At 39.2% G+C, this 502,688-nt stretch overlaps 3 protein-coding genes across 12 annotated transcripts; 1 reads left to right on the top strand and 2 right to left on the bottom strand.

Moving 5' to 3' along the window:
• The first annotated feature begins 2,218 nt into the window (after positions 1–2,218).
• Positions 2,219–80,374, top strand: stxbp1a (syntaxin binding protein 1a). 3 transcript variants are annotated; one of them, XM_057818529.1, is made up of 22 exons: positions 2,237–2,317; positions 22,238–22,297; positions 22,383–22,556; positions 29,111–29,160; positions 29,326–29,407; positions 30,046–30,122; positions 32,514–32,592; positions 34,248–34,351; positions 41,006–41,154; positions 45,025–45,109; positions 45,209–45,339; positions 45,408–45,515; positions 45,605–45,665; positions 46,980–47,045; positions 47,119–47,199; positions 49,650–49,788; positions 50,013–50,122; positions 50,296–50,397; positions 56,374–56,459; positions 58,622–58,776; positions 59,710–59,867; positions 78,446–80,374. In XM_057818529.1, exons 4-21 carry the CDS (start codon positions 29,116–29,118, stop codon positions 59,817–59,819), a joined length of 1,770 nt encoding a protein of 589 aa, XP_057674512.1. In that variant the 5' UTR covers positions 2,237–2,317; positions 22,238–22,297; positions 22,383–22,556; positions 29,111–29,115; the 3' UTR covers positions 59,820–59,867; positions 78,446–80,374. The 3 variants fall into 3 exon arrangements, with proteins under 3 accessions (XP_057674510.1, XP_057674511.1, XP_057674512.1); XM_057818527.1 differs by lacking the exons at positions 22,238–22,297; positions 22,383–22,556 and having other exon boundaries at positions 2,219–2,317; XM_057818528.1 differs by lacking the exons at positions 22,238–22,297; positions 22,383–22,556; positions 59,710–59,867 and having other exon boundaries at positions 2,219–2,317.
• Positions 80,375–92,857: 12,483 nt separating this feature from the next.
• On the bottom strand, positions 92,858–145,241 carry akna (AT-hook transcription factor). 5 transcript variants are annotated; one of them, XM_057819663.1, is made up of 22 exons: positions 144,990–145,241; positions 127,309–127,746; positions 119,345–120,026; positions 118,953–119,265; positions 113,990–114,064; positions 113,699–113,855; positions 113,434–113,546; positions 108,847–108,900; positions 108,648–108,766; positions 108,419–108,566; positions 104,589–104,710; positions 104,379–104,526; positions 104,162–104,268; positions 103,827–104,035; positions 103,604–103,748; positions 99,940–100,059; positions 99,064–99,167; positions 98,825–98,944; positions 98,638–98,736; positions 98,449–98,550; positions 94,021–94,123; positions 92,858–93,944 (listed from the first exon to the last, which is right to left on the bottom strand). In XM_057819663.1, exons 2-22 carry the CDS (start codon positions 127,622–127,624, stop codon positions 93,692–93,694), a joined length of 3,609 nt encoding a protein of 1,202 aa, XP_057675646.1. In that variant the 5' UTR covers positions 127,625–127,746; positions 144,990–145,241; the 3' UTR covers positions 92,858–93,691. The 5 variants fall into 5 exon arrangements, with proteins under 5 accessions (XP_057675646.1, XP_057675649.1, XP_057675647.1 ...); XM_057819666.1 differs by having other exon boundaries at positions 99,064–99,164; XM_057819664.1 differs by lacking the exon at positions 144,990–145,241 and adding an exon at positions 144,668–144,740.
• A 24,498-nt stretch (positions 145,242–169,739) lies between these two features.
• On the bottom strand, positions 169,740–491,182 carry whrna (whirlin a). 4 transcript variants are annotated; one of them, XM_057818241.1, is made up of 12 exons: positions 489,833–491,182; positions 368,817–369,035; positions 362,099–362,224; positions 294,205–294,482; positions 275,836–275,872; positions 241,140–241,352; positions 240,683–240,904; positions 225,591–225,665; positions 224,093–224,663; positions 204,999–205,165; positions 199,010–199,132; positions 169,740–171,316 (listed from the first exon to the last, which is right to left on the bottom strand). In XM_057818241.1, exons 1-12 carry the CDS (start codon positions 490,556–490,558, stop codon positions 171,134–171,136), a joined length of 2,940 nt encoding a protein of 979 aa, XP_057674224.1. In that variant the 5' UTR covers positions 490,559–491,182; the 3' UTR covers positions 169,740–171,133. The 4 variants fall into 4 exon arrangements, with proteins under 4 accessions (XP_057674224.1, XP_057674225.1, XP_057674226.1 ...); XM_057818242.1 differs by having other exon boundaries at positions 294,205–294,413; XM_057818243.1 differs by lacking the exon at positions 204,999–205,165.
• Positions 491,183–502,688: the final 11,506 nt, after the last annotated feature.

Genomic DNA, 502,688 nt, shown 5'->3' with positions numbered 1-502,688 from the left:
ATAGAGTAACCCAAATTTTGACTCAAATAAGAGTAGCGTTACTTCAAAATAATATTTCTCAATTAAAAGTAGTCATCCAAAAATGTACTCAAGTCCAAGTAAAGAACTATTTGGTGAAAACAATACTCAAGTCGTGAGTAACATTGTGAGTAACAGCTTACAATGTTTGATTTTTTTTTAACAATGTTTTTTTTCTCAGCACAAAGTTATCTATATGAACTGTAATCATTACATACATCGAAGAAGAAGAAGACTATAACCTACTACATAACCACATTAAGCCAAAGAAATACACACACACACAAAAAAAATCTTTGAATTCCATCGAGAGAACAACCCCCCCCCGCCCCCCCCCCCCCCCCCCCGGAATGTTCAAAGAGCATGAGTGCCCTGTAGAGGAGAAAACATATTTCCTATTATGAAACCAAAAGGATCATATCTCCGGTTTCATTGGTCAATCTGTGCCAAATAAAAACTGAGAGAGATGTTAAAATCTTCGCTTTCGAGTCATGTTGAGGGCAGCGCTTTATGTCAAATACTTCATGTTTTATGGTGCTTTGAAGACGCCTTGTGATTGAACAGGCCGGCGTGAAGCTAGAACAGCAAGCTTACGTCTGATTAGTATAATGGAGTCGTTGTGCTGTGCATTTTATTTATGATTGTTGTTTTTATCACTGACTGCACCTGTATATAATCTAACCCCTTACACTACTGAAATGCAAAGAAAACTGTTTTAGCAGTTATTTCTATAACACATACAAAAACTGATTTTTATTCAAAATTGTATTTTTTTCAATGATTTGCAAACTAAAACTTAACAAAAACAGCAATAACCCCAACCTCCATTTCCTAATTTTTATTTTCCTCTCATTTCCTCAAATACTAAATGCCAAATCTCAATTTTAACTACTTAAGAACACAAGATGTATATCAAAATTTAAAGTAATGTAAACATTTACTTTTTTTAAATAAACATTCAGAAAAATTAGTACAAATGACTTGTATTATGCAGAGCAATATATTTTGAAGATCTTTTTTTTTTAAATCATAAGGAAATGAATAAGTAGACTAACATAAATGGACAAATATAAGTCCAAAGTGCACTTTGACAGCTAAGATGTTCTGAACCTCCCCATCAGAGCAAATAAAACTAAATATAAATAAGCCTCCCAACTATTTTGGTTACGCTTAAAGATTTGATCCATTTTATGTTGCATTGCACTTTTTTGTCGCATTTATTCAACCTTTTTTTGCTGTTCCAGAAAACATGCACATTTGAACCAATCAGAGCTAACTATCTCTGCTGATCACATGTCAGTATGTCAGCCAGTTGAACTGATAAATGAGTCCAGGTGTTTTGCTTTGCTGCGTGTATTCGCACATTGACGTGACTCATCATCGTCAGACTCTGATAACTGCAGCAGTTGGGGTAACCTCCATGCCGTCTGTGGAATAAAATAATAAATATTGGTGGAAACGGATTATGCTACACAAGCACTTTATTATGCTTGCTGTTAAAACTTGTGTATGTAAATCAGATGTTGGTAGAATATTTTCTTCTTGGAAATGAAATGCATGTGTGGCAGCTTAGCATTTTATTTATTTATTTATTTTTTTACATAGCGTTTTGACAGTTGCCATCATATTTTTGGAATCAAAGCACCCTGTACCAAAACATTCCGGCCCTGAATCTTATACCGGAACTGCGTTCTGGCCCTGAATCTTATACCGGAACTGCGTTCCTGACCGTTCTGGCCCACTTTCACCCCTGTATGTATGTATCTCTTTCCAATGCTGTTGAATCTTAATAAATACATTGACCCCCCCCCCCCCCCCGCCCCCTAAAAAATTAAATGTAATTAACCTCCGCCTCTACTTCACTGATTTTCGATTTTTACGTGTGGGGAATTAACTGCGAAAAACGAGGGATCACTGTATCCCAGTTCAAATGGATTTGATTTCTATCACGGTCAATTGCAGTGAATGAGTTAATCTAATCCGCATTAAAATCCCTATGTATAGCCTAATTGTCAATCATCTAATTACAGAACACATTTTTCTTTTTGAAGACAGTATTATACATTTTAAATGACTAAAGTGAGAGCCATCGTTCCCGGCTAATAAGACGCAGTAGTTAGTCCAAGCGCCCCAATAGCGCGGCGCACATGGCGGAAGGATACGTTGTGTCTCGTGAAGGCTCCTCCGCAGTGATGGGAGGAGGTGAACACAGGGAGGAGGAGGACTAGAGTGAGGAAGCACTCGACGACACTCGGCATCATCATGGCACCTATCGGATTAAAGGCGGTGGTCGGAGAGAGTAAGAATCTTCATTTTAATATTCCAAATTAGCCTCAATGACCCGTTGTCATGAATGTACTTTTTAACCGACTGGATGTAAGTGGTGGTGGAGGATGCGGATGGAGGTGGTGCTCTTGACGTCTCGTTGTAAATGCTGTAGTGAAGCACAGCAGTGAAAGTGATGGAGGTAACCTGCAGAGTCTGGCTGATCTCATAGCAAGCGCTCTTGCGGCGACTATGCGCCAATGTCAATTTGGCTGGAACGATCAGCTACTGAAAAGCCATTAAAAAAAAATCTTACTAAGATATGATTAGTAAATACCAGGGGCGAATGTACGTACTACACGCACACCCTTTTAGCCTTAATAATACAGTATACTTGCATCCCATCACTGTATTGGTCTGCATTGGCACTGAGTAGAGAAAATACCTTCCCGTGTCTTGATTGGCTAATATGAGCAATTCTAACGCTATTGATTCTCGTGTTATTTGAAATGGATTCTCGGGGCTTCGTGTTTTCAGCAGTGCCTCACCCCTGATGCAGGAGGCTGCTTGCGTAAAATATAGCTACTCTACGCCCAAGGGGTGAAACAAGCTTCGGTGTGCTGTATCACACGTTCATGGCGGATGCTATCAAGACGTTTAAATTGCCTTTAATGCGAAATGGTGTCCATCCACAATCCGTATTATAGTCTTGATCCCATGTAAAAGAACAGCATTTAGCATGCAAGTCGATTATTTTCAAGGGGAATCTTTTTCACTGTTAGTCCTAATTTAGACCATAAATTCCGGAGAGGATGCTCTAGTGCAGGGGTTGGCAACACAAAATGTTGAAAAAGCCATATCGGACAAAAAACATATATATATATTAAACAAGTGTGTCTTGTGCCACAAAAAAATTAAAAGACCTATATAACATATGCTATATGTATCTATATTAGACTACTATCAAAATGACTAAATTGGCTACAAATACATAATGGGCCTTAATGATTAAATGTTTATTTTCCCTGCAGTGCTCCCCAACGTTTTTTGCACCACGGACCAGTGTGATGTAGGCCTTTGTTTCACGGAGACAGCAATGTGTGGCAGAAAATGACAGTAAATATAAAATAACACGACGGGGCTGAAAACGAACATATAAGTGCAAGAAAAATGTAACTTACCATATCCTGAATCAACCTTTTTTAAAGGGAAACTCGGACATTAAAGGGAACCACGGATAAAAAGACATGTTGTTCTTAAAAGATAAATGTTAGTACGAGTAATAATAATTTGATACTAAAACCCCTCTTAATGTTTTCTTTTTAATGAATTTTGTAAAATTTTAAACTTGTAGCTCGCTATTGTTGTTGACGTCACAGGGCGGTGACATCACAGGGCCATGCTGCCGTACTTCACAGTCATTCTAACTATGCAAGGTATTGATTTAAATACACCACAAGGTGTCAATGGTGAGTTTTACATTGATAAGACATCAAGCCAATGAGTGCATTTTGCCCCTTGACTGACGCTGTACTCCCTGTTTTTATTTTTAGACTGGGTCGATTGTGATTCACGTTCATTTGAGTGTTGTCTTCACAAGCATCATAGTTTGTGTATCGTGACTAAATATTGCCATCCAATGTATTTGTTGGGCTAAAGGAGTTGCTAAAATGTTTAAATATAGTTTGACCAAAGTCTGAGTAAGTTTCATGTGCATTTGGCGCATCTATTTGGATTGTGAATGCCAGTTCTCTTTGCATTGTTGTGTTAACTGTGTGAGAATAGGGCCTCAGTAATACAGATTGAAGCACTTTTCTTCTTGGTGACATTTTTTGAGAGATATGAGTATTAGTTTTGTAGTATTTTCACTTTAGGATACTTATGTGTGTTGTGAAAGAGTTGTCGAAGCTTATGCCAATAAACAGCGCGGTCCGAGCTACGAATCTGAATGCCTGTGTCCACTCTCCTTTCTCTCTCCTACTGTGGATTAAAGAAACTACAGCGTCAGTCAAAGGAAAAAAACGCAGTCATTGGCTTGATCCCTAATTAATGTAAAACTCACCTTTGACACCTTGTGGCGTATTTAAATCACAACCTTACATAATTAAGGAGTGACACTTTTTTTTTTTTTCTTTTAAGAGTGACAGGTGGAATTCTGGCGGCGTGGCCCTGTGACGTCACTGCCCTGCGACATCAACAACAATGGCGACCTACTAGTTGAAATAATTTCACAAATTGTATAAAAACGAAAACATCAAGAGGGGTTTCAATATCAAATTATAATAATTTGTACTAACATTTATCTTTTAAGAACTACAAGTCTTTCCATCCGTGGATCCCTTTAAGACGTGTAGGCTCTAATAAGCCACAGAAAATGGTACCATTGATTTAAATCAGTGGTTCTTAACCTGGGTTCGATCAAACCCCAGGGGTTCGGTGAGTAAGTCTAAGGGGTTCGGCGAAAGTAAAGAAACTCAGACCCCTATTTTCACACGCTAATTAAATCTAGAAAAAGTGGCTTTTTAGACCAGGTTCTGGACTGGTTTGCTCCCAATTTACAGGCTTAATCCATTTATTTTAACTGCTAGTCCTCAATCTGATGGGAGGAGGAACTGGTTTGCTCAGTGGAAGGTTGACTCGCACTTGGTATGAGGGAATACAACAGACCAATGGTCAGCTTGGTCTCAAATTTTTGATTTTGAAAAATGAGCGGAATGTTGAACAAGAATTTGCTAAATGTTCAGCTTGTTAGCTTAGATATTAAAAAAAAAGTTGGTTTACTTTATAATTCCGAAAGGTTCGGTGAATCCACATGTGATAATTGTGGGATTCGGTACCTTTAGTAAGGTTAAGAACTGCTGGTTTAAATATGTATAATATTTAGTAAATGTTTTGACCTATGGAGGGCGCCATATTTTCTGGAAGCTCGGGGTTATGATGTAGATTATCACTGTCATTCAATGAACACTACCAGGTTACTGCAATTCCTTCTACGCGGCGAGACGTCGATCACATTCGCTCATCGGTTAAAAGCGGCATGATTTGCTTGGTCAATTTACTTCAAGTAAAAACAAGTGAGAACCTCAACTTCTGCATTTTCAAACAAGAACAACCAGCGGCACATGGGTGAGGTCATGGCAATGGAACGAGGCTTCAAAGACCGCATGCACGCAGGACGCGTCGACTTTAGAGGGGCAGGCTATATTAAGCCACATTTGTTCTTTTTTACTAAAATACGTTATTAGAAACACATACTCTATTGCCATTAATTTTAAAATCTGTAATATTTAGTACATGTTTTGACCTACGGAGGGCGCCACGTTTTATGGACGCCCGGGGTGATGACGTAGATTGTCACTGTCACTCGACGAATATGACCAAGTTACTGCAATTACGTGACGAGACGTCCAACACATGCGCTCATCGGTTAAAAGCGGCGAGTACTTACTATTTGTGTTTTTATTGAGTCTTTTATAGTAATAATAATAATACATTTTATTTCTAGAGCGCTTTTCATGCCACGCAAAGACACTTCACAAGAAAGATGCAAACACAGTAGCTCAACCACAATAACAACAAAACAATCATATCATTAGATTAAAAGCAGGATAAAAGTAAATTTTTTAAAAATCTGAGATTTTATTACCTTTACATTGCCTCAAAATACGTTTTGCGTGTGTTTCCCTCTCATACTTTTAAGCATTGTGTTTTCTTGTGGTAACTTTAAAGCAGATTGTTGATCTGTTGACCACATTAGTCACATAGCATATTTAAACCACCCTTACAGTCATGGACGAAATTATTGGCACCCCTGTAATTCTTCCAGAAAATACACATTTTCTCCCAGACATTAACGCAATAACAAATGTTTTCAGTATGAATGTGTTTATTTTTTGGATTTGCATTGGAAAAACACAAAAAAGCTGAAGAGAAAAGCCAAAATGTACACAATTTTACACTGCACTGGGTACCTTGACAGTGTGCAAGGAGTTATGAAATTTTGGGTCCACGTCAGAGGTCATGGGTGTTCCAACAGAACAATGACCCAAAACGTACCTCGAAAAGCACCAAGAAATGGTTGGAAACCAGTGCCCAATGCCAGAAAAAAAGAATGAGGCCTACAAAGAAAAGACCACAGTGCCTATAGTCAAACATGGTGGAGGTCCAATGACGTTTTGGGGTCATTTTGCTGCCTCTGGCACTGGGTGCCTTGACAGTGTGAAAGGAGTCATGAAATCTGGAGACTATCAAAATGTTTTGGGCCAGAATGTAGGGTGTAGTGTCAGATAATTGGGTCTGCGTCAGAGGTCATGGGTAGAACAGTGACCCAAAACATACCTCGAATAGCACTAAGAAATGGTTGGAGACAAAGTGCTGGAGAATTCTGAGGTGGCCATCGATGAGTCCGGATCTAAATCATATTGAACACTATGGAGAGATCTCAAAATTGCTGTTGCAAGAAGGCACCCCCCAAATCTGAGAGACCTTGAGCGGTTCGCAAAAGAAGAGTGGTCCAAAATTCCATCTGAGAGGTGCACCAAACTTGTTGAATGTTATAGGAAGCGATTGCTTTCTGTTATTTCTTCCAAATGATGTGCAATCAAATATTGAGGTGAGGGTGCCAACAATTTTGTCCAGCCTAATTTTTGAGTATTGTCTAAAATTGTGTTAATTTTGACTTTTTTCCTAAGCTGTTTTGTGTTTTTCCAATGGACATCCAAGAAATAAACACATTCATACTGAAAACATTTGTAATTGCACTGATTTCTGTGAGAAATGCGGTATTTTCTGGAAAAATTCCAGGGGTGCCAACAATTTTAGACAATACTGTATTTGATATTACGAAATTTAAGTATTTTCTTAAGGCATCTTTAGAATGTTCTGTTGGTATACATCTAAAAAAAGAACAAGCTGAAAGCGCATGGTAGTACTTTGGGTGTCAAATTCGTCTCTTGTAGACGTTTTGCCGGTGTAGCACATTTTGACACCGATTTTTTCCTACTCTCGCCACGTCTCATCCTGTCTTTCCTGTTCATTTTGCTTTTGCTGCTCGTTTTGTGAAATATCGACAGTGCTGTCATGCTCATTGATGTTCCTCTCAGATTCAAATTTAAAGGGTTGAACAGATGACATGTTTATATCGCTAGAGTCATACTCTGGGAGCCCAGCAGCGTAACCATGTGACGTCACTGCCTTGCTACGTCAACAACAATGGCGACCTACTAGTTAAACTAATTTTACAAATGGTATAAAAACTAAAACATCAAGGAAGGTTTCCATGTCGCTAGAGTCATACTCTGGGAGCCCAGCAGCTTAACCATGTGACGTCACCGCCCTGCAACCTCAACAACAATGGCGACCTACTAGTTAAACTAATTTTACAAATGGTATAAAAACGAAAACATCAAGAGCGGTTTCAATACCAAATTATTTTAACTCAAAATAACATTTTTCTTTTAAGAACTACAAATCTTTATATCCGTGGATGCCTTTAACAGCGGCATCACCTAAACCTTGACGGCAAATATCCTTGGTCGCAGGCGTAATGAGTTCTTGTCCACTCGTGAAAGGTTTCTTGGCTTTAGCAATACGGTTCGCCCCGAGCATGATGTTCTCAGTGCATTCACTTTTGTTGCCTCGTTTGCTAGCTTTTAGCAAAATATGCAGACTGGCCTTGGTTGTAGCCTCCTCTTCTGGCTCACTAGATAGCCTTTCCCTGTAAAAAAGCTGTCCAGACTCCAAAGACGTCTATTTTTCAGTCATCTTTGCTAACGTGTGGGCTTATTATTTACAGGAACACATAAGATGCACCTACTTCATTATCAAGGACAAGTGCAGATAAATAGCTAATCTGAGCAAAAAAAACGGAAGTACCCCGTCTGCCATTGCTGAGGTGTGTCGCCAGCAGCACACAACCAACAGCAGCTAATGTTACTGTTTACATTGACTGATGCTGGGCAGCTATAGGTGTGCAAACACCCCAGTAATAGCGGCCAACCACTAGAGGGCGACGTACACAAATCGCTACTCGGTTTAGTCAATAGAGTAGACAGGCATTTTGATGTGTCAAAAGGCACAGGCCAGATTGCGGTAGTTAACAAATTATTTATATTTCCCTGCAGCCCGGTAGCAAATGCGCCACAGACCGGTACCGGTTCCTGGCCCAGTGGTTGGTGATCCCTGCTATAGAGCCTACCCACCAACGTCATAAAACCACGTGCTCGCTGTATGGTTCCGCCCACTTGTCCGTCATTTTGACTCTGTATTAGCATTGTTTTCAATTGATGGCGGAATTTAAAATGCATTTCATGGAAGACCCGGTGCTTTCTGATGCCGCAAACTCACTGGATCTGTTGCATAAAAGGCGTTATGAGGAAAAGCTTCGTTCTATACAGTCGCCAGATCCATATTTGATGCCCAAATCGATGTTTTTCGACCCACTGTCTTCGCCCTGTCTGCCTGACATCTGCTACGCTGATATTTACAATTATCTTGTCCACACAAAATCAGCCTATTCCCACGAAAATTTGAAAAACGTCAAGAGCTTGGAGGCTTATAAATACTTCGTTGCTGGTTGAGTGAAACAGGTCCTCGTTCGGCAGGAATCTATCTTGTGCTTGGAAAGGTGAGTTACGAAATTTTCAATTCAAAATCTTTTGTTATTGCTAACATCCACTGTCAAGTCTAATGTATTTCATGTCGTTTGTCAATGGAGTTAAGGCTTTTAATGTTTATATGGTTTAGCGATAGCACTCTCACGACATACATACGTGTATGTTGTCGGCGATTAGCCTAGCAATGATCTTAATTGTGGTTATTTGTCAGCCCCGTAGACGAGGCCAGTTTCTTTCACTTGGTACCAGCTAAATATTATTCAAAAAAATAACGATGGTGGAAGAAAGGGAAGTCACAAACATCTTGAATTTGAAACTATGTCGTACTACGTCGTATGTTGTCGGCGATTAGCCTCGCAATGATCTTAATTGTGGTTATTTGTCAGCTCCGTAGACGAGGCCAGTTTCTTTCACTTGGTACCAGCTAAATATTATTCAAAAAATAACGATGGTGGAAGAAAGGGAAGTCACAAACATCTTGAATTTGAAACTATGTCGTACTACGTCGTATGTTGTCGGCGATTAGCCTCGCAATGATCTTAATTGTGGTTATTTGTCAGCCCCGTAGACGAGGCCAGTTTCTTTCACTTGGTACCAGCTAAATATTATTCAAAAAAATAACGATGGTGGAAGAAAGGGAAGTCACAAACATCTTGAATTTGAAACTATGTCGTACTACGTCGTATGTTGTCGGCGATTAGCCTCGCAATGATCTTAATTGTGGTTATTTGTCAGCTCCGTAGACGAGGCCAGTTTCTTTCACCTGATACCAGCTAAATATTATTCAAAAAATAACGATGGTGGAAGAAAGGGAAGTCACAAACATCTTGAATTTGAAACTATGTCGTACTACGTCGTATGTTGTCGGCGATTAGCATCGCAATGATCTTAATTGTGGTTATTTGTCAGCCCAAAACCCCCTAAGTATATCTTAAATGCATCTTACCGGATATAAAATGACTACTACATAGTCTGTGGTGATTTTTTGGTGCCCAGTTTTCACGTCGAATTGCAGCCGTCCATTTCGCTCTCCTCTTTGGATCCCTCGGAATACGGTAAAACTTCAAGTCTCTCCTTCCATCTTCTCTGTTAGTGCAACCAACAGCCACACACGCCTTCACCATTTTGATTATTAATGTTAAGGAGCAGAAAAACACGCCGTAAATAGGAGAAATGTACGTAGCCGTAACAGGTTAACACTATGTTTTGACGGACAAGTGGGCGGTACCATTCAGGAGAGCGGAGCTGTGACGTCACGTGGGTAGGATCTATAGAGAATGACGCACCATGTGACTATTCTGTTGTATGATACCACCTCAAGTTTAACTGTATTCCAATATTAATGAATTAGACCAGGGGTTCCCAACCTATTCCACTAAGGCACACTGTGGGTGCAGGATTTCATTCTTACCAAACAAGATGACAACACTTTTTCCCCAATCTGGTGTTTTACAAGTGCAATCAGTTGATTGCAGTCAGGTGTGGCTTGTTTTAGCAGAAGCCTCATTGGTTCAACTGTCTCTGCTGGATCGGCTGGAACAAAAACCAGGACCCACAGTGTGCCTTGAGGACTGGGTTGAAAACCCCTGAATTAGACAAATGTTTGTGTCATGTTAGTCCTCCTACAGAAACCACATTTAAACGAAAAATAGATTTACTTGGGTGTTTATATTTTTTCTTGCAATATTGTGTAACTTTTCAAGTGGAAAATCGGGATTAACAATTAAGTGAGGTTCATGGTTTATGGTGCACAAATCATGTCTCGCATTACATAAATAAATAGGGCCCAAGCAACAAGTGGTGCGAGAGCCCTATTGTAATGCAAAGGATCATTATTATTCTTTTTTAGGGGGAAATGTTGATAATTTGCAACCTTGCAAAAAACGGGAACAAATTGGTTCAACATCGCCCCCTGAAATTTTTCCAAAAGGCCTCTCCTTTGGTTTTTTCAAAATGGAGCAATGAAAATTGGGAAGACGATGCCTTCTGCAAAACTGCACCAAAAAGTTTCTGGCCCCATATTCCAAACCCAACAGAAAATTGTGTAATTTGGATTGAATATGAAAAAAATATGCGATTTTAGTCGATTTACAGGGTGCGCATTTGAGACTTTGGCACCTATGCAGTTAGTTGGATCTTCCTCACAATTGGTGAGACTGTTCATGAGACATATGAGATCTAAAGTTATGAAAATGGTTAGTTTTCATTCAAGCCTGACTTGGGTGGTGTGCCAAAGTGGGCCTTTTTTTTTGCAACATGCCTAATTCAGTAAATGAATAACAACTCGCTGATACAAGGTACAGTCTTTTTCGTATATGGCATGTATGAGAGGCATCCCAGCCTGAACATGACTGCATTGAAATATTACCCATTAGGCCATTAGGAACAGGAAATGCTCTTTTTTATTGGACAGGCTCCTCCTCCAAGGGAAGAAAATCAGTTGACCTCAAACCTGCATCAAAAGAGCCTTAAGACATGTGTTCAGGTGCCTGATGAAAAATATTGAGTTTTCGTTGAAGTAGAGGGATACAAACCAGAAAGTGAATATGACCATCGCCATTTCGTCTCACTATTTTTTTTTTTTTTTTTAAAACAGTCACAACTTGGCAGATTATACAACAGATCTGCACCAAACTTCCCTAGCTTGACGAAAGCGGTACCCTGAATAGTCCTCTAGGGGGTCACCGTACAGCGCCAACTAGTGGCAACAGAAAGTCACTCATATTACTTATACAGGTAGTCCCTGGGTTACGACATACCCGACTTAAATGATTTCGACTTTACACATTTGTATGTTTGTGAAGCATCCACAGGGTCCTGTATCAACAGCTAGTTATAAACGCAAATTTGAATAGCTGTTATTGAGGATGAAACTGATTTGGTTTCATTTTTATTTTAGTTTCATTCTGCAAGTGTTGATGTCATGAGCAGCTGAATGGATTTAGCAAACCACACGGTTGTCTGACATCATTTCGGAGCTTAGCTCGCTGTCTGGCGTGGACTACGCAATGATGTACAGTACATGTTTTTGGATAGTTATTTTGAGATTTGGGGCGTAATTAACGGGTTAATTCCTATTTATGCGGTAAGTCGAGTTACGTCACCACTTGCCAGCGTAGGAACGGAACTCGTTCGTAACCCGGGACTACCTGTATATGTCCAGTTCCTTTCAGATTGATCAGTGTTGTTACAAGACATTTTGTCATACTACATTTTAAGGCAATGTCTGTTTGTTGCCATTATGACCCTTTGTTCATCATTAAAAGGAAGTTGATTTTCTCAGGGAGTCAGGCAGCTTATAGTGCCACAAAACTTGGCACACTTGGTCGAACTGGCCCAATTAGAAGATTCATTTTGATCTTGAACAAAGGCATGGCTGCACAGCTCAGTAGCGTCTCCTTTATTGTAGGACCCTCTTAAATAGGTTTTTTTTTTCACCTAGCTATGTGAATGTATTTCTCATATCAGGATATACAAAAACCTCTCTGTCAGCCTTACTGTCAACACAAAAGAGATTCCACACACAAAAAAGAGGCGAGTTTCAAGTACAGGTTAGTTTCTCATGAGATGATGAGTTGGGGATGATCTGCCACCACCCTGAGCTGCGTGCCGTCTGAGTTGCGCCAAACTGCGAGGGCCCTGCCGGCCTAGTTTTTATCACAATGCGATTAGTATTTCTTTCACTTTATTGAACTAAGTCATGCTTTGTTATATAATGTTATCCTTCAGTAGTTATTTTATCACACAATACTTTTCACCCGAAATCCCACCAACATTGGCTGAGTTCAAAATATGACTTCACAAATAATATGCCTGTTATTTAATTAAGTCTACCGTACCTGACACTTTTTGTTAAATAAAATGATATAGTGAGAAAAAAACCTAAAACATGATGCAAAAGTCACCTTATTTTCATTTATTTTAATGTGATCACATAACAATTAAAATACTGCACCCAAGGAGAATGTTAACCTACTGTAATTTTTAGACTATAAGGCACACCTGACTTTAAGCTGCTCCCCACCAAATTTGACACAAAAACTGCATTTGTTCATAGATAAGCCGCAGCGGACTATTAGCCGCAGCTGTCCTCACTCTAATATGCGATATTTACACCAAAACATATTAATTGGTAACACTTTATTTGACACCGACATCAAAAGACTGTCATAAGACCAAATGAACCACCATGAAGCTTTGAACCAAATGACTGCAATCATTGCATCATTCCTTTAAGAAGCTTCATTTGATCATCACTGCTCCCTCGGGGGAGACAGTCAACTTCTGCTGCCACCTGCTGACAACACTGTTTTCGTCCAACATGCCTCCTAGCATGCATTGCAGCGCTACAGGTGTAAATAACAATCAAAATTCATGGTCTGTGCTAATTATTTTTTCAGTTACTGTTCCAGTTGTTTCATTAACTGCCAGTTATGGTACCTGGTAACACTTTATTTGACAGTGATGCTATAAGATCACCATAATTTTGACATGACACTGCCATGTGCATTAATGAATGCTTATGACAAAGGGAATTTTGTGTCATCCGGCAAATCTTCTCACTTTTGAATGGATGTAAAAGATCCAAGCAGGACATAAATGGAGTTAGTGACATAATTTGCCGGATGACACTTAATGACATCTGTCATATGCAAGCCCGTCGACAGGGGGGGGCAACCGGGTATGTTGTCCCGGGCCTCAGGATCATAGGGCCCTTGAATGACCCTTAATTTATTTTGCTTTACATTCAAATTTTCATATTTCATTACATATATATCATTGTCTGATCAAATATTATGTTCTACTCAATATACGTATATTTAAAAACTTTAACAAATTAAATATTGCAAATATATATTTTTTCTTTTTTTTTTTCGCACTCAAGGCTACACTACTCTAGCATGAAAATCTCACCTTTTGCCGCAAATTCGCCTTTTTGAAGTCAAAAAGGGTGACCTACGTGAACTGTGTAGATCTGAGGAGAAAATTTTTAGAGAGGGTGGGGTTCTTCGGGAATTTTTTTTTAATGTCGGATGCTCGGTATGCAAGCGGGGAAAGCGGCACAAAGCCAAAAAAAGCGCACCAGAGTGGACAAAACATCGACTTTTTTCAACGAAACAAACGAGGGTACACTGTTGTGTCCCGTCTCTTCAATGCCAAACTTGGCTGCATGTTGGCCATGAATGAACACCTAATACGCCGTCACCCAGTTGTAATTTTGGAAGACAACAAGAGACAACAAGCTAGCAGATCGTAAGTCCATCTAACTAACTAACGACATGTTTTATTGAAGTTGCTAAGCCTGTCGCGATATGCAATGAGTCCATTTATCGCACGGTAAATAAAAATGAGGGGGTAATTTTCACGGCTGCAATTTATCGCGCGTGCGTGCGTGCATGCATACATTTGTGCGTGCATGTTGATGGCAAATGACACACCAGTTCACAGTTTCACAGCTGTTGATTGGTCATCAACACGCTGTAGGATAAAAGTTAATGCATACAAAATAAGAAAACACATCTATATTAAACACTGTAAACGTTAGCATTGCTACAATGAGGCTAATGGGGCAAAACCCATAACCCACTGTGTATTATAGCAAACACTAGTAAGAATCCATATCACAAGGCAGGCTTAACAACCTAGCCATGCTGTCCATTGAGCGTGAGCTTGCTCAAAATCTGGATTTCACTGATGTTATAAATGACTTTGCGGTCAAAAAATTTAGGCGCATCGCTGTTTGAGGGATTCATAACCCCAGGGATGTGGAAGGGACAGGATGTTTAGTTATACTGTTTTGTTGCTTGGCAGGCAGGCATAACACTCTCAGTTGTATTGTACTGTAGCCTACATGGGACAATAGATGGAAATTGTTTATACTTTGTCACATCACATTACAGTCTGTTAAATTTAACTGTCCATCTCAAATTTAATAATTTGAAAATTTACACTGTCATTGCTTGCAAAGTGTTAAAAGTCCTGTGTATGTTGACGTGACAAGCTGGTGGCAGGGGTAGGGTGGGGTGGTGTGGGGGGCCCCTATAGTGGTCTCCTGTCCCCGGGCCCCTGCAAGTCTGTTGACAGCCTTGGTCATATGCATTCATTAATAGCCATGATAGTGTCATTTCATAATTATGACGGTTTTATGGCAGTCTTATGACGCCACTGTCACATACAGTGTTACCTATTAGCCCAAATAAATCATCAAATAAGCCGCATTGGACTATAAGCCGCAGGATTCAAAATGAGGGAAAAAAGTAGCGGCTTATAGTTAGAAAATTACGGTATTTGGAACTATGCTCCTGCAAAAACCCTCAATATGATTTATTTACTAAGCAATTAGCATTTGCAATAACTACATAGTACTAGGTCGTAGCTGGGCCTGCAATGGGGAACACCTGCGCTCTGTTTGGCTGAGGTGACACTGGACTGGGATTGGTGGAGGGAGTGTGGGCAGGAGCAAGGCTGAAGAAGCATCATGGGTCCTCTCTGCAGCTATAGATGTAAACGATGTGGATGGGGGATGGTAAGCGAGCATTTGCCTCCTTTTTTATGACCTGTTATAAGAGAGCAGGAGGAAAATGAGGCCAAGTGACCAGAATCCCACTACTTAGCACAGGCTGCAAGATATGACCATTAATTATTATGATAATATATTCAATTTAAACAATCACTTGTTTTTGATTAGCTGGGAGAAATCGCACGGTTAACAAATACATGTGCACATACTTCATGCCCTCCACTGAGCTGCCCTTGCACATACAAATTCTGCATTTGATGATAAAATTAACTAGCAGTTCCAATTTTACAACAATGTGTATATGTACCGAAATTTTATATTTACTCAACTCACGCCCGCACAAAAAAACACTTTAAAATCCTGGGTCCATTTCATCAGGTTCATTTGGCAAATGGTTTGCCAGTGTTTATAATCTCTGGTAGGAAATGCAGGTAAAGAGCATGGTCTTGGTAAGACAGTAAAATATATGTGTGAAACCATCCTCATCAAATCAAAGAACATTATTACCAAGCTCCAAAATGACCTTGGAAACATCACTGAACCACAGCATTACACTTGTCTGGCTTCGGTGTCTGCTGCAGTGCCTGCAGCCCTTGGTCTTCTGTGAATCATGCACGCACAATACTGTACATATACGGACGGGTTTGCCGTACACACACGGTCGCTGTTATTGCAGATCAGGAAGGCCTGCTAGTTCTAAAACAGGCTTCTAATAAAAATAAAATCTCTCATTCTTACAATGAAGAAGAGTGCAGCGTCACAACTGACAGGCGTCCTCCTCTTTCTTAGCTTACCATCCCCCTCACAATACACACACATAAAGTGTGTACACACGTATAGATATGAGCACTTGTCAAAGTTAAATAGGAGGCGAGGCATTTTTGTGATTGATCTTGTAGGATGCAAGTCCTATTAATGGGAATTTTATTTTTAAAAATATTTTTAATGATCATCCATAGATTTCACCATCAGTTGACAAGACAGCTCCCACAAACATTGCACCACGCCTTCCCATTAGGGGGCAACCCAGGCAGCGCATTTGGCTTTCACTGTGATAAACTCAAACACACGCTGTGTTCAAACACCGGATTTAGGTGGAAAAAGGACAAAAGTTTTACTGCATACAAGCAGGCAGGCGTGTCTCAAGAGTGATTCAAGGTAATTATTACATAAAATTGCCCCAATGCATGCACTTTGAAATGTGAAAAAAAAGCATGATAAAAATTAGCATAACTTTAGCTCGAAATATTTACGCAAAATGAATGATAACTGCTTGTTTTTTGGCTTTTAACCAAGAATCTAGACCGTTCTATGTTCATATCTATAGAAAGTCAGGGATGTACGCATTTTTTTACAATAATTTTTCAATTTAAAAATCTCTTTGCATTGTAATGTTGTATTTACACAAAAGCATAATTTTAGCTCGAAATGCTGTATTTACGTAAAACGAATGATAACTGCCTGTTTTTTCGCTTTCAACCAAGAATCTAGGCCATTCTACTGTATGTTCATATCTATAGAAATTGGGGGATGTACACATTTATTTACGAGAATTTTTAACTTAAAAAGCTCTTTGTTTTGTGATGGCTGGCATGTTCTATCCATGCACAGTAGCGTAAGTTTACATTCAAATGATTAGGTAATTTTTGGCCAACTGCCTGTTTTTTAGTAGTAGTAATTTAGACATTTCTGTTTAATACGGGAAAAAAATTGCCTTTTACGTGTTTTATTTTATGTAACCTTTGTGATCTAAAAACGACGAGGGCCAGATAGCTGGCAAGACGTGCTGAGGTGATCGTAACATCGGAATTCAACCTAAATAAGTTGTGATTGTATATAGAAAAATGCAAATTTTTGTTGTTGAGTAAAATTAAGTTGATTCTGCCTGCTTTCCTTAAGTATTAAGTTTCTGATGTGAAAAGTGAGGGGTTCATTAGGTGTTGAAAACTTGCCCCCCCCCCCAAAAAAAAAGTTGCTATTTTGTGCAAAAACTTATATGATATGCTAAATATTGCTATTGATCCTGAAAATATAGGTGATTATCTCTGCATTAGGTGATTTTTGTGCATTTAGCGTACAATTTGAGAATTCTATAGCCATTTAAAATTTTGTTATACTTGTATAAAAAAATAATTGCGATTTTATTAGGGAACGACTTGATGCATTCAAAACAATTTACCCGAGTAAAACACTCACAAGTCTTCACCTGCTCTTTAAAGTGATCCTCGATCTTTAAGACAAGTAATTCTTAAACGATAAATGTTAGTATGAGTTATAATAATTTGATATTAAAACCTGTCTTAATGTTTTTGTTTTAATAAAATTTGTGAATTTATTTCAGCTGATAGGTCGCCATTCTTGTTGCCGTTGCAGTGCGGTGACGTCACCGGGCCCGCTGCCGACCTTCCAGCGCGTCACTCATTAGCTAACCGAACATGTCGTTGGTTCTGCCCTTTCAATTTGAACCAGATCGGAAAAGTGAAGAGCAGAACAGCACTGTCAGTCGTTCATAAGACAAGCAGCAAAGGCAAAATGAGAGCAGGAAATACTGTTAAGAGTTGGGCAAAGCTGGTGATGTACTTGTGGCAAGTGTGTCTCAATGACAACGGAGCGAGAGAGTATGCTGTAGAGAACTCTGGTTTTTGTTAGCAGCTCTTCAAGGTAAGCTATTGCGTTTTCAAACTTATCCCAGTATAATTATGTAGATTGTAATGTCCATGTCAGAGTCACTGTCGTCACTGTAGCGTGCCATAGTGCTTTAATTATTTGGTATGATTTGGGGAAAACTCCCACGAAGAATAGTCCACAAAAAAGATAGCAATAGTAATCCAAAACGGCGTTTTTTCACTCACTCGAAGATCCATGAATTAGACCGATCCCTTGGCAATGTTGCAGCCGCGATCAGGCCGTCGAATCCACAAACTAGACTGATCCGACAAGCCGCCGTGGGACCGACGAATCTAGAAAAATAGACAGATCCGAAACCAATATTGAAGCCGCGGTGGAAAATAGAGAGGATCCTTTACTTGACTGAAGATCCAGGAAAAATGTTCGGGTGCCAGTTGTAACGCGTGGTAGGTAGGAAACGTGCATACAGGGACCAAAGAGGGGAGAAGCTTCCACTTATGCATATTTTATTCACAAAAAATAATAATTCCACCTTGACCACTCACGTCACTCCCCCTTGTTTCCATTTGACTGGAAATTGCATCCAAAAGCAGCACACCGTGGCATTTTATTTCGCGAGTTTAGGCAGCAATATGCAATTGTTGTACACTCTACACATTTGGAATCATCCCATTTACGTCATCACTGCGAGCCCGCAAAACATGGCGCTAACTATCGGTCAAAATATGTACTAAATATTATAAAATATTGCCATGGATTTAACATTTTATGTGTTTCTAACAACATATTATAGTACAAGAGAACAATTTTGGTTTATTAGAACCTACATGTATTTAAGGTAGAGGATCCCTTTAAGAGTGTTCACTCCTGATAGATTTCTTCACCCTGATGGTCACTTGTTTAACAATGATTGTAATTATAAGGTGCCAGTGAGGTGCAATGTGATGTTCATGCCCTAACGTGACCACATCATTGCAGAATAAATGATCGAATAATCAATTTTGACCATTGCTGTGATCATAGACTAGCTGTGATCTAATTTGATACAATCGCCAACATTTTGGAAATGTTTCTGTACTATTTTCATGTTACTTCTGGTTTCTGGATGTATTGAGACATTTCAGTATAGTCTCTGAGGGTTCAATGGTAAGGATGTGTATCCTGTTAGACTGGACAGAACAGTGATTATGAGACTTTTGTGTGTGTGCGCGCGCACATTGCATTTGGTTGACACAGCTGTTGCACTGTGTTTAATCAGGTCTCTACCCCTCTCTCGGTCTCGTCCTGTGTTGTTCACTCTGCTATCTGGACGTCAGAGGGTACAAATCACATTATTGTCTCCTAATGACATCTCCAGAAGCGTTTTCGCCAAATCATCGTGAAAATTCTTGTTCTTGTTCTATGATATAATTTACTCAAGTTCAATGCAGACCCTGACACATCTTTTTCAATATCATACAGTAGTCCACCCCGGCCAACGAAACCGAAAAACAACTTATAAATTAAAAAAAGAAAGCTATTTTCATGAATTTATCACTTGTAGATGTCCAATCCATTTGAACTGGGAGGCTGCCATCCCTCTCACTTCAAACAGATTGGACATCTATCACCATAAGTGGCAGCCAATACCAGGCAATGCGTTCATTTTATGGCATTTTATGCCATTTCCTGTTGATTTTCTGTCATTTCTTTTTCCTTTCGGGGCATTTACGGGTCACTCCCTGTTAATTTTGGGGCATTGAGGGGTCAGTCCCTGTTGATTTCAAGTTACTAAATAAGAAGTGACTCGAGAATGTCCCCAAAGAATAGGAAGTGAGTCAAAATCAACAGGAGGTAAACTGTAAATGCCCTAAAGTGAACAGGAAGTGACCTGTGAATGCCCACTAAACTGTGAATGCTCTGGTATCAGTTCCAGTGAAGGCGCTAAACGTTCAGTCTAGGGCTGCAGCTATCGATTATTTTAGTAGTCGATTAATCTATCACCTAGTTAGTTTGAATAATTGAGCAATCAGATTAGGAACATTTTATGCGTTGCAGAATAAATTTTAGGAGATGTAAAACAAAGGCTTGCTAAAACTCAGCTTTCAAAAGAGCATTAAATGTGAACACAAAATGCAGGATGCATTTTTATTTAAAAATAAATTGAAATACCTGAGTTTAGCCTCAAAGGCTCAAATGGTATTGAATAATAAATGAGGATCTAAGTACAACAAAAGAAGAATTGGCTAACTTGCATAGCAAAGTCTTCTAGCTTAATTATAGAATGCAAATTTTTTTTTTTTTTTTTTTTTTTTTTTACAATACTCTTAATCGTTCAAACACATGATCCCACAAAAAACAGATAAATATACCTATAAAGTAAATTACGAATACATAAAAACACTTATTAGCTTATGTTGGTCTTAACAGGAAGCAGCTGGATTCAGCCATATTAAATGAGTTACCGTAATTTCCCGAATATAAGGCGCACCCGTGTATAATGCGCACCCCAAATTTACTTGTAAAATCTAGGGAAAATTATTGTACCCGTTTATAACGCGCACCCTAATTTTAGCACCAATAAATAGAATAATACAAGAAAACAGAGCTTGTGTACAGATACAGAGATGTCATTTTACTGACTGGTGAAACACAGCTCAAGCATAGCACATTGGTAGTTCAAAACATTAACATGAACTGACAATATTTACGGTAATAATATGATTTGACAACTTCTCCAACTTACCAGAATCTAGGAGAAAACAAAACAGATGTGACTTTTCTTATAAAGGCTGCTGTATAAGTTGCTCGTTTCCTCATGATGAATAAATGTTTCTTCCATTGATTGATACGGTAAAATGAAAGTGAGAACGTAAGTCGGAAATCCGTGAGAGCTCATAGCTGTCAGCAGGACAGTAACAAAAGGAACTATTGTTATCTTGGTTTGAGTTTCCCGAGGGACCGATATAGTTGACGGACACAGGAAGTGTGTGTCCTTACATTTGTTATGGTCCGAATTGCGGAGCTGCAATAAACGTCGACTCAAATGAGTTCAAGAAACTAAATTCTGTGCTTTATGAAGAGTGAAAAAAGCAGAATTTAACACAGACGAAATCATTCGGCCGATTAGAGTGAAGTATTACCGAAACAAAACGGTGACGTCACGTACCGTAATGGTCGGCAACGGGTGGCCGCATACGTTTCTTCAACACAACGTGGCCGCGTCAATGAAAAAAAATCGGTTTATATATATATATGTAATACATATATATTTCTGTCTCCATCCATGTACCCGTTTATAATGCGCACCATGAGTTTACCAGTTGATTTTGGGGAAAAAAAGTGCGCGTTATATTCGGGAAATTACGGTATGTCATATTCACTGTTGCCACTGGAAGGCAGTGTATCCACCCAAATTAATTAAACTACTGTAAATGCAAACATTTTCAAAACAACCATTATAATGCCACTCTAAATAAACAAATACTTGAAGCAGCAAACTTTGATTCATTTTCTAATCGAATTACTCGACTTAATCGATTAATTCTTGCAGCACTAGTCCAATCAGGTCAAAATGAATTTGATGTCTGGCGCCATCACTGGCAGCCAGTGAACTAACGTGGACACTATTTTAGTGAAAGATTTTTGTAGCGGCCTGTAGGTTCCTTTATTTTATTTTATTTTATTTTTTTTTTAACAGTGACACATTTTTAAAACGACATATCCATTGTTGGTGGGAGCAGATCGGTAACTTTTCGTGCTACAAAGTATCGCGACATATACTGGTCCGTCTCAAAAAATTAGCATATTGTGATAAAGTTCATTATTTACTGTAATGTACTGATAAACATTAGACTTTCATATATTTCAGATTCATTACACACAACTGAAGTAGTTCAAGCCTTTTATTATTTTAATATTGATGATTTTGGCAAAAAGTCAAGAAAAAAACAAAAATTCCTATCTCAAAAAATTTTGCATATTTCATCCGACCAGTACAAAAAAGTGTTTTTTAAATACAAAAAAAGTCAACCTTCAATTAATTATATCAGCTATGCACTCAATACTTGGTCGGGAATCGTTTTGCAGAAATGACTGCTTCAATGTGGCCTGTGGCACTGCTGAGGTGTTATGGAGGCCCAGGATGCTTTGATAGCGGCCTTAAGCTCATCCACAGTGTTGGGTCTGGTGTCTTTCAACTTCTGCTTCACAGATTCTCTTTGGGGTTCAGGTCAGGAGAGTTGGCAGGCCAATTGAGCACAGTAATGCCATGGTCAGTAAACCATTTACCAGTGGTTTTTGGCACTGTGAGCAGGTGTCAGGTCGTGCTGAAAAATGAAATCTTCATCTGCTTAAAGCTTTTCAGCAGATGGAAGCATGAGGTGCTCCAAAATCTCCTGACAGCTAGCTGCATGGACCCTGCCCTTGATAAAACACAGTAGACCAACACCAGCAGCTGACATGGAACCCCAGACCATATAACACCACTTACCACTTACCACTGACTGTGGGTACTTCACACTGGACTCCAGGTATTTCGGCATTTCTTTCTCCCTAGTCTTCCTCCAAACTCTGGCACCTTGATTTCCGAATGACATGCAAAATTTTCTTTCATCTGAAAAAAGTGATTTGCACCACTGAACAACAGTCCAGTGCTGCTTCTCTGTAGCCCAGGTCAGGCGCTTCTGCCGCTGTTTCAGGTTCAAAAGTGGCTTGGTCTGGGGAATGCGGCACCTGTAGCCCATTTCCAGCACACGCCTGTGCACAGTGGCGCCGGATGTTTCTACTCCAGACTCAGTCCACTGTTTCTGCAGGTCCCCCAAGGTCTGGAATCGGCCCTTCTCCACAATCTTTCTCAGGGTGCGATCACCTCTTCTGGTTGTGCAGCGTTTCCTGCCACACTTTTTCCTTCCCACAGACTTCCCACTGAGGTGCCTTGATACAGCACTCTGGGAACAGCCTATTCGCCCAGAAATGTCTTCCTGTGTCTTAGCCTCTTGGATGAGGGTGTCAGTGATGGCCTTCTGGACAGCAGTCAGGTCGACAGTCTTGCCCATTATTGCGGTTTTGAGTAATGAACCAGGCCGGGAGTTTTTAAAAGCCTCAGGAATCTTTCGCAGGGGTTTTGAGTTAATTTTTTGATTCAGATGATTCGGTTAGTAGCTTCTTTAGAGTACCTTTTCATGATTTTTTAGTTTTTCCTTAACTTTTTTTTGCCAAAATCATCAATATTAAAACGATAAAAGGCTTGAACTACTTCGGTTGTGTATAATGAATCTAAAATATATGAAAGTCTAATGTTTATCAGTACATTACAGAAAATAATGAACTTTATCACAATATGCTATTTTTTTAGAAGGACTAGTATTACCTTTTTGATATATTGTAACACTCCTAATTGCTATGTGGGCTTAGAAACACCTAAAGTCATATCCTCTGGGCCAAAGAAGTAAAGGACCATCTGCATTTTGTAAACCCTGCTTATTTCTGCATGACAGTGCCAAGCCACATTCTGCATGTAGCTACATAGCGTGTGAGTAAAAGTACTAGCACACAGTGTGTCACTGCTGGCTTCAACAATGACGATAATGAAAATATTTCGTTGACGAACAATTTTTTTGTGATGATGACGAGCTGAAAACGTGGCTTGGGAGAATAGAACATAACGGGACAAATGCCAGTTTTTGTTTGACAAGACGACCACGAGACGAAAATGCAAAATCGCTTTTGTCATATGTTTACGATGCGTGACATTTTCATATTCGGCTTGCATCGTGGCAGTGTTTGGGTCATGTCACTCATGTGAGATGTGCTGCACTTCTCACTAACACTCTCCTCACCAGAGTTTAGGATGTGTTTCAAGCGAGGCTGTGCTCCATCTTGCTTGTTTGGAAACAAATGTTAAGATTTTTTTTCATTTCTGAACTAATGTACAAAACATTAAAGCAGGGGTTGGGGGGGGGAGGCATCAATAATCGATTTATAATCAAACCGGAGCCTCTGAATCGTAATCGAATCGTCATGTGCCCAAAGATTCCTACCTCTGATTAAGACTAATAAGTATTTTCGTTCAAAAGACTAAGACTAAGGGAAAAAATCCCAAAGATTCCCACCTCTAATTAAGACTAATAAGTATTTTCGTTCAAAAGACTAAGGCCAAGGAAAAAAGATAAAGGGCTGCCAAAAACAACACTGCAGCATTCCAAAACTATGTTCCACCACTGAAAATGTTTGGCACATTATAGTGGCAACATTTATCAGAGAGACTCTATCAGCAAAGCCCGAAATTGCAAAGCTTGAGGAAACATCAGCTCCGGAGGAGGAAAAGGGGGAATAAGTGACGTATGCTTCTTTGTTTGTAAAGTGTTTGACTCCATGGAAGTGGAACCACTTCTTCTTGAAAAACAAGTTAAAAAATAAAAGTTTTTAACCATAAAAGGACCAGATTTATTTGTCCGGCAGATACTTTTGCTCTTAGTCAGTATATGATTTTCAATTTGCTTGGATTTACAGTTGTACTGAGACAGCAGCATAGAAAGACTTGGAGTTCTTAAAATATAAACGTTATCATGAGTTAAAATAATTTGATATTGAAACCCCACTTGATGTTTTCATTTTTATACAATTTGAAAAATGAGTTTAACTAGTAGGTCGGCATTGTTCTTGATGTCGCAGGGGGGTGATGTCACATGGTTACGCTGCCGGGCATCCAGAGTATGACTTCAGCGACATAAACATTTCATCTGTTCAACCCTTTCAATTTGAACTCGAGAGGAACATTAATGAACATGACAGCACTGTTGATATTTCACAAAATGAGCAGCAATAGCAAAATGAACACGAAAGACGGGATGAGACGAGACGAGAGTAGGGAAAAAAAGCAGTGCTCTGCCAAAATGTGCTACACCGGCAAAACGTCCCACAAAGGAGACATGTGCTGATTACCGGTTTCAAGGTATACCATGGTATGAAAACGTTTCAAAACCGCAAAAATTTCCCGTCAAGTTATTAGCTATTTTTTATGTTCCAAAAATGCATGGAGAAATCCCTCGCTAGCAGCTGTAAAGCTTAACCCTCTCCCACTGGTTGTTGCTCGCTGGTATGGGAATACTTCGGCTACAGAAAACGGCCGCTGGTAAGAGGAGGAGGGCCAACCAACATGTAAAACATGTTTGCGGAGGATGCCTGCCGAGGAAGCAATACAGTAGTATGAAAAAGTATCTGAACCTTTTGAAATTTCTCACACTTCTACATAAAATCACCATCAAATGTGATCTGATCTTTGTCAAAATCACAAAGATGTAAAAACAGTGACTGCTTTAACTAAAACCACCCAACACACCACTACAACACATAGGTTTTCATATTTTAATAAGGATAGCATGCAAACAATGACAGAAGGGGGGGAAAATAAGTAAGTGAACCCTCTGTCTAAGGAGACTTAAAGAGCAATTGAAGCCAATTTTTACCAAACAATTTAAGTCAGGTGTGTGCCCAGTTACTGATGAGTGGTTTAAAACTGCTCTGCCCACTATAAAACACACACCAGTTAAGAATATTCTTAAGAAGAAGCACTGTCTGATGTCCATCATGGCTCGGTCAAAAGAGCTGTCTGAAGAACTGTGATCAGGGATTGTTGATTTGTATCAAGCTGGGAAAGGATACAAAACAATCTTTAAAAGTCTGGATGTTCAATGTTCAATCGGCAGTCAGAGAAGTCGTCTACAAATGGAGAGAGTTTGACACTTTTGCTTCTCTCCCAACGAGTGGTCGTCCACCAACGATGACGCCAAAAGTTCAGCGCAGAATACTCAGAGAGGTAAAAAAGAACCCTAGAGTGTCTACTAAAGACTTACAGAAATCACTGGCACAGTCCAATATCTCTGTGCACACATCAACTCTATGTAAAACTATGGCCAAGAATGGTGTTCATGGGAGGATTCCACGGAGGAAGCCACTGCTGTCTTAAAAAAAATAAAAACATTGTTGCTTGTTTAATGTCCGCAAAAAGGCACTTGGACACTCCACAGAAGTTTTGGCAAAATATTTTGTGGGCTGATGAAACCAAAGTTTAATTGTTTGGGAGTAACACACAACATCACGTGTGGAGAAAAAATAGAACAGCTTACTAACATCAACACCTCATCCCGCCGTGAAGCATGGTAGAGGAAGCATCATGTTTTGGGGCTTTTTTGCTACCTCAGGGCCTGGACAACTTGCAATCATTAATGGAATAATGAATTCAAAGGTTTATCAGGATGTTTTGCAGGAAAACCTGAGGCTGTCTGTCAGATAATTGAAGCTAAAAATAGGATGGATGCTACAACAAGACAATAATCCAAAACGTAAGTAAATCAACTTCAGAATGGTTTCAAAGAACAAAATACACGATCTGGAGTGGCCAAGTCAAAGTCCAGACTTGAACCCCATTGAGATGCTGTGGCATGACCTAAAGACAGTGATTCATGCCAGACATCCCAGGAATCTGACTGAACTACAGCAGTTTTGTAGAGAAGAACGGGCCAAGATTAGTCCTGATCGCCAGACTGATCTACAGCTACAGGAAGCGTGTGGTTGAAGTTATTGCTGCCAAATGTTGATATAAATTGTGTCAATGAGTCATTTATTTTCTTTAAAATAGCTAAACAACAAAATAGAATAAGAAGGAGGCAGGCTGTAATGAATCAGCTTTCTTTATCAAACAGTTGTTCATAAATACAATTCAAATCCAATTTCAAAGCACAATTTACAGTTGAATGAGATTTTATGACTTTGAGCTGCTATTTGAATTGGTTTATGTGTGTGGGTTGTTGATAGAAAGAAATGGGACAACAGATACTATCTAACAATAAGTCAAGCGCTAATATGCTTCTTCAAAACACAATACAGTACAGACACTTAAGACACTGATCAGCATAATCGCTAACTAGCTTAGCGCTCTGTGCTAAGTATTAGCGTCTCATCAACAAAGAATACAAACAATATAATTGGCATCATTTACTGACATCGGACGAAGGCAGACTGGATCTAACAACACAAAAGACGATCTAGCTTTCGACATTTCATAAAGTTATTGATTCAGCAACCCAACCTGAGTGTAGGCGACTTGCAGTGAACTCTCTCTCTCTTGCTGTCATCTCTGGCGCACGCGAGCAGCCTCGCATTACACACAAACAAAGACTGCTCAGAGCTGCCGGCAAAAATCGATTATCAAATTAGTTGGCAACTATTGTAGTGTTCGGTTGTGGCTTGGACGTTGAGTCTGTTAATAAATCTATCTATCTATTAATCGATTAGTTGTTGTAGCCTTATGCCACTTTATAGGTGTATATATATATATATTTTTTATACATGGTTTTTAAGTACTGCAAATGTAATGATTATGATATAAATGAGATAAATCTAAAAGAAAACAATGATTTGTACATACATAAATGCATATAAACCAGGGCTGTCAAACGATTAAAATTTTTAATCGAGTTAATTACAGCTTAAAAATTAATTAATCGTAATTAATCGCAATTCAAACCATCTATAAAATATGCCATATTTTTCTGTAAATTATATATATATTCTGTAAAATAAATTGTTGGAATGGAAAGATAAGACACAAGATGGATATATACATTCAACATACGTTACATAAGGACTGTAATGGGCATTTCACTCTACTGTCATTTAAATCTGTCTATGCTGTCCTCACTCCGAAGCGTCTACTTTTTCCAAAGCTAGACAGCTAGTGAACGACGCCTTAATAATTAGACTTCTTCCTTTTTCATCTGATTTATTAATAAAATGGCCTCAAACCATTGTCCTCTTTAGACCGTCGTAAAACTACAAAATAAAAGTACACAAGCATTGCATTAGCAACAACGTTAGCTTAGCACGCTATACAGGTTCACTAAACATAAAAAAAAAAGCATCTCATACAAAAAATATAATATTTCGCTTACTAACATAATATGTACATTCTTTACAACAACCATACTTACGGACAAATCTTGTCCAAGGATCATATAAGCACAACATTATCAGCCTGAGACGTCGTGCAGCCATAATGAACTGGCAAGAAAACAATAAACCATGTCGCAAAGCGACCACAAGAGTTCGCTGTTGGACAGCACAAAAAGCCTTGCTGTAAAACTTACCAAAAGGCAGAAGTCTTTCTGAGCGGGACATGTGCGTTAATTGCGTCAAATATTTTGACGTGATTAATTTAAAAAATTAATTACCGCGCGTTAACGCGATAATTTTGACAGCCCTAATATAAACATTTTCATATAAAATACTGTATTTTTTTGTAAATTTGAAATAAAATCTGCGATGGACTATGAGCACAAAGTCTGAAGCGCGGAATAGGGAGGGATCACTTTATTCCAAAAGGAGGCCTGATAGAGTATCGTTGACTCAGAGTGGGTTGTTGCTTCTGATCTAGTCAAAAATTGTTCTTCCTTTTTGCATTTTTCTTCCTATTTTTTGCTGCCAGCCACATGCAGGACATAAAAGGATCCTTTCACTTCTCAAGAATGCACCTGTCTATCTGTGTAATGTTTACAAATACAGATACCGCACTTTGAAATGTCTTCAATCCTGTGATGAACACATGTGAAATTGTTTCCTATTCTAAGCCTGGTGACTCCAAATTCATTTGTTTTAATATAACATAGATGGGTTGCAAGGGAATCAGGCCAATATCCAGAAGTATTACTCAATGACCTTTGAGAGCTGTCATTGGATTGTGGTTATTAAACTTGCGTAACTTGTGCGAGCTATTGTCCTGACTGTAGAGTTGCATTGGCATTGCAGAACAGAACTAGTAGCTTGTTGCAATTAGTGGTGCAGTCATCTTAGTTATTGCAATCAAACTTATTTAAATTAAATTTTTATTTAAAAAAATAATGAAATGATTCAATTAAGTAATGATATTAAAAAGCTGGTATGTAGAGCTGCTCCAGTACATCATCAAACAAGCAACTAGCAAATTTTGGACATGGCACATAAGTACATACAATGCTTTGTACGGTACTGTACTGTCAGTGATACATACTGAGTATATTCTAATGAAGATCCTTCTTATCTGTTGCAGAAATTATGAATGATGTCATCAAGAAGGTGAAAAAGAAGGGAGAATGGAAGGTAAAAAAAAAGTCATTATTATACAATGCCTGCTGCAAGATTGTTTGCATAACAGCCACAATGACAAATTGAAACACCCACTCAATCATCTTTAATATAAAAGCTTAAAACCCTGAAAAATGGATATTGGCATAAAGCAATTTACTATTGCTGTCTTCTTTCCAGGCGCTGATTGTGGACCAACTCAGCATGAGGATGTTGTCCTCTTGCTGCAAGATGACAGACATCATGACGGAAGGCATAACCAGTGAGTGAATTGTCTCTTTCAACCTGTTTCCATGTGAAACAACAATATATGTCTACTTCTGTAAGTGCAACTGCTATGTAGAGGTCGACCAATAGGGGATTTTCGATTGCCCATAACTAAAAAAAAATTTCAGCCGATTGCTGATATCCAAAGGCGATTTTGTAAACTGATATTTGAAACCGATATCCTTTTTTTAAAAAGGCACATAGATTATGAAAGGCAATTTAAAAAAAAATATGCTTCAACAACTTCAAATTTACAATGTGAGAGTTTAAGTGGATGGTTGCCATGCGAAAGCTAATGCTAACGCTAATGCTATGAGTTACAGTTACAGTGTAAAGATCACTCAGTAAACACCTTAAAAGGCTAAAACAACAATGCATATTCTCACATGGAAGATAAAAAAAAAATCCTACAATATTTAAAACACAGGCAAACCTGAAGCTTCCTGTTGCAGCCTGCCTTCAAGCTGCTGCAGGGTCCTTTCGGGGTCCTACCGTTGTTTTTTTGTTTTCATCGGCTTATTTCATTTGTTAATTGGCCAGTGGCCGAAAAAAGTCCATATATCAGCCGGCCGATATATCGGTCGACCTCTACTGCTATGTCAATGTATTTTGTATTTTTTACTGCTCATCCAGTTGTGGAGGACATCAACAAGCGGCGAGAGCCTCTTCCCAGCCTAGAGGCCATTTTTCTGATCACACCTACAGAAAAGGTGAGCGCTAGCTTAGCCACTCCGGATTCCCGAAACTAACAAATAACTAACAAACTTCACGGAATTTGTTGAAATCAACTCCACCAACTAATTAATCCCCCGTCAACATGAAGATTAAGTCTTATTTCAAAATTCTGAACTTCCCCATTAATTTTATTTATATGCGATTACATGCAATGACATTTTTTTGGCCACCAGGGGGGCACTGCCCCCCCCTCAATTTCCGCTTTTGAGGGGGAGGCGGCCCGCGGCTTGCGGCTTGGTTGGCATGGCAACAATTTAGAAATCAAAGAGATGACTAAGGCAATTATGGATACCGATTTTCAGGCTAGACCGTCCTTATGATAATATATATAACGTTATGTTAACACCATAGGTTTTATACTTGTTAACTTTTGGGAGCATTGACCTGTAAACATCACAGTAAACCCCGATTTTTTTGTCTCATCGTAGCCGAGCCAATTCCAGTGGCCTCGCCACTGGGGCTGAAACTTTTTCTCCCTTTTCTTTTCATATTGGATTTGGCTTTCTCTTTCTTGAGTGGTCTTTTTTCCTTGGTGCTTGGCCGGGTGCTGGGGGTTTCAGAAACTTGTCGTCTTGTAGTATAATGTTAGGTGGGTACTGAGATACTGACAATCAATCAGCAGCAGTAATCAGGTTGCTCGCGTTCATGCGGGAGCGAAAGAACAAACGAGGTGTCTTTACGCCCCACGGAGAGCAACGACTAGCTGCATAGACTGTAAGGTTGTCTTTAACCGGGATAGCGTAACGTCATCAAAACAGGGAACCACTGCGAATTACTTTGTGAAATAAGATTTTTTTTTTTTCAATCAACAAATTATTTTTTTCTGGTCCCACCAGGCCCATTTATATTGTCGACCCTGGTGAGACGGACGTGCTAACCTCTCGGTCATCGCGCCGCCTTAATTGAAAACAATTGTATATATAATGTTTTTTCAAATTGTAGCTGTGCTATGATGCTCAAATGACTATTAGTCAAATTAAAGTAAGACAAATGAACATCCCCTCAATAGATACTTCATTTTCTCCATTTGACACATACAGTCATGTGAAAAAAATAGGACACCCCATGAAATATTCAGTTCTTTAATAAGAAATGTTCACATATCAATGTTTGATCTTTTTTTCTTTATCTCTGGAAAAGAAAGTGATTTATTGCAGGTAAACAACAAAAATTAGCATTGTTTTACTCATTAAACCAAATGTATCAACAAAAATGCATATTCTAACTGAGGAAAAAGTTAGGACACCCTACCACCTAATAGCTAGTGTTACACACTTGGGCTGAAATAACTTCAGTGGGACGTTTTTTGTAGCAATCTACCAGTCTTTGACATCGGTCTGAAGAAAGTTTGCCCCACTCCTCAACGCAGAATTATTTCAGCTGTAAGATGTTTGAGGGGTTTCTTGCATGTACAGCCTGTTTCAAGTCACCCCACAGCATCTGAATAGGGTTAAGATCTGGGCTTTGACTCGGCCATTCCAGGACTCTCCAATTCTTCCTTTTCAGCCAGTCCTTGGTGGATTTTCTGATATGTTTTGGGTCATTGTCATGTTGCAGTGTCCAGTTTCGCTTCAGCTTGAATTTTTTCACAGATGATCACACATGTTCCTCAAGCCTTCTTTTTCCTTCTGATACACGGTAGAATTCATAGTGGATTGTATCAGGGTGAGCTGGCCAGGTCCTGCTGCAGCAAAGCATCCCTAAACCATGACACTTCCCCCTCCATGCTTCACAATTGGAATTAGGTTGTTTTCATGTATTGCTGTATTGGGTTTAAGCCAAACATGTCCTCTGTTCTGGTGTCCAAATAATTCAATTTTAGATATATCTGTCCAAAGAACATTAGTCCAGAAGTCCTAGTCTTTGTCTACATTCACGCTGGCATTGACTACACTGACTCTGATCTTACCATGGTGTTTTCTCTCACTTCAACAGTCAGGGGCACACCAAACTAAATTTGAGGTTTCAATAAGGCAAGCTTCCTTCAAAACACTGGGTCATGATGTTCTAATCATGTGCTGATGTGATACACTTGTGTGTGATTTTAACCATTTGAAGTAGGATTGAATGTTGGGGTCTCCTAATTTATTCCTGAACAGAAATAACATTTATTTAAAATTACATTTTACAGGAAGTTATAAAATAACTTTTTTTTTTTTTTTTTTTAGATTTAATTGTTTAGTTCTATTATTTGAATCTCTCAAGATTGTTAAAATTTATATCCAAATATGTTAGAAGACACAGGCTTCCATAGGGTGTCCTAATTTTTTCAACTGACTGTAAATGTAAATACATGCCATTGTAGTGCATGCTTACAAGTAGTATACTATCAGATCTCCTCATGGCTTCTGACTCTCCTTCCCCAGTCGGTCCATACCCTCATTGGAGACTTCAAAGACCCTCATTCAGCGAAATACAAAGCAGCCCATGTTTTCTTCACCGACTGTAAGTATTTGCAAGATGGCACAATCTCTGCTTTTGATGCGGATCTCCTCCTTCCAACCTGGACAGCACAATGATCTAACCTTTCTGGTTACGACAACCCGGGTGTTAAAATCAGAGTTGCTGTTTCATACACTAAATGAAACCAAAAATAATAAGGCAATAAAAGCCTTTTCATTCACAAATAGCAGTTATAGTACTTTTGTGGCTACCGATCTGCCACAACTACAAATGTCTACAATATTAATAAAACAAAACTTACTGCTTGTAATGCAAACCAAGCTCTTGCTTGGATTATAGAGAGACCATATTTTCATAACGTTTAAACTAGGGCTGGCAAATTTAACAGGCGGTAATAATTTTTTAAAATCAATCACGATAAAATATTTGACGCAATTAACGCACGCGTTGCCTCAAACATTTGACGCCGTTTTAACACATTGAGAGCGAAAAGGCAGAGAAATGCGAGTGGACACAGGCAATCATTAGACCACACCTTTTATTGGCTTAAGCCTTGGCAGCCACTACTAGCGGTCATGGTTGCCCAAATTCCCATCATGCATTTGGGCGGGGCAGGAGACATTTTTTTTCTTAACACGCCTAGGTGAACAAAACGCAGAACATACTGTGTACCATTTGCAGCCACCACTGACAGTCATGGTTGCCCAACTTCCCATCATGCATTTGGGCGGAGCAAAAGACGATCTTTTTCTTAACACGCTTAATTGAACACTACGCAGAACATACTGTATACCATTTGCAGCCACCACTGACAGTCATGGTTGCCCAACCCCCCATCATGCATTTGGGCGGAGCAGGAGACGTTCTTTTTCTTAACACGCCTAATTGAACACAACGCAGAACATACTGTATACCATTTGCAGCCACCACTGACAGTCATGGTTGCCCAACCTCCTATCATGCATTTGGTCGGAAAAGTTAAGTTGCTAAAGTATCCTTTAGTGAAAGCACAACAAAAATGATACTCCTATCTCTCAAAAAATAATGTTCACAAAAAGAAAAGCGCTCAATGCAAAGAGAACTGGCATTCCCAATCAAAATAGCTATGCAAAATACACATAAAACTTACTCAGACTTTGCCTTGGCTAGATCTCTAATTAATTTTAAAACTCGCCATTGACACCTTGTGGTGTATTTCAATCACTACCTTACATAGTTAAAGACACTGTGGAAGAACGGCAGGGATCACGATGTGATGTCACCGCTCGGCGACGTCAACAATGGCGAGCTATTAGTTTATTTTTTGATTGAAAATTTTACAAATTTTATTAAAACAAAAACATTAAGAGGGGTTTTAATATAAAATTAATATAACGAACTAAAATTTATCTTTCAAGAACTACAAGTCTTTCTATCCGTGGATCCTTTTAACAGAAAGAATGTTAATAATGTTAATGCCATCGTGTGGATTTATTGTTATAATAAACAAATACAGTACTTTGTACAGCATGTTGAATGTATACATCCGTCTTATCTTTCCATTCCAACAATAATTTACAGAAAAATATGGCATATTTTAGAGATGGTTTGAATTGCGATTAATTACGATTAATTCATTTTTAAGCTGTGATTAACTCAATAAAAAAATTTAATCGTTTGAAAGCCCTAGTTTAAACATTTAATCCTCTCTCCATCAGCCTGCCCCGATCCTTTGTTCAATGAGCTGGTGAAGAGCCGTGCTTCCAAAACCATCAAGACACTGACAGAGATCAACATCGCCTTCTTGCCATATGAGTCTCAGGTAAACATCTGTGATTTCGCCCTGTTCACTGTTCACTGATGAAAACAAATGTGAAAAGGATCGTGAATTTACTGCAGTGGTACCTCGACATACGATCGCTTCGACATACAATCATTTCGACATCCGACGTAAAATTTGACTCGTCATTTGTCTCGACATATTACGACATTGCAAAAAGGGAAAAAAGGTGTTGCTTGCCATTGAAATTAAGAGGTAAATGATAGAAAAATATGAGCCTGGCGTGCACGTCAGTGAACTGGCTCGACAATACAGCTGCAATATGTCTACGATCTCCCATTATTATTATTATTATTATTGTACCATCGGCAAGGAAGTTGCCAGCTTCGTCAGGTTTCTGTCGGTCGTAGCCGATGTCAACAACAACAGAACATGAAAAGAGAAAGTTAAAGCTTTCCACTCTAACGCACTTTTGTTGTCAGTCACACGGTGTGTTCAGGAAAAACATGCAAAACACAACTGCCTCATTAGAACCCGATTCGTTACGTTATTATTATAATCAATAGATGGGGCAAAGCCCCAGACAGTAAAATGACCTACCGTCACCTTTCAAATATCAAAATTTTTGCGTGAGTCAGGGAATTTTTCAAATGACACCCCAAATTTTTACGTTCGCCAGTAAAAGCGGGTTTTTTTGAAAAAAAAAAAAAAAAAAAAAAAAAAAAAAACAGAAAAAAAAAATCAAATCAAAATGTATCTCGTCCTACAATTTTTGACCAAATCGCATAATTTACACATAAAAAATTCCAGGACGGTATAAGGCATAAAAGTTGTCTAAAGAATTTGCCAAAAACTGTCCCATTCATTTCTAATGGGATGCCATTGACAGCCATGCACGTCCAAATTTCCCATTCATTTTCAATGGCAGGAAAACATAGGTCCTTATCATTTTTGACCATTTACCATGACAGCCCATTGACATTTAACTGGCACCCAAGTAAGTCGATGCAATTGACAGCCATGCACGACCATGCTGTCGACGGCCAGGTTTGTTCAAATTTCCCATTCATTTTCAATGGCAAAAAAAAAAAAAAAAAAAAAAAAAAAAAAAAAAAAAAAAACCTATGTGCCTAAATCAACTGGAAGTGACCTAATATCCATAGGACGTGTCCCCAAAATGTCCCCAAATCAACAGGAAGTTACCTGATATCAACAGGACGTGCCCCCCAAATGTCCCCAAATCAACAGAAAGTGACCTGATATCAAATGGGACGTGTCCCCCAAATGTCCCCAACGCAACAGGAATGACTTGATATCAAAGGGATGTCTCCACCAAATGTCCCCAAATCAACAGGAATGACTTGATATCAAAGGGATGTCTCCACCAAATGTCCCCAAATCAACAGGAAATTATCTGATATCTACAGGAAATGTCCCCGAAATGTCCCCAAATCAACAGGAAGTGACCTGATAGATCTGTATCTACCACAGTAAAGCCCCATCGCAATATCTCCAGAAATTGAAGTTTCTAGTTATTATTATATTAGTCTGATTTGTAATTGTAATTTATTTGTTTTTTTATGTGTACTATAATTTTCGCACTATAAGCCGCCACCCACCAAATTTGGCACGAAAACGACATTTGTTCATAGAGAAGCCGTACTGGACTATGAGCTGCTGCTGTCCTCACTGTATTATGGGATATTAACACCAAAAGATATTAACCCGTACCACTTTATTTGACAACTGCGTCAAACGACTGTCATAAAACCAAATGAACCACCATGACACCATGGCAGCAGAGGTTGACTGTCTCCCCCAAGGGAGCAGTGATGACCAAATGACGTTTCTTGAAGCAATGAAGCTTTGAGCCACTTGTCTGCAAAGTTTCTTGACGTTTCTTGAAGCAATGAAGCTTTGAGCCACTTGTCTGCAAAGCTTCATTGCTTCAAGAAACGTCATTTGGTCATCACTGCTCCCTTGGGGGAGACAGTCAACCTCTGCTGCCACCTACTGTCAACACTGTTGTGGTCCAACATAGCTCCTAGCATGCATTGCAGCGCTACAGATGTAAATAACAATTGAAAATCATGTTCTGTGCTAATTATTTCTTCAGCTACTGTTCCAGTTGTTTCATTAATTGCTAGTTATGGTATTTGGTAACACTTTATTTGACAGTGGTGCCATGAGACTGTCAATAGACAATCATAATTATGACATGACACTGTCATGAGCATTTATGAATGCTAATAACAGATGTCAATTAGTGTTATTCGGCAAATTATCTCACTTTTGAATGGATGTACAGTAAAAGATCCAAGCTGGACATAAATGGAGTTAGTGAGAAACTTGCCGGATGACACTAAATGCCATAAGCATTTAGTAATGTCCATAATTCTGACGGTCTTATGACAGTCTTATGACGGCGCTGTCAAATAAAGTGTTACCTATTAACCCAAATAAATCAGCAAATAAGCCGCACTTAACTATAACCTGCAGGGTTAAAAATTAAGGAAAACATAGCGATTTATTGTCCTAAATTGCTATTTGTAATTGTACCTGCAGTGTTTATTCAGGATTTAGCATAGGTTTTTGGGCTGTGGAACAAACAAATTGATTTTTAATGTATTCTTATGGGAAAATCGACCATTTCGACTCACAAATCACGTCCTGGAACGAATTAAAATTTGTATGTAGAGGCACCACTGTATTTTATAAACATCATTGGCTGTGAATTGTTCTCAAAACTGTCATTTCTAATATAGGGAAGTTGACGGTAATTTGCAAGTTTTATCAACAGTCAGTTGATTGTAAACATATTGGGATTTAGAGAATAGCAGGCTGAGATAGATTGTGCAGCTGGATTGGACAGACAAGAACAGTAACAGAGGCACATAAAGGTAATGACAAACCATCAATTGTTCACTGAACACAATGTTACTGAGTCATCAGACTTGCAATAGCAATATCAGCCCGCCTATCTGATTGTCTCTTTCATTCACAAATCTCACATTATTGCCCTTATTATATACAATAAGTTCACCCCCTCAACGTTTATTTGGCATTCCTCCTTTACTTTATCCAAGGATGACTTCTCTCTCCCCACCGTGCTTTGCTCCATCCTGTCTACTGTTATTAATTCAGAGTCAGTGATTTCATGCTCCAGGCAAAGTGCTGCCTCATAGCCCCGCCCACATGCTGATGCACAAGTCCCCTTTTGGATGAGCAAAGATCTACGCAGTGAGTCTCGGCCAATTGTAGCAGGACTAACACAGGGACCCTTCTGCATTGCAGAAGCTTGGTCATGTGATTGTGGGCAGATGGGGTAGGAGGCGTCAGGGATGGATGGAGGAAGAAAACAGGAGAGATGGAAGGAAATGAAGCAAGGACATGTTCAAATTGTAGATGGATTGTCAAAAACCGTAAGAGAGGACAGTGTGGCTTGTTAGTACAGTGGCAACTCTACTCATGAAATAAATTGGTAAGGAAGTAGTTTCCTAACTTAAAAATTCTGTAAGTAGAGACGCGTTTTCCATGTAAATGCCCTTATCCGTTCCGAGCCCCCCAAAATTCAGACATAAATCTTTTATAATTGAAGGAATCTGACCTTTCAGCCAGATAGGCGGAATCACGCCAGTCAGACCGCTGGAACTGTGATTCCACCGGCCTTAGCCGGTGGGATCCCGACAACCCAGCCAAAAGGCCAAACTCCGCGTGTTCACCTTAGTCTTAACCCCTTGTACAGACTCAATTTTAAAAGCTGGAAAAAGGCTTCGAAACATAAGTTGACTATCTATTCCGAGTCGACAGCAATCATACAGCACAGAGAAACCCAGACGAGGATCCAGGGTCACCATATCACAAGTCAACAAAAGATTCCTGAGAAAAATGACAACGATTAGTTAAACATTCAGTCTTTTAAAGGCTCTGGTGAGGCGGGCTGTGGTCCGAAAGAAGTGTGTGTTTGGGCGTTGTTTAGGATTATTGTCTGTTTGTGGATTGGACAGGAGGATTCGGGCGGTACTGTTGTCAGGGCAACAACGAGAATTAAGGATTTTGCCATCCTCATCGCCACGTGAGTGCTGAGTGTTCACTTCTCGGTCGCGGGTTCCTCCGTATCAAATGTTCCTTGTGGCCAGACAAGATGTCCTGCCATTTGTTCTGGACTGTCAGGAAGAGTTGAATGGGGGATTTGATGGTGCAGACGTGGGCTTGTAGATGTCTTGCCTATCACCTGGTTGTCAGCGCCAATCTTGCTCAGTCAGCTGCATGATGTGCGCGTTGGGCTTCCGTGGTCAGAAGGCGTCCTGCATCTTTCAGTCCTTATCTGCCCGTTGTCTTTGCACTGCAAGTTTTAATCATGCCATGTCCAACTGTTCATAATATCAAATATCTTCTGCTTGTTTTTCTTAAACTATGATATAAATGCTATTCATTTTACATTGGGTGTGTTAGAGTAATACAGTGAATACGAGAAAAGATATAATGCATCAAAACATGGAACAAATACATGTTACAATTTAGATTATTGCACAATAAACATAAAATTTGAGTTGTGCATAATGTAAAAAAAAAACAAGAATAAAGAATAAAAGTTAATACACTTATGTAAAGCTGTCTGAACACAAGAGGTGAATGAAGAGGACACTACAATACACACATACTGTTGCAGTAGAGGTCCCTTTCAGCCAGAGTTGGGCAGTAACTTGTTACATTTTCTCCCTTACATTTACTTGAGAAACTTTTTAAAAAAAGACTCTGAGAGTAGTTTTACAGAGCTATACTTCTTACTTTTACTTGAGTAGATTTGTAAAAGAAGAAACGCTACTCTTACGCCTTTACTTTGAGCTACACTCGTCTTTACATTTTTCCTGTTTTTTCTACATACTAGATTCTACTTAATCTACAATAATCACGTGACTCGATTATACCAATCAGGCTTGACGTTCGATGATCATGCCGGCCTGTTCAAACACGTGGCTTCTTTAAAGCACTGTAAATAATGAAGCACAGTGGTACCTCGACATACGATCGCTTCGACACCTGATCTTTTCGACATCCGAGGTGAAATTTGATTCGCCATTTGTTTCTACAGCCGACAACGTACTCAAAATACGACGATTTATGATAGCGCCGCTGTTTCTTTGTTTTCCCGCAAGACGGACGCACGGCGGACTTTCTTGTGAGAAAAAAAACATGGGTTCCAAGAATGCTAGTGCAGGTGGGAAAAAAAGGAAAAAGTGAGGCTTACCAATTGAAGATGAAAATGATGGAAAAATATGAGCGTGGTGTGCGCGTCCGTAAATTGGCTCGACAATACAGCCGTAGAATGTCTATGATCTCGATTGTCCTCCTACGTTCGCCAGTCTTTATAAGTTAAGGTGACAATTATTATGATTGTAACATTACCCCCAAAATCGCCAGCTTTGTCAGGTTTTTAATCATTTATTTCAGAACTTGTCCAACGAAACATGGCTACTGTTCGCCGCAGCTGAACATGAAAAGTGAAAGTAAAAAGTCCTCTCTCACCCTGTCACCTCACCACGCAAAACACATTCACCACATTAGAACCCGATTTGTTACATTATTACAGGTATTATTATTATTATTATTATTATTACTATTATTATATTATTATTCCAATTTTTAATAATAATTTATTTGTTTTGCTCTGTGTAGTATCTATTTGCAATAGTACCAGAAGTACTTATTAAGGATTTAGCGTAGGTTTTCGGGCTCTGGAACGAATTAATGGAATTGTAATGTATTCTTATGGGAAAATCCTGCTCAACATACGACCATTTCGACTTACAAACAAGTTCTTGAAACGAATTAACTTTGTATGTAGAGGTACCACTTTGACATTGAGCGCTGCCATCAACATGACACGAAAGTGTGCTCATCCCAGTTTTTATTTGGCACCGATTGACCATAGAAAACTGGAGATCTTATCCTTGTAATTTCATAATAGGAAATATCCACTAGATGGCAGTCATGCTCTTGGACGAATTATGCTTTTATTTCTGTAGATTTTTTTTTCCTTTGTCGGAATTAAATGATTTTTGGGGTATTTCTTTGCCTTAATGACGTTATGTAATAGGTTATAGTACAGTGTAATAATAACACATCATATAGATAACTTTGTGCTGAGAATTATTATTTTTTTTAAATCAAGCATCGATAGTAGTTATTCACAATGTTACTCATTACTTCAGTATTCTTTTCACCAAATACTTTTTTACTTGTACTTGAGTACTTTTTTTGGATCACTACTTTTAATTTTACTCGAGTATTATATTCATTTTGAATTAACGCTCCTCTTACTTGAGTAAAATTTTTGGCTACTTTACCCACCTCTGCTCATAGCCAACTGGATGCCAGGAATGCTTGGCGATAGCCAATGGCAGAGCAGCTATAAGTATGTTACGTTCAGGAGCTGCGAGTACCAGCCATACTGTATTTTTGCCTTTCATATCCTGAAATTTCTTTCTTAACAAGAGGCAATATTTTCCCTTCGAGGCGTGTCTTAACCTGAAAATTTTGTATGTTGCGACATTCGTAATATTAGAAAAAAAACATTCGCTCAATTGGGAGTTATCTGGTGCTAGAGAATAATTAATGTTCATAAAATGAGAGAAGAACACGACTATAAGAAGCAGCAAAACTCACCCAAGTTGTTTGGTCCTCTCTGCGTAGGTGTACTCTCTGGACAATGCTGATGCCTTCCACAGTTTCTACAGCCCCCATAAGACCCAATTGAAGAACCCTGTAATGGAGAGGCTGGCTGAGCAACTGGCCACACTGTGTGCCACGCTTAAGGAGTACCCTGCCGTCAGATACCGAGGGTGAGCACAAAGGGACGGAAAAGATATAAGAGCAGCCATGCCCGTTTTGTGTGTTGAAGATATTTTGGCGATACAGTAGATCTACAGTGAGGACAATACAATAATTTGATGATTCATTTTATGGGTAGGCTTCCACTTTCACTTAGTGCTTATTTGTCTTCAGTTGCTGTTCAACTCAAGAGGTGAACATAATCAGAAATATATACAGGTATATGTATAAAAAAAAGCATCAACAGTCTTTCCATAAACTTATAAACAAAATTGTGCCTGTCAAAAAGGCCACTTCACAACAGTTTAGCTAAGTAAGCTATTTCATTTAGCCACTGAAATCCTTCATTTATGGTGACCAAGGTTTACACTGTAAATGCTAATATACAACTTAATTAAATATGATAAGTGAACCTAACTCAATTTTTATCAAACTTTTGTGATCACAAATTTTTAATAAGTACTGGACTGTCTCAGAAAATTAGAATACACAATATTCTAATTTTCTGAGACAGTCCTGTACATTAATCCACCATTTAAAGCAGGGGTGTCCAAACTTTTTGCAAAGGGGACCAGATTTGGCGTGGTAAAAATGTGGGGGGCCGACCTTGGCTGACGTCCTTTACATAGAACAATATACAGGACTGTCTCAGAAAATTAGAATATTGTGTATTCTAATTTTCTGAGACAGTCCAGTAGTAATTTGGGGCTAGGAAACATGCCTAACTTGATGCATGGGTGTCACCAGATATGCTGTATTTCACTGGGGTATGTGCCCCAGTATTGATGTGCAGTGTCCCAGTGTACATTTCACCGGTAAATAAATAGATAAAATACATTGGAGTTTTAAGTCTCCATAGCATAATCTACAGAATGCACCCATTTAATATGGTTGTATTACTCTATTCACTCCATACACACAACCTGCACATTGTACACGTTATTACATGATCAATTCTATAATGTCTTTCACATCAAATATGCTTATATTAACAGATTGAATTGAACTGCCCCCCCCCCCAAAAAAAACATAGGTCACACATTTTACTTTATTTATTTATTTATTTTAAAATTTTACCTACTGTATATAAGAGTGTAATGGTATGCAAATTTTAACATTCAAATGATGTGAGAAAAGAAAAGCCTTTTTGTTTTTCCTGTTGTACTGTAACCGCATCAAACCGTGACCCCGTACCGAAGTACGTACTGAACCGTGACTTGTGGGTACTGTCACACCCTTAATATACAGTATATAGATATATTTTTCAATATGCAGGTGAGGCTCTGAATCTCTTCCCTCTCCTGTCTTTGCTCTAGTTGTAATGATTAAAAGAAATCACACAAGGTTTATGGATACATCATAGAAAATTTTAGGGCAAGTGACTATTTTTGATGATAAATAACAAAACCTAATTCCCAGATAGCAGACTGACATTGAATCAGTATGTTTGACCTTTAAATTTTAAAAAATAAACAATGTTGAATCAATGTTGGAAATACTGACACTTGTCGACGTTGAAACAACGTTGTTCTATTGTTTGTCAAGCGATGGTTGGGTAAACATTGTTTTATAGTTGATGAACTCCAAAAATAATAAAGAAAAAAAAAATTGAAATCTAAGTTTTTATTTTATTATTTAGTCAGTATAATATTTTATTAGTCAGCCTAGCTGTTTCTTCTGTCTGTAAAGCAGGACCTCTAAATAAAGGTATCTTTGAAGGCAATAATAGCGTCATGGTTGAAAATGAAGGAAAACTTAACATTGATTCAGCGTTGTTCCAATATTATTAAGAACAGAAATGACGTTTAGGTTTTGTAAGGATTTCAACATAGAAACCACATTAATTGAGGGTGCAAAAATGATGACAAATCAACGTCCGCTGTCAACGTTGATTCAACAACATAAGATCGACAGCGGAACGTTGATCCAACATCTTTTCAATGTCGGTCTGCTATCTGGGTTATTATTATATTGTAGCACAACGCCCACTTGCTGATGATAATGCATACTCAACAGGAAAACAGTCCATTATACCCACCTGAACGCCACGAATTGTATGTTAAAAAAAAAAAAAAAGTTGCCTGAGAGTTTAAGATGACACTCGCCACGCTAGATGCTACTGCGAGCCACCTAGCATCACGTTTGCAACTGCTCTCTCCGTGTCTCCTGCGTCACTCAACCAAATTGTAGTAAAGTGCGTCTTCACATCCTCAGTAACGGCATTGGCATGAAAAGATGGGAAAAGTAATTAGATTACTCACTACTGACAAAGATAACGCCGTTATATTCTAACACTGTTATTAACAACACTGGTGTGTGCCCTGTTGTAATGTCACTAAGCAGGCTGATTCATATTTGTGTTTAAAAAAATATATATATATATATTTACCACTTGCAGTAGCAATCATGCCACGAAAGGAAAGAATAAAATGTTTTGTTGACCCTTGCTGGTTTGGAATAGGTTGCTACTTTTTAAATATAGAATAAATACTGTATATAATTACGTAATACATCTGCAATGACTCTTCTTTCTTTTTATAAATTGTACTAACGAGACAGCCGGGTTGGCAATTACATACTCTGCAAAAGGTGCCCTTTTTGCCCCCTCTGAGCACCTGCCCCCCAAATTGTCTGTGCACGCTAAAGATGTCCCGATCGATCGGCCGATCGGGTCCGATCACGTCATTTTCAAAGTATCGGAATCGGCAAAAAAATGTCAGCCATGCCTTTTTATATATATATATATATATATATATATATATATATATATATATATATATATATATATATATATATATATATATATATATATATATATATATATATATTTATTTTAATTAAATCGTTTTCTAATTGTATTTAATGTTAAAGATATAATATGTTACACCTATCCAGAGTCTTTAGTTTAGGCTTAAGGTAGGGTTATCAAATTTATTCCAATAGCAGCCGTAATTAATTTTTTAAAAAATGTATCACATTAAAATATTTAACGCAATTAATGCATGTGCTGCACGACCCACTCATACATTATAGTGCTTCATCTGTAATGGCGCCGTTTTGCTAACACAGAGAGCTAAAAGGCAGCGCAGAGTGAGTAGAGTGAATTTTGGCAGCCTTTAGATCCTTATTTTAAATGGCTAAAACCTTACAATCCCTCTTCCTACAATTAATTATATCATGGGAAACCTTGTGGGGGGAGCAAGGTAACAATTGATCTTTGTCTTAACACCTTACATTATAGCCCATCGCAGAGAAGATATATGAATTGGTAGCACTACACACAGTCGTGGTTTCACTGGTCATGGTTCCACTTCCCATCATGCATTGGGCATGGCCTTCAGTATCATTTACTGAAAGCTCAACAAATACACTAGATGGCAATATTTAGTCACAATATACAAAGTCACAAGTCTTTCTATCCGTGGATCCCTCTCACAGAAAGAATGTTAATAATGTAAATGCCATCTTGAGGATTTATTGTCATAATAAACAAATACAGTACTTATGTACTGTATGTTGAATGTATATATTTGTCCGAGTTTTATTCATTTTTTTCTTAATGCATTGCCAAAATGTATATGATGGGGGAAAATTATCGGGAATGATTGGAATTGAATCGGGAGCAAAAAAAAGCAATCGGATCGGGAAATATCGGGATCGGCAGATACTCAAACTAAAACGATCGGGATCGGATCGGGAGCAAAAAAACATGATCAGAACAACCCTAGTGCACGCCACTGGCGAAATGTGATTCTATCCGTTTCAAACCACTTACTGTACTTGCTGCCTGTTGCTGTAGTTCAAATGTGAATCAGAATGTTGTCATTTGTATTTATTCCTCACACATGGTTCCATCCATCTGGCATCTGTCCATAAATTAGGGACTACAAAGACAATGCGACCCTGGCTCAGCTGGTTCAAGATAAACTGGATGCCTACAAGGCTGATGACCCTACCATGGGAGAGGTCAGCCTTATTTTATTCCATTTTGACCAGGATTTCTATGAGTATACTTCTTCTTTTCACATTGAGAGTAAAGATAACATTGTGTGTCTAAATGTGCAGGGTCCAGATAAGGCTCGTTCACAGTTGATCATCTTGGACAGGGCCTTTGACCCTGTCTCACCTGTGCTGCATGAGCTCACCTTCCAGGCTATGGGCTATGACTTGCTGCCCATTGAAAACGACGTTTACAAGTACACAAAGTTTTTAAAACAATTAAAGACTGTCTGTAATCTATTTGACTTAAACTGTTTTTGCTCAGGTATGACACTAGTGGCATGGGAGACTCTCGTGAGAAAGAGGTTCTTCTGCATGAAGACGATGACCTGTGGGTCAGCCTGAGACACAAACACATTGCAGAGGTGTCCCAGTGAGTACTTTCCTAATCATACAAACATCTTTACAGTAGTTCTCAAGTCGTATCTAGAAATATACTAAACATTTTTTCAATACATTCAGGGAAGTGACACGTCAGCTGAAGGAGTTTTCTTCCAGCAAGAGAATGAACACTGGAGAAAAGGTAGAAGTTGGACTACAACTCTCTGTTCCCCTTGCATCTTTTTTCAGTATATGGTGGAAAACACTCAGGTGACTTGAAGTTTCGCTCTAAGACCCCCAATTTACCAAACTTTCAAAATTTTCCGAAACGCATGTGTGATACATCATTGGAAAGCTTAAAACCTCAATTTTCTGGGGGAAGAAAAATTTGAACAGGAGGACATTTGGGAAAAAAAAACAAAAAAAAAACAACATTTTTTTAAACAGCAAAACCCTATCTGGAGGTGAGAGCACGCGAGAGCAGAATTACAGACACCATGACTTTAACGATATATTATCGCGTACTTACCTTGTTTCGATCCAAAACTCCATGTAGCATGTATCATGGAGTGTCAAGACACAGATGAGAATGACCACAGCTGGATTTTTTGGAGATTTTATGGGTGAAACATGGTAATATAACAAGGGTCTCGATGCAGAAATCGCAGACATCAAGGAGTGGTCGAGACTTTCTTTTTCTTATATATTCCCTTTTAAACGTTTATTTTTTTTTTCAATTTTTTTTTTTGTTTGGATCGATTATTTATCATCTAACATATTGGAGAAAACACGACAGTAACAAAAAAAAAATACAATTAAGCGATAGTTATGAGGTAGATATCTGTGACTTTTTTACAGACGCCATTTTTTTCATTGTGACATAATTTGTTTAAAAGTTTAAAATATGTGAGTGAATAATTTTTTAAAGTCTTTTTTTTTTTTTTTTAAACGAAATATGAGACATCAATTAATGATTCTAAGCTAAAAACAACAGACATTTTGAATAATAAATATAATTAATTACCTTCGTTTTATGGCTGGGTTGAAACAAAAGCAGTTGCGCGACGTCTGTAAACGGGCGTTTTCAGGGTAAAAGGGACAAATTAAAAACAGTTCGGGGGCTTAATGCGCCATGAATCTGCTATGGCAGCATATAGACATATTGTTCTGTCAAACACAACAGTTGTTTTGGCTTAAAATACAGCAGTTTCTTTTAAAGAGGAGTGCAAGAGCAGAAACTGCTTTTTCAGCCTTTTCTGTGTTTTCCGCCATATACAGTATAAAGATTTTGGAAAATGGCAAATCTCCAAAGAAATATTTTTTTTGTTTACTTTCTACGAAATGTGAAACATGCCCAAGGAACAGTAATGCCAACATAACATAGAATGAACATTCACTAAATGTTTGTTAGGTTATCAAACATGTTGCTCTGTAGTGCTCGGTTCTTGCCTCAGTGGATGGTTTATGATAAACAACTGACGGCTTGTGTAATTTGATGTTGATTGTCTTTCAACAGACCACAATGAGGGATCTGTCCCAGATGTTGAAGAAAATGCCTCAGTATCAGAAGGAGCTAAGCAAGGTGTGGATATGTCCACACTGGTTCTTTTACTTATCTTTGTGGGAATGCTAACTAAGTATGCTGCGTTTTCTAGTACTCCACTCACCTGCAGCTTGCTGAAGACTGCATGAAGCATTACCAGGGGACAGTAGACAAGCTGTGCCGTGTGGAACAGGTGAAATTGCAGCAACAACAGAAGACATTATTTTACTTAATTATAGCACATTTATTATGGTCATTAGCCGGAGACCCTGTTGTGAATTTCTTCGTTTCCATTAGGGGTGTGACAATATATCGAAAAGGTGATATATCACGATACTTTGTAGCCTGAAAGGTTATCGATATGCTCTCACCATAAACTATTAGTCGACGAGACAGCTCCTGCAGACGTTGCGCCACGGCTTTTCGTAGGGGGCCGGGCCAGGCAGAGCGTCGTGGCAGCTTTCACTGCGATAAACCCAAACACGCTGCATTCTAATGCCGGATTTAGGTGGAAACATGAAAAACGTTTTGGTGCATGCCAGCAAGCCGGAGTGTCTCAAGAGATATTTGGTTGAGGATTCAAGGTAATTATTATATAAAATGGCAAAATGTATGCACTTTGAAACTTTGTGACAAAAAGGAAATGAACGGGAAAAAATTAGCGTAACTTTAGCTTGAAATACTTACGTAAAATGAATGATAACTGCCAAAGCAAGAATCTAGACTGTTGGAGAAATTCCAGGATTTACGCATTTATTTACAAGAATTTTTGTGATGGCCACCATGTTGGTTTTTGTACCCATACACAATAGCAGAACTTTACATTTAAATAATCAGATAATTTTTGGCCAACTCCCCATTTTTTTAGCAAAAAAAGTAGTATTTAGACATTTCTGCGTCCATACAAAAAAAGGGCTTTTACGTGTTTTATTTCATGTAACATTCAATCTAAAAACGATGAGGGCCAGATAATCGGCAAGACGTGTTGAGGCAATTGTGACATCGGAATTCAACCTAAATAAGATGTGATTGTATATAGAAAATGCAAAATTTGCTTTGTTGGGTAAAATTAAGATGATTCTGTCTCAAGAATCAAGTTTCTGATGTAAAAATTGAGTGATTTATTAGGTGTTGAAAACTTGTGTCACTGTCACTCTTTAGCTACATAAACAAGTCGTTGGTTTTGCCATTCAAATTTGAACCTGAGCAAAAAAATGAGCAGGACCGCACTGTCAATGTTTTACAAAATGAGCGGGATTCAAACCCACGTCTCCCGTGCGACAGGTGAGACTATACTTCCGCATGATGTCAAAGTCATGATTTTCCGTGTAAAGCAATTGCAATTCACATGCATAGTTTGTCTCTATGTGGTTAAACCTGAAAGGGAAACGCAACTATATAGAGAGTGCGGCTGGCTTGACCACAGAATTACAAAATGCGGCTCACTTCACCGCAATGTCTGTTACGGACCGCAAATGGAGAAGCAAGCAGACAACAATAACATAGGGATTGCGTGAAAGGGTTTATTGAACACGCAAAAAAACAGGCGATCACGAAAAGGGAGACCTAAAAAGGGTCTGTGACAGTAGGTCGGGCGCAATAAAAAAAAATTACAGCGAGAAAACCGCAGTGAGTGGCAGATGAACGGACAAACCAAGGCAAAGATGCAACTCGGAACGAAGGGGTCAGGAATACAAACTGTCAGATGGCAGCAAGTCAATATCTTGGCAAGCCGCCTTGGATCGGTTTAAAGATACTGCTGATGAGCTGGAATTAGATGCAGGTACGACGTCGGGAACTCATCCCACAGCTTTGTAAAAAAACAATCTGACCAGCAGCAGAATGTGAAAAAATCATGTCAGTTGTCATACCAGCTTCGCAGCTTTGCATTGCACGCGTAAAACATGGCGCCCTCCGTAGGTCAAAACATGTACTAAATATTATAGATTTTTAAATCAATGGCAATGATATATGTGTTTCTAATAACATATTTTAGTAAAAGAGAACAATTGTGGCTTATTAGAGACTACAAGTCTTTAAGTCCGTGGTTACTTCTTGTTGATTTTGAGTCACTACCTATTCATTTGAAGATATTCCTTAGTCAATTCTTTTTCAGTAACCCAAAATCAACAACAAGTGATCTGTAAATGTCCCAAAAGCAACAGGACGTGACCTGAGAATGTCCCAAAAGTAAAAGGAAGTGAAAATCAACAACTCATTGGTTTCCACTGACGGTCATAGACGTCCAATCCGTTAGAAGTGGGAGGCACCCTCTCAGTTCACATGGATAGGTCGTCTACTAGTGAAAAATGCATTCCAATTCACAGCAGAAGGATGAAAATAGCTTGTTTTTCTCTTTATTAGTTGCGTCATAGAATATCCGAGAGTGATTTCCTGACCAATGTATCGATAATTGTTCTATCGCCAAACCGTGGGAGCATTATTATCGTGAGCCTTGTATCGCAAACCATATAGCATTGTGAGCTATGCAGAGGTTCACACCCCTAGTATCTGCTTTGTTGCGTCACGCTGATACGGGTTGAAATATGTATTTGTTGGCCTGTGCGATTATGTAATGATTGACTGTCAAGAGTTTAAATGTCGAAGTAATAAGCTCTTGGACAAACAAGTTGTTTGTTGTAGGACCTTGCGATGGGCACAGATGCTGAGGGGGAAAAAATTAAAGATCCCATGAGGGCTATCGTACCCATTCTGCTGGATGCCAATGTCAGCACATACGACAAAATCCGCATCATCCTGCTCTACATCTTCCTCAAGAATGGTATGAAAAACACCACACAATTTATATGGTGTAGTTTTGTTCCGCACAGAACTACATGTTATATAAAAGAAGATAACTGTATCCTCACTAAAATTGAATGTGTTCTTTGTTGGCCACAGTAGACAAAAGCAATTACAGCTTTTCCACTGTCACAATATAAGAACTGCTAATGACAACCATTCAGTGCACAAGGGGATTATGTAATGTGTATGTGTGTGTTGTAGGCATAACGGAGGAGAACCTGAACAAGCTCATCCAGCATGCTCAGATCCCCCCTGAAGACAGTGAGATAATCACCAACATGGCTCATCTGGGAGTCCCCATTGTCACAGACGTAACATTTCACTCCTTCTCTTTGCACTACATATTTAAGTCCACCAAGAATAACAATTGGATGTTATACATGCTATTTTTCATTTGAATGTATTGACTGTATACTGCATGATTCAAGTAACTCTCTGAGATATGATTTTAAATTTGATTTGATCTCACATTTTTTTTCTTCAGTCAACCCTCCGCAGAGGCAAGAAATTGGACAGAAAGGAGAGAGTGAGCGAGCAGACCTACCAACTGTCCCGCTGGACACCACTGGTTAAAGACATCATGGAGGTGTGTAGTCCTAATTCACTGCTGCAACTAATGGTTATTTTTATAATCGATTAATCGGACAATTAATTAAACGATTAATTGGATAAATGTCACTTTTTCAATGACCTTCACAATTTAAGTTGTTGTTTTAGGCATGTTGTAAGTAACAATAAAGACAAAAAAAATTACTTTTTTTTTTCAAAAGTAATATTTTATGACAGCTTCCTGACTCAACTGCAGTGTTTTAAGTACATAAAACTTGTTAAAGTTTTAATAAAGGTTCAGAGTATAAAACAAAAATAATTTCTCAGTACGCAAATCAGACAAAAGTCCTGTTCATTCAAACAAAAAAGTGCTTCTGACTGACATATTTTTTTCTCGTGGCAAAACGCTGATATAAATTGTGTCATTCATTTTCTTTAAACAAAGTAAACAACAAAATCAAATAAGGACAAGGCAGAGTGTAATGAATCGTTTTTTTTTTGTTTTTTGTTTTAATCAAACAGTTCATAAATGCAATCCAACCCCAATTTTAAGGCACACTCTCTTGTATGATAATTTAGTTGAATGGGAATTTGTTTTGAGACTCTAAACCAGTGGTTCTTAACCTTGCTAAAAGTACTGAACCCCACTAGTTTCACATGTGGATTCACCGAACCCTTCGTGATTAGATAATTAAGCAATTTTTTTTCAAATTCAAAACCGATATATCTAAGCTAGCAAGCTAATGATTTAGCAAATTTCCGTTTAAAACTCTTCTCATTTTGACAGCATGTCTTATAAACAGGTCAAAATTTGAGACTACGCTGCCCATTGGTCTGTTGTATTCCCTCATACCAAGTGCGAGTCAACCTTCCACTGAGCAAACCAGTTCCTCCTCCCATCAGATCGAGGACTAGCAGTTAAAAGAAATCGATCAAGCCTTTAAATTGGGAGCAAACCAGTCCAAAACCTGGTCTAAAACGCCACTTTGGCTAGATTTAATCATTTTACAAAGACAGGGCTCTGCGTTTCTTTACCTTCACCGAACCCCTTAGACTTTCTCGATCTGGGTTCGAGCAACCCAGGTTAAGAGCCACTGCTCTTAACTGTTATGTGAATGGGTTGATGTGTGTGGTTTCTTTATAAAAAGAAATGAGACAACTTTACAATCTAACAATAAATCAAGTGCTAATATGCTTCTCTAAAACACAACACAAACGGGCACTTAAGACACTGATTGGCATAATTGCTAACTAGCTTAGCGCTCCGTGCTAAGTAGTTACGTCTCATCAACAAAGAATACAAACACTACAAATGGCTTCATTTACTCACCTCTGACAGAGGCACACTGGATCTAATGACACAAAGGACAATCTAACTCTCAACACTTCCTAATACAGATTTCTTAATACAACAACCCACCATGAATGTAGCAGTGAACTCTCTCTCACTTGCTCTAATCACTGGCACGCGTGCAGCCTCACATTGCATCCAAACAGGACTGCTCATAGCTGCCAGCAAAAATCGATTATCAAATTAGTTGGTAACTAATTTATTAATCGACTAGTTGTTGCAGCCTGAAAAATGACTCAACCACCCAGTCACAAGTCACTCACAAAGTCACAAAAATGATAGATTCAGATTCAGAGATTTATTTGTCATTGACACCAGCTCTCACAAGATGACAATAGATGACAGCGAAATTCCGTTCGATGAGTGAGCATCAGGCCGTTGCAGACGTTCCCCGCCGCCAACTTCTCTCTCTTCTTCAGAATCTACACAGCAAGTTACAAGTAGAGGAGTTACAGAAGTTACAGTACACACATATATCATACAACATAGCAGGGATATGACACGACACACAGGTCACGTGCAGGGATTTTTTTGTACGAAAAAGAAGGACAACTACCAGTCATGGCTGGAGTAAGGGGGGGAGGCGCCTGTGATAGTAAGAAAAAGGCGGTGGCAGACTGGAGCTGGGGAGGTTGTGTGTGAGTGTGTGTATGCACAAGTGTATCAGTATTGAGTCAAATTTGCGCTCCTCAGGGCGTAGGTGAAACCTCATGACCTTTAAGTCATTGCCAATAGTCACGGTCTGCCTCGACATTGCCGTCACCTTGCTCAAGGTAGCATCCACTTTTCTCCATCCTTCCTCGGACCGAACCGCGAGTCCACGGAACCAGTTCTCGATCCGAGCCTCGACGCGGTCCTCCAATGCCTTGAATCGCACCGTTTGATCCGTGGTCAATTTGTTGATTTCCTTGAAAGCTGCCATCTTGGAAACTTTCCGGTAGAGCAGGGCACCTCCTAAGCCAACCAGAAGGAACCCCACGACCATCACGCCAAACAGCCAAATATCCTCGATATCTCCCACGGATAGGACAGTAAGACACTCTGGCTTCCAGTGATCCCATGAATCTCTCACGTATCCAGCGGCGAAGGTACCATCTGGGCAGGACGGCTCTCCTGGTACACCGTGTCTTGTTGAAAAAATCTTGTCAATTGTGCTGAGAGACCAACTAATCAGATCCATTTTCGTATGAGAGACCAGCAACAGTTGATCCACAGAGGAAATACAAGCAGACAGACTAGACCATGGGTGTCCAAACCTGTCCTCAAGGGCCGCTGTGGGTCCTGGTTTTTGTTCCTACCAATCGAGCACAGACAGTTTAACCAATGAAGTTTGTGCTAAAACACAGCACCGAGACCGTGCTTATCAAAGTCCTAAATGATATTCGTCGGAATACCGATGCAGGCAAATCATCTGTTCTGCTACTATTGGATCTCAGCGCCGCATTTGACACGGTTGATCACAACATACTACTCAGCAGATTGGAACAGTGGGTAGGGCTTACTGACACTATTCTTCAGTGGTTCACATCCTATTTACATGATAGAGATTTCTTTGTGTCAATTGGAAACTATCAGTCAGAACGAACCAAATTCACGTGTGGAGTCCCTCAAGGGTCAATTCTTGGACCACTCTTATTTAACATCTATATGCTTCCGTTAGCTCAGATAATGGAACAGTATGACATCTCCTATCACGCCTATGCAGATGACACACAACTGTACATTTCTGTGTCCCCACATGATTATAGTCCCTTAGTCTCCCTGAGTAAATGCATTCATCAAATCAATGAATGGATGTGCCAGAATTTTCTCCAGTTAAATGTGGAGAAGACAGAGGTGATCATTTTTGGGCCAAAAAAGGAAAGGTCAAAGATAAGCAGCCAACTTAGCACAATGTCACTTACAGCTACAAATCAAGTCAGAAACCTTGGCGTAATTATTGAGTCAGACCTAAAATTTGATAGCCATATAAAGTCCGTCACTAAATCCACTTATTACCACCTAAAAAATATAACCAGAATTAAGGGGCTTCTGACTCAACAAGACATGGAAAAACTTATGCATGCATTCATTTTCAGCAGATTGGACTACTGCAACGGTATATTTACAGGTCTTGATAAAAAATCAGTCAGGAAACTGCAGCTAGTACAGAATGCTGCAGCCAGAGTCCTCACAAATACAAGGAAGCTGGACCACATTACACCGGTTTTGAAATCGCTACACTGGCTTCCAGTGAGTCAAAGGATAGACTATAAAATACTACTGCTCGTCTACAAAACACTTAATGGCCTTGGACCAAAATACATGCTTGATTTGTTAGATTCCTATCAGACATCTAGACCCCTAAGGTCGTCTGGAACGGGTCTTCTGCATGTTCCAAGAACAAGAACCAAGCAGGGTGAGGCAGCATTTAGTTATTATGCTCCTCACTTCTGGAACAAGTTACCCGAACGTCTGAAACTGTTAGCTCCTTTAAATCAGGGCTAAAAACGCTTTTGTTTGGCACTGCATATCCATAACTGTCTATATATTTCAACCTACCTGCCTTCTATTCCTCTTGTGCTTATCTCCATTGCTGATTTCAATGATTATTAGTAGTAGTAGTTTTTGCTTTATTTTTATTTATTTATTTTTTAAATTTATTTATTTTTATTCTGTGATTAAATGCAATCATTTGTCTTGGTTTTTACGTTGTGTTGATTTAAATGTGATTTTTATGGTCTTCATGTGATGTAAAGCACTTTGAATTGCCTTGTGTTGAATTGTGCTATATAAATAAATTTGCCTTGCCTTGCCTTGCCTAAAACAAGCAGCACCTGACTGCAATCAACTGATTACACTTGTGAGACACCAGATTGGTGAAAAGATGTCTTGTTTGGTAGGAATGAAATCCAGCACCCACTGCGGCCCTATGTGGAATAGTTTGGACACCACTGGACTAGACTGACGAAGATAGCAGCAGGAGCAGGGAGGAAACACGTCCGCCCCTGTCGAAGGCTGGAAGAAGAAGATATTCAGTATATTTTAGTATACACTGGGAAGGGGATCCCAAAGCACTCAAGGAAGAATGACAGTGATATAGTATATAAGGTTTATTGAATTGAGGGCGAGGGTTGCAGCGGACGCACAGGGAGGCCGGGTCGTGGCTGGCAAGGGAGAGTAGACAAGAAGTCAATCAGGTGGTGGTAACGATAAAGGGTCAGACATGGGGAATCCTGGGACGGAACAAGAAGTCAGATTAGCTGGGTAAAATGGCGGAATACCTGAACGCTGAGCGTGACTGACGGGCAGTGGCGCAGGAAGTGGGGTGCTGAGTTGTTGGTGTTGAGGAGACAAAAAGTGTTTTGGTAGATTCTTTTTTTGTTGTTGTTAAAAATAAATCAATAAATAAAACATATTGAAACAATACAGTATTTAACTTTGGAGATTAAATATATATGTTGAAAAGTTTTATTTTGCTCAAACATGGTCACTACCTGACAACTTGCTTGCTACCTAGTCACGATGGATAAGGCGCTATTGAAACAGAATGGTCTGTCACCTCATCTCATCCCTGGAGGGCAGTTAATGCGGGCGCGGATGTTCCAGGGGACCACCCTTGATCTCGGGGGATTACAGAAGTCCTCTTGCTTGCGCTGCTGTAAGAGGGATGGGCTCCTTTGGCTCGCCCGCCCCGATTGGCTGGGGAAAGGACGTGGCCCTTGGGGCGGCGTTTCCACTTGTCTGCAGGACTATCACATGTCTGATGGGATTCACGCATGACTAGGTGCAATTAGACACACTCAAGGAGAGAAACTCAGTGTCGAGATTAGCGATCAAGCAGCATAAAATAGGATGCCAACATCTCCACACTCACAAGGAATTCACACAAATACTGGGTTCTACACCTCACATGGCTGATTTGTGTACACTTAAGCCCTCCCAATGACTTATCTGTCAGACCTACTCCACCCCCCCACCCCCGTTTTCTTCTTGGTCATCAGGCCCCCCACATGGTGTCAATCAGAAATACAATCAGCTAACGATGGCACCAACATATTCATAGTTAGTGTAGGCGTTCAATGTATTTCTTGTTGTTGTTTGTCATTTTTCTGTCTCTCTCCTATTCATTTTTTTCTGTACCCCCCATAACCCCTTCCTGTTCTCTGCTTTCTCCTCATAAAGAGGAACATTAAATGATGACACAATGGGAGTATTTCATATTCCCATGTTATTCACTAAAACTGTTCAGACGAATCAGACACTCAGATTCACATTCTCCGTGTCAAGCAGGTGAACAGGATAACTTAAGGGGGGGAAAAAAAAGGTGGCTGATTGTGATGGCTCGTATCAGCCATCGTTCTCCCGTCTGGCCTCCTGCCTGTATCAGGGAGCCCTAACATGCGTAGAGATTTGCCAAATAAATATAAATAAAACAGTAATAGCACTCAACTGCTTTGAATGGATTTTTATTGATTCTATTGTTCTATGCTGGTCATTGTTTTTCTGCTATCAAAAATGGTATATCTAAACAGTGCTACTACACATTTACAAGTTATCTAACGTGCACCGTAAAGGTAGTGTAAGAAACATATCTCAAACAGTCATAGACTTATTAAATAAATGAATTCATTTTATTGGATTGAATAACAGAAGATTATTTTCCCTTTTGTCCCTCTGCAGGATGCCATTGATGATAAGCTAGACACCAAGCACTACCCCTACATCTCTACTCGCTCTTCTGCCTCTTTCAGTACCACTGCTGTCAGGTACATACAATCAACTTTGCAGATATGGAATAAATACATAAGAAAATATTTTGCACATATTTAGGATGCTCCACCTCTAAATTCCCAGTATGATGTAAAAACACAGTTTTACACTGCAGCAAAAAACATTAGAACACATAACAATACAGTTTTTGTTTAACTAATAACAAAGTGAATTGTATTGGATATCTTTAAATTGTGCAGGGAGGTCTAATGATAACCTCCGTGAAGTTTGGCCCCCATTAGACGCAAATTTATATAAGAAAATATGTCAATCGTTTGTGCTACATTTGTGCTATAAAAAGTTTCGTTCGAGCTTCTATCGTTTTTAAGATATTTACAATTCTTTTATAGGTCAATCTGAGGTCAACCAGCCCCCCGTTTTGATTAAAAATGGCTAAAAATAGTGTCAATCATTTATGCTTCATTTTGCTGGTTTGTACTATAAATTTTTTTGTTTGTGCTGCTACCGTTTTTGCGATATTGAGATATTAATTTCAAGTGATAACGTCACGGGGCCCCCCACGTACGGCGGAAGGAACCCGCAATGCTGCAATTTGTTTGTGCCAGTTTGTGCTGTAAAAAAATTCATTTGTGCTGATGGATTTTGAGATATTAATTTCGAGTGATGATGTCAATCCGAAGCCCCTCCGTCGCGGTTGACGGAGCGTACCAACTCTCTCACTAACAGAGGGGTGTCCCAACAACTTGTGCCAAGTAGCACAGATGTCATCACTCGAAATTTATGTTCATTATGAGACTGATCTAGCCCCATACATCTACTGCAAAGTGGAACCAAAGGGGTGCCATTTGTTGCTGCAACGTTTGCATATATAGTATATTGAATGTTTATGTCAGTCTTGTGTCTTATCTTTCCATTCCAACAATAGTTTACAGAAAAATATGGCATATTTTAGAGATGGTTTGAATTGCGATTAATTATGATTAATTAATTTTAAAGCTGTGATTAACTCGATTAAAAATTTTAATCGTTTGACAGCCCTAGTAATAACATGAGTTGTATGCGAGGGTGTGTCTATGTCGACACACTTCTGGGTTAAGCTGGCGACGTCACGGTCTAAAAATAGCATTCGTACAGTACACTTTTGTCCCCTAATTACCATATTAGCCTGAATATAAGACGGTGTTTTTTGCATTGAAATAAGACTGAAAAAGAGGGGTTCGTCTTATATTTGCGGTTTAGACATTATACCCATTCACGACGCTAGATGGCGCCAGATATCATTGAAGCGATGTTCTGTCATGACAGATCTCAGCTACTCTCCCCATTCACGACGCTAGATGGCGCCAGATATCTTTGAAGCGATGTTCTGTCATGACAGATCTCAGCTTCTCTCAAGTTCAATCAATTTTTTATTGCAATGTTTTTCCTTATTCAGATTTGTTTCAAGACTACAGTTACAGTTAGACTTCACTTTGATGGTTAATGCAGTTATTGCAATTTTGTTGTTTTATCACAATAGATTGGTTTATTCACATTTCAAAAACCAGAAGCCATTTATTTACTAATGTGATTGCACTTTAGTTTACATATTTAAATGTTCAGATATTAAGATTTGAATGAGGCAAAATAACATGCTTTTTCCCTCAAATATATTGTTATAATCATTTGTTTCGGATGTACTGTAATTATTTTCTGTATAAAAATTAATTTGGTGTTCAAAAAGTCTTTTTTCAAACTTGAGTCTTGAAAAAGAGGGGGTTGTCTTATAATCAGGGCCGTCTTATATTCGGGCCAATACGGTAATTAATTTTTAAGCTGTGATTAACTCGATTAAAAATTGTAATCGTTTGACAGCCCTAGTAGTGACATGAGTTGTATGCAAGGGCGTGTCTATGTTGACCCACTTCTGGGTTAAGATGGCGACGTCACGGTCTAAAAATAGCATTCGCGCAGTACGCTATTGTCCCCTAATTAAAAGGAAGTGACCTGAGACAAACAGATGTGTCCCCATGATGTCCCCGAATCAATCGGAAGAGACCTGATAGATCTACAGTATATCCACCAAAGCAAAGCCTGATCGTAGTTTCTCCAGTTTCTAGTTTTTATATAAATTTGCATCTGATAGGGGGGCCAACTTCACGAAGGTGTTGGACATATCCAGTATCAATCAAGTTGACATGCTTGTGCTCACTGACAGTGCTCGGTATGGACACTGGCACAAGAACAAGACACCCGGAGAATACCGCACCGGCCCTCGTGTCATGGTCTTCATCATTGGGGGAGTGTCCTTCAGCGAGATGCGCTGCGCCTATGAGGTCACACAGGCCAATGGGAAGTGGGAAGCCATCATTGGTGAGTTCTGCAAATGGGGAGGGGATAGGCTGAAAGTAAGAAGTAGGCCGTCATGTGAATAAAATTAAATTTATGCCAGGGCGTACCCTTGTGCCCAAAGCCTTTTTTCTTGTCCTTGTATTTCTCCTTTAATTACCTCAACTTGTTGTTGATGGTTTTGTTGAAAAACCTCATTCTAGCTATCTTAAGTCGAATGAATTAAATTTTTTTCATCATCCTTTTTACAACTACAGTCTCATTTCGTGTCTAGGGAAGATAATTGCAATGCAATAAGTACAGACAACTAAGAGGCATCAGGTCAACAGTGAAAAAGCAATTTTTTTGTTAATAGTGTCCCTATATACTGTACAGAGACAAATGGTGAAACAATATTGACGCACACCTTAAGACGCCGTTATGGCCTATAAAGTCCACACGATGGCAGTAAATGACTACTTTTGTTTTGTGAAGCTCCTCAAATGACTTCAGCACCAAGATGCCACGAAAGAAGTCAAATACTGAATTTTACTAAAGAACGCTGAAGTGTTAACATCCCTTAGTTACAACATGTCTTTTAATGTGTGTCATGTCCTACGTTATAGCAGCCCTTACTGTCATGGACTGTTGATTTAATGTCTTCTTGATGCTTCTTTGTGCTGCTCTTTTCCATGTTCCTGTTTTGCTCTGCTTCAGCTTTTGTCTTTCAAAATGATTTCTTTTTCAATTGCAGCTTCGCTATGTCTTTTTCTGTCTTTCTGCCTTCCTAGTGTGTTTGTTCAAAATGTGATTATGTACAGCATATATCCCTACTGTTAATGCGTGTGTCTGTGTGTGTTTGTAAGAGCGGCTGGTTGTTTTTTTTTTTTTAAACCCTTTGTTTGTCGGAGAGAGTGGATGAGGGCCTTGTCACGTGTTGAGAGACGAGTGGTGAAGCCACCTCTGTTCCTCCTACAGGTTCCACCCACATGCTCACCCCCACCAAATTCTTATCGGACCTGCAGCACCCCGACTTCCGAGAGTCCACTAGGGTGTCCTTTGAGGACGCAGACGCCTCAGACGAGTGAGGCAGAGACAGATTGGGAGGGAGGGAGAGAGAATTCACACAGAAAAAAGTAAAGGCAGCCGCTCAAGAAGCCCTTTCTGAACTTTTAACAGCACAAGGGCTTCCTTGTTCTTTTTAATCACTCAGTAGTGTTTTTATGTACTTCCACCACCCCTCCTCTTTGTGACCCCCAGGGATGGGTACCTCATGGCCTTTTCTCACCGCATGAGCCGCTCTATCAGAGTACGTTATAGCATCAAAGCACACTGTAATTACAGTATTTTGAGTCTATGAATTAGATGTTTATTATATAATTAATTGTAATAGTTTATTATATAATTTTTATAATTAGATTGACCGATTTATTGGGCCAATATATGGACTTTTTTGCAGCATCGGCCGATTAACAAAACAAAAAAAATAAGCCGATAAAAAAGGATTTTGATCAGGCATCTGTGTGAGCAACTATGGCTGTCGCTGACTGACGGTAGGACCCCGGAAGGACCCTGCAGCAGTTTGAAGGCAGGCTGCGAGAGGGAACTTCAGGCTTGCCTGGTTTGTAAATAAAGGTAGTCCCCAGGTTACGACGTACTCGACTTAGGCGATTTTGACTTTATGACGCTGGAGTCTCGTCCGTCATTTTGTCTCCAGTCATTCTTTTAAAGTCACATAAAACGTACCTTATTGTATCTCACAGTATCTTTACTTTATTAATATGACGTGTTCTGTCCTCATTAAAAGTGAAGTTGTTCAGCTTGATAATACATACTGTATGTACACTTATGTTAGTAACAACACACATTTTAACAATAACACTTGACACAAAACAACTGGTGTTCAAACATCAATCTAGTCTGATCAATATGTAAATTTAGTAGATTAAATTAGCCTAATTTGCCTAAAAAAAGTCAGTTAGCTGAAATGCTATGAATGCGTATTTACAATTCTCATAGCAAATTGCTCACACATAATTCCACAAACTGTAGCTCTAAACTCTAAACAGTACCTTATTGTACTTCACAGTATCTTATTTTTTACTTTACTTTATTAATATGTGTTCTGTACTCACTAAACGTGAAGTTGCACAGCTTGGTAGACAAGGCAATTGTGCTTTTTGAAGCTTTTGACTTCTTTCACTTTTCACAATTTGTAAACGTGACCCATAGACTTCATAATGTATTGACAGCACACGGGGCCGCTAATAATGGGCCTGCATTGTTGGCGAGGCCAGCAAAGCTGTCCGAGTGGAATCTCTGACAAAGAGCTTTTTTTCGTTGAAAATTCTTGTGAATAAATGCTTAAATCCCTGAATTCCTAGTGGATATGGATGTAAAACAGTCTCGATTCTTGGTTACAAGCAAACAAAACCATTAAGGATTGTAATGTAATAAATACAAGCATTTATTTTACATAGAAATGTCAGAGTACAATGCTAGTCTGTTAGTAAATGTAGCTAGCGGCCTCTATATGTAAACAGAGCTTTTCCGGTGAAAATTCTTGTGAATAAATGCTTAAATTCTTTATAGAGAGAGATGTCTCGATTCTTGGTTACAAGCAAAAAAAACAAAAAACAAACTGCAATTAGCATTTATTTTACGTAAATATGTCGAAGTACAATGCTAGTCTGTTAGTGAATGTAGCTAGCGGCTGCCTTATGTAAACAGAGCTTTTCTGGTGAAAATTCTTGTGAATAAATGCTTAAATCCCAGAATTCTTTATAGAGAGGGACGTAAAACAGTCTCGATTCTTGGTTAAAAGCAAAAAAAAAAACGTGCAGTTAGCATTTATTTTACGTAAATATGTCGAAGTACAATGCTAGTCTGTTAGTGAATGTAGCTAGCGGCCACCTTATGTAAACAGAGCTTTTCCGGTGAAAACTATTGTGAATAAATGCTTAAATCCCCAAATTCTATATATATTGGGACGTTAAACAGTCTCAATTCCTGGTTAAAAGCAAAAAAAGCATGCAGTTAGCATTTATTTTACGTAAATATTGCGAACTATGATGCTAATGCGGTAGCGGCTAATTTCTCCCATTGTTTTTTTTCACAACGTTTCAAAATGTATGCATGGTACGAAAAATATGATAATTACCTTGAATACTCTAACAAATCAATCCTTCCTATTTGTATGCGGAACAGCTTTCGTACTTTTTCAACAGAAATCCGGCATTAGATCGCTGCGTGTGTGTGTTTGTGAATAACTCCTAGTGATGTAGGCGTCCCCCTACTTGAATGCGAGGCGCAATGCATGACCAACCTGACCCGTCAATAGTATACTATTATGAAGTCTATGTGTAAACGTAAATGTACATGGGTATGTTCAAGACGACATTTTGACATTTTGACAATAAAATAGTTGACACAAAACAACTGGTGTTTAAACATCAGTCTAGTCTGATCAATATGTAAATTTAACACATTAAATTAGCCTAATTTGCAAAAGTCCGCTAGCTCAATATGTAAATTTAACACATTAAATTAGCCTAATTTGCAAAAGTCCGCTAGCTTAAATGCTATGAATGCGTATTTACAAATCTCTCTAAACAGTACATTATTGTATCTCACAGTATCTTATTTTTTACTGAACTTTATTGATATGACGTGTTCTGTCCTCATTAAAAGTGAAGTTGTTCAGCTTGATAGCACATACTGTATGTACACTTGTGTTCAAAACTACACACATTTTAAAAATAACACGACACAAAACAACTGGTGTTCAAACATTATTCTAGTCTGATCAATATGTAAATTTCGTAGATTAAATTAGCCTAATTTTCCTAACATAAATCTGCTAGCTTAAATGCTATGAATGTGTATTTACAATTCTCATAGCAAATCGCTCACACATAACTCCACAAACTGTAGCTCTTAACTCTAAACAGTATCTTATTGTACTTCACAGTATCTTATTTTTTTACTTTGCTTTATTAATATCATGTGTTCTGTCTTCACTAAACGTGAAGTTTTTCAGCTTGACAGACAGCAAACAAGGAAATTGTGCTTTTTGAAGCTTTTTACTTCCTTTACTTTTGACAATTTGTTATGTTCAAAACCACATTGCATTTCAACAACAAAACACGACACAAAACAACTGGTGTTCAAATGTCTATATAGTGTGATCATTATGTAAATCTAGTAAATTAAATTAGCCTAATTTGCTGATCAAAGTCCGCTAGCTTAAATGCTACGAATGCATATTTACAAATCTCATAGCAAATCGCTCACAAATAACTCCACAAACTGTAACTCGAAACTCTAAACAGTACCTTATTGTATCTCACATTGTTATTTTTTACTGAACTTTATTAATTTGATGTTTTCTGTCCTCGTTAAAAGTGAAGTTGTTCAGTTTGATAGCACATACTGTATGTACACTTACTGTATGTTCAAAACTACACAAATTTTAAACACTTGACACAAAATAATTGGTGTTCATACGTCAATATAATCTGACCAATATGTAACAAAGTCTGTTAGCTTCAATGCTACGAATGCTAACGTATTTACAATTCTCATAGCAAATCGCTCAACCATAACTCCACAAACTGTAGGTCTAATATTAATTACAAATGCATACACAAACATATATGAGCTCGAACAACTTACAGCCTGATGTGGGCCAAATCAGAGTACAGCTATCCTTTATCCATGTCAGATGTTGGAGTCTGCTCCTCAGTCATATAAGGCCAGCCAGACCAAATGTGTTACTTTTGAACGTTTTGGATAGTTATTTTTAGATTTTAGAGTACTCAAAGGGGTGAATTCCGACTTATGCGGAAATTGGGAAATTGGGTCGCTAGCGTAGGAACGGAACTCATTCGTAACCCGGGGACTATTGTATGATTTTTTTTTTTTTTTTAATCTTCCTTGAGATAATATGCAGTGTTGCTTTAGTCTTTTAAGGTGTTTACTGAGTGATCCTTACACTCTAAATCGTAGTGTTAGCGTAGCATGCGCATTAGCATTAGTTTTAGCATAGCGAGCATCCTCTTAAGCGCTCACTTGTTTACATCTCATTGTAATGTCCTGGTGGATAATTATTTGAAAATAATGTTCTGTTCTTACTGAGTGTGTATAGTCATAAAAAGAAGTGCTGTGTTCATTGGTTTGGTAGCACTAGCTGAATTAATCCTTTAAGTCTCTGGTCATCACTGTAAATTTGGAGCTGATAAAGCAATTTAAAAAAGTACATTGGCTTACGAAATGGGCTTTGGATATCGGCAATCGGCCGAAATTTTTTTTAGATATTGTTATTGGCATCGGCATTTGAAAATCCCATATCGGTCGACTTCTACTATGAATACTCCATATTGAAATAGTTTACCCCCTTCCATGCGTTTTTGACATATTTTAACTTAGTACACTTGACACTCTTTAACTAAATATTTAATATTTTTTAAAATTTGTTTGTCCCACCTAGTGGAAGTTTACTGTAAAATTCACACATTAATGCAGATAATTTCGATAACTTGATTCTATAGTATAAAGGTAGTCCCCAGGTTACGATTTACATGATTTCGACCTTACGATGCTGGAGTCTCGTCCGCTATTTCATCTACAGTGTTTTTTTTTTTTTTTAGTCTTGTAAACAGTACCTTATTGTACCTCACAGTATCTTTTTTTTTTTTTTTTTTTTTTTACTTTGTTTTATTAATACGACAGTTCTGTCCTTTGACGAAATGTGTAATTGTTTAATGTGTTGACTTGTTTTGTGATGCATGCTTTTATTTTGGCGCAGTAAGCGTGGAGAAGATAGGACTTCTGCACGCGAGTAAGAGCGCATGTTAACTCGAAGAACGTATTCGTGTGCATGAAGAACAGCACACACGCACACACGAGGAAGAGCGCATTTGCTCCCACGGAGAATTTCCCCAGCCGAGTGAGAGGGGGGAAAGATTACATCTTAGCTCGCTGTATAAATAGGAGTTAGCTCCAACGTCTTGGCAAGGACTGTACAATGACGTATAATATACATGTTTTTGGATAGTTATTTTGAGATTTGTTTTTTTAGGGGTACTTAAAGGGTCAAGTCCGATTTATGCAGAAATTCAGGTTACGTCGCCAGCGTAGGACTAACCGGGGACTACCTGTATATAATAAAACTATCGAACAACTGCTACTTTAAAACGAAAAATGCGTAGTTTGATGTTAAAACATAAGAGCAGTGTTTTTCAACCTTTTTTGAGTCACGGCACGTTTTTACATTGGAAAAAAAATCTTGCAGCACACCACTAAACTAAAAAATTTCCAAGATGTCTTTCTGTACAGCATATTTAAATATAACTTCTCAATATTCTTACTTACTCAGTGTGATATTTGATGGCATGTGAAACATAATGGAGTAGGTTTTGTTGCATCCCCGGTGAAAGTAAATCAGAATGAATTGCCTTGCCTTTGAGCTTTCCATCTTCGCGTATTTATTTTATTTTTTTGCCACGACCCGTACCAGGGCCTTCATCTGGGTCAGAATCTTGTCTAGGGCTCAGTTTGGATTTCGAAGTTGTCCTTTTTAAAAACTTATCCATGACTGCCACCACGATTTCCGTGCGCGCCACAAGGAAGGTTCTCGGTCGCGTGGGTTCGGGTGATTGAGGTAATTGCTTGTCTTGCGTTTAAGAACTGCTCGGAATTATAGCCATCAGCCACCTTGCTGTCCGCGACAGTGTGGACTCCAGCACGTCTACTGTACATCATTTGATTACACTAGTCAAGGTTCGATATACACAAAAGTATCCTTTCCATTTTATCCATATTTGACGACCATCAATCCGCTCCTTGCGTTTTATCCCAACACATTGTCGTGGACAGCAAGGTGGCTGATGGCTAGAAATCCAAGCAGTTCTTGAACGCGACACCAGCAATACCTTGCTACTTCTTCCAATACCACCTACTTCTTCCTTCTGACTGTACCTCCACCCGATCACGTCCGCGTTCTGTTAACACGGCCAAGTGTGCTTCAAAACACCCAAATATTGTTATGAAAAAAAAAAAGGCACACCTGACAATTTCTAGTGTCCCATGGCCCACATAAAACACTGCATAAGAGAATGAAATATAAATCACACAATTTTATCAAGCATAATGTTAACATATACTATGAAAAGCATAGATGGGCTAAAAATGAGCATAGTAACAATGTTCTACACTGCAAATTTGTAACATCTTAATCAGATTATTTTTCTTAAATCTAGTCAAATAATTTCCCCCATCTTGTTTTGAGCGTTAAAGACTAGTTAACAGATTATTGCGTCAGATTATTTCACTTACTTTAAGTAAATATTGCTATTTGTTCTTAAACCCAGAAATCTATAAATTGGTCATTTTTCACCTAAATCAAGACAAATTTGCTTTCAAATAATGTTTTGAACAATATCTATTTTTCAATTAAGAACATTTCTAACAAAGAAGCTTTTTTAAAGATTAAATATACTTATTTATTGCTCAGAATAAATCCTTTAAACTCATTTTCAGCCAGCTATTTTTCTTATTTGAAGAAATCTGAGTAAAATTTACTTGAAGCACGGGCAGATAATTTCACTTATTTCTAGTAGATTTACACTGAAAATAATGGAATTTAACTAGTTTTAAGGAGGTGTGTCTTTGCAGTGTACTCTAACTCACAATGAAAGAGTCACTAAACACTCGTCGTGACTTCCAGCTGCGTGACAAAACGAGAGCCTTAAAAAAAAATCGTCCGTACGGATGCGCATGAATAAAACATAAAGGCTATAAAGAGAGGCGTGCGCTGAAGAGCGGCCATGCTCGAGTGGGTCGGCCAACCCCCATCCCTGCTGCCGTCTCCTATCATCTCTGCTGGGTGGATTAAATCGCCCCTTGATGGTCGAAAGGCTCACCGTTAACCGCTCACTTCAGATTTAATCTACCCCAAGTTCCATCTTTATGATTACTTTTTTACTGTTTGTTTATTTTTCAAATGAACCCTTAAGGGGTCACGACAATCACCTTGATTTCTCTCAGGACATGGTTGAAGTTCATTGAAGGAGTATCTCCTTTCTCCCTTGATGTTGTGTTGTACTATCATCACATGCCCACATGGCTCGTCAGCAGAGGGTGGCGTTACAAATGATCCAATTTGGTCATGGTTACTTTACTGTAAAAACAAAAAATTAACTGCATGAGTGACGCCTCTTTGCTGACACAGTGTGGCTATGTAGCATTGCTTCACCTGATATGCTTTAGCAAACTAACTACTAATGATGACACGAATCGAACACCTGTTCAACACAATGACACGCATTGCATCAAAATGGCCCATTTGGATTTAAAGCAACACCAGGTAACTTTTCAACTGTTCTAAAATATGTTCATTACATTAGTGATGATATGTCATTTGACAACTCGTTGAATGACACTTCTTTTATATCTCGAGGGTGTCTGTATCATTTTCACCGGCACTAATTACCGTTAGCCCGAAAATAAGACGGCGTTTTTTTGCATTGAAATAAGACTGAAAAAGAGGGTGTCGTCTTATATTTGCGGTCTAGACATTATACCCATTCACGACGCTAGATGACGCCAGATATCATTGAAGCGATGTTCTGTTGTGATAGATCTCAGCGACTCTCCTCATTCACGACGCTAGATGGCGCCAGATATCATTGAAGTGATGTTCTGTCATGACAGATCTCAGCTACTAGTTTAACCAGTTTGCATTATTTTATTGCAATGTTTTTCCTTATTCAGATTTGTTTCAAGACTACAGTTACAGTTAAGCCTGAGTTATACTCCCGCGTTGCGGTGACGGCGCAGCGACGACGGCGTCATTCGACATTTGATAGTTCTGCGGTGAGGGAACGTGTTGCTCTGTAATTCACCGCCAAGTCACTAGAGGGATGTGGCGTTATGTTTGTACGGTTTAGTGCATGCTTGTTGACTTCCGCTAGTTGGAGAAAAATAAACAATGCAAAATGGAACTCTTGAAAGTAAATATTCTGCTCATCAACACTGAAAAAAATATTGAACATACAAATGTTGAGGGTCAGGCGACGCAGAAGACGGTTTCGAGGCGGTCTGGCCGACTTTTGATGCCGCACAAAGAGTTTTAGACTCGGGTGGAGAGAGCTAGCTGTGGCGGCTAGCTTCAAACTGGCGTCGAGCACTGCGTTCAAGATCTGCAAAGCCCTCCAGCCCGATTTGTTTGCCGTGTCCTACAACCAGCCAGTGGGAAGCCATAGCAGATTTCTGGCGTCTACGGAACTTCCCAAACTGCGTTGGGAGCCTTGATTTTAACGTTATCATAAAAAGCACCGAGGCACTCTCAATCAGTGATGATGTATCGTGTGTGAACTGTCTGTTATTGAAAATTAAAGATCAAAACAACTCTTTTGACACCAAATCTGTGCTTTATTTTCCATATACTTGAAGTGTGACACGTAAATAAGTCACAGACTCACAGCAAACATATGTACACAATAAATGATTAAGTGCACCAACCAAAAATACGACATAAAATGATAAAAAGTTGGCAGTTTTTGGCCAGCTGGGTCACCGCTTCATGTGGCCACTCGATTCCAAACACACACGACTTGGTGGTTCTTCCTTTTTTTTTTTTTTTTTTCAATCACCGACCTTGCCATTTGGCAATCACAATAATGTCTTGACGAGACTTGCTCTTCGATCATACTCCCGTCGGCTTGGTCCATTTTTGCGTGTAGAAAATAATGTTTGATTCTATTCTACAATGGCGGTGTTTTAGCGCCAAACCGGAAACAACAGTCTGAGTGTACCAATCACAGTCTGTTTTCGCCACGTCATACACGTCTACGCGACGCGAAGGTTAGAAAATTCGAGAGGCGCGCGTCAGGCTACGGCGCAGGGTCGTAACTCGGGTCTTCCTTGACGGCAAAGGTCTGACGCGGAAGTATAACTCGGCCTTAAGACTTCACTTTGATGGTTAATGCAGTTAATGCAATTTTGTTGTTTTATCACAATAGATTGAGACTTCACTTTGATGGTTAATGCAGTTATTGCAATTTTGTTGTTTTATCACAATAGATTGGTTTATTTACATTTCAAAAACCAGAAGCCATTCATTTACTAATATGATTGCACTTTAGTTTACATATTTAAATGTTCAGATATTAAGATTTGAATGAGGCAAAATAACATCGTTTTTGTCTAAAATATATTGTTATAATCATTTGTGTCAGATGTACTGTAATTATTTTCTGTATAAAAATTAATTTGGTGCTCAAAAAGTCTTTTTTCAAACTTGAGTCTTGAAATAGAGGGGGTCGTCTTATAATCAGGGCCGTCTTATATTCAGGCCAATACGGTAACTTTGAGGAGGGTGGCAGGAACCTTGTCACACACAAAAAAACTACAAATGTGCTAAATGCTTTACGTCCTACGTCACTTCCCTCTTTCCACATACATTATAAAGACGGAAGTCGATGCGAACACTTTTGCGCAAAATTTGCATGGATGGCAGAGCAACAAAACAGACAATAAGTTTTGTCTGAGGAGGAAAAACGGATAAAAGGACCCTCAAGAATAAATATTGGCCCTGCTTTCACTTGCTGGCGTGGCGCACCCCATCAAAGTTCGGCTGGAGAGAGGGTTAGCCACACAAGGCCACATGGTTGCTAACTGTCATATACTATTGATAAGCCACAACTGGATTCATTACCTCATTACTATTCATCCTTCACACAGCCGCTGGAAACAGAAATATCATTTACCGTAATTTTCGGACTATAAAGCACATCTGATTATAAGCCGCCACCAAATTTGACACGAAAACTGTATTTCTTCATAGATAAACCACACTGGACTATAAGCCACAGCTGTTCTCATTGTATTATAGAATATTAACTGGTAACCCTTTATTTGACAGTGGCATCATAAGACTGTCATAATACCAAATGAACCACCATGAAGCGTTAAACCAATGGGCTGCAAAGCTTGATTGCTTCAAGAAGCTTCATTTGGCCATCACTGCTCCCTTGGGGGAGACTGTCAACCTCTGCTGCCAACACTGTTGTCGTCCAACATGCCTCCTAGCATACATTGCAGCACTACAGATGTAAATAAGAATCATAATTCATGTTCTGGGCTAATTATTTCTTCAGTTACTCTTCCAGTTGTTTCATTAATTGTTAGTTATGGTATTTGGTAACACTTTGTTTGAGAGTGATGCCATAAGACTGTCATAAGACCATCGTAATTTTGACATGACACTGTCGTGAGCATTAATGAATACTTATAACAGTCAGTGTCATTCTGCAAATTATCTCACTTTTGACTGGATGTAAAAGATCTGAGCTAGACATAAATGGAGTTAGTGACATAATTTGCCAGATGACACGTCATGATATCTTTCATAAGCATTCAGTGATGCCCATGATAGTGTCATGTCATGATTATGACGGTCTTATGACAGTCTTATGACGCCACTGTCAAATAAAGTGTTACCTGTTAACCCTAATAAATCAACAAATAAGCCGGACTGTCTCATAAGCCGCAGGATTTCAAATGAGTGGACAAAATAGAGGTTTATAGTCCGAAAATTAGGGTAATCCATCAGCGGGTGACCGGTAGATTTTACGTAGGTAAGATTTTACGACACTATGCGCTCATGCGCTGGTCCTCATGGGCAACACAGTTTTTCTTAAAGTGCCTGAGACAGCATAAAAAAAATCTTAAATAGAATTATCATGTGAATTACAATATTTTGAGACGATTCGACTATATACTACAGTTTGGCAAAGCGCAGATGACGAGAAATTAGTCTTTTAATCTGCCGTTTAGACCCGTCTGTCATTATAGCGCTCTGGCGTCCCCAGCTGGGTGATGACATCAGCAGGGTCACGATTTCTACGGATTTAGAATTCGGCCCATTGAGGGGGAAGTTTCATAAAGAGGAAAATACGAGAGAGCAGCAAAATGTCATGATTGTTTCAATCTCTCTACTCCAAAATTTTTACAGGATATTCTTTTTATCTACGTATTTTTCCCCAATTGCTAAATAAATGGTGTAGTCATGACAAATAACAGTCTTGTGCTAAATGGAATATGAAATATTAAAAATGCATTTATTCAGTATGACAGGGCAAAATTACTGCATAATGGTCAAAAATGCCGACTTCTTCCTCTCCCAAATGGTATTTTTTGTCATCGGAGTTAGTCCAGCTTTTGTCATTTCCCTGCCCCGGCTTCTTAGACAGAGGAAACAGCTAGACAAAACAGGAGGCATTACAGCTAGCCAACATACTAACCCGAACCGAGCAGCCTTCCAAGTTTTATTCTCGTCTTTCCAAAACGAAAAATCACACAAAACTACCCCGACTCATGTCACACATGGCAGCAGGGTTGATTTGTCTTCACCGATCGGCCAGCGAAAATAGCCCATTCTCGGTGGACAAACGGGCCGTCTTTGGAGCGGGGGGCTGGTCGTGGCCAAGCCAAGAAAAGTGCATTGTCAGGGGCCACGCGAATAGGACCGAGTGGGCTGGATCGGCCAGCCCTCGGCGGCGAGCAAGTTACGGCTCGCCGTTCTGCTGCGGCCACGGCAGTGCTCGTCGCTGGGAATGAACGCCGAAAGTAGCCCATTCTCGGGGGACAAACCAGCCGACGTCGGAGCAGGGGGCTGCTCGTGGCCACGCCGAGGATAGCGCACTCTCGGCGGGGACGCGAGTAGGACCGAGGGGGTGGAAGTGACAATGGTGTGTGGCAAGCCGCCAGTCGTCGTCCGAGTGGCCTTCTCGGTGGACAAGGAGCATTGTCACCCATAAAATGCAAGCCACCTCCTAATTAAAACGCGTGCCATCATCCCAGTATTTGACATAATATAAAAAAAGTACGTAGCTTACTCACTTCTTTGTCGGTCCATTGGTCCCACAGTTGTTGGACTTGTTTTGGCCATCATCCGAGGTGAACAGGAACTTTTGGAAAACTCAAAAAGGCTAACACGCCTCTCCCTGGTGCAGCAACAAAAGCCTGCAGCACATCGGGGTGGCATGATGCGAAAAATAGACTAAATAATCTGCTAAATCAACTGAATCCGCAATCATTCTTCATACTGTAGTATTGGCTGTATACTAAAGGTGATTAGCCGCTGATGTCATATTCACATTCTTTGTCAATCCAGGAAGTCAATCATTTTCATGGCGTGTGCTTAAAAAAAGTGAAAAAATATACCGTTTTGATACTTCCACACACATCCAAGTGGTCCATTTCATTCAGGAGCATAAAATACCGCGTGAAATATGAAATAAACATGCTTTTTGCTGTCATAGGCACTTTAAGGCAAAACACAACCGCTTTTGTCCACTGGCTAAAATCGACCAAAACTGAAAAGTTACATAGTGTTGCTTTAAAATTAGCAAACTTAAGGTAAACACCGTATTGCATTCTTTTGTAAATTGTCTAACAATATTACATCTGACAAACATGCATTCTTGGAGTAGGTCATCCAAAATATTCATTCCCACGTCAGTCCCCTCTCTGGAAGGAACATATTGTTACAGCAAATCATTGTCATTCCTAACATAGCCGCTAAAGTGATATCATTTTCCGAACAAAGTTTTCTTTATGGTTTCTCAGTTGGCAGTATGTCTGCTCTGGCGCATACTGTTTTTTACATTCTATGCACAAATGGCCATCACTTACTTACAGAAGGTATTTGTGTTTGTTACGCGCTTCAGATTTATCCACATACAAGAAGTCAGTATCGTAGTTAGTAAGAAAAAAGAAACAAACAAAAAAAAAAAACGTTGTTTGTTTCTGTGCGACAAAGCTGCATGTTTGACCCTGTTTAAACCAACCAAAATAGTGCTTGCTGCCTCTGTTTATTTCAGCAAACTTGGGGGGATTTGGAGAAATAATTCACAGGCATGCAGCTTTACAGTAGAAACAAACAATGCCAATTGAAATGTTGTTGTGTGTTGTAAGGAGTAAATCAAATAGTCGGACCTGTTTTGGGGGAAGAAATTCTGTTTAGAACTGGCAACTAGGTTGGACAAAATTCGGCAAGATGTTTGCTTTACTCCACTCCTGCACCGGGTCAGGTATTAAAAACAAACAAACAAACAAAAAAAACAATGAAATGTGTCTTCAGCTGTCTAGAAAGTTCGTATTCTATGATTAATGTTAGCATTATTTCACATGTTCGTCTCCCTTTTGAAGTTTCTGACTTGTTCAACCAGGGCAGGGGTCTGCAACCTGTGGCTCAAGAGGCGCATGTGGCTCTCTGTGACTGGCAGTTAACATTTTCCGTGCCATTGACGATGCTAGAAGCCCAATCATCCTTCTGCTGTGAATTTCAATTAGTTCATCAATAGTAGACGTCCAATCCATTTGAAGTGGGAGGGTGGCAGCGAATTCGTTCATTCGCTGCCACCCTCCCACTTCAAATGGATTGGATGTCTAGCGCATACCTGTCAAGTTGTACGGTTTCAGTGTAATTTGTACAAGTGAGCACTGATTTTTAAATGTGTAAGCCGTACGTTCAAAATCTGTACGTTTTTCGTGCATTACGTTTTTTTTTTTTCTCCGTTCGGATTAGGCAGCGAGACAGTGTGCGTTACTATGTGTTACTACGTTGGTTGAATGACGCGATTTTGACACCCAAAGTGATACAGTACGCTTTCAGCTTGTTTTGTTTAGATGCATACGGATACGGAATACTAAAAATGCCATAAGAAAATACTTAAACGTAGTCATATCAAATAAGGGTGGTTTAAATACGCTAACAATCTGCTTTAAAGCTATCACAAGATATTATGCTACAGTGCTAACCAAAGGTATTGGCACCCCTGCAATTCTGTCAGATAATACTTAATTTCTCCCAGAAAATGATTGCAATTACAAATGCTTTGGTTGTAATATCGTCATTTATTTTCCTTGCAATGAAAAAACATAAAAGAGAATTTAAAAAGAAAATAAATCTTTATCATTTTACACAAAACTCCAGAAATGGGCCGGACAAAAGTATTGGCAACCTCTGAAAAATCATGTCATGATTCTCCAATTTTTGTAATTAACAGCACCTGTTACTTACCTGTGACACATAACAGGTGGTGGCAATAACTAAATCACATTTGGAGCCAGTGAAAATGGATTAAAGTTGACTCGACCTTTGTCCTTGTGTGTACCACATTGAGCATGGAGAAAAGAAAGAAGACCAAAGAACTGTCTGAGTATTTGAGAAGCAAAATTGTCAGGAAGAATGTACACTCTCAAGTCTATCCATCTCCAAAGACCTGAATGTTCCTGTGTCTACTGATCGCAGTGTCATCAATAAGTGTAAAGCCCACAACACTGTGGCTAACCTACCTAGATGTGGACGGAGGAGAAAAATTGACGAGAAATTTCAATGAAAGATTGTGCGGATGGTTAATAAAGAACCTCGACTAACATCCAAACAAGTTCAAGCTGTCTTGCAGTCCGAGGGTACGACAGTGTCAACCCGTACGATCCGTTGGCATCTGAATGAAAAGGAACTCTATGGTAGGATACCCAGAAAGACCCCGCTTCTGATCCAGAGACATAAAAAAGCCAGGCTGGAGTTTGCCAAAACTTATCTAAAGACAAAACATTTTGGAAGAATGTTCTCTGGTCAGATGAGACGAAAGCAGAGCTTTTTGGAAAAAGGCATCAACAAATCGGATCGTGGACCTTCTACCAAACAATGGATCAATCAGATGTTGTCAGTTATACCTCTAGAACTCATGACATACATATTGAAGGGCAAACAACAGATTTTTGAGGACTTATGGACACCTTTTATGAACTATGTCAAAAAGATGAAACTGTCTTGAGGCTTACTATATCATATTAGGGACTGTGATTTTGTGTTTATGGAGGATAAATGGGGTGAAGCTGGAGCTTAATAATGGTAGAGGAACAATTATTTTTTTCTCTGGGGTTGGTTTTTGTGTGTGTGTGTGTGTGTGTGTGTGTGTGTGTGCGTTCTTGGCGTGGTCTCTTCATGGTATTGTTTTGATGGTGTGAATTATTAGTTTGAAAATCAATAAAAATATTGTGTGAAAAAAAAAGGCATCAACATACAGTTCATAGGAAAACATGAGGCCTTCAAAGAAAAGAACACAGTCAAACATGGCGGAGGTTCCCTGATGTTTTGGGGTTGCTTTACCATCTCTGGCACTGGACTTCTTGACCGTGTGCGTAAGCCATGTCTCCCTCAGAGACCATGGGTCTTCCAGGACAATGATCCAAACACACTTCAAAAAGCACTGAGTAGCAATGAGTCCAGACCTGAATCCCATATATCACCTGTGGAGAGATCTGAAAATGGCAGTTTGGTGAAGGCACCCTTCAAATCTCAGAGACCTGGAGCAGTTGGCCAAAGAAGAATGGTCGAAAATCCCAGCAGAGCATTGTAAGAATCTCATTGAAGAATACCAAATGCGGTTGTTTGCAGTTATTTTGTCTCAAGGTTGTGCTACCAAGTTTTAGGCTGAGGGTGCCAATACTTTTGTCAAGCCCATTTTTGGAGTTTTGTGTAAAATAATAATGATTTAATTTTTTTCCCATTCTCTTTTGTGTTTTTTTTTATTGCAAGCAAAATAAAGGAAGATATTACTACCAAAGCATTTGTAATTGCAATCATTTTCTGGGAGAAATTGAACATTATCTGACAGAATTGCAGGGGTGCCAATACTTTTGGCCAGCACTGTACGTGATTAATTTAGTCAACAGATCAAAAATCTGCTTTAAGGCTACCACAAGAAAACACTTTGCTTTAAAGTATGAAAGGGAAACAGATGCAAAAAGTATTTTAAGGCAATGAAAAATTAATAAAAACACAAATAGTAAGTATTCGCCACTTTTAACCGATGAGCCTATGTGTTGGACATCTTCCTCATTCGTCGAGTGACAGTGAAAATCTACGTCATCACCCCGAGCGTCCATAAAACATGGCGCCCTGCGTAGGTCAAAACATGTACTAAATATTACAGATTTTTAAATCAATAGCAATATTTTATGTGTTTCTAATAACAAATTGTAGTAAAAGAGAACAATTGTGGCTTATTAGAGCCTACAAGTCTTTAAGTCCAAGGTTCCCTTTAAATTAGTATCACTAGTAGATGCCCAGTCTTTCACTAACCAATCGTGACGGGCTACTGGACCGCGACGGATTGCTACTGAGCATGCGCAACTGAGCGTGCGCAAACTGACGCCATTTTCTCTCGAGGGATGATGGGATATATGGATATGTACTATATATGTATTATAGATTAAACAATAAATATAATTTTTTTCTCTTTTCTTACACTAGATGGTGGTATACACCTGGAAATTGCTTACAATCCGCCATTAATCAAGATTTTTTTTTTACGTACGCGATGTCCCTAAGGTGATTTATATGTTAAATTCAGACATATAAAAACATTATTATTTAACCCACGTGCATGAACATTCGAAGAATAATTCATTTATATTTCTGAATCTCTCGCGTTTACAAGCACAACTCCAACGGGCCAAGTGATGTAGCGCAGTCACGTGAACAGCCATTCACAATATGGTAGCCGTGCTTTGAGTGCGCGTTAAAATTATTCTTCTCACAATCAGTTTTCAGATGCATACCACCACCTAATGTACAAAATGTGCAGGATCCATTCCTCCACCCTTATGATCTATACATTGACTTAATGTCTTTCAAGAATTTAAAAAGTGCTTTCTTACATACCTAACTGTCCTTCTCTCCTCTCACCCTAATTAAACCCTTTAGAGACCAATCACACTGTTGAAAATAAACCAAAAACTTTATTTAAATGTTACAGACTTTGGTTTTTCAGGTATCTATAGCTTAACTAGACTTTTTTGTTGGTCTTTTATAAGATATATGTAAGTAGTGCTGCAACGATTAACTCGAGTAACTCAATTAGAAAAAAAGCTTCGAATCACAGTTTGCTGCTTTGAGGATTCGTTTGATTAGAGTGATGTTGTAATGGTTTGTTTTTAAAGTGTTTGCATTCAGTTTTATTGATTTGGGCGGCTACACTGTCCTGTAGTGGCAACAGTGAATATGACATAATATCTAACATGGTTGGATCCAGCAGCTCCCTGTTAAGACCAACGGAAAGTTGTGTTTTTTTGTTTTTTTTTAGATAATATGATTGTTTATGCATTCGTAATTTAGTTTAGAGGTATATTTGGCAGGCTTTTTCATGTGTGATTAGATTTGTGAAGAGCATTCTAAAAAAAAAAAAAAAAAAAAAAAAAAAAAAAAAAAGATAATAATAAGTTAGCATTTTATAGCATTTAAGCGAGGAGACTTTTACTATGCAAGTTAGCCAACCGTTCTTTTGTTGTGCTTTCATCTTCAGTTATTATTGTTTTAAACTAAGGTATTTTAATTTATTGTTAAATTTTTGAATTTGACAAGTTAAAAAAAAAAAAACACTCTGGAATTTTCTTTTGTATTTGCATTTACTGCTCTTTTGAAAGTGCAATCTTAGCATCTCCTAAAATTGATTCTGCATGACATTAAATGTTCCTAATCCGATTTCTCGATTATTCAAACTAATTGATAGATTAATCAATTACCTAAATAATCGACAGCTGCAGCCCTAGTAAGAAAAAGTTATTGTAAAAATGAACAAAGGGTTCAGAGTCCTATGTTTGCATACGTGAGTAGAGTTGTTTTGGTATGTTCTACACATGTACATTAAAAAGGGTTCCAACATTTAAAGTCATTGTGTTTACTTCTATCTTCGGCATAATCATTGGATAGTTAAAAAAAAAAAAAATCACCCAAAAAAAACAAAAAGAAATTTTTTTTTTTTTTTAATCATTTAATCTATCATGTACATATCTATATCTCCCGTCATTCCTCGAGAGAAAACGGCGTCGGGTCGCGCATGCACAGTAGCAATCGTCACAATCCGGTAGCCTGTCACAATTGGGTAGTGACACAATCCATCTATCGCTGTCAACGGCAACCACTGACTTAATGAGTATTTGATTTGAAATTAAATTAGGTTTGAAAAATGTACATTCTATCTATTCTATTCTTTCTGTATTTAAAATTTGAAACTGATGGTGCTGTTGTAATACAAACAACAAAATAAAGTATTTGGCCCCCAACAGGGAAACTATGGATAAACACCCCCCAATTTTTTTTTGTTACAGTTCATTATATCTTTGATGTCAAAGGGCATTTGTGGCTCCTGGTATTTTATTTTTGGGTGGGAGACACTCCAAACGGCTCTTTGAATGTCTGAGGTTGCTGACCCCTGCACTAGTCTAATTACAAGTCAACCAATGTTAAAAGTAAAACATGAGCTACCTGTACAACAACACATTTGGTGTGACCGGACAACTACAACTACTACTACTAAAAAACACACAATTAAGTGCAATTTATAGATCTCACAAGATAGCAGCAAAGTTCTGCTTCCATCTCAACGAAAACGCCAACTCACTCGAGCACAATTCCTGTTTTTAAAATGCACAGTATTACAATTACCTATATAATTGATTAAGCATATGTAGCAGTAAAATGAATATAATAATGGAAAAAAGTTTCCTTTTCAACATAGAGCACACATATTACAATCCCCATTAGTACCTTATAGCGAGAGCTGAAAACACATTTTTCCTCTGTGTGTACGTTCATACAAATATCTAACTGTTCTTTTGTATTTGTGTGTGTCCTCAGGATCGACCAACATCTTTACCCCCACCAGCCTGCTTGAGCAGCTCAAGTCCATGAACAAACCAGATGAAGAAGTGACAAGTTAAAAATCCCCTTAATGCAATCTCTCTCCTCCTCACTTCCCCTTTATGTCAACCATTCCTTTGTGTATGCATCTTGCTCGAGAGTAATAAAAAAAGACATCTCAGATGAAGAAACTATATGTTAAAAGAATAAAACAACTGTAAAAAGCAACTGTTTTGCAACAGATCCAATCGTTCGCTGCAATTGAAATGTCCAATCCACTTTAACTGGAAGGCTGGCAGTGAATGATCACGTTTCAGGGCCGTTGACGGCGCAAGACGTCCGATCCATTTAACCTGGGATGGTCAAAATGGATGGAACGACAGTAGCCATCAACGGCAATCCAATTAGTTCAAATGGAATACAGGTAGTGCCCGGGTTACGAACGAGTTCTGTTCCCACGCTGCCGACTTAACCCCAATATCGCGTAAATCGAAATTAACCCTTTAGGTACTCCTAAATAAACCCCAAATCTCAAAATAACTATCCAAACATGTATTATACGTCATTGTCCTCGCCAAGACGTTAGAGCTCAGTCCTAGCTAGACAGCGAGCTAAGCTACGAAATGACGATGTCAGACGTCCGTGTGGTTTGCTGACTTAATTCAGCTGCTCATGATATCGACACTTGCAGATTGAAACTAAAATAAAAATTATATCAAATCAGTTTCATCTTCAATCACAACAAATCAAGTTTGCGTTTTAGAACTAGCTGCCGATACAGCAATAACAATCCACACAAACGATTAGCATGTATCAGTTAGCGCCCGCACATTATCAACAAATATCACATGAACTTGCCCAAGTATTTGAACACAATTGAAAATGCACACTAAACAGTACAAAAGGTCTTATTTACAGGTGTTGCCTCTGTGGATGCATCACAAGCAATAAATGTAAGCGCAGGCTTGCAGTTGTAATCTATCCTCACTCTCTCTCTCTCGGCTGCGCGGCTTCTTCGTGTGCGCAAATACGTTCTCCGTGTTGAAGGAATCTGACTTTTCAGGAAGATTGCCAGAATCATGCCAGCTGAATCGCCAGAACCGCGCTAGTGTAATTCCAACGACCCGGGCCGGCGGAATCCCGACGACCCGGGCTGGCGGAAGTCCAACAACCCGGCCAAAAGGCAAAACTCCACGCATTCACCTTAGTTTTAAACCCCTATTTTGAAAGCTGGAAAAAGGCTTGAAAAAACAAGTTGAAAATTTATTCAGGTCGACAGCAATCAAACTGCAAGGCAAAACAGCAAAGAGACCCAGGCAAGGAGGCAAACTGGATCCAGGGTCACAATATCACAAGTCAACAAAAGATTCCCGAGAAAATGCTTCCTGCACCAAAATAAAAGCATGCATCACAAAACAAAAGTCAACATTACTTAAAAAACACAAACGACTGGAGACAAAATGGCGTACAAAACTCCGGTGCCGTAAAGTCAACATCACGTAAGTCGTGTGCGTTGTAACCCGGGGACTACCTGTATACCAAAATGTAAGTGTATTGTATGCTACAAAACCTGCTAGAGTACATCAAAGGTAGATCTATCCTTATCGGTTGCCCCGGGTCACCTGCTTTGTCAGTGTCGTGAAAGCGGGTGGAGGAGGGATGTTCCGTTTGAGAGGTTGTAAAATATAGCATATCAACCAACATGCAATATATATATAAATATATATATATATATAAATATATCGAACCGAAGAGGAGTCGCCCCTGTTGCCCATTTCAGATGTTTGTATCAAGTAGCATGCTTGGATTTGTCCGGACTGTTAACTGTGTTTGTATCCCGTGTGGACGTTTTTGGGAGCTAGCTTTTTTCCTTCTAAGATGTTGTGTTTGGGATACTCTACTGAAAGACCCTTTCCACTTTCAGAACCACTACTGACTACACCTTGCAACTCAGTGTATTAGCTCAGACTATGCAAATTCACCACACGAATGCTATTGCGGCTATTGTTACTGAGATGCCAGTTCCCAAAGAGAGACTACAACTACTAGCAAAAATTATGGAAACATCAGTCTCGGACGAGCACTCACTCAGACATTTTATCATGTAGAACAAACTCAGATAAAATATTGAATTAGTTCAAAAGTGCAACTCTTTAGCATCCAGAAATACTAAAAAAATGAATAAAAAACATTGTGGTGGTCAGTAAATGTTACTTTTATAGAGCAAGTGATCACCATCACCTTGTCAAGAGTCAAGAATCTGCATTGGACAAGGTGATGATGCTGGAACTTTTGTTTGGTGCTGTTCCAGTGAGATTTACAAAGATGACTGCCTGAAGAAAACATAAAAATTCCCTCAGTCCTTGATTATATGGGGCTGCATGTCAGGTAAAGGCACTGAGGAGAGGGCTGTGGTTAAATCTCCAATAAATACACATGTTTATATTGCACCACCTCTGGCTTTGTGGTAGAAATTGGGAAAAAAAAAAAAAAAAAAAAGGTCCACAGCAAGGCTCCGACCTGGAAGGATGATCTGGAAAATGCAAACAAAAAGTTGAGCGTTGGCACCAAATTGATAAAGAACACTCATCAAGTCCATGTCTCAGAGACTCCAAGCTGTCATAAAAGCCAGAGGTGGTGCAATGTAAACGTGTGCATTTATTGAAGATTTAACCACAGCCCTCTCCCCAGTGCCTTTGCCTGACATGCAGCCCCATATCATCAAGGACTGACGGAATTTTGATTTTTTCTTCAGGCTGTCATCTTTGTAAATCTCACTGGAACAGCACCTAACAAAAGTTCCAGCATCATCACCTTGTCCAATTCTGATTCTTGACTCTTGACAAGGTGATGATGATCACTTGCTCTATAAAAGTAACATTTACTGACCACCACAATGTTTTTATTCATTTCTTTTAGTGTTTCTGAATGCTAAAGAGTGGCACTTTTCAACTAATTCATTCTTTTTTCAAGCTTTTTATCTGAGTTTGTTCTACATGATAAAATGTCTGAGTGAGTGCTCGTCCGAGACTGGTGATTCCATACTTTTTGCTAGGGGTTGTATGAGTAAGAATGCTAATTACGGGATACTAAAGGAGTGCGGCTTGACACCTGACCGTGTGGTAATAATCGACATAACTGAGTTCAAGGTTGAGTTTATGATAGTAGCGGTTCAGAGAAGTGTCTGTGGATGTTTTAGGTGAATTTGAAAAAAGTCATCCCTCCTCTGACTGCCAAGTTTTCAAGTGAGACCTCTCTGCAAACCCCCCACCTACCCCTGACACCATCATATTTTCATGTTTAAAGAGCCGTTGCTTGCTTATCGATTATGAATATTCTGAAAGAAGGCCTGCTGTATTTCAGTATTGTATCCTGTCAGTCTAATTATTGCTTAGTAATGATGTTTCATTGGATCATGCACTGAGTAGTGTTGTGTATATGCCATATGTTGCTGTTTAGTGTCTCTGTTGACTGGTGATGTTTCCAACTGTGAAGTAGTACGCCTTTCCTTTATTAGAACGCCACGGTGTTTGCAATGTTTTAGCTGTAGCTGTAGTTGAAAACAAAACAACAAAAAAATATATTTTCTTTGCCTGATTTTTCCCTGGTGCAATGTAAATCCTCTCAATGGTGAATGGCTTTGCAAGAGTAAAAAAACAAAAAAACAAAATTAAAACATTCATTTCCTTCATCCTTTTCCTCTTCCCTCAGCAAAAACAAGTTGAATATTGCACTATAACAAGTTTTCTGTACTGCAAACGCTTACCTGTTTTTTTTTCTATTGATTTGCTGTTCTATAGGACTAACTGTCAAATTGCTTGTTTTATTTCCAAATTATTTATCAGAAGAAAAAAATCTGCACATTAGTCTGTCCTTAAACTGTTTAACTTATTGGGAATGTATGTTTGCGAGTGTTGAAGCACAAACAATACTTCCATGTGTAACATATATGTACTAAGGCTGTGGAATAAATTGGCTTCCATTACATTTAAGTCTCAACAGTTATTGTTCATATGTGCTAGTTGTAGGATTGACTACAAAAAAATTGTACTGTGCACACTTGAAATTTCATGCGTGTTCAACATTTGAGCATAGTCAAGTACAGTAGTACCATAGGCGGAGTTTGACTTATGTGGCAGGGGGGAAAAACACGTTGAGGACCCCGAAACGCAGTGTCAGAAATAAAAATTAACTTACAAGATATATTCCCTGATAGTAGCATAGCCCATGATCGTACATACAGTGTATCACAAAAGTGAGTACACCCCTGGCATTTCTGCAGATATTTAAGTATATCTTTTCATGGGACAACACTGACAAAATGACACTATGAGACAATGAAAAGTAGCCTGTGTGCAGCTTATATAATAGAGTTCATTTATTTCCCCCTCAAAATAACTCAAAAATATAGCCATCAATATCTAAACCCCTGGCAATAAAAGTGAGTACACCCCTTAGAAACTACATCCCTAAATGACCAAATTGAGTACTGCTTGTCATTTTCCCTCCAAAATGTCATGTGACTCGTTAGTGTTACTAGGTCCAGGTGTGCATAGGGAGCAGGTGTGTTCAAATTTGTAGTGCAGCTCTCACACTCTCTCATACTGGCCACTGAAAGTTTCAACATGGCACCACATGGCAAAGAACTCTCTGAGGATCTTAAAAGACATATTGTTGCTCTATGGCCAAGGCTACAAGAAGATGGCCGACACCCCGAAACTGAGCTGCAGCAAAGTGGCTAAGATCATCCAGAAAAGAGCAGGGTCCACTCAGAATAGGCCTCGGGTTGGTCGTCCAAAGAAGCTGAGGGCACATGCTGAGCATCACATCTAAATGCCTCCTTTAAAAGATCGTCGCAGGACTGCTGTCAGCATTGCTGCAGAGATTGAAGAGGTGGGGGGTCAGCACGCAAACAGTTTGCTGAAGACATATCAACAAAGCACATGGATTACTGGAATCATGTCCTATGGTCTGATGAGACGAAGATTAATTTGTTTGGTTCTGATGGTCTCAAGCATGTGTGGCAGCGACCAGGTGAGGAGTGCGAAGATAAGTGTGTCATGCCTACAGTCAAGCATGGTGGTGGGAATGTCATGGTCTGAGGCTGCATGAATGCTGCAGGTGTTGGAGAGTTACATTCCATTGAGGGAAACATGAACGCCAACATGTACTGTGAAATACTGCAGCAGAGCATGATCCCCTCCCTTCAGAAACTGGGTTGCAGGGAAGTGTTCCAGAATGACTATGATCCGAAACATACCTCCAAGAAGACCACTGCTTTACGGAAGAGGCTGAGGGTAAAGGTGATGGACTTGCCAAGCATGTCTCCAGACTTGAACCCAATAGAACATCTTTAGGGGATCCCCAAGCGGAAGGTGGAGGTGCACAAAGTCTCAAATATCTTGCAACTCTGCAACATCGTCATAGAGGAGTGGATTCCAGTGGCAACCTGTGAAGCTCTGGTCAACTCCATGCCCAGGAGAGTAAAGACAGTTCTGGATAATAGTGGTGGTCACACAAAATATTGACAGTTGACATGTTGTATGTTAATATTGACAACTTTCACTAAGGGGTGTAATCACTTTGTTGCCAGGGGTTTAGATATGAATGGCTGTATTTTGAGTTATTTTGAGGGGAAAATAAATGAACTCTTATATAAGCTGCACACAGACTACTTTTCATTGTGTCAAATTGTCATTTTGTCAGTGTTGTCCCATGAAAAGATATACTTAAATATCTTCAGAAATGCGAGGGGTGTACTCACTTTTGTGATACAATATACAGGTATCCCAGCTGTGTGTGCTTAGGTGTGCTTGCGTGTGTGAGCACACGTTTTTCTGTTAGTGGAGAAGTAGACACCGCATCCTTTTTGACTGAATATTCCAGCCAGGAATATTCATAATAATGCAGTGAAAAAGAGCGTTTTTGTTGTTGTTGTTTCCCATCCTTTTTTTATGGGAATACTAAATCAGGCTGCTTAGGACAGCTATGCTTTTGGGCAAGATCGTTGTCCATTGAATATTGTACATCCGGTGGTGGCTCTGTTGTACAATTAATGTCTTTAGTGGGGCAAAGTTAGTGGCCCGAGAGTCATTGAAATACCGGCCCGCTTCATAGATGGTGTTGAACAGCATTGAAGTTGTTTTGGACAAAAATCTTAAATTAAACAATAACACGAGCCCTTAATTAGCCTAGAGTAAAATAATTACAACATTGTAGTAATGTTAAAGCAAACAGGTAATTGATATAATAAATTATAACATAAGTAAACCATTAGAGAACTGTAACCTGATCGGAGTACAAATGTAGGACTCTTAATTCAAATTTTCTCAATATTGGTAATATAAAAATGCATCGTTTTGAGTTTGTGAGTAGACAGAGAGGTCCACTACTAGTATTTACCAACCATGGCCAGAATTTATTCAGAATTGTGGATTTACATTACCACAAAAATAAGAACCGTAACCTGTAAGCAGATCAAAGTTGACATATAGGACAATATTTAATTCATTTTTCTAAATAATGGTCCAGTAAAAACATGCAGTTTTGAGTATGTGAGCAGTAGGATAGGTCCATTACTAAAATTCACCAAACTACACCAGAACCTGTTTACAGTACCACAAAAATGAGAACTGTAAATATTGTAATTAATTTTTCTAAATATTGATAGAGCAAAACTGCATAGTTTTGAGTCCGGAAGAGCAGTGGGTAGTTTCTTAACTGAGGGCATTTATATTAAAAATATGTCTCTACTTACAGAACTTTCAAGTTACAAAATTTCTTCCAGAACCAATTAATTTCGTAAGTAGAGGTACCACTGTACTTACACTATTTAGTTATACACTGACAAATCCACTATTTGTTAGAAGCATTGTTGTCATCAGCTTTATACATTACCACACGTTTCCAAAACTTCTATATAAATAACAGTGAGTTGACAATTACTTTCGCCGGGAAAAATCAACTGAATACAGTAGGCTATATACATACAAACTGCTATTGGATATTTTCACAAGGAATAACGTCAAAATATGCATTTAAAGAAAGGCGACCTCACGTGGACAACAATGGTAACCACATCTCATACAACTAGACTTAGCATTTAGGAAAATTTCTCAAATGATTGCACTTTACCTTTTTATTTATGACAATGTCTGCTGTTTAGCTGAATGTTGACCCTGGTTTCAACCTTAGGATGTTGCACAAAAATTCGGGATTTGTTACTTAGGTCTTGCAGTCACGTGATGCAAATGCACTTTCATTTCTCTAAAAAAAAATAAAAATGCATGAATAGATTGTACAACGAGGAGGTAATTCGTATTAACATCAATATGATCACCACTAGCCCATGTCAGATAGGTCACTAGAGGTTTGTAAACTGAAGGAAAAGTTCAATTTAAAACTTAAACCTGTAACATTCTAACACTGCTATCCTTTAGAATATGATAAAATTCCCATTTGTGGTAAAGATTTCCTCAGTTATAACAAATTACTTGCGTGCTAGGCTTCGGTTGTGTTTTTGTACAAGCAATTAAAAAGTCACTTTCACACCTACCCTTTGAGGACGATAAAACGCTTCATCATAAAAAAACACATAGTGAATTGGCAGTGCTTGGTGATGAGAAAAAAATAAAGGAAAATCTTATTTCCCCAAAGAACAACTTTTGTCAACAGAAAATGTTTTGTGGTTGTCCTCAACATTTGCAATGAACAATATTTCCCATGACTGGCAATTTCAATTAAAAAAAAAAAACTTTATTAGGTGGCAATACGAGATTTCTGGATTCATGTTTTGACTATCCCCACACAAAATTTAAATACAAAACTATATACAATATATATACATCAGGGTCCCAAAAATGTTTTCATGAAAGCCACCCCAATCGTCAATAAAACATTTCACAAAAGCAGCTTTAAAGTTCTCTTCCATCACAGTTGAACTTGTGGATGGATGGTGTTCGTTTTGATTTTTACAGGAAGCCTCCATCACTGTCACCATACGTCCCAAGAGTCCGAGCAATGACTTTGTGTCCTCCTCCATCCTGTGCATCAGCTCTCGGCTAAGCTGGAAAAGCCTTTCATCTGACCACTCAAAATACTCCAACAGGCCATCGCCCGGTCGCTTCCTTTTTGCTGTGTACAAAGACAAATGAAAAACCAAAGTGATTCTAATTAGGCCCTCGAACCAGACATAGAAAGCCAGAAATAGTGCTTTAAACTACATATACAGTACTGGCAAAAAGTATTGGCACCCCTGCAATTCTGTCAGATCATGCTCAATTTCTCCCAGAAAATGATTGCAATTACAAATGCTTTGGGTGTAGTGTCTTCATTGATTTTGCTTGTATTGAAAAAAAAAAAAAAAAAACCACAAAAGAGAATGGAAAAAAAAAATCATTATCATTTTACACAAAACTCCAAAAATGGGCTTGACAAAAGTATTGGCACCCTTTGAAAAATCATGTGATGCTTCTCTAATTTGTGTAATTAACGGCACCTGTTACTTACCTGTGGCACATAACCGGTGGTGGCAATAACTAAATCACACGCGTAGCCAGTTAAAATGGATTAAAGTTGACTCAACCTCCGTCCAGTGTCCTTGTGTGTACCACATTGGGCATGGAGAAAAGAAAGAAGACCAAAGAACTGTCTGAGGACTTGAAAAGCAAAATTGTGAGGAAGCAGGGGCAATCTCAAGGCTACAAGTCCATCTCCAAAGACCTGAATGTTCCTGTGTCTACCGTGCGCAGTGTTATCAATAAAGCCCATGGCACTGTGGCTAACCTCCCTAGATGTGGACGGAAAGGAAAAATTGACAAGAGATTTCAACGGAAGATTGTGCGGATGGTGGATAAAGAACCTCGACGAACATCCAAACAAGTTCAAGCTGTTCTTCAATCCGAGGGTCCAACAGTGTCATTCCGTACTATCCGTTGGCATCTGAATGAAAAGGGACTCTATGGTAGGATACCCAGGAAGACCCCACTTCTGACACAGAGACATAGAAAAAGCCAGGTTGGAGTTTGCCAAAACGTACCTGAGAAAGCCCAGAACGTTCTGGGAGAATGTTCTCTGGTCAGATGAGACAAAAGTAGAGCTTTTTGGGAAAAGGCATCAACATAGAGTTTACAGGGAAAACAACGAGGCCTTCAAAGATAACAACACGGTCCCCACAGTCAAACATGTCAGAGGTTCCCTGATGTTTTGGGGTTGCTTTGCTTCCTCTGGGACTGGAATGCTTCACCGTGTGCATGGCATTTTGAAGTCTAAAGACCGCCAACAAATTTTGCAGCATAATGTAGGGCCCAGTGTGAGAAAGCTAGCTCTCCCTCAGAGGTCATGGGTCTTCCAGCAGGACAATGACCCAAAACACACTAGAAAAAGGTTTGAGAGAAAGCACTGAAGACTTCTGAAGTGGTCAGCAATGAGTCCAGACCTGAATCCAATTGAACACCTGTGGAGAGATCTGAAAATGGCACTTTGGAAAAGGCACCCTTTAAATCTCAGCGACCTGGAGCAGTTGGTCAAAGAAGAATGGTGTAAAATTCCAGCAAAGAATTATAAGAAGCTCATTGATGGATACCGGAAGGGGTTGTTCGCAGTTATTTTCTCTAAAGGTTGTGCTACCAAGTATTAGGCTGAGGGTGCCGATACTTTTGTCCGGCCCATTTTTGGAGTTTTGTGTAAAATGATAATGATTTTTTTTTTTCATTCTCTTTTGTGTTTTTTCATTGCAAGCAAAATAAATGAAGATATTACTACCAAAGCATTTGTAATTGCAATTATTTTCTGTGAGAAATTGAGCATTATCTCACAGAATTGCAGGAGTGCCAATACTTTTGGCCAGCAGTGTATATATAATCAAACCACAATACAAGTTTCTGAAAAAAAATTACAAATAATAGAAATGAAAAATAAGACATCTTGTTACAGAACAGGGACTGCAGTAACAAAATGACTGTATTACAGCTGGAAATGATGATGAGCACACATACAAAACTGTTAGCGGTTATATCCGAAAGATAGGCAATTAATTCATACAGATTAGTTCTATTCATTTTGGTCATATAAACAAGTACCAATAAATAGCAGCAGTATTGATACAGTTCAAATACTGCATATTATGTTAACACAATATTAGACAAAGGTGTTGAGTGAGAGCCTCTCACTCAAATCACATTTAACTGTCATTGTATTCATAGCCAGTTAGCTAAAAGACAGCAGCTAATCTGACACTTCAATTTGCGACCACAGTAGTTTACCGCTGTTAACTTTCCTGATACATAAAGAGTAAAGTTGAACCATTTGGATTCACAGGAATAGGGCACCAAACAAAAATCAACACAGGTTTAAAAGAAAAAAAAAAAAACATGGATGGGCAGTTTATCTGGCACTAACCTGTAGAACAGGTGGGAAGGTGTAATTTGCACCGTGGACTGTATGATTGGCTGTTTGGCACATGCACCGTAATATTGATTCATGTGTTGTTTGAGTAATTGGAAAAAATTATTGTCTATTACATGGTGTCTATAAAAACAGTCACTCAACTTGTGATGTATCATTGGAGCATTAAAATAGGCTACTCTTTGTAGCAACCATGCTTTTATCCCACATTACTACTTCACAACACATCACTACGATTTTTTCAACTTGGGAACCCAGATGCCCCAGTGAAATATGTCTGGCGATGCCGATCCCATGGCCCAGAATGAACACAAAAAATAGGAAATCTACACGCCAGTTGTGTCAAAATACTCCTAAAAGCATACCACTTTCAGGTCTTGTTAACCTCTCCTTGGAGCTGGTGGATGGTGAAGGTGAGTTACAAGAAAGAGGTTCTGCTGACGGTGGTGCAACATGGTTGCTATAGTCATCCAATGTGACTTCAGCAGACAAACCTATGAATAACATAACAGCAGTGGTGAATAGTCAAATTACCATGCAAAGTTGGCCTACATACTTCAGGCAGTCTGGTCTGAATCTACCGTGACCAACATTTCTACTACAAAAGAAATCTCAATAAAATACATCGAGCCCAGTTTGTCACACTGTGAGAGAGGAGGTACCGCAAAAAAAATCTTTGTATACTATTAAATCCGCATACATTTACACATAGACGACATATATATTTTATATCAGTTAACTTAAATTTAATAAAGTGCATTTTACGTTTTAGTGTGTATCAAGTTTAAGCATTTCATAAATATGAGACTATTTTGCAAAAACAATTTACAAGACTGACTCAATCAAATCTTTCTGTTCATAACCTTCAGCAATTGGGGCCAGCCAGTAAAATTGTACCTGTTCTTGTGTTGTTTGTTGCTTTTGTCATAGCGTTGCAAAGACGGTCATGAGGCGGCAGTGGATTTAAAGTCACAATCTTCTACAATGACGCTGTCCTCAGATGACTAACCTTGGGAAAAAAACAACCCAAATGTTGAAGTGTTTAAACGACAACTGCCACGATTAATCAACAAAATGATAACTAATAGATCATCAAATGAATAGACAACTATATTCATAATTGATGAATCGATTTGTGGCATTGTTTACATATTTTTTCCCCCAAACTCTATTCTTTGAGCCTCTAAAGGGGTGCCAATACTTTTTTGCTCCAAGAGCTACTTTTCATGGGGACAACCTACTTGCTCACACAACATAATTAATTGATATTACGTTGTGTGAGCAACACGTGAGTTTATGTTGCTCACACAACATTATTAACAATGTGCATTAAAAAAAAAAAAAGAAGAAAAAAGTTTTTTTTGATGCCACGAGCTACCCACAGCAGCGGTGCGATCGTCTGTTCGATAGCGATCGATGTAATGAGTAGGGGTGTGACAAAATATCGAAATGGTGATATATCGTGATACTTTGTATGCCAAAAGGTTATCGATATGCTCCTGCCAAGAATCGAGATATCGTTTTAAAAAGGTGTCAATGTCTAAAAAAATAAATAAAAATTAACCAACAAGTTGCTACAAAAATCTTCCAACATAATAGTGTCTCAGTTAACTCTTAAGGCTGCATTGATGGTGCATTGACGCCCAATCCATTTAAAGTGGGAACGTTCGTTCTTTCGAAACCAGAGCATTCACAGTCATTCTGTCCGATTTTCAGGGCATTTACAGGTCATTCCCTGTTGAGTTTGAGTCACTGCCTATTCAATTGGGTGATTCCTAGGTCACTTCCTGTTCTGTAACTACAAAAAAAAAACAAAAAAAAAAAACAGGAAGTGACTCATAAAATACCCCAAAATCAACAGGAAGTAACTGAAAATCAACAGGTAAATGACCTTAAATGGCCCAAAATTACCTCATTGCCTGGCATTGGCTGCCACTACCGGCCATAGACGTTCAATCCGTTTGAAGTGGGAGGGATGGCAGCGAATGAACGAATGTTCATTCGCTGCCACCCTCCCAGTTCAAATGGATTGGACGTCTACTAGTGATAAACTCATTCCGATTCACAGCAGAAGCTTGTTTTTTCTGTTTATTAGTTGTTTGTAGAATATCCTAGAATGATTTGACCAATGTATCGATAATCATTGTATCGCCATATCATCAGATCATCGTTATTGTGAACTTTGTATCACAAAAAGTATCGTATCGTGAGTAAATATTGAATTTCTGCCGTCTTTGATGAAACCAGACCGACAATCCTTTGTTTAAAAACAAATATTTCTAAATATTTGCTTGTGCTTCTGAGTCCTCTGGTTACAAACGCAAGTTAGAATTAACCCTTTAAGTACCCCTAAATCTCAAAATAACTATCCAAAAGCATGTATTATACATCATATTAATAAAATAAAGTAAAAAATAAGACCCTGTGAGTTACGTTGTGTTAAATGCCGTTAGCTTCAATCACTATTCTGGCTTTACTTGCGAGTAAGTCGCCATGCCATAGACTTCATAACAATGAAGTAAACATTGTGAAGGCTGAGAAAGATAATACTTATACCTAATATATATGAGCTGCATTTAACTCATTTGCTCCCAAAAACGTATAAATACTAGGGCTGTCAAAATTATCGCGTTAACGGGCGGTAATTACTTTTTTAAATTAATCACGTTAAAATATTTGACGCAATTAACGCACATGCCCCGCTCAATCAGATTAAAATGACAGTAGTGTAATGCCCGCTTGTTACTTGTTTTTTGGTGTTTGGCGCCCTCTGCTGGCGCTTGGGTCCAACTGATTTTATGGGTTAGTACCATGAGTGAGCATGGTGTAATTATTGACATCAACAATGGCGAGCTACTAGTTTATTTTTTGATTGAAATTTTTACCAATTTTAATAAAACGAAAACATTAAGAGGGGTTTTAATATAACATTTCTATAACTTGTACTAAGATTTATCTTTTATGAACTACAAGTCTTTCACATGGATCACTTTAAGAGAATGTTAATAATGTTAATGCCATCTTATTTATTGTTGTAATAAAGAAATACAGTACTTATGTACCGTATGTTGAATGTATATATCCGTCTTGTCTTATCTTTCCAATCCAACAATAATTTACAGAAAAATATGGCATATTTTATAGATGGTTTGAATTGCGATGCGGATGACCGAGCAGAACAACCGAGAGGACGCCCGGGATGCCAGGCATTGGACGACCGAGCAGAACGACTGGGACCACCAGTGCAGCAGGCTCGCCGAACAGACCCCACAGAGACAAAAAAAAAAAAAAAAAAAAAAAATCTTTATGAGACAGGCAACGATGAGGGAAAAGTTTACCCGGTTGACGCTGTGACAACAGCGTCATCTCGGCGACAACAGCGTCATCTCTCAGTCAAGTGTAAATAGTTACTTTGCTATCAAAAGCTCTATTTGTCTTGTTCTTTATATTTCTTAAAAGGAAAACATTATTCAAATGTTTGGGGTGTAACTAAAGCAAAAAAAATAGCTGTGTTAAATCCAAAGTTTGAAATGTATGCGTTTACAAAAAGCTCGTTTTTTTTTTTTTTAAAATCAGAAATTGGAAAATTGCTCAAACCAAGACATTTTCTAATGCTGATTTCTAAAGAATGGAAAAAGATATGAACTTACTTTTTTCTGCTGAAAGAAGAGTCTAATCTTTCTTTTAGTGGGTTCCATGTTTATGTAGCAATAGAACAGAATTTTCTGTGGGCCTTGCAAAAACAGTCAAAATCCAGTAAAACGGCCGGGAGCGAAGGGCCTTGCTCCGATGAAAATGGCTGGGAGTGAATGAGTTAATTAAGACGTCCCCAAGATGGTTGCAACCCAGGGAGAACTACTACAGTGAGCTCGGCCTGCTGTCGGGTCTGTTTCATTTTGTTTTTTTTTTCTTTCAAGTTACACTACAAATAATTCCATTACAATACTTGTAAATTACCATTTTTGTTTGCAATGAACGATATAGGCTGAAGAAATCAAGCACACTTATAAGTCTTTATTTTTACAGCTTAGCTAAATCCTCCTATTATTCACATGATATCCGCAGTACTAAACTCTTCAACCTTATTATGGCTGCTACATCAAAAAGGATTGTTGGGAAAATATAAAGAGAAAATGGTAGGAAAAAAAAGAAGCAATTTACAAACAATATTTACAGTAATATTTTTAAGTACAAAATAACACTACGGATGTGAAATTAAGTGCTCTTCATTTGCGGATGAAATGTTGACTCACAAGAAAATAAAACACTAAAAACTTTGTCCTTCCAGACATTTAAAATATGCACAAAAATATACGTCATTTATGCAATGAATTTCTCAAAATGAACCCGTTTGTCTTCCATTACATTCTCATTGGCAGTGATGCTACAATATGAAGGCAGTTTTAGGATTTTACATGTCGAAGCTTATCCTGAGAGGCTTCGGGCAAAAGGTGGACACCTGTGATTGATCACCAGCAATCACAGGACATATATATAGAGACAGGTAGCCATTTGCACGCTTTCACTTGAGTGGGAACCGATTCCAAGCTGCCTGTACAGAAATCAGGCGAGAGCATCAATGACTTCCCCCCCAAATTCCTTGTTTGGAAAATTGTTTTGGAATGCCGCTTGGGGTAAATGAGCTTCATCTATGGTTTAGACAGCACTTTGTCCTTTAGGTATGCCAGCACATCTGATGGAAAAACAATTTTGCTCTCAAAAATTGTAGTTGGCCATCACTGACAAACAACGCTGAACCTAAAAAAATGCGGCTAAAGAAGCAGCAGACATTTTGTAAGAAGTCCATTTGACTGCACCGTGCAGGTTCCAGATGCTCTGTTAATCAGAGTTGGAATTTGAGCGGGACTTGGACAGCCGATCCAGAGAGCGCAGGCCCGAGTTCAAGGAGCGCACCATTCGTTCAGACCTGTCTTTCATTTTCCGTGCCGCGAGAAGGGCATCGTCCAGAGAGCGTTGCGGAACAATGCAAGGCAAGTGTTGTGCCCTCTCTTCTTTCTTGGTATTGATGAGGTCGGGGGGAGAGCTTGTATTGTTGGAGCACATGTGGACGGGTTGAGGTTGGAGATAAAGGCTAAAAATCATAAAACACTCAGCATTTTAATGGGGAATTTCACACAAATGAAAATAGGTAAATTGGTGCCACTTACAGCAATGGTGTGGGACACACTGCAGGCTGCGGTGGCACTTTACTCGGAGACAGTGCTGGTTGGCAGGTGGATATCCTGGGGGAGCTTGAGTCTCTGCAACAGTCTGAATCGCACAAGAGCAGCGTTGTTTTCATCAATAATGATGATAACGAAAATATCTTGTCGATGAACGTGACGCTCTGAAAACGTGTTTTGGGAGATTACAACATAACGAGACGAATGTCAGTTTTCGTCTGACGTGACAAGAACAAGATGAAATTTCGCCAGTTTCTGTCATGAGTTCACAATGTGTGACATTTTCTTATCGTATGTGTAGTTCACACATCATAGAAGAGTTTGGTCATGTCACTTGTGACGTGCTGAGCCCCAACACACGCCTTTAGTGGAACTAATGTCAAGTTCTGCTTGGTAAATTTGATTGTCTTATCTTGGCTATAAATATGCCACGTAGCTTTAGGCTTTAAAAATCTGTGCTGAGTGATCATCACGCACTAAATGTAACTTTGTGGCGTTGGCATAGCGTTCGCGTTAGCTTTTAGCTACATGAGTGTCGTCTTAAAGCGGAAGATCAGGATTTTTGATATTAGGCTTAATTTTCGATTTAGCAGGGGTTTCGTTAGTTAAATTGTTTCGTTTGCAAGTTATTTGTTAGTTTCAGGGCTCCGGAGTGACTGAGCTAGCGCAAGTCAATGGCACCATTATAGCATGCCAATAAAAACAACATATGCACACATGAAACTCCTCAATGACCCATGTAATCAATGGTGTTGGCTATGTTTTCAGGATAAAGTTATTAAAACCTATCATTGCACGTCAATAATTGCAGTATGAACAGGAGCATCTGTAATCCAGAAGCTCTGCAGAAGAGCAGGGCGGAGTGATATCACATCATTTTTTTTTCCACCTCTGATTTTTTATGTTGTAGCCAGCAGCAAGTGACCACATCATATTTTTCCTCATTCTTCATAGGGAATTTGTGGAAACTTTCCTTTGCCCGTGTCTTCTGTATGTTTCCACAGCCTCCAAATGCACATTTCGCCATGTTACCGGCCGTCAGTTAACTCAGCAGACTGATGCTGCATTGGAGGAAGGTGGGAAGTCAGAGTTTCCAACCTCTGATCTGGAAAAATATCATTAGTTCCCCTCTACTATTTGATTGCTTATGAGAAGTCAGGTTTGCTGGAGGTCAAAATGTCTTTTGAAGACCAAAATAAAAAAACTTGTGACGATCAGCCATCTTTGCTGTTCACATTTGCTTGGAATGCTTTAAGATCGCAACTGGCACCCTCCGAGAAGGCTAATTGTACGCATCTAAAAATAGTCCTGCAAAATAAAATGAATTACGGCAGTTTGGTGTGACATTGTTTTGGCCGCATGGGTGTTTTGAAACAATGACCTGTGTTTTGAATTTATTTGATTATGTTGGATCTGTTCGTAGATCTGTATTGTTTTTTTTAATAATGGTGCCATTGACTCGCGCTAGCTTAGCCACTCCAGAGCCCTAAAACTAACAAATAACTTGGAAACGAAAGAGTTTGTTGAAATCAACTCCACCAACTAACTAAACCCCTGCTAACTCGAAGATTAAGCCTAATGTCAAAAATCATGAACTTCCACTTTAAACTATTGTAAAACTTTTTACATATGGTTTGTGGCGTCCATGTGAGTTTATTTCATTGAAAACAATGTACTGTTTTCCTGCTGTGTGTGTAATATCACGAAGATGGTGATGTCCTTATAGACGCCACAATTATGTGCTCGTCTGTCAATGTTCAATCGAAACTATTGGAAACCTTTTATTTATTTATTCATGGACTCAAACCTCATAATTTTACAGACGAAAACATTTTGAGTAACTGTCGACTAAAACTAGGTCCCCTTTCAGACTTACAGTGGGGAGAACAAGTATTTGATACACCGCCAATGGGAAAACCCATTGGCAGCGTATCAAATACTTGTTCTCCCCACTGTATATCCCGGTAAATTCCCATGTAAAGTGACGTGTGATTTACTTGTGTCATGGCTTTCATACATGATGGAGAGATGTCCTGGGAATAACCCGGGTTGGACTTACAGACTTGTCCCGTGTTGGCGAGTCGACGATCTCTGGGAGGGCGGCTGGCGGGATTTTATAACCCGGACTGTTGATCAGATTGTGCTTTCACACATTCAGCATTTTGGGTAAGTCTCGGACATTATAATAAGACGCGACCCGTTAAATGTCCGTGTAATCTCTGTGTCAGTTGACCCGGGAAATTGCTTTCACAAGCTTTGGCTGAGTTTGACTAAAACTAGATGAAGACGAACATGATTGACTAAATGACTAAAATATGACTAAGACGAATAAGTATGTTTGTCCAAAAGACAAAGTTGAAAATTAAAAGGGCTGGCAAAAACAACCATGCACAAGAGGCCAGGAATTGCAACTATTTCGATACCATTATTGTCTGTATTAATCTTAACCAAAACACTGACCTCTATGAAGTTGGCTCCCCATCAGAGACAAAGGTATATAAAAATTTATGTCAATCGATTGTGCCAGATGGTGCTGTAGAAAGTTTCGTTCGTCCTGCGAACGTTTTTTGTAGGTCAATCTGAGTTCTACCAGCCCACCATTTTGATCTAAAATATTTCATTTGTACAACGTTTTTTCGTGCAACAGTTTTGTATATACAAAAAAAAAAAAAAAAAAAAAAAAAAAAAAAAAGTTTTACAGCAGAAACAAAAGGTAAAATTTCCAGGTCAATTGGAGTGAGGGGAGCTGGATGGACTCTGGATGACCTAAAAAAACAATTCATAAAAGCTCCAAAACCGTTACAGCACAAACGAAATTTTTTACAGCACAAACGTAGCAAAAACAAACAACACTAATACGGTTGCGCTGGAAACGTAGGTTATTGAAATGTGTAGTTCTTTTGACGTACCATCGCAAGTCAAGACAGTGCTGGCCCATGAAAATAAAACTACAAAAATGGACGCTTCATGTGTGCAGCATCCACCCATCTGAAGGCGCGCTGCTCGCTGTTGGTCAATATATTGTTCATCTGCCTTATCTTGGTTGTATTCGTTTTGCTGCCATCTAGTGCTTATTTACAGTATCTTACATTTACAGTGGCTGTACGGGGCTTATCGATTGCGCTGCAGGCATGAAAACGAAACTATCAAATCATGAGTAAAAAAAACAAAGGTCACATGTAACGCAGGCGACACTTTGAAAACTAGTCGAGTAAAAGTATAGACACGTGCTGTAAAATGTAGTGAAGTAAAAAGTACCGTATTTTTCGGACTATAAGTCACAGTTTTTTTTCATAGTTTGCCTGGGGGTGCGACTTATACTCAGGAGCGACTTAGGTGTGAAATTATTAACACATTATGATATCATTTCACATGTTATTTTGCTGATAGTTTGGTAAACTTGTTAGCATGTTCTGTATGCTATAGTTATCTGAATAACTTAATAGCTATGGCCACGTTCGCTTTCTGCCTTTGGCAATGTGTGTTCAATTGTATCATTGACTTTTTTTATATTGAAATGCATGCTTTTAGTTTGTGGGGCTTTCACGCCCACGTGGGGGCGCACTCGCACTTGTTTATGCAAAAAAGAGCGCTCACACGCCAGAAGAAGACTGACAGCTACGCGGCGTCTCTGTCTAAGCGAGTGGGCGAGAGAGAGAGACACGGCTGCGAACCTACGTTCATTTTTTATGCGTGTAAAATATCTCTACAGAGGCAACGCCTGTGTGGATCATCTTTTCTGTTGTTGTTGTGTGTTTTCCACCCGCGATCAGACACTTGGAGCCAGTTGTGTGGTTGTTTGAACGATGTGCTAATGCTAGCGAACGCATGCTAACCATTTGTGTCATTGCTGTAATAGCACCTAATTATCTATTTAGGTTGATGCGAACCGGTTTGGTATCGTGGACGAAATTGATTCAGCAAATTATACGGACGTCCAGCATCGTCATTTGGGAGTTTAGCTCGCTGTATAGCCAGGACCGAGCCGTAGCGTCCTGGTGAGGACAGTTTGTTCACATTCCGTTGTTCATGCACTTACACTGTACACTTATTCAGCATGTTGTTCTCTATTGTATTTTTATATTAAATTGCCTTTCAAGATGACACATCTGTTCTATGTGTTGGATTTTATCAAGTAAATTTCCCCCAAAAATGCGACTTATACTCTGGTGCGACTTATGTTTTTTTTTCTCTTCGTTGGGCATTTTATGGCTGGTTGCGACTTATACTCAGGTGTGACTTGTAGTCCAAAAAATACGGTACTTTGTTTGAAGTGGTATTACTACTTCTTTACATTTCACCACTGATTTTGTGTCTGATATGGGGCCAACTCCACGGAAGTAAAACATTATTTATAGAGAAAGTCAATATCAGCTCAGTTGCAAGTGTTGTTTAACTACTTTGCCTCCTCACCTTGCTCATTACTTGTCTTTGTATCTGAATGTCCACAGTGATGGCAGTGATGACAATGACAGGAAGAGAAGTGGGCTTGCTCTTGGTTGCCACTAGCTGTTCCTAATGGTTAAAAACAGTCACAATGAAGATCAACTGAAAATGGGCCACCCTATATTATGTCCTTGAGGAGGACGTGACGCTGCTCACTTTCGCAAGACGAATTGCGATTGGACAAACATTGAGAACAAGGCGGAACGCTGCTTGGACTGTCTACATTGTCAGTTGCACACTCAGCATGATTCTTCTCTGCAAAATATACAAATCCACACATAGTTGTAATGATTAACGGTTGTTCCAGCTGGATGTCAGTTTTTATAGTGACTGATACTCTTACTTATATGCTGGACGTGTGCACTTGCATGTGAAGTTTGGCCGTCAGCAACTGCAATAGAAGTTTGAGTGGATCTTGACACCAGAAGTCGGCGAGCAAAATGTTCATCTTCTGTTGCACTTGCTAAAAGTTAAAAAAATATCACAAATACAGATTCTAAATGATTTATATATCAACAGCGTTTTGGAATAAAACTTGTGAAATCTTGATTAAGGGTCCATTGATAGTTCGGATACACGTACACGTGTCTGGTTGTGCTTGTTGTCTGTGTGTCAATCTTTTCCTGGCTGTGCGTCTCACCACCTGCTCCGCCTCATCCCCAACAATTGTCCATTTCTTTCTGCTGCTACCACCGTTGTTGTTCGGCAAAAGTACAACATGTTAGTCCACAAAGACACAGATGCAGTGCAAATATGAAAAACAATGTATCATGTGCCTTGAGATATATAGTCATGTGAAAAAATTAGACACCCAATTAAATATTCAGTTCTTTGTTAAGAAATGTTCACATATCAATGTCTGATCCTGTTTTTCTTTTTTTCTGGAGAAGAAAGTGATTTAATTGCAGGTAAACAACAAAAATCAACATTGCTTTACTGTTTAAACCAAATATATCAACAAAAATGAATATTCTAACTGAGGAAAAAGTTAGGACACCCTACCACCTAATAGCTTAGTGTTACCAACTTTAGCTGAAAACGTTTTTAATTATTTCAGAACTTGTGCAACACAACATGCCAACTGTCTGCCGCAGTTGACGCCAACAACAACATTAAAAGAGAAAGTAAAATCTCTACCGCTCCTTTCTCACTCTGTCACGTCAGCCACGCGCTGCGTTCAGGTACAGCACGCAAAACACCTCCGCCACATTAGAATTAAATTATTACTTATATTACTATTTTTATTCATAATTTAATCGTTTTGCATGTGTAATCGCCATTTGTAGTCGTACCAGCAGTATTTATTTAGGATTTAGTTTTTGAGCTGTGGATCAAATTAATCTAATTATCATGTATTTTTATGGGGAAATACGACATACGACCATTTCGACTCACAAACAGGCCCTGGAACGAATTAAATTCGTATGTAGAGGTACCACTGTACTGACAACCACCAACCTAAGAGGATGTAAAGTTCTGTGGTGATTACAGTTGACTTGACTGGAATTGGGGTTGTTCAACAGACTCTCCTCCTTCGGCCTGGTGGACTTAATGGACTGTAGAAGTCGACTTGGATCGCTATGAAGAACACGAGTAAAGTCATGTCAAATAGAGAGCATTCTTTTTATACTGAAGTTTGGTTTGTTTTTAAAAATCATGACCATGGTAAAACATCAGAGGTCCAGGAAATGTGAGGAAACACTCAAAACAACAACCAATAATCAATGAAGGTGACAAACCAACGCATATGGGTCAATATCACTATAAAGTGCCTTTGGGGTCCTCCTCAGAATAATGATCATGTAGAATAATGACTCATATTGCTACGTTGACGGCCACTATTGTGCTCATAAAATGCAGAAAATCACTGCCAGCCCTCGCAATTCAAAATGGATTGGACTTGTATCCAGGGGCGGAGATCCGTTTTCAAAAGTTGGGAACAATAAACAGTAACATTTTAGAGAATACCTATTGGAGGGGACAATGATAGACGTTATACAGCATCTTTTACAGCAATTTGTCGCTTTAATCTATCTTTCCTATCGGTATCTTTCTTAGCACTAGATTTAGAATCAGTTCAAGCGCTTTCATTGGTGAGACAAAGGATGGACACAGATTGAGAAGAAATAGGAGGAGTCTGGTAAAGGCTCATATGGCTACAGAGAGTAATTCTAAGGATCCTGGAGCTGAAAAGGAGTCTGTTAAAGGCTCATATGGCTACAGAGAGTAATTCTAAGGATCCTGGAGCTGAAAAACAAAGTGCCACACAACCACCTGAGCTTCCTGTATCATCTTCAATGACAGAACAAAAACCAAGTGCCACAAAACCACCTGAGCTCCCTGTATCATCTCTGATGACAGAACCACTGAGAAGACCTACTCGAATGAGATTGTGCTATACAAATAAATTAAGGGCAGCTTTAAACCACTCATCAGTGATTGGGCACACACCTGACTTAAATTGTTTGGTAAAAAATGGTTTCAATTGCTCTTTAAGTCTCCTTAGGCAGAGGGTTCACTTACTTATTTCCCCCTTCTGTCATTGTTGGCATGCCATCCTCATTAAAATATGAAAACATATACATGTTTGGGTTATTTTAGTTAAGGCAGACACTGTATTTTTATCGTTGTGATTTTGACAAAGAGCAGATCACATTTGATGATTTTATGCAGAAATGTGAGAAATTCTAAGAGGTTCAAATACTTTTTGAACTATAAATGTTTGTAGAGATTAGACTAACATGATTTTATGACACTATGCGGGTGTGCGCGGGTCCTCATGGGAAACGCAGCGCTGGTCCTCATGGGAAACGCAGGCAAAACATGACTGCTTTTGTCTACCGGCGTGGCTAAAATCGACTAAAACTGAAAAGTTACAGTGTATCACAAAAGTGAGTACACCCCTCGCATTTCTGCAAATATTTAAGTATATCTTTTCATGGGACAACACTGACAAAATGACACAATCAAAAGTAGTCTGTGTGCAGCCTATATAATAAAATTAATTTATTTTCCCCTCAAAATATAGCCATTAATATCCAAACCCCTGGCCACAAAAGTGAGTACACCCCTTGAAAGTTGTCAATATTAACATACAACATGTCAGCTGTCAATATTTTGTGTGGCCACCACTATTATCCAGACATGCCTTTACTCTCCTGGGCATGGAGATGACAAGAGCTTCACAGGTTGCCACTGAAATCCACTCCTCCATGACGACGTTGTGGAGCTGCCGGATATTTGAGACTTTGCGCACCTTTACCTTCCGCTTGAGGATCCCCCAAAGATGTTCTATTGGGTTCAAGTCTGGAGACATGCTTGGCCAGTCAATCACCTTTACCCTCAGCCTCTTCAGTAAAGCAGTGGTCATCTTGGTTTGGGGTCATTGTCATGCTGGAACACTCCCCTGTGACCCAGTTTCTGGAGGGAGGGGATCATGCTCTGCTGCAGTATTTCACAGTACATGTTGGAGTTTGTTTACCTCAATGGAATGTAACTCTCCAACACTTGCAGCACTCATGCAGCCCCAGACCATGAGACCAGACCACCACCATGCTTGACCGAGGCATGACACACTTATCTTTGTACTCTTCACCTGGTCGCCGCCACACGTGCTTGAGACCATTGGAACCAAACAAATGAATCTTCGTCTCATCAGACCATAGGACACGGTTCCAGTAAACCATGTGCTTTGTTGACATTCTTCAGCAAACTGTTTGCTGGCTTTCTTGTGTACCGTCTTCAGAAGAGGCTTCCTCCTGGGGTGAAAGCCATGCACACCAATTTGATGTAGAGTGCGGCGTATGGTCTGAGCACTAACAGGCTGACCCCCCACCTCTTCAATCTCTGCAGCAATGCTGACAGCACTCCTGCGACGATCTTTCAAATAAAGCATTTGTATGTGACGCTCAGCACGTGCGGTCAGCTTCTTTGGACGTCCACCCCGAGGCCTGTTCTGAGTGGACCCTGCTCTTTTAAACGCTTGAGGATCTTAGCCACTGTGTTGCAGCTGAGTTTAAGGGTGTTGACAATCTTCTTGTAGCCTTGGCCATCTTCATGTAGCGCAACAATACGTCTTTTAAGATCCTCAGAGAGTTCTTTGCCATGTGGTGCCATGTTGGAACTTTCAGTGACCAGTATGACAGAATGTGAGAAGTGCACTACAAATTTGAACACATCTGCTCCCTATGCACACCTGGACCTTGTAATACTAACGACTCACATGACATTTTGTAGGGAAAATGACAAGTAGTACTCAATTTGGACATTAAAGGTTGTAGTTTCTAAGGGGTGTACTCACTTTTGTTGCCAGGTGTTTAGATATTCATGGCTATATTTTGAGTTATTTTGAGGGGAAAATAAATGAACTCTATTATATAATCTGCACACAGACTACTTTTCATTGTGTCAAAGTGTCATTTTGTCAGTGTTGTCCCATGAAAAGATATACTTAAATATCTGCAGAAATGAGAGGGGTGTACTCACTTTTGTGATACACTGTACTAAGTATTGCTTTAAAGGGATGATTCAGACTTACACAAAAATACAGGTTACATCGCAAGCGTAGGAACGTAACTCTTTCGTAACCCGGACTACCTGTTTTGTGTCCCAAATTATTGGGGGTGGGTGAGACAGCTAAATTGAAGAGGGGGGCATCTCCTACCTGTCCTCCCCTGGGATACCCGCCCTTGGTATCAAAACTGGTGGGAGCGAATAAGTATAGTATAGTATAGTATAAGTAAATATAAATATATTAGGCTGACATATATGCATATCACTGGATGATAGGATAAAATTAATTGACTACAAGAAATCCCAAGAGCATCTTATGGTAATATTGACTCCCATAATAGATATTATTTTGTTAATCCACACCATACCATGCAAGGGGCATGAAAGAGTACCTCTTTAAATGTAACCCTACTCATTAGCATCCAGTCCTGGAATAAAATACATGAAATAAAGCTTGATGTCACAGAATAAAGGCTGTGTCAGTCTTTCATGGGCTGTGAAGATTGATGCGCTATAAATAAAGGGTTACAAAAGTCCTGTGTACAAGTGTCTGGAGAAATGCTTTATTTGCACAGCCATCGTCATGGCAGCTGTTGCATTACGCACTCACTTGCAAGTCACCACCTGACTGGACCTCGATGCTTGAGGAGAGTCACCATGGCGATGACGCACAGTAGAGGGAGAGGAGTTTGGAGAGGAACAGGGGGGAGTCTCTTCATACTGGTCACTTTGTATGTCTTCAGACATAGTATTGACTAAAGATACAAAAGGCATAAGTTTAAAATACATAAAGATATCATAATATCAGGAAGTATTTTTTCCCTCAAACTTACTGCTTTCACTGTCAGTCCTGGTTGTATCTGTCTGACTAACCCACTGCCTTTGCTTGCGCTCTACCGGACACAATCTCCTTATTGTTTGCTGAAAATATTCACCGGGCTGCATTGGTGTGCTCCTGTGTGATTGTGAGGAGCCACGAGATCGTGATGAACTTCGGCTTGTCTGAGGCTCCCCTGAGCTCCCTTGTGCAGGCCTCATAGCACTAAAATAAAAAGAGAAAACTGTAAAACAGAATTTCAGATAACAATTGTCATTAGGGGATGAAGGAAATTTATGACACAGCTGTACACTGTGCTGAACAGGCAAAGCTCAGACAGGACCAACTCACCCCTTTGAGGCTCCCTGGTGGAAAGAACAGGGAGCTGCAGTCCAAACTTGATGACTGTACTCAGAACCAACAAAACCGCTGTCAGTCCCTGGAGAAATGACCCCGTCCTACTCAACACAAAACAAATAATTAAACGACTGTACATTAATTCAAACTGCTTGGCCTGATTGTGCACAGCAAGAATAAAGACATTTTAATTCAGATGGTCATTAGAGACCTGAGAAAGCAATCTCCCAATCCCTGTTTGAGGTTTGGCACTTCTCTTCACTGGTGTACTTATTTCTGCCAGGCTACTCTGACTGCTGCTGTAGGACTTCCTGACATCCTTCCTCCTGCTATGAGTTGTGTGACGCACAGCTGAACCCCTACAAAATGACAAGATAACATCAAATAACAACAAAGACACGGCGACATACTGTGAGCTTACTGATGAACATCCATGGCTTGTTCAGGATATCTTTTCTTGAAGTCAGCAGAACTCAAGTTAACAGTCTCAACTTCCTTATCTGGGACCTCTACTGGACGAAGTAGCAAAGATGTATGTTGCGTCTGGAAGGAAGGGCAAACCCATTGTTGCATATTTCAAAGTTCTTTTACGACAAAGACACTAAAGAGCCTATTATGTACAACTGCACAATGTATTGTGGTCAATCTAAAATCAGATTTACAGTGGTATGAAAAAGTATTTGAACCTTTTGGAATTTCTCACATTTCTGCATAAAATCCTCAAATGTAATCTGCTCTTTTTCAAAATCACGATAAAAATACAGTGTCTGCTTTAACCAAAAATAACCCAAACATGTGTATGTTTTCAAATTTGAATGAGGATAGCATGCAAACAATGACAGAAGGGGTAAAATAAGTAAGTAAACCCTCTGCCTAAGGTGACTTAAAGAGCATACGACACCAGAAAAAAAGTCTTAAATGGCATTATTATGTGAATTAGAATCATATTTTGAGACGATTCGACCATATACAACAATTTAGCAAAGCGCAGATGACGAGAAATTAGTCTTTTAATCTGCCGGTTAGCCACGCCTACAATTATAGGGCTTTAGCGTCCCCAACAGGTGGATGACGTCAGCGGTAGACTAGGCTCATTGGTTTTACTATTCAGCCCATTGAGGGGGAATTGTTCAGAACGAGGAAAATGAGACGAAGAGAGCTGCAAAATGTCATTGTTTCAGTCTCTCTACTCCCAATATTTTTACAGGATATTCTTTTTATCCAAGTATTTTCCCCAATAGCTATATAAATGGCTTGAGAAGGACCAGTCAGCCCGTCGAGGGGGAACTATTCACAATGAGGAAAACGCGACGAAGAGAGCGGCAAAATGTCATTGTTTCTGTCTCTTTACTTCAATATTTTTACAGGATATTCTTTTTATCCAAGTATTTTTCCCCAATAGCTATATAAATGGCTTGAGAAGGACCAGTCAGCCCGTCGAGGGGGAACTATTCACAATGAGGAAAACGCGACGAAGAGAGCGGCAAAATGTCATTGTTTCTGTCTCTTTACTTCAATATTTTTACAGGATATTCTTTTTACCCAAGTACTTTCCCCAATTGCTAAATAAATGGCATGGTCATGACAAATAACTTGTGCTAAATGGAATATAAAATAATAAAAATCCATTTATTCAAGACGACATGGCAAAATTACTCCATAATGGTCAAAACAGTCGACTTTACCTTTACTGTCACACCTGCCGAACGATATTTTATGACACCTAAATCGGACATATGTCATTTCCCTTCCCCGGCTTCGGAGAATGTAAACAGACCAGAAGGAGTGACAGCTAGCCGACATGCTAACCCGAACCGAGGGATGTTTCAAAGTCTTCGAAGTGGAAAATCACACATAACTAGCCTGGATTATTTGACATGACGACCCGGTTGTCGAGTTTCTTTGCGGATCGGCAAACCGCCCGGCGGAGAGCAATTTACAGTTCGTTCCCTGGAGGAGGGTGGCTGGAATTGTTGTGTAGCTAACGTGCTAACAGCTAACTGCTAATTAGCGTGAGGATAGCTTTTTACATGCCTATCAATGATCAAACGTAAGTAGTCCTTTATTTAAAGGAATTTTATAGTGTTTACTTTGTAATCACTGTATTCGTATTTGACATAATACAAAACAAGATGTTTACTCACTTCCTTGTAAGTCCAATGGTCCCACAGTAAATATCCACGGTGAATGGGAACCTTTTGAAACTCCAAAAAGGCGCATACGCCTCTCCCGCATACAGAATGATTTTTCTGCAGCCGTTTGGCTGGCGTGATGCAAAAAATAAAAGTATTAATCCGCAAAATCAGCTGAATCCTTCGTCCTCATACACAACAGTACACTGTAGCGTGAAGAGGACGTCTTCTACCGTACACGTCACAGCGCCCTCCTCCTCAATGCGAGACCGAAGCCGGAAGTCACTCATTTTCCTGGCGCGGGATTCAAAAAACTAAATAAATATAGCGATCGCTTCCACACACATCCAAGCGGTCCATATCATTCAGGAGCATAAAATACCACGTGTATTATGAAATAAACATGCTTTTTCGTGTCACAAGCACTTTAAAGAGCAATTGAAACCAATTTTTACCAAACATTTTAAGTCAGGTGTGTGCCCAATCACTGATGAGTGGTTTAAAGCTGTCCTGCCCACTATAAAACACACACCTGGTAAGAAATGTCTTGATGAGAAGCATTGTCTGATGTGCATTATGGCTCAGTCAAAAGACCTGCAATCAAGAATTGTTGATTTGTATAAAGCTTGGGAAGGATACAAAACCATCTCTAAAAGTCTGGATGTTTATCAGTCAACAGTCAGAGAAGTTGTCTACGAATGGAGAGAGTTTGGCACTGTTGCTTCCTTCCCATAGAGTGGCCGACCACCAAAGATGACGCTACAATCTGACCGAACTACAGCAGTTTTGTAGAGAAAAATGGGCCAAGATGAGCCCTGATTGATGTGCCAGACTGATCTGCTGCTACAGGAAGCGTCTGGTTGAAGTTATTGCTGCCAAGGGGTGGGGGTCACATAATATTAAATGTTCACTTATTTTTCCCCCTTCTGTCAATGTTTGCATCCTATCCTCATTAAAATATAAAAACCTATAAATGTTTGGGTGGTTTTAGTTAAAGCGGACACTGTCATCTGTGTGATTTAGACAAAGATCAGATCACATTTGATGGGGATTTTACGCAGAAATGTGAGAAATTACAAAAGGTTCAGATACTTTTTCATACCACTGTATATGTAGTCACTTCTGCAACATTACAAAATACAGTATTTTTTGTGAATACATTGATAAATTCAATTCACCATCAATGCCCCACGAATGGGAAACAATTCTGTTGTGTAATATGTTATAGAAAATACAGATTTTGAAAGGAACCTCGAGATTTCTGAACAGATACCCGAGTGTATTAATTCACAATTTAAGTCTTGAACAGTTTCAGATTATTTTTGGACAAAATGAAATGAGTTAAGATCCCTAGTAAACCATTTTATGCAAGTTCAGATTGTTGGTTTTACACCTTGCTTGGACCTGTATTTTCATATCTTGAGTGTTTTCCAAGACAACAGTTGTTGTAAAAGGTAGGGATGTCTCAATCTCATATTTTTGCAAGCGAGTCCGAGTCACCTCATTTTGAGTATCATTACAGAGTAATCTGATACCTCAGAAATGTATTAAGGAGGGGGGATAAAAGCACCTCCTAATGTCTTTTTTTCCTGGCAATCAGAACAAAGCTATCACAACATTATATGACACACATGAAAGGGTTATGAGTACAGTGGTTTCAACAAAGTGGGAGGACCTCCTTTTTTTGTAAATCAGTTGTGCAGCACAAAATAGTTAAACATTGACATCCAATCCAATTTGACTGGGAGGCTGACAGCGATCGTCCAATTGCTGCCATCTCTCCCAGTCGAAATGGATTAAATGTCTATTGCTGTCAAGAGTTAATATTGTAAAAAAAAAAAAAAATTTTTTTAAATCTTTTTTCTTTTAACCAGATTCCGATCATCTGAAAATGACGTAATCGGGCCCGATTTCCAATCACGTGATCGAATCGGGGCATCCATAGTAAAAGGTAAATGTCCAAATATTTTTCAATTCAAACACATCATTTCAACAAGCCAATCAGCTCCTAACAACATGCGCTTCAGACAAATTGAAATTCCATCTGATCTCACAGAGTTTATGACTGAATCAGCACAGGTCAAAATACACTACCGTTGACAGAGAAGGGTGATATTACCTCAGAGTGAGAATCATCAGATGGCGAGGTTTTTCGGGCTTGAAGGCAAAGAGAATGAGCGGAATCAGCATCACGGGTGCTCTGATCCACAACCTCTTTCAGCTCATCCATATGCCGCCCACACTGGTAAATAAACTCCTCCAGCTCCCTAACAGACAGGCAACATAAAAACCTAATTATTAACTATACACGCAATGTATGCTGTCAAAATTGAATCTGGCAGCCCTACCGGTTGGGGTCAAATTTGCTGTGCTTTGCCCCTTGCTGCTGAAGGACTTTGTGCTCCTTCTTGGCACACAAGTATCCCTTTTCTAAAGATTCCAGTCCTTGACAAAGTTGAGTGAAACCCTAAGACAGAAGCACTAGTTTATAAGTGAATATTTGATAATGACCATTTCTTCAGATGGATTTGAAATATTTGGTTTTACCTTCACCTGGTGGAAAGGTGTTTTGCTCTTCAGCGAGTCCTCAAAATGTTGAAGCTAAATGATTAAAAAAAAAAAAAAAAAAATTGTGATTTAACCACTCACACACATAATATTCACAACTAGGGTTGCCAACTCCCTGAAAAAATAGAAAAGGGACATCTCATTGGTAGAGCCGGCCGGCCCGCAAACTGTCACCCTTTAATTATTTTTTTTGTTTGTGAAAATTATTTTTTCAATTATCAATTATAATATTATAATAATTTTATGCAAACCTGAATTACTTAGGGACGGTACATATTTGAGTTATATAAGCATGTTAAAAAAAATTTATTAGGAATGTATTTTTGGCCATTTAAAAAAAATACTTTTTAAAAAAATGCAAACATAAACTCTGAAGTAAACTTTTTTGTAAACCACTAAGGTGGGTGCCAAGTCCCCTCAAAATTAACATTTTTGCAAATGATCGCTCCAAATATAATGTAGAAATACAAATTAAATTGACAGAACACAAAATTTAATACAATTGGTGAAAGTAGAGATGAAACGTTTACTCGAATAATTCGAGTAACTCGATTTTAAAAATTGATCGAGCAATTTTCTCCGCCTCGAGGATTTGTTCAATTTTGCCAGCTCTAAGTATGATGTTTTCCCGGACTACTTCTAATGCGGCACAATGCGCTGGCGTCACGTGCGTACAGGAAGAAGACAGAGGCTGTGGATACATTTGATTTTAACCATGCATGAATATAGAGTTAACGACGAAGAAGCTGACGAAAGCGAAGAGGAAGGCACCAAGAAAATCCAGAAAATTTCAAAAGAGTGGAAGCATTTCAAGCTGGAGACCAAGGCGAACACTGTTTAATGTATTCACTGTAAGACAGCGCTATGCTATACTCAATACTGCAGCTCCACCGAATGACACATTGATACAGCGATACTCGGGACAAGGTAAAATTAAGTTAAGGTAGTGGTAATAAATAAGATAACCATTACTGTACCTTGCTAACGTAATGTTAGCCTTACGGAGGGCTAGGTTTCTATGTGGCTATGTGTGGCTAACGTGTCTTTCATACCCCGAATGACACATTGATACAGCGATACTCAGGACAAGGTAAAATTAAGTTAAGGTAGTAGTGATAAATAAGATAAACATTACTGTACCTTGCTAACGTAATGTTAGCCTTACGGAGGGCTAGGTTTCTATGTGGCTATGTGTGCCTAACGTGTCTTTCATACAGGCTTAATTCAATCTGTTAAAACAGCGCTGTTATACAATAAAAGTATAACAAAGCTATACGTCAATGTTAGCTCATTAGTCATTGATGGATAAAATACCAAGTAGCATTGGTGCCTAATGTGCTTCAATACAGTAGGTATCATACTTTTTGAACACTGCAAAAACTCAAAATCCTATTCAGGACAATATAGACTAACTTAAAACTTAACTAGAACTTATAAATAGCTTTTTGTTTTTTTCCCGTCACATCTGAGGTGCAGTTGTTGGCTGCTTTCAACAATGTACTTCTAAAATAAAGACATTGGTTGTCTAAAAATGGTTCCACATTAGGTGAAATTAACCTCATATCCCTCACACTCTAATGTTGTCTTCTGTTAAAATCATGCAAGGGCGTAGGTTTGCATAGGGACATAACACTACAAATTTTTCAGGATGCTCAATTGTCCTCACCAACTTTATTTGCCTTATATAGTAATGAGTTCAGTTATATGTCGACATCATGCTGCCTCCTCTGCCCCCTTTGAAGAGGGATATTTGAAGTTTTTTTTTCCGGCCAGCAGCAGCAGCGACTGTAAGCAACGTTAAAAGACAGGAGATAGGGAATACACAACTAATTTCGCGACTGAAAGTCCAACTTGCATCAGTTAGCACAACATTAAACTGTGTGAACTTGCGTACCTGCAAAACTCGAGTAGGAAGCTGTTTAGAGCAGTGATCCCCAACCACCGTGCCAAGGACCAGTACCGGGCACCTGCCTGTATATTACTAAAAGGTCACAGGCCAATTGCACATGAATAACCAACAGTGCTCTGCACGGCGGAAGCTCAACAGCAACAACAAATATTAATATGGCTATGATGCAAGCATGTCTTACCTATTTGAGGACACCAAAGAGAGTCTTTCCTGGACTCCACGGTCTAAATCTGTGGCTAACTCTTCCTCAATAGGCACTATTATAGAACTATCATCATAATCATGATCATTTTTGACCTCAAATTAAATTTTAAAAAATTTCACTGTTTTTGTAAAGAAAAAAAAAATTGAATTTACGCCATGTTAACGCCTCCTCTGTCAACGGTTAACTTTTCCGTTCCAATAGCCCCTTAGGGCCCAAGTACACCAGATGCGTGATCGTTGCGGTTCCGGTCCGACTCCGGTAAAAAATAGCGCCGGAGCCAATCTGTTCCCATTAGGTAAAAAATAGCGCCGGAGCCAATCTGTTCCCATTATATCCTATTGTTCAACGTATACCGGCCGTGTCAGTGCTCCGGATTGACTGCGAACCATCTCCGGTGTGCCGCATGCCCGCCGGATGGTATAGGCTATTTTCTATTTTTGCCGGACACGCATCCGACAAAATGGGCGGAGCTGGGCCTCGACGTAACAGCCCAGTTGCTTATTCACGGTTTAAACACCAGCGAACATGGACGAAGAACGTTTCATCATGGAGGTGGAAAGTCACAAAGTGATATACAATGCAGCAGATCGTTATTATAAGGACAGCATTAAAAGCGAAGCTGCGAGGTGTCCTATTATGTGTGTTTTTCTGGCAATGATATCAAACACACGAAGTGCTGACAACTTTGAGCGAAAAAACAAAAACAAAAAACGCAGCGTATCTGGCAGTGGTTCCACCGCATAAATTCTCATGCCCGTCGCACACACAATGTCGGTTTGTATACAGAGTCGAGGGGGAAAAGTACCAAAGAGAATAGAGACACCCACAAGTTTCGAACTGGTGGTTTATTCGAGACGTTTCTCTTTCTTTCCTACATTTTACTTGACTTTTCATAGAAAAGCCAACAGTTTGCGCTGGGCAAAGGAATTTTCAGTGTTGAGACACCAATTCCAAGTCCGCTGTTTTTTAGCTCGTGTAGTATATAATTTGCTATCCATTTTATAAATATTGCAGATTTAACAGTTGTTTATAACAGCTCTATGAGATGTTATGTGCCATAAATTTTAAATGTGCACAAAGATATGAACCCACCGACACAACCAAGGGCATAATAGGGCCCCTCCCCTTCCCCCCACACACGGAGCCCTGATCTCAACTTGATGCAGTCAATCTGGAATTAAGAGACAGACTAACTAAAATATCAATATGCAAAGAAAAAATGTGCTCTCTCTGCTTCTCTGATGAGTATAGACCCCTTTTTTTTTCTCCGTTGTTTTAAATGGCACATTATTGCGCGCGATCACGCGAGCGCTCAAGAGGGAACGGAGTTGGCGGACTGCAGCCGTGCGCAGCCGGTATGATTTGCCTGTTTTTGACATACTGCGTGGCACGTAGTCAACACTGAACCGGTCCGGAACCGCAACAATCATGCATCTGGTGTACTTGGGCCCTTATTCAACGTGACCCAGTAGCAAGCAAGGTGTGAGGTGGTGACCATGTTATGAAAAAAAAAACAAAAAACTTTTTCAACATGTACATTTAATCACCAAAGTTAAATAAGCTTTTGTTTCAATGTGTTTTATTGATTTATTAAAAAAAAAAAAAATCTCCCCAACACTAGGGGGTGCTGCAGCACCCCATCTCCTGCACCACTGTTAATATATTGTTTTTGAAAACAAAAGGTTTGAATCTAACGGTGTATCACCTAAACCAGTGGTGTCCAAACTATTCCTCATAGGGCCGCAGTGGGTGCTGGATTTCATTCCTACAAAACAAGACGACATCTTTTCACTAATCTGGTGTCTCACAAGTGTAATCAGTTGATTGCAATCAGGTGCTGTTTGTTTTAGCACAAACTTCATTGGTTAAACTGTCTGTGCTCAATTGGAAGGAACAAAAACCAGGACCCACAGCGGCCCTTGAGGACAGGTTTGGACACCCATGACCTAAACCAATATAGATTTATTTTGCATTGATCATTTAGCCTACCAATTAATTAGGTTCATATTCATTAGAAATGTAGCCCTGTAACCCGTTCAAATTTTTTGGTCTTATTAATGTCCCGTTCCCAGCAAAAAGTGTACATGCTGGTTAATGTTATATCGTCCCAATGTTGAAACCAAACCTACATCCTTATCATGTAAGCGACCATACATCGACCAATGAGATTAGTAAGTTTTCGTATTGTTATTGTTTCGTTAACTCATTGGTCAAAAAGCAGGAAAGGCAGGGGAATGCGTTTCCCTGTGTATTCTAGAAAAAGCACTATACCAATATTTGTTCGTTGTACAATTAAAACACTATTTTCGAGTTTCATTAAATACAGGACAAAGCGCGTACCCTTGAAAGCTCAATACGGGACGCGTACTTTTGTTTCTGAATACGGGACGAATCCGTTTTTCAAGGGAGGGTTGGCAACCCTATTCACAACCCCAAAATAAGAAGGGCCAACCTTCTGAAGGAACTTGTCCGCTTGTGCGTAAAGTGAATTTGCCACCTTCTGACTGCCTTGCCACTCTGCGCTCTTTGAAATGGAGGCAGACAGACATAGTCCAGAGGGAACTCCTGTTCATACGGACATACTTTCTTAGATGCATCTTCTACTGAAATGTTTTATGACGGCTTCCATTGCAGTGTTTATTTGTATCTTTAGAGCGAAAACTATTTTGTAATCATTGAATTAATGCAGTAGATTTTCAAAAGGTAGATTAATTTACTTTTGTGCGTGCTTTGTCCACTTGGCTGAGGAGAAACTGCGCTAGGCTGCACTTTCTGAGCTTGAGGAAAGTCCAGCTGCATGAACTTGGACGGCTCAACTTGCACTTCTAATGGCATCACGTGAGGAGGCTTTGGTTGTTCAGAGTACAGGTTAACCTAGAGAAAACAAAATGAAGTCATTTATATTTATAATTTTGACTTAAAAATGACTTGCAAACTTGCAATTGACCACACTTTCATTTTGTTCTTTTTAAACTTAACCCGATATAATGAAAGTAATCAATTTAAACCTTGGCTTCCAGCCGTAGGCGGTCAATTGTGTTCGCTGCCTCGGCATACTTAGTCAGCAGTCTTCCATGGTCCTCCTGCAGCCAGAGGAAGAGAAAATATGGAAGAATCAAAAGTCCCATTTTCAATATTTGCTTCCAAATTTAGCTGCTGTACATACAGTTATATTGAGTCAAGAATGACATTTGTAATTGTTTTTTTTTTTTACCTCGAGTAATTTCACCTTAATGAATTTCACCTATATCTGCTACAACTACAGTATTAACTGTTTGTTGAGAAAGAGTAAAAATTAACTATTTATGTGGTTGTCATCATTAGAAATATTAAAACTGCTGTATAAACAGTAGAGATGTGTATGGGAGGCCGTTTGAGAAGTAAATCATACTTTCATGCTTTCACATGCACAACTATAGCCACACACACACACTAATATCCTCTCTCACACACACTAGTATACTCTCTTAAACCCTATTATACCCTCTCACACATAGTAGTATACGCTCTCACATACACACCTATAGTCTCTCACACCCACTACTGTAGTCTCTTACACACAACTAGTCTCATACGCACAGTTATAAAAATAATTTTTCATTCTTGATTTAAATAGCCCCATGACACTTCACCTTTGCTTTACTTTATTTTTAGGGCTGTAATCTTTAAAGTGGTGTTCAAATCATCTTTCTTCCTAAATGTGCACAGTATAATTGTCAGTGTATGAGACTATACCTTTAATTGTGAGAGAATATAGTACTGTCTGTGAAAGACCATACTACAATGTGTGAGCGAGTATAGTAGTGTGAAGGAGAGACTAGTGTGTCTGAGAAACTATAGTAGTGTGTGTGAGAGACTATACTAGTGTGCGTGAAAAACTACATTATTAACTGTGAGAGACTATACTATTATATGTAAGAGTATAGTAGTGTGTGAGAGACTATACTTGTGAGTATAGTAATGTGTCAGAGAGTATAGTAGTGTGAGAGACTATACTACTGCGCAGTGACGTGCGGTCAGGGGAGGCAGGTGAGGCAGAGCCTCACCTGTCATCATGACAAAAAAATAATAATAGCATCAAATTTATATTAATATTTGTCCATTGCTCTTTATTTATGACTCATTTCAAACATTTTTTATAGTCAAAATCGCTGAATTTGCCTATTTCCTGTTCAAATAAAGAAATGAAACGAGAGGTGCGGCAGCAATGAGTAAAGCCTCACCTCTGATTGCGCAATCCTTAACAAACTGGGTTGATACATGGAATTGGAGCGTGCTGGTTGCCGTACATCTGTATGTCGCCATTATAATGTTTCCAGATACGTTTATTTGACCTGATTTTCCTCAGTCTGGCTAATGTCTTTAAACCTTAAAGTTTAATGTTTGTTAGCGACATATTTAGTTTTGCTGATGGGAAATAAAACCGCAGTGAAAAGACACAGGCTGCGGCAGATAGTACTCTGCCGCACTGCAAGGGGGCGTAAGTGAAACTGGACTTTCCGTTAAAAGTGGACGCGGTTAACACAACACCGGTGTTGTCCGGAGCTAAAAGGTTTGCTTCAAACTACGGGACCGAGGATAACTCGCGCTTTTCAAACGGACTGGTACACCCGAAAAGACTGTCTATGTGGCTGTCTTTCGAAAAATCGCCTTTGCTGCTTTCCCTGCCTTTTCTTCTCAACTTGTGCCAATGTCTGGACTAACACGAGATATTGTGACATTAAAAAACTACCACGAAGCCTCAGCAAACATGAGAGCTCGACCAATCACATTCAAAGCCTGTTTGCTTTAAAAACTTTTGGAAGCTCAAGGATCGATTTGGCTTTGACGAACAGCGGAAGCTCAACGGTAGCATCCTCAAAAGCTAAGGTAAAGAAAAAGAGTTTGAAAGACCTCATTAATGCAACCTGCATCCTAGCTAAACAGGAGTTAACATTTGGTGGTAACGATGAGCGTGTAGCTCTTCTAAAAGTGGCATATATGTAGAACGATTACATGGTTTTGCTGAGAAAGATGAAAGGTTAGCTAGACATTTGGACACATCCACTGTGTTTTCTGGCTTGTCAAATAGAACACAGAACGATCTAATTGAAGCAATCCTCTCCATTGAGGCGGAGAGATTTTTTTTTTTAAAGTAAAGGAAAATAAGGAGGACTTTTACTAAAAGGGCGTAGGTTTGCATAGGGACGTAACACTACCAACTTTTCAGCATGCTAAAATTATCCCCACCAACCTTTAAGCAACCTTACCTTTTTTGCATGATATAATGTTCAGTTATATAGAGAATTTAGATCTTTCAATAGTTCCGTATGTTGTAAGGATAGAATTGACCCTACCATTATTAAGTGAATTATTTTCACTATGTTTATGTTTGCTAATAAAAACCAGACATTTATTCAGGAAGTTTTCAAAATGTTTCTTTAGTATTTTTTGAAAACAAAGGTTTGAATTGAACAGTGTATCATCTAAACCAATGCACGTAAAAGTTATTATCAGTAGATAAGGATTTATTTTGCATTGATCATTTTGCCAATTAATAAATTAGGTTCATATACATTAGAAATGTGGCCCTTTGCCCCCTTCATCCAATCTGTTTGGTCCAATTAATGTCCCGTCCCCAGCAAAAAGTGTACTTACATGCAGGTTATGCTGTTATATCGTCCCTACGAATGTTGAGACAAAACCTATGCCCTTCCAAAGTAACGCCGGTTTTTGTGGTGAAGGACAGGCGCAAGACCACAAACAGTTTTCATTTCAATCTTATTAAAAAAAAAATTAAAAAAAGAGCTTGGACCAAGAAAAATACAATAGAATATTTAAAAACTAAATTTTGGCCTTAAATAAAATATTATTTTTCTTTTCACACTTTTTGTTTAGCAATCTGTAATAAATTGATTAAAGTTTCAGAATTAAAAGTTTTAAAAACCACTGAATATTTCACTAAAGGTCAGAATTGAATTCTGTGGTTTTGTACACCACTCTTTACTCTCATTTATGTTGCATTAATTATAGAATGGTGACGGCCAACACATTGAGGGTGTAGAGCAAATGCATGTTATTTTCTTACTTTTACGTATCGATAATATGTACCGTGTGTGCCTGTTTTGTGAAGAATGCTGATGAGATATGAAATAACCAGTAGCCAATTGAATAAGCTACCCTTTTTGGTTTATATATTTGGAAATCTGACACTAAAGGAGTCAGTGCCTCACCAACCATGAACCTCACCGCACGTCACTGCTACTGCGTGTGAAAGAGTATACTAGTGTGGGTGACATACTAGTACAGTATACGTGAGAGACTATACTACTAAGTGTGAGAGAGAATAGTAGTGTAGGTGTAACAGTACAGCTGTACATATGTGTGAGATGTTACAGGTGAAAGCAAACATTATTTACATCTCAAACAGTGCGATATGTGCGTGACTAGTTGTTTAATCGTTTAACCGTTTACTGATAATTAAATGTTTTGTATTTTGCTAGTCGGTTAAACGCAGCATCATGCATCTTGAGCCCCTTTCAGGCATACTGTACGCTAAACTCAGGTTAAGTCCCGGGATTTAAACTGGTAGCCCTTACGTTGCGGCCATTAACCGGGTTGCATTCCACTATTATGCCTGGGACTTCACCGGGACGCGGCATGTATGCTAATAATTCCCCGGTCACAGCGCGAAGGCTGATGACTTAAATATCTTGGCGGGCCAATCGTCATTTCCTCTTTCTTCGCAGTAAGATGAAAAGCGGTAAAAAATCATCGCAATCATCAACATGGCAAACTGAAAAGATACCAAAATTTAATTGGAAACATAACGAAATTAATTTGCTACTGAATCTTAGAACCAAGGAGGAGACAGCCCATCGTTCATCTTTGGAAATGTGTTGTTCACTTTGTTGCCGATGCCCAACAAAAATGACGTAATGTCCGGGTTGTAAAATACAGTCCTTCAACCTTCACGCACAGAGAGTGCAGAGTCATCAACAAGGGACAAATCTGAAAGTTTCCAACCCCGGTAATTCCCAGTACATCTCCCCATGTCTGAAAGCCACACAGGAATTTAGCGGGATTTAAGTCTGAAAGGGGCTTTGGTCTTCGCGCCTCTGCCTCTTTAACCCCCTACCGACAACAAATGTATATAAAAGCTTTTGCACTGTTTATTGTGTTTTCAATCATGGTCAAATGTTTGGGGTGAGGTTATGTGATTGTTTTTGATTATGTGTGGACGCTAACTGATACATGCTAATCGTTTGTGTGGATTGTTATTGCTGTATCAGCAGCTAGTTATAAAGGCGAATATGAATTGCTGTTATTGAAGATGAAACTGACATTTTTATTTTAGTTTCATTCTGCAAGTGTTGATGTCATGAGCAGCTGAATGAAGTCAGCAAGGCACACGGACGTCTGACTTCGCCATTTTGGAGCTTGCCTTGCTGTCTAGCTAGGACTTAGCTCCAATGTCTTGGTGAGGACAGTACAATGACCTATAATACATGTTTTTGGATAGTTATTTTGAGATTTAGGTGTTTTTTATTGTTATTTTAAGTTTTTAGGGGTATTTATGGGTACTTAATGGGTTCATTTTGACTTTCACGGAAATTCGGGTTACGTCACCAGCGTAGGAACGGAATCGTTCGTAACCTGGGGACAACCTGTATGCATGTTGCCTTCAAAGTGAATGTAGAAGCCTTCTACCTTTGTACAAGGGCTGGTTCCAGTTTCGCACATATACTTATACTTATTGACCATTACATGTCTCCAAACTAAGATGCTTGGGATTTGTTAGGTGAGCATTATCATTATTAAAGCATCTACTTGGGCATCACAATACAATTAGCCATAATATATTAAGTCCATGACCACATCTTTCGGTATCAGATTTTTGGAGTCTGTCAAATTCAGGATATTGGTTATAGGTTAAAAATGTATTATCGGATAAATCTACCAACAAGTACAAATACAATCTCCTAGCTGTACCTGGAGTTGGTCAAGGAGGATACCAGCCTTCTGCTGGGATCGGAACTCCTGAGGTACGGTGCCGTTAGGACCACCATTCAATGTATTTTTTTGAAAGGCAAATGGTGACTGAGGTCCGTCAGTTGTGTTGAGTAGAACTTCTTTCACAATGTCAGCAGGAGATTTAAAGACAACCGGAGCCTCTGGTGCCAGGGACTTGGGGGGATTCTTGGTAGACCATCTGCTCTTGGGTGGTTTATAATCTACTTTAGGTAAAGAGATCCTCGACTTCACGTTGGACAAATCTGGTATCCGATGATTCGGATTGCCTTTTCTGTAATCACAATAGTTTATTAAAGATAGAAATTCATCTTTGTAAAAGGATACAAAATGACCACATTTAGACCAATCACCTTGATTGATTAGATTTGCTGGGAATGGGACAGTCTTTTTTTGGTATATGAGAGGCTACAGCATCATTGCAGGGCTGTGACCTTTGCACCAGTGAGTAAGTAGGCGGTTGTTTAAGACCAGACTGTGAAAACTCATGATTAACATGACTTTGCTGCTTAGACATTAGCGGATGAGGAGAGACAGCATCTTCCTCTAATTGTTCGGTTTCAGAGTTTTGTTGGTGCTGAGGACTGGAACCACCGCTAGAGAGGCTGTTTGAGTCAGGAGGACTCTCAGTAAGGCCCATGTCTGGAACAGTTTCACCTGCAATCCCTGGAGCAGCAGCCATTGCATCAGAAGTAAAGTGGCACAGTGGGGTGAAAATGGGGAGGTTGGGATGAGAGGACACCTGGTATGTTGGACATTGAGGTTTGCAGTCACCATCAGCTTCTACTACCATTGGTGGTGAGTGAAAAAAGTGCTGCTCACTGATGATCTCTGACTCTTCTTTGTTATTGTTGACTGGTTCATTTCGAAACCCTTGCTCACCTTGCGCTCCATCTCTCTTCCCCTGAGCCATGCCAAAGAATGTGTCCCTCTCAGAGAAGTACTCAGTCTTCAGCCCTTCTTTCGACTTCTTCAACTCATTTGCCTTGTCTTCATGATGACTCCGTTCTTTAAAGGTGCAAATGTCATCACCGACTAAAATTGGGAGGGAAAAAATGCAGAAGAATGCTGTAAAAGTTTTTTCTTTTTTTTTTTTTTTAACTATTACAGTTGCTATTTCTCAAAACATAAAAAAATACAATAGAAGGAAAAAACAACTTAGTAGAATTCACAAAAAGAGTACTGTATTTTCACGACCATAAGGCGCACCTAAAGGTAAAAATTTTTCTCCAAAATGGACATTGTGCCTAATAATGTGGTGCGCCTCTCGTATGGACTGAGCACCGAAATTTGTCTGTCTGACTGAGCAATTTTTGAAAACGCGGACGTGAGAGCCCATGAGAACCTTAAACTCAGAATGTTGAGTGTGACAGGGAGCGTGCCCCCAGTAGCATCTGATGAACTCTGAGTTTGTCATCATTCCGGGAGGCTTGACGAAAGAACTCCAACCGCTGGACAGCAATGTAAACCGGGCGTTCAAAGTCAAGTTGCAAGCGGCGTCGGTGCAATGGATTACGAATGGCCAACACAGCTTTACTACGACTGGAAGGCAGCGCCGGGCGAGTTACACCCAGTGGCGCCAACGGGGTGGCCAGGGGTGGCCACGGCCACCCTCAGAAATTTGTTGGCCACCCCATTTACCACCCCGCTAGCCAGTATATCGTATTCCTGTTGGGAAGTACTTTTTATATTTTGTTCATTCAGTTATAATTATTTTTGTGTCATATTAACATTGTGTTAGGAAATACCCAGTTAAGATATGATTGCTTCTGTACTTGCTTTTATTTGTACCTGCCAGAACCTGCTTTTCCCCAGTAATTATTTTCTTTTGGTAAATGTACACTTTATGCCTAATATATGCATAACACAATACAACAGAATTGTAGGGAACTCAAAATGTTGACTGGACAGTTATGGACTATGCATATTAAATCATTAGTAACATCAAATATTACACAATACACCAAAGTATATCAGTAGCCGTGTCCTTAACTTTTTTTAATAGATTTCCCCTGACCTTTTTACTGCAATAATATAATGAAAACCTGAAATTAGGGCTTTTAGTTTTGGTGTGCCACCCCAAGATTTTAAGTGGCCCCATCTGGCCACCCCTATGAAAAATTTCTGGAGGCGCCACTGGTTATGCCACAATTTGTTAATGTATTGTGGATGCTTGGTTTAAGGTGTCTGCTTGCAACGTTGTTCATGCGTTTGCCAAAGCCAGCATCTTTTCTGAGCAGGAGGGGGAGCACGGCAAGGAGACTGACTCTGACAACGACGAGAGGGAACCTGCAGTGTTTGATAGAGACCTAGCCCCGCTGTTCAATTCGGCTACAGAAGATGAGGACTTTGGTGGATTTGTGCATTGATTAACTCATTTGCTCACAAAAACATCTACAGGACTGTCTCAGGAAATTAGAATATTGTGATAAAGTTCTTTACTCTCTGTAATGCAATTAAAAAAACAAAAATGTCATACATTCTGGATTCATTACACATCAACTGAACTATTTCAAGCCTTTTATTATTTGAATATTGCTGATTTTGGCTTACAGCTTAAGAAACCTCAAAAATCCTATATCAAAAAATTAGAATACTTCCTCAGACCAAGTAAAAAAATAATTTAATAACAGCAAAACTAAATCAAACATTTGAAAATGTCCATTGATGCACTCAGTACTTGGTTGGGAATCCTTTTGCACGGATTACTGCATCAATCCGGCGTGGCATGGAGGCAATCAGCCTGTGGCATTGCTGAGGTGTTATTGATGCCCAGGATGCTTCGATAGCGGCCTTCAGCTCATTTGCATTTGTAGGTCTGGTGTCTTTCATCTTCTTCTTAACTATACCCCACAAATTCTCGATGGGGTTCAGGTCAGGGGAATTAGCAGGCCAATCAAGGACAGTGATGCCATGGTCAGTGCACCAGTTACTGGTGGTTTTGGCACTGTGGGCAGGTGCCAGATCATGCTGGAAAATGAAATCCTCATCTCCATAGAACTTTTCAGCAGATGGAAGCATGTAGTGCTCTAAAATCTCTTGGTACACAGTTGCATTTACTCTGGACTTGATGAAACACAGTGGACCAACACCAGCAGCTGACATGGCTCCCCAAACCATTGCTGACTGTGGGAACTTCACACTGGATTTCAAGCAACTTGGATTTTGCTCCTCTCCAGCCTTTCTCCAGACTCTGGCGCCTTGACTTCCAAATGAAATGCAAAACTTGCTTTCGTCTGAAAAGAGGACTTTGGACCACTCTGCAACTGTCCAGTGCTTCTTCTCCATAGCCCAAGTCAGACGCTTCTTCCGTTGTCTTGAGTTCAGAAGTGGCTTGACCATGGGAATACGGCTATTGTAGCCCATTTCCCGGACACGTCTGTGAACTGTGGCTTTTGATACCTGGACTCCAGCTTCAGCCCACTGTCTTTGAAGCTCCCCCAAATTCTGGAAGCGGCTCTTCTTCACAATTTTGTTAAGGCTGCGGTCATCTCTCTTGGTTGTGCAGCGTTTCCGGCCACATTTTTCCCTTCCAACAGACTTTTTGTGGATATGCTTTGAAACTGCACTCTGTGAACAGCCTGCTCTTTGAGAAATTTCTTTTTGTGTCTTACCCTCCTGATGGAGGGTATCAATGATGGTCCTCTGGACAGCAGTCAGATCAGCAGTCTTCCCCATATTTGTGATTTAGTTTACTGAACCAAGCTGAGTGTTTCGAGTTAATTAGATGATTCAGGTGATTAGTTGAATAGCCTACTTGTATACTTTTTCATGATATTCTAATATTTTGAGATAGGATTTTTGAGTTTTCTTAAGCTGTAAGCCAAATTCAGCAATATTAAAATAATAAAAGGCTTGAAATAGTTCAGTTGATGTGTAATGAATCCGGAATGTATGACATTTTTGTTTTTTTAATTGCATTACAGAAAGTAAAGAACTTTATCACAATATTCTAATTATCTGAGACAGTCCTGTAAATACATTCTATTTTTAATTGTTTTAGTGTCCCAAAGACGTATACGTCTTTTAGCTTTTTTTTTTAATTTTTTACAAGAGACATCTCTGGGTTCTGATTCAATTTAGCTCCAAAGCACAAAGCTGAAAATCCATTTTAAAGCAATAAAACTGGCCACTGGAGGGCAGTAGCGCATTTGGTAAGACGGCAACGAACGGCAGGGCCACATGGCTGAGGCGCTGGCGGAAGACGATCGAATGGAGAACAGCCTAGAGGACGCGCGGGTTGCCAGGCGCTGCACGTCGAGCAGAACGACCGGGACCACCAGTGCAGCAGAAGATGCCGTTGAGTCCGTGCTGCTCGCCGAGCAAACCCCACGGAAACTCAAAAAAATCAATCTTTCTGAGACAGGCGGCGATGAGGGAAAAGTTTACCTGGCTGTCGCAGCCACAACAGCGTCATCTCTCAATTAGTTATGTGTAAATAAATTGTTACTTTGCCATCAAAAGCTCTATTTGTCTTGTTGTTTATGTTATTTTGTAAAATAAAAACATTCAGATGTTTGGGATGTAACTAAAGCAAAAAATAGCGGTGTTAAAGTTATGTTTGAAATGTATGCTTTCACAAAAAGCTCAATTTCTCTGTTTTTTCATCAGAAATTGGAAAATTGCTCAAACTAAGCTATTTTCTAATGCTGATTTCTTAAAAATGGAAAGAGATATGAACTTACTTTTTTTCCTGCTGAAAGGAGAGAGTCTAATCTTTCTATTGGTGGGTTCCATGTTTATATAGCAATAGAACAGAATTTTCTGTGGGCATTGCAAAATCAGTCAAAATCCAGTAAAACAGCCGGGAGCGAAGGGGGCTGCACCGTTAAAATAGGCTGGGAGTGAATGAGTTAAGATTGGTATGAGTAGTTTGTTAATTTTTAAAATAAAGTACAATTTAAATAAGTTTTGCTCCTGCTGCCTTTTATAAAAAATAAATATGCTAGCGCACATGCTAGTGGATGTTTTACAAGCGCTCAATAATGCGGTGCGCCTTGTATTAGAGCAGGGCGGTAAACCGAAGTTTTACTGTCACCGAAATTCTTCACGATGACCGACGTAATTTTGACCATGTAGGCAAATTCAGTAATTTAATAAAACAAGAAAATATAGTCTTTTCATCCCGCTTTGACTCTGTGTTGTTCGGCTATGTTCATTCCCCTTTAAGAAAGCAGACAGTGTGCTTAAGCTTGGAGTCACGTGGTTTTCAGGAAGCCAAACAAACAGAAGCCCGGTAGGCTAACGCCAGCGGCTAACGCTACAAGTAAACGGGATGTAGTCGGGCTTAAGTTAGCTTCGCCAAACTTTCACCCGACATTAAGTAAAACTCTTGGCGGGTTCCACCCGCTGTCTTCCCTGGTTCTCATGATTTCAGGAGAGGATGCTTTCAGTGCTTTCTTCTGGTAGCCAAGCCACAGGCTAACGCTAGCGGCTAACAGCGGCTACAAATGAACGTGAAAGAGTCGGATAGCGGCTCTAACCTTGTCGAAACGGCTGAAATGAATGAGTGGACTGGGCATGGACTTCATGTAGCAATCATTATGTCGCGTTATTTGGCATCTCTGTGTGATTTCTCTGAAAGCTTTCATGATGGTTAAGCAGTCAGCATAAAGTTTAATCCAGCAGTGAAGCCTATATATATATGACAGTTTAATGGCCACAGCTATTTTTCTGTATGTGTTTGCTTTATTCTGCCTTCATAAAACCTTAAATGTTTCATTGGCATCAGAGCAATACAGCTTTAATCTGCTTGTTTCTGTGTGGGAGGGTGCATGTATTAAAAAATGTTTCGGGAAAAAAAAACCTGAAACCTTGACATAAACACTTGTGTTGAATAATTATGTCACAGCAGCCATTACCAATAAGTTGTCTGAAGTGTACTGTTAAAGCTGCAAGTCATTTGTGTTAGAATGACATGTTTGCACAGTCGTCATATTGATTTTTATAACGTACATTTTTCAAGTCATACAAGCTGTTATAATGTTCACACTAGAATTCTTATTGTTTACAATATTTTTTTAATACTTAATGTTTAGACTGCATGAGCAATTGTTAAATTGAAAGCTGGTAAACAAATTTAACGAGAAACGGTTAATTTGTATTCCATGGATTGATTAAAAATTTCAAATAATACAACAGTCCGCTTGGGCGAATTTATCGTCATTTATCGTTATCGAGGTAAATCTGCTCAATTTATCGTGATACGTACTTAAGGCCATATTGCCCAGCCCTACCTTGTATGTGTGTTAAATACAAAAATATAACCTGAAAATGAGCCTGTGCCTTTTAATACTGTGCGCCTAATGGTAGCGAAAATATGGTAGATTCATTTCCACAAAACTGGACTTAGGTTATGTTTGTACAATTTAGGAACCAGTGCATTTGGGGCACAGGTGTCAAACCGATTCCAGAAAGGGCCTAGTGGGTGCTGGATTTTGTTCCAACCGATAACGCGCAGAGAGTTTAACCAATGAACTTCCTGATGAAACAAGCAGCACCTGACAACACTTCCTGATTACACATGTAAAAGATCTAAATGGTGAAAAGGTGTCCTCTTCATTGGTTGGAAAGCAAACCTGCACCCACTCGGCCCTTTCTCGAATCGGTTTGACACCTGTGATTAAGGGGGAAATATCTTACATCGATTTGTCTGAGGTCTGTCTCACTTTCTGTATATAATTATATAGTTGTAATATAAGGTTACAGCGACCCCAAATTTTTGAACCGGAGTGTACATATTTAAAAATCCTATATGATACACTACGGTTCAAAAGTTTGGGGTCGCTTTGACCCCAAACTTTTGAACCGTAGTGTATACAGTGGTACCGCTACATACAAAGTTAATTCGTTCCAGGACCATGTTTGTCGAAATGGTTGTATGCCGAGCAGGATTCTCCCATAAGAATACAACATAATTTCATTCGTTCCACAGCCCGAAAACCTACACTAAATCCTCAATAAATACTACTGGTACTATTGCAAATAGCTATTACACAAAATTGCAAAAGCAATTACACTGAGCAAAATAAATACATTATGAATAAAAATCGGAATATAATAATAGTAATAATAGATAATAATACCTGTAATAATGTAATGAATCGGGTTCTAATGTGGCGGATGTGTTTTGCGTGGTGTACCTGAACGCACCGCGTGGCTGACGTGCCAGAGAGAGGATTTTTTTACTTTCACTTTTCAGCTTAGGTAGACAAAAGGCATGTTGTGTTGCATAAGTTCTGAAATAAATGCTGAAAAACTTGATGAAGCTGGCGATATTACAATCAATAATAATTGGCACCTTAACTTATAAAGACCGGCGAATGGAGGTCAGAGCAGGACCGTCGAGATCTACGGCCGTAGTGCCAAGCAGTACTATTATTGTCATCTTCATTTCAATGGTAAACCTCACCTTTTTTCTTTTTTCACACCTGCTTTAACATTCTTTGAACCCCTGTTGATTTCTCTCAAAAGAAAATCCGCCGTGCGTCTGTCTTGTGGGAAAACAATGAAATTGCGACGCTGTCATAAATCTTCGTATTTCGAGCATTTTGTCGGACGTAATAACAAATGGCAAGTCAAATTTTACATCCGATGTCGAAAAGCTTGCGTGTCGAAGCGATCGTATGTCGAAGTACCACTGTATAGGTATCATTTACTGTATTGTAAAATGACTATCCCTTATAATTTAAGTTATATTATACAATAACAACAATTAAGGTGTTTAAAAGTAATGCAATAAAAATACACATTTTTGCTAACACTATGTAAAAATGTGATTACAATACTGATGAAAAATAATTATGATCAATTTAGCCAGAATTGCGCAGCCATACTACAAATACTTACTGTTAAAATGCTGAAATCAAATGATTTAGAGGGTTAGGGTTACGGGGGTGCTGGAGCCAATCCCAGCTAACTATGGGCAGTAGGCGGGGTACACCCTGAATTGGTTGCCAGCCAATCGTAGGGCACAAGGAGACGAACAACTATTCACGCACACTCGCTTACTTAGGGACAATTTAGAGTGTTCAATCAGTTTACCATGCATGCTTTTGGGATGTGGAGGGAAAACAGGAATATCCGGAGAAAATCCCAACAGGCACAGGGAGAACATGCAAACTCCACACAAGAAAGCCTAGGCCTGGCATTGAATCCTTGATCTCAGAACTGTGAGGCTAACATGCTAACCACTCTGCCACCGTGCCACCAGATTTAGATTTTGATACTTCGAATTGATTTTGACACAAAATGTGTTAATGCACATTACAATACGCTTAAACAGATTACTCCCTTAATTGCTTGTTAAATTACTCACAGGCTGAAAGTCCATCGGCATCTTCCAGATGTTTTCTTAATGGGTAAAAGCTCTCCTCAGGAAGCATATGCTGTACTTCATGGCCACCAAGATCCTGTGAGGTATTCGGTCCATGAGATGAGGCTTGAATACATTCTGTATTGTTATCATGTTCCTGTGTCAATCCTATGATGCCATTGTCATCCATCTGGTTAGAAAAGTCATTATCCTGCTCTTCCCCTCCATCCCACTCATCCTCTGATCTGTCAGAGCTGCTGCAGACTGGAGCTAGAGTCCAAGATAGAACTCCTGCTTTTGTGTTTTTTACCGTCTCCATTCACTTGTCAGCTTTTTGTCACTCAACTCTGACCTGAGGAAATGTGGCAGGTAGACTCTTGTGGCCCCATCAATTAGCTGGTTGAATTCCAGCTGTGCAGAGGAATCCTTTGAATGGAGCGGCTAAAGAAATATGACAAAAATAGTTTAATAGGCGCTTAAAACATTCAACATGATAAAAATTCAACATGATAAAAAAACTACATGTCTCAAAATACAATTCTATTTTAAATGTGATTATCCAAACAGACGCTAGAGTGTCACGTTTACCACTTTATTACAACAATTTTCCTTTCAACTACCGTATTTTCCATTTTCTCAAAAGCCGACAGTGCGCCTTCTAATCAGACGCGCCTTATATATGGATCAATATTGGTTAATCATGACATGACATTACCTTTAGCGTAGCTCTATCTAATGGATGCATAAGGCCACAGGGTGACCCAAAAACATGTTTTTAACAATCCAATGAAACCAAGAGTGATGGACGTAAATAATTTATTCATAGTAATTGGTCATTTTCAGTTAAAACGTATGTCCTTCAATTAAACGACGTCCTCCTGCATGAATGCATTCTTGAAATCTGCTGTTGACCACTTATTAAAAAATAAAAAATAAAAAATAAAAATAAAAAAACCACACTGGCAGACATGAGTGGCAGCACTGCGAGACAATGACCTTGAGCAAGTAAACAATGACCGATTTTAGTAACCATGGTGAGATCAGTATGAAATTCAGAGTATTCCAGCTAAGATGAGGAATCAATCTCAATAGCAGATTTTCAAGAATGCATTTGTACAGGAGGACGCCGTTTAAGAGCGTCACTCTTAAATAAAAGTGTAAATTTCATCATTGTTTCTTAATTGGCATGTTTTAAGGTTTCAATTCCGATAAAAAAAAGTTTTTTTCCATCATTCTTGGTTTTGGATTGTTAAAAAGTTCCCTTTTTGTGTGTGTGTGTGTGTGTGTGTGGGGGGGGTGAACCCTATATATATACCAATATTGGTTATTCATTGTTTGATCTTCCCCTTAGCGCAGCTCCACCAAGTAGATGCATAACGCAACCCTAACCACTACTAATACTGCGCCTTATAACGCGGTACGTCCTATATATGAAAACAGTTTTAAAATAGGCCATTGGTTGAAGGAGCATTTTATACTCCCATGCGCCTCATAGTGTGGAAAATAGGGTACTGAGGACATAAACCACACAACAGAATCTTAGTTTTCCCATTCTTGCTTGATGTACCACTTCAGTTGCTCAACAGTCCAGGTCTCAGTTTTCATATTTGTACGAGTGTGGAATGCGGGCCAGCCAGTTTAGTACTCACATTTATTTTTACTATGAAGCCCTATAATGTGTAGAATATGACTTAGAAAAGGCGTTGCTTAATGAAAGCATAGTCTTTCAAAATCTGTATGCACATTTCAGCATTATAGAAACCAGTTGCATGTTCTGCCACATCATTCTTACCTGTGAATAGGGCTGCAACTAATGAATATTTTTATAATCGATTAAGCGGACGATTAATGAAACGATTACTCGATTAATCCGATAAATGTCCATTTTTGTCAATTACCTTTGGAATTTAAATTGAAGTTGTTTTAGGCATCTTGTAAGTAACAATGAAGACAAAATGGATGACCATTTCCTTAAAAAACAATATTTTATTAAAGCTTACTAAGTTGTTGCATTGAGTTCATTTTGTCTATACATATAGATAAGTTGAATTTTTCTATTACCCCAGACAATTTTTAAGGTTGTCTTATAAACCTGTCGCAATATGCAATAATTCCATTTATCGCATGGTAAATAAAAATGAAGGCGGTAATTTTTCCGCTGCAATTTATCGCCTCCCGTGCACGTGCGTGCGCGCGTGCAGCTGACGTGCTGTTAAAAATTTGCCTTATTACCAACTACGCAAAATGCATTTTTGTTCTGGGTCCGGCAAAAAAAAGAGAGCAGGAGCCAATTTGTTCCCATTATATCCTATCGTTCAACGTATACCGGCCGCGCCAGTGATCTGGATTGACTGCGGACCATCTCCGTCGTGCCGGTGCCCGCCGGATGGTTTAGGCTATTTTTTTTAGCTTAGTGCAGTTTAAGTTTAGTGCAGGTGGAGAAAAAAAAGAAAGGTGGCGCTTACCATTGAAATGAAGATGTAAATGATAGCAAAATATAAGCATGGTGTGTGCATCCATGAATTGGGTCGACAATAGGGCCGAAGAATGTCAATGTCGGTTGAACAGGTGTTGTGCCGAAAAACAGCCGCCCCGCGTGAAATGTCTCCCCTGACAGGAACGCTTATTTATAACGCTTTATTGAGGTGAAAACATCAAATGTTTTCATGGACGCATTACAGTAAAGGATTTACGACTGTACAATCATTTTTACATAAATAAATTATATAAAATACTAGCACTGTATTTTAGTCACAAATCGTAGACTGGGCCACATAACCATCTTTGAACAGAGATTTATTAGTCTACAGGTTTTCACGACCATATCCCAATGACAATCACACAGGTATGACATTTATTAGTTCCAGCAGAGTAAAATAAAACATTCACGGTACAGGGTGACCCAAAAAGTTTACACTCAGTTGACTGCTTGTTTAAAAGCCATTGAAACATATTTAAATAGGCTGTCATGGTTAAGTGATACATTAAGGTCACTCAATGCAGCTGGTAATCTCTCGTCTCTACAATTCCTGTGCTTCTGCTGAAAATGAAGAAAACTTTAGCTGTACGTGAATTGCTGCGTGCCGGTCTGACACCTACTGAGATTGCAGCAAATCTGAGAATATCCAGATGTGCAGTCTACAAAGTTAAAAAGAAGCTGAAAGATACTGGAACAGCCTCACGAAAACCTGGGTCTGGAAGTGACGATCTGTGCGGACCAAAAAGTTGATTGACAAGGTGATATGTGGCCACCCCAGAGTCCAGATCTCAATCCCCTGGATTATAGCATATGGGCAACTGTGGAGGACAGTGCCTGTAAGAAGCCACAAACTTCTGTGGCAGCCTTGGAGAGGTCCATTGTTAGATCTTAGGAAAAGATGACAGCATCCTACATAAAGAAGACCTGTCAAGCGTTCTGCAGGCGCCTGGAGGCTGTTGTGACACTTAAGGGAGGACACATTGAAAAACAGAGTGTACTGTACATGTTCTTTACAATAATGTATAATTTGTGATTCAATTCTAATTCTAAGATGAATAAACATGGCATTTAAGTTGTATTATGGCAGTGTACTTTTTTTTGGGTCACCCTGTACAAGAAAATCGTTTCCATGGCCATCGATTGGTAAGAAAAAGCTGTACGAGTGACGTGTGGGCGCTCAATAATAAAATAAATAAACAAATAAATTAAATAAAATAAACGCTCAATAAAGCGTTATAAATAAGCGTTCCCGTCAGGGGGGGACATTTCACGCGGGGTGGCTATTTTTCGGCACAACACCGGCGGTCTTCCTCCGTTCGCCAGTCTTTATAAGTTAAGGTGACAGTTCTTATTGTGGTAACATCGCCAAAGAAACCACCACCTTCGTCAGGTTTCTAATCATTTATTCCATCAACTCGTTGAGTGTCCACTGCTGTTGACGCCAGGATCGAAACAGAACGTAAAATAGCGCTCTCCTGCTCATCGTCAGCCCCGCGATGCGTTCAGGTACAGCAAAAAAAGTCCGCCACATTAGAACCCAATTCGTTACATTATTAGAGGTAGTGTACTGTATTATGATTATTATTGCTAGTATTATATTATTGTTATTCTGAGTTGTATTCATATTTTATTTGTTTTGCTCTTTGTAATTGCTATTTGCAATAGTAACAGCAGTATTTATTAAAGCAGTAATGTGACGTAAGGTTGGCCAACCATGTTTTTGAATAATATCAATGGCTAAACAGTTATAAGCATATTTTCGTTAATTTTTTAACGCAACCCTTCCAGATTCTTTGTTTAACCCATAGCAACGCCCTTGACAACAAAATGCTTTTCTTCGGCAATCTTCGGAAATTACGTCACACCGGGAAGTGCGAGGGAAGTCCGCCATAGAACAGTATTGTTTGTTGCATTGCTTCTTGGTAAGATGCCACGGCGGTGTGTGGCGATTTTTTGTTCTCACTCAAACGAAAAGTTGTATGAGTGGCCAAAGGATAGCAGGGCACGTAAATGGACATCTTTCGTTCGCACGAAGCGAATGAATTTCACGCCATCATCGAGTAGTGTTCTCTGCTGCAAACACTTCGAAGATGCCTGCTTCCTTAACCGGTCTGCTTATGATCAAGGATTTGCCAAAATGTAAGTGTGATTTTTTGATAGATGACTGATGACTTTGTCAAAGCAGAGCTGCCAACCGTTGTGGAATGAACAGTATAAGCTAGCGACGTTAGCCGAAAGTTAACTCGTGGCAATCCCCGATCATAGTTGTTGTTGCGTTCGCTAGGTTGCGTGTTTAAATTGTGCGTCATCTACGATCTTGTCCGAAAGGGTTAATCCACTGTCAATCGGGAAAGGGGTGTGGATGTGCATATAACCGGGTCGGCGTCGCGGTAATTCACGGTCATGTTGCCGTAAGAGACACACACCGCCGGTGAGTTTGTGCACATTTATTTGTACTTGTATTATGTATTTCCACCTTCATGCTTCAAGCATTGCATTGCATTTGTACAGTTTGGCGTTTCTTTCACGGTGATCGCTTGATAGCCTTCTAGTTTGTGTTTTACTGCACGAGAGCCGCTGACAGGTGACCCCAACAAGCGTGTTGCTTTTAATGCTGGCAGCGAATCAGCGAGCGCGCAGGTCACGCAGTGAATCATGGGAAATGTAGTCTCGGGACAACACTGAAGTGGTGCTTTGTAATCTGTTTGCTTGTGTGAATAAACTACATTTCCTCCCGCCATTACATGCCACTTCCTCCCCAGAGCCCCGAGCTGTGTTGTACTGTTAGCTCCATGTGTTAATAAAGAAACAAAGTTGTCAGCACGTCGTGTGTTCGATACATTTGTAAACAAAAAGCTCATAACAAGACACTATGCACGATCCGTTTAAGAGACGCTGGAGTAGTAGGAGGCGAGGAGATGATCAGCGAGAAGCAAAACTTCGCGGTCGAATGTGGCGGCAGTCCGCTATTATTTTGTTTTCTTACTGTTGCCACAATAAAGTGGATAAAGCCATCAACGACTCATCTCCTTTCCCCACAACATTTTTATATTATTATTTTATATGCACGAGAGCTGCCGGATCTGCCAAAATGAACATGAAGTCTGATTTTTTTTTTTTTTTTACAATGTCATCAGATAGACAAAAACATAAAATTATGTGCCAATGCCTGCATCTTCAAATCATGAAAATAATAACAGCCTATATCTTACCAATCTTGTAATCTCGATGGGTCTTGTATCCATTCCATGTCATGTAGTCTAGGCACATTGTTTGCATCCTGATTAGCGTCTGGCTAATACATGTTAGGTCCAACATAAAATTCCGACCTCCTCCTCTTCCTTCAACTCTTCAAAAACTTGGATCTCCTCCCTTGCGCTCGATCTATCACTTATATCGCTGTTTGAATCATAGTTTGAAGGGCTTTGTATGGCGGCCGTATGTATGGAGCTGCCATCGCTGTTCACGGTGAAGTATCACTTCCGGGTTCATCCCCTTTCAGGCTCGAACTTCGGTGCGATTATTTTGTCAAATATACAACATATAAATTATTTTTTCATGCTTTATTTGTTGGACAATGTTTAATTACTTTAATTGTGACCCTATTTGGCATGTTATGAAATTACTTCACATTACTGCTTTAAGGATGTAGTGTGGGTTTTTGGGCTGTGGAACGAATTAAAGGAATTATAATGTATTCTTATGGGAAAATCCTGCTCGACATACAACCATTTCGACTTACAAACAAGCTCCTGGAATGAATTAGCTTCGTATGTAGAGGTACCACTGTATTACACATGGAACGCCATGGCAGAAGCTATGAGGGGAAACGTTTTCATTTGCCTAGATGCTTAAATTATTAAGTGGAATTTAATTTTTTTCTTAAAAAAACATTTTGTTTATTCTGTGTTACTGTGCAGTACTAGTATTGTTGTCTTTTACTTAAAAGAGGCATGGTCTATTGTTTTTAGTTGTGATTTCTAAAGAAGTATTTTTGAATTTAAGAGTAAACATTTATTGCGTTTAAATGGGTGTACGTGATCTATTAATATATACTGTATTCTCACAGTGTTATTGTAAAAAAATTTTTTAAAGGGGGGGTGCAATAATATCGCATATCGCAATAAATTATTAAATAAATTATTGCACACTAAAATTTGTTATCGCGACAGGCCTATTGTCTTATTTAACTGACAATGTTTCGGCGACTGCTACTACTGAACATGTCATATTTACCTGACATGTTCAGTAGTAGTAGTCGCTGAAACATGTCTGGTAAATAAAACAACCTAAAACAATTATCTGGGATAAAAGAAAAATTCAACAGTTTACTGACACTGTCATCTCCGACTGTACTGTCTGAAGTACATAAAGCTTCCTAATAACAAATAAGGAGGAGGCAGACTGTAATGAATCCGTTTTCTCTGTCAAACTGTTGTTGGGAGTTTGTGTTGAGACTCTACGCTGTTATATGAATGTGTTTATATGTGTTTTCTTTATAAAAAGACATGAGGCAACTTTACTATCTAAAAATAACTCAAGTGCAAATAATTTGTTTCTTTAAAAGACAATACAAACACTTAAGACACTGATTAGCATAATCCCTAACTAGTTTAGCGCTCCGTGCTAAGTAGTAACCGCTCATCAACAAAGAATACAATTGTCTTCATTTACTCACCTCTGACGGAGGCACAATGGATCTAACTACACAAAAGACAATCTAACCCTCGACACTTCCTAATATTATTGATTATGCAACCCAACCTGAGTGTAGCAGTGAACTCTCTCTCTTGCTGTAATCATAGGCGCGTGTGCGCAGCCTCGCATTACCAACACACAAGGACCCAAACGGGACTGCTCATAGCAGCTGGCAAAAATCCATAATCAAATTAGTTGGCAATTACTTTATTATTCGATATAAACGATTAGTTGTTGCAGCCTTACTTGTGAACATTGTCCAATAGAGTATGCTAAATATGAGTGTGTCCTGTAAACCAATATATTGATAATAATTCCTGATTTTAGCGCTACTCTAGACTTGAAATTGTCTCTACTGTGTTGGACAGCAAGCCCTGAAAAAATCAGTTTTCATCTGTGACAGTTCACATGGCCTTCAGATGTCATTACTCAGAATGGAGAGCAACAATAATAATAATTAGGGTTGTCCGATATTATCAGGTAGCTGATAACATCGGCCAATAAAAGCATTTAAAAATGTATCGCACAATATCAACATCGGTTATTCATTATAGGTTTTGGCAAAATATGCATGATGATGAAACCCTAATTCTATGCCTTTGTACAAGGGCTGGTCACAGTTTAGCACAACAGTGATGCTCATTGACCATTAGATGTTTCCAAAGTAAGATGCTTGGCATTTGTTATGTGAGCATTATCATTATTAAGGCATCCAGCGGGGCATCACAATACAATAAGCATTAATATGTTGAGTCCACAACCGCATATATCGGTATCGGATTTTTGAAGTTGGACGTTATCATATCGGGGAAAATGTTATTATCGGACAACTCTAATAATAATAATATAAAATAAATAAATAAAATCCAGATTTTTAAAAATGTTATTCTGTTCACCGAGAAACTAACATAAAGCTCAGTTTTCATCAAAAAGGTACTCATTTATATCCAGCAGAGAACACTTTAGTAGAGCAGCACTCACATTCTGAAGTGGCTGCACTGTTTCTTCAGTATCCCAGATTAGCACAAGGAGATTGTTAGTCTGGTGCACCTCTATATCTGGAGACACATTTAATCATGGAGGACTACTTGCCCATCAGGCCTTAGAACGAGCCAACAATATTTTCACTATGCAATTTTGGACACCACAAAAGAATGAGAGTGTATGACTCGGCAGCTGTATAAATGTAGGACATTTAGAAAAGAAGCCACGAGAATCTCAAATGAAGAAAGCATACAAAATCATTTGTGGGTATCCAAATGTGTCTTGTGAAGTCAAGAATAAAGAATATATACAACATACCTGTTGTCCTGCACATGCTTAAACTAAGTGAGGATTTTCTTCAGTGGCCAGATGGGGGAATTAATCTGCGTTTAACCCCTTACTGGGGGTGCTACCTTATACACTCAATGATTACTAGCGTACGTCTAACGACAGGAGGACACTGTAGTCTGACTGAACACACATGCCAAAAGACGCTTTCGAATTCCTCGCCGATCAACCAATGTTAACTATAATTGCAAGTACAGTGATCCTTTGTTTTTCACGGTTACTGGGGACCGACCCCCGCCCGCGAAAATCCGCTTAGTAGAGGCGGAGCTTATTTACGTAAAAACAAATAAATGAATAAATGTTTGGGTTTTTTTGGGTGGGGGTGTAGTTATGTTATAGTGTCCCCAAAAATCAAAACATTTAAAAGCGAGACTGCAGTTTATGCATAGTCTAAATGAAAGTCAATAGATTTTGAGGCAACCAATTTTTAACACCTTTCACTGTCATATTTAAGACCTTTTATGAGGTTTAGGAGATGTTTTCATGCCTTAAATTCTAATGATTGGACTTAAGACTTTTTAAGACTTTTTAAGACCATGCGGATACCCTGTGTAATGAAAGCCGCATGCTTGGACACTAGATTTTTCTTAAATAGTTTTTTTTTTTTTTTTATACAAATAAATACCTGTACTGTATTATCTGGTAAATTATATAGTTTTAAATAAGTAAATATATAAACTCACCGGCCACTTTATTAGGTACACCTGTCCAACTGCTCGTTAACACTTAATTTCTAATCAGTCAATCACATGGCGGCAACTCAGTGCATTTAGGCATATAGACATGGTTTAAGACAATCTCCTGCAGTTCAAACCGAGCATCAGTATGGGGAAAAAAGGTGATTTGAGTGACTTTGAATGTGGCATGGTTGTTGGTGGCAGAAGGGCTGGTCTGAGTATTTCAGAAACTGCTGATCTACTGGGATTTTCCCGCACAACTATCTCTAGGGTTTACAGAGAATGGTCCAAAAAAGAAAAAATATCCAGTGAGCGGCAGTTCTGTGGGCGGAAATGCCTTGTTGATGCCAGAGGTCAGAGGAGAATGGCCAGACTGGTTCGAGCTGCTAGAAAGGCAACAGTGACTCAAATAACCACCCGTTACAACCAAGGTAGGCAGAAGAGCATCTCTGAACGCACAGTACGTCGAACTTTGAGGCAGATGGGCTACAGCAGCAGAAGACCACGCCGGGTGCCACTCCTTTCAGTTAAGAACAGGAAACTGAGGCTACAATTTGCACAAGCTCATCGAAATTGGACAATAGAAGATTGGAAAAACGTTGCCTGGTCTGATGAGTCTCGATTTCTGCTGCGACATTCGGATGGTAGGGTCAGAATTTGGCGTCAACAACATGAAAGCATGCATCCATCCAGCCTTGTATCAACGGTTCACGCTGGTGGTGGTGTAATGGTGTGGGGAATATTTTCTTGGCACTCTTTGGGCCCCTTGGTACCAATTGAGCATCGTTGGAACGCCACAGCCTACCTGAGTATTGTTGCTGACCATGTCCATCCCTTTATGACCACAATGTACCCAACTTCTGATGGCTACTTTCAGCAGGATAATGCGCCATGTCATAAAGCTGGAATCATCTCAGACTGGTTTCTTGAACATGACAATGAGTTCACTGTACTCAAATGGCCTCCACAGTCACCAGATCTCAATCCAATAGAGCATCTTTGGGATGTGGTGGAACGGGAGATTCGCATCATGGATGTGCAGCCGACAAATCTCCACCAAGTGTGTGATGCCATCATGTCAATATGGACCAAACTCTCTGAGGAATGGTTCCAGCACCTTGTTGAATCTATGCCACGAAGAATTGAGGCAGTTCTGAAGGCAAAAGGGGGTCCAACCCGTTACTAGCATGGTGTACCTAATAAAGTGGCCGGTGAGTGTATATTAAAGGTGTGTGAAATTTCCGATTCTTAAAATATTCGTGATTCGGCCGTAGAAGATTCGAGAACGATTCACAAACATCCATATTCCGATTATTTAAAATGCCAAGTAAAGCGGAACACAGTCAGCGCGGTCTTCGTGACGCAATGAGGAACGGACCGAGGGTCCATATCCTCAAATCATGCCGCTAGATACAAAACAGCAACAGGCATGGCTGACCTAGCCACCCAATCTCTCCGTGGGATCAGACCTGCTCACATAAATTAAAAAGCAGACGTGTGGAATTATTTTGGGTTCTACGAGAAAGTCTTCTTCTAGAAAATAGGGGATTTCGAAGAATGTTAAAAGCAATAGAGACGAGGTACGTCATCCCATCCCGACACCGTTTCACTGACATGGTTCCAGTGTCAGTAAGGGCTTTCTACAAGCCGACGAAAGTAGAAATCATCTCATCGCTGTCGAATGTAGACACAGTCGCTGTTACGTGTGATGCGTGGACATCTGTAGCCCCCAAATTGTTTGTTACAGTAACTGGCCATTTCAAAACCGATGAGTGGGAGCTGAAAGCACACATGCTTCAAAAAAGAGCAATGAGCAAGGTTGCTAATATGGTTGAGCTGCTAAGCGGTGCTGTAAATGAATGGAACATTGCAAAAAACGCTGAACCGTGTTTTTTCACCTGCAGGAGTCAATGCACAGCACACTTTCATCTGAGTGCGTGGATCAACTCCTGTTCTTATACAAGAACATGGAATTTTCTCAGTAGCTAAACACACTTGACCTGTCCTGCATATTGTTGCTGTTTGGATGCAAAAGGACTTGAGTTTTTTATTTTTATTTATTTTTAAAAAAAAATCATTTGTACCTCAGGGAAACCCGTTGTTAATGTTTATATGTTCATGTTTACACAACTTAAAGCAGAAAAGCACTTTTTTGAGCTATTTGTATTGAAGTAGTAGTACACATTGTCTTTCATTTATACCTGAGTTGACTTTTAGTTGGATAAAAAATATATTTCTGCAAAATGCTATGATTTATTCTGTTGGAAGATTAAATGTAGTCTAAAGCTGCTGATACAGAATGGGGACTTGAGTATTTTATTTACCGTTTTGAACCGTTAATACTGAAATAGTAGTTTATTTAAGTCTGAGAGGATTTTTGTACTATTTTTGTAACTAATGTACGAAACATTAAAAGCAGCATAATAAGTGGGGTGGGGGGGCATCAATAATTGATTTATAATGGAATCGTAGACTCTGAATCGTAATCAATCGTAACCTTTTCATGGTCCCATTTCACATGGCTGCCATACAGTGATGAATTTACAACTAGGGGTCGGCCGATAAATTGCATTGCAGTCATAAATTTATAACTATAGGTCGACCGATATATCGGGCTCACACAGTATATGGACTTTTTTCCAATATTGGCCTTTGCCAATCAACAAAAGAAATATGCCGATGAAAAAGGATTTTGATCAGGCATCTGTGTGGGCAACTGTGGTCGTCGCTGTCTGTCGGTAGGACCCCAGAAGCCTACAGGAAGCTTCAGGCTTGCCTGTTTTGTAAATATTGTAATTTTTTTTTTTCATCTTGTATGAGAGAATATGCAATGTTGGTTCAGCCATTTAAGGTGTTTCCTCAGTGATCCTTACACTCTAAATGGAACTCGTAGCGTTAGCGTAGCATTTGCGTTAGCATTAGCTTTAGCATGGCGCGCATCCTGTTAAACTGTCACTTGTTTACATCTTGTCATGAAGCCCTGGTGGTTTTTAATTATTTGAAAATAATGTACCCCTCTTGCTGAGTGTGTATAATCCAGGGATGTCCCGATCCGATCAGGTGATCGGAAGTCAGGCTGATTTTCTCGTGCCATTTTCCAGTTTCGGAATTGGGTAAAAAGGATCCGGTTTTTAATTTAAAAAAATATTAATGTTTTTGCTTTATACTTGTGCAACCGCTCACTCTCCTTCCTGCTGCTTTTCTTGGTCAGTAGTGCACTAAAGTTTGTTTGTTAAAGTTAACGATGATTGACAGGCCAGAGAAGCTTGGGCTACCTTCAACGGTGCCGAATGTGTCAATCATCGTTTAGACTGTTAAACACTAGCGGTAGTGTGCTCTGGCAACACATTGTGTGTGTGTGCGTGTAAGTGAGCAGCTGTTCTCAGCAGCGTGAGCCGATTTGAGTGGACTCCCTCGATGAAGCATTTAAAGCAACACTTTGCAGCTTTTCAGTTTGGTCGATTTTAGCAACACCGGTGGACAAAAGCGGTAGTTTTTGACTTAAGGAAGACTGTGTTTCCCAAAAGGACCAGCGCTGCGTTTCCAATGAGGATCAGCGCACACCCAACAGTGTCGTAAAATCATCTATGAATCAAAAATGAATTTCCTGGTCACCTGCAGATGGATTAAACAACATTTCTGGTTCCAGTGGCTATGTGAAAGATGAAAAGTAGTAAGGTAATGAATCCAGTTGTGGCTAAACAATACCATATGACGGTTAGCAACCGTGTGGCTTAGTTTGGCTATCCCCCCTACCCCACCCGATCTCGTCAGCGCTGACATATTCGGTTGGGGGAGTCTGTGTCACGCCAGTGAGTGAAAGCCGCGCCAATGTTTATTCTGTATATCCTGGTAGCCTCTCTTTTTTTTCCTCCTCAAACAAAACTTTTTGTCTCTTGATGCTCTGCCATCTTTGCAGCATTCGTGCCGCGAAAGTGTTTGCATCGACTTCCGTCTTTATAATGAAAGGGGGAAGTGATGTATGCCGTAAGGCAGTCAGCACATTTGTAGTTTTTTTTGTCTGGCAGGGTTCCTGCCACCCTCCTCAAAGTTAATTAGTGCCAGTGAAAGCGATACATTCCCCCTCAAGATATTTGTCTCTTGTAGCTCTGACATCTTTGCAACATTCGCGCCACGAAAACGTTTACATTGACTTCCGTATTTATAATGAATGGGGAAAGGGTGTCGTTACTTATGCCGTAAAGCAGTCAGCCCATTTGTACTGTAGTTTTTTTTGTGTGGCAGGGTTGCTGTCACCCACCTCAAAGTTAATTAGTGCAGGTGAAAGCAATACAGACCCCCTCCAGATATAAAAGAGGTGTCATTCAACTAGTTGTCAATTGACAAATGTTATGAAAATATTTTATAAAGGTTGAAAAGTTACCGAGTGTTGCTTTAATAAAGGCAAGCATTTTTCTACGTTATTCTTGTTTAAAAATAAATTACATTATGAAGGTGGCATGGTTTGACAGTTTCATGTTTAAACTTTTTTTTTTTTGAACAACACTTTTTTTTTCAGTATCACATTGGGACTCTGTATCGGCAAATTCTCAAAATCAGGTGACTCGGGCTCTGACTCTCTAGTACAGGGGTGTCCAAAATTTTTGCGCAGGGGGCCAGATTTGGTGTGTTAAAAATGTGGGGGGGCGACCTTGGCTGACGGCCTTTACGTAGAACAATACATTTTACCAAGCCATTCTGTGTGTCACATTTGCTTTATTATTATTTTTTAATTAATAATTTCAACATATATTTTACCAAGACATTCGGTGTGTCACATTTGCTTTATTATTATTTTTTAATTAATAATGTCAACAATCGCGCAACTAGCCTTTGTGGCATTCTCTTTCGACTCTCGGGCTCTTGCGAAATGCTGCTGCTATAAAATTAAACTAGCTTAAAGTTGCTTCAATTTCTCGCTACGTATCTTCCCTGTAATCTTGTCGTACATGTCAGCGTGTCTTGTTTGGTAACATTGCCTCACATTCAACTCTTTAAAAACTGACTGTTTCTTTGCAAATGAGGCAGACACAGTTTTTGCATATTTTAATGAAGAAGTAGTCCAATTTCCACCAATCCTTGAAGCGTCAGCCGTCGCAGTCAACTTTCTTTTCTTTTTTGATTGTCGCAATTTTAGAAAATTGGGAGTAAAGGGTCACACGGGGTAATGTTATAGTGCTGCTGCTTTTTACTGGGTAAATGAGGAGCAGCATTTAGTGTGTAGGTTACTTCATATGCTGGATAGCAGTACTGCTGACCAATTTATTAAGTCTGTTTGCGGGCCAGACGTTATTGATTTTATGACAGAGGCTGGGGGCCGGATGAAATTTGTCCCCGGCCGCATTTGGCCCCCGGGCCGGACTTTGGATTCATAAAAAGCAGTGCTGCATTCGTTGGTTTGATAGCACTAGACTAATCCTTTAAGTCTTAGTAAATTGTAAATTTGAAGCTGTTGTAGCATTAAAAAAAAAAAAAAAGTCTTTCTAATCTATGACCTATATACATATATAAATTAGGGCTGTCAAACGATTAAAAATTTTAATCAAGTTAATTACAGCTTAAAAATTAATTAATCGTAATTAATCGCAATTAATCGCAATTCAAACCATCTATAAAATATGCCATATTTTTCTGTAAATTATATATATATATTCTGTAAAATAAATTGTTGGAATGGAAAGATAAGACACAAGATGGATATATACATTCAAAATACGGTACATAAGGACTGTAGTGGGCATTTCACTCTACTGTCATTTAAATCTGTCTATGCTGTCCTCACTCCGAAGCGTCTACTTTTTCCAAAGCTAGACAGCTAGTGAACGACGCCTTAATAATCAGACTTCTCTCTTTTTCATCTGATTTATTAATAAAATAGCCTCAAACCATTGTCCTCTTTAGACTGTCGTAAAACTACAACAACAAAAAGTACACAAACATTGCATTAGCAACAACGTTAGCTTCGCACGCTATACAGGTTCACTAAACATAAACAAAAAGCGTCTCATACAAAAAATAGAACATTTCGCTTACTAACATAATATGTACATTCTTTACAACAACCATACTTCATCATATAAGCACAACATTACAACGTAGGCGTCAGCCCGAGACGTCGTGCAGCCATATTGAACTGGCAAGAAAAAAAATAAACCATGTCGCAAAGCAACCACAAGAGTTCGCTGTTAGACAGCACAAAAAGCCTGCTGTAAAACTTACCAAAAGGCAGAATAGTCTGAGCGGGACATGTGCGTTAATTGCGTTAAATATTTTAACGTGATTAATTTAAAAAATTAATTACTGCGCGTTAACGCAATAATTTTGACAGCCCTAATATAAATATATATACACACACATATATCTATATATATATATATACACACACACACACACACACACACACACACACACACTGGTGGGGGACAATTTTAGCATCCTGAAAAGTTGGTAGTGTTATGTCCCTACCGTCCCTATGCAAACCTACGCCCTTTTTGTAAAAGTCCTCCTTATTTTCCTTTACCTTAAAAAAAAATCTCTCCGCCTCAGTGGAGAGGATTGCTTCAATTAGATCGCTGTGTTCTATTTGACAAGCCAGAACACACAGTGGATGTGTCCAAATGTCTAGCTAACCTTTCATCTTTCTTAGCAAAACCATGTAATCGTTCTACATATATGCCACGTTTAGAAGAGCTTACACGCTCATCGTTACCACGAAATGTTAACTCCTGTTTAGCTAGGATGCAGGTTGCATTAATGAGGTATTTCAAACTCTTTACCTTAGCGTTCTGGATGCTACCGTTGAGCTTCCGCTGTTCGTCAAAGCCAAATCGATCCTTGAGCTTCCAAAAGTTTTTAAAGCAATCAGGCTTTGAATGTGAGTGGTCGAGCTCTCGTGTTTGCTGAGGCTTCGTGGTAGTTTTTTAATGTCACAATGTCTCGTGTTAGTCCAGACATTGGCACAAGTTGAGAAAAAAAGGCAGGGAAAGCAGCAAAGCCGATTTTTTCGAAGGACAGCCACATAGCCAGTCTTTTTGGGTGTACCAGTCCGTTTGAAAAACGCGAGTTATCTTCTGTCCCGTAGTTTGAAGCAAACCTTTTAGCTCCGGTGTTAATTGCGTCCACTTTTGACGGAAAGCCAAGTTTCACGTACGCCCCCTTTCAGTGCGGGAGAGTACTATCTGCCGCAAGCTGTGCCTTTTCACTGCGGTTTTATTTCCCATCAGCAAAACTAAATATGTCGCTAACAAAAATTAAACTTTAAGGGTTAAAGACATTAGCCAGACTGTGGAAAATCAGGTCAAATAAAGGTATCTGGAAACATTATAATGGCGACATGCAGATGTACGGCAACCAGCACGCTCCAATTCCATGTATCAACCCAGTTTGTTATGGATTGCGCAATCAGAGGTGAGGCTTTACTCGTTGCTGCCGCACCTCTCGTTTCATTTCGTTATTTGAACAGGAAATGGGCAAATTCAGTGATTTTGACTATAAAAAATGTTTGAAATGAGTCATACATAAAGAGCAATGGACAAATATTAATATAAATTTGATGCTATAATTATTTTTTTGTCATGATGACAGGTGAGGCTCTGCCTCACCTGCCTCCCCTGACCGCACGTCACTGACACACACACACATATATATATATATATATATATATATATATATATATATATATATATATATATATATATATATATATATATATATATATATATATATAAAACGAAGATATGTCGGCCTCAAACATCAGCTTACAGAATCGGCAATTAGTTGAAAACATTTTTAGATATCGGTATCAGCATTTGAAAATCCCATATCGGTCGACCTCGATTTATGACTCTTAAATCAGTTTAAAAAAAACAAAACAAAAACATACAAGATACTACTGTAGTATCAAAACGTGAACTGGGACACATAACAGACTTAACCACCGTTCAATAAATAATTAAATATTTCAGGTTTTCATGACTTTATCCCTAAAATCTTCAAAGACATAGTTTAAGGTTAGCTTCATGAGAATCACCCATAAGCAGTACTGTATAATACACTTTATCGGTGCATTAATCCAAATCTGTAAAGCCAGAAAGACTTGCTGAATTTGCAATTCAAAAGAAACCCGCAACAGCATAGCACAAATAGTAAGTTCGATATCAAAAGTTGTTTTCTCTACCTTAATATATAAAGAATAGCCGTCAGCATCTCCCAATCGCACAAGGGTCCGTTGCCATGATTACCGCTAAACTAAAAATGAGAGAAAAGACCCGCCCCTTTGTCACCATGACATGCTCAGCACAACAAACCAGTACCACTACTCAAGTCAACAGGTTGCAACACAGCACAATACGTCAAACTATAAAGTAAGCAGATGTTCTTTGGGGTAAATATTATTGTTCACAGGGATAATAAGTTGAACGAGGTGGTAACACTGGAACGTCCTGAGTCCTACTTAGCACATTTTATCAGCATGTGTACACTTCATGAAAACGACTTACCTTGCTTTGGAGCATGTTTCACTTTCGCTTTCTATCGAAGAAGGCAGGTTTGTAAAATTTACGACGTCGAATGAATTAATTAGCATGGTGGCGGAGTGGCTCACTTATTCGGTTTGTAACTTTTGTCAAGGCAATGGTACATTTGTAGTGAGTACCCTGAGTGTAGTCTTCCAGGCTCTCGAGTTTTTATGCTTTTATTAGAAGATCATTGTAACAAAGCAGCTTTCCAACGTCGCTGCTTTGATTACTACCGTTTACAGGAGCATTTTATAGTCTGGCACTACGACCAATCGTTTGACCTCTTTGGTAGAATATCGATTCCCAAGACAAATCAGCGGGCAAAATATTTCCGAATTTTAAATATAAGGCTTTTTGATAGGTGGAGATGTACCTCAAGGGAGGTGCTTATTGAAAAATTGACATTTACAGTACTATATCAGCCCACTAGGGGACACCATCTGGTTGTTTGCCCGCCACACACGCTGTCAAATTGCTTTCCAAGCATTTTTAGTTCGCCCTTCAATACTTTAATACGAATGACGTGCGACATACGTGTCATAGAGATGCACACAGAGTGAGGCGGCATTTAGCTACTATGCTCCTCACCTCTGGAACAAGTTACCTGAAGGTCTGAAGTGTACTCAAACTGAGCTCCTTTAAATCAGGGCTAAAACCGCCATTGTTTACCACAACATATTCTTAACTGACTATATATTTTCAAATGTCAAGTTATTTGCTGTTTATTCATTTTTGTTTGTTTGTTTTATTTCTATTTTCGGTTTCCAATCATTTTTAATGATGATTTAATGTGATTTTTACAAATCATTTTATCTCTGTTTGTGGATCTTCATGCGATGTAAAGCACTTTGAACTGCCTTGTGTTGAATTGTGCTATACAAATAAATTTGCTTTGCCTCGCCATGCAGCTCCCCCCAGCCGCCAAAATAAATAAACAGATTAACCTAGGGTATGTGAATTTAAATATGAGCTGACACTCGGGTGGTTTTCATTTTCTAACATTTGTTTGTTGTCTAACATTTTGCAACATAGGCTGTATTGGCTGAGCCAAAATTGTGTTGGTTCGTTCCACTGAAATGGATCTACGTGACCTCTGCATTGTAATTTACATACGTTGCTAATTACTACCAAAAAAAAAGTTCTACTCACGGTTTCCAGTCATTTTTTTAGTAATTAGCGTTTTCGTGTCGGTCTTTTTTTCCCCCGTGGCGCAGTGATATTGATACGGCGGAGTCGTATCGTCAGTGTGTGAAGCCATTTTAGGTCACGTGCACCAATAGGAGACGAGGACTGTTGCTATGCGCTTCGATAAACAAACAATATGGCGGCGACCGTACCAAGCTACAACACGAGCGAAGATGAACCAAAGATAAGAAAACCGCATTCGGAATTTAGTCAAAAGGCATCGAAACGATGCTATATGCATCTCTCAACTGTCCAAGGGCGAAAAAGGGCAGGAATTTGGAAAAAACGTGCAGAGCCCGCGTGGTTGCGTCAGACAATGGCTTTCTTCCCAGGCTCCGTCGAAGGATCTTGCTGAAAATGCGTCGACTGGGATTTTTAACGACATTCACTACAGGTAAGCCACACGCACGCCTTTACTACAAGGTTAATTGTTATTAACTTATGCTTAAAAAAAATCTTATTTAAACTAGTGTCGTATCAATACCACTTTGTTATAAAATGAATATAGGGTACAGTGTGTCGAAAGTGAATCCAGTAGAACTTTTTATTGCATACCAGTTATGGGTGACAATGGCTAAATAAACCTTTTGGCTCAAGAACATCAAGCTGTAGTCAATAAAAGCCCTGATACTGACGTGGCAGTGATTGCTGTTAGTCTGCAGATAGATTTACAGTGTAAATTGCATTTTTTCACAGGAGGAGGCAACAGAACGAGGACTGACGTCTCTAAGGTCTCTGCAGCTCCTGGCACTAGTGTGTGTTCAGCACTCATTGGCATCCATACATTCACAGGTTATGACTCTGCTTGTGCCTTTCATGGCAAAGGCAAAAAAAACCTTTTCTTTTGCACGTCATAAAAAAGAATACCTGACTGGGTTTGCAAAGCTGGGCAGCAGTTTTAAACTTGACCTACAAACATTTAACACGTTGTGTAAATACGTGTGCCACCTGTTTTGCCAGTCATGTGCCAAAAATGATGCCAAATGCAGATCTTTCTGTATGGCCTCGTCAGTCTTGCCAGAACATTCTATTCCCCCCAAAACTGATGCTGTGTACCAACATTGCAGGACAGCAGACTATCAAGCAGCAATTATGAAACGTTGTCTGACAGTTAAAATGTGTGCCCCTTCACCCATTGGGAATGGGTGGGACATTGAGGATGGGCAGTTGGCAGTGACATGGATGACTAAAAATCCTGCCCGATACTGTTTTGCAAGTAGTCAACTGTAGTTGAAAGGCAACCAATTGTGACATGGGAAGATGTTCCTGTATGTCTGCAAAACGTTCTTGTACTGATTTATATCGGTGCCAAGCATGTGAGAATGTTTCCAAAGAAACAGAAGACACTTGGATGGGATGATGACTTTGAGTAAAGCGATTTTGAGGAGTAATGTTGTCATGTACAGTTTTACTATTCTTTTATTTCTATTTTTTTTATTCGTTTTTCAATATTTGTATGTGTAATAATGTGTATTTCTATAGTATGAGATACTTCCATGTTTAAATAAATGTGTACCAACAGTACTATACTTGAATGATTCCAACCTTTTGTGTATATACAGTGTGATTAAAAAAGGCTGTGCCAAAATCAAAATGCCATGTCAAAAACGAAAAACATAAAAAAAAAATAAAAACTACCTTGGACAGATGTAGGAAGTAACTAAGTTTAATTTCATGTTTTCATAGTACTCAAGTATGGCCATCACCAGCAGCATGGACAACATCAAGTTGACATGAGAATTCCTCCCTCCCGCGTTGATTGCGTCTGTTATGTAATCTTTCATGTCATCAATATTCGCTGGAAGTGGTGGAACATACACTTAGTGTATAACATACGTTATGTGCCATAAAGATGGATAACGAACTTTGTCTTTAACATACCAACACGTCCAGCAAGTACTGATGATGTGAAATATCGAACAACAGTCGCAATCAAGACAATAACTGCGACATGCACACGTTTGAGAGGAATTCTCATCGTGGCTTGATTTTGTCCGTGCTGCTGGGTGTGCTCACATTTGAGCACTTGTGAAACATGAAATAAAACTTGGAAGTTATCTTCAACACGTGTCCATCACTTCTTTTGTGATGTCTTTCATTTTTTAAGTATCACCTTATGATTTTGGCACATTATATTTTTGATCACCCTTTAATTTTTTTGTCTTATTCCATTTTTGCCATGATTCACATCTAGGAGGGTGTGGTAGCAATTGGGTTGATTTTCAGCTATTTATGATCATGGCGTGCATTTTTTATTTTATATATTTCATTGCATAGTAGGTTGTGATATTTTTAATATGAGACATAAGCCTTTAGCTTAATTCAATATATATTTAATTGTGCTGGGTGCAAATCATTAATGTTGAAGTGTTTCCTTCAAGAAATTAGCTACATTTCTCATTCTGAATTCACCTATGTGTATACTAAGGCACCAATACTTGTTTCAAATGTTTGGTAGATGTGTTTATGACATTTGATGAAGATTTTGTGTTGCCAGAATTAATATAACACTTAAAACAAGCAAAAACAGCAACACTAGATCTGTATTTTTGTGTATTCACATCAGGATACATTTCTGGCTGGTGACTAAGTTAGGAGGGTATTGGCTTTGAAAAAATCAATTTTCCAAGCACTTTTTCCATGGTCCCAATAAAGCCATATTTCCACAAGCTTGTCCATTCGCAGCACTTCCTGGTCAACTCTAATCTTTTAATGGACGACGGTCTCACAGAAGAAGTTGTAGCTGTCAGTGAAGGGTGTTTCAGTTCTGAAAAACACGCACACACACATAAACCATGTGAGAACTCTTTCATCCATATCATATTTACATAATCTTCCAATCCAAATTATATAGGCTTGTCTATTCTGCCATTTTTTCCTGAATAAAATTATCAAATAGGTTTTTGGAACTACGGTTAAACAGACTAAATACTATGTTATTTGTCAATCTAAAACTTTTTGCTCAAAGTTAACAATCTAACATCATAATAATGACCGCTACAGCCCAGAACTCACATTGCAAGTCTTAACTTCATATGTGATCTGACCAGAAGCCCACAACTCCCATAGTTATTCACAACAAAAGGCGTGTGTGTGGCTTACCTGTAGTCAATGTCGTTAAAAATCCCATTCGACGCATTTTCAGCAAGATCCTTCGACGGAGCCTGGGAAGAAAGCCATTGTCTGACGCAACCACGCGGGCTCTGCACGTTTTTTCCAAATTCCTGCCCTTTTTCGCCCTTGGACAGTTGAGAGATGCATATAGCATCGTTTCGATGCCTTTTGACTAAATTCCGAATGCGGTTTTCTTATCTTTGGTTCATCTTCGCTCGTGTCGTAGCTTGGCACGGTCGCCGCCATATTGTTTGTTTATCGAAGCGCATAGCAACAGTCCTCGTCTCCTATTGGTGCACGTGACCTAAAATGGCTTCACACACTGACGATACGACTCCGCCGTATCAATATCACTGCGCCACGGGGGAAAAAAAGACCGACACGAAAACGCTAATTACTAAAAAATGACTGGAAACCGTGAGTAGAACTTTTTTTTTGGTCGTAATTAGCAACGTATGTAAATTACAATGCAGAGATCATGTAGATCCATTTCAGTGGAACGAAATCCATTTTCTAAGCACTTTTTCCATGGTGCCAATACAGCCTAACATAATCACATTTCTAAATAACTGCAGAGCACTCTCCAATTTATTTAGCAACTATAGGTGGTGTTTACAACTAAATATTATTATAATATATATCATCATATATATTATAGTCACATCTTTGCTATTTAAAAAAAACAATTCATAACGACCTGTTTGTGAACCGTGTACAACTTTTATGAACTAATTCTCAATACACAATCTGATTTTTACTCAGAATAAGTGGGTAAATTTGACACATTTGCTGCGTTTGACAGTGACAGGTGTCCAATCCATTTGAACTGGAATGGTTGGCAGCGAATGAACAACATCAAAATAAAAACAAGGACTTATCTGATGCAAAAACAGTTCAGTGGCCTGTACTACGTAGCCAGTTTTCTGGCTTATCAGAGTAACTTCGAGGGTAACTTCATCACATGCAGCCTAACTTCCCAACTATCCGTGGCAACGAAAGGTGGATATGTTGAAACCGGGGAATGTTGCCATGGCAACGCATGCCACACGTCAAACCTGGTCGTCTCAGATCTTGCTTAAACCCAGGTTTCCGATAAACCACGTTCTATTTAAACAGCACTCCTCCGCGGACGGGTCCTCTTGACAATGACAGCGTACTTGGACGACCCATATGATTGTGAGGGGCTCTCTTCGGAGGGAACGAGTATTTAGAGACCGCCAGAATACGCTGGCGTACCCGGATGATGTTCTCCATGAAAGGTATAGATTTTCAGCTGAGGAGTTTGTTACCTGTGCCAGCTGATTGAGGCGGTATGTAACCCGTTGAAGTCAGGCCCTCACAATCGAGCAGAACGTGTGCCTGTCCTTGCGCTATTTCACCAGCGGACAATATATGTATTCCATTGGTGATGCTGAATATCTGAGTAAGAACAGTGTATGCGGTGTGATTCGGAAAGTGGTAGGAGTGGAGTATGGAAAGGCTTCAAATTGATTGTTGAAGATGCTATAACGAAACCTATGTCGGCTTCGCTGAATGTACAGTGAACGCATGTGGCGCTTTGCTGTCATACAAGAAATATATTTAACTTATCCAGTGTTATTTCGTTGTGTAAATGCATTTTTAATGATCATAAAAATATGTAGACTATTTACAGTAGGGAGAAAGGGTATTTAGTCAACCACTAATTGTGCAAGTTCTCCCACTTGAAAATATTAGAGAGGCCTGTAATGGTCAACCCTAATAATATGTAATATGTACCCTTTGTTGGCAATAACCGAGGCCAAACGTTTTCTGTAACTCTTCACAAGCTTTCCACACACTGTTGCTGGTATTATGGTCCATTCCTCCATGTAGATCTCCTCTTGAGCAGTGATGTTATGGGGCTGTTGTTGGGCAACACGGACTTTCAACTCCCTCCAAAGATTTTCTATGGGGTTGAGATCTGGAGACTGGCTAGGCCACTCCAGGACTTTGAAATGCTTCTTACGAAGCCACTCCTTTGTTGCCCTGGCTGTGTGTTTGGGATCATTGTCATGCTGAAATACCCAGCCACGTCTCATCCTCAATGCCCTTGCTGATGGAAGGAGATTTTCACTCAAAATCTCTCGATACGTGGCCCCATTCATTCTTTCCTTTACACAGATCAGTCATCCCGGTGCCTTTGCAGAAAAACAGCCTCAAAGCATGATGTTTCCACCCCCATGCTTCAAAGTGGTTATGGTGCAATTCAGTATTCTTTTTCCTCCAAACACGAGAACCTGTGTTTCTACCAAAAAGTTCTATTTTGGTTTCATCTCACCATAACACATTCTCCCTGTCCTCTTCTGGATCATCCAAATGCTCTCTAGCGAACCGCAGACGGGCCTGTACATGTACTTTCTTCAGCAGGGGGACACGTCTGTCAGGGCAGGATTTAAGTCCCTGGCGGGGCATTGTTTTACTGATAGTAGCCTTTGTAACTGTGGTCCCAGCTCTCTGGAGGTCATTCACTAGGTCTCCCCGTGTGGTTCTGGGATTTTTGCTCACCGTTCATGTTATCATTTTGACGCCACGGGGTGAGGAGGGAGTTGAAAGTCCGTGTTGCCCAACGACAGCTCCAAAACATCACTGCTCTAGAGGAGATCTGCATGGAGGCATGGGCCAAAATACCAGCAACAGTGTGTGAAAAGCTTGTTTTATTGGCGACAAAGGGTACATAACAAAGTATTGAGATGAACTTTTGTTATTGACCAAATACTTATTTTCCACCATGATTTGCAAATAAATTCTTTAAAAATCAAACAATGTGATTTTCTGGTTTTTTTTTCCACATTCTGTCTCTCATGGTTGAGTTTTACCCATGTTGACAATTACAGGCCTTTCTAATATTTTCAAGTGCACAATGAGTGGTTGACTAAATACTTATTTGCCCCACTGTAAACATTGAGAAAACTTTTTCTGCCAACTTGAAGAGATTAAAATAAATGTCAAATCCACTGATAGAACAGACACACAAATATAAAATATATAAATGTTTATTGAATATGCATCTTACAGTCTTGTTTGACTGTGAGAATTCATTACAAAAGACGGGCTTTAATTTGTTATCATTATGCAAAGGCATCGTCACAAATATGATCACACAAAATGCAACCACACGTCGTATCCCCGCATTTCCTTCTTGTCCTGAGTCCTCACAAATATAACATAAAATTGCAGGGGGGTTTAGGCCTCGGGTCTGCAAATCAAGTTAATTGATCGGGACGGGTCGGGCTGGATTTTTTTAGGCCTGATCTAACCTCTACTCTAAAGATGTTCAAAGGACATAACATATTCAAACAGTCAATGGGACTAAACATACAATCATCCTGCTTCATATGGTGATGCGTGTACGATAAATTATTTCTTACAGGTAACATACCAAATCTTATTTTATTGTCCTGACAGCAGGCTTTTCTTTTCATGGACATAAGTAAACTGGCATATTGATGCATTCACAAATCACACGATCTGTAATTCGCTGCCAACAGACCAGTTGCACTCTACTGGCTGAAGCAGTGTCTGATTTCGCGGTGAGGGTGGATTTTAATTCCTCATAACTCCGCATGATTATCGCGCATTCCTCCTCCGTGAAGTAAGGTGCCCGTGCCATCATCACAAGTAGTGTTAGACTCTGGTCTCTGACCCGCTTATGTGAACAGTAACTCTGATTGGGTTGACACAGAACACACTAATCAACCTCACAATCAGCGTCGTAGCACCGATTGAGCACAAACTAGGTAACCAGGTTTTGTCAACTCTGGTTACCTGCTGGTAAGCAGGATTACTTCTGGGGATTTTGAACTCCGCTCGTAGTACAGGCCACAGATCTACCTTGTCGGTGTTAGTCAAGTCTTTTGCACATTAGTAATTGTATGCATAATTTGGCGCGCTCGGGTGGAGGGTCCTGGTGCCGGGATTGGCGGTGGGGCGGCGTAGGGTCGGTTGCCAACGGGCTTACACTCACAAGGGTTTCACACGATTACTGGGTTCTAGATCTCAGTGCGGATTTGTGTACACTCTACCCCTCCGAATCACTTAGCTTATAGTCTCCCCCTCCCCCCTTCTATCCCTTGTCAACGGGCCCCCCAACATGGTGTCAACCGGAAATACATCTAGCTGACGATAGCACCAACATATTAGTTAGTGTAGACGTTCAATGTGTTTCTTGTTGTTGCTTTTCTTTCTTTCTTTCTTTCTTTCTTTCTTTCTTTCTTTCTTTCTTTCTTTCTTTCTTTCTTTCTTTCTTTCTTTCTTTCTTTCTTTCTTTCTTTCTTTCTTTCTTTCTTTCTTTCTTTCTTTTGCCCCCATAACCCTTTCCTGTTCGCTGCTTTGTCATAATGAATGATGTATGTTGAATGATCACAATGGGAGTAGGTCATACTCTCAATGTGAAACATTAAAACTGTTTAGACCAACCGGACACTTAGACTTCCATTATTCGTGTCAAACAGCTGAACAGGACAGGTTATGAAAAAAAAAATAATAATAATTGTACGATGTTGAAATATATCTTTGTTTAGATCTTCAAAATGGGTCCCTGTGATCTTGAGAAACACAGAGCGAGGTGGTTAGGTTAGGGAGGTTTCTCAGCATGTCTGTGTTCTAGGAAGTGTTGGATGTTCAAGGTAGGTTTTGTCATGGTGGGGCAAAAGCCGGTATACCATAATTCTTGCGTCTTGTTGCGCACTGAACGAAGCAAATGCCATAGGGTCTTTGTCAATGTGTGTTTTACATAATTTTCTTAAATTAAAACGACACATGGCAGCCTTTTAGTTTTGTGCAGTCGTCTTTATTGAAAAATTAAACACATTTCTGTATGAACAGTACTTTATAACCCTCTTTGTTCAAATGTGCTGGGAGCAGGCAAACAACATGAGGACCATGACAGGTGAGGAGCAAAAGCAAAAATGGAGGCAAATGTAAAGCATTTCACGATGAATGATGAACAATAACCAAAACTAACTTTAGATAATATGAGAGGAGGCACACTCAATGAAACAAATAAGCACAACTGGATTAACAAGGAAGTTGGGAGTGCTAGTGTTGCTAGACTCTACGACTCCCTGTCAGAGCGAAGGCCAGACGGCTACCATGGTGGTGCCTGATTAATGAGACTGTCTGAAGCTGCCATTACTCCCTCTGCCATCTTTCCCTCCCTGCAGGTCTTTTAATAGCAGGTCAATGTGGCCCTACTGCTATTGGCACATTTATAAAAGATGGGTTCATTAAGGAGTTAACTTATACAAATCTTTAACCACTATGTAATTAGTCCTCAATTACATTAAAATAAACTTGTGAATGGAAACAAAGCCCGAGAAAAATAATGGTATTTCTAATCATTTTTCACACTCTGTGAGTTTGCATTCATCTACGCTTTACTCACGGGACGTACCGGGTTCCAGAGTGCTTCAGAAGGGGGTGGTAGGCCTGAACATGATTACTTTTACGTGAACAACTACTTGGATGCCAACTTGGGAAACATTGTATCATTAATGCGGTTGTTGTTCTCGTAACTTATTAACTGCCACCTTGCATAATAGAAATTAACAGAAATGTTTAGTATTCAGTGGAACCTTTGAGTTTGAACATAATTCATCAGTAACTGAACTCTGATTGACCTGAAAAACTATGTTAATTCTGCCTCTCCAACCATCATAAAAACAATAAAAACTAATACTTAAATAACAAGAAGTACAGCGGTACCTCTACTTACAAAAGGAATTTTCTGGTTACGACGTGCCTCAATGGGAAAATATTGCCACTTTTAATGAAAGAAATTTCAGGATACGAGAGGCAAAAATACAGTACAGTACTGTAAAAGATACGCATGTACTTCCTGCTTTCTTTTAAATGTCGCGCTGCAAGATCCTGCTGCCCTATTGGTCATAATATTTCCCATTATGCTGTCCTGCTCTCCTATTGGCCTATTGTTGATTATGTTTCAATTTGGGTGTCACAGTATGATGACGTGTACAGGCGCATCGGTGTTTTGGTTTATATAGCAGGTCCACGTTTTGGTCTCATGAACAGTTATTTTAAAGTGCCTATGACAGCAAAAAGCATGTTTATTTCATATTTGATGTGGTATTTTATGCTCCTGAATGAAATGGACCGCTTGGATGTGTGTGGAGGCAATCGATATATAAAAATTTTTTAATCCCGCGCCATGAAATATAATATATAAACAGCCAATATTACAGTATATGGAACGGCTGCAGATTTAGGTGATTTTGCGGATTATTTCGTTTATTTTTCGCATCACGCCAGCCCAATGTGCTGCAGGCTTTTGTTGCTGCACCAGGGAAAGGCGTGTGAGCCTTTTTGGGTTTCCAAAAGTTCCCGTTCATTGTGAATAATGGGCAAAACAAGTCCGTTAACTGTGGGACCACTGTAAGGTGAGTAAGCTACGTGTTTTATATTATGTTAAATACTGGGATCATGGCACACGTTTTAATAAGGAGGTGGCTTGCATTTTGTGGGTGACATTGCTCCTTGTCTACCAAGAAGGCCACTCGGTCAACGATCGGCGGCTTGTCACACACCACGGTCACGTCCACCCCCTCGGTCCTATTTGCGTGCCCGCCGAGAATGCGCTTTCCTCGGCTTGGCCACGAGCAGCCCCCTGCTCCGACCTCGGCTGGTTTGTCCATTGAGAATGGGCTATTTTCGGCGTTCATTACAGGCGACGAGCACTGCCAGCCTGCCGTGGCTGCAGCAGAACGACGAGCCGAAACTTGCTCGCCACCGGGGGCTGACCGCTCGGTGAAGACAACCCCGCCGCTGTGTGTGACATGAGTCGGGGTAGGTTTGTGTGATTTTTCGTTTTCGAAAGGCGAGAATAAGACTTGGATAAGCTGCTCGGTTCGGGTTAGCATGTCGGGTAGCTGTCACGCCTCGTTTTGTTTAATGCTCTATCCTCCGTCTCCGAAGCCGGGGCAGGGAAATGACAAAAGCCGGACTAATGGTGGCATAAAATACCGTTCAGGGGAGGAAGAAGGCAGTTTTAATGCAGTAATTTTGCCGTTGTACTGAATAAGTGCATTTTTAATATTTCATATTCCATTTAGCACAAGACTATTGTTTGTCATGACCATACCATTTATTTAGCAATTGGGGAAAAATACTTAGATAAAAAGAATATCCTGTAAAAATATTGGAGTAGACAGACTGAAACAATCATGACATTTTGCTGCTCTCTGTCGTATTTTCCTCGTGCTGAATCTTCCTCCTCAGTGGGCTGCATTCTAAATCAGATGTCATCATCCAGCTGGGGAAGCTAGAGCGCTATAATGACAGGTTGGTCTAAACAGCAGATAAAAACACTAATTTCTCATCATCTGCGTGTTGCCAAATTGTTGTATATAGTCGAATCGTCTAAAAATAGGATTCTAATTCACATAATAATGCTATTTAAGATTTTTTTAATGCTGTCACAGCACTTAAGCCCGCAGACGGTTCAATACATTAGTAGTACATTAGAGCATAGGTCTCTTCGCGTTTTTTGCGATAGGCACCATCAGTCTTGTGAAAGAGGACAATGCCTCGATAGGTGGTGGGTGGGGGGGACATGTCGATGACCCCGAAATGCGGTGTCAGCAATGAAATTAATCTATTAAGATACGTATATGCTCGGTTAGTAGTTTAGCCCATGCCCGTAAATACAGGCATCCCAGTTATGTGTGTGTGGGTATGCATGCGTGTGTGAGCGCTTGCGTTTTTGTGTGGAGAAGTAGATGCTGATTTTTGCGTTCCATGGAGTTTTTCCAGTCACTCACACCCTTGAATATGGTACCCCGGTTGTGGCTCTGTTGTACAATTAGCATCTTTAGTGGACAAATTTGAAATTGAAATTGAAGATGAAACTGATTTAATTTTTATTTTAGTGTCATTCTGCAAGTATTGATGTCATGAGCAGCTGAATAAAGTCAGCAAACCACACGGACGTCTGACATTGTCATTTCAGAGCTTAGCTCGCTGTCTAGCTCGGATTTAACTCATAATGACGCATAATACATGTTTTTGGATAGTTATTTTGAGATTTAGGGGATATTTTGGGGTACTTTAAGGATTAATTCCGATTTACATGGAAATTCGGGTGCGTCGCCAGTGTAGGAACAGAACTTGTTCCTAACCTGGAGACTACATGTAATAATGTGTTAATAATTTTACACATAAGTCACTACTTAGTACAAGTCACACTTTTGGCAAACCTATGAAAAAACATCCTGTGAATTATTGTCCCAAAAAATACGGCACTGATAATAAAAAAAAACAAAATTAAACAAAACTATCCTATCAATTGTTGAGATGTTAGATTTTTATTAAAAACTTTCTCGTTCAATTAAATGTTTAAGTGTAATATAGGAATGAATAGGATAAGAGTTAAATAAAACCTGTAATAAAAACCTTTCATAAGTACATCTGAAAGAGATTTATCAGCTATAGAATCAGAAATATCCTTTCAATGAAAAAGAGAGATGTCCAATAGTGTGTTTTTGTGAATGTGCAAGACATTTATCATACTGTAATTTTTCATTTCTACCATTGTATTTGCCTTTTCAGTTGTTTAGCAGTTTCACAATCGCTGTCACAAACACATTTATAAAGTGCTACATCAACCTTTTCATATCTCTTATCCTCATGGGGCTCATAGGTGCATACTGTACTCATTTACCTAACCATTTCATGAATAAGTATAACAGAGGTTAGCAAATTAATGGAATGCTGCATTCAAGCACAGAGCCATATAAGAGACCGAAAAGGAAATTAAATTTTAGCCAGTGTCTAATTGTGAGCATGTCAGGGCCTAATTCTTTGATTATGCTGGATTGTCCCAGAAACCGTAGTTTAAAAGATTGACAAGAAAGCAATTTAAAGATGGAACAGGTCTCTCATTTTCTTAACTGAAGTGTTTTTTATGTATAGCCGGAAAAACGGAATCTCCCACAAGCATCTCCACATACATAATTAATTTATGCACAAGTGAAACTGAAATGTGATTTGCATCTATTCAAATGCTAAACAGGGAATATATGATTGAAACTTATTTGCATGAGCAGTAGAACATTTAAAACGTCTGAGGTTGTACAGTTCAGAATTTGACAAAGTGTTGGTGGAAAAATACTACAAAGTAGGCGTTTGATTCTCTGCCTCATGGTGTCGTGCATCCTCGGCGGTCTTAGTGGACCATAGTCAAATAATTAACTGTGGTTTCCTTTGCTTTTAACATGGACACCCACAAGCAAAAGGACCAGCCCTCACAAGGAGCCCTATGGGAGCATCAAAAGAGCAAAAGAATAGAGAAGTTATTTGAGGAATACTTTTCTCCCTCAGCAAAGGAGTAAGACCATACATTTGTATACAGTTTTTGTTGTTAAAGCATTTAACAGAGGTACACTGCTGTATTAGTGTCATGTTTACACCATAAAGCCTTTTTCCACATTTCACATTTTGCCACTGGTTGCAAGAATCCTTTTTGGTATTGTTAGGACTGAGTGTTTTATTTTTACATTTTGCTACTATACTATCTTATTTTGTTATATTGTGTCATATAAAACATGTACGGTAATTTTCGGACTATAAGCCGCTACTTTTTTCCTTCATTTTGAATCCTGCGGCTTATAGTCCAGTGCGGCTTATTTGTTGATTTATCTGGGTTAATAAGTAACACTTTATTTGACAGCGGCGTCATAAGACCGTCATAATTATGACTATCATAGGGCTTACGGAATGCTTATGACAGATGTCATTAAGTGTCATCCGGCAAATTACCGTATTTTTCGGACTATAAGTCGCAGATTTTTTCATATTTTGGCTGGGGGTGCGATTTATACTCAGGAGTGACTTATGTTTCAAATTATTAACAGATTATGATATCATTTCACATGTTATTTTGGTGTTTTGGAGTGACACTGATGGTTTGGTAAACTTGTTAGCATGTTCTTTATGCTATAGTTATCTGAATAACTCTTAATAGCTATGGCCACGTTTGCGTTCTGCCTTTGGCAATGTGTGTGTTCAATTGTATTATTGACTTTTTTTTTATATTGAAATGCTTTTAGTTTGTGGCGCTTTCACGTCCACGTGGGGGCGCACTCGCACTTGTTTACGTGAAGAGCGCTCACACGCCAGAAGAAGACGGACAGCTACGTAGCTCTGAGTGAGTGGGTGAGTTAGCGAGAGAGAAACATGGCTGCGAACCTACGTTCATTGTTTATCCTTTTAAAATATCTCTACAGAGGCAACGCCTGTGTGTATCATCTTTTCTGTTGTTGTTGTGTGTTTTCCACCCGCGATCGGACACTTAGAGGCACTTGTGTGGGTGTTTGAACGATGTGCTAATGCTAGCGAACGCATGCTAACCGTTTATGTCATCGCTGTAAAACAACCCAATTATCAATTATTTACGTTGATGCGAACCTGTTTGGTATTGAGGACCAAATTGATTCAGAAAATTATACGGACATCCAGCATTTGGGAGTTCGCTGTATAGCCAGGACCGAGCCGTAGTGTCCTGGTGAGGACAGTATATTCGCATTTCGTTGTTCATGCACTGTACACTGTACATTTATTCAACATGTTGTTCTCTAATGTTTTTTTTATATTAAATTGCCTTTCAAGATGACATATCTGTTCTATGTGTTGGATTTTATTCCCCAAAAATGCGACTTATACTCCGGTGTGACTTATATATGTCTTTTTTCTCTTCGTTGGGCATTTTATGGCTGCTGCGACTTATACTCAGGTGCGACTTGTAGTTCGAAAAATATGGTATGTCACTAACTCCATTTATGTTCAGCTCGGCTCTTTTACATTACGGCAAAAGTTAGATAGTTTGCCGAATGAAACTAAATGACGTCTGTTGTAAGCATTCATTAATGCTTATGACAGTTTCGTATCACAATTATGATTGTCTAATGACAGTCTTACGGCGCTGCTGTCAAATAAAGTGTTACCAAATATCATAACTAGCAATTAATGAAACAACTGGAACAGTAAATGAACAAATAATTAGCACGAAACATGATTTTCAATGTTATTTACATCTCTAGCGCTGCAATGCACGCTAGGAGGCATGTTTGACAACAACGGTGTTGACAGCAGGTGGCAGCAGAGGTTGACTGTCTCCCCCAAGAGAGCTGTGATGTCCAAATGAAGCTTCTTGAACCAATGAAGCTTTGCAGCCAATTGGTTCACAAAGTTTCATTTTGGGTCATTTGGTCTTATAACAGTCATATGATGCTGCTGTCAAAGTGTTACCGATAAATATCTTTTGGTGTATGAACAAATGTTGTTTTCGTGTTAAATTTGGTGGGTGGCGGCTTATACTCAGGTGCGCCTTATAGTGCGGAAATTACGGTACTCTGTATTTTTCAGACTATAAATCGTAGTTTTTTTTCATAGGTTGGCCGTAGGTGTGACATTTAATCTGGAGCGATTTATGTGTGAAATTATGAACCCATAATTATATTATTTTACATTCTATTTTCACACTAAACCGCAATCAGACTTCATTATCTATTAACGTGACACTTCATAATTCTTTGCGTCACGCCTTACCATTGGGAGCCAGGCTTGAAGCTTCATTTAGTAATAGCCGAAGATGGCACACGGTCATGTCAAAACAGGGTTTAAGTTTGGAATTTGGAAGAACTACTAAAGCTGTACCTCATACGAACAGGAAAGTTTGTCTCAGGAGTGATTTGTTCGAGGATTCAAGGTAAATATTATATTTTTCGTACCATGCATGCATTTTGAAATCAATGGAAGAATGGGAACCGCTACGGCATTGGCGTCATTCTTCGACTTAAATATGGAAAAAAGACGCGTAACGGCCCGGTTTTTAGCTCTTTCAACAAGGAATCGAGACAGTTTTACGTCCATATCTGTAAAGAATTCAGTGATTGAAGCATTTATTCGCAAAAATTTTCTTCTTTGTTTACCCAATGCAGGCGGCTTAAAGACGAGCTGCACATTTGTGATATTTAAGTAAAATACATGCTACCTGCATGGTTTCTTTTGCTTTTAACCAAGAATCGAGACTGTTTTACGTCCATATCTATAAAGAATTCAGGGATTTAAGCATTTATTCACATGAATTTTTGCCAGAAAAGCTCTGTTTAGCCAGGTGGCCGCTAGCCTCATTCACTAACAAAGTAGCATTTTACTTAGACAAAATACGTAAAATAAACGTTAACTGCATGGTTTCTTTGCTTTTAACCAAGAATTGAGACTGTTTTACGTCCATATCTATGAAGAATTCGGGGATTTAAGCATTCACAGGAATTTTTGCCAGAAAAGCTCTGTTTATGCCAGGCGGCCGCTAGCCTCATTCGCTAACAGTATATAATGTATGATGATTATAAAGGGCTATTCTATTCTAAAATAAGTTGTGATTGTGTATAGAATTTATTAACAATCTCTTTATAAATTATTTATAATTGATTCTGCATGTTTTCCTCAAGTACTAAGTTTCTGATGTTAGATTGAGTGATTTATTAGCTGTTGAAAAGTTGCAGTAAATAAAAAAAGAATAAGTTGCTATTTTGGTCAAAAACCTATATGATATGTTTACTATTGCTATTGATCCTGAAAATAGAGGTGATTATCTCTACATTTGGTAATTTTTGTGCATCTAGTGTAAAATCTGAGACTTTTATAGCAATTTTAAGTTGTGTTATATAAAAAATAAGTAATCCTGATTTTATAAGGGAACGACTTTGAATTTTTTGATGCCACCGCTCATGGAGACTCATATGTGGCTAAGGCCTGTTTTGGTTTTCGGTCGGTAGCAGCTTTGGTTTTGAAAATATTTGTATTTGAAGTTTTTGAAAATAGGCCCTCTACGAATCAGCCCCATGTCTCGTGTCATGTCAATTGGTTATGAAGTCTATGCCACAATGTTAGCATATAGTGCACTTTTTCAGCATGTTGTTCTCTAGTCTATTTTTATTTTAAATTGCTTTTCAAGATGACGTGTCTCTTCTTAGTGTTGGATTTTATCAAATAAATTTCCCCCCAAGTTGCGATTTATACAAGTAGTCCCCGGGTTACGACGTACCCAGCATACGTGATTTTGACTTTATGACGCTGGAGTCTCGTCCACCATTTTGTCTCCAGTTGTTTTTGTATTTTTTTAAATAATGTGGACTTTTGTTTGGCGATGCATGCTTTTATTTCGGCGTAGGAAGCATAGAGCAGGTAGTACTTGTCATTGCCCGATCGTGACAGGTTCCCTCATGGCGACGGATTGCTAGTGAGCATGCTCGAACCGACGTCATTTTCTCCTGAAGGATGACGGGAGATATAGGCATATACGTGATAGATTCAATGATCGAAATACATTTAATATAATTTTTTTTTAAATCGGTAGGGCCTGTGAGGTACACCCTGATCCAAGCAACGCATGTTTACACATAAAAAGGAAACCGTAAGACTATTTCATCATTAATAAATCTTAGACAGGCTTCGATTGGTTCTGCTCATGCGCGTAATGCACCGCCCCCACTGGAGCCGCGATGCCCAAGAGTGATTTATGTGGTAGATTCAGATATATAAAAAAATCATTAATCAATCCGCACGCCAGACTGTTTGAGGAATAATTACTTTATATGTCCAAATCACTCGCATTTATAAGCATAAAGCCTTCGAAGGAAGTGACGCAGCGTATTCCCGTAGACCGTCGCGATCAGTTGCTATCTGCGCATGCGCGTTAAAATTTATCTTCTTTTTTTTTTTTTTTGATGGTGGATTGCAACAACGTTTAGTGCATACTGCCACCTACTGTACAAAAACATACGTCACCTGTGCCTCCACCTTTCTGAACATCATTATTGTGTCTTTAAGGTGCATATGACACGAAAAAGCATGTTTATTTCATATTTCACGGAGTATTTTATGCTCCTGAATGAAATTGACCACTTGGATGTGTGTGGAAGCGATCGTTTTATATATTCACCTTTTGAATCCCGCGCCATGAAAATGAGTTACTTCTGGCTCCAGTTTCTGGTTTAGGACAAATGCGAATGTGACATCACCCGGTTCAGCCTCTCACAATACAGTATTGCTTTATAGCATGCAGATGGACTGTGGATTCAGCTGACTAAGCCCTCTTGGTGTGTCTGGTGTTTTGTCAAATTATCCACCCGATCAGAATTGGCAACTTTGTGTTAAAAATGGCCGCGAATACAGCAGTTACAAAGTAAACACTGCAAACTTTTTTAAAATAAAGGACTATGACTATTTACTTACGTTTGATCATGGATGGGCATGTAGAAAACCTCTCCTAGGCTCAGACACATTCTGCCATGTTAGCTACACAACAACAGCTCTCCTATGACTCTCTCTCTGTTTACGTCTTTGACGTTTAGTAAACCATTATTTGGCCATATTCGTGTTAACCAGCTATACGCTCCTCCGACGTCGGCCGGTTTGTCCGGCAGTCATTGTCCAGCTGCTTCCCCGCAAACGAGCCCTCTGCCCTCAGCTCTAACTTGCTCGCCGCCGGACGGGTTGCCAATCAGCGTAGACAATCGACATCCCTGCTGACGTGTGAAATGATCTGGGCTAGTTTTGTGTGCTTTTCCGCTTCGAAGACTTTGAAACATCACTCGGTTCGGGTTAGCATGTCGGCCAGCTGTCCCGCCTCTTGGTTTGTTTACATTTTCCAAAGCCGGGGAAGGGAAATGACAAAAGCCCGACTTACTACGGTGGCATAAAATATCGTTCGGGAGGTGCGACAGTAAAGGTGAAGTCGACAGTTTTGACCATTATGGAGTAATTTTGTCATGTCGTACTAAATAAATACATTTTTATTATTTCATATTCCATTTAGCCCAAGACTGTTATTTGTCATAACCATACCATTTATTTAGCTATTGGGGAAAAATACTTGGACAAAAAGAATATCCTGTAAAAATAGTGGAGTAGAGAGAATGAAACAATGGCATTTTGTGGCTCTCTTCGTCACATTTTCCTCGTTCTGAATAATTCCCCCTCAATAGGTTGAAGTCTAAATCAGATGAGACCATTCTCCTGCCGACGTCATCCACCTGCTGGGGACCCTAGAGCCCTATAATGGTAGGCGTGGCTAACCGGCAGATTAAAAGACTAATTTCTCGTCATCTGCGCTTTGCCAAATTGTTGCATATAGTCGAATCATCTCAAAATATGATTCTAATTCACACAATAATGCTATTTAAGACTTTTTTAAAAATCCTGTCATAGGCACTTTAAAGAATGTAAAGATTGCTTTCCTTACATACCTAAATGTTTTCCTTTCCCCTAAACCCAAGTGACCCCTTCAGAGACCATTCACGCTTGTAAAATTTGACAGAAAAACTTTAAACGTTACGGACTTTCTTATAACATACATTGTTTATCAATGGTATTACAAATAGGAACTGTTGTTGTTAATAATATTAATAATGATAATAACAAAAACAACAGGTAAACTTCCAAGTTTTTGTTTGAGGTTGTTCCACACATGTACATTAAAACTGTTTCAGCTTAAGGCATTGTGTTTTCTTCAATATACGGCATAATCATTGGGTGCTCTCCTATGTGTCTTATTTTTTCTTCTAAATTAAATACACCCTGAAGAGGATTCCTGACTATATGTATTTGTAGTATGTTTGTACCGTATTGGCCCGAATATAAGACGGCCCTGATTATAAGACGACCCCCTATTTCAAGACTTAAGTTGGAAAAAAAGACTTTTTGAACACCAAATTAATTTTTATACAGAAAATAATTACAGTACATCGGAAACAAATGATTATAACAATATGTTTGAGAGAAAAAACATGTTATTTTGCCTCATTCAAATCTTAATCTGAACATTTAAACATGTAAACTAAAGTGTAATCACATTCGTAAATGACTCCCACTTTTTCAGTCTTATTTTAATGCAAAAACATTTATATTCGGGCCAATACGGTATTATGTAATTCTAATTGTAGAATTACTGCCGCATAGTTTTGAGTGTTTTAATAAATATTCTTTTTATAAAAATGGTCGAAATATTAATAATAAATTTGACATTGATAATGTTTTTTGTTAATCACAGCAAATTACATGAAACTATAATTATACCAAAATATCTACAAAAAAATGATTTATTATTTTATTTTTATTATTTTATTTATTCATTTATTAATTCGGATTTAGCTGCATAAGTAAATCATAACAGGCTGTAACAAAATTGTGTATATATTCTAAATATAAAAAGGTCAAAATAGGGGCTCTTTATAAATGATACTGTTAAGGACTAAATTATACTCACATATACAAATCTAGGACTCTGAAGCCTTCGTACATTATTACAATAACAATTTCTATTTGTAATACCCTTGAGAAACATTGTATGTTATAAGAAAGTCCGTAACGTTTAAATTTTTCTTTCAAATTTTACCAGCGTGAATGGTTTCTATAGGGGTTACTTGGGTTGAAGGGAGAGGAAGACATTTAGGAAGAAAGGAAAGTAAGAAAAATTGTTTGTTATTGCTGTATCAGCAGCTAGTCATAGACACAAATTTGAATTGCTGTTATTGCAGATGAAACGGATTTAATTTTTATTTTAGTTTCATGCTGCAAGTGTTGATGTCATGAGCAGCTGAATAAAGTCAGCAAACCACATGGATATCGGACATCGTCATTTCGGAGCTTAGCTTGCTGTCTTGCTTTGACTTAGCTCCAATGTCTTGGCGAGGACAGAACAATGACATATAATTATATGTTTTTGGATGGTTATTTTGAGATTTGGAGGGTATTTAAGGGTACTTAAAGGGTTAATTCCGATTCGCCAGCATAGAAATATAACTCGTTCGTAATCCGGGGACTCCCTTTATATGTTTTTTTTTTTCTTTTTTGGCTGGTGCTACTTATACTCAGGTGTGACTTTTTGTCCGAAAAATACGGTACGGGTAGACATTGCCATCATACAACATTTCGAGATCAAACGGACTGAACTAGTGCAAAAGTGTAATAATATTGTCATGTCGCATGCTGATTGTTTCAGAATGCATGTTTGCATTGATGTCAGTTTGTGCAAATTCAGATTATGTTGCTAGTGTTTGAATGGAATGACTTTTTATAACGTGGCTATAGTTAAGTTAATAAGTTCTGTTTCGACTGTTTTAATCATTGCATCCCAATTAATTTGAGTGGATCATTGTTTTCAAACAGATTGTGTCATTGCAGTTTGCACTAAATGTACTTCTCTAAATGTACTTCTCAAAAACAACAATTACTACATCTGATTCACGCTTGACCAAAGATGTACTGTTTCATTCTCGTTTAGTTCTTATCCAATCTCTCAAAGTCTACCCGATATCTTGTTTCATAAATGGTTTTCTTGAGAAATTGATAAAATGTCCAAAAGTAAGTACATACTTGTAGTATAGCCAAGCTCTTTTGGCAGTCTTGTCCTCTACAATTCTTATTATTACCCACCCTCAGTTGTTTCACTGGGCATGACTTCACCGCGCTCCCTGGGGAGTTTAATTAGTACGGGACTTTGAAATTAAAATCAAATTGTTTAGTAAGAGGAGCAGCGGGAAGAAAATTGAGTGGTTTGAGTAAAACACTTTGAGATGTTATCCCCCATTGAGAGCATGCCGACATTCAAGTTCTATGTACAGTGGTATGAAAAAGTATCTGAACCTTTTAGAATTTCTGCATAAAATCACCATCAAATGTGATCTGATCATTGTCAAAATCACACAGATGAAAAAACAGTGTCTGCTTTAACTAAAACCACCCAAACATTTATAGATTTTCATATTTTAATGAGGCTAGCATACAATCAATGACAGAAGGGGGCAAATACGTAAGTGAACCCTTTGCCTAAGGAGACTTAAAGAGCAATTGAAATAAATTTTTACAAAACATTTTAAGTCAGGTGTGTGGCCAATCACTAATGAGTGATTTAAAACTGCCCTGCCCACTATAAAACACACACCTGGTAAGAAATGTCTTGATGAGAAGCATTGCCTGATGTGCTTCATGGCTCAGTCAAAAGAGCTTTCTGAAGACCTGCGATCAAGGATTGTTGATTTGTACAAAGCTGGGAAAGGATACAAAACCATCTCTAAAAGTCTGGATGTTCATCAATCGACAGTCAGAGAAGTTGTCTACAAATGGAGAGAGTTTGACACTGTTGCTTCTCTCCCAAGGAGTGGTCATCCACCAAAGATAACGCAAAGAGTTCAGCGCAGAATACTCAGAGCGGTATTAAAGAACCTTAGAGTGTCTGCTAAAGAAATCACTGGCACAGTCCAATATCTCTGTGCACACGGAGTCCACTGCTGTCTAAAAAAAAACAATGTTGCTCGTTTAATGTTCACAAAAAGACACCTGGACACTCCACAGACGTTTTGGCAAAATATTTTGTAGACTGCTAAAACCAAATTGAATTCTTTGAGAGTAACACACAACGTCATGTGTGGAGGAAAAATGGAACAGCTCACCAACATCAACACCTCATCTCCACCGTGAAGCACAGTGGACTTAGCATCATGATTTGGGGCTGTTTTGCTGCCTCAGGGCCTGGACAACTTGCAATCATTAATGGAAGAATGAATTCAACAGTTTATCAGGATATTTTGCAGGAAAACCTGAGGCCGCGATTCATGCCAGACATCCCAGGAATCTGGCTGAACTACAGCAGTTTTGTAGAGAAGAACGGGCCAACATTAGTCCTGATCGATGTGCCAGGCTGATCTGCAGCTACAGGAAGTGTCTGGTTGAAGTCATTGCTGCCGGGGGGTGGGGGCAAAATATTAAATGTGATTGTTCACTTACTTATTTTGCCCCTTCTGTCATTGTTTGCATACTATCCTCATTAAAATATGAAAACCTATAAATGTTTGGGTGGTTTTAGTTAAAGCAAAGCCTGTTTTTTCATCTGTGTGATTTTGACAAAGATCAGATCACATTTATTGGTAATTTGTTGGTTCAGATACTTTTTCATACCACTGTATCTTCATTATTAACTGTCTTATTTTTAATGCTGTTCAGTGTGATCATAAAATAGTCATTTCAATGAGCTACTTCCATAATGGCACCGATGTCTAGTAACAATATTAGAACTTGTCATAGTGAGATTTTAGACTAACCTATGAAACAGACGGTATATTATGGAATTGTGGCAAGCACAGTGGCTTCCAACTAGATTAAAACCTGCTGACTGCCTTTGAGGGATTTGCATGTTCTCTCTGCCAGTCTCTTCAGCTCCCTGCCACCATGCAGCTTCCTGTCACCTTGCATGTGATGGGACAATACAAAGGTGGAAAAAAGAATGTTAATTCATTCAATATGTAAAGGGACAGACAACATCTTGTATAAATGAGGTGGTTTCTCAAAATGCAAATTTCTTAGATCTCTGATAATGGAGGAAATGTTCAAATCTCCCAAAAATAACACTGCTTACAAGCACAGTCATTTTGTGACGTCAGTTATAACCACACACATGAAAGACACGAGGTCTCAAGGAAGGGTAATCTGTGATGCACGCATTTGATTGGCTAAAATAGTACTGGCAATCAATGGTTCCTCTCCAGTGTATCATAAAAGTGAGTACACCCCTCGCAATTCTGCAGATATTTAAGTATATCTTTTCATGGGACAACACTGACACAATGAAAAGTAGTCTGTGTGCAGTTTATATATTAGAGTTAATTTCTTTTCCCCTCAAAATAATTCAAAATATAGCCATTAATATCGAAACCCCTGGCAACAAAGGTGAGTAAACCCCTTAGAAATTAGATCCCTAAATGTCCAAATTGAGTACTGCTTGTCATTTTCCCTCCAAAATGTCATGTGACTCGTTACAGGAGTGCTGTCATATTGCGGCAGAGATTAAAGAGGTGGGGTGGTCAGCCTGTTCGTGCTCAGACCATACGCCGCACTCTACACAAAATTGGTGTGCACGGCTGTCACCCCAGGAGGAAACCTCTTCTGAAGACGGTACACAAGAAAACCCGCCCGTCTCAACAGACAATAGGACATGGTTCCAATAATCCATGTGCTTTGTTGACATATCTTTAGCAAACTGTTTGCGGGCTTTCTTCTATACCGTCTTCAGAAGAGGCTTCCTCCTGGGGTGACAGCCATGCACACCGATTTGATGTAGAGTGCGGCGTATGGTCTGAGCACTAACAGTCTGACCCCCCACCTCTTCAATCTCTGCAGCAATGCTGACAGCACTCCTGCAATGAGTCACATGACATTTTGGAGGGAAAATGATAAGCAGTACTCAATTTGGACATTTTGGGATGTAGTTTCTAACGGGTGTACTCACTTTTGTTGCCAGGGGTTTGGATATTTATGGCTATATTTGGAGTTATTTTGAGGGGAAAATGAATTAATTCTATTATACAAGCTGCACACAGACTACTTTTCATTGTGTCAAAGTGTCATTTTGTCAGTGTTGTCCCATGAAAAGATATACTTAAATATCTGCAGAAATGAGAGGGGTGTACTCACTTTTGTGGTACACTGCAAGCTGCGCGCATGCGCGACTCAGTGCACAACAAAATCTATGCAGCGCACAATATAAAATTTAACAGAAATGTATTGTAGCGTCACTCGGACTACTGTCAGGGCCACGATGATGTGTCAGCGCGACACTCATATTGGTGCGTTCGATACGGCAACGCGGCGCTCCCATTGGTGAGTTACTGACACCACGATTGTACAGTGGTACCCCGACATGCGAAGTTAATTCGTTCTGGGACCTTGTTTGTAAGTCGAAATGGTCATATGTCGAGCAGGATTTTTTCATAAGAATACATTAGAATTCCATTAATTCATTCCACAGCCCAAAAACCTACACTAAAGCCTCAGTTTCACAAAAAAATCACTTAGCATATCAATTAATTAGGTTCATATTGGTGAGAACTGTAGCCCTGACCCTCGTTCACCCAATCTGTTTGGTTTTATTAATGTTCCGTCCCCAGCAAAAAGTGTACATGTAGGTTATACTGTCATATCGTCCCTACCAATACTGAGACCCAACCTACGCCCTTTTTTGCTAAGACACATGAAAAATTAGAGGAAACATTGCTGGAATGATGAAATGCCTGTGTGCACTAAGAGCAACTCTTCTCTGGAAATAGTGGCGTTTGTTGATTTTTTCCTCCACTATTGTACCAGAAAAAAAAATAATTATGTGTTTCAATTCATGTAACAATATCCTTTTTACTGGGAGGCACATGATAAGTGTGTTGTCTGTCCCTTTAAATCACAGGGAAGGGGGGAAATTAACATACAGAAAAATGTGCGCTGCTCCAATTCATAATATTTTTTGATTATATGTGTATATGTTGATTGAACTCTCAATCAGTTCATATTTTGTATAGAGAACTTTGTACAGTATAGAGTATATACATCTATATTTATTCATATGTACAATATATAAATTCAGTCTAGGAAAGCCAATTTGGACCAGGTGCTATAGTGGAAAAATGAAAAGAAATGGACACTAAAAATAAAAGAAATGGTATCCTGGGTGACTAAGAAGTTCCAGTAGATTTTAAATGGAGGCCAATCCATTTTAATATTAAGAGAGCAAAATATAGGTTACACAGGCCTTGCTATTTTCTACCGTGGTGCATAATGTCTCACAGCGGGAGAGGTACCATGTTGAAAAGAATCGCAAACAGGTCCGTGGTAGAATTGATGTTGTGTAACAGATGAGGTGGCTTTTCCTTCAAGTCCACCTCTTAAGGGTTGTGCCATTTTGAAATGAAAATCTCCTCCTCCCCTTTCGTCCTTGAATCCCTGCTTGTCCCTCCTCTCCCACTCAGCTATAGTGCTACATTGAACTCAGTCACCAGAAAGTCCACATAGTCCCTCTCTTTGGTCTTGAAGGCCTCGGCGATGAGGCGTGCGGCGTCCTTGTGCTCACGGCCCCTCAGGGAAATCCCGTTTACCTCCAGGATCACCTGACCCACCTTCAGCTGGCCACAATTGTGAGCTGAGCCGCCCCGCTTCGAGAAAGAGAAAGACAAAGACAAAGACAATGTTATTTAAAAATAACAATATCCACTTACCTTCGAATCATTGACGAAGTAGTGCATTAATAAAATCAAGTACAGGTAGTCCCTGGGTTACGAATGAGTTCCGTTCCAACGCTAGCGACGTAACCTGAATTTCCGAGTAAGTCGGAACTAATCCTTTAACTACCCCTAAATCTCAAAAATAACTGTAAAAAGTCTAAAGTTATTTTTTGTTGTTGTTGTATTACATTGTACTTAATGACGGAGGTGAAGGGAATAGTTACCTTTCTCGCTCATACCATATAACTGTTTGCATTACTTTAACACACTTAATATAATCAATAAGGGAATAGTACAGTGGGGAGAAGTATTTGATACACTGCCGATTTTGATGGTTTTCCCACTTGCAAGCCATGTAGAGGTCTGTAATTTGTATCATAAGTTCTCTTCAACTGTGAGGGATGGAATCTAATACAAAAATCCAGAAAATCACATTGTATAATTATTAAATAATAAATTTGTATTTAACTGCATGAAATAAGTATTTGATACATTGCCAACTAGTAAATATTTCGGCTCTTAGTTCTTTTTTAAGAACCCCTCCTGTTCTCCACCCATTACCGGAAGTAACTGCACCTCTTTGAATTTGTTACCTGTATAAAAGACACCCGTTCACATGCTCAAACAAACAAACTCCAACCTCTCCACAATGGCCAAGACCAAAGAGCTGTGTAAGGACATCAGGGATAAAATAATAGACCTGCACAAGGCTAGGATGGACTACAGGAAAATAAGCAGCTTGGTGAGAAGGTAACAACTGTTGGAGCGATTATTAGAAAATGGAAGAAGTTCAAGTTGACGGTCAATCTGCCTCGTTCTGGGGCTCCATGCAAGATCTCACCTCGAGGGGCATCACTGATCATGAGGAAGGTGAGGGATCAGCCCAGAACTATACGGCAGGACCTGGTCAATGACCTGAAGAGAGCTGGAACCACAGTCTCGAAGAAAACCATCGGAAACACATTACGCCGTCATGGATTAAAATCCTACAGCGCACGCAAGGGCCCGCTGCTGAAGCCAGTGCATGTCCAGACACGTCTGAAGTTTGCCACTGACCATCTGGATGAGCCAGAGAAGCAATGGAAGAAGGTCATGTGGTCGGATGAGACCAAAATTGAACTTTTTGGTCTAAACTCGGCTCGTCGTGTTTGGAGGAAAAAGAAGGATGAGTACAACCCCAAGAACACCATCCCTACCGTGAAACATGGAGGAGGAAACTTTTTTTGGGGCTGCTTCTCTGCCAAGGGTACAGGACGACTGCACCGTAATGAGGGGAGGATGGATGGGGCTATGAATCGCCACCCTCTACATCCAATGGCGTACCGCAAGCAACACGTCACTTCCGCTTATTAATATTCATTACATTAGCTACTGTTGCTAACCAAGGACAAGCCATCGTTTGTCCCTAATAGGAAATGAATGGAAATCGTGTAAGAAGGAGACGTTTACAGCGCTAAACCTACCAATTTTTGAAAGATTACCGGCGAAAAGTAACACTTTTTATGTTGGGTCTATGCGAGGGCGGGTCTATAATGTCCCACTTTGGCTTTACTTCCGCTTTACGATGCGACGTCACGGTCTAAAAATAGCCTGCGTGCGGTACGCCATTGGTGTGGCTGTCACCCCAGGAGGGAGCCTCTCCTGAAGACGGTACACACAAAAGCCCGTCCGTCTCATCAGACCATAGGACATGGTTCTATTAATCCATGTGCTTTGTTGACATGTCTTCAGCAAACTGTTTGCGGGCTTTTTGCCTTTGCGTGCCTTTTTGTGAACATTAAACGAGCAACAATGTTTTTTTTTAGACAGCAGTAGCTTCCTCCATTGAGTCCTCCCATGAACACCATTCTTTTACATATAGTTGAAGTGGCACAGAGATATTGGACCGTGCCAGTGATTTCTGTAAGTCTTTAGCGGATACTCTAGGGTTCTTTTTAACCTCTCTGAATATTCTGCGCAGAACTCTTAGGCGTCATCTTTGGTGGACGGCCACTCCTCGGGAGAGAAGCAACTGTACCAAACTTTCTCCATTTGTAGACAACTTCTCTGACTGTCGATTGATGAACATCCTGAGTTTTAGAGAAGGTTTTGTATCCTTTTCCAGCTCTATACAGATCAACAATCCTTGATCGCAGGTCTTCAGGCAGCTCTTTTGACCGAGCCACGATGCACATCAGACAATGCTTCTCATCAAGACATTTCTTACCAAGTGTGTGTTTTATAGTGGGCAGGGCAGCTTTAAACCGGTTAAACTAATCAGTAAATGGGGACACACCTGACTTATATTGTTTGGTAAAAGTTGGTTTTAATTGCTATTTAAGTCTCCTCAGGCAGAGGGTTTACTTACTTATTTTCCCCCCTTCTGTCATTATTTTCATGCTATCCTCATTAAAATATGAAAACCTATAAACGTTGGTTTAGTTGGTAAAATGGTTTTAGTTAACGCAAATACTGTTTTTTTTCATCTGTGCGATTTTGACAAAGATCAGATCACATTTGATGGTGATTTTATGCAGAAATGTGAGAAATTCCAAAAGGTTCAGATACTTTTTCATACCACTGTAGAATAAAGTGGAAAATTGTAACAACTAGTGTCGCCCAAAGTAGCGGAGTACGAGTAGTGTTTTTTCTTCACAAATCTACTCAAATAAAAGTAAAAAGTAGGGCTTTGTAAAACTACTCTTAGAAGTACATTTTTCTCAAAAAATTACTCAAGTAAATGCAAGGCCGGCCCAGCCTATGCGCAGACTATGCAGCTGCTTAGGGCCCCGGACCACTAGGGGGCCCCCAATATGGCAACCTCATTTTATACGTTGTAACAGAGCATCATGAATAATACGGTGCGCAATGCCGTTTATCTACAGAATGCAAACACCCGTTTACGACAGATTGACTTTTGTGAATTTTGATACTTGATTACAAGCTTAAAAAAAATAAAAGTTCTTCCTGAACTTCTTTCTTTTCCTCTTTTGCAAAAAGGTTCTACTAATCTACTGTAAGTACTGACAATCATTTGGGGTGAGAAGTTTGAAGTATGCAGTGCAACAAAATCTGATTAATATACAAAATATGGAGGTATAGGTTGGATTGCATATATGGGTTTCACAGTACACTGTGACGAAATGGTGGGCCAAAAATATGGGCCCCTTGGCATTATTTTGCTTAGGGTCCCCAAATGGCCTGGGCTGGCCCTGAGTAAATGTAACGGAGTTAATGTAACGCATTACTTCCCACCTCTGGTTACTACTCAACTCTGATAAATACACATTTCAGAACTTGTGCAAGGATGTGTCACTCCCCAGCCCCAAAACAAAGCAAGCGCGACCACACAGTATTTATTGCAGAATTAAAGTAAAGATGCTGAGAAAGTCAGGCTTTATGAGCCGGCATGCCTTGAACTTAAGTGCACTCACCCAACTTTGTGCATTTCCCAAGATCCACACCTTATTAATGTTAAAACGAGTAAGTCAGCAATTCTTGTTAAATTATTTTTCTATAGTGATGAATAACCCGCTATGGCATTTCCAAGTGGAAATGGTCACATTGATGGGGCACGTACTGCATTCCAATTAAAGTGCCAAGGTTAAATTAAGGTTTTCACTGAATCAATGTGCCACTTTTTATTTGTTCTTTTATCCTTTAGATTTGATTTCCTTGATTGCTAGATATTATCTGATTTTATTATCTAGCTACGTTCTGCAACTAAGGGTGTATAATCTGTCTTTTCTAATGCCGTTTTGCACCTTGGAATGGTACATTTTACATAATGAAACTAAAATATTCAACGTTGGATGTTTTCACCTCTGTTTATCAGAGGCTAGGCCAAAGTGTATGCCACTTAATTAACCGGTGAAATAGTCACATGACCGTTGGCATTGCTGCTTCCCTGACAACACAAATGCAAAGGCTGTACACTATAATGGTTTTGTAAGCAACAGCTCCCATCTCAATTAATAGTGATACCTTTACACCCTGCACTTTGTCTTAATAATTAACTGTATAGGGGTTACATGTTGAATAATGCTGTATGAAGACAAAATTAAGGCCGCAACTAACGACTGTTTTTATGATCGATTAATTGGATAAATGCCACTTTTTTCAATTACCATGACAGTTTAACTTGATGTTGTTTTAGGTATGTTGTAAATAATAAATGAAGACAAAATGGATGACTATTTCCTTGAAAAATAATATTTCATTACAGCTTCCTGACTTAACTGTAGTCTACAATTGTAGTGTTTTAAGTACATTAAACTTTTTAAATCATATAAGTTTAAAATAAAGGTTCAGAGTATAGAACATAAGAACACAAATCAGACCAAAGTAAGGCAAATTCCTTCAGTATTAACATCTCATCAACAAAAATATAAATAATAGAAATAGAAGCAATACAACTGGCTTTATTTACTACTCTTACTATTACTCTGACAGAGGCACACTAAATCTGAATGGAATTAATAGTTATTCCATAAATTTTATAATTATATGGTTTCAGAAAAGAGCAAAATAGATGAGGAAGATGTGCGCACGTCTGAAAGAACGCCTAAAAAAACTGGGTACTTAAAATAATTTTTACTAATCTAACTTAACTGAGCGTGGGTTACCGGGGCCCCCCTCTGGAGCTAGGCCTGGAGGTGGGGCTCGAACGCGAACGTCTGGTGGCCGGGCCTACCTCTATGGGGCCCGGCCGGGCACAAGACAACGTGGGTTCCCCTTCCCATGGGCTCACCAACTGTGGGATGGGCCAAAGGGGACGGGTGCGTTGGGAGTTGGGCGGCAGCCAAAGGCAGGGGCCTTGGCGGTCCGACCCCCAGCTGCAGTGGGAGGCCCCAGGGATGGCCCAGGACATGCTGGAGGGACTGTCTCTGGGCTGGCCTGTGAACGCCTGGGGATCCTACCGGAGGAGCTGGTTGAAGTGGCTGGGGAGAGGGAAGCCTGGGCTCCCCTGTTAAAGCTGCTGCCCCCGCGACCCGACCCCGGAGCAAGCGGAAGATGATGTAGGGATAACTTAACTGAGATTTATCAAGTTAGGCATGTTTTCCAGACCCAAGTCACTATTTACATATTAAAAATTAGTGTTCACAACTTTTTGAGTGTACTTCTAATTGTAGTTTTACAAAAGCAATACTTTTTACTTTTATTTGAGTAGATTTGTGAAGAAGAAACGCTATTCTTACTCTGCTACTTACTTACTCAATGATACATGCTATATGGAGTTTTTGGATCGAAACGAGGTAAGTATGCAATAATGTCTTGTTAAAATCATGGGGTCTTTAATTTTGCTGTCACGTGTTCTCACTTCCAGTTAGGGTTTTGCTGTTTAAAAAATATATAAAAAAAAAAATTCCCTCCTGTTCAACATTTTTCTTCCCTCAGAAAATTGACATTTTCACCTTTCCAATGATATATCACACGTGCATATCGGACAATTTTGGAATTTGGACAAATTGGGGGTCGAAAAGCATGTTTCGAAAGTGTTTTCCGCCATATGCAATGTTTTCATAGTTATATTATAGCATTTTCGCATGGTTACTATGGAGGACCAGGAGTGCAAAAATTCAATAAATAAATACACAATTAAATAAATAATTAAAAGTGTCATTAAAATGCTTCTATTTCAATATTTATTTATTTATTTCAATATTTATTTCAATATTTATTTATTTATTTCAATTTATATTTATTTATTTCAATATTTATTTATTTATTTCAATTTATATTTTTATTTCAATTTTTATTTATTTATTTCAATTTATATTTATTTATTTCAAATTTTATTTAGATTTTTATTTATTTCAATTTTTATTTATTTATTTCAACTTTTATTTATTTCGATTTTTATTTATTTATTTCATCATTTATTTATTTCAACATTTATTCATTTCACTTTTTATTTATTTCATTCTTGCACTCTTGTTCCTCTGGAGGTGCAACCATGAAATAATTTTATCTGTCACGTTTGCTCGTCAAAGTTTCTAACGTCTGATTGGTTGCTCAGCAAAGTAAGTCTTAACTAGTCGATCTCAGATAATAGATTGACGCCTGAGGCATTGGCTAATTTTTATGTACACCCGATACATAAAGTGGCAGTGTAGATCCGTATAATCTGAAAAATCATTGCTCTCTCAAAATCACAAAGACGACGAAGATTAGTAGCGTCACTAGCGTGGTCAGTGTAGCGGTAGTAGGCTTTGACGCATTTCGTGTGTTGTCCAAGCAAAACATACATATGTCCAAAATGTGCCCAGAGCTGCCCAGATAAGCAGCAAATTTAATCGAGGACACTCTGAGGAGAACTCCCCCAGCAGCCCATGGTGGAGTCCAGTCTGTGGCTTCTACATCGCGCGGGCCAGCGCCTTTAAACGGGCTGATGTCTGCATACGGGAAACTCTAGTATAACTCAGAAGTGGAACGGTCCTTGGATATTTACCAGATTTTATTTATTTATTTATTTTTATCAAGTTTTGAAATAAGGCTAAATGACAGAAATAACTAGCAGTTTTCTAAGTAGTTTTACTCTGAACTCCGACATCATTTTTACATGATAATATTTAGTTTGGGTCTAGGGGTGTTCCAGTGTCTCTCTAAAGTGGACCCGTTATCGAATAGGTCACCGTTTTTTTCCCCATATATTTGATAAAGGGACTTGCGCTCTGAAGCCACGTCATTGCATTCTGAAGCTAGCGCATTGCATTACCGTAATGCAAACAATAATCCAAATGAGGGGCGGCTAGTTTGACTTCGTTTTTACGAAGCTTGACCGCAGTTCTAAACTATAGAAAACTCTTCGATCAGCATCTTGATCTGACAGAGCCGAGATGATGCCAATAACGTTAATTAATTGCTCTGTTTTGTAGGACACGTACTCAGGGTCCAAATGTCCTGCTTCAATTTGTTCTGAGAAATCTAACATGTCCCAAGAGAGCTCATGCAAAATCTCAGATAATGCCACCATGTTGGGAAGAAATAGGACGAAGCAATCGCTTATTACTCGATCAACTCAAACCCCGCCTAGTTCACGCCCGGCCACCGAGTTTGATGAGCCAATGACAGATAAAATTATTTCATGCGGCCACACAGGGAACAAGAGTGCAAGAATGAAATAAATAAAAAGTGAAATAAATAAATAAAAATGGAAATAAATGAATAAAAATTGAAATACATTTTGAAATAAATAAATATAAAATGAAAAAAAAATTGAAATAAATAAATAAAAGTTGAAATAAAAGAATAAAAATTGAAATAAATAAATAAAAATATAAATTGAAATAAATAAATAAAAATTGAAATAAATAAATATGAATCGAAATAAACAAATATAAATTTAAATAAATAATTAAAAATTGAAATAAATAAATATAAATCGAAATAAATAGATAAAAATTTAAATAAATAAATATAAATTGAAATAAATAAATAAATAAAAATTGAAATAAATAAATAAAAATTGAAATAAATATTGAAATAAATAAATAAATATTGAAATAAAAGCATTTTAATGACACTTTTAATCATTTATTTAATTGTGTATTTATTTATTGAATTTTTGCACTCCTGGTCCTCCATAGGTTACATCAATATCTATGCACAAACTGTCATTTGCACTTTCATATCATGTCAGCTATCTGCCTCCTAGTCAGAGTACTGTAAATTATCGTATACGTATTGTTATATTACCACTCCATCACCACTGCAAGTCACTTATTCCCTTTATTGCCAATCTATGAACATTGTAACCTTTTTTGTTGTTGTTTTTATTAGCCCTGCTGTACATTATTTTTGTTTTATGTGGTGCACCTTATAGCAAATAATTGTATACTAATTGTATAATAGATATTGCAAATTATTTTGTAGTCTCAAAAAAGGTCTCGAAAACCCCCGGGGCTCACAGGATCTCAGTTGAAAAGCAGTGATCTAAACTACACCTGAAGTCACTCTGGGCCCTTATGTCCCAGTTTTCCCCTTGGGCTTGAATGCAGCATATATTTGTCCATCTTTTCTCAGCTGAGAGTGAGAAGGCAGTGTCACTGAGTTTTATTACTGTCAGGTTTGGCAGGACCGAGTCACGCATATTTGCATTTTGATTATACGTTTAAGCATGCTGTGCCAAACTGTGGCTATACCCACTCCAAAGTAGGGCAAAGGCAGAATAAAGCCACCTTCAAGTGGCGATTTTTTTCCTTCCATGGCAGCAACCTTTGATCGCTTGACACATCATATTCCCTTGAATGTGTCACACTCTCACTTGTGGGAAAGAAATAAAATTGAAATAAAGTGCAAGCTTTTCAGTGTTGTTTGTCTCATTTTCTGTCAGTGTAATTACTTTAACATGAATGTTCATGATATGTTCAAGTGTGGTTAAAAAAAAGAGATTCAAATATGTGTAAGTGTGTGTGTGTGTGTGTGTGTGTGTCAACAACAGACATCATCATCTGCAGACAAAAAAGTAAATGATAGTGAAAAAATAAAAAAATCCAATTTTACAATTAAATTTCGATGACCAAGGTGACCAGACATGTTATCAGATAATTTAGTGTGAAACCCGCATGAAAAAATATAGACTATATATGTGTTGATTCAGGTGTATATAGATACTGTATGCCGTATTTAAACAGAATATTTAAAGTGCGTACAACACAAGAAAAAAAGTCTTAAATAGGATTATTATGTGAATTAGAATCATATTTTGAGACGATTCGACTATATACAACAATTTAGCAAAGCGCAGATGACGAGAAATTAGTCTTTTAATCTGCCGGTTAGCCACGTCTACCATTATAGGGCTCTAGTGTCCCCAACAGGTGGATGACGTCAGCGGAGTCATGATTTCATCTGATTTAGTATGCAGCCCATTGAGTGGAAATTATTCACAACGACGAAAACATGACGAAGAGAGCCGCAAAATGTCATTGTTTCAGTCTCTCTACTCCAATATTTTTACAGGCTATTCTTTTTATCCAAGTATTTTTCCCCAATAGCTAAATAAATGGCTTGAGAAGGACCAGTCAGCCCGTTGAGGGGGAATTATAAAGAACGAGGAAAACGTGACAAAGAGAGCCGCAAAATGTCATTGTTTCAGTCCCTCTACTCCAATATTTTTACAGGATATTATTTTTTTATCCGAGTACTTTTCCCCAATAGCTAAATAAATGGCATGCTCATGACAAATAAGTCTTGTGCTAAATGGAATATGAAATAATAAAATGCATTTATTCAAGACAACATAGCAAAATTACTCCATAATGGTCAAAACTGTCGACTTCACCTTTACTGTCGCACCTCCCGAACAATATTTTATGCCACCTAAATTGGGCTTATGTCATTTCCCTTCTCCCGCTTCGGAGAATGTAGACAAACCAACAAAACATTGCTGGGTTGCAACAAAACATGCAGCAGTAGTGGAGTTTGGCGATGAAAATCCAATTCTTAAATCTATTTTTGCCCTCCTCTACGTTCTTCAGAAGTAATAGAATCACACTTTTTCTCTCATTCCCAACTGGGTACTCAGCTCCCGGTGTTCTGCCAAATTTTGCAACCTATCAGAAATTTCAACTGCGATTCTGCGCATGCGCGTAACTTTAAAAATGGCCTCGAATACAGTGATTCCAAAGTAAACACTACAAACCTTCTTTGAAGGAAGGAATATTTACCTATGTTTGATCATCGACGGACATGTACAAAAGTCTCCTCAGACACATCCTGCAATGTTTGCTGCACACAACTGCACGCTGCTCTCTCACTGTTAGCCAGGGGTGAAAGTGGCTACAATTTCTTGCCGGAACTCCCCGACGTGAAGGTCACCATGGAGCCAGAAATTTTATTATTTTTTTTTTTCTTTCATTTTTTTGGGGGGTGGGGGGGGGGTGGGGTGTCAAACCTCTTAAACTACTGAAATGCAAAGAACTGTTTTAGCTGTTATTTCTACAACACATATAAAAACTAAAACTGATTTTCATTTAAAATGGTATTTTTTCAATTATTTGCAAAATAAAAGTTAACAAAAACAGCAATCATCACAACCTCCATCTCCTAATTTTTATTTTCCCTCATTTCCTCACATACTAAATGCCAAATCTCAATTTTAACCACTTAAGAGAATAGGATGTATATTAAAATTGAAGTTAATGTAAACATTGACTTTTTTTTAAATAATTAAGATATAGGTAACATACATTCAGAAAAATAAGTACACATGACTAATATTATTCAGAGTTAAATGGAATATATTTTGAAGAGGGCGCCATTATTGATGTTTCTAAATCATAAGGAAATGAGTAAGTAGCCTAACATAAATAAACAAATATAAGTCCAAAGTGCACATTGACAGCTGAGATGTTCTGAACCTCCCCATCAGAGCAAATAAAACTAAATATGATAAATAAGCCTCCTCAACTCTTTCCTTGCTTTTAAAGATTTGATCCATTTTATGTTGCATTGCCCTTTTTTTGTCGCGTCAATTCAACAACCTTTTTTGCTGTTCCAGAAAACATGCACATTTGAACCAATCAGAGCTAACTATCTCTGCTGATCACATGTCAGTATGTCAGCCAATTGAATGGATAAATGAGTCCAGGCGTTTTGCTTTGCTGCATGTATTCACACATTGACGTGACTCATCATCGTCAGACTCCGATAACTGCAGCAGCTGGGGAAACCTCCGTGCCGTCCGTGAAATAAAATATATAATAAATATTGGTGGAAACGGATTACGCTACACAAGCACTTTATTATGCTTGCTGTTAACACTTGTGTATGTAAATCTGATGTTGGTATATTGTTATCTTCTTGGAGATTAAATGCATGTGAGGCAGCTCAGCATTTTTTTTTTTATATAATGTTTTGACAGTTGCTGTCATATTTTTGGAATCAAAGCACCGTGTATCGGTACAGTATTCCGGCCCTGAATCTTTTACCGTAACTGCGTTCCTGCCCTGAAACCTATCCCGGAACTGCGTTCCTGACCGTTCTGGCCCACTTGCACCCTTGCTGTTAGCGTCTTCGCCGTGTCGTTAAGCATTAGTTTATGCCTTTTTCGTGTAGCACAATGTATTTTTATGATGTTACTTGTTTATTTAGCACCTTTGGATAACATTGAGAGTCCAACTGAATGTAAAACAGGTGTTACCAACATCCCCAAAGGGCCGCTGTCTAGTTTGAATATGACCCAAGTTGCCAATTTAGTGAAGAAGAAGAAGTGGGTGAGCGAGAGTGTGAGAAAGAGAGAGAGAGTTGCGCAGGGAGCGTGTTGTTGAGTGGCTGTCCCCCCCACTGGTTTCATTTTTGATAATAAAGTATCCAGCAAAAAGCCATCCAACACGTCTACAGTATGTGTTTTTATACACATCGCCACCTTCCTGAAGGAACCAGTGGATGAACAGACGACGAACAAGCCACATAAATCGCCGGTCCACTCCCGACCACAGTCCGGAGTTGAAAGCACTGCAAATTACCAAAAGTGCAGATTGGTAACAGGGGGCTTATTCACCGCTACAACAGCTTCGGTTGCAAATTCTGATGAGGGTGAAAAACACCGGTTTGTTTACAACGAGCCTGGCATTACACTCTGCTGATAGAAACGTGTGTCGCAGGCTATGACTCAAATCTTTGTTGACAGAAATGTTGAAATTTATTATCTATTCTACACATTTTTTACAGCGTTGGAAAAGTAAGAGATTACTCAGCAATAAACAGAGTACAGACACCATTTTTTTCATTGTGACGCAATTTGTTTAAGTTTAAAATATGCGAGTGAATAATTTTTTGAAGTCTTTTTCTTTTTTTAAACAAAATATTAGACATCAATTAATGATTCTACGCTAAATATGATAAACATTTTAAATAACAAATATAATCAATTACCTATGTTTCATGGCTGGGTTGAAACAAAAGCGGTTGCGCGACGTCTGTAAACGGGGGTTTTGAGGGTAAAACGGACAAATTAAAAATAGTTCGGGGGCTTCATGCGCCACGAATCTGCTATGGCAGCAAATAGAAATATCGTTCTATTAAAACAACAGTTCTTTTGGCTTAAAATATAGCAGTTTATTTTAGTTATTTTAAAGAGGAGTGCAAGAGCAGAAACTGCTTTTTCAGTCTGTGTTTTCGCCATATATATATATATATATATATATATATATATATATACTGGACTGTCTCAGAAAATTAGAATACACAATATTCTAATTTTCTGAGACAGTCCTGTACATTAATCCACCATTTAAAGCAGGGGTGTCCAAACTTTTTGCAAAGGGGACCAGATTTGGCGTGGTAAAAATGTGGGGGGCCGACCTTGGCTGACGTCCTTTACATAGAACAATATACAGGACTGTCTCAGAAAATTAGAATATTGTGTATTCTAATTTTCTGAGACAGTCCAGTATATACATATATATTTGTATATAAAACTGTTCAAGCTCAGTTGTTGTTGGTTGTGTTTGAAAACTTAGGTTTACAGATATTCTAAATATCCATCTTGCCTCTACAAGTGTAGTTTTGGCTAAGCAAAGCAAAAGATAGTCTCTAAGGTGCTAGTCACATGATCTGCTTGAAAAATGATTTTGACCCATTATGAAATACGTTGTACGATTCTTGTTCATTTCATTCATTTTTGTTGTTTGTTTTATTACTTTACAACTTTTATAGACAATATTTTAACAGCTAGGTCTTTATTTTAAAGAGGAAGTTCAGAATTTTTGACATTAGGCTTTATCTTGGAGTTAGCGGGGGTTTATTTAGTCATTGGAGTTGATTTGAACAAATTCCGTGCAGTTTGTCAGTTATTTGTTAGTTTCAGGGCTAGCGCGAGTCGATGGTGGTTGAAATCAACTCCATCGACTAATTAAGCCTCATGTGAAAAATTCAATTACATGCGATGATATTTTTCTGTTGTCATTTTTATGTTGAGGCAGCAAAAGGAGAAAAAAATTTAAAAAGTGACTGATAAGTAACTTAGTTACTTTGATAATAAAGTAAATTAAATAAGTAACTAGATTACTTTTTTAGGTGTAATCAGTAATTAAATTACTTTTTAAAGTAATCTGTGACAACACTGGTTATAATTATATGTTGTTTTTAACGCCAATGATACTGTCTTTTTACTAGCATGTTAGCAGTTCAGCTAGCCATAGTTACCACATCGGCTGTGCCACTATAATAAGGCATTCACTGCAACATGATGTGTACTAGAATAGTATAATTAATGTACTATAAAGTAAGGCAACATGTTAAAATAATACAGAACTGTACTGTGAAATGAAGAGATGTAAAGAGAATATTGGTTATGTTCGAGAATGTGTTATGGAATGTGACTTTGTTGAAATGACAAAATGAATGTTTTAATTGTTGAAAAGACAAAGAGATGAACATTGAAAATACCATGGATATAAAAATGACAGACAGATATAAGTTTTGGGTGAATAAAGACATTATTATTGGATGTTTCTTGTAACGCATCGTCTATTCATTTGTGTCCTGTATTATAGACACTCAAATTAAACTGCCCAACGGGTATCCACTCCTGGGACCCGTTACATTAGTAATGTTTTGTACCCTTCTGCAGGCTAATAAGCGCAATCTTATGTTTTAAGTCAATATTGTTTTTGCAGACATAATTTATCAGCAATCAAGTGTGCAAATGATATTGTAAGTTTTGTTATTAAAACACGCGACACAGCTGCAAAAGTGCTTGACTTCGCTGTCGAATGCGACATTTCACTGAATAAATCAGCTTCTAGCGAAACGGTGCACCTTATTTAGCAGCGGCTCTTGTAAAACAAATGTCACATTTGTTCACCACATGATTTTCACATTTTCCCCAAGTGACAGCTGCCATGACAGTTTCACACCCCTCACTCTAAAAGTTTGAATATGGAGAACAAGCAACAATTTCTAGGGCTGTATCACACGTCACATCTGTGAAGTTAAGCAGCTGCATAGTCTGCGAATAGGCTGGGCCCTGGTTCAGATACTTTTTCATACCACTGTATAGATGCATACTTGTAGATAAGGCTTTTGGAAAAATAATACATTCTATTACATTTTCATAATGACTGCGAGTTTCTGATATGGACACCAAAGGCATGTTATAGTGATGTGACCTTAGTGCTCTTAATCATGCATGACAATAATTAAAACACGGAAACTGCAATGCTCTGCTAGATTAAGGCCCCTGAGCACTAGGGGGCTCCCAATCTGGCAGTTGTTTAATTTATATTCTATTTTGTTGACTACAGTTTGCTTTATTTAACTTTTGTGAGTTTTGATACTTGACTACAAGCTTTAAAAAATAAAAGTTCTTCCTTAACTTCTTTCTTTCCTCTTTTAGAAAAAGGTTTGGTGCTATCTACCGTAAGTACTGACAATCATTTGGGGTGAGAGGTTTGAAGTATGCAGTGCAACAAAATCTGATTAAAATACAAAATATGGACGTATGGGTTGGATTGCATGTATGGATTTCACAGTACACTGTGACGAAATGGTGGGCCAAAAATATGGGCCCCTTTGCAATATTTTGCTTAAGGCCCCCAAATGGCCAGGGCCGGCCCTGATCTGAACCTTTTGGAATTTCTCTAGTTTCTGCATAAAATCACCATCAAATATGATCTGATCTTTCTCAAAATCACACGGATGAAAATGTAGTGTCTGATTTAACTAAAACCAAACATGTATAGGTTTTCATATTTTAATGAGAATAGCATGTAGAAAATGACAGATGGGAGAAAAATAAGTAAATGAACCCTCTGCCTAAGGAGACTTAAAAAACAATTAAAACCAATTTTTACCAAACATATTAAGTTTGGTGTGTGCCCAGTCACTGAAGTGTGGTTTAAACCTGCCCACTATAAAACACACACAGGGTAAGTGCATCTGCAAAAGTAAATATAGCTACAGTGGTTTAAAAATGTATCACAACCTTTTGGAATTTCTCACATTTCTGCATAAAATCACGAGCAAATGTGATCCGATCTTTGTCAAAATCAAACAGATGTAAAAACAGTGTCTGCTTTAGCCTTAAATTACTCAAACATTAATAGGTTTTCATATTTTAATGAGGATAGCATGCAAAGAATGACAGAAGGGAAAAGAATAAGTGAACCCTCTGCCAAACAATATAAGTCATGCGTGTGCCCAATCACTGATGAGTTTAAAGTGCATGTGACACGAAAAAGCATGTTTATTTCATAATACACGCAGTATTTTATGCCCCTGAATGATATGGGCCGCTTGGATGTGTGTGGAAGCGATCGCTATTTTTATTTAGTTTTTTGAAAATGAGTGACTTCCGGCTTCGGTCTTGCATTGAGGAGGAGGGCGCTGTGACGTGTACGGTAGAAGACGTCCTTTTCACGCTACAGTGTACTGTTGTGTATGAGGACGAAGGATTCAGCTGATTTTGCGGATAAATACGTTTATTTTTCGCATCACGCCAGCCAAACGGCTGCAGAAAAATCATTCTGTATGAGGGAGAGGCGTATGCGCCTTTTTGGAGTTTCAAAAGGTTCCCATTCACCGTGGATATTTACTGTGGGACCATTGGACTTACGAGGAAGTGAGTAAAGATCTTGTTTTGTATTATGTCAAATACGAATACAGCGATTACAAAGTAAACACTACAAACGTGCTTTAAATGAAGGACTACTTACGTTTGATCATTGATAGGCATGTAAAAAGCTCTCCTAATGCTCATTAGCAGCAGCACGTTAGCTGCACAACAACTCCAGCCACCCTCCTCCGGGAAACGAACTGTAAATTGCTCTCCGCCGGGCGGTTTGCTGATCCGCGAAGACAATCGACAACCGGGTCGTCATGTCAAATAATCCAGGATAGTTATGTGTGATTTTCCGCTTCGAAGACTTTGAAACATCACTCGGTTCGGGTTAGCATGTCGGCTAGCTGTCACGCCTTCTGGTTTATTTACATTCTCTGAAGCCGGGGAAGGGAAATGAAATATGTCCGATTTAGGTGTCATAAAATATCATTCGGGAGGTGCGACAGTAAAGGTGAAGTTGACAGTTTTGACCATTATGGAGTAATTTTGCCATGTCGTCCTGAATAAATGCATTTTTATTATTTCATATTCCATTCAGCACAAGACTGTTATTTGTCATGACTATGCCATTTATTTAGCAATTGGGGAAAATACCTGGATAAAAAGAATATCCTGTAAAAATATTGAAGTAAAGAGACAGAAACAATGACATTTTGCCGCTCTCTTCATCGCATTTTCCTTGTTGTGAATAGTTCCCCCTCGACGGGCTGACTGGTCCTTCTCAAGCCATTTATATAGCTATTGGGGAAAAATACTTGGATAAAAAGAATATCCTGTAAAAATATTGGAGTAGAGAGACTGAAACAATGACATTTTGCGGCTCTCTTCGTCGCGTTTTCCTCGTTCTGAATAATTCCCCCTCAATGGGCTGAATAGTAAAACCGATGAGCCCAGTCTACCGCTTGGGGACACTAAAGCCCTATAATGGTAGGCGTGGCTAACCGGCAGATTAAGAAACTAATTTCTCGTCATCTGTGCTTTGCTAAATTGTTGTATATAGTTGAATCGTCTCAAAATCTGATTCTTATTCACATAATAATGCCATTTAAGATTTTTTTTGTCGTGTTGTATGCTTTTTAAAGCTCCCTGTCCACTATATAACACACACCTGATGAGAATTGTCTTGATGAGAAGCATTGTCTGATGTGCATCATGGCTCGGTCAAAAGACCTGCCTGAAAACCTGAAATCAAGGATTGTTCATTTGTAGAAAGCTGGGAAAGGATACAAAACCATCTCCAGAAGTCTGGATGTTCATCAATCAGAGAAGTTGTCTACAAATGGAGAGAGTTTGGCACTGTTACTTCTCTCCCAAGGAGTGGCCGTTCACCAAAGATGATGCCAAGAGTTCAGCGCAAAATACTCAGAGAGGTAAAAAAGAACCATAGAGTGTCTGCTAAAGACTTACAGAAATCACTGGCACAGTCCAATATCTCTGTGCACACATGAACTATATGTAAAACAATGGCCAAAAATGGTGTCCTCCAAGGAGGAAGCCACTGCTGTCTAAAAAAAACATTGTTGCTCGTTTAATGTTGGCAAAAAGGCACTTGGACACTCCACAGAAGTTTTGGCACAGTATTTTTTGGACTGATGAAACCAAAGTTGAATTGTTTGTGAGTAACACACAATGTCATGTGTGGAGGAAAAATGGAACAGCTCACCAACATCAACACCTCATCCCCACCGCGAAGCATGGCGGAGGGAGCATCATGATTTGGGGCTGTTTTGCTAGCTTAGGGCCTGGACAACTTGCGATTGCAATTGATTGATCGAAGAATGAATTCAAAAGTTTATCAGGATGTTTTGCAGGAAAACCGGAGGCTGTCTGTCAGACAGTTGAAGCTAAAAAGAGGATGGATGCTGCAACAAGACAATGATTCAAAACACAGAAGTAAATCAACTTCAGAATGGTTTCAGAAGAACAAAATACACGTTCTGGAGTGGCCAAGTCAAAGTCCAGACTTGAACCCCATTGATATGCTGTGGCATGACCTAAAGACAGCGATTCATGCCAGACATTCCAGGAATCTGACTGAACTACAGCAGTTTTGTAGAGAGGAATGGGCCAAGATTTGTCCTGATTGGTGTGCCAGACTGATCTGCAGCTAAAGGAAGCGTCTATTTTATTGCTGCCAAAAGGGGGGGCAAAAAAATTGTGAATGTGATGTTTCACTTACTTATTTCTCCCCCTTCTATCATTGTTTGCATACTATCCTCATGAAAATATGAAAACCTATACATGTTTGGGTGGTTTTAGTTAAAGCAGGCAGTTTTTTCATCTGTGTGATTTTGACAAAGATCAGCTCACATTTGATGATTTCCAAAAGGTTCAGATACTTTTTCATACCACTGTACTTATATATTTTTGTTTTTTTAAGAGCTAAAAAGTAGCAAAATAATCTAGAAATACAATGGTATTTTCAAAAGAAATACACGTTTTATCCTCAGCAACATTCCCACAAAAAGAGGAAGTACTGTGAGAAGTCTGGAACTTTTGCTCAAATATATATATATATATTTTGTAAAGGATCGGGGCTCTTTTCGGCAGATTCTCAAAAGGTGACTCGGACGCAGGTGCAAAAACATGCGATTGGGACATCTAAGGCATGAAATTCCTGGGCTGAAAATGAGTCCAGCCCTGCTAGTATCCCTGATTAAAGATTAGAATTGCAGTAAAAGATGTTGTAAAACTCAAACTTTTACCCCCCCAAATTATTATTTTGTAAAATAATTCTGTTTATTGTCCCTCCCTAAATTTTTAAAAGCATCTCTGCCCTTGGGCGTAATGATTATGTGTCAGTACCATTGACGGTAATAAAAGTCCAATTCAGTGTGCTTGTTTAACCTTGCCCCTGCTTGACCTTACTACATGTGACTAATATGGCGTAAACACAGTTTTATCGTCACAATAAGGTTATTATCTCTTATTTAGAGTCTGAGCCTGCAACAATTACCCGGTGCTAGTAGAGCAGTCGGTCATCATGATTGAAAGTCAGCAGTGATAACGGGCACTTGAGAACTGGTGATTTGGAAAGATAACGCCTGGCGTGCAGTAAGCATCCTGTGGCCAGGGAGAAACAAAACGCACAAGCCAAAGGTTTGCTTCATCAAATTGACTGTGTTATACAACAGGGACAGAATAATACAGTGTATAATATATATCGGCTGGGATTTGATACCATCATCTTTCCCCTGGATGGAACGGATGGCCCTCGGACAGCCAGAAGGAATATGAATGTTTTTTTCTTCAACTACTTTCTTTGTCTTTCCCAAAGCCAGTTTATCATGCTGATGCTCAGTCATGGCTCGGGTAAACAATCAGGTTGTGCGCCTTGCTCAAGGGTCTAATAACACCAAGTTACCTTTCCCTAGGTAAGAATCATAAAAGCTCACTTTCCTACCTTGAAAATGGAAGGTGCCCAAGGTCTCCCTACTTTAGTGTGACCTCAAGGCCGCCATGTTATTAATGGCTTCAAATAACAATGAAGCACTATGCTGCTACTGTTCAAAGATGTAGCTTTGGTGTTGAGATCAATAGAGCTAGCTGGAAGTTGGTTGTTAAATGGAGAAAGAAAATCCATTTTCCAAATAATTTTTTACGATATTTAAAGTGCGTACGACAGGAGAAAAGAAGTCTTAAATAGCATTATTATATGAATTAGAATCATATTTGGAGATGATTCGACTATATACAACAATTTGGCAAAGCGCAGATGACGATAAATTAGTCTTTTAATCTGCCGGTTAGCCACGCCTACCATTATAGGGCTCTAGCGTGGATAACAGGTGGATGACGTCGGCAGGAGAATGGTTTCATCTGTTTTACTATTCAGCCCACTGAAGGGGGGATTATTCAGAACAAGGAAAATGCGACAAAGAGAGCCGCAGAGGAAAATGCGACAAAGAGAGCCGCAAAATGTCATTGTTTCAGTCTCTCTACTCCAATGGCAAAATTACTCTATAATGGTCAAAACTGTCGACTTCACCTTCACTGTTGCACCTCCCGAACAATATTTTATGCCACCGTAGTTAGTCGGGCTTTTGTCATTTCCCTGCCGGCTTCGGAGAATGTAAACAAACCGAGAGGCGTGACAGCTAGCTGACTTGCTAACCCGAACCGAGTGATGTTTCAAAGTCTTCTAAGCAGAAAATCACACATAACTAGCCCAGATCATTTCACATGGCAGCGGGTTGTCGATTGTCTTCGTCGATCGGCAACCTGCCCGGCGATGAGCAATTTAGAGCTCGTCGTTCCCTTGCTGAGGGCAGAGGGCTCGTTTCCGGGGAAGCAGCTGGACAATGGCCGCCGGACAAACCGGCTGACGTCGGAGGAGAGCGTAGCTGCCTAATGGTCAACACGAATATAGCAAAATAATGCTTTACTACATGGAGAAGACGTAAACAGCGAGAGAGTTATTGGAGAGCGGCTGCAGTTGTTGTGCAGCTAACATGACAGAATGTGTCTGGCAGTGAGCTTTTCTACATGCCCATCCATGATCAAACGTAAGTAAATAGTGCTTTACTTAAAGAAAGGTTGTAGTGTTTACTTTGTAATCGCTGTATTCGTGGCCATTTTTAACACAAAGTTGCAATTTCTGATCGGGTGGAAAATTTGACAAAACACCGGGCACATGAAGAGGGCAATAAACCGAGTATAGTGCTCTCCCGGCGGGGCAATGTGTGACAAGCCGCCGGTTGTCGGCCGAGTGGACAAGGAGCATGTCAGGCACAAAATGCAAGCCACCTACATATTAAAATGATCCCAGTATTGGACATAATACAAAACACGATGTTTACTCACTTCCTCGTAAGTCCAATGGTCCCACAGTAGTAGGGCTTGTTTTGGCCAATATCCACCGGTGAACGGGAACCTTTTGAAACCCAAAAAAGGCTCACACACCTCTCCCTGGTACAGCAACATTTTTCTGCAGCCGTTTGGCTGGCGTGATGCGAAAAATAAACGAAGTAATCTGTAAAACCAGCTGAATCCGCAGTCATTCTGCATACTGTAGGATTGGCTGTATACTGAAGACGACTATCCCACTGACGTCACATTTGCAATCCTCGTCAAAACAGGAAGTCAGTCATTTTCATGGCGTGGGATTCAAAAAACTAAATAGATATATCGATCGCTTCCACACACATCCAAGTGGTCCATTTCATTCAGGAGCGTAAAATACAGCGGAAAATATGAAATAAACATGCTTTTTGCTGTCATAGGCACTTTAAGACTCTAATTTAGCATCTCAGCAAATGGACTACTCAGAATGAATCAGGCCCATGGGCATTTATACTTTTTAAATTTAGTCTTCCACATATTTTTCAGCAAAATACAAACAGTTTAAGAGGAAAAATGATGAATAATGCTAGTAAACACTTTCAATTAAGTCATATACAGCACAATTAAAATGCAAAAAAACGACCGATCCCTTCAAATGAGTCAACATAGTAAGCATTGCACAACATTTTAAGACTATAAATATGTCCAATGGAGCTGTAATTTTCCTGTGGCTGTTTGCCAATACCAAAAAGTGCAACCACCCACACTACCTGACCTCTTCTTCCTCAAAGGCTCAAATCCCACTCCTGTATTAACGCCACACTTCCTCCATCTTGAAAAACTAACCTAAAACCTTTTCTGTACATTTTTAAAGTGCTGATTTCCCATACTTGCCTCCATCCTGTTGCAATCAGTATTCCTTTTTGTTCCAATCACCACCTCACCAGGAAGGAGGCTGGTAGACAGCAGTGAAAAGGTTGTTAGCTACTTGCCTGTGACTGCTGAGAAAATCATGCACATCATAGCAAATGTATGGGTTTCTTGTCTATGGAAAAAAGACAATGTAATTTTTGCAAGTTTTGTAAGTTGTAAGTTTTCAGTATTTTAATAAGTTATGTTTTCGAACCAATATCTAGTTATAGGTGTGGTAAACCTTAACCCTTCAATGCAAGAGTTAGTTATACAACCCTAGCAAAAAGTATGGATTCACCAGTCTCACTCACTCACTCACTCACTCACTCACTCACTCACTCACTCACTCACTCACTCACTCACTCACTCACTCACTCACTCACTCACTCACTCACTCACTCACTCACTCACTCACTCACTCACTCACTCACTCACTCACTCACTCACTCACTCACTCACTCACTCACTCACTCAGACATTTTATTATGTAAAACAAACTCAGATAAAAAGCTTGAAAAAAATAACATTGTGGTGGTGAGTAAATGTCAGTAAATGTTACTTTTATAGATCAAGTGCAGGGAAATAAATATAGACTCACTCCATTCTGAGGAAAAATATTTGGAATCATGAGAAACAAACAAATAAATAACAATCAAAACACATCTCTAGTATTTAGTTGCACCACCTCTTGCTTTTATGACAGCTTGCAGTCTCTGAGGCATAGACTTGATGAGTATTCTTCATCAATTTGGTGGCAACTCTCTTTGATTGCAGTTGCCAGATCATCCTTGCAGGTCGGAACCTTGCTGTGGACCATTTTTTAAATTTCCACCACAGGTTTTCAATAGGGTTGATATCTGGGCTATGTGCAGGTCATGACATTGACTGGATGAGTCTTTCTCTAAGGAATGCTTTAACAGTTTTAGCTCTGTGGTATGATGCATTGTCATCTTGTAAAATGACAAACATATTTTCAATTGAAGGGATAAGAAAGCTGTCTAAAATTTCTATGTGAACTTGTGCATTTTAACCACAGCCATTTCCCCAGTGCCTTTGCCTGACATGCAGCCCCATATCATCAAGGACCGAGAGAATTTTGATGTTTTCCTCAGGCAGTCATCTTTGTAAATCTCACTGGAACGGCACCAAACCATCCCCTTGTCCAATGCAGGTTCTTGACTCATCAATGCAAATAACCTTCATCCAGTCATTCACAGTCCATGATTGCCTCTCCTTAGCCCATTGCAGTCTTGTTCTGTTCTGTTTAAGTGTCAATGATGGTTTCCTTCTAGTTGTCCTGTATGACAAGCCAATTTCCTTTAGGCGATTTCGCACTGTTCTGTCACATACCTTGACTCCAGCTTCCTCCCATTTCTTCTTCATTTGTCTTGTTGTATATCTTCTGTTTTCAAGACATATGGCCTTTAGTTGTTTGTCATGACGTTTGGATGTCTTCCTCGGTCTACCAGTACGCTTAACTTTAACAACCTTGCCATGCTGATTGTACTTGGTCCAGATTTTTGATACAACTGACTGTGAACAGCCCAAATCTTTGGCAACCATCAGTAGCGTTACCTTCTTCAAGAATTTTGATAATCCTCTCCTTGGTCTCAAAAGACATCCCTCTTATTGGAGCAATGATTCTTGTGAATCCACTTGGTCCAGCAGCCCTGAAAGGTGTGATTACTGCACCGTTTTTAACTGCTGACTAACGAGCAAATCTAATCTGAGGCAGGGGCCCCATTAAGGAAAGGAAATTGACTGGGTGTGTCTGTATTTTCTACTCAAAATGGCGTGATTCCATTTTTTTCCCTTCAGAATGGAGTGATTCTATATTTATTTCCCTGCAGGTGCTCTATAAAAGTAACATTTACTGACCACCACAATGTTTTTTTATTCGTTTCTTTTAGTGTTTCTGAATGCCAAGGAGTTGCACTTTCGAACTAATTCATTATTTTTTCAAGCTTTTTATCTGAGTTTGTTCTACATAATAAAATGTCTGAGTGAGTGCTTGTCCGAGACAGGTGATTCCATACTTTTTGCTAGGGGTTGTATTGTTTAACTCTTACAGGGTACTCTTTGAACTCATTGGCTGATTTTGACGGCGCACATGAGCATTCACAGTCAGTTTTCCCAGTTTAAACTGATTGGACATCTATTAACGTCAATGACATGCAATGAGTTAGATCAGTGCTTCTCAATTATTTTCTGTTACGCCCCCCCCAAGGAAGACGTAAATGTTTCGCGCCCCCCCCCCAACTCTCTGCCGCCACTGTAAATAGTATCATTCGTCTATATTACTATTATAAGTACGCCTCAGCCTAACATTGTGTCCTTTTTTTTCTATTAAAGAAAAAAAGTAACAGATCAACTTATAATAAAGTATAACTTTTTTAACATTGTGTTGCTTGTAACAGAAAAGACTTAACGCGCATCAATTTGCCTGAAGTTAAAAAAAAAAAAAAAAAAAAAGTCACATCCAAACTGTAAAAATACACTCAAGGTACATTTTTGACCATTTGATACTGAAAAATAAAATGTAATAAAATCAGTAAATAATAACAAATTCAAATTGATTAGAAACAATTACTCTTCAGGACAACATGCCAAAAAATTTGACCGAAAAAAAAACAAAACTGAATAGAAGGGGGGAAAAAAGTCTTTGGACAGAAGGAAAGTTTTTATTTTCGCTGATTCACCACAGTGCTCACTGGTTTACTGATATAACACTGACAAAGCGGGACGATTGTGACAATTGGCAATATTCGGCACATTTTCGCTGAAAAACAATCAAGCGGCTTATCAATGAGATTGAGGTCTAATGTCTTTAAGTGGCGTCTTAACTGATTTGGCTTCTCCGCTATAATCATTTTTAGACTCAGTAAACAGTGGTCTTTCCTCATTTCCCACTATATTAAAAGTCAAAGGCAAACGGCCCGAAAAAAGCGCATTCTCGGCGGCCGAGGGAGAACCGTAGGTGAGGGCGGTTGTCGTGACGATCCCAAGCCGAAAACGGCACTTCTCGGCCGGACACGTGAGAACCGAAGAAGACAGTGGGTCGCTGCGTGAGTCCAGCTCTGCATGAGTCTCTTCCGTGTGCTCTTGCTTACTTCAAAAATACTGCACGCACATTGAAAATGAGAGCGCCACTGCCACCCACGGAGTGGATGTGCAAGTACACTTTATTCTAGTACGGCAAAAAAAAAAAAAAAGCATGTTCCCCGAGGTCACTCGCGCCCCCCCTGGCATCGCTCTGCGCCCCCCTGGGGGGGCGCGCCCCACCATTTGAGAAGTACTGAGTTAGATACAGGTAGGTATGTATGATGATGTACTCGATTTACCCATTTTGCCTCCAGACGTTTTTTTTTTAAAATTCGCATAAGTAGTACCTTATTGTACATCACAGTATCTTATTTTTTATATATTGTATTAATATGACGTGTTCTGTCCTCACTAAAGGTGAAGTAGTTCAGATTTACAGACAGCAAACAAGGCAATTGTGCTTTTTGAAGCTTCTTACTTCCTTCACTTATGACAATTTGTAAAGCTGTAACACACATATAGATATATGTTCAAAACGACACGTATTTAACAATAAAACACTTGACACAAAACAATTGTTGTTCAAACGTCCATATAGTCTGATCAGTATGTAAATTAAGTTGATTAAATTAGCATAAATTGCCTAACAAAAATCCATTAGCTTGAATGCTAACGTATTTACAATTCTCATGCAAATTCCTTACACATAACTTCATGAACTGTAGCTCTGAACTTAATTACAAATGCATACACAAACATATATTAGCTGAAACAACTTACAACCCGACGTGGGTCAAACCATAGCGCAGCTATCCATTATGCATGTCAGACATCTGAGTCTGCTTCTGAGGCCATGCAATGCAACCGTCCAGCCAGACCCAACACTGCCACCAGAGGGCAGTGTATCCTCCATCATTAAACAAAATACAGTACAGTACAATACAATACAGAGAGATTGTCAGGTGTGCCACGAGAAATTATTCAATATAGCATTTTTTTTTTTTTTTTACGTTGTCGGGCGCAGTTGCAGTTGGAAGGAAGGAGTAAGTAGAAGGTTTCGTCATGTGTAGATGAGCGAGGTATTGCTCGTGTCGCGTTCAAGAAGAGTTCGGATTTCTAGCCATCAGGCACCTTGCTGTCCGCGACAATGTGGACCCCAGCACATCTACTGTACATCATTTGATTGGACTCGTCAAGTGTCGATATACATGAAAGTGTCCTTTCCGTTTTATCCATATGTGATGACTGCCAAACCACACATTGAAGAGGACAGCAAAGTGGCCGATGGCTACATATCCGAGCAGTTCTTAAACGTGGCATGAGCAGCTATCCATCAGCGCCATGGTGCCAAGCAAGCTTAAACATCATCTCCAAACGAAACATCCGTCACTTCAAAACAAGTTGATGGACTATTTTGTTCGCCTTCGCAAAAACAGCAACAGGCAGCTTTTTTGAGAAAAACTACAAAGTTAATGAGAAAGCCCTCAAATTTGCTGAACTTTTTGCTAAATCCAAAAAGTCAGAGACAAAGACATTAATACTACCTGCCTGCAAAGCCATTGTCAGTGAGATGCTCGGCCGTGACGTGGTTAAAGACTTGGCTAAAGCCCCCCTGTTTGATATTTCTGAGCTTTTCAAGCCTAACTGCTATAAGAAATAAAACAGAGACACACTGAGAGCTGTTGAAGAAGATTCCTGCTAGGATATCGGCTTTGAGTTCGTTTAAACAGGCTCAAATTTCACACTGAGTAAGTATAAATACTGAGAAATTATTTTACAATTAAATATACGGTACAGAAAGTAATTGGTGAACATTTTTGGTCTGTGGTGTGCCGCGAGATTTTTTCCATTGTGCCGTGACTCAGGCCATGCCCACATTTAGCAGGGTTTTTAAAAACGAGGATTCTGCCCTAATACGTCGGGAAAAAATAATTGTGTCCACACCTGCACGTTTGTGTAGAAAAAAAAAAAAAAAACCTTCCACAGCCAACCGCTTTCATTGATTTTTAAGTACATTCAAAACAATAAAATATTTGTCCAAAATACCCATTATTCAATAAGAAGCACAGCAAGAGTTTGTAAAAGAAAAATGGAAGCAAAATATTTACCAATATATTCCAAATGTAAAAATTGGTCTCGTGTGATTTTTTTCCATTGTAAAAACGTGCCGTGACTCAGGCCATGTCCACACGTAGCAGGTTTTTTTTTTTTTTTTTTTTTTTTTTAAACGAGGATTCTGCCCTAATACGTCGGGAAAAACTAATTGCGTCCACACCTGCACTTTTGTGTAAAAAAAAAAAAAAAAAAAAAAAAACTTCCACTGCCAACCACTTTTATTAATTTTTAAGGACATTCAAAACATTAAAATAATTATCCAAAATACACATTATTCAATAAGAAGCACAGCAAGAGTTTGTAAAGAAAAAAAAATGGAAGCAAAATATTTAATATACTCCAAATGTAAAAACTGGTCTCGTGTGACGTGAGGACAAAATTTGTCGCAGCCAGTGACGTAAATCTTTGGTTATCAGTGTCCACATGATAGAGCCACAAACGCAGAATTCGCAAATCTTCACCTTCCCCGCTGTTTTTAAGAACCCTTGTTTAAATCTGCATGCGCGTGTGGATGATAGGTCAAACCGTAGAAAAATATCTTCTTTTTGCCAAATACCCTGCTACGTGTGGACATGGCCTCAGAAAAGGTTGAAAAACAATCACTTAAAGGGTTAATTCTGATTTAGGCAGAAATTCGGCTTACGTCGCATGCGTAGGAACGGAACTCGTTCGTAACCCAGGGACTACCTGTACTACAAAAAAAAAACAAAAATTTAACTTTGTGCTGCCCTCATATGATATGTGATATGTCATAATTATGGTAAATACCACCTGTCGAGTCGAAAATTCCATGTGAATACCCCTCAAGTTGTGAGGCCAAAAATATTCACTTTCTCTACAAAGGCTTGTTAAAGTTCATAATTGTCAACTTTTTAATAGCTGCACACTGTAGTGACCATTCTCCCCGAAAGAGTTAAAATAGTAGCCAGTCCATTGCAGTGCAAATACAATCAGAATTTCTCGCTCATGGAAATAAAATGTTTTCGGAACACTTGTCCTCATTAGGGTCACCAAAGAGCTACACTAGCTACACTAACAAAAATGCCATGGTCTTTTAAGGACATTCAAAGCCAACATTAAATGTGGCAGGTGGGCGGGTGATATCACAGATTGACGAGAACATCAACACGGCTCATAAAACAGAAATATTCATCAAAATGTACTGTATGTTGATTAGGACAATGTGCTAAGAACAAGTGAGGTGTGACTTATCAGTATTAGTTTACCTGTATCGTGACAATTCGTGGCAATGGCTGTCGAGTGTTGGCTCCTCCTTCGATGGCAATGCCCAATGTACTTGCGCTCTTTGCCACCCTCACTAGCGTGGAAGTGGGGTCCAACAGACCAGGCTAAAGTCAGGCAGAAATATAGATTAGTTCTACAGTACTTTTGCAATCGGTGATGTCAAATTTTACACCTCTGGGAGGCTTGAATTTGATAAAGCTGACAAATGATGATTGACTGTGAGCTATACTATGCTGTCCCCACACTTGCATACAGTTTCTCAAACAATATGAGAAACTCACACTTACTAGACAATTGCCCCTCCCATAGGCGGAGTTTAACTTTTGTGTCTACATCTTGACACTGTCCGTGTTCATTCCTCGGTTCAAGCTCAGTTAGTGTAGAAGCTTTTGAAAGCTTACCGTAATTTTCACACTATAAGGCGCACCCGATTATAAGCCGCCACCCACCAAATTTGGCACGAAAACAGGAATTTGTTCATAGATAAGCCGCACTGGACTATGAGCTGCAGCTGTCCTCACTGTAATATGGGATATTTACACCAAAAGATATTAACCAGAAACACTTTATTTGACAACCAATGTCATCATGATCCATCATTAATGCTCATGACAATGTCATGCCATAATTATGATTGTCTCATGACTGTCTTATGGCACCACTGTCAAATAAAGTGTTAACTAATACCATAACTAGCAATTAATGAAAAAAACTGGAACAGTAACTGAAGAAATAATGAGCAAAGAACATGAATTTTGATTGTTTTTTTTACATCTGTAGCAGAGGTTATATATCTACCCCAAGGGAGCAGTGATGGTCAAATGAAGCTTCTTGAAGCAATGAAGCTTTGCAGCCAATTGGTTCAAAGCTAGAGCAGCATAGCAGAGGTTAACTGTCTACTCCAAGGGAGCAGTGATGGCCAAATAAAGCTTGTTGAAGCAATGCAGCTTTGAACCAATTGGCTGCAAAGCTTCATTGCTTCAAGAAGCAGAGGTTGACTGCCTACCCCAAGGGAGCAGTGATGGCCAAATGAAGCTTCTTGAAGCAATGAAGCTTTGCAGCCAATTGGTTCGAAGCAGAGGTTGACTGTCTACCCCAAGCGACTGCAGTGATGGCCAAATGAAGCTTCATGAAGCTTTGAACCAATTGGCTGCAAAGCTTCATTGCTTCAAGAAGCTTTATTTGGCCATCACTGCTCCCTCGGGTAGACAGTTAGCTTTGAACCAATTGGAGCAATGAAGCTTTGCAGTCAATTGGTTCAAAGCTTCATTGCCTCAAGACTCTTCATTTGGCCATCACTGCTCCCTTGGGGTAGACGGTTAACCTCTGCTATGCTGCTCTAGCTTTGAACCAATTGGCTGCAAAGCTTCAAGAAGCTTCATTTGGCCATCAATGCTCCCTTGGGGTAGACATATAACCTCTGCTACAGATTTAAATAAGAATCAAAATTCATGTTTTGTGCTAATTATTTCTTCAGGGGTAGACAGCCAACCTCTGCTGCCACCTGCTGTTTACATTGTATACATGCCTCCTCGTATGCATTGCAGCGTTACAGATGTAAATAACAAACAAAATTCATGTTTTGTGCTAATTATTTCTTCAGTTACTGTTCCAGTTATTTCATTAATTGCTAGTTATGGTATTTGGTAACACTTTATTTGACAGTGGCGCCATAAGACAATCATAATTATGACATGAAACTGTCACGATCATTAATGAATGCTTGTTATAACAGATGTAATTTAGTGTTATCCGGCAAATTGTCTCACTTGTGTAAATGCAAAAGATCCAAGGTGGACATAGATGGAGTTAGTGACGTAATTTGCCAGATGACACTTAATGACATAAGCACTCAGTAATGCCCATGATCGTGTCATGTCATAATTATGACGGTCTTATGACAGTCTTACGACGCCGCTGTCAAACAGAGTGTTACCTATTAACCCAAATGAATCAACAAATAAAATGCAATGGATTATAAACCGCAGGATTAAAAAAGGAGGAAAAAAATATCGGTTTATAGTCCGAAAATTACGGTAGGTTTACAGAAATCCTGCTTTCTAAGGTGTAGTTTTGGGACAGCAAAGGACGTCTCTAAGGTGTGAGTCACATGATCTGTTTGAAAAATAATTTTGACCCATTATGAAATACTTTGAAGGATTCTTGTTCATTTCATTCATTTTTGTTGTTTCTTTTATTGCTTTACAACTTTTATAGACAACATTTACCAGCTAGGTCTTCATTTTAAAGGGGAAGTTCAACATTTTTAACATTAGGCTTTATCTTCAAGTTGGTGGGGGTTTAATTAGTCGGTGGAGTTGATTTCAACTAAATCTGTGCAGTTTTTAAGATATTTGTTGGTTTCAGGGCTCCGGAGTGGCTAAGCTAGCAAGAGTCAACTGTGCCTGCTTAGTATGCTAACAAATAACTATATTAACAGATCTAACATAGTGAAATAAATTCAAAATGCTGATCATTGTTCGAAGTACCCATACGGCCAAAACAATGTCACACCAAACTGCCGTAATTCATTTCATTCTGCAGGACTATTTCTTTAGATGTGTAATGCGACCACAATAAAGAGGAGTGCTTCGGCCAATCATGCTGGGGAGTCTCTCTTCTGTTCCCACAAAAAAAAAAAAAAAAAAAAAAATCGGCGAAAAAAAACAATGTGATATCACTCCGCCCTACTTGTCTAGACAGCCTGCAGAGCTGCTGGATTACAAATGTTGCTGTTTATACTACAATTATTGAAATGCAATGTTAAGTTTTCATGACTCTATCCTGAAAACATAGCCAACACTATTGATTGCATGGTCATTGGTGATTCTCATGTGTGCGCAGTGGCGTCCACAGACAATTAAGGGGCAGGTGCTCAGAGGGAAGGTATGGCAGCGTAGGTAACTGCCAGCCCGGCTGCCTCATTAGAACGATGTGAATTTAAAAAAGACAGAAAAAACATTGCAACTGTATTGCGTAATTACATATTTATTTACCATCCATCCATCATCTTCCGCTTGTTCTGGGGTCGGGCCGCGGGGGCAGCAGCTTTAACAGAGAAGCCTAGACACTACACAGCTAATTTTATCTTTGGCATTTAGCAAATAAATGATGCTTTAAACCTGCATTGTTGTTATAACAGTGTATCTGTTTGCCCATACTCAAACAAGGGAGCCTAAAATTTTCTTGGAGCTTATTCACTTTCTACTACACACACTCAGTTTCCTTCCTCCAGTTGAGTTTCAATTAATGTATATATATTTTTTGTGTGCGTTTATTTTGATTCTTATTAGTTTAAGTTAAGCAGCAACATTCTCCCAAAGTAGCAGTACTAGTACTAAACATGCAAACACATTACTAAATATTGAGCTATGATATATAATTCCATTAATTTTTCCAACCGACACTGGTTGTGTGCTGGTCGCCACGTTACATCTATTAATTCAATTATGGCGAGCGGCTAGCCTAGATTGTTTTATAGGTGGGACTGGGCAGCAGGCTAATTTAAAGAACTGCACAGAGACAAAGGCTACTTAAGGTTTACAGGGAAAACATACACTTGAGATCCGACTGATTATGTGTTACCTCTGCATAGGGGCTGCAAGGAGAGGGCGAAAATAGCAGCTATTAATTGTTCGTATTGCTTCTGCTTCAATTAATGTGGCGACTTTGTGTCCACTCGGCGGGTTCACAGGAGGGCGTGTGTTTGCGCGTTTGGAGGACAGAAGGTGCTCTCAGTGATTCTGTCGGTGGCATTTGGGAGGGCACACGCATTACTAAAGAAGGAAGTACAGTAGTATCATTTCCCATATTTACTGTTTGTATTACTCTAACACACCCAATACAAAATAAATACAATTTATATCATCATTTAAGAAAAACAAGCCGAATATATTTGCTATTATAGACTTTGAATGATTGGAAATTGCAGCACCAAGACAACGGGCAGATAAGGACATAAGAGATACAGGACTTGTTCCGACCACGGAAGCCCAACGCGTGCGTCAGGCAGCTGACTGAGCGAGATTCATGCTGACAAGCAGTGGATAGGCAAGACATCTACAAGCCTACGTCTGCACCACCAAATCCCGCAGTCCAGAACAAATGGCGGGACATCCTGTTTTGTCACAAGGAACGCCTGACAACAAGGACAACCCTCGACTAAAAAGTAAACACTCAGCACTCACGTGGTGCTGAGGATGGCAAAATTCTTAACTCTCGTTGCCTTGACAACAGTAATACCCGGATTCTCCTGTCCAATCCAAAACAGACAATTATCCTAAACCATGCCCAAACATACCCTTCCTTTGAACCACAGCCTGCCTCACCAGAGCCCTTGAAATACTCAATGTTTTCCTCGAGAATCTTTTGGTGACTTGTGATATGGTGATCCTGGAGCCTCGTCTGGGTCTATTTGCTGTTTTGCCTTGTTGTCTGATTGCTGTCGACTAATTGTCAACTTGTGTTTCGAAGCTTATTTCCAACTTTCAAAATGGAGTCAGTACAAGGAGCTTAAACTAAGGTGAATGCGCAGAGTTTGGCCTTTTGGCCGGGTTGTCGGATGTCTGCCGGCTTTTTTTTTTTTTTTACTTGTCCTGCACTGTAAAGGGAGATGCTCCACAATTTCTTTGTTCAACCATATAATGAAGATAAAGAGCTATTCTATTCTATTCTATTCTATTCTATTCTATTCTATTCTATTCTATTCTATTCTATTCTATTCTATTCTATTCTATTCTATTCTATTCTATTCTAATGATCATGACTAAATAACCTTGATATGGGCACTTGCTCAGTTAAGAGGGCAAGGGCCAGTGCCTGAGCACCACCTGGCGTATATGTGTGCACACGTATGTCTGTGCATACGTTGTTTTTTATTGGTATGCTAAGCAGGCACAGTTGACTCACGCTAGCTTAGCCACTCCCTGAAACTAACAAATAACTATCAAACTGCACGGACTTTGTTGAAATCAACTCCACCGACTAATTAAAACCCTGATAACTTGAAAATTAAGCGAAAATTTCTGGACTTCCCCTTTAAATTAATTAATAGGAAAGTCAATTACATGCAATGATATTTTTCGGCAAACGGGGGAGCACTGCCCCTCCTGCCCTCCCTCAATTTCCACCCATGCCCCCTGCTTTCCCATCCTTCCCAGAACACACTTATTTTGATTCATTTTGAGCCTTCTAATTTAGTATGCCAGTCTTGTGATTTGTTTTTTTCTTTTCATAAGCAGCAAAGCCTAATCATTTATGACCTTACACACTGAACTTAACTATCTTGTCTCTTTTCACTGCACTGCAGTTGTGGATGAAATAAAAGAATGGAACATTTGAGTGAATGAATAAAATTAATGAAAAATTTGAAGTGGGGAAAAACAATGTGCAAACACAGAAGGAGGATGTTCCACATGGACCTACTGTATACTTCTACATTTATGAGAACCAACAGTGATAAATTATTCCCCCGGTAATCCTCTGAATCTAATTGAAACATTAGCCTCAGAAAGCACTCATGAAATGTTTACACTACATTTGAGTTTGGAAAAGAAGCTTAATTACCAAAGAACCATGCAGAAACTCTCACAAATGTATCATTTCATGTCACATGATGTGTGTCGAGTTATTTGCAAATATTGACATTCATTTTCACGGCCACTTCACAGCGGTGGACTGTGAGCAACAAAAGCCTTTGGTTGTTCTTAAAATAGCTCCATGTGAGTGCAACAGAAGCCCAGCGCTTCCATCTATTACCTTGCATGCACGTCAATGAGGCGAGGGTGGCAGAGGACCCTCAGTCAAACCTAACAGGGCTGTTATTTTAGGCTCAGACTTTGCATAATAATATACTTTATAATCAATTCAATTGGTCCTCACAAAGGTAGCGCTCAAGCAGCATTCCCTTCATTTATTAATAGGCTCATTCATTCACGCAGGGCCCATAGCTGTTTGGAAGTACACCCTCACCGGTTTGGTGGGGTTGTCCCCCCCACCCCCCTGGGTGTCTTGAGGGTGTCGTGTGCATGAGGAATGGGAGCTGCTGTCTTTGTTGATGTGTCCTGACTCAGCTATGTCCACACCGCTGTCCTCACTGAGGGTTTGACCACTGTCTGACAGCTGAGACAGGGCGCCACCTAAGGGGGGGAGCAGGCACACGCGATATCAGCACTTTCATTCGATCTCGACTAAATCGCTGCTTTTGTCCCCCATCCAAATGCTTTCATTTCAATTTGGTTAAGAAACCCCGCTATCAAAGTCCACTGCCTTAGGTACAGTGCTATGAAAAAGTATCTGAACCTTTTGGGATTTCTCACATTTCTGCATAAAATCCCCATCAAATGTGATCTGATCTTTGTCAACATCACACAGATAAAAAAACAGAGTCTGCTTTAACTAAAACAACCCCAATATTTATAGGATATCATATTTTAATGAGGATAGTATGAAAACAATGACAGAAGGGAGAAAAATAAGTAAGTGAACCATCACATTTAATCAGGACTAATCTTGGCCCATTCTTCTCTACAAAATTGCTGTAGTTCACTCAGATTCCTTGGATGTCTGGCATGAATCGCTGTTTTTAGGTCATGCTACAGCATCTCAATTGGGTTCAAGTCTGGACTTCAGATTGTGTATTTGTTCTTCTGAAACTATTTTGAAGTTGATTTACTTCTGTATTTTGGATCATTGTCTTGTTGCAGCATCAATCCTCTCTTTAGCTCCAACAGTCTGACAGACGGCCTCAGGTTTTCCTGCAAAACGTCCTGATAAAGTTTTGAATTCATTCTTCCATTAATGATTGCAAGTTGTCCAGTCCCTGAGGCAGCAAAACAGCCCCAAATCATGATGCTCCCTCCACCATGCTTCAAGGTGTGGATGAGCTGTTGTTGTTGGTGAGCTGTTCCATTTTTCCTCCACACATGACATTGTGTGTTCTTCCCAAACAATTCAACTTTGGTTTCATCAGTCCACAAAATGTTTTGCCAAAACTTCTGTGGAGTGTCCAAGTACTCTTTTGCAAACATTAAACGAGCAACAATGTTTTTTTAGACAGCAGTGGCTTCCTCCGGAGAGTCCTCCAATGAACACCATTTTTTGGCCATTTTTTTTTACATATAGGTGATGTGTGCAGAGAGATATTAGACTGTGCCAAGTCTTTAGCAGACACTCTAGGGTTCTTTTTTTGACCTTTCTGAGTATTCTGCGCTGAACTCTCGGCGTCATCTTTGACTGAACCATGATGCACATCAGACAATGCTTCTCATCAAGACCATTCTTATCCGGTGTGTTTTATAGTAGGCAGGGCAGCTTTAAAACACTAATATGTGATTGTGCTCACACCTGACTTAAAATGTTTGGTAAAAATTGGTTACAATTGCTGTTTAAGTCTCCCTAGGCAGAGGGTTCACTTACTTATTTTTCTCCCTTCTGTCATTGTTTGCATGCTATCCTCATTAATATGTGAAAACCTATACATGTTTGGGTGGTTTTAGGTAAAGCAGACACTGCATTTTCATCTGTGTGATTTTGACAAAGATCAGATCACATTTGATGGTTATTTTATGCAGAAATGTGAAAAATTCCAAATGTTTCAGATACTTTTTCATACCAATGTATATTATCGGACAAAATCAGTCTGCGTCCCGGTTGAAGTTTGATATCCACATCAGCCGTATCAGGCTGTATTCAAGAGTTTTTGGTGTTAGAAAAGAAAAAAAAAACGTTTTCCCCAATGCATTTTCAATGGCTGTCAATTCCACATCGATGCTTGCGGTGGTCCATGGTACTGGACTGTCTCAGAAAATTAGAATACACAATATTCTAATTTTCTGAGACAGTCCTGTACATTAATCCACCATTTAAAGCAGGGGTGTCCAAACTTTTTGCAAAGGGGACCAGATTTGGCGTGGTAAAAATGTGGGGGGCCGACCTTGGCTGACGTCCTTTACATAGAACAATATACAGGACTGTCTCAGAAAATTAGAATATTGTGTATTCTAATTTTCTGAGACAGTCCAGTATATGTTTTGCGTTTCAAAAGCAATACTTAATGATATATATTAGAGTTGCCCAATATTATCGGGTAGCCAATTGTATTGGCCGATTAAAAACATTTTAAAATGGTATCGGATAATATTGATGTTGGTTTTGCATTGTCAGTTTTCGGCCAATATGCATGTTGCCTTCAAAGCAAGGGCGCTGGTTTGGTCTCAACATTGCTAGGGACGATAGAACAGCATAACCTGCATGTACACCTTTTGCTGAGGACGAGACATTAATAAGAGCAAACAGATAGGGTGAATGGGGTTCAGGGCTGCATTTTTCACAAATATGGACCTAATTAATTAATAGGTTAAACGATCAATGTGAAATAAATCTGTATTGACTTATACTAACTTTAATATGTACAGTATTGGTTCAGGAGATACACCATTCTATTCAAACCTTTGTTGTCAAAAACTACTAAAGAAAGATTTTAAAAACTGGAAAAAATGTCTGGATTTTATTAGCAAATTCAAATTGCAATATTTGAAAATTAAAATATATTAACATACACAAGAAAAACAAACTTTTTAATAATCTCTTAACTAACCAGGAATGCAAAAAAATAAATATTTGTCTTACGACCACTCAACATTGTTATGCTAACTCTGATGCATGTCTCACTTTCAGTAGAAAAATTAGTGGTGTGTTCCCCACCCCCACAACATTGACGGCTTTTTACATGACTAACAGTGGCTGCTGCTGACCGCAAAAATAACCTTCTCATATCCTTCCTCTTTGAAGGGAGCGGAGAAGGCGGCATGTCGGGGCTGTGAGTGTGTGTGGAGGGGGTGTTCAGCCAGTCTCACGTGCGTTTGAGGGGGAAAAATGGACTGGCACATTCAGCAAGTGAAAAAGGGGTAAATGTTAGTCTGAACATAATGAAAATAATTCACTTAATAATGAGGGTCAATTATATCTTTAAAACATATAGGAAGAATATCTAAATGACCAATATAAATGAAGTCATTATATAATGCAAATAAGGTTGCTTAAAAATTAGTGGGGACAATTTGAGCATCCTGAAAAGTTGGTAGTGTTATGTCCCTACCGTCCGTATGCAAACCTACATATGCCCTTCCTTTAAAGTAGGGTTGTTCCGATCATGTTTTTTTGCTCCCGATCCGATATCGTTTTAGTTTGAGTATCTGCCGATCCCGATATTTCCCGAGCTGATTGCTTTTTTTTTTGCTCCCGATTCAATTCCAATCATTCCCGATAATTTTTCCTGATCATATACCAGTACATTTTGGCAATGCATTAAGAAAAAAATGAATAAAACTCGGACGAATATATACTGTACATTCAACATACAGTACATAAGTACTGTATTTGTTTATTATGACAATAAATCCTCAAGATGGCATTTACATTATTAACATTCTTTCTGTGAGAGGGATCCACGGATAGAAAGACTTGTAATTCTTAAAGGATAAATGTGACTTTGTATATTGTGACTAAATATTGCCATCTAGTGTATTTGTTGAGCTTTCAGTAAATGATACTGCAGCCATTTAACTGTTCTGCACAAATGCATGATGGGAAGTGCAACCATGACTGTGCGTAGGGGCACCAATTGATATATCTTCTCTGCGTTGGGAAATAACATAGGGTGTTAAGAAAATGATCAACTACTACCTTTCTTCCCCACATTGCCTCCCACGATATTAATTGCTTAGAGAGGGATTGTTAGGCTTTATCCAAATAAAAAACGGCTCCAAAGGCTGTCAAAATTCTCTCTTCTCATTTTACGCTGCCTTTTAGCTCTATATGTAGGTAAAACAGCGCCTTTATAGTTTGAACGCGACAATGCGTGAGTGGGTCGTGCAGTGCATTCATTAATTATTTAACGTGATTAATTAAAAAAAAAAAAATCAATTACCGCCGTTAACGCAATAAATTTGATAGCCCTACTTTAAGCCAAAACTACTCTGGATGAGTGTAAGACATTTTGTCTGTAACGTTAAATACAATTAGAAAACGATTTAAATAAAAAATATATATGTTAAAAAAAGGCATGTCCGATATCTTTTTGCCGATTCCGATACTTTGAAAATTACGTGATCGGACATCTTTACTTTAAAGTGAATGTAGTATTCTTCTGCCTTTTGCCTTAGTACAGCTATTCTCAGCTAACAATCAGCTAACAGCTATTCTTATTGATTACTAGATGTCTTCAAATTAAGATGTTTGGGATTTGTTATGTGAGCAGACCATTTGCATTCATGGTGCAAAAATAATTGACCAATAAATGATTGAAAAACAATGAATAATAAACTCATTACACATAACTACTGCTTTACCAGAAAGAGATAACCACTGAGACTTGGTTCAGAACCCAGGTCTTAATGCACAAATTCGATTTTTTTGTGTTTTTCCGACTTGGGTGAGGCATTAACTTGACGGTCTGAACGGGACGAGTCAAAAGCGCTATATAAGTATAACACCACCACCACCACATAGAAGTGAGAATGCTCGGTTTTCTTTTTGTGCACCAAATGAGCAATAATTCAATATTGCTTTCATGGCCAAGAGTAAGGTGGAGCAAACTGAATGAATGTGTGTGCGTCATGCACGCACATATGTTCATGTGTTCAATCAATGCATATAAACTGTGAAGAGTGAACGGGGATTAGTTATGTCTGTTATTTATGTCCTTTTTGGAAATCAAAATATGGTCATCCTAGAATAACATGGGGCCAGCATGTGTCGTCATTTGTTTTGATGCTTCTGCGCATGGGAGTCAGTTTGCGTGTCAGATTGCGAGTGCACATGCGTAATACCTAAACGGATTCAATGGAAATAGGCAGTCTGAACGGGCACGCCAAAAAAACAGATGAAGAAAAATCGTAACTCTGCATCAAGACCAGCAGTCTGAACCTAGCCTATGAAAAATAGAAAAGTAATAAAATGCAAAAATCTATGCAAATGCCTAGCAAAATGCACCTTGGGCATCATTACATTGGAATGTCCTGTGATTGCCCACCTGTAGTTGCAATGCTTTGGTCGCACCAAGTGGCTCTTTAGGGTAACTACTGTAAACGTGATTTAATTATGAATGATTCGTTTGATTTAATTCTGAACATTTTGGCTGAATTAAATTTATATTTATATGGAACATTTATTTTCTGTAACTTCAGTTGAAGTTAGTTTTTCACAGAATGTTCTTTTTATTTGGAGAAAACTTGAAAGTTGTTACATTTATCATTATTAAAGCAACCAGTAGGGCATCACAATACAATTAGCAATAACACGTTAAGTGCGCGACCGCATATAACGGTATCAGTTTGATATTGGTATCAGATTTTTGGAGTTGGACTAAACCGGGATATCGGTTTAAAATATCATTATCGGACAACTGTTATATATATAATTTTACATGCACAGGTTCCACTGTTTTTGTATGTGTGTTTCTTTTTGGTAACTGTGTGTAGCTGTATTCATCAACCTGTTTTGTGCAAGCCTGACAGTTTCCTGAAAATGTGTTTTCCCAGTTTTGTCTTCACACTATTTACCCAGAGGCCATTCAAAAAGAAAGTTATTTGCCCATGCAAACTAATGTCCTTTTCACCTTAACACAGCTGCAGAATATCTACTGTACATCATGCAATTATAATGTTAAATAAAAGAGGAGAATTGGTTTAGGAATAGTTCATTCAACAAGATGATGAAAAAAACATTTTGTAAAAAAATTGGTAATTGCAATTTCCTATACAGAAGAATTCATTTTAAAGGGATATCATTTAATGAAAGAAGATTTTTGTTAAAGCATTTATTTGAGGACAGATGGGATGTTTAATGTAAAATGTGACTGGAAATAGGATTATCATATAATCATACAAAATATTTGTGACAGTGGTATATCTGAGCAAATGGTATGTTTATGTAATTAATGTAAGACACGCTCATCTCCCATCTGTTTGCTTTGTGTTTGCTACAAACACGACACGCAACATAATAATGACTTGCACAAGATAATAATAGCCTGGACAAAATCTGTGCAACAAATATGCTTTTACCAAGACAATAATGCTTCATTTTGTTTTTCAAAGAGAGGGAGTGTCATTACTTATATTGTTGACTGTAATGCGAAAAAATAAGGAAACCAAAATCATGGACTTCATGATGTATTGACGGGACACAGGGCGCAGGGCCGATAAATAGGGGCCTGCATTGTTGACGAGGCCGTCAAAGCTGACCGAGTCGAATCACAATTCTTGTAAATAAATGCTTACATCTCTGAATTTTTTATAGATATGGATGTAAAACTGTCTTGATTCTTGGTTAAAAGCAAAAAAAAAACCCCCCCAAAAAACCATGCATTTTACGTAAATATGTCGAAGTACAATGCTAGTCTGTTACTCAATGAGGCGGCCGCCGTATGTAAACAGAGCTTTTCTGGTAAAAATTCTTGTGAATAAATGCTTAAATCCCTGAATTGTTTACAGATATGCACGTAAAACAGTCTTGATTCTTGGTTAAAAGCAAAAAAAAAAACATGCAGTTAGCATTTATTTTACATAAATATTGCGAAGTATAATGCCACTGCTGTAGCGGCTAATTTTTCCCTGATTTTTTTCACAACGTTCACAACGAACGATGGCTAGGTTCATACTACAGGTCTTAATGCACAAACCCGATTTTTTGTCATATCCGTTTTTTGGCGTGCCCATTCAGACTGCCTTTGTCCATTGAGACCATTCAAGTATTACGCATGCACTCTAATTTGCAGTCCGACACGCGCTGAGCAAGACGACCCGCATGCTCAGAAGCATCAAAACAAATGACACACGTCATCTGTCATTCCAGGGATATCATATTTTGCTTTTCAAAAAGAGGACACAAATAAATAATATAATAATCCATAATATATAATAATAAATAATCCATGTTTAGGCTTATATTCAAAGTTTATATGGATCGATAGCATGCACGCACTGTCCGTGCATATCACACACACATGCCGGCAGTTAGCCCTGACTCTCGGCCGTGTAGGCAATGCTGAAATATTGCTCACATAGAGCAGAGAGAAAACCGATCATTCTCAGGCTTATCCTCAACCCATTTTAATTTTTTTATGACTGTTGTCAAGCCCGGCCCTTCCCCAAAAGCCGTGTTCACTGCAAGCTAGGCGCTAATAACGCACAGCTGCACCGCTACCGTAGCGTCTCTCTCGCTATTTGATGACGTAATTGCTGCATGAATTCCGATTTGGGAGACTGGACAGTACAGACCGCCGCGACAGTCTGGAAAAATGTGGCCCAGATCGGATTTGAACCACATACGAATGTGACCCAGATCGGATTTGAAATGGTACAGTTCTATGCGACTTGTCACGTTCAGACTGTCAAGTTAATGCCCCACTCGAGTCGGATAAACACGAAAAAATCGGATTCGGTAGCATGAACCTAGCCTATGAGGCTAGTCTGTAAGGAAAGTACTAGCCGCCATATGTAAACAAAGAGCTTTTTCCCGTAGAAAATTCTTGTGAATAAATGCTTAAATACCTGAATTCTTTATAGATATGGACATAAAACTATCTCGGTTCTTGGTTAAAAGCAAAAAAACAAAACAAAAACAAAAACGTGCAGTTAGCATTTATTTTATGTAAATATTGCGAACTATGAGGCTAGTCTTTAAGGAAAGTAACAGCCGCCATATGTAAACAAAGAGCTTTTTCCGTAGAAAATTCTTGTGAATAAATGCTTAAATCCCTGAATTCTTTATAGATATGGGCATAAAAGAGTCTCGATTCTTGGTGAAAAGCAAAAAAAAAAAAAAAAAAAAAAAAACAACAACAAAAAAACAAACGAGTCGTTTGCATTTACTTTGCGTAAATATGTCAAAGAATGATGCTAGTCTTAGCGGTTGATTTCTCCCATTGATTTTTTTTACATTTCAAAATGCATGCATGGTACGAAAAATATAATAATTACCTTGAATCCTCGAACAAATCACTCCTGAGACAATCCTTCCTGTTTGTATGCGGTACAGCTTTCGTACTTTTTCAATCCTAAGTCAGGTGTTTGATCACTGCATGTGTTGACTCTGCGACCGACTGCGAATAACTGAGGCGGACTGTAGGGCGGCCCCCAACTTAAAGGCGTTGCGCAGTGAGGGTGGAATCTGACCCGTCAATCATTATGAAGTCTATGCCAAAATATTAATGTGCAAGTAGCCATAATATTGTAGGCGATTCGTGTAGGCATACTACAGTATATAAACAGTATAGACAACTGCAAGCTCAATACTTTTTCTTGTCTTATTTTTTCCTTACAGACAGAGTGATTGATGCGCTGTTTAATTTGTTATAATGAGATAGCACGTTGACAGACGTGTGCATTTCAGTTGGAGCAACAAGATGTTATGATCCTGAATATGATTATTTAACGCCTACCAGCTGTAACGTAAATGCACAATGCTCAGCTGTTTAAGCTCTTGATGTGGATTCAGTAAAAAACAAAAACACAAAACCACTTTTTCCGTCCACATAGCTGTAAAAAAATTATGTACAAAAATGTCTTACCTTCCATTAGGGAAATTTTATTTGGGAGCAACATGAGTGGGGGAGACAGGCAAACATATGTAATGTGTTCAGTAATGTGTTGCTCTTAAAACCTAAATTGGCTGTGAGGCAGCAAGAGAAGTTGCACTCACATGTTTAAATGAGATTCTGATGGTACTAAAGAACAACTTTTAATTGGAAACAAACATTTAAATGTACAATCATTTTGAGATGTTTCATTAGAATGTCTAGCGATGGATGCAAAAATCGTGTCTGATTTTTAATATACAGTGGTATGAAAAAGTATCCTAACCTTTTGGAATTTCTCACATGTCTGCATAAAATTACCATCAAATGTGATTTGAACTTTGTCAAATCACATAGATATAAAAACAGTGTCTGGTCTAACTAAAACCACCCAAACATTTATAGGTTTTCATACTGTAATGAGGATAGTATGCAAACAGTAACAGAAGGGGGAAAATAGGTAAGTGAACCATCAAATTTAATATTTTGTAGGCCCCCCTTTGGCAGCAATAACTTCAACCACTACTACTACTACTGCTGCAGATCAGTCTGGCACATCGATCAGGACGGATTTTGGCCCGTTCTTATCTACAAAACTGTTGTAGTTCAGTCAGATTCCTGGGATGAGTGGCATGAATCACGGTCTTTAGGTCATGCCACAGCATCTCAATGGGGTTCAAGTCTGTTCTTTGACTTGGCTACTTCAGAATGTGTATTTTGTTCTTCTGAAACCATTCTGAAGTTGATTTACTTCTCTGTTTGGGATCATTGTCTTGTTGCAGCATCCATCCACTTTTTAGCTTAAACTGTCTGACAGACGGCCACAGGTTTTCCTGCAAAACATCCTGATAAATTTTTGAATTCATTCTTCCATTAATGATTGCAAGTTGTCCAGGCCCTGATGTAGCAAAACAGCTCTAAATCAAGATGCTCCCTCCACCATGCTTCACAGTGGGGATGAGGTGTTGATATTGGAGAGCTGTTCCAGTTTTTAGACAGCAGTGGCTTCCTCTGTGGAGTTCTCCCATGAACACCATTCTTGGCCATGGTTTTACATGTAGTTGATGTTTGCACAGAGATATTGGACTGTGCCAGTGATTTCTGTCTTCTGTCTCTTTAGCAGACACTGTAGGGTTATTTTTTTTTACCTCTCGGAGTATTCTGCGCTGAACTCCTGGCGTCACCTTTGGTGGACGGCCACTCCTTGGGAGAGAAGCAACAGTGCCAAACTCTCTCCATTTGTAGACAACTTCTCTGGCTGTTGACTGATGAACATCCAGACTTTTTAGAGATGGTTTTTGTATCCTTTCCCAGCTTTATAAAAATCAACAACCATTGATTGCAGGTCTTCAGGCAGCTCTTTTGGCCAAGCCATGATCCACATCAGACTGCTTCTCATCAAGACAATTCTTACCAGGTGTGTGTTTTATAGTGGGCAGGGCAGCTTTAAACCACTCATCAGTGATTGGACATACATCTGACTTAAATTGTTTGGTAAAAATGGGTTTCAATTGCTATTTAAGTCTTACTTACTTATCCCCCCCCCCCTTCTGTCATTGTTTGCATGCTATCCTCATTAAAATATGAAAACCTACTGTATAAATGTTTGGGTGGTTTTAGTTAAAGCAGACACTGTTTTTACATCTGTGTGATTTTGACAAAGATCAGATCACATTTGATGGTGATTTTATGCAGATTTGTGAGAAATTACAAAAGTTTCAGATACAGTACATACAGTGGAATGAAAAAGTATCTTTTAGTGATACGAGTTGATGCATATTTGTTTTGCTATCTTTCTCAAAAATGACCGATTGAACCGATTTCAGCCAGAATCTAAAGTAGATTTGCATTTCAGTGCACCTTTTTCTACTTATTGAGTTGTAAGTCAAACTGACTGGCAGAGCTGTCTTTGTTTTAAGCTTGGATTGGAGATGAAGTGATGGAAATTTGCTCACCCACGTGCGTAAATATGTTATACAGTAAGTGTCTTGTTTAAACAAATACAGTGTTAACTCTACCTACGAAAGTCTCTACATACAGAATTTTCAGATTAAGACATGCCCCTGTGGGAAAAAAAATGCCTCTTGGTTATGAAAGAAATCTCAGGATACGAAAGGCAAAAATACAGTATGGCTGGTACTTGCAGCTTCCACAGTTTACTGAGTGTAACATACTTAAAGCTGCTCTGCCATTGGCTATTGCCTAGCATTCCTGATATCTAATTGGCTAAGAGGGACCTCTACTGTATGTGTATGTTTGTAACCCAGTGTCCTCTTCATTCGCCCCTCGTGTTCCGACAACTTTACATGACTGAATTAACTTTTATTCTTTCCTCTATTCTTGTTTTTTTTTTTTTTCACATTATGCACAACTCAGATTTTATGTTTATTGTGCAATAGTCTAATTGTAACAATTATTTGTAACAATTATTTTTTGATAGAATTTTACATGAAAAACACATTTCTACTTACAGAATTGTCAAGTTACGAAACTACTTCCAGAACCAATTCATTTCATAAGTAGAGGTACCACTGCAATATCTTTTTTTAGGTTGATAAAAAAAAAAAAAGGAATAAAACGCCCACAGCCGGTCTTTGATGTAGCTGAAGTGCACTTTGTTTGGGCCTGGCTCTCATGTAATTCAAACCCTACATTTAGAGCATTCCACTCTTTTGTTTTTCCTTTCAATAAAGGGCAACTAAACATAAAATACAGATATTGTTAAAAAAAAAAAAACTGTTTTAGATGCCACTGAAGGTCCAGACACAACATTCTGATTGATATTGCGTTCACAGAACAAAAAACTGATACGGCACTAGCTGAGTGTTCATTTGCTGACAGCTCTCCCACTTCAAATGGATTGGACTTCCAGCATTCTCTATGGCAGCCAATAAGATTCTAAAATAAAATTTGTTCTTCCTCTGGCCAAGATACACCCTTGCAGCAATTACTTATAAATCAATACATTTACAGAGCAGTAATTTAATATTAAAAAAGATAATACTGTACATATATATATATATGTATATATATATATATTAGGGCTGTCAAACGATTAAAAATTTTAATCGAGTTAATTACAGCTTAAAAATTAATTAATCGTAATTAATCACAATTAATAGCAATTCAAACCATCTCTAAAATATGGCATATTTTTCTGTAAATTATTGTTGGAATGGAAAGAGACACACGAAGGATATATACATACAACATACTGTACATAAGCACTGTATTTGTTTATTGTAACAATAAATCCACAAATGGCATTATTAACATTCTTTCTGTTAAAGTGATCCACGGATAGAAAGACTTGTAGTTCTTAAACGATAAATGTTATAGTTACAAGTTATAGTAATTTTATATTAAAACCCCTCTTCATGTTTTCGTCTTAATATAATTTGTAAAATGTTCAATCAAAAGTAGAGTTAATATACCAGTAATAATAATAATAATAAAAATAATAATAATAAAAATAGAGTTTTACATGTATTTTATGTGTATTTTGCATAGCTATTTTGATATGGAATGCCAGTTCATTTTGCATTGTTGTTTAACTGTGTGTCAGAATAGGGCCTCATTACTATAGACTGAAGTGCCTTTCTTTTTGTGAACATTATTTTTTTTTGTGGAGAGACAGGAATATTATTTTTGTTGTGCTTTCACTATACGATACTTATGTTTGTTGTGAAGGAGTTGCCGAAGCTTATGCCAATAAACGGCGCGGTCCAAAGAACGCCTGTGTCCACTCGCCTTTACTGTATAACATATATCTGTACATATCTTACCCAAAATACAACAAGAGACACATAATTGCCAATAAAAGAAAGAAAACTTACCGAAATATGTGTGGAGCACAAATAGCAATTTGCATTGCATTGTGAATACAGCATAAACGTCTCACAACTACTAATTCTCCTACGTTTAGAAGAAATAACATGAGTATGGAACAGCGCTGCCACCAAACGGCCGGTGGCATTCTCTTCACTCTTGATAAATGGCCTCATTGTAACCTGTTTGAGGCAATATGCGAGCGGGTCATTCAGTGCATGCGCTAATTGCGTCAAATATTTTAAAGTGATTAACTAAAAAAAATAATTAACGCCCGTTAACGCGATAATTTTGACAGCCCTAACATATATATATATATATATATATATATACATACAGTGGGGAGAACAAGTATTTGATACACTGCCAATGGGTTTTCCCATTGACTGTGTATCAAATACTTGTTCTCCCCACTGTACATATACTGTATATATCAGGGGTCGCGTTAACCGAATATTTTCCGTCGTTGACCGATTTTTTAAAACGGTGACGGAAAAAACTGAAGTCCATCCGTCATTTTGAAAGGTTGCAATTCACACCCCAGACCACAGGGTGGCGAGTGAGCATATTAATTAGCTATTGTCTCTCTTGATGCATGACGTCATTGGCCTTACTCTGAAAAATGTCAAGGCAACTGAGTGTCCGAAGTTTCTTCAAAAAGCCCCAAAACGACGATGGTGTTGATAAAAGAGGTGAAAAAACAGGGACTGCACAAGCAGGCACGCAATTCAAGTCCATGCGCACCAGGAGGAAGGTGTGAAAAGTACGTTCAGGCCACAGCAGGTGAACTGTTAATTTCCTACCTACCTACTGGGGCCACAGTCAGCTGTTTTTGTCACTGCGGAGAAAAAGTTACATATTCATCTGCTTGATGTGTGATGGCACGGTGTGGATTCTCTGTTAAGCTTGTTCGGACAGAATATTAATTTAAAATGAATGAAAACTGTCACGTGACTGTGTCGTAGCCGCTAACGCGCTCGGCCAAATGGACACACTAGTACGGAAGGTGAATTATGCCAAACAAAGGGTCACCACAATGTCATTATCATCATTTTAAAAATTTAAGTGACGGGTAAAAATAGATTATGACCGGATTTTTATGACCCCGTCAGTCAAAATGACAGACAACGAAAAAGTCTAGCGCAACCTCTGGTATATACACACACATATATATATATATATATATATATATATATATATATATATATATATATATATATATATATATATATATATATATATTCGGCCCCCTTGAATCTTGCAACCTTTCGCCACATTTCAGGCTTCAAACATAAAGATATGAAATTTATTTTTTTTGTCAAGAATCAACAACAAGTGGGACACAATTGTGAAGTGGAACAACATTTATTGGATAATTTAAACTTTTTTAACAAATAAAAAAACTGAAAAGTGGGGCGTGCAATATTATTCGGCCCCTTTACTTTCAGTGCAGCAAACTCACTCCAGAAGTTCAGTGAGGATCTCTGAATGATCCAATGTTGTCCTAAATGACTGATGATGATAAATAGAATCCACCTGTGTGTAATCAAGTCTCCGTATAAATGGACCTGCTCTGTGATAGTCTCAGGGTTCTGTTTAAAGTGCAGAGAGCATTATGAAAACCAAGGAACACACCAGGCAGGTCCGAGATACTGTTGTGGAGAAGTTTAAAGCTGGATTTGCATACAAAAATATTTCCCAAGCTTTAAACATCTCAAGGAGCACTGTGCAAGCCATCATATTGAAATGGAAGGAGCATCAGACCACTGCAAATCTACCAAGACCCGGCCGTCCTTCCAAACTTTCTTCTCAAACAAGGAGAAAACTGATCAGAGATGCAGCCAAGAGGCCCATGATCACTCTGGATGAACTGCAGAGATCTACAGCTGAGGTGGGAGAGTCTGTCCATAGGACAACAATCAGTCGTACACTGCACAAATCTGGCCTTTATGGAAGAAGGGCAAGAAGAAAGCCATTTCTCAAAGATATCCATAAAAAGTCTCGTTTAAAGTTTGCCACAAGCCACCTGGGAGACACACCAAACATGTGGAAGAAAGTGCTCTGGTCAGATGAAACCAAAATTGAACTTTTTGGCCACAATGCAAAACGATATGTTTGGCGTAAAAGCAACACAGCTCATCACCCTGAACACACCATCCCCACTGTCAAACATGGTGGTGGCAGCATCATGGTTTGGGCCTGCTTTTCTTCAGCAGGGACAGGGAAGATGGTTAAAATTGACGGGAAGATGGATGCAGCCAAATACAGGAACATTCTGGAAGAAAACCTGTTGGTATCTGCACAAGACCTGAGACTGGGACGGAGATTTATCTTCCAACAGGACAATGATCCAAAACATAAAGCCAAATCTACAATGGAATGGTTCAAAAATAAACGTATCCAGGTGTTAGAATGGCCAAGTCAAAGTCCAGACCTGAATCCAATCGAGAATCTGTGGAAAAAGCTGAAGACTGCTGTTCACAAACACTCTCCATCCAACCTCACTGAGCTCGAGCTGTTTTGCAAGGAAGAATGGGCAAGATTGTCAGTCTCTCGATGTGCAAAACTAATAGAAACATACCCCAAGCGACTTGCAGCTGTAATTGGAGTAAAAGGTGGTGCTACAAAGTATTAACGCAAGGGGGCCGAATAATATTGCACGCCCCACTTTTCAGTTTTTTATTTGTTAAAAAAGTTTAAATTATCCAATAAATTTTGTTCCACTTCACGATTGTGTCCCACTTGTTGTTGATTCTTGACAAAAAATTAAAATTTTGTATCTTTATGTTTGAAGCCTGAAATGTGGCGAAAGGTTGCAAGGTTCAAGGGGGCCGAATACTTTTGCAAGGCACTGTATATGTGTGTATATATATATATATATATATATATATATATATATATATATATATATATATATATACTGTATATATACACACATATACAGTATATGTGTGTATATATATATATATATATATATATATATATATATATATATATATACTGTGTATATATACACACATATACAGTGAGGAAAATAAGTATGTGAACACCCTTCACCCTCGCAAGTTCTCCCAAAGAAATGATGGGCCAGTTTGAAATTTTGGGTGCTTGTCCACGGTGAGAGGCAGTCTGACAAACAAAAATCCAGAAATCACAGCGTATGATTTAAAAAATTTTTTTTAATTTATTTGTATTATACTGCTGCAAATACATTTTTTGATCACCTGAGACAATCAATGTTAATATTTGGTACACTAGCCTTTGATTACTATTTCAGAGGTTAAAAGTTTCCTGTAACTTTTCACCAGGTTTGTACAGACTGCAGCAGGAAATTTGCACCACTGCTCTCCAGAGATCTTCCTAGATCAGTCAGGTTCCTGGGCTGTCTCTGACAAACAAGTTTGAGCTTCCTCCAAAGATTTCCATTGGGTTTTGGTCTGGAGACTGGCTGAAACTTTGATATGCTTTTTATGAAGCCACTCCTTGGTTATTCTGGCTGTCTGCTTCAGGCCATTGTCGTGTTGGAAGACCTAGTCACGACCCATTTTCAATGCTCTGAGGGAATGAGGTTATTCCCCAAAATCTCACAATACATAACCCTGGTCATCCTCTCCTTAATACAGTGCAGTCGTCTGGTCCTATATGCAGAAAAACACCACAAAAGCATGATGCTAAAACCCTAATGCTTCACATTAGGGATGGTGTTCTTGGGATGGGACTCACCATTCTTCTTCCCACAAACACTATGAGTAAATTTAAGACTAAAAAGTTCCATTTTGATCTCATATGACCACGTGGCTTTCTCCCATGACTCCTCTCATAATCTCTGATCATCCAAATGGTCATTGGCAAACTTAAAATGGGCCTGGACATGTGCTGGTTTAAGCAGGGAAAACTTCTGTGCCATGCATAATTTTAAACCATGACATCTTAGTGTATTACCAACAGTAACCTATGAAATGGGGGTCCCAGCTCCTTTCATGTCATTGACCAGCTCCTCCTTTGTCGTTCTTGGCTGATTCCTCACCATTCTTAGGATCTTTGAGACCCTACAAGGTAGATCTTACATGGAGCCCCAGTCCGAGGGAGATTGAGATTCATGTTTAGCGTCTTCCTTTTTCTAATAATTGCTCCAACGGTGGGTCTTATATCACCAAGCTGCTTGGCAATTTCCCCGTAACCCTGTCCAGCCTTGTACGGGTCTACAACTCTGACTCTGATGTCTTTGGACGGCTCTTTGATCTCAGCCATGTTCGTAATTGGAGTCTTCCTAACTGTATGGGGTGGACAGGTGTTAAAAAATTATACACTGTGCTACGTATCTGGATTGTTTTTCTTTAGATTATCTCTCACAGTGGACAAGCACCCACCATTAAAATTTCCCGCCCATCATTTTTGAGTGGGAGAACTTGTGTTTTGTTGTACAAGTTCTGAAATAAATAATTGAAAACCTGACGGGGCTGGTGACTTCGTTGCCGATGTTACAATAATAGTAATTGTCACCTTAACTTATTAAAGACCGTCGAGATTGATGACATATTCCGGCCGTATTGTATTGAGTCAGTTCACTGACGCGCCCACCACACTCATATTTTTCTATCTTTTCCATCTTAATTTCAATGGTAAGCGACTAAGCGTCACGTTTTTTTTCACCACCTGTACTAACCTTCTTGGGACCCATGTTGATTTCTCTCACAAGAAAATCCACCTTGTGTCCATTTTGAGGGAAAACAATGATATTGTGATGCTATGATAAATCGTCGTATTTCGAGCATGTCGTCATATATTGAAAAAAAAGATAAGTCAAATTTTACGTCGGATGTATCTGTGTCTGCAACAACAAGTATAACTACGGTGTTATGAAAAAGTATTGGAACCTTTTGGAATCTCTCACATTTCTGTATGAAATGAAGATCAAATGTGATCTGATCTTTGTTAAAATCACACAGATGTAAAAACAGTGTCTGCTTTAACTAAAACCACCCAAACATTTATAGGTTTTCATATTTTAATGAGGATAGCATGCAAACAATGACAGAAGAAAGAAAAATAAGTGAGTGAACCCTCTGCCAAACAATTTAAGTCATGCGTATGCCTAATCACTGATGAGTGGTTTAAAGCTGCCCTGCTCTCTATAAAACACACATCTGGTAATTAATTATTGTCTTGATGAGAAGCATTGTCTGATGTGCATCATGGCTCGGTCAAAAGAGCTGTCTGAAGACCTGCGATCAAGGATTGTTGGTTTGTATGAAGCTGCGAAAGCATACAAAACCATCTCTCAAAGTCTGGATGTTCATCAGTTGACAGTCAGAGAAGTTGTCTACAAATGGAGAGATTTTGGCACTGTTGCTTCTCTCCCAAAGCGTGGCCGTCCACCAAAGATGACGCCAAGAGTTCAGCGCAGAATACTCAGAGAGGTAAAAAAGAACCCCAGAGTGTCTGCTAAAGACTTACAGAAATCAGTGGCACAGTCCAATATCTCTGTGCAGACATCAATCTTATATAAAACTATCGGCATGAATGGTGTTCATGGGAGGACTCCACGGAGGAAGCCACTGCTGTCTAAAAAAACATTGTTGCATGTTCGCAAAAGGGCACTTGGACACTCCACAGAGGTTTTGGCATAATATTTTGTGGACTGATGAAACCAAAGTTGAATTGTTTGGGAGTAACACACAACTTCATGTGTGGAGGAAAAACTGGAACAGCTCTCCAATATCAACACCTCATTCCCACCGTGATGCATGGGGGAGGGAGCACCATGATTTGGGGCTGTTTTGCTTCCTCATAGCCTGGACAACTTGCAATCATTAATGGAAGAATTAATTCAAAAGTTTATCAGGATGTTTTGCAGGAAAACTTGAGGCCGTCTGTCAGACAGTTGAAGCTAAAAAGAGGATGGATGCTGCAACAAAACAATGATCCAAAACACAGAAGTAAATCAACTTCAGAATGGTTTCGGAAGAACAAAATACACGTTCTGGAGTGGCCAAGTCAAAGTCCAGACTTGAAGACCATTAAGATGCTGTGGCATGACTTAAAGACAGCGATTCATGCCAGACATCCCAGGAATCTGATTAAACTACAGCAGTTTTGTAGAGAACAATGGGCCAGCATTAGTCCTGATCAATGAGCCAGACTGATCTGCAGCTACAGAAAGTGTCTGGTTGAAGTTATTGCTGACAATGGGGGGCAGACACTGTTTTTCATCTGTATGGTTTTGACAAAGATCAGATCACATTTGATAGGGATTTTATGCAGAAATGTGAGAAATTCCAAAAGGTTCAGATACTTCATACTGCTGTATGAAATGATAACATAATGGTTTTAATCACAAAATGAGTTGAGGACTTGATGGTTTGAACAAAATTGTAGTGACAATCAACAATATGACAGCTATACCTGGGATGAAAGTATTTAGTTGGTATTGCACAAATCCAATATCAATCAGAATGTTGTGTTTGAACCTGTGGAAGCACAAAAAAAAAACGATTCTTGGGGGGGACAAAAGCATTTAGTTCTTGTTTAGTTAACTCATTCACCGCTATTGACGTAGATTGATGCCATAACCAATGAGTTAATTTTACGTAATTATTTCAGTGTGTTGTATATTCCAAACTTGTCCATTGTATGTAATTTGACCCACTTTTCTCACCTCTAGCTTGTGGCAGTGGCCGCACCTCATTGACGTCTGGCTCCCCGTTGGGCCTGTGAACCTCCACCGTGACAAACTGTTGCTTAGAGCCGGGGGATGAGACTTTGGACAATGTAGCTGGTTTAAAAGGAAGAGAAGGAGGTGGAGGAGGGGCGGGAAGTGGGGGCGGAGGTGGCAGTAATGCGTCAGCCGGTTTGGCTCCCCGACTTGGGGACTGAACGCGTGGAAAAGGGCCAATACTCTGTTGGACTGCCTTGGACAAATGACTGGCTGCTTTATGTTCTCTCTTGGAAGGTGCCAAGAGTTCTGTCTTTCGGATTGCCGCATAGTCTCTGGAAGGCAGCGTGGGAGGATCTTGTTTGTGATGTAGTGATGGTGATGAGGAGGTGCGACCTGGCTTTTTGTAGTGGTTAGGGCGAGCGGGAGCTGTGAGGTGCATGTCCGAGTGTGCGGATTCGGATGAGGGACATTTGATGAGCTGGTCTCTTCTACTCTTGCGCCTCTGCACCCCTAATGGGGGTGGAGGTTTGAAGGAGGGGGGAGAGTCTGCTGTGGTGGACTGTACGTCATCCTGAAGTGAGAGGATATTTTGGGGGGTTTATTGTGATAGATTAGGGATGTGGGAAGGACAAACTGCATGTTAGAAAACAAAATTTAATCCAATGATTGTCTTCATAAACTAATAGGCCTGTCGCGATAATAAACTTTAGAAGACGAAATATTGTCTCATCAATTATTGCCGATGTGCAATATTATTGTCATTTACTAATGTAGTGACAATATACACTTATAAAAAAGCCATTCAAATGCAGTAATGTGTTGCTCTTAAATAAAACACAAACTATTCTGAAAGTTTTATACCAGTGAACTAATTCACTGCCACGGACGTCCAATCTATTTTAACTGGGAGTCAAAATGGAATGGACGTCTCTCGCCGTCAGGCAGCGAATGTGTAAACTCCGCTCACATCAAGTTGAAATTGCTTGTACTGTATTTGACACATAAGTCTATACTTTAATGGGATGAAAGACACCGAGACTTGAGTTGCCAGTAATGTATGAACGTGAGAAATCAAGTGAGTGAAAAAACATTAACAATAGAAAAATAAAGAATGATTTGAGAGGGAGGCAGCTAAGAATGATGGGTGACTAAAAGCTTTCTTCTCCGCTTGCTTTTCAACCCCCTGTTGAGATAAATGTCTAGGTAGAGGAGCGGACTATTATTACTGGCCTTCGCTCACCTTTTTCCATTCAATAAATAAGATATGAAACAAGACCGTCTTCAAACTCGCTTTGGTGCAAACGCTTGTTCCGCTCTGAAAAAACAAGCTACACAAAGCCTGCGGGTCAGATTTCTCCGCTAGCCTCATCCATTTCTACAATGACTTTGCTTCCATTTGAAAAATTCTGTCTTCAACCCCTCTTCCCCTTTCCCTTGTACCGTGTCCATGTTTATCGGAGCAAACTCGTGTTTGTGTGCAACACGCCGCAGGGCTCACCAGAGAGATGTCAGCTAGCAGTGTGTTCAGACTTTCCAAGGGATCCTGCTGATTAGTATCCACCACGCTGTCATTCTAAAGGAAATAAATAAAGGGACGAGGGCAAAGAAGAAATACAGAAATTAGAAAGGAGTCAAATGTGTATATCAAGAGCGCAACAGCCTGTGAGCAGATGTTACGAACAGATGTGCATTCATCCCAAAACAAACGGGAAAATTAGATTTACAAGAAATGTGAAGATCTTCAAAAAGGCATGCTTACAACCAGAGATGGGTAGTAACTCGTTACAATCCCTTGGTTACATTTACATTTAAAGAAAAATGTATTTCTAAGAGTTGTTTTACCACGGAATACTTTTTACTTTTACTTGAGTAAATTTGTGAAGACGAAAAACTACTCATAGACTTCATAATGTATTGAATGCTCAGATCGGTCATGCACTGCGCCTCACATTCAAGCAGGGAGCCACTCACATCAAGAGGAGCTATTCACAAACACACACACACGCAGCTATCTAACCCCGGATTTCTGTTGAAGAAATACGAAAGCTGTACCACATACAGGAAGGATTGTCTCAGGAGTGATTCGTTCGAGGATTCAAGGTAACTATTATATTTTTCGTACCATGCATGCATTCTGAAATGTTGTGAAAAAAATCAGTGGGAGAAATTAGGCGCTACTACATTGGCATCATAGTTCGCAATATTTACATAAAATAAATGCTAACTGCACGTTTTTTTACTTTTAACTAAGAGTCGAGACTGTTTTACATCCATATCTATAAAAATTTGGGGATTTAAGCATTTATTCACAAGAATTGTCACCAGAAAAGCTCTGTTTACATCAAGCGGCCGCTAGCTACATTCACTAGTAGACTACCATTGTACTTCGACAAATTTACGTAAAAATTTTTTTTTTTTTTGCTTTTAACCAAGAATCGAGATTGTTTTACGTCCATATCTATGAAGAATTCGGGGATTTAAGCATTAGTTCACAAGAATTGTCACCGGAAAAGCTCTGTTTACATCAAGCGGCTGCTAGCTAGTCACTAACAGACTAGCATTGTACTTTGACATATTTACGTTAAATAAACGCTAACTGCATGTTTTTTTTTGTTGTTGTTGCTTTTAACCAAGAATCGAGACTGTTTTACCTCCATATCTATAAAGAATTTGGGGATTTAATCATTTATTCACAAGAATTGTCACCAGAGAAGCTCTGTTTACATCAAGCAGCTGCTAGCTTCATTCACTGACCGACTAACATTGTACTTTGACGTATTTACGTAAAAAAAACGCTAACGGCACGTTTTTTTTGTTTTTTTTTTGCTTTTAACCAAGAATCAAGACTGTTTTACGTCCATATCTATATAGAATTCAGGGATTTAAGCATTTATTCACACAAATTTTCACTGGAAAAGCTCTGTTTACATCAGGCGGCCGCAAGCTACATTCCCGAACAGACTAGCGTTGTACTTCGACATATTGACATAAAATAAACGCTAACTACATGTTTTTTTGGTGCTTTTAACCAAGAATTCAGATTGTTTTATGTCCATGTCTATAAAGAATTCGGGTATTTAAGCATTTGTTCACAAGAATTGTCAACGAAAAAAGCTCTTTGGCTGTGTTTCCACCTGGTCAGCTTTGACGGCCTCGCCAACAATGCAGGCCCCCTATTTATTGGCCCTGGCCCCGTCAATACATTATGAAGTCTATGCGCTACTCCTACTCCGCTGCTTTGGGCTATGCTCATCTTTAAATGTTTACTCTTTATTGTACATATTGACTTTATTTTTGCCATAGATGTCGACAGTAGCGCTACCAGTTCCACCAATGAGATGTCGCAACAATAAACACATGACTTCATTATACCATTTATAGGTAACAATGCTTTTTTTCCACTAGAGAGCATTCATGCTCTTTGGACGGGTAATGAGTTAGAGTGTTGTGGTCTAAATTTGGTGATCTTTTTGCCATAATATGGTCATACAATAGGCTCAGTAACTCAGCAGGGATTCCCAATCATTGGGGCGGGGACTGGGACCAGTCTGTGGCACATTTGCCGCAAGGAAATACTAAATAATTTCTTGACGACAGCTATCTGGCCTGTGCCTCTTGACAAATTCAAGTACAGATTTGCGTACATCGCCCTCTGGTTGTCCGCCATTACTGGGGGGTTGAACATCTATAGCAGCCTAGCGTCAGTCTATGTAAACAGTAACATTAGCTGCTGTTGGCTGTGTGCTGCAGTTAGCAACGTTTTTGGGCTTTTTTTTTTTTTTAATGGGAAAAAGGCCACCTGCTGAGCCAGAAGAGGAGCCTACAACCAAGTCCATTCCGCATAATATGTGGCTAAAAGCTAGCAAATGAGGCAACAAAAGTGAATGCACTTAGAGCGTTATATCTCATGATGAACCACATTTTTAGCTAAGAAACCTTTCACGATTGGAGAAGAACTTATTATACCAGCGACCAAGGATATTTGCCGTCAGGTTTGAGGGGGGCCGCTGTTAAAAAAAAGGTTGATTAGGCGTACGGTGAGTTACATTTTCCCTGCACTTAATGTTTGTTTTTAGCCTCGTCATATTAATTTAAATTTACTGTCATTTTCTGCCACATATTGCCGGTCCATGACAAAAAAGACCCATATCACAGCGGTCCTTTGTGCAAAAAAGTTTGGGGCCCACTGGACTATAGTACAGTATTTTAATGACAGTTCATATAGATGAAGTTGTGCTGAGAAAAAAAACATACCGTTATTTTATTATTTTTTTAAATTAGACATTGTAAGCAGTTACTATCAGTCTAACTTCCTAGGTTAATAAGAAATCATATCTAGACTGGTCATATTTTGAGGAAAGTTGAGTTTAGGCAAATGCCGTCCTTCGTTTAACTCCACCAAACCAAAACAGAAGTGTCAATAATTCTGCAAAGTTCCCCAAATTGTTAACCCTCTGACTTCAAATGGATTGGACCTCTACTAGTGATAAACTCATTCAAATTCACAGCGGAAGTATGAAAAGAGCCAACTGATTCGTCTGCTGTCATCACCAATGGCAGTGACAGAGTTAATGACTTGTCGTTGCTGCACTTGCGCAATTCCAAGTAAAGGACACTGAAAAGCACTACAGCTTTTAAAGAGAGTATATTTAGTACATAGGTACCTCTACTTACGAAATGAATCGGGCCTGGAAGTAGTTTAACGTGAAAATTCTGTAAGTAGAGACGCAGTAAATGCCCTAATCTGTTCCAAGCCCCCCAAAATTCAGAAATAAATCTTTTATAGTGCATAAAAATGAATCAAAACATTTAACAAATACTAGTATATGTTAGAATTTGATTATTGCACAATAAACATAAAATCAGAATTGTGCATAATGGAAGGGAAAAAAACAAACAAACAAAAAAACCCCCCAACAACAATAAAGAATAAAAGTTAATTCACTCATGGAAAAGCTGTTGAACACGAGGGCCGAATGAAAAGGACGCTGGAATACACACATACACATACAGTCGAGGTCCCTCTTAGCCAATTGCATGCCAGAAATGCTAGGCAATAGCCATTGACAGAGCAGCTATAATTATGTTACATTCATTAAACTCTGGGAGCTTTGAGTACCAACTATACTGTATTTTAACTAGGGCTGCAGCTATCGATCATTTTAGTAGTCGATTAATCCATTAACTACTTAGTTCGAATAATCGAGTAATCGGATAAGGAAAATTAAAATACCTGAGCTGAGCCTCAAACCGTTAGAAAAAAAAAAAAAGAATCCATGTACAACAGAAGAAAAATTGGCTAACTCACGTGGCAAAGGTCCGCTTGCTGCAATGCTATAAAACACAAACTTTTTTTTTGTTTTTTACAATGCTCATAACAAATGGTTCAAAGACATATTCCCACAATAAATGGCTAAATATTCCTATAAACTAAATTACAAATGCATTAAAAAACCTCAAACAAAAACTTAGCTTATGTTGGTCTTAACATGGAGCAGCTGGATTCAGCCATGTGAAATGAGGCAGACTAGAGGGCAGTGTATCCACCCAAATCAATAAAACTATGTGCAAACACTTTCAAAATAAACCGTTGCAGTGCCACTTTAATTAAACGAATACTTAAAGTAGCATAATATAATTCGAATCGTTTTTTCTAAACGAATACTCGAGTTAATCGATTAATCGTTGCAGCACTAGTTTTAGTCTTTCGTATAATGAAATTTCTTTCGTAACAAGAGGCAATACTTTCCTGTTGAGGCGTGTCTTAACCTGAAAATTCTGTATGTAAAGACGTTTGTAAGAAGAGGTACCACTGTACTTTAAAATGACATAATGTAATACATATTTTCAGTTCACTACAACGTTGTTGAATGTTTGCGTAGAATTGTATGAGGTTGTGAAATGTCAGCTTTTTACTGTCTCGCTACCTCACTCTCTAATGTTCTACATAGCATTTGCAGTGTGTAGCGTTCACCCATGGGTCAAAAGCAACTATAACGACACCATGTGAATTCATAACATATCCTTGTATACATACACGCACACAAACACAGACAAGACCAAAGCTTACTTCTTTCAGTGTCAGTTTGTCTTTTTCATGTATTTAGCCTTGCTTGGCACAGTGATCATTCACTAAAACAACTATTTCATAACAGTGACATATGCAGACTTATCACCAGAAGTGAGTAGTAGTTTGTTTACATTTAACAACACAGTCACGTGACCACACACAAGCTTGCACGGGGGCCTGTTAAATCATGAGGATTTTTTACAGCGCCGTAAAACAAATTAACTATTTCACATAGAGCGCTGCTGTCAACATGACTCAAAAGTACGACTTTCAGCCTCTCTCCCAGCTTTTTATTGGAAAAACAGAGATAATATAATTTTAATTTCATGGTGGGAAATATTTTTCTCCACTAGAGGGTAATCATGCCCTTTAAATAAGTGATGTTTCATTTCTGTAAAGTGATCCCTCGCTACTTTGCGCTTCAAACTTTTGCGCTCAGTCTATTGCGTTTTTTTTTCTCTCGATTCGATTAAAAAAATATAAATATATATATATATATATATATATATATATATATATATATATATATATATATATATATATATATATATATACAGTACTGTGCAAAAGTCTTAGGCAGGACACCTGCCTAAAACCTACATTGTTTATGCTTGTAAAATATCTTTACAGAGGGAACGCCTGTGTGTATCATCTTTTCTGTTGTTGTAGTGTGTTTTCCACACGCGATCAGACACTTAAAGCCAGTTGTGTGGTTGTTTGAACGATGTGCTAATGCTCGCGAACTCATGCTAACCGTTTGTGTCATTGCTGTAACAGCACCTAATTATCATTTATTTACGTTGATGCAAACCTGTTTGGTATCAAGGACGAAATTGATTCCGCAAATTGTACTGACGTCTAGAGTTTAGCTAACTGTATTGCCAGGACCGAGCCGTAGCGTCCTGGTGAGGACAGTATATTCGCATTTCGTTGTTCATGCACTTTACACTTATTCAGCATGTTGTTCTCTATTGTACTTTTATATTAAATTGACTTTCAAGATTACAGATCTGTTGTATGTGTTGGATCTTATCAAGTAAATGTCCACCAAAATGCGACTAAAACTCCGGTGCGACTTATGTTTTTTTTTCTCTTCGTTGGGCATTTTATGGCTGGTGCGACTTATACTCAGGTGCGACTCATAGTCCGAAAAATACGGTACATAGCATTCACATTAGCATTATGCCAATGCTAACAGCGAGCGTCCTCTTAAAATCCTAGACGACTTTTTTTGCTTACAGTTCGTGGCGTCCAGGTGGGTGTAAATAATTGAAAATAATGTACTGTCTCCTGCTGTGTGTATTATCAACAAGTTGATGTTGTCCTTGTAGACGCTACAATATGTGGTCGGTCGTCTGTCAATGTTCATTCGAAATAGTTGGAAAACGTTCTTTGTTTATTTTTGGAGAATTTTTTTCTATTTTACAGACGAAAACATTTTTAGTAAACAACGACTAAAACTACACTAAATTAGTCTTGAGTGTATGTTAAAGGGTATTAAAACACTAAGGGGCTGTGAGATATCGATGGAACCGTTATGTGGCAAGATAACAAATATTAATAAAGTTAACAAAAAAATAAATCGCATTCATGAGCAATTATCGAAAATAGATCGAAAATTATGAACATTTCCGAAAGTATTCCGGAAACAGCCGAATGGGGCGGAGACGTCATAACATTGAGTTGCGTTCGTGTTTCATCAAAAAATCGCTAAAATGGTTTAAACCTGTCATGCTATGTGGTCTACAAATAGCCATTTGTCACAATGTAGTACCCATGAGTTCCCGAACGCGAGAAAAAGAGCTGGACTACGCAGACAATGAGTAAAGTTCGTCCGTGCTAAGAGGGCTAATTTTGCAGACCCACCGTCCGGCACAGTTTTGTGTGGTGCGCATTTTACACCTGAAAGCTATTCGAACTATGGACAAATGAAATCAGATTTTGCTAAGAAATTGCTGATGAAAGCAGCCACCAAACACGCGCAGCCACCTTAATGTCCCGAGATATCAAGAAAGAGGACGACTGGCTCTGATGAAACCACCCCAGGCTAACCAAAGAAGCAGAGCAGCCAAGCTCGAAATGGCAAGAGTGAGTACTCTTTTATGATAAAAACATATCACGCATTGGATATAGGATTGGACACATGTATAAATTATCGCTCGTAAAATATATAGAACAAATCCTCGAATTCCATTCATATTTGTGTCTGTTGGCAGAGCGAAAACCTATGATAGCACAATAAATGGTAATTATTCTATACAATACATTATTTTGCGGTCACGGTGTATTAGCTTCACAAAAAGAAATGCAAAACAAACCATTCGGTGTTTCCCACACGATGTTGCTGGTGTTTCATCAGTGTGATTGCTCCTCTCAATTATCCTTTCATTAGGCTGCATTGGCTTTCGTTTGGGCTCAAATTGATAACCCAAAACACCAAAGAAAGGTTCATAACTCTCCTCGTCACCATTAGAAGAATGTTTGTTACGTCGGATTCGTCGCTGCAACTAGCAACAAAATTGTCCACTATCATCGCCGCCATTCAGTACTAAGCACTGAGCCGGTTGTTTCCTTGTAGTGATGTCACGCACACAATATGCTCGATTTCCGGGATCTCGTGGGCGGGTCCTTTTAGCTTGACAATCGATCCAAATTTCTATCATTTTGTTGGTGTAGCGATGTGTGTAATAACACGAAGTGGCATGATATGAATCCAAAAGGCATGCGTTTATGGATAAATGATGGAATATTAGCATTTCCCCAGGTGTTGTCATACCCTTTAACGAAAACTAGACGAAGACAAAAATCATTTTGAGATGACTAAAATTTGACTCAGGCTTATAAGTATTGTTGTCCAAAGACTAAGACTAAGATGAAAATTAAAAGGACCGCCAAAAACAACACTGGTTTGTTTTAAGAACTACAAGTATTTCAATCACTGATTCCCTTTAAAGCGGATCAAACAGTGATACAGTACTGTGAAAGCACCCTTACTTGGGTAAAGTTTTTGGCTACTCTACCCATCTCTTCCAGTCATAGAAATGTTTTGAAATCTAAAAACAAAAAAACCATATGATGAAAAATGTGAGATCAATAAATAAATGACTATTCTATTCTATTCTATTCTATTCTATTCTATTCTATTCTATTCTATTCTATTCTATTCTATAAATGCTTCAGTCCTTTATCATCTCTGCCAAAGAAAATAAACGTGCCTGTCAAATTAGTGGACTGATCATTTACATTCTCCCCCCCCAAAAAAAACACATTAAAACTTGCTTGGTTCTTAAAGGGCAAAATGCCTTTGCCGCGGAAATGAATGTTTTTAACTAAACCCCTTGAGCAGTTTTTTTTCCCTTTAATGATTAATTTCTGGTGAGTGTTAAAAACATCTTTAGCAGGGGCAAAACAAATGGCAACACTGTCAGATCAATCATTTCTTTTCTTTTTTAAAATATAATTCAAAGTCTTTGACATTCAGTAGTATGTAGTCACCCTTTTCACAAAATTCCTGTGAACCACAAAACAAAAACTGCTGCAATCAGCTTAATTGTACTTTTATCCCAGCAAGTAAGTGAAACCAAACAGAAGGTTGAGGTTATCTATTTGGTTTTGTGTGTCTATCTGTGTGTTTGTGTTCAAGATAACTCAAGAACGAATAAAGAGATTGTTATCAAACTTGCAGCACATGTGTGTGATATGAAAGGGAAGAGGTTATTCAACTGTGGGCTAATGAGGTCATAGGTCAGTTTCGTGATAACTTGAATCATATTATCAGCTTTAGTGTTCCTTAACCAGTCAGACCTCTTCCTATCTGACCATGGAACGCGCAATTTAAGATGTGTATAGGTGTAGCGTAGTAGAATAGATTTTGAGTGTTCAATAAATCATAATGATTATTTAAAAAAAATAGTGCAGGGCTGATTTACAACACAAAATGGCCAAACAATGTGTCTCCATCCAGTATCCTCGCATACTGTTTGCACTTCAGTTGTTCATGAAACGGCCATAATATTACAATAGATATGTTTTTTTTTTTTTTTTGGAAATACTTCTAAAACAGATCTCAATTAGGTTTTTCCATTTTAAAAGCACAGTTCTCAAATTCATTCCTGTTTTGCTTCTGTGTTCATCATCATCATTCAATTACGAGAGCAGCTTCCAGTCTTCGTCCGGGTTGCCACAGCTGTGTACGCCCCATAAACTAAGGCTGTGCCAACTTTGACGGTTTGAATTTAAAAATCGTTACGAATCTCAAAGTATTCAAGACAACAAGAGAAGCAAAACAAGGAGATGCATTCATTTGGCCGGGTTGTGCTATGCTACACTGCTGGCCAAAAGTATTGGCACCCCTGCAATTCTGTCAGATAATGCTCAATTTCTCCCAGAAGACGATTGCAATTACAAATGCTTTGGTAGGAATATCTGCATTTATTTTGCTTGCAATGAAAAACCACAAAAGAGAATGAAAAAATATCATTATCATTTTACACAAAACTACAAAAAGTATTGGCACCCTCAGCCTAATACTTTGTAGCACAACCTTCAGACAAAATAACTGCGAACAACCGCTTCCGGTATCCATCAATGAGGTTCTTACAATGCTCTGCTGGAATTTTAGACCATTCTTCTTTGGCCAGCTGCTCCAGGTCTCTGAGATTTGAAGGGTGCCATTTTCAGATCTCTCCACAGGTGTTTTATGGGATTCAGGTCTGGACTCATTGCTGGCCACTTTAGAAGTCTCCAGTGCTTTCTCTCAAGCCATTTTCAAGTGCTTTTTGAAGTTTGTTTTGGGTCATTGCCCTGCTGGAAGACCCATGACCTCTGAGGGAGACCCAGCTTGGGCCCTACATTATGCTGCAAAATTTGTTGGTAGTCTTCAAACGTCATCATGCCATGCACGTGATCAAGCAGTCCAGTGCCAGAGGCAGCAAAGCAACTCCAAAACATCAGGGAACCTCCTCCATGTTTGACTGTGGGGACCGTATTCTTTTCTTTAAGGGCCTCGTTTTTCTATGTTGATGCCTTTTCCCAAAAAGCTGTACTTTTGTCTCACCTGACCAGAAAACATTCTTCCAAAACGTTTTTGGCTTTTTCAGGTAAGTTTGTCAAACTCCTGCCTGGCTTTTTTATTTCTCTGGGTCAGAAGTGGGGTCTTCCTGGGTATCCTACCATAGGGTCCCTTTTCATTCAGGCGCCGACAGATAGTACGGGTTGACACTGTTGTACCCTCGGACTGCAGGACAGCTTGAATTTGTTTGGATGCTAGTCGAGTTTCTTTATCCACCATCCGCACAATCTTTCGTTGAAATCTCTCGTCAATTTTTCTTTACCGTCCACATCTAGGGAGGTTAGCCACACTGCCATGGGCTTTACACTTATTGATGACACTACGCACGGTTGATACAGGAACATTCGGGTCTTTGGAGATGGACTTGTAGTCTTGAGATTACCCATGCTTCCTCACAATTTTGCTTCTCAAGTCCTCAGACAGTTCTTTGATCTTCTTTCTTTTCTCCACGCTCAATGTGGTACACAAAAGGACACAGGCCAGAGGTTGAGTCAACTTTAATCCATTTTAATTGGCTGCAAGTGTTATTTAGTTATTGCCACCACCTATTATGTGCCACAGATAAGTAACAGGTGCTGTTAATTACTCAAACTAGAGAAGCATCACAAGATTTTTCAAAGGGTGCCAATACCTTTGTTCGGCCCATTTTTGGAGTTTTGTGGAGTTTTTTTTCCCATTCTCTGTTTTTTTCCATTGCAAGCAAAATAAATGAAGCTATTACTACCAAAGCATTTGTAATTGCAATCATTTACTGGGAGAAATTGAGCATAATATGATAGAATTGCAGGGGTGCCAGTACTTTTGACCACCACTGTATCCAAAATATTACAAAAAAGATGGCGTATTTGCATTGAAAAAAGTATTTTTCATCTCAATGAAACAAATTCTTATATGAATTTCCAGTAACAATCACAACTCCCACACACACACTTCAGTTTAAACTGAAGTTGGATTGACTAATGTAAATTTCATTTGACATATTTAATTTTGTGCTGTCAAACGATTAAAAACTTTAATCGAGTTAATTACAGCTTAAAAATTAATTGTAATTAATCGCAATTCAAACCATCTATAAAATATGACATATTTTTCTGTAAATTATTGTTGGAATGGAAAGATAAGATGGATATATACATTCAACATACGGTACATAAGTACTGTATTTGTTTATTATAACAATAAATCAACAAGATGGCATTAACATTATTAACATTCTGTTAAAGCGATCCATGGATAGAAAGACTTGTAGTTCTTAAAAGATAAATGTTAGTACAAGTTACAGATATTTTGTATTAAAACCCTTCTTAATGTTTTCGTTTTCATAAAATTTGTAAAATTTTCAATTAAAAAATATACTAGTAGCTCGCTATTGTTGATGTCAATAATTACACAGTGCTAATGGTGCTGAAACCCATAAAATCAGTCGCACCCAAGCGCCAGCAGAGGGCGACAAAACACCAAAAAACACAATTAACAAGTGGACATTACACTGTGCTGTCATTTTAATCTGTTTGAGCAGGGCATGTGCGTTAAATGTGTCAAATATTTTCACGTGATTAATTTAAAAAATTAATTACCACCCCTGAACGCAATAATTTTGACAGCCCTAATTTAATTCCAAATGTGTAATCCATTGAATGTGTTTCAGAGTATGGACCAGGTCAGCATGATGTCAAAGATAGCATCACAGACTGGTGAATGGGGAGTGCTGTGCCCCTGCTTAAGCCAATTGTCGGCCATTACGTTGACAAGGCCCATCTCAACAGTGAACTATTAGAGAGATTTCTTTGCAATGAACAGAGTAAGATATTTGGTCAACTGTACATCGTACAATGTAAATTAGAGATGCTTGTGTGTCTTCATTTCCTAGATCTCATTTTTTTTTCTTATTCCTGTGTAGGTGATGACAGACGTGAGGAACAGGGGGACCATCTTGCAGCCTGCGCTACATTGGCTTTTAATGGACCACCTATTGCTTATTTCCCCTATTATTATTATTTTTTTTTTTTTAAGGCCAGGAAAACCAAGTGTTCCCAGACAGGTTGAAAGCTTTTCAAATAGATCTTTGTTATGGTTCTTGGAAATTTTTTAAAAATGTTGTTAAAAAAATATATTATTTGTCATTAAATGAAACCAATTCGCCGCGGCACATCATGTGACATAAAATTAGCAGTACCCACTAGGGTTGTTCCGATCATGTCTTTTTGCTCCCGATCCGATCCCGATCGTTTTAGTTTGAGTATCTGCCGATCCCGATATTTCCCGATCCGATTGCTTTTTTTTTTTTGCTCCTGATTCAATTCCAATCATTCCCGATCATATACATTTTGGCAATGCATTAAGAAAAAAATGAATAAAACTCGGACGAATATATACATTCAACATACAGTACATAAGTACTGTATTTGTTTATTATGACAATAAATCCTCAAGATGGCATTTACATTATTAACATTCTTTCTGTGAGAGGGATCCACGGATAGAAAGACTCATAATTCTTAAAGGATGAATGTGACTTTGTATATTGTGACTAAATATTGTCATCTAGTGTATTTGTTGAGCTTTCAGTAAATTATACTGTAGCCATTTAACTGTTCTGCCCAAATGCTTGATGGGAAGTGCAACCATGACTGTGCGTAGTGGCACCAATTGATATATCTTCTCTGCGTTGGGAAATAACATAGGGTGTAAAGAAAAAGATCAACTACTACCTTTCTTCCCCACATTGCTTTCCCACGAAATTTCTAATTGTTGAGAGAGGGATTTTAAGGCTTTAGCCAAATAAAAAACGGCTCCAAAGGCTGTCAAAATTCTCTCTTCTCATTTTACACTGCCTTTTAGCTCTATATGTAGGTAAAACAGCGCCTTTATAGTTTGAACGCGACAATGCGTGAGTGGATCGTGCAGCGCATTCATTAAATATTTAACATGATTAATTAAAAAAAAAATTAATTACCGCCGTTAACGCGATAAATTTGATAGCCCTACTTTAAGCCAAAACTAAAGATTCTGGATGTAAGACATTTTGTCTGTAACGTTAAATACAATTAGAAAACGATTTAATTAAAATATATATATACAGTATATTAAAAAAAGGCATGTCCGATATTTTTTTGCCGATTCCGATACTTTGAAAATGACGTGATCGGACATCTTTAGTACCCACTGTATTAAAGAAGGCAACCCAGAGACACAGCCACAGCAGAAAAAACATCACTGCAGAACCAAGAACACCAGTTGTACCAGAAAGGTACTCAGAGGAATTTTGTCCCCCTACATTATCAAAATTATATGACATTATATCTAAAATGACAAGCTGAAAACAAATCCAAACAAATTGTAATATTGTGCTCTACTTGGAGAGCACAATATTACAAATGAAGAAAGAGTCCTTGGAGATGAAATGCACGCAATTGAGGCATTAAAAATCCTTTTACAGAAGCTAAATGGAAAAAAATTATGTTCAATCGAACCCCATATTTGTCTGGACGAAAATGTAAAGAGAAGAGCCTGTTTCTTTTGGTCTTTTCTCCTGGTATCTAGTACACATCTGCCCACAGGGAATTGAACAGCCCCTTATCCCACAGTGCATCCAGCATGTGTGGGTTGGTACTTCAACGCTTTCAAAAGTTACTCATACCTCCATCATATCTACCAGCCAGAGCAGCCTTTCCTAGCAAGGTGAGGGGAGATTAGAAAGTTAAACTGTATTCTAATCATTACAGTAATACTGTATTATTATTTTAAATCGAATACAGGTAGTTCCTGGGTTACGAACGAGTTCCGTTCATACGCTGGTGATAACCCGGATATCCGCGTGACCCTTTAAGTACCCCTAAAACCCCCCCAAATCTCAAAATAACTATCAAAAACATGCATTATACGTCATTGTACCGTCCTCGCCAAGAGGTTGGCGCTAAGTCCTAGCTAGACAGCGACCTAAGCTCTAAAATGATGATATCAGACGTATGTGTGGTTTGCTGACTTTATTCAGCTGCTCATGACATCAAGACTTGCGGATTGAAACTAAAATAAAAATTAAATTAAATCAGTTTCATTTTCTATAACTGTACCGTAATTTTCGTACTATATGCCACAATTTTTTTTCTTAATTTCAAATCCTGCATTTTATATTCCAGAGCGGCTTATTTGTTGATGTATTTGTGTTAATAGGTAACACTTTATTTGACAGTGGCGTCATAAGGCTGTCTTAATTATGACGTGACACTATCGTGGGCATTACTGAATGCGTGCTCAAGTGTCACCCAGAAAATTATGTCACTAACTCCATTTATGTCCAGTTCGGATCTTTTACGTCTATTCAAAAGTGAGAAAATTTATAATATTAATCTCTTATAAGCATACATAAATGCTCATGAAATTGTCATGTCATAATTATGATTGTCTAATGACACTCTTGTGGCGCCACTGTCAAATAAAGTGTTACCAAATACCATAAGTAGCAATTAATAAAACAAATAGAACAGTAACTGAAGAAATAATTAGCAAAGAACATGAATTTTTAATTGTTATTTACATCTGTAGAGCTGCAATGCATGTTAGGAGGCATGTTGAAAAACAACAGTGTTGACAGCAGGTGGCAGCAGAGGTTGACTGTCTCCCCCTAGGGAGCAGTGATGGCCAAAGCTTTGTAGCTAATTGGTTCAAAGTTTCATGGTGTTTAATTTGGTTTTATGACAATTGTATGATGCTGCTGTCGAATGAAGTGCGGTTAATATCTTTTGGTGTAAATATCCCATAATACAGTGAGGACAGCTGCGGCTTATAGTCCAATGTGGCTTATCTATGATCAAATGCTGTTTTGTGTCAAATTTGTTGGGTGGCGGCTTAAAGTGCGAAAATTACAGTAATTCAAATTAGCATTTATAACTAGCTGCTGATAAAGCAATCACAATCCACACAAACGATTAGCATGTATCACTAATTGTCAGCACATCATCAAAAACAATCACATAAACTCGCCACAAGTTTTTGAACTCATTTGATAACACACAATAATAAGTACAAATATACAGGTGTTGCCTCTGTAGATGTTTATCAAGCAACAAATGTATGCGCAGCCTTGCAGCTGTAATCTTTCCCCTCACTCGGTTGCATGACGTCTTCATGGAAGCAAATGCACTCTTCTTTGTGTGCACAAATATGTTCTTCATGTATACATGCACTGTTAGTCGTGTGTGGAAATACTACCTGCCCTATGCTTTCTGCGCCAAAATAAACGCATGAATCAAATAACAAAAGTCAACATTATTAAAAACACAAAAACAACTGGAGACAAAATGGCTGAAGAGAGCCTGGCGTCGTAAAGTGGAAATTACGTTAAGTCGGGTACGCCGTAACCAGGGGACTACCTGTCATACTAATGAATCAATCTCCACACACACACCATTAAGAGACGATGCCTCGCCATCAACTTCACAACACTTACCCGGGCGGAGCTAAGAGTGGTGTTAGTCATGAAGCTGGCTGTCGATGAAGTCAGAGTGTCAGGGTACGACACCATGGATAAAGTGTCCGGTTGGAGTGTGGGACCGCCCGCTGTGCCCTGTCTTGCTTTGAGAGCCTGGATTTCCCGGCGTAAGACCAGTCCATCAAAACGTTCCAGGTCCTGTGGGGTGACCAGACCTCGTACTTCTGACAGTAGAGAAAACTGTGGCAAGACAAAAGGGTAGAGGTGAACCTATAGTAAAAAAAACTCGAATAATTAGTTTGACCATCTAAATTTGGAATCAATCTGTTGGACATTTCAGTATTTTTTTTGCACAACTTACCGTGTTCACGATTCGCAACAGAGGTTTATTGTACTTATACGGTTCTGTCCTTTGTCCAAATTTTGACATCATGACATTTAATCATCCTCCTTTCTTTGGTTTCCCATCGCTTACCTTTGCATGCGTGTTGAGCAGCTCGAACAGCGCCATGACTAACTCCTCAACTCCAATGTGACCATCCCGGTACTCTTCCAAGTAGTAGCCCATAGTTTGCCGCTCCGACTCAGTCAGAAGGTGCCGCGCTTGCTCTTCTAGCATCGCTCTGGATTGGTTTACCAGGCTGGACAAGGTCACCTGTGACCCGGCCACGCCCTTGTAAAAACCAGACTGTGGATAAACACAAATGTTTAGGATTGCATAATTACAAATTGTTATAATGCAATTCATTTTTATTTTTAAGCTGTCCTGTTCAGCTGCTTAGACATGGATAATAGGAATCTAAGTGGCCTTATGGTCTGCAAAGTGTTAAGGTATCACATGGGAGTTTGATTTTCTCCCATTGTGGTTGTTCTTTAGGGGCTGGGACAGAAGACAGAAGAGGAGAGGAATATAGAACAAGAAACACATTGTTACGCTTATGCTACCTATGAACATACTGGTGCTAATGACCAACGTATTCATAGTTGGTGTAGGTGTTCAACGCATTTCTGGTTGTTGTTTGTGTTTTTTCAGTGTCTATCTCCTTCTTTTTTCTGTTCCACCATAACCCCTTCCTGTTCGCTGCTTTGTCTTAATAAAAGAGGTATGTTTAATGATCACAATGGGAGACGAAAAAAAAAAGCTGTCAGTTAAACTCGTTAATGCGCGATAAATTATGGCCCTTCCAGCATCCCGTAGTTTGGAACTGAAGACACACTCCTAGTGCCGCCAGCTCTATTGACTTGATCCTGGTGAAACGTAATTTTGGGTTTTAATGGCCAAAATGAGGCACGCTGAGGCAGCGTGACAAGCGTGAATCCCTCCGGCTGTTGGCGTGACCCATTATGGTTGTTTTCGACCATGTTTGGATGAAAGTAGAGCGATGAACCAACCGGCGTGTTGCGCTGCTGTCCTGGCAGCTTGAGACGCCCTAATTGCAGGCAAACGCACACAGAGGCTCGGGGTGAAATCCCTTTGTCCGGCGAAACGTACAGTGTATCACAAAAGTGAGTACACCCCCCATCTTTTCATGGGACAACACTGACAAAATGACACTTGGACACAATGAAAAGTAGTCTGTGTGCAGCTTATATAATAGAGTTGATTTATTTTCCCCTCAAAATAACTCAAAATATAGCCATTAATATCTAAACCCCTGGCAACAAAAGTGATTACACCCCTTTGAAAAAATGTACATCCCTAAATGTCCAAATTGAGTACTGCTTGTCATTTTCCCTCCAAAATGTCATGTGACACTTTACAGGACTGGTGTCAGCATTGCTGCAGACATTGAAGAGGTGGGGGGTCAGCCTGTTAGTGCTCAGACCATACACCACACTCTACATCAAATTGGTGTGCATGGCTGTCACCCCAGGAGGAAGCCTCTTCTGAAAACGGTACACTGGAAAGCCCGCAAACAGCTTGCTGAACATATGTCAACAAAGAACATGGATTACTGGAACCATGTCCTATGGTCTGATGGGACAAAGATTAATTTGTTTGGTTCCGATGGTCTCAAGCATGTTTGGCGGCGACCACGTGGGAAGTACAAAGATAAGTGTGTCATGCCTACGGTCAAGCATGGTGGTGGGAATGGCCCCCCCACCTCTTTAATCTCTGCAGCAATGCTGACAGCACTCCTGTAACGAGTTTGCCTGGCACAGCCAGACTATTCTCCCTGTGTTTTTCAAACTGTGAGAAATAGTCTGGGACCCAGCCCATTAACGGCCTCTGGAGCAAGGTATAAAATCAATCGTCCAATCAGATTAGTTTATTTGCGTGACGTGTTCTTAACGAGTAACGTCACTCTTGCGTGCCGAAAGTCGTGTCTACAACAACACAGATGGCGAACGGGAGAGCCGAGAATACGTTCCAATCCGCGGTAAAACCAGTTTTATTTTACCAAAAACATATCGAAACACGTCATTGACAACAGTCAACATGGCTCGCGTTAGCCATGTTGAATAAACTTCTCCATTCTCCGCTCACACTAATTACTTGTCGCTTTAACAACGTCACGTCTGCCCATCGCTGATTGGTCCATTTCGCTGTCTGTTTGCTGTGGCTTGCTCCGCCCTCGGCATTTGATTCGCTGGACGGTCGCCAGACTCAATCACTGGAACAGCGGTGAGTCTGGTATGCCAGGCAAGTAACGTGTCACATGACATTTTGGAGGGAAAATTACAAGCAGTACTCAATTTGGACATTTAGGGATGTACGTAGTTCCCATGCGGTGTACTCACTTTTGTTGCCAGGGGTTTAGATATTAATGGCTATAATTTAATTTATTTTGAGGGGAAAATAAATGAACTATTACATAAGCTGCACACAGACTACTTTTAATTTTGTCGAAGTGTCATTTTGTCAGTGTTGTCCAATGAAGATATACTTAAATATCTGCAGAAATGCGAGGGGTGTACTCACTTTTGTGATACACTGTAACTGTCCTTTTTAGACCAAAATATGACACTCTTGTTATTTATTACTACAATGCACAAACTGTGAATGAACGTGTAGAATGAAAGAATTTGAATGTTTTAGAGCATTAGAAAACCTCCAGCATGGAGGCTCCAGGCGCTTCTGTCGCTTGTAGCCTTGAGATTGCCCATGCTTCCTCACAATTTTGCTTCTCAAGTCCTCAGACAGTTATTTGGTCTTTTTTCTTTTTTCCATGCTCAATGTGGCACACACAAGGGCACAGGACAGAGGTTGAGTCAACTTTGATACATTTTAACTGGCTGCAAGTGTGATTGAGTTATTGCCACCACCTGTTATGTGCCATAGGTAAGTAACAGGTGCCGTTAATTACACAAATTAGAGAAGCATCACATGATTTTTCAAAGGGTGCCAATACTTTTGTCCGGCCCATATTTGGAGTTTTGTGTAAAATGACAATGGTTAAATTTTTTTCCCATTCTCTTTTTTGTTTTTTCATTGCAAGAATAATGAATGAAGATATTAATACCAAAGCATTTGTAATTGCAATCATTTTTTAGGAGAAATTGAGCATTATCTGACAGAATTGCAGGGGTTCCCATACTTTTGGCCAGCACTGTAGGTGTATTTGAAAATTAAAATATATAATGAAAAAAAAGTTTACTATTGACAGCATGGGATTAATTGCAGTCAACAATTTTATCATTACAATATTTCAATACGGTAGGTCATGATATAAAGTGGGCCGGTCTGTGGCATGAAACTCCCGGGCTGAAAATGAGTCCCACTTCGGCCCTGGTCGTAGCTATTCATTTTGGTTAAGTAGAAGAGGAAGGTAGAAGGAAAACGGGGGGAGCTGTGAGAAAAAGGTTTAAAGAAATAAAGCTGCAGGAAGTGGAGTGAGGATAACGGATTGAAATAGTATGAGGAAAAAGAAGAAATGATGGACATGGAATGGGATGTGATGGATAGGATTGTGAGGCAAGGGCAACCAAGATGAAGATGACAGATGATCAAAGGATGAAGACAATAGAATATGGGAGGCGGGTGCTTAACCATTTTGTATGCATTTACAGTCGGTGATGTTGTTTGTCAGGAAAAACAGAAAGCCAAAATGGCTCAGGAGGAAAGAAGGCAAAAAATTAACGACCCAGGGGTGAAAAAAGAGGGCTACACTGAAAACAAAAGCAGGGAACTCATCGGGGTGGACGGCTAAAGAGCAAGATCATAAATTATATTCCACTTAAAATAGAAAAAACTGCCCGTCGTCTCTTCCCATATGTATAAATTATCATCCCACCTCCTGCTGTCCTAACATCATCCGTTATCATCATGCAGCGCTAAAACCGCAGTAAAGCTTACAGCAGGACACAGTGAGTGTTCTTCAGACGTGTGGGCAGACCCTATTTTTTCTACGACAGCTTTTATAGCTATCCTTGCTAGTTTAACCGTCAATCACAAGGGGTGAGATTTTATCACTATAGAAACCGATGAGCAGCCCATATTATTGGTTGCATTTGCCTCTTGTCTGTTCTCACTTCATGTTATGAATACTAAGATCCAAGCATTACATTTAGTTTGCAGTGATTTATTTATTTATTTATTTTTGACCGTATTCATGGGAGGACTTCATTAACTTTCACCTGCCTTTACAAATCATGTGAAGTTGTATTATTTAAACACGATATCATCAATATGCCAAAACTACTAAATTTTCCTGATACCAGGTGAATGTCCATCAAATCTGGCATCAACTCACCAGATTCATATAGCAATTACACTCATTGAACGTCATGCGCCAGAAGCGGCTGGGATCATCAATCTGACAGTTCTAATATAGGTTACGTACTGTTTTCCGGGGCGGACCGTGCAGACTGGACACGCTTAAAATCTGAAATTTAACGGTCGACGAGTGATGTCACAACAGCACACACCGTGAGGCGGGCATCCGTGCTGCGACACTAAACAGGAGAACACACAGGAGCCAGGACTGAGAATCTTGGCCCGTGGCAATTTTTTATGGTATGTACTTCATTCAAAGTCATAATCGCATTTTGAAGTCGCTGCTTGACTGTTAAACAAGCTATTCAATTGAGCGTTAATAAAATGGCCGGTGTATTCAAGTGATCTGCCATGTCTGCGAGTTAAGTAATTCAGAATTTGTTGCACAACGAGGGACCAAGCATTTACTCTGTTTTGCTGTAAATGTTTCGGTGTTGGAAAACTGTTAGTCCCACTGCCCCCTGAGCCCCACTCTTCCTCCTTGTGTTTGTGTATGTGTGACACTGCCTTGATTGCACGATTGGACAGATGGGTGACCCTGGAACTAGATGATCATCATCAGCAGCTTACCTAAACCGGTCCTCGGCCTCACATCATCCCCAGATCAACAACTCAACTACAAGAGTTTGTGACTCCAGCTTTCAGCTAACAAAGAATCTCACAATCCTGATACTGAGTTCATTTTTTTTCTCCCTGGAGTCTGTACTGCTTGCCTGCCAGAACACCTTTCTGCCCGTTCACCTGTTCTATCACCAGACTGCCCACCAGATTCTTTCAACGCTATCTGCCACTCCTTCTAATCGACAATAAACTCTTGTTACCACTGCCAGTTTGCCTCCTGTCTCTGCGCTTAAGTCCCATGTTACCCCAGAACCTTAAATAATTCAATATGTTGTTTACAGTCAAAAAATGGGCCATATTTAATGTGGAGTTTCTTGCTGCAATTGAAATATTTTGTGAAAAATAACAATGTTGTAATCAGTGTTGTTTTTGGCGGCCATTTTAATTTTCATCTTAGTTTTTATCTTTTGGATGAAAATACTTATTAGTCTTAATCATATTTTAGTCATTTTAAAATGTGTTTGTCTTCATCTAGTTTTTGTTGATGAAAACTGAGACTAATTTCGTTTGGTTTTAGTCCATGTTAACTCAATATTTTCGTATATTTTCGTTTCACTCCAAAAATAAGGAAGACAAGATTTACATTTATTTATATATGCGCAATGACAGACGAGCACATATTGTAGCATCTACAAATCTATCACGTGAAAATACACACTCAGCAGGAAAACAGTAGGCTACATTATTTTCAATTAGTTATACCCAACTGGACACCAAGAACTGTATATAAAAAGTTGTCCAAGAGTTTAGGAGGACGCCCGCCGTTAACAATAGACTAATGCTAACGTGAACGTGAATTCTATGCTAATGCTACGAGTTACATTTAGCACTCAGCAGAGACCTTACTACACTAATACAATATTGCATATTCTCTGTGATAAGAAGACAAATCTTACTGTATGTGTTTTAAAACAAGCAATGGGGAGACTGGAGAGACACTAGACTAGTGGGTGAGTTGTAGGGATGCAGCACGTCACATGAGTGACACAACCAGGGAGGCTAACGACACATAGAATTTCACACAATTTGAGCATGCGATTAAAACTGTGGCGCATTTTTGTCTCGTCAGACGAAAACTGGCATTATTGTCGTTAAGTTTTAGTCTCCCAAGATACATTTTTAGCTCGATACTGCCTCGTCACCGTCATGAAAAAAATTGTTCATCGACGAAATATTTTCGTTATAGTCATCACTGACGAAAACAACACTGGTTGTAATGTTATGGTCCATTAATATGTTAGCAATAATAAATGTCATGAAAAAGAAGTGTTGTCATTATTGCTTTTAATAGACAAACTCAATTTGCAATACAAACACATGACAGTACATGTGTGCCATATTTGGGCCATACATTAATGTTATTTCTGCTACTTTGGACCAGTTGTGGCCCAAAACTGTTTGTTAATCCGGCAAGTGAAACTATACTGACTTTGGCCCACTGTTCAAAAAGAAACTGGGGCAGATCCGTTTTACAAAACTGGACCGAAATTCGCGGTACATCTGGCCGATATCCGCTTCAGTTATATTTTGCTATCCGGGTTGTCATTGGAGTAGAAAATATATCTTCAAAAAATTGCAGCAACAAAAACTGGTATCTGGAATATGTCAAAATGGATTTTAGCGTATGGCAAAATGGCTTTTTGCATATGGTACTTTTTTTTTTTGGTATACGGTAAAATGGCTTTTACAGCGCATTGATACTTAACTGGCACCCAAGTAAGGCGATGCCATTGACAGCCTTGCTCTTCCAAATTTCCCATTCATTTTCAATGTCAGAAAATCCTTCTAGTGGTAAGTGTATGGTCAAAAATCACAACCACACGTTTTTCTGCCATTGACAATATATAGGAAATTTGGACGTGCATGGCGTCAATGGCATGGACGTGCATGGCCTGCAAAAAATGGCATATTCCAACAGCAATTTTGCCATGTCCCCAATAAATGCAATTTACCCCCCAAAAATGGCATATGCCAAAAGCCAAATTTGCTATATGTATTAAAAAAAAACTACCGTATGCCAAAAGCTCTTGATCCATATACCAAAAAAATCCATATGTTATAAAATGTCATATGCCAAAAGCCATTTTGCCATATACAAAAAAGCCATATGACAAAAGCACTTTTGCCATATACCAAACAAACTGTCATATGCCAAAAGCCATATGCCAAACACCACTTTTCATTTTCGCTGTCGCTCAAAAAAAGGGAAGCTGCCAATTGCTGTAATGTCATCATACCAAAGGAAGGCATATTTGCATGGTTTCTGCTATAATGTATTCCATAATCCTTCTTTCTCATTAATGGCTTGTTTGCTAGGCAACTACAATTCCTAGCATCCACGTGCAATTTGGGATGCAAAAGGAATTTCCAGTCTTCTTTTCCTTGCCATGTGATTTCCATTCATCATTTATTGCTCTACCTCCTGAATATGAGACACGACTTCAAAGTATTGAGCCTTACATTATTACCAGTCAGAAACACTGGGATGAATCAGACTCCCATTTGCCTCTCCCTGTCCTCTCATCTTCAATCATCAGTCTATATTACGGGCAGTGGCTGTTCAAATGTCCGGGTTGAGGTAACAACTCTTTAATGACCAAGGTGAACTCGGGCAATACTTCTCCTGAATTCTAATCAAGCTCACCTCCAAAAATTCTCTCTGTAGTGTCCATGCCACTGTTTCACCCAAGGGCACCCGGGAGTGAACCCTTGGGACTACACAAGGCATTTTAGCAGATAGCGTGTCCCTCACTGTCTTATTATGGGACAGATTGGCACTTGAAAGAGCTAATAAAATTGGTCGCTATTCAACTGCAGTAATGATGCTCCGCTTGAGAAGACATTCTATGCAAGAACACATTTTACAGTTAATAGATATCCAGAAACAGTGGCTAATTTGCTGGACCTCTGCAGTCTGCCTTGTCATCCTATAGTTGGATTCTTCAAATGCCAGATAAGCTTGACAGTTGCTATTATCGTAGTGAACAACACGCCCTAACAGTCAACCTCCAATCGATAAAAGAGCAAATTCGATAAAGCTAGATCCACACTGACCCAGATAGGACCTGACCTACTACATGAAGAGCACAAGAACAAAACGAAAGTGTATTAATCAAGCCGTATGAGACTGGTCCCTGTACTTTTTCGCTGTTGAATCACACCACCAATCCTGCAGGGCATACTGTAGGATTACATCATTTTCACTGGTGTTTAAATATAGCTCACAATAGCATATTGAATGCTTTGTGCACAGGACAGGCCAATAGCTGGCAGAGGTGCATGACTCAAGAGGCCCGTATGGTAGACCTTATTCACAACACTAAGCAGACGTTACATGGGATGACTAACCTTGCTAAATTGATCTTGTGGCTCTTTGAAGGGCCACCTGCTACATTTGCATACAAGTAAATTGATCAACAAGAGACTGCAACATGAACTACTCTCTATTAAACAACTATAGTTCTAACATCTTAGATTATTCATTATTAACTTATGAGCTGCCATTGACGGCAATAGACTCCAGATCCTTTTCAACTGCACGAGGTGGCGCGGAATGATCATGTTTCAGTAAGACTGACGGCATTAGACGCTAAATCCATTTGAACAGGGAGGTGATGTTAGTTAATGATCATGTTTTAGTGCCATTCACAGTGATAGAAATCAATTTGAAGGTAAACGTAAAAAATACTTAACAGTCTGGCAGCCATACAATCATACAATTATATACCCAGTGAATAATCGCAGCCAGAACTCCCAATTAAAAAGGATTGGACCTCTATCACCTGTTTTGAAGCTGCCTTACCGTATTTTTCGTACTATAAGTCACATCTGAGTATAAGTCGCTAAAGAATGTACAATAAAGAGGAAAAATAATAAGATGCACCGTTGTACAATCCCTAGCAAAAAGTATGGAATCACGAGTCTCGGACGAGCACTCACTGAGACATTTTATTATGTAGAAAAAACTCAGATAAAAAGCTTGAAAAAATAATGAATTAGTTAAAAAGTGCAACTCGTTGGCATTCAGAAACACCAAAAAAAATGAATACAAAACATGGTGGTGGCCAATAAATGTTACTTTTATAGAGCAAGTGCAGGGAAATATAGAATCACTCCATTCTGAAGAGAAAAATATGGAATCACTCCATTTTGAGCAGAAAATACAGACACACCCAGTCATTTTCCTTTCCTTAATTGGGCCCTTACCTCAGATTAGATCTGCTCATTAGTCAGCAGTTAAAAACAGTGTAGTTATCACACCTTGGAGGGCTGCTGGACCAAGTGGATTCACAAGAATCATGGCTCCACCAAGAGAGATGTCTCTTGAGACCAAGGAGAGGATTATCAAACTTCTTGAAGAAGGTAACGTTACGTATGGTTGCCAAGATGTGGGCTGTTCATAGTCAGCTGTATCAAAAATCTGGACCAAGTACAAACAGCATGGCAAGGTTGGTAAAGTTAAGCGTACTGGTAGACCGAGGAAGACATTCAAACGTCATGACAAACAACTAAGGCCATATGTCTTGAAAACAGAAGATGTATACCAAGAGAAATGAAGGAGAAATGGGAGGAGGCTGGAGTCAAGATATGTGACAGAACTGTGCAAAATCGCCTAAAGGAAATGGGATTTTCATACAGGAAATCTAAAAGGAAACCATCACTGACACTTAAACAGAAAAGAAAAAGACTGCAATGGGCTAAGGAGAGGCAATCATGGACTGTGAATGACTGGATGAAGGTTTTTTCAGTGATGAGTCAAGAATCTACATTGAACGAGGTGATGATATTGAAACTTTTGTTTGGTGCCATTCCAGTGAGATTTACAAAGATGACTGCCTGAAGAAAAACATCAAAATTCCCTCAGTCCTTGATGATATGGGGCTGCATGTCAGGCAAAGGCACTGGGGAGATGGCTGTGGTTAAATCTTCCATAAATGCACAAGTTTACATTGAAATTTTAGACAGCTTTCTTATTCCTTGAATTGAAAATATGTTTGGGGATAATGAAATCATCAAACCCTAACCCTAACCCAAAATGACAATGGATCATGCCACAGAGCTAAAACTGTTAAAGCATTCCTTGGAGAAAGACTCATCCAGTCAATGTCATGGCCTGCAAATACCCCAGATCTCAACCCTATTGAAAACATGCGGTGGAAATTGAAATAATATGCTTTAATCCAGTGCCCATTTGTATTCCTCCCATCTTGGATGACGCAGAGATGAGCGTTTTTTTACAGACCTCATCTCCCTCGTTGTCTCCGATCAGCCAGCTGCGGGGCTGGCCCTTCCCAACTCCATGCCGACCGAACATGAGTCTTTAAAAATGCGTGGAGGAAAATTAAACTCCGAAAAGTGACTCTGCATGGTAACTCCAGTCAAAGAGGCACGCGATCATTTTTTTCCCATTACATTTCCGCCTGTCAAAACTGTCACCACTTCCAGGATCGACACTGTTATACACAAACACTCCTGGTTCCGGCTTCCAGGAAATATACGCAGCGCCACGCCATATGTTTCAATTTGTTATTTTTTAAGTGGTGAGAGCGCAACTGAGCATCGATTGTAACATCCCAATTAACGATGTTTTGTAAAGATTTATTTCAATCACAACTCAGCGACTGCTCGTAAAAGCTGAGCGTGCTCTCCCTTCACTCTCGCTTCTGCGTCATGCGTTTATTTGCATTCACGAAAAAGCAGTGATCACAAAACGGAGTTCCCGACTCCTGGTCTAGAAGGTGTAGTAATTTAGAAATTTCCCGCCAGCGAGTAATGACTTTCCGGATCAGAGGTAAACTGTGTGGGCAATGACGTAACATATGAGGCTGCTCCTTTCTACGCATGAGTATTTTGCGCAAATGCAGGCGTACCTTGTAGAAGCGGGGGGGGACCTTAAACATAAGTAAAGTATAAAAATAGTTGGCAAAATACCCTGGAGAAAATTATCCGTCCGAGTGCCACAGATTCAAAGGTGACGACTCTGCTGTCTACTGTTGGCCTCCTTGAAGGCTTTGAAGGCTTTGACTGAATGATGGGCCATTATTCCCTGTGGGAGTGGGGGGGGGGAAGGAGAACTGGATGGGTGTAACAGGAATAGCAGCCTTAAGAAATGGCTGGGCGCTTGTTGAATGTGGTAGGGCTGAAATGATATTCAAATGACATTTTTTTTGGAGTGATTTCAAAGTTAAAAAAAAATAGAAAGAGGTCAAACACACAGTTTTAGGAAAGTCATAAAAGCACGAAACTATAAGGTGAATAGACACAAAGATGTTATTTGTTTTTTTTTTTTCTGGTTGTTGCCCCAAGGTTAATTCAATAATTAATTAAATAACGAAGAACACACTGATGTCAGATAATGCTCAATTTCTCCCAGAAAATGATTGCAATTACAAATGCTTTGTCCGTAATATCTTCATTTATTTTGTTTGCAATGAAAAAACACAAATGAGAATGAAAAAAAAAAAAATAAATCATCCGTTTTACACAAAACTCCAAAAATGGGCTGGACAAAAGTAGTGGCACCCTAATCCTAATACTTGGTAGCACAACCATGAGACAAAATAACTACGAACAACCGCTTCTGGTATCCATCAATGATACTCTTACAATGCTCTGCTGGAATTTTAGACCATTCTCCTTTGGCCAACTGCTGGAGGCCTCTGAGATTTGAAAGGTGCCATCTCCAAACTGCCATTTTCAGACCTCTCCACAGGTGTTCTATGGGATTCAGGTCTGGACTAATTGCTGGCCACCTTAGAAGTCTCCAGTGCTTTCTCTCAAACCATTTTCTAGTGCTTTTTGAAATGTTTTGGGTCATTGTCCTGCTGGAAGACCCATGACCTCTGAAGGATACCCAGCTTATATATATATATATATATATATATATATATATATATATATATATATATATATATATATATATATATATATATATATACACAGTGCCTTGGAAAAGTATTCGGCCCCCTTGAACCTTGCAACCTTTCGCCACATTTCAGGCTTCAAACATAAAGATATAAAATTTTAATTTTTTTGTCAAGAATCAACAACAAGTGGGACACAATTGTGAAGTGGAACAAAATTTATTGGATAATTTAAACTTTTTTAACAAATAAAAAACTGAAAAGTGGGGCGTGCAATATTATTCGGCCCACTTGCGTTAATACTTTGTAGCGCCACCTTTTGCTCCAATTACAGCTGCAAGTCGCTTGGGGTATGTTTCTATCAATTTTGCACATCGAGAGACTGACATTCTTGCCCATTCTTCCTTGCAAAACAGCTCGAGCTCAGTGAGGTTGGATGGAGAGTGTTTGTGAACAGCAGTCTTCAGCTCTTTCCACAGATTCTCGATTGGATTCAGGTCTGGACTTTGACTTGGCCATTCTAACACCTGGATACATTTATTTTTGAACCATTCCATTGTAGATTTGGCTTTATGTTTTGGATCATAGTCCTGTTGGAAGATAAAGCTCCGTCCCAGTCTCAGGTCTTGTGCAGATACCAACAGGTTTTCTTCCAAAATGTTCCTGTATTTGGCTGCATCCATCTTCCCGTCAATTTTAACCATCTTCCCTGTCCCTGCTGAAGAAAAGCAGGCCCATACCATGATGCTGCCACCACCATGTTTGACAGTGGGGATGGTATGTTCAGGGTGATGAGCTGTGTTGCTTTTACGCCAAACATATCGTTTTGCATTGTGGCCAAAAATTTCAATTTTGGTTTCATCTGACCAGAGCACCTTCTTCCACATGTTTGGTGTGTCTCCCAGGTGGCTTGTGGCAAACTTTAAACGAGATTTTTTATGGATATCTTTGAGAAATGGCTTTCTTCTTGCCACTCTTCCATAAAGGCCAGATTTGTGCAGTGTACGACTGATTGTTGTCCTATGGACAGACTCTCCCACCTCAGCTGTAGATCTCTGCAGTTCATCCAGAGTGATCATGGGCCTCTTGGCTGCATCTCTGATCAGTTTTCTCCTTGTTTGAGAAGAAAGTTTGGAAGGACGGCCGGGTTTTGGTAGATTTGCAGTGGTCTGATGCTCCTTCCATTTCAATATGATGGCTTGCACAGTGCTCCTTGAGATGTTTAAAGCTTGGGAAATCTTTTTGTATCCAAATCCGGCTTTAAACTTCTCCACAACAGTATCTCGGACCTGCCTGGTGTGTTCCTTGGTTTTCATAATGCTCTCTGCACTTTAAACAGAACCCTGAGACTATCACAGAGCAGGTGCATTTATACGGAGACTTGATTACACACAGGTGGATTCTATTTATCATCATCGGTCATTTAGGACAACATTGGATCATTCAGAGATCCTCACTGAACTTCTGGAGTGAGTTTGCTGCACTGAGAGTAAAGGGGCCGAATAACATTGCACGCCCCACTTTTCAGTTTTTTATTTGTTAAAAAAGTTAACAAATAAACAATAAACAATAAATGTTGTTCCACTTCACGATTGTGTCCCACTTGTTGTTGATTCTTGACAAAAAAATTAAATTTCATATCTTTATGTTTGAAGCCTGAAATGTGGCGAAAGGTTGCAAGATTCAAGGGGGCCGAATACTTTTGCAAGGCACTGTATATATATGTAGGATACACTGGGCCCTACATTATGCTGCAAAATTTGTTGGTAGTCTTCAGAATTCATAATGCCATGCAAACAGTCAAGCAGTCCAGTATCAGAGGCAGCAAAGCAACCCCAAAACATCAGGGAACCTCCACCATGTTTGACTGTGGGGACGGCGTTCTTTTCTTTGAAGGCCTTACTTTTTTCCTGTAAACTCTATGTTGATGTTTTTTCCCAAAAAGCACTACTTTTGTCTCATGTGACCAGAGAACACTCTTCCAAAATGTTTTTTGGCTTTCTCAGGTAAGTTTTGGCAAACTCCAGTCTGGCTTTTTGAAGTCTGTGGCTCAGAAGTGGGGTCTTCCTGGGTATCCTACCATAGAGTCCCTTTTCATTCAGACGCCGACGGATAGTACGGGTTGACACTGTTGTACCCTCGGACTGCAGGACAGTTTGAACTTGTTTGGATGTTAGTTGAGGTTCTTTATCCACCATCCGCACAATCTTTCATTGAAATCTCTCGTCAATTTTTCTTTTCCGTCCTTATCTAGGGAGGTTAGCCACAATGCAGTGGGCTTTACACTTATTGTGGACTTTGCGCATGGTAGACACAGGAACATTCAGGTCTTTGGAGATGGACTTCAGATTGCCCATGCTTCCTCACAATTTTGCTTCTCAAGTCCTAAGACAGTTCTTTGGTCTTGTTTCTTTTTTTCCATGCTCAATGTGGTACACACAAGGACACAGAACAGAGGTTGAGTCAACTTTAATCCATTTTAACTGGCTGCAAGTATGATTTAGTTATACTACCACGTGTTATGTGCCACAGGTAAACTGGTGCTGTTAATTACACAAATTAGTGAAGCATCACATGGTTTTTCAAAGGAGGCCAATACTTTTGTCCGGCCCATTTTTGGAGTTTTGTGTAAAATGCATTTGTAATTTCAATCATTTTCTGGGAGAAACTGAGCATTACCTGACAGAATTGCAGGGGTGCCAATACTTTTGGCCAACAGTGTACTTTATATATATACTTTAAAGTAATATTAGTAAACTGGAGAACAACAGGCTAAATCGGCCTCTGTTAATATATACTAAGAGTTTTTCAGATAACTATAGCCTAAATAAAACAACATAACAGGCTGATTGAAAAAACCACAGAAAACGAACACTTGAGTATAAGTCGCAGACCCAGTCAAACTATAAAAAACTATGATTTATAGTCCGAAAAATAAGCTACTTTATCGAGGTCTCAACATATATTGGGGGATACATCTCATTTCAAACAATCTGGAAACACCTTTCCAATCAAAGATACAAGACTTTAAAGCTTTGTTATACATTTTGTCAGTGTCTCCGCTCAACAAAAATGTCAAATAAAGACATATTTATGACATTACAGGAGCAGCTGTGCACCGTAACTGATGTTTTTATTGCCCGTAGGGACTGTTCCGATTTAATCACAGTGCAAGCTATAATGTGCTTCCATCAGACAGACTAATGAGAGTGCTTTGAGATGAGAGTGTGGACCTTCAAGTCACATCCTGTCTGCTACCAATGTTTCAGTCTTCAAAAAAAGACAGCTGCCGTTTATCAATACAACTTCCTTAATCGTTCATGCAGAGAGAATTAAATTAGAAGCCGCAGAGTCAATTTGTGGGCTGATCAGAATTTCAAGTTAGAGACAATGAATTTACGCACATGGAAGAAAGACCGATTGAAATGACTTTGGTGAGAAGGCGATATATTGAACCATGATGCATCTTAGCTGTCTGTGATTGCTTACGTGACTATAGTACTGAGATACAAGAACCTTTATTACTTTAGTAATTTTAAGGAGTGCATGCACATGATTAGATATATGGCATGCGAGGAAAATGATTAATTATAACCTCAATTAATATTATCTGAAGACCGAAATTTCAAACCATAAATAATCGTTCAAGCCACTGTTGTCCAAATTGCTGTGCATTTGTCAAATGATATTGCTTGCCATCGGAGATTGCTACAATTTGGATAGGTTGCAAATGTCATACTATGTGAATTTTCCTGTCCTACAGTATGGCATACATTGATTTTCTGTAGCAAGTCTGCACTTAATCTAAATAGATACTACAAATATACTGTACATTTTTTTGTAGATGGTATACAGCAAATTCCTTGAAAAAGTTACGTAAAGTTTATATATATATTAAAAAGTTTTATTCACATTTTGAGTTTTAATTTATATATATATATTATTAGATAGCCATTCGTTATATCGCTAACGCGTTATATCTGTGGTAGTGCTAAATGAATATGCATGTGCTTTGTCTCTCACATGGGTAGGATGGTATGACTTAATGCCCATTTGGACATCCCAACAGGATCCTGGTTTCCAAATAAATTACTGTATTTTCATGACCATAATGCGCACCTAATAGTAAAAAAAAATCTCCAAAATGGATGGAGTGCCTAGTTATGTGCTGCACCTATTGTGTGGACTGAGTACCAAAATGTGTCTGTCTGACTGAGCAATTTTTGAAAAGGCGTACATAAGTGAGAGCAGCATGAGAACCTTAAAGGGAGAAGGTTGCGTGTGATAGGGGGAGTGCCCCCAGTAGCTGTAACATTCGAGTGTGTTCGTTAAGTCAATGTTTTTCAACCGGTGTGCCATACGAGATCGTCAGGTGTGCCGCGAGAATTTATCCAATATCGCTTTTTCTTTTTTTTCTTTTTTTTTTTTTTTTTTGTCGTCGGGCGGAAATGCAATAGGAAGAAAGGCTTAGCTGGAAGGTTGCGGTCCTGTGCAGATGAGCGAGGTTTTGCTTGTGTCACGTTCAAGAACTGCTCGGATGTCGAGCAATCAGCCACCATGCTCTCCGCAACAATGTGGACCCAGCACGTCTACTGTACATCATTTGATTAGACTTGCCAAGTGTCGATATACACAAAAGTTTCTTTTCCATTGTATCCATATGTGACGACCGTCAATCCTCCCCCTGTGTTTCAGTCCAACACATTGTCGAGGAGCCCAAGGTGGCTGACGTCTAGAAATCCGAGCAGTTCTTGAATGCGACATGAGCAGCTATGCAACAGCGCAATGGTGCCAAGCAAGCTTAAACGTCATCTCCAAAAAAAACATCCGCCAGTTACCTTGTTGCTGAATCTAAAAAAGTCCCACACTGTGGCAGAGACATTCATACTACCTGCCTGTGAAGCCATTGTCATCCAGCGTTAAAGACATTGTTAAAGTCCCCTTGTTGGATAATTGTTTTTCAAGCCTAACTCATATTAAAAAAATATAGTAACAGAGACAGACTGAGAGCTTTTGAAGAAGAGCTTTGTGTGTGTGTCTTTCTTCAATTCCTGCCAGGATATCGGCTTTGTGTTCATCTAAACAGGCTCAAGTTTCACACCAAGTAAATATAAATGACAAATTATTTTATATACTGGACAGACAGTAATCTTGAAACATTTTTGGTTTGTGTCGCAAGATTTTTTCCGATGTAAAAACGTGCCGTGACTCAGAAAATATAGAAAATCACTGTGTTAGGCTAAACAACATTGGTTTGGTGAAGGACCATCGAAAATGGCATCTATTACGAAGAGACGCTTACAAAGCCCAGTTCAAATTTAAGGCTATCACCTACGCGAAACAAAAAGAAACTGCTACCTAGTGTGATTTTTAAAACGAAGATGTTGCCTAATGAAAATTTGAGCTGCTGTGTTTGATGGAATTAACCCCAGCTGTTCAATTTGGATAAAGAAAATGAGGACTTTGATGGATTTGTGGATTGATTAAGATTGATATGAGTACTTTGTTAAATTATTTAATAAAGTACAAATGAACCCAGTTTTGCTCCTGCTGCCTTAAAAAAAAAAAGAATAACTAGCGTGCATGCTAGCGGACATGCTAGCGTATCTTTTTCATGCGCCCAATTACAGTATAAGGTGCACCCAATGTGTGTTAAATAAAAAAAATATCATCCGAAAATGAGCCCACTCCTTTTAATAGGGTGCGCCTTATGGTTGCGAAAATCCAGTAATCAAAATGCATTTCATTGATAATTGTTCTTTTATCAGTATTATTTTTGGTAATTCCTTATCGAGCTACACCCAAAGGAATTAAGAGGGAGCTGAGCCGAGAGGCAAAGCTCTCCATCTACTATTCGATCATCGTTCCTACCCTCACCTAAGGTCATGAACGATGGGTCATGACCGAAATAACAAGATCGCGGGTACAAGCGGCTGAAGTGGGCAGGGTGAGGAATGCTGCTATTCGCGAGAGGCTCAGAGTCGTGTCGCTGCTCCTTCAAGGAGAAAGTTGAAGTGGTTCGCACATCTGATGCGAATGCCACCAGGGTGCCTCCCTAGGGAGGTGTTCCTGACACGTACAGCTGGGAGGAGACCTCGGCGCAGGCCCAGAACCATTATATCTCTCTTTCTCACTTGGGAGCGCCCCGGGATCCTCCAGTCAGAGCTAGTTAATGTGGCCTGGGAAAGGGAAGTTTGGGAATCCCTGCTGAAACTGCTGCCACGCGACCCGACTCCAGATAAGCGGTTGAAGATGGATGGATAGATGGATGGATGGATGGATGAATGAATGGATGGATGGCTAAACCTAAAAGAGTCAGAACAGATTTAATGATGATTTATTTATTCATTTTATTTTTGTAACCTTTGTTTAACCAGAAAAAGTCTCACTGAGATTAAAAAAATCTCTTACAAGAGAGTCCTGGCCAAGAGAGGCAGCAGCAAAAACACAGTTAAAAACAAAGCACAAAAAGCAGTTCACAAAATAATTAAAACAAAAAAACAAAAAACAAAATCAGCAGTCATAGCATTCATTCATTCATTTTACGAGCCGCTTCTCCTCACTAGGGCTACAGCCAAATGTACTTAGGTATTGCATTGCAACCTAGCTGTATTTATTTATCTTCATCGCACGGTTTGGCTTTAAGGCTATTATTGCAAACCAGAGAGAGAGAAAGGATAATCAAAGGGAAGTGTGGGCCAGGCATGAGGAATGACATGCGATATGATCAGAGATAACCAAAGGCACCAGCTGAGAGGAAGATAAAACAAGGCTGTACTGTAGTATAGAAGAAAGAAAGCTAAAAATGATTTCCAAATCACCCTATTAGAGAACCTCGTTAGGATATGCTGACAGTCAGCAGTAGAGGTCCAACAGAGGCTGTGTGGCTCATGGACTGGAGTTGAGAAATATCACCTCCCTGCTATAACCAAGCCCTAAAGCCCTGCTCCCTCACATTGATCCGATCCATCTGTATGCCCTTTGTCTTGGCTGAAACACTGATTCACAGACTTATATTCGTGGCGCCATTCCCAATATTGCTGTCCACCTTTATCTCTTCTTGTATTCCTCTCTTTCAGATGCTTTCTTATCAAATGGTAATGATTAGATTTAGATTAGCCTGTTTTACACGTTAGACCGTTATACAGTAATTATTTCATTGTGTAGCATCGGCGTATTCATTTAATCCCAACTCTGCCTCCTAGCCAGTGGCGGAACAAATGTGAACAGGACCCGGGTGCAACGAGCATGAACGGGAACCCCCTAGTCTACCATCCAACAGGTGTGGTCAGGAGGGGGTAGAGGACAATCATTCAAGAGCCCCTCCACACTTGTGCTACTGGTGCAAGTGGAAATTTTTTTCGCAGGCCCCGCCAGACAACCGGCCAAGCGCCTAGCAGAGATATTTTAACACTTAAACACTATATTATAGCTCCACACATCATCTTACCTTTCTGTTTGACCCTCCCCTCCCCCACTTTGTGCCTGCCCAAAAACCGGGCCCCTTAGAGCAGTGATCTCCCATCACCGGGCTGAGGACCTGCACCGGTCTGTGACCGCTACCGGGACGCAGAGAAATAATAAATTGTTTGTTAATGACCGCCAGGGACGTTATAGTCTTTAAAAAGCCTTTAAAAATCTTAAATTTGGCTTGTTGAACCCTGCAGAGGACCTGCATACAAGGCGTGCACAATGAGAGTACACATGCATGCTGGATAGTTAACGTACCACTACTAGGCTACTACAAAGACAGCATTCTACTTCACCTACAGTGTGTGTGTTGGAGTTTTGGTTTTAGAAATAAAAGTGCCCGTGTTTTATAACCCAGATCAGTGCAGCTAGACAGCCCAATGACACACAGAGACCTCTGAAAACTAAAAGGTCCAATAAGCCTCGGGTTAACGATCCCTTTTCACAAATAGCGTCTTATTCAACGTGACCCGGTAACAAGCAACAACGTAACAAGGTGTCCCCCCAAAAAACAATAAAATCAACCAAAACACTTTTTCCCCCTCCCCAACACCAGGGGGTGTTGCAGAACCCTCAGCACCCCACTTTCCGCGCCACTGACTACCGCAATCTGACCTGTGCCTCTTGACACATCAATATGCCTATATGACCAATCCGAGTAGAGATTTGTGTACGTCGTGCTCTAGTGGTTGGCCGCCATTACTGGAGTGTTTGCACATCTATAGCAGCCCAGCGTCAGTCAGAGTAAACAGTAAGGTTAGCTGCTGTTGGCTGTGTGCAGAGAAGGATGGGAATCGAGAGCCAATTCCTATAGAGAATCGGTTCTGTGTGTTTCAATGGAAATGTTTGGCAGTTTATTATTAACGATTCTCTTATAGATTCCAACCAGCACGATTACGCATGTTACGCTCATTAGATTCAGCAAGTAAGACAACATGATTACTCAAAGAGGGACCACTCACGAAGTATAATCTGGAGAGTCGTCACCGAGTGATTTGGCATTGATTTTCACAGGCCAGCTAATTATTCATGAGACTACTTAAAGAAATGGTGATTTCCCCCCAAAGTTTATTAATGGGTCTATCGTATTCCTCGTCAAATACTCTATACGAAAAATATAACATATATGCATCTAAAATAATCCTAAACGATTTTATTAGCAATTTTAATACTCCTGTTAGAAAGGTTCCTGTGTATGCGTTCGTTCCCATGGCAACCAGTCAGTTACTTCCTGTTATTGTTCTACGTCACACGCGCTGCGTATTCTGGGACCGTGAATAGGCGTAAGGTGCGCATTTCGAGCAGTGTGCGGCCACCTGTTAAAATGTGTGCGAGGAAGTGTTAATCTGTGTGCGTCCATGAACGAATGTAAGTATTTCCTCTTCATCTCATAAAGTTCCTATGATAAGTTAAAGCCGTTATCAGCGCGAGCGTTTCGTATTTTTACTCGCTCATCCTCGCTGCGTCGAGGAGAGTGTTGTTTACTTTATATTTGCGTTGCACATTTGTGTTAATAGGGAATGTGTCAGTTTAGCATTTTAAGATGATGTTGTACATCCATATGAGTGTAAAGTGCTTAGTTTTCACCACTTTTATGGCCAAGATGACTGCGCGTGCATGCATTATGCTTCTGGGTTGTGTGCGCACACTCGCGCCCCCCCACCTTTGTGTTCATTATACTGTGCGATTCATGTATATGTGTTATTGACTGCTTTACAGTCAATTTGCATTGTTTATTGCATCAGCACTAATATGATGTAATTTTCTTTCCTTTCAGAACCACACATATACTCACACATTCCAGTCTTCTTCCACACACATACAAATACATCAACATCTTTCCACGCATGCTCTCATCTACTCATTGAGTGATTCTCATATCAAGTGCCATTGCCTGTATATAGTTGTGCCTGTTGCCAAGTTGGATTAAAAGTGCTAAAGACCAACTCCACTCTCCGCTCCTTGTGTTCTAACCGACACCCCGAAGCGAATGAACCATAAAACATATTGAACCCAGAACCTTGTACAGTCCATTAGTCCAAATTAGAATCGATAAGAGAATCGATAAAGAATCAAATCGTTAAGCAATATCGATAATGGAATCGGAATCATAAAAAATCAAACAGTAAAAAGTAACGAAGCTGCTGTTGGCTGTGTGCTGCGGGCGGCACACCTCAGCAATGGCGGACTGGGTACTTCCGAGCGTTTTGCTCGGATTAGGCTTGTCTTCGATAATGACATTGGCGCATCAGATTTGTTACCAGGAAATAATAAGCCGACACATCTTTCGACAGCTTTTTTACGGGGAAAGGGACACTTGCTGAGCCAGAAGAGGAGCCTACAAACAAGTCCATTCGGCATAATATGTAGCTAAAAGCTAGCAAACGAGGCAACACAGGCGAATGAGACGAATGAGCGAACTGAGAGCATCATACTTCGTGGCGAACCGTATTACGAAAGCCAAGGTACCTTTATTGATTGGAGAACAACTCATTATGCCGGCGACCAAGGATATTTGCCGTCAAGTTTTACAATTGGCCACTGTTAAGAAGGGTTTTTTCAGCGTATGGTGAATTACATTTTCCCTGCAATTAATGTTTGTTTTTAGCCCTGTCACATTGCCACACATTGGCGGTCCATGAAAAAAAGGCCCATTGCCTTAGAAGCACCCCCAGGATCCCTCTAAGTTCCGCCCCTGCTCCCAGCTCATTTTTCTGAAAGTACAACATTCGGAAATACTGCTTCCCTTGGCATAGTTATCAAGCTGCACTCATTCATCACTGGTATAATTTAGAGTTTTAAGTTTGCCATCCTGAGTTCTGGCACTTAGCAGCAAACTCAAAGTGGAATAACGACTCCCAATCATTCTATAAATAGTACATTGAATACAGAATACAGTATGCGTCACTGGACTAAGCTTTTAGAGTTCCCTTGAAATATTGCAGTCAAAGTGTAATGAAAGTCAGCTGTGCACATGAGCTTGAGTGCATGAAGATGCCAGTAGACAGATTAGACTACAAGTTAGAACACTTGACGCACTGGGTAAAGTGCATAATGAGGCAAAAATGTTCCTCTCATTTAGTAGTTTTTTTTTGTTTTTTTTTTTGCATGCTGTCAGTGGTACTGAAATAATCACGTTAAATATGTTATTCTGAATGTTGATTTCAGTGAGATCGTAACATTTGCAACAATGCTGAAGCTTTTTTTGTTTTGATGAGTAAAGTACTTGAGGGACACTTTTTCCAGGAGTAGCTGCTAAGAACAATATCCTGTATAAACATTATTTTATTTTATTTTAGTAGGTACAGTTGAGAATGTTTTCTTCCAACCACGTATCATGAAGTGGGTCTATAGTTCATATTTGCTTGATTTTACTTTCTAGAAAAGGCTCACTTTGAACATGCATTCACTGGACTGCTTGAAGACATTCCCCATTTATTTTATAGACTAAGCAAAAGTGTCTCCTGGTAGGCATATAAAACTGTATATATGAGGCAAGGGGCTACGTTTTGAGCTATGTTAGTTTGCTCTCCCTCTTACAGAGTTGGAACTGTTTGGCTAACTCCCTTATTTTTTTAGTGTTAGTTGAAAACTTTTGGGTTGGACAGAAAAAGATGACCTTTGCTTTCCAGGTATTTCCTGTAAATCTGAATCATATGGAAAATAGCACTGACTTAAACGGATCCTCGGATTTAAAGACTTTAATAAGACACAATTGTTCTCTTTACAAAAATATTTTATTAGAAACACATACAGTATATACAGTATATTGCCATTGATTTAAAAAACTTTAATGCGTATTTAGTACATGTTTTGACCTTCGTAGGGCGCCATGTTTTACGCGTGCAATGCACGTTGGGGGTGATGACGTGGTCGGCTTGGACCGGAAGAATAGCTGTGCTAGCTAGAAAGCGAAGCTAGTATGACGACTGGCATGATTTTGTCGCATTATGCTGCTGGTCAGATTGATTTGTTACAGAGCTGCGGGATGAGTTCCGAACGTCGTACCTCCATCCAATTGCAGCTCATCAGCAGTGTCTTTAAACCGATCCTAGGCGGCTTGCCGAGACATTGCCTTGCTGCCATTTGACAGTTTGTATATCCCTTCGTTGCTAGTTGCATAATTGCCTTGATATTTTTTTTCGATTGTCTGCCTCTCACCGCGGTTTTCCCTCGTTTTTTATTTTTTTATCCCGACCTACTGTCACTGACCCTTTTTGTGTCTCCTTTTTTTTGTGTGTTCAATAAACCTTTTTACGCAATCCATATGCTATTGCTGTCTGCTTGCTGTCTGAAGTGAGTCGCGTTTTCTAATTCCGTGGTCAAGCCAGCCGCACTTTCATTTCAGTTGCGTTTTCCTCTCAGGTTTTACTGCACAGACAACGCATGTGGGTTGCGATTGCTTTATAACAACAATCACAACTCTAACATCATGCAGAAGTATAGTCCTGTGGTTTATGCATTTAATTACATTTGCTGTTCGTTTTGTGATATATCGACAGTGCTGTCCTGATCATCACTTTTCCGCTCAGGTTCAAATTGGAAGGGCAGAACTGACGACATGTTTAGGTAGCTAACGAGTGACACTGTGGAAGTACGGCAACGCTGCCAAGTGACGTCACCGACCAGAGTGCATCGCGTCGTCAACAAGAATGAAGACCTACTAGTTAAACTAATTTTTAAAATGTTTAAAAATGAAAACATTGAGAGGGGTTTGAATATCAAATTATTGTAACTCATACTAACATTTATCTTTTAAGAACTACCAGTCTCTCTGTCCATAGTTCCCTTTAAACATTTGGACATGTGACATTCACAGTATTCATAGTGCTGAATGTTCCCTCATGCAACCCCTAGCAAAAAGTATGGAATGTTTTCTTCAGGCAGTCATCTTTCTAAATCTCACTGAACCAGCACCAAACAAAAGTTCCAGCATCATCACCTTGTCAAGAGTCAAGAATCTGCATTGGACAAGGTGTCAAGGGTCAAGAATCTGCATTGGACAAAGTGATGATGCTGGAACTTTGGTTTGGTGCCGTTCCAGGGAGATTTATAAAGATGACTGCCTGAAGAAAACATCAAAATTCCCTCAGTCCTTGATGATATGGGGCTGCATGTCAGGCAAAGGCACTGGCGAGATGGCTGTGGTTAAATCTTCAATAAATGCACAAGTTTACATTGAAATTTTAGACAGCTTTCTTATCCCTTCAATTGAAAATATGTTTGGGGATAATGAAATCATTTTCCAAGATGACAATGCATCATGTCACAGAGCTAAAACTGTAAAGCATTCCTTGGAGAAAGACTCATCCAGTCAATGTCCTGGCCTGGAAAAAGCCCAGATCTCAACCCTATTGAAAAACTGTGGTGGAAATTGAAAAAAAATGGTCCACAGCAAGGGTCCGACCTGCAAGGATGGTCTGGCAACTGCAATCAAAGAGAGTTGGCACCAAATTGATGAAGAATACTCATCAAGTCCATGCCTCAGAGACTGCAAGCTGTCATAAAAGCCAGAGGTGATGCTACTAAATACTAGAGATGTGTTTTGATTGTTATTCCTTTGTTTGTTTCTCATGAGTCCATATTTTTTTCCTCAGACTGGAGTGAGTCCATATACTGTATATTTCCCTGCACTTGCTCTAAAAGTAACATATACTGACCACCACATTGTTTTTTATTCATTTCTTTTAGTGTTTCTGAATGCTAAATAGTTGCACTTTTGAACTAATTCATATTTTTTTCAAGCTTTTTATCTGAGTTTGTTCTGCATGATAAAATGTCTGAATGAGTGCTCATCCGAGACTTGTGATTCCATACTTTTTGCTAGGGGTTGTAGTTTCACATTTGGGTTTTACTTGTAACATATATGAACCTGGTTTATTAAAGAAAACAGGAGTGGGTGTAAGAAATTTCGTGAAAGCTGTAAACAACAATCACGCAAAACATTAGTAACAACACCAAGGGGCACAGATGAAGATATCATTATCTACTGTTTGCAGAGGACTTCATAAGAAGCTTTACCAGGGGAGGCACAGTACTAATTGGAATTTTTTCCTCTTTTGAAGTCAAACACAAATGTTTTTAGTCTACAAAAATGACGTAATTGGCCTTGCGGTTCCCCCCCAAAAATAGCAAAGCTGTTTGCTATTTCTATACACAGTATGTTTTTGGGTTGTTGTTAAAGTAAATAAGTTGATTTCATCTTTAATCACACATAAAAATGTATCTATAGGTTCTGATGTACTGGTTGTCATTAAGTTTTTTTCTAACTTCATGCACAACCTATAACTTCATTCATTGTGACAGTGGTGTACACTGCTGTAAAAGGTAAGACCATGATGCAGTATCAACAGCAGATGCGGGCTAACTTTCTTGCTTACGTACAGTATATTTTGACAATAGAAGGGGGCCATATTAAACTACAGCCACAGCATGTTCAATCAAAGTATAAAAAAAACATAGGCATCATTGGCAAAGGCAGGCCATTAACCAATCCATGTGCTCTATTGTTCCCTTGTTTTACTGTATAATCTACACTGCTAGGCCAAAAGTGTTGGAACCCCTGCAATTTTGTCAGATAATGCTCAATTTCTCCCAGAAAATGATGGCAATTACAAATGCTTTGGTCATAAAATCTTCCATCTATTTTGATTTTGCTTGCAATGAACACACAAGAGAATAATAAATGAAATTAAATCATTATCATTTTACACAAAACTCCAAAAATGGGCCGTACAAAAGTATTGGCACCCTCAGCCTAATACTTGTAGCACAACCTTTAGACAAAATAACTGCAAACAACCGCTTCCGGTATCCATCAATGAGTTTCTTACAATGCTCTGCTGCAATTTTAGACCATTCTTCTTTGGCCAACTGCTTGAGGTCTCTGAGATTTGAAGGGCGCCTTCTCCAAACTGCCATTTTCAGATCTCGCCACAGGTATTCTTTGGGATTCAGGTCTTGACGCATTGCTGGCCACTTTAGAACTCTTCAGTGCTTTCTCTCAAACCATTTTCTAGTGCTTTTAGAAGTGTGTTTTGGGTCATTGTCCTGCTGGAAGACACATGACCTCTGAGGGAGACTCAACTTTCTCACACTGGGCCCTACATTATACTGCAAAATTTGTTGGTAGTCTTCAGACTTGAAATGCCATGCACACGGTCAAGCAGTCCAATACCAGAAGAAGCAAAGCAACCCAAAAACATCAGGGAACCTCCGCTATGCTTGACTGTGGGGACCGTGTTCTTTTCTTTGAAGGCCTTGGTTTTTTTCCTGTAAACTCTATGTTGATGCCTTTTCTCAAAAAGCTTTCGTCTCATGTGACCAGAGAACATTCTTCCAAAACGTTTTTTGGCTTTCTCAGGTAAGTTTTGGCAAACTCCAGCCTGGCTTTTTTATGTTTCTGGGTCAGAAGTGCGGTCTTCCTGGGTATCCTACCCTAGAGTCCCTTTTCATTCAGACGCCGACGGATAGTACGGGTTGACACTGTTGTACACTTGGACTGCAGGACAGCTTGAACTTGTTTGGATGTTAGTCCAGGTTCTTTATCCACCATCCGCACAATCTTTCGTTGAAATCTCTCATCAATTTTTCTTTTCCGTCCACATTAACCACGGTGCTATGGGCTTTAAAGTGCGTACGACAGGAGAAAAAAACGTCTTAAATAGGATTATTATGTTAATTAGAATCATATTTTGAGACGATTCAACTATATACATCAATTTCGCAAAGTGCAGATGACGAGAAATTAGTCTTTTAATCTGCTGGTTAGCCACGCCTACCATTATAAGGCTGTAGCGTCCCCAACAGGTGGATGACGTCAGTGCAGTCACGATTTCATCTGATTTAGCATACTGCCCATTGAGGGGGAATTATTCACAACGAGGCAAACGCGACGAAGAGAGACGCAAAATGTTATTGTTTCTGTCTCTCCAATATTTTTACAGGATATTCTTTTTATCCAAGTATTTTTCCACAATAGCTAAATAAATGGCTTGAGAAGGACTAGTCAGCCCGTTGAAGAGGAATTATTCAGAACGAGGAAAACGTGACGAAGAGAGCCGCAAAATGTCATTGTTTCAGTCTCTCTACTCCAATATTTTTACAGGATATTCTTTTTATTCAAGTATTTTTTTCCCCAATAGCTAAATAAATGGCTTGAGAAGGACTAGTCAGCCCGTTGAGGGGGAATTTTTCAGAACGAGGAAAACGTGACAAAGAGAGCCGCAAAATGTCATTGTTTCAGTCTCTCTACTCCAACATTTTTAAAGGATATTCTTTTTATCCAAATATTTTTCCCCAATAGCTAAATAAATGGCATGGTCATGACAAATAACAGTCTTGTGCTAAATGGAATATAAAATAATAAAAATGCATTTTTATTCCAGACGGCATGTTAAAATTACTCCATAATGGTCAAAACTGTCCACTTCACGTTTACTGCCGCACCTCCCGAACGATATTTTATGCCACCTAAATCGGGCTTATGTCATTTCCCTTCCCCGGCTTTGAAGAATGTAAACAAACCAAGAGGCGTGACAGCTAGCCGACATGCTAACCCGAACCGAGTGATGTTTCAAAGTCTTCAAAGCAGAAAATCACACATAACTAGCCTGGGTCATTTCACATGACGACTGGGTTGTCGATTGTCTTCGCTGATCGGCAAACCGCCCAGCGGAGAGCAATTTACAGCTCGTTCCCCAGCTACTACGGACAGGACAGCTCGCCGGGGAAGCAGCTGGACAATGTTGCTAATGTGTATGAGGAGAGCTTTTTACATGCCCATTCATGACGAAACGTAAGTAGTCCTTTATCTAAAGAAAGTTTGTAGTGGTGACTTTGTAATCGGTGTATTCGCGGCTATTTTTAACACAAACTTGCAATTTCTGATCAGGTGGAAGATTTTTCACAACACTGGGCACACCAAGAGGGGAAAAGCCGAGTATAGTGCTCGCCCGGCGGGGGGATGTGCGACAAGCTGCCGATCGTAGACGAAGTGGACAAGGAGCATGTCAGCCACAAAATGCAAGCCACCTCTGTATTAAAATGATCCCAGTATTTGACCTAAAACAAAACACAATGTTTACTCACTTCCTCGTAAGTCACATGGTCCAACAGTAGTAGGGCTTGTTTTGGCCAATATCCACCGGTAAATGGGAACCTTTTGAAACCCTTAAAAGGCGCACACACCTCTCTCTCATACAGCAAGATTTTTCTGCAGCCGTTTGGCTGGCGCGATGCGAAAAATAAACTTATTAATCCGCAAAATCAGATGAATCCTTAGGCCTTCTTATACAACAGTACGGCTGTATAGTGAAGAGGACTCCTTCCTCCGTACACGTCACAACGCCCTCTTTCTCAACTCAAGACTGTTGCCGGAAGTCACTCATTTTAATGGCAGGAATTAAAAAAACTAAATAAATATAGCGCTTGCTTCCACACACATACAAGCGGTCCATTTCATTCAGGAGCACGAAATACCGCGTGTATTATGAAATAAACATGCTTTTTCGTGTCATAGGCACTTTAAACTTATTGATGACCGTACGCACGGTAGACACAGGAACACTGGGGTCTTTGGAGATGGACTTGTAGCCCTGAGATTGCCCATGGTCCCTCACAATTTTGCTTCTCAAGTCCTCAGTTCTTTGGTCTTCTTTCTCTTCTCAATGCTCAATGTGGTACACACAATGACATAGGACAGCGGTTCAGTCAACTTTAATCCATTTTAACTGGCTGCAAGTGTGATTTAGTTACTGCCACCACTTGTTATGTGCCACCGGTAAGTAACAGGTGCTGTTCAACACAGAAATTAGAGAAGCATCACATGATTTTTCAAAGTTTTCTGGGAGAAATTGAGCATTGTCTGACAGAATTGCAGGGGTGCCAATACTTTTGGCTAGCACTGTATTTTCCTCACTGTAAGTACAAAAAAAGTGAGTACTTCATCCACCACTGGTAGTCACAATGATGTGGCCTGCAGCAGCGCTACTGTATATATTAAACTTGTATTTCACAAGTATCATCTGAGGGGTTAGATGTTTTACGAGACAATCAACCCCGCTGCCATGCCTTTTAGATGACTATGTTCTTATTAAGACGTGCTTAGTCATAAAGAGTATACCAAGTGAACTTTGAATGAAGTAACCTGTGTTGATTGTAGTTGGTCAAATGGCGAGACTCTAGTGAGCATGAGTAATAATGCTTATTGACATGGGTCACGTAACGTTCGTGAGATTAAATAAACAGGGGGAAACAAACTTACGTGGTCTGTATTTTGGTTCGCGGGGGTGCTAGAGCCATCCCTGCTGACCCCAAGAACGATAAAGCCTCAGATGGTCTAGCATCCTCTGCTTAGCCTACCGGTGCCGTGAACTGGCACATCTTAAGTTGTCTCCCTGAGTGCGTGGTTAATTGCTGCTACCACGATGCTGTGTAAACAGATTGTTTTTAAACCCTCTTTAGACCAGCTGTCTGGAACTAATACATTTCTCTTCTTCTCTAAATATCGCCCACCTCCCTCTTGTACTTTCCCCCCCATCTGTCAAGAAAAGAATGTCTATCAGAGACTCAGTAATGAGAAGTGAGCTGTTTTTCCCACTCCCTCCCCTCTCATCAGCAGCTGTCTCTTCCAACATTCCTCCTAATATTTCTTCATTCCAACACAGCCTTGACCTTTGCTTAAAAGTCATTAAGATATTGGAAGGGCCCAAAAATTGAGGGAGGGGGCGCAACGGCAGGGTGTTAGGTCAGTACAGCTGTAGCACAATCTAATGGAAAGCAATATTGTTTGTATCAGAACTTAATGAATAACTGTACGTGTTGTATTATTATTGATTATATTCGTAAAGCATGTACAACCCCTAGCAAAAAGTATGGAATCACCAGTCTTGGACGAGCACTCACTCAGACATTTTATCATGTAGAAAAAACTCAGATAAAAAGCTTGAAAAAATAATGAAAAAGTACAACTCTTTTGCATTCAGAAACACTAAAAGAAATGAATAAAAAACATTTTGGTGGTCAGTAAATGTTACTTTTATTGAGCAAGTGCATGGAAATTGTGAGAGAATTTATTCATGCTTAAAACACAACCATTATATATTATATGTTGAAGGCTTTTGTTATGCTTGCATGAGAACATTATAGTATAGAGTATCATTGTTAAAATAATCTGTTGTAATCTTTTTGAGTGGGCTTTCTCATGGCCTTGACGATTGGCCAATATCAGTCAATATGCCCAAATATGGACTGTCATTTTCCTGTTGTTTCCAATATGCCCTGAATGAGTACAATATAGCAACTGTGGCTTATCAAACTTCTTCCTGGCCACAGCTTGTGATTCAAGGTTACAGTTTAAGGTGGTTTTCCCCTATGAGAGATGTTTTTCTGTAACTTGAGATGTTTTTTACTAAGTTTCGATTTCGTTTCTATGGCGTCAACCCATAAATAAAGGGGTGCCCTGTATCTGTCTTTTGTCCACATGCAGAGAGGCACTTTGTGCATTATTCCATGTCTGTACCCAAGAGCTCTTGTACTAAAACCTACTAAATCCATGGTTGTGGTCGTATTTATTTCTCTAATCTAGCTATCGAGGTAACACTTGTCTCGGAGTTCAAACTTGAGCTTCCCTGACAGAAATATATATATGGAATCACTACATTCTGAGGAAAAAAATATGGAATCATGAGAAACAAACAAAGAAATAAACAATCAAAGCACCACCTCGGGCTTTTACGACAGCTTGCAATCTCTGAGGCATGGACTTGATGAGTATTCTTCATCAAATTGGTGCCAACTCTCTTTGATTGCAGTTGCCAGATCATCCTTGCAGGTCGGACACTTTCTGTGGAACATTTTTTTTTTGTTTCAATTTCCACCACAGGTTTTCAATAGGGTTAAGATCTGGGCTATTTGCAGGCCATGACATTGACTGGATGAGTCTTTCTCCAAGAAATACTTTAACAGTTTTAGCTCTGTGGCATGATGCATTGTCATATTGGAAAATGGCAAACATATTTTCAGTTGAAGGGTTAAGAAAGCTGTTTAAAATTTCAATGTAAACTTTAAAATCTAAACATTTATTGAAGATTAAAACACAGCCATCTCCCCAGTGCCTTTGCCTGACATGCAGCCCTGTATCATCAAGGACTGAGGGAATTTTGATGTTTTCTTCAGGCAGTCATCTTTGTAAATCTCACTGGCACGGCACCAACCCAAAGTTCCACCACCATCACCTTGTCCAATGCAGATTCTGGACTCTTGACAAGGTGACGATGCAGGAACTTTGGTTTGGTGCTGTTCCATTTTGATTTACAAAGATGACTGCCTCAAGAAAACATCAAAATTCCCTCAGTCCTTGATGATATGACTTTTGAACTAATTCATTATTTTTCAAGCTTTTTATCCAAGTTTGTTCTACATGATAAAATGTCTGAGTGAGTGCTCATCCGAGACTGTTGATTCCATACTTTTTGCTATGGGGTTTTAGTAGACTCACATACCAGAAATGGTTGAAATATGTGTATCATTCGTTGTTTCTATTTTAAATGGATTTAAACTTATTTATTGGTTCTCATTTAATCTAATAACAAAAAGAAAAACTGCAGATTTTTTTTAATTTAGATTGATAATATTCAAAAGATCATGTTTAAATACTGTACTGGATGTTTGGTAACAAGTACAGCTATGTCAACTTGTTGACCACAGTTTTTATTACACCGCTAATGGAAAGATGGAATACACAGTGGTACCTTGACAATCATTTCAACACGCGATCTTTTCGACATCCGACATAAAATTCCCCATTTGTTTCTACATCTGACGACATGCTCGAAAAACGAGAATTTATGACAGCGCTTTTCTGTCTTCTGCTGCCCCCGCGACCTGATCCTGGATTGAGTGGTAGATGATGTATGAATGAATGGAATAGTACGAGAATAAGTTGTATTATTACATCAGGCTAATATATCTATTTCAGCAGCTATACGTACTTTACGTAGCGCGTTGCCGCCTCCATTAAAATCCACAGTATTAGAAGCATCTTTTGTTTAAGAATTGCTTTTACAAAACAGGAAATCCTGATTATTTTGCCTCATCTACATTAAATTATAATCAATAGAAGAATTTATACTAATGCTTTGTCGTAGCTCCCAGCTAAGGTATGTAAAGTGCGTAGCGGCTCACAGCTACCTTCCCCCTACGTAATATTTGCAACTTTTTATCGCTTTCTCATATTTATGCGTTCACTCTTCTTCTACTCCCAGTAAAAGTGTGTTCTCCACTGCAGGAGACACTATGCGCTTATTGACTAACGCTTCCTGCCTGAGAAGGCAGATATAATCATTTTCCTAAAAAAAAATCTGTTTCTGAATTTATACTGTACCCGCTGCTAATCTGGACTGGGGTTTTACAAGTTGTTTTTTAGTTTGTTTGATATTCTGCACATAGGAGGAGTTTGACTTTTTGGGCCTGGGGGGCACAACATGTTGATGACCCCGAAACGCAGTGTCAGCAATAAATTAACTTACAAGAATATTTATAATAATATGCTTAGGACAGCTATACTTTTCGCCAAGATCGTCATCCATTTAATATGGTACGCCCTCTGGTGGCTTGCCAATGTAGTTACCTTCATCAAAAATTGTACCCCCTGGGGGGAGTCACTGCGCTGCACTGATTTGCTTGATTTCCATGTGTAGGTGATGCAGTTATATGCGCGGTTTTAAAACATGACCCATCCATCAAAAAAAAACTTTTTTTTTTCTTCTGCCATATAACGTAACATTCGTACTGAACGTAAAAAAGGCCATGTTTTACTGTTTTACGGTTTTACTCGTAGGATGACCTATAACTGTTATTACTATAATTCAAGTCCTTTGTGGAGTTTCTCCAGTTTAATAAACGTCAATGTTCAAAATATATAACTGTGGTTCTTTTCTGGCTTCAATTAATTGTTTAAGTCGACATAACTCATAACTAATGTGTCTGTGTGTGCGCTCCCGCGGCCAGGGCATACAATTTTTGATGGGGGTAACTTCATTGGCAAGACACCGGTGGTGGCTCTGTTATACAATTAGCATCTTTAGTGGGGCAAATTGAAACTCAGCACACCATTTTGACAGAGCGCTCTGGCGGTTCATGGTCCACATTTTCAATCCATGGTTCTTGCTCAGTAGTTGTTGTCACTTTTTAAAGATTAAGTTTGAAAAAAATTACCTATATCCATCTTGCCTCTTCAGTCTTTGGGTGGTTTTGGCTAAGCAAAGCAAATGACTGTCTGAGGTGCTAGTCCCATGATCAGTTCGAAAAATAATTCTGTGATGATGTGCGCCTAGTGCAGTTGAAGAAGCGATGCATACACAGCGAGTCCATTTCTCTAATCCAATAGTTTATTTTGGTGGCGTCTTGTAACTTAACTCAAATGCTCTTTATCCAAATAAAAGTAACAAACCATAACACTCAAAAACGTATTCACAACGGAACAAACAAATTTCGAGCACAATGCACTAAGCCACAGTTAAAAACTGTTCTGCCCTCCTCACTACCAACCACTGTGTCATGATTAGTTGTCATTTTAAGTGTACCGGGGCTGACTCCAGGTCAGTGGAAAGAAACTTTTGACAGCCCCTAGTGGCAAGGAGTAAAATGACATTAATAACACAAATCAGGAATATGGCTCATACAAATTTTTTTTCCCCATTTCATTCATTTTAGTTGTTTGTGTTATTGCTTTGCAAGTTTTATAGACAATATTTTGCTGAAAAACATATATTACATATATATATTTCATAATCATATATAGGAAAGTCAGTTACATGCAATGACACTATTAGGCCCCCCTTAAAATCCGCTTATGATTCTGCACCCGGTTAGCTTACCAGTGGGAGCTCAATAACATGTAAAAATGCCTGCAGCATAAGACACTCTAAAACATAGGCAAAAGAATATGTGATGTTTTCTCCGTGAGCTTTTGAAAAATAAACATCTTTGTGAACGTGCACTCCTGTGGAAAGGAACTTCATCATACTCAAGTTCAAAGACTGATATTTATTTACAATTTAAAAATAGCTCTGTGAGAAATTCATAGTTAATTTAAAGTTGATATGATTTTTAAAAAATAATCGAGAAGTTAAGAAATTAATATAAACTATGCAATTTCTTTGAGGCTGCCTATTAAAAGAGTCGGAAACAAGAATCGTTTGGAACCGTAAACGAAACATGGAATTGGAACTGTTCAAATTAAAACGATGCCCAACCCTAACTAAAACTAGACGCGATTTGTATGAGATTTTTTAAAACTAGATGTAGACAAAGACATTTTGTTGTCCATAAAATACAAAGACAAGAATAAAAAGGTCTGCCAGGAACAACATTGGATAGAATGAACATGAACTTTGTAAAACAGCATCTTGGAATAAATAAAGCAATCCCTCATTTTAATAACCGTATTTACAAAGTATTCACAGAGGAGCATATATTATAGTATTTTGTGAACTCACCTTTCCAGCAGCGGAGGCTCCCTGTTCCACAGAGTATCTGTGAAAAAGGCGATGAAGACCAATTAGACACCAGACAACGAAAACAGCTCGCTATCGACACTAATGATGGCATTATAATGCTTATTGTGGATTAGTTTGGCCTTTTATGACCCGACCTGAGTCCTGCAATGTTGCGTATGAATGAAATCACTTTTTCCTAAATAGGATAGTAGCACAATTAACTCAAAGGCTGTCAGTGACTGTGATAAATGTCCAGTAATGTGGCTCTTTTCAGACTTCTGCTATGAATTTAAATTAGCTTATCACTAGTAGATGTCCGATCCATTTGAACTGGGAGGGTGGCAGCGAATGAGCCTTTGTTCAGTGACGTGATTGGGCCCGATTTCCGCTAACATGATCAGATTGGTGACATACCTAGTTTTACTAGCTGTATTTATAGACTTTAATCTTGATATTATTACTTCTTCCAGTCTAGTCTTGTGTGCTTTATATGCTTGATAGAGTAGCTGATTACATATTATATTCCATTGGGAAGGGAACACTGAGTACTCTGCCCAGTATTCAGTTACAAAGGTTGCATAGGCAGCACGCACTTTGACTGAGCTGAGTGCAGAAAACCATGTCTTGGCTGAAGAAAGGCAGTGCACTATAATAAAAACACTCACAACAGCATTTCTCAGTAATTTGAGCTACATATGAATATCGGGAATTCAGTTGCTATCCTGCATCCCTCTGTAACCATGTTGTTGCAGCAAAAGAACCCCATTAGATTTGACCTCGGTCTAGTGAGGTTTATTTTATTCATTTATTATTATTATCATTTTTTGTAGCTCCTTTCAATCTGCGAACCAAAGCAGCCTTTTTACTGTTTTTGTCTGCGTCGCTGTTTTGTATGAATGGTAAATTTTACACAATGGCTATGTGAAAAGGAAAAGCAAAAAGCCAGGACAGGGGCAGTTTAACAGCTAACTGTTGTTGACAGCATTTTTTGGTATTGCTTGTGACATGGCAAAATGAGAGAAAACCTGTAAAAAAAAAAAAAAAAAAAAAAAAAAAAAAAAAAAGGGGTCTTTTTTAACGTCTAGACACAATTCAAAACCAATTACCTTTAAAGATTCAGTAACTGAGCATTGTTTGTGTCAATCCTAGCACCCTGTTGATTTCACTATAATGCACATCCACACCACTGAATGACTTTCTAGAGATCCCAATGCTTTGAAATCTTTGCAAATGGTAACAAAAATCCAAGCAAACTAAAATGCAAAGGACTGACTGATGAGTAACATGATCAAACACATGCAAAGCAGAAAACATGCTGGGTTGGTCACAAGTCTCATCTATTTAAACACTGCCTGGAGTTAGTGAAGACGTTTCTAGTTGAAGCATATTACAATTTGATTGCAAATACTGGACTGTCTCAGAAAATTAGAATACACAATATTCTAATTTTCTGAGACAGTCCTGTATATTGTTCTATGTAAAGGACGTCAGCCAAGGTCGGCCCCCCACATTTTTACCACGCCAAATCTGGTCCCCTTTGCAAAAAGTTTGGACACCCCTGCTTTAAATGGTGGATTAATGTACAGGACTGTCTCAGAAAATTAGAATATTGTGTATTCTAATTTTCTGAGACAGTCCAGTAGCAACAGATATTACATCAGTTTGCTTCTTCTCAGTTAATGGCATACTGTATATCAAATTCAAACCCCCCTTAGTCAGTTACTATCTAACAATAATATATTTCCTCACTATGTGCAAATTATTAAAAGCACATACAATGCTACCTCGACATACGAACGCATCGACATTCAGTGGTATGAAAAAGTATCTGAACCTTTTGGAATTTCTCAACATAAAATCACCATCAAATGTGATCTGATCTTTGTCAAAATTACACAGATGAAAAAAAAACAGTGCTTTAACTAAAACCACCCAAACATATATAGGTTTTCATATTTTAGTGAGGTTTGTATGCAAACAATGACAGAAGGGGGAAAATAAGTAAGTGAATAATCACACTTAACCCTTTTAAATTATTTTTTACTTTCAGGGCTCCGGAGTGGCTAAGTTAGCGCAAGTCAATTTGGCCGCCTTAGCATGCCAATAAAAAAACAACATATGCACACATGAAAATCATCGATTACCCATGCAATATGCAATCAATAGTGTTGGCTATTCTTTCAGGATAAAGTTATTAAATCTTGCAATTGCATGTTAATAATTGCAGTATGAACAGCAACATTTGTGATCCAGAAGCTCTGCAGAGGAGCAGGGCGGAGTGATATCACATCGTTTTTTTCACCAGTGATTTTTTTTATGTTGTAGCCAGCAGTAAATTTACCAGTTTATATTTTTCCTCGTTCTCTATAGGGAATTTGTGGAAACTTTGCCTTGCCCATTTCTTCTGTCTGTTTCCACAGCCTCTAAATGCACATTTCATTATGTTGCCGGCCATCAGTTAACTAAGCAGACTGATGCTGCATTTGACAAAGGTGGAAAGTCGGAGTTTCCAACCTCCAATCTGGAAAAACATAATTGGAACGCCTCCACTATTTGATCGCTTACAAGAAGGCAGGTTTGCTGGAGGTCAAAATGTTCTTTTGATGGCCAAAATTAAAAACAACTTGTCGCGATCAGCCATCATTGCTGTTTACCTTCCTCGAATGCAGCGTGAGCACTCCTCTTTGTTGTGGTCGTATTACGCGTCTTAAAATACAGGCCTGAAGAATGAAATGAATTACGGCAGTTTTTTTGTGACATTGTTTTGGCCGCATGGGTGTTTTGGAACAAAAAATGGTCTGCATATACCTCGTCATATATTGCAAACTTTTTCTGGGTTTTACTCGCGAGATTCGTCATGCCATCTCTGTGTAGCGATGAATTGCTCATGCGATGGCTCGAGACTATGAGTGGCCCAAAAAACCTTCTTCTGCATGGATTCGGACATCTTTTGTGAGATTCAAGCGGAAGAACTTCTACCCGGTGTTCAAACATATCAGGGTGAGACGGGCCGGTGGTGCGCCCGGTTGCTGGTAGACTTTTAACCCCCACCGGGGCCGGGATCCAACCGTGGCCGGCTGCCGAGCGGCAGCCCTCACTTTCTTTGCACCTCAAGGTTTCCTCGCTGGGATGAACCCTACTCCAGGCAGAGCCTCCATCAGAAGGACTGAGCGGACTTCCGTACGCTGGCTGGGCCGCACTGTCTGCCCGACCACAGCGTACTGCCGCTCCCTACGGCACGAATGGCAGAACAACTCCTCGATCGCGTCTTTTGTTCTCAACATTTCAGCGAAGACAGCTTTGAAAGCCTAAGAGTTTGGTTTTTCAAAGATGTAAGTAGACCCCTACTGGCAATTTGACACATTTATTACTTGATTGTGACCTGTTTTTGTTGTTGTTGTTGCTTGCCTGTCATAAGACAGCTGACAGGTTCTCTATTCATGTCAACTTGATACGTTTATTACTAGATCTATACAACTACTCGTCTGTCTTGCAATTACTGATAATTATATCACAGAATGACTGGGGGGGAGAAGGTTCAGAGAGAAATCACAATGCTCGATGTCTACCACTCTTGCTTTCGTGAAGGTCGAGCTGCCGACCACCAGCGTCTGCTGTGCCGAGTAAATCGTCGTCATCTGACGCCTCAGGTTCAAACGTGTAGGGATTAATTGTAGGTACCGGTAATATTTCCTGGGAGCCTTTGCCATCATTAGCGTCACAAAAGAGCGATCCTGAATGGCAAGGGCGTAGGTTTGCATAGGGACGGTAGGGACATAACACTACCAACTTTTCAGGATGCTTAAAGTGTCCTTTTAAGCAACCCTATTTGTATTATATGAGTTCAGTGATATAGGTAATTTAGATTGTGTTCCCATATGTTGTAAGGATAAAACAGACCCTACCATTAGTAAGTGAATTATATTCATTATGTTCAGACTTACATTTATCCCTTTTCATTTTCTGAATGACCCCCCCCCCGCCCAAACGCACATTTGATTGGCTGATGACTTGACTAGAGGTGGGTAGAGTAGCCAAATAATTCACAGCGTAGCATTGCTTCTAAATAATATTACTCAAGTTAAAAGTAGTCATCCAAAAAAATTATTCAAGTACAAGTAAAAAAAGTGTTTGCTGAAAATAATACTCAAGTAATGTGTAACATTGTGAGTAAATGCTTACAATGTTTGTTTTTTTAAATCATGATATATATTTTCCTCAGCACAATTTGATTGATATGAACTGTTGTTATTATTGCTATACTATATTATTATTATAACCTATCGCATGTCCGTATTAGGCCAAATAATAACAAAAAAATCCTCCAATTCAGACCAGAACAACAATAAGAAACAAAGAGTGCAAGTGCCCTCTAGTGGAGAAAAAAACATCGTTAACTCTGATTGGTATAATAGTGTCATGTGGTTGTTTCGACGTCTCATTGGTGGAACTGAGACGGCCACTGTTGGCTTCGCTGGCAATAATAAAGTCAATATTTAGAATGAAGACGAAAAATGTAACGACTCTAGTGTAGGCCAAAGTAGTGGGGTAAGAGTAGTGTTTCTTCACAAACCTACTCAAGTAAAAGTAAAAAGTATTGTGTGGTAAAACTACTCTAAGAATTACATTTTTTCAAGAAAAAGTTACTCAAGTAAATGTAACTGAGTAAATATAATGCGTTACTACCCACTCCTGGACTTCACCCAACCTGCCTCCTTCGCCCCCTTCGAAAAGGAGGGATTTTAGAAGTGTTTTTTCGGCCAGCAGCAGTGATGTAAAAAAACGTCAATGTTGCGGAAGTGGGGGAAACACCACTAATTTTGCTAAAGAAAGTCCGAATATCATCAGAGTTAGCATAACAATAAACTGTGTGGACATGCTAACCTGCAAAACTACTGTGGTCAGGCCAGCCTCACAAAGACAAACAAAGTCAAGCTAGCCATCTGGATCTTTGTTTGCATTATGTGCATTACAATAATACAACGCAGTGGCTTCAGAGTGCAAGTTCCTTTATTTAAAAAAAAACAAAAAAAAACGGGGAGCTATCCAAGATTGGGTCCACTTCAGGAGGACACTGACATGAACATGAACTGACATGGAAAAAAAATCTGGGAAAGAAATCACACGTCACTCAGAATTTCATTAGAGTACTTTGGTTCGGGGTAGTCTCAGATGTAGATCGGTCGTCTGTAGGGATGGGAATTGATATGATTTTTATGATTCCAATTCCATTATCGATATTGCTTAACGATTCGATTCTTTATTGATTCTATTATCGATTCTAATTTGGGGGAAAAGAAGAACAAACGTTTTGATTGGCATCGAGTTTGTTTAATCAGAAGTCACAACTAGAGATGGGAATTGATAGGATTTTTATGATTCCGATTCCATTATCGATATTGCTTAACGATTCGATTCTTTATCGATTCTCTTATCGATTCTAATTTGGGGGAAAAGAAGAACAACTGTTTTGATTGGCATTGAGTTTGTTTCATCAGAAGTCACAACCTTACAAACCCACAACAAGGTCAAAAGAGGCCCAAAGCCTCAATATTAACTGTAGCAATAAGTGGCAAATGCAGAAGAATGTGTAACATTTTACTGAAACATTTTTCTAATTGAAATAAAAAATATTGGTATATATTCGCATATAGGTCGTTGGTCTGCCGTTGGCAATATGTGTTAAACTTGCAGGGGTCCCCAAACTTTTTCCAGTGAGGGCCACATAACTTTTCCCTTCTCTGATGAGGGGCTGGGGTCAGTTTGTAACAGAAAAAGTGTGACGATTGCAGGAGTACCTAAATGTAAAAAAATTATTGTTTTTCAGAAAGCCACAATCAAATAACCCTTTCTGGCTATTTCACGGAACAAAAGTAAATAAAATAAAAAATAATAATATAATATAATATAATAATAATAATTAATAATTATAACACTATTAATCAAATAGATAATAACCAAACAACCCTCTCTGAGTTCTTCACAGAAAAAGGCCAGAAAATAAATAACACTATTGAGGGAAAAAAAAAAAAATTCAAAATGCTCTCTGGTATTTTCAGGGGGCCAGACCAAATGTCTGGGCAGGCCGTATCCAGCCCGCGGGCCGTAGTTTGGGGACCCCTGTTAAAGTATTATTTACCAGTATGTTGAAATGCATGCCTTTTAGTTTTTATGGTGCTTTCACGCTCAAGTGGGGTCACCCATGCGCTTCCTCACGCGAAGAAGAACGCGCTCACGTGAAGAAGAAGAAATGCCGCATCCAAGCGAGTGAGCGAGTTAGTGAGAGAGGGAAGCACTGCTACGAGCCTACGTTCTTTCTTAATGTTTGTAAAATATCTACAGAGGCAACGCCTGTATGTATCATCTTTTGTGTTGTTGTTGTGTGTTTCCACTCGCGATCGGACACTTAAATCCAGTTGTGTAGTGGTTTGAACGATGTGCTAATGCTAGCGAACGCATGCTAATCGTGTTGTTGTTACTGAATTAGCAACTAATCATCGCTGATTTACGTTGATGCAAACCTATTTGTTATTGGGGACGAAATTGATTTGTTTCATTTCTATTTTTAGTTTCATTCTTCAAGTGATGGTCGAATAAAGTCAGCAAATTATACCAACGTCTTCTGTATCGTCATTTCGGAGTTTAGCTAGCTGTATAGCTGTCTCGGTGAGGACAGTGCAGTCTATTCCCTCCCGGTGCAGTTATCCCAACCTTCCCTCCCGATGCAGTTATCTCCACCTTGCAATGATTGCAAGTTGTGTTGTTGTAATTTTTCCTCGTGAAGTGAAGACACACTTTCGAGCGTTTGAGCTCGAGCGAACCTACGTGTTGTCATTGTTATGTTTACAGCTGCAATGCTCGTGCTAAACCATTGTAACCTTTCATTTTCACCCTCTTTCCTGGTGAAGTGTAGCCAAACTTTGGAGCGGGTGGTGCTTGGCGCCATGCTAGTTTGATGCATCTTGACAACAAGACAGTCACGACGCAATATGCGTCTTCAGGACTCGTTAAATGGATCGTTAAGGCTTTTTCATTGTGATGTCGTGGCCTCGAAGCACTCGGAACCGGTTCAGAATTGGAATCGGATTTCGATTCCCATCCCTAGTCGTCTGATATCTCTGATTATCACCTGAACCAATACACATGAAAGTTAGTATAAATCAATACAGATTTCTTTTGCAGTAATCATTTAGCGTATCAGTTAATTAGGTTCATTTTGGTGAGAAATGTAGCCCTGACCCTCGTTCAGTAATCTGGTCATATTCATCTCCCGTTCCAAGCAAAAACTGTACATGCAGATTATGCTGTCATATCGTCCCTACCAATGTTGAAACCAAACCTACGCCCTTGCTGAATGGTTACTTTCGATGGAAATATCACTGATATCGTTGCTGCTGCTTTGCTCGCTGTGGATAGTCTTCTGTTGCTTTCAAGAATTTAGGTGATACTTCCAGGTTTGGGAAGGGACTATTAACGGACTGCAAAAAACTATTAAAAAAAAAAAACGCAAATTATCCTCGCAGTTACGTGTTAAACATGACATGGTTGTTATGACAAACTTGTCCATAGTTGATATTCGTAAAAATACACCGAAATTTGTAAAGCTCTTTAGCTTCTCTTTAAGTGCCTATGACAGCAAAAAGCATGTTTATTTCATATTTTACACTGTATTTAATGCTCCTGAATGAAATGGACCACATGGATGTGCGTGGAAGCGATCGATTTAGATATTCAATGTTTTGAATCCCGTGCATTAAAATGAATAACATCCTGTTTTGAGGAGTAATGCGAATGTGACGTCACCCGGGTCAGCATCTCACAATACAGCATTGCTATAGCATGCAGATGGACTGCGGATTCAGCTGATTTTGCGGATTAATTTGTTTATTTTTCGCATCATGCCAGCCCAATGTGCTGCAGGATTTTGTTGCTGCACCAGGGAGAAGGGTGTGAGCCTTTTTGGGTTTCAAAAACCTCCACCCTGAGATTGGCCAAAACAAGTCTGACAACTGTGGGACCATTGGACTTACGAGGAAGTGAGTAAACATCATGTTTTGTCTTGTCAAATACTGGGATCATGGCACACATTTTAATGGAGGTGGCTTGCATTCTGTGGCTGACATTGCTCCTTGTCCACCGAGAATGCCCCTCAGCGGATGCTCGGCGGCTTGTCACACCCCCCCATTGGTCCTTCGCGTGCCCACCGGGAGAGCGCTATACTCGGCTTATTGCCCTCGTCGTGTGCCCAATGTTCTGTCAAATTTTCCACCCCATCAAAAATTTCAACTTTGTGTTAAAAATGGCCGCGAATACAGCGATTACAAAGTAAACACTACAAACGTTCCTCAAATAAAGGACTATTAACTTACGTTTGATCATGGATGGACATGTAGAAAAGATCTCATGAGACACATCCTTTCATGTTAGCTGCACAACAACTGCGCGCCGCTCTCTCACTGTTTACGTCACTGTGTAGTTAAGCATTAATTTACGCCATATTCGTGTTGACCATGTGACAGCTACGCACTCCTCTGACGTCGGCCGGTTTGTCCGGTGGTCATTGTCCAGCTGCTTCCCCTGCAAACGAGTTCTCCAGCCCGCAACACGGGAACGACGAGCTGTAACTGGCTTGCCGCCGGGCGGATTGCCGATCAGCAAAGACAGTCGACAACCCCGCCGTAGTGTGAGATGATCCGGAGTAGATGCGCGTGATTTTTCGCTTCAAAAGGCGAGAATAAGACTTTTGAAACATAACTCGGTTCGGTTTAGCATGTCGGTTAGCCGTCATGCCTCTTAGTTTGCCTCCGAAGCTGGGGCAGGGAAATGACAAAAACCGGAGTAACCATTCGGCAGTCGGCAGTTTTAACCATTTGCAGTAATTTTGCCGTCGTACTGAATAAATGCTTTTTTTAATATTTCATATTCCATTCAGCACAAGACTGTTATTTGTCATGACCATACCATTTATTTAGCAATTGAGGAAAAATACTCCGATAAAAAGAATATCCTGTAAAAATATTGGAGTAGAGAATACTAACATTTTGCTGCTCTCTTCGTCATGTTTTCCGCGTTCCGAATAATTCCCCCTCAATGGACTGAATTCTAAATCAGATGAAATTGTGACACCGCCGACGTCATCCTCCAGCTGGGGACACTAGGGCACTATAATGACAGGCAGGGTTAAACGGCAAAATAACAGACTAATTTCTCGTCATCTGCGCTTTACCCAGTTGTTGTATATAGTCGAATCATCTCAAAATATGACTCTAATTCATATAATAATTAGGCCTGTCAACAATAACGCGTTAACGACCATGATTAATCTGGAAATATTAACGCATTAAAAAAAAAAAAAACGTTTAACAATTTACCGCTCACACTAAGTTTGGCCACAACTGCCTCCCGTAGTCCCACATGCTGATGTTTACATTCTCCGCGCGGCAATGCAGGACATAATGCAGCCAGCCACGATGAGTGAGGATGATGACCAAATTCCGTTTTAAAAAGCTGCCTAATGGAAACCTGGATAAAACCAAAGTTGTGTGCACATACTTCTGTGATGAACTGTCCTTCCATCGAAGCTCAACCAGCCTAAAGTACCACCTTCGGGAAAGGCACATCTTCGCTAGTGTTAGCAATGACGCTAACACTGCAGGAACAAGCCGCAGTCATCAAGCTTCACTGGTAGAGTGCGGACTCGGACTTGCCAACAAGAAGAAACCAAGTAGGTTGACTACTGCTATCACTACATGGGTAGCCAGAGACTGTAGAGTGTAGACCCATTAACATAGTCGAAGACGAGGGCCTTGAAAATCTTGACAAACCACAAGACAGGTACAAGTCAATGCCAGCATGGACTCATGTCCACTACAGTGGTGGTCTGCGCACAATAGTGCCCACAGTAAGCTGGCCCACCTTGCAAAAAAGTATCTGGTCACACCTGCCTCCTTGCAAGAGACTATTTTCTTTGACAGGGTACATTGTTCAAAAGAAAAGATCTGCCCTGTTATCTGAAAATGTCAACAAGCTAGTTTGCCTGAGAAGTTGGTTAAAAAAAAAAAATAATAATAAGAGTATGGCTAACTTAAGCAGTGTTTCTAAACATCTTTACACACAGTTTAGTGTAATGTTTTTCAGTTAAGTGTGTGAAAATTGTTTTTTTTTTAATTTTTTTCACACAGCTTTCAGGCCATATAGTGTAAAACTGCAAGTGCTGCATTTATTTGTTTTCAAATGTTGAATTTAACAGACAAGTTGTTTACACATTTTTTGAAATACTGGCTATTGTCACTGTATTGTGCTTGTCTGCCTTTTAAATTGGGAGTCAATTTTGGGTAATATGCCAAACGGTACTTGAGCCACATTGTTAGTCTGAGGCACTTTAATCTGTTAAAACTCTTTGCTGTTTAATACAGACAATTTATTTTATTTTTTATTTGAGTTGTTAAATAAAATTTTAAAACTATTTGGTTAATTATTAATTTATTCACACACCATACATTTCATCTTAAAACAAATTTTAAGTCAATTATAGTATTTTCCTCGATTTTTTTTCCTGAAGAGCAACTTTATTCATCCCGAGGGAAATGTGATTAATCATGCTTAATCACACAATTGACATATGATTAACTAGATTAAATTTTTTAATCGTTTGACAGCACTAATAATAATGCTATTTAAGGCTTTTTTTTAATCTTGTAATAGGCATTTTAAGGAGGTGTGTTTTTGCAGTGTGCGATTGCACCCCTCTAAATTCTGTCTCTGCATGAGAATACATAATTCTGAAAATTATGATACATGAGCCATGTTGAATTAAACGGCTGCCTCTGAAGCATACCTCATTTTCTTGAATTTTTATTTCCATTCAAGTAATGCATACACAAGGTGTCAACGTGGGTGATTTGGTTCTGCCATAATTTCTTGTTTCTTTCATAGATATGGAATATCCCTTTCTGCTGGAGTTATACACCGTAGCTCTCAATCAAACAAAACACATCTATTGTCTTGTATTGAGACAAATAGATGAAAGCCGTCACACAAGCAGCCATCTGTCCTTTGCAAAGCAACCCAATAACCAATGGATAATAACTCAAGGGAGATTCTAGCACATATTTCTTGTTTAAAAGTCTTTTGCATCCATGTTTGCTTTGTAGATTACAGCTAAATTTGTTTTCATCAAGACTATCTAATCTGGAATTCACTCTTGGAGCCAAGACCTGCTGCCAGACATGCCTACAAGATAGGTGGATCAGCTTTGGCAGCTTCAAAAGAGGTTTTACCTTTTCACGTGAAGCTGAAATCACTGCTTTTTTCCACAGAAAGGGTGTGACATTTGCCATCAGTGGGAAGGATGTCAGATCACATTAGATGATGAAAGAGATTCTTTTCAGTGCGTTATTCATTTACCCCTTAGTTTCACTTTTTCTGCAGCTATTCTTAAATGCCAAGCATCTGGCTCTCCTTCATTACACTAATGGCTAAAGGGAGAAATATGTTGATGTTTTTCAGTGATATATTTTCTTCTACTGTTGGCAAACTATGTTTATACACAAACAGCACATGATGAATAAGTCCGTCTTTGTGTTGAGTCTTTTTCCCGTGTTGTTAATAATAAGACAAGTTTAATAAAAATCTGCTCTGCAGATCTTAAATCCCTACTAGCTGTCAAAGGTCAAGTATGTTGATGGTTATTGTGGAGGGGCTCCTGGAAAATACTGAAGATTAAAGTGATTATATTATGTGATCTATGAAAAATATTGGCAAGCTTCTATGTATGACGATAAATGTCCAATCCTTTGATGCACTTTTGTTCGCTGCCACCCTCCCAGTTCAAATGGATTAGACGTCTACTAGTGACAAACAAAATTCACAGCAGGATAGAAAGAGCCACATGATTGGATGCCTAGCATTACTAAAAAACACACTATAATATGTAGCATACATAACAATTCAGTAGCTTTGCATTTGTAGTTAGAACAGAATATTTTTTAATTATGATCTTTACTCAGTTTGCTGCTACAGTATTGTAATTGTGTTCCTTTGGGGGGGTATGACCGTTTATAACAGCCGTATATAAAGTATAAGATACATTACCGTATTTTTCGGACTATAAGTTGCAGGTTTTTCATAGGTTGGGTGTGCGATTTATACTCTGGAGCGACTTATGTGTGATATTATTAACACATTATTACAGGTAGTCACCGGGTTACGACATGCCCGACTTACGTAATTTCTACTTTACGATGCCGGAGTCTCGTCAGCCTTCTTGTCTTCAGTCGTTTTTTTGTTTTTGTTTTTATTTGTCGCGTAACAGTGTATAGCCGCCACCTCTCAGCATTGATAGTAAGTGCAGTATGGTATTTGTCATTTAATGTATTTATTAGAACTGATTAATGTAATCTAATAAATTGATCTCTAAATACTATGCATATCTGGTACAGTGATCCTCGATACTTAGCGCATGCAAAATCACGCCCTCAGTCCATCGCAGATTTTTTTCCAATTAAAAAAAAAAAATAAATACAGTATTTTATAGAGATGTCCCGATCTGATCACAAACAGCCTTTGACTATCCCTCCTGCTGCTCTTCTTGCTCTGCAGCTTGTTAAAGTTAACGATGATTGACAAGGGTGCTGCTTTGATCTTGCCAGAGAAGCTTGGGAGCGCTACCTTTAATAGGCGCTGAGTCATTTAGCTTGTTAAACACCTGTGGTAGTGTGTTGTGTGGTGTTCTAAGCCGCGTGAGTGGATTTGAGAGGACTCACTCCATGAAGCATTTAAAGGGATCCACGGATAGAAAGACTTGTAGTTCTTAAAAGATAACTGTTAGTGCAAGTTATTAGAATTTGATATTGAAACCCCTCTTGATGTTTTCGTTTTTATACAGTTTGTATAATACTATTTTAACTAATAGGTCACTATTGTTGTTGACGTCACAGTGTGTGCCATGTGACGTCACAGTGTGTGCTGTGACGTCACATGGCCACACTGTCAGAATTCCAACTGTCACTCTTGCCAAGCCAAGATGTCATTGGCTAGTTTTACATTAATCAGGGATCAAGCGAATGAGTGTGTTTTTTCCCTTGACTGACATTGTAGTTTCTTTAATCCACAGTGGGAGAGAGAAAGGAGCGTGGACACAGGCATTTAGATTCGTAGCTCGGACCGCGCCATTTATTGGCATAAGCTTCGGCAACTCTTTCACAACACACATAAGTATCATATAGTGAAAATACTACAAAACTAATACTCATATCCCTTAAAAAATGTCCACAAGAAAAAAAGTGCTTGAATATGTAATTACCGAGGCCCTATTCTCACACAGTTAACCCAACAATGCAAAGAGAAGTGGCATTCACAATCAAAATAGATGCGCAAAATACACATCAAACTTACTCAGACTTTGTCAAACTATATTTAAATATTTAGCAACTCCTTTAGCTCAACAAATACACTAAATAGCAATATTTAGTCACAATACACAAACTATAGCTATTGGCGGCACGGTGGCTGAGTGGTTAGCACGTCTGCCTCACAGTTCTGGGGTCAAGGGTTCAATCCCGGGCTTCGGCCTTCCTGTGTGGAGTTTGCATGTTCTCCCCGTGCTTGCGTGGGTTTTTCCTCCCACATTACAAAAACATGCATGATAGGCTGATTGAACACTCTAAATTGTCCGTAGGTATGAGTGTGTGCGTGAATGGTTGTATGTCTCCTTGTGCCCTGCGATTGGCTGGCAACCAGTTCAGGGTGTCCCTTGCCTACTGCACGTAGTTGGCTTGGATAGGCTCCAGCACCTCCGCGACCCTCGTGTGGAAAAGCCGCATGGAAAATGAATGAATGGATGAATACACAAACGATGCTGGGAGCCATTTTCAGGAGTCTTATGAAGACAACACTCAAATAATGAACGTGAATTACAATAGACCCAGTCAAAAAAACCAAAACAACAAAAACAGGGAGCTACGGCGTCAGTCGAGGGACAAAACACACTCATTAGCTTGATGTCTTATGAATGTAAAACTCGCCATTGACACCTTGTGGTATATTTAAATCACTATCTTACATAGTTGGAGTGACTGTGAGGTACGGCAGCGTGGCCCTGTTACGTCAACAACAATGGCAAGCTACTAGTTTTTTAATTTAAAAATTTACAAAATTTATTAAAACGAAAACATTAAGAAGGGTTTTAATATCAAAGTATTATTCGTACTAACATTTATCTTTTAAGAACTACATGTCTTTTTATCCATGGTTCCCTTTGAGCAGTGTTTGTTTTCACAGCTGGAGCGGTGCCCCTAATAGCTGCGATTTTCCTTGTTGAATTGCCCAAGATTTGGACTCGGTATTATTGTGCAGCCATTGCGCTATGTTTTTGTAAGTTTATATGTTTTTAACTTCTGTAGCTGGGGGTCCGACCGCCAGGACCCCCTCGCCTTTGGCTGCCGGGCAACTCACCACGCACCCCTTTGGCCCATCCCACAGGTGGTGAGCCCATGGGAAGGGGTAACCATGTTGCCTTTTCGGGCTGTGTGGGCCGGGCCTCATGGATATCACCTTCAAGCCCCACCTCCAGGTCTGGCTCCGACGACCCAGGACACGCTGGCGATACTATAGCCCCTTTCGCACATATCTGAACTTAAATCCCGGGATTTAAACAGGTAGCCCTTCTGTTTGAAAGCAATTTCCCGGGTTGACTGACACGGAGATTATGCGGACATTTAATGAGTCGTGTCTCAGAATTGTGTCCGGGACTTTCCTGGGATGAAGCATGTGTAAAAGCAGGTATTTCATTCCCAGGTCATGGCAGAAGGCTAATGACGTAAATATCATGGCAGGTCAATCGCATTTCCCCTTTCTTCGCAGTAAGACAAAAAGCGGTAAACTAACATCGCAATTATCAACATGGCAAACCTGAAATAGCTTAATTAAACTGAAAACATATAATGAAATTAAATTGCGAGGAAGACAGTCCTAAGTCCATCTTTGGAAATATGTGGTTTATTGTGAAACCCAATATTTTATTCATGCTTATAAAACACAATTATTAACTGCTGTCAAACAATGTGTTTTTTATGCTTTCATGTGAGACGGTATCCATCTATGTTCTTGCACTGCACACGTATTTCTTTGAACATAATACAATGGGTTTCTGTGGACTGCCTTATCTGATTTGACTCCCTCTTGTACCAGCTACAGCTAGTTTCCAAGGTCAAAACTCAGGATGTTTTTCTGTGGAAAATCACCAGAGATGAGCTGTAATAAGGTTCACTTTCGTTTTCGTAGAAGGTATCGTTTCAGAGTGAGCAACGCCCTTTCAACAAGCATATAGACCCTTGACTTGTGTATTTTCATTGTACTCCTGCATGGTCACAGCTCCTGGCTGGATCACACCATTTGTACCCTTGAGATATATCTTGTTTATAAAGTCTTTGAAGCAGGCAATCCTTGGCTGAGTCTGATTCATTTCTCATAGTTTAGCTATCGATTGATACTTGTCTAGAAGTTCAACAGTGAACTTCCCTGACATTTATTTTGTCGCTGATGCCAACCAAAAATGACTTAATGTCCAGATTATAAAATCGTGCCGGCCGCCCTCCCACAGAGAGCACCGAGTTGCCAACACGGGACAAGTGTGTGAAAGTGTCCCCCGGGTTATACCTGGGACATCACTCCATGTGCGAAAGCCATGACACGGCTAAATCCCACATCACCTTACAAGGGAATTTTAACGGGATATAAGTCTATAAGGGGCTTATGTCTCTCAGCTGGCCTGGGAACGCCTTGGGATCCCGCTGGAGGAGTTGGTTGAAGTAACTGTGGAGTGGGAAGTCTGGGCTTCCATGCAAAAGTTGCTGCCTCCGCAACCCAACCCCAGATCAAGCGGTAGATACTGCATGGATGGAATACGTCTCTATTGATTTACTTTATAGCAATATTGTACGCTCTGTCATGATTGCATTTCCTAATTGTGTGTTCATAGTTTAACGGTGACAAATTAATGAATGTCAGTTGTAAGAAGAACTATGGTGTGATCAATGTTACCAGAAAGAAATATCTATTTTTCTTTTTTTTTTTTACTTAATTTTATTAATATGATGTATAATACGTGTTTTGGAGAGTTATTTTGAGATTTAGGTGGTATTTAGGGGTAATTGAAGGGTTAATTCTGATTTACGCAGAAATTCGGGTTCCGTCGGCAGCGTAGGAACGGAACTCGTTCGTAACCTGGGGACTACCTGTTTATTATTTCACATGTTTTTTTTCACACTAAAAGGCAAGAGGGTGTTCAAGGCCTGCATTTCAATTTATCAAATACATTTTCCCCAAAAATGCGTTTTCATCTTCATTTATTCATTTTTGGCCGGTGCGACTTACTCGGGTGCGACTTATAGTCCGAAAAATACGGGTATATAATAACATTAAAATAGATTTTTATGTGACCTTGCTTGGCCACTTTTGAAGTTTTTTTCTTTTCTAGAGGATCCCAGAGAGACTCAAAATGTTTGCCTCTCCCAAATAAACATTATTGCCACTTATGCCTTTCAGCTGACTTTGTCACTATTGCAGCAACAGAATGGACTTTCCACACAGACAATTTCAACCAAACAGTTATTGCTGGCAGCCAGAGGCCTGACTGCAAGGCATTTAACCACTGTTGCTATGCATGCCAAAATAGAGATACAGTGAAGGAAATAACTGTTTGAACCCACCGCTATTTTGCAAGTTCTTCCACTTAGAAATCATGAAGGAGTCTGAAATTTTCATCGTAGGTGCATGTCCACTGTGAGAGAGATAATCTAAAAAGAAAAATCACAGTGTATGATTTTATAACGATTTATTTGTGTGATACAGCTGCAAATAAGTATTTGAACACCTGAGAAAACGAATTTTGATATTTGGTACAGTAGCCTTTGTTTGCAATTACAGAGGTCAGAGCTTTCCTGTAGTTTTTCACCAGGTTTGCACACACTGCAAGAGGGATCTTGCCCCACTCCTCCAGTCAGGTTTCTGGGCTGCCGCTGAGAAACACAGAGTTTGAGCTCCCTCCAAAGGTTTTCTTTTGGGTTTAGGTCTGTAGACTGGCTAGGACATGCTAAAATCTTGATATGCTTCTTACAGAGCCATTACTTGGTTTTCCTGGCTGTGTGCTTCGGGTCATTGTCATGTTGGAAGACCCAGCCACGACCTATCTGATATGATCTGACTGCGGGAAGGAGGTTGTTCCCCAAAATCTCACAATACAGAGCCCCAGTCATCCTCTCTTTTATACAGTGCAAGCGTCCTGTCCCATGCACAGAAAAACACCCCCAAAGCATGATATTACCACCCCATGCTTCACAGTAGGAATGGTGTTCTTGGGATAGTACTCATCATTCTTCTTCCTCCAAGCACGGTTAGTGGAATCACAACCAAAATGTTCTATTTTGCTTTTATCTGACCACAAAACTTGCTCCCATGACTTAACTGCATCATCCAAATGGTCATTGGCAAACTTAAGACGGGCCTTGACATGTGCTGGTTTAAGCCAGGGAACCGTCCGTGCAATGCATGATTTCAAACCATGACGTCTTAGTGCATTACCAACAGTAACCTCAGAAACGGTGGTCCCAGCTCTTTTCAGGTCATTGACCAACTCCTGTCATGTAGTTCTGGGCAAATTCTTCACCTTTTTTAGGATTATTGAGACCCCATGAGGTGATATCTTACATGGGGCTCCGTTCCGATTGAGATTGACCCTCATGTTTAGCTTCTTCCATTTTCTAATGATTGCCCCAACAGTGGACCATTTTTTCCCAAGCTGCTTGGTAATTTCTCTGTAGCCCTTTCTAGCCTTGTGAAGGTGTACAATTTTGTTTCTGGTGTCTTTGAGAAGCTCTTCGGTCTTGGCCATGTTACAGGTTTGAATCCTACTGATTCTATGGGGTGGACAGGTGTCTTTATGAATCTATCGTCCTCAAACAAGTGCATCTGATTCAGGATAATACATGGAGTGGAGGTGGACTTTTAATAGGCAGACTAACAGGTCTTTCAGGGTCAGAATTCTAGCTGGTAGACAGGTGTTCAGATACTTGTTTGCAGCTGTATCACAGAAATAAATTGTTAAAAAATCATGCATTGAGATTTCTGGATTTTACTTTTTAGATTTTCTCTCTCACAGTGGACATGCACCTACGATGAAAATTTCAGACTCCTTCATGATTTCTAAGTGAGAGAACTTGCAAAATAGCAGGGTGATCAACTACTTATTTTCTTCACTGTACAACTTGTTTGGGGCTTGTCTCTAACTTGAAAAGTTTGGTTTCCACACAAAAATTCATGCTATAATTACACTAGTTGGATGTCAAATGCAGCATATTATGTCAAACTCACCCCGCCAAGCTGTTGTTTGCAGAGCTCTCTGCGATCTGGGAGCTAGCAATCCATTTGGTCTCACCAACTACTGTCCTAGCATGAGGCAGGCGGCCTACATCCTTCACCGTCATCATCAGGTGGCGCGACGACTTGAGTACTCTGACAGCCTCATCGTGCGGGATGTTCAGGAAACTGCGGCCATTAACTTCCAGGATTTGATCCCCGACCTGTGAGGAGGGCAAGGAACAGAAAGGAGTGGTGGAGGGGCAGGACTGCAAGGGTGGGCTGGGCAAAGACTGTCACATGCATAGGTATGTAGGTTTAAGGTTATATAGAGGTAATATAACAGACGGAGGAGGTAGAAATGATTGAAACAATTAAATTGTAGCAAGTGTTTGAATAATTTTGGGAGCTGCCATTTTGGACAACGAAGAAAAACAAGTGCAGCAGTGGCAGTGGCAAAACTAGAAGAGTACAGAAGTATATATGCAAAGTGTTTATTAAGAGTGTAACAGTATTTGTATTAGATATATGTTTTTTTGCAGTGACGGTATGGGACGGCACTGCAAAAAAAAATCTGTCGGAGTTGGTCCTTCTTAAATGCAGGGGGCGGTCAAGGTAATGCATCTAAACCAACAACTGACATGACAGGAAAAAGAAGACAAACTAAAACACACGAAAATTCAGGTATCATCTATCACTGCTAGGATATTTATGGAGAATGGATAGTGGGAACTATTAAATGAAATATTCTTAATACTTTTTTAAGTGTATTTTTATTTTTATATTTACAAATCAGGAAATGTTTATTTTTGTCTAGCCCTTGGCTGAAGTCGTTCAAACATTGAGTATGTATTTAGTTTTGCGTTATTTCAAGAGAAGCTTTTTCAGCTATGGAACTATTTGCATTTATAACTAGTTTATTTTATTTTAGTCAATATACCGTAATTTTTGGACTATAAGCCGCTAGTTTTTTCCTTCATTTTGAATCCTACGGCTTATAGTCCAGTGCGGCTTATTTGTTGATTTATTTGGGTTAATAGGTAACACTTTTGTTTGACAGCGGCGTCATAAGAGTGTAATAAGAGCACCATAAGACCATCGTAATTATGACGTGACACTGTCATTAATGAAAGCTTATGACAGATATCATTAAGTGTCATTCGATAAATTTTTGTCACTAACTCCATTTATGTCCAGCTCGGATCACATTTACATCTATTTAAAAGTGAAATAATTTGCCGGATGACACGAAATGACTTTTGTCATAAGCATTCATTAATGCTCATGATAGCGCCATGTCATAATGACGGTCTTATGACAGTCTTACGATGATGGTCAAATAAAGTGTTACCGGTTTGGTGAAAATATCCCATAATATAGTGAGGACAGCTGCGGCTTATAGTCCAGTGCGATTATCAATGAAAGCATGCTGTTTTCGAGTCAAATTTGGTCTGTGGCGGCTTACAGTCGGGGACTCCTTACGGTCCGAAAATTACTGTAAAAATGTATCTTATGATGTTGAGTGTATGTTCACTGGTAATGGTTTACAGTTAACTGTGTAATCCAACATTGAAAATGGCAGTACAGGTGGTTCCCGGTTTACGAACGAGTTCCGAATTTCCTCAAAATAACTATCCATAAGTCCAAAAGTATTGTATTTTGTTTGATGACGGAGGATAAGTTGCCCTCCGGTCGCAGCATTGGGTCTGACTGGACTGTCGCCTTGTATGACTGAGGAACAGACTCGTCTGACATGGATAAAGGACAGTTGCGCTCTGGTTTGGCCCATATAAGGCTGTAAGTTTTTTCAGCTAATATGTTTGTGTATGTATTTGTAATTAAGCTTAGGGCTACAGTTTTTGGAGCTCTGCTGGCCAAAAGTATTGGCACGCCTGCAATTCTTTAAGATAATGCTCAATTACTCCTAGAAATCGATTGCAATTACAAATTCTTTGGTCGTGATATCTTCATTTATTTTGCTTGCAATGAAAAAACACAAAAGAGAATGAAAAAAAAAATTAAATCATTATCATTTTACACAAAACTCCAAAAATGGGCAGGACAAAAGTATTGGCACCCTCAGCCTAATACTTGTTAGCACAACCTTTAGACAAAATAACTGCGAACAACCACCGGTATCTATCAGTGAGTTTCTTACAATGTATGGCTGGAATTTTAGACCATTCTTCTTTGGCCAACTGCTCCAGGTCTCTGAGATTTGAAGGGAGCCTTCTCCAAACTGCCATTTTCAGATCTCTCCACAGGTGTTCTATAGGATTCAGGTCTGGACTCATTGCTGGCCACTTTAGAAGTCTCCAGTGCTTTCTGTCAAACCATTTTCTACTGCTTTTTGAATTGTGTTTTGGGTCATTGTCCTCCTGGAAGACCTATGACCTCTGAGGGAGACCCAGCTTTCTCACACTGGGCCCTACATGATGCTGTAAAATTTGTTGATAGTCTTCAGACTTATTAATGCCATGCAAGCAGTCCAGTGCCAGAGGCAGCAAAGCAACTCCAAAAAAGGGAACCTCCTCCATGTTTGACTTTGGGGACCGTGTTCTTTTCTTTGAAGGCCTCGTTTTTTTCCCTGTAAACTCTATGTTGATGCCTTTCCCCAAAAAGCTCTACTTTTGTCTCATCTGTCCAGAGAACATTCATCCAAAACGTTTTTGGCTTTCTCAGGTAAGTTTTGCAAACTCCAGGATGGCTTTTTTATGTCTCTGCGTCAGAAGTGGGGTCTTCCTGGGTATCTTTCTATAGAGTCCCTTTTCATTCAGATGCCGACGGATAGTACAGGTTGACATTGCTGTACTCTCGGACTGCAGGACAGCTTGAACTTGTGTGGATGTTAGTTGAGGTTCTTTATCCACCATTCGCACAATTTTTCATTGAAATCTCTCGTCAATCTTTTTTTCTGTCCACATCTCGGGAGGTTAGCGATATTGCCATGGGCATTACAGTTATTGATGTCACTGGAACATTCAGGTCTTTGGAGAAGGCCTTGTAGCCTTGAGATTGCCTATGCTTCCTCACAATTTTGCTTCTCGAGTCCTCAGACAGTTCTTTGGTGTACAATAGCTCGCCATTGTTGATGTCAATAATTACACAATGCTCAAGGATAGTGCTGAAACCCATAAAATCAGTCGCACCCAAGCGCCAGCAGAGGGCGACAAAACACAAAAAAACTAGGGCTTTCAAAATTAACGTGTTAACGAGTGGTAATTAATTTTTAAAATTAATCACTTTAAAATATTAAACGCAATTAACGCATGCGCGGAACGACCCACTCAAGCATTGCCGCGAACAGACTACAATGGCGCCGTTTGAAGTATATTGAGAGCTAAGGGCAGAGACAAGCAAGTGGAGTGGACGCAGGTGTTACCGGCACCCGCCAAGCGGGCCGCTGTTATTTTCAATGTGACCGGCATTGTCAGATTGAGCAGTGAGGAAGAAAGTGGTCGAGCGAGAGAGGGAGAGAGAGAGTGGAGAAAGTGCGCACTTAGCGCAGGCTCAAGTGCTGCGTCCCCCACATGCTTTTGTTTTGTTAACAAAAGTACCCACAAAAAGCCATCCAACAACTCTCGGTGTTTATATGTACGCCGCAGTCTTCCTCAGGAGGAAATCGGACGAACCGAGCCAACCGACGACAACGAGCCAACATGAAACGCTGGTCCATAACACCGCCAACTACCGGCGAATTGGTAATGCAGGCATTTATTGGAGCCGCGCCATTTAATCGAAGAAGCGGTGGCATCTCTTCCACAACTGTTATAACTATTGTGGCAAGCAACATGGGGAAGAATAACTGGAGATGATCTGTTTCTTAACACCATCTATTGTACTCATCGCAGAGAAGATATACCATTTGCAGCAACCACTGTGACTCATGGTTGCTCAAATTCCCATCAAGCATTTGGGCAATTAAGAACATTTAAGTCGCTACAGTATAATTTAGTGAAAGCACAACAAAAATAATATTCCTATCTCTCAAAAATAAAATAATGTTCACAAAAAGAAAAGCGCTCAATGCAAAGAGATCTGGCATTCCCAATCAAAATAGCTATGCAAAATAATACTCTATTCAAACATTAAGTTTAGCTCAACAAATACACTAGATGGCAATATTTAGTCACAATATACAAACTATCAAAATTACTATAACTTGTACTCACATTTATCTTTTAAGAATTACAAGTCTTTCTATCCTTGGATCCATTTCACAGAAAGAATGTTAATGTTAATGCCGTCTTGAGGATTTATTGTTATAATAAACAAATACAGTACTTATGTACAGTATGTTGAATGTATATATCCGTCGTCTTTTCTTTCCATTCCAACAATAATTTACAGAAAAATATGGCATATTTTAGAGATGCTTTGAATTGCGATTAATTGCGATTAATTTTTAAGCTGTGATTAACTCGATTAAAAATTTATTCATTTGACATCTCTAAAAAAAACACAAGTAACAAATGGACATGACACTGTCATTTTAATCTGTTTGAGCAGGGCATGCAAGTTAATTGCGTCAAATATCTTAATGTGATTAATTAAAAAAATTAATTACCGCCCATTTGCGCGATAATTTTGACAGTCCTAATATTTACTAAAAGTAAGTGGAAGAATCTGACGCATTTATCCAACTAATTTAACTAGCCTTTAAAACCCAAAACAACATTAGAAAAATGATTCGACTAGATTTAGGAAAAACTATCAGATTAAGACGTTATACTGTAAAATTTGCAGTGTGGAAGTTAGTACAAGTCAATACAGATTTATTTTGCATTAATCATTTAGCCTATCAATTAATTAAGTTCTTATTGGTGAGAAATGTACCCGACCCCAGCAAAAAGTGTACATGCGGCTTATGTTGTTATATCGTCCCTACCAATATTGAGACCAACCTATGCCCTTGCTTGTATGTACCGTTACAACTTGTATTTACATAAAACAACAGGTGGAATTGGAAATCTTTCACCATCTGAGCTGAGAGAACCAGCAATATACTGTATTCACATTCAGGTTTTGCTTAGATTTGACTGACTAAAAGAATGTCTCATAATTTCTGAGGCACATTCCACTTTCAAGTTTGGTAAATTTCGAGAAAACAAGTATTGACAGACAGTATCCTAGCAATTCCCCAGCTGCAATCATTTGCATTCTTTTTTCTCACCATCTATTGGTAATAATAATTGGAGTCAGGAACTGAAGCTGTGGGCAACAGCTAAAACCAGACAGCAGTACTGTATGTCCTGATGAGTATGGATTGTTTTTCCGGAATAATAAGTCGTGCAATTTTGCTGGATTCAACTTGCTACTTGTGTGGCTTTCTGTCCTTGCCTCGCTCACTCACCGTCTCTCCTCATTACTCTGTCCCCAATTCTCCTCTCCTCTCCTTTATTATGCCTCTATTTGTCACAAGATGGGTCTTGTTCAGCGTTACAAGCATTTCATTTTCTGTGGTCAATCTCCTTGCCACACCAGAGATGCTATTGGGCTACTATATTCAATACAACACAACAAAAGCCACCGGATGTGTGAATGATCTGTGATGCTGTGTTAGATAATAATCCATTCGATGAGGGGGACAGAAACTTCCGTTGTAAGGTTGCAAATGGACCCCCATAGGATATAGATCCAGGGATCCATTTACCGCAGCGGGATCTGGACTGCCCTATAGAATATTGAACCCCCTGTATTAGCACTGAAATGTTAATAATTGATGGGAGGTTTGCATGTCATGCAAAAGATACTATCTATAATATTCATTATTTTCCCCTCCAATGGTGTTTCTTCGGCGCGCCGCCAAGCCAAAATCGTTTGAGCCACTGACACTGGTCATACACCAAAATAACCGGTATTCTCATGCGACACGGACTCTTTTTCTTTTGACAACTTAAAAATGACCGTTCGTTGAAAACTTTTATTTTTTAAAATAAATAAAGTAAAAAATTAAAATGAAATTTTAAAACAATACTTGTCCTACAATTTGTGTCCGAATCACATCATTTACACATGAAAAAAATCAGGATGCTAAGGAGCACAAAATTTCTATACACTTTTTGCTAAAAATGTATTGTTCGGCTAAAATTTTCCAAAAACTTACCCGTTCATTTCTAATGGCCAAAATTTCCCATTGATTTCCAATGGTCCTATTTGCTATTCATTTCAACAGCACAAAAACATCCATTCACTCCTATTGACTTCCAAGTGACCCAATATCTACAAGAAGTGTTGGAATGCCTCAAAATTAACAGCAAGTGACCCTGGAATGACTCAAAATCACATGGAAATGATCCAATATGTACAGGAAGTGAAGCCAAAATGCCCCAAAATCAACAGGAAATGACCCGATATCCAGGAAGTGAGGGATCCATCAAAATCAACAGGAAGTGACCCGATATAGGAACTATCACAGCAAAGCTAACATCGCAATTTCTCAAAAAATTGCATTTTCTAGTTTTGAATCGTAGTTACTTAACAAATTTGAACATGGAAACTAAAATACAACCCTTAGCAAGAAATATGAAATCACCAGTCTCGGACAAGCACTCAGACACTTTATCATGTAGAACAAACTCAGATAAAACACTTAAGAAATGAATAAAAAACATTAGTGATCAGTAAATGTTCATTTTAGAGAGCAAGTGTAGGGAAATATATATGGAATCACTCCATTCTGAGGAAAAAAATAGGGAATCATCACAAAGAAATAACAAAACACATCTCTCGTATTGAGTAGCACCACCTCCGGCTTTTATGACAGCTTGCCTTCTCTGAGGCATGGACTTGATGAGTATTCTTCATCAGTTTGGTACCAACTCTCTTTGATTGCAGTTGCCAGATCATCCTTGCAGGTCGTAGCCTTGTTGTGGACCATTTTTTTCAATTTCGACCACAGGTTTTCAATAGGGTTATGTATCTGGGCTATTTGCAGGCCATGAAATTGACTGGAATGGTCTTTCTCCAAAGAATGCTTTAACAGTTTTAGCTCTGTGGCATGATGCATTGTCATCTTGGAAAATGACAAAGATATTTTCAATTGAACGGATAAGAAAGCGGTCTAAAATTTCAATGTAAACTTGTGCATTTATTGAAGATTTAACCACAGCCATCTCCCCAGTGGCCTTGCCTGACATGCAGCCCCATATCATCAAGGACTGAGGGAATTTTGATGTCTTCTTCATGCAGTCATCTTTGTAAATCTCACTGGAGCAGCACCAAACAAAAGTTCCAGCATCATCACCTTGTCTAATGCAGATTCTTAACGCTTGACACCTTGTCCAATGCATATTCTTGACTCTTGACTCTTGTTTGTTTTTTATGTTTCTATATTTTTTTCCCCCTCAGAATGGAGTGATCTCATATATATTTCCTTGCACTTGCTCTATAAAATTAACATTTACTGACCACCACAATGTTTTTCATTCATTTCTTTGAGTGTTTCTGAACGCTAAAGAGTTGCACTTTTGAACTAATTCATTATTTTTCAAGGTTTTATCTGAGTTAGTTCTAAATGATAAAATGTCTGAGTGAGTGCTCGCCCGACACTGGTGATTCCATACTTTTTGCTAGGGGTTGTACAAAAGATTGTGATTAGAGGTGTCTTAGAGATGTCCCGATCTCATATTTTTGCACCCGAGTCCGGGTCACCTATTTTTGAGAATCAGCCGATAACGAGTCTCGATCCAATACCACGTCATTTGTAAGCTAGCTCAGTTCAGAATAAGAAATTAGTGAGAAACCCAATGCTATTTTCGTTCTCTGCCAATTAGAGCCCATCAAAAGTGTTTAGTTGATCCAAAATGACTGTCATCTTGTCCTGCAAAGTGCATATGTTAGCAAATTTGAAGCCAGATTATTCATTGCCAATTCAGATTTTCATAATGGGTGTCATTTTAAAGCTATTCTTAGTGTATAATCTGAAGTATGTGAGACTAACTCCCAAAATCGTTATTTACATGTTAAACATGACGTGTTTTAATTTTGAAATGTTCACCGGAAGTACATTTGCTTTGTCCCTAACTGTAAGCTTTACACTCTATTTAAAAAAAGTGCATTTCTCTTTTTCGTCATGCATGTTGCATGAGCAATATATTTTTTTTCTTTGGAAACGCTGTTAACCAGCGTTTTTTCAATATGGAAGTGTCAGTTTTTAACGTCAATTTGGCATTTTGGAGAAGACTTCCAATGTTTTATAGCAGTCTTAAATGTTTAGTACATTGCCTTTTTTCTTTTAGCCTCAATGTAGCAATGCTATCGTTTTACAATGTTTAATACATATATGTTTCCTTATTTTGTATGTCTGAACTTTAATTGTACAGCGTGTTGATAACCAATTACCGTATTTTTCTGACTTTAAGTCGCAGTTTTTTTCATAGTTTGGCTGGGGGTGCGACTTATACTCAGGAGCGACTTTTGTGTGAAATTATTAACACATTATGATATAGTTTCACATGTTATTTTGGTGTTTTGGAGCGACACTGATGGTTCGGTAAACTTGTTAGCATGTTCTTTATGCTATAGTTATCTGAATAACTCTTAATAGCTATGGCCACGTTCGCGTTCTGCCTTTGGCAATGTGTGTTCAATTGTATTATTGACTTTTTCTATATTGAAACGCATGCTTTTAATTTGTGGTGCTTTCATGCCCACGTGGGGGCACACTCGCACTTGTTTACGTGGAGAAGAGAGCTCACACGCCAGAAGAAGACCGACAGCTACGTAGCTCTGATTGAGTGGCCGAGTTAGCGAGAGAGAAACACTGCTGTGAACCTACGTTTATTGTTTATGCTTGTAAAATATCTCTACAGAGGCAACACCTATGTGTGTCATCTTTTCTGTTGTTGTTGTGTGTTTTCCACCCGCGATGGGACACTTAGAGCCAGTTGTGTGGTTGTTTGAACGATGTGCTAATGCTAGCAAACGCATGCTAACCGTTTTTGTCATTGGTGTAAAAGCACCTAATTATCATTTATTTACGTTGATGCGAACCTGTTTGGTATCGAGAACGAAATTGATTCAGCAAATTATACAGATGTCCAGCATCTTCATTTGGGAGTTGAGCTCGCTGTATAGTCAGGACCGAGCCGTAGCGTCCTGGTGAGGACAGTATATTCGCATTTCGTTGTTCATGCACTGTACACTGTACACTTATTCAGCATGTTGTTCTCTATTGTATTTTAATATTAAATTGTCTTTGAAGATGACATGTCTGTTCCATGTGTTGGATTTTATCAAGTAAATTTCCCCCAAAAATGCGATTTATACTCCGGTGCAACTTATATATACGTTTTTTTTCTCTTCGTAGGGCATTTTATGGCTGGTGCAACTTATACTCAGGTGCGGCTTGTAGTCCGAAAAATACGGTAACATGTGAAAGGAACTGGAGTCTTATATGCCATCATCACGCACATGTTCCAAGTGCAAGCAGCACACGCAGACACACGCAGACACAAACGTATGCACGCACGCACGCACGCGGCAATAAATCGGGAAAATTACCACATTACCGAATTACCTCATTTTTATTTACTGTGTGATGAATTGACTTATTGCATATCGCAACATAAATTAAAAACCTGATCCTTTTCACCCGATTGCGATACTCTGAAAAATGGCGCGATTGGCCTCATTTCTGATAGGGGTGCACAATATCCATTTTTTAAAACTGATACAGATATCTATAACTTCCTGCTCCTTAAAGCCAATACCGATATCGATAACTGATAATAAATATATAATTTTTAAAATGTATATTCACCCGAGTTTTTGAACACCTGGAGGTTTAAAAAAAAAAAAAAAAACTAGTGGTTGATTCAACATAGATCTGCCTTTGACCTTACCAGATTTTTCATAATGACATGAACATTATTATAATGAACAAAACAAAGACATGAACAGTCTTGACTTCAAATAAAGTGCCAATTTTTTTTTTTTTTTTAAATAAATATAATTTGAGTCAATTACAATCAATTAGTCAATGTCATTGAAGATGTGTTTCCTGAACAATGAGCACTGAACTAAAACATAAACCCAACAAGTATTGTGCTTTGTCATCAGATAAAAATATTTGGTGCTACATGAGAGGAGACTGTTGTAGTCTTGGTCCATGAAACAACTTTCTTAACCTGGCAATTATAGGACAGCAAACCTATCAATAACCAAAAGGCCTCTAAAAAACTTACTAACTTATGACCAACACTGTAAAATGCAAACATTATATAGTAAGGTTCATCACTCATTCCTCATAACAAAAATATGGTAGAACAAAAACGATTAATGACTTGCCTTGTAATAATCAATATAAACGGCAGTGAGTGAACCCATTTTCAATAAAGTATGAGGTATCTTCTCTGCATACTAAATCCTACCAAGCATTCTGACAGGACTAACATTACACGTCTATACTGTATGTCCGGAGTGAAAACCTACGTGCTGTGCATGGTTGCCGATCAAAGCCGATCGTATGGAAGTGTGTGGCAATCTAATCATACTTTGCCGGTAAAAATTCATCTGAAAAGTGGCGGCGGCTTGGAATGATGAACCTGGTTCCAAATGATGAAGTAGCTGCCTTAATCCTATGTCTTCGACAAGGTAAAAGGGTTGGCTGTCTAGCGCCATCATTTCTGTGATAATATTTGTGAAACTTTTCAAAGTGATTTCGAAGCGATTGTCATCTTTTAAGTGGCTTATTAAGATGAGTTTCTCGCCAGCCGTGTGGCACACTTTAGCGTGACGTCACAGAAAGGGAGCGCTTGAATTACAAACGCACACATCCCAATCCACCTTTTCTTTTCTCGCCAGCTGTGCGGCACACTTGAGTGTGATGTCATAGAAAGGGATCGCCTGATTTACAAACGCACACATCCCAATCCACCGACACCGTGGCAAAAATATTACAGTACATATTATCGATCCTATTAATAATGTCATTGGATTTATTGGGATGACGTCATAATTCCTATTATCGGACCGATAATTATCGGACCAATAATTATCGCGCACCAGTAATTTTCGATGACGTGATTGGATCGGAGACATCCTAATTTATTTAATGCCGTTTAATCCAGGCTTGCTGTATATAAAAGGGATCCAGGATCTGCACACTTGCTGCTTTCACGAAGTAAAACGAAAGTTAAAATGATAAAAAACAATTGCAAGTCCTGCGATGTGACTATAGCATATGAGCACATTGCGATGTTCAAACGATATATTGTGCGGGCCTAATCGCTGGATAAATATTCGGTTGCGAGGGGTAGCGTTTCGCCTCGATTATAATAATGGTCCGCTCTCTGTAAAGTTTAATACCGTGGACATACCGATCCACTGGATACTGCAACCCTCTCTGTCTGCTAGATGAAATTCATTTAAAAGAAAAAAAAAAAAAATCCTTAAAAAAACAAAACAAAAACCCACGTCTAATGCCAGCTGTGGTAGTGCAAATTCAGAAATTTGAACTCCCTCCATCATCCATGAATCGTTTGTACACTCAATCACTGTCACTGAGATAATTTGACAGAGCCTTGGGTTGACCGAGTTTTACAAGGAGGCGGGGCATTGCTATAGGTCCATTCCAATAGCAGAATGGAAGTAATCCATTTAAACATGGCAGACCTGCATACATATCATTTAAAAATAATAATAGTAATATATAATCTTTTAAAAAAAGAAAAAAGAAAATAATATGCCATCATTACTGACTTTTAACATTGTCGTCACGTTAATGCGATCACCTAATAGGTTCATTATGTTTTCAAATAGCAATGTGTCATCACATTAGTAAGACTCCCACCACGTTGCTTGCTTGTATTCATTCATTTGACTGCAGTTTGTGTCTGCATCAATGCATACGTCACTGATTGTCTGGCGAGTCGCGACTCTTGAAGACAGTCTACATTATTTGTTGTAGCAGCTAATAAGATAGCCTTGCTTGTTTCCTCTATGCTCGCCGAGTTCCAAATCAGGTTCTAAAGGAAATGATTCACTTCATTTATAGGCAGATTTATATGCAAATTATGAATCACACGGGAAGTGTTATGTGACAAATCATATCCTGTCTTTTCACTCGAACTCACCACACGCACAACTAATAACCTCCTTCCACCCTCGGCTGTATGTGAGTGGGTAGACAGACCTGACATCTAAAATGACACAATTAACAATCTGTTTACTGGCATAAGACCTGGATTGATCTGTGATTGGCAGCTAGTGCTAGAGGCCATTCATTTGAGTTTGTTCCACACTTTCTGCATGATCAATTATCCAAATGAGCCCTTAAAAATACAATTATGCTCTCAAAAATTATATTCTGCCCTTTTACAGTGGTATGAAAAAGTATCTGAACATTTTGGAATTTCTCATATTTCTGCATAAAAATCACCATCAAATGTGATCTGATCTTTGTCAAAATCACACAGATGATAAAACATTATCTGCTTTTACTAAAACCATCCAAACATTTATAGGTTTTCATATCTTAATGAAGATATTATGCAAACAATGAGAGAAGGGGAGAAAACAAGCAAGTGAACCATCACATTTAATATTTTCTGCCCCCCCTTTGGCAGCAATAACCTCAACCAGATGCTTCCTGTAGCTGCAGATCATTCTGGCACATCAATCAGGACTTATCTTGGCCCATTTCTTCTCTCCAAAAGTGCTGGAGTTCAGTCAGATTCCTGGGATGTCTGGCATGCCACAGCATCTCATCGGGGTTCAAGTCTGGACATTGACTTGGCCACTCCAGAACGTGTATTATATTGTTCTGAAACCATTCTGAAGTCGTTTTACTTCTGTGTTTTGGATCATTGTCTTGTTGCAGCATCCATCGTCTTTTTAACTTCAACTGTCGGACACACGGCCTCAGGTTTTCCTGCAAAACATCCTGATGAACCTTTGAATTCATTCTTCCCTTAATAATAGCAAGTTGTTGCAAGTTTTTTAATGTTCCTGACATAGTGCCGATCTGCAGTCTTGTTAGATTCCATTTGTGTTTTAGATGTAGGCAATTTCTGGTTACCCTTTTTTATATAGTTCTTATAGTTTGTCTATATCTTTGACTGTACACTGTCTTTGAGCTGCTGCAATGCCTGAATTTCCCCTATGAGGGATTATTAAAGTCTTATTTTATCCAGGGCCTGAGGTAGCAAAACAGCCCCAAATCATGATGCGCCCTCCACCATGCTTCAAGGTGGGGATGAGGTGTTGATGTTGATAAGCTGTTCCATTTTTCCTCCACACATGGCGTTGTGTGTTACTCCCAAACAATTCAACTTTGGTTTCAGCCATCCACAAAATAGTTTGCCACAAGTTCTTTGGAGTGTCCAAGTGCCTTTTTGCAAATATTAAGCGAGCAACAATATATATATATATTTTTTAGACAGCAGTGGCTTCCTCTGTGGAGTCCTCCCATGAACACCATTCTTGGCCATAGTTTTACATATAGTTGATGTGGGCACAGAGATATTGGACTTTGCCAGTGATTTCCGTAAGTTTTTAGCAGACACTCTAGGGTTCTTTTTTGACCTCTCTGAGTATTCTGCGCTAAACTCTTGGCGTCCTCTTTGTTGGACGGCCACTCCTTTGGAGAGACACACCGGTGCCAAACTCTCTCCATTTGTAGACAACTTCTCTAACTGTCGATTGATGAACATCCAGACTTTTAGAGATGCTTTTGTATCCTTTCCTAGCTTTATACAATTCAACAATCCTTGATCGCAGGTCTTCCGACAGCTCTTTTGATCGACCCATGATGCACATCAGGCAATGCTTATCATCAAGACAATTTTTACCAGGTGTGTATTTTGTAGTGGGCAGGGGAGCATTAAACCACTCATCTGTGATTGGGCACACACCTGACTTAAACTGTTTGGTAAATTGGTTAAATTGGTTTCAATTGCACTTTAAGTCTCCTTCGGCAGAGGGTTCACTTACTTATTTTCCCCCCTTCTGACATTGTTTGCATGCTATCCTCATTGATATATGAAAACCTATAAATGTTTGGGTGGTTTTCGTTAAAGCAGACAGTGTTTTTACATCTGTGTGATTTTGACAAAGATCAGATTACATTTGATGGTGATTTTTTGGAATAAATGTGAGAAATTCTAAAAGGTTCAGGTACTTTTTCATACCACTGTATCTTGTTTGGGACTATAGTAACGTATTAACCAAAGCCTGACCCCAATTCCTGGAACTCTTCAGTCTCATCGTTTGTTAGTTCTAGTCACATCCCCTGACGTTTCCTCCCTTTTTCAGGGGCACCAAACAGCAGGGAGATTAAATATCAGCTCTTGTCTGTCCAACACCTTCAACGTTTGTAATCTTAAAGGGCAGAACTTTTAATGGAGTTTGCAGTTGAGCTGCTGCTTGATGCAGAAGAAAATTGGTCCATAGGATTACAAAAAGAAAATCTTCAGGTCTTGATAATTGAAGGTGACTTTTGAAAATATAATTAGACCTTTTGATTTCTTACCATATTTTTTAATTAATCTGTGTGATTTCGATGATAGATATTGTAGTGGGGGAAAAAAAGAATTGACTGCGACAACAGTCGGATCCGATAATCTCTACATTAGGTGTCTTTTATTCGACAGGGCAGAGGAAGGTGCATGTTTTGTAGCAAGAGAACACGACAAAAGAAACAATATTAAGAATGATAAAAAAAAATATATATATATGTGGAATAAAGTACAAAAGAAATACCCTATGCTTACAAACGTCTGTACATACAGCATTTTCAGGTTAAAACGCCTCAACAGGAAAATATTGCCTCTTGTTACTGTAGGGGATAGTTACTTTTCTCGCAGAAACCGTATAACTGCTTGCATTAGTCTAACACATTCATTATAGTAAAGCATTTAACCATAGTTTAGGCCGACTTCACTCCGTGCCGTTTGGCACAGTAAAGTGGACCAGCTTATCAGCCCTCGCCTGATAAAAGATGTCAGCATCTCTTCAGTGGGGTCAGGACACCCCCGCCCTACCAAGGCAACAAGTTGATAGCTTGGCGCCTTAGATGTCAAGACATGCCTCAGTTGCAGTGGCAACCACGACCCAGGCACGAAAGATGACACACGAACTTGACCACCCAAACCACACCTTCCGCGCGGCCCACTCCACCGCAGCTTTTAAAAGACTGAACATTCAGTTAACAACTGTCGCTTCTCAGGAACATTCCAATGTATCCGTTGTTTTGCAGACCTTGGATCTAGCATTGCCTCTCCGTCGTCTGTTTTGCCTTGATTTTGATCACTGTGGACGAATAAATTGTCAACCTGTTTTTGGTGAGCCTTCTTTAAACCGTTCAAAATGGAATCAGTACAAAGGGTTAACGCTGGAGTGAACGCGCGGAGTTTGGCCTTTCAGGCCGACTTGCTGGGGCTGCGCCAGCGGGACGCCTACTGGTTCGGCTGTCGCGGTTCCGGCGGCTTGGCTGGGAGGCCAAATTCCTTCATTATGAAAGAAATTTCAAGATACGAAAGGCAAAAATACAGTATCGCTGGTCTTCGCAGCTCGCAGAGTTTACTGAATATAACATACTTATAGCTGATCTGCCATTGGCTATTGCCTAGCATCTTCCGGCATCCAGTTGGCTGAGAGGGACCTCTACTGTATGTGTGTATTCCAGCATCCTCTTCATTTGCCCCTCTTGTTATGACATTGTTGGCGTGGCCGTCACAGCTGACCGAGTGGAATCACAGATGAAGAGTTTTTTCAGTTGGAAATTCTTGTGAATAATTGCTTAAATCCCAGAATTTCATGTAAATATGTTGAAGTACGATGCTACTCTGTCAGTCAATGTGGCGGCCGCCATATGTAAACAGAGCTTTTCAGGTGAAAATTATTGCGAAGAAATGCTTAAATCCCTGAATTTTTTTTATAGATATGGACGTAAAACAGTCTCGTTTCTTGGTTAAAAGCAAAAGTACCGTGCTGTTAACAGTTATTTTATGTAAATATTGTGAAGTATAATACCAATGCTGTAGCGGCTAATTTCTCCCTGATTTTTTTCACAACTTTTTAAAATGCATGCATGGTACGAAAAATATCATAATTACCTTGAATCCTCGAACAAATCACTCCTGAGACAATCCTTCCTGTTTGTATGCGGTACAGCTTTCATACTTTTTCAACCTAAATCCGGCATTGGATCCCTGCATGTGTTGACCTACTGCGACTGACTGCGAATAACTGAAGCGGAGTGTAGGACAGCCCCCTACTTGAAGGCGTTGCGCAGTGGCTGACGAATGTGACCTGTCAATACAATTATGAAGTCTATCGACAGCTTTATGAGTGTATTAACTTTTATTCTTTACTCTATCCTTGTTTTTTTACATTATGCACAACTCTGATTTTATGTTTACTGTGCAATAATCTAATTGCAACATGTATTTGTTACAAGTTATGATGCATTTTTATACACTATAAAAGCCTTATGTATGCAGTTTGGGGGGCTTGGAATAGCATTTACACGGAAAACAGCGTCTCTATTTACAGAATTTTCAAGTTACAAAACCACTTCCAGAACCAATTAATTTCGTACTTTCGACTTCATTTTTCAGTGCCATTGACAGTGATCAACATCCAATCCATTGTAATTTTCTGCCCCATAACCCCTGCTTGTTCTCCATTTCCTTCCTCCAATGAACTGTTTGCAACTCTACAATGCACTTTAGACTCGAGCAAATTTAACTTGGAATTTGTTCATCCACATTTTAACAGGGCTTGGAAATAAAGATTAGGCTCGTCATGTGGCCTGTCTGTTCTAATCTCATTTGTATATTTTTATAAAATTGATACACCCAATAAAAAAAGAGTCAACCCCATAATTGCATATCAAGTCTTGATATACTGATGCTGCTTGATCTTGAACTAATTAATTAAACCCACACTCCAACAGCAACAACTAATCTTTTCAATTCAGGCTGGTGTGTGTAATGAATCAGGCTCTGCATACATAGGGCACGAGGCAGAACCGTTTTCTACAACTAATTAGTATACAGTGTTGTACATGATGATGAATACGTGGCATCTGACAGTAAGAAATATTTTACTTCAGATAGTGGTGCATGTACAGTGTATAATATGGCAATTAAACTATTATTACTAGGGGGGGCCAAGTTTTACATGGGATGTTTTTACTCTCCATTTCTTTCACTGGTGCAAGTTCATGACATATTTGATAATTTTAAGGGTTTCGACGAGGGCTGCAGCTATCAAATATTTTAGTAATCGAGCACTCTACTGAAAATTCCATCGATTAATCGAGTAATCGTATAAAACTTTTTTTTTTTTTTTCTTCTTTTAGGTAAAGACCAATTATAAATATACATGAGAAAACAAGACATTACACCTAAGATTGAACCATATTTGACAATCACTGTCTTTATTTTAGATGTACATTGTTGAAAACAGCCAAAAATTGCATCTCAGATGTCAATGGGAAAAAAAAACAAATTCACTGCTTTCACTCAAGATTTTATTAAAAAAAAAAAAAAAAAAAAAAATCTTACGTAAGAATGTCATCACGCTTGATAACACACATCACTTAAAAGTTCGGTGTTTTTCCCACGTTTCAATTGAATTTCCATTTGTGTCAAGCTATTTTTCAGTTCTAGTTAAGTTTTAAGTTTGACTCTAAATTGTAAGTCCTGACAGGATTTTCAATTTTTTGCAGCTTTAATGACTAATGAGCTAAAATTGACAGTTAGATTTATGATGTTTTTGTTTCACACCCTCATCAATCTACAGCTGTGTGTTTTTAAAGATTAAAGCCTGTATGAAAGACACGTTAGCCATGCATCAACAGTCGTCATCATTAATAGAAACCTAGCCCTCCACAGGGCTAACATTATGTTAGCATGGTACAGTTGTTATGTACTTCGTTAATCAAAGTACATGTAAGGCCGAGACTTGAATGGGACCCTTGGCACCGCATTCATATTGACTTTGCGTGGCCTTTCAAAAATCAAATGTTTCTGGTTGCTATCGATGCCCATAGTAAGTGGCCAGAGGTAGCTATCATGAAATCAACCACATCGGAAAAGACAATTGAGAAGTTAGGAGAGATGTTTAGTCGTTTCGGAGCCCCTGCACAACTCGTGTCCTACAACAGGCCCCAATTTGTGTCAAAAGAAATGGTTGAATCCTGCAAGCCAATGGGGTTCAACACATTAAGTCGGCTCCCTATCACCCGGCAACCAAAGGCTTGGCAGAGAGGTTTGTCCATACCCTCAAACATGCTTTCTAAGCATCACAAGGGCAAAGTACACTCCATCAGAGACTAAACGAATTTCTCCTCAAATACCGAACATCTATGCATGCAACTACCAAGGTATCGCTAGCGAGCCTAATGTTTTCTCGAGAGATACAAACTGGCATGGACCTGCTGAAACCACCAACCCTGAGCAAGATTGTTCAAATGGATCAACGGAAACAAGTCAAGTACAGAGACCTGCATTCCAAGAACCGAGGTTTTGCACCTGGTGATTCTGTTATGGCCTGGAGTTATCAGAGTAAGGAAACGTGGGCCCCTGCCACCATCATTGCTCTGGCCTGTTTCCTACACAGTTCAGACAGCTGACGGTGTTTGGCGTCGCCATGTGGATCAATTGTTGGGAACACCAAACACTGCTCCAGAACTGTCTATATTGATTGTGATGATGCTAGCAGCGTAATTATACCAGAAATGTCTAGCTTACCAGATGTGTCAAACCCAAGCAATCCTGCTGTAACTGTGTCTAATTCAACCACTGCACAAATGGAACCTGAAACGGTATCGGAACCTGTTTCCACAAGTGGAAAATCTGAAGTGACTGTTGAAGGTCTTTATCCTGCACGCGACCGGCGATGTAACAACAGTAACGCTAATCTGTTAACTTCATTTTACCTTGTCCCGAGTATCGCTCCTCAACTCTCGGTGGAGCTTGAGCTAGGTGGGCAGGTCGTGCGATGGCGCCCGGCCCAGGTTTCGGGGGCGCTCATCAATCAAAGGGTCCAGCCGGGCGTGTGGAAGCATCGGCGGGGCTGTGGGTAGCCGGGGCCGGGCGGGGGTAGTTTTATGCAAGTGCTGTCTTACAGTGAATACATGAAACAGTGTTTGCCTGGTCTCCAGCTTGAAATGCTCCCACACTTTTGACATTTTCTGCTTTTTCCTGTTGCCTTTATCCACTTTCATCGGCTTCTTCGTTGTTACCTCTATATTCATGCGTGGTTGAAATAAAATATAACTGCTGCCTCTCCCTTCTTTCTCTACGTACGTGACGTCAGCGCGTTGTGCCGCAATAAAAGTATTCGAAGCAAAACGTCATGCATAGAGCTGGCAAAATTAAACACTTCTTTGAGGCGGAGAAAATGCCACGATCATTTTTTTTAAAATCGAGTTCCTCTAATTATTCGAGTAATCGTTTCAGCTCTAGTTTCGACCTGATGCCTGTCATGTTTTGTCTATTTTTGTGTCTTCCAGTTTTTGTTATTGTTGATGTTTCCGGGGTTTTATTTTGTTGATTTTAGTATGTGTTCACTTCCTTAGCATTACTTCCGTTCACTTTGAGCTCACCCACCTTTGCACCTCACCCAGCACACCTGATCCTCATCATCTCTCCACTACTTAAACCCTGTTTTCCACATCACTGCGAGTTTGTTAGCCTTTCAGCAGCATATGAACGTTTTCCCACCTTGATCAAATGGCTTCATGACACCTTTTTTGACCTAGTGAATTTTGCTGTGCTTCTGCCTGTTTTCTGCGGTATTTGTGTTTTGACCCTCAGCATGCCCTGGACCTCGACCCAGCAGTACCTCTGCCACTTTGGACACCTGGCTTGTAACACCTGCTGTGACTCTTTGGAAATAATCTACGGTTGCTGTTCCTGACCCCGGTCAGCATGGATTCACGCCCGACTCTAGCTGCAGTCTAATGCTAATAAATTGTGAACTATGCTTCTGTCCTGGAGTCCAGGGGCGCTGGAAGTCACTCACAGCAGGGGGTGCTGAAGATCTTACTTTGTTTTTTCTATCCCAAAACAGCCGTTTCAGTCCAAACTTGTCTTACTCCAGCCTTTTCTCCATACAGTGTGTGCACAATGGCAGTACACACACATGCTGGATAGCTGACGTACTCCTACTAGGCTGCTACAAAGACAGCGTTCTATTTCACCTACAATGTGTGCTGGAATTTTTGTCTTGGAAGTAAAAGCACCCATGTACTAAAATTCATATCCACGCAGCTAGACGGCGCAATGACACACAAACACATTTGAAAACTAAAAGGTCCAATAAGCCTCGATTTAACACCCACTTTACACAATAATCAAATAAATTGCACACAAATATCCAACAGCGCTCTCAATGGCGGCTGCTCAACAGCAACACCAAGCAATATGGCTACAATGCAAACTATTTGAAGTTCTCCACGGTCTAAATCTGCAGCTAAATTTTCTCGCAGGGCACTGTTACAAACTATCATGATCGTCTTAATTTTTGACTTAAAATTAAATTTTGGGAAAATTTCGCTGTTTTTCGCTAATTTATTTTTGCCTCTCTCAACAGTTAACTTTTCCGTTACAATAGCGCCTTATTCAATGTGACCTGGTAGCAAGGGAGGTGTCAGGTGGTAACCATGTTATTAAGAAAAAAAACCCTTTTCAAACATATATATTTAATTCTCAAAGTTAAATATGTTATTGTTTCAATGTTTTATTTTATTTTATTTTTTTATTGTTAACAAGCGCTTTACAAAGAGGCCTTAAATAACTCGTCACAACGCCAACTGGCGACAATTCAGATCCCAACCGACGTTCGCTAACTTTACTAGCAAAGCCCTGTGTGAAAGGCGCTAGTTAGCCCCTCCGCAGTTAGAGCTACCTCAAGTAACTGCATTCTACAAGGCGGTGAAATATCGAGGACTATTTGAAGTCAGTTATCAAGAAATTAAGCGAGAACTTGTGTTATAGACACCATTACAAGTGCAGGAATTGATTAAACGACACGATTGAATGATTTATGAAGACTATTATAGGCCATCACTCAAACTTTTAGCTTTAAGAAGTTAACAATTTTTTACATTAATCCCTTACCTTGCCGCAATTTCCAACGGGTCCGGGCGAGAAGCTGGGATGGAGAGGGGTTTGGCCTCCTCATTGCTGATTGGTGATAACTGTGCTTCCGTCTCTCACTATTGTCAGTCATTTGTTGTCACGAGAAGAGAGTGGCGGTGATGGGTCTAGGTCATCGGACTAGAGCAGGGGTCCCCAACCTTTTTTGCACCACGGACCGGTGTTATTTGGGTCTTTTTTTCCTGGACCGGTGTTCTGACAAATTTTGCAACCTATCAAAAATTGCAACGATGTGGTTCTGCGCATGCGCGTAACGTTAAATATAGCCGCAAAATGCGCAAATGCAGCGATTACAAAGTAAACACTACACAAACTTTCTTGAAAGAAAGGAATATCAACTTAAGTTTGATCATGGAAGGACTTGTAGAAATGTTCTCCACAGATACATCCTGCCATGTTAGCTGCACACAAAAACTGCACACCGCTCTCATCATTAACGATTTCGCCTTGTCGTTAAGCATTAATTAAGAAGCCTGCTTCACAAAGATACGATGTTGGAAATCGTAGCAAGGTTTTCAATGCTCTCGCAGCGATGTCAGGATATTCCGGAATGACTTTAATCCAGAACCTCGGTAGAGTTATTGTCTCAAATGTACGTTTAATAAAGTCGCCGTCATTTGCCATCTCTACAAGTTGATCTTCCTGTTGCACAGACATGCTCGAATCACTCGGTTTATTCACAAACGGGTCACGAATCCACTCCTTCGCAGTTCGTGGGTCTTCGAGGTTGTAGGCTCGTCAGGTGCCCTTTTCGCCGTAAAAATCTCCAATCTCCAAAGACTTCTGTTTTCCAGTCATCTTTGCTCGTGTTGGGGCTAATTATTTCGGGAACAGATGTGCTGCGCCCCCGGCCTAGTAATACGTTATTATCGAGGACAAGCGCACATAGATATATTATAAACACAAACAAGATGTACTGCTAGCAGTCCAATCAATGGATTTCTATGACGACATTCTAATCTATCCGTAGTATTACGTATATATAGAGTAGACAGGGATATTGGTGTGTTAAGCAGGGGCACAGGGTTAATTCGGCCAGAATGCGGTCGTTATTAAATTATTATTTCTGTGCGGCCCGGTAGCAAATGCGCACCAGAACCGGTCCGCGGGTCGGTAGATGGGGACCCCTGGACTAGAGTGTAGTTTTGAGCATGGACTACGGTTTTGAAGTTAACGGTTTCACTCGCTCGTTGACACCCCCCCCCCCTCCCAGCCCCATTTTTTTCTCCTCGGATCTACGTGATTCAGAAGAATGACCCATTTTGATTTAAAAAAAGGTGGCAAGTTTGCATGCCTGTTCTTAAATTGATGCTCCCGTTGATGAATAAATATCACTGTCAATGGCAGGGAGTTGATGCTGGTATTGTTTGTAGTGTTGCAATGATATAAAACTCTGAGAATTTGAATTGTTTTTTAGTTATATCGCAATCATTTTGTTATAAAACTGAATTTTCTATCCAGACTGAAGAGGCCCACTTTAAATATTTTAATGTGATAAGGCATCTTTGAGTGAACTTCCTATAAAATTTAAGTATGTCCAGGCCGGGCCGAGTGTCCTCTCTTTTGGAAATTAAAATATGGTCACCCTAAGTAATGTGGTAAAATTGCACTGACTGTGGACTTATGAGTATCAGGCTTGATACTAAATTGGACGAACATCAAAAAAAACAAAACAAAACAAAAAAAAAAACATTTTGACCTATGAGACCACTTTAAGTCTCACATTTCATTTATTGTCACCCATACCAGGTCTGCACAAAGATTGTTAAGCAAAGTCTTACCGCAAATATTATACCATCAAGTGACTATGCAGTAAATTAGTACTAAAAGTAGGGGGAGGAATTGTATACGTTTTCAAAAACGTGGTATCAGAACAGTGTCGCCATCAGCTGATACCACACAGGACAAACCAAAAAAGTGCCAAACTAATTGTTTGACATTGGCTCAGAAACACATGAAGACTCAGTTTTCAAACAGTTTTATGCACTGATGAATGATGTGCTACCTTGCAGATGTTTCGAATTCTAGATAGTTAGTAGATGCCACTATATTCCAAAAAGGCTGCAACATTGGCAAGGGGGTATGGAGTTATGTTTTGAGCTGTAATAATGAGGAGACAGAGGGTAGGTCCCTGTAGGGTGCCTGCATGTGTCAAACGACCTCTGCAAAAAATTGTGCAGTTTCTAACTGACTATTTCCAACAATGATTTACTGCAGAAATGTGCCTTCTGCAGTAAAAGCATTGTCTTGCAAGACAACACTGAAAATGTACCCCATCAATATCACTTCAATTTTTTTCACGTTCAGATTTCTTTAAAGTGTATTTTACAGTATCTTTACCTCCGATGAGTAGATTTTGGATTATATGTTTGGAACCTTAACTCATTGGTTGCCCTTGATGGCCCAAGACGTCAAGTCCAATTTGACCGCTCCCAGTGAAAATGGACTGTGCGTTTGGCCACGTCAATGGCAAGTTTAAATGATTTGGATGTCCATCATTGACAATGGCAGGAGTTAAGTGACTGTTTTGTTTAATCATATAAAATGATCTCTAAGTACTGATAAAAAGTTCTTCAAAACTTATACGGTAAACTTTAAATTTGTGCATAATATTTTGGAACACTGCATTTTGACTAATTACAAAATATATATTGGTAACACTTTCTTTGAGCCTGGCATCATAAGAATGTCATAAGACATGACACTGTCATGAGCAATCATAAATGCTTATGACAGTTGTCATTAAGTGTTATCCTGCAAATTATCTCACTTTTGAATGGTTGTAAAAGATCCGGACCGGACAGAAAAAAATCAATTAAAAAGTCCAACATCATCAACCAGTGTCATCCTTGAAGGAGTTAGCTGTCTGCCTAGCCATATCACTCAAAAAATTGAAATGTATTTATGCAAGAACCTTATTTCAAGTGGTTTCACACAACTGCTTTAAGTAACTATTAAGTTATGTAGTTAAATGAAAAATGCCTAAATGATTTAAGTAAGACTTAATAAACAAGTTGAGCAGTTCTTATTCAAACCTTTTACATGCAAAACATGAAACCACCTTTGATTTTCCTACTGTTAGGTTTTGTGTTGGTTCCCTCCGAGTGCGTCCCTGTGATTGCCCATTAATTTCACCTGTTGTGCCTGCTCCTAGTGTATACTCCAATCTGCATCCTCCTGTGTCACCCATCTGATCCTCGTTGTCTCGTTACCCCTTGTCTGTGTGTGTATATAAACTCCAAGTTTTTGTTCATTCCATGTTGCGTCATTGTCAATGTGCATGGTTACGTCAGCGTCGATTCTTGCCCATTCCTACGTCACTGCCCTCATGTTCCTCAGCCTAAGTAAGTTATTTTATACCAGCCTTTTGTTAGTACCCTGACTTTTGTTTGCCTTATGAGTTGTTGGATTCCCCGGTTGTTTTGTTTGTACTTTGTTTTTTGCTGGCTTTAACTAATTTGCTCCCCAAAACGTATAAATGCATTCTTTTTTCAATTGTTTCAGTGTCCCAAAGATGTATTTATACATCTTTTACGTTTTTTTTTTTTGTTTTTTTTTTTACAAGAGACATCTCTAGGTTCTGATGCAACTTAGCTCCAAAGCACAATGCTGAAAGTCCATTTTAAAGCAATAAAACTGGCCACTGGAGGGCAGTAGCGCATTTGGTAAGACCCGCAATCCGATTCAACGAAACGAACGGCCGGGCCGCACGGCTGGGGCGCCGGCGGAAGACGACCGAATGGACGTCCAGGATGCCAGGCGGCGGACGACCGAGCAGAACAACCGGGAGGATGCCCGGGATGCCAGGCATTGGATGACCGAGAAAAACGACCGGGACCACCAGTGCAGCAGACGATGCCGTTGAGTCTGTGCTGCTCGCTGAGCAGAGCCCGCGTGGCCGTGCTCGGCCGCTCACGTCCTCCATCCCTCCAGTGTCCCGCGACTCAGCTGGAAACAGGCACGGCCAAACCAGTCCCCCCCCCAGTTCCCCAGGCGAACTCCGCCACGAGGCAGTGGTTACCACAAAAGAAAGACTCAAAAAAATCCATCTTGATGAGACAGGCGGCGATGAGGGAAAAGTTTACCCCGACTGTTGCAGTCACAACAGCGTGATCTGTCAGTTCAAATGTGTAAATAAATTGTTACTTTGCTATCAAAAGATCTATTTGTCTTGTTGTTTGTTATTTTGTAGAAGGAAAATATTATTCAGATGTTTGGGAGGTCACATAAGCAAAAAATAGCAGTGTTAAAGTCAAAGTTATGTTTGAAATGTATGCTTTTACAAAAAGCTCAATTTCTCTGTTTTTTTCATCAGAAATTGGAAAATTGCTCAAACTAAGCTATTTTCTAAAAAGAGATGAACTAACTTTTTTGTCCTGCTGAAAGAAGAGAGTCTAATCTTTCTTTTGGTGGGTTCCATGTTTATATAGCAATAGAAAATAATTTTCTGTGGGCCTTGCAAAATCAGTCAAAATCCAGTAAAACGGCCAGGAACGAAGGGGGTTGCACCGGTGAAAATGGCTGGGAGTGAATGAGTTAATTGACACCACACCAAGAGTGATCTTAACACTGCTTGAGTTAAAACAACACCGAAATCAACACCGATTAACTCAAAGTAATTTATACCAAAAAAAAAAAAAAAAACCTCCACAGATTTGGGTGTGTACGGCGACCCCAGAGGGACCAAAGTCATACAATTTGTGCAATCTCATTACAGATATATTAAGCAATGCTTTTTCATGAGTGTTTTAATTGACTCTCTTACATAATCAATACAACAATGGATTCAGGAATGTGTAAAAACTCAAAGCAAATGTTTATATACAGTGGGGCAAATATGTATTCAGTCAACCACTTATTGTGCAAGTTCTCCCACTTGAAAATATTAGAGAGGCATGTAATTGTCAACATGGGTAAACCTCAACCATAAGAAACAGAATGTGAAAAAAAAAAACAGAAAATCAACATGTTTGATTTTTAAATAATTTATTTGCAAGTCATGGTGGAAAATAAGTATTTGGTCAATACCAAAAGTTCATCTCAATACTTTGTTATGTACCCTTTGTTGGCAATATCGGAGGCCAAATGTTTTCTGTAACTCTTCACAAACTGGTATTGCTGGTATTTTGGCCCATTCCTCCATGCAGACCTCCTCTAGAGCAGTGATGTTTTGGGGCTGTCGTTGGGCAACACGGACTTTCAACTCCCTCCTCACCCCGTGGCGTCAAAATGATAACAAGAACGGGGAGCAAAAATCCTAGAACCACACGGGGGGACCTAGAGAATGACCTATAGAGAGCTGGGACCACAGTAACAAAGGCTACTATCAGTAACACATTGCGCCACCAGGGACTCAAATCCTGCACTGCCAGACGTGTCCCCCTGCTGAAGAAAGTACACGTCCAGGTCTGTCTGCGGTTCGCTAGAGAGCATTTGGATGATCCAGAAGAGGACGGGAGAATGTGTTATGGTCAGATGAAACCAAAAAAGAACTTTTTGGTAGAAACACAGGTTCTCGTGTTTGAAGAAAAATGAATACTGAATTGCACCATACCCACTGTGAAGCATGGGGGTGGAAACATCATGCTTTGGGCTGTTTTTCTGCAAAGGGACCAGGACGATTGATCTGTGTAAAGGAAAGAATAAATGGGGCCACGTATCGAGAGATTTTGAGTGAATTCCATCAGCAAGGGCATTGAAGATGAGAAGTGGCTGGGTCTTTCAGCATGACAATGATCCCAAACACACAGCCAGGGCAACAAAGGAGTGGCTTCGTAAGAAGCATTTTAAGGTACTGGAGTGGCCTAGCCAGTCTCCAGATGTCAACCCCATAGAAAATCTGTGGAGAGAGTTAAAAGTCCGTGTTGCCCAACGACAGCCCCAAAACATCACTGCTCTAGAGATCTGCATTGAGGAATGTGCCAAAATATCAGCAACAGTGTGTGAAAAGCTTGTGAAGAGTTACAGAAAACATTTGGCCTCCGATATTGCCAACAAAGGGTACATAACAAAGTACTGAGATGAACTTTTGGTATTGACCAAATACTTATTGATTTGCAAATAAATTCTTTAAAAATCAAATAATATGATTTTCTGTTTTCTTTTTCCACATTCTGTCTCTCATGGCTGAGGTTTACCCATGTTGACAATTACAGGCATCTCAAATATTTTCAAGTGGGAGAATTTGCACAATTAGTGGTTGACTAAATACTTATTTGCCCCACTGTACAATGAAAAACCCCAATAGCAGGCGACTGCGTGCCGGATACGGCCTCAACTCGCCAGATCCGCATAGCAATCACACCAGCTTAACGTCAGTGCGCCACATGCGGCCCGGATCAGCACTATAACAGTCAAAATGATAGGTTATGCACTGTTCCGGGGCAGACCGTGCAGAATGGACGTGCTCTAACCCCCGCTTAACGTCAGTGTGCCAGATGCAGCCCGGATCAGCAATATGGCAGTTTTGCCTTAATTGTCGGCAACTGTAATATCATTTGTAATTTTGCCTCATTTCGGTCATTCAAGTGGCCAGGGTATCAATCTACACACCATGTTAACACAGGCTGCACAGATTGTTAGAATTTTGTCCACGAACGATCAACGAAGTGATTATGAACAAAAATGCAATCTTTTAGGTGGATCCTTTAGGGTTAAAACTGCGAGTTTAATCTGCTGTTGGTTTCGATTTAAGGCGTGTAGCGAGGTACTGTAGTTCCACACTGGCGCTTTGAAGCTGGACACTCTTCAAGACATTCCACTTCTAAGCATATACAGTGCCTTGCAAAAGTATTCGGCCCCCTTGAATCTTGCAACCTTTCGCCACATTTCAGGCTTCAAACATAAAGATATGAAATTGAATTTTTTTGTCAAGAATCAACAACAAGTGGGACACAATCGTGAAGTGGAACAACATTTATTGGATAATTTAAACTTTTTTAACAAATAAAAAACTGAAAAGTGGGGCGTGCAATATTATTCGGTCCCTTTACTTTCAGTGCAGCAAACTCACTCCAGAAGTTCAGTGAGGATCTCTGAATGATCCAGTGTTGTCCTAAATGACCGATGATGATAAATAGAATCGACCTGTGTGTAACCAAGTCTCCGTATAAATGCACCTGCTCTGTGATAGTCTCAGGGTTCTGTTTAAAGTGCAGACAGCATTATCAAAACCAAGGAACACACCAGGCAGGTCCGAGATACTGTTGTGGAGAAGTTTAAAGCCGGATTTGGATACAAAAAGATTTCCCAAGCTTTAAACATCTCAAGGAGCACTGTGCAAGCCATCATATTGAAATGGAAGGAGCATCAGACCACTGCAAATCTACCAAGACCCGGCCGTCCTTCCAAACTTTCTTCTCAAACAAGGAGAAAACTGATCAGAGATGCAGCCAAGAGGCCCATGATCACTCTGGATGAACTGCAGAGATCTACAGCTGAGGTGGGAGAGTCTGTCCATAGGACAGCAATCAGTCGTACACTGCACAAATCTGGCCTTTATGGAAGAGGGGCAAGAAGAAAGCCATTTCTCAAAGATATCCATAAAAAGTCTCGTTTAAAGTTTGCCACAAGCCACCTGGGAGACACACCAAACATGTGGAAGAAGGTGCTCTGGTCAGATGAAACCAAAATTGAACTTTTTGGCCACAATGCAAAACGATATGTTTGGCGTAAAAGCAACACAGCTCATCACCCTAAACACACCATCCCCACTGTCAAACATGGTGGTGGCAGCATCATGGTTTGGGTCTGCTTTTCTTCAGCAGGGACAGGGAGGATGGTTAAAATTGACGGGAAGATGGATGCAGCCAAATACAGGAACATTCTGGAAGAAAACCTGTTGGTATCTGCACAAGACCTGAGACTGGGACGGAGATTTATCTTCCAACAGGACAATGATCCAAAACATAAAGCCAAATCTACAATGGAATGGTTCAAAAATAAACGTATCCAGGTGTTAGAATGGCCAAGTCAAAGTCTAGACCTGAATCCAATCGAGAATCTGTGGCAAGAGCTGAAGACAGCTGTTCACAAACACTCTCCAGCCAACCTCACTGAGCTCGAGCTGTTTTGCAAGGAAGAATAGGCAAGAATGTCAGTCTCTCGATGTGCAAAACTGATAGAAACATACCCCAAGCGACTTGCAGCTGTAATTGGAGCAAAAGGTGGCGCTACAAAGTATTAACGCAAGGGGGCCGAATAATATTGCACGCCCCACTTTTCAGTTTTTTATTTGTCAAAAAATTTTAAATCATCCAATAAATTTTGTTCCACTTCACGATTGTGTCCCACTTGTTGTTGATTCTTGACAAAAAATTTAAATTTTATATCTTTATGTTTGAAGCCTGAAATGTGGCGAAAGGTTGCAAGGTTCAAGGGGGCCAAATACTTTTGCAAGGCACTGTATAGGCGCTTCCAGGAGTTCACGCAACCACGCACAGCACAGAAAGTCCCGGAGTCTCATCTACAGTGTATCACAAAAGTGAGTACACCCCATGCATTTTTGCAGATATTTAAGTATATATTTTCATGGGACAACACTGACAGAATGACATTTTGACACAATGAAAAGTAGTCTGTGTGCACCTTATATAATTTTCCCCTCAAAATATAGCCATTAATATCTAAACCCCTGGCAATAAAAGTGAGTACACCCCTTAGTGAAACTTGTCAATATTAGCATACTGTACAACATGTCAACTGTCAATATTTTGTGTGGCCGCCACTATTATCCAGAACTGCTTTTACTCTCCTGGGCATGGAGTTGACCAGAGCTTCAGAGGTTGCCACTGGAATGCTCTTCCACTCCTCCATGACGACGTTGCGGAGCTGCCGGATATTTGAGACTTTGCGCACCTCCACCTTCCGCTTGAGGATCCCCCAAGATGTTCTATTGGGTTCAAGTCTGGAAATATGCTTGGCCAGTCCATCACCTTTACCATCAGCCTCTTCAGTAAAGTAGTGGTCATCTTGGAGGTGTGTTTGGGGTCATAGTCATGCGGGAACACTGCCCTGCGACCCAGTTTCTGGAGGGAGGGGATCATACTCTGCTGCAGTATTTCACAGTACATGTTTCCCTCAATGGATTTACTCTCCAACACCTGCAGCACTCATGCAGCCCCAGACCATGACATTCCCACCATGCTTGACTGTAGGCATGACACACTTATCTTTGTACTCCTCACCTGGTCGCCGCCACACATGCTTGAGACCATCGGAACCAAACAAATTAATCTTCGTCTCATCAGACCATAGGACATGGTTCCAGTATCAATGTGCTTTATTGACATGTCTTCAGCAAACTGTTTATGGGCTTTCTTGAGTCCCGTCTTCAGAAGAGGCTTCCTCCTGGGGTGACAGCCATGCACACCAATTTGATGTAGAGTGGTCTGAGCACCAACAGGCTGACGCCCCACCTCTTCAATCTCTGCAGCAATTCTGACAGCACTCCTGCGACGATCTTTCAAAGAAAGCTTTTGGATGTGACGCTAAGCGCGTGCGCTCGGCTTCTTTGAAAGACCAACCCGAGGCCTGTTCTGAGTGGACCATGTTCTTTTAAAATGCTGGTTGATCTTAGCCACTGAGCTGCAGCTCAGTTTCGGGGTCTTGGCAATGTTCTTGTAGCCTTGGCTATCTTCATGTAGCGCAACAATACATCTTTTAAGATCCTCAGAGAGTTCTATGCCATGTGGTGCCATGTTGGAACTTTTAGTGAGAGCTGCACTACAAATTTGAACACACCTGCTCCCTATGCACACCTAGACTTAGTAACACTAACGAGTCACTTGACATTTTGGAGGGAAAATGACAAGCAGTACTCAATTTGGACATTTAGAGATGTACATTTTTTCAAAGGGGTGTACTTACTTTTGTTGCCAGGGGTTTCGATATTAAAGGTTATAGTTTGAGTTATTTTGAGGGGAAAATAAATGAACTCTATTATATAAGCTGCACACAGACTACTTTTCATTGTGTCAAAGTGTCATTTTGTCAGTGTTGTCCCACTGTCGGGGACAGTGCCTCTGGATCTGCAGACCGGGGTGGTGGTCCCCCTTTTTAAAAAGGGGGACCGGAGGGTGTGTTCCAATTATAGAGGGATCACACTCCTCAGCCTCCCCGGTAAAGTCTATTCAGGGGTGCTGGAGAGGAGGGCCCGTCGGGAAGTCGAATCTCGGATTCAGGAGGAGCAGTGTGGTTTTCGTCCCGGCCGTGGAACAGTGGACCAGCTCTACACCCTCGGCAGGGTCCTCGAGGGTGCATGGGAGTTCGCTCAACCAGTCTACATGTGTTTTGTGGATTTGGAGAAGGCGTTCGACCGTGTGCCTAGGGGAGTCCTGTGGAGGGTGCTCTGGGAGTACGGGGTACCGAGCCCCTTGGTAAGGGCTGTTCGGTCCCTGTACGACCAGTGTCAGAGTCTGGTCCGCATTGCCGGCAGTAAGTCGAATTCGTTCCCAGTGAGGATTGGACTCCGCCAAGGCTGCCCTTTGTCACCGATTCTGTTCATAATTTTTATGGACAGAATTTCTAGGCGCAGCCGAAGCGTTGAGGGGGTCCAGTTTGGTGGCCTCAGAATCTCATCTCTGCTTTTTGCAGATGATGTGGTGCTGTTGGCTTCATCAAGCCGTGACCTCCAACTCTCACTGGGGCGGTTTGCAGCCGAGTGTGAAGCGGTTGGGATGAAGATCAGCACCTCCAAATCCGAGACCATGGTCCTCAGCCGGAAAAGGGTGGCATACCCTCTCCGGGTCGGGGATGAGATCCTGCCCCAAGTGGAGGAGTTTAAGTATCTTGGGGTCTTGTTCACGAGTGAGGGTAGGAGGGAGCGGGAGATTCACAGGCGGATCGGTGCAGCGTCTGCAGTGATGCGGACTCTGCACCGGTCCGTTGTGGTGAAGAAGGAGCTGAGCCAAAAGGCGAAGCTCTCGATTTACCGGTCGATCTACATTCCTACCCTCACCTATGGTCACGAGCTGTGGGTCGTGACCGAAAGAACAAGATCCCGGATACAAGCGGCCGAAATGAGTTTCCTCCGCAGGGTGTCCGGGCTCTCCCTTAGAGATCGGGTGAGAAGCTCGGTCATCCAGGAGGGGCTTGGTGTCGAGCTGCTACTCCTCCGCGTTGAGAGGAGCCAGTTGAGGTGGCTCGGGCATCTGGTTCGGATGCCTCCTGGACGCCTCCCTGGAGAGGTGTTCCGGGCATGTCCCACCGGCGGGAGGCCCCGGGGTCGACCCAGGACACGCTGGAGAGACTATGTCACTCGGCTGGCCTGGGAACGTCTTGGAATCCCGCCGGAGGAGCTGGCTGAAGTGGCTGGGGAGAGGGAAGTTTGGGCTTCCCTGCTGAAGCTGCTGCCCCCGCGACCCGACCCCGGAATAAGCGGAAGATAATGGATGGATGGATGGATGTCCCATGAAAAGACATGCTTAAATATCTGCAGAAATGCGAAGGGTGTACTTACTTTTGTGATACACTGTATGTCGTGCTGAATCCATTTTTGGGGGATTCCGTGGGTTCCTCTGGTTTGATTTTGCAGTTTACTTCAACCGCAATTAATGGAATTCTTTCGAAACGCTCAGGTAACTTGTCTATAAAGGACTTATTAACACATTAACTCTTATTAATGCTAATTACTAGGACCTTCAGGCATGAAAATCTCACACCTTTCAGCGAAATTCGCCGTTTTGAAATAAAAAAGGGTGACCTACGTGAATTGTGTAGATCCGAGGAGAAACTTTTCGGGGGGCGGAGTAGGCACCGTGCCGGTAAAGCAGCGAGTACTCATTATTTTTGTTTTTATTGAGTTTTTTATTTCCTTTTCATTCCCTAAAAAATACTTCTTGCATGTATTACCCTCCCATACTTTTAACCATTGTGTTTTTTTGTGGTAGCTTTAAAGCAGTGGACCCCATTAGTCACGTAGCGTATTTAAACCGTCCTTATTTGATATAACTACATTTAAGTCTTTTCTTAAGGCATTTTTTAGTACGTTCTACCTGTATGCATGTAAACAAAACAAGTTGAGGGCACACGGTAGTACTGTGTCAAATTTGCCCCATATAGGACGTTTCGGCGATGTAGGACATTTTGGCAGAACGCTGGAACATATGTCCTCCACACCAGTGTTGTCACAGATTACTTGAAAAAGTAATTTAATTACTGATTACTGATTACTCCTCAAAAAGTAATTTAGTTACTTTACTGATTAATTTATTATGAAAGTAACTAAGTTACTTTAAAAGTAATTTGTCAGTTACTTTTCCCATTTTTTCTCCCTTTGCTGCCTTAACAGAAAAATTTCATCGCATGTAATTGAATTTTTCAGATAAGGCTTTATCTTCGAGTTAGCAGGGGTTTAGTTAGTCGATGGAGTTGATTTTAACCACCATTGACTTGCGCTAGCTCAGCCACTCCGGAGCCCTGAAACTAACAAATAACTGACAAACTGCACGGAATTTGTTCAAAACAACTCCAACGACTAATTAAACCCCCGCTAACTCAAAGATTAAGCTTAATGTCAAAAATTTTGAACTCCCCCTTTAAAATAAAGACCTAACTGTTAAAATGCTGTCTATAAAAGTTGTAAAGCAATAAAACAAACAACAAAAACAAATGAAATGAACAATAATCCTAAAAAGTATTTCATAATGCATGCAGTATAGGCCAAAAGTTTGGAGACATCTCAAGGGTTGATCCTTTGAAGAATGTAGAATATAAAACCTGTTTTCAAGTACATAATTCCTCATGTTCATTCATAGTTTTGATATTTTCAGTGACAATTTACAATAGTAGTGAAAATATATAAAAAGCACAAATGATGAGGCGTGTCCAAACTTTTGACTTTTGACTCGCTCTTTTGTCCCCCCCCCCCCCCCCCCCCCCCCCCCCCACACACACACACACAAAGTCACACTCCGCCTATGGTTACAAACTATAACTATAAAATGTACGTATAGGCTGGTTACAAACTGTAAAAGTGTTGGCTGTCTCGTTACCTGATGGCTTTGTTTCGATTTTTGTCGCGTTGTGCTGTAATTCCAAGTGGTTCCTTGAATTAGATGTAGAGTTATTAGCGGTCGACTGCCCTTTTGAGCCTGCGCAAAGTTTGCGACGCACGGAGATATTTTTGGTCATCTTTATTGGAGAGAAATGTGAAGTCTTGGCTGTATGTCCATTAAGCAAATGCAGCCGTTTGTGGTTCTTCTCCTAAGCCTTCCACTGTTAGCATCCTGAGAGGTAGCCAGTTGTTTGTTGGCCGCCAACAGCGCTCATAGCATGGTAATACACGTGACCCATTTTTTTTCCCTCGATAAGAAAACGTGACATCCGATGTCACTGCCAAACTCAAGAGCAATATTTTCTTATCAGATTCTCTTCGTACATGACTACAGTATTCTTTATTCTAAGTACATTATGAGGAAAAAACAAAATAGTAATGCACAGACACTAAGGAAACAAACTTTAATCAGATTACTGGCTTCAAAAAATGAACGCGTTAGATTACTCGTTACTGAACGAAAGTAATCAGATTACAGTAACGCGTTACTGACAACACTGCTCCACCCTTCTCACCTTTTTAACCCCTGACCCATTTTCATGCCTGACCTTGATTTAAAGTGTTACTTAATTGTCTTTGTTACGAGGATTTTGATTAATTTAAAATTCTTCTATTTTTTGACTGATCAAAAAGGGGAATCAGAGTGAATTGTATTGAGTTTTCTCTAAGATTTACAAAGATCATCTCTCAACAGTGAGTGAGTATAGATTACAAAAAAGGAAAACAAAACAGAGTTGCTACCTAGCAGCAGCGGTTATTCACTCCCTAAAAGGTCCCTGGTGGCTTGTGTGTATTAGAAAGTCGAGGTGCCTGTTAACAGGTCTGACTTTGATCAATGGAGCTCTGGGTAGCAATCACACTTTACTACTGTCTGTGCAGAGCCCAATTTGAATCTCATATTTACTGAAGAAAAAACAAAAACAGGAATGGTCTTCTCAGTTATAATATTCAGGCACATCGGGGTTATTGTTTTCATGTTGTTTTTCATTTATACTGCTACAAATGAACTGGCTGCACTTGCAGCCTTTAATTATTTAGACATTTTCAAGTAGCTAAATGAGGTAATATAATACCTGTATTTAAAATGGCTCGCTATGATCAAATGCTATTAGACGCAGCTGTAAACAAGGAACGCAATGAATAATAAACATTGTGCGAATACCCTTCTAATTGTTTGAATCAAAACTGAACACTACTGCCTTTGGCCAAGGTGTTATATTGACTCTCGTTAAAATTATTTAAGTGGTCAGATTGACTTCGGGCAGTATACTACAGATGCAGGCTTTACTGGACAGAAGCAATAAGCTTTCAATGTACTTCAGAGGACACGCTTGAAAAAAGGAGTTAATACGGTCTGTCCTTAGAGAAGAATCCTGTGATTGACTGGCGACCGTCCAGGGTATACCCGCTACTTGGCCAAAGTCACATGGGATCGGCTCCAGCTCACACACCAAGCCAAATTGAGGACAAGTGGTTCAGAAAAAGGATGGATGGATGGTTGGATCAGTCAGCCTGCCAACATGAGTTGTCCTCTGTATATGTGCACCAGCAGTTGAAGAATAACATGGGAAATGTTTGAAAGAAACCCTATTGAAAATGAATGTTAAGATCTACATATGTCAATGTCTTTGATTAAATCCATGCTAAAATAACTGATTACTGCTGCTGATTGATTGTCAGTATCTCATTACCCACCTAAAGTTATATACAATACAAGACAACATGTTTCTGAAACCCCCAGCACCCAGCCAAGCACCGGGGAAAAAAGGTCACATTTTTTATGCAAATTTTTGGAGTTTCATATTAATTTTCTGCACTAAATAGGAGGCCTACAGAGATCAAACCCATCTAAAACACTCCCAGACACATAAAGTACAACTGTGTTAAGTTTCGTCTGAATCCGCCCAGCCGTTTCGGAGTCCATAGGGGACGAACATACACAACCTGACACACACACACCCACACACAGAAAAGGTTCCATTTTTATACAAGTATAAATATAAAGTGAAGAAAATAAAGTATTTGAATACCCTGCTATTTTGCAAGTTCAACCACTTAGAAACCATGGAGGGGTCTGAAATTTTCATCGTAGGTGCATGTCCACTGTGAGAGAGATAATCTAAAAAGAAAAATCCAGAAATAAAAATGCATGATTTTTTAACAATTTATTTGTATTATATAGCTGCAAATACGTATTTGAACACCTTTCTATCAGCTACAATTCGGACCCTGAAGCAGGTGACCATTCCCACATGCTTAACAGTCTGCCTATTAAAAGTCCATCTCCATTCCATGTATAATCCTGAATCAGATGCACTTGTTTGAGGTCGATAGCGGCATAAAGACACCCGTCCACCCCATACAATCAGTGACACTCAAACTCGTAACATGGTCAAGACCAAAGAGCTGTCCAAACACACCACAGACAAAATTGTTCACCTCCACTAGGCTGGAAAGGGCTACGGAGCAATTACCAAGCAGATTTGTGAAAAAAGGTCCACTGTTGGAGCAGTCATTAGAAAATGGAAAAAGCTAAACATGACGGTCAATCTCCATTGGAGTGGAGTAGGGCTGTCCCAAACAACTAATTTTCTCCCGATTAGTCAGCCGAATATTTTTACGATGAGTCGACTAATCTAATAATTAAAAAAGATTTTTTTTTTTTTTTTTACTAATTTACTAATGAAATTTTTGTTGACGCTTATCAATTCACAAAAACATTTTGGAACACTTAAATTCTTTATTAAAGTACAAATAAACACGTAAATAACAATAATTCATCACAAATAAACAATGAGTTCAAATGCTGATAGAATTAACCAGTGCAAATGAATGGAATGTAAACAGATTCAGAACACTGACTTCGCCTTACCAATATGATTCAAAACAATTCCTAAAAAAACACCTAGCATTTTTTTAGTATAGTACTATACAGTATATAATAGTATTATAATATTTATAATAATTATTCATTGCCAATCAGATTTTTTTATAAAGGGTTACATTTCAAAGGTATTCTGAGTGTAGAATCTGAATTCTGAAGTATGTGGGATTAACTCCAGAAATCGTTGTTTATATGACGAACATGATATGCTTTTATTTTAAAATGTTCACAGGAAGTACGTTCGCTAAACAGCTAACTTAAGCTTTACGCTCGGCAAAAAAAGCACTTTTTGTCATTGCATGTGGTGTCAGTTATAGATTTTTTTTTTTCATTCTCTTCGACTGCAAATGCTGTTAACCAGCGATTTTTCATGTTTGAAGTGTCACCTTTTAACCGCAAGTTTGCATTACGAGAAGACTGCCACTGTTTTATAGCAGGCTAAAGTAGGTTGCCTTTTTTCCCTATTCACCTTAGTGTGGCATTGCTAATGTTACAGTATTTAGTATGGATGTGTTTTCCTATTTTGTACGTCTGAACTTTAACTCTGCAGCGTGTTGATAAGAGAAAGGAACTGGAGTCTCATATGCCATCAGCACGCACGCACAAATGCGTGCGATAAAGCACAGCAGTGAAAATTACTGCCCTCATTTTTATCTGCCGTGCAATAAATGTACTCATTGCATATCGCGACGGGCTTTGCAATTTCAATAAAACATGTCGTTGTTAGTTAGATGGACTTACTCCTGTCGTCTTCGAAAATTACAACTTGGTGACAGCGTAGGTGTTTATTCACGGCCGACGTGCAGCCAAGCTTGGCATTGAAAAGACAGGACACAACAGTGGACCCTCCTTTATTTCTTTGAAATAAGTCAATGTTTTGAACACTCTTGTCCGCTTTTTTGGCTTTGTGCCGCTTTCCCCGCTTGCACACCGAGCGTCCGACATTCTGAACTTTCCACGCATATATTTTTTTAACCCTTTATTAACTGTCGATGGGATGTTGTGCTCGTCGACTGGTCGAGACAGCTCTGGACTGGAGCCCTATGTAAGATATCACCTCGTGGGGTCTCAACTATCCTATGAAAGGTGAGGAATCCGCCCAGAACTACACGACAGGAGTTGGTAAATGAACTGAAAAGAGCTGGGACCACTGTTTCTAAGGTTACTGTTGGTAATACACTAAGACGTCATGGTTTGAAATCATGCATGGCACGGAAGGTTCCCCTGCTTAAACATGTCAAGGTTTTGGACGATGCAGGGGAGTCATGGGAGCAGGTTTTGTGGTCTAACTCTATGGCAGGTCGGACTTTCAGTAGAAAAATTAGTGGTGTGTTCCCCACCTCCACAACAATTACGTCTTTTTACATTACTTACAGTGGCTGCTGCTGCTAGCCGAAAAAAAAACTTGTAATATCCCTCCTCGTCTGCCGGTATTGTGTGAATGTGGGGGTTCCAGTCATCAGCCATCATATGTGCGTTTTGAGGGGGAAAAAATGGACTGGCACATTCAGCAAGAGAAAAGCGTTAAATGTAAGTCTGAACATAATGAAAGTACTTTATCCAGTAATGACAGGGTCAATTCTATCCTTACAACTTATGGGAAGACAACCTAAACTAACTATATAACTGAACTCATGATATAATGCAAATAAGGTAGCTTAAAAATTGGTGGGGACAATTAGAGCATCCTGAAAAGTTGTTAGTGTTAGGTCCCTACAGCCCCTATGCAAACCTATGCCCTTGGTTCAAATACTTATTTGTAGCTGTATCACACATATAAATCGTTAAAAAAAAAAAATCATACACTGTGATTTCTGGATTTTTCTTTTTACATTATCTCTCTCACAGGGGACATGCACCTACGATCAATAACCAGGCAACAAAATTACTTTTTAAGGTTGTTAAGGTTTTCTTTTTTCATCAATTTCTTGCAATTGTTGAATGTGCCTACTGGAGTTTTAAGACAGGGTCATAATTTTAATAAAATTAAATTTCAATTTTGTGATTACAGTGTCAACCATTGAAATACAGTCGTCTTTAGTCATGTGACATTGAGATTTATTGCCAGATGCCAGATGACTTAACTGTCAGTAAAATGACCTTGTTGTTTGCAAAGCCTCTTTTTGTCACACTGTGTTATGTGCTGTCTCAGCAGGATTGCTTTATCATCAGACAGGATGGAAAATCACCCCTGAGCAAATGAGAAATCCTTGGCCTGAATCCATTAATATGCTCAGAGCTCTTTCCATTTAGTTAGCCATCCACCATGTGTACTTGCTATTTAGGTTTGGAGTTTGGGGAAGTGGACAATCTACAGAACCTTTTGTGTGAAGGTAAATTTTGATTTCAACGTTTAATTTGACTCAAAATAATGGGAAAATAGGGTTAAAGTTTTTCTCGTAGATCCCGGTTGAAATCTATATCTATAGTATATATAAATGGAACTTTGTCTATGTGTGAGTTTGTTCCGTATGGACTCTGAAACGGCTGTGCGGATTTGGATGAAATTTGAAAACGTTTAACTTCATGTTTCTGGGAGTGTTCTTGGATGAGTTTGATCTCTGTACACCTCCATTTAGTGTGGAAAATGGCGACAGCGCGGTCTTTTATGCAAAAGGCGAGTCTCTTGCGATTGCACCGCTGCAGTTGGCTTTCAAACATTACAGTTTCATGTAGAAATTTAAATGTGTTGTGATGATACGTTGTAGCTTTGAATACTCAACAACAAGAAGCTGGATTTGGAAAAAAAAAAAAAAGTACAATTTTCCGGAATATTACTAAGGGATTCATTTCGGCTGGAAATTCATACTGTACACATTGATGGAAAAGCGCATAAACCCTTTATAGTGTCCTTTTACTATTACTGCATTTCAGCTGAATCTCTAAGGAAAGTGCGTTTCATCTGCACTTCTGTTTTTTTGCGTTCACGTTACACAAAATTGTTGCTATTACACACAAAAAGAAAGTTTAATATCCAGGGGTAGACAATAAGGGAAATTTTGGAAGTTCACTGGCCCCACTATCAAAACCATTGGCCCAGGTCAACGCGTCAGTTTTTGATCCTAATAATCACGAAATAACAACAGTTTGCTTAAATAATATAAACATTTTTTTTGGGGTATATTTATCTCATTTGCTCCCAAAAACGTATAAATACATTCTATTTTTAATTGTCTCAGTGTCCCAAAGACATATTTATACGTCTTTTGCATTTCTTTTTTCACAAGAGACATCTCTGGGTTCTGATTCAACTTAGCTCCAAAGCACAATGCCGAAAATCCATTTTAAAGTAATAAAACTGGCCACTGGAGGGCAGTAGCGCATTTGGTAAGACCCGCAACCCGATTCAACGGAACGAACGGCCAGGCCGCATGCACAGCCGGAGCGCCAGCGGAAGACGACTGAATGGACGTCCAGGATGCCAGGCGGCGGACGACCGAGCAGAACAACCGGGACCACCAGTGCAGCGGATGATGCCGTTGAGTCTGTGCTGCTTGCCGAGCAGAGACAGGTGGCGATGAGGGAAAAGTTTACACCGGCTGTCGCGAAATAAATAAATAATGCAAATAAATTTTTACTTTGCTATCAAAAGCTCTATTTGTCTTGTTGTTTATGTTATTTTGTAAAAGGAAAACATTCAGATGTCTCGGATGTAACTAAAGCAAAAAATAGCTGTGTTAAAGTCAAAGTTATGTTTGAAATGTATGCTTTCACAAAATTTCAATCAATTTCTCTATTTATTCATCAAAAATTGAAAAATTGCTCAAACTAAGCTATTTTCTAATGCTGATTTCTAAAGAATAGAAGGGGATATGAACTAACTTTTTTCCTGCTGAAAGAAGACAGTCTAATCTTTCTTTTGGTGGGTTCCATGTTAATATAGAAATAGAACAGATTTTCTGTGGGCCTTGCAAAATCAGTCAAAATCCAGTAAAACGGCCGGGAGCGAAGGGGGTTGCACCGGTGAAAATGTCTGGGAGTGAATGAGTTATGAAATGTACAGCAAAAAGGTCCAAAAAAATGAATTTAGTGCAAATAATCCAATTCTAATTCCATAATCTTGCCATGATCCCTCCAGTAGAGCCAGTTCTTCCTCCATCTCTTCTTCAGTTGACTGATTTTTGCGCCTTGATGCCCAGGTAGTGTATCCAGGGCGTCTATTTTTGTGTAACGTCGGCATGTAACAAACTGGAGTGTGTGTCAGCATTTACTCGTTTTAAACTTTACGGTGTGCACCAGCCCAGAACACGAATAACCCAACCAGAAATTTGCCTGGCACAGCCAGACTATTCTCCCTGTATTTTTCAAACACTGTGAGAAATAGTCTGGGACCCAGCCCATTAATGGCCTCTTGAGCAAGGTACAAAATCAACCGTCCAATCAGATTTGTTTATTTGCTTGACGTGTTCTTAACGAGTAACGTCACTCTTGCGCGCCGAAAGTCGTCTCTACAACAACACAGATGGCAAACGGGAGAGCCGAGAATATGTTCCAATCCACGGTAAAACCAGTTTTAAATTACCAAAAACACATCGAAACAAGTCATTGACAACAGTCAACATGGCTCGTGCTGGCCATGTTGAATAAACTTCTCCATTCTCAGCTCACGCTAATTACTTGTCGCTTTAACGATGTCATGTCTGCCCGTCGCTGATTGGTCCACTCTGCTGTCTGTTTGCTGTGGCTTGCTCCGTCCTCGGAATTTGATCCGCCGGACGGTCGCCAGACGCAATCGCTGGAACAGCCTTGAGTCTGGTATACCAGGCAAACCAGAAATGTGAATAAACCCAAACTGACTCCACTGACCACTTACACATATTTGAATGTTTTCGGGAAACAAACACACACAAAAAACATTTTTTTCTTGGGGGGTTACGTTATGTTCATATCATAGGTTTCATACCAGTTACCGTAATTTCTGGACTATATGGTGCCGCTGATTACAAGCCTCACCCAGTACATTTTTAAAGGAAAAAACATTTTGTACATACAAGCCGCGTGTGCCAACTTAGTAACATGAGATATTAACAAAGAAATACACACAGTTTTCAAAATTTTAATAACACACCTTAACTTTTCGTTCCAAACAGCGCCAGCGAACACGGCAGTTATATAGCAGCGGCACGGAAGTCACATAGCATCAGCACGGCGGTACAGCACAAATTGGGCTGGTTATTAAAAACATAAAAGTCTTTGTTAGCAATCTTCATCTTCCTCCTGTGTACTCAAACCATGGAAGTCTTCACCCTCAGTGTCGGATATGAAGACGCTCAGATAAACTTCGCCACGCACCTACTCAGTCTCTCCTTCGCCATCGCCTTCAATGTCTCCCATGTCTGAGGCAAATTCACTCTTGAGCCCGTGCCGTCCTCTTCGGCACGCAGCAGACTGGCCCCTCGAAACCCGTTGGTGATGGCGGACTTCTTTCACACTGCTTCACGCTGCCAGGCTCCCCTGGCATACCTGTGCAATAACTGCTCTTTGCATGAGGCGAGTCTTGGCAAACGATCTCTCGCCGCGAGTCGTCAAAACTTCCCATACAACTCGGATGGCCAATTTAAATTTTTTCTAGCGTTCTGCATGATGCAGATCTGGCAATTCTACTCATGCACAAAGACGAAGGTCCGCCACCTCTATTCATGCACAACGTACAAAGTTAAACCACCGGTCATAGTGCAAACTAGTGTCTTCCTTGACACTTATATTCCACGTGTTTCACTCCCACATTCCATGCTCGAGCGCCCCGGGCGGCCGTCAGAAAAATGTACAAATTGGCCGCATCATTGCACACGCCGCAGGATCCAAAATGAGGGAAAAAAGTAGCAGCTTGTAGTCCGGAAATTACAGTTAATATTTCGCAACTTTGTGTATGTGGGCATTGATAGGCACACCTCACAGTAAACCTCGTTTTTTTGTCTCATCGCAGCCTATGTTCCAGCGGTCTCGCCACTGGGGCTGATACTTTCTCCCACTTTTCTTTTCAGATTGAATTTCGTTTTCCCTTAACTCCTCCAATGACTTTCTCTTTCTTGAGTGGTATTTTTCCCTGGTGCTAGGCCGGGTGCTGGGGGTTTCAGAAACATATTGTCTTGTATAACGTTAGGTGGGTACTGAGATATGACAATCAATCAGCAGCAGTAAAATTCTCCAGTCCTCCACAACAAGATGCTGGATTTTCAACAAAAATTTATAATTTTACGGAATATTACAAAGGGATTCATTTCTGCTGGATATTTAAACTGAAGCAACTGTTATTTATTATTTGTTACGCCCGCAATGGTTTATGGGTAGTTGTGGCATGGTTGAGAGTGGTGATTGCTGTTGTTATATTCTGGTATTATCTGTTCAATAAAGGCATTGTCTCTTGGGATTGTGCGGTGGGGCACAAGAGCAGCAAGTGTGAAAACTGTCTCCCTCATTCTTCTTCACTTCACTTGTCACAATACTGTACAGAGTGATGGAAAAACTATTGTGCATTCACCACTTTATGGTGTCCTTTTACTATTATTAGAGTCCAGCTGCATCTCTAAAGAAAGTATGCATTGCGGTTGTATTGCCTTCACATTAAACAAACCCGAGCAACACTTGGCCATACTGCAAGTGTATGAATAAATTTAACTCTTCCATTGACATAACAAGCAGCCAATCACGTGATCTTTTCATCCTTCTACGGTGAATTAAAATGAGTTTATCACTAGTAGACAGCCAATCCATTCACTTCCAACCCTCCCACTTCTAATTGATTTGACATCTACCCCTTTCAATGGCAGCCAATAACTTTTTATTGAAGGCGGAAAACCAACCCAAATTTACAATTTTTTTTGAAATGTAAAAATAAAACCAACACACAAAACTAAGGTCCGCTAGTACAAAGTTTGAGTTTAAAGAGAACAATATACAGCTATTTAGTGTATATGTATTCATATCCCTAAGCAATGGTAAGCTGCATAACAGACTGATGAAAACTTTCCCAATTAGTTTGTTTACATGCAACTGTTGTGACATCACTACACGGATGACCTTTTTCTCCAAACTTTAATGAAATTAAACGAAACCCGGCCGACGGCAACTATCGGGCAGGACTGACCTTTCTCATACTTCTGGGTTGAATGAGAAGTGCAATTTGGCAGACCTTCTGTACTTACATAAAACAACCAACTATACAGTAAATCCCTTTTATTCATCAACCATTAAAAACACATTTATTTTAACTTTTTAATCTTTTTTTCCTGGTTTATTTATTCATTTGTTTTTCTTTTAGGATCTACACCACGCTGATTTTGTTGAATGTGCGTTAGAATCGGGCAGAAATGTTCAGATACTTTAACGAAGTGGGATTTCAGAAATATTAGTTACGGGCATCGTCAGATATATTTCCCTGGGGCACATGGCATGTATTGGTCTGCAGTGCCACAGTATAAATTTCACCAGTTAAAAATTAAGCAATAAAAAAAAATACTTTGGAGTTTTAAGTCTACATAGCATAATCTACAAAATGTGCATATTTGATAAACTCGGTTAAAATGAACAGTCTCCCCCGATTTCTTTATTTGTTCCAGTGTATTCCGATTTTTCTTCCTCTATCTTTTTTTAAATCTGTGGACAGCCTTATTACAGATTTTATATGGAATAAAAAGAAACCTAGGCTGCGCTACAAAGACCCAAAGAATTAGGTGGAATGGCTCTCCCTAACATGTTGTACAGCGAATATTAAAAACTTGATATATTGGCTCCGTTGCGAGAGTACTGATAGCGCCCCATTGTGGCTCATTGTCGAAACCAACTCCCTTAAACCGGTGACATCGAAATCCTTATTGTTTTCACCGCTTCTGTCACCCACCTCCCCATATTCACAAAATGATGTGGTATTCTCGTGTCTCAGAATTTGGAACCAATTCAGGGGCTACTTTGGTCTACAGGCGCCTTCCTTTCGGGCTCCAATTTCGTCTAGTCATGCCCCCCCTTCTATTGGATAAAGCATTCACTATATGGTCTAGCCTGGGCATAGAAACACTCGAGGATATATATCTGGATTCAACCTTTGCCTCCTTTCAACAGCTAGCTGAAAAGTATCCATTGCCTGTCATTTTTTCAGATATCTTCAAATTCACAGTTATGTCCGCTCACTTTGTCCAAGTTTCCCAACACTCCCTGCCGCCTCTGCTCTGGACACATTTTTAACACCTTTGCCATCTTTCAACGGAACAATAACGACAGTCTATTCTAACGTTTACAAAATCAGCTCAGACTCCACCTTAAACACCCTGAAGCCAGTTTGGGAGTCAAGTTTGGGAACGAATATATCTGAAAAGGTCTGGAGAGTTTTACGTAGGACACACAAATCTTCAATTTGTGCAAAACACAGTTTTACTCAGTATAGAATTCTACACTGGGCGCATTATACCAAAGCTTTGCTGGCCAAATTATTTCATACAGTTTCTTCTACTTGTGATCAATGTAAGCAGGCTCCCACCGATTATGTTCACATGTTCTGGTCATGTACTTCATTAATTTCATACAGGTCCGACATTTTTGCTGTTTTATCAAAGATCAGAGAGGTAGACATTGTCACAAATGCCTTGACTGCTTTGTTTGGTGTAGCTCCATCCGTACATTCTCTACCTCCTCTGAAGAGGGACTTCATTGCATTCTCAACCTTGTTGGCTAGGAGGCTAATTCTTTTGCGATGGAAATCATCAGTCCCGCCTAGGCAAGGCTATTGGATCAAGGAGATGCTGTAATTTCTCAAATTGGAGAAAATCAGACTGACACTGTGGATCATTTGAGTCCTTTGAGAAAACTTGGAACCCCTTTTTATCGTATGTTAGAAGCACAGAGTGTCATTTTGATGTGGATTCATAAACTATGCCTGGGAAAATGTATAATATATATGTGTACATATTTGTTTCTGATCGATGATCTTCTCCCCCTTAAAGGGAAATGATAATAATAACATATGGCTTTGGAGACATAGTGGGGCAAATAAGTATTTTGTCAACCACTAATTGTGCAAGTTCTCCAACTTGAAAATATTAGAGAGGCCTGTAATTGTCAACATGGTTAAACCTCAACCATGAGAGACAGAATGTGGAAAAAAAAAACAGAAAATCATACTGTTTGATTTTTAAAGAATTTATTTGCAAATCATGGTGGAAAATAAGTATTTGATCAATACCAAAAGTTCATCTCAATACTTTGTTATGTACGCTTTGTTGGAAATAACTAAGGCCAAACGTTTTCTGTAACTCTTCTCAAGCTTTTTACACACTGTTGCTGGTATTTTGGCCCATTCCTCCATGCAGCTCTTTTCTACAGCAGTGATGTTTTGGGGCTGTCGTTGGGCAACACGGACTTTCAACCCCCTCCGCATATTTTCTTTGGGGATGAGACCTGGAGACTGGCTAGGCCACTCCAGGATCTTGAAATGCTTTTTACGAAGCCACTCCTTTGTTGTTGTTGTTTAGGATCATTGTCATGCTGAACGACCCAGCCACGTCTCATCTTCAATGCTTTTGCTGATGGAAGGAGATTTTCACGCAAAATTTCTCGATACATAGCCGCATTCATTCTTTCCTTTACACAGATCTGTCGTCCTGGTCCCCAAAGCATGATGTTTCCACCCCCATGCTTCACAGTGGGTATGGTGCAATTTAGTATTATTTTTCCTCCAAACACGAGAACCTGTGTTTCTACCAAAAAGTTCTATTTTGGTTTCATCTGACCATAACATATTCTCCCAGTCCTCTTCTGGATCATCCAAACAATCTCTAGCGAACCGCAGACAGGCCTGGACGTGTACTTTCTTCAGCAGGGGGACACGTCTGGCAGGGCAGGATTTGAGTCCCTGGTGCCGCATTGTGTTACTGATAGTAGCCTTTGTTACTGTGGTCCCAGCTCTCTGTAGCTCATTCACTAGGTCCCCCCGTGTGGTTCTGGGATTTTTGCTCCCCGTTCTTGTTATGATTTTGACGCCACGGGGTGAGGAAGGAGTTGAAAGTCCGTGTTGCCCAACGACAGCCCCAAAACATCACTGCTCTGGAGGAGATCTGCATGGAGGAATGGGCCAAAATACCAGCAACAGTATGTGAAAAGCTTGTGAAGAGTTACAGAAAATGTTTGGCCTCTGTTAATGCCAACAAAGGGTAGCCAACATAACAAAGTATTGAGATGAATTTTTGGTATTGACCAAATACTTATTTTCCACCATGATTTGCAAATAAATTCTTTAAAAAATCAAACAATGTGATTTTCTGGGGGGTTTTCCACATCCTGTCTCTCATGTTTGAGGTTTACTCATGTCGATAATTACAGGCCTCTGTAATATTTTCAAGTGGGAGAACTTGCACAATTAGTGGTTGACCAAATACTTATTTGCCCCACGGTAAGTGCTTAAAAAAAAAAAAAAAAAAAAAAAAAAATTGCTTGCTCACCAGTGCCCCAGTATTGTATTAGGTCTAATGACGCCCCTGGTATAGACCCTACTCACGTGACGTCACAACTCCGCTCTCCTGAATGGTACCGCCCAATTGTCCGTCAAAACATAGTGTTAAACTGTTACGGCTACGTACATTCCTCCTATTTACGGCGTGTTTTTCTGCTCCTTAACATTAATAATCAAAATGGTGAAGGCGTGTGTGGCTGTTGGTTGCACTAATAGAGAAGATGGAAGGAGAGACTTGAAGTTTTACCGTATTCCGAGGGATCCAAAGAGGAGAGCGAAATGGACGGCTGCAATTCGACGTGAAAACTGGGCACCAAAAAATCACCACAGACTATGTAGTAGTCATTTTATATGCAGTAAGATGCATTTAAGATATACTTAGAGGGTTTTGGGCTGACAAATAACCACAATTAAGATCATTGCTAGGCTAATCGCCGACAACATACACGTATGTATGTAGTGAGAGTGCTATCGCTAAACCATATAAACATTAAAAGCCTTAACTCCTTTGACAAACGACATGAAATACATTAGACTTGACAGTGGATGTTAGCAATAACAAAAGATTTTGAATTGAAAATTTCCTAACTCACCTTTCCAAGCACAAGATAGATTCCTGCCGAATTTTCGTGGACGAGGACCTGTTTCACCCAACCAGCAACGAAGTATTTATAAGCCTCCAAGCTCTTGAAGTTTTTCAAATTTTCGTGAGAATAGGCTGATTTTGTGTGGACAAGATAATTGTAAATATCAGCGTAGCAGATGTCAGGCAGACAGGGCGAAGACAGTGGGTCGAAAAACATCGATTTGGGCATCAAATATGGATCTGGCGACTGTATAGAACGAAGCTTTTCCACATAACGCCTTTTATGCAACACATCCAGTGAGTTTACGGCATCAGAAAGCACCGGGTCTTCCATGAAATGCATTTTAAATTCCTCGATCAATTGAAACCAATGCTAATACAGAGACAAAATGACGGACAAGTGGGCGGAACCATACAGCGAGCATGTGGTTTTGTGACGTCGGTGGGTAGGGTCTATTAGTACCTTTATGAAAAACTTCATTTGGCGCATACGCAATGTATTGACATGCACAGGTTAACACATACAGTAATGCGGCCCATGTTGCAAATGCAGTTGTGATTTTGAGCCACTAATCATTTAGCGCCTGTAGACTGGACTAAGTGAAATTCAATGAGGAATATAATTATGCAATTTGTGTTATTTGATTACATGATTAGAGGCTATTGCTGCATTTTAGTACCCTAATAAATGAAGATTTCTTTCCACAACGCAAGGTCGAAGCCAAGGGACATTTTTTGTTTTTTAATAACGTAAATAGCTCTGCGGACATTGACATCGCTAGATGTCCAATCCACTTGAACTGAACTTCAAGTGGATTGGACATCTACTAGTGAAACATTTTATATATTAACAGCAGGAGGATTTAAAAAAAGTCACATGATTGGACGTCTATCATCATCAATGACACTGAAAAGAATTCAAACAGCAACTATAACATTAGCAAAATTATAATTGTATACACTTTCAGACTGAAATTACGCGATTAAAAATATGCTGAAATGCTTGTATGTAATATTTGAAATTCAAGATATCAGTGTCTTGCATTGTATTCTTTCTAACGGTTCATCCATCCAACCAGTGTGATCAGAACTCACATTTACTACTGTAGTATCCATAGAAACCACCCACATCTTTGAGAGGAAAAAAAGCTTGTGAAGTGGTGTTAAAGGGAGAGATTTTGTGAATATCGGATGTGAAATTTTATTATTAACAGGCTTCCGGCCAAACCATTCCATTTCGATTCGAAAAAAGATGTAAGAATTAAACCATGTTAAAAAAAAAAAAAAAATCATAATTATTGGTTTCTTTGCATGTGAGTTACTGTGCAATGTAAGGATGACCTTTTTCTCTGGTAGTTTTAACGAAATTAAATTGGAATAGATTAATTCCGACAATAGGGCACAGGACACAGATTACACGCAGAGAAATGACAACCTCACGAAGAAATGAAAATGAAGTGTAACAATGAAACCTGCTATCTTGCTAGCCATCCATCTGATCGATTAGGATCAAAGGAAACATTGAGGAAAAAATATAAAGCAGGCCCAAATATATTTCATCCATCCTTTGTCCTCCCTGCTGATCCTGTTCGGTGTCACAAGAAAGCTGACTGAGTACATCCCAGGCTTATCCAATCAATCAACAGACTGACACAGAAAGATGAAATTCGCCCTCACATTCACAACTGAAGCCAACAGCGTTAAATGATTTGACTGAACCTAATAGTCAAGTAGGAGGAAGCAGACTAATGAGAAAATTTTAACAAGAAATACACAGCAAGTATAGGGGTCAAACAATATACCGTAATTTTCGCTCTATAAGGCGACCCTGATTATGAGCCGCACCCACCAAACTTGGCATGAAAATGGCATTTGTTCATAGATAAGCTGCACTGGACTATAAGCCGCAGCTGTCCTCACTGTATTAAGAGATATTTACACCAAAAGATATTCACCGGTAATAATTTATTTGACAGCGGCATCAAACAACTGTCATAAGACCAAATGAACCACCATGAAGTTTTGAACCAATTGGCTGCAAAGCTTTAGGTAACACTTTACAATAAGGGTCTCTTAATTAACATTAGTTAATGCATTTTTAGACAATAACTAATGTTTAAGTAACATTACAATAATTAATATAATTGCTTATCTAACATTTATTAATATATTAATTAACATGAGTTAATGCATTAGGTAATGCATTACTTAATGCATAGCCAGACAGTTAGTAATGGTTTGGTAAAAAAAAATCTATCTATCTATCTATCTATCTATCTATCTATCTATCTATCTATCTATCTATCTATCTATCTATCTATCTATCTATCTATCTATCTATCTATCTATCTATCTATCTATCTATCTATCTATCTATCTATCTATCTATCTATCTATCTATCTATCTATCTATCTATCTATCTATCTATCTATCTATCTATCTATCTATCTATCTATCTATCTATCTATCTATCTATCTATCTATCTATCTATCTAGGCCTATATATGGTTAGGGTTTAGGGTTTAGGGTTAGGGTTTGTTAACTTAGCATTTATAATTTCTTAGTTAAGGGACACATGTGGGTTAATTAAGGTTAAGTAATACTTATGAAGTACGTTAAGTATTACTTAACCTTAATTAACCATTACTGAATGTTTTTTTGACCATTATTGTAAAGTGTAGCACGTGCGTCCCTTAACTAAGTAATTATAAATGCTTAAGTTACCGCCCCTTAACCTTTATTAACCATTACTAAATGCTTTTTGGACCCTTATTGTAAAGTGTAGCACATGTGTCCCTTAACTAAGAAATTATATATGCTTAAGTTACCCCCCTTAACCTTTATTAACCATTACTGAATGCTTTTTGGACCCTTATTGTAAAGTGTAGCACATGTGTCCCTTAACTAAAAAATTATAAATACTTAAGTTAATAAACCCTGAACCCTAACCCTATATAGGCCAATATGTATTTTTAATTTTACCATACTATTAGTTACTGTCTGGTTATGCGTTAACGAATGCATTAACTAATGCATTACCTCATGTTAATTAATATCTTAATAAATGTTAGATAAGGGATTAAATGAATTATTGTCATGTTACTTAAACATGAGTTACTGTCTAAAAATACATTAACTAATGTTAATTACAGTCAACCTCTGCTGCGAACGGCTGTCAACACTGTTGTCATCCAACATGCCTCCTAGCATGCATTGCAGCGCTACAGATATACACTACTGGCCAAAAGTATTGGCACCCCTGCAATTCTGTCAGATAATGCTCAATTTCCCCCAGAAAATGATTGCAATTACAAATGTTTTGGTAGTAATATCTTCATTTATTTTGCTTGCAATGAAAAAGCACAAAAAATTAAATGGGCCGGACAAAAGTATTGGCACCCTCAGCCTAATACTTGGTAGCACAACCGTTAGACAAAATAACTACGAACAATCACTTCCGGTATCCATCAATGAGTTTCTTACAATGCTCTGCTGGAATTTTAGACCATTCTTCTTTGGCCAACAGCCCCAGGTCTCTGAGATTTGATGAGTGCCTTCTCCAAACTGCCATTTTCAGATCTCTCCACAGGTGTTCTGTGGCAGTGTTTTTCAACCTTTTTTGAGTCATGGCACGTTTTTACATTGGAAAAAATCTCGCGGCACACCACAAACCAAAAATGTTCCAAAATTACTTTCTGTACAGTATATTTAATTATAAAATAATTTCTCAATATTTATACCCTTTCAGTGTGAAACTTGAGCCTGTTTAGATAAAGACAAAGCTGATATCCTGGCAGGAATCTTCATCAACAGCTCTCAGTCTCTCTTTTTTATCTTTTTATAGCAGGTAGGCTTGAAAAGCACAGAATTATCAGATGGGGGACATTAGCAATGTCTTTAACAGGAACAGGGCTGAGCATCTCATTTACAATGGCTTTGCAGGCAGGTGCCACAGTGTGGGACTTTTTGGAATTAGCAACAAGTTCAGCAACAAGGTAACTGGCAATGTGTCACGTCCCGCTGCTGGTCAGAATTTGTTTTTGTTGCAGAGCCGGCTGTGGGGGCGTGCTAACGCAGCTAATCCCTGCTCATCAGCGATAGTATATAAATGCAGGCCATCCGAAAGAAAAACGCCGAGATATTTTCCTTGCTGGTCGCCATCCACGTATACTGCTTTCGAGTCGCTTTGTATTTGCCATGTAGTTCGTCAATCGTCCTAGTTTTGTGATCTTCTACCTTGTGCAGGTATTGAGTGTGTTTTTGTTTGTCTTTTGGCTCTCTGCCCTCCGCTCAGTTTTCGCGTTTTTGATCCCCGTCGACCTATTTGTCACAGACCCCTTTCGTTATTCCCTTTTTACCGCGTTCGCGTGTTTTGTTTTATTTGTGATTAATAAATCCCCGAACGCATCCCCTTTGTTGTCTGTTTTTGGGTCCAGTCGTTTTTTCCGCATTTGCGGATCCATAACACTATGAGGGCTTTCTCATTTACCTTTGTAGTTTTTATCAAAAGTTGCCTGTTTCTCTGTGTTTTAACGAAGGCGAACGATATAGTCCATCGACTTGTTTTGAAGTGTTTCGTTTGGAGATGACGTTTAGGATAGCTGCTCACGTTGTGTTGGAGAACTGCTCAGATTTCTAGCCATTTGCCATCTTGCTGTCCTTGACAATGCGTTGAAATAAAACACAGGGGGAAGAGTGACGGTCGTCACATGTGGATAAAATGGAAAAGACACTTTCGTGCATATTGACTCTTGACGACGCTAATCAAATGATGTACAGTAGATGTGCTGGGGTCCACATTATCACGGACAGCAAGGTGGCTGATAGCTAGAAATCTGAGCAGTTATTGAACGTGACAACAGCAATACCTCGCTCATCTGCACACGACCACAACTTTATAACTACTCCTTGATTCCTACTCCAACTCTGCCCGACGATGTAAAAAAAAAAAAAAAAAAAATTGCAATATTGGATCATTTCTCACGGCGGACCTTACAATCTCTCACGGCAAACTAGTGTGCCGTGGCATACCGGTTGACAAACACTGTTCTATGGCATTCAGCTCTGGACTCATTGCTGGCCACGTTAGAAGTCTCCAGTGCTTTCTCTGAAACCATTTTCTAGTGCTTTTTGAAGTGTGTTGTGGGTCGTTGTCCTGCTGGTAGACCCATTCCCTCTGCGGGAGACCCAGCTTTCTGACACTTGGCCCTACATTATGCTGCAAAATTTGTTGGTAGTCTTCAGACTTCATAATGCCATGCACACAGTCAAGCAGTCCAGTGTCAGAGGCAGCAAAGCAACCCCAAACCATCAGGGAAACTCCACCATGTTTGACCGTTTTTCCCCCCCTGTAAACTCTATGTTGGTGCCTTTCCCAAAAAGCTCTACTTTTGTCTCATCTGACCAGAGAACATCCTTCCAAAACGTTTTTGGCATTCCCAGGTAAGTTTTGGCAAACTCCAGCCTGGTTTTTTTATGTCTCTGGGTCAGAAGTGGGGTCTTCCTGGGTATCCTACCAAAGAGTCCCTTTTCATTCAGACGCCGACGGATAGTACGGGTTGACACTGTTGTAGCCTCGGACTGCAGGATAGCTTGAACTTGTTTGGATGTTAGTTGAGGTTCTTTATCCACCATCGGTTCAATGTTTTGTTGAAATCTCTCATCAATTTTTCTTTTCCGTCCACATCTAGGGAGGTTAGCCACAGTGCCAAGGGCTTTACAGATATTAATGAAACTTCGCACGGTAAGCACAGAAACATTCAGGTTTTTGGAGATAGAGTTGTAGCCTTGAAATTGCCCATGCTTCCTCAAAATTTTGTTTCTCAAATCCTCAGACAGTTCTTTGGTCTTCTTTCTTTTCTCCATGCTCAATGTGGTACACACAAGGACACAGGTTGAGTTAACTTTAATCCATTTTAAATGGCTGCAAGTGTGATTTTGTTATTGCCACCACCTGTTATGTGCCACAGTTAAGCAACAGGTGCTGTAAATTACACAAATTGGAGATGCATGACATGATTTTTCAGAGGGTGCCAATAGTTTTGTTTGGCCTCTTTTTGGAACTTTGTGTAAAATGATAATGATTTATTTTTTCACACTCTGTTTTGTGTTTTTTCATTGCAACCAAAATAAGTGAAGATATTTCTACCAACGCATTCGTAACTGCAATCATTTTCTGGGTGAAATTGAGCATTATCTGACAGAATTGCAGGGGTGCCAATACTTTCGGACAGCAATGTAAATAACAATCAAAATTCATGTTCTTGCTAATTATTTCTTCAGTAACTGTTCCAGTTTTTTCATTAATTGCTAGTTAGGATATTTGCTGATTGATTGTCTGTATCTTATTACCAGAGGTGGGTAGTAACGCGTTACATGTACTCCATTACATTTACTTGAGGTACTTTTTGAGAAAAAAAGTACTTGGAAGAGCAGTTTTACTAAGCTATACTTTTTACCTTTACTTGAGTAGATTTGTGAAGAACAGGCGCTACTCTTATTCCAATACTTTGGGCTATACATGAGTTGTTACATTTTTCCTCTTTATTCTACATATTAGATTTTTTTTAGCTAGCGATGCCAAGAGTAGCTCTACCGATTTCACCAATGAGACGTCACAACAATAATCACATTACTCCAATCAGACGCAAGCTTGCCGTTCGATCTTCACGCCAGCCAAATCAATAATGTGGTGTTTTTAAAGCACCGTAAAAAATGAAGTATTTGATAGAGCGCTGCCCTCAACATTACTTGAAATCGCAGATTTTAACCTCACTCGCAGTTTTTGTCACCGATTGACCACGGAAAACCGGAGATATGATCCTTTTAATTTCATAATAGAACTATGAAGGAACTCTTCACTACTCAAACTAAGAACTATTTTCTCCACCAGAGGGCACTCATGCTCTTCGGACGAATAATGCTTCATTTATGTAATTTTTTTTTCTCTAGTCGGAATTCAATGATTTTTTTGTTTTTGCTTTTTTTTTTTATTTCTTTGGCTTAATGTGGTTATGTAGTGGGTTATTGTACAGTATCATTATAACAACAGTTCATATAGATAACTTATTATAAAATATTATTGTTTAAAAAAAAAAATAATAATAATAATCCAAGAAAAAGATAAGCAGTTACTCACAATGTTACTCAATACTTCAGTATTCCTTTCACCCAAAACCTTTTTACTTGTACTTGAATACATTTTTTTGATGACTTCTTTTACTTTTACTTGAGTAACATTATTTTGAAGAAATGCTACTCTTACTTGTGCAAAATGTTTTGGCTACTCTACCCACCTCTGCTCATTACCCACTTGACGTTATACCACAAGACGACATGCTTCTGAAACCCCAAGCACCCGGCCAAGCACCGAGGGAAAAAGACCACTCAAGAAAGAGAAAGTCTGAGTTCAGGGAAGACGAAATCCAATGTGAAAAGAAAAGGAAGAGAAAGTTTCAGCTCCAGTGGCGAGACCGCTGGAATTGGCTCGGCTACAGTGAGACAAAAAATGAGATCTACTGTGACGTGTGCAGATCAATATCCACATCTGCAGACAAGTAAATTAGAGAAAAGTTAACTACTATGAAACCTATGGTATGACCATAACATGCGATAATTCATCCACGTGACTAAGGAGAAAATAATATCGTCATATCGACAGTTTAGCTTGAAAATTGTTAGCCATAATTGCCTTAGTAATCTCTTTGACTTCTAAATTGTTGCCATGACAACCAAAGCAGGAAGGATGTCCAGAGGGCAGAAAGGGGATGACATGAAAGCTTCGCCCAGGCACGGGGCTCTCCCACGGGAGCGCCTCCCCCTGGAGCTCCCAAGAAAAAATGTTTTTTTTTGTGTGTGTGTGGTTTTGATAGTTAAAACAAGTTTTTAGCTCTTTATCGTCATGAAAAAAAGTGTTCGTTGACAAAATGTTTTTGTTATCATCATCGTTGACCAAAAGACTGGTACCTGCAGTACTAGTATTTGTTTAGGATTTATTGTTGGTTTTATGCCTGTGGAACGAATTAAGGGAACTACAATGTATTCTTATGGGGAAATCCATCTCGACATATGACCATTTCGACATACAAACCAGGTTCTGGAACGAATTAAATTTGTATGTTCATTGTCGAGGTATCACTGTATTTGTGTATTTTTATACCGTAATTCTCTAACTATAAGCCGCTACTTTTTTCCTCTGCTTTGAACCCTGTAGCTTGTACAGGGAGGGGCAGAGCAACGTGCTTAATTCAATTTGGCACCCTGAAGCGATGGTTGCTCTGAAGATGGTAGGCATGGACTTATTTGAGAGAGTGGGGTATAAAGTTTGGTTCTTAACATGCGTTATGTATTTTGTGTTTATTTTCAAGAACCCCAGTGAGCATCATGGAGTTGGAACGCGCTTTTGCTGTGAGGCATTTTTTTCAAGCAGTCGCTTTATCTAAGCAAGGCAACATGCATTCTGTAGACATTTCCATATTGCCCCCCATTGTCATGTTCCTGGCCGGCAGTCGATTGTTTTATAGGTAAACAAAGTCAGGGAAACGGGTGATGTAAAGATATAGAAACCTGGCCTCCCAAGAACAGCAAGGTCACCCACAAACATTGACGTGGTGAGACAATCTGTTTTGAGATCTCCCCGACGGTCTGCCCGCAAACATGTGTCTGCTCTTGGGTTGTCTGCTCTTTCTGTGAGATGAATCCTCAATGAAGAATTGAAATTTCATCTCTACAAATTAGCTATGGTGCAGGAACTTAATCCACGCGATTTCATTGCTCGCTTGAAAAAATGCTTCAACAGTGAAAGCGCATTCCAACTCCACTCCATGATGCTCACTGGAGTTCCTTAAAAATAAAAACAAAATAAATAACGCACATTAAGAACCACACTTTAAGCCCCACCTTCTTAAATAAGTCCATCCCTACCATCCTCAGAGCAACCATCGCTTCAGGGCGCCAAATTTAAAGACGCAAGCTGCTCTGCCTCACCCTGTATATGGGTTTTTACAGGCTTTGTATTTAGTATAGATATCAAAAGTATTAAAAAGTATTGAAATATCGATACTGAAATGTTGTATCCGGATATTTGATTGCAAAAGTATCGATACTCATTTATTTGTTTTTGCTAGACCCCAGGTCACAAGAAATTTAGTAATGAAGGATATTTTTGCATCTGCCATTGACGGTGCTAGGCATCCAATCCATTTGCAGTTGGAGGGTTGGCAGCGAATCGGTAAATGTTCATTCACTGACACCCTCCCAGTTCAAATGGACTGGACGAGCATTGATAAACTCATTTAAAGAGTTTTTATTTAGTTTTAAAGACCTCCATTATACGATGTGTATCATTATGACACCTAGAGTTCATATAAAAATGACATTTAATCTTGTTTTGTTTTTATTTATTTATGTAGTATCGAAAATGGTATCGAGTATCAAGTTGAAAATTTCAGTATACTAGTCAGGTGCGAAGATCCCTGCGGCTTATATTTAAATATGATAAATATATATTATATGATCATAATAATGATGAATAATGATGTTGATGATATGATAAATATATAGATCTGAGGACATAATGTGTTTATTCAGAAGTGATTTTTTTTTTTTTTTAATTCAGAAGAATGAAAATTGCTTTTATGTGTGTTTAGAAGAATTGAGTGCTTACTTTTAGCTTTTACTTGAAGTACACTATCATGAATGACTCATGCAAGAAGGATTTTGAAGCAGAACATATTACAAAGATTAAAAATATACTGTAGTAAATGTAGGAACACTCAAGAGCTGAATATTCAACCGACCATTATGATTATCTTTTCTCAACATTTGGCACAATAATTAGGGCCCGGGCAGCAAGTGGTGCGAGAGCCGTATTGTAATGCAAAGGATTATTCTTATTATTATGATTCTTTCTTCAGGGCCAATGAAAATGGACAATTTGGAGGCCTTGACATGCTCGAAAATTCACTGAAGTTTGCAGATACATGCAGCTTGGCTTGAATTTAGATAGTTTTGTGACCTTACGAGAAAACTGTGACAAAATGGCTCAACGTCGCCCCCTTTGAAATTTTCAAAAAGGCCTCTCCTATTAGGTTTATTGAACAATGAAAATTGGGGAGTCAATACGTTGTGCAAAGTTGCACCAAAAAGCCTTTTGGACCCATATGTCAAAGCCAACAGGAAAACGGGTATTTTGGATTGAATGTGAATTTTTTTGGAGTTAGAGAGTGCACATTTGAGACATTGGCGCCGAGGGAGTTCGCTGGATGCTCCTCAAAATTGGTCAGACTGTTCATGAGACATATGCGATCTAAAGTCATCCAAATGGTGAGTTATAAACCTATTAGGTTTATTCAACAATGAAAATTGGGGAGTCAATACGTTGTTCAAAGTTGCACCAAAAAGCCTTTTGGACCCATATGTCAAAGCCAACAGAAAAACGGGTATTTTGGATTGAATGTGAATTTTTTTCGAGTTAGAGAGTGCACATTTGAGACATTGGCGCTTAGGGAGTTCGCTGGATGCTCCTCAAAATTGGTCAGACTGTTCATGAGACATATGAGATCTAAAGTCATCAAAATGGTGAGTTTTCATTCACAGGCCTCTCCTGGGCAGGGTGCCAAAGTTTTTCTTTTTTTTTTTTTTTCTTTCTTTCACAACACGCCAAATACAGTAAATGACTAATAACTCCTTCGTCCAAGTTTCAGTCTTTTTCATACCTGGCATGTATGAGAGGTATCCCACCCTGAACATGACTGCATTGAAATATTACCCAATAGGCTTGGTGCCCCCTGCGAGGAACAGCAAGCAACCTTTTTTACCTCAAAATATGTGTTCAGGTGCCTGATGAAAAATATTGAGGTTTCGCTGAAGCTGAGGGTATAAACAGGAAAGCGAAAATGACCGTCGCCATTTTGTCTCACCACAAATTCTGAATAGTCATAACTTAGCAGATATACAACATATCTGCGGCAAACTTCCCGTGCTTGATGACAGTCATATCCTGAAGAGTACTGTCGGGGTCATTTGCATCAACCCTACAGCGCAAACTAGTGGAAACAGAAAGTTACTCATTTTACTTACATATATATATCCAGGTCTTTTTAGGTTGGTCAGTGTAGTTAAAAGATATTTTGTAATACTACATTTTATGGCCCATGTCCACGTGTCTCTGCCTGTTGCTATGACGGCCCTTTGTTCGCTATTAAAAGAAAGTAGATTTCTTCAGGGACTAAGGCAGCTTATAGAGTCACAAAATTTGGCACACTTGGTCAAAGTGGCCAAATTAGATTGATTTTGGTTTTGAATCTGGGCATGGCTGCCTAGCTCAGTAGTGCCTCCTTACATGTAGGACCCTCTTCAATGGTGTTTTTTTCACCAAGGTGTGTGAATGTATTTCTCATCTCAGGATAGACAAAAACATCTCTGTAAGCCTTGCCCACAACACAAAAGAGGTTCCACACAAAAATGAGGTGAGTTTGGAGCACATGTTAGTTTCTCATGAAATGATGAGAGGGACCTAGAGAAGGCCTAGTTCATTATTAACCCTTGTAGCTGACAAAACTGATCACTTCAAGGTCTGGTGTGCAGGCATTTCTGGAAATCAAACTTGATATACAGTGGGGCAAATAAGTTTTTAGTCAACCACTACTTATGCAAGTTCTCCCACTTGAAAAAATTAGCGAGGCCTGTAATTGTCAACATGGGTAAACCTCAACCATGAGAAACAGGATGTGGACAAAAAATAAATAAATAAAAAAAAAACAGAAAATCCCATTGTTTGATTTTTAAAGAATTTATTTGCAAATCATGGTGGAAAATAAGTATTTGGTCAATACCAAAAGTTCATCTCAGTACTTTGTTATGTACCCTTTGTTGGCAATAACGGAGGCCAAACGTTTTCTGTAACTCGTCACAAGCTTTTCACACACTGTTGCTGGTATTTTGGCCCATTCCTCCATGCAGTGATGTTTTGGGGCTGTCGTTGGGCAACACGGACTTTCAACTCCCTCCACAGATTTTCGATGGGTTTGAGATCTGGAGACTGGCTTGACCACTCCCAGGACCTTGAAATGCTTCTTCCGAAGCCACTCCTTTGTTGGCCTGGCTGTGTGTTTGGGATCATTGTCAAGCCGAAAGACCCAGCAACGCCTCATCTTCAATGCCCTTGCTGATGGAAGGAGATTTTCACTCAAAATCTCTCGATACATGGCCCCATTCATTTTTTCCTTTACACAGATCAGTCGTCCTGGTCCCTTTGCAGAAAAACAGCCCGAAAGCATGATGTTTCCACCCCCATGCTTCACAGTGGGTATGGTGTTCTTCGGATGCAATTCAGTATTCTTTTTCCTCCAAACACAAGAACCTGTGTTTCTACCAAAAAGTTCTATTTTGGTTTCATCTGACCATAACACATTCTCCCAGTCCTCTTCTGGATCATCCAAATGCTCTCTAGCGAACTGCAGACGGGCCTGGACATGTACTGGCTTCAGCAGGGGGACACGTCTGGCAGTGCAGGAATTGAGTCCCTGGCAGCGCATTGTGTTACTAATAGTAGCCTTTGTTACTGTGCTCTTAGCTCTCTGTAGGTCATTCACTAGCCCCCCCTGTGTGATTCTGGGATTTTTGCTCACCGTTCTTGTTATCATTTTGACGCCACGGGGTGAGGTCTTGCATGGAGCCCCAGATGGTGGTCTTGTATGTCTTCCATTTTCTCATAATTGCTCCCACAGTTGATTTCTTTACACCAAGCGTTTTACCTATTGCAAATTCAGTCTTCCCAGCAGGTGCAGGTTCAGGTTTACAATTTTGTCTCTGGTGTCCTTTGACAGCTCTTTGGTCTTGGCCATAGTGGAGTTTGGAGTGTGACTGAGTGAGATTGTGGACAGGTGTCTTTTATACCGATAATGAGTTAAAACAGGTGCCATTAATACAGGTAACGAGTGGAGCCTCGTTAGACCTCATTAGAAGTTAGACCTCTTTGATAGCCAGAAATCTTGCTTGTTTGTGGGTGACCAAATACTTATTTTTCCATTTTAATTTGGAAATAAATTCTTTAAAAATCAAACAATGTTTTTTTCTGTTTTTTTCCACATTCTGTCTTTCATGGTTGAGGTTTACCTATGTTGACAATTACAGGCCTCTCTAATCTTTTCAAGCAGGAGAACTTGCACAATTGGTGGTTAACTAAATACTTATTTGCCCCACTGTATTTGATATACCGTAGCTACAGTTCATGATGCTCACAGTTCAGTCCTTTTGAGGTAATTTGATGAGTTATGACTTAGTGTATATGTGAAAAACTAACGGCATTATCTGCAGTCATTTTGTCCTTGAGAAAGAATCAGAAAAGAAAAATTCTAGTTGCCCTCCTCTTTTTTAATACGACAGAAAATAAACGTGGAAATCAATAGTCTATTACAAATATCTCTGTGTATCTGTGCCACTTGTTTGCTCTCTGGATTAGCATAGCTGTTTTATATCATTTTTTCCTGCAGCTGTCGGGATTTTACAACCAGGACTTTCATTCCAAACAGCGTAAACACTTCCCTCCAACAGTACTGGCGCGGTAAAACAAAATCATTTTTTTCTCTAGACCCAAACATATTTTTGACATCTTACAAAAATATGACACAAGATCAAATTCAGTATTCAAATCCAGATGTCAACAACACTAACAATGGCATCTTCTTACATGGAAGACCTCACGAAATATGGTTAAAATGATTAGAACAACAGTTGTATGGTCTAATACATAATCTTGAATCTAAGATTATCTAAAACCTGTGTTATCTCCTATTTTCTATTTTTTTCATTACAACTACAGATTTGTGGCACTTATAATGTTCATCTAATTATATTCACAAATCACACTCGTGAATTCAAGTTGTCTATATTCAAGCTTCTCAAGGATGTTTGTCAGCTCAAGCACTTAAACTTCGTGATCGACATTTGTACTTGAGACAAATGACTGTGTCTGGTTGTCGAGGCTAAAAAGTCAGGGAGACCTACACCTCATCGCAAATTCACACGTTTTCCAAACATTGGATGATTGATTGGACACAGACACGCTGGTTGTGTTTTTCTGTGGTTCCACTTCTTTTGTTGTTATTTCCTGACTGAAACCATAGAGACTGAACTTGCATTTTTACCTTGAGGACATAGAAAGAACTAATCCCTCAAAAATAAAAACTAACTAAAGGATGCTGTGTTGAAACCTTGTTAAATGAAAAGAAAATAACCTGTACAGTGAAAAAAATATGTATTTGAACACTCTGTTCTCCACCTTAGAAATCTTGGAGGGGTCTAAAATTTTCATCGTAGGTGCATGTCCACTGTGGGAGAAATAATCTAAAAAGAAAAATCTACAAATAACAGTGTATGATTTTTTTTTTTTTTAATGATTTGTTTGTAAGATGCAAATCAGCTGCAAATAAGTACTTGACCATCTAAGAAAATGAATGTTAGTATTTGGTACAGTAGCCTTTGTTTGCAATTACAGAGGTCAAACATTTCCTGTAGTTTTTCACCAGGTTTGCACACACTGAAGGAGGGATCTTGGCCCACCCATCAGTCAGGTTTCTGGGCTGTCGCTGAGAAACAAAGAGTTTCAGTTCCCTCCAAAGGTTTTCCATTGGGTTTAGGTCTGGAGACCGACTAGGCCATGCTAGAACCTTGTTATGCTTCTTACGGAGCCACTCCTTGGTTTTCCTGGCTGTGTGCTTCTGGTCATTGTCATGTTAGAAGACCCAGGCACGACCAATCGCCAATGCTCTGACTATATTGTCATTCAGCTAAAAAGCCCTTGCAGAGCTGCCTTGGTAACACTTTACAGACCACCAAAGTATAACACACTGTTTTTTGATGAGTTTACCAAAATGCTGTCTTCTGTCTGCATGGACTTTGATTGTGTTGTTCTAGTGGGTGACTTTAACATTCATGTTGATAATCCTGAAGAAGGATGTGCTATAGAGCTTTTAAATATTTTGGATACATTTGGTTTATCTCAGCATGTCACAGTTCCAACACATAACAGAGGGCACATACTGGATTTAATAATATCCAAAGGTCTTAACATCTCTGAGGTCACAGTGAATGATGTTGCTCTGTCTGATCACTACTGCATTATGTTTAAAATGACCACCCCGTCCATCCTCTGAAAAGGGAAACAGAGGTGATTAGGAAGCGTTACATAAGTGATAACACTTGTGCGTTATTCACACAGGCCTATGCCTCACCATTAACCCCTACAATAGCTCCAGTGGAAGAACTTGTAAATAGTTTCAGTTCCAGTGTGATGACTGTAATTGACACTATTGCCCCGATTAAGACAGAATCTTTGTCAAGAAAGAAGAGGTCACCCTGGAGAAATGCCATACTAGCTATAAAACAAAAGCAAGTTTGTAGACGAGCAGAACGCAGATGGCGAAAAAACAAACTCCTAGTTTTTTATGATATCTACAAAGACAGTCTTCGCAAATACAACCAGGAACTGAAAAATGCTAGACAGTCATATTTTTCAGAGATCATTAATAGAAACACTAACAATACCCGCACACTATTTTCTGTTGTTGACAAACTGACAAACCCACAAGCATCAATACCTCAGGAATTGGCATCTGAGGTGTCCTGTAATAATTTCGCAGCATTCTTTACACACAAAGTACTAAAGATTAGACAGACTGTGTGCAACTCCAGATTAACAAATGTTACACTAAATGCCTCCCAAAATGTCCCCCACGTCAATCTTAGACAGTTTAGCCTCTTGGACTATGCCACTTTAACAGAAATTGTGTCGAAATTAAAGCCCACAACATGCTGCCTTGACATCCTTCCTTCAAACTTTTTCAAAACTGTTTTTCATTGCATAGCCCCAGACATACTTCAGATAATAAATACTTCTCTCCAAACAGGAGAGTTTCCTCAGACTTTAAAAACTGCAGTAATAAAACCTCTCCTAAAAAAACCTAATCTGGATGCCTCAACCATTAGTAATTACAGGCCAATATCAAATCTGACATTCCTGGGGAAAATTATCGAAAGGGTTGTGTTCGAACAGATCAAGAATTATATGATTCAAAACAATCTTTTTAACTCGTTTCAGTCTGGATTTCGACCACAACACAGCACCGAGACTGTGCTTATCAAAGTCGTAAATGATATTCGTCGGAATACCGATGCAGGCAAATCATCTGTTCTGCTACTATTGGATCTCAGCGCCGCATTTGACACGGTTGATCACAACATACTACTCAGCAGATTGGAACAGTGGGTAGGGCTTACTGACACTATTCTTCAGTGGTTCACATCCTATTTACATGATAGGGATTTCTTTGTGACAATCGGAAACCATCAGTCAGAACGAACCAAATTCACGTGTGGAGTCCCTCAAGGGTCAATTCTTGGACCACTCTTATTTAACATCTATATGCTTCCGTTAGCTCAGATAATGGAACAGTATGACATCTCCTATCACGCCTATGCAGATGACACACAACTGTACATTTCTGTGTCCCCACATGATTATAGTCCCTTAGTCACCCTGAGCAAATGCATTCATCAAATCAATGAATGGATGTGCCAGAATTTTCTCCAGTTAAATGTGCAGAAGACAGAGGTGATCATTTTTGGGCCAAAAAAGGAAAGGTCAAAGATAAGCAGCCAACTTAGCACAATGTCACTTACAGCTACAAATCAAGTCAGAAACCTTGGCGCAATTATTGACTCAGACCTAAAATTTGATAGCCATTTAAAGTCCGTCACTAAATTAGCTTATTACCACCTAAAAAATATAACCAGAATTAAGGGGCTTCTGACTCAACAAGACATGGAAAAACTTATGCATGCATTCATTTTCAGCAGATTGGACTATTGCAACGGTATACTGGACTGTCTCAGAAAATTAGAATACACAATATTCTAATTTTTTGAGACAGTCCTGTGTATATATACAGGACTGTCTCAGGAAATTAGAATACACAATATTCTAATTTCCTGAGACAGTCAGGAATACACAATATTCTAATTTCCTGAGACAGTCAGGAAATTAGAATATTGTGTATTCTAATTTCCTGAGACAGTCCTGTATATATACACAGGACTGTCTCAAAAAATTAGAATATTGTGTATTCTAATTTCCTGGGACAGTCCAGTATTTACAGGTCTTGATTAAAAATCAGTCAGGAAGTTGCAGCTGGTACAGAATGCTGCAGCCAGAGTCCTCACAAATACAAGGAAGCTGGACCACATTACACCAGTTTTGAAATCGCTACACTGGCTTCCAGTAAGTCAAAGGATAGACTATAAAATACTACTGCTCGTCTACAAAACACTTAATGGCCTTGGACCAAAATACATGCTTGACTTGTTAGAGTCCTATGAGACATCTAGACCCCTAAGGTCGTCTGGAACCGGTCTTCTGCATGTTCCAAGAACAAGAACCAAGCAGGGTGAGGCAGCATTTAGTTATTATGCTCCTCACCTCTGGAACAAGTTACCCGAACGTCTGAAGTATGCTCAAACTGTTAGCTCTTTTAAATCAGGGCTAAAAACGCTTTTGTTTAGCACTGCATATCTATAACTGTCTATATATTTCAATCTACCTGCTTTCTATTCCTCTTGTTTTTATCTCCATTGCTGATTTCAATTATTATTATTAGTAGTAGTTTTTGTTTTATTTTTATTTTATTTTATTTTTATTCTGTGATTAAATGCGATCTTTTGTCTTCGTTTCTACGTTGTGTTGATTTAAATGTGATTTTTATGATCTTCATGTGATGTAAAGCACTTTGAATTGCCTTGTGTTGAATTGTGCTATATAAATAAATTTGCCTTGCCTTGCCTTGCCTTGAAGGAGGGAGGTTGTTCACCAAAATCCCACGATACAGGTCCCCAGTCATCCTCACTATAATACAGTGTCCCATGCGCAGAAAAACACAACCAAAGCATGATGCTACCACCAAAATGCTTCACAGTAGGGATGGTGTTCTTCAGATAGTACTCATCATTCTTCTTCCTCCAAACAGTTAGTGGAGTTATGACCAAAAAGTTCTATTTTACTGTCATCTGACCACAAAACCTGGTCCCATGATTCCCCTGCAGAATCCAAATGGTCCTAGGCAAACTTAAGAGGGGCTTTGTGCTGTTTTAAGCAGGGGAACCCTCCGTGCCATGCATGATTTTAAGCCATGACGTCTTAGTGTATTATCAACAGGAACCTTGGAAACAGTGGTCCCAGCTCTTTTCAGGTCACTGACCAACTATTGCCACCATTGACACCTTTCTTAGGATCATTGAGACCCCACGAGGTGATATGTTAAATGGAGCTCCACTCCGATTGAGATTGACCATCATGTCTAGCTTCTTCCATTTTCAAATGATTGCTCCAACAGTGGACCTTGTTTCACAAAGCTGCTCGGCAATTACTCCGGAGCCCTTTCCAGCACTTGTGGAGGTGAACAATTTTGTCTCTGGTGTCTTTGGACAGCTCTTTGGTCTTGACAAATTTGAGTCTTACCGATTGTATGTGGTGGACTGGTACCTTTATGCAACTATCGACCTCCAACAGGTGCATCTGACTCAGGATAATACATGTAGTGGAGTAGGACTTTTAATAGGCGGACTAATAGGTCTTTCAGAGTCAGAATTGTAGCTGATAGACAGTTGTTCAAATATTCATTTGCAGCTGTATCACACAAATAAATTGTTTGAAAAAATCATGCATTGTGATTTCTGTTTTTTTTTTTTTTTTTGTAGATTGTCTCTCTCACAGTGGACATGCATGATGAATATTTCAGACTCCTCCATGACTTTTAAGTGGGAGAACTTGTAAAATAGCAGGGTGTTCAAATACTTATTTTCTTCACTGTACAAATGTTTTGTAATAGTAATGTGTCTTGGGTTTGATGTATTTAGTTTAAGTGAAGTTGATTAACACTTACTTTCTGTTCCAGTACATTCGCACCACCGAAAGTGCTCTGACAGATAATAGTATTGCCATTCAATCAACATTTTTATTCCAAAAGTGCAAAATTCTCTCAGTGTTTTCTTATGCAACAACTGGAATCAAACCCGAGCCGAACAAGTGGGCCAGGTTCTAGCGGCGACGAAGCTGGCCGGATTGCATACTGGCAGAGGGGGTGTGGAAGTCGCGGGAAAAAATGTGACAAAAACATGAAGTGGTCGTGCCACGTACAAGTATTGTACTAAACCACAGCAAATGCACATGTATGCATTTAAATACTTTTTGCTTGATTAAACTCCAAACTACTCACGCACGGGCTCAAATTCACTGTACTCGATGAGATGCGAGACATCAATGGAAAGCAACTTCAGAACGAGAGTGTGGCAGCGATGATGCAAATTTATTTTATTTTTCTTCATTTACGTACTTCCAAACCACTGACATATTGGCGGTGAGCAAGTAGTGTTGCTTCTCACCGTGTTTTGATGATGTTATCACAAGAGGATTACGGTTCTTCACACTTTTCGGTGGTAAACTTTCGGTCTTTTAACCGAAAATGCAATTTTAGCTATTTTCGGCCGAAAGATTTCGCCACCGAATTTTCGGTCACATCTCTAGTATATACCAAATGTCAGTAGATGTTCAAAGATCAGTCCCTGACTGTAATTTTCTTGTTCAGCTGCTTCACGTACTCTGCAACTGACTTTGGGGACTAAAATCATCTTTGCACCATAAGATACAACCCATGTTTTGTCTGATTTAACTTGAACCTATATTTGTCTGATTTAACTTGAACTTACAGGAATTTCATCTGGAAGTCCCCAGTGTTTTATCAGATCCATGTGAGCAATAACATGATAGATTCACAATACCTTGAGCCCTCCACACTCTGCTGCTGATCCATGATCCACTCCAGTGATGTAAATACCCAAAGCGTATTCTGCTCCCCCTCGGATCATCAAGCCAAGAGATCGGCCATCATCCAAAACTAAGTTGACCTAGCGAAGACAGTGGAATTGGTAAGGATGGCGTAAGTCAGTTGGTTCAGAACACAAAGATGTACTAAATGTAATCTCATGGCATTGATTTCCAGAGGTGGGTATTAGTAACACGTTACATTGATTCTGTTACATTTACATGAGTAACTTTTTGAGAGAAAAGTACTTCCAAGGCCAATTTCATCATGCCGTACTTTTACTTTTAATTGATTTTTAGAAAAAACACTATTCTGAGCTACTTTGGACTACACTGGAGTCGTTACATTTTTCCTCTTTATTTCTACATACTGTGTTAGATTTTACTCACTTTTTTCCCTTGATTGTTTCGTCCTATTGACATATCAAAACACTTTTGTTTCCCCGAAAAGTTTGGGTTTGTGGTCACGACTTTGAAATTCTGTTTTTCACTTTTCTTTACTGTTGCACTTTCTAATGTTTTTATATATACAGCGGTACCTCTACATACGACTTTAATTCATTCCAGGACCTTGTTCGTAAGTCGAAATGGTTGTATGTTGAGCGGGATTTTTCCGTAAGAATACATTATAATTCCAGTAAGTCGTTCCACAGCCCACACTAACCTACAATAAATCCTTAATAAATACTGCTGGTACTGTTAAAAATGGCAATTACACATGGCACAACAAATAAAGTACAAGTACAAATCATAATAATAATAATAATAATAATAATAATAATAGTAAGTCCTGTAATAATGTAACGAATCGGGTTCTAATGTTGGAGTTGTGTTTTGCGTGCTGTACCTGAACGCACCATGTGGCTGACGTGACACTGAGATAGGTGCGGTAGAGATGTGTTTAGTTGTTTTTTGGTGTCAACTGGGGCGGACATTAGCCTCTTGTGTTGCACAAGTTCTGAAATAAATTATTAAAAACCTGACGCGGACGCGCACACCTCGCTCATATGTTTCTATTATTTTCATTTTAATTTCAGAAAACGTCACCTTTTTCCTTTTTTCACCACCTGCACTAACCTTGGAACCAATGTTGATTTCTTTCACAAGCAAATCCGCCGTGCGTCCGTCTTGCGGGAAAACAAAGAAACTGTGGCGGCGTAATAAATCGTCATATTTTGAGCATGTTGTTAGATGTGGTAACAAACGCCGAGTCAAACTTTACGTCGGATGTTGAAAAGATTGTGTGTTGAAGCGATCGTATGTCGAGGTACCAATGTATTGTGTACATTTTCCTCCTTGTTTTATAGAGTTGATTTGACCTGAAACACGAAGAAATGACATTTAACATACCGTATTTTTCACACTATAAGGTGCATCGGAGTATAAGGCGCATCACCAATGAATGGCCTTTTTTAAAGTTGTTTTCGTATATAGGGTACACCGCATTCTAAGGTGCAGTGGTAGTAGTAGTAGTGGTTGATGTTGTGTTATGCATCCACTAGATAGAGCTGTGCTAAAGGGATTGTCATGCCGTGATTAACCAATATATAAGACACATCAGATTATAAGGCGCACTGTTGGCTTTTGAGAAAATTTAGGGCTTTTAGGTGTGCTTTATAGTGCAGAAAATACAGTAAATATTTTCCGCATAGTTAGGAGGTAAAATCAGAAATTTTGAATAGTTAGTCCCCGGGTTACGAAATACGCGATTTACAGTTGTGTTCAAAATTATCCAACCCCCACAGTTTTTTCAAGTTTGGCATTCATTTTTCTTGTTGTTTATAATCACATCAAATAATGACATGTCAAATAGACAAATACAAATGAAATAACAAAAATATTTTGGGGAATATTCCAATTAATGGCCTTTCTGTGATTACCTCATTGACAAAATTATTCAACCCCCCACGTCCACCACTCTTAAAAACAAAGGTTTCCATCAGGTATTGTCAAACAGCTGATGAAAACAGTTGTAGATGTGAACGGAACCCTAATGAGCAGCAATTAGGCAGATTTAAAGGAACTGTTACACAAGGCTCGTCTTGGCAGTTAATGACATATTTACAACATGGTGAAGTCCAAGGAATGGTCACAAAAGTTCAGAGAGGATAGCATTTCCCTTCATAAGCAAGGATATGGATATAAAAAGATAGCAAAAGGACAAAAAAATCAAGAGACACAATTGAGAGCATACTGTGCAAGTTTATGGCTATAGCACAGTCAGAATGCTACCTGGGTGTGGTAGAAAGAGGTTACTGTCTGCAACTGCTGTGCGATGCGTGACGCGAAAAATGGAGAAAAATCCCAGGGTGACAGCTAAAGAACTATGACAGGACATGTCATAGAAAGGCATTCAGGTTTCATCTCAGAAAATAAGATGCAGACTGTGAAATGATGGCTTCCATGCAAGAACTCCCAGGAGCACCCCCCTGCTGACTCTAAAGCACAAGAAATATGCCCAAAACCATGTGGACAAACCACAAAGCTTTTGGGATACTGTTCTCTGGAGTGATAATACCAAACTGGAACTTTTTGGGCCAATGGATCAATGGTACATGTGGAGAAAAAAGAATGATGCCTATAAAGAAAAAAACACCCTATCCACTGTGAAGTACGGTTGGGGGTCAGTCATGGTCTGGGGTTGTTTTACTTCTTCAGATACAGGGTATCTTCAGCGTGTGCAAGGTATTATTAATCCAGTTCAATACCAGAAGATCTTGGATGCAAATGTCACGCAGTCGTTGGCAAAGTTGAGGCTTGGGTGAGGTTGGACCTTCCAACAGGACAATGATCTTAAGCATAACTTAACATCTACCACATCTTGGTTGCAAAAGAAGTGCTGGAAGTGTCTGGAGTGGCCATCACAATCACCAGACTTAAATCCCATTGAAAATCTCTGGTGGTACTTGAAGAAGGCAGTTGCCGTACACAAGCCTAAAAAATGTTAATGAACTGGAGCCCTTTGACCATGAGGAATGGGCAAAGATACCTGTGGAATCACTGCAAGAAACTTCACATCTCGTCTAAAGGATGTTATTGTTGCAAAAGATGTTGTACTAATACTAAAGTTATACATATCTACCGGTAATGGGTTGAATAATTTAGTCCATGTAAAAAAGAAAGGCCATACATTGGAATATTCCCAAAAATATTTTTGTTATTTCAATTGTATTTGTCTATTTGACTTATCATTATTTAATGTGTTTATAAACAACATGAAAAATAAATGTCAAGCTTGCAAGAACACTTATGCACTGTGGGGGTTGAATAATGTTGAACACAACTGTATGCAGTGTTGTTAATAAGGGCGTTAGAGTATAACGGCGTCACTAATGTTTTTTCAGTAGTCAGTAATCTAATTACTTTTCTCATCTTTGCAAGGCCATTACCGTTACTGATGATGTAAAGGCGTGCGTTACTATGCGTTACTACGTTGGTTGAATGACGCGAGAAAAGTCTGAGAGAGACGGACTCACGGAGAGAGCAGAGCAGGTGTGGGGAGGAAGGAAGGATAGTTGTGACGCCGTTGCAAACGCGATGCTAGCTGGCTCTAATAATATCTGACTGCAGCCGACAGCCTACAAACTACGCCCCCATAATGCTATGGTAGATATCACATGTGTAGAGAACTAAATGATGAACTGAAACTGAAATGATAGACTCTCCAGCGTTAGGAAACAGCCAGCATCTTAAAGCAGTAGATTTCTCAAGAAGGCTGTTGGAAAGATCCTTCCAAGCAAACCTAAGTAACTTTTTCTCCAAAATACTCACAAATCGGCAAAATCTTGACTTGAACTATCTTTAAATGATGAAACAGTTTGAAAACTTTCACATGTCGAGAGTAGACAAAAGGGAACTCATGCAATAACGGGAGCGACTTCAACAAATTTAACGGTTGATTCACAACATTAAATGACTTCCAAACATAGCAAAGGTTACTATCTAGTTATTGCAAAATCCGCAATATCCCTGTGTCTAGTTAAGTTTCGGGTAAAGAATTGGACTAGAGCCAATTGTCCAAAAAACCCTTTGAACTTCACATAGAGTGACCTAAACACACCAGTTACTTTGCCAAGTAACTAATTACTCTTACATTTACGTAACTGAGTTACTAACTCAATTCCTTTTTGGGAGAAGTAATTTGTGACTGTAATTAATTACTTTTTTAAAAGTAAGATTTAAAACACTGACTGTATGTGATTTCGACTTTACTTTTTTTTTTTTTTTTTTTTTTTTTTTTTTTTTTTTTTGGAAATGTTGACTTTTGTTTTGTGATGCATGCTTTGATTTTGGCGCAGGAAGCGTAAAGCAGGTTGTACTTCTGCACGCGAGAGCTTTTACGCACTGCCCACCCCACACACGCACACATGAGGAAGCAGCCGAGTTAAGAGGTGACAGCCTACGCGCACATTTTTGCTTGTGAAACATCCAGAGGTGACGGCGAAATAATAACCAGTTTTGTCCCGTTTATTGTACATTTTCAATTATGATCGAACACTTGGGGCGATTTTATGTGTTTATGCTAATTAATACATACTAATCGTTTGTTATTGCTACATCAGCAGCTACTTGTAAACGCAAATTTGAATTGCTGTTTTTGAAGATGAGACTGATTTAATTTAATTTAATTTCAGTTTCTTTCTGCAAGTGTTGATGTCATGAGCAGCTGAATAAAGTCAGCAAGCCACACGGACGTCTAGCTAGGACTTAGCTCCAATGTCTTGCCGAGGACAGTACAATGACATATGATATATGTTTTTAGGGGTGTAACGGTACACAAAAATCTCGGTTCGGTACATACCTTGGTTTTGAGGTCACGGTTCGGTTCATTTTCGTTACAGTGAGAAAGCAAAATGCAAAATATAAATGTGCTAGTTGTTTATTACACACTTTTGTGCTTTCAACAATAGGAACAGTAGCCTATACAAAGCTAGAATTCTGCTCAAAAAGTAGCGGGTATTTAAAGATAATAATCCAACAACAATATGCCTTTCAGTCCCCGCATATTGGTCAGCTTTCTTTCTGAAAGAAAGAAGAAAAAAGAAGTCCTGTGCTAAAGAGAAAAGATGTAGTATTCATTTATATTGTATATTTTATGTTGTATAACTTTAGTTCCTATGTGAATATTAGTTCCTTGTTTTGTTGTGGTAGGAGGGTTTTGTATTGAACACGGGGCAGTGCTGGTTATTATTACATCGGAGAAGACAACTGTAAATCAACAAAGACAAGACAACTGTGCCCCGATCTACCTCTCAAGAGATCTGATGGACTCAAAAAGTGGGTTACGATTGCATATTAGTTTGAAAATCGACCGGATCCACCGTACTTTTACACGAGTGACTTCCGGTCTGCCTGGTCTGCTAGCTAGTAGTATTGACGCAGGAGGACCGCGTCTCGCGTCAAATAATAAACTCCGCCGTTCTTTTTGCGTGCGTCGCGTTGAGCCACTTCTGGGACGCTGCACTACGACTGGTGTGCATTGGCTGATTGACTTTAACGGCCGCGTTTCACTGCGTTCTCGCAACGGCCACGTTGTCGCGCCCGCCGTTAACGTTTCTTACTGTCCTACCGTGTTGGTCCTCATTATAGTAGAGACAATGGAGTAAATATATTTAACACAAAGAAACTGTAACCCAATCGACTCACAGCCTCGAAAAGTAAGGGTTACATTACGTCAGAAACTCGTTCGGTACAACTCCGTTCCGAACCGAGCACCAAGTACCGAAACGGTTCAATACGAATACATATACCGTTACACCCTTAATGTTTTTGGATAGTTCTTTATTAATTTAGAGGGTGTTTAGATGTATTTAAAGGATTGAGTCCGACTTACGCGGAAATCCGGGTTACATCGCTAGCGCAGGAACGGAACTCGTTCGTCACTACCTGTATAGCCACAACCAAACTTTTACTTTTTTAGAGGCGCTTTTTCATTTAGTTTGGACCCAAACAAGACAAATAAAATGATTACAAGTCAGAAAAATAATGTTATTTTTTTCTCTAAAATGTATATGCCTGTTCTTTAATCAAAGGGTGTAATGGAAAAATCTTATATTCTAAAGACATATTGTACAGGTAAGGATGACCGATTCAGATACTGTCAGTGTTTAATTTTTGATTGTTTCCAAAGAAACCAAAACATAAATGTATGTAAAGTGGCAGGTCTATGTGGGAAGATATTTCCATATACAAAATCAAAATCGGTACAACGTGATGTAAATTTCCTTAGTTTAAAGAAATAACTTTTTCTTTGTGATAAGAACATAGAAATGGTCCAAGTGACAAAATGCTATGCTAAAAAAAAAGTCTGTTTTGCAGTCTTAGATCCATTTAAAGATTAATGGCCATTAGAGAAGCAAAATCTACTTTGGTTCCTTCAGGGGAAGTGGACCTGATTTTGTAGTGAGATAGATGAGGTACTTTAGACGAAAGAATTTCCTCTTGCCTTTTTACATGCATTAATATTCTAGTTTTCTGGCTCATAGAGCTTTTGAAGAAGGTTGATGGTTCAGAAGTATAACAACGATAACTTGCAGGAGTAACATTAAAAACGCACAAGAGCGAGACATTTTTTGGGCAGTGCCACTTCAAGCAGAAACAGTTAAAATGGCCAGAATAAAAGCTAGGAATTTTCTCAGAGTTCATCTGAGTGCTGAGTTTTTCCACAAGCCTCACCTTCTTCTCATCTCCCTCCTGCAGGAGTTGCATGTTGCTTCTTCGCTGACTGTCACTTCTTCTGAGGGTGGCACTGTGATGTTCAGGCAGGTCAGGAGGAGGTGAAACACTATGGCCCAGAGGGTCAACCCATGTATAAACATGGTTGGTTACATAGCCGCCAGGAATCCTCCCCACTGACCGTACAGAGAGATTAAGTTTTTTGTTGCCCTTCAGCACCTAAAAATGAAAAGATGAGAAAATAAATAATATATATTAAACAAAATAATGAATGATAAGATTTTCATTGTTATTTGTATGACTACCGAGTTTTCTTTCATTAACAGAGAGGTACATTGCAAAAACACACCTACTTTAAAACTAGAAACATTTCCATGTTTTCAGTGAAAATCTACTAGAAATAAGTGAAATAATCTGCCGCTGCTTCTAGTAAATTTTACTCAGATTTCTTGAAATAAGAAAAATTGCTAGCTGAAAATAGGTTTAGCAGACTTATTTTAAGCAATTGATTAGAATATGTAACCTTAAAAAAGGCTTTGAAAAGAATATTGTTTAAAACATTATTTGAAAGCATTTTTTTCTTGATTTATGTGAAAAATATCAACCATTAGATGTTTGTGCTTAATAAGAACAAATAGCAATATTTACTTAAAATAAGTGGAATATTCTGACACATTAATCTGTTAACTCGTCTTTTACGCTCAAAACAAGATTGAACATAACAGAACAAGATTTTAAAAAAAAAAATCTGATTAAAACAATATAAATTTGCAGTGTACCAACACCTCAGAGAGCATGTGTGTGCATAGTGGTTTACAAAAAAGCAATCTGATTCAAAATCAACACATGCAATTTAACTAGTCCCAAAATTTAAACTTAGACACCACGTGCACATATTCAGAGTAATACATTTGGATCAGAAATTGCTGTCGACTGTGGTTCATTGCCTTCTAATGGCTTTTGGTGTGTGGAACCCTCTGGCAGATCAATATATTCCCATGTACCTGGACTGCACATAAAATCAGACCAAATGGGGCAGTTCAGTAAATACCCTGAGGCCCTAGTATTTCTGGCTGTTGACTTTAACAGCAGTAGACTTGACACAGTCACTGTCGTGAATTCGAAAGGAAAGGGATAGGTTATTGCATTAGACAAATGAAAGAAAAATAAAAGCCTATTAAGCCGAAAGGAACTAAAAGTTGATATGCAGCTTTTCCATGTGAATTGAAAACTGTGAATTTTACAATCTTTCACAAGAAACCAGCTAGAACCTTCAGAGAAACGAGTTCAAAATGAAGTACAACCTACCGCTAGCTCCCGTCTCATAAGGTCAGAGACATCATCCAAAAAAGCGAGCACGACCTATACAGACGCCTAAAGTCAAAACCTACAGGCAACAATAGGTCTGCAGTTAGACTGAGGCCATCTCTACACCGAGCAGGTTTAAAAAAAAAAAAAAATATATATATATATATAAAAATATATATATATATATATATATATATATATATATATTTTTTTTTTAATACATCGGGAAAAAATTACGTCCACACCAGCACGTTTGTAGAAAAAAAAAGTTTCCACAGTCAAACGCATTTATTCATTCATTTTAAAGTACATTCATAACAGTGCGCAAAAAATAATTGTCTGTAATACCCCAATCCTTCGCATGTGTTCTTCAATATGAAGCACTGTAAGAGTTTGTAAATAAATGGAAGCAAAAAAGCACCTGTCTAATGTAATATAAACACTGGTCTCATGAGTGACGTAGGGACAAAGTTTGTCTCACTTAGTGACGTTTTCACAGTTAAATCTACGGTCATCCGTGTCCACACGATGGTGCCACAAACGCGGAATTCGCACATATTCACTTTCGAAGGAGATTTGAAGAACCCTCATTTAAATGTGTGTATGCGTGTGGATGATAGGCCAAACCTTAGAAAAAGCATTTCTTTTTGCCAAATACCCTGCTACGTGTAGACATGGCCTGAGACAAAAAAGGAAGGCTTCGAGAATACATGCGCATCCCTAGAATCAGTGTTGTTCTCGTCAATTATGACAACAATATTTCGTCAACGAACACTTTTTTCATGATGATAACGATCCAAAAATGTGTATTCGGAGACTGAAACATAACGAGACGAATGCCACAGACGAAAATGAAACTAAAACATGCAATAGTTTCCACCGCATGTTCACACTGTGTGATAATTTATGTGCAGTTAGTAGTGCTCCAACGATTAATTGATTAACTCGAGTATTCGATTAGAAAAAAAAAGATTTGAATTAAATTTTGCTGCCTTGAGTATTCGTTTTATTAAAGTGGCGTTGTAATGGTTTGTTTTGAAAGTGTTTTCATTTAGTTTTATGGATTTGGGTGGATACACTCCTCTCTGGTCTGCCTCATTTCACATGGGTGAATCCAGCTGCTCCCTGTTAAGACCGACAGCAAAGTTTTTGTTTGAGCTAAAGTTTTTTTTAATGCATTTGTAATTTGGTTTACAAGTATATTTAGCCTTTGTTTCCGGGAATATGTGTCTGAACCATTTGTTGAGAGCATTGTAAAAAAAATAAAACGTTAGCATTTTATCGCATTTAAGCTAGCGGACTTTTGCTATGAATGTTAGCCAGTTGTCCTTTTGTTGTACATAGATGCTCATTTATTTATTTATTTATTTTATATCGTTTGAGGCTCAAATCAGGTATTTTAATTCTTCATGTTCCTTACCCGATTACTCGATTATTCGAACTAACAAGTTTATCGATTAATCGACTACTACAATAATCGATAGCTGCAGCCCTAGTAGTTAGCTTACATCGTAGAATTGCCTGGCTGTGTCACCCGTGACATGTTGATTTTGAGAATCTGCCGATACCAGGTCTTGATCCAATACCGAAAAAAGGATGTCCCAATCGCATATTTTTGCACATAATAATAATAATAATAATACATTTTATTTGAAGGCGCATTTCTGGCACTCATGGTCGCCATACAATCATTTAAAAACAATTAAACAAATTAAAGACTATAAACAGTAAAAATAAAAAAGTGTAGAACGTTTAAAACAAGAAAAATACTAAGAGATAAAAAATAACTAGCAGATAACTAGAACACGAAGAAATCATAGATCATTATAGATAGGCAAGTCTGAACAGGTAAGTTTTGAGATTGGATTGGAAAAGGGGGAGTGAGTCGGTGTTCCTGAGGTCTGGTGGCAGTGAATTCCAAAGCCGGGGAGCAGAGCGGCTGAATGCTCTGCTCCCCACGGAGGAGGTCAGACAGGTATTAAGGGGCAAGGTTGTGGATGGCCTTGAATGTTCGGAGGAGAACTTTGAACTGGATGCGAAAGTGGACCGGGAGCCAATGGAGCTGGCAGAGAACTGGAGTGATGTGATGGATGAATGGTGTACGGGTTTTGATGAGAGCAGCTGAATTCTGGACCTGTTGGAGTTTATTGAGGGTCTTTTGAGGGAGACCAAAGAGGAGGGAGTTGCAGTAATCCAGGCAAGACGTGACAAGACTTTGAACCAGGATGGCAGCAGAATGGGGGGCGAGGCAGGGGTGATGGTGCGTAGGTGAAGGGGGGCAATCTGGGTAATATCATTGATGTGTGAATGTAAAGAGAGTGTACTGTCCAGGATGACACCCAGGCTCTTGACTTGGGGGGAGGGTGTATCCGATGGTGAGGGGATGGGTATGGTATTTGGATATGGTGGATTTGGAGCCGGTGAGGATCACCTCGGTTTTACTGCTGTTGAGTTGAAGGAAATTGTGAGTGAGCCAGTTTTTTATTCGGTGATACAGTCAGTCAGGAAGGTGGGCGGGAGAGAGGAGGAGTGTTCGGAATTGAGGTAGAACTGGGTGTCATCAGTGTAACAGTGAAAGTTGATGTTGAATCTACGGAAAATATTACCAATGGGAAGGAGGTAAATGATGAAGAGTAGGGGCCTGAGGACAGAGCCCTGAGGCACACCAGAGGTAACAGGTGAGGGGGGTAGATTTAAGGGACTTGAGTTGTATATAATGAGAGAGTGCAGAAAGGTAGGATGAAAACCAGTTCAACCAGGTGCGGGTGATGCCAATGGTGGATAGACGGTGGAGGAGGGTGGTGTGACTGATGGTGTCAAAAGCTGAAGATAGGTCCAGGAGGATGAGGATGGTGAGAAATCCAGAGTCAGTTGCCATGGGGAGGTCATTGGTTATTTTAACAAGTGCTGATTCGGTGCTGTGGAGTGGACGAAAGCCAGACTGAAACTGTTCTTATTTATTGTGGGATTGGGTGGAAATGGAGTCAGAGGCAACAGTGTTTTCAAGGATTTTAGAGATGAAAAGTAGGTTGGATATGGGACAGAAGTTGGTGAATCTGACATGACATGAGTCCGAGTCACAGGATTTTGAGAATCTGCTGATACCAAGTCCCAATCTGATACGAAAAATAGTGTTAAAAAAAATACGAATTATTTTTAAATTACAATAATGTAAAAAATTGCTTGTCTTTATTAAATGCTTCATTGGGTGCGTGCCCTCAAATCCACTCACGCATTGACGCACATGCTGCTGAGAACAGCCTCTCACATATACAATGAGTTGCCACAGCACACTACCCCTCGTGTTTAACAAACTAAATGATGATTTACAGATTTGGCCCTTTGATTGTAGAGCTACCAAGATTGTCTAGCAAGATCAAAGCTCCACCCCTGTCAATCACCGTTTACTTTAAATAGCGGGAGAGTGAGTGGCTGCAAGAGCATGCATTAAGCATAAAAATATAAATAGTTTTAAATTAAAAAACTGATCCTTTTCACCCGATTCTGATCCTTTGAAAAATGACACGTCTGACCCGATTTCTGATCATGTGATTGGATCCGGACATCCTTAGTCTCCAGGCAGGCTGACACAAGGTAAGATTTGTTTTCTTGGCCAGATAGAATATGCAATGTTACTTTAGCCTTTAAAGGTCTGTTCTGAGTGATCATCACACACTAAATGTAACTCGCAGTGTTAGCATTAGGCTAATGCTAACGGTGAGCATCTTCTTAAGCTCTCAGACAACTTTTTTATGTACAGTTCGAAGCATCCTGGTGGGTATAATTAATTGAAAATAATGTATTGTTTTCCTGATGAGTTTGTATTGTCAACAAGTTCGCGTTGTCCTTGAAAATCCGGGGTGGGCAAAATATTCCACAAAGGGCCGCAGTGTGTGCGGTTTTTGTTCAAAGCCATCATGAGGACAACAATCTGGTTTCTTACAAGTGTAATCACTTGATTGCAGTCAGGTGCTTCTTGTTTTTGCTGAAACCTCCTTGGTGTGCTGAACCAGTTAGAACAAAGACCAGGACTGACTGTGGCCCTCGAGGACCAGTTTGCCCACCCTTCTAGTAGATAGACACTACAATATGTGCTTGTCTGTCAATGTTCATTCAAAATAGTTGAAAACCTTTATTTATTTTGGAGTTTTTTGCTGTAATTTTACAGATAAAAACATTTTTAGTAAACGTCGACTAAAACTACACAAAATTAATCTTGAGTTTTCGTCAACAAAAACTAGACGAAAAGAAACGCATTTTGAGATGACTAAAATATGACTAAGACTAATAAGTATTATCTTCCAAAAGAATAAGACTAATACGGAAATTAAAAGGGTTGCCAAAAACAACATTGCCTAGAATATGTCGACCAAATTAAATTGTGATTAGTCTACTAATAACAGAAGAGTAGCAATTTTAGTTATTGTCTTCACTAAGAAGAAGAACAATTTGAGCAACAACTTGAGACCTCCCTCCAGGCGGTCTAGAAAACACAAGTCAAATTTTGTTGTTCCTCCATGTATCACAAAACAACTTCAGCAGTGCTAGATTGGCAGTGTGCCTCAGTCAGTGAGTGTTTCTATTACAGTTGGAGCTTGTCCCCAAGGGACACCACAATGATTTAGTTTCCTCAGCAGCTCTGAAGGCAGACAACAAGGGAGCCATGTGAACCATGTTCTTGAAAATCATGACGGATGAGGTGAACCTGTGGTGAAATCACATTATAGTTTCAGGCACTGGGAATCATTAAGTCTTTACCTAAATCACACTGTTGCTAGCCAGAGCCATTAAGGAAAAGCTTTTATTCATCATTTCCCATTTGAACTGCACACAGTGACTACTACCAACAAATGCATAGCAAGGTATTGTCAAACAGCAAAGAAATTACTGTCCTTAGCTCGAGTGAAATGCTAATGTCTTCTTTAGTAAAGCACAATGCAAGCTTTAAAATATACTGTAGCTCTTCAGGGGGCTGTGTTCATGCTTTACATTTTCTGCCTTCACTACTACTTGTACTTGGGGAATTTATATACTGTAAATGCTGGTTCCAAACAAATGTTCCCAGTTCTTGAAGTAATACAAAACTCAAAATTAAAAAAAGGAAACTATCAAAAGGAAACCAGACAATTATATCCATACACAAGGGCTTAATGCTCAAAACTGACCTTTGTAAATCTACCAAATGCATCACTCAAGCAGTTGTTCACAAAGTAGTAAACTTCATCCCTGCCCTAGAAACAACTGACTGTTTAAGGTATGATCATGTTTTAACCGATCATTACACTCGCTTTTCTAATCCACCTGTTACTGTAGGGTGTTTCTAACAGGTGTTTCATAAGCATTCCGCAACTATATCAGTCTTTGCAAGCAAAAAAATCAGAATAAGAGAATATTTGAATGGAGTGGAAGCCTATGTGTCCGGTTGGTCTGAACAGTTTTAAGTTTTCAAATTGAAAGTATGACATACTCCCATTGTGATCATACAACATATCTCATTTATTATGACAAAGCAGCGAACAGGAAGGGGCAATAGGGGAACAGAAGAAAAAAAAAAAAACACATGAAAAGAAACACAAACAACAAGAAATACATTGAACGCCTACACTAACTATGAATATGTTGGTGCTATTATCAGCTAGATGTATTCTTGGTTGACACCATGTGGCCGGCCTGTTGACCAGGGAAAGAAGGCAAGGGGGGAGGAGGAGTCTATAAGCTAAGTGATTGGGAGGGGTGGAGTGGACACAAATCAGCTCTGTGATCTAGAAACCAGGAATCGTGTGAATCCCTTGTGGGTGTAAGTCCGTCGGCAACCGACTCTATGCCGCCCCATCGCCAATCCCGGCACCGGGGCCCCAGCGCGCCCAATCATATCTAGCCGCGCACGAACCCCACCAAACACGCAACAGCCACACGCAGACGAGAGGGAAAGGGACGCACCATCGACCCCATGCCCACCCCCATCCCCGTCCCCCCAACCGGCACAGCAAGCCACCGAGCACCCAGCACCGTAATGGGATTGTGTGGGGAAAGTAGTGCAATGTATGCATTAAAATAGAAGAGCTTGGCTTGGGGCAGTGGGACCGCTGCATGGAATTTCTACCCAGCCGCTCGTCCCACCGCCCTTTGATGGAGCTCCCCCGTGTGGTATGATGTGTGTGGTGCGTTAAAAAAGGTGCGGGAATGACTGGGCCTGCCATGAGGAGGTAACAGTGAGCACCCTCCCCAACAGGTCCCATCCATCCCACAACCTTGGTGGGTGATGCATTAAAATCAGGGGGGAGCCGGGCCGGACTGTATGGCCCCGTCCCAACCTATATTTTTTTTAGGTAAATTTAAAGGGAAAGTCGGCAAGTGAGAAGAGTGACAGCGGCATGTGGGTGACGTAATTATAGTACTATTACATTACAATATAAATTTAATTAAAAAAAAAAAAAAAAAACATATATATAATATTTGACAGCATGTAGTAAAAACATAAACTTAACAATTAATGATAGTAATACTGCAACGATTAATCAATGAGCTCGAGCAATTCGATTAGAAAAAAATATTCAAATTAAATTTTGCTGCTTCGAGTCTTCGTTTATTTAAAGTGGCTTTGTAACGGTTTGTTTTGAAAGTGTGTGCATTTAGTTTTATTGATTTGGGCGGATACACTGCCCTTTAGTGGCAAGAGTGAATATTACATAACTTATTTCACACGGCTGAATCCCGCTGCTCAATGTGAGGACCAACATGCTAAGTTTTTGTTTGAGCTAATGTTTTTTTTTAAAGCATACGTAATTTAGTTTAATGGTATATTTAGCTGTTTTTTGGGGGAGGGGGGATATGCATTTGAACAGTGAACTAGAGCATTGTTAATAGAAAAAAAGTTAGTATTTTATAGCATTTAAGCTAGCAAACTTTCTCTATGTAAGTTAGCCAGTTGTTCTTTTGTTGTACTTGCACCCCCATTATTATTTTTTTTTTTTTTGAGGCTCAGCTCAGGTATTTTAATTTTCTATGTTCCTTATCCGATTACTCGATTATTCGAACTAACAAGTTCAACGACTAATTGACGACGAAAATAATCGATGGCTGCAACTCTAAACGACAGTTTGCTAACATTTGACTGCCTCCTTTTTTACTAGCCTGTCACTATACAAATCGGATAAAATATAAATAATCCAAGCTGTCAATACCCCAGCACTGAAAGTCCAAATAAACTCCACAAACCTTCTGTAAAAGAAGAAAGATGTTCTTAGGTTTTGTCACGGATGCACACGAAGGAAAGCTCTCCTCAAACACACACCTAGCATTTTGCTGCGGTCAACTCGAATGGACGCTGCTCTCAACGTTGAGTATTTATTTACGTCATATTTATGTTGCACATGTACAGTATGTTTATGAAGTAAGTTTTTATTTAGCACCTTTAGATAATATTGATAATCTGACTGAATGTAAAAGACTGCTGATTCATCGCCACAAGAGCTTTGGGTGAAAAATCTGACAGAACACATGACATAACGTTACTAATTAGCTAACATTATAGCTAGGCCTGTGGGGTTTCTCGTCTTTAAGTTGCGAGTGTTAGCATTCCGCCTCGATTATAATGGTCTCCTCTCTGTAAAGTGTACCATGGACACACCGCTTCACTCAATCACTGCCACTGAGAAAATATGACAGAGTCTTGGGTTGACCAAGTTCTACAAGGGGCGGGGCTTTTGCAATAGGCGCATTCTAGTGGTCTCACCACTTGGGCTGAAGCTTTCTCTCCCTTTCCCTTCATATTGGATTGGATCGCTTTCCCTCAGCTCCTCCGGTGACCTTCTCCTTTCTTGAGGGGTCTTTTTCCCCGGTGCTTGGCCGGGTGCTGGGGGTTTCAGAAACATGTCGTCTTGTCGTATAACCTCAGGTGGGTACTGAGATACTGACAATCAATCAGCAGCAGTAATCAGGTTGTGCACGTTCACTCGGGAGGGAGCAAGTGAAGTGTGTTTACACCCCGCAGAGAGCTACTGGCTGCATAGACTGTAAGGTTGTCTTTGATCGGGATAGCGTAACATCGTCAAAACACGGAACCACTGGAAATTAATGTGAAAAAAATATTGTTGTTTAGTTTTTTTTTTAATCGACGCATTATTTATACTGGTCCCATCGGAACAGTGGTTGGAGCATTCTGGTGGCCCTGACGGTTTTAAAAGTATGTCCGGGCCACCAGGCCATTTATAGTGTCAACCCCTGTATTCATTTGAATTTTGCTAGAAAATTATTTGAAAAGTGTTGTTTTTTGTTTAACACAGCATCAGAACTTCATTAGACTCGGGTAGTGTATATATTGTAACTTTTTAACGATTTAAGAGATAGCATAAAAAAAAGAACATTTTCTTTGTATGATAGGGGAAAGAGTCCATGAGCATTTTTAAGCATCTGTCAGATGTATTAAAAGCAAAACCAGTCATTGGCTATTGTGCAAACTAATTGCACAAGCTTGATACATAGTTATGGACGCAGAGTGCACTTGACAAATCAAGTGCATTCAAGCTTGCCACCATTGCATAAATGTGCACACAGACACACACGAGTAACCAATATGGATGCACACATTACTGGGCACCATGTTTCAACCAGGAAAATTGCCTTTTAGTTCCCACCTGTCAGACTGGATCTATCAAGTACTGCGCACCTATTTCAGAGAGATGCACAGATCAACACACATAACACACTCTCCAAACATACATCTCTTGAGGAACTTCACTTTGAATTGGTACTTTCACAACAGCAACAACAAATCCACATAGATAAATGGCACTTTAGATGGCATAAGAGAGAAGGATTCAGCTTACCGAATCCCAGTGAAACGTCTTCGTCCAAGTGGATGCATTGCTCACAAACCTTGGACTAAAATGTATTACACCCATGTTTGAAAACAATAGTGTGCATGTATACATAAATTCTACCTGCATTGACAGATGGGTCTTTACAAATCTTAGCATGCACTGAAAATGATGCACAAGATTTGGAACTTATTATTTGTTCATATTATTAGGGACCGAGCACCGAGTGGCACAAGAGCCCAATTGTGATGCAAAGTATTATTATTATTATTATTACGAATCGAGCACCAAGTGGTGCAAGAACCCTGCTGTTATGCAAAGGATTATTATTATTATTACTAATTATTATTATTAAGGCCTGTGCACCAAGTGGTGCGAGGGCTCTATTGTAATGCAAAGGATTATTATTATTATTATTATTATTATTATTAGGGCACGAGCACTAAGTGATGCAATAGCCCTATTGTAATGCAAATGATTATTAATATTAGGGACTGAGAACTAAGTGGTGCAAGAGCCCTGCTGTTATGCAAAGGATTATTATTATTATTACTAATTACTATTATTAAGGCCTGTGCACCAAGTGGTGCGAGGGCTCTATTGTAATGCAAAGGATTATTATTATTATTATTATAATAATAATTATTATTATTATTATTAGGGCACGAGCACTAAGTGATGCAATAGCCCTATTGTAATGCAATTGATTATTATTATTAGGGCCCGTGGACCAAGTGGTACGAGAGCCCTATTCTAATGCTCGAGCCCTATTGTAATGCAAAGATAATTATTATGATTATAAATATTCTTTTTCGGGGGCAAATGAAAATAGACAATTTGGAGGCCTTAACTTGCCCGAAAACTCACCAAAATTTGCAGATACGTGCAGCTTGGTGTAAATTTCGATAACTTTGCCAACAGGACATCGGGTACTTTGGATTGAATGTAAAATTTTTTGTTGATTTACAAGGTGCATATTTAAAACATTGGCACCTTGGGAGTTAGATGGATCCTCCTCAAAATTGGAGAGACTGTTTATGAGACACATAAGGCCCGTTCAGTCCTGCTCTCAGGCCTAATTAGTATTATTGTTTAAAAATCTGAAATTAAAGCTTGATGTTGTTTAATATACACTTTTGGAATTATCTGCTTCAAATCAATAGTTAAACACATAAACACACATGCATTAACATGAAGTCAAATAAATTGTGACTATGCAAAACACCCATGAAGTGCCAAAAAAAAAAGCAAAAAGAAAAGTAGGGTGAAGTTATGGGAAACTTGGCAACCTTCCAAGACGCGGCAATAATGCCAGACCTTTTTACCCTCATGCAAGTCTCCCATACTGCTATTTCCATGTCTTAGCTTCTCGCATTCATTGTTCAAATTTGTCAAGTGAGAGCAAGTCTAAGCAATCAAAGATTTTTTTATTTCCAAACTGAATTGTGGTAGATTATAGGGTTAGCATTTTATTATTCCAGTCGCAATAGCAAAAAGAAACCAGATTCAGACTCACTGGAATATACACATTTATTTGCTTGCTGGATGCAAGAGGATCTGTCAGTGTATTGTTGAAATGTTACGCTGACAACGCACCATTACCTTAACTACGCTCAATTTTAAGAGTCAAGAGTGTCCCTGTCAACTCAAGTCACAAATCAGAATTTTTAAGCCCAGTTTGTTAAATTTAGATTTTGTACGAACTGCACTTGTTTCAGGCTGTCATTATCAAAGGTAAGTGTGCAACTGCATTCCTTCTTATTACATTTCCTTCAAATATTAGCCTCTTAGCTATTATGAAAGAAAGGCCACTTGCTGTAGAAAATGACTACTGCACATAGGCCTGGCAGTGATATCATACCAAGCAGCTGACTAGTAATGACAAGTATTAAAGCACCCACACTCTAAACCAAGTGCATATTTATAGTTTTATTATATCCAATAGAACTTGGTTGCTGTCCATCACATTCACTGGGTCAGTTGTAATTGTATTCGTTTTGTCTCTACCAATTCATTACTGATATTCAATGATTTTGATTTGTCAGAGCGGGAAACCCATTCATGTTTATCTAATCTGACAGGAGATAGTTGTGACAGCTGAGCTCAAATGTCAAATCAATACATGTTTCTTCTAATCCTGCACAAGTCAGAATTTGAGTTCAGTGAAAACGAACGGTCACGTCAACCAATAATCGATCCTTTATATTTCTGACAGTTGTAGCAATTCTAATTGATTAATCATGAAGAAACTGAGCCACAAGAGAGTGCATTACTTGACTGCAACAAGTGGCCCTACCATTGTTTCTCTCTCCCTCTCTCTCTCTCTCTCTCTCTCTCAATCTATCCAGCGTCGACGTTGTCGCTCGCTGACCGTGCTGCCTCCTTTGTTAACTGTCTCCAGGTTTTTCTGTCCTCTGCCTTGCTACAGGCTTCCTGTATTGTGCTGTTACTCCATTTTTTGATGTTGTCCATGGATGCCATTCTTGGTCTTCCCCTTTTAAAGTTTCAACTACTTTGAGAAAAAGGACATACGTTTTTCAAAGGTAGTACCAGAATTTTCTATCAGAAGAATAAAGTCCATGACTGTACTTAGCAAGCTACCTACTGTGGTATGTAAAAGTATCTGAAATCACACAGATGAAAAACAAGTGTCTGCTTGAACTAAAACCACCCAAACATTTATAGGTTTCGATATTTTAATGAGGATAGTATGCAAACAATGACAGAAGGGGAGAAAATAAGTAAGGGAACCATCACATTTAATATTTTGTGCTCCCCCCTCCACCCCTTTGGCAGCAATAACCAGACGCTTCCTGTAGCTGCAGATCAGTTTGTCAAATCGATCAGGACTAATCTTGGCCCTTTCTTCTCTACAAAACTGCTTCAGTTCATATTCCTGGGATGTCTGGCATGAATTGCTGTCTTTAGGTCTTGCCACAGCATCTCAATGGGGTTCAAGTCTGGCAACTCCAGAATGTGTATTTTGTTCTTCTGAAACCATTCTGAAGTTGGTTTACTTCTGTGTTTTGGATCATTGTCTTGTTGCAGCATTCATCCTCTTTTTAGCTTCAACTGTCTGACAGACGACCTGAGGTTTTCCTTCAAAACACCTTGATAAAATTTTAAATTCATTCTTCAATTAATGATTGCGAGTTGACCAGGCCCTGAGGCAGGTAAACAGCCCCAAATCATGATGCTCCCTCCACCATACTTCACTGTGGGGATGAGGTGTTGATGTTGGTGAGCTTTTCCATTTTTCTTGGTTTCATCAGTTCACAAAATATTTTGCCAAAACTTCTGTGGAGAGTCCAAATGCCTTTTTGTGAACATAAAACAAGCAACAATGTTTTTTTAGACAGCAGTGGCTTCCTCCGTGGAGTCCTCCCATGAAGACCATTCTTGGCCATAGTTTTACATAAAGTTGATGTGTGCACAGAAATATTGGACTGCGCCAGTGATTTCTGTAAGTGTTTAGGAAACACTCTAGGGTTCTTTTTCCACCTCTCTGAGTACTCTACGCTGAACTTTTGGCGTCATCTTTGGTGGACGGCCACTCCTTGGGAGAGACGCAACAGTGCGAAACTCTCTCCATTTGTAGACAACTTCTCTGACAGTTGATTGATGAACTTTCAGACTTTCAGAAATAGTTTTGTATCCTTTCCCAGCTTTATACAAATCAACAATCCTTGATCGAAGGTCTTCAGACAGCTGTCTTGACCGAGCCATGATGCACAACAGACAATGCTTCTCATCAAGACAATTCTTACCAGGTGTGTTTTATAGTGGGCAGGGCAGCTTTAAACCACTCATCAGTGATTGGGCACACACCTGACTTAAATTGTTTGGTAAATTTGGTTTTAATTGCTCTGTAAGTTCCCTTAGGCAGAGGGTTAACTCACTTATTTTTCCCCAATCTTTCATTGTTTGCTTATTGTCCTGATTAAAATATGAAAACCTATAAATGTTTGGGTGGTTTTAGTTAAAGCAGACACAGTTTTTTCATCTGTGTGCTTTTGACAAAGATCAGATCTCGTTTGATGGTAATTTTATGCAGAAATGTGAGAAATTCCAAAAGGTTCCGATACTTTTTCATAGCACTGCATACCTACAAACAAACTTGGTGGGAATTTTCTTTTTTACAACTAAAATCAAATTTAAGGCGTTGCCAGATTTTTGAGCATACAGATGTGCCTTGGTTGGATATTATAAGAACCTGTTTGGAACCCAAATTAAGTAAACACTTGGAGGGATTAATGATTAATTGACAAGGCCGCCAACACAGAGACTTAATGGACTCAAGTCATCAATCACAGGGATTAGCAGGAGAAAAACATCCACAATACTCATCTCCTCTAATCCTCAAATTCCCCCAATCCATCTATCCCGCTGTTTCATTAATTTGAATTAATGTGCTGGAACACCTGCACAAACACACATTAGCGAGACAATATTAGGAAATCATAATTGAGTCATGAATGGATCCTGTCCTTCTTCACATTAATGAAAACCATGTATCAGGACAGTAGTTTTCACTTCAATATATAAATTCACTCCATCATAAACCAGGGGTAGACATCAAGGGAAATGATTAAATTATTGGGGCTTTTGAAGTTCAGAGTCAATGCGTCAGTTATTGATCCCAATAATCATGAAAAAGAACAGTTTGCTTGAATAACATTTATAGTTTTTAAGGTAGATTTAATGAATAGTGCAGCAAAACTGTGCAAAACCATGAAAATACAGGTAGTCCCCAGGTTACGAAAGAGTTTTGTTCCTACGCTGGCAACGTAACCTGAATTTCCGTATAAATCGGAATTAACCCTTTAAGTACCCCTAAATCTCAAAATAACTATCCAAAATGTAAAAAAATATTGCATTTTGTCTAAAGATGGAGGATTCACTAACCTCTGGTGGCAGCATTGTGTCTGGCTGGACTGTCGCCTTGTATGACTGAGGAGCAGACACAGACGTCTGACATGGATAAAGGATAGCTGCGCTCTGGTTTGGCCCACGTAAGACTGTAAATTGTTTCAGCTAATATACTGTATGTTTGTGGATGCATTTTAAATAGGCGTTAGACCTACAGTTTATGGAGTTACGTGTGCGATGAAAATTGTAAACATGTTAGAATTTGTTGCATTTAAGCTAGCGGACTTTTGTTCAGCAAATTAGGCTAGTTTAATCTACTATATTTACATATTGATCAGACTAGATAGATTTTTGAACACTAATTTTTTTTTTCAAGTCATTTGTTGTTAAAATGCGAGTTGTTCTGAACATAAGCGTACATATGGGTGTTAGAGCTTTACAAAATGTCAAAAGTGAAGGAAGTAAAAAGCTTTAAAATGCACAACTGCCTTGTTTGCTGTCTGTAAAGCTGAACAACTTTACGTTTATTAAGGACAGAACACTTCATATAATGAAGTAAAGCAAAAAATAAGATGCTGTGAGGTACAGTTTATGAGACAAAAAAAAAAAAACGTCTCGAGACAAAATGGCGGACGAGACTCCGGCATCGTAAAGTCTAAATCGCGTAAATTGAGTACATCCTTACCCGGGACTACCTATAATCCTATTCCAATTCCATAATCACATCCATAATCAATCCAGTATAGGCAACATTTTTTTCTTGGGAGCTCAAAGGGGAGGCGGGCCCATGGGAGACCCCTGTGCCTGGGCGAAGCTTTCCTGTCTTCCCCTTACCGCCCTCTGGAAGGCTCCCATAGCTCAGTTGTCATGACAACAATTTAAAGGTGAAAGAGATGGCAATTATGGCTTACGATTTTCAAGCTAGACCGTCGTGATGGCGATGTTATTTTCACCGTAGTTACACAGATGAATTATCACGATATGTTCACCAACAGAAGTTTCATACCCATTAACTTACTTGTCTGCATATGTGGGCATTGATCTGCACACCTCACAGTAAACTTTGTTTTTTTGTCCCATCGTAGCTGAACCATTTCCAGCGGTCTCGCCACTGCAACTTTCTCTCCCTTTTCTTTTCATATTGGATTTCACTTTTCCTCAACTCCTACGGTGATTCTCTCTTTCTTGAGTGGTCTATTTTCGCCCGGTGCTTGGCCGGGTGCTGGGGGTTTCAGAAACATGTTGTCTTGTAGTACAACGTTAGCTGACAATCAATCAGCAGCAGTAATTAGGTTGCGGGCGTTCATGCGGGAGGGAATTAGCGACCGACCGAGGCGTGTTTACACCCCACGGAGATCAACGGCTGCAGCATAGACTGTAAGGTTGTCTTTGATCGGGATAGCGTAATGTCGTCAAAACACGGAACCACTGGGTAAAAGATTTTTTTTTTTTTAATCGACACTTTATTTTTCCTGTAGTTAGTTCTCATGGCACTGACGGTTTTAAAAATACGTACATCCGGGCCATTTACAGATATTGTCGACCCCTGTGAACAACAGTCCAAGTTACAACTGCAGAAATGTTGTTAAGATGTAAAAGAATAAGCAACGTGCAGTCTATATGGGTTCCGACCTTGAAGACACATTTACTACTTTTCCTCAGTTGTGATAAAGTTTACAATAAAAATCAAATTTCAGAATTTTCACACCCAAAAACCACCTTAAAAACAGACTAAACTGTACACAAAGTGAAAATATTCCAAGTCCAGGAAGGCCCATATTTGGCAGAGATAAATATTGCTGATCTGTGTCTACAATGCTGACTTGCAGCAAAACAGAAATCTCAACTGTGACAATGAACTGCATTAAACCGTTCAAAAAGGGTACGATTTTTATTTGCTGACAATAGATTAATCTACCCCCAACTTGTTATAGTACATTAGCTCATTAATCAAACTGGCCTCCTATTGCGTCCCCCTCCCTCTATCACATGGCGTATCCCCCAGCAGCTGTGATTTACAATGCCATCTGCAGGTGCCAGAAATGTTTCACTGTCATTTACACAAACTGAAAAGAGAAAGCGAAAAACACTAAAAACATAGAAAATTGTACATCACAAGCAAAGTTTAATGACCCATCGCATATCTGTATTGTATTAACATCAGCCTCGTATCGCAAAAGTTCAAATGGCCCTAATTTGTAGACCTCAATCACATTTTCGAAACAATTGTCTGTGAATATTCTCATTAATCCAGGTCGTTTCATTATCAAGAGATTAAAATCCTGGCAACCTCATTGTTCCGGTTCTCATAGAAGGTGTTTGAATCCTGATCCAAGGAGATTCATCAGATCATGCAAACAACAGCACTAGCCCGGATTTTCGTGTGGCAGCTGGCAGGCTTCAACACTAACTTTTCCACTAGTAGAACCATTGGTAAGGCCGACACATATAATCGATTAAATCGATTAACAAATTAGTTCCCAACGAATTTGATGATCGATTTTTGCCAGCAGCTATGAGCAGTCCCGTTTGGGTCATAATGTTAAGGTGCGTCCGTGCGCCAGTCTATACAGCAAGAGAGAGAGAGAGTTCACTGCTTGTCTGCTACACTCAGGTTGGGTTGCTGAATCAATAACTTTACAAAGTGTCAAGGTTTAGATTGTCTTTGGTGTTGTTAGATAAGGTGTGCCTCTGTTAGAGGTGAGTAGATGAAGCCAATTGTATGGTTTGTATTCTTTGTTGATGAGACTTGACTACTTAACATGGAGCGGTAAGCTAGTTAGCGAATAGAACAGACATAATACTGTAGATAATAATAACAGAATAAATAGACAGAAATCAGTGTCTTACACTGCTGGCCAAAAGTATAAGACATCAATCGCAGCCCCTCCATCATGGCTAACGGAGCGTACCAAGTCTCTTAATAACAGAGGGGTGTCCCAACAACTAGCACAAACGTAGCACAAATGAATGACAGCCCTTCGGGTCCATTTTGCAGTAAATGCTGGGCTGTTTGTCTATCTCTCTCGAAATTAATATCTCAAGCCCACCATTTACTGCTAAATGGACCCAAAGTAGTGCCATTTGTTTGTGCTACGTTTACGCTAGTTGTTAGGACGCCACTCTGTTATTGGGAGAAAAAACTCTGAGTGACGTTGTCACTTGGAATTAATATTTCAATATCTATAAAACAATAACAAAAAATTAAGTTTGCTACGCAAATGTAGCATAAACGAATGGCACCATTTTGGGTACATTTTGCAATAAATGAGGGGCTGCATGACATCATTACGCAAAATTAATATCTCAATATCTCAAAAACAGAAGCAGCAAAAACAATTATTTTACGGCACAAACCAGCACAAATGAAGCATAAACAATTGACACAAGTTTTAATCAAAATGGGGGGCTGGCTGACCTCAAAGTGACCTATAAAAGAATTGTAACTATCTAAAAAAAAAAAAAACGAGCAACAACATTTTTTACAGCACAAACGTTGCAAAAATAATTGATATCCTTTTTATATGGCGGAAAACACTCAGGTGACTCAAGTTCCGCTCTGAGACCCTCAATTTGGCCAACTTTCAAAATTGTCCGAAATGCATGTGTGATACATCATTGGAAAGCTTAAAATCTCAATTTTCTGGGGGAACAAAAATTTTGAACGGGAGGGCATTTAAAAAAAAAAATACACAGCAAAACCCGAATTGGAGGCGAGAGCACGCGAGAGCAGAATTAAAGACGCCACGATTTTAACGAGATATTATTGCGTACTTACCTTGTTTCGATCAAAAAACTCCATGTAGCATGTATCACCGAGTGTCAAGACACAGCTGTGAATGGCCACAGCCAGATTTTTTTTTAATTTTATGGGTGAAGCATGATATGACATGATATAACAAGGGTCACGATGCAGAAATCGCAGACAACAAGGAGTGGTTGAGATTTTCTTTTTTCATATAGTTACCCTTTTAATCGTTATTTTCCAATTTTTTTGTTTGGGTCGATTATTTATCATCTAACATATCGGGGAAAATGCAACAGTAACAAAAAAATACAATTAAGCGATAGTTACTAGGTAGATATCCGTGACTTTTTTACAGACGCCAAATTTTTCATTGTGATGTAATTCGTTTAAAAGTTTAAAATATGCGAGTGCATACATTTTTTTATTTTTTTTTAACTAAATATTAGACATTAATTAATGATTCCAAGGTAAAAATGACAGACATTTAGAATAATAAATATAATTACTTATGTTCTTTTTATGGTTAGGTTGAAACAAAAGCGGTTGCGCGACGTCTGTAAACGGGAGTTTTCAGGGTAAAACGGACAAATAAAAAATAGTTCGGAGGCTTAGTGCGTAGCATATTGACATATTGTTCTATCAAACACAACAGTTCTTCTGGCTTAAAATACAGCAGTTTATTTTAAAGAGGGGTGCAAGAGCAGAAACTGCTTTTTCAGTCTTGTCTGTGTTTTCCGCCATATATACAGTTTACTGTATTTGCATATGTTGGGGGGCCAACTTCACAGAGGTGAGTCTCGGGCTCTCCCAGCTCAAGCAAGTCAAGTCCGATTCGAGTTGCGAGTCATCAAATTTGCGGGTGAGTCGACTCGAGTTCGAGTCCCTTTGTCTCGAGTCCAATTATCTGATTTTTTCCAATCACATCCTTATTGCGGGATGTACTACATGCTGATGAATAAGAGACGTTGCCTGTGACCGCCGAGGCTGACTCGGCTGACTCGAAAGCGATTCAAGCCAGGGAGACAGAAATATTGCTTGCACTCTGACTAGAACGATGTCTCGGAGTCGTCGCCAGACAAGATGACAACCAATTCACCTGCAAGTCACTGATATGAGCGTATTGAAAAAACCATCCATCCATTCTACACCGTTCTGACAAAACAAGATTTGGAGTTAAAAACATTTTGGGGGTAATAAGCCACACACCCTTTTCTAAAAAAGTCTATGTTCATGTTAGCGTCTCCCATAAAACAATTTCTCGATCCCTTCTCCGTTCATTCGCTGCAAGCCCTCCCACTTCAAATGGATTGGATGTCTAGTGCCATCAGTGGCAGCCAATTGAGTTAAAACAATGCACCGTGGTCAGCCTTTTCCTCACCTTGTCATCACTATGTTGTTGGATTAAAGATGAGGGCTATGCGTTTCTTCGCACAAGTACACCACTAGTCTGATAACACTTTCTCGTGTTATTTAATGAAAAACCAAAGCCAAAATTGTGACTAGTAGATGAGGTGTTTGATGTATAGATACTTCTGGCAGCAGATGGAGACCCATCCATCCATTTCATATAACACTTGTGTTTATTAGGTGAGAGCGGTCTGGTTGCCAGTCAATCTCTGGGCTTGAATGTACTGTTGTTAAATCTGTATAAAAACAATGTGTGCTCGTTTGAATGTTTTATTTTTAATTAAATTTGAGAGAGAAAAAATACCTCAATTCAGCCTGTTTAGGCTTATTCAATATGACAGTTATGCTAAAAGAGTTACTGGGAGGCCTCATCATTTGGTCATATTTATCTATGTCAGAAGTATTGTGAGGCCACAAGCCCATGAGTAAATGTTTGTGTAGAGAAGCAACAGCATCATTTTGTATTCCTTTCAAAACGTGCTTGTAGTGTTTTGCAACAATGTTTGTCAGAGCAAAAGACGATCCACAAGGACTCACAGCTGTAAAGTGCAGCTTCTGCATGATTTCTGCATTAGCATTGCACCATTTACTACACTTGTTGTCAGATGGAGAAAAGCATGGGGTAGCGCCGTTTTTCCCCAGTTTTTTCCCTCAGTCATTGCATGCAGTGTTCATCGACAGGGTTGGACAAAATAATGGAAACACCTTAAAAATCAACCATAACTAATTTAATATGGTGTAGGTCCGCCTTTTGCGGCAATTACAGCCTCACTTCTCCAAGGTATTGCTTCATACAACTTGTGAATTGTTTCCAATAGAATTTTCAAGCCATTCTTCAGTTAGAATACCGTCTAACTCTTTTAGAGACGATGGCAGTGGAAATCGACGTCTTAATTGAATCTCTAAAATTGACCATGAATGCTCAATAAATTTGTAGTCAAGGGATTATGCCGGCAATATGAGATGCTCAACTTCATTAAAATGTTCCTCATCCCATTCTTTAACAATTATGTCCAATGATTATGATGCCAAAATGTTACACTGCTGGCCAAAAGTATGGGCACCCCTGCCATTCTGTCAGATAAATGCTCAATTTCACCCAAATGATTGCAATTATAAATGCCTAGGTAGTAATATCATCATTTATTTTGCTTGGAATGAAAAAACACAAAAGAGAATGAAACAAATAATTGAATTATTATCATTTCACACAAAACTCAAACACACTATTATCAAACACACAAAAAGTATTGGAACCCTTTGAAAAATCATGTGATGCTTCTCTAATTTGTGTAATTAACAGCACCTGTTACTTACCTGTGGCACATAACAGGTGGTGGCAATAACTAAATCACACTTGCAGCCAGTTCAAATGGATTAAAGTTGACTCAACCTCTGTCCTGTGTCCTTGTGTGTACCACATTGAGCATGGAGAAAAGAAAAGACCAAAGAACTGTCTGATGACTTGAGAAGCAAAATTGTGAGGAAGCTCAAGGCTACAGTTCCATCTCCAAAGACCTGAATTTTCATGTGACTACCGTGCGCAGTGTCATCAATAAGTGTAAAGCCCATGGCACTGTGGCTAACCTCCCTAGATGTGGACGGAAAAGAAAAATTGACGAGAGATTTCAACGAAAGATTCTGCGGATGGTGGATAAAGAACTTCGACTAACATTCAAACAAGTTCAAGCTTTCCTGCAGTCCGAAGGTACAACAGTGTCAACCCGTATTATCCGTCGCCGACTGAATGAAAAGGGACACTCTGGTTGGATACCCAGGAAGACCCCACTTCTGACTCAGAGACTTAAAAAGCCAGGCTGCAGTTTGCCTAAACTTACCTGAGAAAGACAAAAACGTTTTGGAAAAATGTTCTCTGGTCAGATGAGACAAAAGTAATTCTTTTTGGGAAAAGGCATCAACATAGAGTTTAAAGGCGGGGGGGGGGGGGGGGGGGGGGGTAAGACCTTCAAAGAAAAAAAACACGGTCCCCACAGTCAAACATGGCGGAGGTTCCCTGATGTTTTGGGCTTGCTTTGTTACCTCTGGCATTGGACTGCTTGCCTGTGTGCATGACATTATGAAGTCTGAAAACTACCAACAAATTTTGCAGCATAATGTAGGGCCCAGTGTGAGAAAGATGGGCCTCCCTCAGAGGTCATGGGTCTTCCAGCAGGACAATGACCCAAAACATACTTCAAAAAGCACTAGAAAATGGTTTGAGAGAAAGCACTGGAGACTTCTAAAGTGGCCAGGAATGAGTCCAGACCTGAATCCCATTGAACACATGTGGAGAGATCTGAAAATGGCAGTTTGGAGAAAGCACCCTTCAAATCTCGGAGACCTGGAGCAGTTGACCAAAGAAGAATGGTCGAAAATTCCAACAGAGCATTGTAAGGATCTCATTGATGGATACCAAAAGTGGTTGTTCGCAGTTATTTTATCTAAAGGTTGTGCTACCAAGTTTTAGGCTGAGGGTGCCAATACTTTTGTCTGGCCCATTTTTGGAGTTTTGTTTAAAATGATAATGATAAACCATATTGGCCCGAATATAAGACAGTGTTTTTTGCATTGAAATAACAATGAAAATGTGGTCTTATATTCAGGGTCTAGACATTGTATCCATTCACGATGCTAGATGGTGGCAGATATCATTGAAGCAAATGCTGAACTTGAGGAGTAATGTTCTGTCATGACAGATCTCAGCTACTCTCAAGTTTAACTAGTTTGCATTATTTTATTGTAATGTTTTTCCTTATTCAGATTTGTTTCAAGACTAAAGTTACAGTAAGACCTCACTTTGATGGTTAATGCAGTTATTGCAAATTTGTTGTTTTATCACAATAGATTGGATTATTTACATTTCAAAAACCAGAAGCCATTCATTTACGAACGTGATTGCACTTTAGTTTACATATTTAAATGTTCAGATATTAAGATTTGAATGAGGCAAAATAACATGCTTTTTCTCTCAAATATATTGTTGTAATCATTTGTTTCAGATGTACAGTAATTATTTTCTGTATAAAAATTTGGTGCTCAAAAAGTCTTTTTTTCAAACTTGAGTCTTGATAAAGAGGGGGTCGTCTTATAATCAGGGCCATCTTATATTCGGGCCAATACGGTAATTATTTTTTTTCATTTTCTTTTGTGTTTTTTCATTGCAAGCGAAATAAATGAAGATATTACTACCAAAGCATTTGTAATTGCAATCATTTTCTGGGAGAAATTGAGCATTATCTTACAGAATTCCATGGGTGCCAATACTTTTGGCCAGCAGTGTAGGTGTTTGCATTATTTTGTTCAACCCCTTTCTCAGTGAAACATGGAAAATACACAAATGGTTTTCAGTCCTATTAATACAAAATACTATATATCAAGACCAGTGTTGTTACTAACGGCGTTATTTTTTTCAGCAGTGAGTAATCTACGTAATTAATTACTTTTCTCATCTTTGCAACGCCATTACCGTTACTGAGGTTGTAAAGGCGTGCGTTACTGTGCGTTGCTACGTTGTTTGAATGACGCGAGAAAAGAGACACGGACTCACGGAGAGAGTAGAAAGCAGGGGGAGAGGGGGTGGAAGGGAGTTGTGAAGCAGTTGCAAACGCGATGCTAGGTGGTTTTACTAATACCTGACTGCAGTCGAGAGCCTGCAAACTACAACCACATGATGCTACGGTAGATATCACATGTATGGAGAACTAGATGCAAAATGATAGACTTGCAAGCGTTAGTAAACAGCCACCATTTTAAAGCAGTAGATTTCTCAGGAAGGCCCTGTTGTGGAGAACCTTCCTAGTGAACCTAAGTAACTTTTTATCTGAAATACCCCTAAATCGGCAAAATTTGGACTTGAATCTTCCTTTAAATGATGAAACAGTTTGAAAACTTTCACATGTCGAAAGTAGACCGAAGGGAACTGATGCAATAACAGGAGCGATTTTGACAACTTTACCGGTTGATTCACAACATTAAATGACTTCCAAACATAGCAGAGGTTACTATCTAGGTATTGCAAATATCCGCCATATCCCTGTGTCAAGTTAAGTTTAGGGTAAAGTATTGGGCTCGGGCCAATCGTCCCAAAAGCCCTTTGAACTTCACATAGTGTGACCTTTTTTTTTTTTGGGGGGGGGGGGGGGGGGGGGGGGACAAAAAACAAACAAAAAAACATGATAAGTAACATCAGTTACATTGCCAATTAACTAATTACTCTTATATTCATAATTTTTAACTGTAATTAATTACTTTTTTAAAGTAAGATTAACAACAATGATCAACACAAATACTTTTTTGTTTCACATTTACTGTATTTTTCAGACTATAAGTCGCACCTGAGTATAAGTCGCACCAGCCATAAAATGCCCAATGAAGAGGAAAAAAATATATATATAAGTCGCACCGGAGTATAACTTGCATTTTTGGGGGAAATTTACTTGATAAAATCCAACACATAGAACAGATATGTCATCTTGAAAGGCAATTTAATGCAAACATACAATAGAGAAAAAGATGCTGAATAAGTGTACAGTATGATGTTAAATGACGCATGAACAACAAAATGCGAATATACTGTCCTCACCAGGACGCTACGGCTCGGTCCTGGCTATAGACCCTACTCACATGACTCAACCACGCCTCCGCGCAATATTGTCCGTCAACTCGTCGTGTTGACGCATTATGGCGTGTTTTTCTGCTCGTCAACATTAATAATCAAAATGGTGAAGGGATGTGTGGCGGTTGGTTGCAATAACAGAGTAGCTAGACGGAGACTTGAAGTTCTACCGTATTCCGGGAGACTCGGAGAGGAGAGCGAGATGGACTGCTGCAATTCGATGAGAAAACTGGGCTCCAAACGATTACCACAGATTATGTAGTAGTCATTTTATATCTGGTAAAATGCATTTAATATACAGTATATTTAGAGGGTTTTGGGCTGACAACCACAATTAAGATAATTGCGAGGCTAATCGCCGACAACATAGTTTCAAATTCAAGATGCTTATTTCTTCCACCATCATTACATTTTGAATTATATTTAGCTGGTACCAAGTGAAAGAAGCTGGCCACGTCTACGGATCATCACTTAAACAGGGGTGTCCAAACCTTTTGCAAAGTGGGCCAGATTTGGTGTGGTAAAAATGCGGGGGGCTACCTTGGCTGATTTACATAGAACAATATATTTAAACAAATTTTAGCAAGCCCTTCTGTGTGTCACATTTGCTTTATTATTTTTTTTAATTCATAATTTCAAAAGTCTCGTCTTTGTGGCGTTCTCTTTCGACACTCGGGCTCTTGCGAAATACTGCTGCTGTGAAATTAAACTAGCTTCAAGTTGCTATAATTCCTGGCTGCGTAATCTTCCCTGCAATGTTGTTGTACATGTCAGCGTGTCTTGTTCGGTAATATCATTATTGCGTCACATCGAACTCTTTGAAAACAGCGACTGTCTCTTTGCAAATGAGGCAGACACAGTTGTTGCAAGCTTTATTGAAGAAATAGTCCAATATCCACCTATCCTTGAAGCATCGTCCATCGCAGTCAGCTTTTTTTTTTTTTATTGATTGTCGCCATTTTAGAAAATTGGAAGTAAAGGGTCACACGGGGTAATGCTGCGTAGAGTGCTGCTCTTAAAGTTTTTCAAACTTTCGTGAGAATAGGCTGATTTTGTGTGGACAAGATAGTTGTAGATATCAGGGTAGCAGATGTCAGGCAGAGAGGGCGAAGACAGCGGGTCGAAAAATATCGATTTAGGCATCAAATATGGATCTGGCGAATGGATAGACTGAAGCTTTTCCACATAACGCCTTTTATGCAACGCATCCAATGAGTTTACAGCGTCTGAAAGCACCGGTGTTCGGCCATTCCTTACTACGCGGCGAAACGTCCTACACAATGCTCAGGGCGCTTGCGCATGCATTCACACGCATGCGCACATCGGTTAGAGGCGGCGATTACTCACTATTTTTGTTTTTATTTAGTTATTTAGAACCTTTTCACAGCCTCAAAGATACTTTTTGCATGTATTACCCTCTCATACTTTTAACCATTGTGTTTTTTTGTGTTAGCTTTGAAGCAGTTGACCACATTAGTCACGTAGCGTGTTTAAACCGTCCTTATTTGATATAACTACATTTAAGTATTTTCTGCAGGCATTTTTCTAGTACCTTATTCCTGTATGCATCTAAACAAAACAAGTTTAGAGCGCACGGTAGTACTTTAGGTGTCAAATTCGACTAATGTAGGACGTTTCGCCGATGTAGCATATTTTGGCAGAACACCGGGTCTTCCATGAATTGCACTATATATTGCACGACAAATTGAAACCGTTGACAATACGGATAAACAAAGACGGACAATATGGCGGCCGGATACAGCAACACGTCATTCTGTGACGCTGGTGAGTAGGGTCCATACAGCGAGCTAAACTCCCAAATGACGATGCTAGACGTCCGTATAATTTCCTGAATCAATTTCGTCCTCGATACAAAACAGGTTCACATCAAAGTAAATAAATGACAATTAGGTGGTCTTACAGCAATGACACAAAGCATATGTTAGCATGCGTTCGCTAGCATTAGCACATCATTCAAATAACCACACAACTGGCTCTAAGTGTCCGATCGCGGTTGGAAAACACACAACAACAACAGAAAAGATGATACACAAAGGCTTTGCCTCTGTAGAGATATTTTACAAGCATAAATAATGAACGTAGGTTCGCAGCCATCTCTCTCTCTCTCTCTCTCTCTCTCTCTCTCTCTTTCTCTCTCACCCACTCGCTCAGAGACGCTGCGTAACTGTCCGTCTTCTTCTGGTGTGTGAGCACTCTTCTTCACGCAAACAAGTGTGAGTGCACCCCCACGTGAGCATGAAAGCGCCACAAACTAAAGAAACATTTCAATATGAAAACATCAATAATACAATTGAACACACATTGCCAAAGGCAGAACGCAAACATGGCCATAGCTATTAAGAGTTATTCAGATAACTATAGCATAAAGAACATGCTAACAAGTTTACCAAACCGTCAGTGTCACTCCAAAACACCAAAATAACATGTGACATGATATCATAATGTGTTAATAATTTCACACGTTAAGTCGCTCCTGAGTATAAGCCGCACCCCAAGCCAAACTATGAAAAAAACTGCGATTTATAGTCCGAAAAATATGGTAATGTAAATGTGAGTCTACTTAATCCAATCTAATATCCAATAAATAAAGTCACTTTTTCTTGTGACATTTTACTCCACAGGAAAAAAGACAAAGAAACCTGCATTAGTTAAAATCTCCTTTAAAACAGCAGGAACAGCCAAAACAGGCACACAGATTAAGTAAGGTAATAAATAAAGCTGTTCATCCGCTGCCAAGAATGTCATCAGAGTTTGCTTATCACACTTTCTGCTGAACAATCAAGGAAACACAGTGCACTGGCAGGGTAGGAATACATTTCAACAACAACAAAACTAAAAAAGAGCACAAAGGCACACCCCTTAAAAAAAAAAAAAAAAATAAGGTTTAGCTGTTTTCAAAAGTTGACTCCCTATGTGGGTGTAAACACGCCATCTATGAGAAAGGGACCTAAAAAACACTTCCTTTAACTGTTGTGCATGAATACAAAGGAGCTCATTAATTAGGAACTACGACAGTGTCGACATTCATAATCCCACGTTAAACTAATTTGGGAATGAGAAAACGACAAACGACAGTGGTATAATGGTAAAGCGGGTTCACCTAGCTAATTTGGAATTAATTTTCCTCAGCCTCAATGTCAATGTATAATCACCCCGCAATTGCTTGACAAATCTGCTGGAATAGAGACACCAGCCAGTCCTGAGGTACGATCAAGTCCAGCAGGATGGAACCTACCACTAAGATTAACTTCTTTAAAAACTAAAACTGGTCCCTTCTCACAAGTACGCAAACATATTCCAAAATATTCTATGACCCCCGAGGCTTGAAAAATGTTTTTTGAATGGTGCATATTCTGAAACCCCTTGGGAGGGTGCGTTCCCGGCGGCAATGAGCATTTTTTGGCAAACTCTGAACGTGTCCTATGGGAGGCCGGCGGCGGCGTGGCATTCTGTTAGGTGGACGTCATAACCAGTGAAACCTGATAAATGCGCTTTCTTCGAAGTTTGGGACACTTAAAAATGGGTCTCACGCATCAATTTGCTAAGATATACGAGATGTACATCTGTGTGGAACTGTACTTCATAACAACAACAAAAAACTATTGTGTTCTCTAGGGATGCAACGATACAGTTAAGTCACGGTTCGGTACGATTTTCGATACGAGGGACACAATTTTCGATTTGATTCAATACTTTTAATGTTCTGAAACAAAAATACAAGTTTTTTTTTTTTTTTAAGTGTTTTTCTTATTTTGCTAACAAACAAAAATAACAATGCCACATTATAAACATGCATTATAGTGCATAATATTTATGTGCTTATTTCTTATTGATCTGAAGAAATTTTGTATAAAAGTGCTGAGAACAATCTTTACAGTTTGTAAAATGAGACGGGGCACACTGTTGATTGCTATTACTCTCTCAGCAGGTATGTTTTTACCACATGATAAAAACATCCTATTTGTGGTCCGATTCCATCTGTGTCAGGTACTGAATTAGCAATATTTGCAGCATTATTTATAGTCACTGGTATGGATTGATTTGGCCTGCCTAACTTTTATTCATTCGTGGCAGTTTTTAATTCATCGATGTAGTACAGGGGTCCCCAACCTATTTTGCACCACGGACCGGTGTGACTTGGATCTTTTTTTTTCATGGACCGGTGTTCTGTCAAATTTTGCACCCTTATAATATTTTACTCCCAAAGCTTTTGTGGCAGTGAAAAAAGCCGTCTTTTATATTCAGTTGGACTCTAAATGATATCCGACGGTCCTAAAAAACTATTTACATCATAAACATACATGTGCAACACGAAAATAGCGTAAATTAATACTTAACGACACAGCAAAGTCGTTAAGTGAGAGAGATGCGTGCTGTTTTTGTGTGCAGCTAACATGGCAAACGTAAGTTAATATTCCTTTCTTTAAAGTTTGTAGTGTGTACTTTTGAATCGCTGCATTCGCGGTCATTTTTAACTTTACGCGCATGCCAAATTTGTCAGAACACGGGCAAAGTGCGGCAGAAAAATAAAGCAAACATAAAATAACATTTGTTTTTAGCCGTGTTAAGTGCAGGGAAAATACAACTCACCCGCTGAATCAGTGGGAGGCCTGAACTTGCTTCGTTGAGACGAGATGGTCACAAGATAGGACAGTAAGAGAAGCCCGCTTCACAAAGATACGATGTTGGAAATTGTAGCACAGTATTTATTGTCAGGATATTCCGAAATGACTTTAATCCAGAACCTCTGCAGAGTTGTTTTCTCAAATGTACGTTTAAGGACGCTGTGATTTGCGATCTCTACAAGCTGATATTCCTGTTGCACAGACATGCTCGAATCACTCGGTTTATTCACATACGGGTCACAAATCCACTCCTTCGCAGTTCGTGGGTCTTTAGTGATTGGAGAGCAGCATAGATTTTATTTTCTTCAAGGTTGTAGGCTCATCTTCTTGCTTGTCAGGTTCCCTTTTCCCCGTAAAAAATCTATCCAAAGACGTCTGTTTTTTCAGTCATTCAAGTGTGGGGGCTAATTATTTCCGGGAACAAATGTGATGGGCAACGACCTTTGTCATACGTTATTATCGAGGCCAAGCGCACATAGATATAAAAATTAAGATGTACTGCTAACAGTCCAATCAAATGCATTTCTATGACGACCTCCTATCCTGTAGTTGTATATCTAGAGTAGACAGGCATATTGGTGTGTTAAGCGGCACAGGCGAAAGTCAATCGGCCAGAATGCAGTCGTTAATAATTTATTTTCTATTTCTGCGCGGCCTGGTACCAAATGCGCAACGGACCGGTATTGGGGACCCCTGATGTAGTATATGGACTACGCGTCCCATGATCAGTCTAGGCCCACGCAGCCAATGGCATGGGATCTAGCGTAGCACATCTAGGTTGCCATTTGATGATATCTACTGTGTGCGCGCAGTGTTGTCGGGCATTAAAAAAAGTTAACAAACGCCACAGAAGTCCCGTCTGCTCATTACTGCAAAACACTAGCATTTGGCAATTGACTTTCATTAACACCACGAGTTTGAAGTACAGCGCTCTTAATTTGCCACTCATTGTTCATCACCTAACTGTGAGTTAGGTCTCTGTGAGCCACGGTCTTAACCCATCTGTTGTCAAAGCGAGGTTATTTGTAGCAGCCATGTCGGCAACAATATATTGACGGTCTTTGTTTACTATGTACGAGTGGGATAGCATATTGGCTCACCCAAAATCCTGCCAAACAATGGATCTGTACAATATTAAAGTCGGCAAGCCGCCTCCTTAAGATTCTGTCTTTCCACACGGCAAGGATTTGCGTGGGCCACAGCTCCCACCTTTCATGCAGTTTTGGGGGAGGAGTGGAGGAGGAGGCGGCTAGCGGCAGAGTTTGTTTTTTCAACGCAAACATTTTAGCGAGAGAGACGACAAAAATTCGAAAAATACATTTTGGGAGCTTTTCATTTGGATCGAATGTTTTTGCGTATTGAATCGAAGAGGGCGTATCGAACGGTTCAGTTTTATACTGATTATTGTTGCATCCGTAGTGTTCTCACTGAAACTAGTAAAGCTCTTTACAAGGCTATTACAATCTCTCATACTCCTTAAAATAAGAGTTGCTGTTTTCTTGTGCAACAAGTGGAATCAATCGAGAGCCAGGCGAGTGGGCCAAGTCCTAGCTGCGACGAAGTCGCTCCCGGCCGCATTAAATGGCGACTGGGAGAGGGGGTGTGGAAGTCACAGAAAAATGTGACAAAAAGAGGAAATGGTTGTGCCACGTACAAGTATTGTACTAAACCACAGTAAATGTACATGAGTGCATTTAAATACTATTTGTATACTGTTCGCTTGATTAAACTCCAAACTACCCACGCACAGGCTCAAATGCAATGTACCCGATGTGACATGCGACATCAATGGAAAGTAGTGCTGCAACAATGAATCGAGTAATTCGATTACAAAAAAAGCTTCAAATGAAATTATGCTGCCTTGAGGATTTGTTTAATTAGACTGGCATTGTAATAGTTTGTTTTGAAAGTGTTTACATATAGTTTTATAAATTTTGATGGATATACTGTCCTCTAGTGGCAACAGTGCAAGCGACATAATGTCTAACATTGCTGAATCCAATTGCTCTCTGATACAACATAAGGTAAGTTTTTGTTTGAGCTAATATGTTTCTTTATGCATTCTTTATTTAGTTTAGAAGTAAATTTTGCATTTTTTGTGGAAATATGTGTTTGAACGAGTTGTTCAGAGCTTAGTTTAAAAAAAAAAAAAAAAGAGTTGAAATTTTCTTAGCATTCAAACTCGCGGGAATTTTGCTATGCAATTAGCCAATTGTTTTTTTGTTGTACTTAGATCCACATTTAGTTATTTTTTTAATACCGCTAAAGCTAGGCTCAGGTATTCTAATTCATTTTTAAATGCATTTATTGCTCTTGTGAAATGAAAGTGCAATTCTATATCATTTGAAGAAATACTCATGTATTTTATTTTGTATTGGCATTAATTGCTCTTTTGAAAGTGCCATTTTAGCAAGCCAAAATAAATATTATTGCAAGCATAAACACTTGTTTCTTTGTTTAACATCTCCTAAAATTTATTCTGCAACGCATTAAATGTTCCAACTAACTCATCGATAGGCTAATCGATTACTTAAATAATCGATAGCTGCAGCTTTCAAGGAAAGCAACGTCAGAATGAGCATGTAGCAGAGATAAAGCAAATTTATTTACCTTCCTTTTATAATATATATATTTCTTTGATACCTCCAAATTTTAAGTGTTTATTTTTCAGGAACCCCGGTGAGCATCATGGAGTGGATGAAGTTGGAACGCGCTTTCGCTGTTGAGGCATTTTTTTTTTTCAAGCGAATGAATGTCGCTTGGATTAAGTTCCTGCGCCATAGCTAATTTGTAGGGATGAAATTTCAATTTCTAACCCTAACCCTATTTCATGGAGTATTCGTCTCACAGAATGAGCAGATAACACAAGAGCAGATGCGTGTTTGTAGGCAAACCGTCAGGGAGATCTCAAAACAGATTGTCTCACCACGTCAATGTTTTGGGGTGACCTTGCTGTTCGTGTGCGGCCAAGGTTTCTTTTTCTTTATATCACCCGTTTCCCTGAAGTTGTTTACCCATGAAACAATCGCCTGCCAGCCAGGAACACGACCAATTGAAATGTCTACGTAATGCAAGTTGCGTTGCGATAATTGAGCAACTGCTTGAAAAAAAAATGCCTCAACCGCGAAAGCGCGTTCCAACTTTGTCTACTCCATGATGCTCACTGGGGTTTCTGAAAAATATACACAAAATAAATAACGCACATTAAGAACCAAACTTTAAGCCCCACCCTCTAAAATATCTCCATCCCTACCATTCTCAGAGCAACCATTGCTTCAGGGCGCCAAATTTAAATAACCAAGTTGCTCTGCCCCACCCAGTATAGTACTATTAAACTATTGGCAATAAATGGGAATGTTTATGTCATATTTTGGTGGGCAATATTAACACAACCTTTTTGAAATATTTTTGCCACAACCGTAAACTTTGGAGTCGAAATAGAAAAAATAATCCTACGCTGCGTGAACTTTTGGAACGTTTCAAAGTTGGAACGGTGAGAATCAGTCAAAGTATGTGGGCTGTAGGGCGTGCTGAAAAAGTGGACGGGGAAAAAATACAAAGCATCCCTACAACTTCCGGCAGAGTTAAAAATCAGATCAACTCATTTATAGATATATTATTTACTATATCTTTATTTGAAGGGTCTTAAAATGAAGATTTATGTTAAAGTCAGACTCTCCGTTTTTCATCAAACTTCATCTTAGAGAAAGTCTGCAACCTTCTTGCTGTAACCTACATGGTGATGCCATTTGACAAGCGAGGGCATGCTTTTCTGTATCGAGGGGTTTAATTGGTTGACCTTTAATCATGACAGTGCCATTCCAAGTGTGCCCTTGCACACCAATATATATCCCAAGTAATTTTACAGTTCGACTGAACTTATAAAATGAACACCTATGTGTCAAGTCATCTGTCTGAGTTGTGAGTCGATTTTGTGAAATCACATCATCAAAACCTCAAGTTTAACTCGCACTAGCCCGGATCCCTATCTCTGCCATGACACCTACAAGAGACAAGTGAATTTGAGAGAATTTTACTTTGTAATAGTCCTAGATAATAAAGCACTGCAGGGAGTTTAAACATTTCCAATGGGTATCAAGCCTATGCCATTTGTATTGACTCAAATTGGCATTATGCCATTTGTCTTTCCTGATGGGTCAGATGAGGATAAACCTAACAAAGCCTTTTAATGGGCTGACATGGGCAAACTGCTTAATAATGGTACTACTCTACTATCTCTCTCTGGTACTTAAATTTTCCACTTATTTAATACAATTTGTGGTAATGTAGTTTCCATCTCTTCCCCCCAGCATCCCTCTTTGAAAACAGTTGGCACAAAAGCCAGCTTTTTACAGAATACAGAGTCATTTAACAAGCCTTCAAGACCTTTTTTGTCGAAAGGTTCAGCTTCATTGGGAGAGGTGAAATAAGTGTAACCCTCGAGAAGTGGAAATGTGTTTGTGGATTGCCTGGAGTGGAAATAAACGGTCTAAACATTCCAGATGCCGCGGTTTTGTGATGTACAAGAACAAGACGGACCTTTTAAAACTTTTTCCCTACTAACAATAACCTATCAAACTCAATAGAAAAAAAAAAAACCTTGTCAAGATGGGAAGTAAAAATTTCAACAGAACAGCACGGTTAAACATGGTGAGGACAGCAGGCACACAAACGGGTAACATTTGCAGAATTATAAGATAATTATATGTTAGTAATTAGGAGTGGGAACCTCTTGGTCCCTCACGATACGATACGATTTGCAATAAAAAGCTCACGATAACGATGATCTGACAATATGGCGATACAACGATTATCGATATATTGGTCAGGAAATCATTCTAGGATATTCAACAAACAACTAATAAACAGAAAAACAAGCTTCTGCTGTGAATTGAAATGAGTTTATCACCAGTAGACATCCAATCCATTTGAACTGGGAGGGTGGCAGCGAATGAATGAATGTTCATTCGCTGCCATCCCTTCCACTTCAAATGGATTGAACGTCTATGGCCGTCAGTGGCAGCCAATGCCAGGCAATGAGGTAATTTTGGGCCATTTAAGGTTATTTACCTGTTGATTTTAAGTTACTTCCTGTTGATTTGGGGGCATTTTATAGGTCACTTCCTGTTTATTTTGAGTTACAGAACAGGAAGTGACCTGGGAATCATTCAAATGAATAGGCAGTGACTCAAACTCAACAGCAAGTGACCTGTAAATGCCCTGAAAACCGGACAGAATGACTGTGAATGCTCTGGTTTCGAATGAACGAACATTTCCAGGCTAAGTGGATTGGGCGTCAAGCACCATCAATGCAGCCTTAAAGTTAACTGAGACACTATTATGGTGGAAGATTTTGGTAGCAACTTGTTTGTTCCTTTTTATTTTATTTTATTTTTTTTTTAGACATTGACACCTTTTTAAAATGATATCTCGATTCTTGGCAGGAACATATTGATAACCTTTTGGGATACAAAGTATCACGATATATCACCATTTTGATATTTTGTCACACCCCTATTAGTAATAGTGATCCTGTGATCGGAAATCGAAACGATCAAGCCATTTTTCATGGCATCGGAATTAGGTGAAAAAAAAATTGTTTTTTTTTATTTAAAAAATATACGACGTGGTTACGTCCAGTGTTCTTGATTACTTTCTTTCAGTAACGAGCAATCTAACGCGTTCATTTTTCCATACCAAAAATCTGATTAAAGTTAGTGTCTTTAGTGTCTGTGTGTATTTTGTTATTGCCTCATAATACAGTGTATCTCAAAAGTGAGTACAACCCTCGCATTTCTGCAGATATTTAAGTATATCTTTTCATGGGACAACATTGACAAAATGACACTTTGACACAATGAAAAGTAGTATGTGTGCAGCTTATATAATAGAGTTCATTTATTTTCCCCTCAAAATAACTCAAAATATAGGCATTAATATCTAAACCCCTGGCAACAAAAGTGAGTCCACCCCTTAGAAACTACGTACATCCCTGAATGTCTAAATTATGTACTGCTTGTCATTTTCACTCCAAAATGTTATGTGACTCGTTACAGGAGTGGTGTCAGCATTGCTGCAGAGACTGAAGAGGTGGGGGGTCTGCCTGTGAGTGCTCAGACCATACGCCGTACTCTATATCAAATTGTTGTGCATGGCTGTCCCCCCAGGAGGAAGCCTCTTCTGAAGACGGTACACAAGAAAGCCCGCAAACAGTTTGCTGAAGACATGTCAACAAAGCACATGGATTACTGGAACCATGTCCTATCGTCTGATGAGACGGGCAGGCTTTCTAGTGTGTGTTTATCAAATTATCATAAATCATATTAACATTTATCTTTTAAGAATTACTTGTATTTAAGATCAAGGATCGGCTTTAAAGTTAATGATGATTGACAGGTTTGTAGCTTTGACCTTGCCAGAGAAGCTCGGTAGCTCCACGATCAAAGGCATGCATGTACCAATCATCGTTAAACTTGCATAAGTGGGCTGTGGCAACTCATTTTGTAAGTGAGAGGCCGTTCTCAGCAGCGTGAACGTCAAAGCATGGGTGGATTTGAGTGGACTTACTCAATGAAGTGTTTAATAAAGTATTTATTATTTAGTATTATTATTGATTTACTAGTACTCTAGTATTTTTCTACATTTTTCTTGTTCGGATTGAGACTCGGCATATCGGCAGATTCTCAAAATCAGGGGACTTGGAATCAGGTGCAAAAATATGCGATCGGGACATCTCTAGTTAGTAATGTCATATTACAGCTGGATTTGTACTAAAACAAAACAGACCAATAAAAAAGACAAACTGTCAAATCCAGATGCCGCCCCTGTTTAACATTCACCTCTGTATCCTCGGTTGGAAATTCTGAGAAGGCAACATGGCGACAACCTCCTCAGGGGCATTAGATCCTGTCAAACGATGCCTCCAGCTTCCTGCTGTGTTTCTGTGTCTTATGAGCCGCTATCTCACCACAACACACTCATGTTTGACTTCATATTTCTTGTAACCAGGAAGGCAGAAAATTAAATCCAGCGACAACAACACATCAGCAGAGGCCAATCTGTTGATGTTACTCAGTCAGTCATCTACTGTTCCTTTTACTTCAGACACATTCAACAAGTTCTATAAAGTAGGAGAGTGAAAATATATCCATATGGTGATATGTTGCGATACTTTGTATCCCAATAGGTTATTGATATTCTCCAGCCAAGAATCAATATTTCGTTTATAAACAATGGCACTGTTTAACAAAGGAACCAGCGGGTTGATACCAAAATTTTCCATTTGAATAGTGTCTATGTTAACAAATAGGCTGCCACTGACGGTGATAGACGTCCAATCCATTTTGACTGGGAGGGGTGAAATACAATGAAAAAAAACCAAAACAAACCTATCAACTTTAGAGTGTTATTGCAATTTCCAATAGCAATAATTTGCTAATAATTTTTTATCTTTCAGCTTTTATTTTTTTTTAATTAGTCATAGGTTTTTGCATTTTGTGTGTGTGTTTTTTTTTTCTTTTTTTTTCACATGTTGCTTTGTTCTAGTGATGCACGATAATACATTTTTCAACCGATACCGATAATTTCCTCCTCGTTCCAACTAATAACTGATAATGTCAAGCCGATAATTCTATTAAAAGGTTTATGTATAATTTTAAAGTACTGTATTTTTTGGACTATAAGTCGCACCTGAGTATAAGTTGCACCAGTCTTAAAATGCCTAACGAAGAGGAAAAAAAACATTTAAGTCACACCAGAGTATAAGTCGGATTTTTTGGGGAAATTTACTTGATAAAATCCAACTCATAGAACAGATATGTCATCTTGAAAGGCAATTTGAAATAAAAAATACAATTGAGAACAACATGCTGAATAAGTGCACAGTATGACAATGTTACATGATGCATGAACAACGAAATGTGAACGTGGCCGGTATGTTAACGTAACATAGCTATTAAGAGTTATTCAGATAACTATAGCATAAAGAACATGCTAACAAGTTAATCAAACCATCCGTGTCACTCCAAAACACCAAAATAACATGTGAAATGATATAATAATGTGTTAATAATTTCACATATAAGTTGCTCCAGAGTATAAGTCGTACCCCAAACCAAACTATGGAAAAACTGCGACTTATAGTCCGAAAAAAATACGGTATACACAAGAGAAAATATTACTGTGCAAAAATACAATTTATTGCTCTTTTTTTCAACATCAAATGTGAACAAGTAGTAAATTCCAACATCTAAATAATGACAGATTGTCTGACATTGTGCAATGGTAAACTTTTGGCAAAACAATTACTTAGAGTAAATACCGAAGTTGCACAAAAATGCCTTTAAAAGTAAGCCATTCCTAACATATAACCAGGGGTGCACATATTTTTTTTGCCCAGGTTCTCAGAGGAGGACCTGGAGATGTGACTTGGTCCTCATTGAGCTTGAGAGCCGACCCGCCTGATGCGATAAAATTTTGACAAGCTTTACTCAGAGCCAATTACCTTTAATTAATTATATTAACAATTAATGCTTGATTATCAACTGGCACAACAAAATTGCTTTTTCTTTGAAGTGAAATGTAAAGAAATCAACATAAAAGCACCAATTCAAAATAAAGGGCATTATGCGGCTACCACATTAACTCCAAGCCTTTATAAAAGTGGGATGTCCTCCTCATAAGACCTCATTGAACGTGCATGTTTAGCTTTGTAAAAGCGAGCAAAAACACGTTTGTCAGTGCATGGCGCTATTTTCATTACCTTTATTCCGCCACTTGTCCATAGGGCGAGTAGGGTGCTGTCTGACATTGATAGTTTGCTTAACTGCCACATGCTCTGTTTTTTTCGTGCTTTTCAAAGTTTGGATGGCTGAAATTCTTTGACCCTACATAAAATGCGCTTCTCTTATCAGCGACATTGGGATTCTCACGGCACATTTTGTACCGCATTTCCGTGCGAGCATCATTTACTTCTAGCCATGGTACCTCCTGCAGCCACTTTTCAGCAAAAGTCCTTTTTTCGGTAGCTCCGGTGACGTCTCTGTCGTCTGTCTGTCTTTTGACGGGGGTGGGGGAACACGGAAATAATTACTCAGTGGGGCCTGCCTCTTCGACATTTTGAGAAGTTATTTTCTCGTGTCCGCCGCAAATACAGTGGTCAGCCATCGGTGCGCGTATGGAAGCCGTTGAGGGCCAGCGCATTTGTCTACGTCCAGTACGCATGCGCGCATGCGGACCACTTATGTGCACCCCTGCATATAACATTATTATACTGCAAAAATACACCTCGTAAAACTAGTCAATTTTAAGTGTAAATATATTGGAAATAAGTGAAATTATCTGCCAGCGCTTCAAGTGTATTTCACTCAGATTTCTTGAAGAAAAATAGGTCACTGAAAATAATCTTAACAGCCTTATTTTAAGCAATAAATAATGATACTTAATCCTAAAAAAACGTTTGTCAGAAATGTTCGTTATTCAAGAATCGGTATGGTTCAAAACATTATTTGAAAGCAATTTTTTCTTGATTTAGGTGAAAAATCTTAGATGTAAAAAATTTTAGATGTATGGATTTAATAAGAACAAATCTGAATATTCAAGTAAGTGGAATAATCTGGCGCATTCAACTGTTAAATAGTCTTTAACACTCAAAACAAGATGGGGAAAATTATTTGACTAGATTTAAGAAGAATGATCCCAATAAGACGTCATAAATTTACAGCGTTACTGAATGCTGCAGTCTGAGTGTGGTTTGGTGCATGTTGAAATTATCATCTAACCACTGTGCCGTCATGATAAGCACGGTTACTTGACATCACTTGTCCAAATGTCCGTGGTGAAACTGATGTGATCGGAATGTTTTTCACGAAGAATGGTGGTCGTATAAACTGCATTGCTTTGGCTCTCGGGTCATTTCGGTAAAAAAAACATTTCTCATCTGGCATCTCCTCCTGCCTGTGCCCTTCAGTCCGTCCGGCCAAGTTAGCACCCGCGGCAGTTCTCTGTCTGGCCGTGGTGATCGATGCGTTGGAGTGGCGGCGGCAACTACGTTCTTACCGGATATCCGCCCGTCCCGGCCGGCTCGCCACTGCTACGGACGGAGGTGCACGCCTCGCGTCCCGCACGCCATGGGGGAATGCTGGAGAAACTAGGGTGTTCGCCAGAGGTCCCGCCACCGGGGAATCGGGCTCGGCCTGCCAGCCCGCCCCACCTAGGACGCAGTCGCGGCGGCCTACCGGACCGGCCAGAGTGGTGTGCTCCGTCAGAAGACGGCTACTTGTCGACTATCGGTCTCGTGCCGGTGTTTAGCCTTAGATGGAGTTTACCACCCGCTTTCAGGTGAATGAGGACACTTTTTTTCCGCCTCATGGAACTTCTGCAGTGCATGTTTTGCAGATGGCGAGAGTGTCGTTTTTTGTCAAACACGGATAAATACAGCCACGCTGGTGACAGTGCCATTATCTCCAACTGCTTCTGTTGTGTAACTCCGCCTCCTCAACCCCTCCTCCCTCAGGGGCTTCAGAGAGGGGAGGGATTGAGGAGGTGGCGGTGCTGAATTCTTTGGTTGCGCACATTTGGAGGCTAAATCAACTATATAATTATCAGATTGTGATATCGGTTGAATCTTTTTTTATCTGGATTAGCTGTGTGGCATAATAATTGCCATTATCGGCCGATAATTATCGGTAACCGATATGATGGTGCATCTATACTTTTTTTCACGGGTTTTCACTATTAAATGCAATTTCTGGGTCACTTGCTTTATATTTTTGGTATCTTCCTTTTTAATTTTGGAGCATTTTGGTTCACTTCATTATGAATGCATTGGCTGCCATTGACGGTGCTAAACATCCGATTCATTTTGACCAGAGGTGGGTAGAGTAGCCAAAAATTTTACTCAAGTAAGAATAGTGTTGCTTCAAAATAATATGACTAAAGTAAAAGTAGTCATCCAAAAAAATGTACTCAAGTACAAGTAATAAGTATCCAGTGAAAAGAATACTAGAGTAATGAGTAATATTTTGAGTAACTGTGTTTTTTTTTTTTAAACAATGGTATTTTTTTTCTATATGAACTGTTGTTGTAATGATACTGTAAAATAACCCATGACATAACCACATTAAGCCAAAGGGGGGGGGGGGGGGGGATAAATCATTGAATTAAAGGGAGAGAGAAAAAAACCCTAATGCAGCGGTATTCGTCCAAAGAACATGAGTGCCCTGCCCTCTAATGGAGAAAATAGTTCTTAGTTTGAATAGTGAATACTGTAGTTTTTTCAGTTACTATTATGAAATTAAAAGGATTATATCTCCGATTTTTGTGGTCAATCGGAGCCAAATAAAAAAAGTGGGAGAGAGGTTTAAATCCACGCTTTCGAGTCATGTTGAGGGCAGCGCTCAATTTCAAATACTTCATTTTTACGGTGCTTTAAAGACGCCATGTGATTGAACGGGCTGGCGTGATCAGAGAACGGCAAGCTTGCATCTGATTGGTGTAATGGAGTCATTTGATTATTGTTGCGCTGTCTCATTGGTGAAATTAGTGGCGCTACTCTTTGCATCGCTGAAAAAAAAATCTATTATTTAGAATAAAGAAGAAAAATTTAACCATTCTTGTGTAGCCCAAAGTAGCGAAGTAAGAGTAGCAATTCTTTTCTTCACAAATCTACTCAAGTAAAAGTAAAAAGTGTGGCTTAGTAAATTACTCTTAGAAGTACATTTTTCTCAAAAAGTTACTCAAGTAAATGCAACAGGGTACATGTAACGCGTTACAACCCACATCTGCTTACCGTTATGCACTTATTGTACAATGGTAAAGACAAATAGCTATCATAAAAACATTAAAGTACATGCAAAAGCTCAAACATGATCTATTTTGCGGTCTGCTGTTGAGTGAATGCAAAGTGACGGTTGCATCCTGGCACAGCAGACCACAGGTCCTTCTGTTGTATTTCAACTACACAATGAGACTCCCCTCAGTCGCATTAATGGTTAAGACAGCTTGGGTGACAGACGGAACATTTGTAAAAGAACCAAGAAAAAAATCTTAAGACACAAAGAAGCATTTGTGTTGGTCTTCATGAAAAATTAACAGAAAACAAACGGAGAACGAAAAACTATATTCCTACATTACATGGTTTAAATCGAAGTGTTTAGCTTTATATACTGTTTATATTGTATCAAGTCAACATAACACTTAAATCTGTGAGGTTCTAATAGGCCTTTGGAAAGTGCGCCATTAAGATGGTAATTTGTAAGGGTTGAACTGCATGCTAAAATCTATAGTCTACACATATATTTTGGACTCTATGTAATCACTCAATAAATTAAATGGATTAGGAGTGCATAATGGACTTTGTGATTAAATCTGTAATTATCATGACATACAAGTCCAACTTCTGTTTAACAGACTGGTTTGTGAACCTGAATGTTAACCTCTAAAAAGTCCCTATTCGAGTAGAATTATGGTACCGTATTTTTCGGATTATAAATCGCAGTTTTTTCATACTTTAATAACTGAAAAAGAGGGTTAATTTGACTGGGGATCCCTCTGTGGGTGTGTGGTATAAAGCCGGTGACGCTATGGAGTTGTGACTCCGATCAGAGAATCAACAGGGGATGTTCAGGATTTATTTGTTTCCTTTAATGATGATGAAAGGAGTATGACATTTATTTTGTTGTATTGTGGTTTCTGTGAATACAAGATAACCATATAACATGTCAGTAATATAATATATATAACCCATAAACATATACTGTATTATAAACATATCTAAATCAACAGGAACAACATTAAATATAATATAAATGAAATACACTTACATAATGCATACAATGCTAATCATTCACAATAATGAGCATACACATTAAGCAGGAAAATAACTAACAATTTAGATAAGTGATTTGGCAACAAACAAAATTCAGCCTCCACCATGTAGCCAAAGGGGCCAACGATTAGCATTAACGATTAGCGCTAGCGGCTAACAGTTAGCACACGGTGGCTAGCGGTTAGCTCGTGGCGGCTAACGAATACAAGGGACCCTAAGCAGGTAACTCATCTGCCAAACGTGTTTATGTACTGCCAAGGCACACTTCTGCAATATAGCCACCTCTGTCATTCACACACAACACTTGGATTGCCACTAAACAGGACGACAGCTTGAGGAACGAACCGCAGGCAGTGAAAGAAGGAAAAAGTCACTCGTGTACACCGGCAGTGAAGGGAGGAGAGGCAGTAATTCGTGCACACTAATGAAGGGAGGACAGAAAATGACTCGTGCGCGCGTCGCTTTCCTTAAAGGGCCAGTTTAGTAACAAATTAAAGCACAAACATGCAATGGGGCTATCCTACAATGACACTATTAATTAAATAGATAATAAACAAATAACCCTCTCTGGGTTCTTCACAGAAAAAAGCCAGGAAATAAATAACACTATTTGGGGGGATCAAAATGCTCTCCGGTATTGTTCAGGGGGCCGGACCATATGTGAAGGTGGGCCGTATCTGGCCCGCGGGCCGCAGTTTGGGGACTCCTGATTTACAGGGTGTTCCAATATGGTTGACCCCATTCTAAATGCCCATGCTAGTTGATGGATCTTAATAAAACTTTATATTGAAGGTCATAAGTTTTATTGGTTAAATATACAAAGAAAAGTACAAATATTTGTTGGTTCTATGGCAGATTTTCATAAATGTGTAGCATGAGCGCTGCCTGCAAAATGCCTTATCAAAATGCCTTTTCTTTTGAAGTGAACGGCATTTCTTAACCTGAAAAGATAGAGATGCCAAACGTTACACACAAAAACTTGAAACGTTTCTACACAAACTGTGTTTCAGGTTAAGAACACCCTGTAAATGCTAAACAAATGCTGTTAACAAATACTTCACAAATCAAAAATAAATCATTTATCAATAGTTTACTAATGATCTATTAACTAGTAAAACGGATAGTTATTATAAAGTGTCACCCTGGTATTTCCTTTTTGATATGGAGCAGCTTGGAGTGAAAAACAAACTAAAGACAGGGGAATTGATAAGCAAGCAATTGCAGTAGGAGTGGGATATGGAAAGGATTCAAATTGATTGTTGAAGATGTTATACAGAAACCTGTGTCGGGTTCGCTGAATGTAAACGTATGTGGCGCATTGGTCTCAAAAAAGAAATATATTAAACACATTTTTCCAGCGTTATTTCGTTGTGTAAATGCATTTATAATGATCATAAAAATATGTAGACTATTTAAACATTGAGAAAACCTGCGTTTTTTTTCTGCCAACTCGAGGAGATTAAAATAAATGTCAAATCCACTATCCGCCTGTTAGAACAGACACACAAATATAAAAGATATAAATGTTTATTGAATATCCATTGTAAATGGCGTGTGGGTCTGTGAATTGCGGGCACTTCCGTTTTTGCATTTATTTTGAAAGGCACCGCGCACAACCCCATGCTCCCGTCTTTTTCTTAATGAGGAAATCTAGCACACCTGTCTGTAAACCTGTCCACACGCTGCACTGTCTGAGAAGCAGCGCAGCCACATCGTAGGTGAGTCCACAAATAAATTGCAAGAGTTATTATTACTGCGGGAATTTATGTTTATATTCGTTTGGCTTGTATTTGTTTGTGTAAAGACTGTAGTGTGGAGAGGTTATATTGATTCGATTGAAGATAGCGCGCTCGGAAAGCAGATGGAGGTAGGAGAAATGGAAATGTTTATTGTTGGTTTTGTGAATTGTATTTTAATGCCACACCGTTGTTACGTTTCTGAAATTTTGTAGTTTTCACGGTGTCAACAAAAGAACAAAAAATGACTGAAAATAAAGTTAAAGAACACCCGTCGAAGCCCTCTGCGTGTCGCATCATTCCGAGCGGTCAGCTACAGTGAAAACTCCCCGGCGGCGACCAGCGCATGTTTCCCGGCTGCAACGGATTGCCATTTCTGTGGAGGCCCGGACGCCCTACTACCTTAAATTCATCGATCGTCCAACAACAAGCCAACTAAACTAACTCCACTCCCATCGGCATCTTGCGCAGGGAAGAGCGCATTCAAGGTAATCTACGGACACAGACACATGACACAGAGCGACAAGGAGCAAAGAGGAGGGACATACGCACCCAATCTGGCAGTGGAATTGAAGATCCAGCCATGACAGCTCGCATTAGATGACGTCAAAGTAATTTGTGGCGTAAATCAAACAACTTTGGGGCGATTGGTTCAAATGTTTATGGTATAATATTACATGACATGTCTGTTTATAAAAGGAAAAACGGTTGAAGCTCTATAGCTATTAATGTCTATTTAGGGATTTCCATTAATGGCATTTTTTGATTGTCACTGTGTATGCTGAAATTCTATTTGAAGGTCCATAAGTTTTAAATGCTTGACAAAGTGTTACTCTGTGGTGTAAAATAACTGCAGCTTATAAGTATAGTTTCAAGCGTGGGACAGTAAAAGGTTTCAAGTAAATAAGACAGTCAGATAAAAAAAAAAAAAAAAAATTAATTAAAATGTCACTTCAACCCGAGAAAACAGACAATCCCATAGACATGCCACTCAGGTCTAGCTCACGTGAGAGAAAATTAACAGAAAAGGGCCAAGAGATGCAGAAGCAAATGGCTAAAAAACATGCTAAAATATTTCATAAAGCTTATAACTCTTGGAAATTGACGGCGAGGGATGTAAGGACACAATTAAAGACCCTCTGCTCAGCAGAAGAACTCAACAAATCAAAGCAAGGTGTTGAAATGAAGCACAATGCTGTAAGAGAGCAATATGAACCTATTTTAAGGAACAGTAACACCACACCTGAAATTGTCAACAAAATGGACGCCTGTGTTACTTTAACGAAGGAAATAAGTAATTTAATAGTTAACCGCCTTGAAACTGTTGACGAAGATTATAATGATCAACTTGAGAAAGAGCGAGTCAGAGCAGCTTTAAATAAAAATGAATATGGCTCAGTTTTTGGGTACACCATAACGGAAACTACAAGTTCATCTGACACAACAAGTGATCATTCTGGGTCAAGCAGCACTCAAAGCAGCAGAGTAGAGGCCAAAGCAGAGTTAGCCGCTAGGATTGAACGATCCAAGTCCATGGAAGAAATTCAAGCACAGCAAGCCCATGTCCACAAACTGGAAAGTGAATGGAAGCTTAAAGAAGCAAAAATGATGTCGGAAATGAAACAAAGGGAAGTTGAAACGCAGCAGCAGCTAGAGCAGGAGAGGGCCAAACTGCAGCAGTTACAAGCAAAAAAGGAGGTCGCTATTGCAGCAGCTCGTGTGAGAGCATATGATGGTTTTGATGGCTATGAGAATCGCAGCGAAGGAATCAATGACAGAATTAACCCTGTATGTCACAGACGACTTAAAACTGAGCCTTCATTGAATCCAGGTGCAGCACCGTTTCAACCTCGCCAAGCATCGTTTGACAATACGACGCAAGAGGAAAGTAGCCTAGCACAAGCAATTGCTAGTTCTTTGAGTATGAATCGGTTACCAGTGCCTGAACCCACCATGTTTAGTGGCGATCCTTTAAAATTTACAGATTGGAAAATGTCGTTCATGACTCTCATTGACAGAAAGCCCCTCCCTGCAAGCGAAAAAATGTTTTATTTAAAAAATTATCTTATTGGAGAGGCGCGCAGAGCTGTGGAAGGTTTCTTTTACCGAGATTCCGAAAATGCTTATAACGGAGCTTGGAAAGTTCTACAAGACAGATATGGAAATCCGTTTATTGTACAAAAAGCGTTCCGTGATAAGCTCTTAAAATGGCCAAAGATAAACACTAATGACCCACGAGCACTACAAGAGTTCTCTGACTTCCTCCAAAGCTGTGTTGAAGCAATGCCACACGTCAGTGGTCTAGCTATTCTTAACGATTGTGAAGAAAATCAAAGGTTGCTCAAAAAACTACCTGAATGGATTGTTAGAAAGTGGAGTCGAATTGTGGTCGATGAACTCGACACAACAGGCAACTTTCCAGACTTCGCATGCTTCACTGAGTTCCTAAGTAAAGAAGCGAGAATCTCTTGTAATCCCATTACTTCTCAACTGTTGACAAATTTCAGAACTATAGATGACAGGAACCTAAAGAGAGCTAAAGCCTTCAATACAAACACACAACCAAGAGATCTTGCACACGAAAGCCAAGTAGCAATTAGCAGTAAACCCAAATGGCCTTGTTTTGTGTGTAAAAATGAGACACATGTCATCACAAAATGTCCCACCTTTGCAGCTAAGAGCATTGAGGATAAAAGAGCCTTTATACATGAAAACAGACTCTGTTTTGGATGCTTGAGAAAGGGTCACATGACCAAGGATTGTAAAAGACGACACACCTGTAGCACCTGCAATCGACGTCACCCAACCTGTTTGCATGAGGACCGAAGGCAAGAACTGGTGGAAGCACGAACTAGTAACTCTGCTGCCACAGAAGGACATGAAAGTCAAGTGCCACACCATGCTGTGTCACACATATCAACACAACATACGTCTGCCACCTCAAGTATTGTACCAGTTTTTGTGTCATCAGTTCAAGAACCACACAGAGAAGTACTCACATATGCAATGCTGGACACACAAAGTGATTCAACATTTGTTTTAGAAGATGTGCTCGACAAATTACGTGTAAACGTCCAACCAGTAAACTTGAAACTTAGTACCATGACCGCAATTGACACAATTATACCCAGCAAGTGCGTTCATGGTCTACAAATACGAGGACTCAATTCTGAGATCCTCATTCAAATACAAAAAGCCTATAGTCGTGACTTCATCCCAGTAGATAAGTCTTATATTCCAACAAAGGAGACAGCATTGCGTTGGCCTCATCTCAAAACCTTGGCATGTAAAATACCACCTCTTCAAGACTGTGATATCGGGCTCTTAATCGGATACGACTGTCCTACAGCACTGGCTCCTCGTGAAGTAATTTTAGGTGACACAAACCAGCCGTTCGCACAACGATCAGAACTAGGATGGAGTATAATAGGTTCATCAAACCCCCACCTAGACAGACAAGGAAGTCATAGCTTTGTGCACCGGCTCACAGTCAAGGAGTTGCCATGTCCAACAACGACAGATGTTATAAAGGCCCTTGAAGCAGACTTCAGTGAGAAAGCGTACGAGGATAGGTACGTGTCACAAGAAGATGTCCAGTTTATACAGTTTCTCAGTAAAAATATTAAGCAAAATCATGACAGCCATTATGAGATGCCCCTTCCTTTCAAAGGTGACAGTTTACCTAATCTGCCAAACAACAAGAAATTAGCTATGGTTCGCTTACAGTGTCTCAAAAGAAAATTGAAGGCCGATAAACAATATTATGATCAATACAAAACATTCATGGAGGAAACTATTAACAAGGGTGATGCAGAGCCTGCCCCTACAACATTCAAAGGTCAAACAGAGTGGTATCTGCCGCATCATGGCGTTTATCATCCTAAAAAGCCAGATAAGTTAAGAGTTGTGTTTGATGGTTCTTCAAAATTTCATGGAATTTCTTTAAACGACACACTGCTAACTGGACCTGATCTAATTAATCCCTTAGTAGGAGTGCTTTGTAGATTCAGAAAGGAAAAGGTAGCCATTATCTGTGACATCGAAAGAATGTTTTATCAATTTTCTGTCTCTCCGGAGTCAAGAAATTATTTGAAATTCCTTTGGTGGAAAGGTGGTGATCTGGAGAAGGAACCACAAGAGTACAGAATGACAGTTCATCTCTTTGGAGCCGCATCGGCTCCGGGATGTGCCAATTTTGGCCTCAAGCATCTAGCAAAACAATACAAGGATAATCATCCACGGGCATTAACATTTTTGGAGAAAAACCTTTATGTCGATGATGGTTTAGCTAGTGTGTCATCAGTGGAAGAAGCCAAGAAACTGATCACCGAGTCACAAGAGTTGTGCAAAATGGGAGGCATGCGCCTGCATAAGTTCAAGTCGAATGAAGATGTATCTCCGTCAGAACAGTGTCTCTGTGTTCAGTGGTCAATTAAAGAAGACGCTTCCAACTTTAACATATCTGCAAAGGATCAGCCTTCCACCCGCCGTGGCTGTTTGTCCGTCATCGCCTCTCTCTTCGATCAACCTGGATTCATTGCCCCATTCATTCTAACAGGAAAGCGAATCCTTCAAGAGCTTAGTCAACGCAACACTGGATGGGACAAGCCATTCTCAGAAGATATTAGACCACGGTGGGAGGAATGGAGGAATGATCTTCTCAAATTGAAACAGGTTGTGAATCGTGCTCAATTAATTAGAAATGACAATGATCCACAGACTTGGGAACTTTTAACACCAAACCATCTCATGTTGAAAGCACAAGTTTCCCTTCCTCCTCCTGGAGTATTTGTAAAGGAAGATTTATATGGGACAAAGCGGTGGAGGAGAGTCCAATATCTTATTGAACAATTGTGGAGTCGGTGGAAAAGGAAATACTTCCTTAACATATGCACAAGAAAGAAATGGCACTTACCAAAGCGCAACCTAAATGTCAATGATATTGTTATCATAAGGAACGATCACCTTTCAAGAAATCAGTGGCAATTAGGACGAGTAGTTGAGGCAGTCCAAGATGGCAATGACTTAGTTCGGCGAATCAAAGTTGGCGCACGCAAGGCGCAAGAAATTCAGAGTTCCTCCTTTAAAAAGTCCGTTATCGAGACACCAATTCAAAAACTAGTTCTTCTCATGGAGAATTGACAGTAGTTATACACGCACACCGTCGAGAAATTCTGCACAATTCATTTTACTGTTTGTTCATTGTAACAGAATTTGGTGGGAGTGTAAATGGCGTGTGGGTCTGTGAATTGCGGGCACTTCCGTTTTTGCATTTATTTTGAAAGGCACCGCGCACAACCCCATGCTCCCGTCTTTTTCTTAATGAGGAAATCTAGCACACCTGTCTGTAAACCTGTCCACACGCTGCACTGTCTGAGAAGCAGCGCAGCCACATCGTAGGTGAGTCCACAAATAAATTGCAAGAGTTATTATTACTGCGGGAATTTATGTTTATATTCGTTTGGCTTGTATTTGTTTGTGTAAAGACTGTAGTGTGGAGAGGTTATATTGATTCGATTGAAGATAGCGCGCTCGGAAAGCAGATGGAGGTAGGAGAAATGGAAATGTTTATTGTTGGTTTTGTGAATTGTATTTTAATGCCACACCGTTGTTACGTTTCTGAAATTTTGTAGTTTTCACGGTGTCAACAAAAGAACAAAAAATGACTGAAAATAAAGTTAAAGAACACCCGTCGAAGCCCTCTGCGTGTCGCATCATTCCGAGCGGTCAGCTACATCCATCTTACAGTCTTGTTAACTGGGAGAATTTGTTACAAAAGACAGGCTTTAATTTGTTATCATTATGCATATATGCACCGGCATCGTCACAAACGTAATCACACAAAACGCAACCACCCATCTCATCCCAGCATTTCTTCCTTCTCCTCAGTCCTCACAAATAAAATATAAAATTTCCTTTTTTTCGGGCTCGTGCCTACAAATAAAACATAAAATTTCGGGTTTTTCCGGGCTGGGGCAAGCAAATCAAGTTAATTGATCGGGCTCGAATCGCATCAGGCTTTAATATCCGTGGGCCGATTTTTTAGGCCCATCTAACTTCTAGCGTCATGTAATGTTAGCATACTGGAGACCTATTCAGCCTGTTGTTCTCTATTGTATTTTAAATTGCCTTTCAAGATGACATGTCTGATGACATGGCTGGACTCTATCAAATGAATTTCCCCCCAAAAAATGCGACTTATATTCAGGTATGACTTATAGTCCAAAAAATACGGTGTATAGTTCCAATATATCAGCGTCAAACAACTGATACACTGTGTAAATATTCCAGTTTTTATGCTGTAAAGTCATACTGTTATTGTATATTTGAACACACCACAAAAAATGATGATGATCTGATTTGCTGGACAAAAACAATTCAATAAGTTCATTACAGTGTTCTTTTCGTCAACGACGACGAAAATATTTCGTCAATGAACACTTTTTTCATGATGATGACAAGACAATAACGAGCTAAAAACGTTTTGGGAGACGAAAACATAACGAGACAAATGCCAGTTTTCGTCTGAAGAGACAAGAACGAGATGAAAATGTGTAATAGTTTCCGCCACATGTTCACAATGTGTGACCTTTTATATGTAGTTAGCATGCATCGTGGCAGTGTCTGGTTGTGTCACTCATTTAGCGTGCTGCGCCCCCCACCACCAACTCGCAAGTGTCCTCTCCTCTCAAGGCTTTCACACATGGTAAGATTTGTTTGCATATTCTCTCTGGCCAAGATAAGAAATTTAGCTTTAGCCTTTAAAAGTCTGTGCTGAGTGATCATCACACACGAAATGTAACTCATACAGTTAGCATAGCATTTGCATTGGCATTAGCCCAATGCTAACGACAAGCATCCTTTTTTACGTACAGTTTGAGGCGTCCAGGTGGGTGTAATTAATTGAAAATACTGTAATGTACTGTTTTCATGCTGAGTGCATCATCACCAAGTTGGCGTTGTCCTTGTAGATACTGTAGACATGTGTTTGTCTGTTAATGTTCATTCGAAATAGTTGGAAACCTTTATTTATTTATTCATTTTTGGAGTAAAATGTTTAATATCTGAAAACATTTTTATCAAACGCCGACTTAAACTAGACAAAATGAGCCTTGAGTTTTCGTCAACAAAAACTAGACGAGGACAAACACATTTTGAAATGAATAAAATATGACTAAGACTAATACAGTGCCCTCCATAATTATTGGATTTATAATAATTATGTGTTTTTCAGTTTCTAATATATATTTTTTTCTATACGGGATAATATGGGACCTTAATGGAAAAAAAGGAGAAAAATCCAACCTTCATTACACGTGCTTTTATTCAGTGGGGAAAAAAGTCCCACATAAAGAAATAATTATTTGACATCAAATAATGTGTGTCACAATTATTAGCACCCCTGGTGTTAATACTTTGTACAACCCCCTTTTGCCAACAAAACAGCACCTAATCTTCTCCTATAATGTTTCACAAGATGGCAAAAGACAGATCTTCAGCCATTCCTCTTTGCAGAATCTCTCTAAATCATCCAGATACCTAGGTCGTCTCCTCTGTACACTCCTCTTCAGCTCACCCCACAGGTTTTCAATGGGGTGAGGTCTGGGGACAGAGATGGCCATGGGAGGAGCTTGATTTTGTGTCTGGTGAACCATTTCTGTGTAGATTTGGACATATGTTTAGGGTCATTGTCTTGCGGAAAGACCCAGTGACGACCCATCTTCAGCTTTCGGGCAGAGGGCAACAGATTTTGATTTAAAATGTCCTGGTATTTCAAAGCATTCATGATGCCACGCACCGTAACAAGGTTACCAGGGCCTTTGGAAGCGAAACAGCCCCACAGTATCACTGACCCACCCCCATACTTCACAGTGGGTAAGAGGTGCTTTTCAGAATGCGCATCTGTCGTGGCACGCCAGACCCACTTAGCGTGTTTGTTGCCAAAAAGCTCAATCTTGGTCTCATCTGACCAAAGCACACGGTCCCAGTTGAAGCCCCAATACCGCTTGGCGAACTCCAGACGTTTGCGTTTATGATTGTGAGTGAGGAAAGGTTTTCTCCGTGCATGCCTCCCAAACAGCTTGTTGGCATGTAGACAGCACCTCAAGTTCATTATTAAATAAAATAAAAATTTTCAGATAAAAGGGGTTGTAACACTATTAAAAATAATTCATAGTGTCAGTGGTGGAAAAAATGTGAACAGGGCCTGGGTCCAATGATAATGCAGGCCCCTGAAGATCGTCCAACACTTATCCACTATATTACATCGCATCAACCAGTGTTGTTTTCGTCAATGATGACGATAACGAAAATATTTTGTCAACGAACATTTTTTTCATTACAATGACGTGACGACGCAAAAACGTGTCTTGTTAGACTAAAACATAACGAGACGGATGCCAGTTTTTATCTGACGAGACAAGAATGAGATGAAAATTTACCAGTTTTCATCACACGTTCACTGAATGTGACCTTTTCGTATCGTATGTGTAGTTAGCACGCATCGTAGCAGTGTTTGCTCTCGGTGCTTGCTAAGTTTTGTTTTCTTATCTTGGCTGGATATGCCATGTTGCTTTAGCCTTTCAATGTCTGTGCTGAGTGATCATCACACACTAAATGTAACTTGTAGTTAATAGTGATGTCCTTGTGCACTCTACAATCATGTGCTCGTCTGTCAATGTTCATTCGAAATGGTTGGAAACCATTTCTTGATTTATTTATTCATGGACTAAAACTTTTGAAGTTTACAGACGAAAACATTTTGAGTAATTGTTGACTAAAACTAGACGAAATTTGTCTGGGTTTTCGTTGACTAAAACTTGACAAAAACGAACGCAATTTGAAATTACTAAAATATGACTAAGACTAATTAAGTATTTTTGTCCAAAAGACTCAGATGAATATTACTAGGGCTGCTAAAAACAACATGAACGATACCACCAGCCCCCGAAGTTCCGCCTCTCCATAGTGTGTATTTTAATATTTTCTGCTCTGAGATTTTACAGAAGCAAAGGATGTCATATATACTGTACATTAGGGGTGTGACAAAATATCGAAATGGTTATATATCGTGATATTTTGTATGCCAAAAGGTTATCAATATGCTCCTGCAAAGAATCGAGATATCATCTTAAAAAGGTGTCAATGTCTAAAAAAAACAACAAAAGGAACCAACAAGTTGCTACCAAAATCTTCCACCATAATAGTGTTTCAGTTAACTCTAAGGCTGCATTGACGGTGCACGACGCCGAATCCATTTAGACGTTCGTTCATTCGAAACCAGAGCATTCACAGTCATTCTGTCCGATTTTCAAGGCATTTACAGGTCATTTCCTGTTGAGTTTGAGTCACTGCCTATTCATAAACATGCCTAAACAGGAAGTGACCCGTAAAATACCCCAAAATCAACAGCAAGTAACTGAAAATCAACAGGTAAATGACCTTAAATAGTCCAAAATTACCTCATTGCCTGGCATTGGCTGCCAATGACGGCCACTCTACTAGTGATAAACTCATTCAAATTCACAGGAGAAGCTTGTTTTTCTGTTTATTAGTTGTTTGTAGAATATTCTAGAACAGAGGTCAGGGAACCGCGGACCTCGGTCCGGTTCCGGACCCCCTAGCCGTCTGGACTGGATCTCAAGCTGTCGCGACTAATACACGTTGCAACAACAAAAATCATTTTTGTCTGCGGGTTTGCAGAGCGGAGTTTGGCAACAAACAAAAACCTTAGCAGTGACGTGCGTGAGCCAGCCAATGGGAGTGAAGCATTTGAAAGTTATTTTTAGAACAGCATGTCACAGGGGCAGTTTACATGGCGGTTCTGCGACACAAAGACACAATGACTGAGTAGCGGACTTGCCTCGCGTGCATATGGTGTCGGCGAAGACGGAAGGCGAAAACGAAAAATTCTGAATCCTGCCTCCAAAGTAGAAGAATCCGATTGCCTGGAATTGAGGGGGGCTTCCTCGGCATGCATATTAAAGGCTGCCGCGGCACGAGACCGCAATGTTAACGTCAGCGCTCGTACATGTCACATTGGGCGTGCGCAGCGGTGCTATTAAACATTAAAAACAGAAAATATGGCGGAATGTCGGCTTTAATTTATTGTTTTAATAATATTTTTAAATTAAATATGTTGAATGTTTCAATTTTTGTGCCTTTTTGAACAAAAGAAAAATGCCATTGCTTCGAGTGGGCGGGCATATTTTTTTCCGGGCTGAGGAAGCTTGGTGGGGTCAAAGTGAATCATTCTCTGTCGCCCTGTAAATCTGCACTGCCTCCTAGGGCCTGGCATGAATACTACATCGTTTTCATCCGGAATTGCGACATTGTTCAAATGGAGACGCAAATACAAATTTGAAATTTTTTGTATTCTCGGAGAGTCACCAAGTAAACGGGCCCTCACACTCGCTATCCTGACTCAGCGGAGTGACAGCCAAATACTGAGCCGAATGAAGTTGGAGGAAGAGGCGAAAAAGGTACGGCAAATGGCGTGCTCAAAACTATGCAAGATTGATGCAGAAAACAGAGTGTTTAAGGAGGAGTAGACCAACACATTTTTGTTCATTTTACCTGGCAGCAGCACAAGACCGCTATGGCTCATCTGTTCAGAGACGGTGGCGCTTGTAAAGAGCAGCAATTTGAAAAGGCACTATGAGACGAAGCATGCAGCTCTTTCGCAAAGTAGTGGAATTAAGGGCTCAATATGATCGCACCTCAATGCTCATGGTTCATTCATTCACTGAACAGCAACATGCAAATGAATGCTCCCTCAGAATAACGTGGATATTGGGTCAAAACAAAAAGTCTTCCAGTGACACACCGATTGTCAAAGATTGTATGAGTGCAGTTGCTGAAACTTTGTTTCATGGAAAGCAAAAAGAAGAGGTCTGTCAAAAAATAAAGCAAGTCGCCCTGTCAGCATCCACAATAAAAAAAAATTTTAAAAAAGCCTTGAACATGCTCTTATGTTGCTATTTAATGATTTAATTAAAGCACTTTTTAGTTTTATGCACCTTTTATCTATTATTTACAATTTTGAACGTTGTAATTATCAGTATGGCCACGTAAAGATACGTCTGTATTTTTGGAAAAAAAAAAAAGAAGCATTAAAAATATTTCTGGACCCGAGATTGTTTTGAATTTTTAATTTCGGACCCAGAGGATTTTTAATTCATGACCCCTGTTCTGGAATGATTTCCTGACCAATGTATCGATAATCGTTGTATCGCCTTATCGTCAGATCATTGTTATCGTGAGCTTTGTATCGCAAATCGTATCGTATCGTGAGGTACCAAGAGGTTCCCACTCATACTGTACGTTGTGTTAAAAAAAAACAAAAAAAACAAGTAAATTAAAAAAGTGAATGTAAAGTCTCTGTAATGGATTTTTCTCAGCCATCTCAAAGTCACGTTTCTGAACTCTCTGGATGTTGCTGCGCTTTGACCTACAGTAGAGTCACTTAGTAATAATAAATAGTACAATCACAAAACCAACTAAAGATTTGGAGATGTTCTAAAAGAAAGCCCCGCCCAATTTCACCTACTGTAATTAACACGCAGTTTAGATTAAAGGGAAAGAAAGTGATGGATTATATCAGGTTCAAGTGATCTGATTTTGCAACAGCGGGAGACAGCATGTAGCTCAGCGCCAGACAGGCTGGAGCACTTGTAGAATAATGCAACAGGAGTGAAGGAAAACAATTCGGGTTTAGAATCTTGAAAAGCACTTGACATACGGACTCTTAGAGTAAATGTTGCACAACAAATAAGAATTATAATACAGTCTGTGCCAGCAAGCTTTTACGACGCCCTAAAGAAAATTTGATTTAGGATCTCCTCTGGCCTGTTTACATGATTAATGTGTGAACAAATATTCATCGTCTGCCTCAAGCTTAGTCCTGGTACAATAGAAAATCAGAACATGAGTAGAAGTTGAATTTGACAAATATTGAGCCAAAATCTACCTCTTAAATCAGAAAATAAACATAACCTAACATCAAGTCAGCATATTCTACAGTACCTTGCCAAGACTGCAGTTCAGCAAGCAATGATGAACTCCTGCCGTGTTTTTTCTTTCTTGCTTAGCAACACTTATTCAGTATTCAAATGTGTGCCCTCTTCCCCCCAAAAAGACTCTATATCCATCCATCTGCAGCAACTTAAAAAGCTGTAAACGCAATGAAAGGACATCACTGCAGCATAGGTTATACATCCCTCTGCTAAGTGAACCATTTTGAAACAGCCTTTTCCATTTTACAGTCTAGTTAGTTTTAGCCCATTTGTGCTGACACACTGGTTCTGTTAGTTAAAATTATAATATTTTTATGACTCTGAAGCTTGCTCTTATTAAAGTGGAATGAGACAGTACTCATTTAACATATACTGTACATTCAGACTATCCAATGGACGACCGAGGATAAAAAATAAAACGAGTTTGCAGTTGTTTTCAATGTACAAAAGCATATGCAAATTGGTACCATAAAAATATGGGAAACAGATAGTATGAGTGCACTGCTGCAGGCGCTGAAGGGGGAGCAGGTCAGCCTGTCAGTTGCATTGACCATACAACGAACACTGCATCAAATTAGCCTGCATGAAAATAGTCCCAGAGGGAAGCCTGCTTTCTAAAGTTGATGCACAATAAAACACCAAAACTTTGCTGAAAACAAGCGGACTCAGGATACTTTTTTAGAGGAACCATAACGTTCAAACTGATGTAGGGATGTCCCAGATCCGACCATGTGATCGGAAATCAGGCCGACTGGGCCATTTTTCAGAGGATAGGAATTGGGTGAAAAGGATCAAGTTTTTTATTTAAAATATATATGGCGGAAAACACAGACAAGGCTGAAAAAGCAGTTTTTGATTTTGAACCCCTCTTTAAAGGGTGTGACAACACCTGGGGAAATGCTAATATTCCATCATTTATCCATAAACGCATGCCTTTTGAATTCATATCATGCCACTTCGTTTAATTACACACACCGCAAGACCAAGAAAATGATAGAAATTAGGTCGACTGTCAAGCTAAAACGACCCGCCCCCGAGATGCCGGAAATCTAGCATATTGTGTGCGTGACGTCACTATAAGGAAACAACCGGCTCAGTGCTTAGTACTGAATGGCGGCGATGATGGCGGACAATTTTGTTTCTAGTTGCAGCGACGAATCTGACGTAACGAACATTCTTCTAATGGTGACGAGGAGAGTTATGAACCTTTCTTTGGTGTTGTGGGTTATCAATTTGAGCCCAAACGAAAGCCAATGCAGCTTAATGAAAGGATCATTGAGGGGAGCAATCACACTGATGAAACACCGACGGCAACAGAAACACCGAATGGTTTTGCATTTCTTTTTGTGAAGCTGATACACCGTGACCGCAAAATAATGTATAGAATTATCATTTATTGTGCTATCATCGGTTTTCGCTCTGCCAACCGACACAAATATGAATAAGATTAGAGAATTTGTTCTATATATTTTACGAGCGATAATTTATACATGTGTCCAGTCCTATATCCAATGCGTGTTTTTTTATTTTATTTTATTATAAAAGAGTACTCACTCTGGCCATTTCCCTCCTTTGCTTTGCCTGGGGTGGTGGGGTTGTCTCATCAGAGCCAGTCATCGTCCTCTTTCTTGATATCATTTAGGGACATTTAGGTGGCTGCGCGTGTAGGTGGGCACCGCATCTGCTTTCAGCAGCAATTTCTTAGCAAACCTGATTTCATCTGTCCATAGTTCGTATAGCTTTCAGGTGTAAAATGCGCATCACACAAAACCGTGCCGGAGGCTGGGTCTGCAAAATTAGCCCTCTTACCACTGACGAACTTTACTCATTGTCTGCGTAGTCCAGCTCTTTTTCTCACGTTCGGGAACTCATGGGTATTACGTTGCGGCAAATGGCTATTTGTAAACCACATAGCATGACAGGTTTGAACCATTTTAGCGATTTTTTGATAAAACACGAATGCAACTCTCTCGTCGATAAACAATGATGGCACCTGCCTCGACCTTTTGTTTCCTTGTTATGACGTCTCCGCCCCATTCGGCTGTTTCCGGAATACTTTCGGAAATGTTCGTAAGTTTCGATCTATTTTTGATAATTGCTCATGAATGCGATTTATTTTTTTTGTTAACTTTATTAATATTCGTTATCTTGCCACATAACGGTTCTATTGATATCTCACAACCCCTTAGTGTTTTAATACCCTTTAAAATAAACTGCTGTATTTTAAGCCAAAAGAACTGTTGTGTTTGATAGAACAATATTTCTATATGCTGCCAAAGCAGATTCATGGCGCATTAAGCCCCCGAACTATTTTTAATTTGTCCGTTTTATCCTGGAAACCCCCGTTTACAGATGCCGCTTTTGTTTCAACACAGCCATAAAACGAAGGTAATTAAATATATTTATTATTCAAAATGTCTGTAATTTTTAGCTTAGAATCATTAATTGATGTCTAATGTTTTGTTTTTTAAAAACACAACTCTATAAAAATTATTCACTTGCATTTTTAAAACTTTTAAACAAATGACGTCACAATGAAAAAAATGGTGTCTGTAAAAAAGTCACAGATATCGACCTCATAACTGTCGCTTAGTTGTATTTTTTTTGTTACTGTCAAATTTTCTCCGATATGTTCCATGATAAAAAATCGATCCAAACAAAGAATAATTGGAAAAAAAAATGTCTAAAAGGGTAAATATATGAAAAAGAACATCTCGTACACTCCTTGATGTCTGCGATTACTGCATCGCGACCCTTGTTATATTACCATGTTTCACCCATAAAATCCCCCAAAAATCCAGCTGTGGCCATTCACAGCTGTGTGTTGACACTCAGTGATACATGCTACATGGAGTTTTTGGATCGAAACAAGGTAAGTATGCAATAATATCTTGTTAAAGTCATGGCGTCTGTGATTCTGCTCTCGCGCGCTCTAACCTCGAGTTAGGGTTTAGGGGTTTATTGTTTTTTTTATTTTTTTTTTTAATGCTCCCATGTTAAAAAAAAAATCTTAAAATATCAATAGGGTTTAGGGATAGGGTTTTGCTGTTTAAAAAAAATATTTTTTTTCAAATGCCCTCCTGTTCAAAATTGTTCTTCCCCCAGAAAATTAAAATTTTAAACTTTTTTGAATATGAGGGCATTAAAAAAAAAAAAAAAACAGTAAACCCCTAAACCCTAACTCAAGGTGGGAGCATGAGAGAGCATGATTAAAGACACCATGATTTTAACGAGATATTATTGCATACTTACCTGGTTTCGATCCAAATACTCAGTGTAGCATGTCTCAGCGACTGCCAAGACACAGCTGTGAATGGCCACAGCTGGACTTTAGGGCGATTTTATGGGTGAAACCAGACATCAAGGAGTGGTCAAGATTTTGTTTTTCAAAATTTTACCTTTTTTAAATTTTTCGTTGTTTGGATCGATTATTTATCAACTAAAATATCGGGGAAAATGGGACAGTAACAAAAAATTAAGCAACAATCTAATTAAGCGATATGAGGTAGATATCCGAAAACCTATTTACAGACACAATTTTTTTGCGTACAGTAAGAAGCAACTCGTACATGGTTGCAGCCGACAGCCGTTACAAAATATGCTAACGTTGCAACATAGTACGCCCGCATGATGCTACGGTGGTAGCGTGTGATGGATCTCATAGATATCACGTGTACAGTATATGGAAGTTGATGCGAAATGACGGACTCGCCGGCGTTAGTAAACAGCCGCTCTCTTAAAGCAGTAGACTTCTCAGCTCTAATAAATAAGATTAACGTTACTGTGTACCTTGCTAATGTAACGTTAGCCCTGCGGATGGCTAGGTTTCTAATAATTATGACTACTGTCGATGCGTGGCTAACGTGTATTACATAAAGGTTTTATCTAATCTGTAAAAACACAGCGCTGTGGAGTGATGAGGGTGTAAAATAAAAACATCTTAAAGCTAACTGTCATTTTTAGCTCGGTAGTCATTGCTGGATAAAACACTAAGTAGCACTGGTGCCTAATGTGCTCCAATACAGCAGGTATCATACATTTATTTTGAACACTGCAAAAACTCAAAATCCTATCAGGACTTACAATTTAGCCTAACTTAAAACTTAACTAGGAGCTAAAAATAGCTTGACACAAATGGAAATTCAAGTGAAAGACGTGCGAAAAACACCTAACTTTTAAGTGATGTGTGTTATCAAGCGTATTGACATTTTTAGGTAAGAAATAAGAATTTTTTATATAAGATCTAGAAGTTTTTTGAGTGAAAGCCGTAAATTTGTTGGGGGGTTTTTCTAGTCACATCTGAGATGCAATTGTTGGCTGTTTTCAACAATGTACATCGAAAATAAAGACATTGTCTAAAAATGGTTCAATATTAGGTGAAATGTCTTGTTTTCTCATGTACACTATCGTAGACCCCAAACTTTTGAACCGTAGTGTATCATATGGGATTTTTCATTATGTACACATAGTGTATCATATGGGATTTTTCATTATGTACACTACGGTTCAACCCCAAACCTTTGAACCGTAGTGTATTTATAATTGCTCTTTACCTAAGAAAATATGTTTTCTCCAATTATTCGATAGAATTTTCAGTGGAATACTCGATTACTAAAATATTCAATAGCTGCAACCCTAATACGAGGGATGTAATACTTTCTAATGATGTCATGGTAAAACTCAAGTCATCCTATGCTGGCAACTAACCTTTATGAGGTCAAGCTTAATAGATGGATATTATCTTAAGCTTCATTTCACAGTTACTGATCTGTATTAAACCTGCACGAACATGGCACCCCCAAGCATTACATAATGCGGCAAATCTGCTTATAGAAAACAATCATCTAAATTTCTTTCTCAAAACCCACTATGGTCAGTCACTTTTTCAATATGTTTGGCTAACAGTAATTATCGGAAACTCATTAAGCTTTGAAAACTAACTGGCACGCCAAAACAATCCGCAGCACCCTCGTGTTGCTGCGTGTGGCTTATGCACCGCTGCATTTGAAGGTGTCCTTTCCGTGATGTCAGCCTCTGTGTGACCATGTGAGCCTTTGCCAGTATTGATGACTGGACCCTAGTGGGTGGGGAGGTGACGATGATTTTATGGCCCACATTGCAGTAGCCTAATCCATTCCTCTCTGTGCTGGTGGATCCTAATGGCCCGACACAAGACGGTTAGTGTGAAGTCGATGTTGTGCCCTAGTGCAGATATTGACTACATTGACCAATTGTGGCCTGTGAGCCTGGCCTACTTTTCTTTTAGAGACATTGCAAACAGCTCAGAAGAGCATGATTACAAAACAAAACATGCTGTTGTAGTGAGGTGGATGTTTCATTCACAAATATGTAAACAGCATGCATCAGCCAAGAAAAATATTCAAGGGATAATTAGTTTATTTATACGTGTTGGCAACATACTGTAATCACGCACAAAAAATGTGTCAAAGGTGAAATTTTGTCTGGCCCTTGGCAGATAGATAAAACATTTGACATCATAAAGCTTGTCCACCGTTGCCTTAGCTCATGAACCCATTAGCATCACATTAACCTTAACTAAGTGCACTTGTCTATCAAGCTGAGTCATCAAATTAGCGAGCAAATGATGCAATTCATTCATTTTACAATATGTTGCTGTCAATTTGAAGTCACTCAAGTCGAGGAACAGAACATATCGAGTATTTGGGAGATGTTGAAGTCTCTGTGGCGCATCTGTCAGAACAAGTTAAGTGCTCTTATTCTTTATTACCCTCATACTCCGAGCCCAAGGCCTTCAGCTCCTCTAGAATTATTGCACTGCGATCAGACCGCATGTTCCTAAAGGTGCCAAACTCACAATACGTGGTGCTGCAAAAGAGCAGACAGCCCGAGAACTGTCATTTCTGTCCATTCTGCTTCAACCTCTGTGGATATGAGACGCAGCGTTTTAAAAGTGACTAGCTATTACACTCACCCATGGTTTCAATACATCAAGGCTTGATATTTTTCTTTAACCTTCGCCATCTTCCATTAGTGCCCGTGACAAGATAGAGCTTTTCGTCATCTGCTCTTTTCTGCTTGAGCGAGACCAAAGGCGACATGGGAGAAATTGCTCTGAAAGGGCCTCTCAAATGGTTTATTAGGTTCACTAGTTACAGTACCTAACTTGTGCTTCCTTATATGAAGACATCCTGCTTTGAAAATATTTACAATAAGAAGATCAAATGGCTTCAATTTATATACACATTAGGAGCCTCTAGACACTTGTGACAAATTAGGACGAAATCACTGTTAGTTCTAATAAGGCAACTTAAGGGGGAATATCAGAATTTTTGACATTAGGCTTCTTTGAGTTAACACAGGTTTAATTAGTCGGTGGAGTTGATTTCAACTAAATCCGTGCAGTATGTCAGTTATTTGTTAGTTTCAGTGCTCCGGCATGGCTAAGCTAGCGCGAGTCAATGGTGCTAACTTAGCATGCCAATAAAAAACGATACAGATCTACGAACAGATCCAACATAGTCAAATAAATTCAAAATGCTGATCATTGTTTCAAATGCACATGCGGCCAAAACAATGTCACACCAAACTTCCGTAAAGCATTTTATTCTGCATGACTATTTTTTTTTTAAATGCGTAATGCGACCACAATACAGAGGAGTGCTTCGGCAACTTGTGATCATGCTGCATTCAAAGGTGGGGAGTCCAATCTTATCCCACTTGGAGGGTACCAGTTGCGACGTAAAAGCATTTCAAGCAAATGTCAACAGCAAAGATGGCTGATCGTGACAAGTTGTTTTTTATTTTGGCCATCAAAAGACAGTTTAACCTCCAGCAAACCTGCCTTCTTGTCAGCATCAAACAGTGGAGGCATTCAAATGATATTTTTCCAAGTCGGAGGTTGGAAACTCTGACTTCCCAACTTCCTCGAATGCAGCATCAGTCTGCTGAGTTGACTGAACGGGGACAACATGGTAAAATTTGCATTTAGAGAATGTGGAAACAGACAGAAGGAATGGGCAAAGGAAAGTTTCCACAAATTCCCTATGAAGAACGAGGAACAATATAAACTGTGGTTACTTACTGGTGGCTACAAAAAAAAAAAAAAAAAAAATCAGTGGGGAAAAAAATGATGTGATATCACTACGCCCTGCCCCCTGCAGAGCTACTGGATTACAAATGTTGCTGTTCATACAACAATTATTGACATGTGATGTATGTTTTAATAACTTTATCCTGTCAACACCATTATTTGCATGGGTCATTGGTGATTCTCATGCGTGCATTTGTTGTTTTTTATTGGCATGCTAAGTTAGCACCATTAGCAAATAACTAACAAACTTCACGGAATTTGTCAAAATCAATTGCTCTAATGAATTAAAACCCCGCTAACTCGAAGATTATAGTTGATGTTAAAAACTTCCCCTTTAAACGTACTTCGTTTTTCTCCCATATAGACAAGGTTCCTTAGCGAAACGTGGGTGGCGCCTTCTTTGATAATATCTGCTCCGAACTTCCAGTTTAGACAGAACAACAAAAAGTGTGGTTGAAGTAAGCAGTGTGTTGACAAAGTTAAAACTGCAAAATCAAACCAGAGGAACCCACGGAATCTCCAAAAATGGATTCAGCACGACGTAGATGAGACTCCAAGACTTTCTGTGCTGTGTATGGTTGGAGGTGGAATGTTTTGAGCAGCATCCATCTTCAAAGCGCCAGTGTGGATCTAGCTCGCCATACGCCTTAAATTGAAATCAACTGCAGACAGTAAGTTAAGGATGTGCTTTAAACCTCAGGATCTACAAAAAAGATTGTATGTTTGTTTATCTCTTTGTTGATCATTCGTGGAAAAAATTATAACAGCCTGTCAGCCTGTGTTGACGTGAGCTTTAGATTGATACGCTGGCCACTTGTGTGACCAAAATGAGGTGAAATTACAAATAATATTACAGTTGCCGAATGCAGAAGGGCTCACACGGATTTTGTTGTTACAAGATAATACTACAAGGTATTTACATATAAACAAAAATAGAACCGTATTGGCCCGAATATAAAACAGTGCTTTTTGCACTGAAATAAGACTGAAAAGTGGGAGTCGTCTTATATTCGGGGTCTAGACATTATACCCATTCACGACTCTAGATAGCGCCAGATATCATTGAAGCGAATGCTGAATTTGAGGAGTAATGTTCTGTCATGACAGATCTCAGCTACTCTCAAGTTTAACCAGTTTGCATTATTTTATTGCAATGTTTTTCCTTATTCAGATTTGTTTCAAGACTACAGTTACGGTTAGACCTCACTTTGATGGTTAATGCAGTTATTGCAGTTGTGTTGTTTTATCACAATAGATTGGTTTATTTACATTTCAAAAACCAGAAAAATTCATTTACAAATGTGATTGCACTTTACATTTTTAAATGTTCAGATATTAATATTTGAATGAGGCAAAATAACATGTTTTTTCTCTCAAATATATTGTTATAATCATTTGTTTCAGATGTACTATAATTATTTTCTGTATAAAAATGTATTTGGTGTTCAAAAAGTGTTTTTTCAAACTTGAGTCTTGAAAAAGAGGGGGTCGTCATATAATCAGGGCCGTCTTATATTTGGGCCAATACGGTATGTCATTCTGTTTTTATTGCAGATATTGATCGCAATAAAACATTTGTACAACATTATGCCATTTCTTGTTTTATTTAAAACGATTGGTGCATGTGCAAAACAGGTCAATACATTTATAAAACTATTAAAAAAAATATTAACGAAGGTGGAGGCTAAGTTCAGCCTTTCATCATCAAATTAGAACGCATGTACTCTCGATATATATGTCCATTGACGTAGTTTTAGTGTTGTTCTGAGGCACATCAGTTTGTCCTCCCTTGCCTAACAGCGTTTTCCACCTCTAAATAAACGGACAAAAAACTAACACTTGCATTTATGCGTTTACATAATTCTGTCATTCTACAAGTATTGATTAGCAACAGGCTAGCAGCAGATAGTATGTGTTGCAGCCACCACAGTACAGTAGTTGTAATAAATAATATTAAACATCATCATGATTAGAATCATCATCGGAAGAACAATATCAAAGACAAGTCATTCCATGCGCAAAATTTTAGCTTTCGTATTTTTTTGAGCACCGGACACATGAAAATGCAGGGATACGAGGAACATACCTTCCACAACACAGCGGCAGCATGGCTAAATAAACACATCTTTGTCGTGGCATGGGCTTTGTTCCACATTTGCCTTCATGAACATGTTGTCCTCCCATGTCGTGATGATGGCAGATGGATGCGGTATTTCCAAATTGTATTTTTTGAGGGATTTTAATGAGTAATGCTACTCCAGCTCCACTGTTGTTTTGGATGGACAAAGTGTTAAATGGAAGTCATGAGCAGCTATGCAGAAGTAAGCCGGAAGTACCTCGGAAACTTGTCTATATCTTCATAGAATGCTTCTTAAATCGATAGATTATTGTGAAAGTAAGTGTGCGTGGTTATATGAAGCTCATGGTTAACTTTTCACCTTGAAATTGTGGTAGAGACATTTTTTTTATAACCTGGTAATTAGCAATAAGGAATGAGGTTCATCAGTGATGCTACATAATGGCACCTCATTCATAAAGTTTAAGCTAAGAGAATGTTTACCAAGTATTTCATAGCTTGGAATCAGAGGCGCTGCCAGGGATTTTGGGCCCCATGAAAAGATAACACTTTGGGCTCCACGACCAATGCCGGGACACACACACAAATTTAGAGTATCAATTACGTGATTTCCTGCATTCTGTTGAATCTTTACACACTAATTTGTGCATTTTTTGCATTAATTTAAGATAAAAATATATTTATGTAAACATACAGCATGTAGAGCAATAATGAATAGACTGAAATCATCTATAAGAAATGTACTGAAGGCCATCTTTTAAACTGTAAATATATTTTTATTAGAAATTGTCTCAAAGCAAATACCAAAATGAATGACTTAAATGTTTTGTTTTAACTTAACTATACTACTGTCTACATTAACCACAATTAAAATAACATCCTCTTTAGAATATAACAAACAAAGCGTGCAGCAGATTTTTTGACCTTGTATTCATACTGTAGCTAGTGTATTGATCTAATGTAGCCATACATTTAACAGCTGTCACTGTATGATCCATGGTCCCTTGCTCAGCCTTACTCACCAAGAGCCCAGCGCCGAGCCTTCTTGCTAGCAAAGTCACTGATCAAACCTATTAAAGTCTAGCTTCCTAGCCAACTGACTTTCAATGGACAGCATGGTAAGACTAGAAAGACTGTCCTGACACATAGTGGACCTCAAATAGTTCTTTGAGTTTTAGCTTACCGAAAGCTCTCTCGCCACCTGCAACTGTTACAGGGGGTGTGCAAAATATACGTAAAGCGATGCACACTTCTCCAAAAATGCTTTGCAGCTGCATCTTACTAATTGCATTCAGGAGACCAAGAGACGACAACTGTTTTAGTATGGAGAGCTTGCCAAGGGTTTGCCTGCTGTACCAATGAAATGTAAGCTAAAAGTGGAGCAAACACTAGCCAGCAAACAATTACAGTATTTCATTATGGAGTAGGCTTAGCCCCATCTGGAAACTCGCGATCTCCACTATAGGCTACAGCTCCGAAGCGAGGTCCTTTGTTAACAAACTAAATTCAATTAATGACAAACTACCATATTGGCCCGAATATAAGATGGTCCCGAATATAAGATGAACCCCTCTTTTTCAAGACTCAAGTTTGAAAAAAAGACTTTTTGAACACCAAATTTTTATACAGAAAATAATTACAGTACATCTGAAACAAATGATTACAACAATATATTTGAGAGAAAAAGCATGTTATTTTGCCTCATTCAAATCTTAATATCTGAACATTTAAATATGTAAACTAAAGTGCAATCACGTTCGTAAATGAATGGCTTCTGGTTTTTGAAATGTAAATAAACCAATCTATTGTGATAAAACAACAAAATTGCAATAACGGCATTAACCATCAAAGTGAGGTCTAACTGTAACTGTAGTCTTGAAACAAATCTGAATAAGGAAAAACATTGCAATAGAATAATGCAAACTAGTTAAACTTGAGAGTAGCTGAGATCTGTCATGACAGAACATCACCTTAATGATATCTGGCGCCATCTAGCCTCGTGAATGGGGAGAGTAGCTGAAATCTGTCATGACAGAACATCGCTTCAATGATATCTGGCACCATCTAGCGTCGTGAATGGGGAGAGTAGCCGAGATCTGTCATGACAGAACATCGCTTCAATGATATCTGGCGCCATCTAGCGTCGTGAATGGGTATAATGTCTAGACCGCGAATATAAGACGACCCCCTCCTTTTCAATCTTATTACAATGCAAAAAACACCGTCTTATATTCGGGCCAATACGGTAAATTCAAGAAATTCTTGACAAACTGGATTCAAGCCGATTTTAAAAAAGAAAAAGTCCACACCAACTTTCAACATCTGTAGGATACCAAAAATGCTGTCATTATTTGGAATTCATGTTTTTGAATTGGTGAATGATGCTCATTGAGGACGGAAAAATCCCGTATTCCTTACGGAGTGAGCTGGGACCTCGCTGTGGAGCTTTGTAATAGACATCGCGAGGTTCCAGATGGAGCTGGACAGGTTAATTTTTAGCACTACACTGACACAAGACACCAACCTTCCTTTGTGAAGTACTTTGTCACTTTCTGTTGGCCTTTTCTACCCCCTCTCCTGTTTTGCCTTTTTTTTTCTTTCCTTTTTTTGATAACCTGATTTTTGTTTTCAAAACATTTCTGCAGTACCGTGCACTCGTATGGAGGACCAGGAGTGCAAAAATTCAATAAATAAATACACAATTAAATAAATAATTAAAAGTGTCATTAAAATGCTTTTATTTCAATATTTATTTATTTATTTCAATTTTTATTTATTTATTTCAATTTATATTTATTTATTTCAATTTTTATTTATTTATTTCAATTTATATTTATTTATTTCGATTTATATTTATTTCGATTTATATTTATTTATTTCAATTTACATTTATTTATTTCAAAATTTATTTTTATTTTTATTTATTTAAATGTTTATTCATTTATTTCAACTTTTATTTATTTATTTCGATTTGTAGTTATTTATTTCATCATTTATTTATTTATTTCAACTTTTATTTATTTCACTTTTTATTTATTTCATTCTTGCACTCTTGTTCCTCTGGAGGTGCAACCATGAAATAATTTTATCTGTCACGTTTGCTCGTCAAAGTTTCTAACGTCTGATTGGTTGCTCAGCAAAGCAAGTCTTAACTAGTCGATCTCAGATAATAGATTGACGCCTGAGACATTGGCTAATTTTTATGTACACCCGATACATAAGGTGGCAGTGTAGATCCGTATAATCTGAAAAATAATTGGTACCTCAAAATCACAAACACGACGAAGATTAGTAGCGTGGTCAGTGTAGCGGTAGTAGGCTTTGACGCATTTCGTTTGTTGTCCAAGCAAAACATACATATGTCCAAAATGTGCCCAGAGCTGCTCAGAGAAGCAGCAAATTTAATCGAGGACACTCTGAGGAGATTTCCACCAGCAGCCCATGGTGGAGTCCAGTCTGTGGCTTCTACATCGCGCGGGCCAGCGCCTTTAAACGGGCTGATGTCTGCATACGGGAAACTCTAGTATAACTCAGAAGTGGAATGGTCCTTGGATATTTACCAGATTTTATTTATTTATTTTTTTTTTTATCAAGTTTTGAAATAAGGCTAAATGACAGAAATAACTAGCAGTTTTCTAAGTAGTTTTACTCTGAACTCCGACATCATTTTTACATGATAATGATTTAGTTTGGGTCTAGGGGTGCTCCAGTGTCTCTCTAAAGTGGACCCGTTATCAAATAGGTCACCGTTTTTCCCCCCATATATTTAATAAAGTGACTTGCGCTCTGAAGCCACGTCATTGCATTCTGAAGCCAGCACATTGCATTACCGTAATGCACATAATGCAAACAATAATCCAAATGAGGGGCGGCTGGTTTGACTTCGTTTTTACGAGTGGAGGCTGGCTTGACCACAGTTCTAAACTATCGAAAACTTCGATCAACATCTTGATCTCACAGAGCCGAGATGATGCCAATAACGTTAATTAATTGCTCTGTTGTGTAGGACACGTACTCAGGGTCCAAATGTCCTGCTTCAATTTTTTCTGAGAAATCTAAAATGTCCCAAGAGAGCTCATGCAAAATCTCAGATAATGCCGCCATGTTGGGAAGAAATAGGACGAAGCAATCGCTTATTACTCGATCAACTCAAACCCCGCCTAGTTCACGCCCGCCCACCGAGTTTGATGAGCCAATGGCAGCTAAAATTATTTCATGCGGCCACACGGGGAACAAGAGTGCAAGAATGAAATAAATAAAAAGTGAAATAAATAAATGTTGAAATAAATAGATAAATAATGAAATAAATAAATACAAATTGAAATAAATAAATAAATATTGAAATAAATAAATGAAAATTGAAATACATTTTGAAATAAATAAATATAAAATGAAATAAATAAATAAAAATTGAAATAAATAAATAAAAGTTGAAATAAAAGAATAAAAATTGAAATAAATAAAAATCGAAATAAATTTTGAAATAAATAAATATAAATTGAAATAAATAAATAAAAATTGAAATAAATATTGAAATAAATAAATAGATATTGAAATAAAAGCATTTTAATGACACTTTTAATTATTTATTTAATTGTGTATTTATTTATTGAATTTTTGCACTCCTGGTCCTCCATACGCTCGGAGTCATTGACTGGTGTAAATGGCATGCGCACCGCTGCTCCCGGTCTGATCGAAGGAAGGGCGGACCAAACCATTTAATGAAAGTACGGGGGGGAGGGCTGTTTACTTTTTGCTAAAAACAAAATACAGAAAAGAAACCCTTCGTTTTCGTCCTATTAAAATTATAATGATTAATATTTAAATTTGCAAACGATTACCTAATGTTCTAATTTTCTTTGTGGGCTCCATCAGGGCATGGGCCCTTAGAAATCATATCACTTTTCACCCCTATACAGCACCCCTGCTTGGAATCATATTACACTAGTTAACATCAGCTTATATGACTATTCATAATGACAAAATGATCATTAAATATTGCTTGTAAAGCAAGTTAACGTTTTATGTTGACAGCGGAGTACATTACTCCAAAAACAGCATAATGAAAAGCCTACTCTGTTATTAACACAGCCTAAATACTTAGTATTTAGAAAGCATGTCCAAACCTGAGTGATGTACATATAAACATCAATGTGTTGTCTTTTGTAACATGGGAAGATTCTTTTCACTGTTAATAACTGTGGTAGGTTAGCTCATCGCTTTGGCTCGATGTCTCTGTTGAATTGGGCACAAAGGAGAAAAGAGACAGCTGGATAACACAAGGCCAGAGCATGAAAGGCCGAGCCCCAAACGCCCCCCAGCCCTCTCCACGCACACACATATTTGAAACACCTGCCTGGAGACCTATGACAACTCTAGAAGGAAAGGAAAGGTTCGATAAGGGGACTTTTGGTTAGTTTCAGCTCGACAGCTGTTGTTGGCTCGCTTTGATTTTATGTCTTGTGTGATATGGATAGCAAGTGACTCCCAGCATATGCTCACGCACACACCTCACTTTATAATGCAGGCAAGAAGTGTTTTGCATGAAAGATAAGGGCAAGAAGAATGGAAATAATAAAATGAGTAGAGGAGTCACAGTTAAATGTTTTAAGTGTCACAGCGATACCATTTTTTCTTACACCCGGTCGATGCCAATATTGTACTGATACCATGTTTTTGAAAATACTTGTAAGGTGACGTGATTAGCTGGCAGTCATCTTGGGTAGGGCGACCACCAGTTGGAAACTAGATCTCAGAAAGTACATATTGGTCATCATCGGCACGTTATTTCTTAGTACAGTGGTACCTCGACATATGATCGCTTTGACACGCGATCTTGTCGACGTCCGACTTAAAATTTGACTTGCCATTTGTTTCTACATCCAACGACACACTCGAAATAAAACGATTTATGACAGCGCCTCAGTTTCTCTGATTTCCTGCACGGCAGCTTGTGAGAGAAATCAACATGGGTTTCAAGAATGTTAGTGCAGGTGGTGAAAAAAAGGAATAATGTGAGGCTTACCATTGAAATGAAGATGAAAATGATAGAAAAATATGAGCATGGTGTGCGCGTCCATGAAATAGCTCTACAATACCGCCGTAGAATGTCTACGATTTTGGAGGTAGATTTGTGTCTTTATTATTCAATAAAAAAAAGTCACTTCACTTCAATTAAAAAAATGTGTTTCAATGTTAAAATAAAATTGGAAATTCATAAAAATTCATTTTGAAAACTTTTTTTTAATTGATTTTTTTTTTTTTTTTTTTGATTGAAACAACTTTTTGATTGAAGTAATGTTGTTTTGCGTTTTGGCCACATTAGGACATTTGTGTCTTTATTTTTCAATCAAAAAATAAGTAAAACAAAAAAACTAAACAAAAAAAACAACAAAAAATATTTTCAAAATTTCTATCATAGAAAAATAAGTTTTTGAATGCTAAAAAAATATTTGAGACTCAAAAATTTGCATTTGAACACTTAATTTTTCATTGAAAATGTTTAATTGAAGCAATCCTTTTTTGTGTTATGGCCATATTATGGGTAAGACATTTGTGTTTAAATCATTCAATTACCAAAAAAAGTTGCTTCAATCAAAAAAAATATTTTCAATCAAAGAAAAAAGTCATTTGAAATATATAATTGCCCTCTCCTATTTTTTTGGGGGGGGATAATATTTTCATTGGAAATATACATATATATATTTTTTAATTGAAGTGTAACTTTTTTGTGCAAAAAGTTTAGAACAAGCTTTTTTTGATTGAAGAGGAAAACGTTTTGAACTACTTTTTTTATTTGATTGAAGAAGAAAAAGTTTTGAAGGCACTTTTTTTGAATTGAAATTAATTAATAGAAATGTTCACTTCACGCTATTTGTCAGACATGTTTGAGTGACAAGTGAGTATGCCAATGGCGTAAGCCATTGAAGCATGATAAAGCAAAATGGTAAATGGAGAGTACTTATATAGCACATTTATCTACATTGTTTCAATGCCCAAAGCACTTCACATAACACCACATCAACCCTTTCACGCAGACATTCACACACCAATGGTGCTGCTACCATGCAAGGCGCTGCCAACCCATTGGGGGCTAATTACTTCGACAGTGGGAAGTTGTAGCTGGGAATTGAACCGCTGACCCTTCGGTCCCAGGACAACTCGAGCTACCAACTGCAAGCAAGAATCATGGCCACCACTCGTCGGGCCCCGGCCGTCGGCTCGAGCCCAAGCCGAAAATAGTGCACCTCAGGGGGATGACTTCGATGCGAGGCAGGGCCTCTATGATCCGAAAGCCTGCTGCTTTATTTGCTTTAACACGGGAAACTACACCCGCCGCTCTGACAGCTGGCTATCGGGGTTCCACCGGAGTGCCGCGACGGTACAGTACGGTGACCCGGTCCTACTCCAACTTCCGTTCGGCAGTCTTTATAAATTAAGGTGACAATTATTATGATTGTAACATCGCCATAAAAAATCGTCAGCTTCGTCAGGTTTTTAATCATTTATTTCAGAACTTGTGCAACACAACATGCCAACTGTCCGCCGCAGCTCAACATGAAAAGTGAAAGTAAAAAGTCCTATCTCACACTGTCACATCAGCCACGAGGTGCTTTTAGGTACATCACGCAAAACACATTCGCCAGATTAAAACACGATTCGTTACATTATTACGGAAATTACTATTATTATTATGACTATTATTCCTATTTTTATTCATAATTTAATTGTTCTGCTCTGTGTAATTGCTATTTGCAATAGTACCAGCAGTATTTATTAGGCATTTAGTGTAGGTTTTCAGGCTGTGGAACGAATTAATGGAATTATAATGTATTCTTATGGGAAAATCCTACTCGACATACGACTAGGGATGGGAATTGATAGGATTTTTACGATTCCGATTCCATTATCGATATTGCTTAACGATTCGATTCTTTATCGATTCTCTTATCGATTCTAATTTGGGGAAAAAGAACAAACGTTTTGATTGGCATCAAGTTTGTTCAATCAGAACTCACAACCTTACAAACTCACAACGAAATCAAAAGAGGCCCAAAGCCTCAATGTTAACTGTGGCAATAAGTGGCAAATACACAAGAATGTGTAACATTTTACTGAAACATTTATCTAATAGAAATAAAAAATATTGGTATATATTGGCAGATAGCTTGTTGTTCTGCCTTTGGCAATATGTGTTAAAGCAGGGGTCCCCAAACTTTTTCCTGTGAGGGCCACATAACTTTTCCCTTCTCTGATGAGGGGCCGGGGTCAGTTTGTAACAGAAAAGTGTGACGATTGCAGAAGTGCATAAATGTAAAAAAATTATTGTTTTTCAGAAAGCCACAATCAAATAACCCTTTCTGGATTCTTCACGGAATGAAAGTAAATCAAATAAAAATAACAATATGATAATAATAATTAATAATAAAAACACTAATAATTAAATAGATAATAACCAAATAACCCTCTCTGAATTCTTCAAGGAAAAAGGCCAGGAAATAAATAACACGATTGAGAAAAAAAAAAAAAATCAAAATGGCCGGACCAAATGTGGAGGCGGGCCGTATTTGGGCCGCGGGCCGCAGTTTGGGCACCCAAAGAAATGCCGCATCCAAGCGAGTGAGCGAGCGAAGTGAGAAAGGGAAACACTTCTACGAGCCTACGTTCTTTGTTAATGTTAATATCTACAGAGGCAACGCCTGTATGTATCATCTTTTGTGTTGTTGTTGTTGTGTTTCAACTCGCGATCGGACACTTAAATCCAGTTGTGTAGTGGTTTGAACGATGTGCTAATGCTAGCGAACAAATGCTAACCATACTGTTATTAGCAGCTAATCATCGCTGATTTACGTTGATGCAAACCTGTTTGTTATTGGGGACGAAATTGATTTGTTTCATTTCTATTCTTAGTTTCACTCTTCAAGTGATGGTTGAATAAAGTCAGCAAATTATACCAACGTCTTCTACATCGTCATTTGGGAGTTTAGCTTGGCTGTATAGCCAGAACTGAGCTTTAGCCTCTCTGTGAGGACAGCGCAGTCGTATTCCCTCCTGATGCAGTTACCTCCACCTTGCAATGACTGCAAGTCGCTTTGTTGTAATTTTTCCTCGTGAAGTGAAGACACACTTTCGAGCGTTTGAACCTACGTGCTGTCATTGTTATGTTTATGGCTGCAATGCTCGTGCTTACCCGTCGTAACCTTTCATTTTCACACTCTTTCCTGGTGAAGTGTAGTCAAACTTTGGAGCGAGTGGTTCTTGGCGCCATGCTAGTTTGATGCGTCTGGACAACAAGACACGTCACGACGCAATACGCGTCTTTAGGAATCGTTAAAGGGATCGTTAAGGCTTTTTCATTGTGATGTCGAGGCCTCGAAACACTCGGAACCGGTTCCGAATTGGAATCGGATTTCGATTCCCATCCCTACATACGACCATTTCGACTTACAAACAAGGTCCTTGTACCGCTCACTATCAGCAAGTACTGCTGATACCGATGATATCATTTTAATGCCAATACTACAACCCCGAGCAAAAAGTATGGAATCACCAGTCTCAGAAGAGCACTATTATTATGTAGAACAAACACAGATAAAAAGCTTGAAAAAATAATGAATTAGTTCAAAGGTACAACTGCTTGGCATTCAGAAACACTAAAGGAAATGAATAAAAAACATTGTAGTGTTCAGTAAATGTTACTTTTATAGAGCAAGTGCAGGGAAATAAATGTAGAATCAAACACTCCAGTCTGGGGAAAAATATATGGAATCACTCCATTTTGAGAAGAAAATACAGACACACGCAGTCAATTTCCTTTCCTTAATTGGGCCCCTGCCTCAGATTAGATCTGCTCGTTAGTCAGCAGTTAAAAAGGAAGCAGGAGTCAAGGTATGTGACAGAACTTTGCAAATTCGCCTAAAGGAAATAGGATTTTCATACAGGAAAACTAAAAGGAAACCATCATTGACACTTAAACAGAAAAGAACAAGACTGCAATGGGCTAAGAAGAGGCAATCATGGACTGTGAATGACTGGATGAAGGTTATTTTTAGTGATGAGTCAAGAATCTGCATTGGAGAAGGTGATGATGCTGGAACTTTTGTTTGGTGCTGTTCTAGTGAGATTTACAAAGATGACTGCCTGAAGAAAACGTCAAAATTTCTTCAGTCCCTGATGATATGGGGCTGCATGTCAGGCAAAGGCACTGGGGAGATGGTGGTGGTGCTGTGGTTAAATCGTCAATAAATGCACACGTTTATATTGGAATTTTAGACAGCTTTCTTATCCCCTCAGTTGAAAATATGTTTGGGGATGATGAAATAATTTTCCAAGATGACAATGCATCATACCACAGAGCTAAAACTGTTAAAGCATTCCTTGGAGAAAGACTCATCCAGTCAGTGTCATGGCCTGCAAATAGCCCAGATCTCAACCCTATTGAAAACCTGTGGTGGAAATTGGAAAAAGTAGTCCACAGCAAAGCTCCGACCTGCAAGGATGATCTGGCAACTGCAATCAAAAAGAGTGGCACCAAATAGATGAAGAATACTCATCATGTCCATGCCTCAGAGACTGCAAGCTGTCATAAAAGCCAGAGGTGTTGCAACTAAATACTAGAGATGTGTTTTGATTGTTATTGCTTTGTTTGTTTATCATGATTCTATATATTTTTCCTCTGAATGGAGTGATTGTGTATTTATTTCCCTGCACTTGCTCTACAAAAGTAACATTTACTGACCACCACAATGTTTTTTATCCATTTCTTATAGTGTTTCTGAATGCTAAAGAGTTGCACTTTTGAACTAATTCATTATTTTTTCAAGCTTTTTATCCGAGTTTGTTCTCCATAATAAAATGTCTGAGTGGGTACTCGTCCGAGACTGGTGATTCTATACTTTTTGCTAGGGGTTGTAGTATCAGTGCAACACTAGCTGTTTTACAAAATTTCAACTAGATGAGTAACCTGACCCCAGAAATGACGGGAAAAAAATGATAGTTAAGAGGCTGAAATTTCACAGATTTAGACATTTTTTAGTTTAAAAAAATTAGTTGAAATGTTATGTGGATTACATGCCTATTTGCTCTTTCTCCTCATTTTCATTACCCGATAAGCAAGTAAGCAGCCAGAAAGAAACACGTTCAGAAAGGACTTAAACACTGACACTGTTGCCGAGACTAGCGCCTTATACACAGTCCAGTGGAGCAAGTTATGAGTGTGATGTCGTTGCCGTGTCTGTATTTAGAGCTTGTGGTTGAAGGGCCACTCCAACTAAGTGGGGCTGTATTAAGGACGAAGACTTCCATGTCTTTACCTTCTTTCCTCTCACTAATATCAGGGAGAGACATTAAACACTCTCACTTCACATTGCCTTGTCAGTGTTATGACACTAAATTTTACTGCATATTACAGTATGGCACCGCTTCATGAGCTGCTGGATACTAAATTATACTGGAAATATAAATCAGTGGCACGAGATTGTTCCGCATCCATCTGCACGTATTTCAAAGCCTGGTCAGAATTCTTCTATTTGTTTTACTGTATTGAATGAAAGCCTCAAATTGTAGTGGATAATACCTGTCCTTTAACTCTGATTTACTTCATTTTCTTTTTTTTTCAGATTACATCAGCAGAGGGAACATACAGGATGGCACCAGACAGTTGTGATAATTGCCTTTTTGATTTTGAGTGATCATAGCATGAGGACAGATGGAAAAAAAAAAATCTAACTCAATTCCTCCTTGTTCTCGTCCTTCACATCTCATCTGCTTCATCACAATCAGTTAAAGCTATCCCTTCTCAATTTATACCAATCCAAAAATGAAATTGTCATTTCCGTTCAAACCAGAGTCAATTATCTTTCCGCATCTAGTTCTAATTCTTAATGCAAACCATCTTGTTCTAGGCGCTAATCTCAACAATATCAGCGGCTTATCTCGAGTATGGCTAGATCAGATGTGAAATAATGCTTCCTAAAGTCCTGCTGCTGATATAAACCAATCGGCAGAGAGCTTTGACAAGTGATTGTCTGACATTGGACATGTTAGCGATATTAGCTGCAGGTTATTGAAGGATGCACGAGGGTAAATGATGGAATGCTTCCATACTGTCCTTCACTCTTCAATCTCCCTCAGACCCAGGACTCATTTTCTTCTCAAAGGATAATTGCCTCTGTATGGATGGGATGAACCACTCATGATTTAAAAGAGGGATAAAATTTTAACCAGCTAAAATCAAGGGCAGATCCACAAGGGTGGCATGGGGTGGAAACTGCCACGCTAAAGCACTGTCTTGACACCACGGTTGCCATCAGAGTTGTTTTCGTCAACATTGACTACAACAAAAATATTAGGTCGACGACCAATTTTTTTCATGACCATGATGAGACGCTAATGAGCCAAAAAAATATGACTTGAAATACTAAACCATAATGAGAGAAATGCCAGTTTTCATCTGACGAGAACGAGACGAAAATGCGCCATAGTTTCCGTCATGTGTTCACAATGTGTGACATTTTTATGTGTAGTTAGCCTGCCAACACCCCCACCTAACCGGTGTCCTCTCCTGTTCAGGCTTGTTTGTTTTGCAACACACACAGATTTGTTTTCTTATCTCGGCATGAGAGAATATGCATTGTTGCTGTATCTTTCAAAGTTCTGTTCTGAGTGATCATCACAGACCATATATAACTTGTAGCATTAGCAAAGTATTTGCGTTAGCATTAGGCTAGTGCTAAAAGCAAGCTTCCTCTTAAGCTAAACTTTTTTGACACACATTACTTGGCATCTAGTTGGATATAGTTAATTGAAAAAAAAGTGAACTGTTTTGCTGCTGAGTGTGTATTATCATTAGGAAGTTGGCGTTGTCCTTGTAGATGCTACAATATGTCGATGTTCATTTGAAATTGTTGGAAATCTTTATTTAGTTCTTTTTGGACGAAAACTTTTGAATTTCACAGGCGAAAATGACACGAAATTAGTTAAGAGTTTTCGTTAATGAAAACTAGACAAAGACAAACCCATTTTGAAATGACTAAGATGTGACTAAAACTAATAAGTATTTTCATCCAAAAGACGACGACGAAAATTAAAAGGGGTGCCAAAAACAACACTGGTTGCCATGCCTGTTGGCACCGATGAGGAAAAAAAAGGCTCCAGTCATTTTGACATTTACTACCATCAATTAAGTATGAAACTGTTTCTCTATATAGTTTGTAAATATCACTTGGGCCCAAAATACTGATTAGTCTGAGTAGACATGTGACGATTACAGGTTTCAAAATATACCTTGGTATGAAACGTCAAGGTTTCAAAACCACAAAAATTTTCCGTCATACCTAAGGTATTAGCTATTTTTATGTCCCAAAAATTCATGGAGAAATCCTTACGAACGAGTTCCATTCCTACGCTGGCGACAGAACCTGAATTTCCCTGTAAATCGGAATTAACCCTTTAGTAGTAGTACCCCTACATACCCCTCACAATCTCATAATAACTATCCATAAACCTGTACTATACGTCATTGTATTGTCCACGTCAAGACGTTGGAGCTAAGTCCTAGCTAAACAGCCAGCAAAGCTCTACACGCCCGTGGGGTTTGCTGACTTTATTCAGCTGCTCATGACATCAACACTTGCAGAATGAAACTAAAATAAAAAATGAAATTAAGGCAGTTTCATCTTTGATAACAGCAATTCAAATTTGTGTTTATAACTATCCATCATTTAGCGTCTGCACATCATCAAAAACAATCACATAAACCTGCCAAAAGTAAAATGCATAATAAACAGTACAAAAGGTGTTATATACAGGTGTTTCCTCTGTGGATGCTTCACAAGCAACAAATGTGAACGTAGGCTTCCAGCTGTAATCTTTGCCCTCTCTCTCACTCGGCTGCGCGACTCGCTTCTTCGTGTTTGTGCATGCGCTCTTCTTCGTGTGCTCAAATATGTTCTTTTTCGTGTGTACAGTGATATAAAACGTATCTGAACTTTTTGGAATTTCTCACATTTCTGCATAAAATCACCATCACATGTGATCTAAACTTTGCAAAATCACACAGATGAAAATACAGTGTCTGCTTTAACTAAAACCACCCAAACATTTATAGTTTTTTTATATTTTAATAAGGATAGCGTGCAAACAATGACAGAAGGGGGACACATAAGGAAGTGAATCCTCTGCCTAAGGAGACTTAAAGAGCAATTGAAACCAATTTTTACCAAACAATTTAAGTCAGGTGTGTGCCCAATCACTGATGAGTGGTTTGAAGCTGCCCTGCCCACTATAAAACACACACCTGGCAAGAATTGTCTTGATGAGAAGCATTGTCTAATGTGCATCTTGGCTCGGTCAAAAGAGCTGTCTGAAGACCTGCAATCAAGGATTGTTGATTTGTATAAAGCTGGGAAAGGATACAAAACCATCTCTAAAAGTCTGGATGTTCATCAATCAACAGTCAGAGAAGTTGTCTACAAATGGAGAGAGTTTGGCACTGTTGCCTTTCCTCCAAGAAGTGGCCGTCTACCAAAGATGATTCCAAAAGTTCACCGCAGAATACTTAGAAAGGTAAAACAGAACCCTAAAGTGTCTGCTAGAGACTTACAGAAGTCACTGGCACAGTCCAATATCTCTGTGCACACATCAACTATATGTAAAACTATGGCCAAGAAATGTGTTCATGGGAGGTCTCCACGGAGGAAGCCACTGTACTGCTGTCTGAAAAAAAAAAACAAAAAAAAAAAACTTTGTTGCTTGTTTAATGTTCGCAAAAAGGCACTTGGACACTCCACAGTTTTGGCAAAATTATTTTGTGGACTGATGAAACCAAAGTTGAATTGATTGGGAGTAACACACAACGTCATGAGTGGAGGAAAAATGGAACAGCTCACCAACACCAACACCTCATCCCTACCGTGAAGCATGGTGGAGGGAGCATCATGATTAGGGGCTGTTGCAATCGTTAATGGAAGAAAGAATTCAAAAGTTTATCAGGATGTTTTGCAGGAAAACCTGAGGCCTGTCTGTCAGACAGTTGAAGCTAAAAAGACGATCGATGCTGCAACAAGACAATGATCCAAAACACAGAAGTAAATCAAGTTCAGAATGTTTTCAGATGAACGAAATACACATTCTGGAGTGGCCAAGTCAAAGTCCAGGCTTGAACCCAATTGAGATGCTGTGGCATGACCTAAAGACATCAATTCATGCCAGACATCCCGGGAATCTGACTGAACTAAAGCAGTTTTGTAGCGAAGAATGGGCCAAGATAGTCCTGATCGATCTGCTAGACTGATCTGCAGCTACAGGAAGCGTCTGGTTGAAGTTATTGCTGCCAAATGGGGGGCCAAAAAATATTAAATGTGATGGTTCACTTACATATTTTTCCCCTTCCGTCATTGTTTGCATACTATCCTCATTAAAATATGAAAACCTTTAAATGTTTGGGTGGTTTTAGTTAAAGCAGACACTGTTTCTTCATCTGTGTCATTTTGACAAACATCAGATCACATTTGATGGTGATTTTATGCAGAAATTTGAGAAATTCCGAAAGTTTCATATACTTTTTCATACCACTGTAGTTATAATTCTACACAGTACAATTATGGTCAATAAGAGTTCAAACTGCTAATACTTCACGTTCTGCCCCAAAAGAAACCAACAGAGTGTGAGGTTCTGCAAATGTCACTTGATCTCACTAAAGCCAAATGAAAATATTATCAAAAATGATTACTGGTAAAAAAAAAAAAAAGATTTAATTTTCTTCAAACGATGATGAGCTTTAAGCACACAGATCCACGTAAGATTAAAAATGTCTGCTGTTGGTCTCAGTAACAATAAGTGGATAATCACATAGATCTATAAGATTTACACATCTCTTTGGTAGCAGTGTTTTTAATCATTTTCTGATCTGGTGTGCCCTCCTGGAAACTCCTTTAATCTTCAGATTAGTGTTCTCAGCAAATTGGGTAGACATATGTAAGACATTTCATGTCCTGTCTTTTTTTTTTTTTTTTTTTACTGAAGCAAAACGTGCATTTACAAAAGAACAGCCTTAACTTCTCAAAATACTACATAAGGGTGCACGGAGGTCATTGCATAACATTTTAAATTACTATTAAAATGGAACCTCTTAATATAAATGCTGCCAAAGCCAAATTTTACCAATATTTTCAGAAACAAATAAGTCATTAAAGTCACAGAAATGGCACAGCAAACCTCAGTAGTCATCCAAAATATGTTAAAAGTGTTACCGTAGTTACAGTAGATCGATAGACAGACATAAGAATGTACCACTACTCCATCAGTGACTATAATCGACTATAAAAATGAAATAAAATGTTGTAATGCCTCGTGTATCCTAGCTCACCTTGCCCTTGTCACTCACCCGCTCTTAATTATATCTGTGATACAGAAAGCGCAACAGAGCAGGCTATTGGAACAATGAGCATTTCACATCCTCATCATTATTCAAAGCACACCCTCTTCAGTCTCATAATAAGGTGATGTTTAGGATGGAAAATATCCAACAAGCTCAAAGTATCCATTAATCCCCTTTGAGGTCAGGGCGAGTCTCCTCCATCAATCTTTATTCACTGGCACACATTTACTAAAAAGAAAGCCTTATTTAACACCATTTTCACAATGTCATGCTCATTTCTACCTGGGCGTTTCATACAGTTCTTTCATGATTATAAATTCAAAGCTCAATAATTCATGACAGACATTTCAAAAATGACCTCCCTTAACCCTCTCATGGCTGAATTATGACTTTTTTTTTACCCTTACAGGACATTCATTTATTTATATCATTGGCTGCCATTAAACGAACGTTCATTCGCCCCTCCCATTTCAAATGGATTGGACTTCTACTGGAGCCAATGGCACTTAAAGATGAGCATTCATTACCATGCCTCCCAGTTTCTACATGCTGAAAGCATAACTTGAGAAATACAGTATGTGACTTAACACCATAGGCGGAGATTGAGGAGGGGCATGGGGGGCACTGCCCCCCCCCCCCCCCCGGTGGCCGAAAAAGGTCATTGCATGAACTTGATTCCTATTAATGAATTCAAAGGGGAAGTTCAGAATTTTTGACATCAAGCGTAATCTCCGACAAATACCAGAACAAAGTGCAATTTTTTTGGTCGGTGATATTTAATGCTTTTATTGGTTATTAATAAGGGTGTAACGGTACATGTACTTGTATGGAACCGTTTCGGTACGTGGTGCTCGGTTCGGAACGGAGGCGTACCGAACGAGTTTCAGACGTAATGTAACCCTTACTTTTTGAGGCTGTGAGTAGATCGGGTTACAGTTTCTTTGTGTAGATTATATTTACTCCATCTTCTCTACTATAATGACGACCAACACGGTAGGACAGTATAACCCAGAAACGTCAACGGCGCGATAACGTGGCCGCTGCGAGAACGCAGTGAAACGCAGGCGTTAAAGTCAATCAGCCATAGACGGATCCCAGAAACGGCTCAACACGACGCACGGCAAAAGAACGGCAGAGTTTATTATTTGACGCGAGACGCGACCGTCCAGCGTCAATACTACTACCGGTAGCAGGGATCGGGCAGACCGGAAGTCACTCGTGTAAAAATACGGTGGATCCGGTCGATTTTCAAACTAATATGCAATTGTAAGCAACTTTTTGAGTCCATCAGATCTCTTGAGTGGTAGATCAGGGCACAGTTGACTTGTCTTTGTTGATTTACTGCTGTCTTCTCTGCTATAATAATAACCAACACGGCCCCGTGTTCAATACAAAACCCTCCTACCACAACAAAACAAGTAGGAACTAATATTCACATCGGAACTGAAGTTATACAACATAAAATATACAATATAAATGAATACTAAATCACATTTGTAAAATATAAACACATAATAAAATAAATAATAGCCCATTTAAATAAAATAAATTGAAATGAGCTAATACACCTGTATATAAATAATAAGAACAATACACAGATCCTGCTTGCACAATTAAATTTATTAATTTCTGTGTGGCACTTTAACTTGAGAAAGACAACCAATAAAGCTTTTGAAAACCGTTCATAAGAAAAAAAAAAAAAAGATTCATTGAGGCATTTCATTTGTAAAACTACATGTTAAAATCTTTGTCACTGGGATTGCTTTTCTCTTTAGCACAGGACTTCTTTTTTCTTCTTTTTCAGAAAGTAAGCTCACCAATACGCGGGGTCTGAAAGGCAAATTGTTGTTGGATTATCTTTAAATACCCGCTACTTTCTGAGCAGAATTCTAGCTTTGTATAGGCTAATGTTCCTATTGTTGAAAGCACAAAGGTGTGTAATAAACAACTAGCACATTTATATTTTGCATTTTGTTTTCTTACTGTACCGAAAATGAACCGAACCGTGACCTCAAAACCAAGGTACGTACCGAACCGAGATTGTTGTGTACCGTTACACCCCTAGTTATTAATGTTAAAATTACATTGTCTTTCATGAGAAATGAGCACTTACATTTGTCTTTCCCAAGTTGTGAGCCAAAAATAGCAAAGACGGCGTGCTAAACCTCATGATTTGATTTCGATGGGTAAAGTTTCGTCCAATCATCTCCCAGAAGTGACAATAGCAGCTAAATTTAGTGTATCTATTGATTTAGAGACGCAAATGCCTCATGTCTTTCAGCAGCATGCTTAGGTCTGAAGGGATTAATTAGTCGGTGGAGTTGATTACAACAAATTCCGTGCAGTTTGTTTGTTATTTGTTAGTTTCAGGCAGTGTTGTTTTCATCGACGATGACGAAAACGAAAATATTTCGTCAACAAACAATTGTTTTCATGACGATGACGTCACGATGACACAAAGCGTAAACTGCCAACAAAAAAGAAGATCTACTCCTTCTCCTGCTCCTACTAGTAGGAGCCACGTCAACGCACGCTGGCGCTGCCCCCCAGTGGCCGGAGGGATTTTCTTCAAATTGGTCCCGTGAAAAATCATAAAAACCGGACATTTTCATGAATTTATGAAGCCCGGCCGGACGCTCCGGAAGGCACGTAATAAGAGGACTCTCCGGGCAAAAGAGGACGTTTGTTCACCCTAAGATATGACAAAAAAATTGGAATTGTGCATTAAGACCTGCATTATGAACCTACCCTATACTAGGGTGACCAAACGTCCTCTGGGTTATATATGTGTAAACAGAGATGCAGTATATTGTATTAGTCTTGTATTAATTGTTCTGTGTTCGTGTATTTGGTTGAATGTTAGTATTATATTTTAAATAGGAGTGCCTGCCCAGTTGAGTTTTTTACGATAAATACGTATGTAATGTCAACTGTTCACTTCTGTTGGAGATTTGTACTGGCGTAATCTGTAAAATCCTGTTTGGTGTCGCATCATTGCGCTGCCGATGATTGTGAACTTTTATAGCAAAGTTTGATTTTGCCTCGCCCGGTACTCGCTAACAGGGTAACTATCAGTGCGCTCAGCCGCCCTAGGCATTATGGCCAATATAGTTTTGAACTGCTGCATTTGGAAACATGCTGGTTGAATAGCTTGTCAGTTTATTTTGGTTATTGTTTGCGTACAACCTAGAACACTGATTGAGAATAAAAATTGAGTGGGAATAACAATTGGTCAACGACAATTGTCGTGATAGTAATTTATAAAAATGTTGAGTTGGCACATAGCCTACTGTGTGTGTGTATTGACTGGACTACATTTCCATGGCCTGTTGAATAGAAAAATATTTCCATATAGTGTATAATATATACAGTACTACATGGCAATAGGCCTATGTTTTTTTTTTTTTTTTTTTATAAAACTGATTTTTTTTTAACCAGACAGAGGAGGCACACTTTAAATATATTAAAGTTATATAGGCATCTTTGAGTGGACTTTGAGGAAAATTCAAGTATCTCGAGGCCGGGCCCAGTGTCCTCTTTTTTGGAAATCAAAATATCGTCACCCTACTCTGTACGTCTGTCACAAACTCCCCCATTTTTTTTTTTTTTCAAACAAAGCATTCTGATAAATTTAACTCAATTTTTTTGGCACTTTAAAGACACCACATAATTGATGATGTTTTAATTCTAATATTCACTCACTGAATATTGCAATCCTACTTAGCCTGCTCTGTACCTGTTGTGGCCTCGTCATGGCTGGTGCTTGCTGCTGCATCTCCCATGTGAGGTGCTACAAGCCAAATTTTCCAGTTATGTGTTGTTATCGTATCACACGGAGCAAGTGGCATTTTACTCACCATGTTGCCTTGCCACTACATCATCATATTAAAAAAAATAGCTAATTTTGCACATTTTGCAGAATCTTTTACAAGCACTTTTCTCTTTTTCATATTTTTTCGGCTCCAGCACAGCACCAAGCTTGTAACCAATTTGGCTCAATTCATACAACGATTAGCGGACGTAGCTGCATGTTTATTAGGCCTGCACACGTCAGGATGCGTCTGAAAAAAAAATTATAATATATTTATACGTATATAAATGTGATTAAAAAAAAACAAAACAAAAAACAAGACAGCCCACAGGGACAGCAGTAACAGCATGTAAGTAATACTCTCTGTCGTGAATAAATACCAAACAACAAATGATAATACTGCAGTATTAAAATTGTGTAAAACCCAGACCGGCCCTCCGGGCCTGATCGTGAGGTTCCCGGGGGTTTCCACCTCAAGTATATACTGCAAAATATTTACATTTTTATTCAGGAAAATGACAACCGTCATACATACATAATTCTTTGATAACTAACTTTTTATCAGGTTACAGATTTGGTGATAATGCACTACAAAAAACAGTGGTTATCTTAAGTAACCTGTTACTTGAAATAATGGTTTTTGAGTGTTTGCAGTGTGCAAAAAAAAAACATCTCAAGTAATGAAAGAGCAGAGGTTTGAGTCTTCCAACAAGATAATGGAAAAGTCTAAATCAGCCACGAATAGCTCAGAGCAAAACATCTGAATATTCCAAAGTGGCCACCTAGTTAGTGACCCCGATTTAAATCTGATTGGACATCTGCGGACGCAGCTGAAATTTGCAATCTGGAGACGGAACCCTTGTAAACCTCAGACAGCTGGAGCGCTTTGCTAACCAGGAGTGAGCCAAAATTGTTGTTGACAGGTGCAGAAATCTCTTTCCATTGTCAGATTGCAGTGATTGTTTTTTTTTTTGTTGTTGTTTTTTTTGTCTACTTTTGCATCGTTTAATATTAATTTGGTTAGTTTACTCACTTTCATATTATTTTGGTAAGCTTATTTTGTGTTGGTTTATAGGTCAATTTGTTAAAATAACACTGAACAATAGTTTAAATGACACATTTTGCGCTCTCCATGTCATAAAGTACTGTATTTAATACCTCAGAAACACAAACAAATGACTCCTACTGTTCTTTTCCTAATTAGATATTCTCTGAAGTGGTGTCCCAATAAAAGCAATGATTCATGCATCTGCCAGGTGAGAAAAAGACAAAGTAACACTGATCATTGCACAGGTGTGCCTTGGATAAGTTACAAAAGACCAATTAATTGCGGAGTACTTTCATGCAGAAAAGTGCCACAGATGCCACATATTGCTTTTTGTGGGGATGTACAATCGGCTGTTTTACTGAGCTAATACTTGTAAAATAGATGGAGGTAATTTCCAAAAGGGCAATAAAGGCTAGATATAGAAAATGCCATGCTATGCCATTCATTGCATGCAAACTCTATTATGTTGTGCTGAACCTGATCAAAATGAGAAAATTATTAGATATAACAGGACAAAATTGAAAGACTGGACATTGTTGTACAATACGTACTACTTTACGACAATAATAATAGTCCTTCTGTTAACGGACCCATTTCAAGGAGTAGGGGGGAAATTGTAATAGCCGTGTGAGTTTTACTAGTTTTAGTGAGAAGGTGAATAGTTTTTTGTTGTTGTTTGTGAACTACTCTTCCACACAAACACACATCGAGGTATCATTAACATAGCAAGGAGACGTATTAGAGTCATTTTTGTGTCCCAAAGCTCGCGAAACTTGAAAAAAAGCGCATTTATCAAAGTTGCATCAGCCGCGATTGCGCGTATGCTCGTTAACGCGGCTGCGCTCTGAAAGTAGAGCAAGGCTCTATTTGAAGCCGCACCTCTCAGCACAAATTCATTCAAACTTGGTCTTCCGTCCAAGACGGGGCGTCCACCACTCACTTTCGCGAAAAGTCCGATCTAAACTACTGTAATGCCCCGGTTATGGGGAAGAAGGAGAGGAGTCGGTATTGGCTTACCCACTTTATTGTGGTAAAGTGACCACTATCTCTCGCTATCTCGCCCGTTCTCCCATTCTTCCTACTTGCTTCGCCCTGCGTCACAGCTCCCCAGTCCAATTGTTTCTTAAGGGGGCCGCGCAGAGTTGCGGACATTTCAATACTCAATGAATGGTTGCCGCTGAACCCTTCACACTTGGCTGCCGCTAGTTTGAAACGGCAAAAATATTTAGAACCAAAAAAAACATCTCATTTGCAAGGCGTGGCGGCTTTTACTTTGGTGTGGCGTTGCGCCACAATCTCTTATACGTAGGGGAAACCCTGCAGTGGTACCTCTACTTACAAAATTAAATGGTTGTGAAAGTACCGTATTGGCCCGAATATAAGACGGTGTTTTTTTTTTTGCATTGAAATAAGACTGAAAAAGAGGAAGTTGTCTTATATTCTGGGCCTAGACATTATACTCATTCACGGCGCTAAATGGCGCCAGATATCATTGAAGCGAATGCTGAACTTGAGTAATGTTCTGTCATGACAGATCTCAGCTACTCTCATGTTTAACCAGTTTGCTTTATTTTGTTGCAATGTTTTTCCTTATTCAGATTTGTTTCGAGACTACAGTTACAGTTAGACCTCACTATGATGGTTAATGCAGTTATTGCAATTTTGTTTTTATCACAATAGATTGGTTTATTTACATTTCAAAAACCAGAAGCCATTCATTTACAAATGTGGTTGCACTTTAGTTTACATATTTAAATGTTCAGATATTAAGATTTGAATGAGGCAAAATAACATGCTTTTTCTCTCAAATATATTGTTATAATCATTTGTTTCAGATGTACTGTAATTATTATCTGTATAAAAATTAATTTGGTGTTCAAAAAGTCTTTTTTCAAACTTGAGATTGAAAAAGAGGGGGTCATCTTATAATCAGGGCCGTCTTATATTCAGGCCAATATGGTAGCTTCATAACCTGAAAATTTCATAAGGAGAGACACATTTCCCATGTAAATTACCTAATCTATTCCAAGCCCCCCAAATTCATTCAGACATTAATCTTTTATAATGCATAAAAATGCATCAAAACATGTGACAAATACATGTTACTATTACATTATTGCACAATAAATATCAAATCTGAGTTGTGCATAATGTAAAAATACAAGAATAGAGTAAAGAATAAAGGTTAATACACTCATGTAAAGCTGTCAGAACACAAGGGGCGAATGAAGAGGACGCTGAGATACACACATACACATACAGTAGAGGTCCCTCTTAGCCAACTGGATGCCAGGAATGCTATTCAATAGCCAATGGCAGACCAGTTACAAGTATGTTACATTCAGTAAACTCTGGGAGCTGTGAGTACCAGCCATACTGTATTTTTTCCTTTCGTATTCTCAATTTTTTTTCGTAAAAAAAATCAATATTTTCCCGTTGAGGCGTGTCTTGAATGAATGAAAATTCTGTGTAGTGCTGCAGCGATTAATCGATTAACTCGAGTAATTCAAATAGAAAAAGCTTTGGATCAAATTTTGCTGCCAACCTTAATTAGAGTGACGTTGTAATGGTTTTATTGATTTGGATGGATACACTGCCATCCAGTGCCAGCAGTGAATATGCTGCATCCATCTGCTCCCTGTAAGACCAACGTAAGGTATGTTTTAGTTTGAGCTAATATGTATGTTAATGTGTCCGTTATTTAGTTTAGAAGTATATTTAGCAGTTAAAAAAAAACAACGCTAGCATTTTATAGCATTTAAGCTAGCAGAATTTTGCTATGCAAGTTAGACAATTGTTCTTTTGTTTTACTTGTGTTCTCTTTTATTTATTTAGGTTAGGCTAAGCTCAGGTATTTTAATTTATTAATGTGTTGGTAGCGCCTTGCATGGCAGCAGCCCTATTGGTGTGTGAATGTGTGTATGCAAGGGTAAATGTGTGCTAATGTAAAGCGCAGTAAATGCGCTAAATAAGTACTAGGGCTGTCAAACGATTAAAATTTTAACCGAGTTAATCACAGCTTAAAAATTAATTAATCGTAATTAATTGTAATTCAAACCATCTATAAAATATGCCATATGTTTATGTAAATTATTGTTGGAATTGAAAGACAAGACACAAGATGGATATATACATTCAACATACCGTACATAAGTACTGTATTTGTTTATTATAACAATAAATCAACAAGATAGCATTAACATTATTAACATTCTGTTAAAGCGATCCATGGATAGAAAGACTTTTAGTACATAAAAGATAAATGTTAGTAGAAGTTATAGAAATTTTATATTAAAACTAGGGCTGTCAAACGATTAAAATTTTTAAACAAGTTAATTACAGCTTAAAAATGAATTAATCGTAATTAATCGCAATTCAAACCATCTATAAAATATGCCCTATTTTTCTGTAAATTATTGTTGGAATGGAAAGATAAGACACAAGACGAATATATACATTCAACATACGGTACATAAGTACTGTATTAGTTTATTACAACAATAAATCAACAAGATGGCATTAACATTATTAACATTCTCTTAAAGCGATCCATGGATAGAAAGACTTGTAGTTCTTAAAAGACAAATGTTAGTACAAGTTACAGAAATGTTATGATAAAAACCCTCTTAATGTTTTCGTTTTATTAAAATTTGTAAATTTTCAATCAAAAAATAAACTAATAGCTCGACATTGTTGATGTCAATAATTACACTTCTTACTCATGGTGCTTAAAGCTCTAAAATCAGTTGGACCCAAGCGCCAGCAGAGGGCCCCAAACACCAAAAAACAAGTAACAAGCGGACATTACACTCTGCTGTCATTTTAATCTGTTTGAGCGGGGCATGTGCGTTAATTGCGTCAAATATTTTAACTTGATTAATTTTAAAAAATTAATTACCGTCCGTTAACGCGATAATTGTTTAATGGACTGGGCTTTTGCAACATTTGTGTATAGGTCATATGCAGGGTTATATGGTGAGATTGTATATGTGTTAAACAAGAATGTATATACAAGAATGTATATCTTTAAATGTAAGGAATTGAACTGATATGTCAGGACTTAAGGACAAGGGGTGGGAGTAAATAGGTTTTTACTTCTTCTCACTCCTTTTCGAATACTCATATTTTTTATTTATTTATTTATTTATTTTCATTATTGTCACCGATTATCGGTACCTATGTATTAAGTATTCGAAATAAACGTGTTCAATCAAAATTTTGACAGTCCTAATAAGTACTATCCATTTACCATTTACTATTTTTAAATGCAAGTGCAATTCTGCATAATTTCAAGAAAAACTCATGTATTTGCATTTCATGCTCTTTTGAAAGTGTAATCTTAGCAAGCTGAAATAAACATTATTGCAAGAATTAACACTTGTTTATTTTGTTTACCAAATCCTAATATGTATTCAGCAATACATAAAATGTTAGTAATCCAATTACTCGATTATTTGAACTAACTAATTGATGGATGATGAATCGATTACCTAAATAATCGATAGCTGCAGCTCTAATTCTGTATGTAGAGACGTTCGTAGATAGAGGTACCACTGTATTGGCCTACTATCAAAATGGCTAAGTTGGCTACAAATACATAATGAGCCTTCATGGTTCAATGTTTATTTTCCCTGCAGCGCATCCTATAGAGAATGACGTACCACGTGACTACTCTGTTGTATGATGCCGCCTTAAGTTTAACTTAACTTCAATGTTAAAGTGCTTATGACAGCAAAAAGCATGTTTATTTTATATTTTCTGCGGTATTTTATGATCCTGAATGAAACGGACCGCTTGGATGTGTGTGGAAGCGATCGATATATTTATTTAGTTTTTTTAATCCCGCGCCATGAAAATGAGCGACATCCTGTTTTGACGAGGATTGCTAATGTGACGTCAGCGGGATAGCCATCTTCAGTATACAACCAATAAATACTACAGTATGCAGAAGGACTGCGGATTCAGCTGGTTTTGTGGATTGATTCATTTATTTTTCGCATAACGGCAGACATACTGCTGCAGAAAAATATTGCTGCACCAGGGAGAGGTGTGTAAGCCTTTTTGTGGTTTCAAAAGGTTCCCATTCACCGGTGGATATTGGCCAAAACAAGCCCTACTACTGTGGGAACATTGGACTTACGAGGAAGGGAGTAAGCATCGTGTTTTGCATTATGTCAAATACTGGATCATTTTAATACGTAGGTGGCTTGCATTTTGTGGCTGACATGTTCCTTGTCCACTCGGCCGACGACCGGCAGCTTGTCGCACATCCCCCCGCCGGGATAGCACTATACTCAGTTTATTACCCTCTTCATGTGTCCGGTGTTCTGTCAAATTTTCAACCCCATCAGAAAGTGCAACTTTGTGTTAAAAATGGCCGTGAAAACTGCGATTACCAAGTAAACACTACAAACTGTCTTTAAATAAAAGACCATTTACTTACGTTTGATCATGGATGGGCATGTAGAAAAGCTCACTGCCAGACTTATTCTGTCATGTTAGCTGCACAACAACTGCAGCCGCTCTCCTATGACTCTCTCAGTCTTTACATCTTTGCCGTATAGCAAAGCATTATTTTGCCATATTCGTGTTAACAATTTGGCAGCCACGCTCTCCTCCGACATCGGCCGGTTTGTCCGGCGGTCATTGTCCAGCTGCTTCCCCGCAAACGAGCCCTCTGCCCTCAGCAGGGGAACGACGAGCTCTAACTTGCTCGCCGCCGGGCGGGTTGCCAATCGGTGAGGTCAATCGACAACTCCGCAGCCGGGTGAAATGATCGGGGCGAGAGATGTGTGATTTTCAGCTTGGAAGACTTTGAAACATCGCTCGGTTCGGGTTAGCATGTCGGCTAGCTGTCACGCCTCTTGGTTTGTTTACATAATCCGAAGCCGGCAGGGAAATGACAAAAGCCCGACTAACTACGGTGGCATAAAATATTGTTCAGGAGGTGCGACCGTAAAGGTAAAGTCGACAGTTTTGACCATTATCGAGTAATTTTGCCATGTCAAACTGAATAAATGCATTTTTATTATTTCATATTCCATTTAGCCCAAGACTGTTATTTGTCATCACCATACCATTCATTTAGCTATTGGGGAAGAATACTTGGATAAAAAGAATATCCTGTAAAAATATTGGAGTGGAAAGACTGAAACAACAACATTTTGCGGCTCTCATCGTCTCATTCTCCTCGTTCTGAATAATTCCCCCTCAGTGGGCTGAATAGTTAAACAGATGAAACCATTCTCCTGCTGACGTCATCCACCTGTTGGGGACGCTAGAGCCCTATAATGGTAGGCGTGGTTAACCGGCAGATTAAAAGACTAATTTCTCGTCATCTGAGTTTTGCCAAACTGTTGTATATAGTCGAATCCTCTCAAAATATGATTTTAATTTACATAATAATGTTATTTAAGACTTTTTTTCTCCTGTCGTACGCACTTTAATGAATTAGAATAATGTCTGTGTCATGTTTGTCCTACAGAAACCATTTTAAAACAAAAAAACAAAAATCCCTCCCCTATCGTTTTCTGTTTTCAAACATTTTTGAAAAGAGCCACTAGGGCGGTGCTAAAGAGCCCTATGCGGCTCTTGAGCCGCAGGTTGCTGACCGTCGGACTGGGTAAATGTATGTTTTCTAAGAGTCGAAAAGAACTCCACAAATTATTGCTTTACCATTGCGGGCCACCCACAGAATTTGTGACGACAGACCACATGTAATCATGTCAGCCTAGGATTGACATTGTGCATCTGCTATTCTCACACTTGCTTGTCAAAAATGACAGCTTGCAAGGATGCATAATCCTATTCTATTCTGTCAGCGAACTCTAGATAAGTGTACTTATTGTAAGGCCTGAGATTATGACCTGACAGGACCCCAATATTTTCAGAAGCCAGTCAGCTAACCAACATATGTAAATGTTATTCTAAATAATATAGCATCATATACTGTATATATTCTTTATCTGAAAGCACTTTCGTTTTCATACTCTACTCCCTGTACAGCAATCCAAACATCAAACCACCACTCAATCTTGTCAGCCCTCAGCTGTGATTAAACGCCTAAAAGACTAAAATAGTTTCTCCCTGCCTACCTGGATTGAGCAAAACCTCTTTTAGCTACAGTATGCCTTTGAGGAAAAAAGTGGTTTTAAATGTGAAAAGTGTGAAAAATGTGGGAAGGGACACACACAAAATTGGATATACATTAACCATCAACTTTCCAAAAGACTGCAACTTTTAGCTAGGGCTTATACTATTAGATCATTTGCAAAGGTTTAGAAACACCACATTAACATCAATTTTACTTCACTCTGCATCACAAAATATTTTGAACGACACGTTTTCAATTAAATCGATGAGCTTACAGTATCACCAATGTTATGATATAGTTCTTGGTCATGTGACATTTACGCAGTGCTCTTCAATACTGTCAGTTGCCCTTCAGCAATCTCCCTGTGTTCTGCTCTACTTTACATTAGCGAATCAGCTGCTTTGTATTACTTGGTACACCAATATCAGTATGTAAACACAAGAAATGGAAAGCACGCACTGCAGTCTGTTCACTGCAGTGTTGTGTCAGCCAGCAGCACCAAGGCATACGTGTGGAAATTCGGATTTTGTCTACCGAGCCAAAAAGTGAGACAAAAAAAATATTCAATTGATTTCATGTTCCTGACAGTGGTATGAAAAAGTATCTGAACCTTTTGGAATTTCTCACATTTCTGCATAAAATCACCATCAAATGTGATCTAATCATTGTCAAAATCACACAGATGGAAAAACAGTGCCTGCTTTAAATAAAGCCACCCAAACATGTAGGTTTTCATATTTTAATGAGGACAGCATGCAAACAATGATAGAAGGGGGAAAATAAGTAAGTGAACACCCTGCCCAAAGAGACTTAAAGAGCAATTGAAATCAATATTTAGCACACAATTTGAGTCAGGTGTGTGCCCAATCACTGATGAGAGGTAAAAAGCCGCCCTGCCCCGCTATAAAACACACACCTGGTAAGAATTGTCTTGAAGAGAAGCATTGTCTGATTGCATCATGGCTCGGTGAAAAGACCTGTCTGAAGACCTGCGATCCAGGATTGCTGATTTGTATAAAGCTGGGAATGGATACCAACCAATCTCTAAAGGTCTGGATGTTCATCAATCGACAGTCAGAGAAGTTGTCAAAAAATGGAGTTTCGCACTGTTGCTTCTCTCCCAAGGAGTGGCCGTCCACCAAAGATGATGCCCAGAGTTCAGCGCAGAATACTTAGAGAGGTACAAAAAGAACCCTACAGTGTCTACTAAAGACTTACAGACATCACTGGCACAGTCCAATATCTCTGTGCACACATCAACTATATATAAAACTATATGTAAAAGAAGTGGGGTCTTCCTGGGTATCCTGCCATAGAGTCCCTTTTCAATCAAACGCCGACGGATAGTACGGGTTGACACTGTTGTACCCTCAGACTGCAGGACACCATGAACTTGTTTGGATGTTAGTCAAGGCTCTTTATCCACCATCCGCACAATCTTTTGTTGAAATCTCTCATCAATTTTTCTTTTCTGTCCACATCTAGGGAGGTTAGCCACAGTGCCACGGGCTTTCCACTTATTGATGACACTGCGCACGGTAGACACAAATCTCCAGGCTCAATGTGGTACACACAAGGACACAGGACAAAGGTTGAGTCAACTTTAATCCTTTTTAACTGGCTGCAAGTGTGATTGAGTTATTGCCACCACCTATTATGTGCCACAGGTAAGTAACAGGTGCTGAAAAATACACAAATTAAAGAAGCATCAGTTTTGTGTAAAATGTAAAGTTGCACCGATACCGATACCAGTATCGGCAGGAGGCGGCGATCCGGCCCGAATTGGTGGTATCGGTATCGACGAGTACCAACATTTAGGGCGCTGATACCATCTACTGGCATCACTCGAATGCCAATGTACTGTCCTCCCCACGTGAGCTAACTTCCCAAATCCCGATGCATGACATCTGTATGTCTTTGTCTCGAAATTACCAAACGAAATTAATTCCTTCGTTTTCTATATTAAGGATGTACACTATATATATATATATACAGTAAATATATTGTGTATATATACATATATGTTGTTTGTTTGTTTGTTTTTTTTTGCGGAATGGTATCGGTATCGGCCGATACTGCACAGCCAGGTATCTGTATTGGTATCGGGCCCAAAAAATGGTATCGGTGCAACACTAGTAAAATGATAATGATTAAATTTTTTTTTCTTTCTCTTTTGTGTTTTTTCATTGCAAGCAAAATAAATGAAGATATTACTACCCAAGGATTTTTAATTACAATCATTTTCTGGGAAATATTGCGCATTATCTGACAGAATTACAGGGGTGTCAATACATTTGGCCAGCAGTTTAAGTAAAGTACAATGTTTTGGTCTGAGCCATTCTTGGATATTTATTGCTCGGTTACCTTGTTTTGTGTTTTAATTCTGTTTGAGAACCAATACATTCCATTCCAGAATGCTTGATTAGAGTCCCAAGAGTTTTTTGGACCTTGCACAGGAGAAGCAAATACAATAACAGAATCACCTCCATGCTTCAGATATTAAAAAAAAAAAAAAAAAAAAAAACAAAGCTGACACGGGTGATGCTGAGAATAAATGTAAACTCAATCCATATCCATGACGCAAAAATTTGCCACAGCCAATATACCGTAAGCATTTAGGCCATAGTGAAGAAAAACAAAACCGCAAGAGTCCTTAATAACACAGACAGAAATGGGCAGATCAAGGATGAGAGCAGAAACTGATGAAAGAAACATTTTTAGAGCAGTAAAGGCGCAAGTAAAGGCCCCAAAATTTCATCAATTCATGTCATCAGCAACAATCTCCGGAGGGCAAGCGAGAAGCTAGCACAATCTCTTTGCAGAAAACTATGAACGGAATTACGGAAGATGCAAATGAGTAAAATTAAACATTAATAGTGACGTGCTTTTATAATTTTGGGACAGGGGTGAATTTTATGCCCTCTTAACACAAATGTAACCTTTATCAAAGTGACAGGATAAAGCTTCAGGGAAAAAAAAGACCAGCGCATAATCCAAAATATTAGCTCATCTGTGAAACTCAGCGGAGGTCTTGTCATAGTTTGGGTTTACATGGCTTGTTCTGGGACAGGTTCATTAATCTTCATTGATGAGCTACACGGTGACAGCAGCAAAATGAAAACTACAGAAAAAAAAAACAAATATTATAAAGACAAAAAAAGAATGCATGACAATATAGCACGTATTTCTTTTTCTTATCCGAATAAATCCCAGTTTAACTGGTGCCAAACTGTTTTAAATAGGTTTACGAGTGCAACCCGGAACAACTTCCTATTGGTAAAGGCAGTTTAACGCCGATTTCAAATCGAAACCTGATTGAAAGAAATCATACATGTATTATTGCTTATTTAGCGACAACTTTATCACCGTTTAGCAACTTTTACAACATAAAACGTTTTGTTTTCTCGAGGGAATAACAGCGCAAAATCTCTTTGCAGTACAGTTGTTGCTGACAGTGTAATAACATAACTAGGGATGTCCCCGATCACGTCATCAGAAATCGGGCCAGTTTACGTCATTTTTAGAAGATCGGAATCGGGAGAAAAAGATCTGGTTTTTATTTATTTTACTTTATTATTTTATTTACTTGTTTATTTGAAAGTATTAACTCATTGGCTGTCACTGACGGCAATAGAAGTCCAATACATTTTAACTGTAATCGTTCGATCGCTGCCATCCCGCCCGGCTAAATTGGATTGGATGTACCTTATTTTTCGGACTAGAAATCGTAGTTTTTTTCATAGTTTAGCAGAGGATGCGTCTTATACTCTGGAGCGACTTATGTGTGATTATTTACGGTCGGGTCAGGTCAACTTCTCTCTCGCTAATTTTTTTTAAAAATAAATATATGGCGGAAAACACTCAGGTGACTTGAAGTTCTGCTCTGAGACCCCCAATTTAGCCAAATTTCAAAATTTTCAGGCTGTTGTTCTCTATTGTATTTTAAATTTGCCTTTCAAGATGACACGTCTGGTCTTGGTGCTGGATTCTATCAAATACATTTTCCCCTAAAAAAATGTGACTTATACTCCGGTGCGACCTATATGTTTTTTTTTTCCTTTTCACTGCACATTTTTTGGCTGGTGGGGCTTATACTCAGGTTCGACGTATCGTCCCAAAAATACGGTATATCCCCGTCAATGGCAGTGAAACATGATCACTCAATGCCCGCCTTCTTAGTTAAAATAAATTTAATGTCTATCGCTGTTAATGGCATTGACTGAGTTAAAAAAATAATACAGATGTATAATAATTAGGGATGTCCCCAGTCTGATCATGCGATCAAAAATGAGGCTTGAGCACGTCATACAGTGCCTTGCAAAAGTATTCGGCCCCCTTGAACTTTGCAACCTTTCGCCACATTTCAGGCTTCAAACATAAAGATATAAAATGTTAATTTTTTGTCAAGAATCAACAACAAGTGGGACACAATCGTGAAGTGGAACAAAATTTATTGGATAATTTAAACTTTTTTAACAAATAAAAAACTGAAAAGTGGGGCGTGCAATATTATTCGGCCCCCTTGCGTTAATACTTTGTAGCGCCACCTTTTGCTCCAATTACAGCTGCAAGTCGCTTGGGGTATGTTCCCTGTCCCTGCTGAAGAAAAGCAGGCACAAACCATGATGCTGCCACCACCATGTTTGACAGTGGGGATGGTGTGTTCAGGGTGATGAGCTGTGTTGCTTTTACGCCAAACATATCGTTTTGCATTGTGGCCAAAAAGTTCAATTTTGGTTTCATCTGACCAGAGCACCTTCTTCCACATGTTTGGTGTGTCTCCCAGGTGGCTTGTGGCAAACTTTAAACGAGACTTCTTATAGATATCTTTGAGAAATGGCTTTCTTCTTGCCACTCTTCTATAAAGGCCAGATTTGTGCAGTGTACGACTGATTGTTGTCCTATGGACAGACTCTCCCACCTCAGCTGTAGATCTCTGCAATTCATCCAGAGTGATCATGGGCCTCTTGGCTGCATCTCTGATCAGTTTTCTCCTTGTTTGAGAAGAAAGTTTGGAAGGACGGCCGGGTCTTGGTAGATTTGCAGTGGTCTGATGCTCCTTCCATTTCAATACGATGGCTTGCACAGTGCTCCTTGAGATGTTTAAAGCTTGGAAAATCATCATCGGTCATTTAGGACAACATTGGATCATTCAGAGATCCTCACTGAACTTCTGGAGTGAGTTTGCTGCACTGAAAGTAAAGGGGCCGAATAATATTGCACGCCCCACTTTTCAGTTTTTTATTTGTTAAAAAAGTTTAAATTATCCAATAAATGTTGTTCCACTTCACGATTGTGTCCCACTTGTTGTTGATTATTGACAAAAAAATTAAATTTCATATCTTTATGTTTGAAGCCTGAAATGTGGCGAAAGGTTGCAAGATTCAAGGGGGCCGAATACTTTTGCAAGGCACTGTAAGATGGGAATTGGATGAAAAAGATTGAGTTTTGAAGATTTTTTTTTTTAATTCAAGGACTACAAATAAACCAAGATGTACAAGGATGTCATCAAAAGAAACAAAAAGTAACATTTTGAGAAGATTGTAATTGAGTGGAAAATGATGGTGTTTCTAAGATTTGTTTAATGGCCAGACAGCAACAAAATAATCAAGATGGATGAGGATATTGTTAAAAAAAATTATAAACGAAAGGGGACACTTTATTTGACAGTGGTGTCATAAGACTGTCAGAATTTATGACATGGCACTCATGAGCAATGTTCCCTCTATTTTTTTATGTGTCTGAGCAGACACACAAGCTCCCTGACATAACTGTATTATGAATAGCAACATTTATAATCCAGCAGCTCTGTCGGTAAAAGTCTACAGAGCGGAGTGATATTTTTCCACCAGTGTGTTTATGTCGAAGCCAGCAACAAGTATCCACAGTTTGTATTGTTCCTCGTTCTTTATCGAAAATGTTTGGAAACTCTCATTTGCCCATTTCTTCTGTCTGTTTCCACAGCCTCTAAATGCACATTTCACTATGTTGCCGTTCAGTGAAGAACCGTAGACTGATGCTGCATTAGAGGAAGTGGTGCCTCAAACAGCAAAAATTGCACGAATTACACCAATTTTTAAATCTGGAGATGAAAATGATCTGAGCAATTACCGACCAATATCTATTCTGCCTACCCTTTCCAAGGTATTGGAAAGAGTAGTTTACAACAAACTAAATAATTACCTAGACAAGCTAGTATGGATTCAGAAAGAAATATAGTTCATATATGGCAGTATTTGATCAAACGGAAAAAATCCACGTTACAATTGACAAAGGTGACTACGTAGTCGGCATTTTTTTGGACCTATCCAAAGCATTTGACACCATTAAGACCGATATACTAATTTTAAAAAATTAAAACATTATGGGATTAGAGGCCTAGCTCTAGAGTAGTTCCGTAGCTGTCTATCTGAAGACATCAGTATGTCAACATTAATAATTCAGAATCATCATACAAACTCATCAATCATGGAGTCCCCCAGGGCTCCATCTTAGGGCCGCTCTTCATCCTGCACATTAATGACCTTGTTAATTCCTCATCTGTTTTTCATAAAGTACTATTTGCTGATTATAAACATTTATTCTTTTCCCATAAACATCCCTCTGCACTTGAGCAAATCATAAATAGTGAACTAAAGAAAATAGACACATGGTTCAAATGTAATAAACTCTCTCTAAATACTGTATCAATAAAACAAATTATATTGTGTTTCGCTCCTATAAAAAACAGCCCATCAAACAAATCTGTTTAAACATAAATGGAAAAACCATTGAAAAAGTCTGCTCTACAAAATTCTTGGGGATCCATATTGACGAGTACCTTAATTTTAAAAAACATATCGATGAGCTCACAAATAAACTCGAAATATGCTGCTCTGTTTTTTAAACTGTGACGTTATATCCCACTATCTGCACTTCTCACCCTGTATCAGGGGTCGCGTTAACCGAATATTTTCCGTCGTTGACCGGTTTTTTAAAACGGTGATGGAAAAAACTGAAGTCCGTCCGTCATTTTGACAGGTTGCAATTCACACCCCAGACCACAGGGTGGCATATTAATTAGCTATTGTCTCTCTTAATGCATGACGTCGTTGGCTATTCTGTCAGAATCCTCTCGAATATTGTAGCGTCACCGTGGTCTGGCGGCAGCACCGTGATTGACACATCAACGCGAGGTTCTTATTGGTGCACCCGGTGTGCCAGCGTGTCATCCAATTGGTGGACTAGATTGCCGCCTGTGTATAGACAACTTTCCGAGGTACTTCCGGTTTACTTCCTTATGTCTTCCTTCCCCTTCCGTTTCCGCCTGTTTACCGTTGAAGTCAATGGCGGTGGAATCGAAGTTGGAAGGGTCTTTATACAAGATCCCGGGAATGTTATTTTGATGTAGGCAGGTGGAGAACCAAGCCAAGGCCTCCATGCTTCGTACCATGTCGATTTCCAAACCATGGGTGCTCGTACTCGTCATACAGGTGGGAGGGAAGGAGATGTACAAAACTGACAGCTCCTGCAGTCATGCCCCCGCTGTTATGGAAGGTAATGTGCTCTAAAAATACAAAACCTAAAATCTGGCGCATGAAACGACTTGTTGCCTTTGCTATTGATGTTACGATGATGATTGTAATTACGAAGTTTAATCATTTTTACAACAACTAGCTTCTGCTACTGCTGCTAGCCGCCTGTTGCTAATCGTGTTTGAATGCACCGTATAAATCCAAGTGTTACAAGTTTTTATTCGTTTGTTTACAGCTGGGAAATGCTGTTATAAAAGGGAAGACAACTTGACTTGTACGTTGATGGACATATATCGAACATATATCGTTTGCGTTCCACAATGATGATGACAGCTCGACTCCCGGGAGAGGCCGAGAGAGAGGCAGGGATTGTGACAGACGGTGGTTCGCAGAGATCGCCGTGATCCAACTACGAACTTGTGAACGGTAGCATCTTTAAATATATGCTATTGGAGCTTGAATTACCGAGGACGGGAAAAAAAGCACATCTAAATGCCGCCGAGGGCCTCCGTGATGTCGCTATTTGTTCACGAGGCTCCGGAGCTCTGCGGTCTGATATCACATTCTCGTATGCTATTTTTGCAATACTTTTATAAATGTGATTTATTGACCTGTTTTGGAGTGCACCAATCGTTTTAAATAAAACAAGAAATTGAATCATGTCTAAATGTTTTATTGCGATCAATGCCTGCAATAAAAAAAAGAATGACATACTATTTGTGTTTACATCATATGTACATAACCTTGTAGCATTTCCTTGTAACAAAACAATCCATGTCAGCCCTTCTGCAGTCGGCAAATGTAATATAACTTGTAATTTCACCACATTTTGATCACTAATGGCCGTAGTATCAATCCATTCCTCACGTTAACACAGGCTGACCGTTGTTAATAATTTTGTCCACGAATGATCAACGAAGTGACGCGAACTGCCATCCAATCTCATCTACGTTTCATCTAGGTCGTGCTGAATCAATTTTTGAAGATTCCATGGGTTGCTCTGGCTTGATTTCGTAGTTTTATCGTTGTCAATACACTGCTAATACACTGCTACTCGACCGGACCGGAAGTGCGAAGCAGACATTTTCCAAGATGGCGGCGCCCATATTTCGCTCAGGAAACTTGTCTATAGACCCCAATCACATGACGTCACAACTCCGCCCCCTGACTGTAGCAGCCATATTGTCCGTCAGCTCGTCGTGTTTACACATTACCGCTACGTACATGCCTCCTATTACGGCGTGTTTTTCTGCTCGTTAACATTAATAATCAAAATGGCGAAGGCGTGTGTGGCGGTTGGTTGCAGTAACAGAGAAGATAGACGGAGAGACTTGAAGTTCTACCGTATTCTGAGAGACCTGAAGAGAAGAGCGAGATGGACTGCTGTAATTCGACAAGAAATCTGGGCACCAAACGATCCACAGACTATGTAGTAGTCATTTTATATCTGGTAAGATGCATTTAATATATATTTAGAAGATTTTGGGCTGACAACCACAATTAAGATCATTGTGTGACGTTGGTGATTGGGGTCTATATAGTTGCCTCTTTTTCTTTGGGAATGGAGTTGTTTTGTTGGTGTTGGCGGTAAGCAGAGTAAAAAGAGGGAGAAAAATACAAATTCCGTGTCTAATTTTTCGCCGCCAAGCAAGCGTTACAATATTAATTAAAAATGAATGAAAACTAAATACTAGTGAATATGTCATCATTATCATTTTAAAAATTTAAGTGACTGATAAAAATAGATTATGACTGGATTTTTATGACCCTGTCAGTCAAAATGACAGACAACGAAAATGTCTAGCGCAACCTCTGCCCTGTATAAATCTTGATTTGAACCACATTTACAATATTGTAATATCATATGGTGCAACACATTTCCAACCTATCTAAAAAATCTTGAAACACTACAGAAAAAAGTCATACGTGCCATAACATGGTCCGGGTTCAGTGCTCCAACTAAATTAATATTTCATCATCACCACCTTCTGAGGCTAAAAAGAACACAACTACTTTCAAAATGCTTACCGCAAATATCACCTTTTGAGCCTGAGATCTATGCACTTCGGCCGAGAAATGTAATATTGATGATAACTCCCAAACCGCTGCGCGGAAGTGAACCAAACTTCACCCAATGGTATATCGTGTCACATTCTAGTCATTACATTTGGAAATTTGGTTCTAGGACATTTGGTTTGTGCGCTTGCATAATGTATCAGGTCATCCATAAAGTAAGCCATAAATTAAATGATCTCATCCCAATCTATACTCCTCAGCACACATATACTACCAGAAGAAAAAATCTTATCACAGGGAAAAACAGAAGGCTAAAGTCTACAAGCTTTGGCATTGTGTGCAGAGGACCACAGATCTGGAATGAGCTGGACGAAACACTTAAAATGTCACACTCCATCTCTATTTTTAAGAAAAAACTGAAAACTCACCTCCTTGCATTGTATGCTTATTATGCTGTCTTTGAATAACATTACTAAGGTATCACATGTCAAATCCGATATAATCAGAATGTTGAAATTTTCCATAGTTAATTGTATATATGTGTATGGATGTGTGTATGTGTGTGCTGTTTGACTGGGCCCCTACTAAAAGTTCTAAATAGCTTATTTGGAGTGTCCCTTTCACGTATCTTGTCAGATGAACTGCTTGTATATATGACCATGTTCTTGTGTGTACCATGATACGATGTGTGAATAAACTGAAACTGAACTGAATGTGGGAAGTGAGAGTTTTCCAACTTCCGACCATGAAAAATATATTTGAAACGCCCCTCGAACTAAGAGACCCTAGTTATGAAGTCAGACAAAAAAGTATCCCAACTTCACGAGTTGCTTCAATCCGACGTCGTTTGACAAAATTCTCTACCCGTCAAAAAGCACACCGTCAATCGTAAAACTAAAGAAGGCAGTTTAGACTGGTCTATTTAGCCGTCGTTTTTCCTCCACTATTTGATCGCTTACGAGGAGGCAGATTTGCATGTCTTTTGATGGCCAAAATAAAAAGCGCTTGGACCGCTTTAATGTCGCAACTGGCACCATCCGTGTGGGATAACTCCAACTTCCAGCCTTCCTGGAATGCAGCATGAGCACGAGTGGCCGAAGCACTCCTCTCCATTGTGGTCGCAAGACGCATCTAAAAAAAATAGTCCCGCAGAAATAAATGAATTAAGGTAGTTTGGTATGACATTGTTCTGGGTATTTTGAACAACGATCTGCATTTTACATTTATTTCACTATATTAGATCTGTTAATATCGTTTTTTATTGGCATGCTAGGAAGGGACCATTGACTTGCGTTAGCTTAGCCACTCCGGAGCCCTGAAATTAATAAATAACTAACAAACTGCACGGAATGTGCAGAAATCAACTCCAGCGACTAATTAAAACCCTGCTAACTCAAAAATTAAGGTTAAGGTAAAAAATTCTGAACTTCCGCTTTAAGATCGGGACTGGACATAAATGGAGTTAGTGACAAAATTTGCCGAATTACACTAAATGACATCTGTCATAAGCATTAATTAATGCTCATGACAGTGTGATGTCATAATTATGATTGTCTCATGTCAGTCTTATGATGGAACTGTTAAATGTGTTACCAAACAAAAATAAGTAAACTTCATAATAAATTATCAAATACATTTATAAATTGCCAAAGTATTGGATCAGTACTCTGTATCGCCAGGTCCTCAAAATGGAATGACTTCAAAATATGTGAATAGGACCACTCTAAGCAAAAAAAACATCAAAAGCAGCCTATTTAGTGACTAGGGTCTTTTCCCTTGATTCTAGATGCGTTTTGTTTTTAATCTCATTGCGGGTGCCAATAATCAATGCTGCATTAAGAAAGAGGTATTGATGTGACAGTGTTGAACTTGGTTCTTGAAACGCCTTAATTCGCATGCAGCCTGCGTGTCAACCTTCAAGGAAAAAATGGGATTCAATGGAATGTCAATGTAAAAATATACAGGCAGTCACTAGTGAAGTAAATACCTTCTATGAGAGCCCATTTCAGGATAATGAGATTTAATTAGGCATTCTTGGGGTCCCAATGGCATAAATCCACTCAGCATCTTATTCAAATGTGACATTTTGTCTATCAAATAAGCCACCAGCTAAAATCCATGAGTTCAATTCAAACTTGCTGCTTAGCTCCAGCATTGTCCGTGAAATTAAAAGGATGTTGTTATTATGATATCAAGTGGGATACAGTTAAGATTTGTGGAATGGGATGAGCTTTAATTACTGATTAGTATTTCGGCACTCATGACCGCTTAATCAAGAGATATAAATTATACAGTCGGCAAAAAAAAAAAGGATAAAAGTTACAGTTAATATGTTTATTATATTAGTACTTGTTTCAGGAAAATATTAAGTTGACAATGTTTATATGAATGGTGTGGTATGAAAATGTGTTATTGCAGAGAACATGCCCTGGTTTATTTTTTGTAACATGAATCATTAATGAGCTTGTTAATTTTAAATATTTAATTTTCACGCTAATTTCTTCAACAATCGATTAAAATCGATTAATAGCTGCTATGAGCAGTCCCATTTGGTTCCTTATTTTTATGTAATGTAAGGCTGTGCACGCACGCCAGTGATTAGAGCAAGAGAGAGAGAGTTCACTGCTCCACTCAGATTGGGTTGCTGAATCAAAAATATGAAGAAATCTCGAAAGTTAGATTCCTTTTTTGATGAGACGTTATTACTTAGCACGGCGCGCTAAGCTCGTTAGCGATTATGCTAATGAGTGTCTTAAGTGTCCGTTTGTATTGTGTTTTGGAGAAGCATATTATTACTTGAGTTATTGTAAGATAGTAAAGTTGTCTTATTTCTTTTTATAAACCACTCACATAAATCCATTCATATAACAGCCTTTCAACACAAACTCCCATTCAAACTGTAAATTGTCATACAAGAGAAGGTGCTTTGAAATTGGATTTGGATTGTATTTATGACCTGTTTGATAATGAAAATTGATTCATTACAGTCTGCCTCTTACTCATTTGATTTTGTTGCTTAGTTTGTTTAAAGAAAATAAATGAGTCATTGACACAATTTATATCAGCGCTTTTCCCACAAGAAAAAAAATATCAATCAGCACCACTTTACTATAACTTGAATGAACAGAATACTTTTGTCTGATATGTGAAATGAGAAATTTTCTTTTAAAGTTTTATGTACTTAAAACAGTACATTTGTAGAGTACAGTTAAGTCAGGAAGCTGTAATGAAATATTATTTTTGAAGGAAATAGTCATCCATTTTGTCTTCATTTTAATCACAACATGCCTAAAATAACTTCAAGTTAAATTGCGAAGGTAGTTGAAAAAAAAGTGAAATTTATCTGATTAATCGATTGTTTAATTAATCGTCTGATTAATCGCTTATAAAAAATAATCGTTAGTTAGAACTTTTGCTGTTTTGTAGTTGGCATTGCTCCTAGTACAGATGGTCACCGGCTTATACCAACTAGTGTTGCACCGATACCATTTTTTGGCCCCGATACCGATACCTGGCTGTACAGTATCAGTCGATACCGATACCATACCGATACCACCCCGATTTTATATATATATATATATATATTTTTTTTTTTTTTTTCCCAAAGAGCTACATAATTGGATGTGAAATCATTGCTATCAAGGCTTTGCCAGGCTGTTGCTTACCTTTGCAAAATAGGAAAAAGACTAGTACAAAGTATGATACGAGCCCAATAGTAAGAAAGTAAAAATAAGTTCATAATAACAAACTCTGAATGAACTGAGTAAACTTTTTTTAAACCTTTCAAAGGCCAAACAGTGCAACTTTCATGAAATTATTGTCACATTCTGCTGCTGGTTAGATTGTGTTTTGTTGCTGGCCTGTTAGTGGGGGCGTTCCTGACGTCGCACCTGAATCCAATGCGGGCTCATCAACGCAGCATTTAAGCACGGGTGAGCTCAGAGAAGGCTGCCGAGATATTTGCTTCGCTGATCGCCTTTTGACATCTCGCACTATAGTCTCGCTACATTTGCTTGTTACGGCCCTGCATTGGGTTTTTTCTGTTAGTGTGCTGCACTCGTTTGTAACCTCTACCCTGTGCAGGTATTTGAGTGTTTTTATTTTGGCTTTTTGGCTCGCTGCCTATCGTCTTAGTTAATCTTCGGGTTTGTAGTATTGAGCTCCGTCGACCTGCTGTCACGGACTCCTTTTGTTATTTCTACTATCCCGCGATCGTGTGTTATTTTTTGTTTGCAATCATTAAACCCTTGTATTTATCCCCCGCTTGTTGTCCGCTTCGACGTCCAACCTTGTCATTTGCGGACGCTCTCAATTATAAGTATAATAATTGACCACAGCATCCCGTCTCTCTATTAGTCTCGTTTTTTCGGGAGGGGGTGGGTCCCTTATTTCTATTTCTGAAAGGTGGCAACCCTACTTTGGAAACAGTTCCCAAATTACTGCAGCATTTTTTTCAGTAAAAGACAATAAAAGTAAAGTAGACGTAGTGAACTGACCAGAGATTGTTGCACCTGTCCAGCGCCCTTCCTCTGGATAGCAGTCCTGCTCTTGCAGGCTCAAACTCGTGTTCGTTCACGTTTCGTCTTCACATGTTTTGTCAGGTTCGAGGTATTGAAACTGGCCGATTTAACTCCACATCTCGAAACTTTCAGGCCGCAAATCTTGCACGCAGCCATTGATTTTAATTGACGGGATTTCTATTTGGAAATATTTCCCGACCGCCGCCATGCCGCCATGTCGGCCATGTCGCCATGTCGGCCATGTCATTGGTCAGAAGTGGCTATTGGCCCGTTCTCATTGGTCTGGAGCAGGCCAATAGCGATAGCTGTTTGGTGTTCACGTGTCATCACACAACACAGAGACAAAGTGTAGTGAGCGCCAGGAGAAAAAAAAAAGGCTGCGGTCAAATGTTATAATAATGAACAGGTAAATGGTATCGGCGCCGTCTTTGTTGGTACTCGCCAATACCGATACCACCATCGGCGCCCCCTGCCGATACTAGTATCGGTATCGGTGCATCTTTAATACCAACGAGTTCCGTTCCTAAACTGGCGACCTAGCCTGAATTTCCACGTAAATCGGAATTACCGGTAACTATTTAAGTTGCCCTAAATCTCAAGATAACCATCCATAAGCTAAGTTTTTGTTTTTATGCTAAGGTTTTTTTTTTTTTTTTTATGCATTCGTAATTTAGTTTAGGATCAGGTATATTTCGCCGTTTTTTTGTGGGAATATGTGTTTGAACCATTTGTTAAGAGCATTGTAAAAAATCTTTCCTATCATATTGTGATTCCGTGGGTGCACAGATGAGAGTAACAGACCTGCCTGAAGTCAAGAGTTAAAGAGGTCAAAATGGGTGCAGTTCTAAATGTTGCAGATTACATTTAGTCCAAAATGAAAAGGTGTAAATAATAAATGAACACAACCATTAAATGACCTCTAGACAAATTTCATCACAGGCAATGCCTTTTTTCTTGGTTGACTTGTTGAACAAATAGCATGATGGAAACAACAATGGTTGTATAATGTTCCTTACAGCAATAGAACAAGCACGGTTGTGACTGTGTTGTAAAATATACAGTATGTAGCAGTGAAGCAAATACTGAAATAAAAGGAAGTCCCTGAATGTTCCAGCCAGGTAAAGTTAGCAATATGTGGGAGTTGAATATTTCACACTGACAAGGTTTACATAATCGGTGAGCAAATACAAAGACAGGGATTGGATTGGAAGACAAATTAACTTCAAAACATGAATAAATGTATAGAGAAATTTTTAGACACGTTTTGTTTCCGTTTCCATTACTATTCCTGACACATCTCAAACAGTGCCAAGAGATAAAATGCACTCTTTCTGAAGACCTCATTTACTCTAAAAAGAGAGCCGCAGCAATCAATTGTCTTGCATTCACAGGTGAGAAACCGTTCTAAAAATCTGAAGGACACTGCATTAAAAAGAACATGTACGGTGAATTCTACTATTGCTATTAGGATGCCAACTTACTATATGCAGTATAAAATCATCTTTATCACAGTTCCACAGACACTGAACCTTTCATTAGTATGCCATGCAATTCTCAATATTGTGATCTCTCAGCACAATATGAAGCATGAGTAGGTACCAAGTCCAAAGCACTGTCAATCGAAACTACATTATTATCTTTGTGAAGCAGACCACCCGATACAGTGCTTGCATTGGCTCTCCTTAGGCTGTGCATGTGTACCAATAAAAAATAAAAAAAATAAAAAAAATAACAAGGTCAGTCCATGTTTTCCATCAACTATCGAACACTGAGGCAAGTGAGAAAAAGTCATCAGGAATAAAACATGACATGCTGAAAATACTGTATACATTATTTACGCGTATGTGACTCTGTGATCTGACTCACCGTGAAAATAAATAATACTGTATTTTTTGGACTATCATACACACCTGACTAAAAGCCTACCCACAAAATATGACAAGATAACTGTTCATGTTCATGTATAAGCTGTACTTGACTATAAACCACAGGTGTATTTACAGCAAAAGACATTGCGGCTCATTAGCCTGTAAAAACCTATCAATAAACCACACTGGACTACAGTAGTATGAAAAAGTAAATTAACCTTTTGGAATTTCTCACATTTCTGCATAAAATCATCATCAAATGTGATCTGATCTTTGTCAAAATCACACAGATGGAAAAAAACAGTATCTGCTTTAACGAAAACAACCCAAACATTTACAGGTTTTTTTATATTTGAATGAGGATAGTATGCAAACAATGACAGAAGGGGGAAAAATAAGTAAGTGAGCGATCACATTTAATAATTTGTGCCGCCCCCTCCCCTTTGGCAGCAATAACTTCAACCAGACGCTTCCTGTAACTGCAGATCTGGCACCTCGATCAGGACTAATCTTGGCCCATTCTTCTCTACTAAACTGCTGTAGTTCAGTCAGATTCCTGGGATGTCTAGCATGAATCGCTGTCTTTAGATCATGCCAAAGCATCTCAATGGGGTTCAAGTCTGGACTTTGACTTGGCCATTCCAGAATGTGTATTTTGTTCTTCTGAAACCATTCTGAAGTTGATATGCTTAAGTGTTTTGGATCATTTTCTTGTTGCAGCATCCATCCTCTTTTTAGCTTCAACTGTCAGACAGATGGCCTCTGGTTTTCCTGCAAAACATCCTGAAAAAATTTTGAATTCATTCTTCCATTAATGATTGCAAGTTGTCCAGGCCCTGAGATAGCAAACAGCCCCAATTCAAGATACTCCCTCCACCATGCTTCACGGTGGGCATGAGGTGTTGATGTTGGTGAGCTGTTCCATTTTTTACACATTATGTTGTGTGTTACTCCCAAACAATTCAACTTTGGTTTCATCAGTCCACAAAATATTTTGCTAAAACTGTGGAGTGTCCAAGTGCCTTTTTGCTAACATTAAACAAGCAACATTTTTTTTTTTTAGACAGCAGTGACTTTCTCCATGAAGTCCTCCCATGAACACCATTCTTGGCCATAGTTTTACATAGAGGTGATGTGTGCGCAGATATTGGACTGTGCCCGTGGTGTCTATAAGTCTTTAGCAGACACTCTAGGGTTCTTTTGAACTCTCTGAGTATTCTGTGCTGAACTTTTGGCGTCATCTTTGGTGGATGGCCATTCCTTGGGAGAGAGGCAACAGTGCCAAATTCTTTCCATTTGTAGACAACTTCTCTGACTGTCGATTGATGAACAGCCAGACATTTAGAGATGGTTTTGTATCCTTTCTCAGCTTTATAAAAATCAACAATCCTTGATCGCGGGTCTTCAGACAGCTCTTTTGACCGAGCCATGATGCACATCAGACAATGCTTCTCATCAAGACAATTCTTACCAGGTGTGTGTTTTATAGTGGGCAAGGCAAATTTAAACCACTCATCAGTGTTTGGGCACACATCTGACTTAAATTGTTTGGTAAAAATTCTTTTCAATTGCTCTTTAAGTCTCCTGAGGCAGCAGGTTCACTTACTTATTTTTCCCCGTTCTGTCATTGTTTGCATGCTATCCTCATTAAAATATTAAAATCTACAAATGTTTGAGTGGTTTTAGTTAAAGCAGACACTGTTTTTACATCTGTGTGATTTTGACAAAGATCAGATCACATTTGATGGTGATTTTATGCAGGAATATGAGAAACTCCAAAAGGTTCAGATACTTTTTCATACCACTGTATAAAGTGCAGGGTTCAAAGCTGAGAGAAAAATTAGCACCTGTAGAGTCCGAAAATTATGCCAATTCTAAAATCCCCTCACTACCAAAAAAAAAAAAAAAAAAAAAAAGATGATAAAAGGATTAAAAAATAAAAATAAATAAGATTTATTACAAATAAATCTGTTGGCAGTTTTGGTTTTGACAGCCCTTTAAATTTTCGTCTTAGTCTTTTGGACTAAAATACTTATTAGATTTAGTCATATTTTAGTCATTTCAAACTGTGTTCGTCTCTCTTCATCTAGTTTTAGTCGACAATTACTCAAAATGTTTTCGTCTGTAAACTTCAAAAATTTTAGTCCATGAATAAATAAGTAAAGGTTGCCAACAATTTCTAATAAACATTGACAGATGAGCAATGATGATTATACACACTCAGCAGGAAAACAGTAAATTATTTTCAATGAATTAAACTCTACTGGACGCCACGAACTCTATGTAAAAGGTTTTCCAGGAGTTTAAGACGACACTCACCATGCTAAATGCAAATGCTAATACTGCAAGCTACATTTAGTGTGTTATGATCACTCAGCCCAGACTTTTAAAGGTGAAAGCAACATGGCATTTTCTAACCAAGATAAGAAAAAACTGAGATGTGTTTAAAAAAAGGCTGGTGTGTGTGTGTGTGGGGGGGGGGGGGGTGCAGCACGCCACAAGAGTGACACAACTAAACACTGCTACGATGTGTGCTAACTACACATGCGATAAGAAAACGTCACACATAGTGAACTTGTGACGGAAACTATGCCAGTTTTCATCTCTTCAGGAAAGCCAAAAACAAATCTAGTTAAATAAGTTATATTACTAGTAAGGTTTAATAAACTAGGTCTGTAGGGTCACCAACACACACACACACAGATGATGAAAATGTTTTTTTGCGAAAAGGTTATGCTGTATTTGCATTGCCCAAAAAAAGAGTATTTTTGTATCGTTAAAAATTTGAGCTGGCAGCATGGAGGGCAAGTGATGATTAGCATTTCTGCACCACACTTAAAAGGTTCTAGCCACAAAGCTCATCTCGGTCCCTCCTGTGAGAAGTTGGTCTTATTCTACTTTCCAAACCACACAGCAGATTATATGAAGGCTTGTCCATGCTGTCAGCGGGTATGTTTGTCTAAATGTGCCTCATATGCTTGCATAAGGTGCAGTTCATATACGTGACCCTAAAAAGGTCAAATCTAGGGCTGTCAAACGATTAAAATTTTTAATCGAGTTAATCACAGCTTAAAAATGAATTAATCGTAATTAATCGCAATTCAAACCATCTCTAAAATATGCCATATTTTTCTGTAAATCATTGTTGGAATGGAAAGATAAGACACAAGACGGAGATATACATTCAACATACTGTACATAAGTACTGTATTTGTTTATTATAACAATAAATTAACATTAACATTCTGTTAAAGCAATCCATGGATAGAAAGACTTGTAGTTCTTAAAAGATAAATGTTAGTACAAGTTCTAGAAATTTTATATTAAAACCCCTCTAAATGTTTTCATTTTAATAAAATTTGTAAAATTTTCAATCAAAAAATACACAATGCTCATGGGTGCTGAAAGCCACAAAATCAGTCGCACCCAAGCGCCAGTAGAGGGCGGCAAAACACCAAAACACACAATTAACAAGTGGACATGACACTGTGCTGTCATTTTAATCTGTTTGAGCGGGGCATGTGCGTTAATTGCGTCAAATATTTTAACGTGATTAATTAGAAAAATTAATTACTGGCCGTTAACGCGATAATTTTGACAGCTATAATTATAACTGAATTTGATTTGCAGCCCTCGGGTAATTACTTCATGTTTTTGATCATTTTCTACAGTTTGTTGGCTCTTTTCATTATCTGCCTTTTACAGGCTGAGTTAGCTTTTTAGTTTTTGAGACATTATTGAGTCTCAGCCTTAAGCAGCAAAGTGGTGATGAGTTCATGTGTCTCGGCAATCAATCATGGAAACAACACCGTGACAATATTTACTGCTAAGGGAACTGCTATGCGCGGCTACGTTTTGTAAAGATGACAAAGATCTAAAATGCATCGTTAGAACAATGTGTTGCGCTGGATAGAGAAGCACATGTAGTGTTCATAAACCATTGGCTTACTTACTTGTTCTCCCTACAGTGTGTATATATATATATATATATATATATATATATATATATATATATATATATATATATATATATATATATAATGTTAATGCCATTTTGTGGATATATTGTTATAATAAACAAATACGGTACTTACAGTGGGGAGAACAAGTATTTGATACACTGCCAATGGGAAACCCTTTGGCAGTGTATCAAATACTATATATATATGTGTGTGTATATTTGTGTGTGTATATGTATATATACATACATACATATATATATATGTATGTATGTATGTATGTATGTATGTATGTATGTATGTATATATACATATACACACACAAATATACACACACACATATATATATATATATATGTATAGTATCTGATACACTGCCATTGGCAGTGTATCAAATACTTGTTCTCCCCACTGTAAGTACCGTATTTGTTTATTATAACAATATATCCACAAAATGGCATTAACATTATTAACATTCTTTCTCTTAGTGATTGAAATACACCACAAGGTGTCAATGGCGAGTTTTAAATTAACTTAGAAATCAAGCCAAATTGAGTGTTTTGTCCCTCGACTGACGCCATAGTTCCATGTTTACTGGTCCATGCAATGTACCTCGTGGTCATTTGAGTGCTGGCTTCACAATGTACGAGACCTCCAATAGTTTGTATATTGTGACTAATTATTGCCATCCAGTGTATTTGTTTAACTAAACGAAATGGTTGAACAGAGTTTGACCAAAGTCTGAGTAAGTTTTACGTGTATTTTGCATAGCTATTTTGATTGGGAATACCAGTTCTCTTTACACTCCTGTTTAACTGTGTGAGAAAAGGGCCTCATTAATACAGATTGAAGCGCTCTTCTTTTTGTGAACATTATTTTTTTGAGAGATATTATTTTTGTTGTGCTTTCACTAAATGATACTCATGTTTGTTGTGAAGGAGTTGCCGAAGCTTATGCCAATAAACGGTGCGGTCCAATGAACACCTGTGTCCACTCACTTTTTGTAATATTCTGATATAGAATTATCCGAGGCACCCTGAAGTGCATATGACGCCAATGCTGTTTACTTACATGATGCAGGATTGAGTTAGAGTTACGGCCTGCCGAGAGCCGTAAGCTGTGTTAATGTTGAAGCTAAATGTGCTAATAAAGAAACAAAGTGCCAGCACGTTGCGTGTGGTATACCTTTGTTCAGAAAAAGCACAAAACAAGACACCTTTCTCTGCCTCTTAGCTCTCAAGTGCGTCATTGTAATCTGTTTGAGGCAATGCATGAGTGGGTCGTTCCACCCATGTGTTAAATGCGTAGAATATTTTGACGTGATTAACTTAAACAATTAATTCGTATTGTTAATGCGATAAATTTGACAGCACTAGTAAAATCCAATCCAACAAGGGGCTTTTTAAAGAAAGCGGAGTACATATTGTGACAGCATCTACTACTGGTGTAAATTGATCTAAACTGCAGTGTACTGGAATCATAAAATCAATGAGAACAAATGCTCATTGAGGAAAAAAGCTGTGAAACAAACAATACAAGGAGACGAGACATGTTCAATACTGAGAACATATAAGACCAAGGTACTGACATTGGCTCCTTTTAAATCAATCAACACTGTAAACAAATCAGGCAGACTCTTTCATCACCTCATTTGCTAATGGGCTGTCTTTAAGCTCATGAACAAATTGACAAGTGCTCCAAGACTGAATTCTCAAGGACTTTAGTAAATAAGGCCCAAGCCCGGTCACTGGTAGTGTAGCGGCAACAGTATGGCTTTAAATCCTAACATGGTAACAGTGTGAATGCGTATGGTTATGTGCCTTGTGATTGATGAGCCTCATCACCCAGCCTAACCTAATTGATTACCTTCAACAACATAGCCTTGTTTGGCCCATTTAACCAACATTGTAAACCAGGAGAAACAGCAGATAAACCCATTTGAGCACCGTTTACAAGGAAGAATGTGAAGAGATGGGAGGGGGTATGAAGTAAGGTAGCTGTCAAGAAAATTCTTACTCGTGTTTATACATTCGTGTTCGTATACAAAAGATTTGTACTAGGCCTGCACAATATATCGTTTGAAGATCGCCATCGCAATGTGTGCACCAGCAATAGTCATATCGCAGGACGTGCAATTGTTTTTTGTTTTTTTAAACGTATATATTTTTTTACATATAAACTTTTGTTTTACTTTGTGAGCATCAGAGCGTGAGTGAATTTGAGTGGACTAACTAAATGAAGCATTGCTCTGGGGAGCCATGGCGCAGTTTGGCGCTCGAGTTGTCCTGGACCGAAGGGTCAGCAGTTCAATCCCCGGCTACAGCTGCCCACTGTCAGAGCGCCCTTGGGCAAGGCACTGAACCCTAATTTGCAGCTTTTGGCAGCAGCACCATTGGTGTGTGAATGTGTGCATGAAAGAGTAAATGTGTGCTAATGTAAAGCGCTTTGGACATTGTAACAATGTACTGTAGATAAATGTGCTAGATAAGTAGAAAGAAAGAAGGTGTGTGCATTTAGTTTTATTAATTTGGGTGGATACACTGCCCTCTAGCGGCAACAGTGAATATGACATAACTCATTTCACATGGCTGAATTCAGCTGCTCCCTGTTAAGACCAGCTAAGTTTTTGTTTGAGCTAATGTTTTTTGAATGCATTCGTATTTTTTTCTAATCGCATATTTAGCCGTTTTTTGTGGAAAGATGTGTTTGAACCATTTGTTAAGAGCAATGTAAATATATATATATATATATATATATATATATATATATATATTTTTTTTTTTTTTTTTTTTTTAATTTTTTTTTTTTTTTTTAAAGTTAGCATTTTATAGCATTTAAACTAGCTGAATTTTTCAATGTAAGTTAGCCAGTTGTTCTTTTGTTGTACTTGGATGAACTTTTTTTTTTTTTTTTTTAATACCGTTTGAGGCTCAGCTCAGGTATTTTAATTTTCTATGTTCCCTCTCCGATTACTCGATTATTCGAACTACCGTAATTTTCGGACCATAAGGCGTACCTGACTATAATCTGTCACCCACCAAATTTGACACGAAAACGGCATTTGTTCATAAATAAGCCGCACTAGACTATGAGCCGCAGCTGTCCTCACTGTATTATGGGATATTTACACCAAAAGAGACCAGTAACACTTTATTTGACAGCGGCATCATACGACTTTCATGAGACCGAATGAACCACCATGAGGCTTTGAACCAATTGGCTGCAAAGCTCCATTGCTTCAACAAGATTCATTTGGCCATCACTGCTCCCTTGGGAGAGACAGTCAGCCTCTCCTGCCACCTGCTGTCAACACTGTTGTTGTCCAACATGCATCCTGGCATGCATTGCAGCACTCCAGATTTAAATAACAATCAAAATTCATGTTCTGTGCTCATTATTTCTTCATTTACTGATCCAGTTGTTTCATTAATGGCTAGTTATGGTATTGGGTAACACTTTATTTGACAGTGGCGCCATAAGACTGTCATTAGACAATCATGACATGACACTGTCCTAAGCATTAATGAATGCTTATAACAGATGTCATTTAGTGTTATCCGGCAAAACATCTCACTTTTGAATGGGTGTAAACAGGACATAGATGGGACACAGATGGAGTTAGTGACATAATCTGCAGAGTGACAATTAAGGACATCTGTCATAAGCATTCAGTAATAGAGGCGTGCGTATATTTCCGTTTCTTAGATTATTTGCGATTCGGCCGTAGAAGATTCGAGAACAATTCACACACATCAAAATTCCGTTTATTTAATTATACCAGGTAAAACGGAACTAAAACACAGTCAGCGCGGTCTTCGGGACACAATCAGGAAAGGACCGAGAGTAAATATAATGTTCAACTCATGCCTCAAGATAAAAAAAAAAACAATAATATCTGACTGCGGCTGACAGCCACTACAAAAAAACGTCCAGTTGCTAGTTGCTACAAACATAAGGCCACATATATGATCACATATATATATAGACCTAGATGCGAAATGACAGACGACGGCAGAATTTGAACATGTATAGAGAACTAGATGCGAAATGACTTGCCGGCGTTAGTAAACAGCCGCTATCTTGAAAGCAGTAGACTTCTCTGGAAGGCTCTGTTGTTGCGAACCTAATTAACTTTTTGTCTAAAATACTCCTAAATCGGCAAAATCTTGACTTGAATCTATCTTTAAGTGATGAAACAGTTTTCAAACTTTCGCATTTCGAAAGTAGACGGAAGGGAAATTATGGAATAAAGGGAGCAATTTTAACAATTTTAACGGTTGATTCACAACATTTAATTAATTGAATGTAGTGTAAAGCTGCTGATACAAAATGGGGACTTGAGTATTTTATTTACTGTTTTGAACTGTTAACTTGATGCTGAAATAGTAGGTTGGTTTGGCCTGAGAGGATTTATGAACAATTTTGAAACTAATGTATGAAACATTAAAAGCATGGGGGTGCATCAATAATCAATTTATAATCGAATCGTAGCCTCTGAATCGTAATCGTAATCTGAATCGTTAGGTGCCCCAAGATTCCCACCTCCTGAGTAATGTCCATGTTGGTGTCATGCATAACTATGACGGTCTTATGACAGTCTTATGACGCCGCTGTCAAATAAAGTGTTACCTATTAACCCAACTAAATCAACAAATAAGCAGCACTGGACTATAAGCCGCAGGATTAAAAATGAAGGAAAAAAGTAGCGACTTCTACCCCGAAAATTACGGTAACTAGTAGGGCTGAACGATATTGAAAACAAAACTTACATTGAGACTTTTTGTGGGTTTGCGATATATTGCCATATATATTGCAATATTAAAACTACAAGAATTTTCACCAAATGACTTGAGTAGCTTTGTTTGGGAAGACTGGTTGACTCACTATGACCACATTGTATTTCATATAATACAGTTTACACCAGGCTAAGGGGATTCATCTGTGAATTGTGAAGAAGATTGAAGCCGAAAAGTGTCATTGCATGCAACTGACTTTCCTATATATGATTTTAAAATTAAGAATTTTCCAGTAAAATATTGTCTATAAACATTGTAAAGCAATAAAACAAACAAGAAACATGAATTAAATAAACAAAAAAAAATTTGAATGTGTCAAAATTATTTTTCTAACAGATCATTTAGTAATGTCTGCTTGTCACAGCACACGGAAGTCAGAGCTTGAGACACCTGATAAAAAGCCCGCCAGTGGACCGTTAAAGTTGATGCCTCTCTTTTGTTCTGTAACTAAAGATGTCAGTAAAAAAAAATTTCAGTAAGTTGTTTTATTCAAGAAACCCACAAATACAAAGTAACACAACTAGCACCTTAAACGGTCATTTGCTTTGCTTAGCCAAAACCACCTAGGGAACGAAGAGGCAAGATGGATATACGCAATTTTTCAAACCTAAGCTTTCAAAAGCGACAACAACTACTGAGCAAGAACCAAGGATTGAAAATGTGGACCATGAAAAGCCACAGAGCACCGCCAAAAGGATGAGTGGAGTTTCAATTTGTCCCACTAAAGACACTAATTGTACAAAGAGCCACCACCGGTGTTCTGCCAAATTTTTCACCCTTATAATATTTTGCTCCCAAAGCTGTTGTGGCGGTGAATAAGCGCTCTTTTACGTTCAGTATGACACTCAATGTTATCCACAGGTGCTAAATAAACAAGTAACATTGTGAACTTACATGTTCAACACCAATATGGCGTAAATTAATGCTTAATTACGAAGACGTAAACAGTGAGAGAGCGGCGTGCAGTTGTTGTGTGCAGCTAACATGGCAGGATGTGTCTGAGGAGAACTTTTCCACATGTCTATCCATGATCCAACGTAAATAAATATTCCTTTATTTAAAGAAAGTTTGTAGTGTTTACTTTGTAACCACTGTTTTCGCGGCCATTTTTAACACAAACTTGCAATTTCTGATGGGGTGCAAAATTTGACAGAACACAGGCGGGCGTACGCTATTCAATGGATGACGATCTTGGCGAAAAGTATAGCTTCCTAAGCAGCCTGATTTAGAATTCCCCACAATGAACAAAAAAAACGCTTATTTTCAACTTATCATTGTAAATATTCTTGTAAGTTAATTTTATTGCTGACACTGAATTTCGAGGTCATCAAGATGTTGTATCCCCCTGCCCCAAAAGTCAAACTTCGCCTATGCACTTGCTGCTTTTATGAAGCAAAACAGAAGTTAACGTGTTAAAAAAAAAAAAAAAAAATGCACATCCTACGACAAGACTATTCCGCATGCACATATTGCGATTTTCTGGGGGAAGAAAAATTTTGAACAGCAGGGCATTTTTTTGAAAAAACCTTTTTTTTTTAAACAGCAAAACCCTAACTGGAGGTGAGAGCACACGAGAGCAGAATTAAAGACGCCATTACTTTAACGAGATATTATCGGGTACTTACCTTGTTTCGATCCAAAAACTCCATGTAGCATGTATCAATGAGTGTTAAGACACAGCTGTGAATGGCCACAGCTGGATTTTGGGGGGATTTTATGGGTGAAACATGGTAATATAACAAGGGTCATGTTGCAGAAATCGCAGACATCAAGGAGTGGTCGAGATTTACTTTTTCATATATTTACCCTTTTAAACGTTTTGGGGGCTTGGATCAATTATTTATCATCTAACATATTGGAGAAAATACGAAAGTAACAAAAAAAATACAATTAAGCGATAGTTATGAGGTACATATCCGTGACGTTTTTACAGACACCTTTTTTTTCATTGTGACGTCATTTGTTTAAAAGTTTAAAATATGCAAGTGAATACTTTTTTTAAGTGTTTTTTTTCCTTTAAAACAAACAACTAACCCTAGACATCAATTAATGATTCTAAGATAAAAATGACAGACATTTTGAATTATAAATATAATCAATTGCTTTCGTTTTATGGCTGGGTTGAAACAAAAATGGTTGCGCCATGTCTGTAAACGGGGGTTTCCAGGGTAAAATCAATTGAAAATAGTTCGAGGGCTTAATGCGCCATGAATCTGCTATGACAGCATATAGACATATTGTTCTGTCAAACACAACAGTTGTTTTGGCTTAGAATACAGCATTTTTTTTTTTTAAGAGGAGTGCAAGAGCAGAAACTGCTTCTTCAGCCTTGTCTGTTTTTCGCCATATATAAAAGGGATCCAGGAGGCACTGTTTCTGCACACTTGCTGCTTTTAGGAAGCAAAACATAAATTTACGTGTTAGAAAAAAAAATTCACATCCTGCGATAGGACTATTGTGCATGCACATATTGCAATGGTGATGTATAAATGATATACATCCCCATCACCGAAATCTGAGTGTCAAAAATTGTTATTCGATATTTTCTGCGTCCTATATGGTATACTGGGGGCGGGTTTCAATAAGCTTCGGCTTCTCCCGTCTGCCCTTTTCTTTTCGGGTTGAATTAATTGTAAACACATATAAATGCTGTATGTTTGTTCGGATTTGTCATGCCTGAAGGGAAAATAAATAAATAAATAAATATATTGGTCAGGCCTAGTAACTAGTTCATCAATTAATCGACTACTACAACTACTACTACCCGATACCTTCAGCTCTATAACAGATACAAATGCCTAAATACGAACACGAATGTGTAAATATGAGTACGAATCTTTTTGACAGCTATCTTACTCTATAGATGAGTCAATTACCTTAACAGCTTCAGCATGAGACACTTTGTCAAAGACTTTATCGTTGACTTTCATGATTTGATCCCCAATCCGGAGACCTTCCTTCTCCGCCAAGCTTCCTGGTTCCACAAGAGACACGTAGATACCCACTCCGTGCTCAGATCCACCACGGATACTGAAACCCAGGCCTTCGTTACTCTTGTGCCGCTTCATGGTGACCTGCCGCAGCTCGCCCGGAGGCTCGTGGATAAAGTTCCTGCCGAGTAGCGGTACTAGTGGAGCTGTCCCGTCGCTGCTGGTGCTGAAGCTATCCGGGGAGCCGCGCAGCGCCACCTGGAACTCGGACGGGTTATCCTGGGAGTAGTGCGCAGGGGGGGTCGGGCCCGACGGGGACTCGGCCGTACCGTTGCTTGCAACTAAATCCGATTTCAGATAGAGGCCCTCCGACGTGTACTGCTCGAAAAGGAGCTGGTCAGACCGGGGGATAACAAGCCGAAGCATGGGGAGAAGTTGTCGCTTGCTGGGCGCGTTGAGGATGACGTTGAGGGTCTGCACCAAGTCGTACACGTTGCGCTTGGAGTGGTAGACATTGAGGCAGTGGATGAACTGCTCCCTTTCAAAGTCGTTCAGCAGCAGGTTGAGCGCGTTGTGAAGCTTTTTCACATTGACCGACAGCGTTCGCGCACTCGAGGCCACCGAGTTGGCCGACGAGCTGAGCGACACGCGCTCCAGGTCGGTGGTGCTCATCCCGACGGCGGCGCCACGCTGGGTGCACGTTAGAGCGCGGCTGTTACGGGCTCCAGCCTCGGGATTACGCCGGTGTTATGCATCGTGGACGCGAGAACTTTGTCCGCTAAAATCCACGAGAGATGGCAAGCGAGTCCGAAGGAGAGCCCAGCGATAAAGCAGCTCTTTCCGGGGCAAAGGACGAAGTAAACAAGCAACAACCTTGCTGAAAGTTCGCCCCCACGGTGCTTAGTGTCGCCGTTTTATTTTCCACAGGGTCAGGTGGCCAGCGAGTAGCTGCTTCTCTGGTGTCCGCCTACGCGTCACCAACACCGGCTTCCAAGTGGAACAATCGCCGAACGCTACCACAACTTGACAAAGCTTGTTTTTTTTTTTCTTTCTTTCCCACATAGAAAAAAATGCTTTAAAAAAAAGTTCTTTCTAGTTTGTATTTATCCCTAGTAGGCATAAATTCCAAACACCACCTGGGGGGTAACAAAAATAGTAATCTGTCATGACTTCAGACGCCAAAGTGAAGCGTGTGGGAAGTTGTTCTAATTATCCGTCGAAAATGATCCGTAGCCGGCTGCCTCCGCTCCCCACGCGTTACTACAGCGACCGAGTGGCGAATGTGTCGGTGGAACGCTGCTGCCTGTTCCCAAGACTCTGAAGGAAGTGACGTAGATTTTGGCTCCACTGGATTATTTATAGCCCAGGACGCACACACACGCGCACGCGCAGGCATGACGACAGCAAAAAGACTACTCAATTAGCGGAACTGCAGTTAAAGTTAGCTCCTGTCTGAGCCTCATCATTAGTGTTACACAATGTTTATTTGTGGTAGACATGTGTTGACTTCGTTAATTGCACCGTGTGTCTTTATGAGTGAATAATAACTCACTTGTTGATTACGCCATCCAAAAGAACGCAAAATTTCAAGTGTCAAGTTGTTTTATCATTTAAAGGGACAGACTAATGACCTTTAGCCCCTTACATGACAATTATATTTGGTCATACATAAAAAATATAGTATATAATATAATAATAATTGCTAATATTTATTAATTATTGTTTTATTATTTGTTATTAATAGAAATGAATGTAATGTACAGTGATCCCTCGTTTTTCGCGGTTAATGGTGACCAAAACTGGTCGCAAAAAAATTGAAAAACCGCAAGGTAGCGCCTCCGCCCCCCCCCCCCCCCCCCCAAAAAAAAGTGTGTGTGCGTGTGTGTGTGTCTGTTCAATGTATTTATTCAGATTAAGCATGTATGTGTTCAATGTATTTATTCAGATTTAGCATTGGAAAGAGATACATATAAGAAATGTTTTTTCATTGTCCGTCAAGGGCGTAGGTTTGCATAGGTACGGTAGGGACATAACACTACCAACTTTTAAGGATGCTCAAATTGTCCCCACCAACTTTGAAGCAACCTCATTTCCATTATACAATGAGTTCAACTAAAAAGGTAATTTAGATTGTCTTCCCAGGTGTTGTTACGATAGAATTGACCCTACAATTATTAAGTGAATTAATTTAATAATGTTCAGACTTATATTTACCCCTTTTCTTTGCTACCATTTAGTAGTGCCGGTCCATTTTTTCCCCCTCAAACGCACGTTTGATTGGCTGATGATTAGAACCCCCACATTCACACAATCCCGACACAAATGCATGTCAATATGCCACCTCCTCCACCCCCTTTGAAGAGGAGGGATATTATGAGGTTTTGGGGGGGTTTTTTTGTTTTTGTTTTTTGTTTGGCCAGCAGCAGCAGCCACTGTAAGTAATGTAAATAGATGTCAATGTTGTGGAGATGGGGAACACACCACTAATTTTACTACTGAAAGTCCAACCTGCCATAGAGTTAGCATAACATTAAACTGTGTGAACTTGCTAACCTGTAAAACTCGAGTAGAAAGCTTCTTCCTGATTGTTTTCTACTGGCAACTTTATTTCAACTGTGCATTTTGTGCATTTATTCATTAATTAAAATGTATTTATTTTCCACATCATTTAAAAAAAACATTTTTATTTGCAGTCTATGCACATTTAAACCCCCCCCCCCTCAAAAAAAAAAAAAAAAAAAAAAAACAGAAGCACAACCACTCTAAATTTCCTTTATATCAAGCAAGCATTTAAAAAATGGCTTTCTCCCTATGAAAATTATGTCAACTTTTTAGGTAGGAACCAGCCATTTTTGAGAAATGTACCCAATCTGTTTGGTCTTACTAATGTCCCGACCCCAGCAAAAAGTGTACATGCAGGTTATGCTGTTATAGTGTCCCTATCAATTTTGAGACCAAACCTATGCCCTTGCTGTCCGTACTTTTCCTAAAGTATATTTTTAAAAAATAACTTTTATGGATATATATAACTTATTAAATGGTTTTAAGCATTTAAAATGTAATAATTATGATAATTTTCAAACATGTCACTGTCCCACAGAATTATTTTTAAACAAGAATTAAGTAGAAAAATGCTTGCCTGTGAAGTTTTGGCTTCCAAGTAGACATGTGCCGATCACCAGTTTCAAGATATACCGTGGTATGAAAATGTCACGGTTTCAAAACCACAAAATAAAATTCGTCATACCGTTCCTAAGGTATTAGCGTTTTTTTTTTTTTTTTTATCTCAATCTATTTAAAATGCAAGGAGAAATCCCTCACTTGCAGCTGCAAGGCTCAACCCTCCCCCACCGGTTGTTGCTCAATTTCAGTGAGTCAGCTGTAATACACAATAGCTGGATGAGGTGAAACAACTGAACTTGTTCCCCCATTGAAAAAAACAAAATCGCTGGTATGGGAATACTTCGGCGACAGAAAACTTACATACGACGGCGGCTTGGAGGAGGAGGGCCAACCGACAAGCAAAACACATTTGCGGAGGGTGGCCGCCGATGAGGCAATACCTCCAAGATGATTTTGCATTTATACAAAATTAAAGGTTAGTAAACACTGTCATGAACATTTCGCACCAGCTACGATAGTTAACTCCAGCATGTTTAGTGTGTCCATCCGTGACAAAATGTGTTTTTTTTCTCTCTGGCAGCTGTTTGTGTTGAGAAAGAGAGTGTGTGTATAATGTAAACATGATACGAGTCATACACACGTGCTTTTTATGGAAAATAATTCAATTATTTTTTTGTTCTGATCAGGGGTCGCGTTAACCGAATATTTTCCGTCGTTGACCGATTTTTTAAAACGGTGACGGAAAAAACTGAAGTCCATCCGTCATTTTTACCGGTTGCAATTCACACCCCAGACCACAGGGTGGCGAGTGAGCATATTAATTAGCTATTGTCTCTCTTGATGCATGACGTCGTTGGCCTTACTCTGAAAAAATGTCAAGGCAGCTGAGTGTCCGAAGTTTCTTCATAAAGCCCCAAAACGACGATGGTGTTGATAAAAGAGGTGAAAAAACAGGGACTGCACAAGCGGGCACGCAATTCAAGTCCATGCGCACCAGGAGGAAAGTGTGAGACTACGTTCAGGCCACAGCAGGTGAAATGTTAATTTCATTGTTCCATATGCTACATACCTACCTACCTACTGGGGCCTCAGTGACGTTTCTTATTCTCGCTATATGATTATACAACTTTAACATTTGTTAATAATACGCTCTGTGTGTAGTATCATCCATCGCTTTTCCTTTTTAAATGGGCACTTATAAGCGAACGCAAGAAGTAACAACGGGAACATTTTTAAACAGGCATTTCACGGGAGAGCATTTCGACTCTTCGGCCAATCATATAGCGAGAGCGAGTAGATAGTGAGGGGACCGCGCGCAGCTCTTAAGTGTCTCTGTCACGTGACTGTCGTAGCCGGTGTAGGCGCTTGAACCTACACCGGTAACGCGCTCGGCCAAATGGACACACAAGTACGGAAGGTGAATTATGCCAAACAAAGGGTCACCAAAATGTCATTATCATCATTTTAAAAATTTAAGTGACGGGTAAAAATAGATTATGACCGGATTTTTATGACCCTGTCAGTCAAAATGACAGACAACAAAAAAGTCTAGTGCAACCTCTGGTTCTGATTTTGTAGCCCTCCCTTTGGCAGCAATAACTTCAACCAGATGGTTCCTATAGCTCAGTGCTTCTCAATTATTTTCTGTTACGCCCCCCCAAGGAAGACGTAAATGTTTCGCGCCCCCCCCCAACTCTCTGCCGCCACTGTAAATAGTATCATTCGTCTATATTACTATTATAAGTACGCCTCAGCCTAACATTGTGTCCTTTTTTTTTCTATTAAAGAAAAAAAGTAACATAGATCAACTTATAATAAAGTATAACTTTTTTAACATTGTGTTGCTTGTAACAGAAAAGACTTAACGCGCATCAATTTGCCTGAAGTTAAAAAAAAAAAAAAAAAAAAAAAAAGTCACATCCAAACTGTAAAAATACACTCAAGGTACATTTTTGACCATTTGATACTGAAAAATAAAATGTAATAAAATCAGTAAATAATAACAAATTCAAATTGATTAGAAACATTTACTCTTCAGGACAACATGCCAAAAAATTTGACCGAAAAAAAAACAAAACTGAATAGAGGCGGGGGGGAGTCTTTGGACAGAAGGAAAGTTTTTATTTTCGCTGATTCACCACAGTGCTCACTGGTTTACTGATATAACACTGACAAAGCGGGACGATTGTGAAAATTGGCAGTATTCGGCACATTTTCGCTGAAAAATAGTCAAGCGGCTTATCAATGAGATTGAGGTCTAATGTCTTTAAGTGGCGTCTTAACTGATTTGGCTTCTACGCTATAATCGTTTTTATACTCAGTAAACAGTGGTCTTTCCTCATTTTCCACTATATTAAAAGTCAAAGGCAAACGGCCCGAAAAAAGCGCATTCTCGGCGGCCGAGGGAGAACCGTAGGTGAGGGCGGTGGTCGTGACGATCCCAAGCCGAAAACGGCACTTCTCGGCCGGACACGTGAGAACCGAAGAAGACAGTGGGTCGCTGCGTGAGTCCAGCTCTGCATGAGTCTCTTCCGTGTGCTCTTGCTTACTTCAAAAATACTGCACGCACTTTGAAAATGAGAGCGCCACTGCCACCCACGGAGTGGATGTGCAAGTACACTTTATTCTAGTACGGCAAAAAAAAAAAAAAAAAAAAAAAGCATGTTCCCCGAGGTCACTCGCGCCCCCCCTGGCATCGCTCTGCGCCCCCCTGGGGGGGCGCGCCCCACCATTTGAGAAGTACTGCTATAGCTGCAGATCAGTCTGGCACACTGATCAGGACTAATCTTGGTCCATTCTTCTCTACAAAACTGCTGTAGTTCAGTCAGATTCCTGGGATGTCTGGCATGAATCGCTGTCTTTAGGTCATGCCACAGCATCTCAATGTGGTTCAAGTCTGGACTTTGACTTGACCACTCCAGAACACGTATTTTGTTCTTCTGAAACCATTCTGAAGTTGATTTACTTCTGTGTTTTGGATCATTGTCTTGTTGCAGCACCCATCCTGCTTTTAGCTTCACTTGTCTGTCAGACGTACTCAGGTCCTGCAAAACATCCTGATAAACTTTTAAATTCATTATTTCATTAATGATTGCAAGTTGTCCAGGCCCTGAGGTAGCAAAACAGCCCCAAATCATGATTCTCCCTCCACCACGCTTCACAGTGGGATGAGGTGTTGATGTTGGTGAGCTTTTCAATTTTTCCTACACAATTGACATTGTGTGTAACTCCCAAAAAATTCAACTTTGGTTTCATCAGTCCACCAAATAACTTCTGGTGAGTGTCCAAGTTTGATTTAAGGCGTATTGAAGATATACCCAAGTAAAAAAGTAAAACATTAAAATATCATCTCTTTATTAAGAATCAGTGTCGATTTAAAACATTTTGATTCCTTCCCTTCACTCCCAAGTATTTTTGGTAGTCTTATAGTTTCGATAATTATTCATGATCAACAGTGAGAGGGAAATGTTCAACTTCTCGGACTAATAATCAAGTTGATAAAAGAACAGTACATACATGATGCTGCATCAGGTCACGTGTATAATCAAGAGCACTCAAAGCATTAATTAGACAAATGACAGCCAATCACTCAGGCTTATGAAACCACTTGAGCGATAACTCACTGCATTGTTGGACGAAGGCGCATAATTCTATTCATAGGAGACAGGTTTATGAACACTACATGTGCTTCTCTATCCAGCGCAACACATTATTCTAACGACGCGTTTTAGATCTTTGTCATCTTTACAAAACGTAGCCGCATATAGCAGTTGCCTTAGCAGTAAATATTGTCACGGTGTTGTTTCCATGATTGATAACCGAGGCACATGAACTCATCACCACTTTGCTGCTTAAGGCTGACACTCAATAATGTCTCAAAAACTAAAAAGCTACCTCAACCTGTAAAAGGCAGATACTGAAAAGAGCCAATAAACTGGAGAAAATGGTCAAAGAACTAATTACCTGAGGGTAAATCAAATTCAATTATAATTGATGACAGTCAGCAAAAGGAGTAACGACATGAGAGCGCTAAATTTAACTAGAAGCATACTTCTTTTAGTTGGGATGTAACAGTACACATAAGTCACGTTTCGGTACACACCTCGGTACGATGTCATGGTTCGGTACAGCAAGAAAAACAGAAAGTTTTTTTTTTTAATCACAGTACTGTTTGTTGTACTGGCTACAACTAAAAAACAGCTTTTTTGCTTAGGGTTGGTAGGGACATAGCACTCGTAACTTTAAGTTAAGCAACCTTATTTGCATTATATAATTAATTCAGTTATTTAGGTAATTTAGATTGTCCACCCATAGCAAAGCAAAATTCAAGATGAGATCTTGGTCATGTCTCATTTACATCTCTGAGAAATGAATCTGCAATAATTGAGACCAAAGTGGTTTTCTCAGTTTTCTCGAATTTGTCTCATGAGAAGTAAGTCTCATAGTGAGTATTACATGAGAAGGTCTTGAGAATAGTTCTACTGGCACGATTTTTCATTGAAGTCTCACAGTTGTCTCCATTCAAGATCTCACCAAGAAACAACTATGAGTACTTCTGTCGATCTCAAATGTCTCAAAGGTCTCAATTTTATCTCCTTACTTGGAGTCACGATCTCAGTAATGTCTCAGTAAAAGATATGGATGAGCGAAGTATTTTTATTTCTTCAACTTAGCTCAAAGCTGCCTCTTTTACTGATCTTGCGGAGCAACCTTAGATTCTGCCAGTCACAAATATTTCTCAATTTGATATCCTTCCAGTTAGCAATTGCTCATTTTGGGTTTTCAAGATTCTTTCATTGTAAGAAAGAGTAGTGTCTGCTCTGACATGTTCAATCACATCTTAATTCATCTCATGCCAACATCTGAGGAAATGATTAAATAACGTCTGGTTCATCTTGTTCAATGTAAAAATGAAAGATGTGACCAAATTCGGCGCCGAAAACTATCGGCCGCTACAAATGCATTATCGGTTTTTGGTTTTAAAGACCGAAAGTTTACCACAATCTAGTGTGAAGAACCTTAGTCCTCTTTTTTGATGACATCATCAAAACAGGAAACACGCTGGCTGACGATGTCTCACTAAAGTTACTGGCTCACAGGCAACATGTCTGCAATTTGGAAGTTTTTTTTTTAAATATCAAAGAAATATATACATTAAATTTGAACCAAAATATAATACATTTTCTTCATCGCTGCTACACGCCATTTCTGAAGTTGCTTTCCACTGATGTGGCACGTCGCATCGAGCACAGTCCATCAGAGTCCGTGCGTGGCTCATTGGTAGCGAAGTTGTTCCCTAACCCAGAGGTTGTGAGTTCAACTCTCTGTCCGGATGAATTCATCTAAGTATCCTTGAGCAAGACACTAAACCACATGTTGCTCAACTCTGGTTTTCTCAAATCAATCTCCTTTTGTCTCAATGATGTATTTGCTCAATTTGACTCATCACTTGCTCCTAAGGGTACCCTTAGGAGCACAAACTCAGAAACAAATAAGCAGAAAATTAGATATATTTGAGATGATCAAATTCCTCTCACGAGACGAGATTAAGCAACAGATGAGTAGCAAATTTTTGCTATGGGCATGTGCTGAATGGGTAGAATTGACCTTACCATTGTTAAGTGAATAATTTCCAATATGTTCAGACTTATATTTGCCTCTTTTCAATTGCTGAATGTGCCCGTCCATTCCCCCACCCCCCTCAAATGAACGTTTGATTGGCTGATAACTTGAACACATGCACACACACCCAAAGACTCACACAGCCCCGACAGAATTACAACCCCTAGCAAAAAGTATGGAATCACCAGTCTCGGATGAGCACTCACTCAGACATTTTATCATGTAGAACAAACTCTGATAAAAAGCTTGAAAAAATAATGAATTAGTTCAAAAGTGCAACTCTTTAGCATTCACAAACACTAAAAGAAATGAATAAAAAACATCGTGGTGGTCAGTAAATGTTACTTTTATAGAGCAAGTGCAGGGAAATATAAATGGAATCGCTCCATTCTGAGAAAAAAAATATGGAATCATGAGACCGGAAGATTATATTTTTGGGACAACTGCTCGAAGGAGGCAAACTTGTTTTCAATATAAAGGTCTCCAAAACTCATCAGCCCCTGTCGTCACCACGCATGGAAAGTGGAATCCTGCAGTGCGGGAGGAAAAAAGTTATTTGATGCTTGGTCCTCCATTGTTAAAAGAATAATATACCCAGATGGACAAGCAAGAAAGGTTGGCAGCCCAGTGATAATAGCGGAAGTTAGGGAGAGCAAGACCACCATCGTGTTTTGCTTTTTGCAGGTATTCTTTCCGGGACGGGGTTTCTTGCCATTCCAGATAAAAGACGATATTATTAGAATCAAGTTTCTTTAAGTGCGCACTGGGGATGAGCACAGGAAGAGTCTGAAACAGTTATAGAAATTTGGGTAGCACTGACAATTTTATAGCATTCCATTCCAACCAGTGAGAGTGGAAAAAATGACCATTTATGTCTTGTTGAGTTTTAAGTTGTGGTTCATAAAAAAAAAAAAAAATTGTTCTTGATAATTCTTTTGATAAATTCCTTCTTGATAAAACTTTTTTAGATATTTGCATACAAAACATTTCATCTCAAGCTCCATCCAAGGGTTCCCAGACAAACTTCATAATAATACAAATGTTAGTTTGATGTCTTTTAACCCTAACAAGAAAAAGGGAATCTCGATGATGCTGATATCATTCTCCCATTTAAATTCCACTTTTACGTCCAAAATCAAACAGCGTGGGAGAAGGATCTCGACATTCTTATTAGCACAACTGACTGGGCAGAGGTTCTGAGGAGAATCCTTTCATCTTCATTTTGCACAAAACACTGCTTAATCCAGTTCAAGATGGTACACAGGTCCCACCTTTCTAAATCTCGGTTGGCAAAAATTTACTCTCAAATTGATCCGTCATGTGATCGATGTAAATCAGAAGAGGCCACTTTAGCACATATGTTTTGGTATTTTCCCAAGATGCAGCGATACTGGGAGGGCATCTGTAATGCACTTTCTAATATGATGAAGGTCAAACCTCCATTAAATCCATTTACATTTCTCTTTGGGGTCGTGCATGAGAGATTAGTATTACCTATCGGGGGACGAAAAATCATTGCCTTTTCAACATTATTAGCTCGCCACCTGATCCTTTTTAAATAGAAGGATGCAGCCCCACCGACAATATCACAGTGGATCAAAGACGTGTTACTCCATCTGAAACTTGAAAAGATCAGATATGTGATGAGTGGCTCTGAACAAAAATTTCATCAAGTGTGGGGGGTCTTTCTGAACTACGCTGATCATCCTTCAACAAAGATAGAGGAATTAAATTTCTGTTGTATGAAGGCGGATTCAATATGTATCCTATTATATGCTTATGGTCTTAAAATATTTATGTTTGATGTATATGCCTGTGACAGTGAGGAAAGGTTTATTTATTTATTTTTATTTGTATTATTTATTTATTTATTTATTTATTTTGTTTGGAGCAGGGGGGAGGGAAAAAAGTGTCTTATATGGATCTTCCTGTAATCCTGTCAAATCTGAATAAATACATTCAAACACAAAAAAATGAATGAAATGAACAAAAAAAGATATTTCTGTAATGGGTCAAAATTATTTTTAGAACAGATCATGCGACTAGCACCTTAGACAGTCATTTGCTTTGCATAGCCAAAGCCACCCAAGGACCGAAGAGGCAAGATGGATATACGTAACTTTTTAAGACCTAAGATTTCAAAGCGACAACAACTACTGAGCAAGAACAAAGGATTGGGTAACACTTTATATAACTATCCATTTTACTAGTTAATAGATCATTAGTAAACTGTTGATAAATGATTTATTGTTGATTTTTGAAGTATTTGTTAACAGTCTGTTAAGCATTTTCAGGGTGTTCTTAACCTGAAACACAGTTTGTGTAGAAACTTTTCAAGATTTTGTGTGTAATGTTTGGCATTTCTATCTTTTCAGGTTAAGAAATGCCGTTCACCTCAAAAGAAAAGGCATTTTGAGAAAGCATTTTGCAGGCAGCGCTCATGTTGCACATTTATGAAAATCTGCCCTAGAGCCAACAAATATTTGTACTTTTCTTTGTATATTTAACCAATAAAACTTATGACCTTCAACATAAAGTTTATATAGTTTTATTAAGATCCAACAACTAGCATGGGCATTTAGAATGGAGTCTACCATATTGGAACACCCTGTAAATGCTTAACAAACTGTTAACAAACACTTCACAAATACTTCACTTGTTTTATTAAGATCCAACAACTAGCATGGGCATTTAGAATGGAGTCTACCATATTGGAACACCCTGTAAATGCTTAACAAACTGTTAACAAATACTTCACAAATCAACAATAAATCATTTATCAACAGTTTACTAATGATCTATAAACTAGTAAAACTGATAGTTATTATAAAGTGTTACCAAGGATTGAAAATGTGGACCATGAAACACAAGAGAGCACCGCCAAAATTGTGAGCGGAGTTTCAATTTGCCCCACTAAAGACGCTAATTACACCAAACAGAGCCACCACCGGTGTCTTGCCAATGTAGGTACCCCCGTCAAAAACTGTATCCCCTGGCCGTGGGAGTGCATACACACACTTTAGTTACGACTTATGTCGACTTAAACAATTAATTGAGAGAACTAGAGTTAAATATTTTGGACATCTACGTCTATCAAACTGGAGAAACACCATACAGGTCTTGAATTACAGTAATAACAGTTATAGGTCATCCTAAGAGTAAAACATTGAAACATTGCCTTTTTTACGTTCAGTACGTATGTTATGTCATACAACAGAAAAAAACATTTTTTGATGGATGGGCCATGTTTTAAAACCTTGTAGAAAACTACTGAAGGAATCCGCCTCTCTAGCCAGACCGCCTGAATCGCGCCAGCCGAACCGCCGGACCCGCGCTGGCGCAGATCCAACTAACCGGGCCGGCAATCCGGCCAGAAGGGCAAACCCCGCGCGTTCTTCTTAGGGTTAACCCTTTGTACTGACTCCATCTTGATAGGTTTAAAGGGGAACTGAAGAGCTTTTCAGATTTCGCTCTTAAGTGTTTTACTCAGTTGAATTGTATTAAATGCGTCATTCGCTCTCTCAAAAAGTCACATAAAAAAATAATAATAATAATTGACCGCGTAGTTTTTGAGTTATGGCCATAGCAACACCATAGCAACGAGGGACGCGCCGTCCTGCCGACCCCTACCTCGTGACGTAACTTCCAGGAAGCCTCGCCACCACTCTGAACACGGAAATATAGCACCACGCTATCCTCGCCATATATTGCAAACATTTTCTGGGTTTTACTCGCGGGATTCGTCATGCCATCTCGATGTGTAGCGATATGAATTACTCACAGGAAGACTCGAGACTCTAGGAGTGGTCCAAAAAAAAACTTCTGCAAAGGTTTGGACCGTTTTTGTTAGCATGCATACAGGTCCCCAATCGGCTCATTGTTTTCATCATTTCAGCCACGACAGCTTTGAAAACCTACAACAATGCAACCTTGGTTTTCCAAAGACGTAAGTAGAACATTAATGGCTTTTTTTTTTTTTTATAAACGAGGGGGACTCCTACTGCCAGTTTGTTGAAGTGCGACATTTTTTTTTTTTTTTTTTTTTTTTGCTGTTGGC

The sequence above is a fragment of the Corythoichthys intestinalis genome, chromosome 17 (genome assembly GCF_030265065.1).
Source record: "Corythoichthys intestinalis isolate RoL2023-P3 chromosome 17, ASM3026506v1, whole genome shotgun sequence".
NCBI lineage: Eukaryota > Metazoa > Chordata > Actinopteri > Syngnathiformes > Syngnathidae > Corythoichthys > Corythoichthys intestinalis.
Note: the sequence above shows the minus strand (reverse complement) of the source record. Positions and strands in the feature narration are given on the sequence as shown.

Bases quoted from the DNA above. Each gene is read 5' to 3' on its own strand.
- stxbp1a (XM_057818527.1), top strand. From the start codon at position 2,281: ATGGCACCTATCGGATTAAAGGCGGTGGTCGGAGAGA. The intron at 29,161-29,325 runs GTAAAAAAAAAG...TCTTCTTTCCAG, and splicing joins AAAAGAAGGGAGAATGGAAG to GCGCTGATTGTGGACCAACT. The intron at 49,789-50,012 runs GTATGAAAAACA...TGTGTGTTGTAG, and splicing joins CTACATCTTCCTCAAGAATG to GCATAACGGAGGAGAACCTG.
- akna (XM_057819663.1), bottom strand. From the start codon at position 127,624: ATGGAGACGGTAAAAAACACAAAAGCAGGAGTTCTATCTTGGACTCTA. The intron at 114,065-118,952 runs GTACAGCTAGGA...CTCTGGCTGCAG, and splicing joins TCCTCCTTGACCAACTCCAG to GAGGACCATGGAAGACTGCT. The intron at 99,168-99,939 runs GTTGGTGGTTGT...CAACGGTGGTAG, and splicing joins AGAACTTTACATCCTCTTAG to CAGCAGAAAGAAATGGACAA.
- whrna (XM_057818241.1), bottom strand. From the start codon at position 490,558: ATGAGCACCACCGACCTGGAGCGCGTGTCGCTCAGCTCGTCGGCCAAC. The intron at 369,036-489,832 runs GTAATTGACTCA...TTTCATTTTTAG, and splicing joins CTCATGCTGAAGCTGTTAAG to GTGCTGAAGGGCAACAAAAA. The intron at 199,133-204,998 runs GTGAGGGTGTAC...GCCTGACTTTAG, and splicing joins GGGACAACCCCACCAAACCG to CCTGGTCTGTTGGACCCCAC.